Below are 531,869 nucleotides of genomic sequence, written 5' to 3'. Positions count from 1 at the left end.
TATTAAGTTTATTTTTGCCAAGGACTTTATAATGCACTAGTGCACAATCTGCCTCACAATTCTATCAGACTGAAATGTTTATTGTATGTGAAAGATACTTGATCATTTTTCATTGAAAATTATTAAAGATTCAAGCATCATCAGCCAAATAATTTATCATGACGTCTTTTTCAAAAGCATGGAGTAGATTTTACATATCACATGTGAAGTAGAGTCTGAGACAGATAATGATACAGTCTCATTGCTCTGATTTTGATGTTGAGATAAGAGAGGTTATCTAACAGACTTAAAACTACATATATATATATATATATATATATATATATATATATATATATATATATATATATATATGTCCCTTTCTCACCTGTCCAATAGTTCATTATTATTCATCATCTTTAAGATAAATGTGAAATTAAAAGTGTTTTGCCATATTGCTTTTTTATGGATTATCTCAGGTATAGAGATCTATAAACTTAAAAAAAGACTCAACAAAATTTAAGTTCATATGTTCATTGTATGATAAGCTTCACCCCGTGAAATTTTACTCAGATCACTATGAAATGTATTTTATTCACCATGTCAGAAAAAGAAATTAACACTAAACAGTTCGAATGGTATGTTTACACAAATTTGTTATGTCTGAAAAGAAAAGGGAAGAGTTTTCCTATGCAATTACACTTTTTTTCAATTTCAGTAAAACAAAATGAGATTATATTACCTATATGAAAACACCTGAGTTCTAGTATAACAAGTCTGTTTTCAAGCTTAAGAATAGGTTGAAAGTTATTTAGAGACTATCATTATCTCGTACACTTTACCAAAAGTTGTGAATAAAATGAAATGTGGCAATTTATTTTAGTAATCTAAATTGACCACTTCTTGTAAAAGCCTAAGATTAACATCTGGCAAAGGAATCTCATAATCACAAATTCTAGTTATCTTTTCCATTACTTTTATAAATATGCATTAAGGAAATGTAACGTATTTATTTTGGGAACATCTCAGTTATCGATAATGAAAAGTAGTGTGTATTTTTTTAAATCTATATAGTCTATATATAGTCATAGTAATGGGCTTCCATGATAAAGACAATGTTATACTTTGGACAATTTAAGTTTTGTTTTGTTTGTTTTTTCTGTGCCCATGGAAAGAGTCCATTCCATTAGTCCCATATCAACTAGATGGGGTCAAGTGGATAGTTCTGAGCAGAAGTTTTGTAGTGCACTTCCACTCCAGGACCTAAAACATTACATATTCTTCAGCTTTATCCTTTTGTTTTCAGTGGTAAGAGCTGAAGTACCCATAGAATCAATAAACAGAAGGCATTTCCTTCTCTAATTTACCCCTTGAACACAACAGATGTTCAATTTGTGGTAACTTCCAGGGGAGAACTCAAGCAGCCCACATCACTGCCACCATTTCTATGTTTGAAGGAGCATGACCTAGGAATATTATCTGACCAAGAACACCCATATTGGACTAAAAAATAAATTTAACTAACGTTAATCCATTGATATTTGAGACTGTTTTTTATAACAGCTCATCCAACTGACTAGCATAGGTTTGTGTTTGAATATTAAGCTTCTGTGATAACAGATGCTATGTAACTGTGTGTGTGTGTGTGTGTGTGTGTGTGTGCAAAAGTAGGTCAAGTATATAAATTTCCCATTAATTGTCAAATGTAAATGGATTTTCTTTTCCATTGTTGTGGTTCATTTTATAAAAAAGGTATGCATTATAAGCAAAAAAAAAAAAAAAAAAAAAAATCCTGATTGTGATTTATATAAAAAAATTAAAAACAGAAACAAAAAACCTGAATTCAGCTCATATTTGGCTCAGTTTTCTCACCATCCATATCTATAGTAACCACGTAATCAATGTTCACTGATATTCATTATGATGTCTCAGAGAGCGTACAAGGTGCTTAACTCTTGGACAGAGTTTTTATTTTAGTGTCAAATTAAGAAAATGTTAATTTTAATGGACCAAATGTTATTTTTAGATAGTAATGCTCACGTAAAGTATATAGTTGTCGTGCGGGAGACCCTGCTCGCTGGGCCATTTGTCGTGCGGGGCATTAGGCGGAGTCTCTGCTCCCACTCCCCATACAAGAACGCAGGATATGGTGAGGCCAAAAAGGAACACCCACGGAGCCATAGATGGGGGAGTTATACCACTATATTCTCTCTGGCGGCACTATACTCTCACTGGAGGCGGGATCCACACTGTCCGCAACCAGCCCTCCTAACTGCAGTCCGTACTTACCAGCCCAGCCGCCATCTTCTTGCTAGCCCCCATTCTTCTTCTCTCTGCTAGTGTAGCCACAGCAGTTATATTAGTGGCCAATGGCTCACTGGTTACAGCTGACGGCCAACTAGCCACAGTTGATGGCCATCTACCACCAGAGCCAGCACCCCTCCATGTGAGGCCGAGAGCCTGCAAACTACCCTCTGGGGCTCTGCCCCCACAATAGTGCTTAACATCTAATGGGTAAGAGTTGTCAGGCTCCCCTCACACACTGATCATTCAGAGAACAAGTGAGGATCTCTTACCAACCTAAGAGAATGGATATTTAATTTTTAGACTGTGTGGGGACAGAGCCCCAAAGTGCAGTTTCCAGGCTCTCAGCCTCACATGGAAAGGTGCTGGCTCAGGTAGTAAATGGCCATCAACTGTGATTGCATGGCCATCACCTGTGGCTAGTTGGCCGCCAGCTGTAACCAGTGAGCCATTGGCCACTAGTATAACTGCTGTGGCTACGCTAGCAGAAAAATGGGAGCTAGCAAAAAGATGGTGGCTGGCTGGCAAGAGCGGATTGCAGAGAGGCGGATGCCGCCAGCGAGAATATAGTGGTTTGACTCCCCTACCTATGGCTCCTTGGGTGTTCCTTTTCGGCCTCACCATGCCCTGCGTTCTCTTGTGGGGAGCGGGAGCAGAGGCCCCGCGAGACACCCCGCACGACAGACTGCTTGGCAGTACTGAGAGCATTTAGTATGGATCACCTGATTGAATTCTCATAGCCGATCTAAAAACTGAGAAATATGATGATTATCTCTAGTTTACAGGCTAGGAAACAAAGCCAGGACATCACTTTTCTGAGACTGCTCTGGAGGGAGAAGTTTTACTCCTTAACACGTTGCGTACGGCGGGGTTTAAATTCCTCATACCCCTCTGTTCTGGCAGGTTTTTAAAAGAAACTACTTTAAAATGCACTCTTCTCTTTAAAGCGTAAATGCTTCTATGTCACTTATTATTTTTCTGTGGAATTTTTTAGGATTTACTCACCTATGATTTTAGTAATCCCTCCTGGTGTGATACTGCAGAAAGCAGCTTCCTTTGTGCAGTGGGACACGGCAAAAATTGCATATGTACCGAGTTTCACTTCTCACTTTTTTTGATGCGCACACTTTACACACCCGTGTGTGATATTTTTTCTTTCCTCTTCCCACTATGGGCTCCAGATGATGTGTGGCTGTGGGGGGAGAGCCCCAGAAAGTAGTTTCCAGGCTCTCGGCCTCACATAGACAGGTGCTGGCTCAGGTAGTAAATGGCCATCAACTGTGATTGGATGGCCATCAACTGTGGCTAGTTGGCCGTCAGCTGTAACCAATGAGCCATTGGCCACTAATATAACTGCTGTGGCTACGCTAGCAGGAAAATGGGGCTAGCAAGAAGATGGTGGCTGGCTGGTAAGAGCGGATTGCAGAGAGGCGGATGCCGCCAGCGAGAATATAGTGGTATGACTCCCCCATCTATGGCTCCATGGGTGTTCCTTTTTGGCCTCACCATGCCCTGCGTTCTCTTGTGGGGAGCGGGAGCAGAGGCCCCGCAAGACACCCCGCACGACAGACTGCTTGGCAGTACTGAGAGCATTTAGTATGGATCACCTGATTGAATTCTCATAGCCGATCTAAAAACTGAGAAATATGATGATTATCTCTAGTTTACAGGCTAGGAAATAAAGCCAGGACACCACTTTTCTGAGACTGCTCTGGAGGGAGAAGTTTTACTCCTTAACACGTTGCGTACGGCGGGGTTTAAATCCCTCATACCCCTCTGTTCCGGCAGGTTTTTAAAATAAACTACTTTAAAATGCACTCTTCTCTTTAAAGCGTAAATGCTTCTATGTCATTTATTATTTTTCTATGGAATTTTTAGCATTTACTCACCTATGATGTTAGTAATCCCTCCTGGTGTGATACTGCAGCAAGCAGCTTCCTTTGTGCAGTGGGACACGGCAAAAATTGCATATGTACCGAGTTTCACTTCTCACTTTTTTTGATGCACACACTTTACACACCCGTGTGTGATATTTTTTCTTTCCTCTTCCCACTATGGGCTCCAGATGATGTGTGGCCAAATCTCCCGAGAGCCTGGCCAGATTGTCTTCCTTGGGGGCCCGCTGCATAGGCACTTTCACAGCTGGTTCCCTATCGCCACTCGTCTCACCTCCCTGTCTTGGCCTCTCACTGCTCTCTGCCCAATCTTTTGAAATTCTCGTTATCCGTCTTTAACGCATGGCTCAGAAAAAACGAAGATTCTCGTGATCCGTATGCAACGTGTTAAGGTACGCTTAATCCTCATTCAGCTTCTGTTAATGAATAAACACCTGGGATGTATTCTTTTAAGAGTTAAATACTCAAAGGTTTTTCCCATGTCCTCTAATTCCAAACCCATCCCGTGTGTCGATAGCACTGGTGTCTCCAACCGTGGAACTTTCATGGTATTGTAGTTGTATACCTCTCTTTGGGCTCACACTGTGCTTTCTAAACTTGTCACCTCCAATAAATGATAACCTTATAACGAATAAGTGGGTAATCTTCTTCTAAACTGAGGAAACTGGAACCCAAACACACTCTTACGAACTTGCAAGTTCACACTGAAGCATCTCCAAGCTCACAGATAAAGTCAGCCAGTGTTTTGCACTTTAGTAGATGTCTGCTGTCTCTGCAAACCCCACTACCCAATCCACACCCCACCGGGCTGTGGCTTAAAAGACCAAAGTAAGAAAAATTAAAAGCTCACATCAGTTGCCAGTTCCAAAAATCAATGTTTCCCCTCCCCCAATTTCAAAATGCTGCTTCAGCCTAGAGAAGAGAAATGGTGATTTCAGTAGAAACTTCAAATCAAAAGAACACAATATTGTGTAGAGATAATCAGTAACTTCTAAGGAGTATGTCATTCAGCTGAGTTCTAAGAAGGATTCTTCTTCCCATCAAAGTTTTAAGAAAGAAGTTTGAGGTCTATAAGTAAAACTTACATTTTAAATGCAGCATTTTAAGGCTTTGGGACTTGGGGCCTTTCTTTGCTGATAATTAGGGCAAAAAATAATAATAATAAAACAGTATGATGTATTTTTTTTTCAGCTTTGTTTGTTTAGGGAAACAAAAAAGAGGGGCAAAGCATCTTCAGTAATTATGGGACAACCAAAATATTGATATTGATATTAAACCTAGTAGCAATATTAACGTGACCTGGGAAAGAGGAATCATGACTTTCGGATCAAGAATTAAAATTTTTTGATACATTAAAATTATTAATTTCTGTTCAATTTGGTTTTAAGGATAACTTTATAATTTATATTGCCATCCTTCTTATAAAATATGAAATGGTCTGTAGTTCAATTCTCATCCAGTGAATACTACATCTAGCTATACATAGTGTCTTGCTTGCCATGCATTAGGGCTAGATGGAGGTTTATTACTATCTAAATGTTAAATTCTACCAAAAAGGGATCTGTTCAATTCAAATTGGAAGAAATTTCATTGTCAGTTTGTTTCTTTGTGAAGGGAAGATAAAGAAGAATGGGCTTAAGTTTAATTTCGATTTTCAGATTTTTACAAATGTTACCTAATTTAGCTTTCGTGATAATACCACATGAGATAGAGATTGGTATTTTCTGTCTTTCTTTTTCTCCCATTTCAGTTTAAATTTAGGAAAGTGAAACTCAGAGAGGTTCATTATTGTGTCAACCATTATTCAGAGCTCTGTCTGTCTGATTCCAAATTCACTGGTTTATTTTTCTCTGTTTTAAAAAAATAAGAGTTTTCATTTTATTAGACCACTGTTCTGGGAGCTGCTCCTTACAAGATTACACTGAGAGAAATTGTCCAATTTACTTTGAGGAAGTAACTCCCCTTAAATATAACTCATTAAATTATCCTTTTATGAAGATATGACAAATTGATTAAATCAAGATACCCTAGGGAATTCTGATGATTATCTGGATTTTTTCACTTGGCCAATCTTTGTTAATATGCACTTATTCATATATAATAATATGAATATGAATATATATATATATATATATATATATACATACATACACACACACACATATATAACATATAATTAAATTACACCCAGGTGACATGGGGATTGTGACCCACATTTTAATTCCAGCTTGTCTCCCATTATCTCTTTAAATGGTGTTCAGTAGTTGTAATCTGATTTGCTCCTACATGGAAACTCCTATAGAGTCCATGGAAATACACACACACACATGGATTCTCATTGTCCAAACACATCTTAATTCAGGAGATGGAATGTCCAGTCTAAGACGTTAATCGATGCTTTGGACCTGATTTAATTTCAAATCCTCCACCCCTTGAGAATAAGGCCTGACTGAGGGTGGGAGGCTTGACAGTCAGCTTTTTGTGTTCAGCTTCCTTGCATTAATCTTTGTCTCTTTTCCTCCCCTGACTAAAGCTAGGCAGATAGTTTGCCTGTGCACCAGGGTGTGGTAAGTGGGGACAGGTACTGGCAAGAAGATAGGAAAGATCTCATGTGAGTTAACTTCACTTTCTCTGGGTATAGCAAAGTTTTTTTTGGAAGTTTGCTGCTTAGGCTCCTCTCTCCTGCAATTATCTCGTTTTGGGTGGAGACATCTTCACATCTTTAATAAGGTGGTCACTTGCTTGCAACAGTTTCCTTGTCTCTAGGTAGCTGATAGTTACCTACAGCTTCCTTTGGCTGATATTTCCCCACTCATCTGGGCAGCCTTCTTGGACAGGACACAAAGCAAATGTTCACCAGACTGTTCTCCCCAACGTGGGACACATCTGAATCATGGGAAACATGATCCAAGTTTTCTGGAGGATCAGGCCAGTGCTAGGGCACTAGTACATGCTTAGCTCTGCCCTGCAGAAGCCCACAGACCCCAGACCGCAGTTAGAACCAGTGGAGCTCTGGGGACATCCCCACCATTTACATTGAGCTGAAAGAGGGAGCAACGTTCACTTCTCTTTCCTGGGAGATGGAATAGAACTCACAGCATATCTTTCTGCAAAATGTCCTCCTCCAAACACTCACCCTTCTGATTTTTAAAATGTCATTTGAATGAGAGAGCGGTATTCAAGCATCCTAAGTTCTTAGATGGTTCCTTAAAAACTATATGCATGTTGATTTACTCATTTTGGACTCTCATAACTGATCATGACTCCTCAGTTAAAACTCAGTCCAAAGGACTGCATTTAAGCATTACCTGACAAACAGTAGATGATTTTTTTCCCCATTTGTCAAGATATCACAGCCAGCCATAGACTCTTGGGTCATAAATAGGAAAAGCAGGTCAAAACGCATCTGATGTTTGCTTCATGTTAATGTGAAGGGTGAATATAGTAGATCTCCATATCGCACGGAAAGACTAAAATAGTTGGTTTGCTCGGGGAAAGAAAGAATGTACTGGATATACTTAATAGGAGAGAATATAATGCACACAACTTTTAACTTACAGAGAATTTTGGAAGAGCTGGAGCTTGCAAGACCTGAAATACACTGGCATATCATCTCAACCCCCTATAAAACAAAAACAAATAATTTGCTAATCTGGAAATAGACAGCAAAACCTCTCACAGAATGTTTGCAGATTTCCATGTGCTTACCTGTCGATCCCACTGAACAAGAATAGTCAGTCTTTCAGTGTTACTCATCAGCAGACTTTGTCTTAGAACCCTCCTAAAAGGATGACCCTGTGTTCCCAGGGAAAAGAATAGAAGCAGATGAGAAAGGTGGTTAGTGAAAAATAGACATTCCTGCATAGAGATATACACACGATATTCTTACTAGAACTTACCAAAGATAGAGTTTTACATATTCTAAAATGTAAAATGGTAGCAGGGGTGAAAAATTATAAGTAGTCTCAGAAATATATGTAACCTTAAATAAATGTATGAATTAATAAAAAGACATTCATAATGTGATATACAAGGATATAGAATTGAGTTCAGTGAAACTATGAATGTATGATTTCCTGATGGATGCCTGATGATGAAGTTCAGCAGTTATTTTCCCCAAACAGTAACATCGATTAACCTACTGTCAAAGCACTTACTGATTTTCTAGTAAACGTGACCGTTCACGAAAACATATTATTAAACAGTTGCACACATCTGAGATATGATAAAGAAGGGCATTGTAATAGACTTCGACTCATCTTCTTTTGACATTTCTTACACTCATCAAATCCCTCAGAAAGGATCTCAAATAAGAGGCGATCAAACCTCTCAGAAGCAAATGACATGAAAGCCTACCCCTTGGTTCCAATGTGTGTGTGTGACTGGTGACTCTCTCTAGACTAGCAATACATAGAAAGTATTCTTCCAGGAAGGTTGAAGTAACAATTAATGTACACTTCATTAACTGGATCAGTGGGGGTATGCTCAGAAGCTACTGTGATACATTAGAGTACAATTCCAAGTGATTATTTTACACACACACACATACACGGGCACACCATGACATTTAAGAATTAAGACATCCAAATTTTTAAAAGTTACTGCCCTGAAAGCTAGAACATTGTGTATTCTGTTGTTCATAATATTAAACTGAGAAACTTGAATTGGTAGTATAAAGTCAAGTGTACCATATTATTTATTGCTCTTTTCAGAATGGTGTAAGGACTTAGATTTCACCCAAGATTCTAAAAGTACCATTTCTTCAAAGAATGTGAAATATGATTCCAAGTGAAAAAAATGTGTTTTTTTTTTCCTTGGGTTACTCTTATCCAGTTTTTTCTTTCTTTTCTTTTTTTTTTTACCTTTTTTTCCTACCATGTAAATATAGCTGGGATTGAAGAAAACAAAAAAAAGACATTGATTCTGACAGATTTTAAACATTTTTGCCAAGAGCTATATTTTGTAACAATGTGTCTGCAGAATAACAAATATTATTAGAGTTAAAATAATAAGTATTCTTTGCAGCTGTGTTTTTAAAACTGATAGCAATTTCAAAGCACAGTAAATGAACAAAATAATTGTTTCTAAGTACTGCACGCTTTCTTGTTTAGTCCTCTCATATTATACGCTTCTTCTGTTTGTTATTAGTTTCCATAATTTATTTCCAGTTTGCCCTTTCTTTTCTTTGTGAGCTAGTCCTTTGTGAAAGTGTTGGGATTTATCTATGATAACCCATACAAATAGGCTTGCGTTTGCCTGGAAGAACATTGAATATTAAAATCCAAGTTGTGAAGGAAAGCCGGCCAGCCTGGCAGCTGATTAAATGTTGTTTGTGAACTCAGGTAACTTGTTCTCATTTTGGTGGATAAATTAAGAATCAGCATCCTTTAGGAGGAGATCAAGTATGATTTTGTACTCTGTACGACCGAACTGTGTAGCTCTTACAGAATTCCAAAGATTCAAATACCCTATGTTCTCTTAAAGTCCAGTAGCTAATAAACATAGTGATTTTAGCTGAAGACCTGTCTGAAGTTGATATACTTGTAGAATCCATAATAATAACATATAAGGACACACTATTTAGTAAGTACTCAGTAAGTGACTATTCTGTTCCAGACACAATGCTGGGATCTAGATTTAGTGTAGCCTAGAAAAAAGATGGCTTTGAGGAGAGTAGTGTCTTGCCACAAATTTTCTCTAATGTAATAATTATAATTGAATCAAGAAAGACCAATCAACAAAGACTCTAATTTTCATGAATTAGAGATTCTGCATTCATTCAAGCACTCATTGACTCATTGTTTTGACAAGTATTATCTTTTACAATATCAGGTTAGAGAATAATCCTAATTCACATAGTCTTCTCTTTTATATCATGGGAGACACAGTACATCCCGTGTCCTTTCTGGGCCTTTGAACTTGATCACTATACTTCGGTAGACCTCTTCTGGGTTGCTTCATGCTAAACACCAAGGGCCTTTTCTGTTACAAATACGTCTCCCAAACCCTGATGTTGGAAGTTCAGTAGCCATCATTTTTCCATCTTGTGACTCAAACCTATTTAATGATACATGAGAAAGTTTGTCCCTGTGCTAAATCAACACTTCCTGACAAGGAAATAAATATATTCTGGAGTTGGGAGGCTTTGTCAGCTCTTACATGACTTGTATTGCAGCAGGGACTAGGAAAGCCTTGTCAGCAATTTGTCTGACCTAGCCCACTGAGATGTCACTGCACTTCCTCAGCATATCTGCAAAAAAGGGAAAGTCCATACTCAGTAAGGGTGTATTTGCAATGAGAAATGAAATCATCGAATATTGTGTAGGACCCAGAAAGGGAGAAATGGCCCTCGTGGAATACTGGTGTTGGTGTGACATGAAAAGCAGGTCAGAGAAGGCTCCAGGTGACAAGGCACTCTATTATTACATGGAGGAGGTGATGGCACGACACTTGAAGTTGTCAGGGCCGAAAATACACCCTACTTTGGAAGATTGCAGCAGCACAGAGATACTTCCAAACTGGTTTCTTCTTTTCATAGGAAGAGTGCCAATTAGCATAGACATCTGCCTAAAGTGATTTTGGGTTATATACACCAATGATTAAAGAGAGAAAAGAAGAAATTGTAGTTCTATATACAACCATTAAGGGTCAATGAATAGATAATTGCTTAGATTTTATCATTTATCCTCTAAGTTATAGATAAAATGTTGCTCCTGCTTTTTGTTTTTATATATATTCAGACATACACACACATATATTCACTCATATGCTACATTCATATGTAGCAGTTCACATATTTAAAGTATATTACTTGCACCTATATCCCAGAATGCCAAACAATAGATTTGTCATTTACTTCATTCTACAGGAACAATTATATTAGATTCCAAATGTCATGGTATTGTTTTCATTACAGATGGCATTGTTATTTTATTAAGCACCCCAGTTCAGACTGCAATGAATCTGTACAATGTATCAGCAGTTAAAATTAAGTTATTCAATATTTTTTTCAGATATATTTTATGACTCCTCTCTGGTTCCATTGCTGTTTATGAGGATTTTGACTTATTTTTGTTCTGCTTTGTTTTTCTGGCTGGCATACTTATTTAGTTTCACGAAGAAAGCTTCTGTGTGCTTACTCTATATTGACCTACAGCTGAGCAATGACAAAGAGAGAGTAAAAAAGCATGTTTTCGTACATCAATAAAGACATGGGTTTGAGAAACAATGGCATACAGATCAATTTGTGACTCAGAAATCTGAAATTGTGTTTCTTTTTATTGTTAAGCAGGCAGAGAATTGAGAATTTTCAGAGGGCTTTGTTCAATAAAAAGAGTTTGTGACCCAAATCAAACAATTCCTCATATTTTCAACAAAGCTATTTGGTTTTTGAAATGTTGTTAAGTACATTTGTTGGTATTGTCCAGTGATCATCATTTTCTGAGCCATGCTCTGCATATGGACTCATGAGGACCTAGAAGTAAAATATTAGAATGTGTTCTCAAAAGGAATAGGCCTTGACGGTATTGTTGACAGTTATTTCACAGACTGATGTAATTGACCTGGCATGCTTTCCAGCCAAGGCTAATTTTTCACAATTCCTCAGATTCTTCTAATACGGAGTCAAAGTTGAGAACCACTGGCCTAGAGCAGGGCTTCCAAAAACATAACCTGCATGGAAATCACCAGGATATCTTTCTAAAATACAGATTCTGACTTAGTAGGTATTGATTGGGTCCTGAAAACTTGTATTTCTACAAAGTTCTTAGAGGATAGCAATGCTGGTGTTGCATGTACTACAGGTTACACAACCGAGAGCCAGAAGATACGGCAGCTGTAATTGCAAACTCAGCAAAATGCCACAGTTTTAATCCTGACTATAATGCCCAATCTTCTTTTCAACAATATAATACAGAAACCACAAATTTTCCTCCTGCAGTTTTGTTTGTTTGTTTTTTTCCCCCAGTAAATATTTATGATTCTTTGCCAAATTGGCCCACAATTGGCTAAGTTATGTACACTCATTTTTCTTGAATCCAACTGTGAAAAGCACATGCTTCTGAATAGATTCACATGTCTACCTATGAATTTTGGAATATATTTTAAGGCCCAATATACTGAATATGCTGAAAGGTGACAGTATAATGAGAAGTGATTGGCACTACATAACAAGCACAGTCTGCTGGGGTATTATTGGGGGGCACGCTCCCTGAATAATCACTACATGACACCTTTACATGAAACCTCAAAAAATACTGCCAATCAAGATGTTGTCTCCGTTTTCTCTTTTTAAAATATTTTCCCAAATTGACAATGAGGATATGCTTCTAACTAAATTCTGAAGCATTTAATTCTGAGGCAATTTATAAATGAACAAACGTTGAGTATCATATTATTTAGTACAGAATGTTATCTTGTATTGATAGCTTCACAGTCACAATCTTTCAAACACATCAAAATATTTGCTTTGGTTTTGTATTGTGAGAATAATATATTTGATTTAAAACAGGAAATCACGAATATGGACGTTTGGCCTCAACCATTTCTTAAAATATTTTTTAACCTATGTTATATTTTTCTCAGAGCAAGACCGAGGTTCGTATTTGGCAAGTTGAGTTTTGGCAAGTTCTTTTGATTACTTGGTTATAACAAGATGTGTTCAGAAAAGTAGCGAAGTTTCATGCTATCTGTGCAGAATTCCTCCTTTGTTAGTGATGTATGCAAAGCCATCTGTTCTCTTTAGAGCGGCAGTGATGACTTGTGTGGGACAGTGAGCGCTTGTCAGCGCCTGGAAGATGGTGCCCTGCATAAATCATTATCCTGTCTTTATGTATCACAAGCAGTGAACCCTTTTTAGGCTACATTTCTGGCTGAGCTTGGCATACACTGGGAAAAGAGTATCAGAGTCAAGGAGAGTTGATTATTAAATTACTCATCTCACTTTTACAGAACAGCTGCTAAACCAAACTGGCTAAAATATCTTAGTAGTTATCCACAGCATATGTTTGATTACAGATGCTCACTCTGAGAAATTCAAACAGCCAAGGCTGTGGAGGTTGATAAATGTTCAGCTTTTAGCTACAAAGCAGAGGTTAAATGGATATGTCAAGATGCTTAGCTTGCCGTGCTACTTTTCGCTGAAGAATAAATGGTGGCAAACTTCTCACTAGGCCATCATTTTTTTTTTTTTTTTTAATTTCAGGTGTACAAAGCAATGTAATAGACATTTACACCCTCACAAAGTGATAACCTCCCTCCCCAAATCTACTTCCCCTCTGACATCGTATATAGCTATTACAATTCCATTGACACTGTTCCCTATGCTGTCTTCTAATTCTACAACGTGAAGAGAAAAATTAATGGAAATATTCATCTATTGCTTTTCATAATGCATTAACCCCATTTTATTCAATTAATTTATTTTTAATAAAAAACACTCTTTAAATATTGTTCAAATAAGGGCAAACCATAGAGTGATGTGTTTATACATGCAATAAGTTGTGCAAGTGCATGAAACCCAAATATAATTTCTTGTGGGATTTACCTTATTGGGGGCAGACAATTCACTCCAGTGGATTATTTATTAAAGATAGATGCATTCAGTTAATAACTTGAAATCAGATCACTAGTAAATTCTCATGATTTACTTAATATCCATAAAATTATAGCAGCTTTTAGTCATGACTAATCTTGATGGTTTTGGACTAGTGACCTAGAGATCAAAGGCTGTATAATTCATCATAATTCCCAAATCAAATCAAGTGATTCTGTGTGAAGTATGAAGCATTGTTTTTGGGTGTTTTTTTTTTGTTTTTGTTTTGTTTTTTGTCAACTCTTATTTAATTCCTGAGTTGATTTTCACAACAAAATGAAGACCAAAGAAAAATTAGTTTCCTCTTTGAATAGTTTCTTCCTACTTACAAAATAGACTCAGTTAAAATCATTATTATTTTTAGAAAATTAGGAAAATATTGATGATTATGCTGACATGGGCAGTTTGAGTTTGAGTTTGGATTCTATTTCTGATGGGTCTTTATTAGAAATTCTATTTCCTGATACCTATTAAATGATAGATATTTGATACTCATGCATGAAAAGGTATTCAAAGCTACAGCAATTCCCTAAGAAGATATAAGCCAGTACTGTTTTTGATGTATTCTTTGATTAGCAAGATAATTAATCACTTTTATCCATGTACTCAGTATCACATTCACAGCTCAATCCACAATACCACTACTAATTTAAACAAAATTCTGCATCTGACATCTTTTTCATATGCAGATTTAGTTCATCCTCAATACTTTGTATCAAGAGGAAAGGGAATAAAATAAAGCTCAGGAAAAGTTAAAAATAATTCATGGCTGCATTATTCTTCAAAGGAATTCTTAAGCCGTCCTTTGAAACACTGCTAAAAATCCCTTTGTGGACAGTGGATTCTTCCTAAGTGTAGGGTCTGAAATGCAGGTTATAACAGAATAACCTGCTGTGGGAATGTGAGCCTAATTTCTCAAGAAAGATCATAGTAGAAAATTAGAATGACAATAGTCCTTTCTTCTGTTAAAATATTAAAAACAAGATCATTTTCAAGAAATACAAATATGATCCAAGTTGTTGCAAAACAGATAAAACATAAGGTAGAAAAAGGCATAAAGTTCCGTTGAAGTTTTTATTTTCGTTTTCAATCAATCTGTGTAATTTGGAAAATGTCATGTAAATATATGAGGTGTCCAAAAGACTGCTTCATTTTTCTCATTTGTCAGGTACGGCAGTTGAGGGAAAGAGACCAGATATTTGTGAAGAAAGCACTTTCAAATTTAAAAATATCTACAAATCTGAGGAATTTTCCCTGCTCTACAACTAACTCATTTTTTAAATGTTACATAGATATATATATAGTCTCAATGGCTAATGATGGAGTTGGTGACCCATCAGTTCCCTTATTGTTTTCTGAAGGCCAGAGAAATGTCCTCACCAGTTATTAAAAACATTTATTTAGCCTATTCTCTGAATTGCTTTTTCCTCTAACTCTTCTCTCAATTCCTCAGGTCTCTACAATCTACCTTTTAAGTCTGCAGCTTTATGTTTGATTTTTTCCCCTTTTATCGCTATATAATGTCTTTCTTTATTTCTTTTCATTATTTTATTTTTTTAATTTTTTTGTTAAATTTATTGGGGTGACAATGGTTAGTAAAATTATGTAAGTTTCAAGTGTACAATTCTATAAAACATCATCTATATATATAGCATTATGTGTTCAACAACCAGGTTATTTATTTCTCCCTTAAATTACACTCACCTATTATTTTAAAACAACTTTAAAAAGAACAAAATTACAAAATAAAGATAGTTTCTTATGTTCTTTGTAATTTATCTTTCTTCATGATTAACATTATCAAATCTAGGGACTTTACTCACTATCTCTGTTTCCATGACAATTATTACATAATGCAATAATAACCTTTCTAAAATTTATGTATAATATTCCATTCTATAGGTGTACCATAGTTTACGGTAACACCTTTCTGCTGTTGTAGGATTTTTTTTTCTATTTTTGAACTCTTGCATTTTAAAAATGGTAGAATTATGAAATGCTAAGTGTCTAATTTTTCATCTGCTTTTCTAAACATTATTTATACACTTACTTTTAAATTAGTTTATACTTTTACCACTTCATTGACTCTGTCAGTGAATAAATCACCAATCAATTAGTTTTGACAAATTAAAGTCTTTTTTTAAACCCCCAATTTAACTGACTTGTCTGAAGAACTGATTCCACTCACTCAATTTGCCTTCCTAACTCTCATTCTTTTGGTTTCTATTAGTGGTTAATATTTGTTCTATGTATGCACGGTTCATTGAAGCATATATATTATAAAACCACTTACTGTTTTTTTTTTAATTCTTAAACTGAGGTTGCTCTCTATTTCAAAAAAAGCAAACAGTATGATTTTTACTGTAATAGAATACAGCCTCAACATTTTGTCACCACAGAACTGCTTCTTTCCTCATAATCTGCCTCCTTATATTCTACACATTCTAGTATTTAGTATCACTTATGAATTTACAGGTTTCCTCTGCAATCCAAAAGTAAAGGCTTCCTATGAAAATTTTCCTAAGCTGGAATTGCATAACATGAAGTGTACCCCCCCACTTTCCCAAAGTCTGAGTTACACTCTTTGCTGTTATGTTTTTGGTACCTGTTTTCGTTAACTGAAAGAAATCCAAAGTGGAGTTTCACTGTTACAGCAAAAGCCTCTACCATACTTATGTAGTAGGTCTTTCGCAAAAGCAACGTTGCATAAAGCAAACTTTCAGAAATTGAGGAACACCTGTGTATTCACCGTTATCCTATGGTATCTGCTTTATTCTTTATCGTCTGCCTTCCTTCACTAGCATATTTCCTGTTTGTCTTATTTATTTATTTATTTTTAGATAAAACATACAGACTGAAATATGCATACATCATAAACACGCACCTTGATAAATTTTCACTGTAAACACACCTATGGCAGGCTGGATGTAAGCTGGCTCCCAAGATGGTCACCTCTAGTGTGCATGGCTCCTATGATCCCCTTCCCTGGAATGTGAGCAAGACTTGTGAATTGCATGGAATTCACTCCTGTGATTTGGTTACCTTAAGGTGGCAAAATTGATGTTATTAATTCCAAAATCAGCTAACTTTCAGTTAATCCAAAAGGAAATTTGTGTGGGAAGATCTCATCAAGTGAGCCTGTAAAGAGGGTCTAGCCTTCCCTGAAAGAACGGATTTGAAACCACAGGGAGCTCCTGATAGGCACACAACCCCACCAACACCTTCGTTGCAGTCTTGAGACCCTCAGTTTGGACCCTGGTAAATCATCCCTGGACTTATGACCCATGGAAACTGTGTGATACCAAATGCATGTTATTTAAAGCCACTAAGTTTGTAGGAATTTGTCACACAGAAGTAGGAGACAACACAACACCTATGTAATGAACAGCCTGATCAAACAATTCCATCAGTAAAGGAGCCCCCTTCATTCCTCTTTCTAGCCACTGCACGCTGAGATATCGTAATGATGATCCTGATCAACAATAGAGAAGCATTTTATATTTTTTGAACTTTATATGATCACAGTCATTTGCTATATACTTTTTATATTAAGCTTCCTTCACAAGATATTATATTGATGAAATTCATTCATTTTCTGTGTAGCAGTAGTTCATTCTCACTGCTTTACAGCATTGCAATTTATAAACACACCACAGTTTATACATTTGACAATTGAAGGGAAATTTGGTTGTTTCCAATTTTGGGTTGCTAAGCGTAATATTCTTTACGTGTCTTTTTTGTGAAACTGTGTTCATTTCTGGTGTATATCTAACTGTGAAATGAATGGGTCATAAAGTTTGCACATTTTTAGCTTGATAGCTGTTGACAAACAATTTCCCAAAAGGAAATACCAATTTAGAGCCTTAAAACATTTTGTTCTCATTGAATTGTAAGTGTTCTTTATGCATTATGGATAGGCACCCTTCATTGTATGTAGGTATTGCAAATACCTTCTCTTACAAAGTGGCTTTCATTTTCACTCTTTTAAAGTTGACTTTTGCTGAACAGAAATTCTTAATTATGAAAATTAGACCATTTAACTTTTTCTTTCAAATTTAGCCCTTTTCACTTCTGATCTAAAAGTCCCTTACCTACTGAACGTCGGGAAGATATGTAAGTTGTTTTTCTTCTTTCTATAGTCTCAATATTTTGGTTTGCATGTGGATGTAAAGTCCACCAAACATTTTTCGTGGACAGGTAATAAATATTTTGGTGGCAAGTAGAGATCAGAACAATTTTGTTTTCTATATGAATATCCAATTGATCATTTTTCTATTTATTGAAAGAGCATGCCTGACCTACTATCCCACTGTGTCACCACTGTCATGGTTACATGGCTGGTTAGGAGTATAGCGCTGCATTGGGTTTTAGTTCACAGTCATTTCTTTACCTTTGTATCTTCTATACTGTCTTAATTACTGTATTTTGTAGTAATTTCTCTGTTTATTCATTCTTCAAGATTGCCCTGTTTATTCTTGGACCTAGCAGATCGATGTCGATTTAACTTTTTTACACATACACAGACACACACACACACAATGAAAAACCTCCTGGAATATTAATTGGGCTATCATTGAATCCATATACTAATTTATTAAAACAACAGGTATGTTTACATTATGAAGCATTCCAATCACTCTTCTTTTTTATATTTAAAGACATTTTTAAGAGCAGCTTTAGGTTCAGAGCAAAACTGAGAGGATGGTTCAGACCTTTCCCATATACTCTCTACACCCACACACAGAGCTTCCCATGATCAGCATCACTCACTAGAGTGGGACATTTGCAACAACTGATGAACCTACTGATGAACCTATGGACACTTCATAATCCCTCAAAGCCTATAGTTTACCTAATGGTGCACCCTTGATGTTGTATTTTCTGTGAGTTTGGACAAATGTACAATGACATGGACAGACATGTATCTATCATTATACTATACAGAGCAGTTTCACTGCCATAAAAATACTCTGCCTATTCATCTCTCCCCCTTCCTGGATTTTTTTATAGTCTAAGTTGATGTTACTCAAATGGCATTGTGTAGTTTTTATTGTATATGGTACGTCCTACACCTTTCATTATTCCTGGACATTTGATGTTTTGGCTGTTATAGTAAGTAGAAATCTCTTTTTTTTTTTAAATTATATAATTAGTTTTTTTGTTACCAGCATATGAAAATAAATTAATGCTTAATTTATGTAAATTTACTGATATCTTGGGGTCTTGATAAACTTTTTAATTCTAAATGTTTGTTTATAAAATCTGGATTTTCTATGAACAAATTGTGTGATCTTCAATTAATTGTTGTGTTATTTTTTTTCTTTCTAATTCTTTGCTTTTTATTTTATTTTTATCATTTTATAGTGTGAAGACCAGTAACATTTTGAATAGAAGTGGAGATAGTAAGTATTTTTGTCACATTGCTAATTTTCAAGTAATATTTTTTCATTAATTATATATTATTTTTCTCTAATTGTGTGTGTGTGTGTGTTCTCTTGAATAAATTAAGGGAGGTTTCTTCTCTTTCCAGGTTGCTGAGAGTTTGGATGGTGAATGCCTGTTGAATTTTGTCATAGATTTTTCTATATCTATTGAGACATGATTTTTTTCCTACCATTTCATTAAGGAGAAAAGTTTGATATTTAAATGTTAAACCATTTTTGTTGTTGAAATAAACCCACCTTAGTCTTTATATTACTCTATGACAGAGAAGTAGAAAATTTCTTTTTTTATTAATGTGCGAAATATCTTTTTCCACACTTTGGTTAAATCTTTCCGTTAGCTTCACATCAGGTGCAGCTCTTGTAAGTATTCTATGGTTGTATTTATTTTAAATCAAGGCTAATGGTTTTGTTTCTTTATTCTGAGTATTTATTCATATTTAGATGATTAATTAATGATATAGTTGGTATTTATGTCTTTTAAAATTTCTTTTTCATTTTACTCACCTTTTTTCTAGTCTTCTTATTCTCCTTCCTTCATTCACTTGTAGCAATAAAGGATTTAAAAATTATATGTTTAGAAACTAGTTAGTTATCGAGACATCTAAAATGTGTAATGGTGAAACAAGATTACAACATGTACACATATTCTTAAGTATTATTCTACAAGATAATTTCCTTCTGAAAATTAACTGATCACTTAATTACGCTAATTCTTATTGTTTGCTTTTAATGTAATTTTTTCTACAACTTTTTTTTTTTCACTCCACAAGTGCTTTAATTTAAGATTTAATATCACTGTCTAAAATCAACGATCACCAGGGACTATCCATCAAACTTCCCTCTCAATCTTCTTCCAGAGCTTGGAGGGGAAATAATTGTTTTACTAAAAAATGATTGTCAGACAAAAGGCAGGGAAAGAAGCAAGAGAACACATAATAAGACACAACGAATGCATTTATTTTGAAAACCGAGCACAGTTACTGCCTAATTAGCTTCTGTAAGTTTTCAATCATCTAAGCAAAGATCCAGGAAAATAAACAGTAAATATTTTAAAATCCTTATCTTTATTATTCTTGGTAAATTCTGAGTTCCCCCAAGTTGTTTCTCACTTTTCCATATTCATGTTACCCCTCTCCACACCCATCAAGGATTGAATACTGCTTGTTCAATGAAATCTTTGTCCTGTCTATTGATTCAGCCAATAGTGTTTTCTACAGTAACCATTTTCCTAACCTCTAAAAATTATTAAGTCAGGTGCAGTATCTACTTCAACCAAGTATTGTAAATTTCCAAGTGTAGGTGTATTCTTGATCAACAATATAGCCTATTGTCTTTAAATTACTTGAATGATTGCCCTGGACTTCTCTGTAATGAAAATTCCAAAATTTTGCAGTACACAATAGTAGCAAAAGGGATAGTCCCCCAATAGTATTTGTTGTGTTACATGTCTGTTTTCCATAATTTAATATTGAAAACTGGCTTCATATATTTTGAAGTTTCCCTTATCTTGTAGTTTTAAAAATCTAAAGGTTCCTTTTAAAATAAAAATGTGGTTGGAGACTAAAACTGTTTTCTAATAACTTTAGGATATTGCAAAATCAGTCAAAATAAGATTTCAAGCAGACTTTCAATAGTTGGGAAAAAATTATTCAATATTCTAAATGCTGTATTAGCTTAAAATTTGAGTATATCTGGACGTGTGTCAAGTACTATTTTTATCTCTCAACTCTGGGCCCTGACTTTGCCAATTATCTCTCTTGTTCTTATTATGAATCCACAAAAAGAAATGGCCTAAAACATTCAGATAATATAATATTCCTGTAAAACTTTTCTTTTTAAGTAAAATTTGAATATTTAGTAAGTTAGGGTGAAAGTATGATGGGATATCTGTAATTAGAATTGCAAGCAAGTTAATTAAGGCTATTTTTATCATATTGATTATTAAAAATGCCCCCCTATGGCTTCTTGTGATAAAATGATAAACAATATCTTATAGCAAAAGAATTTAAGATTGTATCGATTAACTGTGAAAGATAATTCAATTTGCTTTACATGACATTTATGCATTTATTATATTAAATTTGAAAAGACCACAAAGACTATAAAGATGATAAAAATATTGCCAATACACTTATACTTGAAGCCTCAGTTTCTCTCAACTTTAATAAATTATCATTCTTCAAAAATTCAATTGATTTCTTCTCTGCAGGAATTGGTTTAGTTTTTCATAACCCTTCTAAGGTAAAAATCATTAAATATTAGTTAAAATGGCAATTTAAATCCATAGCATATCACTTACATGAACAAATACATTTTGTGAGACCAAAAACTTACACATTTTTTTTTAAAAGATAACTAAGATGTCATCCTGGTAAAGATTTATCATTATCTCTACTTTTATCATTGTTCCCTACTACACTATTCTTCTTTATTTGCACAGCATATAATGGCAGTTGTATATTAATAAATGTCATCATAAGAGACAAGACAAAAGTAAGTTTTCGCTTTAGTTCTTTGGATAAAAATACAAAGATAGACTTCTCTTAATATGTTGTCATTCTTTCCTATCCCATCATGACACTAACAGCAAAACCCACTAAGCCATCCAATATTGAACTTAGTACTGGATAATCCAGGTCCAAGAAACATAAACTGAAATTATGCTATATGAATCATTTCTCAAAGTATGTTCTAAGTGACAACAGATCCTATGAGATGTTTAATGGGAAACAACACTAACATCTTTGGTCCCTAAAATCTTTAGGAAACACAAGTCATTCTTGAGAAGTGTCTCTCCTTGACCAAATTTTGGATAGTCTCTTTGAACTTTCTTTTTGACTAATCCTGACCTTGGGTAGAAGGTCCTTTGTAGAGTTCTTTGTAGAGACAGGTTCCAGCAAGAATCCTGTTAAGTCAATTCAGTAAGAATTCTCACTGTCAATATCTGATCAGATTCCTCATTCCCCACCCTCGGCATCTAATGATCATGGTCTGCCTTCAGCAAGAACCACTTTAGTTAGGCTAGCCGGAATCCCTTCTTACCCCTGAAGTTTCCTCTTCATAATTTTCTCTCCACTAGCACCAGCCTGATCCTTGGCTATAAATTGTCACTTGCCCATCCTTTATTTGAAATGCAGACCAATTCAATGCTGAGGTCTCTTTTCTCCAATTGAAAAAGTTTTTCTGAATAATATCTACTTTCATTGTTTTAACACCTGTCCTCTGTTTTTCTTTGGCATTTTTCTCCACCATTTGTATTAGTATGTTAGGGGATCAGAAATATCTTGAAATAAATAAAATCATTCAAATTACTAAAACCTCTTGGTTTATTAATAATAAATTTGTTTATTGTATACAAATAATTAATAACATGGATATTATTGTATTACAGAACATGTTGTGAGTAATGCATCATTATGTCAAATCTCCATGATTTGTGAGAGTCAATCAGATTCAGATTCAGAAAAAGTTACCATTTCTCTGACTTCTGGTCCTGGTAATGATTTTCTTAAAGCATTTGGCATTTTCCTTGAACCCATAAATGAGAGGATGAGAGGCCTCAATTTTAATTTTATTTACTGAAATACTTTCACTGCAAATGTCCATATGATTTATTATGAATAAAATGCACCATCTTGAAATCATTTAACAAGTCGACCTTAAAGCACATGATGGTGAGTTGTATATAATATTTAGTGGCAACATTTTAAAGGAAGCCTATGGGGAATTATAAATGTGTAGGAATTCCAGGCTCACCTACAAAGATAATATTCACTGATTTTAAAATGTATTTTCCATTTGAACCATTAATATTTAGACTTTATGTTCACATGACCCAGTTTTTCTGAGTATTTCCAAGTATCTATAAGATCATTGTGTATTAATTCAACATCATTCAAATACAGGCCCTCTAGTATAGTGATGGTTATATTACTTCTGACCTAACTATATTTGTGGTGCAGTGGAATGAATCCTAGATTTAAAATCAGGAGATGGGGGTTCAAGTTTTTGCTTAGTTAATTATTGATTAATAACTTGGAGTCTCAGTTTTATCATTGGTCACTGCTTTACCTGACTCACTAAGCTATGAATTTCTAAACATGCCAAATATCTAAAAGTTCTTTCAAATTCTAAAATAATCTAGCAATTGAACTTGACATTTTCATTACAATCTTATATGTATATAACCATTCTATGCTCTGTGAATACCTGGAGAGAAATTCTAACTATTTTGAGCAATGCATATCACATATTTTATCACCAGAATGTGAAGGGATATTAAAAGTACCAACAAAAAAGTGTGGGACAGAGCCCCAGAAAGCAGTTTCCAGGCTCTTGGCCTCACATGGAAAGGTGCTGGCTCAGGTAGTAAATGGCCATCAACTGTGATTGCATGGCTATCAGCTGTGGCTAGTTGGCCGACAGCAGTAACCAGTGAGCCATTGGCCACTGATATAACTGCTGTGGCTACGCTAGCAAGAAAATGGGGGTTAGCAAGAAGATAGTGGCTGAGCCTGCAAGTGGCGCAGTGAGGGTTGAGAATAATGTGGCTCCTGTTTCTTGTTTCTCCAACCCAGCCACCAGTGAGAGTATAGTGGTATGACTCCCCTACCTATGGCTCCGTGGGTGTTCCTTTTTGGCCTCACCATATCCTGTGTTCTCTTGTGGGGAGCAGGAGCAGAGACCCCGCCTGACACCCTGCATGACAGAAAGTAAGTTAGAATTGAAACAAAAGGGATTAAAATATATTTTCCAGGATACGCAACCAGAAAAGAAATATCTCCTGTTAATATTTTTATCTCTACCTGCAATCAAGCATAATGGCATCCATTAGCATGTATTCAATGAATTTAAGTTGAATTGAGCTATGAAAGGAATACAGACAAGCTTTGAAAGTAGTGTGATATTAGCATTTTTAGTGACTTAGCTTTCCGTTTTTGATATGTTGTACTTTTTTTTAAGCTTAGGTCACTTACATATTTTTTTCTATGTGCGTGTCATAAATGTATCCAGAGAAGTGGTTGTCTCATCTCCATGTGCTTAACTTTACCAAAACACAAATAATATATATCCTTAACTAAGGAAAAGATACAACTAGCGTCTGTTCAATTATCAAACTGCTTGAAGTAACATGATAATCAGGTAACTGAAGACACTCAGAAAGTCGAACTCAGAATTTCACACTCAGAAATTCTTTCTTCAAAATACCAGACACCGAGGTACAAGGTTGCACAGAAATTTCAATCTGATCTTTCATTCCCACATTCATGAAGATTTCAGCACCATTTTTATTATTATTATTATGTCTTAACCTGATAAAATGAATGGGCAACACTTTTTTTGAGATTTGAGATGATAAAATGCATTCAGCTCTTCAGGTTAAGGTGAATAGGTAAAGGCACTAGAAAAAAGGCATAAATATCATTTCATTGTGTGTATGCATGAGCACAAGCACATACATGTGCTCTACATCCCCAAGATTCTTTTTGTAATATGTCTTGTACTTGAAAAGTTTGACTTTATATTTTTCTTCCTTGTCCGTGGCTGAATTGCTTTAGTAGTATCACAGTAAATAACATTTAAATTGCTAGTCTATTGAAATTATTGCCCAACATATCGTTGCCGAATCTTTGAAAAGTTAGTGACCTTAATTCTTTGAATGAATTGCTGATTTCAGACGCAAAGTTTTTTCAAATGAACACTGTTTATCTTGTTGAGCATTCTTCCTTTCACATCACTGGTAACTTTCTACAATTGGAACTAATGTGGGCCTTTGATACATCACCCTTGTCTCTTCTGTCCATACTGAGGTTTTTCTTGTCTTGTTATCATTTGTCTTCATTCTTCAAGACAGTTTTTTATCCAAGTAGCTGTCTTTCACATCTCTCTATAATAGTTGACCTTGTAGATTTAGTTTTCTTTCTGGTCATTTAGGGAACAATTTGTACTATAGTAAAATTATGTCCCCAATTTTCTCTGACAACTGTATTATCTTATCAAGCAAAATACTATCTGTTTTGTCAGGTGTGGTTGTCTTCCTGTGATCCAAGCTGATTTTCTTTAAACAGATCATCACTGTCTGGATGTTCTCTTTTCTCAACTTTGATCAACCTTTCCTGTTCTTTTCAATGTACCTGAATTTATTCTGACAGAAAAATAAAACTCCCAATTTCCTTTCTAGTGAAAGTACTAGATTTTTTCCCAATAATATATTTCTTAGATCCCTTTAATTTGTTATTGTCATAAGTCTATGTTTTGTTTGTAATGGGTTTCGAAGTTGGCAGAGCATCTCCGCATACATTATCTCATTTAAATTTACAATTTTTATATGGATTGCAAGATAGCAGCAGAGGAGATCTTCAATCAGTTTTGTTAAAATATAGTTTTCAGAAGAAAATATATGTTAATGAACAATTGTTAAAAAAATTATTTAACTCATTTATGAAGGGCCCAGGCAGATGTTATATTAATATTTGCTTCAAAGAGAATTTTTAAAAGTAGGCATATTTACAGATCAGGAATATTCCTATGAATATGTACATAGAAGCAAAGTTAGGTTTTCCATAGGATGAAAGAGCAAAGTTAATTGAATTTCTACTAAATAGGATTGACTTTTCATGTTAATTAGTTGCTCTTATATTACATTTGTAAAATAGCTCATAGATAATCAAGACTACAATCAAATAACTCAGAAGGGTATGTTATAGACATATAATATTCCTTTGGATACCGTTTTGCATGCCACTGCATAATTTTCCATTGGAGTATACATATTTTTTCTATAGTTTTCATAAATAGTAATGCATGATAACAGTGACTTCCAATTGAACACACATAGGTGTTAATCAAAATAACTGCTAATATATATCATAAAAAATTTCATCCTAAATTTTATGTCCAAAGTAGATATTCATTAGCATTTTTTTTTCATTAACAGAAGTCAGAATAACAATGGAACTCCAGAAAATGCTTAAGGGAAGGGCTTTCTAAAAGATATTCTATGATATGCTTCGGGGCCAAAGGTGTACCTGTTACTAAATGAGTAACAGCTGGGCCATGAAGAATTGATCCCCTCAGCCTTCAGGGCATTCTAGTATATCCTGGAACAGCTGAAAATAATGGGCTGGTCACTGCTAGTCATAAATAACCTCAAATGGGTATCACAGAGTGGCCCCAAAGGAACAAGATCTGAGGTTACACTCCCCCAGACCTTTCAGGCAATATGTATAGTAGGACAATCCATAGCTTGATGTTATTTGTAGCTGCAGCTAACATGCTCAATTCTTTTTCATGAATCTTTTTCAGCAGCCACTTTTAAACTTGATCCTATCCTTTCTAAACCAGAGGCTTGTGGAGCTGTGGGGAAATTGTGGGGTTCAAGTGTCCAAATAGCATATATAGTGTGCGGCTGAAGCTGCACAGAGTAAGAGTCGGGGATGGAGGTGGGAAGACAGCAGGGATAAAGCCAATGGTGACCTCAAATCTCTGCTTTCATATATATAATAGTTCTCTTTATTTGCAGCCATTCTATTTTCAGTGGTATACAATTCAACTTCATGATGACTTCTTTAACACTGTATGTACGTTGTTCTTCATGAATTTTAAATTATTGATGGAAAAAGTTTGATTTGGTTTGAAAACAGTCCACATTGTCATGAAAATTCTTAACATGTTCTTGATGTGTAAAAGAAAAGGAAAAGCTATAACAACTCTTTTACATTGTTCAAAGAAAGTTCTTATCAGTGGTGATTACTGTCATTTCACTAATTGATGTCCGCTTGGTGTGAAGCTATCTGATATTTCACTTGGATTGACGAGGGTCTAATATGCTCATTCACCTGTCATGAAATCCATATCTTAATTTTATTATTATATACAGTGGAATTATAGTGAAAAACACAGTTTGTAGAATCTTGCTTTGATGATTTAATATCTGTGTGACTCTGGGCAAGACATTTAACATTTATAAATAAGACTTCAATTCTTCATATGTACAATAGGAATTAAAACAATACTTACTTTCGAGATTTGTTATGTCAACTGAATGAGTAATTCATGCAAAGCATTAATAACTGTCATAAAGTTAAGCTAAAAAAGAACTTCGCTCTAAAAATGTTCATTTTATTTACTTGTTTCCTAAATCTAGTCAGTTCTAGGCACTTTAAGGAGAAGCTGGTATTTTAACACTTCTTATGAATGGGCACTGTGTTTAATTTCTCTCTTGACAGGCACCCTGTTACACTTAGATGTATAGGTGATTTCAAGTTCGACAACATTAAGATGCAAAAACCTTTGGGCAATTATTTGATGACCATAGATAAGCAGTACTCTCACTATGAGTAAAAGCAGACACTCTGGAATAAATGTTTCTTATAAATAAATAAAAAGAATGACAGAGGGAGTGATCAATTCCCATTGCTACCAAGCCTTTATGAACAGAAAATTGACAAATATCGAAAATCACTTCACTTCGAGTGTTTTAAAACTGGACTTTGAAAGCATAAATTCCTCATGCCAAAACAATGATGAAATGGTGAAACCTCTAAATCACCTAAGAGCAATCCAGGCCAATCCTCATCTTTCATTCTTTTTACAAGGTGGTGAATAGGGACCTGCTTGACTGTCAGGTACAGAACATTTTCAAAAGGGCACTTGCGTTAGCATCTGCCTTTGATGCATTCAAGGATCCCCAAGCTCTAGACCAAAGGATAGCATGGAAAGGGAGGTTACACTGTGTAAAATCATTTCCCAAATAAACAATTAAGTGTTTGGGTGTCACCACTGATTAAATTTTTTATGGCATTTCTGAGCTCTATGATGACCTGAATGAAAGTGTAAAAACATGTCCTAGAGACCCCATGGGGATGGGAACTGTGAGAACCACACAAAGTTTATGACCAAAGGATAACTCAAAGGTCTACAGAGACACTGAAACAGTGAATAAGATTTGGTACCTAGTTTAATACTGCATCTTTGACAGATATAATCTGGTACAGGTCACATTTCCCATAAGATCGGGCTGCACAAATGTAGACTCTAACATTACAAAACCTAACAGCCTTTAAATTTGCCATCTCGTTTTCCATTTGAAACCCACACAGAGACTTTCTCACACAAAGAAGAAATACACTTTGCATAATTCTTTAATCTTGGTTGACTATTATTGCAAGTATTTTCATTTCTTCCATTAAATTTTCTTTCATTATTTTATATGCTTTTATTTGTGTTTTCAAATTTTATATTCTAATGAATCTCAACTATTCTAAGAATTGTCTGAGTCGTTATTTTTTAAATTTGCCCTCATGTTTACTTATATGTTGCTGTTCTTCAAATTTAGTGTGTTTTCTAGATGGCAATCGTAACTCATGTCCACATACTTACTTCTTAATAAAATGTTTTCATTTTTACATTATTTTTAGCAATCCACATGCTTTTTTCTTTCTAGCCAATTCCCTTCATTTTTGTCCCATGTTTTGCTGTGTGTTTTTCTTGAAGTTCTTTTCTTAGTTTTTGCTGTTATTTCATCCCTTAATCGAAACATATCATAAAGGATTATGGTTTCATATATCTAAATCTGCTGCACATTATTTTTTTCTTCAGGAATCTGTGCAGCTTAAAAACAAACTAAAATTTCTTATTTCCATGAGAAGCAAACATTAAAGAAACTTGTATAATTATCTCCATGTTTGTAAACCAAAGAAGCTAGAGCTCTTGGTATACAAGTTGTAATCATGAAAAGATAGAAAAATTTTGTTAAGAAATATATATACATATATATATATATATATATATATATATATATATATATATATATTCCATGTTTCATATTTAGAGCTTAACAGATCCATTTGCACAGAATTTTATATATACAGTGAATAATAAATATTGTAAACTCAATTTTGTTATTTGAACTATTTAATACATATTTCATCACCTCTTTTGATATTCTCTAAACTAGCAACATATATGTCTGTATGTGCATGTATGTATATATATACACATATATATAATTTTTACTCTTAAGTTAATTCCTCAAAGTTATAGTTCTTTAATAATTTTCCTCTATTCCCATATAAATGTGTATCTTATTTACATAACTCTGCATTTCCTAGATATGTTAAATACCAACGCATAATCAGCTTCAATCACTGAATTATAGGATGAAAGACCTCAAAGGAAACCCCAGAGATGCCACATGTTTATGTTTGGGCCCATCTTTTCATCATGGGAAAACATTTCAGTGGAAACCATATCAGATTGAGTAACTAGTATTCGGATATTTTGAACTTATTTTTAATATTGTCTAAAAATTCTAAATGTGTTTATGATTGAGAGCAGAAGGAAACAAATATTCAATGTGGTTTCAAATTCCCATCAAAGCCACTAAACAACTCTATAACCAAAGGATTGACTTTTCCTAATTATTGTTCCAGACTGTATTTGGCATACCTTCATTATCCAGTTTTAGTTTTGGTGCCATATGTATGTATGTATTCTTTTAATTCTGAATTAGAGTTGTTCCATTGTGAGGCATAGGAAGTATTTTTAGAAATTAATACCTGAGACTTTCTTGTTGACGTAGGTGGGACAAAAAAAAAAATGATTGAAAAGGTTCTAATGTTGTTGAAAATTATTTTAGGAAAATGCAAGTAAATGTGTATATGTGTCTTTAGCTGTGTCTAAAAGGTAAAATGAGGTATAGAATTTCATAATATTTATAAAATTTGTAAACAGTTATTGAAAATGGCTTCATTTTTAAGATATAAATAAATGAAATGGAAAAATGTGCTTGGTGAATTTCTTTAAATTGCAGATGCAAAGACAAAACTGATTTAAAAATAAAGATTTGTGTATTATTTATCACTTCAAATCCTGGCTACACTGCATTCTTTCTGATAAAATTTTACTGAATACTGAATTTTGGAGTAAATGCTTATCAGTCAAAACAGTTGAAAAGAAATTTAATCTATTATATGAAGAAATGAATTTGATATTTCTTGACCAACCATTTCATGTAGGTACATTGAAAGCATAATAAACCCACAAAAGAAATTAAAGATGGAAAAAGTCAGAGTCTATTTAGTTTCTATGTGATGACTTTACAATGTTAATGATAGCTACCAAAAGAAGTGTTATTGTTGTTGTTTTTGTTGTTATTGTTGTTTGCCCAGACAGAAAAACCGGCTAAACTTTTCAAGGTGGGAAAGAAAAAGGATATTTTGAAAAGCAGGCCTATTCCAGTTGTCCAGGCGTAAACAGTTGTAGAACCTTCACTGGGAATGTAAACACAGAAACTCAAGTGTCCTCATGGACTGCAGTGGCTCATAAAATCAGCAGTCACTAAACGACCACGCTTCCCCCAAAGCTCTGCAGACTATGGCAACCACCTGTTCTGTCTGAATAATCAAGAGAACAGGAGAAGAACGGGCAACTGACTGCACAACCTGTGCCCAGGGAATTGGATATAGAGGTCCCTGTGACTGTATGCCCTGTCCCTCAGTCAGTATGTAGCAAACGCACCACGTGGGTGTCGCAAAGACACAGAAATGCCTATTCACTAGCAGTTCGGTATACTTTTGGAAAAATAGAATGCACCAACATAATTTTTCAACAGGTTTTTAAAAATAATGTATTATCAAACTAATGTTCAAAATATGAAGATCCTTACTGCTTGATGTAGGCAGCTCCTAAGGTTTTGAAATTTTTTCTGTCTTTTCAAATTTGCACAATGATTAATGAGAAAGGAAGCTAATGCATTTTTAAAAAGAAAGGTATTACTTTTTCTTCTTGCTTTCTTGTCTGAGTTATGATGAATAAATACGATTTTCTCAGTATATTACAACTACTATCAATGATTTTCTGCATTAATTGCATACCCACTAGCTGCCTTAAGAAGATGACAATGTTTCTCACTTTGTTGCTTAAAGAACATACTTTTCATCAAGTATTTAAATAAACTAAAACATATGCTGCCAACAGAAATTAGTGATCTCTTATCAATTCTATGGCATGTGTTTGAGCACTCCCTTAATATTTTTATGGATGCAGTTTTAAATGCCACACAAGTAATCAAAAAATGCTTATGAATTTAAACTAAGTATATGACAAGGGTGTTTTGAGGTGAGAAAGGAATGCTAAGATGCCACACTGTGTTTGTGGTACCTTGAACTAAAATGAAAGCAGAGCTATGACCAAATATGTTGCTTTCTGAGTCTCATACCCAGATTAGGTTTTCTTTCCTCCTCAAAGGAGGTAGACTACAAAGAGTACAGAACACAAGGTGTAGTACAAGGGGAAATAATTTTGATAAGCCTCTGGAGTATGTGTGTGTGTGTTTCCAATAAAAACAAGTTCAGCATAATGAAGAGACAAACTCCTGAATCCAGCAAGACTTTTGCATGTGAGTCATGGAGGGATGTGAGGGACAAGAACAGGTGAGGGTGGAGTATAATAAGTGGACGGTCGTTACAGCTACTAAACAGAAAATAAGGATTTAAGCTAACACAGAAAGTATGTTGCAGAATATAAGTGGATAAGTATTTTAATATTTCAAAAACTTAACAAAGACATCTACTTCCTATTTTTTTACTACCAAGAAAAAGCATAAATACAGGAGAGATTTTTTTGAGGGGAAGAGGGGCATGTGAAACACATTTCTGACTAATGCACAAGTATAACGTATTCTTTGGTATATCAATTACTTCAATATTATCTATCTTTGTATTGATCGATTGATCAATTGATCGATCTATGTATTATCTATTTTGGTAAAAGTTCAATACAATATGCTGGAGGAAATATGTATGAAGGTAAAAAAATCATTTCCAATATAATTACAGTATTCATTTGGAAAAAAGTTTAAAGGCATCTCATATTTATTCACGAGGTACTAATAAATACAGTATTCTAAGTGTTTCATAGAGATTATCTGTTACATTCTGACAGAATTTTATGAGATGCAAAACACTTTTAGAGTTTTACAAACGATGAAACTGAGAACAAGAGGACCTAAGAAATGAGATCAAGATCACATGGTTAATAGTACATGGTGCCAGTATATATGATGATCTCTTTTTGTTTACAAATATCATCCCACTTGCCATTAGCCTAATAATAAGAAAACAATAATAATAAAACTTCAAAATATTTGTATATTGTCATATTTTGTTAACCAAAAAATTGGACTTGTTTCTTGAAAATATGCATGTAAATATTCCCAAATGAACGATTCTGAGAGGTACATACACATTTTATATACATACTGATAGATTGATAGTGAGTGTACAAATTTAAAAAAAAATATTATTCCTTCCCAATGGACAAATATTTGTCCACAAAAAAATGCCATGTACATGTATATATATATATGCCATATATATGCCATGTTTATATATATATATATATATATATATGAAATCTTCACCCTTAAAAATCTCCTCTTCCAACTTGATAATGCCCTAATCAGTTTTACAATGTGGTCATCCAAGAAACAAAAATATCCCCTAGATTTTAAACACAGGGACTTAATTTGCTATTCAGCTAACAGTTGATATCTATTCCTTTTCTTTCAAAAGGTTAGTTTTGTGATCAAGAGAGGATGAGTGATGCTGAAGAAGGAGAGGTTTCCCGTGTTACAAGGGGAAAATGGTGGCAGTCAGAGGAAGCTCTCCGTAATTAAGGTACACGAGTATTTTAGCAGTGGACAGAAAGTCCAAAATGGAAAATGGATTAATGAAAAGAACCACAGTTATGCATTATAATTATTATAAAAGTGATGTGCATTATAAGTATTATGAAATTGATTTTGAAAGGTGTATTCAAATAATATAAGTTTAAAAATCACTTGAAATGTGCTCACTTCGGCAGCACATATACTAAAAATCGCTTGAAAAATTATTTTTAAATAAGAATTTAACAACAGTAATTACAACTTGGGAACTTGGAAAAATGATTTCCAAAGGAGGTTCTGAGTCTCATCTGGAGTAGTTGTAAATAAGCCAAACTTTTTTTTTTTTCCCCTTCACCACTATGAAACACACTATGCATTTGTTCTCTCAGAATACTCACACACACACACACACACACACACACACAAATTGAAACCAAAAAGAAAAGAACACAACAAAACCAAAGAGCAGTAAACATTCATATCACATAGAATATTATTTGTACTCGATGTGGCATTAGAATTATTAAAAAAATAAAATCAATAAGCATTTTGAGAAGCTATAAAAGGGAATTTAGAAATTCTTTCTGTTGTTCAAAGGCTGAAGCTCCAGATAGCTGAAACTTAGCCAGCAAGCATCAACCCAAACACAGTCTCTCCCTGTCTTTTCCTGGTGTGCTTGTTTCAAAGAGACCTTGTATCACTAAATATGAGTATGGTGAAATGTTGCAATCCCTGGTGGTGTTTTTTTTTTTTTTTTTGTCACTGAAAGCCCCACTAAAACGTGAATTGCCTTAGTGCTAGGTATTGTTTTTCACATATATTAGGAAAAGGGGCTTAGAAAGGAGTTTTATCATCTATAAAACAATAAAGCAAAATGATAGACTGTGAATACTACAAACTAATATGTCCTTACAATGAGGCAGGGAGATAGACCACGTGTCCCAACTACACCGGGATTCAATTCCTAAAGGAGTGGACATTACACTTCATTATCCATTCTCTGGCTCTCGTTTCCATGTTTTTTGTGTTTTTTTTTAGAAATTGCTCGTGTCTTTCCATCCTACTAGAAAATATTCAAAGTAATTTTTTGAATTACAATGTTAAACTGTAACTATCTATGTGGCAGTATATACATATATATATGTATACACATATATACATATATATATATATATATATATATGTATTTTTTTTTTTTTTTTTTTTAATAAGTCTCAGTAAGTTAAGCTATTAGTTTCTTTCTTCCATTCTTAGGAGTGTTGGGCCAACTCTGAGTATTACATCTCCATGCTTATGAATAGGATGATGGATGATGTCACTTTAGCTTCTGAGAAAAAGGTTAGGTAACTTGGGCTCCCTCTGGTGTCTGCCTAGTCCCTTTTGTAGTGGCTAAAAGGGAGAGAAAAAAATGATCAAAATTATAAAATATCAACCTTTATAATAGAAAGTATCATAAAAATAACAAGAATAACTTATATTTTTATATTACCTTTTATGAGAATTGAGCATGACTTTTAAATTTATTTGAAACAAATCACTAGATATGAAATGTCTTACAATAGACATTTCATATCCAGTGACTGTTGCTTACTGGAAATGATAACAGATTTAAGAATGCTCTTTAGAAATTTTGCCACTCAAATCTCTAAACACTGTAGAAGCAGGTTGTTCATTACTAAAAGACTCAGTGCTTAAATTTGTATTTAATAAGTGAGCTCCTTAGAATCACTAACAACTACGTTAGATTAGAACTATTTGTACAAAAGCCACATTATGTTTAACCGCTGATATCTTTGGCCCCAAAAACGTCTTCATTTAAGTATAAAGATGATTTCAGAAAGTGCTAAAAAGTGTCACAAGTTTTATAAACTTTGTAGGGGTTGTTATGTTATTTAAGGAAGGTAACAAAGAGGTGACAGTTTATATTATATGGAAGACTCTCTAGGTCTTGATATATTTTACCTTGCTTATGTCATTAAACTTTGTGGTATGAATGAGTACATTCAAACATACTCGACTTTGTTATATTTATGTTGTGGAATGAGTTCTGAACATATCAACAAGCTTTGATATCCCAAGCCTTAGATACAGAAATACGATTTGCTGAATATTTACTTTTAATTTTTCTAGTGACTAGGGGTAGAATATAAAGTTTCATTCCTTACATTGTTTCTATAAAAGCATACTCCCATTACTTTAATATTCAAGAAATGTTTATTATCTACATTTACCAGTTACACAATGCTAGGACTCTCTGCTCCATATTCATTTAATATAAATTATACATGTTTATAGGACTATATATTATATATTTGTATATACTATGTACCTTTATGTAGAGTATCAATATTCACATAAATTATAAATATTAAATTTATGTATAATGTAAAACTAGCTACTGATATTTTCTCAAATGCTGTTATCATTCATGTTGTATTAGTTTAAAAGTAAATAATGAAATTTGGATAAAATATGCAGGGAACAATTTTCTAAGTATTAATATAATTCTCTAAAATTAAATTATCTTGTAAGAGTCAGGCCATTATCAGCTTACATAGTCATCTGACACCAATGTGGAAAGTAAATAGAAGATAAAAATTATGAAAAAAACAAAAAAACAAACAACAACAACAGGAAAACAATGATTGGAGGATAATGAATTAGAGTTTAGCTAACCTACACCATGATATTGCAGCCTGGCCATCCATTTTGTTTGACCAAGAGGCCTCCAGGGACTTTAAACTGACACTAGCATTCTCATGCAAGCACCTGTCCTAGAGAGGAACACACAGTTACAAGCAAAGGTTAAGTTTCTAATACGACTTTCCCAACAGCCCTTGTGACTGACAGTCTCCCCTGCCTCCCAACACTTTCCCCTTAAGAGCCCCTTAGATAATACCTCTAATTAACTTACCAAAACTGCACTCTTTTGGTTTGAATTGACCAATCTAGCCTTAGTCTGGGAACCCCAAAGTACACTCAACACAGACCCTAATAAAGAAGTGCTTCATTTATATTTATAAGTACATATTAGTACCTCCTACTAATATTTCATAGTTATATCACATGATGCTAGATAACTTACTTGATTGCCATATCAAATATGTAGGAAATCTTCCAGAAAGAAGGATCAAACATATACAAAAATTATTTGATATAATAGAAATAATCCACAATTCCTCTAATTAAGGTTAGGGTAAACTTGAAGTTCAAAAACAAAAAACAAAAACAGAAAACAGCATCTGGACTTGTGCCAACCCTTGTAAAAATATGCCAGAGCCAAAAGAAAGATCCAAAGCTCCTTTGTAAAACAATGTCATTGTAGTTCATTATTGCTTTTAAGGAACCTTGCTAAAAGACAGCAGGAGGCATGTCCTTTTTTTCCTTTGAGAATATAATATAACGTTTATGAAAGGAATACAGGTTTTCCTCAGTAAAATGTGTTTGCTTCTTAGGTCAACTAGTAAGAAAATCATCTCCAGATCTCTCTAGCAGAAGAATAGAGATGAATATCTATGTTGGTCATCCCTCTTCCAATGACTCCAGCTACCATCTGTCTCTAGAAATAGCAGAACATATTGAACAAAGAGGAGCTCATTTTCGCATCAGGAGGAAGTCTGAGGTGCTCCAGTCGACAGGGAGTTTATACTGAATGATATAAAACAAGAGAATTTTGGAAAGAGGGAGAACCTAGTTGGTGAAGCAATCTTTTTAATAGCCCAGTCTGAAAGCTTTTCCTTTTATGGTAGAAGAAACTGCTCTGTTAGGTAGAGCTGCAAACTCTAATCTCTGATTCCCACACATTCTTTCACTCATTTGAAATCTATCTGACACTGCAGTAAACAACTTTATACTCAGACTCAACATTAGACTAGAGAAGTTATATAGGGTATTAGGATCTAAGAGAAGAAATGGGAAGGAAAGGTAATTTATTCATCTTTCGTGTACCATAGATGTGTTCTTTCTTCTTTTACTCCCTAGGTTACCATGCTGAATCATCAGAGGGCATTATAGCAAAGGAAAGGCAAGAGCAGAATAGATCAACTCCCATGTCCAAGTGTCAGAGACAGGAATACAAATACAGAAATAGGTTTCCCTAACTATTAGCAAGAAACCATTTGGGTGGAAATCAGAGGGCTTTTCATGCTCTAGTCCATCTAGATGTTGACATAAATATAGAACTTATTTTTCAGTTCTCTGAACGAACATAAATTACGAATTTAAAATATACACCAAATTTACTTGTATTATTTTTAATAGCGCTGTCTGTCCTGATAATATCGCTTTGTGTTTCTAGTTTAAATTTTTGTATTTTATAATTAGATTTAGGCAAAACAGACTGCTTTTCAGACATAAGCACATTTCAAAGTAAGGATAATAATTTTTATATGAATTCCATCATGGCATTTTCTCTCACTTCAAGAAAAGAAAATGTGCAAAAAGAGTAGAATGACATGTGTTAAGTTCAATAAATCCTAAGGTGTTAATCAAGTGATGGCTTGTCCATTTAGAGGGGGATATGCTTAACTCCAACATGTAGTTATTGGACGGAGGCAAAAATATAGGCATCACTAATTATTTTTATGTCAAATGGGCATTAGAAAATATCCAGCAAGTTGTGTAAGGCCAATGAATAGTAAACCATAATGCATTTTTATTTCTAAGGAGATAACTGTTCTTATCCATGTAATTCTAAAAATTCATGCTTATATACAATACCAAATTATAAAACCACATTTAATTGTTTGTTCCAAAGTGCTACCTATAACCTTGAAATCAGAAATCAGCATGAGTTGTAGAGGCCTGTGACCATGCATAATAAATAACACACAAACAATAGCTTTTAGTATGTATGATCACCAAAATTTTAAAATTACATTATTTTATTTCCAACATGGTTTTATTGAAAAAACACACACACCCATTAGCCATCATAATTTTATAGTATAGATCAAAGTACTCTGCTCTGAATCCATTACCCAAAGATAGAAGTGTTGAAATATAGTTGTGAATGCTTCCAATGGTACTCTTTCTGATATTTCATATATCAGAGTAATGGGTCTGGAGGACCAAACCTATTATGAGCTTTGGATGGGCAATCAAAATCCCACTGGGAAGAATGCAGGATAGAAATTGCTTCAAATAAATGTTCAAAAAAGCAAAGGAGAAAAGACAGGTGCATGAAAATCACCCCAAAATACCAGATTTTCTAAAACATAATGGAATGGTATACAGTGACCAATGACACCATTACATTAATTTCCACTTACTGTGGTATGGCAGTTTTGATTTGACCAATTTCCTATTTAGCTAAATATAAATATGGACAGAGATAAAAATGTTATTCTTAGGAGTGCTACATAAAGTAATATTTTAAGCACAGAGCTTTCTTTTTATGCCTTAGTCAGAGATATACGTTCATCGTTTTTTGTTACTGAAGAGGATAGCATAATGAAAGAGGCACTGCTCATACGCAGGAGTCTGAGCATGCCATTTAGTATTACTGGGCTTCGGTCTCAAGCTTGAGATCTTGGATCAATTCTGCGGAAAGGCCTTATGGCTATAGCATCTTAGGCTCCTAGGGCATGCTCTTTGTGTACGCTCATTGGCTACCTGGTTTAAGAGGCCAGTGCCTGGCACATGGATTGCTTAGAGGGCTGCATCTGCTTTGGGAGCATCCATGTCAGCCTCTGCAGAGGACATACCAAAACACGATGGCGTATGAACCATGCAACTTCCCTCTTCCATTTGCACTTCACTCATTTCGGAGTCAACAGCTTTGGTCTTGTCTGTTATCGACAGAAAATGCACTCCGGAAACGCAAGGCATTTTCCTGTAGAACAGAATGACCACAAGTATAGCAAATTCTTTGCTAAGGTAGAATTTTCCTACTCATTCTTAGAGATAAAAAAATAATTGCATTACATAAAGGCCTATTTCAGTATTATTAGGTTGATTTCTTAGATTCTTATTCAACGCTTAGTGAAACTCCAACTGTGCACCAGGTGCTGTCAGAACACAACGTTAGTCACATTCCCCACCCAGGGGCATAATTATGATTCAAATTAGACAGGTAAATCAAAGCAACACAAACACTGACAGCTTTCCTAAACACACTGGTCATTTCTGAGAGGGGATGAAGCCTTCAGGAGATGGTATATAGGATCACAGCTTCTGTCATTTTATTATCAGGTCCAATTTATCTGGAATGCGACTGATTTTTGAAGATGTGAGAGCGAAAACAGTACTAATAATACATGCTGTGGCCATATTCACGATGTCTTTACCAATTGGGAAAAAGTAATATAGTGGTACACTCTGGCATAAATTACGTTAGTGCCGCTTTAATTGTGTTTGCAGTATTCACGAGGAAGTATTCTGTTTGGATAATTACTCATCTTCCTGAAGATCAGTAATTTGGCTCATGAACACTTCAGAAAATTACTCAAAATGTTGCAAGAAGAAAATTTCCTACAAACACTCAGACCTACAAATTATAAATAAGTGCTTTATTCATCCTGTTTCCTACAGAATATTTTAGGACATTCTTCTAAGCATTTTGTGCTTTTAAGTTGTTCATAAGAGTGTCTTTTTGAGTAAAGAGAGGGCCAGTTATTTTATTTTCTTTAGTGTGTACAATTTATTATGCCCTGCACAAAAAAAAAGCATTATAAATGTTCTGAATTAAGGGGAATTAAATATATGCTAAAATACTTATAGGTGCTAAATATGTCCAACATGTATAATAAATAAAATTACTAAATGTCGCATGTATGCATAAAGATGTACTGTTATCAATTCCTACTTAACAGCATATTGGGTGTTATTACTTATTGGTACCCAATTTTCATTCTTTCCAATTGTTGAAAACAATAAAATCATAGTTTCTAATCTTATAAATTTTACACAATTTTATGTGTCTACATATTGTTTGTCATAATTAATCTTTCATAACTTCTTGATATCAGAGATAAATAGACTAGCATTGTGAACTTTTGTAATGTCAAGTTATCCACCTAGAATTTGTGTTAATTTAATTGATGGTTTTCTTTTTTAGGTCACCTAAGTATATAAAAATTATAATCTGGGGAGATATTTTTGAAATTTTTCCACTTTTTTTCTTTCTAAAACACCTCTGCTTTCCTAAGAACCTTTAATAAGTAGCTAACACATGAATTACACTTAAAATAAATGTTTTCAACTAACTGAAATACCTGCCTTTGTAGTCAAGGATGCCTAGTTCTAAACCACAGCTCTGACACTTCCTGACTCTGTGATTGTGTCCAGTTGCTATAGGTCTTTGCTAGAGCTTTTAACTTCCTCATCTATAAAATGGAAATGATGCCGTGTCTCATAAAGTTTCTGTGAGAAATGAATTGCATGATGTGTAGAAAGGGCTTAACTCGGTACAGAGCACTTACTCGCTACTCAAAATTTACCAAATTGCTTACGAATGTGGACATTCTCTAGCTTTGGATACGGCATATACATTATATTATACTATAAAACATGAATATATTGAATGGATATTTTCCTCTTTAATTATCTTTTACCTATGACTTTCCTCTCATTGTATTTTAACCATCATGCTAAGAGTATAGATGTTAAAGGCAATTCAGTTTAATTTTTCTTTACTACAGACAGCTAGTATGTACCCATGATCAAGAAAGAAAGTCTATATGTTACAAACAAAACATAAAAGGGGGTCTATTATTAAGAACTGATAGTATAATGCTTTCAGAACTACCTAAATGCATTAAACCTAACTCAAATTTCTATTTTCTCCTTTTGCATTATGCTTAAAGAGTTGAGTACAGCCAATTACCTGTTATTTATTGGGCATCTATTTTGTTGATCAGACACATTTAGAAATAAATAAATATGAACCAGTTATTTGGGAATTTTATCCAGTAAATTGTCCTGTGATGATTTGGCTTAGTTTTGCACTTTTATATCAGTTTGGCGTTGGTAGGAATAGTCACTTTGGTAATCAGAGATGAAAGCTGTATTAAGAAGATAGGAACCTATTAATATATAATAATGGCATCAGAGTCATCAATAAATAAAATTGCTCCTCTGAAATCATTAAAATAGAATTTAACTTTAAAAAATATCTTAACAGGCAATATTCTCACACTTCATTTAGGAAATAAATTATAGAATTATATTATGTGGTGATTAGGAAATTGATCGTGCATTTTTCCATTTTAAGCATTCTGAAGCAGGAAAATTATTACTCTGAATTCAAGACATAGTGTTGCTTTTGAAGCTCAGTGAAATTGGGCAGAGTATTTCATCTTTCTCAGTTACAGTTTTGTTTTTTTTCCCATTTGTAAATTGGAGTCGGATTCATATGTGATATCTAAAATTTCTCATCCCTTTGACTAATTGACTATGGAACACAAATGATGACATCAAGAGAACAAAATGTTTAGTTTACCACTGTCTATTTGGTTGTAAGTAAAAGGAAATCCAGGAATAAGAGGCTTATAAATTATGATTATTATAACTTTTGGTTTCAAAGAAGAAAAATGTCTTCTGGTAAATCAATCAAATTATGTATTCAACTAAACAGAGGGGAGACAAAAACATTGAATTAGAAAACACTTTGGCCTTTCTAGTACTGAATGAACCTAATGTTATTATACTTAAATGTTACTGTGATACTTTCTTGAGACACCACTGTAATTGAGGAAGATAGTCTGAAAGGTCAAATTTTCTGAACGTTGATTTTTCTTTCTTGTATGAACAATGAATTTTGAAGTTACATTTTATGACCCCTTCTTAATATTACCATTGGCTAATTTCAAGGTGCTTTAGGTATAATTATTCTTTTAATAAGGGCAGAAGTAATAAGTATATTTAAGTAGCAGGCTTCTTGGAAGTTCCTATAGTCCTGGTTTCCTCCCTTTCGCATGTTTCATCCTCACTCTACAACCAGTATTAGCAACTGTTTCTCAGTACCACAAGATTCTTAAATACAACTGCTGTGTTTCAGAGATAAGTTCAAGAACAGGTGGTCAAGGGTCTTAAGACAATGCTGCTTTAACTCTGATGAATGAAACAGCTACAATTCATTTCAGAAGGACACCAGGCTTTCAGTACAAATGCTGTCGCTAGAATAGGAGCAGCACAATGTCCACACTGCAGGAAGCTGGTCCTGATGGCTAGTCATCAGAGTTTGTATGGAAACAGTTATGTGGACAATAGAGGGACTGAGCCCTACACTGGCATGGGATCCAGGCAGAGGGCAGTTACCGTGGTAGTAGATGAAGTCACTGTGAAATATCAGAAGACATGATCTGAAGTGGTGAGATAGGAATAGGTTCAGTATCAAAGCTGGGAAAGGGTATAAAACAGCCCTGCAAATGAGACATGCTGAAAGGATATGGATAACTAATATACAAAACCAAAAAGGGAGTCAAGAAACCAAGGAGATTTTAGGTGAGTCTGGAGAAATGCCATAGATGGATCAGAGGCCCCATGCGTGCCCCCATTCTGGTTTACTGGACTACGTTTTAAAGGAGGATATGACACCTCCATTGCTGATGTTACTTGTTTGGCTAAAAGTCAGTATGAGTGACTTTACCCTCAGTTCTATTTAATATGTGACAGAATAGTAAGTATATTGAAACTATTTAAGTAATTGAAAATATTAAGTATATTGAAAGGACTGATGTAATTTAATGGTAAATACCATTTAAATAACAACTCTTTGTAGAAAAATGAAATTTCTCTGAAAGATGACTAAAATGAACTTTTAATTCTGCGTTGATCCTGAATGTGGATTTCAATCATAGGAAACATTTAAGCAATAAAGATAATACAAACTTATCCTCATTATATTTCTCTATAATTTTCAGCCCGCTCCATTGTTTTTACTTTCACATATTCGTTCAACAGATATTTGTTGAATCCTTGTCATTCTTCAGGTGTTGTTCTAGGCATTGGAAACAGAGCAGTGAACAAAAATAACCTATTTCTTTATGCATTTTATCCACAGAAATGTCTCTGATGAGTCCTTCTGGAAAGCAAACCAAGTTTTCACTCTCTTGATACTTTGTCTTATCTATGAACTATTTCTTCAACAACTTATTAGTTGAGGTAAAATAAACTGGTAGAATTCATTTAGTACACTGGACATTTAACAGTTTACTGAATGGAGTATAGATCTTAATGTGATGTAAGCAGCCATTTCAGAAGACTCTTAGCAATTTCTGCACTTTTGAGCTGGTGTTAGATGTGTTTTCATTCTTGGAGAGATTGCATTGATGATTCCCTTTCAAAATGGAGATATGAGACACATATACCCACAATTTTTTTCTGGGATATTTCTGACCTAATGAAGTGATCTATGTGTAGCTGTTTCCACTTTAAATGTTAAAGACATTGTTTTAACCATAAATTGAATGTATGATTAGCAACACTAAGCCTTGCTATAAATACAATGTTTGTCTTTTTGTTATTTTAGTGAAAATAGATTGTACTGGCTTTAAAAGAACAGATGATTTTAAAGGTTTTCCTTCCCTATTTCTGCCTCAAATCATACTCTTCCCAAATACTCATTAATAAGGAAATTGAAAGACAGATTGTCAGGTCAGTAGGACTGGGCAGGCTGGTGTTCTTATACATTGTGTTACTCATAGGTTTATACTTAAATATGTAAAGAAAGTGGAGCCCCCTTAGGGTTTCTCTATCCCAGTGCATTTGCCCATTGGGGACAAGCCCATGATGTGATTTACATTGAGGAAACGAGTTTGGAAAATGAATTTTCTTTTATAATTACTGTCTTTTTGGACCACGAGAGGGCACACTATACTTGATCTGGGGTCAAAGGTTGCTCTGTAAGATGGGGACTGTATCATTAAAAAAAAAAAACTTCTAAGAAAATGGGGCAAACTTTGGTTTAAGAAAGCAAACAAATTGTGCCTTTTCTGGGGACCCAGAAAACATTTTTGTTTAAAGACTTTATTGTTTCTAGACTCAGTCTGAGAAAGATGGGTACGAGCAGGATATCTCAACAGGATATTTTGGATCATTATTCATTGTGGAAGGTAGTTCTCTGCATTGTAGGGTGCTCAGCGGCCTCTCTGGCCTCTCTCCACTGGATGCCAGTAGCACAGTCCTCTCAATCATGACAATCAGAAAGTCCCCAGATATTGTCATGTGTTTCCTGGCGGGGGTGGGAGGGGCAGAATAATCCTCAGTTGTGAAGGACTGGGTTAGAGACATTCTCCTTCACAAGGTAATTGGTACCTAAAAAAATCATGGCGCTAAGAGAGAAAATCCATTAAACAGACTCTATGGGGGAAGATGGATAAGAGTCTGGGTAGGAGTCTAGAACGGGCATTTTTGTTTAAAGACTTTATTTCTTTGTAACAGTTTTAGGTTGACAACAAAATTGAGTGGAAGGAAGAGAGATTTCCCAAATACTCCCTGCCCCCATACATGCATAGCTTCCTCCATTATAAACATCACTCACCAGAATGGTACATTTTTTACAAAGGATGAACCTACACTGACACATCATAAAAATCACCCAAAGTCTATATTTCACCTGAGGGTTCACTCACTCTTGGTATTGTACATTCAATGGGTTTGGACAAAAGTATAATGACATAGATCCATCATTACAATAGCATACAGATTATTTTCACTGCCCTTAAAATCCTTTGTGCTCTGTCTGTTCATCTTCCTCCCTTCCCTACCTCTGGCAACAACTGATCTTTTCATCATCTTCATAGTTTTGCCTTTTCATTGAAACCATGCAATATGTATCTTTCTCAGATTGGCTTCTTTCACTTAGTACTGTACAGTTAAAGTTCCTCTATGTCTGTTCATAGCTTGAGAGCTCATTTCTTTTTAGTGTGGATAATATTCCATTGTCTGACTATACCATATTCACCTACTGAAGGGTTTTTGGTTGCTTCTAGTTTTGGCGATTATGTGGAGAGCTGCTATAAACATCTGTGTGCAAGTTTTTATGTGAACATACATTTTTAACTCCTTTGGGTAAATATCAAGGAACACGATTGCTGGATAATATGGTAAGAATATGTTTAGTTTTATAAGACACTGCCAAAGTGTCTGCCAACGTGGCTGTACTGTGGTATTTATTATTCAAATTTGTGTTTCCATTGTATGTTCTGTTGTGTCTATGTTATTGTTAAGCTTTCAGTATGCTTTATTAAACATCTCTGCTGGAGCTCTGAGGAATTAAGGTTGGCATCTGTGTTTTGGATTTCAAGTGAAGTCATGCAGAAGAAGGTACAGCCTTGGGTAGCCATTTATACGATGGCAATAAGTAACCTCCAGGGAGTACAGCAGAAATGGGGTTAAGATGAGAAACAAAAACCAGGTCTTGTGTGTGAAGCACGCTGGTGTTCACTAGGCATCCTCACATACCCCTGGTAGCAAATGCGTTGGGCTACTTAGACTACTGTTTACTTGTGTGGATGCCGTGTAGAAATGAAAGGGGAAGTTTGATGCTCATGAGCTAGACAGAGTAAGAATATTTGGTCACTGACAATTAAAGAGATTTTCAACATCGTATCCTAATAAATATAATGAGAACATCTGAATCCCAAAGCAGAAGAATAGAGTTAAAAGGACAGAAGATATTAAGGAGTGGAAGTCGGTTAGTACACCTTAAATTTGACAAATATGAATACGCACACTCTTCTAGAGTCTGATTCAATTGAAGACGATTAATTAAAAATGAGAATAGAAACTCAGAAAATTTGCACACATATAAATATAAAATAAAATAAAATAAATAGGCAATGCTACTGTGGGTAGTGTTTTGAAGTCTTTCTGATTAGGAGGATAAATTATACATTTTGGAGAGCAATTTAGGCCATATGATTCCTGTACCTGCAAATGGTCATATTTTTTTAGCCAAGTTATTGAACATCCAGTAGCCTCAGGATGCAATCTATAGAATGTTCAGATCTCTGTGAACAAAGATATTTGTATTTCAGTGTTATTCATAATAATAAAAATTACAGAAATACGCTTAATATCTTAGTAGAGGAAAATTGTTAACTGTGTTAGGGTGCAGTCCGTGTAATCAAATGAAGTTTTTAAATTTATATTTGCAAACATTAATGACAATGTAAAATATTAATTTCAGATATAAAATAAGGTAAAGCATGCCAAATAGTATTATCTGAGGCCTTATTAAGAATATGTGTGTATGTATGTATGTATGTGTGTGTGTATATATATATATATATGTGTATATATATGAAAGATTGCAGAAAGATGTTCTAAAATGTTCAAGGGTGGTCTCTATCTGGTTAATAGTGTATGAATATTTATCATTTTAATGAGCAGAAGGTAGAAATTTGGGAAGAGTAAATATGAATTTGTAATAAAATATGTACAGATATTTAGTTTTATTTCTCTAGTCTACTAGTTTTTACATTCCCCAGCTATTTGTCTATTTTCAGATCAATATCTTCCATCATAGGTATTGAGTTCCTTGGTATTAGAAAGGTTATAAAATCCAGTAACAGGTAGGAAATACATGTTTATTGAAATCAAAGACTAATGATTAAACATGGTGGCAAGAAAAATGTGTTATTTTCATTTAAATGAGCAAGGATCATCACAAGTAAATGTAAAATATAAATATTTTTAATCTAAATAATTCACATTAAAATAAAATAATGTGCATATTCAAATAATGTGCATTGGTTGATTATTAGGTAGCTATTAATGGTTTGTGGATATACAATGGGGATTCCCAGTGCTACCAGTAGCTTGCCTATCTCTAATGGATTGCTTATCTCACTTGAGAATTAACAGAAACATCATACCATTAAGTAAATAATCAAATGATCTTATGCAATAGAAGTTTTCCAATTTAATTACTGATCATATCGCCCTGCAAAAATACATTTAGTTAACGTTCTGTTTCCTTTCAAATGTGTATGTGTATGGGATCACTTTCCAGGCCGGAAAGATTTGTTGTTATCTAGTATTATGTAATAACTGCCCTCCATTTGACAGGATTTGTGCAGACATCACCTTGGTCAATACTACCCATGGATAAAAAATGTGACTTCTGAGTGCTGTGATCAATATTTGGGCAACGATCACTTCACATCATGATCCTTGTCATATCAAATAGTTTCATTGCCAGCCACCCTTTTCCTGTCTTACTTTGTCCTGGATATATTCTTAAAGTTATGTCAATCACTCTTTTGTCAATGTGTTATAGGTTTGTTACATTTCTGCTCTGTCTATTATTATCTTTGCCAGGGATGTCTTGGTGAAGAAAAATATAATACCCCTTAGAGTTATGAAAATATTATTCTGGCAAGTGGCAGATTAAAGACAGTTATTGCATAATTTCAGCGCCAACTGAGCCGTTATTTGCCCAGAGGGAACATGAAGTAGCCATGAAGTAAAATGACCCCATGTATCTTGACAGAAATTAAAAAGTAAGAAGCTGGGACAATTAGGGTGCCTACGTAGCATAAATCTCTCTTCTGTTTCTTAATTTCAAATAGAATGGCTAAGAAAGTAAAGCATTTGCAAAGGAAAATGTTAAAATCTAAATTTTACCACCAACGTAGCTACTGTCAGACGCTCACAAAGAGCCTAGTAAAACATCTAATGTGTCATATCAAGAAAGTTGAAATTATTTTCAAAGACATGATTATTAGAAAAAGTGGCATTAATGGAGAAGTGGAGGCAGTAGCAGAATCATCTATTTGTAGAGATCTTAGGCTACCTGCATAAATACATATGTTTATAAATCCATATTTATATTTACAGGGGATTTTTTTTCTATACTTTTGTGGTAATAAAAAAGACAAAACAGGAAATTTTCTAGACAAGTAAATGAATAGGTATAATGGTTTGTGAACATTTGAAAAATATAAAAGAACACACAGAATGTCCTATTTCCTAATAATATAATCTTAACACACATGAATTCTGTCAACAGGGAGACTGAACAAAAATAAGATCAGAAATACGAAAACCGAAATAATGTTTAAATCCTGCCTATAGCACACCATTCATGCCTAGGGTCTATGTGTGGATTGCATACCTGCATGCTTTTTGCAAGAATGGACTGCACTTAGCATAATGATTTCAAGATCCATCCATGTTGTTGCAAATGACAGTATTTCAAGTTTTCTTAGGGCAGAGTAATATTCCATTATGTATATATACCATACTTTCTTTATACAATGAAACTGAAAACAACAAAAGAACAAGACAAACAAATAAAGAAACACAAATCATGGACACAGACAACAGTTTAGTGGTTACCAGAAAGTAAGGCGGGGGGGCAGAGAGTAAAGGGGGTCAATTATATGGTGATGGAAGGAGAACTGACTGTGTGGTGAGTACGCAATGTCATATATAGAAGATGCATTATAGAATTGTATACTTGAAACCTATGTAATTTTCTAACTATTGTCATCCCAATAAATTTAATTTAAAAAAAAAGAACGGATTGCCGATGGAAGAGGCAGATTCTCTCTGAGAAGATAATGTCCCCACATAATGCCCCTTATCATTTTCTATCTCTCAGCTACTCTGCCATGTTCATTTTACTGATTCTTTTTAAGGAAATTTGTCTGCTGTCATTTAACCCTGCATCCAGTCTTGTTGGTATTTCCTTCTACTCAACTTTTCATAGATTCCTGAGTTCTGTTCAATTTTTTATTTTTATAAATGAAATAACTACAGCTTCATGTAAGTCTCAGAAGCACTTCCTCAGGTAAGTGGAGATTATGATAATTTGTCTTAAAGAAAAATTGTGAGTCACATGAAAGAGGGAGAACGCATTTCTATACCATTTATACCCTACACAGTACACATTGTTCAGTCATGTTCAGAGATGTGGCACATTTGGAGATAGGACACTAAGTGTCTGCACAATGGGAAGCATGCCTTTGGTGTGGGAAGGACGACAGTGGGCAAAGGCAACTTTTCTATATGTTGTCCCTATACCTTCAATCTGTTACAGAGTGGAATTGACCAAGGCAATTGTCAGGCTGTATATCACTTCGTCACTGCACTGGGGATTGAATGTGCTTCTGATGGAACCCTGGAGAGGCCCTGCTACTTGTGGCTAAGAAGCAGTTAGGGCAAGTGTGGGAGGCTTTCTCTGACTATGTGCCACTCTGCTATTGAGACTTCACGGAAACATTACTTTAGGCTACCTGTGGAGAAAACCCATGAGAGCCTCTGTTGATAGTCTTCTGGTGTGCTTAAGAATTCACAACCAGGCCTTACACCTGGGGATGGAGACAACCATTCTGGCTCTTCTTGACCATTTATGTCTGGACTTATATTTTGAGAGGTTGCAAATAGCATTTTAGCATAACATGGTCCTAGACCCCTTTTCCAATTCCACACTACCTTTATATTTTACACTGCATTTTTTTAAAGTTAGATTTCTCGTTGTTTTCCATGCATGCCATGTGTTTACACGGCTTTGCTTAAGTTCCTCTCTGTCCGGCCCACATCTCTGTCTCATTTCTCCCCTTCTTCAAAACTTCCTCAAGCTTTCCTTAATCCACTCTTCGGAAATGATCCCCTCCTCTATGCCACATGGCAGCTTGTTTTTACTTTTCTTAAGACATATGTATAACCTGATTTATATAATCAAGTTTTGTGTTTATGCCTGATCTCTTTGACAAGACTGTTAATAAATTAAGGGCAGTATCAATAACCGTGTCACCTGTGTATATCCCTGAGACCCATGCTTTATCTATTCATTGTTTCCATACACACTGGTAGATTCTGTCTCTCCCTCTCTCTTGCACACACACACACACACACACACACACACACACACACAGAAACAGAGTTTATATACTGTCTTATGGTACAAACCTCTTTCAGAAACATCATTAACGTCTGATGGATCATTACTACCCTCTCTTCTCCCTGCACACCACGCTAAGGACTTTTAATGTCTAAGTACCTCAAAGGGTACCAGCCAAATTCTCCTCTGGCATAATTTAGCCCTTTGCCTGAGATAATAGTAAGTCCACTTCCAATAATAAAGAGGATGATCCAAATATCAAGATTACTAGGTGTGTGTGTGTGTATGTCATAGGCACTTGGCCATTCCTTGTGTCACATTGAAAAATATGCAGGTTTTGTGGTGAAGAGGCTATCTGGCACAGGTAGTATCAACTTTCTTCTGTGACTTGTAGCATTTCTTCATTCCGTAGAGAAATCAAGAACTGATGAAAATAAACAGGCAGGTGTGCTTCACTTCTACCATGTTTCCCTGAAAACAAGACCTATCCCAGAAATAAGCCCCAGTTAAGATCATCAGCCAGATGGACACATTTAGTATGTTATGACGATGTTTCAGAAGATGACATGACTGTATTTGAATAAATGTAGATTGGAGTACATGAAAAAATAAGACAGCCCCTGCAAATACGCCCTGATGCGTCTTTTGGAGCAAAAATTAAAACGCGGTATTATTTTCGGGGAAATACGGTATAAATGTTCTGTGTCCATCTATTTCCTGCAAAGAGCTGACTGCAAGCTTACTTAAACACAGTTACTGCTTTCCAGAATGAGGAAAGGGTGCGGGGAGGGAGCCTCGGCAAACAAACAAACAAAAAAACAAAATAAAATTACTAAATATATCGTCCTAAATATATTACTATAAAATCGAGACGGAAGAAGAGGCTGTCAAGCTCTGGGGTTCTGAGAGGGTCATTAGTTAGAGTTCAGCCATGGTGTATGTTGAGAGCTGCCTTTTCCATTCTTTGCAATAACCCTATCCCAGGATCCCAAGTAAGTGAATCTTCTGTATAAAGAAGACTGTGTTCTGCCTGGGGAGCACAAAGCACAGACGATATATCTTCTATCCATGACAGCTTGTTTCTACTCTTACCCCTTGCCCTCCATTTCAGTATGGAATCTAGGTGTGCAAGTGTGTGTGTGTGTGTGTGTGGGGGGGGGGGTGTCGGGGAGGCTGGATTCTGAGCTGTACTATATTTCTATCTCCTCCGATTTCCGTGTCCTCACAGATAAGGAGATGACTAAGGGCCGCGCTGGGGCTGGAGTGAGGCAGTTGAGTACCCTAATGTACCAGAACGAAAAGTGCAAAGAAAGGATCCATTGTCACTTCCAGCCTGTGGCTTTGACCCAGGCTGACCGACGAGGGCCCTCGGGGACAGGGATTGTGACCCTAGCTCGCTCTTGCCACAGGTTTCACATCAAACTGACAAACCTTTTCCTACCCTTTCCAGGAGAAATCACGAAATGACCCAACCTTCCGGATAGGAGAGTTTTAGCTCTGGGGCTTGCTATGGCTCCATCACTTCATTTTACACGCGTACACATACACGCAGGTGTGTATGCGGGGATGGCTTCGGGAAGGATCCCCACGCAACTCAGCTTTGTACAATTCCAGGAGCTCCCTCATCGTGCCCTCGTGGGGACCTGGCCAGTGCTGTGCGCGGGGGACCGCTGAGGGTGGCGAGGGCAGACTTGGGACTTCCCCAAGGACGCAGATAACACCGACAGCCGAGTTTAACGCAGCTCCGCCAACATCTCGCCCCCTCCCCAATCTCTCTCGCTTAAGGTACCTGCTGTTACCAGCAGTGGGTCGACATGGATAAGAAACGCCGTGTCCCTTTTCCGCCTGCCCTTTAGATCCGGAGCAGACAGCCCGTGTAGACACTAGAGGACGACTGCTTCCCCTCTGCCGCGGCAGAGTGGAAACCGTGGGAAAGGGGCACCTGCTGAAGGTTTGAGCGAGGGCCTGGGAGTGACAAGTATTCTCTCTCCCGAACGCCGTTGGAAGGATGAGAGCTGCAGACTAACCCACCGGCCCTCAGATCCCCGCATCGGCTAAGCCCTGGGCGGGCTTGGTGTGCGGGGCCGGACGGCCGTTTGCAGCATCTGCATCAGCTTAAGCGGCTCGTTTCCGCGAACTGGCCGGCAGTGGTGCAAGAGCTCGAGGTTTCCTTCCCTCCTGGGCACAGAGGCGTCTGTTAACTTGCGGATGGCCGCCGGGCTGAGCGTAGGACCTCCACTCGCAGGCATGCTCCCGTAAACCCAGTCGCAACGGCCCCTCTAGCTGGAGGCATCAGGAACCGAACTCGCGTCTCCGAGCTCGAGTGCGGACGAATCCTGGGGCCGCGCGCCTCGCGGCAGCCGCCTCCGTGCGGCGCGGAGGGATACGCCTCGGCCGCACCTCCCCTCCCCGCGCTCCCGCCCCCGCCTCCCTCCCAGCCCGGCTCTGCTGCCGCCACGGCGGCCGCTGCTGCTGCTGGTGCTGCTGCTGCCGCCGCCGCGGCTGCCTGGATATAGTGCGGCAAGGAGCGGAGCTTGCAGTCACTTTGCGAGGAGGAGCGCGCGGGCTGCGGGCGGCTGGGGCACCCGGGAGTGGCGCCGGCTCTACCTGCGGCGGCCGTGGAAGCGGAAGGTTCTCTCTCCAGGGCTGGACTTAATAACTTTGGAAGTGTCCACCAGTGTCACGTCCTGAACATGAGCCTCCTCCTCTCCTTCTACCTGCTCGGGTTGCTTGTCAGTAGCGGGCAAGGTAGGAGTGTGGTTCTTTATTGCATTTACTTTCCCTCCCCCTTCCACCCAACCCTGAGAGGCAGAGGGAGGCACAAGAAGGTTTAAATGGAAGAACTAAAGTTATAGTTATTGTTGTCGTTATTATTTTCGCTGCCGCTCAAAACTGCATGTGTATCTTAAATAAGAGAAAATACAGAATTGGAAATGGGCAGCAGTGAGCAGGAGATTGAATCAAACTCCTTTTCTAGGGTCTTGGCTTTCTCTGGTTTTCATTATCAAAAATTGGATGAGTCTGTTGGTGTGTATTAACAGTTAAATAGCTGAGGTTGCGGGAGGAAGGGGAACGGTGATGTTTTACAGAAGCAGCAAAAACTATCATCATTAAACTCGTTTTTGAAATATCTGTTGTGTGCAAGAAATTCAGTTCGTAGAGACTCTCTGTTTTCCCCGCTTTCCCAAGACCCCAATTCCTGACTGTGAAGTGAACGATGATGGCTTATTTCTGTTGAAAACTAGGAGACCAGAGAGGGGCCATGGATGTCGTGTGTAAGAAAGCAAATGGAAAAAATTAGGGATGTGTTGCAGTCATTCATTTTCACACCTCCCCCCTTGTTAATACATCAAGGTTGAAAATTTTTATAACATCAGATTGTTATTACACTTGTAAGGTTTTTTTTTCTTTTTTTTCTTTTTAGCTCGTGGAGAACTAGTGGGAGCCTTTATCTCTTAAGAAAAAGAAAAAGAAAAGGAAAAAGGAAAAAAAAAAAAAAAGGCATAATAGAATAATAACCTGGGAGGAAATTTGTGAAAGCTACCCCTGTTTATCTGTATAGAAATATATGTGAATTTATCTTGCTTTTTTTTAAAGATAGTTCACATTCACATAAAACATATTTATAATAAATGGAGGTATTTTCAACTATCCAGACAAGTTTGGACATTTAATTGGGGACACAAAATTCTAAAACATGCATTGGTGGAAGTCTGTAAAGGAAAAGAAAATAGCAGTGATTTTGTGATGTGTAATAATTTAGAGAATGTTATATTAGTAGTACTGCATGGAACTGTTTTTGGAGGAAAAATAAATTGCAAGACAAGTTAAAATATCTCCACTCTATTACATTCTAAGCATTTTTTAGCCACTTCTACGTTGCTCACTTGGTCCAGCAGGGGGTGGTAGAACTCCATTTTAAGCCTAGAAATGGTGGTTTCTGCTATTCCACAGTTACCGGGTCCTTCTATCATTCTTCAGCAGGGCTTGACAATTTGGGTACGAAACCTTTTCTCTGCCTTTCTCCTCCCTAAAGCTATAGTGGTAGTGGCTGATGAAACACGATTAGATGCAGATTTTATGTTCAGAATGCAAGCATTGGATGTTGCTATAGTTTGTAAAGTGTCTTAGTGAGATGCTGCTCATGTTCCCTTAATAATACAGAGTATGCAAAATTTCAGTCGTAGTATATTTGCAGCTACATCCATCTGAAGCTAATATTATCCCAATTGGTTAATTCAATCACTATTACAGCAAAAATCAACGTATACTTTATGCCCTATAGATATGCTGCTTTAATTTTTGGAGAGATTCTGATTATGTTCAACTGTTCATTTATAATATAGACAGGTATTTCTGAATACTAAGAAGAAGTCCCTGAAAATTTCAGTTAAAATACCACTGTAATTAACCAAGTGTAGATAGTATGGAGCACAATGGGGGCATAACAGGAAGCAAGTTTATGCAGACTTATCATTACATTGTTACTGGTTTGGAGAAGAAAAATGTCTCCGTTGTGGAGTGTATGAATTTACCATTGTAGACCTTAAATGTGTTGGCATTTGGAGGATACAAGGGAAATGTAGGAATGTTTAAATAGTACATAAAGACACATATAATTTGGGTCTACATATGTAACGTATGTGTGATTTACCCAATCTATAATTCAGAATGCAGGGTCATTGTAAAGAGGAGCTCTGAAACTGAAACGTGCCTAAGGGAAGCCCATATTCACTGCAATAAAACAGGGAAGGAGGAGAGAATTGTTCTAAAGATCTCTCTATCTAGTACAATTTAACAATGCATGGCACTCACAGAGGCATAGATGCACATCAGAGAGACCTAGCTTTTGTGAAACGGAACATGTAGTACTTCTGTGCCTTGTGCCCTAATGAAGTCAAGATGCTTAGAAACAGCAAGCCTGATCCAGGAGTCCAATTCCTCTATGCTAGTGTTTTGTTCTCCAATTAAGGATGTAGCAGGAAGTATCAGACACTCCCCTGGGAGCAGTTTTTATTTAAAAAAAATAAATAAAAAAGGATCTGGTGTAACTCATAATTTTCTTTATTCTTTTATAAAGGGGGGCATGGAAAAACCCTCCAGTCAGTGATCCCTGGACTTGCGTTAGAAATACTAAAATTCTAGCTTGCTGATTTATGTTTCCAACAATATACTTGCAGGGGATTTTATGAAGCATGATTGAAGCTATTGCTGTGGAAAGTGGTGTGCAGTTAGACTGGGGAAAGGCAGCGGTGATGTATTCCCTTTTAAGTAGTCAAAACGTTTTGAATTGCAGCAGTTGAATAGGAGAAAATAACAGAATTGAAAAACTGGCTAACTTAAGTGGATGCCAATACCGTGATTAGCTAATACGGCCTAATAGTTCTATTTCTAACTTTCAACACAACATGATTGTTCTACTGTAGTGAGAGCCTTTTTTTATTACAGCAGAAATGCTTCTTTAAAAGCCTCTCATTTCCACTGCAAGATTAATATCTAATGAAATAAGGTTAGGATTTAATTGTCTAGTTTGAATTTAATTGTCAACAGAAAGGGGATTCTATAACTCTAACTTCTGCAATTATTTTTCCTTTGTATTCAAAAGTTGGTCACAGCCTCTGTCATCATAAATCTCAAGTGATAACTTGAGTCTGTGATTCACAGTGCTTTTGGATCTATGTAAATTTAGATTCCCAAACTAGTACTACGTAGGGGTTGCTTTCTTGAAGCCTTTTTAATTTCTAAATCATTTTCTTTGTCTTCTAAAAACTACCCAAGTATGATTAATAAAATCAGTTACTAGATGTTCAAATAGATACAACAGAAGCATTGTTGTACCAAAAGGTAAGGTGAAAACAGAGCCATTCATCTGTCTTGCAATTCACTTCACTCATATGTAGTCAGAACACTTACCTAAGCCAAAAGCACGGGAGAGGGAAGTGAATTGTCCAGTTAATTAGTTAAGTTTACAAGCATCTGCTTCCATTTACTCTTTATGGTTAAATATTAGTGACTCATCATTCATTAGGGAAGTGTACCTTCTACAAATCAAGCACAGGTGTGTGTGGGTGTCTACTGGTGTCAGGTCTACAGGAAGGTCTTCACAAACCTATCTTCTGTGTAGGGTGTTACACAGTTACAGCTTCTCTCCCATCCTTTTTCTGCCTACCCTGCTCTAATTCTCTGTGGTCAGCCTCTTTTTGCTAGGTTTCTATTGAGTCAACTCCATATTCATTTGTACTTAGGAAAGATTGGCTATGTAAATTAATATCATTATTGTCAGTGAGTAGCCCGGAGGGTTTCTTTCCCTGCTTTATATCAGAGGCATAAGTAGAGCATTTTTGGTCACTTTAGTTCTAATGATGAATTGGAGCCCAGAGAGCAAGAAGGGAAGTTGGTGGGTCAGGGGTGTCCAGTGAGTTTTTTCAATGACACAGGGGGCTGATGTTTTCCCAGAGGTAATGATCTATTAGAGAAGCAATTAGTGGAACAAAAGAACCTCATTCAGGACAAAAAGAAAGTCAAACTTTATATAATTTAGTAAATAAAATGGCTTTTGTCTACCACAGAACTAGTTTGCAATGGGACTGAGAAACGACTACAGAAGCCAGGGCTGGTAACCAAGCCGAAGAGTGCAATTTGTTTTTGTCTGAATCCTCAGGAGGGAGCATTGCAAAGGGAAGTAGGGTTGTCAGTCTGAAGCCTCTGGAACTAGTCCTGCTGCTTTCACTGGCTTTTGACATTGGGAAAATGATTTTAATTTATCTGTTTTCAGGGTCATCTCTTGTAGCAGTGAACTTTCAAGAGCATGAAGAAAGTGCTCGATATGTGGTAGAGGGAGTCTGAATTGCTTTTGTTGTTTTAGTCCAAAATAAAATTAATCCTCTGGGTGTTAGCGTATGCAAAATTAAATTAATAATTTTAATATTCTTATAAAGGAAATTCATTGTTTTTCAAGTTTTATTGACCTAGATTCTAAATTCCTTGTGCTCTTTATACTATCCCAATGATATTGAAGATAGGCCTATTAAAAAGATTATAAATTAGTTTTAATTTTCCAAATTATCTGATACGAAAGCACATTAAGATACAAACAGTGTTTTTATGCTTTCTATTAAATGTAATATTCCTGAGCTTTGTAGAGCCAAGCTATCTTTAATTGTTTAGCAAATGAAAATGCTTGTATGTAGAACTCTTTTAAATATTTTAATAAATTTTAACTATTTACAACTATAATAATAGTGCTGATAACAAATAGCAATCAGTATACTTTGTAGTTTCACGTATTGACTTGTGCCACTAACCATAGTTAAGAGAGATGATGGGTAATTTGAAGAATGATGATGAAAGTTGGAAGAATTTCAGGTCAATTGATCAAAATTTTGTTATTGAAACTAGCTGGGAAGGGGAAGGAACACTGGACTTGAAACCAGAAGACGTAAACCACTAAGAGTCCCTTGACTTTGAAGAAGCAACTTAAACTCTCAGAACCATTGTTTGCTTATTTGGAAATCTGATATAAATACGTCTGGCTAGTTGGCCTTGCCATATGGCCTGCCATAAGGAGCAATTGTGATGATAGATGTGTGTAGCCATCTTGTAAAACGTCAACCTTACTATGACAGACATTGTTTATATTTTTGGTATAATATATAGTCAAATCTGCCTGTGGTTTGAAAACATCTCTTTTATTCAATTTTTAAAAATCATCATGAGCTGCTCTGTGATTAGAAAAACATGTTGAGGCAGAGATGCTCTAATTCATTGATAAGGGGCTTATTCATTATTTATTCATTCATCAGACATGCATTAAATGTCTGCAGTGTCTCAAACACTTTATTGGAATCATTCTTAAAAATGGTTGCATAGGTTATGTGGTGAACAACTCCAGGGGGCGCCACTCATTGCCATAGAATACATATTTATTTTCACAGTTTTCCAGCAGATGGCAGTAAAGGGTCTTGAGGAAGGGGTTTCTTTTTGTATGAATCCCTTCTGTGGGCAACACCAGAGTCACTGAGAGGGTTAGGCTGGGCACTCGGTTAGGGTAAGCGACTTATTAAAAGTATAATAGAAAAGTAGAAGGGTTAATAACTAGAGCTCTGGTATCTAAACTCTTAATTTAGTTCTGTGAAGACCAACATTCTGCATCAGTTTTTTATTTATTTATTTATTTATTTAAAATGAAGAATCGAACATTTCTTCAGCTGAATGTATAATTATAACACTTTAGTTCTGTGTCATTTTGTCAGTCAATCAATTAATAAATAGTTGTTCAGACCTTCCAATGAGTATAATGCCAGCATCTTGTAACCGTATAGACCACTTTTTGGAAGTGCTTTCAACCAGTTTACAATTAATCGTTAAGAATTCAAGAGACTATTAACTTTATTTTATGAGTGAGAAAATTGAAGTGCAGAGGGATTATCTGACTTGCCTATATCAACTATAGTTAGGAGTTATCTGGAATTAAGATTAAATATTCTCACTTCTGGTTCAGTGCCTATTTTTTAAGGATTTAATGTTTGAAAATTTGTATGTGAGGAGAAGGGGTGGTGCATAGAATTCAATGTTAATAGTTGAGAAGACAAAAAAATGTATATAAATTTAAAAAGCCAAATAAGCATATGAGATATCTATAAAACTGTTCAACCAAATGTTGCCAAATGACTAAAGATATTGTGTAATTAACTAAAAATAAGTGATTTAAATAAGTGCTTCAGAATTCAGTACCTAGAAAAAGCAAAAATTTGTTGAGTGTGTACTAATAGCAGGCTCTATTGTAAGTACATGTATTAACTAGCTTAATATGTTCAAGAGCCCTCTAATTACATCATATTATCATTCTCCTTGCATACTTGAAGGCTATGAGACATAGGACATTTAAATAACTGTCTAAGGTTGCACAGAAACAAAGATTTGAACTCAGGATATGTGCAAAGACTTGCCTTTCAACTAGGACACCACCTTGCCACTTAGTGAAGCAGACAGGGGTTCAATGTGGTAAGAGTAAAGGGAGAAAGTAATACAAGGAGGAAAAAAGACAAACAAACTGTAAACAAGTTGTAGGAAAAGAGGGGGATGTTCAGAGGACAGCAGTCATCCAGTTAAGGTTTTGGAAAGGTGAGTTGTTAGACTCAATTATGGAAATATTAGTGGGACTGGGAGGCAGAAAGGTCTTGAGGCCAAGCTGAGTTGGAAGCTGTTGTGTAGATTTTGGGAGCCATTGTTTGGGCAGGAAAATAATGTGGTTCAAGTTTTGTTTTGTTTTTAAGTCTACAGGCGCTGTGTGTGTGGACCTGAGGAAAATAAAAAAGGAGTGGGCATGAGATGTGTTTCTATGAGAGAACTAATGGATCTTAATAACAAATTTGATTTGGGAAATTGAGAGGGAAGTGGTGCCTGAAGTTTTAAGCCTCTTTGACAGAAATGATGGTTATACCCTAATAGAAATAGAGAAATAAGAAAACCAAGCATAGGGTTGTTTGTTTTATTTTCTTTTTTGCTTGTTTGTAATTTTCGAAAATGATACGTTGTGTTTGAGGTATCTGTGGAACATCTAGACAGAAATGTCATCAATACATTTTGAAAGGCCTATTGTTGATCTTTGTCATTTCTTCAGAATCTTTATTGTCATTTATTTAATTTCTCTCTCTGTCTTGTTCTTCCATCACAATTTGTACTCTCATATTATTTAGCATGTCTGGAATTTTGAGTAAAGTCTCAGAAGCATGTCAGTCAAATTTGCTTTTACCTATTCTTCACTCATTTTTTCTGCTTGTTTATGGGTTTGTTTTTTTTTTTCCTTTTCATTCTATGGAAACTCAAAAACAAAACAAAATATGCCAAAATAAAAAGGAAACCAAAAACAAAACAGAAAAAAGAAGTAACACCAAAACAAACCAAAAAATAAATTTGATATTGAATATATGGAGTTGAAAATTTTTGTGTTAATATCTAAGGGAACTAATAGTTTTGAGGGTCTACTCTAATAGGCATTTAATCCTGATAAAAATCACATTTGATCAGTGATATTTTGAGATTGAGATTGTCTGATTTGCCTAGAGCTATTAACTAAGTTCTGTTGCTGACACCCAAATTTATAGCCAATGAACATCAAATGCATTTAAGATATAGTTCAATCTTTTCTGCTTCTGTGTGTACATATTACCTCATATGCTACTGGTAAATACGGGGATGATGCAGGAATTGTGTTCATATATATATACACATATATATGTATGTATATATATACACACATATATATGTATATATATACACATATATATATTTATATATACATATATATATAATTTCTTGATATATGTACATATATATGATATATGATTTCTTCACCTCATTAATTTTAAATGATCTGGAGCAAACTTTCTCATAATTAAAGAGAACTCCTTAGCAATTTATGAAGATGTTAAGAAATATGAAAAATCAACTCAAATGCCTTCCCTTAGTGCAAGTATTAGTTTAGTGGTTTGAAGAAACTTCTTGATTTCCACTATTATGTATCTGGCAATGGTGAGAGTGCAGCTAAAGAAACTGAGAAGTCATTTTCTCCTGTGTTAAAATGACGTTTGTTTACTTGTTCATTGTTTTTATTTTTTTTAGAACTACACCCTGGATCATAGTTTTCAAATGTCCTTCACGGTTTGCATCTTGAAAGAAAATAGAGAAACTAGGTACAAATACACCAGTAGAGATTTAACTATGCTAATCTTTTAATTAAGGTACTACGATTTTGTTAGTGCTTGATTACACATATTTGGAGGTTTTGAATGTTCTGACCTATAATCTTGTCCTTTCCTGTAAGTCCTGATATGCCTTTTACTGCACAATTTTTCACATATCAGTGTTTTACAGATGCATATATGGTGTTAGAGAAGAAACACATGTCACTACTTGTAAAATAAACCAATGTAGTATGGCTAAGACCTATATTATAGTACCAAAGCGAATTTCCCAGTTGAAGAAAATAAGTACACTTGTACTTTTGTCATATGTATGGAAGGTTTGTGGACAGTTTTTCTGTTATTGTGACTCATCCATATCCAACCAGTTTTCTAATATCTGTAATACTAGTCTTTCTGATATATATATATATATATATATATATATATATATATATATACACACACATATATGTATGTATGTATGTATGTACATGTGTATATATATATATATATATATATGCCCTACTTCATTTCTCTCTAAATATTATTATACACCAATAACAAATATGTTATAAAATACATCATGAAGTATATGCCATATACATTTTTAAACTTATTTACTTAGACAAAACACTTATAATTGGAGTTCCACGATTATCCTGAAAGGTAGATACTATCCTGATTTAGAAAAGAGGAAAATGAACTTCAAAGAGGTGAAATAATTTGCCTAAGAAGAAAGTTATAAAGAATGGTAGGACCAGGACTTGGTATAAATATTTTCTTCTAGATACAGCATATTTTCCTATTATGATGTCTGTTCTTACCTAAATACATTTTACTCACACATATGGAGCAAGTCTCAAAAATGACTTTGTCATATAGTACATATTTTATGTCATTATGCTCTTCAAAGATACCTTTGAACTGAGTTTACGGACACACACTGTTCATTTTAATTAGGGATCTACCTATCATTGGAATTATTTGGGAGTTCTTAGGACTATTATGACTTTTATCTTTTATTCATTTGCACAATCTTGTTTACTCAGCCTCATGCTTGGTATTGGACCCTATAGCCCCAGATTGGACCCTATGTCCACCCCCACCCCCATGTATTTTATACTTTTCCTTCCATTCTTTGCCTGGACAATTGCTATTATTTTTCTTTAAGACTCAACTCAAGCATTTTATCACTGAAGGCATCTTTCTGTCTTTCAACAAATCTATATTAGTAGCTTACTACATACCAGTCAATGTGAAGGCACTGGAGATACAATCTAAGATGCTAATATACCTGAATTCTGCAGCTAATATACCTCAAACTGCACTGTACTCTAGGTGACATGACATTTGAATGAACTCCATGAGAGCAAGAATGCCTTTCTATGTGGCTTTTCATTAAATAGAATGTACTTGAGTAGGGAGTTCACTGTAAAGTCATATGTGTATTCCTGGGACATAGTAGGTGCTTAGCAAATACAGACGGTTCCACAAAAAATGTATATACATTTTAAGAAAGGAAAACTATTAAAATTGTAATACTGAATATATACCAATAACAAAAGATGAATACAAGTCACATTTGACTTCTGCAATTACAAGAGGTGCTGCTCAAAGTGGTTACCATCAGCGTCCAGACACTTCTGATTATGGAGAACTACTGCTTGAGCAACATTGACCAAAGTGTCCACTTGTATACATTTTTGTGGCACCCCTGGTATATGCTGAATGAATATTTAGTATTACTCAGCAGAATAAAAACAAATAGCTGGCTATTTAAAAATATACTCATATTTACTCAACTTTGGGTAATAATTAGGTTCCTTGAAAATATACTGTCTGTAGGTCTGAGTATTTATTTTAAACTTTTGTTTTTATCACTGCTGTGCATGTGATAGGCCTTCAAAAATACATGAATATCTATAAAAGAATATCGATAAAATAATCAAGTAACACTGATTATTTAATTCAGGAGGAATAGCAAAGATGACCTGCCTTACATCCTGCAATGAAAATTAATTAGACTGGTAATAAACTTTTAAATGCCGCTAAGATTTGTTCTTTTGAACCTTTATCTGAGTCAGAGGTTATGTAGTTGAGGTTTCAAAATCTTCAACGTATAGAAACGAATGAGGGTTATATAATATATTGATAGTGGTAAAATTAAACAGATTAGATATGGTCAATAGTAAATACCTGATATCTCAATAGAGCAAGTATTTAAAGTCCTCAAAATCAGAAGTAAGATAATACCCTGGGGTTAATTAAAAGTTGATTATTCAATCAGTGATTACTGGAAGCCAATTCTAAACTGTACAGTTTAACCTCAAAGCATTGTCTCTTGTCTGGTAGCCATATTTTATCATGATTTTATGATGGTCTCTACGTCTGACTTCAGTGATAAAAGCATTTAATTAAACAGAATATATTTTCAGATAATCTAGAATATCATCTATTTATTTCCTTGTCCCTTATTTATCCACTAATGTTACCATTATTGTGTTTGCCACTTTGAACTTGAAATACAGTTTGCAATTAAAGTATTACTACTGCTTCTGATTCATCCAATTTAACTTGCATTTCCCCCCCTCACATTTCTCATAATTTATAATTACTTTAACTGGTTGTCTACATGAGTCATTTTGTTCAAAGCCCCCTCAAAAGCCCCACGCTAATGCATTTTACTTCTGTGGTGATTGCATGTAGTCTTCAATTTAGAAACAAAACTCAACATAGGTTATTAAATGATATTTGCCAATCTCTGTGCTCTATTGAAAACTTTGACAGTCATATTTGGATAGTAAACATTCAAGTTAGTATTCTCATATTGAAATAACAGTTAGTACAGGATCCTGAGCAAGTATGAAATACTGTAAATTGCTAATGTATTTCTCTTTCAAGTACCAGTTCCAGTTCTACTGTAATGAAACATTTTATTAAAAACACACTCCTTTGTACACTGCATTAATGCAGAGATTGGTTAATGGTGACTTATTTAAGCAGGTTGTATCTTTTTCTTGCTAGGAAAATGAAAGGATTGAATGTCTTGACTATGATGGAGAAGGGGACTTATTTATTAGTTAACTTTTACGTTTCTCTTCCTGTTTGGCTGCCTCTCACTCCCGTCCCTCATTTAGAAGTCTCCATAACTCAGGTGATGTATGTGGCTGTGGATATGTGATGGGAGAAGAAAGATTGTTCTATGAAGTTATGCAGTGGCTTTTTGGAATTGCAACTCCAAACGGCTAATTGTGACTCTGAAATACATTCTAACCACTGAGCAAGAAATACATGCAGGGAGCTGAGATTGAGAAAGGAAAGTAAATGCTAAGCAAAGATCAATCACTTTTGTTTCCAGGAGGCGAATTCATCAGATAAAAGGGAGTGGGAAAGTGGGTGATAGAGTCCAAGTGGCTGGTAGGATAAAGTCTGATGTAGTTATATAGGGTAGGATGGGAGACAGAGACGCCCAGCAAAACAGAATGATTGCAGGCAAGTTTGTTTCCTCCAGGAGCAGTGTGTGTTTGTTAAGTATTTGATGAATTCATTGAATGAAGGGAGTGTCAAAGATAAAGAAAGCCAGACACTAGTTAAAGTGGTAACAACAGATTTTAATCAGCAATATACTATATTGGGGATATAGTATATCCCTGTGTTCAATAGGGTTAAAAGCCCAGTGTGAACTGAACAGTGGTTTGGAGAGGTGACTGGGCATTTTAAGGGAGAATGAAGGAGTGAGGAAGGCGGTGAATGGGAGTTCAGTAGAGTCATGGAATCGAAAAATTACAGAAAGCAGAAAGGGGTCCTGTTGGTTCATGTGAAACCCATCTGCATTTGTTAACTGGTGTTTATGAAAAGTTCGGCTCCAGCCCTCCCACAGAGCCTGGGAGACAGGGGGCTAGATTTTAGGTATTGACTGGAACACACAGTCAATTCGGAGGCAGCCTTGAGTTTTTTTCATGCAGACACCTTAAGGGAGGTTAGTGTCATCCATGGATGCAGCCTTGAGCTGGTAAATATTATGTTAGTGTTTTATTCATATTTTTATAGGCCAAGGTTAAAGCGTAGTTGAGAAGAGGGCTCAGCATAACCTGGCTAGAGTTTGGTGACTGAGATAATCTTTGTCAGACGCAAATCTGTCAGTCACCCTGCAGGGTGTTTTCATATAGCTTACCTCATTTTTATATTCACAGCATATATAGGCGTTCTGGACTATTATAGTACAGATGAGGAAACTGAATTTCATAAAAGTTAAGTCGCATATAATAAGTAAAGGACTGGAAATGCAAATTCGGTTGCTATCTGGTTCTAGAACTTGACTCATGTCACTAAGACATGGTTCCTTTGACGTAGCAAGGAATTGCTGAAGAAAGAATTAGGAGCTACTCTGGTTTCAGATTGTGACCATTGTTTCTGGCCATTTCCTTTGAATAGCCGAACTCTAGGTGAGTGACTACTAATAGGTAAAGGGGTAAATCTTTTAGTGACCTAAAAGATTAATGAACATGGAGAACTGATAGGATTTAGAGATACTGGGTTGGGATGGTTGCAAGGTGGGACAGTTTGATTGTTCAGGTTAGTATAATTCATTAAGGACTATTTAACATTAATATTTAAATACATATAAGCTATATTTTAAATGGCTTCTCTTACTGTAAAACACTATAATTATTAATAATTCAGTAAGTCATCAGTTTGTGGTTGACTTTCCAAATACGTTCATAATGAAATTACATCAGTTTAGGATGCTTTTAGGAGCAAATAAGAGAACACATTCAAAATGGCTTAAAAATAAAGATCTATTACAGCATGAAAGAAGGAATCTGGAGGCAGGTTGGGGTTCATGTTTCTTCTCAGTTTGGGCTGTTATTTTCTTGACTTCATGGAAGAAATATGGCCGCAACCATTTCATATATCACCTCATTATGCAATAAAATCTTAAGTTAGGCAAGATAAATTTTACTGACCTCATTTTAATAATAAAGGGGGGAAATCACTACATATCATCCAGCAGACTTCTCTCAGTTCTCATTGGCTAGAATTGTTTCATATGAAATCCCCTAAACCAAACACTGGGTGAGGATGTCATTACCATGATTTCCCCTGACTAATCAAGAGGGGTATCAGCCTGTCTTGAGGCATATGATTGGCCAATAAAATTCAGCATTCATTTAGTAAGGAAGAATGGGGGTGTGTGATGTGTGGTAAGTAGTCAAATGTGGCTGCCACTGGGATGTTGAATGTGCCCTTTTTGACAGAATGTAAACAATATCAAAAGTCAGTATCTATTAAGCACAGTATACCACATTTATGTACTTTCTATGTGTGAAGTAATTTAATTCTTCAAACTCCCTTATGAGTTTGATTCTGTTTTATAGGAGGAGATACAAAGAGATTCAGTGTTAAAGTGACTTGTCAAACTCACAGAGCTACTCAGTGGCAAAGGTGGGATTGGAACCCAGGCTGGCTGTCAGGGAGTCATCTTTTCCTGCCAGGTCACCACACAAGGAAACTGTTCACATGGTGAATAGTTTTATTGTTGTGAAGTTTAAGAATGGGAGGCATGGATAGTAACTTCCTTTGTGAACAGGCTGTCCTGGACAATCTTCTAAGAAAACGATTATACTTGGTCTTTTTTAATATCTATATTTATACATCTTTTACTGTTCATAAAAAAAAATAAATAAAGACATTGTGTGATGGAAAGATAAAGCAATTTACTTGAAGTCACATACCTGTGAAGTGTTCAAAGTGGGATTTGAATAAAGGCTTATTTTGAATGTGAAGCCTTGAGTTCACGGTGTGCAATGTGTGAGGACTGCAGTTAAAGTGTGTCGGGCAGGGTAAAAGATAAGGATTAAAACACATTGCATAAACCTTACTGGCCCTCCAGAAGTTTACAATATAAAAGGAGCTATTTTTTTTCAAGGAAACATATTTAATTGCTTTAATTTTCCTTCCAAACTAGATAGGAAAATAATGTTCTCAAGTTTAAGGATGCTTAGAAAAACATTTGTTTCCTTTCTGGAAGAGTTGGGGAAAAACAGAAATAAGGATCAGGGTCTTCTTTAGAGAGAGAAGATGAAATGAAAATGAGGAATACTGATTTTAAATTGCTGAGACAGGTTAAATAGTTAAATGAGTAGATTCACTAATCAGGGATCTAATCTAATCTAATCTAATCTAATCTAATCTAATCTAATCTAATCTAATCTAACCTAACCTAACCTAGACCGAGATATGAGCTATACTGGTTGTTGGCCTCTTGATGGCCTCTTCCTGAGACTACATAGTGAATCAAAAGGCAGGATAGAGATTGAGGTGCTTAGGGTATAAAACTATGTGCTTACTCTGTAATTACTGTTTTCTAGTTAGATACTCTGTCTCTCTTTTTCTTTTTTTTAGCATGTGTAAGAGTGTGTGTGTGTGTGTGTGTGTGTGTGTTTCTATGCACATATACATATGCATATAAAAACTTTGGAAAGCCATTCCATCATTCCATACTGTGTTAAAATGTTTGCTATATTTGTTTCATTAGTGCTGAAATTCATGAATATTTTAAACAACTTGTTCTTTGCTGCACTTTTCCTCTAAGACAAAAACGCACTCCACGATAAAACATTGGACTTTATTCACATTTTGTATAACTGAACACTAATTAGCCGTTGTTTACCATTTTCCGGAAAGTAAGACCTAGCCAGACAATCATCACTAATGGGTATTTTGGAGCAAAAATTAGTGTAAGACCCGGTCTTATGTTATATAAGACGTGGTCTTATAGTCAAATAAGATTGGGCCTTATAGTAATTTTTGCTCCTAAAGATGTGTTAGAGGTGATTGTCTGGCTAGGTCTTATTTTCAGGGAAACACGGTAATTTTTCAAGACTAGAAAACAGTATCTGTTGTCTCTCTGTTACACAAAATGAACAGCTGAACAGCTCTTCCACCGTATTTTTTTAAACATACTTCCAGTACACAAACATTCATAATTTATGATGTTTTCCATCAAAACATATCCCCGGAACAGAGATAAAAGCGGCATTTGGAACATGGTTGCCTCAGTTCCAGCTCAGGGGCTGGGACTGAAATGCGTGCACAGGCTGGAATTCTTCATTTGCATTTTCCCCAATTTGTAATCGAAGACATGACGGCTGCTAAGTTTCTAGCAGGGTTATGCTCTCTTTTACACTGCAGTGCACAGCTCAGTTATAACATTTCTTGTTTCAAAGTTGCTGAACAAATTCTTATGCCATGTTTGTAATACCAGGGTAAGGACTGGATCATAAAATTGTAGATGCAGATTCTCTTGTATCTCAGTGGTTGATTGCCATGGCCCTTTTGAGGATTCCTACGCAGATAATCTGCTTTTTTTTTTTTTTCTGATGACAGAGAACAAATTCATATGTGTAAAGAGCTTTTGTGAGATGTGCTGAGAATGTTTTTCCCGTAAAGCTTTTCATCTATGTAGGTATTCAAGACGATTGAGTTCACTTATTGGCAGCAAAGTAATAGTGTTGAAATTAGCATCTCTAACTGTATCAAATTTGCTTGTTTATGGTTTTATGGAAAAAGAAAGTAATTTAAAAGGAGCTTTCCTTTTTCTATAAATGACATGAATGGTCCCATTGTTAAAGGTTTCTTTGATTTTCTTTTGGTCCCTATGGTTTGGTGACGCCACTCAAAATTGTTTCTAGCGTATTCAGAATTCACATTGCGTGGCTGGTTGTTGAAGCATTGTGCCTGAGTTGTTGGCTACTAAATGGATTCTTGCCAGTACATGGCAGTTCCAGGCATTAAGGCAGATGGCTGGTTAGTGCTGGGGTGAGACTCTTTCTTGTGCACAAGTCGGTTGTGGTTTCCTGTGAAGAAATTATTTGGATTCTGTAGCTCAGATGATATCTTCAGCAAACAATTCAACATCTGTGTTTTATTTCCAACATGAGTGTTTCACACTCAGCGCAGGCCAGATCTCTACTTATAAACTGAATATCTAAATATCTTTACATTTCCTTTAGCGTGAAAGCACGTTTTTTTGATAATTTTACTTGCAAAAATGTTTGCTTTTTGTTTGTTGGCATGCAGACACTTTGAGCCTTCCAAATATCCTTCCATGCCAGAGGCTGTATGATAGTTAAGAGCTCAAAGTCTGAAATCTGGCAGTTTTGAAATTAAATCCTGCTCACCCACTTGCTATCTTGAACCCGTGATTCACTCCTCTATTCCTTAATTATTCCCATCTGCAAAATGGGGGTAATAATAATGCTGATCACATTGTAAGTGTTCGACTATTATTAGCTGTCATTGTTAGTGTTACTGTAAAGCCAAGTTATAATTACATAGTTTTTGGTAATTTATTAACCAAGCTTCTTTGAAAGACGTCCACAGAGAATTTGGCTTTATGGAAACAAAGCTCCAGTCAGATGTACAGAATGCTTATTTTGAGGCCGTGATTAGTTTTGGGAAGCTCCTTCATCACTGTACCATAGATGCCGTTGTGTTTAGTTTTTCCACACTTTGCCATGGCAGGTGGCAGCTGCTAAATTGGGCGTTTTGAGTCTTTGTGGTATCTGCGCGCTCTGCTCCTGTGAGTTAGCCATTTATCATCACGGTGCAGTTCTTCACAGCTGAGGCAGAATGAAGGATTCAGGGTAATCACTCAGGTTATTACTTGACCAACTCAGACCTTCTGACTCCTAAATCCAGTGCCAAGTCAGTCTCCCATCAGGGCTGTCCTCCACTTTCGAGGTGTTCCCTCCTCTTTCCCTAACCGTCCTCAGACTCGGACCTGGGTTTAGGTGGGAAGCTCATTGTCCTTGTTTTCGTCTCCAGCCTCCTTCATCCGTAACTCACTGGACCTCCTGGGTCTGCTTGGCTTTGCGCAGCACCTGGCTGCTGCTGGTTAGATCCCAGAGCCATCCCTGTACAGGGCGGACTAGGAGAGACTGAAGAAAGAGGCAGGCCACTACAGACTGGCAGGTTTCCTAAGGAAGGGGACTGACATACACGGCTTGTCTCGGGTGGTCCCAGAGTGAGTTGATCTCTGCACCTGCCTGCCAGAACCGTCCATGTTTATACAGAGGCCTTAACTGTGTTCAGTCACATATACCATCTAGATGGCCTCAACGATAACTGACGCTCTCCAGCTTTCATTCTCGGAAATGGCTCCCACTGTGGGGGGGGGGGCAGAGCATACGTGCCAAGGACAAGGGAGGGGTGAGGAGGGTCTGATCGCCCTGGTGCAGCTCCGATGACCTTCTCCAACATGGACATTCCCTGTGGTTGTTTCCACAGCGTACTCAGTGCACAGCGGTGCCCACACTATTGAATCGCCCTCCCTCCCCCAACTCCCATTGGCTCCTTTTATGCTCAGAGGAAGAGTAGTTCCTGCCACATGACCTGGCCGGTTGTGTCACCCTCATCACCCATGTGACTGGCTTTCCTAGTAGCAGGTTTACTGATCTTCAACTCCCACTTCCTCTTGGCAAGGACGGTCAATGCCCATTTATTCTCCTCTAATATCTGCATCATAATAAAGGAACTATAGGAACACTTTCTAAATCTTTTCCACATTGCACTGACAACTCGGGGGTGGGGAGTGCGGGGAGAGCTCTGCTTGGGTCCTGAGTGGCCAACTGCACTTCCTTATCTTTGTTCGCTAGTATAGTCCATCGTCACTAGTGTTCCTTCCGTGCTTACAGGTGGGAAACAAAGACAATATCCATTCTCTGCTCCAATCTTTCAGTGGAGGTGGTAGTAGAGGTTATGATGGCGCAGGAGTAGGCATGGGAGCGTGGGCTGGCCAGTTGCATTCTGGGTCCTGCCCAGCGTTTCAGCATGAGGAAGGAAAGCTGACCCTCTAAGAGACTCTTGGCAATCTTCTGTTTTCATCCTCACCGATCTTCTGAAGAGTCCTCACCAGTGGCCTTCTTCCCTTTTTTAGGGAATGGGAAACTGTTCTAATAGCAAGCAGGTACATTCTTGTTTTTCTGTGCATTCTTTATTGTAATCTCTTTCATCTCAGTCATTGGTTACTGATATTTAAAAACACATGCGTTATGAAAATATTACTTCCTTTCAAGTGTCTGGATTTTAATACTAAAATCCTAGCATTCTAGACTATTCCTTCTACTATGCTCTATTTAACAGTGCTGTTTGGAAATCAAAGCTGATAATGACCTCTTGGTTCTCTAGGGTCAAACAATGGATGACGTGGCTCACTGGGTAGAAAGTCATGGGCCACAACGTTTAAAGAGCTGTAAGGTGATAACGATTCAGTGTGTAAATATGTAAGACATAACTGGAAATACTGAAGAGGAGAGAAAATTGGATAAATACTGATTATTATGTTCACAAAAAGTTGAAGGATTGACATGATCCCCCAGTTTACATTTCAGATTAATTTTATAGAGGTAACTTTTTAGACCCTTCACTAAGTGGCATCTTTTAATATCTACATTTACCTCAGTTTATCTTATAAAATGAAGTTCAAGCCTACTTCATTTTTGAAACCTTTCTTAATCATTTCAAACCACCTTCCTCTGTCTCTTATAATCCACTAAAATATAGATTAGTTCTCATTTTTCTTATCTTGGTAAATTCTTTATTAAATTTGTTGGGGTGACATTGACAAATAAAGCTATATAGGTTTCAAGTAAACAATTCTATAATACATTGTCTATGTATTGCATTGTGTATTTACCACCCTAATCAATTTGTGACAACATGGATGGATCCATTTTGGTTATAACAAATATAGAATGACTTTTCAAATGGCGCTAGCCGGATAAATATTACTTGAATTATTTTTTCACTGAAACTATTAGTCAATACTTACACCAGTGTTAATACATTCTGACTTCTCTGTGTCTAAAGAATACTTTGTAACATATATATAACATATCTTGACACAATTGCAAAATATTTTCAACATTATTACTTCTAAATAGTCCATGTACATTCATATAACATTATACAGTATTAATAAATTCTGAGTAATATATTGTTGATAATTCTTAACATTTCACTTTGATGAAGCAAATGTTAAAACTCTTATATAATCTCTTTTCAGTTAAAGGAAATTTAATTTTAACAAGAAAATGTCAGAAAGTCAGAAGTTATTTTTGTATGAGTATATACCTTACAATTTTAAATAACCAAATCAGCAATAACAAAGGCATATTAAAAGTTAAAGTAGAAGTCATCCATCATACGAATGTCTGTGATATTAAAGAAAATATTCCAAAATATTTAATACACTTTAAATATTTTAAGATTTATAGTCCACAAATGCGAAAACTTATTTGTGATCACATTGTGAAAGATATATTTGCAACATTACTCTGAAAAACCTAAGATCATGAGAAACAGTCAAAATAATGACATAAAAATGTAAGCTAGTTATGTTACTTCATTTAAACATATTTAATTCAGAGTGTTCTAGGAAGAGGGGAAAAAGGAAAGATGAGATATATAATTTTTATTGTCAAATGAGGAAACCATGATCTTTTCCAGAAGGAAGGTAAACTTTAATTTATTGTTAGGCTAGTTAAATCAGAAAATGATACACAGATTAATAGATAACTTTCATTCTAGTTTTAGGAAAGATCCAGCATATTTTTAACAGTGCCGTTTCATATAACCATCCCTGGAAAGACTCTAGGACGTAGCAGATTGTATTAATCTATAATATCATATCTATCTATCTGTCTATCTATCTATCTATCTGTCTATCTATCTATACATATATATTAAAGAGATGAGCATTGTTTGTTAGTGTTTGATATATTTCTTGATAGTTCAGTGATATTAGACTTTTAATTAGACATTTTATTAGACATTAAGGTGTTAAACCATAATTTAAAGTGATGATTAATAAAAATAAAATTTACAAATGTATCTTTGAGGATTTTGGCTTCTATTTCATTCACTCATTTCTATTTGTCAAGTCCTTGCTTTGTGCCGCCATTGAACCTGTGGGTAATAAAAATATTTATAAGCCCTGGATCATTTTCTCAAGGGATTTATCATCTAACATTAGTAATAGTAATACACCTATTACCTAAGCGATAATACAAAGAGTATGTGATATTTCCACATAAGTGACAAAACGTGATATCACTCTGTGAATGCAATATGATTCTATAGCACAAAATCCTGCAATTTGAATGGAAATAACACAGTGAGAAGGAATGTCTGACTCAGGAAGAACTAGAAAATCAACCAGTTTTGTTCTGCCGCCTCCATTATCAGCTCCTCGGTGAAACCACTGCTGCTGGGGTCAGAACTTTGCATTGGCTCATGCACTTTTCCCTCAGAACAAAGAAGATGGTTAGGTTTTGTGTTTTCCACTAATACCAGTGAAAAGCAGGAATTTGAAATATTTATTTATAAAAGAATGATTGAAAATTATTTTAATCAACATCCTGAGTTTACAAATTAAAAATAAATGTCCTTTAAAGAGATAGTGACTTTTTCATTTATTCACAGCGAGCTAGTTGCATGGCTTGGAGCTTGGTATAAAGCAACTTTTCAACTTAACTAGAAGAATATTAAAACAGTTCATATTAGGAAATAAAAAGTTTTTCCATACCAAAATTCCACGTGCTTTTAAAAATTATTTTAAATGTGCCAGACTATTGTTTCCATTATTTTATCCAGGTATCCATTATAGTATTGCATGCCAAGGGAAAGGGATTTAAAAATTAAAGAGTAGAACCTTTTGAATAGATCCCATCTCTCTAGGAGTGGCGATCTCTCTATATCACAGAGGACATTTGAAGATAATGGAGTATCCCACTGTTTCTTTATATTTTGTGATTAATTGCAAGAATTCAATGTCTATCTTTCTAAGCACTGAAATCACTGTTGAGTCTTACTGCATTTAAAGTAAATGTGTTAATTTTACTTGGTATCAAACCAATACATTTTATTTTGCAGGGATTTATTCTACTATGTAAATGTTCATTTTCTCACAGTGAGGGGCGGGTAGCATACATTTTACTGGAAAAACAGGAGAAACGCTGCCACACTCTGGGGCAGAGAATGCAGTTGTGGTAGGATGGCACTGAAGACTCGGTAAAGGGACATATGAGATGTTGTGGATCAGAGTGAGAGTGGGGTCCAGTGGAACTGATGTGTGAAGTGTGTCCACAAGTACATGCACAGTCATGGCCAAAAAGTTTTGAGGAAGATGATAATGCCTTTGTGCAAATGACGTGAAGATAGAAAGAAGTAAATTCAAGGATGTTCAATTTTTCTTTTTTTAATTGAATTCGGGCAGTGGCTAGAGAATCAAGTAAGCCGTATTCTGCCTAGAGTCATTTAAGATGTTAAAGGTAAGAAATAAATTTGATGATCGTGTTGAGGATTTGGAACGTGTTGGCATAGCATGGATTTCTCCTCGAAGCGTGGCGATGGTGGTGAAGAGCGGACCTACAGATGCTGGGAGCGAAGCAAGATTCAGGCTGACCATTTTTTAACATCTTGTTACAGGCAAAAAGGAAAGTAGTTATCTGGGGATGGCTAGGCTTTATTTGAGAAAAGGAAAAGGTTAGAGATGAAGGTGTAAAAGCATTTTAAAGTTGGAGATTAAATAACCAGAATGGAAATGCTCTTGAAGTCTCTAGCAAATTCAAAATCAAGGCACTGGCAGTGTCAGGTGAGGACCCGCTTCCTGGTTCATAGGAAGCCCTCTTCTCGTTTTGTCTGCAGATGGCAGAAGGGGTGGGGGATCTCAAGGGGGTTCTCTTCTGCAAGGGCACTAATTCCCTTCATGAGGGCTCCCCCGTAATGATCTATATACATGCCAAAGGCCCCTCCTCCTAATATCATCACATCGGGGATTAGGATTTCCACATGTTTATTTTGACCGTACACAAACATTCACTCTATAGTGTTTAACCATGTTAACTTTCTCATTTTATTTTTTTTTATTTAAAAACATTCATTAAATTGATTGAGGTAACATTGGTTAGGAAAATTACATAGGTGACAGGTGTACAATTCTATAATACACCATCTACATATTGCATTGTGTGTTCACCACCCAGAGTCAGTTCTTCCATCACTATATATTTGATTCCCTTTAACCTTATCTACCACCCGTCTCCCCCTTTACCTTCTGGTAACCACTGAACTGTTGTCTGTGTCTATAAGTTTTTGTTTGTTTGTCTTGTTTGTTTGTTGCTTTCAGTTTTACACCTCACATATGAGTAAAGTCATACGGTTCTCGACTTTTTCTGTCTGACTTATTTCGTTTAGCACAATAATCTTAATATGTAAGCATTACATTATATTTTCCATTGCTAGATAAGGTGAGTACATTTATGTATTTATTGAAGATATCTTTGGAGAATCAACTGTTTTCCAGTCATTTGATAAGTACTATATTATAAATTAGATTTACAGAGATAAATAAAACAATGCCTTTTCCCTCAAGGAACTGTAAGTCTCCTTTGGAGAAGCCACATACACACACTGTTCCAATAAAATATTCTAATTTTAACCAAAATCTCATATGGAAATTACTTGTAAATATGAAATAGTACTGATACATAATTTCATCATACTATTTTATTAGTCTGTGTTCAGTTTTGTAATCATTTCTTTAATTGCGCAATATGTGAATGTATGTTAATTTCAAGCTTGCTTTATGTCAGAGGAATAACTATAACTAAAAATATTTCTAGTTTATAGTGAGTACACATTACAGACATTAAAATGGACACACTGTTTGAGCCTACACTTCCTTTTAAAAAATGACGCAAGCCTCCCAATTCCAATCATCTTGTTACTGGAAAATAACTTTAAAATCATAATTCAATTCAAAAATATATGTTGTATAAAACATATTTACTTATCAGATTCTTTAATGAGGACTGGCCAGCTCCTTTGAGTGAAAACTAAACACAGTGATTCATATTTCCCAAGCAGACCTTCAATCTAAATGATTTTTGAGTCATATTTGAGGTCACTTTGTTTTTGTCATTGCCCTTAATCTTCCCAGCATCTCATTGTTATTGCCAGAAAACTTGGGTTTGCAGCCTGCATGTCGTCAGGGACAGACAAATACAGCATAGACTGCCTTAACTGAATTGGAATGAGTCAGTGCAGTGCAATAGGCAGATTTACGCAAGACAGACATATTAAACTTGTACACAAAATGCCCAAATTGTTTTCTGGTTTTTGCAAAACATAGCATATGTATGACATGTCTATAATACACTAATATTGTTATATAAAAATCAATGTTTTCATATGAGTCTACCTGATTCTACTTAATATTCCATTGGCGTGTAGGGAAACAAAACAAGTGTCTCTGGGTGGGCAGTTGTTTAACGTTATAAAACATTTTTCAAAATTATGGAATCTGCTACCAGAGATACATAACCCATGTTTTTTATAAGTGTGAGTATTTAACATTACTTTTAGTATTTCAATTCAGTACAGAAGAAACTAATTTCTGAGAGTGTTTATTTGAATAATAATTTGGCTCTTTGGCTACTTCCAAGTGTGCACTTGGAACTACAGTGAAATGAGTAAAATGTAGCTTCGTGCAAAGGGCATGCCGTAGCCCGTAAATACAAATTCACACTCTTTAATTTTAAAATCATAATGTTTTTTCATTAACAAAGGTGTGCTTTTTCACAAATATTTACAATCTACTTTTTAATTTTATTTGGCTTCCTACCTTGCACCGACCTTTACTGTGTTTTTCAGATGAGATCGGTGGCCCGGTCAAGGTGTACTTGGACTTAATCACAAGCATTTAATGCATTTCAGAGAACAATAGATTCTTTCTGATGGAAAATTCTTAGTTGTCATGTTGCTGGTGTGCTGTTTGTGACTGGAATGCAAAGTAGTTTTAATCCATACATCCTTTTTTCTGTGCTGGGATGTCTGCCAAATCTATGTCTGTGATTAACTTTTGAGGTTGTCAACTTGAAACAAGGGTAGGGGCAGGAGAACTTAGCACAGTGGTTTTGTATTTAGTGCATACTTAGCAATAGTGTTAGCTTTCAGAGTTAGAAAACTAATAATTATCTTCATAAACTAAGACTTTGCCTGGCATTACATTAGCCGTTCTAAACTGTCCTGTGATTTTAGTTTAAATCTACGATACATTTCATGTAAGCTTGACGGAATTAAAGTTATCCGTTAAAATCATATTACATAATTATTTATGTGATGTCAACCTCTCTCCGCTTGTTAGCTGGAGGCGAAAGCAACATTCAGAGGCAGTTGTTATGTGGGTTGCTTAATTCTTTGGATGATTGGTTAATATTCTAATCATATGTGATTTAGGGGGACAATAACCTCTTATTTTGGAAACAGAATTCCTGAGATCAAATCAAGCACTGACTTAATTTCTCTGGGCTTCCATATTTACATCTGTATAAATGTGGCCTACCTTGGTTACATGTCTCAGGGTATTCAAATAGGAATGGGAGGTAAGAAAATTCACACTTAGTGAGTAATAGCAATACCAGCTGTGTCCCAGGTTGCGTGAGATACTTTGAATGAACTTTCCTAGCAGATCTATGAGGAATGTTCATTTTATACAAATTAGCAATTCATAAACTAATTCTCAGAGAAGATGAATCACTTGTCCAAGGTTGTTCAACTGATAAGTGAAGAATTTGGAATGCAAAACCATCATGTCTACTTTCAAAACTTTTGACACTGTGTAGCTTTGGCTACAACTTTGACTCCCATTTCTTATCCCACACATGACCATGGGGGCGAGGGAATAATTTTAAATATTTGCTAGAGATCCATGAAAATATGACCATATTTTGTAAGCATTTGATCCCAGGCACTGTGCTAAGCATTAGTTATATATTATTTCACTTGAGGCTAAAACATTACATTACAAGGTAAATACTATTACTAAGCCATTTTAAAGGTGATGAAAGCAATGCTCAGAAACTTGAAGTGAATTTTCTAAATTTTCAGACGACATAGCCTAACTTCAAAGGACATGTCTTTTACCACTACTATGTATATTAGTTTCCCGTTGCTGCTGTAACAAATGAGCACAAAATTAATGGCTTAAACAATGCGGGTTTATTATCTTACTGTTTGGAGGTTAGAAGTCTCACTGGACTCAAGTCAAGGCGCTGTCAGGACTGTGTTCTTTCTTGAGGTTCTGAGAATTTGTTCTTTCCGTTTCCAGCTCCTAAAGGCCATTTTGAATACCTTGGCCCATGGCCCCTTTCCCCATCTTCAAAGCTAGCAGTATAGATTTTTTTAAGTTTCTGTCTTTCTCTCTGGCTGTCTCTCCCTTGCTCTCTGTTATATCTCCATCTGAATTACCTGCCTCCTTTTTTTTTCTTTATAAGGGCCTTGCCCTTATAATGAGCCCACATAGATAATTTATGATAATCCCCCTATCTCAAGGTTCATAACCATTTCGGCAAAGCCCCTTTGCCGTATAAGGCAACAGTCACATGTTCTGGGGATTAGGATGAGGACATTTTCAGGTTCAGTCATTCCTCTTCCAACCAAAAGTATACTCTACTAACTGACTCTTGGTAATACATTTTCTTTTAGAATTAGTGGTATTGAGGAAGATAAGTTGGTAAATATATTATTGCCCCATGAAGAGTTCAAAAGGGTAAGTCAATATTAATTGATTAGTTAGATAAATGATGGCACATTTAAACACAGCAACTAGCATTGTTTAAAATTTTAATAATGCAGGAATATAAATATATTGGGCTTTATATTGTATGGATGTATAACCACTGTGCTATACACCTGAAATTAATGTAAAATAATATTAAATGTCTGAATGTCTACTGTAACTAAATATATATATATGTATATATATATATATATAACATATGTGTGTGTGTGTGTGTGTGTATATATATACACATATATATAGAGAGAGTAGGCTTTAAAAGCTGTATAAATTGTGTGACAAGGTACTCATCACAATAATTTTAATTAACATTTATGAATTTAACAGTCTAAAAAGATAGTGATAAAGATTAAGGTAAATAGAGAAGTTACTTTAATCTTCAGGGTTTCATTTTCTGTGGAATTAAAAACATCTACATTAAGAAATATTTAACTGCACAATACCTTATTCTTTGCAACAATTTTTTTCAATCTGTGTTCCCATTTAATTACACATTAATCTTGGAGGTACTAGAACTAATGCTTTAAGCCCTGCTTTGTTAATATATTGCCTTTCTTGAGGCCTGGAAACTGTCACTGTATCATTAGTTTTACTAATTTTTTCTGCCATTTTGAATTTGCAATTTTTATTGAGTTGTTTTATAGCCTGTTGTAGTAGTTTTTAGAGATTAGACAGGGTATCATCCTAATAAAGAAAAAGCCGTCCATGAGACCTGGAGAGTCTCTAGTCAATTCACCAGAGTCACACAAGTAATTGGTAATAGAGCCTGGGCTGGGACCTTGTTCATGGCCTCCCACTCTGAAGTGATCGCATCTGGGTCCAACCACCTTCCCAATTCTAAGACAGACTTAATGAGCCCTTACGCTTCTGATTTTACTACCTATATAGGTTCATTTGTGTCATATAGTAATTGGTAATAAATAGTCTTCTGTTCCTGTGATCTAGAGCATTTGGATTTTGGCAGAAGAAACCTACATCATATAACACTCTTAAAATAAGATCTTCAGTATGCAAGTAGGCAGTGGTGGTCGTTACAATTGGCAAGCACACTAGAGACATATTTAATGTTTGATATAAGCCTTTGCTAAGTTAACTGAACACTTTTACCTTTTTACCTTAATATTTGTTAACATTTATTAAATATTTTTTTCTCCCTCTCTCCCTCCGTAACCCGTACTTTGTCTATCTTAGGCTCTCTCTCTGTCTCTGTCTTTCACACACACACACACACACACACACACACACACACACACAATTTTGTCATTATTTATAAAGTACAAGTTGAATATTGTCATATTTTCTTTCTATGATTCAAGTAGATTTTTGTTTTTATAATCCGCACATGAGATTTTAAGACAGAGAATGCTTTCTAGTAGAGGAACACTAAGGCAGATGTGGTCTGATAGATTTCAATATTGAATAGATAGTTTTAAACTTAGCTAAGATTGCCCCTCATTGTTTTTAATGTAATATCAATGTGATACTGAACATACCAATTTAGGGGAAAAATATATATAGGTGGTTTTGACCCTTTTAAGTTAATAAAAATTATAAAGGTTTCATTTAATTCCAGAATTGATTTTTCTTAGGAAGTGATCTCCACAGAGTGGCAGTACACTATAGCTGGTGATTCTAGAAATGGAAATAAAATTATAACAGTTAAAATATTTTTATTATTTAGTGAAGGAATTAAATTATAAGTTATGATTATATAAGCATATTAAGTCAATAGTTATTTTCACCTTTTAAAGATTTCTATAAGATTTCCCTTATTTTGTAGTCTATAAATTCTCTGTGATTCCTTCTTCTAGAAAACCAGTAGCATTAGTCTGTAAATTATAGGGTGGCAATGCATTAACACCAGAAAATGGTATTGTAATTTCCAGAAATACCATCAGCACAGTAACACTAATGTGTACATTACCTCCATTTGAAAAGAAAGATATATGCAAATCAAATCTCTCAATATTTCATATCTGCATTCTTTATTTTGTCTTAATTCTTAGTGTTCTTTTTTAAAGGAATACAATTACAGTGCATTATGAAACTATAAGGAAAAAGCTATTTCACTGAAGTATTCAAGTACTGATTTGCTCAAATAGTAGAATAGTTAGAGACACAATTATTACCTTATTCCGTAAGGTAAATTCATAGTTATTTGGTAAATAGGAACAATCTAATCATTACATTGGTGTGACCTTAATCTCTTTTTCATTAAATATATTTAGAAATTTATCCCACACCTTGGCAAAATGCCGTTCTGTTTTCTTTCTAAATCTCTTTACCTCTAATTCCTAACAGCACATTTTTTTTTTGTTTTTACACAAATTCATCATGTATGTATATACCACATTGTGTTCAGGTACATGGGATGAGAAAGTAATAAATTACTGTAGCTAAGATGATGTTATCAGAAGAAAATTTTATACTTCCTTATCTGTGGAATGAATTTGATTACAAAACATAATCTTTAGTAGTAATCCATGTTTTCCTGTTATTTTGTATGTTATTATCCTCCAAAAAAAACTAAGCCAATTAAGGATTTCCAAGAAGACAAATGATTTTATGGATGCTTTTTTAAACCCTTCCAAATGAAAGAGTGAGACTGACTTGTAATTGATTTTTCACTTCAAATTGTTTCTATTAAATATAATTCTTAGTAATAAGAGATGTCAGGCATTTGTCATATTATAGGCTCTATGTTAGCCTACATGATCAATAAGAAACAAATAAGCACGGATTTACAAATTTGCTAATTTGCTAATTTAAAGACTGATTGTTAAGGCTTCATGATTACCATAACCAAAGCCTGGCAGAACACTGTGGAGATATTACTGGAGTTCAGATTTTGTCAATTAAATATTAAAACCTAAAAGTGGTGTGGGTGGAAAATAACAATTTTGGTTTGAATGGACAGAATCATTTTGACATATAGTTCCTTTACATACCCTATACTTAAGTAAATATAAACTGGAAACTAGAGAGGGGAATGATTCTATTTCCTGATAATTTTGATATTGTGATAGTAGAAACATCTGTTTGACAGGCAGAAGGCCCATTTTAGAGACACATTAATGCAGATAATATGATGTTTCTTGTAACAGCTTATTAAATTAATTATTCTGCTCATGAGATTATGAGAAATGTGAGGAAAGATATTGGAGATGGTCTCTCTCTCTCCTGTTTTCTAGCCTTAATTTACAATTTACTTCGAGTGCGTCCGTTCACAATTTTCTTAAGAATTCTGCTGCTACTAATGTTAAATTACCAATCAGCATGATCCAAATTTAAATTTATTTTAGTGGCTGACAAGAATGATTTTATTGAAGATACAGAGATTAAGAAGCAGAGGAATAATTGTGTAGTAATTTTCCCCTGGAAAAGAATACATACAAATCTACAGAAATAATATTTGATAAGAAATTTTTGTAAATAAATGAAAATTAATAGATTGATTAAATATTTTCAATGGTTTCATTGTCTGAAATAGATAATAATAAAAACAACAACAACTACAAATTGTTCTTTACCTAGGAAACCCAAATGCTGATCTTCTGCTGTCACTCCTGAAATGTACTGATTTATTTAATCCCATTTTGACAGGGGACTGAATGCACTAGCAGTCTCCATGCTCAGCAGGTTTCAATTAGAACGGCTCCACATAGGGAACACTCTGACAAGGCAGGACATCCTTCTTCTACTGGAAGGCATTCTTTCAATATATATCATGTTAGATTGTTAACCAGAACATTCACCTTTCCAACCACGCCACTAACAGATGTATTTCTTGGTCAGATAAACTGAGACCGATAATTCTGAGGTTTGTTCTTTCTGTGAATAATCTCCATAAAGAAAAATGTCTCCCTCACTAGTTCTTTACAGTTTCTGACACTTCAGTTAATTAAGAAAGTAGATATAACAGGTACATTAATATAAATTTGTTCTTTGACAGTCGTGGATTACAAAGGGGTATCTTTTACAGAGGGAACAGCAAATCTTGTAGAAAAATAATGTAAGTTCAAGAGAAAAGCAGAGCTATATTCAAATGTATGCATTTTTAAATTAATATTTAATATTCATTTTGATATCATATGTGTGAAAACATTAAAAATTAAAATGAGAACATTTTTTCCCCAGCAATCCCATAACTTTCTGCCTAGGACGTATGCAAATTACTGAAGTTGCCAGTGGGTCACTTATGCTCTTCTCTCTCAAGTGCAGCACTAAATGTTTGCATTGCTTGTTGATATCTAATCCTCAGTTAACATCATAAATCAGCACTTGTCAGATCAGGGAGGCATATTAACTAGAGTTATTATATTTCAAAACACTTAGGGTGTTTTTTATTCTGACAGCTTCCCTGAGAGGGGGACTCTGTGATGAGTAGCTGTAGATATTTCACACCGGTAAGGAGGCTACACGTTCTCAGTTATTACTGTTAAGGACAACCTTAGCTGGCATGTCGTAATTCTCTCTGCAGTTCTCCATTTTAATTCTTGTCACATCAGAATGTTATTTACTCCCTTTACCAAGCTAACAGCTGCCAGCCAAGTACATTTTTACAGAGTTATAGAATTTTAGAAAGGGTGGAGGGGAGTGACTCTACAGGATATCTTATCTGCATCTTCATTTTCCTCCTGTTGATGGTACTGGTGGCTTTTCATTATTAAGGCCTTACTATGCCCTGGCCCAGAGAAGTTGCTTAATTCAATTCCTTACACTTCTACATCTGACTTGTCCCGTTCTAGCTTCCTATTCATTCATTCTTTCTCTCTCTGTCACTGCCTCTGTTTCTTTCTTAATGTACTTTCCCTTATTAAAAAAAAAAAAAAAATTGTGTTTTCAGTGTTATTGTATTCTTTTATATTACAGTATTAAACCAATGGGGACATCACTGTAGAAGTAATGTGATATTCTACAGTAAGTATTATCCAGATTTAAAAAAATATATAAAGGTATCAATTGAAAAAGAGTTATCTGATAGGCATACATTTTCAAAGAGCCATAAGAGGAACATAGAACCAGTAAAGAATACAATACAAAATTACTTCTCTATAAGAATGTTACTAAAACCTTTCACAACTGAGAATCAGATGTAACTTGGAAAATATTGACAACAGTAGAAAGTTGCTTGAGGAAGCCCTGGCATGATGTAAAAAAATGCTGTCATTAATTAATTGTGTAAATAGGTGCTTTTCAATAGCACAGCAGTACAGGGAGCCTGAAACATCGCTGGGAGCAAAAATGACAAAACTGAAGCTGTCCTACTTCAGGCACTTACTGAGAACACAGGGATTTTTTTGGAAAAAGACAATAATGCTCGGAAAACTGGAAGTCAGCAGTGAAACAGGAAGACCAAATATGAGATGATTGACTCCATAAAAGAAGCCGTAGGCAGGAGCCTACAGGAGCTGAGCGGGGCTACAGAGGACAGGCCACTGTGGACGTCACTCATTCATAGGGCTGCCGGAGTCAGAGCCGACTCAACAGGATGTTAACACACACATGGTTAGATGATGACAGAGCGAAGATAGAGACGTGATCCTTTTTCAGTCCTCTGTGATGATTTTCACTAGTTCAGATATCTGCACTATTTTCAGATAATTTAGCAGCAGTGAAAATAGAGTTAGGTGTGGGGTCTTTAAGCAAACAATTCCCTCTTCTGATTCTCAGCTTCCATATCTCTATAGATTATATCACAGCGTAATACCTGAAGCGAGGTGAAAACATTTTATTTTGAAATCATTGAAGTAGTGAAAGCAGAATGGTGTTGCTGTGAACTCTTTTTTAAGTTTTTCACAAATTTCAGACAGCAAACTACAGATTTTTGACCTTGTCTTTGATCCTGGGAAAGATTTCAAAATACATTTCACTGTGTGTATGTGTACGTGAGTGTGTGTGTTTGTGTGTGTGCGCGCACTCATAAACACTTGAGCTGGAAGAGGGAAGTAGAGATTGTTCAGATCTTGTTAAACTTTGTGGTCATTGGGTTGGTTCATCGGGGAATTATATTAACCTGGTGTATCTGAATTAGAGTTCAGCCTTCAAAAGAAGCTTAACTTGTTCGGTAACATGCAGAAATGTGGACAAAATCATTGATTTGTAACAGGTTAAATCACTGTGTCAACTTTCATTAATTTTAAACATAATGGAATATTTTCAACATATTCCCACATTTTCCCCAAACAATAACACATATATAGGTAAGGGCTATGCTGTATAAACAGAATTAAGAATCTAAAGTTGGGAAGGTGTCCAGAGATTGTTCAATCTGACTCTACATAAATGGATTGTTGTGTGGGATAAATAGAAATCTGTCCTTGCTTTCTGGGGTAAGCATTTTATATTTGTAGGAATTAATTTAACAGGGGAGCAGGATTCACCTTCCTAAATTTAGAAGTAAGTGTTAATATGCAAAAATCTCCAAGACTCTTCTTTCCATGTAACTTAAATCCTTTCAGCTTGAATTTTCCATCTATAAATGAGGAATGTAGCCAACTAAAAAATGAGGTGTGAATTACTCCCCTTAGACCTTTCATTTCATATAGCAGCTGTTATTCAGGGTGGATATTAGGCACTGGAATTGACTAGAGGCTCTAAAATAATGAAGAATTGAGTTGTCTAGGTAAATGGAAAGCAAGCTTCATATAGATCTTATTTTCTGCAAGAACTGTCCTTGATAAATAGGTTTAAATAACAACAAACATTTTTCTTAGAACATATTGCTGCATTCTGTATCTTTGAAAGCTTTATAAGAAGGCAAGAGAAACAAAATAAAATGTCTGAAATCCAAATAGCAATATCAATATTCAATTTTATTGTAACATGTACCATCAACATAACTTACCCACCATTTATCTTTCTTAAGTCATTAGACTAAGACATAGGAGACATTATTTATGCTAAAAGATAAACTGGGGTGCATTAAAATTGTCAAGAGTTTGAGCATACATTGATCCAAACTGGGCAGTGTACAATTGAAAGTGGTTAGGAGAACACCCACAGGAGCTAGGGGCGGGTTTTTATGGAGAAGACAGGGAAGCAAAGCAAGGAAATTATTCGATTGGCTGAAGCTTAAACAGTTGCCTTATTTGGGAAAACCTGGTTGGCTGTTTGTGATTGGTTGTTCTTAAATTTCCTTTTCTTATATTTGAGTGCATTGACTCTGGCTTAGCTTTTGGTTTGCTGTTATGTAGGCTACCCAGTCATTAGAGCCACCTCAGGCTAATGACTTCCTTGTTTAAAATATTAACATTTTAAAAATGTTATTTTTAAAAAATGTTTAATTTTAACTAATTTACCAGTGTGAATTATATCTGGGTCAACATTTAAGTATCAAGCCATTATCAGATTTACAGCAATTGATATTCCTTTCCCTGCCCTATTCCCGATACAGAGGACTTTCTGTTAAATCCCATGCCAATATCACGATCACAGTAATTGGGTTTATATAGGAAATATGGTTTAATGACTAAGAACAAAGATTCTGGTCTTAGTATGACTAATATAGAATTCTAGTAACACAAGTTAGAATCTAGGATGAGTAATTTACTCATCTGTAAAATAAGAATGAGTATAATAATATCTATCCCATGGTGTTATTTCAAGAATTAAATGAGGTAATGTAGATAAATTGAATGGTGCTACCTCTGGAACCTACTAAGTATCTTTTGTTTTAAAGGAACAAAGTATTTGTCAATGAGCAATATTGTACACCATGTTGGTAATTTGTCTTTTTATTAGATAATGCTGTAAAATATGCATATGGATCTTTGAGAAGATGAAAACAATCCAAAAAATATAGGTTGTATATGGAATTTACAACAGGCTTTGCTGGAACACGCTAAGCAAGTATTCTGGATAATTGACATTTCAACCATTTGAGCCATAGAAAGTATTTTTTCAAATATGTTATTTAAAGACTGTATATATATGTGCATTTTTGGGGTTCAGGAAGAAGGGCAAGATGGAGGGGAACAGAACATGCTTTTTAATGGGAAATTTCACTGTTAAATGTATCAGTACATTTTACCTTCTAAAACAGGAAATTCAGCCAGTATGTCATAAGGGTATATTTCATAGTTACTCAGATCTTTAAAAAAGTAACCTTGTTATGCATTTGTGCTAGAAGGAGTTGATCTTCCTTTTCAAGCCTGTGCAAGATAAGATGCTGAAGAGAAACAGAAGATCAGTGTATGCAAGAGATAATTTCTGTTACTCTGCTGGTATATTTTATATTTCAGTATTGAATTTAAGGTATGTAAGTTTCAAATGACAATCACAGTGAGGAAATGCAAGCCTGGTCCATTCCCCTGTGGATGCCCCCCTCAATCTCCTGTTGAAAGTTGTAAGCTTCTAAAACACAGACAAGGGTAAAATACTAGAAATACCACAGGATCTGAATGTTGTTTTCTTTTTCTGTAAAATGAATATAGTGACACTTGCCTTACGGAATTATTATGGATATTGGTTAAGTCAATATGCAAGAGGAGCCTCAGAGTGGGTAGGAACTACATGTTAATGAAAGTGAATCTATCAGTGTTTCTGTCATCGGATGTGCTTGTGCTGGAAACTGAAATATGTCCATTTAAAGGGAAATAATCTGAGCGTTCAGTTTCTTCTATTTAACGTGATAGCATGATGTCAGCCATGTCCCCTTCTTTCTTGTCTATCTGCAAAAGTATTACCTACTTTCAAAACCGTTTTCTCTGACCTACCAGGTATACCAGCTATATAAAAGATTTATACCAGATACATAGTGTTTACAACTGCTGGACCCACACCGTCTGGGTTTACATTTCGGTAGTGTCACTAGTTGTCTGACTTTGGGTAAGTTACTTAACCTCTCTTTAGCTCAGTTTTCTTGCCTAGAGAAGGAAGATAATTAGAATGGTTCTTTATTCCTAAGATGGACATGAGGATTACATGCGTGTAATGTGTAAAGTGCTCTGAAAAACTCAGATCTTGATAGGTGTACCCATTGTTTTCTACATCACATATAGCAATATCTCATGTTACTGCTTATGTATCATTCTTCTGCAATAGATTCTGAGCTCCCTGATGGCAAGGAAAATGTTATCTATCTTTATATATTTAAAGTCTATCCTAGTGTCAAGAAAATAACAGGGGATTGATATTTTGGTGGTGGTTGAACTACTTTTAAGAGTTTTCTTGAATTTAGGTATCCTGTTTATAGGCATTTGTAATGTAGTTATTAGGTTCTCTTCTGAAATCTGAACATTAATATCTCAAAATATCTTACATGGGGAGAGAGACATATATATATATATATATATATATATATATATATATATATAATTATTTGTTTTTCTGCAAACAGCTTTCAAAATAACTCCTTTACTTCTCCTTCCCAACAACCCTTATTAGCATCCACCTGTCCGCTATTGTGTATGCAAGGATTTTCCTTTGCAACCATTTCTGATTCATCTTGTGGTTTAGATTTTCTTTCCAGCAATACACAGTACTCGCAGCTCATATCTCAGTTGCATGCCTACATTGATACTGCAGTTCAGGGAAACTTTATTCCTATTGATTTTTTTTTTTTTTTCAGTTTAATTGGAGATAATGTCTAAGCCATAAGCAAAAGTAAAGAAACTAAGTTCTAGTTTCTGCTGTTTGACAAATAATAAAATATAAAGGAAAACTAAGCAGCAAAAAACTCCAAATAAAATATCTATGAAAAAATAATGGTTATTTTGTCAAAATGAAAAGTTTTCCCTATATGGTATTTGGTGATATTCTTCCTAACTTATGCATCTCCTTTATTTTATTAAACTAATCTCGAAAAGGGTAAGTATTTTCTGCTAGGACATATTACAGCTTCTTACCATCATTTGAACTAAAGAGAATCTGCCTAAGTATACATAGCTGCTTTTTGAAATAGCTTACTTATATCTTTTCTGAATTACTTGGTTTGTACCAGTTAGAGAAGCTATGCAATTAATAATTAAACAATTTTGCTAGGTTTTCTTTAATGATAATTATATACTTTAAAATACCATAATGAAATTTCATTTTTTAACTGGGGTATTTAAGACAATACTTGTGATTCTTTAGTGATTTCTTTGATATGACTAAGATAATTTTGGCTAAATACAAGGAGTGATCAAAAAATACAGTGACTGCTTAAAAAAAATCATTACAGTAGAAGATACATTGCCTTTAATCCGCCCTCAAAATATTCTCCCTCACTTCAAACACGCTTTATGCCATGGTTTTTGCCACTTTCTGAAGCAGTTCTGGAAGTCCTCTTTCATGAGTGTCTTTAGTTGCCCTGTTGTGGCTGCTTTGATGTCCTGAATTGACTCAAAATGTTTACCTTTTATGGTCATTTTGACTTTGGGGAAAAGTCATTTGTTGCATGGTGCCAGATCCCGTGAATAAGGTGCATGAGGGCACAGTGTAATGTTTCTATTTGACAAATTGCCATGCCAGAAGCCATGTGTCACATGGAGCCTTTCCATTGTGATCAAACAATACGCTGAATGCTGCTGCAGAGTGCCATCCAACGGAAAGGCAGGGATCTTCAATACAGGAAGTGGCGATTTGAACCTTAGTAACAGTGTGGGACAAGTTTCAACTTGTTTGGTGAAGTCAGTTGGGTGTGAGCTATGGTTGAGATAAGATGTGTTTTAAAGTATGCCCTATGTCATCTTCCATCATGATAATGCTCCACGTCATACATCATTTCTGGTGTATGGCAATTTCCGTCAAATAAAAAAATTATGGTATGTTCTCATCCACTTTATTCACCAGATCTGGCACCTTGTAACTTCTGGCTCTTTCCCAAAGTCAAAATAAGCAAGAAAGGTAAATGTTTTGAATGTATTCAGGGTATCGAGGCAGCCACAACAGTGCAACTAAAGACACTCAGGAAAGAGGACTTCTAGAACTGCTCCAGAAAGTGGCAAGAATGAGGGGATAAGTGGGTTGGACGTGAAGGGGGGTATTTTGAGAGGGATCAATGGTAATATATCTTTACTGTAATAATTTTTTTATTAAAACATTCACCATAGTTGATCACACCTTGTACATATTTTTAAATAAAAAAATTTGAAGAATAAAAATATGCTTGAAAACAAAACTAGTTTTGCTAATGGGTTGCTATTTAGATTCTAAGTATTCATTAACCAGGAGGTGGTTAATGAACAGATGTTTAATGAGCAATAAGAATGAATAGACTGGTTTTTTTTTTTTGCTTGTTTATTTCACACCAACTGAAGTTACAAACAAAAAAATCTAAAAAATATCCAGTTTCGTTGGAGTTCATGGAAATACATTCTAATAATAGAATTGAATATGATGTGGAAATACACTAAGATTTCAGAAAAAATATTGATACAATTTTAGAGATAAATCAAAGTAATACACAAATAGTAGCATCAATGGTTAAAGTTATTGAAACAAGTTAAATCAACTCATATTAATATATTATGCAACGTTTCTTATCCTCTTTTATATCTCATTACCGTGCTAATGGCTATTTTACTGCTTATTTACTGAGGTAGGAAATTCTGTGGCTCTTTTGTTTTGTTTGTTTTTCAGATCTGTATATCCTTGGATTCTTTAATCTTTGGTTTAAATTTACTGACCTGAGATTTTTCATACACTATGCATCTCTCATAAGAGAACCATTAAGATAAAGCACAAAAACATTAGAAACATTTATATATGTCTTTAATTGTAAAACATTTGTGAAAATATTCTAAATTATTTTGCATAGTACAAAAAGGGAAAATCTTAATCTTCAGATACCTTTTCTCATGAAACTATTCCTTCACTTTCTTCTTTTTGGTCTATCGTTCAAAATGAATTTTCAGATACAGAGCTCTTTAATTTCGGTCTCCTAAGTGGAAATTTTTAAAGAAACAGGTTGTTAGGCCTCTACCCTAATAAACTACTTTACAGGTCCATCCATGTAAATATCTCCCTTTAATGGGCCCTTAAGCACTACATTTTATTAATGATCTGTTTTAATTTTACTTCCTTGCAGTTATCGCCAAAGTGAAAAATCATAGCTTTTTTCCTAACTTTTACTTCATGACTGCTGATGAAATCTAATCTTTTCACTTTAACCACCCCCTTCCAATCAAATATGTAACACATTTAGGGATTCATGGATTTAATCATAATTTATTCAGTAATTTATCTCTGTAGTTAAGGAAATTGTACAGTTTTAGGTTTATATTTTCTTTATTTTTATGTTTTATATACTGATGCAACTAAACCTTACAGATTAAATTCCCTATAATGATCAAATTTGGGTGTAATTTTTCATGTCCTTAAAACACCACTATATGAGGCTTCTAATTACATGTTTGATTCTTTTTAATGGATTCATAATTGATGGCAAAGACCTTCTGAATTGCCTAATAAAAAGAGCATGAGAACTGGTTATCAGAACAACTTCTTTCTCAGTGTGTTACCATGAGGCATTTATGTGCTAAAGTTTTCATTTAATATTGTTGTTAATACTACTTAAGGTCATGCATATAAATGGGCTTTTGAAAATATAAAGAGTAAGTACAGGTATTGTTTGGGTAAGAGCATTTGAAGATTACCTGACTCACTTTAGATTATTAGATACACAGTAATCCTACAAGTGACTTAACAAATGACTACTGAAGTTGAATAACTAGAACTTACAAAATGTGGATGTTTTATCCAATTCAAATGATAAGAATGGCTTTATTCCTCATGAATCCATTTTAATAAGATCTACATCTTAATTTGTATTTCACAAACTGTCCCAATTTATAACAGAGATAGGAAAGTGAAAGGTGTATATTTTTCTTAAGGATTCACTAGAGAAATGTTCATTTTAGAATCCATGTAGTTTAATTATATTAAAACCTGCTTTTAGCAGGAATTAAGTCAGAAATTATATGCCACTAATAATGACTTTTTTTTGGGGGGGGGCGTTCTGGGTGTTAACAGAACTCTAGTGTCTCAAATACCACCATTTTGGTCAAAAGACAGAAGATGTGTTGATTCATATTGCTTTCTGTGTTCCTTATAGACTCATTTTGGTTCCCTCCCACCCTTTTTTTTTTTTTTGAATTCCAGCTCTATGTTATGGCAACCCCACATAGTCTAATATTTCAGTTTTGGTTGTGAAACCTTTGTTTTTCCTACTAGAATGAAAGATATTAAACTCAGAGACTATATTCATCTTTGGATTTCCCACATTACTGGTCTAGCAAGGGGCCTGAAAGGTGTTTTCCTATTGGTGGTATCACCTTCTGGGTTCCTTACAGTCTTGAGCTGGGAAATAAAAAATGAGCCCAGTGCCTAAATCTCTGTGTGATCATAAAAGTTAAATAAGTTGATGCATGCACGTGCCCCTGAGTCAGTGCTTGGCACACCTAGGCACTAAAAATGTTAGGTATTATTAGTTAGCATTTGTATTGTTTTTTGAGCTTATAGGAAACTTGATAGCACTGTCAAACGTGAGTTTGACTATGGAAATTGTTAAAAAAATTTTTGTAACAGTTTGAGAATCTTGATACCTTTTCATCAAGATACTTTACACTTGACACTCTTCAGACCAGGTCAACTTGGCCTGACACCTCTCGGGGTCCACGATGATGTTGGCGTAGGATTCTTGTGTCTGGTGTACGGGGTTCCTGGCCTCACACACCGAAGAATGAGATCGTAGATGCAGAGAGGTAAATTGAAGCAGTATATAGTTTTATTGCAGAAGCGAAAAGCGCAAGAGTACAGCTCTCTTGAGAGGTGATCTCGGAGAAGGGGGATCCAAGCGGAATATCCCACAGGCTAAACTGAGCTGGAGGCTATATGCCCTTGAATCTGTAATCTTTAAGTTGTTTACCAGCAGTTGGTTGGGCTCCCCAGCCCTCCCCACCCCCCATCTCCCCCTCCTGAACCTGGGCTGGTATCTTGACTGACTCCTCAGTCTGATGCGGTAGCCCTTCCCATCTCATGCTGTTTCCTTCATTTTTTTTTTTTTTTCTTTTTCTTTAGCTGCTGTTCTCTTTGGCCTTGAGGCCCTCCACCCCGCATCCCTGACCGCCCATGATTTTACCATCTCACTCTGAGACTGTTTGGGTTTTGATGTCCTCCACCTTGGTCCTGCCCCTAAGTGCCCATGATTTTCCTATCTCAATATGTGGTGCAGATGAAAGAGATCTTTGTCCCAGCTGCAGGGAGGGATGTCAGTAGCATCCTTGCTTCTGCTCTAGATGGTCTCCTGCCTGAGGTCACACCCTTTCCCAGGTTTTGTCCACAGCCAATGACCAGTGGAAGTGGGATATAAAGGCCTGGCCCTCACTGCCCATTTCAGAAAATCCTAAAGCAGCCTTCCAACTCCAGACCTCCCTGTGTAGTTAGCCGAGGCTGTTGTTGAGTCTATTGCAGTTTGACTTCTTCCTCTTCCCAGTCCTGCATCTTTCCCTCCCCTTTCACAGGTGTTCATCCCAAAGGCACCCCTTAATACACATCCTACATGCTAAAGCACCTTGGAGGCTGTTTCCAGGAAACGCAGCCTGAGATGCACAGCGCAATAACTTTTCACATGGTAGATGTTTAATAATGGATATCAAATTAAGCTGAAGAACAAAATGTAAAGAACTCCTTTGTCAGAATTCAAATTATTTGCAACTCAGGCTTTGTATGCTACCTTAGGCTGGGGATAAAATGAGTCATAATTGGTGTTTTGGCTCAATGTTACAGGTTCGGCACCTTGCGCAGTGTCAGATGTCATAATAGGCTCATGGCAAATACTGTTGTGTGAAAGAGCAAGCAGAATGTTTCTGTGATTTTGTAACACTTGCTGTTTCACAGCTTCTGTTGTCCACTCCCTTCCAAGTCAACTTTTTTATTCTCACAGAAGTATAGGAATATCCTCATCTCCATTTTGGTAAGACAGTCACTAAAGTCCTGTTTTCCTGCTCTCCTTCCAAAGGTCTCCTATGTAGCAGAAATAGTGGCTCAGGTCAGTGACTTAGACCTTTAGCCACCACTTAAACCTTTAGCCAATCTAGCCTGCCCAGTGGATTGCCCAGTGGAAGGAGAGAATCCTTAACTGTGATCGTAGTAAGCTCTGGTACTCGAGACTCAAACTCACGATGCCTGTTTTTCAGATGCCCTATGGAGATGTTAGTCCAAGTTCTATTTGAGGTGACTAGTAGCCTCTTTCTCTCCAGCACATAGTACAGATTCTGTGGGGCCTGTGCTGGACATGAATCTACAGAATTGTCCCAACACTGAGCACTGAACTTCATCCTTCCTGCCCAACCCATAAATGCCATCTTCCTTAGAACGGTTTCTTTCCCCAGAAGGTTCCCTTAGGCAAATAGAGCCTCTGGGGGCCGGCCACATAATCCTGACAACCAGACACGTTCAGACAGGTTAGTCTGAAGGAACCCAATTTAGGCTCCAGCTGGAGTCTCCATTATAATTAGAAGGTACTGTGTAGTGTTCTGCGTATGCTTTCCCTCAAAAGTAAAAAAAAAAAAAAAAAAAAAAAGAAAAAGAAAAAAAAAGGTAATATTAGCATTTTGGCACAGAACTCTTGGCATGTTAAGGGGATTTAGAGAAAATAAAGGGTTCATAAACCTCAGATGGTCAAGGCTAAAGGTTTCCCTTTGTGGGTTTATTTATTTATTTATTTATTGGTATGTTTCATATTACTATTACCTTTTTTTTTTTACTATTTACTCACCCTTTCAGGATATGTGTATAAATGTTGAAAGGGCAACTGAGTTTCCAGTATAAAAATTGTTGGTGGGCATCAGAGTATGGTTAATAACTTTTTCTCATTTTTGATGTCTTCTGTATTTCCAAGAATATTTTATTTTGAAAATTCATACTAGAGGTCAACTTTGTTGATTATATTTTATTACAAAATCTGTTTTCTCTAAAATTTTTGCCATATTATGTGCTGTTATAAACTTAGTTTTCCATACATATATTTGTGCCCTATTATATTATTTCTAATGCTGTATATTTTCTCTATTTTTTTGGTCACATGTATTATTTTTTTGAGCAAGTAGCTTTTATTTTTATTCACCTCTTTTCTATCTTTTTGCGTTTTTTTTTCTGTTGCATTAAATTAAATTTTTATCTATATTGCTCTCCTAAATTTTTATTCATTTATTTTGTTGCTTATTTTCATAGGTAAATAGGTAGATCGATAGATAGATAGAGTTTGTACTTCTTTTAACAGCAAATTTTTATATTTTGAAAATTCCTCTGATACAGCTGTAATTAGGTTGGATAACATAGGTTTGGATTTAAACTTTTTTTTTTTTTTTTTTTTTTTAAGGCTTCATCTTTATATACTTTGGAATCTCAGATTTGATTTCCATGTAGGTTTAGAAGATGATCTTTAGAAATGCCAATTTCTCAGCCCAACCCAGCATCTATAATGAAACTTAATATTTTCCCTGGTTTGACTTCAGAATTAGAAACTGTATTTTGATGACATAAGCATTATAAACCACAGGCCATTCTTACCTGCTCAACTGTTATTGCTGAAGCTTTTCATCATTGTGTGTTATTGCATAATCTGAATTACATATATTTTCAATAATATTTCACAGTAGGAGTCTAGTATATATAAATTCATTGTTGAATATACTTTCACCAATGTTGCTATACCATACAAGATATAAGGTATTCAGACAGGTGGTTTGCTTTTAAAAATCAATTTTGACTATTTTATTTCAATTTGTAAAACTTACTACTAATTTACTACTGTAGTTTAACTTCACAGATTAATGTAAAATGTTAAGGTTGGAACTTTGATTCAATAAGTTAATATGCTACTCATATACTAACTCATGATTATAACAAAATTTAGAAGAATGGTTTATAATCATAGACTTTATAATATCTACTAGAATGTATGCCAAAGAGTAATTACCTAAATACTAATATTAACACACATACATATGGAACCAGTATATATTAATAACTCAAATATTCATGACTGATGATTTTTAGATGTGTAATTAATAGACATATTTGAAAGTTCCACCTGCAAATATGCACGTAAGTAGAAATAAGGACAGATGCCACGTTTCAAATGTGAAAGAAAGTGATGTCTCCAGGTTAGTGTATAGCTAACAACTCTACAGTAGTAATTCAAAAAGCAAGTAATTTTTTTCCCAAACAAAGTGAGATCAAGTTCAGTTTAAATTGTTAGAAGAGAAAGTGAATTGAAAAGTTGACTTAAACAATATACTTTTGTAAAAATGAATTAATTTAGATTCTGAATATTTGTCTTAAAGAGAACTGTGAGTGTGGGAAAGCATGACAAAAACTGAATGTTGTACTACGTACTTGAACCTAAGATTTGTAGATCCTTCTCTCCTAACCCTGAGGAAATAATCTATGACATTGTTTCTGCCTCTTAAGTCTTTACAGTGAAATATTTTCTTAGAATGAAGTTTCTTAAATGAGGAGATGAAGACATTATTGCTTAAGATCCTAAGTTAGGACCTTTTTCTTTTGCTTTGAGATTTGTAGGAAAAATATATATCACAAACACCTTAATGGAAAATGAAACAGAAAAAAATACCAGCTACAGAAAAGGAATACATATATAGTATTTATTTTTCTAAAATTTCTTAATTTTTGGCCAACCAAACTTCATTACTTGTTAAATATTCGAATATATTTAATGTTGCTGGATCAACAGAGAGAGCAGGTTAAAACAGAGAAGTCTCTAAAGTCAGCTAAATTACCTCCAGAGTACTTCAACATTGATTATGCAATGATCCGGTGAAATCACTCAAATAATTTTGTGTGGGTATGTGTATGTCCACTGGGCAACACAGAAGGGTAGTTTAAAAATAACTTTATTATCTCTCTTGATCCAGCAATATATTATCCAGTAGGTCATAACAGGAAACTACATTGACCATTCCCTTTAATAAAATTAATGATGGTTTTACTGTATTAATATGATATTTTTTAAGTAAAGGATAGTGAAATACTGTGAAAGCTGTCCTGCTTGACCAGTCTTCTTAGTCTGTGCTCATTAATTTGTTTGAAGTATATCAAACTCTCAGAAGGACAAACAGTTCCTTAGTAATATGTAAGTACAAAAGCACATCACATCTTAAAAAGGAAAGCCCCAGGGGCAGTGCTGGTAGAGATTAGTGGTTAGAAGGCGCAGGAGCACCCCACGTGGGATTAGACCAGTGACCTCAGCACTCTGTAACTATACTTTACATTTCCTAAGCCTTAATTTTCTCGTTTGTAAAATCATAATAATAATGGAGCCTAACTCACAGACCTGATACAAGAATTGAAAGAGAAAATCCATGTTAATACAGTGCCTGGCACATCCGATACTCAGTAATTATTAGCTCTCATTACCATTATTATTATACTTACACATCCCTAAATGTATATTACACATTTCTATGGGACTAGAAATCCATTAGGATGAATAAAAGATAAAATAGTACACCTGTTTTCAAAGTACCTCATTTTAGCAATAGCTTTATCCAATCAACTGTTTTCTCTCTGGGGATAGAAATTCTGGCTTAAGCATTTTTATTTGCACAGAATCAACTACTGTCTGTACACATAGTAAAATAATAATAATAATAATAATAATAATTAGAAAATGAAAACCCATGTGTTTATGTATTAGAGAGCGTACAGAGTACTAAGAGGATACATTTTAAGATCTAAACATAGATTTATCCATGAAACTTTCCAATGGTATACACCTTGATCAGCAACCCATGTTGAATACAATTTTAAGGAAAATTGGCAGAAGCATGTGTAAATCAAATTGAAATTAGTGAGTAAATATATTTTATTTGACTTTTTAAATTTTTCTTTGTAGTGGTGTAATTTTATTTTGCATTTGTAGGGTTTCTTGCCCATTCTTCTAGTTCATTTATCAAATTGCAAAAATTGCTCCAGACATTCACTAAAATAAATGGCTAATTGCCAGTGGAGAGCAAGTGACAGAGTTATGTGTTGTTTTTATTACCAAAGACCTATGTTACTCCTCTTAAAGAAAAAAATAATAATCTTTAAGGCAAGGAAAGGTCATTTCTTTTCAAGGTTACTTAACTCACTGAATTGTTGCTACTGTAGAAAGTCACAGTGCATTTTTCATATAAACATTTTAAAATTGAGGATGAACAGAGATAGATAAGGGTATCGTGATGAAAAGATCAGGGGCAACCTACAGATTTGATAGGATACTCTTAAATAATGAGAGCTGGAATCATATAACAGTTAAGAAAACAGACTATTGACTCTGATTTTTCTTTCTTGCCCATCTATTTTGTGGGCATTATATAGGCTCTTTAATAAAATTAGAATGATATATTTTGTTTTATTATACGTAATCCTACTCCTTTATAAAATACCCATTAAGGAGTGTTTATTAGTTATATTTTGCCCTCACCCCCAAAGAAAATCTTAAAGAGACAAACTTATTAAATTTATAATAAACTTATAAAATAGTTATAATATTAAAAGAAAGATCCAGGTGTCTAAAACCAGATTTACAGGCACGCTTCTAGAAGGAGTTAAAATGCTTCCTTTGTAAGCACTTTATACTCCACCGTTTAAATAGTAATGAAAATTTTGTAAAGAATTCATGACAGCTATCACGTGAAAGTCAAAAGATGATTGGGAAAAAGAAGAGAGAGTGATCACAACACGTCCAAAGTAACTATTGAGATGTAATAAAGAGTTGCAATTATTTGTCAGTGGGTAAACCAGTTCTATATTCTGCTTTCATAGCCTGAAATGGTTTACACATAATGGCGATTCCATTTTTAAGATAGTATGTGTATAACCCTATTATTCTCAAGGTTTCCAGACGTCAGAGGAGTCCCACCTACTTCTCCTGTCCACTGTCTGAACGCGTCCCTTCCCTGACTATAAGTGATTCTCATCGTACAAAGTACTTACACACCCTACAAATCCATTCTGGTCGTTGCTTGTCATCTCTCATTTGATCTCTGCTCATCATTTCTTCCCAATCATATCATATCTTCTTGGGAACTTCTCCATGGACTTGATACTATAACATTTAATCAAACCATTTTTAAAGTTGTCATTTTTACACAGACTTTTCCTAAGGATTGAAGATGATAGCTTGCGCTGACAGCACTGACTAGGGAAAAGTGGCCATCGGTTCCCTCTGCTCCTTCAGGCCTCAGGTGTCTCAGCTTCCTGAGTGTCCTTCAATAGCCATTCCCCTCCTCAGACCCTCGTCTTGTTAATGGGTACCCCTCAAGTGTTAGCCTTACCTACCCAAGACCAGCAACTCCAACTGCTCTTTCAGACCTCAGCCACCGGGCACAGAGGAACACGATGTTAGGTTGGTGCAAAAGTTATTACAGTTCTTGCAATTATTTTTAACCTTTTAAACTGCAGTTACTTTTGCACCAACCTAATATGCCCACAAAGAATTTCCTGCTTTCAGTCAAGCACTTGTATGTAATTAGGCATCACGCTTAACTCTTCATTAGGAACCGTCTGCACCAGTGATCAGCAGTACCCATGAACTCAGAGTGGGTTGTGTTCCCCCTCCCCCACAAAAAAAATGAATCGAGCTTCCACACTTAGAATCAAAGGAAATAGTAAATAGCAGTTTGTTTCCACTTTCAGTCGATTAAAGTTCAGAGATACTGGCAACCATTTGCTGAGAGTGTGTGTTTGTGTGTGTGTGTGTGTGTGTGTTATTTCATTCTACTCATGGATACCTAAAAGCAGCTTTCACATTTATTATGTTTGGAACACCTTTCACATCTAATCTGTAATAATGCAAACAATATTTTATTAGGTGAGTATATTTTAAAGGCATTACTAAACATTTGTTGACACACTCAAAGAAAAATAAAAAGAAACATGTAGCGATTGGCTGGCCAGAAGTAGGATATCTCAAGGATACCATTTACAAAGATTGAAACACTTTTATTAGCCATATATTCAGGTATTTGTGGAAGCAGCCTTACGTTTAAATTCACACAGACTTTTTTTTTTCCCCCCACACAGATTGAACCATTGGGCCATGTGTTTCCATGTAAAGAAAAAAATGTTTTTTTTTTTTTTTTTAGTATTTGCAAATAGCTTTTCCATTTTTCATTGCATTTCTTACCATGACTAACCAAATATGGTTGTCTGCATATTAATTTGTATTCACTGCTATCAGATTTTTAGTGTCCCATTTGAAGGACCATGGTTTTCAGCCCGTCATCATCAGTTTCCAATATTTTGTTAACATATGGCACTCAAAACTGAGTTTATTATCCCAGAAATGCCTTGACCATGAGTATCTCTCTGTCTTCTCTCCCTCCCTCCCTGTTTCTCTTTCCAGTGGCACTAATATTATTTCTTTTAAAGCAGTTTCCGTTTTCATTTACCACATCACATGTTGGACATTTTTTAAGCTTAAAGTGAACTTCCCTTTATCTTATATATGCCAACTTGACTTTTTGTGTTTTTGATCCAATACATAGTATTTGAAATATAACAGAACTATAGATGAAGTCAGGGAGAGTATGAGATCCAAGCCGGGGAATGAGCCTTATAATATGTCGTTTGATCCAGAAGAGAATGTTTAAAGCCAGGGTTTGAAGCTAAGGAAGTCAGAGATTTAGGGACATTAATCAGACAGGGTATTGGACGAAAATAGTGTGGGCAGAATTTCAGAGGATTTGACTTTGTTTAACTTAATTTAAAACCACAATTTAAAACCACTTGTCAGGATGGGTATTTTAAAAAGAGAGAATAATTTTGTCAAGGATGTAGAGAAATCGGAACCTGTACACCGTTGGTGTGAATGCAAAAATGGTGCAGCTGCTTTGGAAAAGAGTATGGAGGTTCCTCAAAAAAATTAAAAATAGAACCTCCATGCAATCCAGCCATCCCACCCTGGGTATTTGTGTAGAGACTTAAAATCAGGATCGCAAAAAAAGATACTAGCATTATTATATTCATTGTAGCACTCTTCACAAGATGTGGAAACAACCTAAATGTCCATCGCCGGGTGAATGGTATATACACACAATGGAATATTATTCAGCCTTCATTAAGAAGCAAATTCTGCAATGAGAAAAACATGACGGACCCTGAAGATATTATGCTAAGTGAAATAAGCCATTCACAGAAAGAAATACTGCATGATTCCACTTACGTGAAGTATCTAAAATAGTCAAGTTCATAGAATCAGTCAAATAGAATGGTGGTTCCCAGAAGCTGAGGGTAGGATTTAATGGGGAATTACTAATCAATTAGCATAAAGTGTCAGTCAAGCAAGAGGATAAATTCTAGAGATCTACTGTACAACACTGTTCCTATATTTAACCATGCTGTATTATAGACTTACAGATTTGTTAAGAAAATAGATCTCATATTAAGTGCTCTTAAAGCAATAAAATACAATTTTTTGAAAGCTTAATTTAAATGAAATTGATATTTCATCTTAGACTTAGTGTTTTATAAATTAAATTTGCCAAGAGTTTTGTAAATAGGAACAATGGAGTAAATTATTACACTATTTAGGCATGATTTTAACCTAGGAACTCTTTTCTATTTAGAATACACTAGCCTGTTGTACGTATCAATGTAGTCTTTATCTTTTATGTAGCATTTCTCTTACCAGCCACATTGTATTGACAAGTTAAAAATGGTTTTGCACAGTATCCTCTTTGATTTTAAATTAACAGATGATTTCAAAAATAGTGGTTCTCCACAGGGATGTTTTGTTCCCCAGAAGAAGGCAATGTCTGGAGATAATTTTGGTTGTCACCACCATGTATGGGTGTGGGGGTGTGACTAGTATGGAGCGGGTGGACACCAAGCCTGCTGCCAGCCACACAACACCACTGCCATCAACAAAGCGTTACACAGTGGGAAATATCCATTGTTTCGAGGTTGACAAATTCTGCTCTAGACCTTAAAAGTCTGAGAAGTTATTTTTAGTGATATGTTTGTTCGGATATGGAAATACCCAACTAATTACAATTAATTATATGAAGCATGCCATTCTCATACTTGAACTAACCTGATTATGAGATCACGGTTGTTTTTGTGCATTCTTGACCTATATTTGTGAATGAGTGACTATCACAGATACACTAATAACATTTTATTTGTTTCCTTGGTATTAAATTTGTAGGATTTCTTATGCATAATACATAGTTTCAAATAATACTATTTGATGGATTTCAACTTAGCACGTCACTGTCAAACAATAAAATGATCACACTCTCAGTGATAATCATGACCAATAGTCAAACCATATTAATACCCATTCTAGCATTCAATGATATGTCAATGTAGTGTTACAAATGCATAGTCATACCTATGCATATGCGTATTGTGTTAGTTTAAATCCTCTAGATTTTGAATCATTTTCTTTAAAAAAAATTAATTTATATGAAGGGAAAAATGCCCATTGGTATGTATTGACTTATTTGTCCCTTTTAATTTTATGTAAATATTTAAAATTTCTTCTTAATCAGACGTTTTAGGCATCAAATGATTGTCAGAAACAAGAGTTTCAAGATATATAGGAGCATTAATTATATTAAATGCTAATTCAAATGGTCATAACAAGGTATAAATTTATAATACCATATTAAGCAGAAGTGGAATGTGACAAAATTGGGATAATGAGATGACTCTTTTTCAATAATCATAGATTAATGAGGCAGATGAGCAGTATATATATATATATGTATGTATGTGTATATATATATATATATATATATATATATATATATATATATATATATATATCACACACATACCAGGGGTGCCAAAAAATGTAGACACATTTTAAGAGATGTTTTAATATATATATATATATACACACATATATGCATATATATGTGTGTGTGTATATATATTTATATGTGTGTATATGTATTTATATATGTGTGTGTGTGTGTATATATATATATATATATATGTTTGTGTGTGTGTATATATGTATACACGATCCTGATATATATGTGTGTGTGTGTGTATATATATATATATATATATATATATATATATATATACTTAAAATATAGATGTAAACATAGAGTCTTATTGGGAAAGGAAAGAAGGTTTTTCCTGTTTGTTGGTGTATTTTAATGTGACAGATTTGAACATTAGAGCAAATAGAGAGGAAGAAATGGGAGACATAAATTGGAGAGGAACTGGTTGATGGATAATGCCCCAGAATGGTGGGCAAGTCAACCAGGGCTCAAGTAAAGAGATTATTCTTGATCAGTAGGAATGCAACTGGTAATCCTAAGAGAGAAGGGAAGAATCCAAGTGAAAATGGACCTAAAGTTAAGTTTGTGCGTAGGGGAACCTCTCCATTAGCATCTTCTCTTCTCCCTAAGTTATAAAGATGCTGAGTGGAAGGGAAGTGAGGATAGTATAAGATTTCAAAGATGTGAAGGTTCAGAGTAGATATTCATAGCAAAGAAACCAGCTGTAGTCATTAGCTGGGAGTCTGAAAAATTCAACTGAATTGTACCAATCTACCTAATCTGTAGATACTTTGATATTTCTATTCTAAAAGGGAGTTAAAGGCCATATTAAATATTAAACAGTTCCTTTCAAAGTTTTATTGAAAACACAGTCTTAAAGTCATTTCAAGTTATTGCTGAAGCTTGGCTTCAGATTATTAGTTGTCTGTTGCTAACAACCACGGTTATAGATAATGAACATATTATTTTTTTCTATTGTAAATGTGCTTTCCCCCCCATTTTAATGACAAAGAATGACACCATTTAGATGTGGATGCATTTTATACAAATTGTCTTGATAAGCATTTAGGATTCCTTTCTTGTCTGAATCGGAGGAAGTGGAGGTTTCTATATTAAAAAAAAAAAGTCTCAATAAATAATCTGAACAGAAATATTTAATTAATCCAATCAGTACTGAGTTAGATGATGCTGCTTATGTGTGAATAACAAAATCTAATGTTTGCTCTATGGCAACATAATACAAATTAAATAGTTATAGGAATTGATTGGATGTTGAAAATATAAATTTGGTTTGACATGTGGTTATACCTTAGAGGTATGCCTATTTACAATCCCTATTTGTGTCTGGACTGCTATTATTTAATTCAGTTAATCTGTTAAATATTTGTGATGCATTTTTAGAAATAATCTTCATTTATGGTGTTCTTGTACTTAATTAGCATAATATAAGAATAGTGCCAATATTTCAATGTAATAATGGTTATCATCACATTGTGTATTCTGTATTTGAAAGGAGGTGGAATAGAGACAGTAGGCTAAATCCAACTTACAAAATATAGATTGTCGAGGCACCTTTAGTCCATGTATTCTGGCTCTTCTCACTTAAATGATAAAGTGAAATATCACTATATCTTTACTTGGTTATCAGAGGTGATCAAGTGTAAAGTTAAAACATTTAAATTGGGTGGTTGGGGCTTTGTTTTAAGTGAGTAAAATGTCTTGAAAGAGATTTTAAAAAATGACTATCATTATATAGGTAAGTGTAAACAAAGATGAAGGATAGTAGTTGCGCATACAGAAAAATACCATCTGCAAAAGACTGATGAATGGCACCATTTCCAAAATTTGGGGGAGTGAGTGCTTATTTTACTTCCTAAGTATGCAGAAATCATCATCCCCTTCCAGGATGTCATAGTTATAGAACATCTATTTTAATCATAGTAATAAAATCACACACACACAAAAACACTTGAAAGGTAAATCACGAGTTGTACACAATGTCATCATCCCACTGAGATATACACTCAAAAAGTAGTCAGTGTCTGCTCAGTGTCATGTCTTAGACAGTCAGGGGAAGAGCATGCCTGACCTTTGAAGACTAGAGAGGAAAATGGAGGGAGAAACAAATACATAAAGAATTAGAGCATTGGGATAAGTTGAAGCAGAAATGATATTATTCTTATTTTATTTATAGGAAAATTGAGACTCAGAGGAATTGACTCTACCTAGTTTGTTAAGCTGGTAAAAAGTAGGATTGGAGTGCAAGCTTATTTAATTTCTGATGTCTCCGCCAGTACTCTTTTGGAGCTTTCATATTTATTTATATTTATTTAACTATGTTTTAATGTTTTACACCCAAATATAGTGATGTTTGATTTATTTATTTTTTGGACAATGATCTGGTTTTCCTGGTTATAATTAATATTAACTTGTAATATATTTTACATTTATTATAAATTGATTTACTTAATATTTTATTTGATTATTTGTTCTGTACATTCTGATCCATGGCCTGTGAGGTCATGTGATGTTTGAAATGAAACAGTCTGTTGCTAGCCTAAGCCAACTGTGAAAGATTGATTTGTAGTTCTCCCAAATTCATATGTTGAAGTCCTAAGCCCCCAGCATCTCAGAATGTGACCTGATGTGCAGGCAGGGTCTTTACAGAGATACTCAGGTTAAAATGAGTTCATTAGGGTGGGCCCTAATCCAGTGTGACTTGTGTCCTTATAAAGATGGGGACTTTGGAGACAGACAGGAATCTAAGGTGAGTGCTTTGTGAGGATAAATAATTTGATCCAGCAGAAGCTAAGGGGCATTAAATATTGACAGCCGTCCACCGGAAGCTAGGAAAGAAATGTTGAAGAGATTCTCCTTTGGGCCCTCAGAAGGAACGTCTGCTACTGACAACTTGATCTCAGATTTCTAGCCTCCAGAACTGTAAGATGTGGTTCTGTTGTTTAAACCACTTTTGCGATCATAACTCGAGCACAGTCATACATCAAGTAGTAAGTGAGTGTTTTAAAAGACAAAAATGTATTGTGTAGTTTTAATTCTATACTGATACAGAAGTAAATTATACCTTGCTTAGAAAAGCCCTCCTATCGATGATTGAAAGGAATCCTATAATTTTCAGAAAATAAAATCTTCCTGCGTTTATTAGAATTTGAAAAGTTTGTTTTGTGTCAGAGAAAGATAGTTATATACAATCTACATATAAAATATAAATAAAGAAAGTAAAATATTGTATTGGGTTATCAAAATATGAGGCACCTACATTTTCAGTCTCTTTACAGTGTTAGTCTTATAATCCATCCTAATGAATTCCATGCTGTAAAAAAACTCTAAACAAGAACATGAGCATTCAGATAAAATAACAAACATTAGTGGTTTTCTCTCAGTCCAAAGTCCATATTGCTTAACTATTTTGTTTCACCAACTGGTGGCAAAACCAGTTCTTTGTGACAGGTCAATAGATTTAAAATCTCTGTGAATCAGTGCTGAATCTTACACTTGCCCCTCAAGTCAGGAAACTACTTTTCTTTACTGTCTTAGCACCATGAGAGTGATTACATGTATAATTGTGAACTTTAAGAGAGCATATTGAAATTTAAGTGTCAAAGTAAAGAATAATTTCTCAGTTACTAGAATACCAGCCTTAATACTCAGGGTGCCAAAAAAATGTGTACACATGACTTGCATTCATTTTTTTTGTTATCAGTATATATTGAGTATTACAATTTTAGTACAATTTTTTCTTTCTTAAAATGTGTATACATTTTATTGGCACCCTCTGTGTGTGTGAGAGATTTCAAAAAAAAAATAAAAAAAAAAATAAACCAAATATAACAAACCACAAATCAAATCCCGTTCAGCAGAATGTATTCAGTAAGCAATATCAATGCTTTTTATAGTATTAGTGCTATTATTCATTTTCATTAATATATACATGCATTTTTCAATAGGTTTATTAAGCACTTAATCATTATGGGGCACATTGTTACATTCTGTGGATAAAGTAATAATCATAATAAAGGAACACCTTCTTACATCAGTGGGGTTTTGGTCTGGAATGAGGTATTTGCACAAATAATTATATTGTGATGACAGCCACAATTATATTGTGATGTACATCCTTTAACAAGAAAGCCAAGTTAAGGGATATAATGAGAGATAGTAACAGGGGCGATTGGGGGAGGTTGGGCATGCAGGAAATGACATGTTTTCTGAGACCTGAGAGATGCTAGGAGATTCCTGGCAAAAAATTGGGAAAACACAAATCTCAGTAGAAGGAACAGGACAATGAAAGCACTGAGTTGTGAGATTGTGGTGTATGCCAGAAATAAAATAAGGTCCTTGTGGCTCCAGCATAGTGAGTGTGGAGGTTTTGAGGCTGGAGGTAATAGACAGGGTAAAACTACACCAGCCCCAAAGGGCAGGAACCCACATGCAGAACATTATCAGCTTTGACTTCGCAGTCTAAGCTTAGAGTGTAATAAAGGAGACCCAGTGCAGCTGTCTTGAAGAACAATGGTAATCTTTATTCTGTGTGTTCTTCATAGAACTGGCCTAGCACTTTTATGGAATGTGCTATGCAGAGACCTTCTTAGATACTCTTCCCCAAAGTTTCTCAATCACAGCATTTATTAAAAATTGCATTCATTCTCTGTTATTGATATATTGATGCATTCCTCCCATTATGGTTTCTTGTCATTTATTCCCTTTTTCTTCACCAAATGCATCCTGCCTCCCACTTGCAAGGGGTTATCAGCCATACTAGTCATTCTAGGAATTGTAAGTTCAGAGTTCTCTGAGAAGTTTTTCTGTCACTTTGATTATTAGTTTACTAGACATTCATAGGGACAGCTTCCAGTAATAAAATGCTGCATTGTGTTCCATAAAAACTAAGATACACTAATCTCAGGTCTTCAGACATGGTTGTTAGCTTACTATAACTTTGTAAGGTTGTGGGGCTGTTACTGACTTTTCCCACATGTTAACCTACATGTCAGGTTGAATAAGTACTTGGTCAACAGACCACTTGTTTACTTACCATCACCTCTTTTCTTACTTTCATATAATATGAATTATAGAAATTACCATCAAACAGTACTTCTGTTTCTTGAGTTATTTTTAATACAGATATTAACTCGAAATCACAAAGTCATACGAGCCTTGTTTTGTTCAATGGATCAGACAACAACTAGCCTTAAAGAACTCAATCCTTACTGCTTCCATTTATATCTGTTCCTGAGGATCACAATAGCCCCCTAACATAACAGAAAAAAATAATGGATCCTTTAAACAAGTCCACAATCAAAATATTATAGGCTATAAGCACGGTGGCACGGTATTAATGCTTTTCATTCTCTTCATTCTTGAATGGGTGACTTTTTGACTGAGTTTTCCTACTTATGTAGATATCCCTTGTAATTAAAAATGGTGTCTTGAAAAGCTGTTCCTGTAATCGACATATGGTAGGGGTTCCAGAGTCCCAAATATTCATAGTTTAAAATCTGTTGAGTTGTAATGATTGCTCAAGGTCAGGAAAGTGCATGACTATTTTGAGGTAAATATGAACTATGACTAATATATTTATTCTTAGCCATTTAAAAAATGGCTTATATAGAAGAGTTATATGTCAGTAAATTTGAGCCAAGTAGACAAAGGAGTGTTCTATTTCATTTCATAGATAATTTTAATTCACTAACTCTTAGCTAGATTAATGCAGCTAATAAAAATTAAGTGCTCCCCAGTGCATGGCATGTGTACCAAATGACCTCATTAAATAGGTATATGGAGAACAGATGCCTCTATGACCTGTCTCCAGATTTACTGAGGAGGGAGTGTCCTTGTTTTCCTGTCCTATGATTAGTGAAGGAATTTCAAATTAGGGACACAAGGACGATATTTCCTCAGGAGATGTTCTGCATGCAGTTTGGCAAAATTTGAAAACGTTAAACAAGATCCATCTTTTACTGATGAATTTATCATATTTTGTTTACAAGTCAATAAATGCTTGATTTTATAAGCAGATTGTAGGCTTTGAATATACATTTTTTCATTAGGTTACCCTTCATAGGCACAGTCTAGAAGTTCATTTTTGTAAGTATTAGCATATTTTAGAGTGACTCCAGATTTGAATTATTCGATATATAGTATTCCTGAATATGAATGCACTGTTTTCCAGAAAATATATGTGCTTTGAAGGTGTCTAATGCAAACCATTATTTGTTTGTTGTTACTGTGTTGCAGCTTCAATTATTATTGGGGGTCTAGTTTTCTTTCAGCTAAGGGATAATATAGCCATTGCATCAATGCTTGACCTTGTGTCATGGTGCCAGTGGTATCACTATGTATAGAAAATTCAATATAGATACATAGTAACATTGTAAAATTAATTTTTCTAATGGTGGATTCTAGGTCGTTGGCTTTTCTGTTGTCCTGAATGGTTTACTTAAAAATCCAAAGGAGGCGGGGAGGAGGGGTTGTAGAGGAGGGTTAAGGGCGTCAAATATATGGTGATGAAAGGAGAACTGACTCTGGGTGGTGAACACACAATGCAATATGTAGATGATGCATTACAGAAATATATACTTGACACCTATATGATTTTGCTAACCAATGTCACCCCAATAAATTTAATTAAAATTATTTTAAAAATCCAAAGAAAATTTAGCAAGATTTTTGAATCAGTTACATTTTAAAAGTATTATAAGGATATTCACATAGGAAGCTACAACCAATGTATAAAACAGAAGCTGAAATTTGATAAGTATTTAATGTATGCACAGCAATATTAGGTGCTGTTTCTATGGAAATCCCAAATTACTCTATTATTGATTGAAAGTGTTCATTTGATCTTACCGATTTGAGACAACCACACCATAACTGTAGTATATGTGACAGATAACCAGTCTATTGAGGATGTTACTTCAATGTTTCTAAAAGTTACCTTGCTATTGGAAATTTTTAAAATATGTGCATCCAATGAAGTAAGTTTATACACACCTGGAGTATAATTTATTAAGAAAGGTGCTGTCTGCATAACAACTTCTTAGCATAATTCATTGATAAAGTAGTTATCAGCTCTGAAATTATTTAACTATGAAAATTTACTAGGCAGTACGTATTTTACTAGGTAGTATGTATAAAAGTAAAACTTGATTATTACATGCAGTTATCTGTCTTTAAAGCTGGCATGAAAGGGAGAATAATACCTCAATTAAAAATGCATTACTGAAAAGTATCTTTCATAGGAAAAGATAACGCATTTATAAACATATATCAAGAAGGAAACTATATACCATATTTGCATATAAAATATGATAGCTAAGTCAATGAACATTATGACTATACATTTCATAATATGTGACATATATATAGAAAAAAGAATGGTGTGTTGATTTTAATCTTGGGGTACTTGTTTACCATAAGAATGATGTGAATTATCTTTAAAATGAGCATTTTCAAGTAATATTTCACTCAATTTTTCTCAACATATATAGAAATCATTGAGAAAATCCAATCCTTGATAAATTAAACTCCAAAACATTATAGATACTCTTTTGTATCATAATTGTTTTCTGCAGGCCACTCTTCAAGCACTCATAAACTCTTTTTTTTTTTTTTTTTGTATAAATCTAATAGGAACTTTGCTGTTTACATTAATTATATAAAATTAAATTACTTGGGAGAAAGAAAAAATAGACTTTCATAAATTACTTGAGAACATAATTATAATATATGAGAAATAATTAAGGGAAAGTAATATATCTGTAGAATAATTCTATTTCGATAAACACAAAGTTGGTACATGTAATTATGTATGTCTTGCTTGTGTATGTATGCATAATCATGGAGATTATAGAATGAAGCACATCTACTTGCTAATACTGGTTAAAATAGGGAGCTAGAGTTATGTATATTGGGCAGAGGGTAACAAATTGTGTCAGGCTGCATAAGAGAACAATTAATTTCTTATCTTTAAAAATATGCTATATTTGTAAAGCTCACTTTCTTGATTAAATAAACCACTTTCTAACTGAGGAACTTGGTTTTCAGGTATATACTCTCTTCCTGGAAAGCACCCTCCCATCATCATAGTACAATAAATTTAATATAAATGCTGTGACTAAGTTATAGCAAATTGAAAATGTGTGTTTCCATCTGTACTTCATTTTCTGTACCACAGACTGTACTTCACTCTCAAGCAGATTTAAGATGGAGTAAGCATGTGTCATTAGATGTTTACGTGGTCTCAATGTAGGAAGACCTTCCCAAAAGCCATTGTTTTATTTCCCTTTCAAAGGACTATCTGATTTTTAAAGTCATTGTGGTCAAAGTTGTACAACTTTTGGTTACCTGTTCATTGGCAAAATTAACTTTGCTTTCCATAATATGGATTATGGTTTCTGTTATTTATGATGATAGCTATGTAAACACCTAGAAAAGTAGTGATTCACTTTAAGTCATTATCATGATGAAAATAATATATTGCAAACTCTGTTGACATCATTTTTCTATTTGGCCTTTAGGTAAATTATGTTTATGGTGTGTTCTGAATTTTAGAGAATTTTATTTTATTAGGAGCAGTGAGGAATGTTTTTGTTAGGAAAACACAGAAAATTATAATCATCACAGACTTGATTCGAACAAAATCTCTAATATGTTGGAGAAAAGTAGGTGGGGAGGACTTGAAAGGAGTGGTTTAGAATTTATAAGACAGAATTTTCCTTCTTCAGAGATAATTTGTTTTTGTGACTACCTGTTCCTTCTTTAAAAGTAAGAGAAATAATTGTTTATATAAATATGATTTATTTTTGTTCTGTTAAAAATTTGTTTAAAATAGATTACGAAGGTAATTGGTGTGATGGCTATCTGCCTTTCAGTGAAAGGAATTGATCAAAAGAGTGTTTTCCAAAAGTATATAAAAACATTCCACTGCACGCTTTTGAATGATCTGTGTAATATAATATATGCTGGAGAACAAGCACGCAGTTATCTGTTGAATGGAAGGATGAGTGGTACCATGCTCCAATAAACGTGTAAGAACACCCCCCCCCCCATGAGACATCTATCTATCTCGGTCTGTCTGTCTGTCTATCTTTCTATCATCTGTCATCTATCCATCTTCACTGCATCAGTTTCAGTGACGTAACCTGTATGTTCTCATTTTCTTTCATCTGTTTCAAATAGAAATATAACATCCTACAAAATTATGTATTAAAAAGTATTGCGATAGTTATTAAGCACCAAAGTTAGGTTCTAATATAGATACATGTTAAGAGTTGAACTAGTCTAATAAATGAAAATGTTGGGAAAGGGAAAATAACTTGAAGAGATTCCGTTGTGATTTAAAGCTCAGTCTTCCCAAATATTTTTATTATTTGAGACATTTCACTTTGATATAACAAATTTTGATTTGTTGCTTTTTTTATTCCTTTGGCAATCTCAGTGCAATGCTTCATGCTCTGTCAAGGATGCAAAGGTTCACATCACAAAGGTGAATAAACCCGGGAAGGCAGTGTATGGCCAAATAAATTTTAAATCATTATTTACTTCCAAAATAATAATTGAAGAATGTCCTGTAATATTCATAGAATTGCACGTTGCATTGTTATGTAATGAACCAATGACTTATTTTTATTGCACCCTTATTTTGTACATTATCTAGGAAATGGGTGCTACAATAATTCTCCTTAAAGTAGTTAATATTTCATTTTGTGAAGTTAACTGTGCTCCATGTATTTCTGAAATGTTTTCTTCTTCATACCACTCATCATTTTTTTCTTTATTGCTAGTTTGCATGAGTGGGTCATTATGCAATGTAAAAATGCTATCATAGTCCCATAGTCAAATGCCATCCCAGAATCATTCTGTTAAAGAGATACTTTGTAATTTCAAAATGGATGGAATTTTATTTTAAAAACTGATTTCATCAGGTGACATTTACTGTAAATACATTACATATGATTAACATAGTTGTAATATTCTCTATGGAGAATATTCAGAAAGTCAGTGAAACTCAGGAGAGTTTTTCATGCTGTGTGTGCTATGTCCCCATGTACTGACTTGACCTGAATTAGTTGAATTCACTAATTCATATGTAAAAATAAAATTGGGTGATTTATTAGTACTTAAAAAATGTTGTGTCTTTTATTCTGTACTATGTCAGATCGCTTTCTGGGAGCAAAGAGTATAAATTATTTATGAATAAAACTTTTATGCAACTTCGACAATTATAGAAAGACATTTAAGGTTAAAAATGCTTTAGATATCAACTTTATCTCCTGTCTTAACTTAAATATTTATATTTACCCACAGTTATAACTGCAAACGAAAAAGAGGTTTGATTCTCTTTGCCATAGCAAAGGCGATATATATATATATATATATATAAAAAAACATATATATATATATATATATATATATATATATATATATATATATGTTTTTTTTAGCCTAGTTATCCTATAATGGTATCTCTTTGCTCTAGGTCAGATCTAATACCGGGTGATAATTCTCTACCTATCTACCTACTGAAACACTTCTCTACATACTTCTTTTCAACAGTTTCAAGGAATTTTAGAACTGGAATGTAGGTAATATGGAAATATGGAACTGAGTAAATACTGTGTTCCTGCTACTGTTAAGGGCAGGGCAGGGGAATGATAGGTGGTAACATAAAGTTTCCGGAGGTAAAGCTAAAAGATTGAAAAAAAAAAAAAAAAAGAAAACCCAGATTGAGTGTATATATATTTCTGTTTCCTTTCTATATGTACCTGGAAAATTTCCTGATCTTTAAAAGGGCGAATGACACCTCCTCCAGGGACCTTTTCTGATATCCCCAAACAGAGTTCATCACTCTATTTGTTATGTTGTCCTATGTCTTTCTCGTTCTTTTATTGTTGCTCTTAAAACACACTGTCCTGCAAATACCTTCTTCATGCACACTGTGCACTCTTGCAAGTAAGTGTGTGTGTGTGTGTGTGTGTGTGTAGGGGCATAAGTAGGTTCTTTTGGTAGCTGAAAATACCAAAGTGAACAGTCACGTTCTTTTCCCAGTACAAATAGAAAATATGTTGACATTACATTTCGTGGAACCTGGGAAAACTTAAAAAAATCAAACCTCATATACATTCCTATGCAAGCCAAGTATCAAACAATAAGAGAGAAAAAGACAAACCCGGTTACAAAAGTTTGTGGAAGAAACATACTAAAAGCCATTTTATATGTGTTCCTCGGATGATAAAACCAGTGAGCTAGGGAAAGGACATGCTGGATTGTGAGACAGGTACCAAAGCTAAAGTATAATTATTTTACCTCTTTATGTGCTTTGGGTTCTCTTTTCAGTCCCTGTTGATTTCAGTACTGTTTCCCCAATTCCTCAGTTTTTTTTTGTTTTTTGTTTTTTTTTAAAGTGACTGTATTGGCAAATCCTATCAATAACAATATTGAGCAATAAAATGTTCTGTACGAAGAGATAATGAGTGTATGGAAATATGTGTTATATGTAACATAGGTTTATGGGAAGTCCTGCTGAGGATAGAAGATAGAGACAGATACATTGTTAGATAACAGTATAAAAGGCCTTTTGAGAACTGTCAAAACTCTATACAAGTAAATGGATGGATTAGTATTACCACAGTCACTAGTGAAGGAGCAGCAGTTAGCAGTGATTTGGTGGTGGGGGAATGGCTGTGCGACTGTGGAAAGGAAGAGACTGGGAAGTGGAGGCGAGGACGTGAAAGTAAAAAGTGACTATGTGCTGAGTAGTAAGGGCTGAAAGGGAAGTAGGGCCATATTTTAGTCTAAAACGTTATGGTAATAACTGGTTATCATCTTCTATATATCATCTTGTAAGTGAAAAAAAGCCATTAAATATTTTTAAATGGGAAACTGTATGGTCAAGATGCGTATGCTGAAGAGTAGAGTACAGCAAGTTTTCAGATGAACTAAAGGTGGGAAGACTGAAATAATGAAGGATCTTTCAGTAGCCCCCTCAACGCCTATTGCTGAGTGGGCAGAGACCTGTAGGGGGTAGGTAGTAGTGAGGCTAAACAGGCATGGGGTATCTGGTAACGATTTTGATAACAATGGGAAGTTGATAATTATTTATTATTTTATTATTTCATTAATATATTAATGTTATATGTACTCGATTATATACTATAAATATATAATATATTAATATTATCACTCTTATTAATAAGTAAAGTTTTTACTTACTAAATTTGCAGAAAACTTAGATAATCTGAAATGTCTTTTATGTTTTGAGCTTGGAAAATTAGAAGGATAATGGTCCCATTAAAAAGCAGGGGGGAAAAAAAAACAAGCGAGAGGGGAATGAAATTTTAAGAGTACATTTCTAAACATAGCGAATGAAGGTTATCAAAGAGGAAGTGGGAGCCTGCAGTTAAGAAATTCATAATCAGAGCTTCTGAGCAGTCCTGATTAAGATAGAGGCTTAAACACTGCCACCAAACAGATAATGTTTGAATTCATGTGAGTACATGACATTTTCAAGAAAGAGAATGTGTGGAGTGATGAACTACTGCATGCACAGTGTTCAACTTTAGGGAACACATATTTAAAGGAAAGTGAAGAATATGAGGAATGAGAGGGAAAAGGGAAAGAGATATGCTAGCTATTGATTGAGAGCAAATGAAGCAAATTGGTAGAAATTAGCAAATTTTATGGGGATATTGATGAACTAATTTCTCAACTTCCTTGCTCACTGGGAATCTTTCAGAATAAAATGTTGTGGAGCATGGGGAAAACCTAGGGAAATAAAGATCAGAGTGCAGAGTTTAAGATGACTATGAAAAGGATTTGATTTGGTGTTTGAGCAAGTAACTTGACCTTTAGGATTTCCATGTCTTTAAAGAGGAGGTGTGGAAACTGTATTAAAAGGGGTTTATGCAGCTATAGGATATGTAATTAACTGCATAACAGATTTAGAATTGAAAATGTATAACCACTAGTTATACTAACATGTATTAAACATTTTATTTTTTCCTGTGGCTTTTCAAAAAGTTGAGATTGACATAATTGCTCTATGAAGGAATAATTTAATTAGAATTTTTATAATAAATATTAGCTACAAAATGAAGAAAAAAGAATGCTACCCAGTTATCTGTTACACTTTTGAAACTGAAGATTTGAAGGCAGCAAATTTGATAGGCTTAAATGGAGATGGAATTATCAGAAAATACACAATCCACATTCTTTCACACATTAATATATTGAAAAGTTAAACAGTGGGCATGTAAATACCAGATGCCTAAAAAATTTTTCTTTTGTCAACAGTAAACAAACTTATGGGAAATCTAAGGTGTTTTTGAGGAATGAGTTCAAGAGAAACTTATTGAAATTTCACACACTCACGAAAGTTAAAATCATTCTATGTCCCTGAAATCAGAGAGAAGAGTCATTGACATTGTGATAATGTACCATAATATCATAATAAAGTTTTAGGAAGCACCAGGTAAGTAAGATTTTCTACTAATATGGAAGTTTCCATTAAAAAAAAAAAAAGAAACATCTGAAAATGTTTCATTGAAACTGTCAATATGGAAATCCTATTTATATTACTAAGATCATCCACAATTTTTGAATATCTATTATTGTTCATTTAAATTGCATAAAATCTGGTATTATTTATTTTAATATGCTGGCTTTTATTTCATTTTAATAAATGTAAATATTTTTAAAGTTCCTTTTTATATTTATTTACAATATTTTATTGTGGTAAATATATATAACATAAAATTTACCATTTTAAGTATTTTCAAGTGTACAGTTCAGGGGCCTTATTTATTCATGTTGTTCAATCATCATCAGCATTTATCTCCACAAGTATTTTCTCCTTCCCAAATGGAAATTCTGTACACATTAAACAATGATTCCCTTTTGCCCCCAGCCGCTGGCAACCACTATTTTACCCTCTGTCTCTATAAATTTGATAATTGTAGATACCTCATATAAGTGGAATCATGCAATATTTGTTTGATTTTTGTGACTGGCTTGTTTCACTTACCTTCACATCTTCAAAGTTTGTATGTATTTGTTGACATAGGTAGAACCAATATGAATTGGTAGAAACAGTAGCTGATAGGTAGTATCCTGTTGACCTAGGTGGCACTCTACAGGATTACTGATGGATTTAAAGCCCAGGAGACAATTCTGTATCAGCCATGATGACAAAGATGGTGATAAAAGCACGATCTTATTTAAGGATAGCGTCTCTTAACTCATCATCAGTTCTGAGTGGGTTGCCTTTGGACCTACCTGTGTTTGTTAATGGCTAGTGAAATTGGGCTTACAGGTAAGGCTGACTTTGCTGCCAGATGGAGAGGTTTTGGTGGATGTATATATGACAGTTCCATGGATCTTTATGGTGCTGTTCCCGCAGACCTCCACTTTCTCCCAAAGTCAACATTCCTGCTGTAATTGCCCATGTCTGAACCATATGTTGACTTTCCTTCATTCAGGTATTCAATCTTAAAATCCCTCTTGGACATAATTCAATACAACAGTATACAATGAGAGAAACTTAATTTTAAAGCCATGAAAACTACTTTAAGGAGAAATGGAGAAACTTATGTTTAAAAAAGGAAAACCTTGGTTGTTTGAGATGCTGCAGTTTGGCAATATGAACATGAAGAGCAGCATTTTTAGAAGAAGTTCAGTAAAAGTATAATTTGTATTACAAAGGAAATAAACTGAAAACTTTTCTACATAGGGCTTTTCTGGGGATTTTTAAAAAGCTGACTATGCATTTAATGCAGCACATAAACAAACATGGACCCTTATAATTTACTAAAATAATCAATGTAAAAAAGGATGTCTTCAGTTTCTATTCTGATCTCTATATGCTTTGCTAAGTGATTGTTTCAGGCTTATACTGACGAAAATTTGTCAGGAAATTAGAGCTCTTTAATATTTTTTTTTTACTATTCTCTATTGTACACATTTTTCTTTGTCGAGTTTTCTTTGTTAAAGATTTTTATAGCTCTGTCAGTTAAGCTTGAGTCATGACATTCCCCCTACCTTCCTTTATTTCTTCCCTATCATTTGTTTTAAAACTGGGTCAGTCTACTTAAATTTCATTTTGTTGCTTTCTGAAGATTATTGATTCCAAAATAAAGAAGCTCCCTGACACACAGTATTACTTATCATTCACAAAATACAGATTGTAGAATTCTCACCACTATGTGTATATGTATGAACAACTATACAGGTTTCTACTTGGGTATTTTTTCCTGTGCAGTGAAAAACAAAACAGTTCGCTTAACGGGCCCTTTGTCCTGGATCAAAAAGGGCAGAATCCCATAAGGCACCACTCCTTTCTCAGCTTCCCTTTTCATCTGGCCGGGAAGGGTGCGGGAATTGAAGGAGGGCTCTCGTTTGCAGAGGACCTTGGCTTAGAGTGTGAGGTGACTGCAACCTTGGCCTGATTGTCCAGGCTGATTTCTTTCCATTGTCAGAGATTTTATATTAGAGAAAAGGAGGCAGTGTCGAGTAGAGCAGTTAAAAAAAAAAAAAAAAATGAGGTTTTTAAATCATTTCCTTCATATATAAGACATATGATTGAGAGCAAGTTACTCACTTTTCTTAGTCTTTTATTTTCATTTAGGAAAATGGAGGAGGGCACCTACCTTTCAAGAAAACTTCATGACAAGTTATTTTAGATGACGTGCTAGTCATTGATCAGTCATTCCATAATTTGTAACTGAGGTTATGATTGTTGAACGTAGATTATTCAAGGTAGATTACATGCAGCATCAGAATTGATTTTAGTGTTTTACTCCATCCCATTATCTGCACATTATGAGTTAAGCCTAAAAAATGAAAGCATTCTGTCTTCTGTTATTGATTTTAGATTTGGATTTTTCTTTCTTAATAAGATAGGTCCTCAAATGCCTTTGAAAGATAATTGAAGGCTTATTGAGAAGGAATAATTTACTGGTCGTTGTATAAAAAAATAAAAACAAATCCTTGTTTCTCTATCCTGTTTCTCAATTTCAGATTAATGAGGTACATTACATTTTGAGGTTGTAACATTTTTTAAATGCTAATGCCCAGGGCTAATCAATTTTATACAAGTTAATAAGTAATTTGGCACCTTTACTTTCATATTTAAAATGCAAGTTTTATAAGTAAAAACTGAAGAGAACTACAGAAACAAATTCTGTTTTTCCTGTGAAAGGAAATAAAATGCTAGCTATAACATATAGAAGAAGGAGTAACTCCAAATTTTAAGATGAATTTGAGAAGCGCATTCACTGACTCCATTGAAAAAGAATTATAGGTGTAGGTTAATTATGTTTTTAATAAATAGACTTTAGGCAAATATTTTATGGCACGCAGTTTTGTTCATTTAACGTCACAACATTTTACTCATTAGCTTGATTTGTGGAAAAAATTGTCATGTGATTTTCAAAGGCCTAGTTGCATCTAACACTTTAAAGTACTGATGAGGTCTAACAGTGAATTTTGAAGATTACTTCATTTAGAAAATCCTGCAACAAAATTTTGGTTTTAAGTTAACAGGAATCGTAGCAGAATTATCTTAGAGTGATAGTAAAATTTATGAAGTCAGTAAACTTCTCATTCATATCACACTATGAATATGGCACAATTTTAAGTAAAAAAAGATGTTATCTCACATATAGGGGGAGTGCATTGATTTTGACCCAGAGTTAACATATAATGAAATAGAGAATTTAGTATTAATTACCTCTAGACTGAACTTTCCCGTTTAGGGCAAAATGCAGTGTGTTTGTGCATTTGTGTGCTTGTGTGGGAATTTGAGTCTTGGGTATACGTATATATATTTATCATGTAACAATTATAATGGTTAAATAGATTAATGAGTTCATTGTATTCATTATTTTGTCACCCTGCTTTTTTTTGATACAGGCAAAAGATATGAAAGGGTCTGAAAGTCACAAATAACTCACTGTTAATTGGTCATTTTCTTTTGGGCATAGAATGAAACAAAGTTGTTATAGTAATTTAGACGTACAAAGTGGTATTTCTTTTGGCTATAATTGCATATAACTTATTATTCTGAATTTTTGTTTAATCTTAGTGATGACTTTCTCTTTAATGGAGAATTTTATTTATTCAGTATACTTTTAGCAAGCCACTAATAAGAAGCTGTAACAGTATTTGTGGATATTTTACAGATAGAAATACTTCTTTGACCCCAAGAAATTTATATTGGGAGGGAAAATAAAACTGATGCATCAAAAAGTGATGCTGTAAGGATTGCTTAGGATAAGCATTTTTAAGAGGAGAAAAAAAAAATTGCAGTAATTGGTGAGGAAGTGATTATCCTACCTTATCAATTTTGCTTTGAAAGAACCTCTTTGATAGAGTTCTCCATTCACTGCACTCTTTTCTCATTCAGGCTATCACCATCTCACTCCTGTGCCATTGTTATAGTTTCCTTTATCTCACTTTTACTTCTACCCCCTATCAACCTACTGGATCCCTTGACTCTCAGTAAAATATCTTCTTAACAACTGGTCTGCTTAAAAAATATTGATGACTTTCCATCTCTTTGAGATTGAGGCAATGCTCCTTGGCTTTCCACACATGTTCCTTTACCATCTGGGCACACTGCACCTCTTGAATTTTTCAAACATTCGGTGCTATTCATTGTTCTCCAAATAATACAGCCAGTTTCTAACTTCATCCATTGTCAGTTCTTTGTGCTTAGAATACCCTTCCCTTGCTAGCTTTGCCTGGAAAAATACTGCTTATAAGATGCTATTAAAAATACTGCTTACAGATGCTATTAAAATTTCACCTCAGACTTCCTAGGTCAGAATTGATAATATCATTATAAAACATTGATTCACATCATTTTCATTTATTACTCTGTGTATTTAGTTAGGTAAATTTCTATCCTTCTCCCTCTGTGAGCTCCTAGAACTGAAAGGACAGTGTATTACTTACTAAGAATTTCCCATGTTTTATTCCTATTGGAAGAAAGACTTGGTGATGGTAATAAGGAGTGCATGACTATTTGGATTGAGCCTACTTTTGTGTTGAAGAATTGATTGTAATTTCTTATTTAAAAAAAGCTAGTCCTCTGACCATTGATGTAAGTGGCACTTAAGTATTCTGTTTCACTGAATGTTTAATAGCTCTACCCTTATAGTAATTAAATTTAGTTTGAAAAGTAGTTCAATAAAAAATAGGTTTTATTCAAGACTTTATAGGTGATGCTAAATATTACTACTATCTTTGCTATCATTAATACTGCTGTTACAACTAACAATATTACAACTAATAATAAAGTGCTTAAATTTGCCATGTACTATAGACAGTACTTTTGGATCTTGTCTAAGTCCTTCATGTCAACTGAAGGCTTTGTTGGACTGGTTTGTTATGGCCGTCCTGTGTCACGTGTTTCATCACCATAGAACTGAAGTTTGTTTTTCTCCTGCTCTATGTTCCCGTTGTACTAGATGCCTTAGATTTTTACTCATTCACTATGTCTCTTAGATCTCTGAGCCTTTGCATTTCTGCTTCCGTTTCCTGAAAGGCCCTTCCGTTTTGCCATGACACCTATGCAGTTTCAAAATTGAGGACAGATATCTAAACATTGTGTATCATACAAATATTCCTAGCCTCTTCTGGAAATCTGAGTGGGAAACCTACTGTTTATTTCTTTAGAGGTCTTTACCTTCTACCATGGCATTTGTCAAAGCAAAATATCAGTTAATTTGGCTACCTTTTGTGTGTTCATTCCTTGAGATCAGGAATCTCCATTATAATTAAGAGTCATAGCGTGGTAGCAACACTAGTAGTAAAAATAGCAGCAGTAGTAGTATTAATAGTCGCATTTGTATTCCTCACTTCTTAGTATAGCACCTAGAACTCAGTGCATGCCTGACATTTGAATGAATGAATGATTGAATGAATGAATGGAATGAATGAATGCATGCATGCATGCATGCATGAATGAATGAGGTAGTGTCTTTGTGGTAATTACTATCTCCAGTTGATAAGGGAGAAATCTGAGGTTCAGATAGTTTAAATTATTTCTTTACATACATATAAGCCAAGATTAGAATCTAGACTTCAGTGAACTCTAAAATCCATCTTCTTTTTCTTTAATTGACATTTTTATTGAAATAATTATAGATTCACATGTTCTGTAAGTCAGGGGTTTTTCCGACAAACAGAACCAATAGATGCAAGGATGATAGATATAGATAGATAGATAGATAGATAGATAGATAGATAGATAGATAGATAGATAGACAATCTAGAAAGAGATTTATTGTAAGGTATTGGCTCACACAGTTATGAAGTATGAGAAGTCTCATGATCTGGGATCCAATCTAGAGACCCAGGAAAGCTAGTGGTGTTTCAAGGCCTGAGAGCTGGAGAGCCAATGGTGTAGATTCCAGTTCAAGTTGAAGGCCAAAGAACTAGGAGTAATGAGGGTAGGGATAGACCAATGTCCCAGCTAAATCATTCAGGCGGAGAGTGAATTCAACCTTTCTCTGCCTTTTGTTCTTTTCATGTTTTCAAAGAATTTGATTATGTCCACCCACATTGAGAAGAAACTCTGCTTTACTCAGTCCATCAATTCAAATGCTTAACTCTTCCAGAAACACCCTCACAGACATACCCAGAAATAATGCTTAACTGGCTATCTGGGCATCCCTTGACACAGTCAAGGCAACACATAGAATTAACCATCACATGGGTAGTTGTTAGTATATAGAGAAATTCCTTGTATGCTTGGCCCAGTTTCCTGCAATAGTAAGATGTTGCAAAGCTGTGCTATAACATCACAAAGATATTTACATTGATACATCTATCTTATTTAAATTTCCTCCAGTTTTAATTTGATTTAGTTGCAAGTGTGTTTGGGTGTGGTAAGTTCTATACAATTTTATTGCCTGTTTAGAGTCCTGTATTCACCTGCACAATCCAGATACTAAATAGTTCTAACACCACAAGGATCCCTCAGATTGTCCTTTTATAATCACACTCACTTCCCTCTCTCCTCCCCTCTCTCTAACTCCTATCATTAATCCGCCCTCCGTTTCTAAAATTCTGTCATTTCAAATCTGCTATCTAAATGTAATTATCATATATAGCATGCAATATTTAAGTTTCTTCCAATTTAAATAATTGAGGTCATTAATAAAGCAGTAGTAGTAATGATAAAGTGTATCAATAGTATTTTACTTTAATCCGGGCTTGCCATATGTAATATAGATGAAGATAATGTCTATTTGGACAGTTCCTCTCCATGCTATGAATGCAGGAGCTATGTCATTGCCCCAGTTCCACTTTTTCCCAACTGTCTTATTATAGTTGGCACTCAATAAATATTTGTGTAATTGCATGAGCAAGTTGCTTTTTTGTAGTTAAAACTGTAGAGCTTTATACTCCGGGCTTATAGTAAAAATAGTACCTCTTCATGTTTGATAATCATCACCCAGGTAAATGAAGTATTTGTATATTGAGTTACCACCGTTGGTCACTAAGGTGGTGTGATTTTACAGGTACTGGAGAAACTCGTGCACCCCTCCTCTTATCCCCACTTCCACGCCTCAGTTACTATCTTCAGTCAACGGTTATGTTTCTTCCATTATCATAGATTCCGAAGGCCTAAAATTTTATCTCTTTATTAAAAATATATATCTTGTTAAGTTAAAGCCAATAAAACATCGTCATCATCATTATTATCATTATTATTGTTATTATTATTATTCTATTATTGTTATTAACCATTTTGCTTGTTCTAGCTAGAGGTCTTTATTTACACGGAAAGAAGAGTCTCTTCATTTCACTCAAAGAGGGGTTTCCTGAAGGATGTACGTCCTCAGGAACCTGAGTGGAAGTAAAGAGCTCCCAGGACTGGGCATTCGCTCTTCTCCACCCTCTCTGTCATGGAGTGTCTCCCTTTGCACATCTGCTTTGGTTTTCTCTCATTGGCTGGATTCCTCCGCTTACACTGGCCTCTCCTATGCCAGTTCCAGGCCTGTCTCCATCTCGTGTCCATTTTGTTTAATGTCGCCCACTTTCAGCTGGGCTTAAGAGCCACCGGCTGCTGGCCAACCGCTTTATGGACTCTTCTCATCAAATTTCCCCCCCAGTTGAACTGCCATGGCTGGAGACATGGGGTTCTGTGATGCAGAACACTGGTATGCCTTGTCTGCTAGGGGGTGGGCAAGCATCCATTTCTGGAGATAGGATTGGAGGCCCTGAAGGCAGCTGAAGGCTCCGAGGGCAGTGTATAAAGGTTAGTTTCTATTGCCATTTTCTTGTAAGTTTATATCATGAGCTCATTGCCTTAAATCTGAGAGCAGGTCTGTTACTCCATATGTAGTTAGTTATAGAAATTCAAAGAGGAAATTAAGTTATATAGTTTATGAAAACTATATAAAATCTCCTGATTTAACTTAATGTGCCTAGATTTATTTAAAAGAAAAATTAAGGGGAGTTTAATATTTCGTTTGCAGAATTAACTTCTTATAGGAATGCATTGAACTTTCTCATATAATCCAATGAGAACATTGTTTAAATGAGGTAGAATGTTTGTAATCAATCAACACATTTACTGTAAATGCAATAAAAAGGGAGGGAAGATGTGGAAGTTGAAGTGACGTGCAGTATTACAGATGCTGAACTCTCAGAGGATGCTTTGCATGACAGTGACACATGATAGAGAATCTCAAAAGCAGAACAGACTCAGCCTTTGGTGATAACAGAGGGAAAACAAAAGAATGAAACTTTGCCAAGGTATGTTTCCTCTTTGGATTCAACAGCTCATTTTGCAGAGCTTATTAGTAAACCAAGGGAGGAATACAGTTACATGTGCATTCCACTTGTAAGGAGATGTAGAACTGTATGCACACAGTAGGCAGCTGTTCAAAGTACATGCTATGTCTTCTGTGGCCTGAGTATGTATATCTCACCTTCCTGCACCACTTTGTTTGTGTAGAATACAAGGCTGAGGATGCATGTTTTTAATTTGGAGCTGCTGCAAGGATCAGGACCACCACAGAGCAATGCAGGCTGTCTCATCTCAGTGTGGCCAAATGTCACCACCTCAGAAGCTGTAATTAGACATATTGAATGATTTTCAATAACATGATGTGTAACGGTGGTTGTGGTGGTACTTAAAGTGAGTCCTAAATAAGATGGAGAGTTAATTTAACTAGAATATGTGAACCAAGCAGTTTTATTCATGTTAAAACTTCACAGTTCATGCTTCAAGAAATTCCCAGTTCAAACGTGTGTTCGTGTGTACAATTTTCTTCTTATTCTTAGTCTGTACAATTTTATTCAGTGTGCTTATGCCTTAGTGATTTTTTTTCTAATTTAAATGATTACCCTTTTTTAAAATAAAAATGGTTATGCTTTTTTAAAAATAAAAAAGTCAATCCATCCTTTTAGTAATGGTATTTAACATTCTGTGGACATATCTAACATTATAACATTTCTTCCTGGAAAAATCACAAGAATTACATGAGAATTTATGTTGTCTCTTAAATTTCCACATCTGTGTTGTTGGTTTTCCCCTTGAATCCTTTCCTGGCAATCGCTAGCTTTAGAAAGGAAATTTCTAATTTGAAAAGTACCGAAGCCTGCTTTTTATATTCTGTTGAGTATTTGTTGTTGGCTATCTTTCCTTTGCGTCTTCAGACCCCCTCTACCCTCTTCTGTGCAATGCTGTTGTCCCAGCCTCGGACTTGTATTTTGGTCACTTGGGATAGGCCAGTGAGGAGCCCTGCCTAGAGACTGAAGAGAAGGAGGGCTGAGTATTTATTTATTCCTTGATTTCCTCCTTGAGACTATGTCCTGCTCTAATGCCCTTATTCCCCTACAGGGACCCCAGTCCACACAACTCTCCTTTCTCCTGATTCTTAAAACCTCTCTTCATGGTGTTGGCTCCTTGTACCAACTGGTGGCAAGAGCTCCTCTGCTGCTAACCTTGGTCCCTGAACTCTCCGTTTGGTTCCCCCAAGCATCACACAGAACTTTGTAATTAGTCTCTTTGTAAATAAGGTGTTATCTTAATCTGAGTGTACCACCTGTAACCTGTGAGGACCTTGGGGAGATGCAGTATTCTGGGTAGCACAGACAGGACTGGGAATCCAGTGAGACAGAACATTGGGAGATTATTGCAAAAGCTACTAAGAATGAGTCTCATTTGGAATCTAGTCTTAGAATTGAGAAATAAGTCTTTTTGGTTTTGGCTTTGTCCTTTGGAAGGACAAATGATGAAGGTCTGTTTTGGCGTTTTTTGTGGCAAATCTCATCTTGGGTGTGGTCAAGTATTGTGTGATCACATAAGGACTCAGTTTAACTAAGTGATATGTCAGGAATTAATCATATCATTGAATTTATTCTTACTGAATATCACCTTTCAAATACATGTAAGCTCTTTCAATGTATCTTGAAATAAGTATGTCCTCATTTTTTGATAAGTTGCAATTCGATAAAGTGATGTGGAACTATTGTATCATTGCAAGAATATAACACTATACTAAATAATAATAAAGTGCTTTTAAGTTGTTTATGAAATTAATAGCTTTCAAATAGTTAAATATGATCCAGATCAGTAATCAATACAAATATTAAGAAAGTGCAGTACGTAGCTCTCATTAGGAGCATCACATCCTTATCCAGCCAAGCAGTGTCAAAAAAAATTAAATAATGAAAAGCTGGAATAATAAATATTAAATTAATGTCAAAATTATAATTCATATTGAATTATTTAATGTACTCATATCCATGATAGCAAATAAAACAATCTTCAAAAACTGTATTTAAACTATACATAATTAATTTTATAGCCTGTGAATTTTCAAGAAAAAGTTGTGTTGGAATTCTTCACATTTCAAGAATGAATTAAAAACTAAATGTCAATGTTATTACATGAAACATCATATGATAGGAAACCTCTGAACACAAGTAACACACCCCCCTACCCCCCACCCCCCGCCCCATCAGCATACAGATACATTTCGGGTGGTCTTATATCCCAGAGATTCAGCTTGTGATTAATTTGTTTCTTTTTAGGGTCAGCCTTGGGAATGCTTTTTTTTTTTTAAATTGAGAAATACTTGACATATAACATTGTGTAAGTTTAAGGTGTACAATGTGTTGATTTGATGCATTTGTAAATTCCAGTATGATTACTCCCATAACGTTAGCTGATATCTGTATCACATCACATAATTGTCATTTCTTTTATTGTGATGCTCACAATTAAGATCTAGTCTGTTAGCAACTTCGAAGTTAGTAGTGTAGGATTGTTGACTGCAATCACAGCGCTGTGTACCCGGTCTCCAGGACTTATTTATACTTGTAACAACCAGTGTTTGGTGAATCTCTTTACCGAGCTCATCCATTCACAGCCAGAGATATACATAGGTAGTCATTTTAGACTGCAGGGACCATAGATTTAAAATTTGGGTAGCTAGCCATATTGTGGTGAATTCTGTTGTTGTTGTTGGTTTTGGTCTTTTAGGAAAAACTGGCTGTTCAGACCGCCCACTTATTGCAGGGATTTTAAAACTAGAAAAGTTATGCTTTGCAAGAAAATATAATCTTTACTTAACAATGCAGCAAAAAAGTAACCTCAGTAGAAATATTTAGGAACGATTACTGTTCATAGAGACACTTACCTTTTAAAATAATTTGGTTTTCTGGAAGTCTTTCCCCAATAGAATTTTGCTATTCTCAAATTATGATGCAACTACTTATTTTGTCCAGAAAAATTCTGTCAGCTTTTTCTCTCCCTCATGTATCTATCCCATCTGCTGGCTATTAGTGACAATCAAACCCGCAATAAAGAATCACATTGAAAACCACTATTGTTTTTTCTACGTGTTCCCTAAGATTCTCTTACTACAGATATTGATGCAGTGAGGCTGAATATTTCTCTACACATCCATTTCTAACTGCAACTACATACCTATGCCATAATGAACTTATCTGAAACTGGGATTTCAGCATGGATTACGAAGACATCTATAACAACTGTTCTCTGCTCTCAACTGTTCTTCCTTCTCTACATTCATATTGTTCAGTTACTGGGTCCCTTCCCCGTTTCATTGCATCCTCCAGTGACATCTATCACTGCGCTTTACACACTGTGTTTAAGCCCTCTAATCATGCATTTCTGAAAGTCAACTGACTATAATCAAATGGTAAAACATGATAATATTTTTTTCTTTTGAACTGTAAGTAGATTGTTTGTCTACATTACATTGCAATTGTTCGTTTAAATACAGGCATCCCATTTACTAGTTTTATCCAAGAGGATGTTTTCTGAAACAAAAAATAAACACTCCAAGGCCTACAAACACTGATGTAGCAACACCAGGACATCCACGCCAGAAGTATACGCGTAGGACTTTGGATTGAAGGAGGGGGATATTCACAGCTACCACCCTCCAGCCTGTTTCTACTTAAGGTCTGGTCTGAAGAAATTCAGCATCAGCAGCCATTGGAAGGTTGATGGAAACGCAGACCCTCATGTTCTGCTCCAGACCTGCTCAGTCAGAATCTGTCCTTCACCATTTCCCATGTGTTGTGTATAAACCTTAAAGGTGGAGAAGTGCTGCTTTTCTCTCTTTCCTCCTTTCTTTGTGTCTTCCTACCCAGTGTTGTCAAAACTACTGATTTTTTTGTGTGTGCTAAGACACGTGGATTTTTAATGTGAAAGTTCTTCATTTTAAAAAGTTATTCTCTAATGTAGTTGTGAATTTTCCCCCCACATTTTCCGGGACAGTAAAACAAACTGAAAGTATCATTAGGAATGGGAGTCCAGCAGTTTGTGAGCTGTCCTAAAACATGCAATAGGAAAGTGAATGTGGAGAGCCTTATTCTTATATTTTCAGGAAACAGTGATATCTAGATATCTTGGAAAAACTATCGATAATTAAAAAAATCAGACACTGCCATCAGTGGTTATGCCCAGCCTCATTTCATTTTTAATACATGACACTAATTTATTTGATAATAATGCTGCCTGCTGTCACCACGCCACCCCCAATGCTATATTTATACAGCAGCTAGAGTGACCTTTTAAAACCTAAATTGACTCTATTGGTTCCTCCAATGGTTTCTGTCATATTCAGGAGTAAAGGCCAGCACCTTGCAAGCTTTTTGAAAGCTTCTCAGTCCAGTTTATCTTTTTCACAATTTATGTCCAGCCACCTGGGCAGCTTGCCATTCCTTCAATTTCCTAGGAAAACGCTTTCTCAATATTCTCTCCCAGATATGTGCATGCCTTGTCCTTCACCGACGAGTATGTCATTGCTTTTTCAAATGTCACGTATACAGTGAGGCCTTCTGTGATGAAACCTGGAAATTGATAGCCCCTCATACTCACGCCAACACCCCACTCTTTAATGATTTTTCTCCAGAGCCTTCACCATCATCAGAATTCTGTAAGTTGTTAATGAAAAAAATACACTTATCCTTAGAAAACGTTTTTTGTTTTTCCCCCCACTAAGTCAGAAGGGCAATGCAAATGATCTTCAACTGCTTTTTGAAACATTTTACATTTTATTGAGAATAATAAATATGATAACAAGTACTACCTAGTTATCATTCTAGGAAAGAAATTTGACTTTATGTTACTTCCTCAAGTATATCTGTTAGCCACATAAGTATCTGACCCTGAAACGGATTACTGTGGATAGAATATCTTAAAATATTGAATGCAATTTATTACTATAATTAAGTCTCAGTATTCAGTAAGTCATTTTTTAAATAACCTTTCTATTATTTTTTTTATTCTTTTTACAAAAAGCTGTGAAGACGCACACGAGCAGAAAGCCCCTTGAAAGCTACAATTTATTTATGTGCTTGCCATTCGTTAGGGAATTGGTTTTCGATACCTCTGTTTTTAATATGTAGAAGAGAGCCTAACATACCAGGTGCTCGGTAAATATTTGATAAGTAACAAACACATAATATAAATATGAATTTATGTTGGACATATTTAGTTTTGCATAGAATTCTTAAGTTCTTGCACTGAGTTCTCAGTGAAAGGTGAGGGCTTTGCCTGTGAGGAGAAGGGTGATTGATGTTCTCTATAAAACATGGAATACCTAGTTAGTTAGGAGGTCTCTTGACTAAGAGTTAATTAAAATGTATTCTGCAGGATGTTTCCATCATGGTAAGGCAAAAACAAAGCAAAACAACCACCACCAACAAAACATTTTAAAGGGAGGAAAATTCTGAATTATCATTTAATTGACTTTAATGATTTAGGAGACTTAGTTGATTTCTTATAAGTTCTTTTGAATTGAATTTCAATTTAAATATTAAAAATAATTCAAAGTAATTGTTTTACCCTTATATGCTACAAAATATATGGCTAGGTTAGAAGAATTTGCTGGAATAATTTTAACTTTCAATTTTAGTAAGCATATCCATTAGCATGTATAGTTGTTGTAATTTTATAAACAATTGCAACTTATAGTGACCATATGCTTTGATGCTGGTGGTAGACGCAACAATAAGTAGAATTTCTCAGAATGCTAACAGAGAAGTTAGATTAAATGAACATCCTGTTAGATGACATGGTATTTCTATTTTAAAGTAGAAAACAAAATATAAGGACAGAGGAGTGAAGTAAATTGAGATCTGGATAAGAACCTGACTCCCTTGATTCTCACCTAAGCCATGTGTGTGCATTTCATAAAAATTACATAGTGTAGATGCTCCAAAGTTACTGAACTGAGCGTCCAATACCAGCTGATAACTCCGCTGGTTTATAATGAAAACACTTTATTTTATATCCCCTTATAAATGTGTTTTTATGATTGGCATTTATTAAGTACAATTTTCCTTAGTATTTATACAAAATGTTAAAATGCACTTTACAATGTCATTTGTAAATATTCCCCAGAACTTTTGTAGCAATGAGTAGAATATCAATGACGTGACAGTGACTATAGCTTCCTTAACCCTTTAATAAGTTTTAGTAACACTGTCAAATCCAAAGCTATCAGGAAATACAGGGATTGTGGGAAGATCAGGAAGTTAACTGGTCGTGTCCAGGAAAATCAACCAGCAGGGAGAATAAATGGCGTTAAGGTTTAAATGAAATGGGGCTTAAGATCACGGTATGAATGACAACAAGGCCCGAGATTCTGCCCACTGCCTCCTGACTTATATTTTGTCTCTTCACCCTCTCCTCTGGAATAGCATACTACTTCTTTTGCGAAATCAGAATTTCTCTAGTTAGGGATCCGAGTGAAGATGCTATTGGACATTGGCACCAATCCCGAAATGGATTTGTGCTGTAAACTCATGCAGACCTTGTTAAGGATTATCTCAAGGTGGAGATGGCCAGAAGCACCTGTCCTTCTTTGGATCATAGGCTAATAGGCTATGAGCACAGAAGGCTCTGTAGATGACCCTTCAACGGGACCGAAGGAAAAAAAATAATAAAATTGCTGATAGCATGCAGGTTCCTGCCCTTATTGAACCTCACCTTCACCCTGCTTCTCCCATGATGTAATAACATTAGCCAGGAATTCTGGCTTAGACTGAAACTAGGTTCATTCTTTAATTCTCAACCAGAGTTTGGACTAAAACATCTTTGTGGCAGGAGCAGCTCTTACAAGTGGTGTTGAGGCCAGAACACATGTTAGGATGAGCTATATTGAACGCATACTTTAAGATATGGCAGGGGACAAACAATATATGAAATTAGAACATCAAAGTGAAAGGATGCTAGAAAGCAACAAGCTCAGCATCCATTCTAATGGATAATGAAATTATCCAAACAATATCTTATTTTCAGTGAGATATTCCAGCTCATTCAATTAATGAATCATCGTCTTGATTCTCAGATTGGGAATTCCACGGCATTTCATAGAAAGCTTTTCGACCCAGAACTCTCTCTTGGTCTAGTAGGAGCTTGCAACCAAGTTAAAAGGAGAGATGCGTGTTCAGGGTTTATCCTCTGCCTATCTCAGACAATCAAGGTCTGTCACCCTTATTTATTGAGAGGATCTTGCTTAGCTTCTAAGCATGTTATTGGAAGTGATTGTTTAATATTTTGATTCAAGGTGTGTCTCTTTCGTTCCAGGCTAAGAGTCAAACTCTCTTCTCAATATTCTTCCCCCTTTGGGTTTGGTCTGGGAAACATTTACAGATCTTTCTCATTACTGAAATGAAAATAGTGTGTTGTTTTGAACTTTAAAAATTATGTATATTACAGGGTATCTTTCTGTAAGGATTTTAGGTACAGCAGCATTTGAAAGATTATGTGTAGATGTAAGTGAACATGTTTAAAAAAATTCAAATTAAACCTCCTAATTGGCAAAATTTCCATAGGGACATTAATCATAATCATTGAATAATAGAGAATAGTGGTGCATATTAGAGGCAAAATTGTTGGCTTCTAAAAGACTTTTAAGAGTCTCTGAACATTAATATTCACCATTAAAAAGCAATTATAGATTTTCTCTATATAGATTTATGAATTAACAGTTGATTAGTTAAATGCAGTCACTTTCATGAAGTAGCATTGTTGTCTTCCAGGTCTTGAGAAATACAAAGCCAATTCCAGTGATACCTGAGTTTTAAAAAGGAAAGTATATAACAGTTCTAAAATGAGAGTACAAGTTAATTGCTAAAGACTATAAATCAACGGATAGGTTCCTTCAAAGTGTGTCTGCTCCAGTGTGATATTTTCACTTGGGGATCATTTTTGGTGCAAATTACACAAGTGACTTATCAGTCACAGGAAAAAAATGAGTGGACAAATGTATACCTACAGCAATAAAACTGAAGCAGCAGTGTAACTAATTATTGATTTTGTTAAGTATATACAATACTCTAAAAGTTTTTCAAAGTAATCTGTCTTTCTGTCTACTTATTTATCTGATACAGGTAATTTCATCTTTAAGAAAAGATCAGAAAACGAAAAAAAAAATGTACACAGGAATTGCATATTCAAAAACAAATATGGAAGAAAAATAAAGTGAAGCTAAATACGTTCTTTAAGGGAGAAAGGCTGATAAGAAACTTTTTGAGTCTATACAAAGAATGAAGTTATTGTGTTGGGAAAATAGAAATAAATAATGGAACATAAGTGTTCCAAAGAAAAATATCAGTAAATAAGATAGTATTAAATGCTTGAGTACCACCTATGGAAAAAAAAAAAAAATCATGATGTTATTTATTCTTTGTTTCAGATTTCACACAAGTATCAACTTTCCCATTGTATCTTTCAGAGAGCTGTGATTTATTTATCACTTCTTTATGTGTATTGTTAATCGAGCACAGTATCTGGCATACATTGGAACTCATTAAGGGATGGCTGTTGAATATTATACTTTCCCATCAGAAATTCACAGAAGTACTATTTTTTTAAATAAATGAGAAGTGAGAGACAAGAGAGAAGAAACTAATGAGGCAGATATGTATCGGAGGCAGTACAAGGAGAACATCTGTTTATGAAAAACAGAAAAGTCCTTAATTATCCAGTGGGAGCATCCGTGGAGATTCTTCATTTCCCTTTGCATTTTGTCTTTGTCTTGCCAAAAACCGCTTTAACTATTACTGCTAATTTTATTTAATACGCTAGATAACAATGCCACAAATTCTTATCAGCAGGGGTGCTTGCCAGGTTGTTCCAATTTTCTTTATCTCTGACAGAATAGATAAGAAGATGACTTTAAATGTTTTAATTCACCTTTGTTTAAATTCCGGAGTGCTTAGCATGGATTTCTTTTTAAATTTTCACCATATTCAATATTAATGATCTCTTAAAGTGTGTATAGGCAATCCTCACTTTGCAGGGAATCCCGGGACCAGCAAATGACAGTGCATGCTGCAATTATGTGAATAATCAATAGGAGATTATGATTGCTCTGTGGCATTTAAAATTTTCTGTCAACATATGAAAATATCTCTTATTGTTCACAAATGCAGGAACATGAAAAATAGTGAATCTAATATTTATGTAGTACACTGCTTAATACAGGCATATTGAGACTTAAAGTGATTTCTTTATTTGTAAAATGCTTATGCGGAGTTGTTTGAACAGTGCTTCCTTTTCATTGTATAATTGATGGTTCGTATTATAAGCACACATCTTTTCAATTCCTTGGTAAAATGTCATATTTCTTTCAAAGTTTGGAATAGCTTTTAGTATAGTATTTTATTCTTTGCCCTTTCAATATCGTGAAATATCTCCAAGAGATCCTTGAAGGTGAAGTTTTTTGTTGCTGTCAATGTCTCTGGAATTTCTTCATTCTTTTTGTCACAATCATTTTCTTCAATTGTGCTGATTTTTGCCTTAACTATGTTCCTTTGGCTTCATATTTAAAGCCTCTTCAGTGGCGGTGGTATCAACATTCCCAAGTCAGTTATTTCTTCTATAACTCCATTTACCTTTTACTTGAATTTTACTTTTAGCATTGTCACTTTTAGTTTCTTCCTTAAAATTTTATTTGTGTTACATTTTTGTTAAATGTCTTGTGAGTTTATCACTGGGAGACAAAGAAGCAATACAACCATCAGTTTTTCTCTCTGTGCATGAACTGGATAGATTCACAGTGACCAGTCATTGACAGACTATGAAAAAAGTGCGTCATGATTGGTCATTGATCATGATAAGCAACTTTATTCACATAATAATTTTTGTACTGATAACTAACCGCCAAATTTGTAGCCAATATGGTTATAGTCAGTTTACTCTAGTAACAGTATACCCTGAACCATATTGTGGTGGCCGATATTATTAAAACTGTGGTAACCAAAATTCATGCACCTTGGAACTGTTCAAAGCAAGATTGCCTGCATTGTTATTACTTGGTGTAAATAATCGATTCTCTTATTATTTATGTGAGTATATATGTAAAATTATCTAATTTTTAACAGATGGCAATTGTAACCTCTCGTATGTTTATTATTTTATATGTAGACTTTCTGTATTTTATATTGTATGTCGATTTCCATGATGGTCCCATTTATATTGCATGAGCTGGGACACATATTAGATATCTGCTTAGTGAACAGCAAAAAGCCTATCTGGCTGTTTCAAGCAAGCCAAGGCCAGTATCTGCAAGGAAGACTCTATAGCTTTGTACATCCAGAAACTATGTTATACCTGAACACTCATCAGTACTAGACCTTATTGGGATGACTCACTCCAACCAAAAGAGCAAGAAAGCAATCGATGCCAATACAAATTTTGAATTTATGGTCACAAATATAACCATGACTTGAATGAAAATGTCACTGTTGGTTTATAATATGTTTTTGCCCAGATATGAATCTCAACCCTACTTTCAGTTGATCACTTAATGGGCTACCAAGAGCTAGAATCAGAAGTCTCTGCCTTCAGAGACAGTGAGGGTGCATTCCCACTGACTAGGCCCCTTGAAATGCAATATGCCTAATACTTAAAAGAACTGTTATAGAGCAGTGTATCCCTACATGGTAGCCATTAGGTCCATATGGCTATTGAGCACTTGAAATGTGGGTAGTCCCAAATTGAGATGTGTTGTAATTGTAAAATACACACTGAATTTTGAAAACTCTAATGAAAAACATAATACAAAATATCATTAATTGTTGTGATTGTGTTGAAATGATATCACTTGGATATATTGGTTTAAATAACATATATTATTGTTAGTAATTTTAACTGTTTATTTTCACCTTTGTCCACATGGCTGCAGAAAATGTAATGTAACATTCTGTACCTCACATTGTACTATCAGGTAGCACTTCTCCGGAGCCCTCGTGCTTTGATTCAGTTCCTAGTTTCACGATTTACATGCTGTGTGACACTGGAACTGACACCCTTAAACCCTTTGTTCCTCAGTTTCCTTATGTGTCAAATGGAGAAAATAGCAGTTTCTAAAACATGAGGATAAAGTTAAATTTAAATAAGTTAATAAATATTGAGCACTTAGATATTTGTCTCATATGTAGTTAAGCACTATAGGGTAGGTGTTATTGTTGAGTGTTGATCAGTATCAGAAATGCATTAAACCTGTTTTCACTTAAACTCTTCTTGTACTTTTGTTTGCTTCTAATCAGCATCCTTTACTCTTTCCGGACATGTTGCTGTATAATTGGGTCAGATTACACTTTCTTTGCATCAGCCATATCTAGGCATGATTTCCTGAGAATACACACAGGACTGTTGATGGAGAGTTGAAACACAGCCCAGTTTCATCACCAACATGTTTATATTTCATCACAGTCATATTTACACACTGTATCTTTTTGGTTTACTTCTGTAAACTTCTAATTGTATCCATTGTGTGTTTGTGTATATGCATGTGTTTTAATTATTGTTACTTTCTTTACCAAAGAGTGGCTTCTTTCTCACGTTGTTACCAAGTAATGGGACTAAAGGGAGCTCTTTTCTGTAGATAACTAAGAAATGAATGAACTGTTTTATTATTTAGTATCAAAAGTAATTTAGTATTTATATTTAATATAAAGCTGTATTATAATATAAATATTCAATCAAAATGTATATACAAGAATTAAAGTTTGATACCAGTATATGGTTCTAGGATTCTTACCTCAGTGACAAATAACTATAGGTGTTCGATACACGCTGTAGGGTTATAGGTTATAGGTTCATTGGTGAATTTAAATATTAGATAGATTTTTCCAAAAATATTTATAGTTTGGAAATATTTTAAAAATGTAATTAGATTAGCTAGACTTCTGTGGTAAATGAGGGATAAATTACATTCAGTGCCACTTTGTTAGTATTTCTGCTTAGATATTTTAAGAAAACAATTATTTTCGATATCACTTGCATTTCTTCAGCGTTAAGTGATGGGCTGTATATCAGTTTTCTTCTTGGTGCTTTATTTAATGTGTGATATTCCTATAATTGGAATAATCATAATACAAAATAACTGTTCCTCAGAATACAGGCTTCGGTTACATGGTTCTAGAGTGTTTATACTCTTCTAATTTTCCCAGTGTTCTGGGCTTATAATGTTGTCATAATACTGTATTATTCATAGTTAACCACATTCATCTTTCATTATGGTCAATGAGAACATGCGATTTTAGTAAGGTTTTTAAATCTCAGTTACAATTTTTTTTTTTGAGTTTGAAATATTTCCATCCTGAGGTTTTTGCTTTCTCTTGTAGAGATATCCTCCTAACTCATTTTACGTGACATTCCATGGTTATTTAACTTATCTGTTCATATTGGATAATAAACTTCATCTAGAGTTTTCTTAATGTCTAAGTATACATTTTTTAATTGAATTGAATTTGTATGTATTGTGGCAGTAATAACTTCAAAGTACTGTAATAGGTTTGTTAAGCATGACCTCCCCTTCCTGAATTCAAGTTGTCTATAATTAATCAAATCATGCCTTACCAGGTGTTCATTTGCCATTCTCCCTAACTACTTTTCCATTGAGTAAAATGCTGCAGCAGATGTTGACCTTTGTCACTCTCGATTCATCTTCTATTGTCATTTGGTAATAAATTATGTGATTTTAGTATCTATTTAATGAACTAATAATACTCAGTCAATAATAGAATAGACTATTTATTCCAGTAGAATTTACTAGTTATTGTTACTGGAGTTTCCAAAAGGATTTAATTTTAACTATATCCTTAAAATCTAAATTCTTATAATCAACAGGTATGTGGACAATAATTATTGCAAAATGTGGTATATTTCAAGTTTTATAGGTCATTTTACCATTCTTCTTCAACTTTCTCATTGTTTTTAATAATGTGGACAAAGAAAATGAGACTCTCTGTGTAGTAACTTTAATGCAAAAGGAGAGCTGCTATAATCAATCCTAAGAGGAATGTATTTTATCACTGAACTCTATGCGTTGGGGTAGACAGGTAATTGGAAATGATTACCATTACAGCAAATCTTAAAATGTGCCTAATTCTAAAAGAAAGTAATTTAAGATTTTTATCATTGGCAAGACAGATGGCACTATGACATATGCAAACAATCTTTAATATTGTTAAATTGATACTATTTGCTATTTTGTTTGTAACGTAGAAACAGTTAAGAGCACAGAAAACAATATACCCATTTTTGGTAATTTTAAATAGAATTCAAAATATTTGTTTAAAACTGTAATCTTTTGTGCAGGTGCAAATGATTGAATAAAGGCAAAATATGGCCTTAAATTTTTTTTTTAAAGCATAGAAAATATTTCTGACACTAAGTTTATTAAATTAAAATTTTAATTGTCAATTGGTATTTCATTTTCATAATGATTTAGTTAATAAACTATGTAATCAAATGGTATACTCTAACTATAAACTAAAAGGAAATTCTTATTGCAAAATGATACTTATAATGTTAAATGTTCTTTTCTTTCTCTGACAGTTCAATATCTTTAGTTTTTCTTGATTTCTCATGTCTGTGAAGGAGGCATTACTTTATCAACTGAATGCACAATATTAGACAAAACTCAGTAGACATTTTTCATGAACAAAAATGGAGTACAGTTCTTCTGATTGAAATCATAACTGTGTGATTTTTTGCTAAGTCAAACATAGACATTTTTGTCTATGATATTTACCTTACAAACATACAGCATACAAACATTTAGATAATAATAGTGATATTATAATTTATATAAATGCATACTTATATTTTTGCATTTAATGTAATTATACCATTTTTAAGTAATTTATTCAAATGACAAAGAATAAGTAAATATTAATGAACTACTTTGGTTTTCTTCTTACTATGGCGATACGCATGAAAAGATTTAGTTCAGTTAGTCTAATATCTTCTTTAGATATGCAAATCTAAAGGATTAGGAATATAGCAAAGATGGTTTGATTTCTACAATATAAACCTGTAGAATTTAATTTTATAAAGTTGAAAGTACACATTGTATCATATAGTTCTAAACTATCTTCAGTTTGTTAGTATTGTAAGAATAAAATTTTTGCTAAATTGTGTGTTTTTTTTGTAGTTTCTTTGCCTTTGATAATATTGAAGTCAATTTTTGGAAACCTAATGTCTGTAAAGATATGCATTGATAATATGTAAATGCAAGCTGAAAGATATAGAATGTCAAAATGTCAGTAACATCACTGTTTTTCAACTATTAGAGACTATTAGGTTTTTTCTATGTCGTCATAATAGAAACATTTTATAATATGATACATTTTTGTGTATATTTTTGTAGAACTAGTGTTATTTTTCTTATTCACATCTGATATTATTTTTAAAGTACTAAAATGGATCCCAGAACAGAAGGGGCACAATCCATTTTTGAGTGTTACCATATGTTTGGTATTGTGCTACACACACTTTAAACCAGTAATCCCATTTATTGCTCATATTACCTCTATTAGGGATGTACTATTCCCATTTTAAAGACAAGTAAATTGAGGCTAAATTGATTGGGCTGAAACATTAGTTCCATTCAATTTCAAAGGCAAAGTATTTCCTATGATGTTCACTGTGAAAGGTGAAGGAATGTGCTATATGACTTTCTATTAACATTCATTAACTATAGTTGGCTGAGATGTAAAGACTGACATAAAAGAAGTGTCTTTGAAGTTCACATCAATGTTGAAACCTCTTTTTAAAATTTGGTGTTGTTCAGAGCCCGAGAGTCTCATCTAGGGCACTAATTTTAAGCAAGATATTGCCAGAGTCTGATGAAGGGAAAATGTCATACCTGAAATGGCCAAGCGTAGGAAGACCTGAAGGATGAATGAGGCTTTAGTGAAAGTACTTAGAGGATGATAAGACTCAGATGCAGAACCCAAGCCCAGGTGGAGTGACCACACATGAATTAATGTATTTGTTCACTGGTATATCAATACATCTGTATTAATGAGCGACTGTTTTTCATAAAATGTATAAGACATTATCCAAAGGTCCATTGTCGGGGGAGAGGGGTGTAAAACAAAGAGTGAGAAAGTCAACCTAAATTTCAGTATCAGAATCCTAAAGCACAGATAAGTGGATCATGGATGATTCCTTGAATGGTGGTAAACCATACCTATTTTCCCATTATTGATCGTCAGTTCGGGGGTAACCTGGTTCAGTCAAGTTACATTAAAATGGGTAACGTGAGAGTACTGGGATGGTCTCTCAGAAAAGGGAAGGTTTCTAGCTTTAGATTGTTATCAAGTGCCAGAAGCAGTATTGTCTGTATTCCTCCAATCCTCTTCTTTCCATGAACCTACACTTTATAGACGAGACCTCAATTTACCTAACCCACCAAACTGCTGTATCATTTTTACTTCTGTACCACTGACCGTAACTTACTCATGACACTTTGGCTTATCTTATCCTTTTTTTCCTTTGTTTTCTTTACTTACTTTCTTTTTAAAATAATTCTATCCAGCATCTAGCCACTTGTATTTTAACTTGATTCCTTTGCCTTGGATGTAACCTGCCATGATTTTAGCACCCTGTGGCTTCTGCTCACCAGCAAAGATTCAGGAATTAAATGTCATTTTGTCATTATTACACTGTTAATTTATAACTTCCCTCCCTTCCTTCTTCCCTCTTTCTTTCAATCTTTCATTTTAACCTTTCAGGTTTTTCCACAGCAAAACTGACCAGTGGTTTTTGCTTCATGATAGGGCCTCGTACAGCCAAATACAAAGGACAAAATACTAAATTGTTAACTTTCAAGTATAGAATAACATTTTTAAACTTCTTTGTCGGAGAAATCACAAAGAGAATAATAGTAGTTATCTAATATGTAACTGTAGTATTCACTCTTTAAAAATGCTTTCATGCACATTTTCTCATTTAACCTTAGAATTATGCAAATAAATAATAAATAAAATGCATTAGTTTTCCTTAAAATATAATATGCAGAGGAAAACACCCATAAGCTGTACTGATAATAGGCAATAAATACATGTTGATTGGACTTGGGAAATATATATGGAAATTATAACAAACACATAATCATTGTTAATTGTAAAATAGAAGCCATGTTTTACTTCCCTTGCGTTTTTCCATCTGTGATTATGATGACTTGGAAACCACTCTATTTTTAGAAGCATAGCAATGAACGCTACCCCACTTATATCGACACATGCATTTTCTCAAAGACTCAAGGTAGATTCAATATAATTCACCGGCATTCTGACTCTGAAGTCAGGCTGCCCATGTCCGAATGCCATCTTCACTGTTTACCTGTGGTTTGACTCTGAGCAAGTCACTGAACCTCTCCAAGGCTCAGTTTCCTAATCTGAAAAATGATAACATATATAATTTAAATAGGATACTGTGAAGTGCATAGTAAGCCTAAAGAATTGTTATTTATTATTATTCTGGTTATAGATACTCATAATTTTAAAGCTTTCCTTTATTTGAAATCTTTAATTCTGACTTAGAGTAAAACAGCACAATTGTTGGACTGGTAAAAGAAAAGTTATCTGTGACTCACTAGCTAACACTGATATGTAATATACCATGTTTCCCCGAAAATAAGACCTAGCCGGACCCGGTAATATAAGACCCGGTATTAGATCATACTATATTAGACCGGGTCTTATGTTAGTTTTTGCTCGAAAAGACGCATTAGAGCTGATGGTCCGGCTAGGTCTTATTTCTGTGGAAACACAGTATTTAAATGTAATCATTTTTCCAAAAAGTCAGAACAGTGTTTTCTAACTTCTGAAGTAACCAGAAGAAAAACAGCAGTAAGTGAAGGATAGATTCAGGTTTTTGCACAAACCATGAAAGAAAGAAAGAAAATTAATTTAAAATCATTAGTTTTGCGATCACACTTTTAGTTTTTAAATTTACATAGGGTTGCTACCTGACACCACAGCGTTGACAGTTATTAGGAGTGGTTAGCAAACATTTTTAGCTCTCAACTGTTTGGGTATGTGCTAGGATAGGATTGTATTTGCCTGCCTCTGAAGTCAGGCCTGACATGTGACAAGCTTTGGCCAGTGAAGTGCAAGGAGTGGCAGTTGTTACTTTTTTGCCCTACTCTGATGATTGAGGAAGTGCAAGTCAAAGCAAAGGTTCCATCATCCTCTCTGTGTGACAATGATGAGAGAGCCCCCTGCTGACCGTCACTGGAAATGCAGCAAGACCAAAACAAACCCTTGTGTTAATAACACTAGGACAACTTGGGATTGTAGGTAACTACAACATAGGTTAAACTATCCTGACTGTCACAACATTTATTTACATTTTGCATCATACTTTATACTTATTTTCTGTTTAAGATTATAAGAATGTATAATATAATATAATGCAATACAATAATAATAAAACTTCATTAGAAACACTACCTATATATATATACATCTCAATTTAAAAGTTGTGAGAACATGACAGTTAAATTTAATTTAATTTATTAATACTTCAAAATATATTGCTTCTCAGGTGGTAGCTTGTGTATGGTATGATTCTGGTTTAGTACAGAAAGCACTGAGCACAGCAGCATGTTTGATGGAGTTGAATTGGATATTTACTAAGATTATTTGGCACTTTAATAGCTCATGGATATAAATCAAAACAATTACAGTCAAAATCGGTGAAAATCAAGAACATTCGTCAAGTGCCAAGTATGTGTAAAGCACTGTAAAATTTTTTGAAGAAAAAAATAAATGAAAAAACTTGAAATGAGATCTGTATCTGATGGCTTTCTAAATGAATTATGCTGAGTTACAAAAATTCCAATAGGAAATATAACTAATGTATTGTAAAACACTTGATTTGCCTTTTCAAAAGGCTTTTCTGTGAATCAACCTGTTTTTGGTTTGGGGAACTTACTTAAAATGAAAGAAAGAAAATAAAGAAAAAGAAAAGAAAGAAAAAAGAGAGAAAGAGAGAAAGAGAAAGAAAGAGAAAGTAAAGCAACATTCTATGTTCTTATTTTCCTGAATGGTTTTAAGGGAAAATGAAAAATATACATTATAATTATGCAATATAGCCTCATATCTCATCATACTTTTGTGATTTTACTACTCTATATAATTCTGTCATAAATAGTTTTAAGTCCCATCATCTAATGCATGCATTCTTGTCTAGTCTTTTTATCAAAGGATCCATTCTTGTGAATCAACAAGGCATAGACTCAGACTAAAGAGTGCTTTCATCGTTTTTAAGAAAGTGACGCTAGCTTACAGTCTCCTAGGAAACTCAAAAATTCAGCAGCTGTAGAAAGTCCAAGTTTTACAAAACAGCTATTATTGGGGGTAAAATCTTCCAAGGAAGCACTCCCTGCAACGTCACCTTATTTTAAAATTTAGTCTAAGAAATCCTTATGTAGTATTTATGGTTAGCCATTTGTTACAAGCAGTAAAAAAATGAACAAAACCCAGATTTGGATACTTTCATTCCTTGATCAGTGTGGGACTGCAATTAAACTCAGGAAACTTAACAAAAGGCTGATTATTTGAAGAGAATGGTCATCGAATAAACACAGAAAAAATACAAATCCAGTGAGCACAAACAGAATAATTAATGGGGCAGTATAATGGCAATTCATTAGGAGAAATGTACATATATCCTGGAAAAATATATATTTCAAAGTATAAAATACAAAATTTAACAATACATGAAATAGCCAATTTCTCCCCCTGAAATTAAGAGCTTGAGCTAAATGAACTTCAAAATTGCTATCAAGAAAAAAAAGTCTATGATACTTTTATAAGTATATAGCATCCTCAGTTTGTTGGTCATGTTCTCTTTTGGATGCTAGGAGCAATGCGATGGAATATTGCTTTTAGAAGTGTGAACCTCTGTTTTACTTCAATATGCAGCTGTGGAAGATGGTCATACATTTTTCTTTTATGGGAGAATGAAGATTTTTTTTGTTGGTGGTTGTTTTTTGTTTTTTTTGTTTGTTTGTTTGTGTTTTTTTTTTTTAGGTCAGTGCTGCCTAATGTTAGTCATTTTATTTGTATGTATTATTGACTACTTTATTGTCAGTGTGTCCTGCTGAGAAACAAGCTAGGTTGAAGAATGAAAAATGAATTTTAGTAACCATTTCCCTGACAACTGAAAATAACAACTGAGGAAACAAACATGCTTGTGGAATTTTCAGCATATTGACTCCATGCTTACCATAATGAATAGAAAAACAAAGAGGAATGTCTTTGACATCCAGCAGATCTGAGTCAAATATATATGGGTGTGTGTGTGTGTGTGTGTGTGTGTGTGTATTTTTTTAATATTATTTCTGGGACTTTGGGAAAGTTAAGTTTTCTGAAACTCAATTTCTTTGTATGAAAAATACAGATATTATAATTCAGAAGGGTGGAAAGTTTTATTTTTTAGTGAGATAATATCTCAAGTTTTCAGTAAATGCTAGCATCTGTTCTCTTCTCCCATTACATAGACACTTAAGTCCTTTTCAAACAGCAGTTATAATCTGACATAAACATCAATATATGTTAGTGTATTAGTGCAGTGTGTATATCTGTGTGTCAAAATAAGTAAGATGGGAAAATGTTTGTAATACATGTTATATAATACATGTTGTCTATTCTTTTTTTCCTCATAAATAGGTGCTCTTTTACATATAGAGGTTGTCAAAAAATGTATACACATTTTTAAGAAAGGAAAATCGTATTAAAATTGTAATAATATATACCGATAACAAAAGGTGAATACAACTCACGTTTGACATCTTCAATTACAAGAGGTGCTCAAAGTGACTACCATAGCATAATTTTAATACAGTTTATTCCTTTCTTAAAATGTATATCCATTTTTGGCACCTTCTGTATATATGCATATATGTGGTGGTGTGTGTGTGTGTGTGTGTGTGTGTGTGTGTATGAGCTTTAAAATTGCTATCAAGAGAAAAAATATATGATAGTTTTATAAGGGTCTAGCATATTCTGTTGGTTATGTTCTCCTTTGGATGCTGTGTCTTTTAGATATATATTTAAATTATAGAGATGCTTACTATTTGCTAAGTATTTGTGATTGGCATGGCCATGAAGAAGGCAGGTAGTCTTTGCTCTCAGGAAGTATATATTCTAGTAAAGAGGAGAAAATTGCAGAACTAATAGGTAAACAAAATTACAGTGCTTAAAATATTTTTGAATCAGGTTGCATTCAAACTATAAGAACTGAATAATACCTTAGAATTAAGCATACTTTGATCTGGGGAAAATTGTTCCAGGCAAAATGAACAGCTAATGTGTTCTCTTAAGGAGAGAATGAACTTGGGATATGTAAGACATAGAAAGAGGTCCTCTGACTCGAGTGCAGTTAACAAGGTGTGGAAACGAGCAACCAGTGTGCTTTTAGTTATCCTTGCTTGTGTCATCCGTTCCCCTATTGTGCAGGGATTTGTTTGTATGACCAATAGAAGGTGGCAGAATTGATGGAATGTTACTGCTGAGATTAAGTTACAAGAGACATCGTGACTTCCTTCTGGATTGCTGTTTTTCATTCTCTTGGATCCCTTGCTTTGGGGAAACCATGTTGTGAACAGCTCGTTGGAAACGCTCATGTGGAGAGGAACTAAAGAGTCCTGCCAACAACCACATAAGTGAGCTTTGAGTGCGTCCTTGAGCCCCAAACAAGTTTTCCGAGATTGCAACACTAGCCAACATTTTGACTGAAACTTCATTTAAGACTGGAGCCAGAGCTGCTTCTCTAAGTTCCTCCCAGTCTCTTGACCCTCAGAAATACTATGGAATAATAACTGCTTGTTATCTTAAGTGCCCACGTTTGGGAATAATTTTTTTGTGCCACAAAATAATGAGTACACAACAGAAGAATGGTTAGAAATGAAGTAAATTAGGTGATATAGGAGTCCATAGACCTTGGAAGAGTTTGAATTTTAAGTTACTAAACAAACGTAAGTTGTTAAGTCATTTGAAATTATGACATATACATGTAATGTCATTTGACTTCATTATAAGTTAAAATGAATTGACTCTTGAGGACACAGCAGTTTGGAGGGCCATGGGAATTAATCAGGATGTTGAGTTAATAGGCGTTATCCAGAGGTGCATGAGACATTCATTAGAATGGAACAGAAACAAAGACAAGTGGAACTATGTGGGATAGAAATGGAAATAGAACTGGCAAGCATTGCTAAAGATGGGGATATCCTTAATATACATGAGTACTTAAGATCAATGAGAAAAAAATAAAAGGCAAGTAGCTAATGAATTCACAAATGACAAAAATACATCTAAAAAGATGCTCAATCATTATTATTGGCAAAAAAATCAATAATAATGACATATTCTTATCCTGAAGATTTAAAAAGACTGAGAAAACTCTTCATTGGCACGACTGCAAAACTACACTCTCATTCATTGTAGATAGGAGTCTACATTGACATAAACTCTCTGAAGCTAGTCTCCAAAGTGCGTATTTGTTCCAGGGATTCCTCTTCTAGGAATTCACCTTAATGAAATGTGTGCAATATTAATGAACGGTTATTGTTTATTGCAAGACTATTTATATTGGTGGAAATTTAAAAATCTGTAAGCTCATCATGCCATATGTAATGAATTATGCTTCTGGCATAATGTTGAATAGAATAAAGGCTTTAAGATGGTATGTTTTTAATGAATCCACGTTATATAAAACTATACATTCATACCACAGTTCCATGGCATGTGTGTGTGTGAGAGAGAGAGAGAGAGAGAGAGAGAGAGAGAGAGAGAGAGAAAGCGCGCGCGAGCTCAGGAAGGGAGGGAGGAGGAAAGTAGGTAGATTTAGACGAATGTTCAATGATGAAGAATAGTTTTGCCTAGTAGATTTGGAGATGATTTTTACTTTCTTCAGATTTTTCTATATTAAGAGGTTCTTTTTGCCAGCATGCTATTTTTAATGTTTTTATAGAGTTTTTGTTTTTTGTTTTTTGTTTTTTTTTTTTTTGTTTTTTTTTAGAGACATGTTAGTTCCCAGCAATACTGAGCAAAAGGTAGAGAGATTTCCCATATACCCAATTTCCCACTCATGCGTAGAATCCCATTATCACCATCCCTCAGCAGAGTGGTTCATATGTTATAATTGATGAACCTACACCAACACATCTTTATCTCCCAAAGTCCATAGTTTACTTTGGGCTTCACTTTTGGTGGTGTACACCTTGTTGGTTTGAACAGATGTGCAATGACATGCCATTATTGTAGGCATCATTGTAATATTATACAGAGTAGTTTCACTGCCCTAAAACTCTTCCGTGCCCTGCTTACTCATTCCAGCTTCCTCCCAAATTGTGGCAACCACTAATCTTTTTACTGTCTCAGTTTTGTCTTGTCCAGAGTGTCTTATAGTTTGAATCATACATTATGTATCTTGTTCAGGTTGGCTTCCTTCACTTAGTAATACGCATTGGAGGGTCCTCCATGTCTTTTCATGGCTTGATAGCTCATTTATTTTTAATGCTGAATAATATTCTGTTTTGTGGATGTTTGGCAGTTTATTTAGCCATTCACCTACTGCAGGACATCTTGATTGCTTCCAAAGTTTGACAATTAAAATAAAGCTGCTATAACCATCTGTGTGTAGTTTTTCTGTGGTCATAGTTTTCAACTTTTTTCAGTATACACCAAGGAATTTAATTGCTGGATTATGTGGTAAGGTTTGTTTAGTTCTTTAAGAAACTTCCTTAGTGTCTTTCCAAGTGTCTGGATGGTTTTGCATTCCCACCAGCAATGACTGAGGGCCCCTGTTGCTCCTCACCAGCATCTGGTGTTGTCAGTGTCTGCCTTGGGAACATTCTAGTAGGTTTGTGGTGGTATCTCATTTTAATTTGCAGTTCCCTGATGATATACTCCTAAGATAATAAGCATCTTTTCATGTGCTTATTTGTCATCTCTATATCTTCTTTAGTCAGGTATCTGTTAAGGTGCTTGGCCCATTTTTTTAGTTGGATTATTTATTTTCTCATTGTTGGGTTTTAAGTGTTCTTTGTATAGCTTGGAGAATAGTACTTTATCAAATGTATATCTTGCAAATGTTTTCTTCCTATCTTTGGATTTTCTTTGCATTCTCTTGACCATGTCTTTGGGAGAATAGAACTTGTAATGTTAATGAAGTCCAGCTTATCAATTGTTTCTTTCATGGATCGTATCTTAGGTCCACCATGTTATTTTTACAAATAAAAATAATCTAAAACTAGTTGTAAAAATGTAAAATATAGAAAATTAACTGAAGAAAATAATATTTAAAAATCTTACCTATATTGTGATTTTTCTATTAAAACAAATAACTACAAAGTAACTCTATTGCATTAGCCATTTTCTCCATTCAAGTTTTATCTTTATAGTGATAATTTTGAATTCTTAGTAGTCTATTTGTATTACATTTTTAGATCTTTAGAAGACTTTATTTTCATTTATTGGTTTTAATTAGAGCAAAAGAAAAATGTCATAGGAATAATAAGGAAAAATAAGGCAGGATTCATTACCGAGGAGAAAATAAAACATCAGAATGTGTAGTTAAAAAAGATTAAAGGTATTATAGATTTATTGTAGATATTAAAGCCTTGGTTTTAAAGTAAATGATGGTCCATTTTCAAGTGTTTCGCAATGACTGCTAAAATAACGTTTTTGTTAGGAGTCAATTTTGCAAAAACAAGTTAGTTGGATAAAAACTGTTTTTCAAAATTTTTTCTCACATTGAATTTTAGTTTATTTAAGATCTGACGTAGTAGTACTAAGATAATCTTATCCATTGAAACACTGCTTTATATTTTCTGCTTTAGAGTGACCAAGGATCAAATCTAAAATCAGTAAGAAATTTCTGATTTCCATATTTATTTGATACTAATCTATTGTTTTAGGGTTTATTGGAAGTCTTAAAATATCTGGCATTAACAGCCATATGTAATAGTGTGTTGTATTTGTAATTACCATTCTTATCTGTGCTTCGCATGTCATGTCTCATTTTATCCTTACCACAACTTGGGTAGCTTTAATTAATGGCTGCTGTTAGAGAAATAAGGCAACTGAGGCTCACAGATGTTAAATGTCTTGTCCAGCATTACAACTCTAGTAAATAGCGGATCAAGAAAATTACACCAGAGCCCACAGTGAAATAATGCCTCTAACAAGGAAATCAGATTTTTCATTTCCATCCAAGGCTTATAAACTTATCGCACAGCTTCCAAACCCTCTCATTTGGTTTCACTGTTGAGTAGGACAGAGAATTGTTTCTGAATACTGCCCCGCCTCACTTTTTCAACCTACATTTCTTCCTCCCTGCATAGTAACTATTTCAGCTGCCATGTTTTCTATTTATTTTTTGTTTTGAGTACATTTGTTTCATTAATATATTTTAAAAATAGTTTTATATAAGTTCTAATATATTGCATTTACTACTAATACATGTGAACATTTAAAGCAGAACCGTAGTCCTAAAGGACTTACAGAGGTAAGTGCGGATGCAAGAGAAACCATTAAATGGAAAGACAGAGAACTCATAATCCAGTGCATTCATTATGGACAGTTTGGGTATTATCTGTTCAGCATACCCAGTGGACACGATATGAACTGACTTTCCTTCAATCTGTTGCCATTGCTAAGATTTAAAACATATTAATTGGAGCCAGACTTCTATATTTCTCTTCTTTAATCGGTCTCTTCATAAATTCATCATAATATACTATTTTGATATAAGGTAGTAATTTTTTTGCAGTATTTTAACAAACATTGGAAGGTTCTCAATATACTTTATAAGGGCTAGAATACCTAAATTGTACATGGAAAGTGGAAATATATTTCCCCTAAGTAAAGCACCTGTGGCGTATAATAACCAGGCAGTTTAATTATTTGAGTCCCCTATTTTAATTTTGTTCAGTTTTTGTGTGTATTGTCTCCAAAAATAACCTCTTGTTTGAGAAGCTAAATTGTTTAACAGCTTTAAAAAGTAATTTGGCTTCTAAGTTCTTGATTCAGTTTCCATGAGCACTTATTATTACAAAATGTACTGTGTGCCAGGCTTTAAGTCTCACTCAGGAATTCTGCAAAGTGAAGCTATATTTTCAGAGAACTGATTTTCTTTCACAGTTTAATTTCGGTTGTGAAAGTTGAAAAACAGCAATCTAGAATACATTTGGCCATCAGTGGCACTTCTAAATTTGAAGCTGTACTGAAGCTGTCATCGTACCTTCCAAATAGTCGTCAAATGAGGACGCTAATTGAAAAGCTTTGGCTATGAAATTAAGTGTTGCAATTTCATGAAGCGGAGATAAGAACTCTATGTAAAACGTGGATTGTAAGGTGAATAGAATTATCAAATTTTAAAAATGGACATAATTTGATAATCCTACAGTAGATGAATTTTTTAATTTCTAATTTGTGGTAAAGACTGTATAGAATTTGGAATAACAGCATTTCTACCTAGATCTAAATTCCTTACTGGTATAGCTCATTAATATTCTCCTTGCTTTCTGTTGGATTTGGAGAATTATCTGGTACCAAAAAAATGTTAAATTTTGGGAATTTGCAGTCAAACTCAGAAATCACAAACTATTGTTCTACATATCAAATCATGCATCAAAAAAAAAACAAACAGGATAAATCAACCTTACTGTTTACTAATTCTCAGATGTCACTATATGTTATATTTGGGGTGAGAGTCTAATGTTTTTTATTTTAGTTATGGTAATGGTATCTAGGTTTTTTTTGTTTTGTTTTGTTTTTCTTTCTGGTACCTAAACAATTGTGAAGATAATATATGTGCAAAGGTTGTGTAGTTACTGGGGTCACAGCTACTGTAAAAAGATAATAATTATCTTTTGAAGTAGCTGAAATATATATTTAAATGTATTTGGAAAAAAATATATGTTTAAGATGCCTTTCTAAGGATAACCCTGGTATAAGTGAGCTATTCTATTGTTGAAGATTACTAATATGGATAGCCAGTTAAATATGCTTTGGCACTGCATGAAAATCTTGAAAAAAGCAATTCAGTTATTTGAGGTCCAGTGCTTCATATACCAGGTGTGACAATTAAGTTCAGGAACTTGTTGCAACAATGTTGCCAACCTTTTTTGATATCAGAGAGATTATTCATTATGAATTTGTACCAACTGGATAAGCAGTTAACCAAGTTTACTATTTGGAAGTGCTGAAAAGGCTGCGTGAAAAAGTTCGACGACCTGTACTTTTTGCCAACAATTCATGGCTCTTGCATCACGACAATGCACCAGCTCACACAGCACTGTCTGTGAGGGAGTTTTGAGCCAGTAAACAAATAGCTGTATTGGAACACCCTCTCTACTCACCTGATCTGGCCCCCAATGACTTCTTTCTTTACCCAAAGATAAAGGCAATATTGAAAGGAAGACATTTTGATAACATTTAGGATATCAAGGGTAATATGATCACAGCTCTGATGGCCATTCTACAGAGAGTTCCAAAATTGCTTTGAAGGGTGGACTAAGCTCTGGCATTGGTGCATAACTTCCCAAGGGGAGTACTTCAAGGTGACCATAGTGATATTCAACAATGAGGTATGTAGCACTTTTTCTAGGATGACTTCGTGAACTTAATTGTCAGACCTTTCATATATACAGACATATCATAGATATTTTAAATATAAAAATTTACTAATGCATGAATTAACTTTCATAGGATAAAAGTGAACATTTTTCCTCCAAATTACAATATTTGGAGGAAATATTATAATATTTGAATATTGAAATATTGTAATATTTGAAATATTGAAATATTTCGATTTAGTGTTATTTGAAATAAAAAAAACTTTGTTGAAGTTCAGTGAAATATTCTTTCCACTGAATTATTTATTTCATCTTACATTTTACGAAGCTGCAAGACTTTGACTTATTAAACTTCTAAAATCTTATTTGTTCAGCATGAATTTTCTTATAAACATATAATCAATTTATTGATTCAATCATACAATTATTTTTATTTTTCATTTCTGTTAACTTTTTGAGGACAGGAGCAGTGTATACTTCTTTTTGTTTCCCAACAGTCAACACACTATTTGGCATGTAGTAGCATCTCACTCAATACTCAAATAGAAGAACATTAAACTCGAAATACCAGTCAGGTTGGGTGAAGGAGAAACGGGGTATGTATTTCCTGTCTAAAATTCAAATTAAGTATGAGATATCTCACATACAATAATTCATTAAATCCAGGTATGTGATGAAAAAAATATCTTCTACAGTGTTTCCCTGAAAGTAAGACATAGCCTGACAATCAGCACTAATGCATCTTTGGAAGCAAAAATTAATATAAGACCGAGTGTTATGTTATGTTATGTTATGTTACGTTATGTTATGTTATGTTATGTTATATTATATAATACCCAGTCTTATATTGTATTGTATTGTATTGTATTGTATTGTATTGTATTGTATTGTATTGTATTGTATTGTATTATATTATACTATATAAGACCCAGTCTTATTACATTCAAATAAGACTGGGTCTTATACTAATTTTTGCTCCAAAAGACACATTAGAGCTTATGGTTCAGCTAGGTCTTATTATCGGGGAAACGTGGTATGTTTTATAAACTATGTTATATCAGATTAACACATCAAAGTGTTGCACATTTGGAGTTTTTCATGAAAGTACCAGAGAAAGCCTTCTGTTAGTTATTATTTATTTTATTTTTCTTGAAAATATTCTGTCCTAAGATTTTAGTAAAACATTTATTCGGAGACTGCAGAATTATTATTGAACTCCGCCCTTTATGGGAGGGGAAAGAATATATAACTGAATACTGGCTCTACTAGTTACACACGGAGCAAATTTAGTCCCTTAAACTGGTAGCCTCAGCTTTTGTTTGAGTAAATATAGATAATAATCAGAGTTGGGGAGATTATGAAAAAGAAGAAAAAATGTATCTGGATATATTCTGTGCTTAATAACAATAGTTGAATAGAGGGATGTATCAAAGTACTATACAAAATGAAAACTATCATGCAGATATTAATTATTTCAGGAAACATATTTTTTGTATACTATCCTTTGTTTAAAAGGTAACAAAATCAAATATTCATAGAATACAGTTCCAGGCAGAGGATTATTCTCCAAACAAAAGAGTAGGCTTACTTTAATCTGAAAAAGGAAATTAGAGTATCTATCATGTTTTCATTTCTAATGAATCTTAGCACATTTCCAAGAAACTCAAACCCAAATTAAATAATAAACTGTGGTAACTATGTTTATACAAGTGTTGATGATTCTATTTTATTTTACTATTCATATGCTACTGGTATTTTAAAATACAAATCCATATTTCATTGGGGAGATCAGGACTAGTATTTTTCATTGAGAATTGAAAGCACAAAGGTGTTATTGGAAGCTATTTGATTGGATGTGGTCCCCTAGAGAGGAAAAATGGATGGCAGAAGCGATCCCAGGCTATACTTGGGGACATTCCAGCATTTGGAGGTGTGGAAGATAAAGTTATTCACACAAGAAGACTGAAGACTGAGATCAAAGAGAAGCAAGAGAGAATTACTCCAAAAGCCAAGTGCAGAAAGTCATTCAAAAAGGGAGAAATCCACTGTCAATCATATGAGAGATCAGGGCAGATCAGAGCAGGGATAATCCACTCATGGGAACAAGAGGAAAGGCACAGGAGGTAGTTCCATAACCCTGAAGCTTGGTAGATTGGGTGGATGGAGATGGTGAACATTCTTTACTGATTTTACTGGTTCTTTTTTCAACACTGGAGTCCCATTCATCCGATGAGGTTTGAGGAAAGTAGAGAAGGCCTGGAGCACCCCACTTCACCAGATGACTGGGAGCTCAAACTGACAGGACATTCTCTATCCTCTCATTGGCTTGTGCTTTTTTCCAAAGAAAAAACTGAGTCTCGTGATCATTAGCTACAAAGGGTACTAAGCGACTTCTAGCATAGTAGATTCATGTTTATTGTGTGATCGACTAAACTGAAAATCACATAATATAGTTGGATTAAAGCCTCTTTTATTAGTATTTTGAGTAGTTGAACAATCTTAATTTAATGCAGACATCCCATCATCATTTTATTTGCCATAATTCTGTCATGGCAAAATTTAATTTTCTTTTTACGTTCTCTGTTAAAATTAAACACCGTGTTTTTAAACTTTGTAGTTTTTGCTTTTTTATAGACATAATATTCTATAATGATTCATTGTATTTCATTTTCAGCTTGCCATTATTTTCTCTCCCACTGTCTCTCTCTTTCCCTAAAATATATTTTGCCCCTTTTATCTTGCAGTCTGCTCTGAATTCTGAATTTTATGTTTAGAAATATTTTTTTTGCCTGTGGAGGATAAAGAGCAGGCTTGATAAAAGTGACTCTTTTTCTAAAGTTGTGACCCATCCTTCTCATTTTTTCTCTTGCTTACTTGCTTCTATTACAACTTCTATCAAGAGTGTCGATTTCTTATTTGAAATAAAGTTCGGCCATTGACGGGTAACCCGAAAGTGCTTTAAATACACCCCAGAGTGAATTGAAATGTCTCAGTGCCTTCTCATACTTCAAGGGCTGCAGCCACTGCTGTCTGGAAGTTATTTTGTGACACCGTGATTGCCAGATGGTATCTGTCCTGATAACTCCATTTCAGAAAGTAGAAAGAGAAAACTTTTATCAGTTCCTCAGCATCATGGCTTATCACTCACAAACAAGTGGTCAAGCTAAAAGAATAGCGCAGATCCTAAAGAAAGCCCCAGAGCGTATCACTATAGGAGATTGGCCAGTGAGATTGAACAAGTTGCACAGGATTTATCTTTTCACCCTTGAATCAATACCAGGTATTAGTAAAAGCGCATCTCGTGGCCTCCGTAAACTGCTTATGATGTTTCGGATTGGCTTCGTGGGAGGAGAAGAATGCTGTGTGTTCTGTTGCTTTCCTACGTGCGTGGTCCTGAACATGAAGCACACGTGTGCCTCCCCTGCACGTGACCGTTTTTCTAAAAAACTGTTTGCTAACAGTTCGCATAAGGTATCGGGGCTTTTAGAATGTCAGGACCTATACCCGTGGTTCTTAAAGTGAGAATATCCCCGAATCCATGGACTAAAGCTCTCAGGGGAAATAGAGAAGATTTATTAAAGTAAGAGGAGCAGAGTCTGCTGGAAACTTACCTTTATTCTTCACCATCACAAAATCATGGGGAAGAAAAAAGCTGATTTCATTTAAGACTGTTCTTTAAGAAGCAGTAAAATGTAGTAATTTTTTTTTTACACCAACACTTGACTACAAGTCTTGTCAATATTTAGGGGGACAGAATTGCAACTACACAGAAAGCATTTGTGCTACAAACAAATATGTGATAATGATTTTGAGGAGAAAGCAAGTGTGGATTATTTGAGTTGTGAGCTAAACTAGCTGGGTTTTTTGTTGTTGTTTTCAACATGGAGCATTATTCTGAATTGAAAATGACTGATAAAATATTGTTATTTATATTTAGGTATTTAGCACACTTTTTTAATGCAAAAAAATGAGGTTGTCACTTCAGTGAAACTACTGACAGTATTTGTTGTTGTTCATAAAATGTGTGCTTTTAATCAGTTGATTCTAAATATGAGAACTATACTGCATTATGGATATTTGTTTTGGAATATTATTTGCAGTTATCTAATATTTTAAGATTGAATTAATGCCTTTTTTGCTTCAATTGACTTTCTGGTAATTCGAAATTAATGCTGGTCTTTACTATGGATAATAATATTGTTAGTTGTTATTTTAGTTTGTATGGCCTCGACTTCATACTAATTGCTTTATTTTAGAGTTAAGACAATCCAAAGCTGCCGTATCATTTTCTGACTTTGACATTGAGATATAATCACTCACGTGAGTTATCTAAATTTGCTATAGCTTTTTTAGTCCACATTTTTTTCCTCTGTTTTTATCTGTGATTCTATAATATATTCTTACTGTGTAGTCTATGAATACCTATGAACCAGCAAAAAATCTCCCAAGTTATATTCCATAGTCTTTATTAGGAAAATGATAAACATTTTGAGTGTGTCTTTTAGATTACACCTAACTCTCCAAGATACTAGTTCTCCTCTCAGGTTTTGGAAGAACAGTGTGGCAAAATTCCCTTGAGAATCTCCAGGCATTTTCACACTTGAAAAGAACATAAAATATCCAATATATTATTCTTCATTTGATATTATTTTTTAAAGTCCTTTGTTCTATACAAAACCTTGCTCTTTAAGCAAAACGTGGGCAACTGTAAGCATTTTCCTATATGGTATGTTTAAAAATGTAATTTGTAAGTCCAAGTAGTTTTGCATGAATGTGTTTCTAAAATTGTTTGGAAATACACGTGTGATCACGTACTAACGGATCTCCTGGGACATAAACCTTAGTGTACAAGGGTCAGGGTTAAAGCACTGTCATAGGAACAGCTTAGTAGCAAGGGTGGAGGTGTCATCTGTGCCAAAAGCTGTTTCTTAAATCTAAAGAGCATGACAGACGACATGGCTTAGGCTATTTTAATGATGTCAAGAGTACTGAAAAAGTAGTTAATCAAAAGCTGTCACAATGAACCACTGAGCAGTGACTTCCTCGGGCAAGGGTAGGAAACTGAATGGCAAACTAGAGGTTTTCTTTTTTTAATAACCTGTTTTGCTCAATTTGTGTATTGCTTTCATTCGAAGACAAAATGCTTCTGCATGAAAAAGTGTGAAAAAGATGCAAGGAAGTCCCAATTAATGACTAATGACTCCTGCAAGTCAATTTCACATTTGCTTGGGGATATGTACACTTACATTAACGAGCAGGTAAAAAAAGAAATTGCGTGGAGCTCTTTCTCTTCCGTCCTGTGGGACTGTGCTTCAGTGTCTGCTGAAACCCTGAATCTTCAGGCACCATCTAGCATCCTTATTATTTAGTTACCATAAAATGGAGACTCAAGGTACACATTCTAAAGGAATGAGTTACATGAGATGAAAATATTAAAAACTGCACATTTATGGGTGGCCGGATGGCTCAGTTGGTTGCAGCACGATCTCTGAACAACAGGGTAGCCAACCGGTTTGATTCCCACCTGGGCCAGTGAGCTGTGCCCTCCACCGCTAGATTGAAGACAATGAGCTGCCAGTGAGCAGCCAGATGGCTCAGTTGGTCAGAACAGGAGCTCTTAACAACAAGGTTGTGGTTCAATTCCCGCATGGGATGGTGGGCTGCGCCCCCCCCCCCTTGCAACTAAAGACTGAAAACGGCAACTGGACTTGGAGCTGAGCTGTGCCCTCCACAACTAGATTGAGGGACAATGACTTGGAGCTGATTGGCCCTGGAGAAACACTGTCCCCCAATATTCCCCAGTAAAATTAAAAAAAAAAAAACACCAAACAACAACAACAACAACAAAAAACCCTGTACATTTATTTTCAATTCATTTCCTCATTTAATTCTTTATTCTCTTCTTGGCTGTAAGAATATTACATTCATGCCTGTCCTAATGAGCAAGTCAGGTTTGAAACTGCTCTTCTCACTGCTCACTAAGTCCTTTACCAGCTTCTGTGAGTAGGACCAAGGAATATCCCTGCTTTCAATGTTTCTCTTCCGAAAAGACAGTCTTTTAAGAAAATCTTCCCTAACATGACTTTTTCCAGACACTATCTTATATATTCTGCTTTATGTGCCTTCATTTTTTGGGTCTCATGATTCTAAAAACCTCGCTCGTAACAATTGTACATTATTTTCCTTGATAATGTTTACTTATAAATTTAGAACCATGGAAATGTGTGTGTGTGTGTGTGTGTGTGTGTGTGTGTGTGTGTGTGTGTGTGTGTGTGATTTATAGTGTCTTCTATGGAGAGGAATGAAAACAATTCCAATTGGTTTGGAAAAGTTGAAATGTGTTTTCTGAGATAACAAGGAACTCATGAGTAGGGAAGGAGTTCAGTGTTCCAGCTCTATTTCTCTGAGATTCTTGGTCCTTTTTCATGGGTTGGGTTTTTCCTCAGTTTCCAGTTTTGGTGTAGCAATTCTAGACATCATATCCAGACAAAGAATGGCCAAAGGAGGAGAAGAGGTGGTATTTTCTCACATTTCTTACCATAGGATCAATTAATTCATTTTCAGATGCTCCCAACAAATATTGCATTGGTCAGAAGGTCAGAAGTGAGTCACGTGTCCTGTATGAACAGATTATCATGATCTCTTGAATGAATCACCTGCAGAAACCAGCACTCTGACTAGTGCAGTATTGAAGGGGAACATGATAATTGTTACCTAGCACGTTGCTAGACTGTATGGGAGATAATATAAAATAGAGGCTATCCGTATATATGATACGTTATCCCTAGATGGGGCTGGGGAACTTGTTCAGACACACTGGCCTTCATTCAATTTCTTTCAATGATAAAAACTTTCCTAGATTGAGCCTACTTATGTGGGACACTCCTTTTACTTTTCTATTTAATTCAACCTCATCTTTCACTAGCATTCTCAGGTCACTTCTTCAGGAAATCTTGTTGCATCATCCTAGATCTTCCAACTGCTTGAGGTCCCTCTGTGTGTTTTTGTTTGTTTGTTGGTTTTTTGTTTCCCTTTCACTATCACTTAAGCATTAATTGGGTCACCATTGGTTTGATAACTTTCACATTTATTGGACTATACATTTAATTTAAGGTCATGTCACTTTTGTGTACTATGTTGAGCACCTGCTTAGTCCATATAACATAGAGAGTGATCACAAAATAGTTGTTCACCGAAGGACTCAATAAATACATGAATGAATCACAGAAATGTTAAAATTCCAAGCCTTTGAAGAAATGCAGAAAACCACCACCACTACTTTTTGTACAGACTCTGCTCTTTGATCGTTTTATTCAGCCTGTGAAGACTTTGTGAGGTTTAGGGAACTGATCCTCATTCTTCAAAGAAGGTATCACACTTTGTGATTCCACATTTATATATGCATTTCCTTGATTAATGATGATCTCCCCTCCTTGATTTCAAGTTCTGTGAAGACAGAGCCTGTGTCTCATTTGATCGACAGTTTAAACCAAGACACAGCTCAGTATTAGGCACATACAAAAAACTTAATCCAATTCTGTTTAAAGATCGTTCTAATGAATGGATGAGGGAGATTAATTTGCATGGTATTCATGACCTTTGACAGAACTAGAAAGAGCTGCATTTATTTAGGAATCACTTTATAAATCTCAATGGAAAAATCTCTTAGTGACCGCTGAATTTTCCCTTGTTGAAGTGTCTGCTCGTTAGAGTGCCTACCAAGACTTTCAACAACAAATAGATGATATGTTCTTGTGATGATGCTGTTATTAATAATATTTGATAACTTAGGGAATCCATCACCTTCCTTTCCTTTGCTCAATAAACTTGATTGGTTAAGCGGGTTACTTTATCAGAAGAAAAGGAATTTAAGTTGTGCATGTCTTGCATCTCATGCATCTGTTTTAACACATCATTTATTACAAACAGCCACCACCACATAAAGGAGGCCGAACATGATTCAATCCCCAAATGAGTGGAAGAATAAATGCCTTAATTAGTAATCCACGAATGGGAGAGTCCATCCTTTTTGCAAGATGGACCCTGAAGACTTAGCCGGTTGAGTCCAACTGAGAAGAAGAGGTGAGGGACATTGTAGGTGGAGAGAAATCAGGAAGAATGTTCCCTCTTCAATTACTGTGTGTGATCTGAACTGATAAGCAGCCATACTAATTAGCATAAGTCTGAAACAAAGCCTTTTGCTTTATTTTTCCTTCTCTTTCTTTCGTTTAACCTTCTTTATCCGTTCCCTCTTCTTTCACATTCTCTTTTGTTCTTCCATCTCATTCTTCTCCTTCCCTCCCTAACATTTCCACTGATTCATAGTCCAATGTTCACTCCATCCCCGATACACACAGTCTTTTGCACCCATGGATTTAGGATGTTTGAGCAATCGCACGTGCATTCTCCTCACACTTCCTAATATCTGATATAAAATGTCAGCGCTCTCTTCCCAGTGTTTCCATATGACAGTGTTGGCAAGAACACAATTATGTTAATTATGAAGGCTCTTAGTTTTGTGTCTACTCCTAGGTTTTTGGACTAGTAAACATTACTATAAGTGGAGCTCAACTCCTTTTTAAATTTATTTTTTGTTTTGTTTTATGGTTCCTGTTTTTGTTTATTTTTCATTGTATTTTGTATTGAGCATACTGAGGATTATTTTTTAGAAGTTCAACTATAATTTTTCATGCGGAAGATCATGATGTTGCATTTGAAGTTCATTCAGAGCAAGATAATTGGGCATTTTCCTTCAGTTCTAATTCTCTTTTCATATGTTCTCCTTAGCATAATGATTACTTCACAGTAATGTTATAGTCCTTTTCTTACTTTAATTAATGTCACATCTCAATTCTAAGTGCTTGTTTTCAGCCCCAGGGTACTAATTTCATATCTTGTTTCTTAAATTAGCTGACTATAAGCTCAGATTTCTGGTAGTTATGAAAATCATACAGCTATTTTGTGTCCCCATCAATAAGAAGAAATTAGTGTTTTAATGAAGGATTTTCTGCTAATCTCTCTGGTATTTGATTTTAAAAACTGTAGTATTGCTTGATGGTCTTAAGTTGCATATTAAGCAATAATTGCTCTACAGCTAATACATTTTTGTTATTGCTGGAATCATTTATAGTTTATAAGATGGCAGAAAAATGTACAAAACCTAATCAGATGTATTTTAAAATAAGTGTTCATTTTATTATTATGCTATTATTAAGCTAGTATAGAAAATGATGTGAGTTTCTTAGCAGTCTTAAGAAAATTTGTTTATGAACACAATTATTTCTTTGATAATAACATCTAGGAACAGGAGAAAAAGAAATCCTCTAGAGACATCTTATTAGCACCACCTCTAAACTTTTAGGTAAATAAAAATAAAAAATTTAGCATACAAATATAGAAATTAGTATTTTTATATTCTACTCAAAATTTTGAATCTCAGAGCATAGATAGCTGCATATTGAAATAAATTATGTTATTGCTCAAATATAATACTTTTATTTTGATTTTACTTTTTTTGCAATATCCTGTCATGACCCTAACCTGCGTTGGTGCCTAAGCAGCTATTTTTCTGCATTATCTCAGTGTTTGATTTGTTGCCCAGTTAGGAGTGATGATAATGAAGCTTCATCATTGTTTCAGTAATTGCTTTAATATGATGCCTTTAGTTAGATAGTTTTCCCTGTTATGTCTGTTCCTTATAAGCCACAGAGGATGAGAGATACTTTCTTAGGCTTCTTTATTTTATTAGGGGGGATAACAATACACTTTCTAAATATATGGATTTTGTTGATATCAATAGCTTTGTCAAGGATTTGCAAGGATAACGACACAGGTAAATTCAAGAATACCAAGAATTTTGTTTGAAATGAAAAGTAGGAAAAGAAAATATCACTTGACTGTTGGTAGTCATTATAGTGTGATTAAAAATTCCATTGATTTTCAATGAAGAAGAAAATAACATTAATTTGGTGATTAAAAATGCATTTCTATAGTGGTTTTGAGTGTGTGTGAGTGTGTGTGTGTGTGTATGTGTGTGTGTGTGTGTGTGTGTGTGTTTCTGGGAGACTGTGTGTGTTATCTCCCTAGGACATGGTACTGGAAGCATGAACTGAGGGTAGGTGGCAGGTAGGAGGTGTGTATTATTGGAAGCTCCTTATACAGAGTTCTTGGGGGAAGAAGGACTCTGTGTTTGACAGGACAGGGGAAAGTCCACCTTGGTCCCACAAGCAGAGAGACCATAATGGCCTTTTTAAAGGGAATGAAAATTTTAAAAGTAATTGATATTTATTTGCATGCTGTGAAGGACTTTTACTAAGCTTCTCTTGCTTGTTTATATGCCTGTCGAGTTTCTCTGTAGTTCTTTGATATTTCATATGATCACTATTTACAGTATTATCTTTTCATATTTCAAAAGCTTCTCTCATATAGAGGTTTCCTTTTATAAAGGTGTGAATGATTATTAATCTGAAAATGTTAATTTCAACAGCTCCTGATTAGTAAAATGAACACCACAGAGCCTTCTTCCTTTTTTCTGACCTTCCTCCCTTTTCTTGGTCTTGAAGCTTTTTATTAAGAATTATACCGTAAATTTTAAGATAGTGTTATATAATCTTCTAAGTACATTAATTGATGTTGAGTTTAGAGAGATGAAATGAGGAGTCTTATTTGATATTTGCTATTTGATGAAAACTTCAAAGAATGAAATAAATTTTACAATTAGTTGTACGTTATAGCTGAAAATCGGAATTGGGTTTTAATTATGACTGGTAAAGTTATGAGAGTTTATTTATGCTGATATATTTATTAAGCAATTAAGATGTGTCCGGATATGATCAAGGACATAAAGTAATCTTGATCCTTCTTTTAAGTCCAGAGTTCTTAGTTAATGATAAGAGAACCCAGTCTAGCCAGTATAGGCAGAAAAGGATTGATCATGGGTTGTAGCTGAAGTGTCTGGAAAGCGGAGGGGAAAGGCTGCATATGTGGGCCGAGCCTTCAGGAATCACTGCCAGAATCATGCTGTTCAGGTGGCCCACAGGGGGATCTGCTGCCTGTCATAGTGTATATGATAAATCTGGTAGCTAATAACACCGCTGCAGGCTGCATATCCGCGTTATTTCAGAAGAAATGATGAGACAGATTGAAGGGAAAAGGACATTTCGTTGAACTGAATCCAAAAGAGTTAATATACCTGTTTCCAAAACTGGAATGGAATGGAACTATGAGCTTCAATGACAGTGCATTCTGATGAGAATTTGACCCTAGGGTTTTATTAATAGAAAGAACTAAAATCAATTAACGTTATTAGTGGAGGTTTGGTAATGCTTAGAAGGTTTGAAGTGAGATATCAGAAGCAGCACAACACTCGTAGGCGAGGAGAAGAAATTAGAGTCAAACTTTTAGCAAGAGGAATTCTGTTCTGTGATTTTCCATGCATAATTTAATAATAATGTAATGTGTGATGATACATTTTATTATTCGTTGGTTTAACTTCTTAACATCATCTGGTAAGGTGATTACATGACATGGCAAATGGTTTAATATGGAAAAAAGACCCAGGTACTTTATATACTATCTAAGCCTGAGTTTCATAAATCTAGGGCCCTAATTTATTAACAGGCAGAAGAAAGGTAGTTTTGAATACTTTTTACCGTGGTACATTTTTTTTTTTCCTCCTTCTATTAGTTGTGAATTTCTAAAATAATGCTATGCAGAAAGCTATCCCAATTATTACCGGTATAAAACATCCACTAGTTATTGTTTTTCTCAATTCTGTGGGTTGGTGGAGTGGTCTTTTGATCTGAGCCTGAGTTGGCTAATCTGGGCTGGGCTTGCTCAGGTTTCTGCCATCAGTTGTCAGGTTGATGAGAAATAGGCTGGGTCTTACCGGTTGTACTCAATTCTCTTTGTCTGGTTTTGTATCTTTCAGCAAGATAGCCTTGTGTTCTCAAATCAAAGGTACGAATCCATGAGTTTTTTGAAACAGGCTAGACCTGTTGAGCCCTAGGATCACAGCTTACACACTGTGACTTTAGCCACATGCTAGGAGCCCAGGCAAGTTATTAAAGACTAGCCCATAATTAAGAGATAGACAAATATGCTACAACTCTTGATGGGAGATGTTGCAAAGCTGCATTGCAAACCATCTACTGCTCTCTCCTGTGCACTATTGAGAAGTAAATCAAGCAAGGTCATCATCCTCAATGAGTTTTTCTCAACTGGCTTCTCCATTATTGAAATAACAACTCAGTTTCAAATAAACACATGTCTAAGCAGGATATGTATTGCCCTTTATAATAAAATTACACAAATATAAGTAAAATTTTAAATATTTATTGAGCACCTATTATTTGTAAATTCTATGCAGAATACAAAATTGAAACACCAAAACAAAACAACAGTCCAGTTTCCAATCTGGCATGTAAGAAGCTTGGAAGTCGTCCCTCCACCCTAACAACAGGTAACAAGCTGAGCAAACTGAGAAAACTAAAATAAAATCAACTGTTCTTAGATCCGTAAGGAAAGTGAGATCACAGGGTAAAACACTGCCTCCAAAGTTGGAGAAACTGACAGACAAACACAGACAAACATAATTTACCTAAATGGGGCTGAAACCTCCTTGGAAACCAGTAGCTGGGTAGAAAATTTGAATTGTAATTGAAGACTTGCTGGAGGTTCACTGTGGAGAAGTCAGAGATAAAAATTTCCAGGAGGACCCAGGCTCCACAGAAGCCTCCATACTTTTGTGAATTTTATTTGCTGGAGTTTTACCAGTTTTTCACATGATCTTATAGTGAATATCAGAGAAAAATACCCTTATGCTCCCAGCAGACAGAGAACAACAGGAACCATTTTGAAATAAGCCAGACTATTTTGTACTTCTTAACAAGATCTGTCCTCAAAGAAACTAAACAGATCACAAAAAAAATTTGAAAGAAGCTGTGGGGGTTGGAGGGACCTTACTTTTTAGAGGAACAAATATAAGAATTATATCCAACTTCTCAGAAACTGTGCCAACCAGAAGACAGCGGAATGCACCATTTAAAGCAGAGAGAGAGAGAGAGAGAGAGAGAGAGAGAGAGAGAGAGAGAGAGAGAGAGAAGAGAGAGAAGAAAACCAATCCAGAATTCTGTACCCTGAAAAGTTATCCTTCAAAAGTGAAGAGGAAGTAAAGACTTTCTCAGTTGAACAAAAAATGATGGAATCTGTTGTCAGTAGACTAGCCATGCAAGCAATGTTAAAAGAGGTTCTTTAGAGAAAGGGAAAATGACATAGGTCAGAAACTCATATCTACACAAACACAAATTTTTAAATTCTTAGTTGATCTAAGACACACTATTTTTTTCCAAATAATAATAACATATATTTGGACATATATGACCGTATAGAAACATGAAAAGATGTTCAACCTCATATGTCACTAAGGAGTTGCAAATGAAAACAACAGTGAGATACCACTATATACCTTTTAGTATGGCAAAAATCCAGAACACTGACACCACCAAATTTTGGCAAGGATGTGGGGCAACATGAACTCTCATTCATTGCTGGTAGGAATGTAAAATGGTACAGCCACTTTGGAAGGTAGTTTGGCAATTCCTTTTCTAAAGATTCTCTTACCAAATGATCCAACAATGGTGCACCTAGGTATTTACACAAAGTTGAAAATTGATGTCTACCCAGAAATCTGCATACAGATCTTTATAACAGCTTTATTCATAATCACCATTGCTTGAAAGCAACTGAAATGTCCATCAGTGGGTAAATGGGTAAACAAACTGTGGTACATACAGACAATGGAATATTATTCAGTACTAAAAAAGAAATGCACTTGCAGGCCATGTAAAGTCATAGAGGGATCTTACAGGCATTTTGCTAAGTAAAAAAAGCCAATCTGAAAGGCTATATCCTGCATGACCCCAACTATGTGACATTCAGGAAAAGAGAAAACTTCAGAAACCGTGAAGATCAGTAGTTGCCATGGGTTAGAAAGGACGAGAGGATGGATAGGAGGAGCGCGTAGGAATCTTAGGGCAGTGAAACTATTGACTAGGGTACTGGGAGAATCAGAAAAAAATCTTATGCTCAGGAAAACTTTGAAACTTAAATAAAACCCATTGTGTTCAATTTCTAAACCATGAACCAAACCTAAGAGGACGTTGAAAACCTGAGTCACATCATAATAATTTTAAGTACATTGCATCCTTATTGAGGCTCCCTTTCCAGTACCACTCCTTCCGTTAATTTGAGTTCCCATCTGAGTTCTTTCGCCATCCTAATACAGTGAAGAATAAAACGTGCTCCTGCGTCTCTTACGGTTTTAATGGGCCATGAATGGCACCATTTTTACCATTAGAAATATAGTGGAATATGTTAAACTAGAGTGAGGCCACGCAGGGGCCACCTTGTACCAAGTTCCTTTATCAGACCAACTTGCTAAACAGGGCTTAGAGCAGTCATCCCGGGCACACAGCTGACTTATAGCCAGAAGGTCTTTGGTATTCAAAGCCACGTAGTGAGGTAGTGTGAGGGTTTTTTGGGCATTCTCACACACTACTCCATGAGTGAAAATTTGCAGTGTTCATTTGGGTATCCCCAGATGTACCCAAAACACCATATTGCAGCAGTGGCAGCCAGCTAAGGCTCTGCCACTTCTTTAATCCTCCCCACCGTCCTGCATTTGTGTGCTGTGGGAATACATTGGTGGGTTTATTGTTAAGCACAGAGAATCTTAAGACTTAAATTACATAAACTACAATTATAAATTATTTTAAAGATAGTAAATGCTCAAAACTCATTACTTTCTAATCATTTTATGATGTATTACTATCATCTATGCTCTTGAGGTTGTTTACAACTATTGTGTATCTGTGGTAGAAATACTATATAATTCAGCATTACTCCACATCTCTTTTAAATACCACCTTTAGTTATGCCACCTTGGTGACTATTTAACCACTTTTCTGTGGGTCCTGTCGTGAAGTTATTTCCAAATGAATCCTCACCATTTTTCCACACAGAGTTTTCCTTCAAGTATATTATGCCCAGATGTTGGATGGAGTCCCTCTAACTGCTTCTTGGAAACCTTTTTTGAAATTTCTCAATAGAGATAATATAATACATATTCAAAAAACAACAACAACAATAGACTAAGTTATTTCAGCCAATGTAGAAACTACAATTTATTTTCTTTGTGAAACATTTGCACTCAGAACAAAACTAGTTTTCCAAAATTGTTGAACTGACATGAAATCAACACAGCACAATAGTCTGTAAAATGAACTGAATGAACGTCATATTCCACTCATTTTCAGATTTCATGGAAAGAAACGAAAGGAGAGTTAATCAAATGCCTTACTCCTTATTTCAGTGTATCAAATTTACCCAGTAAAATTCTCGGCAGAGCTTTCACTTTAGCATTTATTCTGTTTGTGCCAGAGAAACCCTAAGCCTCCCCTAATTTTGTAATATTTATCTAACATACTTTAAAAATTGGCTACATCCAATTATGTTTCCTAATAAGAATGTTCTATTAGTCTCATTTATGAAGGGTGTTTTTCTTAGCAAAACATAATGAAATAATTGCTTTTGTCAGAGTTTAGTGAGGGAAGTTTGACTCCGTAAATGCAACAAAAAGATGAGGCCAGATTTGAGTTCCATTTCTGATACTATTATGGAACGTTAAAAGTATTTAAAGAGATATTTTTTCTTTGAATTCATGTAACCTAGTGAGAATATTTTTTTAAATTAGTAAGATATCCTTCTCAGATTGTATAAAATGATAAAATACATTCAGATAGGTTTGTTTATTCATTAGAGTTAAATATATATACACACATATGTACACATACATATGCATGCACTTTAAATAGAAGAGATTATTTTTTCTATTTATTGATCTGTAAGGTTATATTCCTGACACAGTAACATAATGACCAAAATACCAGCATATGATTGAATATCTTCAATACAAACCCTGTAGGTGTGTTTGTGTGTGAGGTTTGGTGTGTGTGTGTGTGTGTTTTGATTGTACCTGTGTACAATTTGTGGAAAATCATATATTTGATATACTTGTTGAAGCAAACAATATAATCTTATAATGAAAGTGAAATTTCAATAACAACTTCTGTGGAAAGAGTTCATCTTAACATAAAAAGAAATGTATACATTCTAAAAAAATACTTATTCCATAACAGAAATATTAACAATTAAATAAAATATCAATTTGTTTAGCAGGAATATTAAAAAATCCAAAAATATATTTTTTATGTTCCCAATATTACTTTAACTGGCATATGTGTGAATTTTAATAGGTCCTCACATTTTTTTTTTTTTTTTTTTAAGTAAAACATTTTTGAGCAACTATGTTAGCTGCTCAGCATAGTGGTATTGTTACCTTCTAAAATGATAATAATAACAAATAGTGAAACACTGCATCTAAATTTCACTTTTTCAAGTATTTCTATCATAAGAACTTAAAAAAAATAAATTATATATCTGTATACTCTATTTCATCATGTTTTCTATTATTAAAAATAAATAGCTGTCACCATTATATAAATATGTCAACTTTAGAATTTTATATAATTTTGTTTTATTTGTAGTTTTCAGATATTCTTTATGTAAATTATATAAATAATAAATTTAGTACAGGTTTTAAATTAATACTTTAATATATATTTAGAAATAAATATCTTTAAATTGAAGAAAAAGGATAAAATGAAATATTTGCAAATATGGTATGGTCAAGTAATTGATTGTGTATTTATTAAAACACATTTAACTGGAAACATGTCTATATCTATCTAAACATATCTATTTAGATGCTAAGCTGCCCAACCTCCACTAGAGAACTCACAATGAAGGATATTAACAACTGGAAACTTGGCTGGCATCCAGATCAAGGATGGGATTTTTATTTCTTGATGCCAAGTGTGGTATATATTTGATACCCCATATGAATACCTACCGTGTTTCTCCTAAAAATAAGACCTAGCTGGACCTAATGTGTCTTCTGGAGCAAAAAATAATATGAGACCCTGTCTTATTATAATATAAGACCAGGTCTTTATAATATAATGTAATGTAATATAATATAATAGTATAATACTGGGTCTTATATTAATTTTTGCTCCAAAAGACACTTTAGAGCTGATTATCCAACTAGGTCTTATTTTCGGGGAAACAGTATCATTTTCGCTTCGATCAAATACAAAAACTGTATGCCATGTGGGGAGTCAGGTTAGTTAGTGCATCACTACATATATTTGTGATGTGAGTTTCAAAGAAGATGAAATCAGACAGAAATATACTATATATGCTAGACTTGGTTAATGCTGGGTTTGCTTGTCTGTGTTGTGTTCTGATTATTTGTTTTGGTTGAAGAAGAAATACAAAGTGAATCAGATTGGTGCAGGAATAATTATTTTTCTTGTGTTTCAAGGACTAAGCCACAGAGTAAAGTCAAGTCTCTCTTTAGTTCTGAATTAAATTAGATGCATGCCTGGTATTCACAGGAAATCCATCCAAGTGTTGTGCATATCACCTTAATTTCCAATTTAGCATCTCATGGGGAACTTCATCAGCATACAAATAGGGAAACAGGGACTGATGTAGTGAATTTTTTATATAATGCTACTGAAAAGATCAAGATCTCTTTTAATTGAATTATTTAAGTAATGTAAAATAAAGGATGAGGGAAAATCAAAATTGAGCATTCTATACTGTATACAAAAATTGGAATTTGTAGATCCTTTTTAAATATTAGTTTGATTCTGAAGTAAATATAAATATAAAATATAAAATCCTTGGACTTTGAAAGGCAAGAAACAAAAATGAGTTGAAAAGCATATGTGAATTAAAATGGCTTGACATACTCTTTTCCATAGTGGCTGCACCAATCTGCAATCCCACCAACAGTGCACAAGGGATCCCTTTTCTCCACACCCTCGCCAGCACTTGTTTGTTGTTTTGTTGATGATAGCCATTTTGACTGGGGTGAGGTGGTATCTCATTGTGGTTTTTATTTGCGTTTCTCTAATGATTAGTGAGGTTGAGCATTTTTTCATATGTCTGTTTGTCATCTATATGCCCTCTTTAGAAAAATGTCTCTTCATGTCCTCTGCCCATTTTTTAATTGGGTTGTTTGTTTTTTTGGAGTTGAGTTGAAGAAAAGAATAAATAAATGAACAAACTAATCAGAAATAGCCTCAGAGATATAGAGGAAAAACTGAGGGTTGCAAGATGAGAGGGAGAGTAGGGATGAGGGAGAGGGTGAGGGGATTAGAAAGTACAATTGGTAACCACAAGATTGCCACAGGGATATGAAAGACAGTTTGGGGAATATAATCAATAACATTGTAAAGATTTTGTAGGGTATCCGATGGACACTTGTCTTATTATGGAGACCACCTCAGGGATGATGTAGATGCCTGATCACTGCACTTGTACACCTGAAGCTGAAGCTGAATAACAATGAATGTCAGCTGTAATTATACACACACACACACACACACACACACACACACATATATTTACAAGAAGTGGAGTACAGTGTTAGGAATAGAGACAGTGGAAATGCAAAGGCTGCATACGATGTCAGAGGGGTAGTAGATTCGGGGAGGGAGTTATCACTTTGTGAGGGATATAAATGATAAATGTCTATTGCATTGTTTTGTACACCTGAAACTAATAATAAAAATAAAGTAGTTTGACATGACAAGGTAATAATTAAACAAAAGATCAATAGCTACAATAAATCTACCTTAGAGATGGTAAAACAAAATATTTATTGTTGTACAAAATCAAATCAGAATAGTATGAGAAAGCATGCATGAAATAAGAAGGAAATCTTAAGCAGATTACGTAAAGACAATTTAATAGGTTATACAGGTACAGGACCAAGTTAAAAATAACAAAAAATGAATAATGGGTAGAAATGATTTAAAGCAAATGCAACAAATGCCACAAACATGTGTAACACATATTAAATCTTAAAATGTGTTTAAACTGCTTATTGAAGAGTAATCATCAATTTTATAGTAAGCAAATTGTAAAACACAAATTTGCATATGTATTTATGGCACATTTATTGATCATACTAATCTTTATAATATAACAGTTTTTAAAATCTTTTAAAATTAATAAGCTGAACATAATTTAGATCAGTTACTTTATAGATTTCCCCTTACCAAATACTAATTAAATTTTTATTTAGAGCAAATAAGAAGGGTGAAACAATTATTTAAACTAGTTCTTCCAACTTTTAAGCTGCTGATAAATTCTGTAGGCAGCACAAAGTTAAATATAAGAAATGATCTGAAGTATGTTAAATTCATTGTGTGGTGAATCTGCACATTTTTACAAGAGTCCATCCTGCAGCTCTTAATGGTAGTGATGTTGGGAAACGCAAGATGGATTTTAGACCAGAAAATGCAATTATTGCATAAGAACAAATGAATCTTTGCCTGTAATATTACTTGAAGGAACATTATTTCATGTAAATATGTATATAAATTAGTCATGCAAAAATAAGATGTCCAGTTAAACTGAGTATTTCAGAAGTAAAGTGATTTCTTTTAGTATTAGATAAAACTATAGAGCGGTATTTTTTGAAACACCCATTTGGTAGCTCACAGTTCTGAAGATCGTAATTCCAGGCAAAGTATGGCTCAGCTGGTTTTCTGCTCCAGGTTTCATGAGGCCCAAGCTGAAATATCGGCTTGACAAGCTGCCTTCATTTTTGAAGTCTTTGAGAGTGAGTCTCTTTTCAAGCGTATTTACGGTATTAGAACAATTCTGTTCTATGTGGTTCCAGTGCTGAGGTCCCCATTTCCTTGCTGGCTATTGCCTGAAGGTTATTTTCAGCTTCCTGTATTGCAAGCTTGTTCCCTTCCTCTATGTTTAGATAAGGCAAAGGTAGTTTGAATCCTGCTGCCCCCCTTCAGCCTCATCTCTCCCCTTTGTTATTCTGTCACATCTTTCTGAGGGACTCTTCTGGCTTCCTCTGCTGACTGCACTTCAGTGCTCATGTCATTACACTTGAATAATCCTGGATAATCACTCTGTCTTTTTGGTTTCAAAGACACATAATAGTTTCCATGTATTTTGAAAGTATCTTTATAAAAAATATTTCGTAACTATTTATAACACACTTTTTTTTTTTTTTTGCCTTGATACTCATTTCATTTCTTATTCTTCATTTATTTCTCAGTATGGACTTCTTATGTCTAATATACTGTGTAAGATTCTGGATATATAGAAGTGAAAGTTATAAAGTATTTATGTAAATAGCTAAGCAGGTATAGTAGTTGCCCATTCATACTGTAACAAACCACCACACATTTGCAGGTCTAAAACAACACAAATTTTACAGTGCTGGAAGTAATAAATTTGAAATTAATCATGCAGTGCTAACATCCAGGTGTTGGCATATAGCCTTCTCAAAGATGTAGTGAAGAATCCTTTCCTTTACTTCTTCCAGTTTCTAGAGGCTGTCTGCATGTATTTTCTCATAACCCTTTTCTCCATCTTCAAAGCCACCTGCATAGCATCTTCAAATCGGTCACTTGTGCTCTGTCTTTCTGACTCTCAGTCTTGCTCATTCCTCTTCCCTTTTTCTGTCTCTGATTCCATAGTCACATATTATTCTCTGACTCCCCTGCCACCTTCTTTGTGATCACATTGTGTCGAGATGGGTAATCCATAATAATCTGCCCTTTTTATCCCAAAACCTAAATTAATCCCAAAGCCCTTTTCTTTATTTATTTAATCAGCAAAGCCCTGTTTTTTTAATGTAAGTTACAAATGTGCGGGTTCCGGGGATTATATCATGGGTATCTTTGGGGGATGCAGCATTATTCTGTCAACTGCAGTGGATATATCTATATGTTACAACTCACATGTAATAATATATCTGTATATATTGAATGGTGGTAAAAGTACTCAACATTCTAACTCAAAATTTAACATAGTTTGTATATAAACTAAATTAACTTACTACTAAGCTTCTTAAATGTTGATAAAGATTATAAACTAACTTTCTTTATACTCCGAAGTAAACACTGGTTTTGGTTTTATACTATCAGCATAGATAAATCTCATTTTATTTTTATGAATACATTTTATTATGGAATATAAAACAAAGAAGTACATAAAGCAGTGATTTGCAGTATAATTAATATTTAAAATGAAACTCGTACCACTGGACAAGAAAGAAACCTATGAAAAGGAAATTCTGCCCGCACTCTAGAAAATTGTGTGTCACTTTCAGGGCATAACAATGAGAAATAACTATTATCCTAACTTCTAGTAATCACTTCCTTGATATTTTAACATATAATAAATACGAGTTGTGATCAAATAATACAGTGAATGTTTAAATTAAAAATACATATATATATATATATTACATTTAAAAACACTTTGCCATTAATCCCTGTCAAAGTACTCCCCCTCACTTCAAACACAGTCACTTTGAACACACTTATCCCATCGTTCTTGCCACTTTCTGAAGCAGTTCTCGAAGTCCTCTTTCGTGAGTGGTTTTAATTATGCTGTCGTGGCTGCCTCGATGTTCTGAAACATTTTGACTTTGGGGAAGAGCCAGAAGTCACAGTGCCAGATCCGGAGAGTAAGGTGGGTAAGGACACACTGTAATGTTTTTTATTTGACAGAAACTATCATACCAGAAGTGATGTGTAACACGGACCATTGTCATGATGGAGAATGACATAGGGCACACATTAAAACACACCTTCTATCAATCACAGCTCACACACGACTGACTGCACCAAACAAGTTGAAACTTGTCACACACTGTTACTAAGGTTTGACATACCCCTTCCCATATTAGAGATCCCTGCCTTTCTGTTGGGTGGTACTCGGCAGTAGTATTCATTATTATTTTTGACTACTACGAAAGTCTTCGTGTCATATACCGCGTCTGGTACGGCAATTTCTGTCAAATAAAAACATTATGGTGTGTTGTCATCCACCTTATTCACTGGATCTGGCACTGTTACATCTTCTATCTCTTCCCTAAAGTCAAAATGACCACAAAAGGTAAATGTTTTGTATCAGTTCAGGACATGGAGGCAGCCACAACAGCTATAATAAAGATGCTTACAAAAGAGGACTTCCAGAACTGCATCAGAAAGTGGCAAGGATGATGGGATAAGTGTGCTCAAAGCAAAGGGGAGTATTTTCAAGGGGATTAATGACAATGTGTCTTTTATAATAATATTTTTTTATTTATACATTTACCATATTTTTTTATTACACCTCGTATGTCCTTAAACAATATATTCATATCTGCTTTTATAATATCAGTCCAACCATATTCTGTATGTTATGATGTCTTCTTTCTTTGCTCACTTTGTATTTGTAAAATCCATTCATCATTTTGTACGTAACTCTGAATTATTTAATTGTAGTACAACATTACACTGACTTCACTTATAATGCAATAGTTTTAAGAACGTAACATATTAAGAAGTACAAACTGAAATAACAAGATATAATAATAATGATGATAAGAAGAACTATGTTGGTTTTTCTAGTTCACTAGACATCCATCACCAGTCTATACAAGATGGTCTTTACACTGACACTCAGTCTGAAGCAGCCATATTTGGGATATTTACAATATACCTGGCAAACAGAACAAGTAAATAGGTTGAATTGTGTTCTGTCTTTAAATCCTCTTCTCAGAGCTGACTCAAAATGTCAGGTCCTCTAAGCTTTTAACCAGAATATATCAAATGCCCATACCTGATTTCAAGGAGACAGAGACGTACAATCACACTTGTGTACCCGGAGGGGAAAGACCTGGAAATATATGATGAACTGCACCAATCTATTCAATGACTGCAGTATTAATTATTCATCAAAAACTCAATTTACTATCCTTTCTGCCCATAAAATAATCCTCAAGTACATAATTATAGTATAAAAATAATTACACTGTTGTGAAAATGCAATTAAGTTTAATTTTTGTGAGCCTTTTTTAAAAATGTGTTTAATACATGTTATGTGTTATACTAAAATTTAAGATAGAAAATTACACTACCAATATTGTGCTAAAAATATGGCTGCTTATGCAAGAATATTATGTAAAAATGATCTTACCAAAAAAAAAAAAAAATCACAGAATCCGAACTTTGAAAAGAAGTATGCTTTGTATATTGTGACTTTCTCATTATAGTGCACATTTTAAAAACCTTAGCACTTAAAAGATCCCTGTAAAATGGTCTAAATCGGGTGAGTCTTTTGTGGCATTCGGTATGATTAAGGAAAATGTTGACAGCCTAAGGGTGAGATTCTTTTGGTTCCATCTAGACCTCGAGGCTATCCTTTGAAGATGTTTGTCAGTTCTTTTTTTCAGTGCTGAAATTCTTCTCAGTGCTTCTTTCGATTGTGATGGCTTCAATACTTTCCCTTCAAAGCCAAGGTTATTAGCAGGAAAGTGGCACTCATAAGTTGGTCACTGTGCTTTATAATAGTGTTCCCTTCAACTCCACTCACTCCAGACACAAGCTCATTGCTACGCACCTCCTCTAGGGTCCAATCCCTGGAGCAGAGAAAAATATATTTTGCCTCACTTCCACGCTCTGGTCAGTCTTTCAAAAAGCAAGTCCTGCCACATCCTGATGCCTTATCTTGGAAACAGCTGAATTCCATATGCACTAACTGTGAGCAAGCACACACTTCGTTAATTCTTGGGGTGAAATGAAGAAGTAAAATTTCTCCCACTAGCAAGCCTTGAGCAGACGCAGCCATTACAGTCTTTTCCATTCCACTCTGTAAAACAGCATTATAACATTTTTCAGACCTCGGTGTGGTGGTTCAAACAAACAAACAAACAGAACAAGCAGAACAATAACAACAATAACAGAAAAATGGGTGTAGAGCAAGACAGATGTGTGTGATGTGTCTTTTTACACCTCATTTGCAATTTCTGTATATTGAAGATAATAATGATAATCATAGTTCCCAAATATTAAGTTCTATCTTCTGTTTAGTGTCTTTATTTGCCTATGACATAGTGGTCATCAGTTAAAAGCAACTGTTTGTGTCAGTTGACTGGCTCTCTTCCCCACCATTTTGTGAACTACATGGAAATAAGGGTTCCTTTTTCATATCATTACCTCCCAAATCTTCAACAATATAAATAAACAGAATGTGACCCATGTATATTACTGTTAGTCTACCAGATAACTGCTTTTAGCAGTGGCATAGTCACAGTAAAAGATAACAAAACAAAGCTAAACAAAAAAAACAAAAACTGGTGTATGTTGATTTACCTAATGTTGAAAAATGTTCCCAATAATGAAGCACAATTTTATAACTAAGCATTTTAATGTCAAAAAGAGGTTTCATGTTTCAATATTTGGCCATCTATTTGACATTGTGCTCATTGACTTAGGTGGCGTTAAATACCTCTGCGTTTCCAATGTCGTGAGCGTAGTAATTTTTGTCTTATTCATCACTTATTCATCACTTGGTTCATGCTATGATAGTCTCATAATAAAGAATAGCTATATAATGTAGTAAGTTTGATGGTCCCTTCCCCCACAACCTGAAAAACTTACCTGTTTTAAAAGAAAGGTCTGCAGATATATTAGTTTGCTAAGGCTGCCATAACAAAATAATACAGATTGAATGCCTTTAAAAGCAGAACTTTATTTTCACACACCTTCTGCAAGGTACAAGTCCAAGATCAAGCTGTCAGCAGATTTGGTCTCTTCTGAGGCCGTTCTCCTTGGCTTGCAGATGGCACCTTTGCTCATAGGTTCTGTCCTCTGTGCATGCGCATCTCTAGTTTCACTTTTTGTGACAAATTTCTTCTCCTTATCAGAACACCAGTCAAATTGTATAAGGTCCAAAACATAGGGCCTCATTTTACCTTAAGTATCCTTTTAATGACCCTATCTCCACATATAATCACATTCCGAGGTACTGGGTGTTAGGTCTTCAATATGAATATCACAGTGACACAATTCAGCCCATAAGAGCAGATGTAATTGAATTAATGATCTTGACAGGACGATTATCTTGGTGGGCCCTACATCTAATGACAAGTGTCCTTCCAATAAAAAGATGGAGCAAGATTTGAAGCCTGCAGAAAAGAATGAAGCAATGTGTCCACAGAGGCAGAGATTGGAGTGAAGCACCCATAAATCAAGGCATGCAGACAGGCACCAGAAGCTGGAAGAATCAAGGAACAGATTTTCCCCTACAGCTTTAGAGGGAGTGTGGTCCTGCCAAATTTCAGAATTCTAGCCTGCAGAACTGTGAGAGAATACACTTCTGTTGTTTTAAGCCACCATGTTTGTGGTAATTTATTAAGGCAGCCTCAGAAAACTAATACAGATTTGTTAATGTCCCTAGTTCTTGGCACTGGTTCCTAAAGATGTAGAATGATTTTTTTTCAAAAACACGCTTGTAATACTTCCATGAATGCAAGAAGGAAATTAACATACTATGTATAACATACTATAAGGTCATATATTTAAGGTCATATATATATATATATATATGTATATATGAGATATATATATATAATAGCAAAAATCTTTAGATGTTTTTATTTCATTTTCTGATTATATCTGATGTAGAATAAATATTCAAATAGATTTTTAAGTTCTTATGTTTAGAATTTCAAGATGCTAGAGAAAATAAGAAGGTATTTGAAAACTTGAGTACAGAGGTTACAATATAAACTTACCAAGAATTGCCAGTAGCATGTATATGCATATGTTTGTATATAAAATATTTAAAATGTGAATTCATAAATGAATATTTAGTTCTATATTTGAAAATTACTAGATACACTTTTTGCTAAACTTAGCTTACTGAAATTTTTAATTATGAAAATTTACTTATCTAGTATAAATAAATCTAAAATTGTTAGTTATTCATATGTTGTAAAGATTGGCTTTGTTGGAAATATTAACTTCTATGATAAGAAAATATTCACCATGAACAATTTACTCACTGAAGAAGATAGTGTTTTCAAGAGTTTACGACATAAAACAATCATGATGGTTTCTCACATTTATCCAGGGTTTCTTTTTGAAGAGTATTTTCCTATGGCTAGAATAAGTTGTCAGCTTACTCTTTAAAAAGTGAGAAAAAAATATTGAAATCCACATTTAAATAATCAGAATTGGTATAATGATATTGCTTTGTATTAATTCTCGAAGTCATAGAATAGTACGTATAAAGAACAACAAGTTTTGAAAAATAAATGATACTGAAAATTTAAATACAGTTTTGTGGGATATAAATACAGCATATACCTAGGCAGTGAAGCTAAAAGATTCTCCTTCAGTAATGTTGGCTGGGTTTTTTTGTGTGTGCTTCAGTAAAGTATCCCACTGATATAACAAGTGAGGCATATTATAATTTGGACAATATAGAAAAAAATTACATGAGGTTGACAGATTTTTCTTCACTATATCTCAATTACTTTTTCTTAGTGGGATCACCGAGGTCCAGAATCTTGTGCCCTGATTTACAGCTGTTATTTTACTCACAGATGCTCAGCAAGAGCCTACATTATTCTTCAGTGTTATTTTTTTCTCTCTTTTGTGTAAACCACCATCTAGAATACCTTGAAAATCACTTTTATCTACTTTTCAATATTTTGAACGTAACAATTCCTGAATCCACAGATTACTTTTCAAGAATGATCGCTATCTAATTGAATTTAAAGAGTCCAATTAAATTGGTTAAATGTCTCTACATATTGCTAGGCAGACAGGTTCCAGAGGTTGGTCTGGGAAAGTTTATAGTGAGCAATGTGAAAGAAGAGAAAATAATTTCCTAATTTAACCCTGATTTGAAATGTATCCTGCCCTGAAGGCCTCTGTAAGCATCAAAGTGGACTATTTATCCATAGTCCCAGAGGCAGTAGATTCTCTCCATTGAGGGAGAGAGAATATATTAAACAGTGACTGTTTTTCCATCATTGCACCTTTTTGCAATTTCCCCATCTCTGCTACATTGTTACCAGTGGTATCAAAAAGGTTCAATGATTGATTCTTTCTCATAAATTACTAGTTTTTAAAATAAGGATTTGCTTCCCAGAACCTTCATCATAAACAACTAGTAATTTTTATAAACACTGTGTTTCCCAGAAAATAAAATTATGTTATGTTATATTATATTATATTATATTATATTATATTATATTATATTATATTATATTATATTGTATTATATTAAAGACCTGGTCTTATTTTACTATAATATAAGACTGAGTCTTATATTAATTTTTGCTCCAAAAGATGCATTAGAACTGATTGTCCAGCTAGGTCTTATTATCAGGGAAATACGGCATTATTAAGTCTTACACATGAATGAATCTGATGGATTTCAACCCACTCAAGTTATTCTCCTCATTGACGCTTAAGTATTCTCAACTTTTATTCATAGGAGCCTCTCTGGTTAGCAATATCCTTTTGACAAAGCTCTAGTAGTCATTGGTAGCCTACATGCTATCTGGCCTAACAGTGTCCTAGGCTTAAGTTGTATATCTCCTGCCACAGACAAGGAATCAGATATTTCACCAAAGTGAAATGATTACTTATAGTGAGAAATCGTATCTGGACACCATAATCTGGGTGTTTGGTATGTTTATTACTACTGCACTGAACTTTGTTTCTATGCATTTCAGAGAACAGAGAGCTAGGAAAATTGATACATTAAACAGACAGAGACCGATAAACAGATGAAATAAGTCAAGAATTCATACTAGGTTTTCCAATTCAAATTCAGCTGTTAAGGGTTTTTGTGTAATATGTTTATCTTACATCTTTACCTCCTTTCTTCAGCTTTTCAACAACTATGGAAATAATTGAATTAGATTAGCATTTGCTTTACTCCACAATGCACACAAAACAGTCTCATATAACAATGTAAAAGAACAACCAAAAGTAAGTACCGTAAATACTTCGATTATTTTTTGTTCATTCTTTTTGTTCTTAGGTTTTATCTTCCTATACATATAGTCAACTCACTATGTTTTCTAGTTACTTGGAATTGTGTGTGTGTGTGTGTGTGTGTGTGTGTGTGTGTGTGTGTGTTCGTTTACTAACTAGAGGCATATTTAAGTTCACTTGTTCATTTGTTTCTTTTGATATGTTGTTTCTTTTTCTTCATATTTATATAAAATATTTTGCATGATTTCCAAATCAAAAACGAAAATACAGGGAAGTTTATATAATATAGATGTATAATATATACAGTATAGGTGTGTGTATACACATGCATCTATAATATATGTACATGCTTTTCTATACTTTTTTCACTTAAAATCCATGGGGACTAAACCATAGTTATACACAAGAGTGCCGTTCATTCCTTTTTAGAGCTGTGATTTCATAGATGTAGTCTGCGTTATTCAACCAGCCAGATATTTATTGACAGAAATTCAGATTTTTACTACTATTTTTGGGTCATGGTCCATCACATAGAATGCTGCGATTATTTGCATAATTAAAGAAAAAAATATATATATATATATCTGCCAGTGTATATTTTGTATATATTTCTAGAAGTTATATTTCTGGGTCAAGGTTTAAATGATTAAAAAGTTGTCACATATGTCAAGTGGCTCTTCATAGTGATTTTATTTTGTCATCCTACCAGCAATGTATGGAGGCTCATAGTTAGCCAAACCTAGTTAGCTCGGTATGCTATTCAAGTTTTGGCTTTTGCCAATTAAAGAATTGAGAAATGGCATTTCAATTTCTGGGTTATTTCCATTTCTTTTTTTAAGAGCTATCTGTTTTTTATTTTATAGTATTGTTGAACAATTTTTCTAATTTTAGATGCTCTTTATTAGGCATATTAACCCTTTGGTATTTAAGTTGACATCTGTCTATTTACGGAAGGTGTCATTTGCCATGGGAGTTTTTATTTATTTTTATTTTTAATACAATCAAATTTATCTAATATTTTCCTTACTGCTTCTGGAATTTGAATTATAACTTAAAGAGGTTTTTCCTCTCCCGTTTATAGAAAAAAGGCAACCAAGATTTCATCAACCATATGTATGTTTTATCCTTTTACATTTAAATCTCTGGCCATTCTGGAATTTGTCCTCATGTATGACATGATGAACAGATCTAATTTTATCTATTTTGCTTATGCCCTCCAGTTACCCTAACACCACCTATTTAAAAATACATGTTTCCTCACTTCTATTTTGACTGCTTGTTTTTGTTTTGTTTTGTCTTTTTATGTATCCTTGAACCCAAAGCAATTTTAATGTGTTTAAAATGTTTGGTATCGTGTAGGTCTTTTGCTCATTTAGTTTTTCTGTAGGATGTTTCTGGCTAATAATTACTTGTATTTTTTTTTGTTTTGTTTTGTTTTTTGAAATAAACTTTTAAATCATATTTCCATCTTTGAAAAAATGTGATTTTATTGTCATTGTGATAAATGCTTACATTAGCTTATTGAGAAGTCACATCTTTATGATATGGGTTCTTTCTCTCAAGGACATATGTGTTTTCTAGTTCTCTGTATCTACTTTTATGCCTTTCTATGATCATTTTTCAATATTTCAAAGTAAAAAAAAAGGAGCATATAGTGGTATTATATAATTGAAAGCAAAACATTATGATTTAAAAGAAGCATTTAAAATAACATTTTAAAATGATATATTAACAAATGAGGTCAAGATCTGTACACTGCAGACCAAAGGAAATTGCTGAGAGACATCATATAAGACCCAAACATATAAAGACACACACTGCCAGGTGTTTTTGGAAGGCTCAACAGTATCAAGATGCCATTTCTTCCTAAACTGATCTATTCATTCCAATCAATCCAGAGATAGATGGATAGATAGAGATATATAGATAGACAGATTCCATGTAATCCATATAATCCATGTAACATATAATCCATATATATATATATATATATATATATATATATATATATATATATATATTATAACTAAATTTGGGATTTCCATTCATATCACATCTTTGAATTTTTTTTGCCCTATCATTTATACAGCACAAGATAAATTTTACACAATTTAGATGAAGCACCCTGCTCTCAAATGACCAACACATGCCTCTAACATTCTTTATCCCTCTTTTAACATTTATTGATTTAACTCTAGATAAAAGAAGCGAGACTAGAAAATCGAAGACATCTTAATTAATAAAATATTTAGTCAATAAATGGAATATAGGGAAATATAGAGAAACATAAGCAGAAAGCACACCAACATTAATGGAATTTCTCTTTTAAAAATCATGGATCAGCATGCGTAATGAAAAGCAGACCATTGTATGAAAAATTGAAAAAAAGGAAGATTACTAAGGGTTTAAAAACTATTGCCACTGATATAAATCTTTTTCAATCAATATTACCCTTTATGGGAATTAATTCCTAGTAGAGAATTAAGTTTGGTAACCAATACAGTTTGGTACATCGAAGTCATTTCATATGATTACTTCACCAAATTTTTTCAATGTTTGTTATCATTGAAAACCAAGAAAACTTTTGATAATGATGAAACAAAAGCAGAATGGAAGGCTTGGAAGCTCATGCTAATATAAATTGCAAATTATTTTTACAATGAATCCATTCAATATGACAAAAGAAAAACACCAGAATCTTAATTAAATTGCTTTTATTTGTAATATTTTTCATTATCTTGACCATTATTTACATGTTTTTAAATTGAATAGTTAAAATGATAAGGAGTTTAAATTACTAAGTTCTTACTGTAATTTATGTGTAATCACAGTGATGAAGACAATCTTCCTGAATTTTTCTTTTTTCCCCCATGTAAGTTAGCTACGTGATGTATCTTATACAGAATTTAATATCAGTGAAAACTGCTAGGTGTTCATGACACATGACCATGCATAATGGTTTTGTTATGTAACAATCGTTTTAGCCTTTTGCTATTCTCCAATAACTTAGGCTAATATATATAATATATATGTATATGTATGTGTGTGTGTATATATCTATATCTATATCTCTATATATGTATATATGTGTGTATATATATATATATATATATATATATATATATACGTGTGTGTGTATATATATATATACGCATATATATGTATTAGGCTTTGGACACACACACACACACACACACACACACACACACACATCCTAGAAACAAGATGACACCAAAATCGAAAAACATAAGAGGATTATTGCAACCGGGGAACATGGATAGTAAAACATAACCAAAACAAGAGAATCTATAAATTAAAGATTTATCCATAAGAGGTTTATGATCTCCAGTATGCATGGAACAATTCAAGACACTGAGGATAAAAAAGATGAATAAATAAGATTATCTTTTTAACCTAGGGATTTCACAGTCTAGTAGCAAAAATAGGCAGTGACTCAGGTGGAATGTTAGGATTTAACAAGAGAGGTGTACTTAAGGAGCTGGTAACATAGTGAAGAGTGTGATTAAATTTGCCTTAGGGCAGCAGGAAAGCCTGTAAGCTTCACACAGGAGCTACCTGTAGAGAACAAAGATGGCACTATCTTTAAAAGACCCTTGTGCCTGAAAACTTTTTGCAACAGAGAAGCATATTTTTCTGTAATCCTCAAAAATAATAGCGAATAAAGTGAGGATATGAATAGAATAACTTCTATCACTGTATGCTGTTACAAATCTATTTAAAAATGTAAGACATAAGAATATGTGATTAAAATATTTGTAATATTTTACACCATAAAATATTTTTAAGTATTACATTTCATACAAATACATTTTAGGAAGCTATTTCTTCACCCTTACTTTGCACTTTACCTTAATTTATAGTCATAGTTTTTGTTGTTGTTTGTTTTTTATTTTTATTTTGCAGTATGAAGTGTTATGAAGGGCTAATTCTCTTTCTGGTATGTATTTGCTCTGATTCTTTTGAGCAGGTGTTTTTAAGTCGTGGTGATATTAAGTACATCATATGGACTGAAATCAATTAGAGGGTTTGCACTTAAATATTAAGACCACAGAAATCAAGACTTCCCTTCTCTTAAATATTGTTGAAGAAGTGATGTTTGGCAAGAAAGCAGGTTCCTGAATAGCTGTTGGGAGAATCCTTCACAGTTTGTGTCACCTTTCTTTGATTGCTTTCTAAGCAGAGACTTTCTGGAAAATTCATTTCTCCTTGTAAGGAGAAGATACTGTTAAAATGAAGATTTTTAAGTAAACCTAAAAGAAGGAAACTATACAGCACTTCACACCAGAATGTTTCATTTTTTCTTTAGAATCTTTAAAGTAGAGAAGAATTCTGGCCTGCAGTTTTCTTTGGGGCTAGCTTTTTTAGTAACTGTTGTGAGAAGTACTCACATGTGTCTAAGTTGTTGTAGTTATTAATAGTTCTGATAATTTGCCTTCAACTTCCCAGTCTATTCAGTTGGTATTCAAATCTTTCCATGCAAGTTGACTTGAATTTATTTACTAATATGCAGCTAAGTGTTAAAGTAGAAATATAGGAAATAATGATTCTAAAGCTGTATATCTCATAAAGTGTCTACTATATTAATTTTGCTACTAATGCATACAAGCTACTTTTTTTTTCCAAATGGGTTCCCAGTTCTTTCAGCAACATTTACTAAAAATCTGTCTTTCCAAATTTATTATAGGACCTTTGTAGAAACAAAGTGACTATATATACATGGGTCTATTTCTGGACTCTATTGTATTCTATTAATCTGTGTTTCTATTATTATTCCAGCACCAAACTATTCTGATTTCTATAGCTTTATATAAATTCTTGAAATAGGTAATGTACTCGTACATTGTCTTACTTTGTTCTTTGTTCAAAATTGTTTTGGCTATTTTAGGTCTTCCTTTTTCCATATAAATTTGGAAACTTCTTGACAATTTCCTAAAAAACAAACAAAAAAAAATAAAGAAATGTCTCCGAAGAATTTTCAAGGAGTTGCATTAAATCTATAGACTGATTTGGAGATAATTAATATCTTAATAATGTTGATCCTTCCAATCAGAGGTTATAGAATATTTCTCATTTTATTGGAATCTTCTTTAATATCTCTTAGGTATGTTTTCTACTCAGGTATAAGTTCAGGTGTCACATGTATTTTGTTAAATCGCTCCCTAAATATTTAAAGTTGTCACATTACTGTAGAAGGTATGATTGTAATAGCAAAGGTATATTTCTATACTGATATATGGAAATGCAATTAATTTTTGCATATTGACCTGTACTCTACAAACATATTTACTTATTCTCATAGTTTTTTATGTGGGTTCTATTTTAAAAAGTCATCTGTGAATTAGGTAGTTTTACTTTTTACCAATATTTATAGTTTTCTCTTCATTTATTTATTTATTTTTCTTATTGGTTCTACTACTTGGGAACTCAAGGACAATAGTGAACAAAAATGGAGAGGACAAACATCCTCGTTTTAGTCCTGAATTTATGGACAAAATCATTCAGATATTTTCTAATTTCCTTTTTGTTTGATCTGTGGGTTATTTACAAGTAGTTGCTTAATTTCAAAATACTTGGAATATACTAAATATCTTTTCACTATTTCTAGTTCAATTTCCTTATGTTTAGAGAATATACTCTGGATGACTTAGTTATATTAAACTCATTAAAACTTGTCTTATGACCCAGAATATTATCTATCTTGGAAAATATTCAATGTTTACTTGAAAAAATATTCAACAGTATCAGTTGTAGAAAATTATTAATGTTTAAATTTATTATGTCAAATTTGTTAATAATGTCATTCACACCTTCTAAATCCTTTCCTGTTGTGTTCTGCTTGTTTAAACTTTTCCATGATATTTTTTCCACATTTATATTTTTAATTATTATGTGGTTCCACTGTTTTCTGGCTTGCATTATTTCTGACGCAATATCAGTGATACTCTTATATTTGTTTCTTTGTGCATGAAGTGACTTTTTTCCTCTAGTTTCTCCTAAGGTATTATTTTTATCATTGATTTTCAGCAATATTGTTATGATATATACCTCAATGTGATTTTTTCAATGTTTATTCTAATTACAGTTTGTTGAGCTTTTGAATTAGTGGAAAATATTCAATGTTTACTTGAAAAAATATTCAACAGTATCAGTTGTAGAAAATTATTAATGTTTAAATTTATTACGTCAAATTTTCACAAAATTTGAAAAATTATCACTATTTCTTCAAATATGTTGTGACCTCTTTTCTGGGACTCTAACTTCATGTATTTTGGACTTCTTAATAGTAACACATATACCACTCAACTGACTGTTTGAGCCTTCCTTCCTTCCTTCCTTCCTTCCTTCCTTCCTTCCTTCCTTCCTTTCTTTCTTCCTTCCTTCCTTCCCTCTTTTGTCTCTCTGTCTCTGTCTCTGTCTCTTACTCTCTGTCTCTTCTCTCTTCCTTTTTTTCTCTCTGTGACTCAGTTTGAATAATCTCTATTGTCATGTTTTTCAAGTTCATTCATCTTTATTTTCCAGCAGTTTCTAATCTGTGAAGCACATCCAATGAATATGTACTTTTAGATTTTTTACTTACAGCGCTTAAGTTCCATCTGATTTTCTTCTGTGATTCCGTTCCTCTATTATAATTCATATTTTCTGTTAAAGCCTAGAATATGTCAGCTAGTTCCATTTTATTCATCATTTGTATCTATTTCTATTGGTGTATGTTTCTTCTGGTTATGGGCCACATTTCCATGATCCTTCATTAGTCTATTTTTTTTTTTGTTGTATACTGGTCATTGTTAATATCACATTTTTTAGTTTCTGGATGTTGGTATTTCCCTGTAAAGAGGATTGTGCTTTGCTGAGATGAAAATCAGAGTATTTATGGATTAATTTGATATGCTTAAGCCCTATTTTAAGGCATTTTAAGGGTGACTTTGAGGAAGTAGTAATCTAGAAGTACGGTAGCTCAACCTCCAAGCCTTGACCTTTATAACATCCCTACTGAATATGCCAGGTACTCAACAAATTACTCTACCTTGTTTGGATTGGAAATCTCTCAGCCTAGGAGTTGTGGTGGTTTTAAGCTTATCATTTCCTGCAGTTATGCATTCTCTCTTAAGGTATATCTTAGTATTCAACAAAAGACTCAAAGGGACACTTATGTAGATTTCTGGGGCTCCTTACCTGTCTAGCCTCCTGTTCAGCCATACTCTGACACACATTTTAGCCACCTTAATTCCTCTGAACTTGACTGTCTGTCTCCATAGTTAATAGAAACCGTAGACATCCACCCTATACTGGTATCTAGTAAATACCTCCATGTAGGAAGCAGGGTGATCTTATGTCTCATTTAATCAGTTCCCATTTCTCAGGATTCAATGTTCTGTGCAGCCTGCTTTCCAATTATGAACATTTTTTTTTTAAATATTGTTTTCTATTTTTAAGGTTTTTAAATGAGAGTGCTTATCTAGAACTAATTACAGCATCATGACCACCAACAGGAAGCATTTATTTTTTTAATAGTGTTTGTTTTATTGGAAGCCTTTGCAAAACCTTATTCTTTTAATCTTTAACATAATCGCCCTCTATTGTGTATGATTCCTTTAGATCTTAGTTTAAGTGTCACTTGCCCCCCCCCCCAAGGTAGCTTTCTGGGATTGGCATATCCATATATCTTCTTTATTTGCTCCCACAGCATTCTGTGCTTTCTCTGTCAGTGCATTTACTATACTATACCATGTTTATTTGCCATTGACTTGTTTATAAACGGAACTGGAGAGTATGCCCCAAAGAATGAGATGTCTAGTTCCATAAATGTGAGTAACTAAATTCAAGTGTGGAAGTGAAATAAATCAATTTCAAGTTGGGGAAGAAAACTGTATGACCTTTATAAAACATGACTAAGTGTGAGCAATTTGGAATGAGAGGGAGATACCTTATAGATCTAGTGGACCATATGAACAAGGCATAGAATTTTGAAAATAATGAAGTGAATATAAACATAACTTGGGCAAAATCTGAAGGATATGGCATAATACAGTGATAATTGAAAACTTATACCTGACCCATCAAGAGCTGGTTAGCAAGAGATTGGTGGGTTCACATGCTTCTAGTAGTGGTGTAAAGGTAAAGGAAGCAAACTTGAGACAGGAATGTGTTTGAACAGCAAGGTCAAGCTCTAATGCCCGATGGATATCTGAGAGTGAAGGAAGTGGGATGCTCAAAATGTATTCTTAATTTTGTTTTTCTTGCCTCAATGTCTCATTATGCTTTTAAGTGAGATAATACATAATGAGTAAAAAGTCAAGGGGAAGAGACTATACCATTTCACACCTGGATTTGTATTTGCCAGATAACAAAATATATAGGAGATAGAAAAACAAGATAGATAATACCATAAAGAAGCTTTTAGTCAATATCATGTGGGGAGAATTATGGATAAAATGACCCACTTTGCCTAGCATATCAATTATATGACAAAAAAAGGAGAATTGTTATTTAATAAAAAGTTTTACGCACTTTGACAACAATGCAAAGTGTGGATGTTGTTTGATGATGATTTGTACAAACTACATCTAAAAAATATTTTTCAGGGAAATTGTACATTGATGACACAGACCATGATGCTAAGAAGCAGTATTTTAACTTAACTAGTTATAAGGATACCATAGTGATTCCATTAAAAAAAGAGGTGTGTATTAGTAAGAGATAGGTCATGAATTTATAGAGCAAATGGAATAACATATAAGATTTACTTGAAAATATTGTACCAAATGTCTATAAAGGAAAGCGATACAACAAAAGTGGAAAACTATTGATCATTCTTGAAGCCACATTTTGAACATTTATGTATGTTTGACAATTTCTATGATATTAAAAATTAAGTGTGCCATTCAAAAAAATTAGATAGGAGATGTAGATTGTGTATATATGAACACATATACATACATGTGTATATGATACTTTTAGTTATCAATTATATAAAATTGCTATATAGAATGGAACATAAAATTAGAAGACCCACACCAGACATGTTAGAGCTAACGATAATTAAGGTAGTTGGAAAAAGATTAAATGTAGAAGCCATGCAAACATCTGGAGAAGTAAAGGTAGTGTTGGCGGTGAGGCTTTCTCATAATGAAAATAAAAATTAAGAAGAAAAGAAAGATGCAAAATGCAACCATGGCTGTGGTAAAATCCAAATTGTTGGCAACTGGTTCAAAAGTGGGGCAATAGATGGGATCAAATTCAACTTTGAAATCAAGGTTTTATACTTGACTAACAGGAAAGGTAGGCAGTGATGCAATCAACCTAAATAGCAAAAAATAAAGAAATGTAACCTTTAGAAGAAATATAATGGATATATCCTTTATTGCATCTTAGTATATAATGAAAAGGCACTTCTGAAAATGTTTTCCATGAGAGCCCTTGCAAAGGTGAGTGACATCCCATTAGCTTTTCACACATTCTGATTTTTGAGACTGTTTAATGTGATTATTAAAATGTTTTGATTTGGTAATGTTAAAAATTATATTCATTCAATTTTGATATTTTAATAAAAACTCATTAAAATAATAAAATACTTATGTGTTGATGTCTTGTTGATCTTTTGTACTTTCTTTAATCTTTTAAAAATATTATAAGAGAGATTAAAATTTGGTCTGGTCTTGTGTTTTAACTAGTTAACCAAGGTTATTTATCACATTGCTGTGATTATCATCCTGCATTTTACTCTCCTTTTTAATTTTTCTATCCTGGTTAAATAAATTATTTGTTAGTCATGAAATCTGGGAGTTTACTTTGGCTTTAATATATGATATGAGCTCCTTTTTTCCAAATACAATCTTTAAATCAATAAAATTATAATAGAAATTTAAAATATCTCCAGCAATTTCAGATCATTTAAACATAAGTCTTGTATTTGCAAAACAATTTAGTTTATCTTCTTTCCAAATTAAGCCATGTATTGATTCTATACTATATAACCGTGGGACATTAATTATTTTTTTCATCATAAGACTTTAAAAATCATTTTAAACTCAAGTGAAGATGCATGAGATACTAAGAAAACCTTGGAAAACACCCTTTAAAATTAGTTCAAAAACACTTAATAATTAGTCTAGTTTAATTTAACATGTGGAGCCACTGTAATAAATCTTCATTTCCATACGTAAACGTTCTTGTTTTAGTTAAGTCCTCATTGCTATTCTGAATTAAGCAGTAAACTTCTTCTTGCCCTTAATTCAGTATCTGGAAAGTGTTCAGAGATTACCCCAACCCATATTGAAATTGCATCAGTCTTTTCAAGAAACCATGCACAAGGATGTCAAAATAAAAATGGAATGGCTATTATGGCATGTTTTTTCTTAAATATTCCTGTCTCTTGTTATGAAGAATAAAGCAGTTTTATTCTGTTTAACAGCAGAAAGAAACCAAAATAAGGTAAATTCCAAATTAGTAGTGGTTAAATTCCAAAGCAGTGAATTTATTCTGGACACACCCAAACATTAGACGGTATGTAATATATCCAGCAAGAACAATATTTTTATATTAACTCATAATTAATGTTTGCCCTCCATATATGGTCTGTATAGGAATAAATATGATAATACAACTGTCATATAGCTAGTCAGTAATTGCTTGATAATCTTATGAAAGTAATGCTAGTTATTTGTTTCTTTGCCTATAATAGGCATGGATCATAACTGGGGAAGTCTGGTGTAAGATAGATAGGTAGGTAGGTAGGTAGATAGATAGATAGATAGATAGATAGATAGATAGATAGATAGGTAGGTAGGTAGATGTATATATGCAGATATGTGTAGTATTTCCATAGTTATAGATATGTTTCATATTACACAGATGGTATTTTTTAATTGATATTTTCCAGAAACAACAAATAAAATAGTTGCAAACAACTGAACTTTTAAAAATGAATGAAAAGTTTTTTCCAGGAACCACAATTACAGCTGTTTACAAAGCTATGAGTATGATGCAGTTGTATTTTGTATCCTAAGGAAGACATTAGAGAAAATCTGATCCAGGATTGGCTAAGAAAATTGCATCTGTTCTATTAAGGACTTAATGTCCATTCATTGTGTTAGTTTCAGCTCTCTCTTCTGTCAGGGTTGCCTAATATCTGTTCTTTGTATAGAAATCCAAATTATTACTGTTAGACATTTCCAAGTTTTTGCACCTGCAGTTTTTCAATTCACCACAGAGGAGCAGCTGTATTCTCATAGATTTGTTTTCACTTTTCTGTAATAGACTGTGTAAGATGCCTGCCACGTGTTCCTTATTTCCATGGAATGGTTTCTCTATTCATCTGTGGACTCATGGCTATACCTTTTACTCAACTGATGTGCTACTCAATGCTGCATTCACAGAAAGGCATTATATCCTGCCCTGAATTTTGGGAGGAAGAGTAATTCACTGCCTGAATCTGAGCTAAAATTAGTTTCCACATTGGTTAGAAATACGAACACCTTCTTATGTCTTAAACGCAATACTATTGAACATTTTCCCCTGGCTGCTGCGCTGTGGGTTTTAGTCTTAACTATATTTAACATACAACATTGTGGATTTCAAAAACTCAAAGAATGGGTGAAAAATTCTGTGTTTTTACCTTCATAAATTATTGTGAACACAGGAAAGTTGGGAGTCTTGAGTATATGATCATAAAGCAATTATATATTTACAATTTTAGAAAGTAATCATATCCATCATATTTCTACATCGTCAAATAAATGGAGAGAATTAAATGCATTACATTTTATAATGTGTTCCCTATTATAAAATATCGAGCATGAGAACTTCCTTCATATGGAATCATCTGTGTTTTTAAAAAGGATCTTCTTCATAAAACGTTCCAAGAACAGCTGCCTGTACTTGCAGCTGCAAGACAGGAATATTTTTGTACACAGTTTCTATTTGTACTGGGGCAGGTGAAGGTTAGAAGATCCACTCTAGGCAAAATGGTGAAGTCTTTGAAGTTTTGTTGTTTTATTTCTAGCAAAAATGAATACCCTGTATAGTGACTCTTTTTCCAATTGCAGAAAAGTAGAACCTGGATATCCACCTCATTCTTTCTGACATAGAAGAGACTTGTGTTTAATAAATGGGAGCCATTTACGTGCAAGATTTAGATTCTGAACTCAGCTTGATCTTGATTTGAATCTCAGCTCTGAAACCTATTAGCCATGTCATCTTTGGAAATTTAACCTCAGCATTGTCTCATATGTTTGTTGGTTAAAAAAAAAAAAATACTGAACAGTGCTAGGTATAAGTTCGAGATACTGGCACACTTACCTTCTTGGCTTATAAGAATTAAATATAGTAATTAATTTAGAACAAGGAATAAAATATATGGGATACCATGTTTGATGAATATAACTTAGATTTTCTTCTACATTAATTTAAAAATTAATTATACTTTAAAACTCATTCACATCATTATATATACACACATATAGAGACATATGTGTATATATTGTGGGTACATATCATGTGTGTACTTATATATGCCTTTTAATTTTTACAGTGTAAATTTTTATCAAGTGAAAATGTATATATGTATATATAAAATATTTAACTTTCACATTGGAGTTGGGCTGGGTGAGTAATATGTACAGGGGAAGAAAGCACCTCTATTAAGGTAGGTGTTTATTATTACCGATATAAGGAACACCTGAGAAAAGTCAGTTTATGCTTATCCTGTTCCCAAATATGCTGTACCTTCATGAATCCTAAGGAGACTACTGATGGTGTGCTTTTCCACTTCTCATTAAGAAGTCCTCTGACTATATGCATGGTGTAAATTTTCTGTTAGATTAAGTTGTGATTGTATTTTATTTCATTTTCACAATGTGAGTATTTAGTGTCACCATGTGTATAAAGGTAAACGTATGTACTGTATGAAAGTTTAATGTAAGTGTGGGGAAACAATAGATTACATAGTAATATTAGTGATCCGTCTACCTCCATGATACAACATTTGATATAAGGATCATTTCCTGTAGCAAAAATATATTTTTTTAAATCCAAGTTTATCACAGTCAAGCATTTTACAAAATTTAGTTTCTAGTGAGTATTTGTTACACAACAGCTGAAGCTAAATTTAATGAGGGCTATTTTATTGAAGAAAATACTTTCTTTCCCACAGAAAATTCTAAAATATTACAATATTTTCTGAAACATTTACATTTAAGTTAGTATTAGTTGAACAAAGTTTAAAGGTGAAAAGACTTAGGGATTATAGTGCATTCTTGTTATTAGTAAAATTGAATAAATCATATTAGTTCAATCATTTTATAAATTTTTTTGCTATTTCCTCTTGTAAATTTTAACTCCATATTAGAATATTATATGTGCAAAAGAATACTGGATAGGGTAATTTGAAGGTGAAATGACAATATGATTTTATTACATAGGATATCCACATTCCACATACACATTGAAGTATGAAAACAAGGCTTCAGAATCATTATTTTTTAGTCTTGATTTGCAGTGTCATTTTGCTTCAATTATTTATTTAATTGTTTAGTCTTGATACATATTATATTGAATGAGTACTGAAGCACAAAAAATATTGAAAATATTTTTTATTCAGTTGAGGTTATTGAGTAAAATTATTTTGGCCACAAGTGCATAAGATTACTTCATGCTGTAACAAAGAATTCTTTGAATATTGATTGGGAACTTTGGGCTATCAACTCATGTATTTATTTCTGTTGATACCTAGCACAGCTCTATTACAAAGCATAAAACAAAATTTTTCTATGACTTAATATAGATAAGACCAGGCTACATCATTGACATTATAACACACAAATATACAGTCAATTTAGATAGAAAAAAAAAAGATCAATTATCTTGACATAGAACAAAAGGCTAAACTATGAATAAAATACTAATTAAGTACTCATGATTTCCAGATTTAGAGTAATTTATTGGGAGCTAGAATTGTTCTTATCATATTCACAACTATCTGATCACTACAAGTTTTATTTCAAATGAGAGCCCACTATGGTGGGTTTATGACAATCTCATAATTAGGGAGTGTTGGGTGATCTGACAGAAAAAGATAAACATGAGGAGCTAGACAGCTAGGGGTGCACCCATTAAATAATTGATAATTGATACATTTACACCCAGGGAAAGCCAAATGCAGAGATTTTCCAGAAGTGTAAATCAAGTAACATTCTAGGTCTATATGACAGATCAAAAACGTATCTAATAACGTGTTGATTGTATTAGTTTTATATTTCAAATAATAATTTAAAAATAGTGTGGATTTTATAGTCAGCTGCTATATGTCTGAGGAGTTTCTGCCAAGTTAGACAACTTAGGGTGCACATGAAAATCTTTTTTCCTTTAGGATTATTGTATATATTTATAACTTTGGAAAAATGTAAAGTTTACTGTAGGGAATACATATTCAGGATATATGGTATTAAATTATTGTCCACTATTCTGTTCCAACCCTATTAGTATTACTGCGACCCAATATTTGAGTCCATTGGCCTGCGCATACTGGGTGAAAGAAATGCTCGAGCAGGAGTCTGCAGTATAGAAAGGAAAGTAGTTTAATAGTGAACTGGCCAATCTGGAGAGCAGGGAGCTAATGGTCTGAAAGACCTGACTTGCCACTCGCATGTTTGTTACGTACTATATAAGGCAAAATCACAGGACACCGCGGGTTAGAGAGTTCGGGGTCATGCTGGGAACTGATTGGTCGGAGGTGTAAGTTGAAGGTAATGACTCATTTCTTGAGGTCTAGAGGACAGCTCTGAGGTCTCCTCTGGTGTCTCACTGTCTGGCCTCATGGGAAAATAATCAGGGAATCATTTCACCTTAGAGCCCTGGAGCTGAAACCTGATTTATCACAAGATGGTTTCCTTAGCCTGCCAGGTGTCCAGACCTTGTGAAAATTAGTCAGGTCCTGGCTAATGTTTTCAGCTGCCTTCAGGGCTTGCTGATTATCCAGAGGAGAGACTAGGTCTGTGAGGGGTATAGAGCAAGAGAGATGATTTCGAGAGCTAGAATTCAAAGTTAATTTTAATCAAAGTCAAAAGGATGGTTTGGCCTCGGTAGTTCTGAATAAACTACAAATTAAGGCCTCAGTGACTCGCTAGGCCACCCTCACCTCGGGCACCAGCCACAAGGAGATCCCAGGCCACCCACACTTCTGAGTAACTGGATTCAAGTTCAAGGGTTCCCATGACTTTAGGTTTGATGATTTTCTAGAATAACTCACAGAATTCAGAAAGAGCTGTACTTAACAGTGCTAGTTTTATTATAAAGGACACAACTCAGGAAGAACTTAATTAAGAGACGCATAGGGTGAGGTCTAGGGGTGTCCCAAATTCAGAGTTTTGGTGCCCTCTTCTAGGGCAATTAGGGCTCATCATTTTCCTGACACATCAATGTGTTCACTAACCAGAAAACTTCACTAAACTAAGGTCCAGAGTTTTTATTGGGGTTTTATTACATAGGCATTGTATTAAAATGAACTCAGTATTCAGCCTCCCTCCCTTCTCAGGAGCTTGGGCTGGCTCAAAATCTTGGTCCTCTAATCACAGGATTAGTCTTTTTAGCCTTACCAGCCCCAGTCCTACAGTTTTCTAGTCTTAGGATAACAACTTCATTATCATAAACTTTGGGATGTGATCTGAGGAACTCATGGACAACAAAGACGTTCCTATTACTTGTGAAATTCCAAAGTTAGAAAATTCCTCCCAGAAACCAGGGGTAAAGGCTGGTCAGATTCTTTATTATGCATCACCCACCCTTTGTGTCATATTTGAATTCATATGTATGAGGATTAGAAGTATGTAGTACTTGTCTGAGCAATTTTGCGATAGTTTGGTTTACAAGATGCCATGATGGACATAATGAATTAACAAGTATATTATGTCTTATTTGTTTTTCATTCATTCTCTGCATTATATCTCCCAAAGATGGTGAAGATTCTGGCAGGAGGAATTCTATAACTAGAATTTCATTGTGTGCATCAGTGAACTTATGATAATACATTTTGGTATATTTATTACAGTATTTGTATTTGCATCTTCAAATGCACCTTATAACACTTTAAGAAAACTCTATTACTCTACATCCAATTCAGAAGCAAATTCAGAAAATGATTTATTTCACACAGATATTCATCTATAACACATTGGAAATATAATCATATTTCCACAAAATACTAGGACATGATTTCAGAACAGTTACATATAATGAATGACAACTCTACATGTAAGTTAAGACAAATATTCTTCCTGTGAAACAGAAAAATAAAATAGATCATGTGTCTTAAAAATATACATAAAACATAGAGATGAATGTTTGCTGATTCACCAGATTGTAAATTTTCATGAGCAGTTACGCTTAAAACTTTGTTTAAATACCAGTTTAGTAAATTACTCGCATAAAATATCACAATTTACATATGACTATAGGCTGTTAAGGGGATTGGAGTACATTTAGATCAGCATAAATCTGTGTAAAAAAGAAAGATCCTCTCAAGTTTGTATACTTTCACACCACATTTAATTAAAATGCCCAAAATTTTCATTACCCTATCCCAGTGTTACATTTGACATACATAATTAAATGGTTATAGGCATGTAAAAGAAGAAAACATGTTCTTGGTAATCATTGGCATGTACCAAGATACAGAGGAAAGCCTGTTAAAAACAAACAAACAAACAAACAAACAAACAAAGCTGTCAATGACCCAAAACCATCAGAAGTAAGTAAATGTTATTTCTAAACGCAGAATGTCATTAATGCTGTTCTGAAATATATCTTTCTTTTATTAGTGAAGAAACCAGGGTGATGTTTAATCTGTCCAAAAGTATCATGAATAAGTAGTTTAAGTTTGTCACTTGGAAGAAATGTGGCAGTTCCTGTGAGATTAAACTGCTTTTATGAAGACATAAAAAAGTGAAGTCCCAATTGCTTACTCAGTTCTTGTACTTAAAATAATGAAGTCTCCAATTAGCATATTCTTTCATCTCCTTCCTAAATAGTGATGTTGAAGCAAAAATAGACATTTATAGAATCATGGATTTCTGTCCTTGATGTGTGGCATTGCATTAATGATGTCCTGAATACAGACTGAGAAAGAAACTCAGCAATTCCACTGAAGAAGCTTACACTCCAGTAAAATAAAGATAAATGCGTTATTTTCAGTGGTGACAGCCAAAATTGAGGTCAGTGATTACCTGTAGAGAGAGCATGATTGAAGTACTTCAAAGGCAGTTTACTAAAAAAGAAGAGACTTGAGAGGGATGTAGAAGGCAGGAAGGAGAAAAAGCTTCTTCATTGTTAAGACTGCAGCTAGTCCATCAGACACCCTTTACTATGATAAATGTTTTGCATTAATCACCACTATCCTCATGAAGACCTTTTGTCTTGAAAAGTGATATTTTAAGGTTTTAATTTTTTTCTGTCACGCACCATTCTCAACAAAACACACACACACACACACACACACACACACACATTCTACAAACCCAACATCCTCAGATATTTGTAGTTTTCTTAATTTTTTTTTTCCTTAGGATATTCAAAACATTTCATTGTTATGCTCTACTTTTGGTAGTTTGTGTGTGTGTTGCTTTATGTAGTATGTATATTAAGCATTGATACAGTTAGTGTTGATTTTTTTAAGTATATAAAAGATTTTACAGTATTTCTCCATAGTATTACCAATATGACATAACACTAAACGCTTTTTTTTTTTTTTTTTTTTTTTTGGTTTGCTGAGTTTCCAGAATGCTTGTAAGAACTTATATGGGTTATCTATTTAATAATTACAAAAACATTATGGACAAATTAACATTATACTCCCACTTTACAGATAAAGAAACTGAGGCCAGACAGATTTAGGTAAACAAAATATTTCAAATCTAGTAAGTGGTAGGATTGGGGTATGAACCTGATATTCTGCTCCTGTAGTCTTATGGTCTAGCTCTTAATTGAGTAACAAACTGAGATCAACCAAATTTAGGTAAATAAAAGATTTCACATCCAGTAAGTGTTAGGACCTGACATTCTGTTCCCTGAGTCTCGTGGCCTTACTCTTAATTATTGCAGTGGTACCACAGAGAGTCCCGATGACTCTAGTGTTCTCCTGGCCCGATCTCCCTGGATGGGACTAATGAAATGAATGAAAACGAAAAATGTTTTCTAGAATCACTGCCAGTGTACTGGAAGTCTCAGCCACCACCCCAGGACCCAGAAACGTTTCTACTTATATTTAAATTGCCACCAGGTGGCACCAAATACAACTAAAAATATATGAATCAGCGAGCATCCCTGTAGAATCCTCGAAGCAAATTCAGCTTTACCATTTTTACAATTCTTCAGAGTAGTGAGATTTTTTGAACTTCAGATATCATATGATGGTGGAGTTTATTATTGTTTGGTTTGAAATTGAAAAAAATGCTGAAAGGAGAATATTAAGATTTTTATCAGTGAGTACAAATACTTTTAAGAAGAAAAACTGTATGTGGCCTTTTGAACAGAATCTGAGAGTTGAAGGGAAAATTAAAAGCTAGTAATTTTAAACACATGGAATGATTGAATTACCTTTATAGTAGCTCTGTAAAGAAACTAAATTAATTAAAAAACAGGGCTATCGCCTGAACCTCTCTAATGAGAAGCGATCTCTCTAAGACTACCTGTGCCATCGTTGGTCAAATGACAGAAAGTGCTTTTTTTTTTCTTTTTTTTTTAAATAATAAGACAGCATCTGTGTTTCCATAACTTTGTTTTTTCTACTGTTCCTAATTTTAGTACTATAAAACCAAATGAGGCCTTTCCAATTTAACTTCAGATATTTAAACAAAACCTATACATTTTTTAGAGCCATTTCCCAAACAACTTTATCACAATTCCTTTGCTTATTCGTATTTATAGCTATCGATTCACTTATCGAGGAAATATTCATTGAGTGATTACCCTATGCCTGTCACTGTGAGGTATGAGGGATCGAATGATGAGTCAAAACACATTGTCACGCTCCACTCTAATGGGAGGAAAAAATAGTTCTCAGGTAAATAAACATAGTGTCTCTAGATTATAAGTTCTCTGAATGCAACTGGTAAATAGTAATAATGAAAATAGAATCATGGAGTCTGTCATGTGCCAGGCACTGTTTTAAGTGCTCTTCATGCACTATTTACTTCTCATTACAACCGTGTTAGTTCACGTGTTACGTATCACCTACACAACTCTCTGGCGTAATATTTCAGTAGGACTGAGATGATTCAAACCAGCTCTTACATGATCAGTTCACTGTAGTGAACGGATATAAATCTAAATTGGCAAAAGGAAATGGTTGAGTGGAACACAGTCCAGGAGACGCCAGGTATAAGCTCCACAGTGTCTCCTGTCGTTGGAGTCACACGGGGACACAATTCTCCCAGCAGCGATGTGTGGCAACACATTCCAAGTACTGTTGAGGCGCGAAATTCATCCGAGCCTTGGTGTCTAGGAATTTCCTTAGGGTCAGAACATAGGTCATGACTGACATCAGCTGCTCAGACTCCGAACCAGCTCCCAGAGCAAATCGCGTGGCTTGTCCAGAATGGTACGATGTGGCCAAAAGCTTCAGGGATACCAAAACCCTTGTATTAGGCACATTATGCCAAGGGCTAGAAGGTTATCTCCTAAGAGCCAGCCAATCTCCTTCTGAGGAAGGTGAAGGGTTGGAACAACCCAGGCCTGCTGAATTAAACTTCTCCTTCTCAGTCTACCTGCCTGACTGGCCTAGACACTCTCATAGCAGAACAATCATATTTTCCTGAGCATCTACCTTTAGTATAGTATTTGGATTTCTATCACACAACATATATATATATATATATATATATGAATGACATGCATCATTAAAATCGCCCATGATTCAGTTTTTCTGGGTTCCAAGTCAGGTGGGGACAAAGTGAGTCACTCTGTTTTAGTTACAGGCTAGTGCTGAGACGGGTTGATGTAAACCACACCTCGGTACAATTTAGTTTAAGTATGCCAGAAGACCTCTTGTCGCCTTCCTTGTCTTAAGATACAGTCATTCCCTAGCACATTTTGGATCCTTTGTGATACCTTCTCCTTTATTTCCATCAGAAACAGAAACCCCTGGTCTATTTCCGTTTCGTAGCTTTCATCTACAGAAACAAAGATGATACGTATCTGTGTGTTCCCACTGTGGCACGCTGGACATGCAGTTGCCAGGGATGTCTCGGAGCATGTGGTCATCAAACTTATAGTTCCACAGTGATTAGTCTACCAGGAATTGTGTCCTACTGGGCATTGTATACTACCTCACAATCTGATGGCCCGTGGGGAGTAGTTGCTAGAAATCCTTCTCAAATAATATCTTTTGTAGTAGATGTAACCAGAAAAAGAAGAGGCAAAAGATACTCGTGCGTTGCTAGCATTCCACTTGTTTGTCAGCAATTGGTCCAGATCATCATCATACATTATGATCAAAATGTTTCCTAGAATGATGCAACTCATGCTTATAGGTTTTCATTTGAACTTGTCAGGTTCCAAAGTAGAAGTTGTCTTGGCAAACATACGGCTTCACCTTTTTGGGCTCTGGTGTAATTGGCTAAGAGGCCTTACTTTAGAATGTACAGAGCTTGAACAACACAGTTAACCATTTACTGCCCCAGTAGCTACTATTTGTATTACCAACTGATAATTAAAGAAACTCAGGCATGAGGTGAATAACATATTCAGAGTGCAAGGATGCAGCTTTAGAAAGGTTGGTCAAATAAAGCTCTGAAGGGGTGATATTTAAATAAAGCCTAATGTAAAGGAGCTAACCGTAGAAAGATTGAAATGGAAGGCACTTCAAATGAGGGACTGACTGCTGTGAAGTTCCTGAGACAGTAGAAGCCCTGGATATTCAAGGGATGATGGAAAGTTAAATGAGGATATGACATAGTCAAGAGTGAGTGAGGGGGAACATGGCAAGAGATGAAATTTAAGAGATGGACAGGGCCAAATTATGCAGGGCTTCATAAGCTTTTATAAGAGTGAGGGATTGTGGAATGATACGATGATATTTACTTTTCAAAAAGAATCACTTTTATTTATTTATTTTTTTTGGTATATGCTAGATTATAGTCGAGAAAAAGAGACAATGCATGGAAACAAGTTGCAGTTTTCTAGAAAAGAAGATGATTACCAATGCGACAGGACATGAATTTGAGTTAAATTTGGAGATAAAATCCACAGCAGGTGGAGATGTTTAGGATGTAACAAGGATATAAAAAATCAGGCATATAAACCTATGTCCTTATTGAATTTCTATTCTGTTTAAGGGAGACTGCCAGTAAATGTAGCAAACAAGAAATTATATATTACAGATGTAAGTAATGAGGAAAAGAGAGAGTAAGAGAGATTAGGAGTTGAGGATGAGAAAGATGTACTACATTAACCAGAGTGGTCAGTGTGGTCTCATTGAAAAAAAAAAAAAAAAGGCATTGGAGTCAATACTTCCATTATTTCTCCAGGTAATTCAATCCTCTTAATAATAATTTACTTCTTTTTGTGATTGTTTCACTATTCTCCACCTGGTTAGGTTTCTGGTTGTCATACTCCATTCAAAAAATCTGTTTTGTTGCTTGTCACTAATGCTTCATGGATTTCTTAGCTGTTTATTCTTTACCATTATGCATCTCTTTCCAAAAGATTTGTGCTGTGGAATATAATCTTTCTGGTTAGTTACAGTATTCATACTTGAGTTTTATTTCATTAAATTTTATTGATACCTGTGTAAAAGCATCTGTATCCTTTGCCGTTACATATTAAATACTTTGCTCTGATTGTCGTGTTATCGTCCACTACTGTTCTTAGTTTCATTATTCAATTTGTTTTATTTCTTTTTTCCTTATCTGAGTAACCTTTATAGTAATGGATTTCATTTTCAGGGGTTGGGGGGATAAAAGGGGAAGGGGATAGTTGTGGATGAGGGAGTGGGAATTAAAGTGGATGTTCTTGTCAAGCTTCCAGAGAAGCTTGTCAATTTTACCAAAGACACCAGTGACGTCAAACCATTGAAAAACTTTAATCATGATTACATGTAGATTTTGAAATGGAAAATAGGCATATCTCAAAGGAGATATAATTTAATCTCACATGACAAGTGAGTCTTTGTTTTCAGTTTGAGTAATTTAAAAGAGGTATACTACATTTATAGTATATTGTCCTTAAAAGTCTTATGGACTTCCACTTTTAAAAACTAGAAAAAGAAAAACAAATTAATCCAAAGTAAGCAGAAGAAAATAAATAATTAAAATTGGAGTAGAAATGAAATAAATAAAAAATAAGAAATCAGTACAGATGATCAACAAAAATCTAAAGCTGTTTTTTTTTCAAATATCAAAAAAATTGATAAGCCTGTAGTCAAGCTATAAAAAAGAAAACACCACTATGATTATCACTACAGATCCCATGGACATTAAAGAGATAATAAGAGAATAACATGAACAACTCTATAATCATAAATTTGATAACCTAGGTGAAATGGACCAATTCCTTGAAAGACACAATCTGCCAAATCTCACACAAGAAGAAACAGACAATCTGAATAGGCCTATATCTGTTAAAGATATTGAATCAACAATAAGTTTACAAACATTATCATTTGCAATAGTAACAAAAATGAAGTACTTAGGTGTAAATTTAATAAAATATATACAAGGTCTATATGAGGAAAACTACAAAACACTGATGAAAGATATCAACACAGGAACTAAATAAAAATTGAGCTATTCTTTGTTTATAGATGGTAAGACTTAATACAAGATGTCAGTTCATTCCAACTAGACATAAAGATTCAATGCAATCCCAGTCCAGTCAAAACCCAGCAAGTTATTTTGTGAATATCAACAAACTGCTGTGTTTCCCTGAAAATAAGACCTAGCTGGACAATGAACTCTAATGAATCTTTTGGAGCAAAAATTAATATAAGACTGGGTCTTAAGTTATATAAGATCCAGTTTTATATTATAGTGAAATAAGACCGGGTCTTATATTAATTTTTGCTCCAAAAGGCACATTAGAGCTGATTGTCCATCTAGGTCTTATTTTCGGAGAAACATGATAGAACTACATTTTACATGGTGAGGCAGAAGATCTGGAATAGCCAACTCAATATTGAAGGAAAAGAACAAAGTTGAAGGACTAACACAACTTGACTTCTAGGACTTACTATCAAGATGCAGTAATCAAGACAGTATACTATTTGGTGAAAAAATACACAAATAGAACAGTGGAAGAGAATAGTGAGACCAGAAATGGATCCATACAAATAGAATCAAGTGACCTTTGACACTGGAGCAAAGGTGATACAATTGAGCAAACATATAGCCTTTTCTACAAATAGTAGTACAACCAGACATCAACAGTAAAAAAACAACAAAACAAAAACAAACAAACAAAATGAATCTAGAAACAGAATTTATATCCTTGAAAAACACTACCGCAAAATGGATCATAAACTTGAATGTAAAATGCAATACTAGAAATTGTAAAATGCAATACTAGAAATCCTAGAAAACAGAATAGTAAAAAACCTACATGACTTTGGGTATAATAATAACTTTTTGACACACACCAAAGGCACCAAGAAGGAAAGACTTTAGCTGGACTTCATTGGGGGGAAAAAAATTGCTCCACAAAAGACACTGTCAATATAATGAGAACAAGCCACAGACTGGGAGAAAACATTTCCAAAGACACAGTTGGCAAAGGATTGTTATCCAAAATACACCAAGAAATTTTCAAACTCAACGAGAAAATGAACCTGACTAAAAAACAAGAAGAAGACACGGACAGAACCTTCACCAAAGAAATATACATGTGGCAAATAGATTAAAAGATGTTCAACCTTACATTTTCACTAGGGAGTTGCAGATTGAAATGCAATATCACTACACACCTATTAGAGTGGCCAGAATACTAACGACACCGAATGCTTGTGAGGATGTGGAGCAACAGGAACTCTCATTCGTTCATGGTAGGGATGCAAAATGGTGCACTACTTTGGAAGACAGTTTGGCAGCTTCCTGCCAAACTAAACATCGTCTTGCTATGTAACCCAGCAGTCACAATCCTTGATATCCAAATGAATTGGAAACTTATTCCCACCCAAAAACCTTCACATGGATATTTACAGAAACTTTGCTTGTAATTACCAAAACTTGGAAGAAACCAAAATGTCTTTCAGTTGGTGTATGGATAATCAAACTGTGGTACATCCAGAAAATGGAGTATTATTCAGTGCTAAAAATCATGAACTATGAAGCCATGAAAAGACATGAAGGAAATATAAATGCATATTATTAAGTGAAAGAAGGTAATCAGAAAAAGCTACGTAGTATATTATTCCAATTACATTATATTCCGGAAAAAGCAAAACTATGGAGACAGTAAAAAGATCAGTTGTTGTTAGGGGTTCCAGGGAAGGGAGGGATGACTAGGCAGAGCACAGAGGACCTTTAGGGCAGTGAAACTATTTCATATAATACTACAGTGATGGGTACATGTCATTATACATTTGTCAAATACCAAGAATGAACTCTAATGTAAACTATGGACTTCGGGTGATGATGTGTCACTGTAGGTTCACTGATACAAACAGACCACTGTGGTGTGGTGGGTGAATGCTAACATTGGGGGTGGTGTGTGTGTGAGAGAGAACAGGGGTTATATGGGAAGTCTCCATACTTTCTAGTCTATTTTGCTGTGAACCTAAAACTGCTCTAAGTTTATTCAAAAAAAATAAAAAAATCTTATGAGCTCAGTTGCAAAGTTTTTTCTTTTATTTTAAGGGTACTTGGACACATATTTCATCTTTAAAAGCTGATGTTATAATAGATTACATGGTCAATTAGACCAGGGTGTGGTGATACATTTATAATGTGGCACTTTCAGCCTATGATGAGATGAATAGCCATGCATTAAACATTGGCTGAGGAATCTCACTTGATAATGATCATGGGATTATTCCTATTTGAATAGGGTTCTAAACTGGAGTAAGAAAAAGACTTGTGGTGTATTTTCTCAGGGAACTGCTTTATATGCCTGCACTGCAATGCCTAGTAAGTAGTGAGACCTTACTAATAGTATAATACGTAGTAATGAAAACTAAATTGTAATGAGCACTCTATGTGTGCCACACCCTGGTAGTACAGACAGCACATGAACAATCTTATTTTACTTTGCAGTTATCCCTGTCTGGTAGAGTATATTTGGTCCCATTTTTGCATTGGGGCACCCAGAGATTAAGTAAATTGCTCTGTCACACAAATAGAAAATATTGAAGCCAGCTGACAGTGGTCTTGCCTCCCCGGGGCGCCTTGTTGTCTCCCATCTTCCTGTTTTGTCTTGTGACCATTCTTGACTTTCACTGATTGGAAGTACAGGAACAGTGAGTTAAAGAAAGGAAAAAGGAAAAGAAAAGAAAGAAAAGAGAAAAAAAAAAGATTCTATCATTTTCTAAGTCAGTAGGCATCTGACAAAATTGATGGGTAAAGAGAAACAAAACAGGATATCTCAGAAATACTGTCTATAGCATAAAAGTTGTGGAGTACAGTTGATTGAATTAAAAAGCATGATAAACTGTTTTACCTGAAAATTCGAATGTGAGTCTACACAAATTCAACATTAAATTTGCAGTATATTTTGGTAGCTGTGGAAAAAATGGAATTGTGCTAATTAGTGTAGCAACAGGTTTATATACTGTTTATGTTTCTATATTTCAGTAATAACTAGTCCTTATATTATTAAAAATCCTCATCATTGTAAGCAAATGAATCAATTTTTATCTGTATTCTCGAGTAACCTTAATAAATTAGTATAGTAAACACAGAATGTGCTTTTCCACAATTTTATTTATTTACTTTTTTTTATTCACCAAATATGCATGATTTTTTTTTCTCATAGTGTAGTGCCCTATTTAAACTTTTTTAGCAAGCTTGCATTTGTTTCCAATTGTTTTCTGACAGAATAGTGACAAAGTCATCAGTTGGTAAATTAGGAGGAAAAATAACAGATTTCCCCAGGCTGGAGGCTCAGGCTAAAATTACAAAAAAAAAAAAAATCTGAGATAGCAATAATACCCTTATTTAAGAATATCATAATAGTTCGTGTATCTTACAAATAAACCAGTAATTAAATCATTTTCTCCTTAGATGTATTTATGTCTTTTTGCTCTCAGTTAATTTTAATATTTAGGTGACATTTCTAAATAAAAATGATGTTCTTTTTTTAACTTTTTTATTTCCAGTTATGCCCTATCTATAAGCATGGAAAATTCTTCTATAACAGGATACATTGAAATAATTCCTTCTGAATATATACTTGACATGCACATTCCATATTGCACTGTTGTAGCCATATATGAATACAAAATCAGTTGGTTTCCATTTATAAAGTTTGGCATAATTCTGTAGGAGAAGGAAGTGCATTGGTTTAAATGACACCATTAATTCCATCTAGAGCTGCAGGTAATTCATTAATACTTAAGCAGATGAATATATGCCACTTAAAATATTTATCTTAGTGAAAACAGAAGACATAAATGTATCAAACATGCTATTGGCTGAGATTTTCCTTAAAATTTACAGACATGCACTCTCTTTTCATATATATCTTATAACATTATTTTTCAATGCATACTTTATGAAGAAGAAATACAGAAGAAATAAACGGTAAAAGTAACATACATATTTGTTTAATCACTTCTATTAGATAATCGGCTACCTTCAAGTTTTACCCTGTAATATTATTTATGAGACTCAGTAATAGTGGACATGAGTAATGGTTACAATATAAAATGTATCTTCACTTTGCTTTCTTATATGGGGATTTGAGACTGCAGAGTAATATAAATAATTAATGTAACATAATGCCTGGAGCTGAGAGGGTATTCAAAAGTTGTACAAATGAATTATAAAAATGATGGCATTTTGTATTTATCAACATACAAGAAAATTTCTATATTTCTGTAGAAATATATCCTAGAGGGGAACTATTTTTCCTCAGGGGCTTATTCTTTGCTATTCGTTGGAAAGAAGAACAAATTCAATGGAATTAAATATGACAATGTAATGAGGAGTTTTACACATATATATGTATATAAACATATACCAGGGGTGCCAAAAAAATGTATACAAGTGGACACCTTGGTCATCGTTGCTCAAGCAGCCATTCACCATAATCGGAAGTGTCTGGATGCTGATGGTAACCACTTTGAGCACCTCTTGTAATTGCAGAAGTTAAATGTGACTTGTATTCATCTTTTGTTAATCGATATATATTGAGTATTACAATTTTAATAGTTTTCCTTTCTTAAAATATGTATACATTCTTGGTACCCTCTGTATGTTACTATATTTCTATATTACTATATACTCCTGTAATACTATAAACATACATACATGTTACTGTGTTTCAGAGTAGCTACCTATCAGAGTAATACAAACTTGCTTAGAGACATGTTAATAAGAGAATTTTTTTTTTCAAGTTTAATATTGTCGATAGCAGTGAGCCTGGTATCCACTTAGGTGTGTACCAAGCAGTGAGGTCAGAAATAATGTATTGTGTGGGCCTTCGTTTAGTGAACACTGAGAAATGCAGTACAGGGTGACTGGGGAAATGTCATTGTGAAACATGCGAAGCTGGCTTTATTTCGTTGTTTCTCTAGGTTTCCTTAGAGCGAAGGAAGAGCATACCTCCGAAGGCAATACTATGAATCTTTTTTTGTTGCAGGCCCATGCAATGGACATAAATACACTAATATCCTGATTTATGAAATCCTACATCTTACTGCATCCTTGGAATCATAAATAGCATGCTTAGGTAAACGGACTAGATACCCTTCAAACTATCTGCCATAGAGGCCATGCTTATCAGTGAGACTTCTGATGAAAATGAAGAAAGGGTCTGTTCCAGTCACACCCCCAGCAAGGCTACATCACAAGGATCCATGTGGCTGATAAGTAGACTATCCATAGGCTTTAAAAGTCACCAGACCTCGGCTTGATATACAATTTTGAAAATTAGTGCTTTAAAGTAGGTTTTTCTTAAAGAGTCAGCCATTCACCCCCCCTGTATACAGTGTATTCTGTGGCAGAATTGCCAGATTTAGTAAATAAAAATACAGAATGCATTGTTAGATTTGAATTTCAGATAAACAAAGAACAATTTCTTAGTATAAGAGTCTCCCATGCAATGCTTGAGACATATTTACTTCAAAAAAGAAATCAGCTCTATCTGAAAGTTAGGTTTAATTGTGTGTCCTGTATTTAATCTGGCAACCCTATCGTGGACATCCAGGGACAGACGAGGATGGATGTCACTTCTGCTATGTGACCAGTACAGTCTGAGGGGTAATGAACTTCCTCCTAGACTGTATTTAAGAATGACAATATGGACAGATTTTATTTTTAATTCAGTGCATTCAACAAATACGTATCAAAGTGTCTACTGAATGGAAGGAATACTTCAGGGTGCTTGGCAATGAAAATATAGTGAAATCACTGCCTTTAGGGGGAGAACAGTTTAGCTGGAAGAGAGGTAATAACATCAATCAATGAAATAATTATGAATGGAGAAAGATGTTATAAAATAAATGAAACCATGATGTGAGTAAAAAGAGAGCTGGCTTGCCATAGAGAGGCCAGGGAAAGGCTAGCTGAGGAGAGAGACTTTGAACTGAGGCCTAAAAAGTAACAGTGACCTGAACTAGTCATACCAAAACCTGTGATAACATTTTAGGGAGGAGGGTGCTATACATACATAACAATGCCCTACATCAAGAAAGGACTTAACCCGGAATGTAAAAGAACATTATTTGTGGAACATAGTGAAACGTTTTATGGGAAAACTAAATAAGTCCTTGCAAGTCAGTAAGAACTGAAATTTTTCTTTCCTTTCCCCAATTAAAAAGCCATTGGATGGCTTAAGGCAGAAAAATCACACTGGGTTTATATTTACAGATTTTTTTAAAAATTAAAGTTTATCAGGTTGACAATTGTTAGTGAAGTTACATAGGCTTCAGGTGTACAATTCTGTCATACATCATCTATATGTCACATTGTGTGTTCACCACCCAGAGTCAGTTCTCCTTCCATCACCATATATTTGATACCATTTACCCTCATCTACCATCCCCCTCCCCCCTTACCCTCTGGTAACCACTAGACTATTGTCTGTGTCTATGAGTTTTTCTTTCTTTATTTGTCTTGTTCCTTTGTTGTTTTCAGTTTTATATCCCAAATATCAGTTAAATCATGTGAGTCTCAATTTTTTCTGTCTAACTTATAGATCATTTTGATTAACATAGGGAGAATAGACGGGAGAAGAGCATGAATGCAAACTGAGAACACGGTTTAGATGCAAGTGAAGTAATAATCCAGGTTGGGAGGTGGGGATGGGGTGATAGATAGCAAACTTGAAATATGAGACGTAGCAATAAATATGGAAGAAGTGGAGAAATCTGAAGTTTGCTTTGGAAGTAAGGATGAGGGCATGTAAGATCTGCCAAAGGATTAGTTGTTGGGACTAACAGAAAATAAGAATGAAGGAACGTTCAACATTTTAGCTAGGAGTAGTAACAGTACATTTACTTAGAAGAAGGTGGTGGAAAGAAGGGGTTTGTGAAGTAAAATCAAGTGTTGGTTTTTAATAGTGACCAATGGATTTGTGCTAAGGTGGGTATCATAATTACGTTTTGGTTGATTCCTAGAATGGAGAAGCTCAACATTTCCATCTAATAGTCAAAGTAACTCACATACTCTCTGTGTGTGTGTGTGTGTGTGTGTGTGTGTGTGTGTGTGTCCATTCTTATCTCCTAGAAGAACAAATCTTTGTGGAATGTTTGGCTTAAAACAAAAATATCTAAGAGTTAAATTTTCCCTTAAATTTTAGAAACATGCAACGTGTCTATGCAATAAAAAAAGGTAGTTGTGAAATCATTGTGAACAACCCAGTTCTCTCACTTAAGAGATAACACCTGTGAATTATGTGATTTTGAAGAACTGGGTTGTTTGTATTACTCTGTTACCTTTTCAGACTCATTTGACTGGAGCTCTTAGGTCAAATTAATCACACTTTGTAACTCTGTATCAATTATTCTAGTGCCATTTCCAGTTTATTTGACTAGAAGTTATAATCAGAATAATTTAGAGAAAGTTCAATAACCATAAATATTGAGAAATGAAAGTGTCATTTCAAACATTTATATTTAGTTGAAGTTCTTCTAATGGTGATGGATAATCATAATTGAATTTCATTATTAACCATCTGTCTTTCACATCCATTTGCTAATTTGGTTTTGTAATAAATTCGTGACTAATATCAATCTGGTCTTTAGAATCATTGAATCTATGATTTTTCTATGAGTATGTAAGGCAACAATACAGTTTGATAATTTAGCACAATTGCATGTTAAAGGAGAAACACGTTAAAGGAGAAACTGAGGCATATTAAAAATGTTGAGTTTATTTGAGCAAAAATTCATTCGAGTAGGGCAGCATCTAATCTAGCAGATAGAAAGGAGCACTGAGGAGCTGTTCAAAATGAAAGACTTCCCATAGGCAGAAGGAAGCTGGTACAAGGAAGTTATACTAAGCAAAAACAGTGGGTTGGTTATTGCAGGTTCCTTTCCTTTAGGGCGTGGAAGGGGTTTATTAGGCAGATTACGTCACTAGTGCTCATCAGGGATTTCTGGTTTAAGATTCTCTTTTTGGAAGTGCCAAAACTGTTGTTAAGTCTGTGTGGTGATGTGGGGCATAGCATAAGCGACTCCATGCTGGACCTGTTGTCTTGTATTTAACAATAGAAAATTAGAATGGTCAAAATATAAGCAAACATGTTAGGCAGGAAAACAATAGCATTTAAGATACTTTTTATGTAAAATATTAAAAAAATAATATCTTAAAATATATTTTTTCAGAATTTTGCTTTCCATGAGGATGTTTGAAATATTATATATATTATATACATACATATATATATATATATATATATATATATATATATATATTTATGGCCTTTGAGATAATTTGTCTGCTAAATGAAAATATTATATACTTTATGTTCTAGATCTCATACAATCATGAAATTATAGTAAACTGCATTTTTGTTAAAACAGGCATATTACATGATATATTTTTCTTTACATAATCAACTTTTATCTGTACTAGTTAATTGCTGTACTAGTTACTTATGTCTCAGTTATGAATGATAAGAAAAAAAAAACACAAAGAAATCATAACAAGCATTAGAAATTAAAATCTTCTCAACATCATTGTCTATTAAAACCAAAAAGTACATCCAAATAGAAATATATAATCTGTATTAAGTGTCAATGGCTGTTTTCTTAGAATATTTTCCATGATTTAATTCGCACAACTTTAAGACAATGCCAACAACTTTAATTTATAATTTTTATGAACTTATTTTTATAACATACTAGCATAATATATGTTAGCATAACATATTCATATAAGGTAATAACACATATTGTTTTTTTTCTTTGTCTTTCTTGTCCATCTATCCTTCCTCCCTCCCTCCCTCTTCCCTCCTTTCCTTCGTTTTTTCATTCCAACAATGAACGGGACATTTTCTTCTCAATGGAATGACTTGTATTCCATCTTCCTTGTCATACTGACCATCACCGCTTTTGTCATGGGATATTACTAATAGGTAAGTTAATAGCATAAAAAGGAATTTTGCTTGATAATGCCTGACATATATGGGGAAAACATTTTATACATGTTTACATTTTATTTTGAGTGGGAATTAAACTCTAACAATTTTAACATCATTGTTTTGAAAATAATAATTTAAATAGAAAATCAATCATTTTTCTATTTGATTCATTTGAACATAAGGATATTAGCAAATGAGTTACATAATAAAAAGCATATTATTACTGTTTTCTTTTTATCATGATAAACAATTTGTCTAAAGTTGTTTTCTTGCCAAAGCAACTAGTCTGGATGAATTATTCCATTTTTATTTGATACAACAGTTATAAGCCTGAATTTGGTTAGTACCACTGACATTTCTTTTGAGAAAGTGAGCTTATGTCAGCTTATGGAAAATATCAAATATAGTAAGCACTGCTTTTTAAAAAAAAATTTCATTTAAGCATTTATATTTATTTGGTTAATTTCCAGTTGCTCCATTACTTCCTATACAGTTTAAATCCTAAAACTGTTCAGTTTGGCAAAACTTTAATTTTCTGAGATTTTTGTCAGAGACACAAAATGAATGAACTTTAACACAAGAAAATAATGTATGTTGAATTCATAATACAAGCCAATCACTGGGGCTTACAGAGATGAATTAGACATGTTTGCTGACCTCGAATTCTAGGATTTCCAAATGTGTATTTTTAAAGTGTGTTTTGATTTATAACCTACCTTCACCTGCATTATATCAGGTAATCATTTGGTTTAAACTCTTAATCTAGTTTTATATAATTCTTTGACAGAGATAGAAATCACTTAAAATAACAGTATAATTAGATTATTTCACATAATGTATGTTTTAATTATTTAAATTTTCCTTAAAAAGGATTGACTGTTGTCACTACCTATTCAATGGCCCTTTTGTGTAGGGCTCAGGCTTGAAGAGGCCCCACACTTCGTTGTGAATCAGTGTCACATATTTTCAATGAGCAGTGTGGAAATTTGTTCCAAAGGTAGTGTTGTTTCCGTTCTCTATCAGTGTGTAGCAAAACAGACCCTGACTTCATAGTTACTGAGATAAACTGTGTTATTACTCATAATTATGTTTGTTGATTGGGAACTTTACTCTTCCATTGTCAAATGGGGCAGAGATATACCTACAGGGTCCTAAATGACATCACTTAAATGCTGACTGTCGGTGCCACTGCTGTGAGACAGTAGCTGGTCATTTGGGGTCGGGTCTACATTTGTCCTTCACGTTGGCTTCTCCTCATCACCACTTGGGCTTCCCCACAGAATGGCAGCTAGGTGCCAACAAGAAAGGTCCCAATGGGTGATGGCAAAAGCTGTGTGACTCTTAAGACCCAGACCTCAAAATTGCACAGTGTCACTCTTGCCACCTTCAATTTTCCTCAAGGGTTTTGTGGGATGACATCATAGAGGGCGAAATAAAATGGACTGGCATTCCCTTGACTATGAATAAACACAATTTATTTATTTAACAAATATTAATTAATTGCTTGTTATGTTGAAAATCTTGTAGATGTTGAATGCTTAAAGATGAGTTTTTACTCAATCCTTCATTTTCTCATTAATCCTTTACCTTGTTTTACCAAAGATTAACATTGTTTTCGTGGCTTGTGATAGCATATTCCAAAGCAATATCACCCAAAGAGCAGTACAAAATAGGAAGACATTGAACTTGGAAGCAAAAAGGATGTTTTATAGACTATATGCATTACATTGATGTGTAAGATCTTAACCAGTAGGTAATTAACGGTGGGTAATTCAGGAACTTTCTGTTATTAGGTTGCTATCACTGTGACCTTTCTTAGAAGTATGTGTTGGGTGTATGCACATGTGTTTCTTAAAAGAATGTTGTAGTATGCTGCAATCATGTCAAGTATGTGAAAGTGACATTGTTTCTTTATATGTCCCCCTCCATCCATGGGTACTTCAGCTTCAGTTTTCTGGAAAACAAGCTATAATTTTAAACCCATGTCATTTATGCAACTATACATTTCAACATTCAAAAAAAAAGTATTGATTGAATAACATTTTCTAAAGATGCCAACTCCGTTTTTCATGCCTTGTATGCATATTATTCCCCAGTATTGAAATTCAATGAAATAAGGGAGTGTGCTGGTAGGAGGGAAAACATACTTTTGATTTGAGTTTTAATTTCATATAATCTTTTATGGGACACAACTACATAGTTTTTCTATAAATATGTAGTAGTCGAATGTGTCTCTTCACAGAATTACAACTTCATAGTATATAATCTCAGCATTGTGTGCAAGTAAGAACTCATTCTGTTCTCATAGTGTTTATTTAGTAAGAGAAGTGGAATGAGCAATGTTCATGCAGAAATATATAATTTACAATAACTATAATTGTCTTCATACTCACCTAAACTGATTAAACCTTATTGCTTTGTGCATTGCAATGGATAAAAGTAAAGTGATTCTCCTAAAATATATATTTTATGAGTGTTCTGATAACAGTGATGGCCACACACCCGTTATAGGACACCTGCTCCCCATTTCAGTCCATTCCTAGAATTAGGGCATTTGCACTTCCTGAAACTTCTACCAGACTGCTTTTCTCCAGATACTTTCATAACTTGGCTTCTTCATCCTCTCTCAGATCTTTACTGAAGTGTTTCCATCTCTGTGACAACCTCCTCAGTCATTCACTATGTATTATATCCTTCCTATTTTTTGGCATAATATTTATCATCACCAGACAGATATTATACTGTGTTAATTTATCAGTCTGCTTTCTCTTGCCCCATTAGATGTTATGTTGGTAACTACGGGGCATATTCTTTAATATTGTTCACAACTATGTCTCCAGCACCTAGACCAGCTACAGATACATAGAGGTCACTTAGTAATCTTTTTGAATACATAAATGGATCATTATTGAGGAAATGATAACTCGGCATTGATACTAATGACATATTTTAACACATTATTTTAACTGGTGTTGATACATACCTTCACATATTGTTTCTTTTAAAGGCGTATTTAGTAACTTAATGACAAGGCGAAAAAAGTACCCAGCAGCAAAGAAATGCATATCAGTTTGCGCTGTTACACATCTCTCTAAATGTGAGGAACAGATATCTGTATCATGAAGTCTCTGAACAGTATCAAACTGTTTCAGCACTTAGTTAAGATTTAGTATGATGGCTATTTTCATAGTAAGCCCAGAATCCATATTTTCACGTGACATGAATCCTTATAGCTTTACTTTAGTCTTGGGTTGTAGAGAGACAGTAGCTTCAACTATGAGATTCAGCTCCATTATACCAGTTATTAATGTGTTTCGTGATCCTGAATAGCATCTATAAATTGTGTCATGTATCTGTTTTAAAATATTCATTAGTGTTTTGCTCTAGTTGAATTGACTTTGATAAAATTTATATTAGTGATCTTCGCCAACCCAATTTTATTTTAGCTGTTCAATTTAGAATAGTACTTCACACACAATTGCTATCATCCCCCTAATGTACTGGAAAGCCAATATCTTTGTAAAAATATACTTCAGTTATGATTTTGATGGAGATTGGCACTTGACAACTTGACAGGCTGGGCAGTATTATTCCTATTAAGATGTATGTATGCCTTGTCCAAATCATTTTAGTGACTTGCTCAAAGTGTTATATGGAACATTTGCTCCTCTGTGAAATAAAACAGTCTATGAAAAGTCAGATAATGTTTATAATAATCTCCAACATCAACTTTTGAAAATGTAGTTGTATGATATTTATATCAAATAATGCAATACAGATGACAACTCATCAAAACGGCATCAACTCTGCATGTATTCCATGACACACTTGGTGCTAAAAATAGGAAATAATAATTAGGCAGCAATTCATGAGAAGTTACTCTATTTTTGATACTATGCTACTACTTCATAGAATTGATTTTATGCAGTGTCTCTTCCAACCTTATGAGGCAGGCATTTATTTATTATTTTCATTTCACAGGAGAGGAAGTACAGGGGCTCCAAGGTTAAGTAATCTCCCTGGGTCATGCCACTGTTAAATGGTGAAGCCAGGATAAAAATGCTTGTGGTTTGACTTCAGAAGCCAGTGTCTTAATCCCAAAGCTCTGCTGCCTCCCACATAACTGTGAATAACAGAGCCACTGCAGCTCTTGTCTATACAAGTGCAAACACAATGATCTCTCTTTACTGTACAGTGAACTGTATTGGCAGGGTAAGTAAGGGATGCTGTAAGGACACGTAACAACTTCCAGATAAAGAACCTTTGGGTGGTGAGGAAATGGGTTGAGGAAACTTGGTGAGACTAGAGACCGCCTTTGTCTTTTCATTTCCATTCCCCTACCCGGTCATGGCAGTCCTTTGCCGGAGAATGGCTACACAGATGTGACATCTCAGCAAAGTCTGAAGAACATAAAAGTGTGAAGTCCTGAGGATTCTCTTTGAGAATTCCTTTCTCAATATGGATTGAGAAAGTACGTGATCCGAGAGTGCCTGTTCTAAGTTGTGTTATATTCCGAATCTGTTGTATCTAGATGAATACCACAGTCCTTAATGACCAAGAACATCAAGATGTCAAGGTCTCGTTTACTATAATGAGACTAAATTGGAAAAATAACAAAAAAGTCAATAAAAACCAAAGTAAACCCTACCCACTCCATAATCTCACGTTTTCATTTTCACGATGCAGCAGTTTAATGGGGCTTTGGAAGTGGATGCTACACACTAGACTTCAGAGTGTGTGATCATAATAGTAACTTCCCAGCATGTTTATTAGCTAAGATATTAAAATATGAGAAAGGAGAAAAATATTCACTGTCAATACATACATACCCATAAAAATATTACAAAGAGAATGTGCTTCAGCTTTTTTTTTTCAATGCTCTGGAGGGATTCCACTATTATTATTGGACAGTTTTTCTCTGTTTTATTCAAAATGCTTTTAAGAGAGGAAGTTTCATTTATTGAGGTCACACTGCTGACAAAAATATACAGTTAAGATTATGAATTTGTGGAGAAAAGAGGAAAACCAGGAAATCAGTTTTCTATGAGGTATTGAGAATGCTAATGGCTTCATGTGCCAAGGGAATGCTTTAAAGTGGGGATTTGTTAAAAAAAAAAAAAAAAAAAAAAGACAAGAAAAAGGAACTGGTGCTTATTATATGAACTTAAAAGAGTACTTGAACATTCTCTGCTTTAACTGTAGGTAGATTGTGGCCCTTGAAAGGCCGATGGCATCACATAGTGGTTCTCAAAATGGGCTACTTCTTAGAATCACTGCGAGAATGCTTAAAAATACTGATGCCTGCCCCCACCCTCATCATACATTAAGATTTAATTGTCCCCAGATGTAGACCTGGATATGAATATATTTTTTTAATGTACTAGCTGATTCTAATGCACCACCATTTTTGAAAACCATCCAGGGCTCTGTAGCAAATTAAAGCTGGGAAGATGATTTGCTGGAAAGAGATAATATTCAAGTAAAGCTGACCTTATGTCATGTCCCAGTCTCTTGCCAAATTTTCATTCTTGTAAATATCTAAAGTGTTAATATTTAAAGAAATTGTCCCTTGTTCCCAAGGCTCTTCTAATGCAATAAATCAATTTTGATAAGCTTAGTCTGTTCCTAGGAAGAGCAAATGAAATGTATTCTTGGGAAACTGTTCACTGAATGCTAATTTTAGGACGCTGTAGCCTGTTTTTACAAAAGGAGCTTATGAGTTTGAGTGGAAGGGTAACTGTAAATAAACTACACTTACGGATGCATTTCTCAGAGGTGATAAAGAGGTCAGCCCTAATTTAGTCAAAATGGACAAATGACACTATGTTCTCAGTAGGAGGCCAGTAATACGCATATGCAAAATAATGATGCATTTTCCAGAAATTTGATAGAAGCAAAAAGGAAGTTAAAATGACAGCTTAATCTTCCATAGTTATGAAGTCTAACACGTAACACACTCTTACCCATACAGAAATTCACCATCAGTGTTTTGTTTTATTTTTAGATTTATGAATATAAATTAATAAGCATGCTTGCCTAAAATCATATGCATACTGTGTGCTCTAGATGTGGCTTTGTTCAACGGTTGTTATCTTTGCGATTAGATGAGAGTTAGCTAAGGTTCATGTTGGAGGTTCTTCAAACGCATGTACCACCTGTGTACCAAACTCATGTATTCATAAGCTGTTTTCTACTCAGATATTCAACAACTTCCTCCTTGACTAATTTGCTCATCATACTCAGTTTTAAGAGTATCCCTTCTGACTCCAAAATTGCTATCTTCTCAATCGAATTGTTACTCATCTTACGGAAAACTACATTTTTCTTTATATTCACTATCCTTTATGGAAATGTAATTATCAAAGTTTATTATTCGTGTTTAACTTGAAAAGTTTGCTGTACAGCAACTTGGGTGCATTGGCCGTATGTTCCAAAGCTTTACTTGTGCTGTTCTGTAATCTCCTAGTTTTTCTTCTCTTACATATACTGGTAGTAGAAATGAAATAAGATATGTTTATAGCAGCACTATTTCAACAAGTCCTGAGTTGGAAACGATGTGATTGCTAGTCAGTATTAAAAGGGAAAATGCATTGTGGTATACTCATATTCACCCATGGATGATTGTACAGCAATGAGAAATAAAGATCTAGAGTTATATGCATAATATGGGTGAATGTTCCATACATGATGTTGAGGGAAAGTAATGAAATAAAATAAAAATACATAATATATGATTACATTAATATACAGTAAAAATACAGCAAAATGAATATATTACTTTAAAAGGCAGGAAAATAATGGTCATTGGAGTCTGGGACCGGGTGGAGAAGCAGGTTGCAGAGGTAGTGACGACAGGACAACAAATCTGGGGCATTGACTCCGTTCTTTTTCTTGACCTACAGCCTAGTTATTTTCATTTGTGAAAATTCAGAGAAGTGACTTTACAATGCATGCGTTTTCCTTAGTGCCTATTATATTTCAATAACATGTTGAAGAAAAATTCAAAATTCTGCCAGAATCTGAACTACAACTATTTAAATACCAAACATAAGGAAAGCTTTTTTTTTTGGCATTGTTTAAAGTAACTTAGAGTAAACACAAAAAGATGGAATTTGTAATTACTGCAAAGGGCAAAGCATATTCCTAGATGTTTTAAAACATTTATGTTTCACAAGTCAAAAATCGATTTGTCCCTTAATTTTTTATATTTGTGGTTTTTGAACTAATACTGCCATAGTCCTGGGAGATTTAGTCATTTATGTGTCCCAGCAGGAGACCTAGGATTCATTCTAGGTCTACCATTGTCCTCCTTTTTCCTTCTAATGTTTTCTCATGCTTTTGAACCTATTTATCTTATGTATATGCTAAATGAGGTGTAAACTGTCCTCCAGGGGAAAACACACACACACACACACACACACACACACACACACACCCACACACACACACAACACTGTAGTGTTTTTATAAGGTTTAAAAGTGAGAATTCAGGTGGTTGATAAATGAGAAAATTGAGTTTTTCGAATTTATTGTGAATTATGGAAAACAAGTTTTCTTTGGGGAAATTCTAGTGTTTATTTTTATTTGTTTTTATTTCAGTTTCATTCTCTACTCAGTAATTAATTTAGGTAGTTTTATATTACATAATCAAGAGATTATAAAAGGCAGTAAATAGAAATTAAGATTAGTACAATTTAGTAATCATTAGTATAGGAAAATAAATATGTTCCTGATTTTTAAATGTAGTCTTATTATTACTGTCCTTTAAAAGAGTAAATAATGCTAATGAATTCAAGTGGTAGAGTTATTACTTGCTTTTCATGCATCACAGAGTTGCCTGTTTCTTGTTTATGTATTTTGTGTGCAGAGTTGCTCAGAAACAAGCTAATCCTAGGGAAACATACTGTCTTTTTAAAGAAACATGTGACAGCCTTATAAAGACATAGTGCCATTTAAATGTAATTTTTAAGAACAGATGACAATTGAAGAGATTCTTAAGCGTGATAATTATGTACACAAATAATATTATGATTAGAAACTTCTGTTTGTAAAGTCTTTCCTTGAAATTAAACTATTTCTGTTGTCTCAAATGTACAATAATTCTTGTATTACAATTTATCTCAATTTATTTTTAATATATTTTCATGATTTGGGTGCATAACATTCTTAAGAGAGTGAGTGTGTGTGTATTACTCACTTAAATGACATTTAGAAATAAATTTTAAATACCATTAATATATGTACATTTAAGATACACCTATTCACTTGAAATCGTTGACTCTTTTCATTATTGTGTTTCAAGTCATCATCGTGAAAAGACAATTAAGCACAATCAATTCCTCTTCTCATGTTGTCTTATCCTGTTTTTACTCGTTCCTTTTTTATATAGATGCATTGTAAGAAGACCCTATTATACTGAATACTTACTGTAAAATAATAAAATTTGCTTTAGCTCTCACTCCTAATAGTTGTCTTAAACAAATACCTATTTTAAGAACTCATAGAATAATAACTAAACAAATTTTGCAGGTGTTCACTGTTTTTAATATAGTGGCAACATTTTTTTATTAGTGAAGCTATGTTGACAATTATGAATACGAATTCTTCAGCATCAACCCCCATCATCCGGGAACAAATCAGGTTGCATAACTATGTGTGATGGGGGTGGGAGGGGCATTATGCATTATAAATTTTCTTAATATGAGGTAACACTTTCATTAGACATTGTTAAACATTATCATATAGTATGTTTCTAAGTGTGTGTGTTAAAACTGATTAAACCTTTTGTAAATGTCTGCAAATGCTGTGCTCTTTAAGAATAGCTATGTGAAACAGTAATATATTCCATGAGTTTGATCATTTTTTCTGGGTGTTTATGATTTTTTTCTCCGATTATTTTCAAATGTATTCTTTTTGAAAAACTTTAAGAAATAGGCAAAACAAATTATTATTGATCCCATTATAAAGAGAAGTGAATTAGGGCCCAGATGGATTAAATGACTTTCTGAAGGTCACAAGGGTGACTAGTTGTTTGAGTAAGAACTAGAGTCGGTGTCTTCTCATTTTTTGACTTTCTTCCTCTAGTTAACCTGAAACCTATGCCAAATTTGGCCAGTTGTTTATAAAACATGATGACTGTTTAAAAACATTTCATTTCAAGATTATATTTGAAATTAGTTCAATTCAACAAAATAAAAGAAACACAATCTAAATTTTTTGAATTCTATGTCACCTAATCAAATTCACAATCAGGAATAATTTCAGCTTCATGAATTAAAAATATAAAACCATGATCTCTAACACTGGTAACCTATTAGAAATGATTTAAAAACAGCAGTTCCTTTTATTCTGTTTTCCATCTGTATAGAACAGAGATACACGTGGAATTCAGGAAATTATTTTGTAAGAATATTGAACATACTTTCATCAATAGTATGTTTATAATGTGAAAATAATTAATACATGGACATAAATCTTGATTTATCTGAGTATATGCTATACTTATAGTTTCCTATGTTTTTTATTCTTTCATATATAAAAGATTATCTGTGTAATGGTTAGGAATAAGGCTTATAACCTCATGTATCTTTGTAAAGTAATTTATAAAAAGAAGGACAGAAGTATGTATTTCTTTTTTGTGAAATGCCTGCCCGAAAACAAAAGTACAGGTGAGATAACTATTTTGATCTTAAGCACACAAATTTGTTCTTTTTGATGTAAAAATAAAAGATTAACAACAATTCAACAAGGGAAGCAAATTTGTAAATATCTATTTTACTTACCAGCATGATTATACCTACAAATCTGTGTATCCAAGATTGATTAAAAGAGAATACTTTTATTTTACCATTTAACAGTATTTTAAAAGTATACATACTTGAAGTGGTCATGCTGCACCATATAACTTTATAACATTTATTGTCCTGACGAGATAAGATTTCCAAACCCTATTGTACTCATCTGACCAAAATTGGAACAACAACAACAGCAACAACAACAGGAAATTCTATATCAATTCATTTTGCCAAACATCAAATCTCCATCCCCAGTTATAAATAGGCTGTGGGTCATGGAGAGCTTGGAATGGAGAAATCATCATTCACTCTCTTTTTTTCCATGATGTCATTGCAAAGCCAAGTGTCAAATAAATTATTTTTAGCCAAATTCAACTACTATTATATGACATAAACCAAGCAAATAGAAGGTCATGACACAAGTGATTCTAGTTATGAAAACATTTTGCCTTCCTTGGGATTATACCATGTGAGTTTGTATAATTGTTGTGTCTTGGGTATTCATTAAATCTGACTCCTTGGTGAATGAGCACATTGGTGAGATAACACATCAATTTGTTATGAGACTTGAAATGTATAAGGGAGATTATGTCAGCAAGGTCAGATAATCTCTCTGAAATTCTAGACTTCAATCTTTATAAAAATGTATTTCTAGACAACATCATAGCTTAAATACATGCGATACACATAATATTCACTGTACTATTAAAAATATTTTTGCAAATATGGAGAATATTTACTTAATTGACAAGTTCTGTATGCTTTACAATGAAGCGATTATAACTTTATTCAGCTTGGATATAAATTTTTTACCCCTACCCCTTTTTTTCAAAAAAAGTTGCTGTTTTAATTTCCACATCACATCTTTAAAGTAGTACAAGCAGATTTCTCATAAGGAAGCACAAGTAAAGGACTGATAAGAGATTACTAAACTTATAATTTTAAAAGAGCAACATATAAAAGAAATAACCAACAAATACTGGCCAGTATAGCTGTTAATAGACAATAAATGCTGTGGGCTTTAGCAAATATTCATTAATGTATGGAAATCAGAACAAAGTTTGGAGATCATTATTTTTCATGTTCAATGATAGTATAAAGTTATAATTACTACTTATTAAATATTTTAACAAATATATTTTAAAATAAGAAGTGGGTTATTTCATATGGAAGATTTAAACATTTCTATAATTGGCTGTGGTTTAAAAAAACACACACGGTATTCTTATTTTACGGTGTTTCTTTTTCAAATAAGCTCTTATTAAAATAAAGCAGGATATACCTCTGACTGGAGATGTCCAGTGAACAATAAGCAAGACTTTGACTTAAAGTAAGTGTTCGATACATAATTTCATAAGGGCCCTGGGATTTTTTAGTCATGAAACAGTGCCCGTGTTTATGTACTTTGTCAATGGCAAAAGTAAATAAAGACAGCAAATTGCAGGAGAGGGCAGAGCTGATTACATCATGCAGGTCCTGTGGATCTTAAGAGTCACGTGATAAGAGATGAAAGGTTCTGTCCAGTGGTGAAAGGTTCTGTCCTTTTGAAAAATACAATATCATATAAAGAGCTAGATACACCCAACGTCCCTTGAGCAGCAGTTTAAAACAAACAAAAAACTTCAACCTTCAAACTACAGAACCTTTTTGTCAAGTGTAATTTTATGTAGGGTCCCATGGTACACAAAATATAAAAAGGAGAGCTGATTAAAATGGGGCAGATGTCTTGGAAATCAGCCCAGCAACCTATGAGAAACCTTCTGGGATCCCAACCATTAAGGAGAACACATGTGCATTTTAGATTATACAATGTTAGACCCAATAAAACTGTAGCATTTAGCTGGTCTCACTCCTTTATTGTATTAATAAAATATTAAAGTTCTCCAGGTTTTGGGGTTTGCCTTTAATCCCACCGGAAGAAGTCAGAAACTGTTTTCTGAAATGAAACCAAGGGTATTAAATCCACTCCGTTCTTAAAGCTTTGTTCAATTCTTCCTATTTTAGTAGCAAACCATTTTTGAGGAGTTTTAAATATATGATTAAAAAATAATAAAAATGGGTCATCTCTTAAATAATTTGTTAGGAGTTAATAATGACAGAAAATATAAAACTCAAAAGTCCTTGTACATTTGAGACCTATATAATTTTACTAACCAATGTCACCCCACTAAATTTAATAAATTAATTAATAAAAAAGTCTTTACTTCTATTAATAGAAAAAATTAAGAATTATGTAAATATAGGTGTCAAGGATGAGTAATTGGATGTTAAAATTTCCAAATTTCACTGCAGCCCCAATATTGAAAAGGTATCATAAACCAAAGTGAAGCAAGATTCGTATTTTCAAAACAGTTATTCTAAACCTGGTTACTCGGAATCCCCTTGAATCCTCACCCACTAGAGGGTAAAAACAGCGGTGAATTATTTGATGTTGTAATGGAAGGATATTTCTGAAGTGAATTTATTTGGAGAAAACTGCTGGGGATTTGTTCTTCCTGGACCCAAAGGGAATGATGTGGGTCGATGTTCTGTTTTCTCTTAACCTTTTCTGGGACTTGCTTAGAGCTGTCTCTTGCAGTCTGAGGAACACGACGGTCCTCTCTGCCTCATCTCTGACTATTCTCAAGGAAGAGAGATGGGCAAGCTGGTTGTACTGCTGTTGGAACCAAGGAAGTGGCTGCTAAATTGCAGTCCTTCTCTATTTCTGGATTTTATCTAAGACAAAAATAGGCTTACACTGACCAGATTTGGGCCCTGCAGAAGGAATGTTTTGAGGAACAGAGGAATTCACTTAGACTCTATCCAACTAAACAAAGAAAACTGACCAGACGCAATATGAAAAAAGTCCATTAGATTCTTAGGGGTTAAGAATTGAGCAAGCAACAGTGGAAGAGTTACTGCAAGTGAGGCAAAGTCTCCAAATACCTGCAAAAGGGTACGGTGAACAAATACAACATTTGGGAGCAGAATTAAGCCCACACTCCTTGTTAAGATTATAAAGTTTCCTGATTTGTTTTCCACTGACTGAATTCTGTGTGTGTGTGTGTGTGTGTGTGTGTGTGTGTGTGTGTGTGGTGGGACAGCCTAGTGCAGAAAGTTAAGAGAAAGACTCTAGATCAAGACTAGCTTGGATCCAGTTCCAGCTCTACAACTTACTGGTGGTGTGACCTCTGACGACTTAAATTCTTGGTGCCTTCATCTGATTATATGTGAAATATCTATGGGAACAGGACCTACCTGATAGGGCTTTTTCAAGAATGATTGCGTAGAACAATTCTCAGGACGTGTAAAGTGCTATAAAATCATGATTATTGCTAATATTGTAACAAGTAAAAGTTCTGGTAAGCTGGAAATCTTACTAGTGACAATGTTAGATCAAAGGTCTTGCATATTTACATATTTATTAGACACTGTCAAACTATGCTCTAAAAAGCCATTTACAAATAAGTCTTCCTCTAGATTTAAAAGAAAACGCTACAAATAAATGGAGGGCATGTGTGGGGAAATGTCAGGAGGTCCCGTTAGCAATGAATGATAGTTTATAAAGAGTCAGCTGCTTTGAAAGTTACTTGGGAGAAATATACAGAACAGGTGGACTGTGTGACCTGCTTGCCCTGTGAAAATTGGTATTTGATATGACCCAAATCTCAACCTGAGAATTTTCAAAGTGACAAATTATGCTCATTTGGCTTGTAATGATGTTCTGATTACAGGCTATAAGACCAGTGATGGATTTCCTTGTCTTCTTTTCTTAATGTTCTCAAATCCTGTTGTGCGACCTTTCCATATTCATGCATATAGCAATATTTTCAGAAACAACTGAAAGTTTTATAATTATGTATTCAAGTATATATTCATTTTCTTAGGATAAACTTACATGTTTTATTTTAAATCAATCCTTATGTATGTGCCTTGATCCTAATAGTATGCCCTTAACTTATTTATTTAACAAATGTGCAATGAAAGCAGTTTTAAGAAGACCTAATTTCTTTTGTCTTTGGTAGGATTTATGAAGTTCTGATTTATAGATAATTTATATACACCTACATAAAAATATCGACATGCATTTGTTTTCATTATTCTAAGTAATTTCTGTTAGTACCTTCTCAGTATTTATTGAGTTTCTGCTGTGCAGCGGGCATAAGGCAGGCACTGGACATACCAGTGTAACCAGAACAGACTAGGGCATCATCCTCATGATGCTGACAACCTACTGTGGGCACAGACTGCCAGCTATCTTACATTTGTGTCTGGTTGGCAGATAGAGGGCATGGATTAGATCACCTGGGGAATATTGAGAAGAGGACTGATTTTAAAAGCTGAGAAGAAAGGAAGTGATGAGACTAAGAAAGAGAAACAAGTGATGTGGGATGAAAATCATGACAGTGCTCTAATACTCAGTAGTGGAAACTGTTTCCATAGGGAGGTCATGATCAAGACAATGAAATACCACTGATTTGTCATGCGTGATGTAGAAACATGGAGGTTATTGAAAAGTTGGACAGAGCCCATTCATTGCAATGGTGGGGGTTGAAACCAAAATGAAGAGACTTCAGGAGTAAATCAGAAAAGAGAGGTGGAGAGAGTACACATAAACATTCCTTACAACAAGTTTAGCGGAGCTGAATGTAGAGAATCAGGTGTTTGCTGGAGGGGGATGCAGGCTCAGGGAGAGATTTGAACAGAAGGAGCATGACTGAATGACCCGTACAGAGCTGCAATCATGATTTCGGTAAGAAACCCCAGAATGAACAGGAGATATTCTAGAACGGGAGTGGGGCATAATGAAATTGCAGGTTGAGCTTAGCAATACTAAATATTACTGCTAATGAGGAGAGACGTGAAAGGGAAGAGATTGCATGGACCTGAGCTCAGCCTAAAGCATGCATCTGTCCATCGTACTGCCGAGTGACAGTGAAATAGTGTTAGATCAAGGTACATGGATATAGGGAAGATAAGAGAATTGTTTTACATACTTGTAAACAATGGTTTATTTCTGTTGCCTCGTCAGAATAGTTTCTCTATTTAAAGAACATAGCCTTGAATTTAACAGATACTGTCCTTAAGCTTAAGCTCCTTTTCTTCATTATTCATGTTAACCTAATATTTGGTTAAATGAAATGGTTTTGGGTATATAATATTAGGTTAAGTGTATAAAATTAGGTTTATAAATTAGGTTATTTCCTTCCTTATTATAATACAATTTCCTGTTAAATCTGACCTATTTGAGCCAGTCTAAGGAGAAAAGATAAAGCTTATTTTATACCCATCACTAGCTGAAAGGTAGAATGAAGTACAGTCTGTCCTGGGAATAAATAACTGTGGCCATGACAATGAAAATAAAAGTGAAAAACCTACAAGAACAGAAGAAAACAAATGGAGAAAATAAATATATTCCTTTTCATTTCATAACATTTAATATTACAGTTATGTTTAAAAGTTTTAATTCACTGAAATTATTGGGTTATTTCAAATTGAAAGGGAAATATAATTGTTATAATTTAATATGGATGTTGATCTCAAAATGTCTTTATTTATACTAGTGATAATTATATTTTTCATGTCATGCATGTTTCTTTTTCATATGAGGCTACAATTTTACAAAAACAAACAATATAAAAGAAGAGGGGAAGAATAAAATATGATAATAAAAACAACCCACATTTATCATTTGAAATAGTTTCCCAATGTACAATTTGGCCTTTAATAGGATAAATTTTCAATTAGTGAATACCTATAATTTATTTTAATTAAAGCCATAATTATAATTAGTATATATGGTTTTACTTTACCATATAGTTGGTCATTTCTCTAATTTATTAGAAATACATTCCTGGCTAGAGTGACTTTGAAGTATAGGAATGTGTGTGTGTGTGTGTGTGTGTGTGTGTGTGTGTGCGTATGGCATATATACATATGGCACCATTTATAGTCAGAGTTGCTGAGTTTTGATAATATACTAGGGCTTGACCTAAGCTGTTTACCTTTATTAATTCATTAATTTTCATAATTGGTAAGTATGTCTCCCATTTTAAATATGAGAAAACTGAGACAGAGATACACAGAGTTGAATTAATTTGTCCAAACTCATTTAAACAGTGAGGGGCAAACCCAGTGTCATCCTAATTACTCTGATTATACACTCAGGTGTTTCTATAGACTCATAACAGTAGTAAATCTTACTGATAGTTATTGTATTGAAAATTTACAAAATTAAAATAAGAAATGCAATCCTGTATATAACAAATCTCAGTATTTTAGAATGTAAATAATTAACTGGAGCTGGATCCATTTTGAAAATAAGGAAATTGAGATTCAAGGTGTATTTAATGATAATGAAAGAGGTAGAGGTGAAATTGTAAGTTTAGGGTGAGGGAGTAAGTTTTACAGCAACTGATGAAACACTTTAGTAATGGATAACAGTAGCAAACCACTTACATTCATTGCCATATTTCATTAGGAAAACAAATAGAAACAGAAAGAAATGTGAATAAATGTATACACTAGTTAAGATGTAGTGATGATAGCACTTAACTTAGTGTCCTAAAGTATAGAATAAAAGAAAAATAATAAATCTAAATAAGTATTCCATTCCTTTAGGTGACCTATACAGAACTACATGCATAGGACCATGTACATAAGAATAGATACATGAGAGCCTAAAATATTCAGTTAAAAAGCTGAGTGAAAAGGACAAGTAGAGTAATTAGGTGACTAGCATACTTTCTTTTCAAAATCACTATATTTTTGTTCCTATTAGGAATTAGGATTCTATCTGTAGTAAATCATCCTGATGGCATGAAACTAAAAAAATAACATTAATACAGCATCATTAACAATAATTATATTTTTATAGAAGAAGTGAAAAAAACGAGATCTAGAATCTGGAAGACACTCTCTGTTTTATATAATATGATTAAAACAATATGTTGAATAAAAATTACTCTGATAATGTGTTTGATCCACTAACTCTTCAGAATATCTTTTGACAGTATTTGTAGTTTTGCAGATAGTGCTACAGCTGTAATGAGCAATTCAAATTGTGAAAATGAAATGTCAGACTCCAGTAATATTATCTCAGCTTGCAGATATGCCAAACTTGGAAGGAAGTGACTGAATGTGAAATAACATTCTGTGAGCCAAATGTGACCTTATGGATGTGTACGTGTGGTAGGGATGGAGAGACTTTAACATTGGATAGGATTGATTAATATCTGAGTTTAAATTATTACAATAATCTCACCCTTAAAACTATAGTTCACATTGTCAGTCATCTCGAGCTCGGTCAGAGTGCGAAGATTTTGTGAACCTCGTTGATCTCACTTCTAACCAAACACACTTTAGCTTGAGTAAGGTCACGTGGTATGGTGGACATGGAGAAGCGCCACCCAGCTCACCCTCAAGAAAGGACTTGCCGCTCCTGTTTCTGGGCGTTTTGTCAAGAGAGACTTTAGCTGCCAACTCAGTTAGGGGTTGCCTCAACTGCAGAGAGTCATCCCTCACAAGGTCACATCCATCCTTGGGCAGCCCTCATCTAATAATTGATTGAAGTAGGGCTGGAAAGGTCCTGAGTTCTTCAGCCCAACTCTGATGGGCCATTTCAGTTTCACAGCTGCCTATGAAGATTGCTGAACACTTTAGGACTTAATCCTGCCTCTCAGTTGAACTTTTTCTTCTACCCAATCCTAAATTCTCCCCATCTCTTTGCAAAGAAGCTGACTCCTGAGCACTAAATATTTCATGGATTCTGCCTCACAGAGAATCTAAATTATAGCATAAGAAGTATGGAGACCATAACGAATTTACCATCTAGGTCCAAGGTCACAAGATTAAATTCTACAGGAGCTGTTTTACTCTATCTGGGCTGATACAACAAAACACCACAGACCGGGTGGCTTATAAAACACAGAAATGCATTGCTCACAGTTCTTCTGCAGGCTGTAAGTCCAAGATCAGGGTTTCAGCATGGTCTGGTGAGGGCCCTCACTGATCAGCAGACTTTCCTTGCATCTGCACATGGCAGAAGGTCGGGGAGCTCTGAGGGGTCCCGTTTAGAAGTGTGCCCAGTCATAAGGGCTCCATTCTCGTTGCACCATCACCTCCAAAAGTCACTGCCTTCACCTTGGGCACTGGGATTCCAGAATATGCACGTTAGAGGGACATGAACATTCAGATCACGCAGGAGTCAAGTGGGTAACTTGGGTGGATCAGTCTAAGAATAAAATAATAATGAGCGTGGTTGTTACAGTGGAGGCCGGAAACTGGAGAGTTCAAGTCCCCTCTTTAAAAAATAAAATTCAATCAAAATAAAATGTTGTGCGGCAAACAAAATATGTTTTAGAACCCAAAGGGGAGTCTCCCTGTTGTTAAATCTTCAAAGCATAAAGTCATGGCGGGGCTGAGTATGAAAAATGGAAATAATGAAATACTTGGGGATTTTGATTCTTCAACTCTGATTAACATGTTATATTAGGTTGGTGCAAAAATAATTGTGGTTTAAAAGGTTAAAAATAATTGCAAACAACGCAATTACTTTTGCACCAACCTAATGCTCTCTAAAATATGACCACTTAAGGTTTAGAGCTAATTCTTTCTGCTTTTTTGTAGAAGGGCTATACTTTTCCAAAGTGTTTCCAACTCCATGGCTAAAGAGTTGTCAGTATAGAAATGATTGAGTTCAATTCAGAAACTCACCGTAGACTGAGTTGAGGAATTTCCAGGAAAATGCAGAGGAGGGAAAAATGCTCTCTTGAACTCAGTTCTCATGAAACTGAAATATCAGTTAGACGTGGTGAAATGGAAACATTACATATTTGGTGACAAAACTTATGATCTAAAAGTTGTCTCCAAAGTTCCTGTGACTAGAGATATAACTGATAGTTTCCGTGCTTTGGTCTTTTCGTTCGTTAAATTACATTACTATCAATACTGCCCAGTTTAGCTGACTCATCAGGATCATGTGAATTAATGGATGTGAAAACTCTTTATATATTTTTTCAGAGTTTTTTCAGGTCCTTCCCATCTACCCAAAATGAATCCACTTAATTTTTTTAAACATATATTTCCCCTGGAAGGTCTTTCTTTAATTCAATTTTTAATACCATTAACTCTATTCTGTTTGCATTTTAATGCAATTAAAGTTTGCATAACCATGCAGAATTAAAACAAACAAACAAACAAAGTGTTCTTTCAATTTGGCCAGAATATATTTTATTGGGGAGAGAAAACTATATGAAAAATACATTGAATTAGTGCTTTCATGCACTGAATAGAGAATGACCTCATAGAAAGATGAATTAAAGTGCTTTGGAAGTTGTAAGGCGACCTACTGGTCCACTTAATAAAATTAAATGTTGACCATCCCAGGCTAGAAATTAAGGAGACAGAATTTTTATCACCCTGTCTCTTGTCCTTAAGATTCACTTTCTTCTCAAGGTCTGTTAATAATAACTACTGGCCTAAGGATATGGGAGCAGATAAAGACATTTAAAAAAAAATCTTTATTAAATTTGTTGGGGTGACTTTGGTTAGTAAAATGATATAGGTTTCAAGTGTACATTTCTATAATACATCAGCTACATATTGCATTGTGTGTCCACCACCCAGAGTCAGTTCTCCTTCCATCACCATATATTTAACCCCCTGCACCCTTTTCTACTACCGCACCCCTTACCCTCTGGTAACCATTAAACTGTTGTCTGTGTCTATGATTTTTTTGTCTATTTGTCTGTTCATTTGTTGCTTTCAGTTTTATATCCCACGTATGAGTGAAGTCATATGGTTCTCGACTTTTTCTGTCTGACTTATTTTACTTAGTTTAATAATCTCAAGATCCATCCACGTTGTCACAAATGGTCCTATTTCATCTTTTCTTATGACCAAGTAATAATCCATTGGAAGAAAAAGGCATTGTGTTCTTTAAGACTCCTGCCTAATATGTTCATAAACTTGTTTGTGCTCCTCTTCATATTATGTACAATATACCCTCGGTCTATTGATACATAACATATACTTAATACATAATTTCTTCATGAGTATAAATGTCAGGGAGCAGAATGGAACATTAAAAGTGTTTTTTTTTTTTTGTTTGTTTGTTTTGTTTTTTTTTTACAATCTTCTGAGGAATAAAACAAAGGGATGCAAACAGAAATTTTGCGTTCCACCTTTAACCTTGAGATTAGTGGCCTCATTCAGAAAATGGGCCCAACCAATTGTTCATAACATAGTACCTCATGACCTCAATAAAGAACAAACAATAAAATCAGTAGCTGTATCAGAAGCATAGAGTATTGCATAAAGATTATTTCAGTATCATAGGATAAAATATGTCAGCTTGTTACAAAGCTTTATTATGTAAGTATTGTTTTTCTTAAATTTGTCTAAAATTCTTACAATGTACATGAGCTATTTATATCATATCTTTTGTCTCCACTTCGTGATTAGAGTCTGGATTTTTGAACACCCCATAACGTTTGCACAATGATTTGTACATTTTCATAAATGGTCGTTGGAAGAGAAAAAAGGAATCTAGGATAATTCACTTGTTCATAAACTTATTTGTGTACATGTTAACTCAAAATATGCCTTTATTGCTACATCAGGACTACCCCTAAAGTTTGAAGGGTTTCTAATAAAAAAATAGGCCTTTTTTTGTTTTTTTGTTTTTTAATCTCCGAGGGACAGACCTAAAATTGAGGAAAGAGAACAAACCAAGGCAAAGCTGAGACTGAACAAACTCAAGTGATAGATCTATGACTATTCCATAAAATCCTGGCTAGACTCCTAATAACAGGGCCATGAAAGGATAAATAGAAAATGTAGTTTGAAAGGGGTGTTTTACTTCGGATAACAATGAAATGGACTTACACTGGGGTGGACTCCTACTTGATACCAGGAATCACTGCATTGTGGTTCTCAGAAGTCCAGTGACTCATGTAGCCGAATAACCCTCAGGAGTGGTTTCTGAGAATTTTAAATGATGCAGTACCATACCGGTCAGAAAATTGAAATTTTCATTGTCTTTCATTAGTAGGTTTTCTAGCTTTTATTTTTAACCATTTCTAAAAGATAGAAAGGATGGAAAACAATAAGTGGCCAGGTAAAACTGTCATGTACAATTTGTAAGACCTTAGAACTTTTTGGTCACTATGGAACAGGGAATCAGGTAAACAGACAATGCAAATTACCTCTTTAAACAATGCATTTGCTGTTTAACTTAGAGTGTTGTCTTCTACTTATCAGGTTATGATTTGGCTAAAATGGTGACAAGACTCAAAATGTTACTGTTCCTAAAACTGTTTTCTAATGAATGTGGTTTTTACTTCCATGAATCTCAACCCTCCCGAACCATTTTGGGTTTCTTGAGGAATAAAATCAGTCTTTTAAGTGTGTGTGTGTGTGTGTGTGTGTGTGTTTGTGTGTGTGTGTTGCAATCTCCTAACTTTAGACTAAAAATTTATTCTTTGGCATAGTGATATATCTATAGGTCTTTTTTATCCAACTGTATCAAAGTGCATAGTAATGAATAAATGATGTAGGAATACATTTATGATTTTAATGTATACTTTCACCTTCTAAGTAGTTTGTTGGAATAACATAATGAAAGTGGAATGTAATGAGAGAGATTTTACTGGTACTTGCTGATACTATAGGTGCAGATTAATTAAGCCCTTCTCCATAGTAAAACACTTTTGCACTTCCATCCCATTTCTCCATCATATACATTTATGGTGTGTGACTTGGTATTGGGAGATGTGAGAAGAAAGACTATGAATATACTTATAACCTCAAGATCCAAAGCATCTATTATGAGGCTGATTGAAATAGTTGTTCAGTACCTAAAGACAACACAACTCCCCAAGACCATGGTCTCGAATCATGCTGCTCCTATTCCGTTTTAGCAAGGAGTGCCTCTTAATGATACAGATGCCACTTCCTGTGGTTAGTAGGTGAGTGCCCAAATTAGTAAATTTTCTACCTAAGTATCCCAGCTCAGATAATCTAAATATGGCTCCACAAAAACAAATAATCATATATGTGTGTGTGTGTGTGTGTGTGTGTGTGTGTATATATATTACACCCCTGTAAGTAAAAGGACAAAACTGATACCTTTGTATATTCAATTAATGGAAAGAAAAGCATTATCCAGAAGAAGGAGAGAACCTGGAAGACTCAGGTAGTTTAAGTATCCACTAAATGGAAGTTTGTGTAGTTTTTAACATGCATTACTTGAATTGTCCCAACAATTGTAGTGAAATAGATAATGTGAAGTACTTGTTCTCATCCCTGGCTGTACATTTTAATTCCTTGGGAGAGACACCTACCTTCAGATTTTCTGTTTCCATTGGCAGCAGCATTCAATCAAGTTCAGAGAGGTAACTTTCTACAGTAGGTATTATGTTTCCCCACCTTTTTAATAAGAATATGTTGGATCTAATAATTTGCTTCTGTGGTCATCATTGTGAATATCAGTTGCTTGTCTCTAATTACAGAGGTTCCTGAAGCGTGTAATATGTGAATTATCTCAATAAAGTTCTTTTAAAAAACTCAAAAAATAAAACAAAAAAATCTTTCACCTGGAGTCAAGAAACACCAATAGTTTTATGGATTACATACACTTTATTAAATATAATCAGCATTTTAGAATTCTATTTTATTTTATCTTTAATATTGTGTTTACCTATTTTACATATATATGATATACATATATATTATTGCATTATACATATATGTTTAATAGATATATTTTATATAAATTATAATATAATTCTGGGACAAAGTTATTGTCTGCCATTGATTAAGTGGCATAAACATTTTAAAAATAGAAATAAAAAGATAAAGGATTCTCATATAAGAATAATTTAACTTATAATTAATTTATTCCCTATAGTTATGACCTTTGTTTTATTTTCTTCTCTCTCGTTAATAACTAGTTGTAGATCTGCTTGTTTGTTTATAATATGTTTCTTCTTACATATTGTACCTACGAAATCTGAAGAAAAAAAAACACAGAAAAAAAAAAGCCTCTATTTTCTAGGATAATTTAATGAAAGCTCCTAAGGGTCAACTGCACAAACTTTTCACATACGGATTTAATGACATTTATTTTGATAATCTAAGGTCTTTTGAGGTATCAGTTCATATATACAGTAATGACCTCAGAATAAGTTTTGAATTGCTTTTTAAATTCCCCAGAAAATTGATTTCACGTAGGGTACACATTTTTTATTATCTGTTCCTGAATCCCCAGAGTCTAGAGCATTTCCACATGCTCTGTAAATACACAATTGATTTTTGATGAAAGAAGGAATAAAATAAACTTGAAGTGATCCTGCTGCACAGTACAAGTCCTGGGATAGGCAACAGTGGGAGGGTTTCACAGGTGACTATTGCTTAGATGAATCCTTAGTATTGGAATAAATAGAATTTAAGTTTTTTGTGATTACTTAGGAAAATGTGTTGGTATTGAGAAATTGATTCTTGCTCTGCTACTGTGATTCAGAATTAATCCATTTATAAATGTAGAGGATTATTTAAAAATTAACTTCACTAAGCATTTATTTTATATGAGTTCTTCTTTTGGACCGTGCCGATTTATAAACAATTTACCCATTAGTTTTGTTTGTGTTTCTTATTAATCAACAAAATATTTTGATGTTGCCACAGAATATTTGCTATGTTTTGTTTAACACAATTCATCAATTAATTCAATATGTATCTATTGAATATTAACAAGTACCCCTGATATACCTGGTTACTTTGACTTCTAGTTACTGCATATATACTCCATCTTCAATTTTGAAATGTGTATATTAACTGAGTCAGAACTCATTTAAATGTGATTCTACCATTGCCTTTTTTGGTTCTTACACTGTTAGCTTTAAGCCCTGACTTTGACATCTGCTATTCCTAACATCTAAGCATGACGGTTATTCATAAACAGCCATGCCAACATAATAAAAATATGAAGTGAATATTTATGGTACCCAGGATAGCTACTGCTGATTTTTATGATGAGCATGTTTTATCTTTGAGGTTTCAATAGCTTTGTTATAATTGATAATAAACACCTACTCTGTAACTTTGTACTACAAAATTTATATAAATCAATTAGGACAAAGATTTCATGAGAAGCTTGGTTTTCTTTTCTTTTTTTAATCTAAAATAACATTTTTGATTGTGGGATAATTTTTAAAGCTGGAAAAAAGACCACACTGGAAATCAGATCTGGATTCTAGCCAATGTTCTGACAAAATCATCTAACCTTGGCACTAAGGTTAAAACAGACCTTTTAGGTTCTGCCATGAATATTTTCGTAGATTATAATGAAACTGTCCACTTTATTTAAAATAACCTTTTATCAGACAGGGGATACTTTTGCTGTATAACATGCAGTAAAAGGATTTAGAAAAATTGTCTTGTTGCCAGTATATTCATATAATTGCATACAGCCATCTGGCAAATATTTTTCTTAATTGCTTTTTGGGGTGTTATGTACAGCAAGGAGCTACTGTAGCTCTTCTGACTACCATTTCTACATTAATATGGAATTTATCCTCTGATATTAGGTTGGTGCAAAAGTAATTGCGGTTTAAAAGGTTAAAAATAATTGCAAAAACCACAATTAGTTTTGCACCAACCTAATAATTACTGCCACAGTCCATATTTCTTTTACCCCCTTTTTTTTTCAGTCTAACTTTCCTTTTCATAGGCACATGTGTCATTCTTTGTAATGATAGACATATGACATATTTGATGGAAGTTTCTACTAAAATTATATATTTACATGCATGTTTATTCATGTGTGTAATGTACGAGTATGTGTGTGACACATATGCACTAAAAATTCTGATAGAAAACCATCCATTTATTGTTCACTTTATCTACCATTAATGAAGTGAAATTTATAATATTTCACTTACTGATAAAACTTAATATTTTAATGTTAAAACACATACAATGCAATATATAGATGATGAATTATAGAATTGTACATTTGAAGCCTGTGTAATTATACTAACCAATGTCACCTCAATAAAATGAATAAAAAAGAAGCATCTCCAAAAAAACGAAACATTAGTTTATTTTCTATATACAACTGCGGGCATTTTAAGTATAATTTTCTCATAAAAGGGTTGTTTAATGTTTTACAACTGAGATTTGTAAATACACAGCATGAAGTTTACTATTAAGTCAGAAGTAACTATGGATTTTTAAAATTATAATTTACGTTAATGCCTGGTTACTACTGCAGACCAATTGAATTAGAATCTATCGGAATATGATTAGACATGTAATTTATTTCATGTTTCTCAGGTTATACATTAATTTCCTTGAGACCTGCTTTTTATGTGAATAATATCTTATTTCAATCTCATTTCCAGTTTAGAGAATTTTCAATAAATTGCAATGCTATGAAGCTTATACCTATTTTTACATTTAACAAATAAAATCAACCTTATAAATTACATATATTTATATATCTGACTACTCAAAAGGAATTTCCAGAATCATTAGTAATTTGTTTAATTTCATGTCACCTAAAATATATACTATGCTTTCTTGGACATAGTAGATGATTTGCAACTGTTGTTAAAATGGATGGTGTTTGGAAGAGTACAGTTATGACAGAATTATAGTGAACTTGTGTTTTATAATGTTTTAACTTGTATTAGATTTCACATCATAGTTGTAAATCCTTATTTATTTGTTCATAAACTCATTATTACATCTTGATAGAATTTTCACAATATGAAGTTGATTATTAAGTCCTGGAAACTTCTATTATTACTAAATTTTTCAAACAACTGTCAACAGCTATTTAAATTACAGTGATATATGGAAGAATATAAAAGTTGAATACAAAAAGAATATAAAAGTTGCTTTACAGTTAATTGAGCTAATTATTTTAGGCTAATTATGCTTCTGTCACCTTGCAGAAAGATCTCTAAGCTTGGTAAAAAGTCACATGGTCCTACTAAGTTGGAACATTTAATGGCATTGAAAAAACTATCCCCAGTAAATTCCTTTGACGTTAAAAAGATTTGAAAATCTGTTTCTAAACTGCTAATTTTTTAATGACTTCAGGGTATAAGTGTTATATGCTTCTGCAACATAAAATATCATGCTTAATAATGTTTCCTATTTTGTTACACTTTGGAATTCAGGTTCTCTTAAATTTATACCTGAGTTTCTCGGCACATAAATTGGAGATAATGTAACTATTTTTGTCATGATTATGAAATAAAAGGATAAAAGCACTGATTCATTCAGCAAGAACCCAATGGGATAATATCGAGTACTGCTTGGTTTGGTATCTCTAACATTTATGGTTAACTCAGATTATTATAGATATTAGATGATGTCATTAAAATTATGAGATTAATTTGCACATGGATGAGGAGCTAGCTAATATGTCTCTTTAGAATATACAAGGTATTTATTAATATTTAAATAAGCCAGAATCATATTAATGGACATCTCTCAGAATTTTAACATTGTCTTTAGAAAATTGAAAAAAATGTAGATACTGTAATTATCATAAAATATTAAAATATGCTACTTTTATACTAAGCAAAGTTCAAATAAAGTTTGATGCTCTTAATGAGTCAAATTTGATTTTACCTATTTGATGGAAAAAAGTTCTGGGACAATTAACTCTTCTTATGACTCAAAAGACCTTGGACCATCATAGTAAGTGCCATGAATGCATTGTGAGCCATGATTTAACTACATATCAAATTACGATTGGTATTTGAATTTCATCATGTTTTAGTTTCCCTTGTGTTTAATTTGTAAACTCTAGATTTAATATCTTCATTTTTTTTTAATTAAAATTTATTGGGGAGACAATGATTAGTAAAATTACATAGGTTTCAAGTGTACAATATCTGTATGTTTTCAAGTATTGTAATTTACCAACAGGGTACCTAGAAAACATTTCTTTCTTTTACAATCATGCTATATTATACTGTGTTATAATCCGGATACAGACTCTGCAGTCACGGGGATGAAGCAATTAATTCTGCTTAGGGGAATGCTGGGAAACAGCCAGAAGGCTGTAATGTTGGCTCCATCTTGGAGAATGAGTACATACCTGTATGCTAAGCAGAGAAAGGACAAGGAAAGGATAAGGGCATGAAGAGATCTAAAACAAACAAACAAACTGAAAAACAGATTTTAAAAAGCTCACTGTGTGAGGGAGTGATAGAAATAAAGGTAATTGTAAAGGGTCTTTTGTGCTAATTAAGGGAATTAGGGTTTTATCATGTAGTCAGTATGAATCCAATATTAGGAAAAAGCAAAGGAATGTAAACTGAATTTTTGTAATTCAGTTGTGTGCATGTATACTGACTTGCTGTAAATTAAATTATGTTTTATATAGTACCAGAATATTATAGGTTAAGAAATCCTTAGAAGTGGAATATAAATGTTTTTGTAATGAAAATAAATTGCCTTGTAAATTAGTAAAATGATACATAAGGGAAACAGAAACAAGACACCTTATAGATCATAAGGTGTTTGTATGCATTTGTTTGCATGCATATAGCAATAGCACAGGTGAATCAGAATATTGTCATGTTGAAACACAAACCTTCAGCAAAGTCGAGCTTCAATTGAAACAGTAGGAAGGGATGTGTATACAGGTGAGTGCTGGCAGTCAGGAAGAAGAAAAGTGTTGTCTATGCTAGATTTTTGTCTGTGTCTTTGTCCAGCTCCCTAAGACCAGGCACTAGGACTCGGCTGTGAGCTGGAACTTCAATGCTTGAGGGAAATTAAAGCCATTCGGTTGAATCTGTCATCCCAAATTTGGTATCAAGTCTGGGACTTTAGCACAAGGGAGCAAAGCCAGAATCCAGTTATCTGAACTGTATTGTCAGGTGAGGCTTCCCCACAGGGAACTGAAAAACAAAACAAAAACAGATTATGAGGACCCAGACACACAGATTTTATGAGTCCACAAAGAACTGCAACCTACAGTATACACTTGGCCTGTAGTTTACTTAGTCTTATTCAGATACCCATTCCAGATACCTATTTCAGAATAAAGGATGACGTGAGAACTTGTCAGCTGATAGGAGATTGAGAGTATATGAGGGCTGAGAGCTAAATCTATCAGTGTAAGAACTCCCCAAATGATAAAAGATCAAATAACTCACGTGCATAGAAATTTGTTGACTATTAAATCATGACAGTTAAAGGTAAAGTGCAGATTATCAAGGAAATGCAGATGCTTTAGTCTCTTCTTTTTCATGTACTTTGTCAAAAGGGATTAATCCAAAAGCTATAATAGATCAGGTTAGTTGTGCTATTTAATATGTTCCTTAAAAAAAGCATGACGGCCATTTTTCCAAGTTAAATAAGTAAAACTATGCCTCTCAATTATGAAGTGATTCTGTTTTATCAAATTTTCATGACTGTGACCTTGAGTAACCAAATTAGTGGACATGCTGTGTTAGACCATAAGCCCCTTTGAAGTTAATTACAATAAATTGCTAGAAAGAGTTTTGTAAGGTATTTTGAGTGGAACACAATATAAATATTTTCAAAGTATAAATTAGTGTAGAAAAATGTTTGAAGTGTGGAATATAACACTGCACAATGGTATGTGACCTTAAATCAATTGACAATTAATAAAATAGAACATATTAAAGAAAAAATTTAATTACCACTTCAAAAAATTTAAATGTCTGCAGACTAATAAACTGCAGTCTGTACGAGGAAGCAGGGGAGGATGGAATTGACATCTCAGTTGTAATATTAATACCCATTAAAATAGTTTGTAATATTAAGAGCCCCAGCAGGGAGCCATATGCTAAACATTGTAATTTTTTCCTAGACTATTTTTTTTTATTTAAAATGTGTTTTCATTTTTTTATGATTTTATTAAAATATAGCTAATACATAATATATTAGTTTAGCTGTCCATCACAGTTATTCTACATTTATATACCTAAAGAAGTGATCACCATAAGCCCTGCAACCATCTGACACTGTACCATGCTATCAGCATATTATTGACTGTGTTCTTCATGCTGTACATTAGGTCCCCATGACTTACTTGTTTTATACCTGGAAATTTTAACCTCTTATTCCCCTTCCTCTTCCCCCCTCCCTTTTTAAATATTTCAGTTACAGTTGACATTCAATATTATTTTGTATTAATTTCAAGTGTACATCATAGCGAGACATTTTTGACACTGACTAATCTAGTGTCCACCTGGCTCTATACATAGTTATTACCATATTATTGACTGTGTTCCCTGTGATTTATTTTATATCTCCATGACTATTTTGTAACTACCAATTTGTATTTCTTAATCCCTTCACCTTTTTCACCCTGACCCCAACCATCTCCCATCTATCAACCCAACAAATCAAGTATCCATCTGACACCATATGCAGTTATTACAATATTATTGACTATATCCCTTATGCTATGCCCTACATGACTGCTGTGTAACGACCAATTGGTACTTCTTCCCTTCCACCTTTTTCACCCATTTCCAACCTCCCTCCTGTCTGGCAACCATCAAAATGTTCTCTGTATCTATGAGTTTGTTCAGTTTTGTTTGTTTATTTATTTTGCTCTTTAGATTCCTCATAGAAGCAAAGTCACATTGCATCTGTCTTTCGCTGTCTGACATACTTCACTCAGCACAATATACTTCAGGTTCATCCATGCCACCACAGATGATAAGAACCCATTCCCTTCCATGACCAAGCGATATTCCATTGTATATATATACCACGTACTGTTTGTCCGTTCATCCACTGATGGACACCCACGCTGACTCCACATCCTGACCATTTTAAACAATGCTGCAATGAACATATGGATGCATACGTCCCCTCAAAGTAGTGTTTTGAGTTTCTTGAGATAACTACACAGAAGTGGAATTACTGGATCCTTCTTTGTCTCCTGTTATAGCCTTTGTTTTAAAGTCTATTTTGTCTGACATGAGTATTGCTACTACAGCTTTCTTTCGTTTGTTTTTTCATTTCTGTTTTCATGAGATATCTTTTTCCCATTTATTTACACTCTATGTTTGTCTTTTGACTTGAAGTAAATCTCTTGTAGGGAATATATGTAAGGGCCTTATTTTTTATCCATTCAGACCTCCTATGTCTTTTGATTGGAGCATTTAACCTATTTACATTTAAAGTAATTGTTGATAGATATGTAGTTATTGCTATTTTATTATTTATATTTATGTTTGTATGTATGTATGTATGTATGTATGTATGTATGTATTCGTTGCTTAAAGAAAGTCCCTCTAACATTCCTTGAAATACTGGTTTGGTGGTGAGGAGTTCTTTTAGCTTTTTCTTCTGGGAAGCTCTGTCATTTGATTCTAAGTGATAACTTTACTGGATAGAGTAATCTTGGTTATAGGTCCTTGCTTTTTGTCATTTGAATATTTTGTGCCAGTCCCTTCTGGCCTGTAACATTTCTGATGAAGTAGTAGCTGATAGTCTTATGAGAGCTCCTTTGTAGGAACTAATTACTTTTTTCTCTGGATGTACTAAAGATTTTCTCTTTGTCTTTAACCTTTAACATTTTAATTATGTGTCTTGATGTGGGTTTTTCTTATTTGGGATTCTGTGTTTTCTGAGCTTGTATGTCTATTTCCTTCACCAGGTTAGGGAAGTTTTTAGTGATTATATTTTCCAATAGGTTTTCAATTCCTTGCTCTTTCTCTTCTTCTTCTGGTTCCCCTACGATGCTAATGTTGGTACACTTGATGTTCTCCCAGAGGCCTCTTGAACTCTCCTCATTTTTTTGGGATTTTTTTTCTTTCTATTTTTACTGTTATGATTGGGTGCTTGCTGCTACCTTATCCTCTAAATCTTTGATTCCATCCTCTGCTTTATCTAATCTACTGTTGATTTCCTGTAATATATTCTTCATATTTGTTATTGTAGTCCTTATTTATGACAGGCTCTTTTTTTATGTTTCTTATCTCTGTTTTAATGTTCCTTGTCTTTTTGTTGAAGTTCTCTGTGAGATCCATGAGCATACTTATGACCATTGTTTAGAACTCCGTGTTTAGTAGATTGCTTGTCTCTATTTTTAAAATTATTTTTGTGGACTTTGTTCTTTTGTTTGGAAAATATTTATTTACTTTCTCATTTGGCTGCCTCCCTTTGTTTCTATGAAGGGCTTCTATGCCTTCCAGTCTTAGTATAGTGCTTTTAGGTAGTAAATATCCTGTGGGACCCAGTGGTGCAGTCTCTCTGGTCACCAGAGCTGGGTGCTCCAGGTGTGTCCCTTGTGTGGGTTGGGTGTGCCCTTCTGGTGTAACTGAGATTTGATTGCTGTTTCCACATCAGTGTCAAGGATTTTCTCTCAGGCTGATTGGTTGTGAGGACTGGCTGTGATTACACTGTAGGAGCTTTCTTTCAGGGGCTGACCCTACAGAGCAGGGTTTGCTCTATCAGGCCTTTGGTGCCTGCCCAGTCTGCCTTTTGTGTGTGTCATCCTTGGAAGTGGTCAGGATATGCTTTGGCCCAGTCTGAAGTTGACCGATATGCCTGCCAGCCCCACCCCCACCAGCCTTCTGGGAGGGGACCTGCTGCAGGCCAAGTTAAGCTGCAGTCTGTGCCCTACCTGGGACTACCTGGCATGAACCACAAAACAATCCTCAGATGACCTCCACCTGTGTTGTGCTTGGAGGTGACTTGAGGAGCCAAGCTGTGAATCAAGGCTGACTGTTGCTAGTGCCAGGTTTAGGGCTGTTCAGTCAGAGGTACCAGACATGCAGAATCTAGATGCTGCTTGTTTGAGTTCTGTGAACCTTTGAGATATTTCAGAAAAGTCCGCAGCATGAGCCCAGGAAGGGCATTTATATGGAAAAGCCACTGAAAGTGGCTTGAGTACACCTGAAATTTGGGCGGGGCATGGTTTCAGGGAATCACTTGGGGGTGGGGGTGGGGCAAGAATCAGATATGGCTGCTGCTTGCACCTGCATGCAGGGAAGGGGAGGGCTCAACAAAGAAACAGTGGCTTTGGCCAGCTTTTCCATCTGGGAGAAAGCTGCCCCTCCAGCCCTCAATCTGGAGCCACACAACTCAGTCCCTCCCTGTATGTCCCTGGTTCCTTTTGAGCTGCTGCCCCAGTGCTGGAGCTCAGAGCAAGTGAGTACATCAGTGAGTGAGTCCATATGCATTCCCTTTAAGAGCAGTGTCTGGGAGTGTAACTCCTTGCCCCCCTCCCCCATCCCTGGCTCACTCAGCCACAATCTCTGCTGGTTTTCACAACCAGAGTTATGGGAACTCCTCTCCCTGGCACTGAAACTCTTGGTTGGGGAGGAACTGGGACCCCTCACTCCTCAGGGGACAACCTCCACAGCCGAAATATCTGATTTTTAATGGTCATGCACAGGTGAGGGCCCAGCCCTTTCCATGTCTCCAGGTGGCTTCTTCTGTATGTCTGTAGTTGTAGGGCTTCAGTTCAGCTAGACTTCAGGAGATTCCCACTAGTGGTTGTTATGTGGTTTAGCTATAATTGATGTGGTCCTGAGAGGAGATGAGCCCAGTGTTATTTACTCTGCCATCCTGACTGGGAATTAAAATACATTTAAAAATAAAAAAATCAAGCTCCTGTTTCTGGATTTAAAGACAGTAAATGTTGAGTATCCAATGACATTACAGAGGAGATAGGAGCTGAGGCACCTTGAAGATAGGAAAGATTGGAATTAGCAATCGTGAGTGGCAGAGGGCTTCAGGGTCCTGGAAATAATCAGAAAATATCCCTGGAACAGACAAGTGAGAATCTTTCTAGTCTATTTTTAAATTAGGATAGCCTTGGGTAAAACACATAGCATCTTTTTATTTCAGCTTTTGTATAGTAAGATGTGTGTTTCAGCTCTTATTCCATGGATGCATTTGATGATAAATCATATTTTGATTACAAAACAATATCCATGTTTGAAAAGGGATATCACCTATGTGAAGATTATTGTAGAAGAAGGCTTAAGGAAGAAAATTCATAAATAGGCTATCCTTGCCCTGAAGCTACTTGGCTTACAGGCAAAGATAATAAGATCAAAACAAGTGGTATTCAGTTCTTAAAATTCCCAACATAAATTTTCTCATTGTATCATTTCCTCTGATGCATAGTAAGTTTTTATATTCAACTAAAATTATATATTCAAACTTGTAAACATGTTTTCTTTTCCTGTGGTTTAGTAAGATAAATTTTGTTGAGATTGGACTTACAGATTTTTGCCCTTAATAAGCAGGGGTTGAACAGGATGTTTTTTTAAAACCTGGACTGGCACATCGATGCCTCATCTATATTACGGTTTAGTATAAATATTATCCTAGCTCTGTGAAATATATGGATGTTGTACTTCCATGTAATTGCTTTATTGACACCTTGAGATTTCTACTATCACCATCATATTAAGAGACACATTCGAGAGCGTGAAATGGCAATGGGCAAGGATTAGGAATTGCATTCCATATCTGGGGTTTATAATGCGTTTAGCTTACATTTTAAAGCATGAAGATACATCTGGTGATGGGGGAGCTGGTCTTTGTCACATGACACAGATGTGGAGAATTGTGGGGAGACTTGTAACCAGTCAAGGAAGTGGATCCATCGACAAATCTACTGGGTGATTGCAAGGTTGTCTCTCCTATATTTCCATTTTGTTAGAGCCTGTCGTCATACAAGCTCTGGTTTTCTACTCTGTGTTGAAAAATTAAGTGTGTGTAACATACATGAGATGAAATAGGGATGTTTGTGTGGTGGTTACTTTTCCCTGGCGGGGCAAGGAGAAAGAGTCATGGCAGGCACAGAAGGCCTGCTGTGCTCCAAAAAACAGTGCTTCCCGCATTTTTGGTCCACCTCCCCCACCCCCAAAACAACATGGTAGGGTGGCAAAGTGGTGGGAGTAGAGAATCCTTAGAAACCTGTTTGCACCACAGCCTCTGGGGAATTAATGTCTGAGGAGACAGCCCTGTGGGATGTGCTGTCTTATTTTCAGTTATAAATTCCAGAGCTTATGTCCCTGTAATGTGTTTAGATGAGGAAACAAAATATCAACAGTTGTCCCTTATTTCATAAAATGCATAAATGCTGTGACACATCAAACTTGACCATGAGTTCATTACCTCCAATTGAGTCCATTTTACTTTGAGAATTTTGTTTTAAATTTATTAGGGTGACAATTGTTAGTGAAATTACACAGGTTTCAGCTGTACAATTCTGTATTACATCATCTATAAATCCCATTGTGTGTTCACCACCCAGAGTCAGTTCTCCTTCCATCACCATATATTTGATCCCCCTTACCCTCATCTCCCACCCCCCACCCCCCTTACCCTCTGGTAACCACTAAACTATTGTCTGAAATTTAATTATGAAACTTGGCTAAGTTGGTAAGAATTTGATCAGTTGCCAAACATAGCCATTTCATATTTACTGCACCTAAGTAGATTAGATACATATAAAAAGTAAAAATGCAGTTTTATTTATAAATTGTCATAATTCTAAGCTATCCTATCATTTGATGGTCAAAACTTAAAGTTTAATCACCTACAATCTGAAGAATTATGTTGTTTAATTAACACTTTTACAAATTATGAGATATTTAAGGGTACTAGACTACTTCATGACTGATTGACTGAAGAATCCTTCATGAAATATGACTACTTAAAATATCAAGGAGAATAAGAGAGCTAAAGAAGACTTCCCTCTCTTTCCAGACTTATCTGTAGAATACCATGGATGACAAGTTTTGATTTGTGAGGACAAGTTCATCTGTTTTAATCAACAGGCAGGGTCTCTTTCTTGACTGGAAACAAAATGAAATATTTTATCTTTAAAAAGGACAACCAGAGACAGATTATGAGGCAGATCATCCGGACAGTTGCCCAGGGCTATAATCTGTAAGAAGTGTCAGAATGTCATTGAAAGGCAATGAGGTGGAGCACATGTTATTTACTGGAACTCCCCCTAGACGGAGAATAGGTTTTGTAGTTGATCGTTTGATAAGTGGCTAGTAGTATTGGGGCTAGAGGAGGTTGGGGAATTGAGGGGGTGGGGAAGGTGGAGAAACCACCACACTGGATAGGAAGCGGCGCTCTATATAGAAGAGATACAAGTACAGGGCTTTTGTATTACTCTACAAACACACACACAGACACAACGGGTTGATAATATCAGGAATTGCCATGAGCAGCTTTTTCCCATTCTTCTTTCATAAATCACAAATAAATTTTAAAATGTTTAAATTCTGTATTGAATAAACCTAAATATTAAATACTGTTTTAGAAATTATGCCTTTTTTGGGGTTCAACTCCAGGGTAAACAGCATCCTTTCCCCAAATATGGAGTTAGCAGCTAATGGGCAGTTTCATTCAAAATGCTTAAAAACAACAACCAAACAACCAAACGAAAACAACAGAAACTTCTTGCTTAAATAGCATATCTAATTTCTTGCAAACTATTTTTTATTATTAGAAACAATATACTGTCATATTCAATACATAATTGTGATAACACTTTAGGAACAAGCTACATTTAATCTTTACAGTGACCACAGGTGACTTCTGTATATTAAGAGCCAGAATTCAATTCCAATTCCAATCTGTCTGACCCAAAGAGTCCTTGGCACTTTGGCATTTTTAATGTATTTCAGGAAATAGTCCTAAGTTGCATACCATCAACTACAGTTATACTCTACCGCATAGTGTGTTAGGAATAAGTATTTGTTTTGTTGTTAGCTATAGAAACTAGGTAAAGGGGGAAGTATACTGAAATAGCTCATAGAATCCATGTGGCAAAAAGGGCAGGGCACAGTTTTTCTGAAAGAATAACTGGGTTCAAGATGAATTTTTTTTTTCTCTACTGCAGTCACTGCATCTCTCTTTATGTCTCTTTCATTGTCTTTTCTCTCTGAAATGAACTTCCTTTGCTCCACAGTCTGTATGGTAGAAATGTACATACTATCTACTGCAGCCGGAAAGATGCTGGTCTCACTAGATTATAAGCCCCCAAAGATAGAGCCTTGTTCAGTCCTCGTCACCCTCAGGTTCCAATTCTTTACACCAAATATTGGTTAAGATTTAGAGATACTGGATCAATTGTATATTGCTGATGAGAATTTAAAATGCTACTGATACTTTGGAAATTAGTTAAGTAGTTTCTTATAAAACTAAACGTGCAGTCACCATCTGACCCAACAATTATGTTCTTGGGAGTGTATTCCAGAGAAATGAAGACATATATTCACAGAAAACCTGTACACGGATTTTCATAGAAGCTTTATTTGTAATAGCCAAAAACTAGAATGAGCTTAGCAGTCTTTCAACATGTGAACAGTTCAATGAACTAGGGCATACATGCCACAAAATGCTACTCAGTAATAAAAAGGAATTACTAAACTTGAAACAAGTTGGGTGGATTTCAGGAAATTATGATGAATGAAAAAAAAAAAGACTAATTCAAAAAAGTTGCATGCTGTATGATTCCATGTATATAATTGTTTTTTTAATGGCAAAATTTAGAATTGGAGAACAGAATATTTGTTGTTAGGGTTAGGAACCGTGGGAGTGGACAGGTGAGGGTGAACTGGGTGTGAGTATAAAAGGTAAGACAATGGATCCTTGTTGTGTTAGAAGTTTCTATATTGTTATCATGACTATAGTGGTGGACATGCAAAAGTACACAGATGACAAAATTGTGGAGAGCTTAATAAACACACAGTATACACACACAAAAATGATGACAAGCTACATTGAGAAAATCTCAGAGTTAGGTGGATTGTATCAATGACAATATCGTGATTGTGATTTTATACTGTAGTTTTGCAAAATGTTACTATTGGGGAAAATTGGGTGATGTATACATGGGATAGCTCTGTACCACTTCTTACATTTTCATGTGAATCGGCAATTACATCAATTAAAATTTCAACTTAAAATTGAAGGTAACTAAACAAATAGTTGCCCAATGAATGAGTACATAAAAGAGTCAGTTAACAATTTCTAGCTGCATGTGAATTTTTAATGACTGATGACTGGCCTTTTTTTAACTTGTTTATCAGTAACTTTAAATCATGTTTAGAATTCCTAGATGCATTCATGACAACTATGGCAAATAGAGAGGCAAGCATTCTTGCAATGTGAGTGGCATGGATTTAGTCTATTGGACTTACAACGTTGGTACCAAGTTCTAAGTTGCCAATAATTATTGACCATAGGGTAAGCTAGAGTTATAATTACTTTAAAGCTAGAGTCACTATTTTTTGGTAAATACTTCCCAGTCTTCCATTGATATATAAATTATATTTCATGTTGTTACATCACTTAAAATAGTATATAATATAGTAATAGTATAAAATATACTAAGAAGCTATATTGCTCAAACTCTGAGTACGGCATGCCTTATCAAGCTCTTTCAAGATAAAAGCATTGAGGTAATGCTGTTGGGAACAGCGCTCTTGAGATGTGCTTACATTATGGAATATTTTTGCCTTTTACCTAAGAAGACACTTCTTATTCTTATTCCTCTAGGATCCTTCCTAGGCTCATTCCCATTTGAAAAGCATAAGGCATCAGGTTTTATAATATATAAACATGGCTGCTCATGTTAAAATGTCAATGCACAGATATAACATCAACTAACAACATAAATAACTGATTGCATTCCAAGTGCAATCTAGTACATATCCTGCTCTTTAATATTATTTTTTTAAAAAACTATCAAATGTAAAAATACACACAAGATTAGGGGTGATTTCTTGAAGGACATTTCAGATAGTCTACAAATAGACCTAATGATGGAGTCAGATCAACAGAACCGAGTAATTGATGACTACATTTTGACAGCTGCCACTAAATACACATAGGACCTCAAAGCTCTTGATTCATTTTAGATGGCAATATCTGAAAATAAATTTCTAATTTAAGATCAACCTGCTGAAATATATCAAATCTAAATTCTAGGTGTTTATTTCCCTTTTTTGTGTGAATGAATTTCACTTACACTAAAGACATGTAGGAAGTGAAGCTCATGGTGCTGAAGGTGTTGTCTTTTTGTGTGCTTTCCACTTATTTTTGTGTAACTTTTCAAGTTTTGAGAATTGCAGTTTCAGAGTAAGACATTTTTATGAAAATGCTTTTGGGGTCCATTATTACCCATACTTTGCATTCTTTAGTAATCTCAGCATTTATAAATAGCCAGTTGTCTTTCCACGATACCTCATGTCTTTGAAGAATTTATTAAATTTGTAATGTTAGAGAAAAATTAATCTGAATAGTCACATGTTTAGTATAGATGCCAGGACAATTAACTAAGATTTGACTTTCTTCTCACCAATGCAAATAATTATTTTTAATTCCATAAAAACTCGGAGGGAATATTATTTCTTGAAAGAAAGTGTTATGAGAAAGGAGAATATTTGCAATCAAGTTTTAGACCTTGAAATATATTTGGATATGTGCAGAAAAGTGTGTCAAAAATGTATGACTTACTCAAATAAAGCAAACAAGTTTGTTAAGTAAAATGAAAAATTAAGTGGCTTATTAAAAGGACTTAAACTCTGATGTAATTGATTTTAGCTTGGAGTAGCACTAAAAGAAACTCCAGGCAAGAGGAATGGTGTAATTCTGGAAATGTGCTGATTTCAGAAGTCTTTTGAGTTCATTTAAGGATATGAAACATTGAAGATAAAAAGCTGGTACTGAAGTTTTACTGATCATTATATTTGAACCGATCAAAACCAAAACAAACAAACAAACAAACAAACAAAAAAGAAAACAAAAAATAGCAAACAAACAAACAAAAAAACATAAAATAAACCCTGATGTTAGAAAGATGGTAGAAGGTGGAGTATAGGGAACTTATATGGAACCATCCTCAATTATTAAGGGCACACGGAGTGTAGCTCCAGGAATCTGGTGAAGTTGCATGCTTAAGATTCTTTATATGCGTATGTGTTCCTTTTTCTACAAATACCGTGTTTCCCTGAAAATAAGACCTAGCCGGACAGTCAGCTCTCATGCATCTTTTGGAGCAAAAATTAATATAAGACCTGGTCTTATATTACTATAATATAGTAATCAGGTATGATATATGACATGATATGATATAATATGATATGATATAATTATAATATGATATAATATAACATAATATATGTAATATAATACTGGGTCTTATATTAATTTTTGCTACAAAAGATGCATTAGAGCTGATTGTCTGGCTACGTCTTATTTTCGGGGAAACACGGTAGTAATGCATGCGGTATCAAGAATTTTCAGGATATAAGGATTTTGTCAGTGCTGTATGGAACAGAGTCATAGAGATGTACTCACATTAAATCATCGACACTGTTGGGAGGTGTTTGAAGAACACACATAAAGAGTACTTGTTTATGCAGACAGTTCCTTAACAAAGTATTTCTTAATGTTGCTATATTGTTCTAATAAATAAATGAAAGTTCATGCATTTGTTCAGTCTCTTCAAAAGGATATGGATATATATGTAAATATAAATATGTGTATATAAATAATTCAAACAGAGGACGAAGGCTGATAAAATCATTATGTTGATAGCATAAACAGGCACTGTCCATTTTCCAAACCTTAGGTCTCTAGCCTGCTAAAGCCAGAGACAATTTTGACTTGAAATTTTAGCAGAGATAGTCAAGAATTATTAAGTCAGCTTTGACTGTGTGTGGTAGGCATACAGGTCATCAAAAAGCCAGATAATTAATTATCAGGCACTCGGACATTATAACGTCCAGGAAGGAAAAATAATAACAAAGAACAGAAATATAAAATTAACAAACTGAGTACATGGAGTTTGTGGGGGTAGGGGTGAATGAAAAATCAAAGCATATGTAAGACTTCTGGGCTTTGAGAAGTCATAATTTATCACTATTTTTCTTACCCTGTGGGTTACAAACCAGCTGAAAATAGACCTGGAGTTGGACAGATGGAGAACTAAATTTTAGCTTGATTACTGTTAAAACTGGTTTGGAGGACATGACCTATATCTGTGGCTACAACCTGGCTTCCTAATACTTGTTCTTTGAGATGAACGTGCCCATCCCAAACTACAGGCCTGTCGCACGGCGGTTCCTATAGGGTTGAAAAACACCACATAATGCAGTATCCTACCTAGCTAGGGGATGAACCACACATGCAGGTTCCTTCTCACTAGCTAATCAATTGCTCCTCTCTTGGTTATAGGGAATAAGGAGGCTGAGAAGAAAGGTAGACATGCCCTTTTGATACATGGTCCTGCTAAGGGTGGAAGGGGAATTCTGTTCCACTGGAAATATGAAGGGTGGTTCCTTCATGCTCCCCTCTATTTGGTACATATAGTAAAACCTGAATAACATAAGCCAGAACTATATGAGCCAAATTAGAAGAGAAAGAAATCCAGAAGTGCTTAACAATGGTCTGCTGGTGGGAGCAGGTAATTTGGAAAGCTGAAGTTTGATCCATGAACACAAGGCAGGTGACAACCTTTGCTAGCAGAAATTCCCCAAAGGAATAAAACTGTTATTTTAAATGTGGAAAGATTACCAATGTGAAGGTGAAGGGTGTGCAGGGTGTCCATAGCACAGGGGAAATCTTAGGCTGCCTAGCAGTGTTCTTCTGGGTAGAAAATATAGCTTCTGCTGTTAGCAAGTGCGAATACAGACAGGCAAGAATTAAAGGAGCAGAGAAGAATATATCTGACATCCAGTGACAATAATAATAATGTGACATGCCACCAGGGGATCGATAGCTCAGTACAAGCAACATTTGGGGAAAATCAGTGTTGAGGTGAATTATGTACAGTGGTCTGGTCTGTGTACAAACCCTAGAGTAAAAAGTCTGAACATACGAATGTGGAAAGCAACCCTCTAGCCTTGTAGCATAGAAATAAAAATTCCCAACTGAGTATATGATACTGAGATCAAATCAGTACTTGGGTATATATCTTTTTATCTCTCTGATTTATTTTATCATTTCTCTGTTGCAAAAGTGAGTTTGTAATGCACTGTAAAAATTAAAATAAAATCTTAAGTATGGTTCCTGCATTTGGTAGGAAGAACTGTAAGGAATGATCCCCCAAGATTCCCTACTCATGGTTATTGAATCAAGCACAAATCTAAGTACTGTTGGGAAGGGACTTTGGAGGTAAGATTAAGAATACTCATCAACTGACCTTAAGTAGGAAGATTATCCTGGATCTGGTTAATCACATCAGCCTTTTAAAGCAGCAGAGGACAACTGATGTGTCCCGTAGAGAGATGCAGCAGAAAAGAGAGGCTGGGAAGACATTCAGCAAACGGAGGTCAGAGATTCAAGCGTGAGGAGCACTCAGCCGCATTTGCTGGCTTGGAGGATGGAGGAGAGGACCTGCAGCCTGGGAACTCGGGCAGCCTCCAGAAGTCAGCAGCAATCCCAGGCTGAGAGCCAGGGAGAAAACGGAAAACAGTCCTTCAACCACATGGACCTGAATTCTGGAAACAATACTAGAACCTCCAGAATGCAGCACAGCCCTGCTAGCATCTTGACTTGTACAGATTATCTGCTGTTCTGTTGTTTTATCAATAATTCTGAATTACAGAGACTATGAGATAATAAATGGGGGCTGTTTAAGTAATTAAGTGTGTGGTCATTTGTTGCAGCAGCAACATGAATATACTACATTGCAAAAATGCATTTAGAATATTCTCTTCGGTGGGGTCTACTTGTAATCATGGCCAGTATGTTGAACCAAGAGCAGTCAGGTGCACAGAAAACGATCACTGATTCCGCACAGCATGCATTAAAATAGTCATCAGAGAGTTATTTCTACTCTAGAGCTTTCCCACTAAGTACATTTTCAGAAAGCCTTGTTGGAGTTCTAGTTCATTTCTGTTTAGACTCTCAGGTTGTGGATTGGCATGTTAGAAGGATAGTCAGGGGCTGTTAAGTAGTATGGAAATAAAAATACATTGCCAGATTTTAGTCTGCAGGGTAAGCTGGCTCAGCTGTGTTGCCTCACTCACTGAATCTCTTTTAATTTGTTTTTACAAGGAGGGCATGAGCTCTCCTAATATTACCTAATATATCTAGTGTAGCTTTTAAGTAAATTTGCTTCCAGAGATGCAATAAGGGAGAACTGAAATGATGCACAGCAGGGACAATCATGTGTGTGTTGCTTCTGTGAACCCACCTATCATTTGCTTGCCTTTCCCAGATAAATAAGAGCATGTCAGTATACCACCTGGTGGACAAAATTTGGAAACATTAGACCCATTGGCATGTAAAGAAAATGAGACAAGATCTTTCTTGGGAATAGTTTTCCACATGACATAAGCTTTTAAAACTTGAAGTAGGGGGTAACTTTTGAAGATCCTGTTATAGACTACCAGTTACAGTTTAGGCACTGAGGCCCAGCGATTATGTGTGGTTTGCCCAAGATCAGCATCATGTGGGTTTCACTTTTGATATTTTTGATACTATAATGCTCGCTAAAGTTGGCCTATACACTATCTTAAAAAAGAGAAAATAACCACATGTGGGGACAGAGTCCCAGAGAGCAGTTTCCAGACTCAGCCTCACCTGGAAAGGTGCTGACTCAGTTATTAGATGGCCATCAGCTGTAATCAGATGACTATCCCCTGTGGCTGGGTGGCCATCAGCTGTAACTAGTTAGCCATTAGCCACTAATATAATGGTCATGGCTACGTTGGCATGTTGGTTGGTTGGTAGAGAAGCGGGCGACAGATTGTGGCTAGCAGGTGCGGTTAGCAAGCATGGATGGCAGATTGAGGATCATGTGGATTGTACTTCCTGTGTCTCGCCCAGCAGCCAGCGAGACTGGGATGCAGGAAGACCCCGTGATGGGGTTGACAGATGTTTGCTTTTGTGTCTCAACCAGACGCCAAGGAGAATATAGAGGTATGACTCCCCTATCTATGGCTCCATGGGTGTTCCTTTTTGGCCTCACCATATCCTGTGTTCTGGTGCAGGGAGCGGGAACAGCGACCCCACATGACACCACATTTATATGGTTGGCTCATAAGTAAAATTATGCCTATTTACAAATAGCAGCTGTGATAAATGAGAATTTTTATGTAATAGCTTCTAAATAGAAGACCCATTAGATGGTATCTCTAGAGTTTAGCTGTAACTTTCTCCTGGAAATCAAGAGAAATCACTCCTTTAGAGGACACATGATCTTCCACTTCGTCTTCGCCCTAAGGAGAAGCGGGTGTCAGTTGTTGGGCAATGCAGGTTACAAAGTAGATGGTGAATAATTGACTTAAAGGTTGCAGTCGGCAGAATAATGGTCCTCCAAAGATGTTCATGTCCCTGGCAACTGTGAATATGTTATATTACATGGAAACCAAGTTGCAAATGGAATTAAGGTGGATAATCAACTGGCTGCATAATACAGAGGTTACCCTGGATGATACGTGGGTGGGCCTAATGTAATTCCTGGGGCTCTTAATATACTCAGAGGCAGATGTGAAGAAAGGCATGGAGATATGCAGTTTTATGGGCTTTGAAGATGGGAGAAGGAGACCTCCAGAAAGGGGGAAAGGCAAGGAAGTGCATTCTCCTCTAGAACCTTCAGAAAAACACCACCTTGCTGGTACTCTAATTTTAGCACATTAATACCTGTGTCAGACTTCTGACCTACAAGTAATAAATGTGTCTTGTTTAAGGCACCAAGTTTGTATGATTTGTAAAAGTAGCAAATAGAAAACTAACCCAAAAGTGAACTGTCTCATGTTTATATTAATTTGGTTCTAAACAATTTAAAACATATTGTGGGGACAGAGTCTCAGATATATATCACACAAAATCATATATATAAAACAAAGGCTTATTTATTTATTTATTTATTTGGGGAAATTCTTGTGTAACTTAGAAACTCTAAAAATTATAACTTCCATATTGAGGAAATAAAATTTTTGTCAGGTATGCTATGAAGTATCCACAGTGCTAGGACAGAAAAAAAAAAAAAGTTTGGGTACTTTTTTGAATTGTTTATAAACAGACTTTTTTGATAGTTAGTGATTAACCTTTACAGATGTGTACTGGTACATGAAATTACTCTTGAATTGTACCTTTTAAATTTGCTCTCCAGAATTCAGATTACAGAAATCAACTGAATGTGTCTGCTATTATGACTAAGTGCAAAGATCACCACTTCCCTGTGAAAGTTCACATTCGTCCTCACACGCAGTCATTATCTCCGAGGAGAGCTATAGTTAGATGGTGGTGAGACAAACACTAACTTCCAAATAATTCCAAGAGATAACCTAAATAGTCCAGTGTACCTCACATCATGGTTTCCAGCCATCAAAGGGTCTTTCACAAACCAGTATTTAAGCTTCCTCCCAGACAAACTAAAGCAGAAGCTCTGGTGGTGGGCCGAAGGCATTAGGCATATGAATGAAAGTTCTCCACATTATTCTAGCAGGATGTTAGGTCAGGGTGGAGCTTCACTGGTCTGGAATTACACTGTCCAATACAGTAACCATTAGCTACATGTGAATATGGGGCATTTGGCATATGTTATAGTGTGAATTGAGATGTTCTGTAAATACAAAAACAACAGATTTTGAAAGTTTAATGTGAAAACTGAACATAAAATATCTCATGAGTCATTTTTTACATTGATTGCCTGTTGAAAAAATAATTTGGATATAATGGGCCAGATAGAATATGTTGTTGAAATACTTTTCTGTTTCTTTTTATTATGTTGGTGTAAAAGTAATTGCAGTTTTTGCCATTTTTTTTAAACTTTTTAAACCACAATTACTTTTGCACTGACCTAATAATACTTTTATTAATTTAGCTACTAGAAACTTTAAAATTATTGTGTGACTTGCCTTATATTTTTATACAGTGCTGATCTAGAAATTCATATATTCTTTTTTTATTAAATTTATTAGGGTGACATTGGTCAGTAAAAGTATATAGGTTTCAAGTGTACACTTCTGTAATACATCATCTATATGTTCTATTGTGTCTTCACCACCCAGAGTCAGTTCTCCTTCCATCACCACATATTTGACTCGCTTTTCCCTCTTCTACCTCCCCTCTCCCCCTTACCCTCCGATAACCACTAAACTGTTGTCTGTAGCTATGAGTCTTTGTTTGTCTTGTTCATTTGTTGCTTTTAGTTTTCTTTTCATTTGTTACAGAGCATTTCCTCTTCTGCTGTTATTTCACTCTTCCTTTTAATGCATTTCAAACTCCTAGATTCTCAAACCATCCTTTTGCTACTTCATTAGACATTAAGCAAGTCAGCTGTCAAAGACAGCTCTAGGATTTTTCTTACAGAACCTCTCTTCTTCCTATTCCTCAAAATGGAGCTCCAAAAGCAGGGCGGTCATTCTGTATGTCACAGGTAATGGTCATTGGAGTTTCACTCACTGCATATCTGAGTATGATATACATTAATGTCCAACAAAGACGTTTTTCCTAGAAAAACCCTCCTTCCAAAAGTAATAATTGAAACACAGATTTTTAAGTGCTGGTGGAAGAATTAAGTTAAAAATATAACCTTTATTTTGGAAAATGATCAAATTCAGGTATTCAAGAGAAACATGAAAATCTGAGATTATTTACACAGCAACTATATGTGCTGTTGCTATTCTCTTTGACTTGCAGTTTATTCTCTATTCTTAACTCCATTCGTATTTGTAGAGGAGTAGAAGTCTTTTTTTTTTTTCCTTATTTCTACAAAGGACCAAAATTACGTACATATTGGCAGTGTATATGTATATGAGTGTACGAGACACACATGTTGTATTAGTCACAGTTTTCTACAGAAACAGAGACAATAGCATACATATGCATATATGTAAATGAAAGATTTATTTTAAGGAATTAACTCATGATTGTGGGGGCTAACAAGTCAGAGATTGGCCGGACATCCTATCAGGCTGGAAACTCAGATAGGATTTCCTTGTTGTAATCTTGATGCAGAATTGCTTCTCTTTTAAGAACTTTTAAGAACTTCTGTTTGTGCTTTTAAGTCTTTCAACTGACTGGATGAGGCCCACCAACATTATCAAGGGCAATCTTGTTTACTTAATTCAACTGATCATAAATGTTAATCACATCTACAAAATTCTTTCTCAGCAACATGTAGACTAGCGTTTGATCAAACAACTGGCATCGTAGCCTAGCCAGAGACACATAAAATTGTGTCATATTTATACGATTTGATTCAATAGGAAAGGTTATAATAGAGTGACTATATTCTGATGTGATTAAAAGCTTCATATGATAAAGATATCTAAATGATTATGTATTTTAAATTCTACCAAAATCTGTACACACACAGGCACACACAATGAGGAAGGGAGGGAGGAAGGGACGGGGTGTGAGGGGAGGAAAGAGAGAGAAATAACAAGTCTTCCAAGAGCCAGAGGAATTCAGAATCACAGAAATATTAATTCTACATACAGAATACACGGTTTTATGCTCTGATTTTCTAAATCATGAAACCTGTATGAGAATAAAATTAAACTCAGTCATGACTGATGTTTATTTTAATAAGTGGATATAATACTGTTGGAAGTGAAGCCATTAAATGAAATCCAAAAATATGGGCCATTTAGAAGGATTTTTATTAAAATGAAATTAAGATTTAATTTACAGATTTAATATTACTGCACAATTGTTGGGAAAAATCACATATTTTGGAGTAATTTATCAGTTAAATATAAAATAAAGGCAGGCACTAAAGAAGATGTCACTTGGGCATAAATACTCTCTACGTACAGAAAGTAAGTAAAATCCAGGTGAGAGCTGCCTTGTTAGATTGACGGAAAAACAGACATTATGATTTCAACTCACTAAACAAGTGCAAAGTTCTAGCTTGAAATCACTTGTCTCCTCATTTAAACTTTATGATGAAATTTTGTAATGTTCATTGGGCTACGGGATAGCTAATGTATTTATTTTTTATATAGTCTTATTATAATAAAATGTCAACAATTTCTTCATATATTTGGTCATCTATCAATACATTTAGTGTATTCAGTTTCCAACTTTGTATTATTCCCTTGCCATATTTGGGTGTTTCTGTTCATTTTGGCTTATTTATTTAGCATCAGTTACATTTTTAACCCATTAGCCTTACTGATGTTAGATTTTGTAGCAGTGAATATGTTCATAGCTAGATCAGAACAGTTATATAATTGTATCCACTACAACATTAAATTTCCTTATATCCTGGTAATGCCTATTAGAACACATCATAAAATTATTTTCATTAATGCCAATTGCACAAAAATTAATTGGGTGAATACAGTGGAAGGAAAATATAATGAACCAATTAGTATGCAAATCATTAGCAAAATAAAGCTAAAAGATTTAAAAATGCAATCACTTCATGATTCTTTTGGAACAAAACTTCATGTTATACACACCCAGTCAAGATCCCATGTATTTTCAGTATCATGAAAAATAGGAAAAGCAGTATTACCTGTGCTTTGTATACATTTCCCCAATAACCATAACAACCTCAATGAGATAGGCATTATTCTCCCAATTATTGATGAGGTCACTGATGTTCAAAGATCGTAAGCAACTCTAATCCCTGTAAATCACCATGAAGATCCACATGTGAGACTGTCTGAATCTAAAGCCTGCATTGCCACATCGCACAATACTTTCTTTTTCATATGTTAGCTGTCTGTTACTCTGCTTCTACTGCAATATTGACATTATTCCACTAGTGCCAATATCTGAAAGATCACCAAATTCAAGTTGTTGTTTGTTTGTTTTGTTTTGTTTTACTTTCATATCACAAAACCATTGACACTCTGGAAGACCTTTTCTGGCTTTGCATTCTGCTGTCCTACATCCTCTTAGCGCTCCTGCTCTCTCCCTGGTAGTCTCATGAACATGTAACAAGTTCTAGTACAGGGGGAATGGACTATGGGCATAGACTTGGAGTAGAATCCAATAATCTTGGGCAACTCACATATCGATGTGCCTATCTATCTATTGTTCATCGATGGATAATAATGACATCTATCTTCCAGGGATGTTATGAAGATTAAATAGATGACCTTTGTAAAGCACCTAACATAGTTCATAGTGTACTTCAACCTGGATTCATTAAACAAATTTATTTTTGAGACTCTGGCCATGAGATGTATGGTTCTGTCATTGAAACTTCTTCTTCCTTTACATTTTGTTTCTGTAAAATCCATCCACCCTCCTATTTCTAACTTTATTATATTATTCTTGACTACGCACAATCATTCTGATCTTATGCTCCTGGTACTTCCATCCCTTCCTTACTGACTACTTGACTGTTGTATTAGTCTCTGTTCTGTTCTTTCATTTCATGTCAACTCTATAGTCTGTTCTCAAAATATTCTTCTTAATGCATGCATTTTATCTGAACACACACATTCCACATGGTCAGTGACTATTCATTGCTATCAAAAAAACCCCTGAAAGTTATCTATCAAGATAGTAAATTTATTTGAGCATCCCTCTGAAATATAACTTCCTTGTAAATGTTGTGTATTTTATCTCTTCTTGAAATCACACTCATTCTTCAAAGACTAAATTAAATGTTCCCATAACTGAAGAAATTAGACATCCTTCTAAAGAGATGATGTCTTCCATTTTACATAATGATACTCTCTTGAAAACTTTCCTAGAACACATTTCCTAATTTTCCTCTCTCTTTTATACAACACATATATGTGAATAGACATGCACACTCTTAACTCCCATAACTATTCAGTTAAATGCCTCAATTAGATGTCACATCGTGTTCAGTCATCTTTGGATAACTTTCTATATGGTTTTTGATTATATAAATGATTTTGAAAATGTATTAGCTAATTTCTAGAATCATGAAAATATCCAAGCATTGAAGACATTATGTAGTTTTAAAAAATTCTCTGTAGTGCTCTGATTATTTTTCATCTCTGAGAACCATTAGACATGATCAATACTATGCTTTTTAAATCACGATGATCCCGTTACCATCTCTAAAAGGATGTACTACTTTGCTCATCTGTCAACAAAGTTTAGAATTTTTAGGCATATGAAAGAAATGGTGAAGAACTGAAGAGGAAAACATTACACTTCTTTTTTCAAATCAAGTATGCATATCTTCAGATCAGTAATCGCCAGCCTAGAGAGTACTAGCATTAGATTTTTGTGAACCATGCAGTGCTTCTCAATAATTTATAACACAGGAGAACATAACGCTTGAATTAATGCACCATGCAATGTTCTATGATATATAGCAAATTTTGTCAGTACCGTGGAAACAGCCTTGCTTTCAAAGTTCCTTTCAGACTAGAGTTTGAGTGAGGCATAGAACTGAAAGAGAAAATAGTTACAGTAATGAAATTCAGAACCCAACGCTTTATCTCAAAACACTGCCAAGCTAAATACAATGTAAACAGAGATAAAGTGACATGCTTAAGAAGAATAAAGCACAATCTAGAAATAGAAAATAAAACAGAAAAAGCATTTGCAGTCATCACATTTCAAACACAATTGGAGAGATTTGAAATATAGGCCAACGGAGGAGAAAGCAATCACCTAACACAGTGCATGACAGGATCGGGGAGTGAGAGTTCAGAGCTCTCTAGAACATTTATTATCATAGTGGAGCTCGGTAAGTGCTTTTCTTATGAAGCCAATGACACTGAGTTTTCAATCCAGCTACAAAAAATGTGCAGCAATTTGAGCCATCACAGAAAGGCAGAGAAAAAATTTCCCCCCCATGTGTGTTACCAAATACTGCAAAGCCTTTAGGACTTCAAGGTTTTTCACATTTTACCTATCTGTGAGTAGAAAATGAATTTCTCAAAAAGAGGAAAGCAGTCGTACTCACTGTGACTGGCTCCGAACAACCCCTTCCATTCTGCTTCAGACGTCACTATATTGTCCTTTGTGTTTAAGATGTCTTAGTTGTACCTGGAATATATAGAACTTTTAAAGATAATCTGGATAGAATATAAGCAAACATTTAGATACTCTTCCTTTATCTATAGTTCATAGTATTTCCAAATAGATGTCCTTCAACAGGAATTATTCTAAAGAATTAATTTATTGGACAAATACTTTTAATCTTAATGAAACACATATAAATATGTGTTAAATATGTTTTTGAAGGAATGAATAACTTTACCCCTAAAATTCACTTAATAGTTCTCCCATTATATTTCAAATTTGTATTTATTCTAAAATAAAATTAAAATAATAAGATTAGCATTTATACAGAGGCAGCATTTGGAAAAGCCTTATTTTTAATATACAATTAGCAGGCAAAGACTGAACCTGGACAGATGCCTTTATCTTAGGAAACCTCTTGGAAAATTAATAGATTTTAATAGTATCTTTGGAACTATTGTTAATATTATTTCTATTAAAGATTTTAAAAGTGATTAAAGTTGATAAGATAGAAGTGTTTCTTCTGCAGTATCTTTTTTTTTTTTTTTTAAGTTGATTAGGGTGACAATTGTTAGTAAAGTTACGTAAATTTCAGGTATACAATTCTGTATTACATCATCTACAAATCTCATTGTGTGTTCACCACCCAGAGTCAGTTCTCCTTCCATCACCATATATTTGATCCCCTTTACCCTCATCTACCAACCCCTTCCTCCCTTACCCGCTGGTAACCACTAAACTATTGTCTGTGTCTATGAGTTTTTGCTTCTCATTTGTTTATCTTGTTCTTTTGTTGTTTTTGGTTTATCTACCAGATATCAGTGAAATCATATGGTTCTCTGCTTTTTCAGTCTGACTTATTTCGCTTAGCATTATAATCTCAAGATCCATCCATGTTGTCACAAATGGTCCTATTTCATCTTTTCTTACCGCCGAATAGTATTCCATTGTGTATATATAGCACAACTTCTTTATGCATTCTCTATCTAAGGACTTTTTGGGTGTTTCCATGTCTTGGGCACCGTAAATAAAGCTGCATGGAACATTGGGACACACTTGTCTTTATGGATAAATGTTTTCAGATTTTTTAGGTAGATACCCAGGAGAGGGATTGCTGGGTCATACGATAATTCTATTCATGATTTTTTGAGGAACCTCCACACTGCCTTCCATAGTGGCTGCACCAGTCTGCATTCCCATCAACAGTGTATGAGGGTTCTTTTTCTCCACAGCCTCTCCAACACTTGTTACTATTTGTCTTGTTGACGATAGCCATTCTTACTGGGGTAAGGTGATATCTCATTGTGGTTTTTATTTGCATTTCTCTGATGATTAGTGACGTTGAGCATTTTTTCATGTCTATTTGTCATTTGTATGTCCTCCTTGGAGAAATGTCTCTTCAGGTCCTCTGCCCATTTTTCAGTCGGGTTGTTTGTTTTGAGTTGTATGAGTTAAGTTAAAATAATAAAGCATTATCAACTACAATAGAAATACAAGAAGAACTTTGCTTCACTGAATATTAGAAGGGCATCTGTAAAAGCCTGGCTCCTTTGCTTAGCAAGGGAAATCAATTTAACAATTCTGATGAAAAGTACTTAGAGTCATCTAGCATGTACTATTTAGCGTGTACTATCTAGCATGTACTATTATGTTGAAAGTAATGAAATTATGTATAAGAAAGTTTAGAGACTCACTCACACTTAACATTGTTAATTAAAGTCATAGTTGGTCCTTCTTTGGTGTATAATCAAAATGATGCTAAGTAATTTATTATAAATGTCAGAATATTTATGCATATTATAACACTACTGCTTGATAGAAACCTATTTATTTCTTTAAATTCCCTTTCAGATCATATTTTGTTTAATTTCATAATCTTTACCCTTAATCTTAACGTAAAATGAAAATAATAAAATATACAGCAAATAAAAATTGAATTGCATTTCTTATATTTTTATTTTCCAATGACAATATTCTAATGTGGATTTTGAAGAAGCTCAACACATTATAAAATTTATAGGGATGCTATCTACCATTATCCATAGTAACATGTAAAATAACTTTGGTATAGGATTTCAGAATAGGCAACGTGAAGAGAAACTGAGAAACAGGTATAAATAAGATATGTTAAGACACATTGCTTCAGACTTATTTTTGAGTAAATAAAATTCACAATAGCACTTAATAATTCCTGACATAATTCTAACTGTGAAGATCAAAAGATTAGAGTGTATGCAAATTTTAAGATAGACAGTTTTTTTCTGGACTAAATGTTGTGAGGTTTACTGTACATATTCCAGAAATAAAGATGCATAAAGCCCAACCTGATCTTTGGAATAGCAAGAAGGCAAAATGCCCTGATGGTTGAGGTCACTGTGGATTTGCCTAAGACAATCTGGAGAAATATATATATATATATATATATATATATATATATATACATATATATATATGTATATGTGTGTGTGTGTGTGTGTGTGTGTGTGTATATATATATATATATATATATATATATATATTTGTGTATTTGTGATTGTTATTCAGAATGAACAGTCTGCTTAGAAACCATCTCTATATATATATGGTTGAATAAACCCATATATATACATACACATATATATATATGTATATATATACATATATGTGTATATATATGAAAATAAAGAGTAGAATAAGCATTTAGGACTCTGTATAGTATAGTTGAATAACTTTAGAAAGGGCACTCTTCTAATTAAATAACTGAATAATCTTTGTTTTTGTTAGATAGATTGGAACAGTTTCATATTAATTCATAGATCCCAGAATATCCTTCATTCATCTCAATTGTATTCTTAAAAACTATCTTTAGGCTTTTCATGCAAATAAACTGTTTCATGGTCTCTATGCCATTTGTCCCCCAAACTTTAGAACACTTCCAAATAGTATCCCCACCACACTAGCCAGCCAGTGTCTGAAAGAAACAACTCTCTGCTTGTACAACAGTTGTACAAATTGTGTCCTTCACAAGTCATCTTAGCACAGGAAGGCCAGTGGGAGATAAAATCCATATCTTGTTCTGTCCCCTAAACTTTTCAGGGCCACATCAACTAGTAGGGAGGGGCCACTCTTTGTAATGTCTTTTTCCAGGAATTGCGTCTTTTAAAAAATATGTATACCTTAAGTGATAGCTGCAGTCTCGGAATATTTGCCACTCAGGAATATTTGCAAATACTCCAGAAGCTATACAAACCATATTGGGGCCTTCCTTGACTATTGGGAAATGATCCAATAAGAGATGCTCTTTTGTTATCCTTCTAATCCCAAATTAGAAGACAACTTGTTTAAATCATTTATGATTATTCATTCATTCGACAGATACTTATTGAGAACATAATATTCTGGGTATATCTGGTGAACAGAGAAAATACTGTGCTCATGAAGCATCTATTCATCTGATGCTAAATAAATAAAGTTGTATAGCATGTTAAAAGCTAGTAAGGGTGATTGAAATAAAAATAGCAAATTAATCAAGATGGAGTGTGCCAGGATGGGGGTCAGCTAACACTGAAGTAGATAAGGGATGGGTCAGTCTTACTGTTGGACTGAGACTAGGGCTTGATTTTTATTCTGAGTGAAAAGTGGAACCATTAATAAATTTTGATCAGATATGTGATAGGATCAAATTAATTTTTAAGTGATCAATTTTTAAATAAACAGTCTTTCTGCTGTGTTATTGAAGGAAGGAATCCATTATCGCCCATATCCGGGGCTGAGAGATAACTGACTTCTGAGAGAAAATATACATACATATGATTAATGCATTTGATATAGTAAAGGGAAAAAATTAACACTCATTAGTAATAAGGACAATTAGCACACTGGGTATAAGAAGTAACTTTGTTAATCTGATACAATGTATCTATCAATAGCAAACATTACAAATATAATTAATGGGGAAACATAGGTCATATTTTCTTTAAGTAAAAAATAAGTTTCCACCAAAAATTTTTCTATTGAACATAGTATTAAAGGTACTAGATGGCACTTTAAGTAAACAAAAATAAACAGATAACAAATGAAAAGGACCGTGAAAGAAAGGAAAATGTTATTATTGGCTGATGATATAATTAGTGCCAGAAAATTCAATAGAATCTGTAGGCAAACTTTTAATTTTGATGAAAGAGTTCAGCTAGATGATTTAGAGTATACTCCGCAAGCAGAAAACATTGTTACTATAGAGCAAAATAAATTTAAATTTCAAATCAAAAGATGTTAAATTATTAAATATGGTAAGGAAATTAGAAATAAAAATGTGCAAGTGCTTTGTAGAGATGTATAAAGCACAATTTAATTTAAAAATAATAAAATTACTGCATTCTCATATGCTTATGATTTTGCTGTCTTAAGAACCTATCCTTGATTTACTAGGTTCATTACTATAGATACTAATAACTACAAAGTTATACATGTATTTCCCATATAATCTACTGACATTGTTCATGTCAAAATTTTACTTGTAATAACATTGGTAAAAAATAATAATAATAAATTTCAAAAGTATTTGTATGATGATATCGTTTGGGCTGGCCCCGTGGCTCAGGCGATTGGAGCTCCGTGTTCCTAATGTCAAAGGCTGCGGATTGGATTCCCACATGGGCCAGTGGGCTCAACCACAAGGTTGCCTATTCGACTCCCGCAAGGGATGGTGGGCTGCGCCCCCTGCAACTAACAAAGGCAACTGGACCTGGAGTTGAGCTGCACCCTCCACAACCAAGAATGAAAGGACAACAACTTGACTTGGAAAAAGTCCTGGAAGTACACACTGTTCCCCAATAAAGTCCTTCCTCCCCCCCGAAAAAAAAGATGTTATCATTTTTACCAAAAACTTCATTCATTGCCTGACATCTTAGGCATTGTAATACTAAGTAATTTTCTATGATTTTCTCTGTTCTGTGGATATTTTAAAGTAGTCTGCATGCATAAATTAATTTAATTCTCATAAAACCCTAAGCCACAGCCCCTACAGATGAGAAAAAGTCAGGAGTGTCAAGTAACTTGCCCATGGTCCCATGGTAGGAAGTGATACATTTGGGATTTCTACTCTGATAATCTGTCTTCAGACATAAACTCTTATCTTGTTATCTCATTTATTCTGCATATAAATCCCTTTTGTTCATATTGTATGTGGATATATTCCTTCAGCAGTTTAACAAATATTTAATGACCAAATACATTCCTTTCTCACTCATTGTTCTTGGATTGGGAATATGTAAGCAATACAGATTTTTACCGTCTTAAAAATTAAGTGAACTATCTCAGATGTGTTTTGGTACTTTAAATTATCTGAATAATCACTTGGTTGGGTTTTTGAAACCCCATTAAATAAATCCTGTGTGACAAAAACAACCAAAAAAAAAAAAATGATATAACTAACATCACTGAGCATGTGTTGTATGCCAGGGAACTGTAGTAATGGCTTTAGTTATATAGATATTTATTTGAAACACAGACATGCACACACTCACACACGCACACACAGGTATGACACAATTATCATCATTCCCATCTAACAGTGAATAGTGTGAGGCATAGATATTCTGAGTAATGTGTCTAAGTTCTCACAATTGTGAAGTGACATATTTGGATGATTAGATTGGACTATAAGTAATAATCAAATGCTATTCTTTGCAAAAAAAAATAATTGTATAATAATTGAAAAAAATATTATTTCTTTTATTTGTATTAAGCCATAATTAATTAAAGTAATCTTTTTTAGTGTACATACTTTTTAAAGTACATTTTAAAACAATTGTCTTTATTTTGCTTCTTTATTTTTTTTTTTTTTTGAAATTGTGGATAGTAAGACAGTTTCAGATTTGCTTAATTTGAATGTCTTTGCTTTAAAACATGAAAAATGACAACCCTGTTTGTCCCCAAAATATTGTATTTTGTTTCCATTATGTGATTTTACTGGACCATGAAATCCAAGCCTGAGGCTTACAGATATTGAAGCACCACTGCCTAGTCTCAATGTGATTTGATCCTAAAAGTATACTTATTATTCTGTGACATTTCTTCTTTCTCTTTTATCCCTCTTTTCCACTATCACCTCTCCATCATGGAAAATACTGAATCCGTCTTATTCATCTTTGTAAAAGTTTTGCTGCTAGCAAGATGTTTAGTAATAATCTATCTTTAAGAATTTTGTCAAAAATCAATCATATTATCCTACAAAATGTCCCTAGGTAATGTTAGAACCAGAAAAATGGTAAATCAGGGCTTCCATGAAAACTTTGTTTGGGTGTTTGTAATTTAAGAATGTAAGTAGTATTGTATATATTAATAATATACTTAGTAACACTCCTAAAAATACCTATGAAGTTCAGAACCATGGACAAGGTATGCTTTCCCACTTTATATCCATTGTTGTAGGTGAGTAGAGTATTTCATGACAACAAGAGAAATGAGAGAAATGTGCAGTAATAATTTGTGTAATTATAAAACGTTTTTAAAGACTTTCCTCCAATGCCTACTGGATGCTAGAATTTTGACATTCTCACAGAATTGCCAGGTATTTAATAATGATAAGATTAGCAATTGGAAATTAATCATTGCTAAAATGCTAGAAGTTGTATACTGATTTGCACTAAATAAAATAAAATAAAATAAAAGTACAATGCAAAAAGTAGCTAGATGCCTAACTTCTGCAGCTATAGAACTGATTTACTAGATGAGGGGGCAGTAAATTTAACGGAACTTTTCATAAAATAGAGATACACACGGAACATCCAAAATATTGCCTAATAAATTGAACTACTCTAGAATTTATATGACAGTTCTCCCATTTTTAAGTTAATGGGCAAAGTTCTGACAAAAAAACTTACAGGAATATATGTATCATTATCATATACTTACTGGGAAACGAGTATGAGATATGCACTTTTGGAAACGTAACAGATTATAAAATTTTAAGTGCCAAAAGACTTGGCTTATTTTACCTATAATTTTATACTATAGCATGGACACATATTACTGTGCTTGTTGCTTTAATAACTCTATCTACTATAGTATGTTTCATGGGTCGTGTTCATGGTTTAATCTTTGTTAGAAATGATTAAAGAGAAAAATATAGGAAACATTTTTAACGTATCTTGTTTTTGAAAATTTGAAAATGTGTACCTACTGAAATAAACCTCATTTAGAATTATTTTGATTGAATTGAGGAACAATCATGAGAATTACTATTTTTAGGTATTATATGGTTCATACTATTTCTACACTTAAAAATCTCACCTTAATATGTCACTTTTCCTTCTATTGGGAGGCTAACAAAACAAAACAAAACACAAACCTGATGTTTGTCTCTTTAAGTATCTAATTTTATTTGGGGGTGTATATAATTGCCAGTTTTCATAAATATTTAAATGCATTTATTTTTTGCATTTTATGCTACTGAATGGCATACACATTACAATAATGACTGTTCTTGTGTCATTATGAAAACCAACTTCATTAATTTTAATGAAATGATGTTCTCTTTTAATTGATGATTTCCCTCAGTGGTCTAGTTTTTTTTTTAGTTTCTAACTCAGAAATACCCTGCATATCCATCTCCTCCTTTTTGTAAACATAATTTAAATATAATTTAAGCCTTTTCTTCTCACTCACCTTGCACTGGATTGTAAACTTTATGGCGATACTTGATTCTTAGGGAGATTCCTAAGGAGCTTTCAGATGCTTGAAGGTACTAGATTTCCATCATCCAAGTAAGACTGCCATTACTTAGATGTAAACAAATCATGCATATTTGAAATTTTATTACACTCTAATTATAGGACGTAAATAAATGTAGACAGTTTCTGAAAAGGAAATTTATGCAGGCACACATTCATATTCAGTTACCACAGGAAAACCAACTAAGACTAATAACTGAGGAACAAGAAATGTATTAATTTACAAGACTAATTTTAGTCTAACTATAGAGTCTCTGAACTAAAACTTCTGTATCTACTGTTACAGGAATCAGTCAATAACTGTTGTGCGTAAGTTGTACAGCTATGTTTGAATACTGCTTGAGCTGCCATCTGGTGGCAGTCATGTGTTCTGTCTATGAGGGGAAGTATGTTTCTCCTCTAGACAATGGGGTTTAGATGATTCAGAAATCAATGGGGTTTAGATAACTTAGAAATACAGTTTAAGGTGTTATAAAAATTAAACTTGTTATGCAGAGACTACTATCAATGAACAGGCATAATTGTTTCTAAATATGTAAGGATATATTACATGCATATTTTTTCTCAGCTTTATTGAAGTATCATTGACTAAGAAAACTAAGATATGTATAGTGTACATATGTAAGTGATATGTAACTGACATGTAAGTGATATGATGTAATAGTCTTTCTCTGGTTTATTTCACTTAGCTTAATGCCCTGCAGATTCATCCATGCAGTTGCACATGAAAGGATTTCCTTCTTTCTAAAGGCTGCGTAATATTCCATTGCATGTATAGCTATATCTATATTTATATGTATCACAATTTCTTTATCAGTTTCATAAGTCAAGGGGCACTTAAGTTGTCTCCATACTTTGGCTGTTGTGAATAATGCTGCTATGAACATGGGAGTACAGATACCTCTTTTAGATAATTATTGTGTTTCCTTAGGTTATATACCCAGAAGTGGTGTTGCTGGGTCATATCATAGTTCTGCTTGTTTTTTTCATTTTTTAAGAAGCTGCCATACTGTTTTCCTTAATAGCTATTTACATTCCCATCAACAGTGTACTAGGGCTCTCTTTCTGACCCATCCTTACCAACACTTGTTATCTCTTGTCTTTATGGTAATAGATATCCATACCCATAAGGGTGTGAGGTAATATCTCATTGTAGTTTTGATTTACATTTCTGATGAGTAGTATTGTTGAGCAGCTTTTCATGTACCTTCTGGCCATTTGCACGTCTCCTTTGGAAAAAAAATGTCTCTTTAGGTCCTTTTCCCATTTGAAAAAAAAATGCTTTTGCCTATTGAATTGTATGAGTATCTTGTATATTTTGGATATTAACCCCTCATCAGCTATGTGATTTTCAAATCTTTTCTCCAATTCCGTAGGTTGCATTTTTTAAAAATAAAGTATAAACATTGTTTTGTTTTGTTTTTTAAAAAGGAAACGAGATTTTAGTTTTGGAGTTTATTCCCTGGTGTGATACCAAGATTGTTTCAATTTAGAGGAGATCCTTTTCATCATTATCCACAGTCCACTCACTCTTATTCTATATTCAACCCAGACTTAAAACAATCCATAAGTTGTTGGTAATCTTTACATTAAAATGATTTCACATATGTTTGCTGTTTAGAGACCTGAAAACTTCCATTACGATTCCACTATTAGAATTCCTGGGATTTTGCTGAAAATTCTTATATTCCTATGTCGTCTTTTAGGTATAAAGACTTACTGATATGCTAGTCCAAAAATAGTACCGATTTTCTTAGTTAGGACTTTCTTTGTCTGGTCTGATTTAGGGTTGAAAAGTACGTTGTTTTGTTTATGATTTCCTTCTAGACTGAGTTTTGAGTTTCTCCTTGACCGAAAAAAAAGAAGATATAGTGTTGGATATATTGGATATAGTTCTGTGAGTTTAATTTCCATCTTTCTTATCATCTTTATAATCTCCGTGAGATATGCCTTACAGTCAGAATGAAAGCAGCTTTTATTACCATGTAAAATTCCCACCAGTAGTGCCATTAGCAAAGGTGTTATACTGTTCTTCTGTTTTGCATAAAGTTCAGTTGTAAATGCCCTTTTAGTTTAAACTCATTCAAACCTGAGTTCCCTGACTAGGTACCTTTTCCATCATATAGTTTCTCTTTTTTTTTAATAGTCAGAAATACATTTTTCTTAATTCCTTTGAATCAGTACAAACCGTTTTAATTTAACGTATCATTTTCCTTCTACAATTTTAATCAGTCTCTGAAATTATCAACTCATATAGGGTAACATATTTAGACAGCGTTCATATTTTTAAATAAAAACCAGCCTATTAAGGATGTCTTGTTGTCAGGACACTGATATAGAATACACTTAAACTTTAATTGGAATTCTTTAACGTACTTTGTGTGTACAAATGAAATTTTATCATCACCAGCTATTTATTAAAATAAAACAAAATCATAAGAAGTTATATGTTTAATTTCTTCATGAAATTAGTAATTTTGTTTGTAATACACATTCACCTTGCTATGTAGAAATTTCAATAAAGAAGATAAAGTGTGGGGAAAAAAAAACAATTTGATATTCAGTAATGGAAGTTAAATCTGGTGATCATACCAAATAACAGCATCAGTCTACATACCTGATTTTCTAAAATAACGTTTTTGTATAGTGTAATGGAAAGTATATGCTGTATTTAGTAGCATACATAGGTTCATACTTCTCACACACATCAAAAACTAAATTAAGTTTACGTGTAATATTTAATATTTTAGATCACTGTGTAGTCTTCATTATTTCACATTAAGGCATTCTTTCTTTGGTGCTAATTATGAATGTTGTATTGACACCCATACACCCCTAAAGAATAGAGGGTATTAAGGGGTAATTTTTTAAGTACTACAGAGGTTTTACCAGTATTAGCCTAAAACAAACTTATTAACATTGAAAAATTAACAGTCATCATTTGAATGACATGTATATTGGAAACTCCTATGGTTATTTATCTGTTCATTTATTAACAATATACTATGTATGAGAAAAGGACCTTGTCCAGGAGGTACCATGATTGGTGCAGCAAGAAGATATAGCACTTACCCTTAGGAAATTTAGAATCTAAAAGGGAAAACAAGCAAAAGAACATGAGCAAATATGTGCAATGATAGGAAAAACACAGGAAGGTATGTGAGTACATAATGGGAGACCCATCCATTTGGAGGCGGGATCAGGGAAGACTCCCTGTAAGAAAAGCTATCTAATACCAGTATGTACCCACATACCTTTAAATGCTCATATGCGTGTGGATGAAATTTAAGCTAGAGTGATCTCTTCTTCCTAATATTTGAAGTATCAATTTATTCCCAAGGGAAAGTTTTTCGTTTTGTTTTTATTGTTGTTGTTGTTAAAATACTCTGAAAATAAGATGCTGATTTTCAATTCTATAGTAACTTTATTCAGTGATGACATTTCTCATTTGCACATTATTCATGGTGTGAACCATATGTGCACTTTTCCCCAGTATTAATGATCCCTTAGCCCAAATGTTACCCGAGAGTGACTAAGTGTCTAGAATAATAGGAGCTAATAGGAGCTTTTAAGCAGAGTTGAGGACCCTTGATCCATATGGTCATTACCTTACAGAAAACGCCTGAACAGCAGGTTGTTATTACTTTTATTACGCTGAGAATTTAAGTGGATGCTGAATCAGTTGCTCAGTAGAATCAACATAGATATTTAGTAATATGTAAATAGCAGCTAATGATATTTTAGTTTCATGTTTTACTTTTATACTGTCAACTTTATAATGACATTGCATCCTCTATATTATTTTCCAATATTTTCCAATTTTAAAAGTGAAATTGTAGCAAAAACATATTCAGGTAGTTTTCAACATTCATCTGGCACGTCAAAACAGGACATCAGATTCAATTATTCAAATACCTTTAGTCTTAGAAAATCTTATTGTAGGTATACAGGAAAAAGACAAGAAAATTTAACATGAAATGTTGACGTGCTTTGGTAACAGAAGTAAAAGTAGCTTTATAAGTTTTGCTTTTTTACCAGTTTAAATTTTCATTAGAACTTAATGAAATATAAATGTTTTCATATTTTATATTTTAGCTTTTGGCACATAAAAAGTTCTTCAATTAAACATTTCAAAAACTTGGCAAGGAAATTCAATACTTAGTTTTATTTATTTCTTCTCTGAAAAATATCAAAATTATTTATTAATTTATATGTAAATTAAATTGACCATCATTGAAAAAAACGCATAAACCTAGTCCACTTCATTATTTCTAAAAATCTCAATTAAATTTATTAATCATGAAATACTTTAGAGGCATCTAAACTTATAGACTGAAAATGGTATGAGTGCAAGTGGTCAATACACTTCCAGATCAATTAGGCCCCTTTGTATTAAATGCAACACAAAATTCAAGTAAAACTGGTTTATATAATGAACAGAGTTAATTGACTCACCTAATTAAAAAGTATAGAGGTATGAGCTGTATCCAACTGCTCAAACACAGCGGAATATTCCCTCCTCCATTTGTTTGCTTACTTAGTTCTCTTTACACTACTGTTCTTGTAATGAGTTCCTATTCATACATAGTGGTAGGGTAATACCGCTTAAGACCACCTGTCACCCACCTCTCTTTTCTTTCTTTCTTTTTGCCATTAAATATTATTTTATATTAGTTTCATGTGTACAGTGCAGTGGTTGGGCATTTATACAATCCATGAAATGATCCCCTGGTAAGTCCAGTACCTATCTTGACACCCTACATAATCTTTACAACATTATTGACTATATTCCCCATACTATATTTCACATCTGCTTGATTATTTTTGTGACTACCAATTTGTACATTCTAATCCCTTTACATTCTCCCCCATCCCCCAACTCCTCTCCGATCTAGCAACCGTCAGTTTTTTGTTTTGTTTTTTTGTATCTTTGAGTCTATTTCTGCTTTGCTTATACGTTTATTCTGTTCTTTATATCCCACATAGTATAAGTGAGATCATATGGTATTTGTCTTTCTCAGTCTGACTTATTTCACTTAGCAAAGTACCCTCTAGGTCCTTCTGTGTTGTTGCAAATGGTCACCCACCTTTGTCTTAGCTGGACTAACTCAAGTCCCCTTAAATGTTCTCATAGTAGCCTCTGTTGTCTTTACATTGCATTTATTAGTAGTAATATTATTAAGGTTTTTCATTATTTCTCTGCCTGACGTATAATAGGCATGTAATCTGCACTTAAGGAGTGAATATATACTTACATAAAGTCAAGCATCCATAGCCATTCTAACATATTAAATGACCATGAGCATAAATACTCTGTTACTTTATCTTGACCTGTGTTCAGTGTCTGTCATTGCATTGTTCTCTGCTGAAATTCTACTCTCCGTGAAACTTTTGATTATCAAAGCAAAATAATAATAATAATAATAATAATAATAATAATAATAATAAATTTTGAAAAGTCCTGTCTGTCTTTGAAACCCCATAAGATGTTATCTCTCTTTTGGCATTAATTATAATCATTTGTTATCTAGTTATTTGGGGGAGGTGTGATAGTTTATCTACTAAATCATTAAATTTGGAAAGCATAAATTGTGTCATGTTTCAGTTTCCATGCTGGATACTTCAGGTTTATAAATATATTTAGGGTAATAAATAAATGAAAGCATAGATGTGCTTCTTTTATTTGAAGGTTTGGATGTTTCATGTTTCTTTACAGCTATTAGGGTTTTCTTGTAAATGTGGAAGGGCTTTGTATCTTGATTTGGGCAGTTAGTGCTCTGCAATATTGTATTTAATAAAAAATATACAAATTAAAACAACATAAACGATGACCTGCTTTTAAAAGAATTGTCATCTATTGAAAATAAATAACAAGTAGATTTTTCGTTACGTAATAGTCTCCGCATATCCATTTGTAAGTAAAATGCAATGAGAGCATCTCAGTTCTCTTTTATGATGCCTAGTATTTCATCAACATGAAGATACTTCTTAGTTAACTTCATAAGTTCTCTTTCCCATGAGACTGGATATCAATAAAATCAGTAGCTATGTAAGACCTAAAAAAAAAAAAAAGAAAGTTTAGCTAGATAATAGATATACAACATAGGTAGTTAATAAACCCAGTAAGATATGAAATGAAAATCATTTTTTATGTTTTCAACAGTGGTCCTTCTTAAAAAAATATTCTGTGGGTGGTTTTAATATCTAAGGAATATGTACAGCCATTAATAGGTGAAAGTGTTGATTTTGATTAATGAGATAAAATAATTTTCAAATAATATATCTATATTTATATTTGGTAGTTTTGTCTTTATGAAATTAAACAATTTGTAACTATTAAAACATAGGTACAGTGCTCAGATAAATTAATATTGATATAAACTAGTGAAAGATAATTGTTTGCTACTTCCAGAGGCATTTTCAAAATAAAATCTATTCAACTCGGAAGATTGGATTTAAGCTCATGACACTAGTATTTATAAAGCTCTTTATGCAGGATTGTTTTGGGCCACAGCATATCAAAGGACCTAATAAACATATCTAATAATAGCAAACTCTCAGGTTCAAGACGTATCCACAAAGATTACTCTGTGTGTGTGCACGCGCGCACACATTTTATAAATAAAATGTGGGGACTTCATGTGTTCCCCATTACCCACAATGTCAAGACTAACAGTCTTTAACCTAGGCACTTTGACAGACTGGAGGTTTAAGATAAAAAAACTAGAGTGAAGTATACAATCCTGGTTTAGCACAGTTTCTCTATCATATTTCTATACAGTGTTCCTGTTTTTCTGTTTTTTTTGTTTTGTTTTGTTTTTGTTTTGTTTTCTGAAGGCCAAACCTGTTAAACTTAGAATCCTGCTCTTTATTTATGGATCTATCCCTGGTTTCTCTGCTTTTCAAGTGATTAATTATTGATTGATATTTAATCCTATTTCTGGAGACACAAGTTTGGTATTGTAAGGAGAATGAACAGAAATAATACAGCTGTGATAGACATGACCACATAATTCCGTAATTAGTCAGGCATTCCATTTAGTAGAGTATTTAATTCTGCAGAGAACCCTGAAGGATCAGCTCATATTGTCACTATGGTTTGGCATTTTTTAAGGTTTTATGTTTTTCCATCTTCCAAAGAAAAGTTCTACCTAACTACTTTCTATTAGGTTGCTGCACAAGTAATTGTGGTTTTTGCAATGATTTTTAACTTTTGAAACCACAATTACTTTTGCACCAACCTAATATAATAAGCTATGGCAATAGGTAGGTAGAACATAAAACTATATTGCATAGCAAATATGGTATAATTATGGACGTTGTGGCTACTATTTTCTCTTTGTAAAATTTAAACTCGGAGGTGGAATTTTCAATTTCTGTATAAATAAGAACCCCAAGTTTCTAACCTCCAACAAAATCTCCATTTATATGATCTTTTAGCTTACCTTGCAGCCCCAAGTTTATGTGTATAATATCCATTTTATATACTTTTTTCTTTCCTCTTCATCAAAGCACATGTTATACAGGGCAGTAATAAGTTTAAGATTTACTGTTCTCCAAATTAATCTCAGACTTGTCTTTCAAGAAATTTAATTAAAGATAAATTCAATTTTCTGTTTTGTTATATTAGTCTAATAAACAGCACTAATACAAAAAATTGTTAAACTTCATTCATCAACTGATGCAATAAAGATGATTTAAGTGGATTTTTTAAAACACTACTCATATATAGTGTTGCTTGGAAGTTTTAAACATTATTAAATGCTGAATTATAGACACTGAAAAATAGGATAAGGCCTTTGAAGGATCTTCTATTCCTTTGAAATATTTTGTGCAATTTTGCAAATTGCCTTTTAATTATTGAGTAGAATTTATTTTTTTTAACAGAAAGATTATGGAAGACCAAATATATTTTATATATGAAAATAAGAAAACAGATCAAGATGAAATCATAGAAACATTTATGACCTTTAGCATTTTAGTTCTGAGTTGTAAATTTAATTTTAAAAGTAAGGTTTTATTTTTAATTGACTTAGTGTGTTTCAATTAGGTTTTCTTCTTATCATTAAAGTTTGTTAACTCAAGCCTACATTAAGCCACTTTCAGAAGGGTAAAACATGTAAAATTGAATCTTTAGTCATTTTAGCAACAACCATTAGGGCACCCATCTTTCTTGCAAAGAGGTGTAATAAGATGCCCATTTTCCCCAGATATAATCAACTAGAAATTCAGAGTTGTTTACCTCAATTTTCTAGGGTTGCAAAGTGGCAGCTCCTCCAATATATAAGACTGATAAAGGCTTCCATCACATGGCATAATCTTCTCAGAGCAATTCCCCTTGATGGGTCATTACAACAGCTAATGGAAGCATTTGTAATCTCTAGATACAATTGGACTAAATGGAATTAGATTCCAAATTTCCTTCATATGAGACTATTTCCTATTGTCGGTATTTGTTGAGCAATAAACTGGGGGGTTGACATTGTACAAAAAAGAGAGAGATCCATAGAGCTAGCTCCCTGGTCTTCTTTAGCTTTGCCACTAGAATATTTATTCTTTAAATTAAACATTTATACAGACTGTAAATTCAGATATTGTGCAACCTCAATGCTAAAAGGGTTGGTTAGGAATTTCCCCTGAGATCTTTTCAAACCATATTAAAAAATAAAATTTTTCTGTATAAAAAGGAGAGCAAGGACATGCCACCACAACCATCATCAGGCAGTGCTCAATGCTTGCCCAAGGAGATACCTGGAGCAGAAAATTTTAAGAGGAGAAAGATGGGTTGATGGTGGAAACAGTAGGTAGCAGTCTGTTACCAATAATCGCTATGTAGGTTAATGTGCTTGTTAACCAGCAAGTGTTCATAAAAATCATCTCTCTTTAAAGAAATTATTAGATAGTCTTGACAATGATCCAGTGTTATAATTGTTCAACTTTAGGGGGGTATTAGTAAAATGTAAAGCTTTCTATTTTTAATTATTGAATTTGCAGGTATCAAACAGCCTATCTAATTATTAAATCACCTTTACAATATTTATGTAATGCGTCCATGGTCATGCAATTAGTGGTCATTCAGAAACAAAATTTACACTGATTCCCAAAGCACTGGGGATTTTTTTTTCTGCTGTTAAAGCACACTGTCTCACTGATATGTTTATATCTACAGGACATTGCAGACTTAAGATGAAAATATCCTAATATATAAAATATATGAAATTTTATTTAAATACATGTATGGAATTACATTTTGAAGATTGAGATAAGAGAGACTTTTGAGATCATAAATATGCAATTTTTTTTTATAAATCTAAAATGCATATAACACTAGATACATATAACTAGATACATATAACGCTAGATAATCTCATTTTTCCAAACAGCAAGTGCCTTAAGAAAATCTTTAGCTAATTTTATCTCTGCCTCGCTCTGTCACTTCCTCTGTCTCTCATGCACGTGCGCACACACTCACAGACACACACAAAGACCATCACCTACACGACGATACCATCACCTACCTTCTGTTTCTTCTAGAAGAAGTTGTATTTCAGTTAAATATATATTTTCAGTGTTGCAAAATATCTCTACTGAAGAAGTGTTAAAAGCAAGACTAAATTAAAAGCTGTTTGACATGGGATTATGTCAAATATGCAACAGATTTATTTAGCCTTTTATGAATTATAAACTATTCCCATTGGTGGTGGCATACATAATTAAACTGTAATGTGCAAAAGCACAAATGTTTTCTCCTAAAAGTTTAAGAGGTTTTAACTGTTAAAATAATATTAGCATGCAAAACTATATCAGATTAATTTGTTACAATATTTTAGAAAGCAAAAACTTACAATTCTGTCTGCATTCCTTCTCAAAAGAAAGTTGATTATTGTACTGCACTGTTGCATATCCAGCCAATGGAAAGGATACTTAGTTTTTCTACTTATTTTCCTTAGAGACATATGGGTGTGGTGGAAAGTATGTTTAACCTGGATTCTGGTTCTGGCTTCATCACTGATTATCTAAATTGTGAAGAAATCACCTCCTTCTTCAGTGACAATTAATTCATCTAGAAAACTGTGCTATTTATAATAGTTTAGAATGTTACATATTTATAGCTATTGTCTCATATTTTTCCTACATCAATCGTGTGACGTATTAGGGAATCCTTATATCATTTAGGATGAAGCCGTGCCCAGTAGAATATCATGACTTTGCTAAGAGTTTATAATAAATTTGGGCAAGTTATATATATATATATATATGTATATATATGCTATGTATGAATTCTCATGTGAAAAAAATTGGAATTATACATATATATGTATATATATATATACACAAACACACACATACATACATTTCACCGGATTGTGAGGATTGAGTTAATATTTATAAAAGTTTTAAAACAGTTCTTGGCACAAATAAGTACCATACTATTATCACAGCTGTTGTAGTAAAGAACAGCATTTTTAGCATTATCATGCCACAGCTAAAACTGCGAAGACCAGATCATTTTATGGCTATATTATACTGATTTGATTAACACAATGTATATAAATGATCTGAAAGTATTTTGAGAACAATAATATTATCTTTTTATACATTATTATTAATAAATCCAAACTTAGTTTTGGACCGCTATGTGTCCCAAACACCTTCAGTTAAAAACAAAAAGTCACTTCCCTTTTTAATTGTCAGAAAAAAATGATGACAACAACAACAACAAAATGGCTTTTTGAAGACATATTGTGTTTTCAGAAATTTCTTCTGACCTTGAAACACTTATAGATTCCTGATGATTTGCCTGTGTAAAAAGAACGTAACCACACCATTCTAAGTGATAAAAAATACTGTGTTTTATTTTCACAGTCTATATAGGCCGGTCTTATTTACATAAACTTCTAAGTTCTCCAGCGAAGTGTTTCCCATATAGCTGCTTCTTTCCATAGCTAATAAATTATGGAATTCAAACACATATATGTTAATTAATTTGGCCAGGCTCACCGAGGATGTGTGATGGAGTTCAAGCTGTAACCCAGATTTACTCAGTTCAAGTCGTCTGTGTTTTACCCCACTGTGGTAGGGCAGATGGTGGAGAGGGCTCTAATGACAAGCTGTCTCGGAAATCTGGCCAACTCCATTCATGCGAAGCTTTTGCCAGATTATAAGCAGTTTTTTTCAGGTAATTTAAGGAACTGAAATAGAGGCTATGATTTATTTATTTTTTTTTTAATATAAGCTACGATTTGGTACAAAACTTTGCATACTTCTTAGCATTCTGTTGACCAGTATCTGCTTCAATATGTTGTACTTGTGATAAAAAAAGTTTGGTCTGAAGAGTTCAAAAACTGTCTCCATTACTTGACAGTACAAGGCAGAAGGGAAAAAAAACAACACAAAAAACACTGCTAATTGTAAAAAGAAGCTCTACTAGAAATCTAGATTGAGAGCTTGAAAGCTAATATCGTGAATGAAAGGTCCAGAAATTATTAAAATAATGAATTTTAGACAAACACTATAGAAATCAATTAATTCCTTCAGTTAGGCCTTATGTTACCATTGTGGAGCACCCATTAAATTCATGGAATTATATTGAGTGGTAGGAATTCAAAGACAATATGTGGGAATTATATCTGCAAATGTTTACTGGTTATTTGTTCTCACTATATAAATAGGAGGGAAGGCTTTTAATGAAGATATCAAAATTGTTACAGATTTTGGTTATCTTGGTTCTGCCATCAATTTAAGTAGAGACTGCAGCCAAGAAATACAAAGGCTGAACCTATGAAGGGTAGCAATGGGACAATTAGGAAAGATCACCAAGAGCAAAGATGTGTCATTAGAGACCAAGGCTAAGATCACCTACACCCTCGTATTCCTAATTACCATACACGGATGTGTTAATAAAAGTTCTACAATGAGGAAGGCTGATGGGAAAAAAAAAAATCCATTCATTTGAATTAATAGTATTGGAGGAGAGTCTACAGATACCCTGGGCTACTAGACAGGCACACAAGTGGATACTAGTGAAAAATAAGTCTGAAGCATCACTAGAAGTGAAAAATGACAAAACTGACGCTTTCCTACTTTGAGCCCATCATGAGAAGGCAGGGTTCTATGGAAAAAACAATAATTCTGAGAAAACCAGAAGGCAGTAGAAAAAGAGGAAGACCAACTGTGAGATGGAGTGACTCAAAAAAAAAAAAAAAGAAAAAAAAGAAGCCATAGGCATGTTGTACTGGAGCTGAGTAGTGATGGTTACAATGTCTGGGGCACTGTAGACATTACTCATTCATAGAGTTGCCAGCAGTCATAGCTGACTCAGTGGCACATAATACACATCACACAGAGCTTTGAAAATGACCAATAAGGGAAAGAAGTGTATAGGAAGTGAGTGATATTCTGTCAATCAGAAAACAAATGAGAATAGCAGGAAAAATTAGTGCAGAAAAAAACATAAAGAAAGATACTCATTCATTGTGTGTTTTAGACCTCTTATTTCAGATGAACTATCAGCTAAGGTTTGTATCATACATACCTAAATCAATACTTCATACATGGAGGTAATTAGAGATAGGGCAGAGATACACAAAACCCATAGGGTGGATCCTGCCAATGTTTTAAAAAACAAAGAAACAATCTAATGTCAGTTCAGGCAATGGTTTCATGAAACCCAGTGTCCCAGTGGTTCAATATTTGTATTAATAAAGCCAAAAGTCTTAGAACTACATAAAGAAATAATGTATAATGCAAAGCTTTGTTCCAGCCCATCTGAGAGTTACACCTTGAAAAAATCATAAAGTACTATTAATTCTTTGTAAGAAAAATATCATAGGTCATAAAGTTTAGCAGAGGTTCAGTTATTACTGGTTGAAATGTGTTTGGTACTGTGAATCTCTTTTTCGGGTTTTAAGAAGTTCAGACATGCTTGGGCTAGCCAGTTAATGAGAATTTATTTTACTGTTAAGATATGTTGAAAAGGAAGGCTTCAAAGCTGTTCTCCGTATTACAGTTGGTTAGCTTTGACTTTGGTCCTGACACCTGATCCTGACATTGGTGACTCATGTAGTTTAAGAAATACCTGAGACTATTTAGAAAGAAAAAAAAAAAAAGTCTAGGCCATTTGCCAGCACTTACACACTGACTAGAAGATGGAAATGGAAATGGCTTGCAATGCCATACCTTGTCCATTAAAACTGGTCTAAAACATACGTGTCTGGGAGACTTGTGACAGAAAGAATACAGAAGAGATAGGTCCTACTCAAGGTAACTAAGACACAGCTATATTTTAATATAACTTATGATAGAGAAACCAATATGGAAAAGATACAGAGCAAAGTTCCCATTCCAAGATGCACATATAAACCAACTAAGGGATGTTTTTCAATGTCTATATACTCTCTCCAAATTCTGTTGTGATTAATTTAGGATGGGCCCCACACATTGGTATATTTTAAAACTTATTTTTGATTATGCAGTGTACAGCCAGAGTTGCTAATCATTTGTCTATTAGAAAGTATGTTTTCCTGATTACCTATATTGAGGTGAGACCAGATTAAAGTAGATAGAAAGTACTTGAAGAATGTAGAATATCCAATTTTCTGTGTCATCTAGCCAGTCAAAAGAATAAATTCCCTTCAATATGAAGGGGAACTTTTTATCTCTTCCTAGAAGGAAAAAGAAATGTAAAACTTAGTGGAAGGAATAGGAACAACAAAAACCGTAGTGATTGAAAATGTTCAGTTAGTTTAGATTTGACAAATTGAAAGTCAGATACAAAATTTATGTGGATTCCAGTACCCCACTGTAAAGTCTGAAGCGCCTTGCTACTTTTTCTTCTTAAAGATGAGATTTTTATTATGAACTTTAAGAAATTTTCAGGGGAAAAATAACCATTTAAATATTTTGTTTTGAATTGAATTTGCATGTAATATCCACATTAAGTGCCACAGTTATATATAAACATCAACAACAAAAAGTGAGGGTGTGCTCTATTCAAGTACTTAATTGTGATGTCTGTTAACTTCATTGATTAACTGTAGTCCCAACTCCTCCCTTGTATTGAATCCATCACCAGTAATGTGCCTCTTCAGTGACAACAAAGCCAAAAGAAGTATTGTAAAAATTCTTTAACTCACCACATAAAATAAGTTGAGAATAACCAGTGTCCAAGGATGATACAGCCTGTAAGGACAGTGACCTGCGGGTTGAAGGGGTGCTGACAAACATCTGGAACACCCCTTACCTGTTTCTGTACTTTTCTGGATGCCAGCCACATCCTTCATCACCGCCACAGTCTATGGGCACGCATGCATCCCTCCAAATTTTTGCTGTTCTCTCTGTTGGGATAGATTTTTCCTCCCTGTGGCACTCATTCTTCATTCAGAGATCAAATACTTTCAACCCTGTGAACCTTTCACTCTTATATTGCACTCACCACGTCCATGAACGAGATAATTGATGACTAAATCATTTGTGCTTCCAGGAACCTTTGTGTTTTCTCACTCTATGTATTTTTTCAATTTATTTTTAATTGTATTAAATGTATGGGGGTGAGACTGATTAATAAGATTATATAGGTTTAAATTGTGCAATTCTATAATACTTTATCTGTATATTGTATTGTGCGTTCACAACCCAAGGTCAAATCTGTCATAATATATTTGACCCCCGTTTACCCTCTTCTCACTCCCCCTCACCCCCCTTTCTTTCTCGTAACCATCATACAGTTGTTTATGAGTTTTTTGTTTGTTTGTGTGTTCATTTGTTGCTTTCTTTTTTATATCCCACCTATGAGTGAAATCATATGGTGCTCGACTTTTTCTGTCTGACTTATTTCACTTAGCATGATATTCTCAAGACCCATCCATGTTCGTATCAGAGTTATTGCATGTTTGTTACATATTTGCCACGAGCAAGTTATTTGAGAACATGAACATGTCTTTTTCTTCTTGCATAAGCATATGTTCTTCCCTATTGGATGTGCGTGAGAAATTGCTTCATCACCCAGAGAGACATGTAAATGGCAGAAAGCCATCTCTTCTCTAAATGATCAAATATGTCATCTCTTCAGTAACATTATTAGGATGAGACATGAAGATGATATGGGTCAGGGTGTCTTTTTCCTTGGGCCCAAATTACCAGAAGCTGTGTCTTTAAACATGTGTTTAAATGTTTTACAGCACCATTCACCCAAAATCATGCTACAAGTATCAGAGCTCATGCTTTATTTTACACCACTACTTCTTAGGTGTTTTTCCCATGAAAACCTTATGTGCAGTCTTCCATTCTCTTGTTCTCCCTGCAGAGACCAGGGTACAGGAAGAAAAGTAAGTAAATAGGTGGACAAAAGAAGGTGAGATGGGAATAGATAGATGGTAGATTTAGTGGTTTTAAAACAAGCCCATAAATTTTTTGACAGTTCTTCTTTCAAGCTATGGAGCGTGATTCTCTTTCTTTTAGAGTTGTACTTAATGACTAAATTCTGGCATATAGATGTAGCTGAAATGCTAGTGTGCTAGAGGAGATGATAAAAGGCATCGTGACTTCCTCTTCACTTTCTCTCTCTTGGATCCCTCACTTTGGGGGAATTTAGTTGCTATGTCTTAAGGGTACCCCAGCAGCTCGTGGAAGGGCTATGTAGCCAATAACTGAGGTTTCCCGCCACCAGCCTGTGAGTGTGTTACCTTGGAAGTCAATGATCCAGGTGACATCCTGATAAAATCACATGACAAGCCCTGGCCCAAACCACCTAGCTAAGTCTCTCCTGATTTCTTGATCCCAGGATCTGTGAGATGAGTATTTGTTGTTTTAAGCTATTATGTTTGGGGTAATTTGATATGTATCAATAGATAGTACAGTAGATGAGAGATAAATGGATGGATGATAGATCTGAGTGAGGTGAAAATATAGAAAGATACAGATAACTCTATATAGAAAGATATATTATTACAGGAGTATGTTTATACATGAATAAATATAACAATAGATCTATAGCTGTCATTTTTATAAATTAATTGTTATCACAAGTGTTTTATTTGAAATAACCAATTCCACATAAATCTGCAAGCTTTTGCTTTTTCTCACCTATTTCATGTTTACTATAATTTCTGGATATCCACAGTAATTACATTGAATTAAAAAAAAAATGAATCCATGAAAAGTTATTTGTCCAGTGTAATTTCCTTGCTCATATTTGGTTCAAAATTTTTAATTTCAAAATTGGATTTTTTTAATGCTTTTGGTCAATGACTGGTATTGGCTGATGTTTCCAGTACTTTTAGTAGCTGTACATTTAATGATACCGTCATTGTTATCACCCATTTGAGATTCTTTAGCTCATCTGCCCAATGGTAGCATGCCTGTGATCAAATTGTCTAACCTTCTATTTTATTTTCCACACTTAATTCAAACTTACTACAGTATTAATTACACCGTTGATTTAGACATCAAACATGTGCCTTCAAAATTCATAGCATAAAAAGCAATAAGTCATTACCTATGTCTGCCTTTTGAAGAGCAATAGATGCAAACTATATTCGTGGAAGGGGAGACAGAATTCTAAGAGCACAGAGCTAGTATGTGACTAGAGTATGAGTTATGGACCCTCTTCCCATCCTACTGTCTCCATAGTACAGTTTAATATGTAAAAGAATGTTAATTAAACAGAGAGCTTTTGCTTGTTTGATTATTTCAGAGAACTCTATTAAAGACAATAAAAAAAACCCTCAAAATGAATATTTGAACTTAATTTAAAGGTTAAAATCAATTTATTCCTGAACATCTGCATTTCACTGACAATGCTTTTGATGAATGAACATCTATTTAGGTATTCCTAAAATAGTGACTGAAAGTGAAATATAACTACCCTGTAATTTATAATGAATTATTTTTTTTATCCTCTGAGGAACTTTTTGTTGAATGAAATGAGTCACTATATAATCATATTGTTCATCATAACCAGTGCTTTCTCTATGTAGATTCATTTGGCTGTGTAATTAGAGTATTAAAGTACAAAGTAGGAAAAAAATGCACATTCGAACTTATTCATACTTGGTTTTCTTCAATTGCGCAGTTCAATTTGTTTAACAGAGAGGAAAACTTTGTTTTCAACTACTGCTCATTACTATATAGTAGGCTTTTCTCTCTCTCTCTCTCTCTCTCTCTCTCTCTCTCTCTCTCTCTCTCTCTCTCTCTCTGTCTCACTAAACTTATTAGCGTGACATTGGTTAATAAGTTATATAGGTTTCAAGTGTACAATTCTATAATACATCATCTATATCTCACATTGTGTGATCACCACCCAGAGTCAGTTCTCCTTCTATCACCATATATTTGATCCCCCTTTACCCTCTTCTGCCACCCTCCTCCCCCTTACCCTCTGGGAACCACTAACCTGTGTCTGTGTCTATGACTTTTTGTTTGTCTGCTTGTCTTATTTGTTTGTTGCTTTCAGTTTTATATCCCACATATGAGCGAAATCATATGGTTCTTGACTTTGTCTGACATACTTTGCTTAGTATGATAATCTTAAGATCCATCCATTTTGTCACAAATGAGTTTAAACTGACTCAAAGTACTAAAGTTAGGAGATAAGTATAGACAGAGTGGTGATGGAATGGGAGGGGAAAGGCATTTGTTGTGTGTGAGGGGATGAAGGAGATCTATCTATCTATCATCTATCTATCTATCTATCTATCTATCTATCTATCTATCTATCTATCTATCTATCTATCTATCTATCTATCTATCTATCTATCTATCTAATCTATCTATTCTGTCTATCTATCATCATCTTTCTATCATGTGTCTAATGAGAGTCAGTTCCCTAAAGTGAAGAGGTGAAGAAAGACAGTATTTTTTTTTCCATTTCAGATTATAAATCCCTAGGAATCGAGAGTCTGACTTGTTGGCCGTATGCTTAATTCTTTCCTGAGCTTTGACTTCCACGTCTTATAAAACAGCAATCATCATTTAGACTATGAAGTTGTACAGTGGTGTGGGGACAGAGGCCCAGAGAGCAGTTTCCAGGCTCTCGGCCTCACATAGACAGGTGCTGGCTCAGGTAGTAAATGGCCATCAACTGTGATTGGATGGCCATCAGCTGTGGCTAGTTGGCCGTCAGCTGTAACCAGTGAGCCATTGGCCACTAATATAACTGCTGTGGCTATGCTAGCAGCAAAATGGGGGCTAGCAAGAAGATGGTGGCTGGTAAGCGTGGATTGCAGTTAGGATGGTGGGTTGCGGGGTTGCGGACAGTGTGGATCCAGCCTCCAGTGACACTATAGTGCCGCCAGCGAGAATATAGTGGTATGACTCCCCTACCTATGGCTCTGTGGGTGTTCCTTTTTGGCCTCACGATATCCTGTGTTCTTGTGTGGGGAGTGGGAGCAGAGACCCCGCCTGTCACCATGCACGACAAATGGTGCAGCGAGCAGGGTCTCCCACATGACAAGTGGTAACCCTAATTATGATTTCTAAGTCACTTTGCTTTCTGTCCACTTAATGAGTTAGTTGTTAATATTCTTTCACCATTTAAAGAATATAATTTTACTTATTTAATGACTGAATGTCATTACTTTTTCCATTATAACATTTCAGTGCTCTTCTTGTAATTGTTTCTTGACTCACAGGACAGACTGTCATGCTTAAGATTCCTCAAAGTCTTATTAATGTGTAGAGTCCATTAAGATTTACAGTTTTCTTAATCTACCAAAATGCTTTGCTCTCAAATTAGAAATATAAGATGTTGATTAAATTTGTACTTCACCTTAAATAATAGCATGTAATCTACTTGGGAAAAATTTTGAGGTATTAAAAGAAATGTCCAGTTATCCACTGTGTTGTTTAACTTTGTGAATTAGCAAAATATCTTGAAATTCAGATAATGCTCATTTCCAAGAAAGCTTTTATGGCCCCTGATCTTCTTCTAGTTCCCTTTATCTTTTCCAATTATGTGGTAGAGAATAGAAATAATAATTACAATAATAGTAATATAACCATAAATCAAGGTGAAAAGTAATGTTACCTAGGGTGTAAATCAAAAAGAATATAGATTTTTGTTCTTACATCTGGATTAATCCTTTCTTCAGTAGCCCCATACCAAACTTCCAACTGGGATTCCACAGGAGAATTAAGATTTATAGAAAATCATTTGAATAATTCTCTCAAGCATGGTATGTAGCTAATACCATCGTTAATGCATATGAGAGAAGTTAATAGATTGCATACAATGCCTTAGGGTACTGCATCTTAATTCTTCTGCAGAACTGTGGTTCAGAGGAGCTGCTGTGCTCCCAAGATACTAAAAAAGTACCTGCCTGCTCCACCGCCCTCCTTATTTGCCAGGCTGGGGTAAATAATTGGAGCTCCTCATTAGGAACTCTGTCTTTAGCTATATTGTAAACATGTTTTCTTGTTCGTTTGTTGCTTTCAGTTTTATATCCCACATATAAGTGAAGTCATATGGCTCTCAACAAACAAACAAGACAAACAAAGAACAAAAACTCATAGACACAGACAGCAGCTTAGTGGTGCCCAGAGGGTAAGGGAGGAGGTGGGGTGGTAGGAGAGGGAAAGGGGGGATCAAATATATCGTGATGGAAGAACTGACTCTGGGTGGTGAACACAATGAAATATGTAGATGATGTATTATAGAAAAAGCTATATGTTTTTACTAACCAATGTCACCCCAATAAATTTAATAAATAAATAGATAACATGTTTTCACATTTCTGAAATTTGGATGTGTTTTATAGTCAATATGTACTTTCAGTAAAGTATTATTTTGTTTCTCAACAAATTTTTACTAAGAAGGTGCCCTGCCTGACAATAAATGTCTTAATAGGTTCAAAACATTGAGTATCTTTATTTTAGCACCCACGTATAAACTTACTCTTCCCCCCCCCATTCTTTAGGACTGTAATATAGTGTCCCTGCAGCAAACAGACTTTTTCTGGAGGTAAAACATTATAAAAATTGTTGAAATTTACATTGGATGAAATTTTTATAATTGAAGTGTTTTTCTTCTAGTTAGTTTTTTAAATCTCTGATTTATCCTACTACATGGACTACAGAATAAAATTGAATCAGATTTAACACAACCCAATATATTTGATGGTTATGACTAATGGGTTAATATTGCATGATTTTCCACCAAGTGTACCATGGCTGTCTCGGGTCTGGTATTTGAATTATTTTAAGAACCAGTGCCCTAAGGCCCTGTTTTGTGCTTGTTGATAATGTGGAGTAATAGGTTCAGATAGACTAATTTGTGCCTAAGTGATAGCTAATATATCTTCCTCCCAGGTAGTATTTAACTTGATTAAAATGGACAGGTCAACATAAGGCAATTCTAGTGGGAGTTTCAAGCACCACTGAAAGCTAATTGGGCAAGACAAAGCTTCTAAGGAAGAAATCCCATATCCTTGGAGTCACCAAAATTCTAAATGAATGCTAGGAAAAATCATCTTTGTATCAAATTTGGTACAAGCACTTTAGGCCTGCTCAGTGCAGCTGCTGAGGGAGCCCCTCATTTTACCTAAGAATTTTACTTCCATCACTTATTTGCAAATTGAAAAAAAATCTCAGATGACTTCTCATATAATACGACCACATTTCCAAATTTTGAATGTGATGTAGTGATTTAAAAAATATATATGAAAATCAGGATCAGTCTTTTTTCTTCCTAAAGTGTTTTTCTTAGAAAAAAGAAAAACAAACATAAAAAGCAAACATATTATCAAAATAAGCAATACATGGGTAAGTAAGTCTATTCTTTATGCATATCCTGCCAGGTAATTCTATTACCCTGTTACCCTGAAAATAAGACCTAGCTGTACCATCACCTTTAATACGTCTTTTGGAACAAAAATTAATGTAAGGCCGGTTCTTATATAAGACCCAGTCTTATATCTTATATTACATAAGACCTGGTATTTATCATATGATATGATATGTTATGGTATGATATGTTTATGATATAAGACCTGGTCTTATATTAATTTTTGCTCCAAAAGATGCATGAGAGCTGATGTTCCAGCTAGGTCTTATTTTCAGGGAAATATGGTAGTGAAGAGAGGAAAGCTTGAGATCCCCATAAACCTGAGTATGAATAATTTCTCAGAAGTCATTCAAATTCATTTTTAAAAACAAAACCGTGGGCCAAACCAGACATTCCTACTGATCATGCTGTCTCTACAGAGTACCATTCTGTAACCTCTCATAGAAAATCTAAATTCCAAATGTTCACTAATTTGTGAATGTTATTAAGTAGATTAAGTGTCATCACATGTAAGTGTAAGAATTATTTTAGAAGATGTATGAATATGTATTTAATAAATTCCCTTTCTGGTATGACTATATTTTATTCACCAAAAAAAAAGTAATTTTGATTGTAGGTTTTCCTCTACTGTTTTCCTAATAATACATGATTATAATTGCTCATTGTTTATGAGACAATATGTCTTCCGCTAATGCAGAGTTAAACTAAGGGAATGATTTTTTATTTTTCTTTTAACACCTGACTCATTTATTCTCTCTCATAGGGAAAGAATGAAATGCAGTGTGATTGTTTTCTCTTTTTGATTATATGGCATTAAAAAAAAAGTTAAGTGCTCTCTATTTCTCTCTAACATGCATTAAGTAGAATTATTCTTAAGACATGACTTTATCTACCACTGAGTCTTACTACCTTTGTTTTACAAACCATCCAAATATGTTCTATAAAGAAAAGAAAAAAAATGCTTAGATTATGGGAGATGCCAAAACACAAGAGATCTATACATGGAAAGCTTTCAAAAACGAAATAGGAGTAAGACAAAAGAGTGACATAGAGAGCTTAAGTAATCGTTTTTATTTTATATCAAGCAATTAAACAAATAAAAATACTCCCATACTCATACCCTCTATACACATATTCTTAAACATGTCAGAAGTTGGATAAACTAGTAGCCAAAATCAATTAAAATGAAAATGAAACAATCTTCCGCCAAACTTCCAAAACTTGCTTTACTCTTTCTTCTCTCCTTCCCACTCCTCCCCTCTCTTTCTTCCTTCCTATTCCTGCAGGGACATCGTTTTCCTGTCAGTCCGCCAGTCCAAGACTTCCATTTAAGCACATATATATCGATGCTCAACCTGTTTTCATGGCACTAGAAGTACCACCACAACCTGGCCCCAAGTTACCCATAGCCACTGGAAATATGGCTCTTTGCTTTTTCTTCCCTGTGTGCTTGATTACATTCTTTTCATGTGCTAAGGGTATTTTTTCTGTCTTTCTGATTTTGATTGCTGAATAACTAGATCATTGACTGCTTCTTCTAAAGTCCTCCGACAACACTGTCAGTGTTAATGTTACCCTCTTTGTACGACTAGTGCACTTTGCTTATGCACTTTTCTCATCTTCTTCCTTGAATCTCAATATGGGTGGGCATGTCTCATGTTCCCTAGCAATTAGAGTAATCATCATGTCATCATTTTTTCCCTCCTTTAAATTTTATTTTTTTCTTATCAAAGAGAATGTTTTGAAACATTGAGAGTACTGAAAAATCCGTTCCTAGTATTGTTTTAAAGAAGCGCCTAATGAAGGATAAATGTCACATTTACTGCTGGATCCTTCGTTTGTGAATGATGAGGTGACTGAGCTGATGTTATTTCTCACTCAAACTGCTCCATTTTTGTAATCCTGACAGCCTAGAATGATGCTTCCTTTACATGGCAAGTCCCCAGTCAATATTATTTAGCTGAATCTTTCTAAAATCAACTAATCTATAGAAAACGTTCTTTTTTCTATACTAGGGAATTATTTAAAGTTAAAATGCCTATGCTTTTGAGCTGGTAGATATCAGGAAAGAGCTTAGACACAGGGGTTCTAAGACCCAGAGGCGATCAGCTAGATTTCTTAGACAGTGTTACTAGTGATTATCCACTCAGGTTTTGGCATCAGATCTCAGTGAGATATTTGGGCTCTTATCTGTTGATACAAGAAATTTCAAAACGTAAAGGGGTTATAAAATGCAAGATCTCTGCAGGATGCACAAGTCCAAGAATCAAAAAGGGGAGGATAAAGGTTAGTGAACCAAAAGCGTGGATTAGAAGCAAGTGCCAAAACAAGAGTTCAACCTCAGGAAAATCAAATCAATCCAAATTTTCATGTAATTGTATTTATTTTTATTTGTCTTATTTATTTTTCTTAACTATATGTCAAACACTGCATTAAGCTTGTTACATTGTTATTCATTTTAATTCTCTGAAACACTCTATGAGATACAGGCTATTCATCTTCCCCTTCACAGATGAAGAATCTGAAACCACCTGAGATCAAGAAAGGTAACTGATGTTGTACAGCTATTAAGTGGCGAGGCCAGGGCATCTTACTCAGGTCTGATGCCTAAACTTGGGTCTTAATAACTTGTAACCCTTCCTCAGAAATCTGAGCCAGTTTCCTGAAATCAGAAATGTTATTTGAGGCTTGGATTTTTTATTTGCCAGCTAGATTATGTTTGTCGATTATCAGAAAATGTCTCACTGATCAATTGGCATATCATTTTGCTGAGGTTTCCCTCTCTGGAGCGTCGTTTGGAAGGAGGTTGTGTTTAAAGACTAGATCATAACCAGTCATCTGGACCATGAACTTACCAAGTGAAGGCTGAAGTTGGCCTTGCTCTATGCAATATGCTGTACCTCTTCAGTTGCCCAGTCTAGATTTGGAGTAAAGAGCTATAGCAAAGCTGGATACTTCTAAAGAAGATAAATATACATGAATTGTGTGGGAGAGTGTTAGACTGAGACAACCACTTCAGTGATTTTTGCAAGACTCAGTGTCAGTTCCTCCATCTGTGTCAAGGTTGGTGTTGTACACCTGTTGTGAAAAGAGACAGATGTTATTCCCAACGTATGCACCCTCAATCTATCCCTTATTTATAGTTAGTATATACATTATATTAGGAGTTTTCAAGACATTTTGCATGAAAACGAGTTTGGTTCCAAGTGAAATCTTGGATAGAATAAACTCCAAGCTATCAGAATAATAATGACCACATGACTAGGACACACCTGAAGGGTGGGTGTCCTACAGTCATTTGAGTTGGGATCATAGTATCTCTTTATGCCATTTGAGATTGCTTTTGGCTTTCGCCTGATATATCCATTTACTGAAACATGTTGTAGCTTATCAGTATTTTCCAGACTTCCCTGTGAGGTGTATCCTATTTATTGAAGAAACTGGGAGTGCCTCTTGCGTTACACTTCAGTAAAGACCTTTTTCCCTTCCAGGATCAAAGGCTGGCTGTTTTAATCAAGCAGTGCTTCACCATTTAAAAAATCCTCTAAACTTTCTCCACTGACTTCTGCATCTGGCACTATATCTGGGACGGAGGGAGTGATCTACTAAAATTATGCTGTACCCTTCAGCTGATGGTGTTTTTTTTTTGTTTTGTTTTTTGTATTTAATTTTTATTAAATTTATCGGGGTGACATTGGTTAGTAAAATTATATAGGTTTCAAGTGTACAATTCTGTAATCCATCATCTGTATATTGCATTGTGTATTCACCACCCAGAGTCAGTTCTTCCATCACCACATATTTGACCCGCTTTACCCTCTTCTATCCCATCTCCCCTCTTACCCTCTGGTAACCACTAAACTGTTGTCTGTGCCTGGGAGTTTTTGTTTGTCTTAATTGTTTGTCACTTTCAGTTTTATATCCCACACATGAGTGAAGTCATATGGTTCTTGACTTTTGCTGTCTGACTTATTTCACTTAGCCTAATAATCTCAAGATCCATCCAGATTGTCGCAGATGGCAGTATTTCGCATTTTCTTATGACTGAGTAATATTCCATTGTGTATATAGACCACATCTTCTTTATCTGATCATCTACTGAAGGACACTTTGGTTGTTTCCATGTCTTGGCCACCATGAATAATTCTGCAGTGAGCATAGAGGTACATATATCTTGACAGATACATGTTTTCAGATCTTTTGGGTAGATATCCAGGAGAGGGATTGCTGGGTCATATGGTCAATTCTATTCATAATTTTTTGAGGAACCTCCACACTGCCTTGCATAGCGGCTGCACCAATCTACATCACCACCAACAGTGTATGAGGGTTCCTTTCTCTCCACAGCCTCTCCAACACTTGTTATTACTTGTCTTGGTGATGATAGCCATTCCAACAGATGTGAGATGGTACCTCATTGTGGTCTTGATTTGCATTTCCCTAATAGCTAGTGAGGGTGAGCATTTTTTCATATATCTGTTGGCTGTTTGTATGTCTTCTTGGGAGGAGATGATGGTGTTTCATCATATATGATAGGACACCTTAGGAAATATTTGACTGAAAACACTGTAAAAGTATTTTGAAGAATGTTCTATGTTTCTTCTCTTTTTCCCTGTACAACTAATCACTTTCTATTACATAATTTACTTATTTCTCATATTGGTCTGTCTCCCACCTGCTAAGAGTAAACTTCATAAGGGCAGGGATCTCTGTCTGTTTTTTCCCCAGAGGTAATCTGAGTGCCTACAATAATACTTGGCACATAGTAGGGTTTCCATAAATATTTACTGAATGAATGTGGCCTGACATATTTGGCATAGCTTGAGCTATGCTCTACCTACTCCAGTCTGTGGCAGCTGGGCCTAAGAGTTTCAGGGTGTCAGACTCTTTCGGTAAATGCCTTTTCCCCAGAACATAGCATCACTGAAAAGTTTGCCCTCAAACTGGGTCCCTGGTTATGACTGTCACTATAGTAAAGAACATATAGATATGTGGCCCCCACCTATAACCATGTTTGAAACCAGTTTTTCATTAAGGCAAGCTGGAATGGGTTAGGGTACCTCTTAGTCAGTTTGGGATGCTATGTCAAATAGTCTAGATGGATTAAACAACAAATGTTTATTTTTCACAGTTATCGATCCTGAAAGTCTGAGATCAGGATACCAGCATGGTTGGATCTCATAAGCACCCTCTTCCTGGTTGTAGACTGACTACTTTTTGCTGTATTTTCATATGGTGAAAAGAGAGAAGAAGAGCTCTTCGGAGTCCCTTTTATAGGGCGCTAACCCTATCATGAGGGCTCTACTCTCATGACCTAATTATCTCCCAAAAGCCCTACAATCACATTGGGGGTCAGGATTTCATCATTTGAATATTGGGGAAACACATGCATCCAGTACATTGTTGGGTAGACCAGGATGGGGACAGAAATAATATTTTCAATTCCTAGAATACCATAGGCATTACTGTGGACCAGATTATTCCTTTTCCTTACATATAGAGACCTATTATTTTACCTGTAAAATTGGATGATGTGCTGTTTATATCTTCTTGAAAACTCAATGAACTGTTGGAAAGCCTTGATTGTTGTAGAGTCTCTCACAGTTGATACTGGGGTAAGTCCGCCCTCTACTTGTTGATGATGTAAAGCCTCACTTATTCAATCATTCATTTCTTAAGGAGTGCTGTGGATCTAAGTACAAAGACCAGAAACTCACACAAGTCCGATCTAACGAAAAATTTACAATGTATTTCAAGTATATCATAGTTCTTAGCCTACAGATTCAAGTACTACATCAGGAGAAAGCTGAGACTTTCTCCTGACCTTTTGGACTAGTGTCTAAATGGATTAAATAATCAAGCACAAATGCAGGGTAGATTCACGTAAGTTTAATTATATTGAAAAGCAATTTGGGTAGATAAAGTTGAACATTATTTATGAGTTATATTTGGTCCGTGCAAAAGTAGCTGTGGTGTTTGCAATTATTTTTTTAACCTTTTAAACCGCAGTTACTTTTGCACTAACCTAACAGAATGTGTGTTTTTTACTCTTAATGTTCTATTTTAAAGTATATGCATATGATATGTTTTAGTAGTACTCTTTCTTCACTTCTGTTAAAGTTAAGCTAGATCACAAAATATTGCAGTATAAAATTTTTTATCATCCGGACAACTGGCTCAGTTATATGAGATGTAGTAGGTTGGAATGAAATAGATTAATATATAGGTGAGAGTGTTATTTTGGTCTTGAAGTCTATCATATAATTCTCCGATACAGCAATAAGCAGCTTTCTTTGCAATCAAGAAATCAATCAAATCGTATATACTCAGATTTATTAGTTTATTTAATTGTTTACCTGATATTTAAACAAAGTGCCCTGATTCTAGTAAATCTTAAAAAAATAGGTATCTTCTCCTTCCTGGAGATTGGAGGGGGGGAATGCATTTGCATCTTTTTATTTGAGAAACTTAGATTTAAAAATATTGATTTTAAAAGTTTATTCAACTCATGTATTTATTCATTATGTAAGAAATGTACTAGATGCCTGCAAGGTTCGAGGGGTGTTAATGAATTGAATAAGACATTGTCTGTCTTAGTACAAATTGCATTCTAATTAGAGGTATGGAAGAGAAACAAATAATCATTCCCCCAATATGTGGTAAATTAGACAAAGTGGTGTGCTCAAGGAGCTGTGGGAGCAAAGAGAGAGAAAGGAAGACAATTTAATTCTGGAACATCAACGAGAAGGTAAGGCACAGTAGGCTTGCCATGTTAAAGAAAAAGGTCTGACAGAAATGAGGTCTGAGGTTTCTAATGTGTGAATAACAGCTCTCCACGGACACCAGTTGGGGAAAGAGTCATACTTACAGGTGACAGAATTTGAAACACATGATATACTTTAATATTTAATTGTGTTTATTACCATACTAGTTCAGCAGAAATGAATCAATGTTGATACTAATATAACTTTTCTTAGTATTGATTTAGAGATTTGGTTAGTTCAGATGTATTTCTTGCATTATAATAAGTTTTGTTTACAATTTCCTGCAAATGGTGACTGAAGCAATCGCTTTTTGTATTCATCAGGATAAAGCTTCTAATGCTGTACTACGTTTCCTACCCCTTACCAGGATAATAGAGTATAATGAAGGTCACTGTGAGGTCATTGGGTTATGATGGTGGACTCTCACGAATGGATTAGTGCCCTTAAAAAAGGGACCCCAACATGTTCTCTCACTGCATTTCCACCATATGAAGATACAACAAAAGTAAACAGTCTCAAACCTAGAAGAGGGCCTTCACCGGGATGCAATCATTCCAGTGCCATGTCCCTATACTTCCACCTCCAGTGCTGTGAGATATGAATGTTTGTTGTTCATAAACCACCCGGTTTCTGGTATTTCGTTATACTAGTAGCCTGAACAGATTAAGACAGAGATATACAAATTGTGCCTATACACATCCAAATAAATTTGGATTGAGGAAAGAACTTCTCAGATTACCTGGAAAGAAAAACTATAGGCACAGTTTTGATCGGCAATCTTAATTCAGTAATGTGCAAACATGGAACGGTTTTCTTATGTAAAACAAACAGAAAAGATAGAAAGTTTGTCTTTGTGAAAAGCTCTGGAGCTAATTAAGAGTAAGGGATACAATTACAGCAGTTCACACTGATTGCATACTTGCATCAGACACTGCTTTAAATCCTTTCCACTCAAGCCTCACAAATATAATGGAGCTACTATTATGCCCACATTCTGTATAAGAAAGTACCAAAGACAGAATTGCCATTTCTTTCAGCTTGTATAATGTATTCAGTGTCTTGTAGGTTAAGTCTTAATCTTATTTAATACCACCTTTCCAACATAGCATCTGTGTGTCTGGCAGAGGCTAACCCTGTTTCTGTAAGCTTGCAGTATAGGAAGGACCTTTAATACATGCTCCTCTGGTCCTTGGTTTAACTGCAGCTTCGGGCTGTGATGGGGTGCTGGCCCCCTAGAGCTGGTGTCTTCAGAGAAATGGCTGGTGAATATGCACTTTGTATGCATGACTTCATCAGGGACAAGAGACTCTGTCGTGCTGCTTCAGCTCCAACTCAGTTGCTATTGGTGAGGACTTCTAAGAGTTAGCCAACATGTTCTGCCCTACTCTGGGCTGGTGTGTGACTCAAGGCCAGTCACTTACGTCCCACCAGAGAACCCTGTCCCCCCTCCTCCACTGCAAACTAAATTACCAAAGCTCTTTTCTATTACATCAGATGTGTGAATTTTGGGACATTGCACCTTCTCAAACCACACAGCAGTTAAAGATAACCCGATAATACCAACTCTTGTTCTCTTTTGTACGTGTTACACTGAATTTTCTTTGCTGCCTCTGGTTAAGATACAATCACCATCTATGCAGTTGCTTCATCCTGTTCATACAAAAACAGAGCCACAGAAAATGGTGAGATCCAATTTCTCTGAATTCCAGCCTTCCTTTCAACCTGTGGTTAACTCCTCACTCTGTTATTTTAGCCCAAGCGAGGAAGCCACCGTATACCACACATCAGTCCTGGCAACTCCATAAATTTCATCTCTCTTCTGACTCACTCAGGCCCATGGGAGAAGGGGTTAGGCTATCTGCTCTCCTCCTCTCTGGAAGGGATTCCACCCAAGTCGCCTTTTCCCCAATTCTGAAGAGCTACCCGATCTGCTTCTTCACTCAAGTTCTTTAAAAAAACAGCACTAAGAATTTTGGAGATGCAGAGTTGGTTCAAGCTGGCGATGTGTAGTCTAAGGTCAGATCCGCCTGTGCGTTCTCCCAGGACCTTCATAAACAGATAAGCCTCTTGGACACCGCTCCTTACCTGCAACCTGAGATTACCGCTAGCATAGGGATCCTGTAGGCACCTTCAGGCAATAATAATAATAATCTAAGATTCTGTGATGCCTACAGTATTTTCACTGAAGAAAAGGTTTCTCTGTATTTAGCCACCCAAACTAATTTGCCCTTTTTACATTTCTCTGTCATTCCCTCCACGTTTCTGTGAACGTTTTGAAATAAATCTTTTGTAAACTATGCTTTTTTTTTTTCCATAGTTAATGTTAGTATTAAATGTAAATGTCCTGCCTATAATGTAATGTTATCCTACAATTGATTTAGAGGCCTAAGAAACAGAACTGTTGTTGTTTTCTCAAAATATATAAATTGTTTATTTCACGAAAGCAAGAATTTTTCAGCCTAGTGAAGTATTTGTCCTGTGGTCACAGAACAGCAGACTTTGTATGTGTGCTCAAGCACATCTACTGAGTGGTTCTGTACATGGTTATTGAGTGAACCAAACAATTAATGAGTAAATAATCACATATATCTTTGAATTACAAATGTTAATTTTATTCTAGTAATTATTGTTACCATGTGCTACTGAAAACCTTAAAAACATTATGGCACATGCCTTGTAATATTCTTATAAATTGTTTGTTTTAAATGAGCGGACTTTTATGAAAATATTTTGGACTCTGTAACAGAGTGCCTATGTTATAATACTTTTGATTTGCACTGAGCAGATGAAATTAGTAAACGCTCACCTTAAGGGTAACATCTTTCATCGGTCCCTCGAATTAGTGCCCCTCATTTAAAGCATGTTTGTTACTAAAGCCAAACAGGGTGTGTTCCTTTTCCTTTGGCAGTATTTTTAGTAGCATTTCCAATATACTGATGGGTTTCACATTTTCTGAACATGTATCTCAAGGTAGGAAACATAAGTGTTGAATAAGTAGTACTGTAATACCACTCTGGAAAGGAAGGAGGGTGAAACATTCTGGCAGAACTGCTGTGTGACAGATGTTTGATCTTTGATTTGTCAGGAATCAATAAGATTCAGGCTGACCTTAACCTGGAGAGAAACTCCACAAACTTGGTAGACAAAGCACGTACAGCAGCATCCAGAGACTTTGGAATGAGGCCCAATGTAAACACTGTCCCTTTATTTAATTTATTATGCATAGTATTAGCAGTGATTCAAATTTTTACAGAATGTTCTACACTGGTTTTATCAGGTAGCTAATAACTTACATGTCTAAGTGGTGCCTGTTGAAATAAACTTGGACTCAATGGAGAACTTGGACCTAGCTGTGTCTTCATAAGATTTTACTTTTAATTAAATGTCACATTCAAAATAAGTGATGACTGAGTTGTTCCTGGTCTGGTAATAGACTGGAGGCCTGACGATCACACAAGCACAAATCATTTCACTCATCACGCAGAACACATTCCCGTCTAATTGGCATAAAGGGATGTTTTCCACTTTTATTTACATTAAGTGATATATAAAAAAAGACTGACTTTTAAAAATACGGGAAACATGATCATATTTCTTGCTGTTTTATAAGGTACCATAGGTAATTATTTTACTTTTGTTAATAAACTATTTTGATGAGTATTTATGCAATAAAATGTATTTAAATTATATTTGGAGTTGCAAGTTCCATATCCCCTTTTTTAAGATTACCACATGCTATTTCATTTCAAACAATGTATTTTGGAAAAAATATCATATCCATTTTTAAAACAATAATATATTTATATCAGTATAAACCTTATGTCACAATTATTTCCTCTTTAGTATGATGTATTCACTTTAATTTTTTGGTGAGTCCAGGACTTTCTTTATGTTTGACATTTGGGAGAATCTCAATATAATGTGGTTAATTTTGCTTCGTGCTATGGTTCAATGACAGGTGAGAGTGTAATGGTTATAAAATATATGACCTCACCTCTGTGGTCTTCCCAAGCTCATCATTTTTTTTTAACAATTCCTTACAAATCTTCTCATCTTCACTTTTAGTTCTCTCTTCCTTTTTAAACCTGATTTGCTCTTCTTTTAGTTTGCATTGCCTATTTTTAATATGAGGTAGTTTCTGAGTACCTGTAATTTGGATGGCATATTGTACATTTTATGTTCACTTGTAGAATTCGTGTTTGAATTGAAACAAACATGCACACAATTACTGAACAATTACATTGTATCAAAACTTTTTACTCAAAAGTCAACATGTCACTACTTTATGCAAATTTTTGTAGGTTTGGCAAGATATATGTTCTCAAAAATAAAATAGTCTACAGAGAATAAAAATAAATTTAAAACTGCTTTTTATTGGATTTAACCAACAGAAACATTCATGGAAATATATGAATAAATGTTTATTTACTTTATTTTAAAATAGCATGGACTCTTTTAGCATGTACTCTTTTCCAGACCCTTAGCTCGGTGGACAAACTAAGATGAATAAGATATTTTTCCAACAATAAATACTCCAGCAGAGAAACAGGCATGCACACAAAATTGAACATATGTTAATTGCTACAGGGAAATAGTATAGCACTAAATGAGCATGAATAAGGGAATATAATGCCTTTAAGATAATATGGAAATTAATTTCTTTGCTTATTACAATTATAAAATCTGTAACATATTTTAATGCAATGCATTAAGTGCTCTAAGAGAAAGTACTACAGGACTTTAGCAAATATTGAAGGGTATGAATTACTGCCTGGAGGACTCAAGTAAGTCTTTAACAAGAAGTGATAGGCATGTCCTAAGATGAGAAAAAAGACAAGCCTCCAGTGAATAAGGAAAACAATTCAAAAATACATAGTGGTATAGGAAAGTGGGGCCTATTTGCAAAATTTCCTGATAGTTGAACTATTGTGTATATTTTAGTTTTATTTGGTTTTGCTTTTATACCTGGCAAGTGGCAGGAAATAAAGTTGAGTAAAGTAAGGTCATGTTCAGATTGTGAAAGATATTACATGTTAGCTGTGAAGGAGTTTGGTTTTTGTCTATAAACAATGGGAAGTATATTTTTATTACAGAATGGTAAATCTGTTGGATTGTCACAGTATGTCCCAGTGCTGATCACATTTTAAAGTGCACATGGATCAGCCTGTGATCTTGTTAAATTATAGATTGTCACCCCAATAAACTTGAATTAAAAAATAATGAGAAAAAAAGTTTAAGTCCTACATCAGATATATTAAATTAGAGTTTCTAGGGATGGGTCCAAAACCAAATCAAAACCAAAACAAACAAACAAAATGCCCATACGGCAGAAACACACAGACAAACACACACACTTCCTCGGATGTTTCTGATGAACCCTTACCCCAATACCCGACCTTGTGCATTTTCCAGACCACTCACTAGACCAGGTTACCAATGGTGAGAAATAAAACAAAACCAGCAAGGATGCAAAACAGAACCATATTTAAAGGAAAAATGAGTTGTATTTCATGAGTTTTATATGTCAGAGAGAAGAGGTTCAATAAATCTTGGATGCTTCTATTTTTTTTAATGGGAAATGGGATTCAATAGATAATAATAGCATAATTTAAGATAAAGAAGAAAGAATGGGATAAGACGGGAAGAGAATGTTCTTGGGTTTTGAGATGCTGACTTTGAGAAATGCGAACTTTTTTTTTTCAAAGTAAAGAAGTATAATAGGTATTAGCAAATATGTTTACAGACCTCAAAAATGATGATAGGGAAGTACACAGACCTACACACATATTCTATCTATGATTAATATATGGACAGGATGGTGGGCAAATGGAAAGTGAGTTTTGATTGTTTACAATTGGCATAATTATCCTGGGTATTATATATACATATATACATATATATACATGCATATACATATATGTATATAATACATACATATATGTATGTATATACATATATACATGTATACATACATATACATACATATACATACATATGCTTATACATATACATATATACATATATACATATATACATATATACATATATATATATATATATATATATATATATATATATATATATATATATATATAAAGGGCATTATTGAAGCAGTTGAGATCACAGACATGGAGCACAAATGGCTGGTTCAAACTTGGCTTTACCACACATAGGATGAGTGGCCGTTAACAAGTCGTGACACCATCCTTTGCCTCAACGTCCTCATCTCTAAAATTGTCCTAACTACCTAGTAGCATGTTTAAGCATGCAAAGAGCTATTTTAGATGTACTGCTTAAAACAGTGCCCAGCAAATAGTAAATATGATGTATGAGTTTGCAGTAGAGGAAGGAATGTAGAATTCCAAGAGAAGAAAACCAAAAGGAGATTACTAAGAAATACAAATATTTAAAGCATATGTGGAAGAAGAGATGAAACTGAAAAGACTCAAATAGGAATAATCAGAAAAGTGAGTAGAGGCTATATATAGAGAGGTCAAGGAATGGAACAGTTAAAGAATTGTTCCAGCAGTGACTTATCCTCAGTTGAATTAAAAAACAAAACAAAAAACAAACAAACAAAATTGAAAATTTGTATTGGCTATGAAAACTAGAAGGTTGTGGTTGGCTTTAGGAAAACAAAGTTAATCAGTTAAATTGAGAAGCCAGAAGTAAGTTGTAATAGAATAAAGAATGACTAGGAGCCTGGAGAGTTCGTTCTTTTTTTTTGTTTTTTTGTTTTTTGTTTTTGTTTTTTGAAAATTAATGTAATGAACTGAAGTAGGATTTATACCATGGTAGTTGGAGAGATATGGAAAATAATGATTTTTCTTTTTATTTTCTTTGTGTTTTTTTCTTTTCTTTTTGGCTTGTTTCATTTTTTATTAATTTTTAAGAAGAATGTGGTTAGACATTGGCTATATAGCTTGAGAACAAGGGACCAATAGAAAGAGAAACGTTAATGAGGCAAACCAGTTGTTCTTAAAAGAACCCAGGTGATCTAGCAACTGAGTTATTTATTTTCCTAACTTGGGTTGAGAAGATTGGAAAAAGTTTGAGTACAAAGAAAAAAAAAAAATGGAGGTGGAGAGGAATTACACTAAAAAAGTCATTTATTTGGTAAACTTAGGTGGAACAATTTATTTAAAAAATAATTATGATAAAATGTTCACAGCCATCAAATTTCCTAAAATGTTTGGTTTGAGTATTTCTTTCTTAAATGATCCCAAAATTCTGAATTTTCTTGAACAACATGGCAATTTCCAAGACCTAATAACCCACTTAGGCTGTTGTAGTACAGTGACATGAAAATTTAATAATGAAAACGTGAATAATTAAATTATGTGCATAATTCTCTCACAGAAAATAAAATTTAAAAATATGTTTCCAAAAAAAAATATGTTTCCAATGCGAAAGTCATATTAATTTGGTAGAATCAATAAATTATAAGGACCTTCTATGCATTAGACCCCTTGAGAGTTTCTGTAATTATGCGGTAAACTCATTAATCCTCTAACTCCTTTGATGTGGAGGCCAAGGAGGGGGGGGAAAGTACCTGCTTGAAAAATGTTACAGGTCCTTGTACCAAGAAACATCAGTGCCTAAGCTGTCTCTGCATGTCTGATGGAATTTTAAGTGAATTCAACTCCGCTTTGTGTTAGGCATGTAGACTAAGTTGTCAGTTTTTAAATCTCTTCAGGTGATGAACTGGTCATTTTACATGCCACTGTTAAATGTATCAAATTGCAAAGGGCTCTTGGCCTCCTGGTCGAATTTAAAAATATCAATGGCTTCATTGCATTTCTATTCCTGTAAGTTAAGAATGTCGCTTTTGAATATCTACTATTTGATTTGTATGCTTACTTAAATTATAAATATGCATTTAGACTTTTTAAATGAGCACTGTTATTTTTGTTAAAATGCTGCCTATGTTATATTTTGAAAGTAATTTTCACTTATGAAATAAGTTATAGCTTCCTATTTTCCCCTCCATTAGCTCTTCTGAAATTTGTTTTCACGTTGGTGATTCACATTTCACTGAAGTAGAAAATCTTAACGTCTTTTACTTTTCACTTTTTCACTAGTGTTCTAATTAATCACGGATAATTCCTATTATTAATTTTTTGTTACATGTACTTCCACCTTTCCATATTCTTTACCACCAGCCATCTTAGATCCTATCATCATGTAAAGTGTTTGTCCCCTTAATTCAATTTGTAAGTCATCTTATATTTGGATTAATCTTTACTAAATGTCAATTTTGTCTTGTTAGTTTCTATTTAAAAATAATTAGTGGACAAAAGTTTAACTCCAAACATTTTACTTTAGCTTTTGAGATCCTCCAATGTCTTTTCAAGACTATTTCACCAATGATAATATATTACCAGTATTCTACATGAGATTGACCTCATCTATATTGATCTACTGATTATTTCCTGGATGTTCTTTGAACATTTTTGTCCTACCTGACCTGTAATATCCTCCCTCTTTCTGTTCTTTTATTACAATATCTACTGCATCTTTATTATTTTTTAAGTTTTATTGCCCTCTATAAAGTCTTCTTGAGTGTAAATTTCATGTCTGTAATTTATACACATCATCATGTTTTATCATTCATCTCTTTAGCTAACATTATATTTCCAAATAAATTATAAATTTATGGATTATTATTTTTATATACCATAGCATTTAAAAGAATGATTAGCAAAATGCATATAGTCAATACATGTTTACTGATTTGGGTAGAAAAAAGTTTAATTTACCCAAATCTACTTTTAAGGTTGATATTATATGGATTGTTTTGAGAATAGTTCACACAGAACATATATTTATCATGGCTCCACTTCTTAGTCTGTGAGTTTAAAACCGTTTCTTACCTTAAATGAGAATCTCTTGAGATAATACTGGCATTTTTGACTATCCAATCCAATTCTTATACAAAAATATAATCAATTGGCTGATTTATAAGGAATGCCATCATTTAATCAATAATGTTCCTCATATGTAGTGAATCTACGTAGCATTATGTCCTTCACAGTTTTCTTCAAAGTCATTATATCTATTCCAAATACATAAGAAAGTTAAAACATCGAAATTTGACTTTTCAGCATCAATGGATGTTAGTGATACATTTCAAACCCCGATCCTAAGTAGAAGTTTTAATTTGAAATGCTTAATATCATTTTTTTCTAAATGAAATGAAGTCCCCATATCATTATCCAGTTTCATTTCTTTGTGCCTAAATTGAAATGCCAGAAATGATGGAGTAACTAACTGGATAGATATCAAATATATCATTCCTGTCCAGTTTTCTCTGAACACTTTTGGCCTTAGAAAAGTATTTAATTTTCTTTTGACATTTGGGTCCAAAATGAGTCTTTTAGAGGTGACCATGGGTCAAGAATGATTACAAGAAATTCTGGATGTTAAATAACTAAAGCAATGATTAAGGTTTGGCCTTAAATTTTAGTTCTCCAGGTTTTTCCTAATATGCACATATTTTAATGTATCTGTGGAGATCAATTAGAGCAAATTTACCCTTTGGCAAATGTATTAAACTAGAGAATTATGAGGTTTATTTATATATTTTTAATACCTAAAATGTAGCACTGTTATCAAAATGTCCATTAAAAATATGGTCCTGATTTATGTGTGAATTGATTGTACTAAATGAAAAATTAACGAAGTATTTTAATATAAATTAACTAATTAATTTTAAGCTCGATTTCATTTTGTTACAAAGAATATACGTTATTTATTACACCCATCAACAAATCAGAGTAAAATTGTCCAGAACTGTATTTGAGTTTTAAAGTGCCTTTATCTTTAAAGTTACGTCTTTTCTATAAACTCTTCCTTAACAAAGCAAATATACTTCAAAGGTCAAAAGTGGAATTATTTAAGTAATAAGTGGCAGACATTTCTCTAACTCTCTGATATATTTAAAGTCAATTTAAGGCGACAAATTCATTCTAAAATTGTATATTGTTAATACTGTCCTTATTGTGTATAGTCAGCTCTGGTAAGAGTTTGTCCATTTTGTGCCATGTGTTCATGTATCATCCATTTACCAGCAACAGAAGTGAGGTTGATGAGCCTTCACTTCTGGGAATTTACACTGAAATAAGATCGAGAACTGAATATAATTATCAACAATGTAAGTTTCATTTGTTTAGTGGAAATGTCTCCTGATCAGAGTTATTTATTCGTTGATGCCATTGATAGGGTTATAAAAGAATGTTTTGTAAAGTTATTGATATTTTAGTTTTGCTTTGAAAATAGAATGTAGCCATGAGAGGATGTGATAAGGGAAATGAAGGCAGAGGAACTAGTTTGAGCAAATGCAAGGTGGTGGGAAAATTAGTCAGCAGAGAAGGGGCAGGGATATTCAATTCATTGTTTTCTATAGCTGCAAAAGCATTGGGAAGGAATAATTGGAAATAAATTTGGAATGGTAAGTTTTATTTCAATTAAAATTGTATAATCGTTAATTCATTGGACAAAACAAATGTACTTTGAGTACTTTGAGTAAATGGGAAGGTGAAATTGAACAGTGTTAGAAACGCATGCAGCAGCCTGGGAAATTCTTTCATGGGAAGAGAGATTAAAGGGATGAAATCAGAAAAAAAATAAACCTAGAATCTGATATATCACAATCTCATATTAAAATAAATGCCTCACATTAAAATTAATGAGTGCATGTATTAGGGAAAGAGTGTTGGAAATAAACAAGAATGCACACAAGTGATATTTCAGAGGTTGTATCTCAAAGACTTGAAAATTGATTGAGAATCACCGAAAACGGAACATGGATAATTTTTGGTGGAAGGGGAATGAGTTTAGTTTTCATATAAAGAATTTGAAATTAAAATACGCTATCCCAACTGAATGCTAACTGAGGGTTTGGGAATTGCAGGATTATATTTTGGGCAAGTTGAAGATCCAAGGAGAAAATGTAATCGATGCCATGAAATACGATGATGTTGTAAAGGAGAAAGCAAAAGGAGGAAAGAGAAAGAGGAACAGAATCATAATTCCCTTTTGTCTTTGAACCATATTACTAATTTTCTCCCTCTTTTCTTTTATCCATAGGTATACCCAAACCTTCCCCAAATTATAAAACCCCTGACCACATGCCTAGAATAGTGCATTCCCTAAAGCCCATCGATCTCTTTAGATTGAAGCTTCTTATAAGCGCGATCTCAAATTGCTTAACTTCTGCAATTTGCCAATTGAACCTTGACGGGATTAGTTACTTCTTAAAAGCCTTCTTCTGTGAATTACCACTGAAATCCGATTTGTTTTAATTTTTAAACTCACTCTTGTTTCTTGGTTCTACTGGTTTCTTTCTAGTCTCACTTCTGTGCTTTTCTTAACCTGTTTCTGAAATATTAGACTTATCGAAGACTTGTTGAGCTCATATAATGTGCCAAGCACTGAGTATTAAGAAATAATCAATCAAAACAGGACCTAAGACTAAGAGGAAATAATTGAAAGCCGTGTGGCCCTGCCTGTTTCCCAGATAGGTTTCCTGAAAAAAGAAGCAATATATCAATTGATGATAGGGAATACAAGGAAACATATTTTAAGAGTTTAAACACATTTGACAAGTATTCCTTGATAAATGTTTTCCTTTCTCATGTTTTTGATTCTACGTTTTATTTCTTTAAACATTTTTCAGCATAATTATGTTACATTCTTGTCCAAATCTTTTTATTTATTTATTTATTTATTTATTTATTTATTTATTTATTTTTTAAGTTTATTGGAGTGATAAACTTAGTGGATTTAGTGGATAGTAAAATTACATCTTTTGGAGCAAAAATTAATATAAGACCTGATGTTATTTTAATATAAGACTAGATATATAATATAATGTATAGTATATATATATATATATATATATATAATATTTGGTATAATATAATATAATAAATATAATATAACACTGGGTCTTACATTAATTTTTGCTCCAAAAGACGCATTAGAGCTGATGGTCAGCTAGGTCCTATTATCAGGGAAACACGGTAGGTTTCAAGTGTCAAATTCTGTAATACACCATCTATATATCACATTGTTTAGTCAACACCCAGAGTCAGTTCTCCCTCCATCACCATATATTTGACCCCCTTTACCGTCATCTACCACCCCCCTCTCCCCTTACCGTCTGGTAACCACTAAACTGTTGTCTGTGTCTACGAGTTTTTGTTTATTTGTCTTGTTCCTTTGTTGCTTTCTATTTTCTGAAATTTCACGGTTCATGGTCATTTCACCTTACTCTTGCTCATAATACCTTATCTTACCATGCGTTTTATTACGTCAGAATATGAGTTCAGGTTAAAGAGAACTTCATTTTTTAGAATCTTGGGTAGTCTGGGCTGATGATTGTATAATAGTTCTTCTGAAAGGGGTTTCTGTTCACTTCTGTCTCTGAGCTGTGAGACACCCACATGTGACACTGCTCTTTAGTTGAATTTTTCAGCTTGGAGTTTTCCAAAGATTATGTGTTTATAGTTAAAATCTCAAACCTGGCATAGGGCAGAAATGTGGTTAATTAAGGAGAAATACGTTCCTCCTACACAGGGTAGCAAAGACAACTTTCCTTATCATTTCCCTCTTGCCAGTGGGCTGATTTATTACTATCTTTCTTATACTAAGATGACTTTTATTTTGCTCTAGTGTTACCTGGTGTTCTGTAGCACCTCTTTTTCTAGACAAGTTTGGAAACTCTGTCTGTGTAATCCGCCCATATTTTGGTTACTATGATCCCAAATTCCTAGTGCTGACGTCTACTCTAATTTTTACATTGTTTTCCTTGTGGCTCCATTACTTTACTGAAACCTCGGTATGCATTTCTGGAAGCAGTGGAATAGAGCTTTTAGGGAGTGGTCACACTATCTTTTCCATCAAATGATTAGAATTATAAGTATTTTAATTTGTGTTAAAACAATTTCAATTATCTTCTAAAATTTTGGAATATTCAGCTTTTTTATTTCAAACTTGAGAACAAAGTTATTGAACATCTCCTTTATTTTATTGCAGCTGTTCTGATTGCTTCACTTAACTTATTTATTTTGTGATAATCAATGTTCATTTACCTTTTCCTGTACAATGCTCCCTGTTTGCCCTGCGTATGCCTCCTTTGGTGGAAGTATTTTCATACATAGTCAAAATGTATTTAATTTAGATTTTTGTTATTGTAATAACAGTTTAGAGTTTACTCTTTCAACAAGGTTCCAAATTTGAGGCAAATTTTTTCTTTAGTGATTGCCCAATCTTGTAGCATATTTGAACCTAGCATATAAATTTGAAACATCTGTCTGAGTATGAATTTGCTCATTTACTTGACAAACACATTTCAGAATATTAGCTTGAATAAGTCCTGTATTTGGTCTGGTTGTGAAAGGCATAATAAAATATAATAGACATTTTGTTGTTCGATCGTATTTTACAAAACTGCTATGGCAGGCAATAAAAAAATGGGGGGGGGTGTAATCTATAGATCATATAATAAAAATCTTAGAATTTATGTTGAAAACCTAATCAATTGTTACTTAAATATTTTTTTCAGCTCTTCTTCAAGTGACAATTTCACTTAGCAAAGTAGAGCTCAGTGTGGGTGAATCTAAATTCTTCACATGTACAGGTACGTATTTCTACAAATATTTTCAGATAACTCGTTTTATGCTTTAATTATTTAGTATATATTGGCAAATTTTAAGTGATGAAAACTCAATTTTCTAAGAATAATATCTTATGTTATCATTGGGTTTATAATGATTGGATAAGTGTTAACCATATTTTGCATATTAAACAATATGAATTTTGTTTATATTAATTTTTGTCATTAATTTTGACTGTGAAACAAATTAGCTCATTTATTTTGAAAATAACTTAATATGAAATATAACGTATGCACAATACTTAAATCAATTCAAATATCATTCCTGTCTAAATATTATTAGGATGAATGTAAATATTATAGCTAAGCTAGCTATCTTTGTAAAAATGCAAAAAATAAATTAGATATGGTGTACAGCACTAGAGTTACACCTGCTGAAAATTTTAGAAAAAAGCAAATAAAATCCATCCTTATGGAGAGTGATTTAAAAAAACAAAAGGTAGTTTATTTAATCAGGAAAAAATCGCAAGATTTCTGTGACTATTAATCAAAAATATCATATATCATAATACCTGTGGGAAATTATGTGGACCTCATTCCATTTAATCATGCATATGCAGAACTTTTTCAGAAGACATTTAATGTTTCTCTTTTTTATTAAATTTATTGCGGTGACATTGGTTAATAAAATTATATAGGTTTCAAGTGTACAATTCTAAAATACATTATCTCTATATTGCATTGTATGTTCACTACCCAAAGTCAAATCACCATATATTTGACCCCCTGTACCCTTTCCTATTACTCCTCTACCCCCTCACCCTCTGGTAATCAAGAAACTGTTGTCTGTGTCTGTGAGTTTTTGCTTGTTTGTTTGTCTTGTTAATTTGTTGTTTTCAGTTTTATATACCACATATGAGTGAAATCATATGGTTCTAGACTTTTTCTGACTTATTTCGCTTAGCATGATAATCTCAAGATCCATCCATGTTGTCCCAAATGGCACTAATTCATATTTTTATGGCCAAATAATAGTCCATTGTGTATATATACATATATGTACACATATATATGTTTGTGTATATATATATATATATATACACACACACACACATATATATACGTATATATGTGTGTTTGTGTGTGCATATATATATATATATATATATATATATATAGCACATCTTCTTGATCCAATCATCTACTGAAGGACACTTTGATTGTTTGCATGTCTTGGTCACCATGAATAATGCTGCGTTGAGCATAGGGGTACATGTGTCTTTATGGATAAATATTTTCAGAATTTTTGGGGTAGATACCCAGGAGAGGGATTGCTGGGTCATATGGAATTCTACTCTGAATTTTTTGTCTAATCTCCATACTATTTTCCATAGTGGCTGTACCAATTTACACTCCTACCAGCAGTGTATGACGATTCCTTTTTCTTCATCAATACTTTTTATTAATAGCCAATCTGACATGTATGAAGGTGGTATCTCATTGTGGTTTTGATTTACATTTCCCTAATAGCTAGTGAAATTGAGCATTTTTTCATATACCCATTGGCCGTTTGTATGTCTTCTTGGGAGAAGTGTCTGTTCAGATCCTCTGCCCCTTTTTTAATTGGGTTGTTTGTTTTTTGATTGTTGAGTTGAGAGTTCTTTATGTATTTTGGATTATTAGCCCCTTATCAGAGGTTTTGTTTGCAAATATCTTCTCCCAATGTGTTGGTTGCCTCTTTGTTTCATTGACATTTTCTTTTCCTGTGCAGAAGCTGTTTAGTTAGATTCAGTCCCATTCTTTTTTGCTTTTACTTCCCTTTCCTTTGAGGTCTAATTTGTAAAATAATTTCTAAAGTCAATGTCCACAAGTTTAGTACTTATATTTTCTTCTCTGTAAGTTATTGTTTTAGGTGTTATATTTAGGTGTTTGATCAATTTTGAGTTAATTTGGATGTATGGTGACAGATAGTAGTCTAGTTTTAGAAGACATTTAAATACTTAAGTATCAAATTCTAATTGAGTGTACTATAGAACTCATAAATGAACACATGATACTTCTCTTTACCTTCATCATATTTATTTTATTTGTAAAAACCTTCACACCTATAATTTTAAAAATTATTCATTTAGTGCCAAAATTTCTTTTTAGAGTAATTTTAAATCATTTCTGTTTCTGTTTATATGTAAGCAATTCAAAACTGGATTTAAATAGGCATTTCTGAAATAAAATGCATTATAAAAGTTGTCTTGAAAATGGCATAGCATATTTATTATTATTATTATTAAAATCAATAAAAATAGAAACCTAGACCCAATAACATATCCATGGTATATGGATTATATATTATCATATATTATAACTGTATATAGCATATATTATATGTTATGTTATTTTCTGTTAAGTTAATCATGTATTATGAAAAACTAATAGAGGCTATGATTCTTCATATGTTTGCCTTCTTGAAGGTCTGAATTGTTAGGTCTGTTGATGCATATTTTTGTATATTGAGAAATAGAAAAGCAGAGACCAAGGGAGAGATTGGTTCAACATTATTTATTGTGTCATCAGAACTTTGAAATAAGAATGTAGGTCATTGCTTCTACACCTCATCTATATTTCATGCACAAAAATGCACATCGTATCACATAATCACAGAAGAATGAAATATTTAGAAGTCAGTTTTGAAAATGAAAGTGTATTATTTTCTCAGTTGCATATCATGATCATATAAATTATGTAACTGCCTGTTTATTACATAAGGTAAAATTAGGACATCACTTGAAATTATGAATTAACATTGTTCAGCGGTACTGTTTTGCTCTTAATATTAAGGCAAAACAATTAATTTTTTTCTTTTTATATGAAGATAACCAAGATCAGTCCTGTTATTATGGCACTCTCCCTATTTATGTTAAATATAGTATAAAACAAGAATCTAAAAATAAAGATGTGGGAAACCCATGCAGAAAACTCACCTGTATTTTTTTCCACTACAATGGTAACTATGTTGATACAACTCCAAAGTTTACTTGTGTCTTAAAACATAGACACCTGAAACTCAAGAAATAAATATGTCTTAAATTTAGGCTAGTCAGAGGTAATCAAACCCTCAGAGAGCTAAATGAGAGTCTATCATGTATAGCAAACAATTTTTTATACTATATTTACAAGAAAATAAAAAGTTCTGTGGTATTTATTAGTTTTCCGTACTCCAGTCTTATCAATAAAATAACACAAAAGTTTTATTGGAAATTATCACTTACTAGAGATGCCAAAAAAAAGAATTACGACCTTCTCTGAAAATCCCGAATAAACTCTCCATGATAATCAAATTTTATACTGTATTATTCAGAATAAAATTTCTGAAATATTTCAAAGTATCCTATATAATTTACTGTATAAAATATTTTGTGTAGTCTAAAGTTACAGTGATGTTCATTTAAATTATTCTTTTGTGACTGCTGTACGGAGGAGGGACATAATGAAATGCCCCCCTAAATGAGTTATCCTATAAGCACTGTAGTATCATGGTCTGTTCAGAAAAACTGGAGATAACATAATTGAGATCCATTTAAGATTTAACTAAACTTTCTTTCATACTTTTTGCTCCAGCATGTCTAATTTGATATAGAAAGGATACTAATTTGTTTCTGAATCCATTTCTTGGGGGGAAAAAATAAGAAGGAACAATTTTCTTCAAAGAGGTCCTGCAGATGTTCGCTAACTTTATACATTTCCCCCTGATACTTTTGAGTTAATAGTGTATGCTGCTTCCACAAATTATCTTTCAAGTAATTAGGTGAAATACATCCTTTTGGTGACTAAAAGCAAATACGGGGAGCTTCAACTTTTAAAAAAAGGATAATAACCTAGATTCTGAATTGGAAAACTTAAATATATGTTTACTCTGTAATGATTTGGTTGTAATTGCCTAGCAGTGTATAAGTATCATTTCAACGCATTCTAATTATCATATGATTAAATAGTTAACAGTTTTAGATTAAAATGATGAAAGTAAGCATATCAACTGGGAAAAGAGATCAGGGCTTCATATTAAAAATAGTATTTGGCTTGATCTGTACAACTATAACAACTTGGGATATTATTTCAAAATTTAGTATTGTCAAAAGCCAAAGTTCAATTTGTAGAAGATTTACATTTTTATGAGCCCTGCTTTATCAGAGAAAGAAGTTTGGTCCCCTGACCCTAGTAAAAAGAATGGAACAGGTGAAATAAATCATGTTAGTGATAGTGTTTCTTTCAGATGTATCTATCAAGTATAATTTATGTCTGATGCCATGTCCAAGGCAATTTCATAATTTAATGAAGTAATAATCCATAGACTAGTATGGTAAAGATTCAACTATTAGAGTTTAAATATTGTACCAAATGTTTCCTGTGGAACTTTTGGGTTTTGCTTACTCAAATGGGCACGTTGGATAAATAAGGATGGAGATGTATTCTAACATTTGTGTTTACTTTCAATTTTGTAAGACTTTTACATTTCCAGTCTTTTCTCATTTACATTTTTTTTCTAAATTGTTAAAAGTTGTTAGATAATAAGTACATGCCAACGTGAAAACAAACACTTGAAACAAATTTTCTAACATTTCTTTTCCATGACTCTTTGTAGCAATTGGTGAACCTGAGAGTATAGATTGGTATAATCCTCAAGGAGAGAAGATCATTTCAACACAGAGGGTAGTGGTGCAAAAGGAAGGTGTTAGGTCACGATTAACCATCTACAATGCAAATATAGAAGATGCAGGGATATATCGTTGTCAAGCAACGGACGCCAAAGGACAGACACAAGAAGCTACAGTCGTTTTGGAAATTTACCGTAAGTCATGTGTTTATCAGTTGATTGAAATTGTGGTCGTGTAAAAATTCGAACAGAATAAAATACATTTAATTAAAACTAACACACATTTAGAGCTCTGTGCTAATCACTGTTCTAAGACCTTAACAGTTTATGATCAGCTTGTTTGTGTTTTACCATAGTGGCTCTCTAAAATAAAATAAAGAATAGGTAATAGTTGACCATAAACATTATAGATGGAGTCAGTTATGTTGGTTGAATAATACAGATGGAGATATTTTAATGTCCTTAGGCCATTAAGAATCTGCTAGATAAGTAGAGAACAGTAGTTTCATTTAGTGGTATGAAATTTATAGTACTTTTTCACTCTAAAATCAAAGGTCATGGTTAGAGCAAATGGAATTGCATATGTGATAGCAGCAAGCAGTCTAGAATGAGAGCTGGGGGAAGGTCAGTGAACAGGAGTAGACAAAAAAAGCTGAAAACTCATCTCATGGAGAATACATACTATCTAGCTGGATTCTTCGCTGCCAGGCATTTCATTCACAAGCGTTTCCACGCTTACACTTTAGTTTATGATTTGAGATGGATTGTTTCTTGCATTCCTTTCCCCTTCTTACATTTAGGGATCATTAACCTGTTTAGGAGCACTGTTGACTCTCTGGGTCTGAAACCTGTCTCCATCACTTCCTTTTGGGGTCTTTAGCAATCGCCTAACCTTTGTGTCTTCAGTTTCTTCATCTATAAAATAGATAACATAGTAGATTATTTTTGAGGACTGCACTAATTAATATTGCATAAAGTGCTTAGAACAATGCCTTATGATTGAGTGTGGTACGTAGTTAACATTTCTACCAGGGGAAAATTATAAAAATGTTTAGAAAACATTTATAAGACATCTCTTCCTTATAGCTTTGTTTTTTGTGTGTTTTTTTTTTTTAATTTTTTATTGTTGTTTGTTTGCTTGCTTGCTTGTTTTATTCTATAAATAAAATTAAAAAAAAAAAAAAAGAAAGAAAGAAAGCATTGCCACAACATGACTTCCTCTTTGATGACCAGGGCAATTTGTAGACACATTGTTACCCTCCTTTTTTCCTGCTTTGGCTTTTTCTCTCCCTCTGTTCCTCAAGAAATTTTTACTATTTATGTGACCCCTACTGAACCTATTTCATACATAGAAAAAAAATTGAAATAGTCACTTCATAGACATAATGTTTGGAAAGATTGCACATTACTTTAAATGATACCAAGCAAGCTCCCTGATGTTTTATTTGTGAAGGTAAAGTACTGTTTTTATTTTCCTTGGAAGAACAACAGATTACTCTCATGAAAATTTCTAATCAGGCATAAATAACCACGTTCATTCATTGTACATATTCACTGGGCGTTTATTACATTAGGTGTCTACTACATGGCAGACGATATTTTAAGTCCTAGAGACTCAGTAGTGACTAAAACAGAATATGTCTCAGGCCACTTGGTACTTATATTTTAGTGAGCAGAGACAGACAAACAATAAATGAGCTTAAAAACTACATAGATGCTGGCTATACATGTCATAGTATACTATAGTAAAGAAATTAAGTGGAGTAGAGACAGAGAGTTGAAATGGGAAGAGAGCGATGGCTATTTTCTCTGCAGAGGTCCAGCAGAACTCTGAAGAAATCAAAGAGTGCAAATTCTCGGGGGTGTGAACAAACCTGGAGTGTTGAAGATACTGCAAAGAGGACAGTTTGCCTGGAGCACAGATACTAGGAAGAGAGGAGAAATTGGGGTCAGAGCTGCAGGGCAGACTCCAGTTCATATAAGACCCTAGTGTGGGATTGTGAAGTGAGGATTTATAAGGTAGAGGAATGCAATTATCTAGCTTAAGATTTTAAAGGACCTAACTATAACTAATTATTTTATTAATAACATCAATCATCACAGATTCTGGACTATGTTATTAGGAGAAATAAGTGGTAATACTTTTATGGTTTGTTTTACTTTCTTGATACAGAAAAACTCACTTTCAGAGAAGTGGTGTCGCCTCAAGAATTCAAACAAGGGGAGGATGCGGAAGTGGTTTGCCGAGTTAGCAGTTCGCCTGCACCTGTTGTCAGCTGGTTGTATCATAATGAGGAAGTCACCGCTATTTCCGACAGTTAGTATTTTGGTAACTCCCTACGTTATATGTTCTAATAACACTGTGATTTTTTCTTTAAAGACTGAATCTACTTAACCGAATATAGAAATTGGAATTTTCGACCCTAAGCATCAAGCAACTACTTGAGAAACTTAAAGCTCTAAATTAGGGGCTGGCAAACTATGGACCTCAAGCCAAATTCAGCGTCTCTGCTGTTTTCGTAAGATACTATGAGAATGCAGACAAGCCTGATTGTTACATAGTTGTATGGCTGCTTTGGGGGCAGGGTTCAGCAGCTGTGACACAGATGATTTGGCCTGTGAAGCCTACAATGGTTAACATCTGGAGATTTACAGAAAAAGGTTGATGGCCCTGCTCTATCCAAGAAGAAATGACATACAAACAGTACAAGGATACTAAGTAAACCAAGGAATCAATCCTGGTGCATTCAAATTGTACATATTATAATTCAAATGTGGTTTTACGGGTTTACTATATATAAAGTAAAAATAATATCTGTTTGAACCCTGTTGGTTATTCTGACACTGTTTTTTCAAAGATACCTGTATGTTCTAAATATTATGGTAAGATGCATGTGGATGAGAGGAAGAAAAATACATTCATTTAAATTGTCTTTATGATTTTGATGCAGATTGAGCTGAAATTCTAGAATAATATGACATCTCATACTGAGAGCATAATTTGCTTACATTATGTTACTTTACCATTGTGCATTGGGAGCGTTTTTCAATTTAGAATATTTTTCAGTGCACCTGCGTTGCATATAGTTATAAAATAATTGAATCTTTTTAAATACTTTCCATCTTGGATGATTCTGTTTTGTGTTTATAAGAGATGCAAGTTTCACAGCATAAAGGAGAAAAAGCAGAGTATCTGTTTTTTAATATATACAGAAAACATGTCAAAATCATTTAATAGTCTTTTTTTTTATTTTAGAGAGAATTTTTGGACTTGGCATTTCAATGCCTGTCAGTTATTGACTAAAACTCATTTTTCTATTATAATTTACTGAGAAATAATATTTTATTGTCTCTTACTTTATTTTAGGATAATAGCTTTATGTTTCATTAACAAATCCCATGAACAAATTGTGCAATATATTTTCAGCTTTTTGCCTCTCCATAATAAAGAAAAGGTGGTTATTCTATGGCACTTAAATGACAATGTCTAAACATTTTCAGATTGCCTAATGTTGGGCTTCAAGTGTACATCTGGTTTGTAAACCTCAGTTATTAGAAGGATTTGAAATAAATTATATTTTTAAAAAGCTGCATAGAACAAAAGCCTCAAAACAAAGATCACTGGTTAAGTATAGTAGTGCTGAAGGAGTGGTGTCTCTATGATACAGCTTACACACTGTTTTCCCAGTAGCCCAGAATAGAATGATGTCAAGCTGAAATTCGATTATGGCTCTACTCCTTTTCTGGGCCCTAAAGCGTTGAACAACTTTTCTAACTTCTCTGTACCGAATTCAGATTCTACATCTATAAAAAATGATTGGGACTGTATTTCCTATGCTGTACTCCACATCTGTGAATATACACACACACACACACACACACACACACACACACATATTGGTATGTATGCTATATACTAGGGTGTGTGTGTGTGTGTATATATGTGTATATATATATATAGTAGTACACCTGAAACTAATAAAATAAAAAACAGTTGTGAGTTTTAAATAAGACATTATGCATATAATATCTGTTAAATGAGCGAATAAAATATTTGGCTATATATCAGTTTCTCAATAAATGACATATTTTTCTCAGTGAGGTTTTAAATCTCGGGAATTGGTTTTACCAAAATTATATGCATTCGGATGATATCTAGAATTAGAAAATCCAATGTAGGGGAAGTGATTAGACTAGAGTAAAACATGAAATGTTACATAGAGTTGCATGACAGGCCAAAAAAAAAAAAAAAAAATTAAAAGGTACTTTTTTTTTTTTTTTTTTCTCTCTGGGGTATAAAGGATGCAGATGAATTGTAAGGCAGGACAAATTTTCTAACCTTTAAATATCGGAGGAACTTGTGCTGTAGTTCATTACCCAACAATTTATATGTTTATAATGGATTTGTAATATTCTTTCATTTGATTATACCTTTTGTGGTCTCTTTATTAAAGCTGCTGAAGTAAGCCTAGGCTGATAACTATGAAAGGCATGTATCTGGGGATTTAGAATAATGTGATGTGTCCAGGTAACTTTCTGAAGCCCTAATGTGTTCCGGGAGTAAAGTGTAGAGGCTCCAGATGAAACAATGAAGGTTTGGAAATTTCCATCTTATTAGCCATGCTTTTTGGTAGCAGCTGTGTGGCAGAGATTCAGAATTAAAATGCCAGCAGAATGTTTGAAGTGGAGGTTTTCCATTTGGTTATTCTAAAAGTTGAACGTCTTGACTTTTAGTGTCACCCCAATGGAAGGACATGTTATTACAGATGCCCATTTAACCTCAGCCAGTTTGAAACTTATCTCTGAAACATCTTAAATGCTTTGATCATTGCCTAATGAAGTATACTTTCCACATCAGAACCTAGGGATCAAAGCATGTTTAATAGAATTTTTATGTGATCTACTTCCAGTATAAAATTTATTCCACAGTTGTTGAACAACTTAGTATATGCCATCTAGTATGCTGGATGGTGATTATTCATGGTTAACAAGGTAAACACGTTCACTGCCTTCAGAATACTAATAATGCAATGGAAAATATAAATAGATAAATCAGTGACAACAAGGTATGTTGAGGTCTAAGTGCAGTGATAGCGGATGATAAAGGAAGAACACCTAAACCAGTAAGGGCAAAGGAGGGTGTCCAAATTGCTTGCTAAAGAGAAAAGTGCCCTTTACATATGAAAAGGGCATAGCCAGGAAAATTTGGGTAGAGAGGACACTATACGTAGTGTCCCAGAGGTGAAAGACAGTATGAATGGCACTTTCCAGAAACCGGAATAAGTTCATTATAATGGAATTTTAGTAATAAATAAATATAAGGTACGATTTGTTAACAAAGGGCTAATGAGAAAGGAAGTTGGAAAGGAAGGTTGTGCCAAGCAGCACAGCCTTGATGTCTGTGCAGCTAAGCAATTTGGAATTTATCCAAAGGAGACTTCACTGAAGGATTTTAATCAAGGCAGTGACATGACCTGACATGTATTTGAGAACGATATTAGTGCTTCAGTGAGGAGAATGAATTGAATGGGAGTCAAGGCGAACTCTAGGTACTGAGAGCAATTCAAATCCTAAATGAAATAACTGCTGAGAGAGAAAGAGATTTAGACTAAGCAGGGACAACGGGAGAAGTGATAAGATTTGGAATTTGATTGGATAGGAAAACTGAGGGAGATAGTGAAATCAAGGATAACTCAAGGAATTTGACTTATGCAAATAGTCTCATGTCTTTTAATATTTACCTTGGGTGACTAGTTCAGTGGAAAGACATTTGAAGACAGAACTGGAAAGTACCATATGTGGAATTTCAAGTAGAGGTAGTGAGCTAAATTTTAAACATGAAGTACTTACAACTGTACTCAGTAGGTACATCTGGTAGACTGTTAAACTGTTCTGTCGTGGACATAATGGTCTGGTCTGAAGGAAAATTGTAGTCTCAAAATATAGCTAGTAATTGAGACTATATGAGTAGGTGAGACAAGCCATCGATGACTGTGGAATGAGAAGAGGAGAGGACTTAGGAAATAACCTGTCTAAAGACGCACAAAGCAGATAGCTTATTGGGTATTATATGAACTCATTTATTTTTCTTAGAGCAATAATGAAAATTTGGGTGACTGTATAATTGAGAGAAGTATTAGGTTGCTGCACAAGTAATTGTGGTTTTCTGCAATTATCTTTAATCTGTTAAACCGCAATTACATTTGCACCAACCTAATAGATAACTTCTTATAGTTAAATAGTTCTAATATCTAATATTCATAGTTATGCATGATTATTTGAAGCAGTGCTTTCTTGAAATGTTTTCTTCAAACACATTAATGGCGTATTTTTGTCTGATAGTTTGCTAGCATCATTCCATGTATGTACATACATACTTAGAATTTGACATGCAATTTTCACGTTGTTTGTTTACTGTATAAAAAAATGTATAGACTTCAACATATAGAATGGTATGTATTGAGATTTAGCAGGTTGTGACTGTTTTCCTAATGTTCTATGTTTTCTGTCAGACAGTAGAAATGATGTATTAAAATGTCCATTTGAAATACAATTTTGCAGTTAGAAGAAACACTGATTTATTCCATCAAAAATAGGTATTATGTAGATTCTAATTCTGTTATATCAAGCACTGTCTTCTTGACTAAAATAATGCCTCCCCTTTCTATTCTTCTTAATTCAATAAATTATAAAGAAAATTATATAGTTAAAGGATGCCATATATATATATATATATATATATATATATATATATATATATATATATCCTATATATGTTATTACAATGATCTTGGTATGATTAGGTGTGTCTCTCTCTAAGTTTGAACTTTTTTATTTATAATTGCTTCTCATTGTCATCTCTAGCCATGTGCTTGACTCAGGGTCTTTGAAACATAAATTTTTGGGAATTCTGAGTTACTCCAGGAATTATTCTGAGTTGTACTTTAAATTTTATTGCAGGTGCTCTTTCTTTCTCTCCAGTGTTTGTTTTGGTGAGAAAATTTACCATGGGAAAACATCTGCATAAACTTTTTTGCCACTCTTCTTAGGGTCAGTCTAAAAAAGAAATAAACATTATGGTCAACTTTATACCTTCTTGCCTGCAAATCTTGTGTGTGTAGGTTTATAATCAATATTGTTCTCTCTGAGGAAGCCTCTGAGTCTGTACATGTCCATTCTCTGTTAATTATCTCTTGCTTACCTGTTTCAGTGACCTCCCTGGTCATTTCCCTGTTTGTATTTCTATCCCAGACTTCTCCCTTTGCACCAAGAAATTGTTATGGCAAAGGAACCTCAAGCCTGAATTGAATCCCAAACTGCGTAATATCATAGCTGTTTATCTGTCAAGTCCTGTTGGCAGCAGAGGTAGAGGCAGGGTTCTTCACCATGCATCCATTCAGCAATCCAGGCTGAGGGAGGCTCCATGTTTCACTCATGTGGCTTCTGTGTTTGCTGTAACCTGTCTATCAAGCCAGCATATAGGGGAAGTGCACTCATCATTGGAACAGCCCCAAAGAGTGACCTTTTACGGTATAAGGGGGAATATCTCAGGGGTGAGCACCTTAAATTAATGGCATTTCTACTTTACCAAAAGTACCAAGGATGTTGAGGGTGTGTCTGTTTTATTCACCAGCGTATCTCAAATCTATTGCCAGCAAACACATGATGTTCAGTGATATCTATAGATGCATTAACTAATGAAATTTAGGTTATTGCTTTTACAACGTTTTTCATAATAGGACTAGATGTCAGAACATTCTTTACTTGATAAGAAGGGAAACGGTCTAAATACTGCAACAAAATTGCAAAGACTAAAAACTAAAGCCAGATATTATGGAAAATAATGTCAGGCCTAGATCCTGCTGAGGCCAGCCAAATTATTTTAAGCAATCAGTTAATGCATGTGGTATAACAGCTTATTTTTGTATGTATGCATGGGCACACACTCACACATAAAATGGAATCTTGAAATAAAATTAATGAAGCCTAATCTAGTCATTCCTAAAATGGATTATCTTGTATTTAGAAAAAAAGAAAATCCTTGAAATGATTTTGAGATATGACCATTTTATATGTCCTCTATGTGACGTGAATATTATTGTATCATTTATCTGCCTCCTCAGGGTATGCAAAATTATCAGTTTAATTATTGTGTGAGGAAAGAAAGTCAATCAAGTTTTTAAACCTCTTCCATACCCAAGTTGCTACATATAATATTTGCAGCCAAAATGTTTTCGTGTCTGCAATATTTAATCTCCCGTCCTTGTTCTTTCACGTATTATTTCTGCATTCAAAGTACCGAGGGGAAAATAATAGCCTAACCATTTTAGAAAATCTTTGCGTTTTAGAAAAAAGGTGTAATAAGGCAGTGTGGAGTGGAAAAATTGAAGTCATGAAATTACATTTTACTTTCAAATTTGGATTGTTTGTTGATGAAATGTTTGATAATGTCAGACAAGTGCCATATTTTAACTCTTGGCAATTTAGAGCACACTGGATTCCACCTTCAGTTACTGATATCATTTCCTCCCCCTTGCTTACTTTCCAGATCGGTTTGCTATGTTAGCCAACAATAATCTGCAGATTCTCAACATCAATAAAAGTGATGAAGGTATATACAGATGTGAAGGAAGAGTGGAGGCGAGGGGAGAAATTGATTTCCGTGATATCATCGTTATTGTTAATGGTAAGCAGAGAAAAATGTGTACATATTTCATTGTTTCATTTTAACAATATGTTTATTAAAAAGGCAACCATGTGAACTGAGCCCTCATGGGTTCCCTAATAAACTTCTGTGCTTGGAGGAAATCTTTCCACCTGTATGATAGCATCTGTTACATTGTATTATAGACTCAAGGGCAGGGTCCATGACCTACTTGACACTGTTACCCCCTTTTACAGAGCGTTTATGAAGGAATACTTGTCTTTGCTGACTTTGTAGTTGTTGACAGATTTCCAAATGAAGCATAGTAAAGTATTATACTTGAGTTGACTTTGAATACCATCACATGGTATTACATGAAATACTTGTTGCTTAAACTAATCTATCGGAGAGTATTTACAGGTTTTCTCTGGTTTAATACTTTAATCTATAAGGTTACCTTTCAAATATTAATGGACATTGCTAAGTTTCTGACATCATGATGGCATCTCTTCATCCAAACTTAGCTAGCATATCCCCTACTATATCCTCTGCTTGCGTCAGCGTAACGTGCTCTGAGACCAGCAGATACATTCATGTTATCCTATGTCTCCATTTGGGTACTCAAATTTGTTCTCAAGACATGCCCATTGTATTTCTTTAACATCTCTTAAATTTCCTCTTTTTTTCTGTCATCTGGCTTCCATAAGAGTACTATCCTTTCCAAATGTTTGTTTGTTTGTTTGTTTTCCCCTTGAATTGCTGCTGCACATTGTTTTCTCTGCTCTCAATCTCACAATTCCAACTTCTTCTCCACCAAACCTTTCAACCTTTAAATTTTTCAATGTTTCTCATTATCTTCAAGAAAAAAATCAAACCACTTCTCATGGCTTGGGAAACTTTTGATGATCCAGCTTGCCTTCCGTAACCATCCTGCCAGCCATGTGGAAATACTGGCAGCAACACTGTATAAGTGCATCTTTAGGTTTTCTTCTCTTTTAAAATAACAAATAAGCACTAACTATAATCACACGATTCTCTAAGCAGAATGTGATGTGTCCTTTTCAGAATAGACAACATGTGAATTAAAGAGTTAGCCACTAGTATCCGTGAGTTAGGAAAGGGCGAGGAAAAATAAATGTGTCTTCGTCCGTATCCTACCCTTCTTTCCCCATGAGTTATCTCTCCAGTTTCTTGAAGAGTCAGGAGAACACTGGGAATATCGTACAGAATTAAAAAGAGTTATTTACTTGGTCTTTCCTTTCCTGGAACAAAGGTATTTTAACCACAATATTATGCTAAAGGGGAAAGAAAATATTAAATCCCTGCTATCTTTTTTTCTCCAAGTCTATAATTCAAAGGGATTTGTGAGTAACATAATGCAATAGACTGGGTGGTATGGACATGGAAACTAGGCAGGCTGGTAGAAATGCACATGCTTGTGGGGGAGACCAAAGTGCCAGGCCTTCAAAGGAGATCTAGTTTTCCCAAGCCTTTTTTAGAGGTACAGAGACAGGTAAGACTCTGTACTTATTATGCATTCTACAGTGAATAATGGTTTTGACCTTCAACATAACAAGATTTCAGTGCATGAAGGACAGGCTTAAATATGGAGTTGTGTATCTGTGTCTGTATCTATAAGCATCTCTAATTTCTTTCTCTTTTTATAAGCAATGCTAACTTACAGTAGCTGTTTAGTTTGTCAGTTATCACCTTAATTATTGTTGTTAATTATTATTTCCTACCATCTTTTGTTTTAATGTGGTTTATAGAAGTATATACTGTAATGGGCAAATCCTGGTGCTCAGTATTCTCTTATGAAAACGAGGCTTATAGTATTAATTAATACATATATGCAAAGTTCTTTATAAAGTTTAAGATATGTAAATATTTACTATCAATACGTCATATATGTATAGGCATTTAAAATCATTATACTAAAAACTGGAGTCTGATAGTAAAAAGGAAATGTCATCTCGCAGACATAGCATGTCAGCCATTTATGTCTGGTCTGCTCTCATGATTGCTACTTTAAGACATTTATAACATGTTTTAATCTGTCTCCATATTAACCTACCTGTGATTGTCTATTTATGATTACATTTATTTGGAAGGGGGGATTAGTCAGGTATGAGTGCTTTCAATTAAGAAAGTCTGAATCTTCAAGCCCGTCGCAGTCTGGATGCACCCTGGAATATTTAGTTCTATAGGTTTATATTTGTGATTTCAGGGTTCACAGGAGTTAAACACCGGAATGTGTTCTTTCATGCTTCTCCAATCAGTCATGCAGATTATGTCCTGTTCTGTCTCCCACACCCTGACGCTCCCAAAGCACATCAACCTCCTTCCACATCCCACTTTCCTCTAACAGATTCAACTGTAGATCCTAACCTGACCTCCTTTGCTCGAACAGCGCTTTATCTCCAGTTCTAATTAGTCACATTTTTCCCTTCGTAATCACAAACTCTCATATCTTTGGATTGTTGGAACCTCTTTTCTTGAAAACAACAATGTTCACAAAATCAACCATCGATTTATTTCCCTTCTGGATGATGCAGTTGTACACTGTCAAGGGAATGCATTGACTAATGCCGCCAGACATCGGTGCTTTTCCTCACATGTTACCGTTATTTCAGCCAGAAAATCATTCCACTCCAGTCTTATTGACTCTTGTCCTGCTAACAGGCTCCTGTTAAGTCTTGAGCTCTCTTTAAACGGATCCCCTTATTAAGTTTTTCTTATAAAACTTTCTGAAGTTTTTTCAGTGAAAAGTTTGAGACTGCAAAAATAATAAAACAAAAGCAATTCCTTTATCCATATTCTTATTTTTTCTTCAGTTACACAGGTTAACATATTGTGTGCCCTTCTTCCCAACGTATAAGTCCTGTTTCTTAATTGCAGCTGATTGTTATCCTACCGAATTTGGACTTCGCTCTGGACTTTTTTTGTTCATCTTCTTCTCCCTCAAGTATACTGAAGTCCCAATGCTCCAGTGCAGTTTCTTCATATTTACTGCTTCCTTGCCAAATCCTGTCTCTGGAAGAAGTTTTGTTCTTTCTTCCATCGTTTGTTCTTTGAAAACGTTTCCCTCACATTTTCTTTCTTCCAACATATGCTCTATTTTTTCAACAATTAGTTGAAAGATATCCTCACTAGTTTCCTCTGTAGCACCAGTGATACTAAATGTTAAGTTTTTATTTTTAACACTATCACTTTCTCACTACATTTCTCGATGCCGGTGTATAGTTTTTTCACAAATATTTATATTGCTTCCCTTGAAACCGCTCACAGCCTTGGAAGTATGGTGCTTCCAGTGGAGGAATATGCGTCCCTACCCCATCCCCACTGATGATGTGACGTGCTCTGGCCAACAGTATATAAGCAAACATAATCTACACTATGGCTGAAATCAAGCTTCAGGAAGAATCATGTGCTTCTTCCCTTACTCTTTTCTTCTGCTATGAAACTAACAGGACCCCAGTAGGAGCTTCTCCCTCACCTTGGGCACCATGATGAAGACACATGGTCAAGAGCCACAGTTGATCTGCAGGCACAGACACATAACGGAAATAATAAGAAGGCACATTTTTTAAAGCCCTGAGATTTTAGAGTCATTTCTTTTCACAGTAAAGCAGACAAATGCAATGCCAGTTGCTTTTTCTCTATTTAAGCAATTTGAATACTATCTGACATAGGGGTACTTCTGAAATCACTACCCTGAGAGTGCCTCAGACATCTTAAAATCCTACTTTTCACTGATGATAATCATTTCTTAGGAATTTTTTTCATCATTTCATCAAAATGTGGGAAATTGCAACTGAAGATTTTTGAATCTTTAATATTCATTTTTGAAGTTCCAATGTTAATTTATATTACATTTGTATATTCATTGAACAGGCACATGTGAAGTCCCGGCTGTGTTATTTACACTGTGACATGCTCCAGATACCAATAAGTCAGTAGAGCATCATTTCCCTCAAGGCACTTATAGTTTGATCTTGATAACTTAATCGACTTTACTAAAGTCCCTTATTGTTTTTAGAGTAGCTGGAAAATATAGCATATAATTGGTGCAATTTTTATAGATTTTCACAGACTATTTTATATTAAGAAGGGGTACCTATTATAGATCAAGAAAGGACTTATTTAGCATTTCATCTATTGATGGAAACTGTTGTTTATTAGAATAGAGAGAGGGAATATATATTGCACACAGAACAGCATTTCCCAAAGCGCAGCATGTAGAATATGAAAAGAGATCTAATAACTGTTACTGAAATGGAATATTTGGGGAGGAAGTGCCGGTGGTGTTTGTCAGTTACCTTAGGGATTAGTTGGGGGTGTCGCTGGAAAGCAGGCAGAGCCAGGTTATGAAGGAATAGAGACTTTCTTCTAGGAGTCAAAGATGAGCAGCCATTGAAGATCAGGGAAGCCAGAGAGCAAGGGACTTTGCAGAAGGGTGGAGTCAAGGAAAGGAAATGGGTGCAAATAAGAGAGAATGAGGGCCTGGGCCAAAAGCTAAAGAAATGAAGAGGAATGTGTATAATCAAGTAGTATTTGAAGCAAAGACTTCATGTCACACGTGTATACAGAGGCCAGAGCAATCAGGATAATGTGAGGACGTGTGGGTTCTAGGCTTCCAGTGTAGTAAATGGAAGCAGAAGTGATCAGTAAAGGCTTGAACCTAAATATAGCTACTGAAGTTGGCAGCTGCAAGGTTACAAGAGACAGCTGGGTAAACTTGATCGTTTGAGTTGCCCATTTAAAATTCAGACTGTAATAATTTGAAGAATAAAGGTACATGGAAATTATTAAAGAATGCAGGGCACTGAAGATCCAACACCTGTTACCTCAGCTGGAATCCACTATTAAATGGAAAACTTTACAAAGTTGAATTAAGCTGTAGAGGAAGTGCTCAGGGTTTAGGGCATTTGTAAGCAACTTTTACCTTGAACATAAGGAGGATGTTTTTGCTGAGCCTGGAGGAAATGAGTCAAAAATGGGTGAGGATGTGGATAAATTAACAAGTATGCCTGGTTGGCAATTAGAGAGAAATCTTGACACATGACTTTGATACTATATTTCCAATCATCTGACTACCTTCACCTAGGAAATATTAATGTATGCTTGGCATTTCTCAAATATTTTCCACTTTTTATTGCTTACGCATGCTCTTTATTGGATCTTAAGGTAAACTTTCCAAAATGCCTAAGCCTTTCTTTTCATTTCATTAATCTCTCAGTGGCTGCCTTAATTTTATTATTATAAGTTATTATATTATTATTATATATTTGCTGAACTGGCTAGCCATCTTTTCTACCAATTCTTGAACTGCTTTTTTTTTTCTCGTCATTAATTATACTACAGACACACACACACACAACACACACACACACACACACACTTATACACAAATCATGGGTACATTCTTTAAAAGAGGACCAAAATAATTTCCCTTGTTTTAATGTATGTCCATCCCCCCACCATCGGGTTCCTAGCCTTTAGTTAAATAAAATACTCTCCAAAACTACTCAGACAATGTCCATATTGATAAAAGACATGGAAATAACTTTGCAATTTAAAATATTGCCAATATAGAGTTATTTTTATAAAATGTTCTTTTAAGGTATAATGATTCATTATTTTCGAAATCTTTTATAAATTTGTGAAGAATGGTCTAATGAACTAACTACAGTTCAAACTTGGGATAACGGAAGCAGGAACAATTGAGAGTGGATATAAACACCTAATAGTATAATTTTAAAGCAATTGTGCCTATAGCCTTTGTTTGAACATTAAAATCAACCGTGATGACCATGGTCCGGGGAATGTGTCCAAATAGGTGTGTGACTGTGTAGTGCTTTTATTACTGAGTGATACTCAGGCAATGATTTGGTATCCCTACCTATTTCTAGCCACTTCTTAAAGGTAAGAAAACTAGGAAAAATCATTTTGTTATTAAAAAAATGAAAAGTCAGACTTTTTCTTTAAGTTGTATGTAATGTTATGTAATATAAAGCATATATAAGAATACAAAGGGAACTAGCCTCTTGTGTGTCAATCATGCAATTGACAACAATGCAAATAAATATTTTAAGTCAGTTTAATGACTACAAATTGTGAAGGAATTTGTAACTTATAACATAATATACAGTACATAATTAACCAAAGGGTTAATAAATAAGTATTTGTAAAAAAAAAACATATTTTTTCCTTAACTCATGGCCAGTCCATAACTTAGAAATTTTCAGATAATAAAAAAATTTGATAGATAGATCACCTTCAAAGACCTAAGTACATCTTTCTCCTCAAGATAAATAATCAATGTGAATGGTTAATATAGTTTCTTACTTTTTCTTCAATCTTTTTTTTTTTTTCTGCCCAGAATTTCCTAAGTACACTTACAGTGGTATAATGTCCTGTTTGAAAGGCTGTAGAAAAGTATGTATTTATTTTACAACGTAGTCATTTTAATCCTTGATTAAAAGAGAAGGCAGAATTTTCTCATGGTTTGAATCAGATCCCTAACTGAACTCCCCTATCCCTTTAATGGAAACTCTACCTGGTCATGTAGAGACATGGCTGGTCATGCAGAGATTGGTCTTTGTAGTTTTTTCTCCAACAGTTGGTTTATATGTAGAGAAGTGAATCCTATCATAACACAACAAATAAAATTCAAGAAATCTGTAGAGGGCCACAAGGTACTGCACTAATGTATTTTTTTTTTCATAGAATTAATCAGAAAAATAAAAGGCACCTTTGAGGTACCATCTCACATGTGTGTAACATGAATGACATTGACCACAATTCGTGGCTTTTATTCTATAGAGACATTCATGAGTTTTGTTTTTCAAAATGTGCTGCACTAAAGGATAATTTAGGAAGCCATGTCAGTATTTCATTCACACTGCAAGTTACTTATGACCACTCTCTCTCGCCTTCATTTTTTTTGTTTCCTTAATATATGATGTATAGTAATGAAAGCATAGTTATCGAGGGTGAGCATGTTTTAACAGTGAAATAGTTAAGAAGCAGAGAATTAAATTAGAGTTACAGTCTCATTAAATAAATACCCAATTGTAAGTAAAAGCACTCCCTGTAGATTATATTTAAAGTACAATATGGTTTTCCCCTTTTCTGTAGGTACAATTAGTTTTACTGGGTTGAAAGGGTGTGTGCAGTCTTTGTCTAAAATATGTTTTTTTCACTCTCCTTTTAGACTGGGTTAATTTCTATTTGCACTGTAAGATTTAGTTCAACCCTAATTTCTAGCAAAATTTTCTTAATTTCATCTGGCTTATTATATGATTACCTTCCATGAAATCTCTCATGGCACATCTTTGTAAAATTATTCAAAGTTAGATATTTGAAAGAACCCACCAGATTCTACAGAGCATGCTCATGTAAAGGTTTGATTTTAAACATTTGTGCAAAAAGAGGGAAAGATTGCAGGCAAGCATCAAGCCTTCCAGAGACAATTGCATATGCATGATTCCCTAGGCTCCTATTCACACACAAGGAAGGTTCTGTCTTCGGCATGAACCACCAAGATCTGGGAGACATCTCAAAGAAACTCTCAGTGGGGGCCCCTTGAGAAATCAAAGTAGGCTTTGCAAATTGGTTAGTCCAGGTGCAGACTATCCTTGCAAAAAAAGACTTTAGGGATAGTTGGGGAGTTTCTGGTCCATCATAAATTGCAACATCTTTGTCTTTGTTGAAAATCAATGAAGAGACCTCCAAGTATCCCCAGAAATATTTCAGAACTTTTCCCCCTGAGCTGCAATCCAACCCCATCGCTGTAATCTATCAGTGTAACTTCCACACTGATTTGAGATTACCAATTTATGTGTTAAATTATCTCACAGACTAGACCATTAATGAATCAAGAACAAAGGTAATTATTTTATAGAGTTTTGCATGCAGAAGGCAGTCAGTAACTTTTGGAATGGATTCTTCAGTTCTTAATTATTTTGTACAAAAGTGTCATTACTCCAATCACAAAAGACATTTTGTTTGATAATTATTACTACTCTTTTTTTTTTCTCTTTAGATGAAATAATCCAAACTATTTTACTATTACCTTATGGGCATTTCCTCCCCTTATAGTACAAATCTACTAATCCAATTCCAGTCATTTTGCATGCATGCTAATGGTTTTATTGAGTTGTATACAATATGGTTTTATTGAGTGGTATACAATAAACGACATAATTAAATAGAATATATAGAATAGAAATATATTATATATATATATATTTTTTTTTTTTTAATTTTTTTATTTTTTTTTTTTTATTTTTTTTTGATTAGAATTATGTTGAAGCTGTAGACCACTTTGGGGAGAATTGTCTTCTTGACAATATTGATCCTCATGTTCCATGAATATAATATGTATCTCTATATATTAAGTGTTCTTTAATTGCACTCAGCAGTGTTCTGAAGTTTTGTGTACGCTGTGGCAAATCTTTATTCAGATTTTTCTCTAAATGTAATTTTGTATGTATTGATGCTGTTGCAAACCACATATTTTAATTGTAAATTCTAATTTTTTGTGACTGTTACACAACATTTTGTGTACAGCAGGTCCTCAAATAATGTCAAATCATTCAAGGTTGTTTCATTATAACATTGAGGAGATGCTGTAGGAAGGTAACTTGTTTAAATCAATTAGCCTGTAGTAAAATTGGTTTTGTTATACATCATGTCATTTCACTTAAAGCCTTAGAACCTGTCAAGAGTGTTAAGGGAGCACTTAACTGTAGTCAGGCTGTATTCTAAAATATTACTAAATTTGATTATTAGCTATAGCCTTCTGTTGTTAGGCTACATAGGATCATCTACATAGATAATCATATCACCTGTGAATAAACAAAGTTTTATTTACTTTCCAATCTAGATGCCTTTATCTCTCCTTACTATACTGGACTGGCTAAATCCTCCAGTACAGAGATGAATAGAAATGATGCAGGTGCCATCCTTGCCTTGACTCTAATTTGGGGAAAAATATTCATTCTTTAAACATCATATATGTTATTAACTGTATACATTTTAGAGCTTTATCAGGTTGAGAATAATTAGTAGGAGATCTTATCAAGAATTAATTTTGGATTCTTTCAAATACCTTTTTTTTCAGAATCTACTGAGGTGATAGTACGGTTTATCTTTTTAATTCATTAATTTGTTGAAATACATTGTTTAATTTTTGAATGTTAACCAACCTTGTGTTCCTACTTGGAAATGATTTGTTATTATTTTATATACTGGTGGATTCAATGTCCTACAGTTTTGTTAAGAAATGTTGCATCTTTTTTTTTTTAAGGGCTCTTGGTCTGCAGCTTGCCTTTGTCTGATTTTAGTGTCAGAGTCTTACTGGCCTCATTGAATGAGCTGAAAAGAACTTCCTTTTTTATATTGGGAGAATTTGTACTTAATTTGAATTATTTGTTTCATTAAATATTTAGTAGAACTCATCATAAAAGCCATCTGGGCCTAGAGTTTATATTGTGGGAAGATTTTAAACTACTAGTATTTCAATTTTAATAGATAAATGGTTATTCAGGTCATCTATTTACTGTTAAGTGAAATTTGGTAGTTTGTATCTTTCAAGGAATTTGTCAATTTCATCTACGTTCCTGACTTTATTGTATAAAATTGTTTACAATATTCCCTTATTATCTTGCTAATACCTTTAGAATCTGTACTCATGCTGATTTTCTCATTCCATGACTGGTATGTTTGTCTCTCTCTCTTTCTCTCTCACAGTTCTGTTTGTCTCTCTTGCTCTCTCACTCTCTTCCTCGTTCCTCACTTGCTTTGTACTTATTTGTGTGACTAGAGTTTTATCAGTATATATTGGGCTCTCAAAGAAACAGACTTGGTTTAATTCATGTTTTTGTTGTTTTCCTTTTTTTCTGTTTTATGAATTTCTAATCTGATATTTATCATTTTATTTTTTCTTGCTTATTTTGGGTTTAATTTGATAGTTTAATGTTTTCTTGAAGTTAAACCTGAAGACACTGATGTGAAACCTTTCTTCTTTTCTATTGCATACATTCAATGCTCAAGAATTCCTTGTATGTACTGCTTTAATTTCACTTCACAACTTTTGATATGTTGTGTATACTTTGCCGTTCAGTTCAAAATACTTTGCAATGTCCCTTTTGATATCTTATTTGTCCGATGGATTATTTCATTTTCAAATGTATGGGAATTTTCCAATTATCATTCTGTCTCAATTTGTAATTTCCTTCTGATGTTGTCAGAGAAGACACTTTCTTTAATTTAGATTTTTTCAAATATCTTCCCTGTACACTAGAACAGAATGTATAATCTGCTGGTTTGGTTGGAGTTTTGGTAATCATCAATTTGGTTAGGGTCACTTGATAATGTTAATAAAGTTTTCTCTATCCTTTTTTTGCTTCTTGTCTACTTGCTCAGTTATTGAGAGAGGACTGCTTAATATCTAATAAAATTATAGATTTTATATTGAATTAAATTAGATATTACATTAAATTATTTCTCCTTGCAATTCTATTATTAATAGTTTCTGCTTCAGGAGTTTTGAAGCTCTGTGATTTTATGCATAGAAGTTTAGAATTGTTATGTCCTCTTGATGAATTGACTTCTTTATCATTAGGAAATGATCCCATTGGTAATTCTTTGCTCTGAAATCTATTCTGACTGATGTCGGTATAGCTAACTCAGCTTTTTCTCAATTAGTGTTTGCATGATTTTTTCCTTCCTTTTAATTTTAACCTAATTGTTTCTTGAAGGCAGTATTTAGTAAGAACTCCTTTTTTTTTTTCTTCAATCAATTCTGACAGTCCCTGCCTTTGTATTGAAATGTTTACACAATTTACATTAAGTATCTTATTGATTTAGTTGAATTAAATCTTGCTATTTTTTTTCTCTTTGTCTTATAGGTTCTTTGTTCCTCTTTTTTTCTGTTTAATCCTTTAGATTTTTGGCGTATTTTTTATTAGTCAATTAATTTTCTATCTTGGCTTATTCACTATAGTTCACTGCTACTCTGTTATTTTCGTAGTTGATTTTCATAATCTTCCTTCAAGTGATGTTATACCCTTTCATGTATTGAATAACAATACCTTCTTCCAGCCTTTATTCAGTTTATATCTCCATAAATTATAAATCTTGTATTTGTTTTCTATTTCTGTGGTAACAAATTACCACACATTTGGTGGCTTGAAACAACACAAATTTTGTATTTCTCAGATTCTGTAGGTGAAAAATCAAATCAGGCTCAGCTGGGATCTGCTTAAGGTATTATAGAAATATATTCATACTGCGGTATCATTATTTTTATAACATATTATAAAATCGAGGTGTCAGCAGGATTGTGCTCCTTGCTGCAGGCTCTGGGGAGGAAACTCTTCTGATATCCTTCAGGTTGTTGGCAGAATTCATCGCCTTTCTGCTGTAGGGCTCAAGTCCTGTTTTCTTGCTGGGTATCAGCTGGAGGAGGCTGCACTGAGCTTGCAGAAACCTCCTTTTGGGTCTCTTCCTTCAGGGCCAGTAACAGTGCTGGAAAAAATTCTCATATTAGGAATATTTCTTATGTCCCTTTTTGCTGCATCTCCTGCTGCTTCTTCCAGCTGGAACTCTGTTTTTAATGCCTCATGTGATTGGTCTCACCTGCATAATAAAAGATACTCTTCCATTTTAATGTATATGATGATAATTATATCTAAAAAATTATTTTTGCCAGGTAACTTCATATATTCATAGGTGACTGGGTTTAGGGTATTGACATTTTTGAAGGTTGGGGGGGGGGCGTAGTATTCTGCCCAGTGCAACTTCACAATATATGTTTTTTGTTATTGTTTTCTTGAAATTGTCAGTTATCTCTTAACAATACTTCTTTAATAAAGAAAATAAAGCTTTTCTATGTATCCACATAGTTACTATTTCCAGGGCTCTTCATTACTTCCTGTGTACAGATTTCCATCTGGTATCAGTTCCCAAATGACTGAACGACTTGCTTTAGCATTTCTTACAGTGCAGGTCAGATAGAAATGATTAACTTCGCCTCCTGAATATCTGAGAAAGTCTTTATTTCATCTTCATATTTGAAATAAAGTTTTGCTCGGGATAGAATTATATAAGTGGACAGTATTTTGTTTAGTTTAGTTTTGTTTTTCTTTTAATACCTGAAAAATTCTGAGCCATTATTTTTGGCCTGAGTTGTTTCAGATCAAAAGTCTGTTCTCCTCCTGATTTTGTGCCTGTGTGCATAAAATGTGCTACCTCCTCAGTCCTCCCATATTTTTTGAAGATTTTATCACTTGTTTATAGCAGTGTGAATGCAGGGTACATCAGTGAAATATTTTTTATTATTTTTGCATTTGGGTTTGTTGACAAATTTGGACTATATTTCTTAAAAAATTTGAAAATGTTTGATCTTCACATACTGATCTTCATATACAAGTATTGTTTCCTGTCCCACACTCCTTTGGGATGCCAATTTCACATACACGTAATCGGCAACTTGAACTTATTCCATAGTTCTCAGAGGTTCTGTTCATTCTTTTTAATTTACTTTTCTTCCTGTCTCACTTTTCGGATAGTTTCTGTTGCTGTAAGTTCAAGTTCAGTCATCGTTTCTCCTGTGATTGTTTAATCTACTATTAATTCTATCTTGTATAATTATGATTTCGGACAATATAGTTTTAATATGTACAAATTTGATTTTTCATATATCGTCAAATTTGGACCTTTAACATTCTCAGTTTTTCTTTTGAATTTTTGAACATATGGAATACAGTTATAATAACTGTTTCAACGTTCTTATCTACTATTTATAATATGTGTCATTTCTAGGCCAGTTTGAGTTCATTGTATTTTTTATTTTTCCTTATCATGTCTCATATTCTATACTTCTTTGAATGTTTATTAACTTTAATTTGGATGCCAGATGTTGTGGATTTTACCACTGTAATGTGCTGAGTATTTTTATTTTCCTTTAAATATTTCAGGTCTTTGTCCAGGAATGCAGAAACATTACTTGGAAACAATTTAATCCTTTCAGTTCATGCCTTTAAGCTTTGTTACCTGGACTCAGAATACTCAAGAGGTTATTTTGCTCCACTTCTGAGATACTATCTCTCTGAATACTCTATTTGACATGCATTATGAGATGTTTCATTATTATTATTATTATTATTATTATTAATATTCTGGCTTGTGGGAATAGAAATTGTTCTTTGCTCTATTTGAGGTTTGAAAATCATTTCTTCTAATTTGGGAAGTTTTTTCCCCCTGGCCTCAGTAGTTTCGTTTCATGGACACCTTCATCAGTACTCATCTGAAGACCCCAAGGGAGCTAGCTCACTGCCAATCTCAGGAAGAACTCACTTGCACCTCTCCTGTCTGGCACTCTCTGAAACACCACCACCCTGACTCCCCAAAACTGGGACATCCAGACTCCAAATGGGCTCCTCCTCCCTGGTCTGCTGCTTAAAAACTCTCTAGCTAGTAAGCTGGGGCAGTCATAGGGCTCGTCTCATTTCCTCTCGTATCTCAGAGAGCACTGTTGACTCATTTTGTTGACTGGTTGACAGCATCTTGAAAACTGTTATTTTATAACACATGTCTGATGTCTTAGCTGTTCTAAGTGGTAGGATAAATTGGTTATCTGTTTCTGCCTCTTGGCTGGAAGCTGACATTTTTGCATATCTATATCAGTATATTGAACAAAATCATAACCATTATTCTAAGGGTTTGAGTAATATAGCAATATGTTTTATTTAATGTGATGTTGTTTACTTATACCTAAATTCTGACCTCAAAATATTTCAGCCTTCCAGTCTATACTGAATTCAAAATAACTTTGGATATACATATATATATGTCTGTGTCTAAGTTTTACTGTCTGCTTATTTTATCCACACATTTTGTTTCACAATTAAATTAATTTATTTTTATTAATTAATGAACTTAATTGTACTTCAGTTTCGACACTGGATTATTGACGGCAGGGCATTGCAAAGCCACTTTGCAAGAACTAAAGCAATGCACTAAAAAACAGGGAATAGTTTAGGTGCCTCAAAACACGAAGACTATAGAAGCAGTGTAATCTATAGTTCATGATAGATAAAAAACAAGCAGCAAAAAGTAAGTTGTTTTTTTTTTTGTGTGTTTTTTTTTCAGAATACAGTGGGCAGATCAGAGCAATGAGTTAAAAACAGGGAAAGACTTCTATGAACTGAAGTACAAACACTTCATGATCATGAGTTGAGCCTCCCTCAGATAGAGACAGTTTTAGAGATTCTCCTGCTTTAGAACAATCAGGGACTAACTTCTCCAAGAGTTGTGGACTGTTTTAGTGCATCAGCTTATTGAATCTGGTGGATAATAGTTATAAGACAATTATAATTAAAAACAAAAACCTCACAGGATGTAATTTTTTTTAAGTATGTATAAGTTTGTTTTTAAATTAACGTATGGGAAAAATCACTTTTATTTTTATTGTACAGTTCTGTGGATTTTGATATATGTATAGGTACCTGTAACCACTACCACAATCAGTACACAAAATTGTTCCATCAACACCAAACACTATTTTGTTTTCCCTTTTGTAGTTACACCTTCATACATCCTCAAAGCCCCAAACAACCACCACTGCTTTACCTGTCATAGTAAACATTCTCTCTTTAAGAATGTCATATAAATGGAATCCTCTATCATGCAACCTCTTAAGAATGTTTTAATCATTCAGCATAAGCCCTGAGAATCATCCCACTTGTTATATGTATCTACTTTTTGCAGTTAGAAATTGAGCTGCTGTAAACTAGTATGTATGCTATTTCTTGTGTGAGCTTAAATTCATTGATTTAGGGTAAATACGTAGGACTAGGATTGCAGAGACATAAAGTAAATGCATGTTTAAGTTTATAAGAAACTGCTGAACCTTCTCCCACAATGGCTATAAAATCGTGAATTTTCACCTATAATGTATGAGTTCAGCTTTTCCTCATTGTCACCAGCATTTGATGTAAGTTATTGATTTTTGTTTTGTTTTTAATTTTATACATGGTAAGTGTGTAAGTGGAACCTTTGTGGTTTTCATTTGCATTTCTTCTCAAAGTCACTATGCAATGGCTAAAGGGGGGTGAACATCTTTTAATGTGCTTATTTTTCATTTGTGCATCGTATTCAGTGAAATGTCGCTTCATATCTTTGCCCATATTCTAATTGGATTTTTTCCCCTGTTTGAGAGTTGCTTACACAAATTTTAGATTATATCCCGGATTTTGAATATCAAATTATAGGACCCTGGGTTTTATTTCGGTCCTTTAGAGAATACTAATATTTTGATTTTCACAGACAATAAATCTGTTTAAATTCAGGCCACATATTGCAATTATTTTTCTTTGGTTTGTAGATTCAAAAATCACTTTCATTTTCAAATCCTTTGCAGTGTTCAGATCTTTTATGTGTACCAATGGCCATTCCAGGTCCAGTGTGGTTGGTGGTCTATATCTTAGTTCAATTCATAGTCTTCATACTGTTTAAGATCAGAGTCACACACGCACGTCTCATGGCTGAGCTCCAGATTTGATAAATATCTCGATGCTGTTGCATTTCTAAGCTTTTCTTATTCTGTGATCTCTCCCATGCTTTCCTATTTCTTGAGTGACCAGTTTTCAGTGCGCTCGCCCATAAACAGATTTTCTTTACCCATTCGCTATTACAAATATGCCCTCCTTCAGGGTCAACTGGCTGGAGGAAAGAGAAGGATAAAAGCAGTGGGAGTCTGCTTTGCCCTCTTGGGACCACAACTCTTCTGATTGACTAGGAAGAATTCCCTCTCTCAGAATGAAGTACTTGCAGGCTCCCCCCCTGCTGCCATTGCCATTGCCAGGAGAAGTCTTTCCGGATCCTGGAGCCTGAACCAGAGGCTTCTCTAGACCTCACTCAGGCCATGTTAATTCTCACTTTTGGCTCTTGGGCTGTTCACGACAAGGATTCCGAAGGAAAAATAGAATGGCTTTTCTCAGATCATTTCAAACTCTGATTTTTTTCTAGTAGCAATAAGCGTGCTACTATTTACATTTCAGAGTTCTCAAACAGCTTATTTGTGTGTTCTGTCCAAGTCTCATAGATGAATTAAGTAAAACAGGCAGGTGGTAGTAGGATTACTTCAATATACCCAGAATGGAAACTCTGTAATACTGTTGTTTAACCTGGTGACATGTATATGATCAGTATTTTTGTTTCATTTTGTTTTTAACTTAAAAGAATTACTAAAGACACTACCTGAAATGATTTACAGCAGTTCACTTTTCATTAAGGTCCAATTTATCACTCCAATGTCACTCTGAACATTTAGCTCACACTTTGGGGTAATCTCAGGCTGCTTACTGACTTTTGTCAGTAGTGTTTCTAAAATCATGCATGTCTAAGTTAATGAGACAAAATTACATTAACTTACAGGGGGAAACATAAAAGAGGCTCCAACCCTTCTTTGCTTCTGGCAGTCTATCACATATAAAAATTATGTTGATGTTATAAAATGTGTGCTTTCAAAAACCATGTAATAGTAATTTCCCAAAATTATAAATTACATGACCTTTTAACGATCTGTTATCTATTTACATGTTATCGTAAACTAACTAGTTTTAACACATTATTTGCGGGAAACGAGTAAACTCGTCATATGGCCTCTAGTTGGAACCGGCAAAAATTTTGCAAAGTAAGTAAATAGAGACCTCTTTTTAAACTAAAACACTGAAAGTTTCATAGAAAAATATCAAATAGATCGAAAGATATGAATATTTTACGGAAAGTCTAATTTTGGCGAGAAAATGTCAAAAAAGCCCCGCGTTACGACGCGATTTGGTGGGAAAATGCCCACTTACAATTAATATCAAGATAACCCTTTCTCTCCAATATGTTCAATATCTTCCAATATTGCCTTCATTCATGTTATATACATGAGCCAAAGGGTGCCTCCATATATTGGGCCTTATGTTTTTTTCTTCTTCACAGCAAACTGGAGATATTATCTCAAAATCTCAGTATCTCCAAATTCGAAAATTTGCACATATGATTATTATAAATATAGTCAAAATAATCATATTTTTAATCATTTGGAATCATCCTTCTTTGTCCACCCTGCATAACTGCACCCACATTTTACTAGTCATAGATAAGACAACTCTCCTATGTAAGACCCCAAGCCAGAGCTGTCTTTTGGGGTTCTCCAACTGAGAGACCCCATGCTCTGCTGCTGAGTGACACACCTCGACACACAAGCCTTCCACCCCTCTCAAACTTCCTTCTCTCCCAGGGGTTCCGTTGCACTCCTCCCTTCTGGGTGATCTCCCACCCCACACACACTCACACCTTGTCTCTGGAAGGTCTCTCTCTATGAGGAGTTCATTTTCTTATACAATCCAGATAAAGCTCATTGTATACTCCTGCCACTTGTTGCCATGTCTTTTTCCTATATCGGTACTAAAATCCTCCAACTCACCACACTTCTCAACAGATAATTTCTCTAGAACTTCTCAAAAGTGATCATTATTGTCTCTCTAGGATTATTTTCTGAAACCTCTTACATTTTGATTTATTTTAAACATACACTACGACTTCTATTTTAAATTGTTTTTCTTGGCAGTTTTATATGATTGTTTAAATGCTAGTTTGAATTACCAAATTATATTCTACCTCATTCTGTACCCCAGTTGACATCAAAACTTTGTGCCTTAGGAACTATTTACACTTATAACATTATTGAGAATCTCCAAACATTTTGTTTATGTGGGGCATACCCCTTTATTAATATATGTGTGTGTGTGTGTGTATATATATATATATATATATAATATTAGACATTGAAACTTGAGTAGTTTTTAAATATTTAAATATTTAGTTAATTCATTTAAATTTTTAAATGTTAATTTATTAGTTTGTCAAAAATAATAACTATGCTAACCTAAATAACAATTTATGAAAAAATAATTACATTTTGAAAAGAACAATTGTGAAAGAGTTGCTTCGTTTACATTTGTATGTTTCTCTAACAAGTGCCTTAACAGAAGACAGGCAGAGTCTCATACTTGCTTTGACATTCAAACTTTTGTGATGTAATTTTGAACCTGAGAAAAGGATTCTTTCAGATAAGGAGATTATTGAACTTTTCCTCCATGAGCACAATCCAATAACTTAACTTTTGCAGGAGAAATATTCATTCTCACAGAGATATATAGTTGGAAAAGGGGTGCTTCCATAGACCACTTGAATAGATGTTTGGGACCTCTGGGGTCCTTGAAGCACACTTTGAGGACCTCCGCTGTAGAATATTGTTAATCAGTGAATATACCCTGAAAGGCATAAAAATTATCAAGCTTAATGGTGAAATTATCCTTCAAGAAATTCAAAACCTTCAGAGCTTTTTGTTTGTTTTTGATCTGAGGGATCTTCCATATTAAGTTTGGCCTTTTATTTAATCATTACATCTTCTTGTGGAAACAAAAATAAAGTAACAGTAGTTTTTCCCATGCCTCCAACAATAGTTTTTCTCTTGGCTTTTCTTTAATAAGGATTTATTTTTTGGTTATAATGCTTTTAGACATTCAGTTATGAATTTACTTTAGGAAAGTATATGAAAACTATGTATTTCAATTTTTGTTTTATTGTCTTATTTTTTTCTTTTACATTTTTTCTAGTTATAAAACTAATACATAGCTGCAGTAAAACATAATAACCACAATGAGCAGTTTGAAATACGGGATTTAGTCCTCTTCAGTCAAAATTATGTATGGTATTAATTTACTGTTTGACATGTCAGACTCACTTCAGGATAATTACCTGCAGCATTGAGTGCAGTAAATCAGGATTGTAATAGATACATATTTGTCCATCTACAGATGACTTAAACATGCCCACTGTTTACCAGCAGGGTAGAAGACAGTGTGACTTGAATAAGAGGGAGGAAGTTCTCTATATATAACATGGATGTATTCCTTACACGTATTATTAATTTTGGAAAATATGCATGGTACAGAAAAGAGTATAGTTTGTAAAATGAAGAAGGAAACAAAAAAATGCGTTAATTTTTGCTTAAATAAGTATAAATAATTATCAAAGTGATTAACAAGAAAACGGACAAGGTCAAGAATTCTGTGTCTATCTTTTATATCATTTTATTTTCAACATGTGAATATGATCTATTTTAAAAGTCAAATTAAAAGAACATAAAAATCAGATTTATTTGTTAAAACTTGGAAAATACAGAAAAGCATAGTGATGATAAAGCAAAGCTTCAGGTAATATTTCCTCATTGCTTTTGTACTTGCCCACTGAAAGCGATGTGTATTTGACTCAATATCTGACATCTTTGCTATTACAATGGAATTTAAGATGCCTATTGAAACTTTTTCCCATGAATGTTATTTTAAAGCAACATAATAGGCCAATTTGATCCACATTATCTTTTAATCTGATGGTATCAAGTAAGACTCTTACTGTTTTCCTCAAATAGGTTTGATTTTAAAACTCAGTGCGCAACAGATAACTGTAATTATGTTACATCTCCACTGTATTCACAAATTAGGAATAAACTGGTGGAAAATGCCTGCCAATTAGTTACCGATTCTTTTTCAAGTACATAAAAACACGTTGATTAGGTTCTCTGTCAAGGCAGTCATACTACGTATGCTGATACTCGAGATTGGAAACTACTAACTATTAAAAAAAAACACTGCATTTATTTTACAATAACCAAGAAGCTAGATTTTCTTTCAAAATGAAATTATAGTTACTTCACTTTTGCTTATGTCAATCATTTGATATTTTGTGTTTGTTAAATTCTGTATGTGTTTTGAGTTCCAAAAAAAACCTGCTACTCCTATTAAATAACACTTTAAAATAACCATCGTCATAAATATGAAATGCAGAATTATTGAAAGTATCCAGAACCAATATCAATGAAAATTGAGAGGTATTAGATGATTTAATAGCAGACAAGGTAGTAATGAAGGGCAAAACAAACACATAAAAAATTAAAAAGTAAAAACAGTGCACCCGCAACATCATCAACATTGGTCATGATCACTGGAAAGTAATAATCAAATGATTAAAAGATCAAAATGAAGCCATGGAAACATCTGAGTTAAGAAACTAAATTACTTTCTATATATACTGAGAACTGCAATATAGAATGTTAAAAATACAAAGCACGTTGGTGTTAACCTGGTCCATCTATTCTCTTGGTCAGGGACTGAGGTGGTGTATGTGACTTTCCCTTTTTTGTGTGTGTGATAAAATACACATTACATAAAATTTACCATCCTAACCAATATGAGTGTACATTGAGTGGCATTAAATATATTTATAATGTGGTGCAACACTGCGCGTAGCTTCATAACTCTTTTCTTCTTACAAAACTAAACTTCTATACCCTTTTAACAACAATTCCCTATCTCACCCACCCCCATCACTCACCACTGGTCCATAGCAAACACCATTTCACTTTCTGTCTCTATAGTTTTGACTACCCTAAGTACATAATAAGTGGAATCATAGAGTGTTTGTCTTTCTGTGATTCCTTTATTTCACTTAGAGTGTCTTCAAGGTCCATCAGAGGTGTAGTACAAGGTGTGATAAAAAAATATGGTGAATGTTTAAATAAAACATATTTATTACAGTAATAGACACATGGCCATTAATTCCCCTCAAAATACTCCCCCTCGCTTCAAACACACGTATCTCATCGTTCTTGCCACTTTCTGAAGCAGTTCTGGAAGTCCTCTTTCGTGAATGTCCTTATTTCATCTGCCATCATGACAACGCTCCATGTCACACATCGCTTCTGGTATATGGCAATTTCTGTTAAATAAAAACATTGCAGTGTGTCCTCATCCACCTCATTCAACGGATCTGGCAAAATGATTCAGGACATCAAGGCAGACATGAAAGCATAACTAAAGACATGAAAGACTGTCTTTCATGTCAGATTATATATATATAATCTGAATAATCAGTGAGTTACAAAAGAGTATCTGTCCTGACAGTGGTAGAGAGGAGCTTGTTATCCTTATCCTGAATAAATTTGGAGGAATTATTTGTGCTCCTTAATCTGAGTAACCTGAATAATCCATGATCAGTACCCTGTGCTTCATCTTTTGAGAAATATTTAAAGGGAAGTGGGTGGAGAAGATGGCAAAACACAGAAGACATACGGAATTGTTGGATGGCATTGATGATGAAGGGGAATTAAGCTGTCAAATTAGTGGTATCTTTGATGCTTAAGCAGCCAGTGACACAAATTATAACGTGAAGGTGGACCAAAGCCTCCATATAAGTGAACATATGGGGCGACTTCCCTACACATCCTTATGTTTCTTGAAACTAAACATTGAAAACAAATTTACCATAAAGTATTGAGTACTTAACATATACAGAATATAAATCTTTGTAAAGTTATATTAAAACTGGATGTTTCAGATATAGACAAATATGAAAAAAAGTATTTTTAGAATGTTAAAATAGAGTAGATGTGGGTCTTATGAGAAAAAATAAATTTGGCTGAATATAATTACACTCCCTTTTAAAATTCACTCCCTGAGTGTCCTGGTGTCTGAACTAGTAGATATTTTGATGCTGTTATTCAGAATAGTTCTAGAATTACTCTTCAAAATGATATGTAAATATGCAATATTTGTTCTGCTAATGTATGCTGTAAGAACACATATATCATTAGCAGAATCAGTGTATCCTAAAACATAAACGCTGAGATTCGTCAGTTCCTACAAATATTCGTCCAGCATGTGCAGTTCACTTTATAGAAAAGAAAATTATAATAAAGAACAAACAACTTGTTTGGGTTAGTAACAGTAACAGGATAAGTACTGGAGCATGTGATTCTCCATTGGGAAGTGTTTCAATGTGCATGAATACTTCAGAATTTCTATTAAAGAGTTTATTTTTGTTATAATTATCTAATGGGTTAAAATCTTTATTTTTGTAATAAAAATAGTCATAGTATTCTTGCAACTCCATTCATAATAACCAAGTGAAAAGCAATGCATTTTGATTAAAATGTTCTTTATCATAATTACAAGGGAGAGGAAAAAAAAGGACACAAAGTCAAATTTCAATGTACTTAAAATGCAGAGTTAATATCTGTAAAGAAGTCCATCCTATTATAATATTAGTAATTATCATGTTACTTTAGAGACAGCAGGTCAGTTCGTGCCCCTTGGATCTAAATTCAAAAGGGCAGAAACTTGATTTATTGTGCTTAATTACTAAGATACATATCAGTTGATCTCTCCACTATCAATGGCAATAATGCAACATCAAAGCTGACCTGAATATATTTAATTATAATCACACTTGTAAATGCCTGTCTGGTAATGTCGTTTAGTATATGTAAAAAATAAGTCTATTAGAATAATTAATCTGGGGAATATCATTTTGTCATATTCAATTGAAAATCATAGTATACATTAAATCAAAATTTATGCTGTACTTTGAAATTCAGCTTCTATTATGGATGTTATTGATTTGTTTATTGCAAACAGTGCATTTTAGTAACAGTTTCAACATGTCCAAAATGTGCAGCGTATACAGTTTTTGCAATGTAATTAGTTAGAAATTGGGGAAGCTTAATTTTAAAATTGAATTGTTCATGAAAATCTATTGCATACTCTCTATAGCTTTAGCAGTTTCTCTTCATAAAATGTTCTATGGTTGTTTAAAGAAATTAAATGCAGTTAATCAGAAAGAACATTAGGGTTTGACACCTAATTTGAAAGCCTTGTCTTAAAGCGGTGAATGATTGCTTATAGAATCACATATACCAATGAGAACACAAATAGGAAATCCATTTATGCTCCAAGTAGATCCCAGTTATTGCTGTAAGTCAGGGTGTTATTGTCTTTTTGTGAGCAGTATTTTATAAAAGTGTCTACATATATATATATTTTTTTGGCTAAAATGTCTATTGTTTACTCAAGCTTGATAGATTAAAAGTAGTAAAGTAGCACAGAGAGAATTCTCTAATTACTGGACGGGAGAAAGCAGCTCAGTGATCTTAAAGTCATTTGACTGTGCAGCCAAGTCAGTCCTAGTGATGTAAGTATAGGTGTTAATGATCAAAATTTAAAGCTTAGCATGAACAACAACAAAAAGTAATGGTAAAAAAGTCCCAGTGGTGTTGGGGAAATGTTTATCATCTCTATTTAATCTGCATACATCTAATTTTCAGTGCCGCCAGCCATCACAATGCCGCAGAAATCCTTTAATGCCACTGCTGAGAGAGGAGAAGAGATGACCCTGTTCTGCAGGGCCTCTGGCTCTCCTGAGCCCACCATCTCCTGGTACAGGTAGGTCACGCACCTCATCCCTCTGTCCTGCATCTGTAACCAAGCTCATGGAAAACGACACGTGATCTCATCATTTTGTCAGGAAAGAAAAACACTGGTTTTGAATTTTATTTAAGAAGTTATTACGCATTTGTTTTCTGATTCATTGGTTAGATTACATAGTTAAAGAGATCAACAGGGTGACTTAACCCAAGCCACAGGCTGCACCCATAGCCCTGGTCATTCTATCTACAAGGCATGTTTCTGACCCACAAATTCTAGTCACTGGACCTCACCCAACTGAGAACTCTGTCTTCCAACTCGAATATACTGCCTGGCTCTGTTTGGGTTCTCCATCTCTGAGCTGTAGCCTGGAGACTGTCCTCAGGTAGAAGCTAGGACGGTCCTCAGAAGTCACTGTCATGTACTACTTGTTGACCAATGATTGTGAACTGTTACTTAATCTGTGTGTCCAGCGATTTTATTGTTTGAAATGGCTGGATACATATATCCTCCTTACTCCATTATGATCAAAAATGGAATCGTTCTCCCTTCTTTATCATTTCTACGGATTCTCTAATCCTGACCTCTATTTTCCTGTGCCTGGCCAAGGAGCACTGTGAGAAATGGTTTGATTTTCAAAGGATGGGCTCATGGAATGCCATCTTAATCCTTTGGGGGTTCTTTTCATACATTAGCATCCCACAGAAATGGATGGTGGATAACAATGTATATTGTATCTAACAGGTTTGTTGGGGAAAAGACATTAAGAGCCATTACCCTGTTTGTTATCCTTTAATGATATTTTAAATTGAGCTCTTGAAGGGAATATAATCTTTACAAACTGATTTCCTCTAAATTAGTCAAGACCCACCCATCCATTTTAAAGCTCAGATCATGATTTTTTTTTTTCCCATGAAAATTCCTAGATTATGCCATTTTGCTTCTCTCTTACTACAGTAGTTCTCTCACACTCTGCCCCCGCAAATCCCCAAAAGTGATTAACTCACTAATGGGATGTATATTACCCTCTGTTATTACCAATCATATTATGAACTGTGCGTGATAAGTGGCCGTGTCTCACTCATTTGCTACACTTCCTACATTTATTACATATGTCACATGAGGTAGGGAAATAACCTCCTTTATTAGAGAGAGCACTGTAACTTAGTTAACCTGCAGCTTACATTACTGTGTGAAACTAAGTCTCATTTTTGAGTTGAGGGACGGGGAAACCATACATAAAATTTTAGCTATGATCTGTGAATGAGGGTAGGGAGGGAAAATACACATCTGTGGGCTAATTGTGAGTATTCAGCAAGATAAATAATATAGGCAAAGTGTTGTGTAAATCACAAGTTACTGAAACTTCTGGAGTAGTAGTAGTAGTAGTAGTAGTAGACTATTAAACAGATGAGTACTTTTTATTGAATAGATTGAGAAATATTGTTATCACCAACTGCAGTGAAAACTCTATATATTAAATTCTAGACACAAATGCTAAAATGTTATATAGTTATAAATATTGGATTAGTAAACATACGAAAACATATAAACATACAGAGCTCTATATATTTGCTAATGGTAGTTTATAAACCCTAATTTTGAACTCTACCTGTTTTTTGTATTTTTTGTCCATTTTATGATATATTTAGATATTTCACTAGAAGCTGAAAAAAACAGATGTTATTGAGTCATAGAAGGACATAAGGTTTATGTTAAGATATGTACCAGTGATTTGTGGAAAGCAAAACTAAATTCACTGGAAAGATCTTTTATTGTATCAGTGAAATGTTCTGTTTCAATATAGGAAAAAAATTTTTTTGTATCCTTTTAGAGATTTTTCTTTTTAAATTTAAACTTGTATGCCCAAGTACATCTCCCAACCCCTGAGGACAGAACCCAAACTTTTTATGTTAGTGTACTTTAAAATCAATTCAACCATCCCAAACACCATTATAAGAAAAATATAGAAGGAGAGATAAAGAGAAGAAAGAAAAGGAGAAAGAGGAAGAGGAGATGAAAATAAAATAAAATGAAAGCGTATATGCAACATAAGAAGCCTGAACACATATTAAAGGTAATTGTAGAAATTGTTTCAGATTTAACAATATTTAAAATATTTCTTTGAATTATTGTTAAAAAAAGTGTCTTAGTGGATAACAATGAGTCAAATTAAGGCAGAATGAATATGGCTTAAATTCAGAAAGAACATGGCAAGTATTAAAACATATTTATATCTATGAGGGAACTTAAACAAAGTGATTGCTTCTCCTTATTAATGAATTAAATTATGCTATTCAGCACAATTTCTCTAACAACATTTTCTAATAATTCTTTCCTCTCACCCTTTTATTGTCAGTAGTTATTTACAAGTTATATTGGTTATGTATTTAAATTGCATTTACCTTGAAACTTCTTTAAAGGATGTTTCCATAGATATTCTAAGAAACTTATCTCAGGAACCTAGTAAGTAAATATGTTTGATGATTACACAGTGACTCACCAACATAAAAAACTGTCTGTGGAATTAAAATCAGCAAAGAAACTTAATTTTTTGGGTAGTAATCAAAGTACAGATTGACCCAGTGTTTTTTGTTTTGTTTTGTTTTGTTTTTTTGTATCTTTTTTTTGCCAAAGATTAGTATCATGATTGCAGCACAACTCAAATATTATTCTTGTCTCTAACGTCACAACAATTTTCAAGTACAATTTTAATATTTATGCATTACGTTTTACTGGGCTACTAAAACTATGCTTTTGATTAGTATATAGGCTTTTCTGTCAATCACAGTAGCCATGAAATGATTGACAACTACAGATCAAAAAGTTGAGTATGAGTTGTTTCCTGAGTAATGAAGTCAGATTTATGAATATCAACCTCTCATTTCTTCTTTAGGAATGGTAAGTTCATCGAAGAAAATGAAAAGTACATATTGAAAGGAAGCAATACAGAACTCACCGTGAGGAACATTATCAATAGTGATGGGGGTCCTTATGTCTGCAAGGCCACAAATAAGGCAGGAGAAGATGAAAAGCAGGCTTTCCTCCAAGTCTTCGGTAAGTATTACATCATCATGGCTACAACTGCTGTCTCAAGGGAGGTCATGTCAAATTCTACTTTGTCACTTACGAGAACTATTTGACTTTCCAAAATTAAATCTCAGGTTTCTCATCTCTAAAATAGATTTTAAAATTGCTGCTACCAGATAGAATTATTTTAAGAATTACATTAAATTCCTCATGTACATTTTCATAAAGTATTGGCTGACTCATAACAGAGACTGGAGGAGAGTTCATTGAAATTATATATACTAGGATTTCTTATTACATATATAGATAGATATAGATATAGATAGATAGATATCTATACCTATATCTGTATCTATATCTACGTACACAGAGGGTTTCAAAAAAGGTATACACATTTTAAGAAAGGAAAAACTATTAAAATTGCGCTGATGGTACTTTTGAGCACCTGTTGTAATTGCAGAAGTCAGATGTGACTTGTATTCATCTTTTGTTATCAGTATATATTTGAGTATTACAATTTTAATACAGTTTTTTTCCTTTCTTAAAATGTGTATACATTTTTTGGGACCCTCTGTGTGTGTGTGTGTGTATACACACATACATGTATATATATACACACACACATACATATGTTGATCTTTATAAATCTTTAAATGACACAAGTTGGGATCAGTTTTACTTTCAATATATTTCAAAAGAGCACACCTATAATGCCATACTTAAGAAGCATTCACCTATAACTATAATTAAATATCCTCACTTCATTTTGTTAAAAGGACATATACTTTAAATATCTTTCATACTTACAAAAAGCCATATTACCTTCTTTGGGAATCTTAGAAAGAGTAGTGGACTAATAAGATTTTTTGTTTGTTTTTTGGGGATTTTTAAAAAATTATTGATTAAGCTTCCATTATGTTTTCAAGATTATAAAAAATGTTGCTGGTGATTATTTGGAATATGAGTATTCTCTAAAAAGCATAACACTAAAACTTACATGTACTACTAACATTTAGTATATTTTCTTCGTTTTTAAAAACATGGTAATCAAAATGCTTTTACAATGAAGAGAGGAGGCAGGAAGAAGGGAGAACTCTGTAGGAGTAAGAAGGACCAGTGTTTGAGTGGTAATACACGTGTGAACAAGTCCTCTGCCAGCTGGTCCTATGGTCATTTAATAGAAATATTTTTCTGAACCAGAGGGATTTTTATAAAGCTTATATTCTAGCTGAATGAGACAGACAATAATAAATATACCGAAATAGATTAAAATAATTAAATAAAGCGGGAATAATAAGATGTTCTAAGAAAGGAAAGTGGATTAAGCAGGTAGTGTTGGATAAAGCGGGCTATTATTTTGGACAGCCTGGTGTTGGAAAGTTACTGAGAAGGGTAATGATTAGATAAATGTGTCTAAGCAAAAATCTTTAACAATGAGAAGTCAAGAAAGCTAATGGCCAGGAGAAAATTGTTCACATAGAGAAAAGAATAAACAAACTTAAAATTATTACAAACTATAGAAAGCCCCTAACTTGTTTCAGCCGTATTCCCCACTTAAAAAAAAATGGTATACTTTCAAATGTAAAACATTAAATAAATGTGACTCTGTATAAAAAAAAAAAAGAAATGATAGTCCCTGAGATAATTCCCAAGAGTAATGTTCTCAATCTACTTCAATGAGCTCATATGAAATACCATTTATTTATTTGTTACTTTTCGGGGTGGCACTGAGTGACAACATAAATAAAGTTTCTAACATTTTCATCTTTTCAAATAGAAAATAATGCATGAATTGTTTTTATTTTTTATTTTTTTTTACATTTGAAACTAATAAAAAATAGAAAATAATGCATGCAATATTATATGCTGCATCACTTTTGTAAAGTAACATTGAACAAATTTGTATTGGGTTTGACCCAAAATCATATGACTTCACTGATATATGGGATATAAAATTGAAAGCAACAAAGGAACAAGACCAACAAATAAAAAACAAAAACTCATAAACACTGACAATAGTTTAGTGGTTACCAGAGGGAAAGGGGGGAGGGGGAGTGGTAGATGAGGGTGAAGGGGGCCAAATATATAGTGTTGGAAGGAAAACTGACTCTGGGTGTTGAACACACAATGTGATATACAGATGATGTATTGCAGAATTGTACACCTGAAACCTATGTAACTTTACTAACCATTGTCACCCCAATAAATTTTAATAAAAATGAAGAAAAAACCCAGAGTTCTAACAGCTTTCAAAAAAAGATAAAGATCTTGTATATATAGTATAAATATTACTAAGTTCATTAAGTCAATGGAATAAACCCTGCATTTTTAGTAATTGTATATTCTATATTTCTGATATCAGGAATCTATTATTTTAAGATTAAGAACAACTTATTTATATTTCATGATTAATTATACCTAAAGATTAAACAAAACAAAACAAAACCTTTTATTTGTCCCGAAGTAACAGGTGCTGGTTTTTATCCCTTTTGTTCTAACAAGTGAACTTGTTATGTTACAACAAGTGAAAAATTAAGAAATGCAGATAATAGAGTTTACAAACATTATACCCTGTGGTATTACGTAAATTTGTGGATGGACATAATATTTAATAATCAAGATAATTTAAATGTGTACACATAATGTTCTCCATTTTAAAGAAATAATAATTTTAAAGAAATACTTAGCTACAATTCCAATAATATTTTAAGATAAACTGAGATCAAAATAAATAAATTAGAGTAATATAAATAAATAACACATATATATTTACTTCACAAGTATGTTTAGTATGGTACTTAATTATAATCACTACATATTTAGGTACAATAATCATTTTCACTCTTGGTGAAACTGTTTTAAAAGCTTTAAAATTACACACATATATATTTACTTCATAAATATTTTTAATATGGTACTTAATTATAATCACTACATATTCAGGGTACAATCATCATTTCCCCTCTTTGGTGAAATTGTTTTAAAAGCTTAAGAGATAATCACTCAATAAGTGGATGTCATATACACATACACACACATGCACACACACGCTCATTTACATACACCTGTGACTTTAAAAGAGGAACTTTTAATTTGTAGTTTAAGAGAATAAAAAAGTAATAAAGTGGCTCTTAAACTGGCAAAATTTTGGAAGGAATTGTAATTTGATGTTTATTTATACAAGAACTTCAAAATATTTTTATAATGATAAATGGTGAGAATTATTTTCTAACTTTTTCTCCTGTACTTTGGTCTCTTGGCACAGTGTTAAACAAAGCATATTGCTGTAACTGGTACAAAGTTAGCAATTCCATACGATACTAATGTGAACTTAAATGTCCACAATGAATTTTAAGTCTAAAGCTAATATTTTCCTCCAATGCAGATTGAATAATGTATATATTCTTTACAGTACAGCCTCACATAATACAGCTTAAAAATGAGACTACGTATGAGAATGGTCAAGTCACACTCATCTGTGAAGCAGAAGGGGAGCCTGTTCCAGAAATCACTTGGAAAAGAGCCGTGGATGGCATCACATTTTCTGAAGGCGATAAGGTAACAACAACTTAATATATAGTGGTTTTCAATATTATTGTATTTTTGGTGTTTTGAATATTATTGTATCTCACATTGGATTCCAATTAACCAAGTGTTTTTAGGAATGAAATTAACAATGTATTTTTTTTTTTTTTTTTTTTTAAGAAAAGGTAGCTACCACAGTCAGCCTAAAAATAATTTGAGAGGGAAAAAAAACCTCAAAGTGTAACATTTAAAGATATGTTGTTGGTCTTAGGTTGTTGGTATCTTTAAGTTTGTGTATGTTGACTTCTGATATACATTGAATCTATAAAATATCTTATTGCAATTTTAAACCCCCCACTTGTGCTGTGAAAATGGAAGTTATTTAGACTCACAAAAGTCTGGCTCTGTCATTTAACTCTACTCTTTAGAATTGTTTTTGTGCTGTAGAACAGTTAGGTATCCAATTTTAAACAATTTAGAATCGTATAAGATAAAAAGTACAAATACAACAAAATACAACACTTGGAGATGTCACTGCCATGTAAGTTGGTGATGAACTTTCACCAGAATTCATGCAAGTTACTTAGAAATCAATTAAACATCATCGTATGTTTCACTACGCTCTATGGATTTTCATAATTGTTATTTTTCATAACTATTCATGTAAAAGTCCAAGTATAGACAAAAGTGAAACAAACTAAAGGTAATGAATTAATGATATGATAGGCTGGCATTTTCACACATGTAAAGATTATAAGATTCCACTTATAGATCACTTTTCTTTTCTCATTGTTAACGACAAACTTCCTTTCAACCTCTTTCATTAATTTAAATTGATTTCTGCAATATAAGTAACTTCAATTTCTAAAATATAAGTAACTTTACTTAACAACATTGATAGTACAAAAGATTGAAATCAGTTCATCCACAATACACTTTCTGTCCTATCAGCTCATCATGTCATTTTAAACATCTTAACTTCACAGATTTTCAACAGAGGCTACTCCCTGTCCATTTACTATTTCTCTCCTGAAAGAATATATTTGCATATGCATCACCATTGTGTGACTCATTTCCTCCTCATGATGGCATTTTTAAGAGAATATCTCTCTTTTGGTAATAAACTATTCTTATATACTTATATGGGGGTTCCAAAAAAATGTATACACATGACTTACATTCATCTTTTGTTACTGGTATATATTAAGTGTTACAATTTTAATACAGTTTTTTTCCTTTATTAAAATCTGTATACAATTTTTGGCACGCTCTGTATGTACAAGTTGAAAATCAAATTTATAAAATATGAATGGTATTTACAGTTTTCTGACTAGCCAGAGACAATGAAGTTTCTTTTAATATTTTCTTAACAGAAAATCATAGATATTATTATGGTGCAGATGGCAAATCTGAAAGGAGTTGTAGTTCCATAAAAATGTTTAAAATTGTCAAAAAGCAATTGGATATATAAAACTGTAGGTAATTGCTTTCATGTCAAATGAGTACGTTTCTTTAGATGCGTTACTTGAGTAATAATTTTCATACCCTTATTAATTGTGCCATCATATTTCTAATTTATTCTTTCGTTATTTTCCTGACTACTGTAAAATTCCTAAAAGTTCTCCTCTCAATGGTAGCCTTTGCTCTTTATTTAATAGATTCTCTTTATATATATATATACTAAGAGTACGACATAAATATATTTTATTTAGTTATTTTGTCTATGCAAACTATCAAGTAATTGAGAGTGTGATATATTCTTCTACACTCTAAGCCCCAGGCCACCCAAAACTACAAACAACAATTACTTCTTTAGTAGTTGTGAGAAATAATCAATTAGTTTTTGTTTGCTAAGAACTATATCTCTTAAAGTAGACATTTTTCTTTCTTTTTTTTTTTTTTTTTTAATTTGGTTTATTTGTTACAAAACAGTTATAGAAACCCAAATATGCGTTTCTTGTTCCAAATACAACTTTTATCCAGTGGACAAAAAAATTAAGACTACTGTATCTACTTTCTATCATGATATTTCTCCAAAATTATTTTAAGGTCCCCACTTTATTTTCTGGATGTTAGGCTTCTTTTCTCTTAACAGCATTCCTTATTTCTTCAACAACCAAAATTCAGGACTTGAATGGTTGAGGTGAGCTTTAAAGGGAGACAGACCTAATTTTGAATCTCAACTCTGCCAATTATGATACTTTAGCTTTGGCAATATTTTTTGAACTATTTTTTAAGCATGAGTTCTTCATCTTTAAAATGTGGATTAAAAGCTGATAGGTGCATTGTAAAATGCAGTTCAACATCATTAGCATATTCAAAATATTCAATAAACTTTTTTTTTTACTTTATTATATTTCATAATTTTTGAGGCAGAATTTATCTTGTTTCTTTTATTCTGGTTGTTAATAGACTCCATAAAGTCTGATATCTAAGGTTTGATTGACCATTAACTATCACAGAGTATACTGAGATCATATCACTGTTATGGAAAATAACTTGAGATTATATTTGCCATAAGAATCACTGGAGTCCTATTAGAATGCAAATTCTAGAATCCCACTTCTGGAGGTTGATTTAGTATGTCTAGCAAAGGACCTAGGGTTGCGTCTTTAAACTCATCAGTTGGCATTATATGGATGGTCTTCAGGCCATACTTTGGAAAACAATTCTCTAATTCTAATTTAAATGAAATTTAACAACTGATCCTTTCAACAGAAAAATGGTTTTACCAGATTACTGGGCACCTGATAGGGGCTTAAGAAATACAGAATAAAACAAAACAAAACTTTCCATCATACATACATTGTCAAATTTTTGATGAAATTGCTAATTTTTAGGTCATAGACAGTGAAATATCATCAACATAATATGGTTCAAACTAATAACTCCATAAAGTTATGCAAAGGTAAAGAAAAAGAACAACAACAATAAACAATGAATTTAGAAAATATGGTCATCATTGTATATTTTTGAAGAAAAGGATCTCAATTAATAGTATCCCTTTTTCTTGCTAAAATTCCCAGTCACCAGGTAACACAAAAGAAATAAATGGGGAGAAAATATATGAGGCATAACTCTGCAGGAAAGTCCATGTCCTTATACTGAACTATAAAATTAGATAGACTTACCCAACACAGTCCTGAGTAGCATTGGATCTTGTAAGCTCACTCCTGTGATCATTACTAAGTCAAAGAATGACTAAGCTCAATGGAGAACCTGTGGTCTCTACAGGAAAGTCCTTTCTGAAAAAAAAAAAAAAAAGAGGGGGCGGGGGAATGGTTCAGAAAAGCATATCTAATACAGTGTCCATAGTTACCAGTCAGACATCTCCCATGTTCTGGTAGGAGGAGCAAACAAGGGAGTTGGAAAACCCAAGAGTAGTTTGTAAGCAGAGCTCTCTTCCCATAAAATAAATCTTAGGAGCCCATGAAAAATGTTCACTGCCCAACAAATACTATGTTAATAACAATTTAGTAATCACTGTATGTGTATTGTCTCCATTTATCTGCTCCATTTTCTGTTACTGCATAGAAAATGACCCCGAAGCCTAGTGGCATAAAACAACCATTTTATTTTGTTTCTGATTTTGTAGATCAGGAATTGGAAAGGCTCAGCTGAGTGGCTATCACCAGGAGTCTGTGTGTGCTCATGTACTTGTTTTCTGTAGCTGTAGTTCTATAGGACTATTGAACTGTGCATATTAATGTGCCGTAAAATATCCTTGCATCGTATGTCATTAGAAACAACAGAGAGTAACGGTACTTAAACATAGAGCTCTTTTAAACTCATGATTACTTTCATCTATAATCTACTTACAGGTATCCTAACTATATTTAAAATAATATATTTGATTTTTAAAACTTCAGAAAAGTTCAAACAGGCAGTGGGTGACCTAGGCCTGCACTGGATCCCCTCCCAAGAGCCCCAGAACCAACATACTTGGAGGTTCGCTTCGGACCACAGCAGAGCACCAAAAATTAGCCCCACAAGTGGCAAACACAAAGGGAGGTCTCAGCAGGTACCAGAGCCCACTGGGGTGAATTCTTCTCATAGGGTGAGCTCCTTGCACAGCGGCCTGTAAGCTGTGCACGTGGCCAAACCCCACAGCCAGTCAGCCTGAGGGCGAATCCCACCCACTGATGTTACAAGAGCAATCAAGACTCTACTACAATAAGACGTCACACACAGCCCCCACAAGAGACACTCCTGGAGCACCTGGCACAGGAGAACAGGGAGACTGTGCCACTGGGCCCCACAGGACACCTACTACATAAAGCCACCCGACCAAGACTGGGAGATGTAGCAGATGTACCTAATACATAGAAACAAACACAGAAAGACAGCTAAAATGAGGAAACAAAGGAAATACATCCCAAATGAAAGAACAGGAGAAAAACTTCAGAAAAAGAACTAAATGAAATAGAGGCAAGTGACCTACCAGATATAGGGTTCAAAACAATGGTTATAAGGATGCTCAAGGAACTTAATGAGAAGTTCAATAGAGAGATAGTGAGTAAAAAAAAGGACATAGAAACCATAAAAAAGAACCAGTCAGAAATGAGGAATACAATAACTGACATGAAGAATGAGGTAGAAGGAATCACCAGCAGACTAGATGAAGTAGAAGATGAAATTAGCAATTTGAAAGACAATGTAACAGAAAACACCTAATCAGAACAACAAAAAGAAAAAAGAAAAAAAAAATGAGGCTAGTTTAAGTTACTTCTGCGAAAACATCAAGAATAACAACATTCGCATCATAGGAGTACCAGAGGAGAAGCGAGAAAGCAAGGGATAAGAACCTATTTGAAGAAATAATGACTGAAAACTTTCCTAACCTGCTGAAGGAAATAGACATACACCTCCAGGAAGCACAGAGAGCCCCAAACAAGATGAATCCAAACAGGCCCACACCAAGACACATCATAATTAAAATGCCAAAAGTTAAAGACAAAGAGAGAATCTTAAAAGCAGCAAGAGAAAACCAGTTATCTCTACTGTAAGACTGTCAGTTGATTTCTCAACAGAAATTTAGCAGGCCCACAGGGATTGGCACAAAATATTCCAAGTAATGGAAAGCAAGGACCTACGACCAAGATTACTCTTCCCAGCAAGGCTATCGTTTAGAGTCGAAGGACAGATAAAGAGCTTCCCAGACACGAAAAAGCTAACAGAGTTCATCACCAGGTAACCAGTCTTACAAGGAATATTAGAGGGACTTTATTAAGATGAAGAACAAACAAAAAAGATAAAAAATATGAATAAGAAAATGGCAATACCTATACCTACCAACAATTACTTTCAATGTAAATTGATTGAATGCTCCAATCAAAAGACATAGGAGGGATGAATGGATAAGAAAATAAAACTCTTACCTCTGCTGCCTATAGGAGACTCAGATTGAAAGATACACAAAAACTGAATGCAAAGGGATGGAAACAGATATTTCACGAAAATGGAAACAAACGAAAATCTGAAGTAGCAATACTTACACCAGACAAATACTTATACCAGACAAAACAGACTTTAAAACAATGGCTGTAACAAGAGACGAAGAAGGACCTAGGAATCCCACTTCTGGGTATTGATCTGAAGAAATGCAAAATGCTGCTTTGAGGGGATCTGTGCATCAATATGTTCATTGCAGTGACCAGGATGTGGAGGCATCCTTGGTGTCCCTCGATGGATGAATGGATAAAGATGAGGTGGTGCATATATACAATGGGATATTTCTCAGCCATGGAAGGGAATGAGTTCTTGCTATCTGTAGCCACATGGATGGACCTGGAGGATATTGTGCTGAGTGGAGTATGGCAGACAGAAAAAGACAGATGAATGTGTTTTTGCTTATATGTAGAATCAAAAGAACAAAATAGACAAATAAACAATATAGAAATAAACTCATAGATACAGAGAGCATTTTGATGGTTGCCAGATGATATTTTGGGTGGGTGGGGTGTGAAAAAGAGAAAGGAATTCAGAAGTGTAAATTGGTTGTTACACAGTAGTCATGAGGATATAGGTTATAGCATAAGGAACATAGTAGTATTGTAATAACTATGACTGTTGTCAGATGGGTACTTGATTTATCAAGGTGATAGATAGGACGGAGGTTGGGGACATGGTGAAAAGGTGAAGGGACTAAGTACAAATTAGTAGTTACAAAATAGTCGTGGGGATGTAAAGCATAGGGAATATAGTCAATAATATGGTAATAGGTATGTATAATGTTAGGTGGGTGCTAGACTAGTCAGGAGAATCACTTAAAATATGTAAATGTCTAACCACGATGCTGTACAGCTGAAATTAATATAAAATAATATCTAATGTTAACTGTAATTGAAAAATTTTTAAATGGGGTAAAGGTGAAGCAGAAGAAGAGATCCAAATTTCCAGGTATGAAACAACTAAGTCATGGGGATGTAATGTACAGCATAGGGAATATAGTCAGTAATGTCATGATAGTATGGTACGGTGTCAGATGATTGCTGGGCTTCTCAAGGTGATCGCTTCTTTAGGTATGTAAATATTGAATAACTATGGTATGTACCTGAAACTCATATAATATTGTATGCTAGCTATATTCTTAATAAAATTGTTTTAAAAAAGAAACCAGACAAAAATTTGAATGAGTCATATGTAATGCCTTAATAATACATCCACAAGTACAATAAAGTGTTGTTTTACTTGTAGATTGTGCATACTTCGTATAGCTATGTACGGAAATTTACTCTAAAATGTTCTCTAGTGATATCAATTTAATGACTCAGGTATGAATTTTTCTTAACACAGTAAATTCCAGATCTTGTTACTACATATGGCATTTCTCTTGGTAGTTGACCACAGTGAGAACCTGTATTTGAGTTTCACCTTTTTCACTGTTTGGTGTTCGTTTCTTTCCCTGCAGGGAAATACAGATAAGGGCTCTAACTTCCTATCCTGGATGAGGTAGATTCTGAGTTTACTCTTAAGTGGTAAAGGATGGTCTTTCTTCTTGTGGGATGCAAAATTAGGATCAGAAATTAGGAACAGATTTTTTCCATTATCATCTTCTTCCCTTTCTCCAGGTCTGCCTTCTCCCCAACTCCTGAATTTTTTTCCTCTCCAGAAAATAAGACGTTTTTTGCCTCTTTGTGGGCACTTTTACACCTCCCATATTATATAGCATTAAATACTGTTCTGGAACAGACTCTTCCGCATTCTAAGAAGTACTAAACATGTCACTAAGATAGGAAGAAAATGACTCAAGTTTCCACACATCAAGTTTGCTTAAGAATGTGTTGCTTTTCATAAATTTTCAAAATGTTATTTCATCGTCACATGATAAAACTGTTTCTTAAAAACATATTTTTTAGAAATATCGTTAGTTGTCATTTTAGGGTTAAATGGAAGTCAAAAATCTACAGGGAGTGATTTTTATGTCTAGAATTCTTTCAGAATGGTACACATAACAATAAGTAATATCTACATGAATAGAATCTTTAGATAATAATTATAAAGTGCTTATAATATTGTGTGTGGTGGATGACATCTGATGTGGGTCATTTATCTACTCTTAAGATACAGAATCTATAATTATTTTATTCCTGTTGTACTTTCCCTACATAGTAAATTATAGGCCTACCACCACTAGAAATTAATCCCATACTACATTGAAGAAGAAATATTGGAAATATATAGCAATAAATTGCAACAACCTTAAAGCAGAATTCCTCAGACTTCAGTCATTGACCATCAGCTTTCTCTTTTCTATATTCATGTGCTGCCTGAACTGTTATAAACCTAATTTTTTTTCTTTCAATTAACTTTTCATTTATCATTATTTGAACCAAAAATATCAGTTATCTCAAAAGTATGATTATACACTAGTAATATTTTAAATATATATGAAAATAAATGTAAAACTATAAAATAAAAAATATTTTTCAAAGTAACACCTAAATTCAATGTGTATAACTTCACTGGTACACAGATTATACCTGATAAATATTTCTTTTGTGTCAAACATACTTTGAATTAATATGACACAAAGTTTAGATATGAAAATTTGAGGAGTGGAACACAATTAAAGATATTTCTATTATGACCAAACCCATTCTCCATCCTCCTATTTGTGGGCCAACCGGTTTTCTCCAGGACACAGATATACTAGATTATTAATTAATGGGTAAAGACTTCATAAATTATAGTTACAAAGGCTGAGTTAATTTCAATCCTTAACACCAAATGGTCCTTTCACAATCTGCCAATAAAATCAGTAAACAAAGCAGAATGATTAACTTGAAAAAGTTTCTTCCTATTTTTTTCTGAAGTAAAATATGAAATTTTAGTTTGGTTTGAGTTTAAATCAATTTAAAACTTTGTAATTAAAAATAATAGGACTTTGTGTTCTTTTACATTCATTTGAAAAACGTGTCTTTGTGATTCAAAGATAACAACCTTACTGATTCAAATTTAACTTCAGTACTCCATGTCCGTTTTCCTTTCTGTCTGTTCAGATAAATAGATGTATTTATATTGAAATTTAAGATTAAGAAAAATTAACACAAGCATGGATATTCTACATTAACATTTTGTTTTTCACTTTCGTACAGAAATCATATTGTACGAAAATATTCCTTTCTATTGTAGTTGTGTAGGAACGTAAGCATTTTTCTCCATAAATGTAGGTACTAGGATCTGGATCATATTTGCGTAAAATGTTCTTCCAAACTAATTCCAAAGTAATCTGTAGCTAAAATATAGTTCTTTCATACAAATACCTGAATAAAATATGTATAACAATTTAAATATATCAGGATATACATGTTTATTATTACACTGCTGCATTCATTATTATATTACTGTTTTATGCTCTAAGGTATTATTCTTTATTGTGCATATATAGTTAATGAAGTTAATTAAGTAGATAATGAAGTGAATAAAGGTCCACTGAAAATTTTTAGTATATATGTGTGTGTATATATATATATATATATATAATGTGAAGATTACATTAAACTATTTTCACTTTTCTCATCTTTAATACTAAAGCAAATATGACTTCTTGAAAGATAAATTTCATTAAAATGCAATCAGCAAAATAATCTTTAAGGTGATAGAATTTTCCGTGGCCAACATTTCTTTTATCACTTGCCAGAATTAATTTAACAAATATCAACAGACATTATTGAGGACTGTTACGTTTGAGTGTACTATTCTAGGCTCAAAGAATGCAGCAGTAATATGAGTTTCCTGCTTCATGGTGCATGCAATTTAGGAGGGAGATGGAATCAAAGCATATTTTAAATCATCAGTCTTTTCTTTATGAAGATGAAATTTTGAGATATGCAGTTTTCGTATTGAAAAATATCAATTTTGAGTATGTATGTGAACTTTTACAAGACTACAAATACAACTTTGGCATATTTTTTTGCACTCACAGACCAAGTTCAGCTTGCTCTTCTGAGATAACTCTGTGTTGGTGTATGCCTACTCTCATCAGAATATTTCTTCAATTTGCCTTAGGCTGATGAAAATTGCTTAGATTCCTATTAAAAAACAAAAGAAAACTTAAAAAAAGGCATAATGATATCATTGGCAGCACCTTTATATTCTAGGTGAAAGTGTAAGATTTTCAACTTTTTTTTCTTTCTTAAATAGAAATTACTAAAATGAGATCAATAAATCTACAATTATTGATTTTAAAAAGAGAGACTATAGAGTTTCAGCTATTTGCACTTTATTATAAAAGCTCCAGTGAAATGAAAAGTGAAATACGATGGCATATTTACAGCATTGTTTTTAAGAATGAAGGACAGTATATAAGTATTTTTATATATCTTTATATGTATTTATACTTCTGGGCAAACTTTTTACAGCTGCATTTTTATTATTTTTATGAGGAATTTTATTTGTACCTCTTTACCAAACCTTGAAGGTGCATTCTGGGATTCAATTATGGGAAATCCTTAGTGCATTATTCTAAGACTGATACACACAGACACACAGACACACACAGACACACACACACACTCTCACACACACACAAAAGGAACAGAGGTCCAGGTGAGAACTATAATGTAAAAAACAAATAAAATCTGTAAAATATTTTAGTAAATAATTTAATGCTATGTTCAAATATTTTAAAGATAGTCATGTGTATAGTTGAACTAGACATATTGCTAACTATGGATGACAGAATGACAAAAGAGTGGAAGTTACAAAAATGTATACACTTTCCAAAAATCAAGGGTTACAGATAATGGTAAGTATTACATTGCAAATGAGAGCATTTTGAGTCCCTTGAATTTCTCTAGCATAATTTGCAGATCTTCAGTGTTTAGGAAAATCCTTTCATTTGATGTGATGTTGCTATTAGAGGATGTTGAATAATCTTTGTTACCATGAGATACTGCATCTCGATGAATTGAAATGTCTGAGTTAATATACAAGGAGCTGCTACTGAACCAAGGCTGTAAATTAAATCACATAAAGAACTGTGTACACATATACCTCACTGAGCCTCACTCCGAGAGTTCTGACTGAGCCTGGCACCTCCATATTCTGATCCAATAAATGTTTGATAGCATAAAGAGCTATATTTTGAAAATCTCCAGAAATAATTGTTTTGTGCAGGCTATGTAGATATCCTCAATCTTTGAAATTACTACACTTCTTTAATCGCAGACCCACCTGCACACTTACCATGCATGAAATGTTTATTTAGAAAACTTAAAATGATCTTTATACAGCTATACAAAAACCAAGATATATAAAAGGAGTCCATTTGTATAACCCCTGGATTCCTAATCATGCTATCTTTGTTATCTCTAGTTCATAAAAATAGAGTTTTGTAGATTAGTATTATGTAGTAGTTTTAAACAGTAATTCGTTTTGTTTCAATTCTTAGATTTCCATTTACCTGCTCTTTGATAGCAGGTAAATTACCATGTTCTTCAGAGATAAAGTTCTGTTGTTTATAAAAATACTCCCCTTCAAGTTTTAATATTTCCTTATTAAATAAGTTTCTCTATTGATTTAGTAGATAATCACACATTTTGAAATACAGTTTTTATTCAGATGCCAAGCCCTTTTTAAATTCAGACATTACTATTTTTTTCAGTTCATGATTTTCTACTAGTATAATGAAGCAGTGTGTTTCCAATTTCCTTTCTATATACCTTTTCTATATAATTCAATCATCAGAAAAGCTATAATTTGGTAATATGTTTATATTGGGAAAATGTTAATTTCTCATTGTCGAGAAGAATGCTGAAGAGCACACTCCTGGCACCTGTAGATTTTATTCATTCATTTTTCTTTCCAGAGAAAACAGACTTTTCTGAGGGATTTTGTATTTCAATGACATTTTTGAGGTCCAATGCATTTTTTTCATGCTTGTGCTCTCAGAGCAGTATTATCAGTTCCTGCTGGGCAATAGGCAAAATGGATACTGCAATCCCCCATCTGACGTAGGTGGTAGAATATAGTTAGACATGTTGGAAATCTTCCTGGATACTTCTGAGCTTGCTGAGAGGTGCGTTTTCAATCACTGACAACATTCTGAAATTTATTTTTCATCCCACAGCTTGAATAACAATGATCAGAGAAGTCTTAGTCAGAAGTTCAACCTGTCCTCATAAAAACTGTTTTCGGGAGAATTCCTGGAAATAACTTAAAAATAAAAAAATCATTCTTTTTGAAAAAATCATTTCTTAATGAACTAGTATTTTTACAACTAGTATATTTTCAATTTGAAAGTAACTGTCATCATGTTTGTAAGATGTTGTGAGAGTAGCTTTCAATTTTATAATAATTGTTTTGGGGAAAATGTTATTTACATATTGAAAGTGTAGCTTTGTAGCAGAACATACATTATTTATTTTTTTGTAAATACAATATCCTGCATACAGACTTCAGTTGCCTTTACTTCTTCTTATGATGAAATCTACTATAACCCCTGAACAAAGTTTAAAAAATACATGGCTATAAAGAAATATTGAGATACAGTAAATATTGATAGACTTAACAAAAATAAATTGCATGTTAAATGTAACTTTCGATTGTTCATGTGCTATTTTAGTGGATAATATTAGCTAAATTCAAGAAACAAGATTAAATAAATTTGAATGAATGTATGGGCAGAAATGCAGATATTTTGGTACAATTTTAATATATATATATGAAAAATAAATTTGAATTATTATACACGACATAGTATATGTATGAAAATATTTTAGCAAACATTCTAATAAACAACTTACATAAAAATAATACACTCGATGAATTCCATTGTTAAGCTTAAGTGTGCAACAAAAACAAGTGCATTAATGTTAGTTACACAATAATTAATGAATAAAATTAAATACATTTTAATAAAAATTACGTTATAGTTACTGCAGTGCCTTCATTGCTTGACTCATGGATTATTAGATAATAAATTGAAATAAGATATATTAAACAGAGATCTTTAGTAATAACTGTTCAGCTATCAATTGAATAGTTGTATTTATTCTGGAAAAAAGGAAAAAACAACTCCTAGGTAAGAATCTTCCTTGGCTGTGGTGTATTTTCATGATCTATATCTTTGAGCAGCCTCATTGCTATTGTTCTGCAATCCAAAAAATCTGTCAAAATTTTTAAGTGCTGGGTTATTTTTATATACATGTTAAATGGTGCATCTAGTTATAAGAAAAATGTATTTATACACTATCAAATATGTAGAAACAATGTAATCCTAATAATTGTAGATCCTATCATCTTTTCCTGGCTCAAACCACCTACCTTGTTCACTACTTTTATACCCCAATTAAATTTCACTGTCTGTTATTATAATCACTATCTCATACATATTCCTCAGTCTTTTATTCCGTTTCTCATAGATAGATAGATAGATAGATAGATAGATAGATAGATAGATAGATAGATAGATAGATAAAGATAGATACCACATAAAGCCTCCAAAAATGATCTGATATCTGTCTTCTGTCACAGCAGAATCCCTTGAAACTGTTGTTTAAACATGTTCTCTTTCTTCCTCCAATTGACTCTTGAATATACTACAATCAGGCTTTAACCACATCACTTCACTGAGACTCCCTGGCAACTTTACCAATAACCTTTACTTTCTTCAACTTAATGGTAAATTATTAGCTTTTATTTATTTCTGTCAACAAGCAGCACTGACCCAATTAAATAATTTATTTGGCTTTAAACATGTTCTTCAACTTGCAGAACACTTTCCTGTTTTTTCTCTTCCTCTATTTCTCTCTAATTTCAATCTCCTTTTATCAATGTGTCTTCTAGTTGACCCGTAAGTCTCAAGGGGCCAAGTTTGGATTCCATTATTGGATTCCCTTCTCTAACCATGCTTATTCCCTTCACTTACTCATCTAGTTTCATAGCTTTAATTACCAACTGGAATCCGTAAACTCCAAATTTCAACCATGAACCTCTCCACTGAACCCTCATCTTCTATAGCCAATGGCCTACCAGACAACTCCATTTACATATTAAATAAACATCTCAATGTGAAAATATCCAATCCAACTCTGAATATTATCTCCACATTTGCTTCTCTCTCAGTCAGTCCAATCTCACTAAAGGTGACACCTTCTTTCCAGTTGTATGGGCTAAAATTCTTGAAGTTATCTTTGATTCTTATCTATTAATATTCCCATACTCAATTTTTTCCCCACAAATTATGTTAGCATTGTTTCAAGTACATTCAAAATTTGATCATTTGTGAACACTCAACTGTTACTGCTCTGGTCCAAGCAATCATAATTACTGGCCTAGATTATTACAATACATTGTTAAGAGTTCTCAATGCATCCACCCTTGTCCCATTATTCTCATTAAAATATCTAGGTTGGTCCACTTGAAATAAGCCAGATAATATCACTCTTTGTTCAGAAGCCTCTAATAACTTTTCATATCATTTGGAAATCCCTTTTATAACCTACATGAGTCTACATGATAGGCTGCTCTTCCAGTCTCTGTTGCCTCCTAATTTTCCTCATATCTTTCTATTAAGATCAATGTATTTCAGCCAAATAAGATTTCACATTCCCTCCATCAATCCTTGGGCATTCCAAGCTTTTTAATGTTATGGATATGTTTTTCATCCCTTAAACCTCCCACCCAATGCATAGTTATAAGACATCAAAATAAAGTGTATTAGTCACTGAGCATGACTCAGTATTCAAAGAGGAGCATATATTTTCTGCTATAATACTACCAGCACACATGACAATAATTATACACATTAATTATATAAAGGTTCATATATATATATATATATGTTGTGAGAGTAGCTTTCAATTTTATAATATACACACATATATATCAGTAGTTACTTTTCTACTTTGTGGTATCAGTCCAATAAGAAAAATACTGTTAATAGTGATGTGTGGTATAGTACAAATATCCTCATGTCTGTAACAAAAGGTGATCACTAGATGATAAACACATAGCCTGGCGTTAAGTGTGGAAATAGTGACAATTTAAAATAATTGTTAGAATTTTTCTTTCCAGGAATAATGGATAAAGAAGGGCTTGATTTACATTCTGATTTTAAACAATGACAACAGCAAACAAAATTCATGACATCGTGGGCAGTGTATTGATCCCTGAAAGAAAGAAAAACAAATTGTGTGAGTCCTAAGATTTCTCAAGCCCAATGCTTCCAGCAAGATTCCAGGCTGCAGCACAAGGATGAAGTGTCTGGGTGTATCTTTTAGTTGAGAAAACTAGTTCTCAGTTTGAGTGACTGAGGTAGCTAGAATTCACAGTATGGCATAGCAGAGAGGTGAGAACTCTATGGATAAGAGATACATTCATATATAGAGAGAGAGCTCAAGAGATGTTCAGCATCCTCCCCAGGCATTATCAGCTGAGTACCAATATGTGTAAGAGGAAACTATCCACAGCCCTAGAAAGAACCACTGGAATACCGAGGAACATTGCTTTCCCAGTGTGGCCACGTTAGTCTCTAACTAAAGATCAATCCTAACTGCCCGAGTTTAGAACCCTCAAAAGAATAAAATTGTTTAAGTAATTTAATAGTATCTCAAAGAGATGATCAAGCATATTTAAAGTAATAAAAAATAATACAGCACTCAACATTTCTAATTCAAAATCTGGCATCCAATAAAAAAATTACAAGGACTACAAGGTGCACGAAAATGTAATCCATGGTAAAGAAAGATAAATCAATTCAATCAATAGAAACAGATCCATTAATGACATAGATGATAGTGTTAGTAGATGGGAACATTAATATAACTATTTTTTTAATTATGCTGCATATGTACTATAAGATAAAAGAAAGCACTTCTTGTTCATAATGAAGAGAGACATGGAAGATGTAAAACAAATTAAATCAAAATACTAGAGATGAAAAAAATGTCAAGTAAAAAAGATTGGGTAACATTAAGAACAGATTAGATACTGCAGAAGAGATTAGTGAAGGCAAAAACAGAACAATATAACCTATCTGAATGAAACAGACAGGAAAGGACTAATAATATATATTATTTTAGCAATCCTGTGCTTTTTGCATGCTCTGAGTAAGTGTTGACCAAAGAATGATCAGAACAGGGCCCTCATTTGCTCTATTAGGTAGAGCAAAGAAAGAATGTTCCTAAAATATTCTTTATACTGTGTTTTCCCCTTTATAGAATCTCTTGCAGGGACTTGCATAAAAAGTTGCTAAAGGAGAAAGATAACTACTATGTTAACATTTAATATGTCAGGCATTTTTTAAGCAAAGCATATCAAATAATATCATTGTACTACTTTCTGTTGGGTATTGTGTTTCCTGCTTTATAAATATATTTAATTTGTTTATAATTTGAACTAGATTGCCATACTGCTTAGATGTGGTCACTAACTATATCACTGGTTATAATAACATTTATTATGTATCTTGCACTGAACCTGCATAATCTTATGCAGCTCTAACCAGAAGTGGTGAAAAGCAATAGAAGTTATATACTTTGTATTAGTCAACTTATTGTGATAACTCTGCAAAATAAATGCATCAAAATCTCAGCACTTTCAATACAAAACTGTATGGGTTTGTAAGTAGTCTGCAGCAGCAGCATGCTCTAGACTTGAATTTGGGTTCTGATCTGCTCTATATATCTTAACGATTCAGGGAATAAAATAATGAAACAAATCCCATTTTAGGTATGCTTTTTGAACTATTCCATGATAAAATGTAAGATGTAATTTTAAAACAAAGACAAAGCTAAAGAATAGTATAATGAAACCCCACATATCTCTCTCAGGTTCAGTAGTTGCAAATATGCCATTCTAATTCTAATATTGCAGGCCATCTGTTTTCCAATAGGTTATCTTTGTGTTACATAGCAAAATATTACCTTTCATTTTGGATTTAAAAACAAAGAATCAAAACTATGGCTTATTTAAAATGGAGTCAGCGCTTATTGGAGATTATTCACATTACTTCCAGAGCAGTATGGTTTAGTAACATGATATCATTGTCCACAAGGTGAATTCAGTTATGTGCCATAAATGATAGCAATACAGCTGTCCATCGTATAATATTAATAAATGTCAAACAGTGTAATGTACCGCATGCTTTCTCATCTTTTTTCTATGTTATCATTGTTGTATGAATGAAACTAAAATTTACCTGAAGATAGGATGTAATTTTTCAATCTGAATATCTTATTAGCTTCTGTAGCCCTTAGTGAATTTTAATAAGCAGTTGTCATTACTTTTCTGATTTTTCATTATGAAGAATATACAGGAAAATTGGGAATCCCAAAAAAATAGTGATCATCCTATTTTTTTGCGTTTTTTTTTATTTTTTAAACAATTTTGTTTGTTTATTTTTATTATTTTTTATTTTATTTTTTATTTATATTTGATTTCCTGATTTATTAATGGACAAAACAGTGACAGTTTAGATGGATTGATGGCTTGAATAAATGGGTTGTTTTTCCTATTCTAGTCTGATCCTATGGCTTGAATTCACATGTCTTCAATTTTCTGAACAACCTTGATATCAAATATTTTGTTTTATTATTATCATATTACATCAAAATTTCACACATACAACAAAAAATGTCAGTGAGAGTAACCAACGGTTACACCAAAATTATGTTCAGCCATACGATAAGCATAGTTGCCTCATTCTAATTTACTTAGAGCTCTAATCACAATCCATGATCATAATAAGGTACACTGATATCACAGGCATGTGGCCAGTTTATTGTATAGGGCTTTGACTAATATAAATGTTGGTGATGTGATGCATTATCATTAGACTTCTGCAATTTAAAACGAATGGATGGCAACACCAAGCTCACGTCCATGTAAAGCCTACTTGACTGACTTTGACATCAAAGTCATGGCTTTGAGCAGGACAGGCATCCTGATGAAAAGCAGTGTCAAGGATACATCCAGACCATCCACAGGTGTCATGGCAATTACAGACAAACTCAGTATCTGGGGTTTCCTTAGTAGTACTTTACATGAAATGCAATATAACGTGTATTGTGAAATTTAATCATTTATATGTGAAATGTGTTAGTGTTTATCAGTATTACTTTTGCTCCCCTACCGTAGTTCTTTGTCCTAGTTTTAATTTTGTCCTTTACTATGTATCTTACAGATTTTTATGGGCAAAATAGTATAAATAATTGGCAATGACTGGTTCATAGGGTCATGAGAGAAGTCTAGCAGCAGTAGCAACCTGCCGATTAAGAGGAAGACAGAGTTATCATTTCCCTTTGAGAAAGGATGCATGTGGAATGCCTTTGGACATCACCACAAAATGGAATTTGCATGAACTCATATAATTATCACTTTGATCAGGACATGAGATGTGTTATGCCCATCCATTTTTCTAGTACTTAGCAGGCATTAAGCCTTAAAAATATTAACTAATTTAAGCTTCACAGCAGTGCTTTGAAAGCTGTACTCTTACACCAAGTGTACAGAGAGGAAAACTGAGTACGCTCGTGGCACAGCCATGATATAAACCTATGCAGTCTGGTTCTGCAATGTGGTCTTAAATAATATGTTATACTAAAAGGCAGCACAGCCAAGCAGTGATGTAAAATATTCATGTCATATTCTGAAAACCAGCATCATGACAATTGTCATGGGGGACCTCTACTTAGTCATTTTGTTTATAAATAATCTTTGAAAGACTTATTTCTACTTTTGACTTATTTTTATAACATTTTAATTTTAATTATTTTAACGTATTAACTATAGAATATGGAATATAATACATGGAGGTTATTAAAATATGGGTAGCTATAGTAAAATATGAATATATCCATACATATGTATAATTTAAAAATTATCTACTAATGATAGATGATATTTCCCATCCAGAGATCTGTGACAGAAAGATGGTAATGTTCTTTTCCTCATTTATTTTTTTATTGGAGTGACAATTGTTAGTAAAATTACATAGATTTCAGGTGTACAATTCTGTATTACATCATCTATAAATCCCATTGTGTGTTCACCACCCAGAGTCAGTTCTCCTTCCATCACCATATATTTGATCCCCCTTATCCTCATCTCCCACCCCCCACCCCCCTTATCCTCTGGTAACCACTAAACTATTGTCTGTGTCTATGAGTTTTTGTTTCTCATTTGTTTGTCTTGTTCTTTTGTTGTTTTTGGTTTATATACCACATATCAGTGAAATCATATGGTTCTCTGCTTTTTCTGTCTGACTTATTTCGCTTAGCATTATACTCTCAAGATCCATCCATGTTGTCACAAATGTTCCTATATCATCTTTTCTTACCGCCGAATAGTATTCCATTGTGTATATATACCACAACTTCTTTATCCATTCATCTATCGAAGGACATTTTGGTTGTTTCCATGTCTTGGCCACCGTAAACAAAGCTGCAATGAACATTGGAGCACACATGTCTTTATGTATAAATGTTTTCAGATTTTTTGGGTAGATACCCAGGAGAGGGATTGCTGGGTCATACGGCAATTCTATTCGTAATTTTTTGAGGAACCTTCACACTGCCTTCCATAACGGCTGCACCAGTCCCACCAACAGTGTATGAGGGTTTCTTTTTCTCCATAGCCTCTCCAACACTTGTTACTATTTGTCTTGTTGATGATAGCCATTCTGACTGGGGTGAGGTGATATCTCATTGTGGTTTTGATTTGCATTTCTCTGATGATTAGTGATGTTGAGCATTTTTTCATATGTCTATTTGCCATTTGTATGTCCTCTTTGGAGAAATGTCTCTTCAGGTCGTCTGCCCATTTTTCAATTGGATTGTTTGATTTTTTGTTGTTGAGTTTCATGTGTTCTTTGTATATTTTGGATATTAGGCCCTTATCGGAGGCGCTGTTTGCAAAAATCTTCTCCCATTCAGTTGGTTGACTCTTTATTTTGTCGATGGTTTCTTTTACTGTGCAGAAGCTTTTAAATTTCATATAGTCCCATTCATTTATTTTAACTTTTACTTCCCTTACCTTTGGAATCAAATTCATAAAAAGCTCTTTGAACCCAAGGTCCATAAGTTTAGTACCTATGTTTACTTCTATACAGTTTATTGTGTCAGGTCTTAAGCTTAAGTCTTTGATCCATTTTGAATTAATTTTGGTACATGGTGACAGATAGCAGTCCGGTTTCATTCTTTTGCACGTGGCTATCCAATTCTCCCAGCACCATTTATTGAAGAGGCTGTCTTTTCCCCATTGTATGTTTTTAGCTTCTTTGTCAAAAATTATCTGTCCATATTTATGTGGTTTTATTTCTGGGTTCTCAATTCTATTCCATTGGTCTACGTGTCTGTTTTTCTGCCAATACCATGCTGTTTTGATTATTGTAGCCCTGTAGTACAAGCTAAAGTGACAGAGTGTGCTACCTCCAGTATTGTTCTTTTTTCTTAAGATTGCTTTGCTTATTCGGGGTCTTTTGTGGTTCCAAACAAATCTGATGATTTTTTGTTCTATTTCTTTAAAAAATGCCATTGGGATTTTGATGGGGATTGCATTAAATTTGTATATTGCTTTGGGTAATATGGCCATTTTAACTATGTTGATTCTTCCAATCCATGAGCACGGAATGTCTTTCTATTTCTTTGTGTCTTCTTCAATTTATTTTTAAAATGTCTTATTGTTTTAAGCGTATAGGTCTTTCACATGCTTGGTTAAGTTTATTCCTAGGTATTTTATTCTTTTTGCTGCAATTGCAAAAGGAATTGTTTTTTGTATTTCTTTTTCTGAGATTTCATTGTTAGTATATAGGAATGCAATGGACTTTTGTACGTTGATTTTGTAGCCAGCAACTTTACTGTATTCGTTGATTGTTTCTAATAGTGTTTTGGTAGCGTCTTTAGGGTTTTCTATATATAGCATCATGTCATCTGCAAAGAGTGACAATTTAACTTCTTCATTCCCAATTTGGATGCCTTTTATTTCTTTCTCTTGCCTGATTGCTCTGGCAAGGACTTCCAACACTATGTTGAAAAGCAGAGGTGATAAGGGACAGCCCTGTCGTGTTCCTGAACGTAGAGCAAAGGGCTTCAGTTTTTCACCATTAATTATGAGATTAGCTGAGGGTTTGTCATATATGGCCTTTATTATGTTAAGGTATTTTCCTTCTATACCTATTTTATTAAGTGTTTTAATCATAAATGGATGTTGTATCTTGTCAAATGCTTTTTCTGCATCAATTGATATAATCATATGATTTTTGTCCTTTATTTTGTTTATGTGATGTATCACATTGATGGATTTGCGGATGTTGAACCATCCTTGTGCCCCGGGGATGAACCCCACTTGGTCGTGATGAATAATCTTTTTAATGCATTGTTGCATTCAATTTGCTAGAATTTTGTTTAGGATTTTTGCATCTCTATTCATCAGAGATATGGGTCTGTAGCTCTCTTTTTTTGTGTTGTCTTACCAGGTTTTGGTATCAGGGTAATGTTGGCCTCATAAAATGAGTTAGGGAGTACTGTCTCTTCTTCAATTTTTTGGAAGAGTTTGAGCAGGATTGGTATTAGATCCTCTTTGAAGGTTTGGTAGAATTCACTAGTGAAGCCATCTGGTCCCGGACTTTTGCTTTTGGGAAGGTTTTGGATGACTGATCCAATTTCGTTACTGGTGATCGGTCTGTTTAGATTTTCCAGTTCTTCATGGTTCAGCCTTGGAAGGCTATATGTTTCTAAGAACTTGTCCATTTCTTCTAGGTTATTGAATTTGGTGGCATATAGTCCTTCATAGTATTCTTGGATGATCCTTTGTATTTCTGTGGTGTCCGTGATAACTTCCCCTTTTTCATTTCTGATTTTGTTAATTAGTGTCTTCTCTCTTTTTATCTTAGTGAGTCTAGCCAAGGGTTTGTCAATTTTGTTAATCTTTTCAAAGAACCAGCTCTTTGTCACATTAATTTTTTCTATTGTTTTTTTGTTCTCTATTTCATTTAGTTCTGCTCTGATTTTTGTTATTTCCTTTCTTCTGCTGACCTTGGGTTTCACTTGTTCTTCTTTTTCAAGTGTTTTAAGGTGTGACATGAGGTTATTTATTTGGGATTTTTCTTGTTTTTTGAGATAGGCCTGTAGTGATATAAATTTCCCTCTTAAAACTGCTTTTGCTGCATCTCAAAAATTTTGGTAGGATGTATTTTCATTGTCATTTGTTTCTATGTATCTTTCGCTCTCTCCTCTAATTTCTTCTTTGACCCGGTCGTTCTTTAAAAGTATGTTGTTTAATCTCCACGTATTTGGTTTTTTTCCTGCTTTCTTTTTGCAGTTGATATCCAATTTCAAAGGTTTATGATCAGAGAACATGCTTGGTATGATTACAATCTTCTTAAATTTGCTGAGGCTCATTTTATTTCCTAGTATATGGTCTATCCTAGAGAATGTTCCATGTACAGTAGAAAAAAATGTATAGTCTGATGTTTTAGGATGTATAGATGTCAATTATGTACATTTCATCTAATGTGTCATTTAGGGCTGCTATTTCGTTATTTATTTTCTGTTTGGATGATCTATCCATAGCTGTCAATGATGTATTTAAGTCCCCTAGTATAATTGTGTTTTGGTCAGTTTCTCCCTTTAGTTCTTTTAGTAGTTATTTGGTATATTTCGTTGCTCCCTTATTGGGGGCATAAATATTGATGACTGTTATGTCTTCTTGTTGTATAGTCCCCTTTACCATTATGAAATGCCCATCTTTTTCTCTTGTTATCTTGTTCAACCTGAAGTCTCTTTCATCTGATATCATTATGGCTACACCTGATTTTCTCTGGGTACCATTTGCTTGGAGTGTCAATTTCCACCCTTTCACTTTGAGTCTATGCTTGTCCTTGTAGCTGAGATGTGTCTCTTGGAGACAGCATATGGTTGGGTTTAGTTTTCTGATCCAATCTGCTACTCTGTGCCTTTTTATTGGTGAGTTCAGTCCATTTACATTTAGGGTGATTATTGATATGTGAGGATTTCCTGTCATTCTATCTTTAGTTTTCTGGTAAGGCTGTGTCTCCATTGTTTCTTTGCCTTTTTGTTGTTGTCTATTATTTCTGTGTGGTGGTATTCTATGATGTTTCCCTCTGTTTCTTCTTTTATTACAATATATATTTCAGTTCTGGATTTTTTTTTTTTTTTGAGTGGTTACCCTTAAGTTTATGTAAAAGAAAGTTTGATATTTAGAGTATTCCATTTTCTTCAGCACGCTTACTTTCTCCATTCCCATATTCCGGTACATGCCTTTACTCTCCCCCTTTTTATGTTTTGGTTACCACAAATTATCCCTGTTGATTGTGGTTGAATAGCCTCCTTTAGTATTTCTTGTAGTGCAGGTCGTGTATTAGAAAATTCCCTCAGCTTCTATATGTCTAAAAAGGTCTTTATTCCTCCTTCATATCTAAAGGATATCTTTGCTGGGTATATTATTCTTGGTTCATCATTTCTCTGTTTCAATAGTTTGAATATTTGGTTCCACTCTCTCCTGAATTGTAGAGTTTCTACTGAAAAATCTGATGATAATCTAATGAGCTTTCCTTTGTAAGTTACCGTCTTCTTTTCCCTGGCTGCCTTGAGGATTCTTTCTTTGTCATTGATTTTAGACAGCTTCAAAACAATGTGCCTTAGAGAAGGCCTTTTGGGATTGAGGTAATTAGGTGTTCTATTAGCTTCTTGGATTCGAGTATCCAGTTGTGTCCACAAGTTTGGGAAGTTCTCGTCTACACTTTGTTTGAATATATTCTCTGTTTCCTTCTCTCTTTCTTCTCCTTCTGGTATGCCCATTATTCTTATATTGCTCTTTCTGATGGAGTCAGAAAGTTCCTGTAGAGTTCTTTCATTTCTTTTAAGTCTCAAGTCTCTTTCTTCTTCCATCTGTGTAATTTCCAGTTTTCTATCTTCATTGTCAGTGATTCTTTCCTCCATCTGGTCAACTCTACTACCTAAGCTGGTTATTTCATTCTTAATTTCTTCTATTGAGTTCTTAATCTCCAGAAATTCTATTTGGTTCTTTTTTAAAATTTCAATCTCTTTCATAAAATGCTCATGTCGTTCTTTGATTGTGTTTCTGAGTTCATTAAACTGCCTTTCTGTGTTTTCTTGCATTTCGTTGAGTTTTTTCAGAACTGCAATCTTGAATTCTCTGTCATTTAAGTCACGTGTTTCCATATCTTTAAGTTCCTTTTCTGGAGACTTTTCAGTTTCTTTCTGAGCTGTCTTGTTGCCTTGGTTATTCATGTCAATTACTGATTTATTATTTCTCTTCCTAGACATCTATAGGAGTGGCTTCTGCAACAGGTTGATAGGAAGAAGTCTTTCTTTTGTTTTCCAGTACTTGTTGGTAGAATGTTTTATTTTCTCTCTGACTCAGCCTTTTTTCTCTCTCACATGGTAATGCTATGTTTTCTCTGCACTATGCCAGCTTCTCACACAATGGGGGGATTCCCTGGGAGACGGGCTTCTCCTCTGTTAATAGTTCACCTGGGTCACAGGACGCAGTGTCCGTGTGGGTATGCGGAGAGCTTTTGATGTTCCAAAGATCTTCCTGCACCAGATTCACAGACCATATATTTCAGCAGTTCTTTTTACTCATGCAGGGATCCGCCCAGATAGGTGGGGCCAGGGGCGGGGTGAGTTGTGAGAGGTGGCCCAAAGCAATGGCGGTGACCACCACCACAGCCGGTCCTGCTTCCACAGCTCACTCCCCTTTGCTGGAACTAGTTGGGCTGCGAATCTGTGTCTGCGGTCCACAGTTCTCAGAACAGCAAATATTCTGTTATTTTGATCTGACACTGCTACTGTTCCGTTTCTAGCACCGGGCAGGTGGATGCAGGGCGAGCTCTGGGAGGGTAGGGAGGGGGCGGCTAGTCTCAATGTCTAAGGTTTCTGTTCTCTACTCGGCAGTGAGGGCTTAAACCACCGTTTTCAGCCTTCTTCCCTCAGTCTTTTCTCCGAGGTCTCTGCTGTGATCGTTGGGTTCAGCCGTTTTTTATGCTGCCCCCTCAGCCCTGTGGGTCACAAGCGGAGCCCTAGCAGTCCGAGTTCTTCCCTCTCCTGCAGCTGCGGTAGTTCTGGGATGCAGCGAGCTCGGCGCACTGAGCTAGGTCTGCGTCCTGTGCCCCCACGGCTCCGTCTCCGCACTTCTCCTTTCCCTCCTCCCCCTGTTCGCGCTATTCGCTCACCTTTAGGTGAATTCAGTAGCGGGCCTCTTTGTCTTGCCTGTCTGCTGTGCAGGGAGTCCTTTGTGGAGATATTGTTGTTCGATTAGTTGTAAATTCCAGGGGAGCTTTACAGAGGCTCACCTCACGCCGCCCTTTTGATCAGTATCCCTTGATATTTTTTTTAATGAGAGGACCCACATTTTATTTTGCAGTTTGCCCTGAATATTATGTAGCTAGTCTGGTGCCTTGTTTATATCATTGTTGTTTATCCTTCAGGTCTCAAGTTTACACAGATATTCCTAAAAGACATTGTTCCTCACTTCTGGAGACTGCATTAGGTGTTCTTCCTGAATTTCATGTATACTGCCATGTATTTGACTTGCCTTTTTTTTTTTTTTCCCCCTCTAAGACTATTGACTTATGAGTTTAAGGGTTTTGCCTTTCTCATCCATTTTTCTATCCTGAGAACGCAGCATAGTACCTGTAAATATGTAGTTGGGTCACATAGTATGGCTCATGTGGTGAACCATAGAGCCGAAATTCAGAGCATGAACTCCAAGGTCAGACAGCCTGAATATCTAACCACTATCATTTATAAACTGTGTGGAACCTTGGCATATTATTTAATGTTCCTGTACTACGGTTTACCATCTTTAAAATGGAGATGATGTTAGTCCCAATCCCATAGCAAATTTATGGGTATTCAGTGAACTAATAAATGCAAAACATTTAGTACAGTGTCTAACTACCATTTAGTATGTGTATTAGCTGTTATCATTGTCATATTCAATTTCTATTTATTGAATAAATTATTGACTGTATTTGCAAAGAGAAGAAGAGGACACTAGAACCTGATGTAGAAGCTATGTAAATTAAAATGAAGTCTTATTTCATGTGTTACTGTTTATTACATCAGTTTATACTGCTAGAAGGACGTATAGTTGTACAAAAGTTCAGTTCATGAAATAAAAATAGGAAGGATATTAGAAAGCTGGGATCAAGCCTAGAGGAAAGAGAAATTGAGTTTAAGAGTTAACATATGAATTTTAAAAAGAGGAAAGATAATATTTCTGTTTAAAATTCATTGCAGAAATTAGTCAACACGATGTTAACAGATTTTGAGAAGTTAATTTGGATAAATTAATGGCGATAACCTTTGGAGAGCATCTGTTTTCTGGTTTACATATTTAGCCGTTATGCCTTGACACTACCTCCAAATATTTGAAGCTGTGTTTAATTTACATTTGATGCAGATTTAATGCCATGATGACTAAGCCATACAGAATATGTAATGCAGGAGTGCCATTTGTGTGTGTCTGCTTTTGTCCAGGGTTCTGCCTGAATTCTCTATTTCCCTGCCCAACATGAAGAGATCCCATGTACCTTCCCTTAGTTCTTTCATATGCCTTTCCTCAGTTCTTTCATATGCCCCCTCTGTCACCATTTTCAGATCTCTGTCCACACCTCATTTTATCGGGGAATATACCCCTGACGCTACCCATACCTTCCTTCACTCACCTCTGAAATGAAACTGTAGTGTTCCTACATGGTACTTTTTAGTTTATTTGCATTATGTTTTAACATTAGTATCTGTCTTCTCTGTTAAACTTTAAGTCTCATTGGGGTAGGAATTATTCTGTTTTGCTCAGCATGCATCCCTGGATTTTTATTGAGGAATAACTGCACAATAAATAGTGAGTAACTAAGTGTCAAGATGCATAGTTCTCTCAAAAGGCCAAAGGGGTCAATTACTTCAAAAGCTTCAAAGACATGAATGTAAGGAAGAAGAAAGATGAGGAATCCTGGCAACCTTGGGTGTATTGTTGTGAACTACAGCTAGGTTCTCAATTTGGCAATACACGTCTAGTCAAGTAAGGTCACAAAAACAACCTATAAACATGGTACATTATATAGTTTTGAAAAGTCTGACAGTTAACATTGACAACAAAATATTCAGGTTGCAAGTAAACTCAAGAAGGCAGTTATCACATAGTTACTGGATTCATAGATCATTGATTAATAATCATTTTATAAAAATATAAAACACTATTCCAATAAGCTGTTCTTCAGCTGATCTTCTGGAAAGGCAAATAATATAAATCAAATCAAATTTCAGAGTGCTTTTCTGTAAAGGCTTGGAATAATAATGTCAGACGCTTTACTTTTTAATCATCTTACTTAATGCAGTGACAGAACCTGAAAATAGTAGAGGGGTAGCTAATATGTCCATTAACCTGTCTCAATCAAATATCAGATGTCTGAAATGAATCTGCAGTAGGTGGTGAATCAAAGCCAAGATATAAATGAATTTTCTTTCAGAAATGTGTAATGAATTTTTGTAGCACAAAGAGAGATGTCCTTTGGCATGTCAGATATGAAAGGGGATGACTTTGGTCGTCTAATGTAAGTTATCTGAGACAAATGCATATTGGGCATTATTACAGAGCCAATGCCAAGTCTGCTAGTGACTTATGATTACCCAGGGAATCACACACTTCCCTAAAGAAATCCTCTTCTTCCAGTATTTCTGTTAATAATTTCAGATACATTAGGAATAATTTTTAAATAGCAAACACTTTTACTAATAGCATGTTAATTGTATATACACCAGAGTTTTAGACAGGTCTGTGAAGGGTGCTTATGGAAAGCACAGGATATTCATGACAGCACAAGTCATACAAATTAATTGGAATCCAAATGGTAACATCTTCTGAGTCAGAAAAGTGATCCCATATGGAAGTCCTTCAACATCAAGCTGAGGGATGGGGGTTTAATTTGGGAGGGAATCCACTGTTATTTACAGTTGTAGAGTGCAGGGTATGGGAAACCTTCATTACGTTGTTGTGAGAATTAAAAGCTTGCTTTTAAAAGGAGCATATTCTTAGCTATACGAGGAATGATTTCTGCATCAGGAAGGAGTTCTTACAAAAGAAACATAGGGAAGAGCATAACGTTGATGGTTTTGCAGAGTCAGGGACTCTTTTTCGGGCACATTCAGCCTGTGATTGTTGTCTCTGAAATCCAGAGATACCTGTCAGTATCCTTCCAACTCAGCACCACAACTAAGCTTGTAAATAGGAGAGGCAGACAGCAGATAGGTCTACCGAAACACAATTGCTGAAAATTGGAAAGGATAATGTAGAGCCAGATGATTAAATGGAGATATTTCATAATTTGGAATATAAAGAGGTAAATGAAGATTCAGAAACTAATCCAAGACTGAGGACAGGTATGGCACGGGGTATGGGAAATCATTGGTATCAGTCATAGAAATAAACACCATGGCAGGAGAAGAGGGAGTGTGTGTGTGTGTGTGTGTGTGCGTGTGTGTGTGTGTAGGGGGGGTAGGAGGTGATGCATTCAGGTCTGCACATACCAGATTGAAATACATATCAAAGAGACGTGCCGAACAAGTGAGATACCTGGTTCTGAAGCTCCAGGGAAGAGAGATCCTGGCTGGAGAAAGACTGACTCAAGGTCACCCATGTAGATGTGGACAGGGATGAGAGCACCTAAGCAAAGTATATTGACTAAAAAGGACCAGAGTCCAGGTCAGCATGCAGGGAGACAGGAGACTGCAATAGAGATGAAGGAGTAGTCAGAGAGGTGAAATGGAGAAAAACCAGAGTATGGGTGTCTGAATGCCAAGCGAAGTCAGCGCACATGTAAGGAAGGATAGTTCAATAAGGTCCAATGACTAATAGAGGCGCAATGAGGTAAGGACTAAAGAATACCCAGGTAGTGCTGGATCTTAGTTTCCCGTGTAACAAATCAGCCATTTTGGTTTGGGGTTTGCTCATTCTGGCTTTAAACTTTGTGATTTTTTATTTTTTTTAAATTGTTTTTCCTCAAGTAAATAGATTTGGCAGTTAAACATCTTAAATACTGGCAGAAGAGAATGCCCTTCTGCTTGAAAACCTCATCTTACTGTTTTTTTCTTAGCAATACTTAGGAGTGGAAACATATGTCCCACCTAGAAATCCTGATCTAAGTTGCATAATACATCCCTAAAACAGAATGTTTTTGTTTCTTTGTTTTTGAAGAGCATTTTTCTGATCATAAATAATTACTGAGTGATATGATAATATGAAAATTGCATACCTATACAAAATTAAAAGGCCCAAAAGTAACCATAGTGTGCCCTAATCAACTTCATGCTTGAAAAAGAACTTTAAAACAGTCTTTTGATATTAATTAAAGGAAATAATTAAATGCCAAATTGTAATATACAAAGTGCACACATGTACTAAAATTTAATTGAATTTCAGTCTTATAGAAAATTAAACAACCATTATTTTGTTACATAATAACATACATATTTCAAACTAAATGTATGGCATAAAATATTTTATGAGGCACTAAAACTCAAATATTGAGAATAATTGATCCACTAATTGTAAAGTGCACGATTCAGATAAATTATAAAATGCTGAAAGTTCAATATATTTCCTGATTGTATGATGTAAAATTCAATGAATAAACTATCTCTATTTTAGTATGTGTGCTATAAAGGTATTTAAGTGATTTAAGAAAATACTTATAGGTATGATAATTTTGTTTCACACAAGAATTCTTATTTGAAATATAATCTATAGACTTGAATTATAAGCAATTCCTTGATTTGAGGCAGTATTCATGGAGTAAGTGATTAATCACCTTTCTACTATTTTCATTGACTTCCTAAGAATGAGTTAGATAGTGCTTGCTATGTTTTAATAATTTATCTATGATGCATCTGGTACTAGTTATGCTTATGAACAGTACTTACTACTGTATTTATTCGAAAATGAAAACTATAATTTCTTTTTAAAGTCTTTAATTTTGGTAAATCTTGATACATTCTCCTTACACGGTGCAGTATGAAACTAAAGTGCCTCAGGAATGTAATTTTCATTGGTAAATTTTAGGCAAAATTGAGTAGGCATTGCTGTTGTCTTATGTTTGCAAAGAACATAATTGGAAGCCAAGAAAACCATTCCTGGAAGAACATGCAAGGTTTTTAAGAAGCAATGAGCATACTAAATTAAGAGAGGTTGACAAAACGTATTTAAGTTTTACTACATATGAGTGCCCCTGTAAGCAAGTGGGTAGGTAAAATGGATAAGCTAGAAATTGTAAATCATAAATATAGAAATGCAGTGTTTTTGAAATATATTTGAATGCAGGTAAGAGTGTATAGCATAAATTTCACTTGCTGTGTATAGCATAAATGCCATGGGTTTGGTCATCATTTTACACAAAACAATCATAAAATCTTTCTTTTTCCCGAATCGATGTAAACAGAGCCCAGACGGCCGCATTGAAGTCAAAGGGCAGCATGGACGCTCATCCCTGCGTATCACGGATGTGAAGTTGTCAGACTCAGGGAGATATGACTGTGAAGCTGCAAGTAGAATCGGAGGGCACCAAAAGAGCATGTACCTTGATATTGAATGTAAGTTATTTTCATTTTGTGTGTTTATTAAATCAACTTTTTCTGCTTTGAAAAATATGAATTTTTGCAGGAAGATAAAACAGATATGTGGTTCGTTTCAATATTTTTCCATCTATTTGTCTTTTATTGAATTTGTTAATGTTACAGAGTTCTTGCACTGCCAAACTATGCCTGAGAATTCAAAGAAAGAAATGGTACAATGGGCAGCCTCACCTACCCATTATACCGGGATATTAAAATATTTCAATACATAGCTTTAGTCCTTCAAAGTCAGTTAATGGAGACATCTAGTGGATGCTATGTGACATTTCATAGTGCTGTATAGATTTAATGGTCTTCATATTGCTTATCGTGAAAATTAAGCTTTTATTGGCAATGTTTAACACAGAACACCATATTAACTGAACTATATTATTAGTTATCATTATTAGTCACCAGTATTGGTGAATATCTTCTTAGGGTTCTGTTTATCGTATAATATTAATGGTCCTGTGATCCACATACAGGTAAGCAGTAAGAATTTTCATTATTCAAGTTGTTTTTGTTCAATTATTTTACGTCCTCATAAGATATGATATAGTATTTTAAAAGTAGTTAAATATATAAGCATTTATGTTTTATCAAAATGGTGTTATTATTTGAAAGTGGGGATTATGAAAAGAAGAGTTGTTAAATAATTATACAACGTTTTATAACTGAGATTTGGAAAATGTGAAGGCTAATGTAAATGGAACCTGCACAATCCACCTTAAGTCATTGCATGTGATTTTAGAATAATATGGTATACCTGTCCTTAATAAAGGAAGAAATTTAACATCATTCTCAAGAATTATTCAGGAAATCATCAATGTTGGAGGTTCCCTGATACTTGAAAGGACATAGCTCTTAGAGAGAATGTAAAAGATCCTCTTATTAACATTTCTCTTAGAGAATTTCTAGTACATTATTATTCATAGGATATGGTGGTAACTGCAAAACAAGCCCCATTTTCTTATTGAGAATACATCTATAAAGCAATTTTTTTTCAAGAATAGACACAAATAATCCATATTATTTTACATTTACTAAACATGCTTGCCAAGAAATTAATGGTAAGACCAATTAAACAATTGGGTTTCATCATTGCTCTATAGTTATTTATAAGGATATGATTGGCTTCCAGATATCAAGTGTTTTTCTAGATATTCTGCTATTATTTATTTCTCACAGTGTGTACTTGAAAATATATATGTATTCTGCAGTCATAGAATCTTGTGTTCTATAAATATCAATTAGCTCAAGGTAGGTGATAGTGTTGTTTAAATCTTACATGTCTTTACTGATTTTTTGTGATGTAGCTGTTCTGTCAGAATGAGAGGTGTTAAAATCCTTTATCATAGCTGTGAACTTTTTTCTCTCCCTTTTATCCCATTGGTTTTTTCATCATGTATTTTGCGGCTCAGTGAAGCAATGCACATTTATAACTTGTATGTTGTATTACTTTTCTGTTCCTGCTATAACCATGACCACAGACTTAATTGCTGTAAACGAAAATATCTTTCAATTCTAGAGGTCAGAGGTTCAAATGTTTCTCAATGGGATAAAAATCACGTGTCAGTAGGGCTGTGTTCTTTTGTGGAGGCTGTAGGGGAGATTCTGTTTTCCTGTCTTTTTCAGCTTCTACAATCTGCCCACATTCCTTGGCTCACTGTTCCCTTTCATCTTCAAAGCCAGCAATGGTGGATGGAGTTTCTGTCCCTCACATCACATCACTCTGCTACCTTTCTCACATCTCCTCTTTCTCTGACTCACCGCCATTACATTGGACCCACATTGGATAATCGAGGATAACCTTCTCAATTCAACACCTTTACTTTAAAGACAGCTCTAAAGTCCCTTTGCCATGTAAAGTAACATACTCACAAGTGCAGGAAAGAATGATATATATATATATATATATATATATATATATATATATATATATATATATATTCATGAATTATTTCTTCTATTTTCCCCACTAATCTCTTTGAGCTTAATGTATTTTATCTAATATTAAAATAGGTACTCAAACCATTTACAATTACTGTTTGTGCACCTTTTTTCATTCATTTACTTTCCCTTTGTTGTATTTTTTTTAAATAAAATTTATTGGGGTGACAATTGTTAGTAAAGTTGCATACGTTTCAGGTGTACAATTCTGTAATTTTTATATGAAATTAAAATGTGTCTTTTGAGACAGCATATGATAGAATATTGCTTTATCATCCACTCTGTCAATCTCTACCTTATAATTAGAATGTTTAAATCAGGAGGGATCAATAAATGGGTCAGGTAATAAATATTTTAGATTTTGCCTGGTTTTCTGGGACTCTTTCAAAAACAAACCATTTTAAAGGCTGTTTGCATTCTTTTTCTCTTATAAACAATTAAAAATGTAAAAAACATTCTTAAGTGTAAGCATAAATATAAAAGGTTCTTGGGCTATATTTTGCCAAAGTCATAGTAGGCCAGCCGTTGGTTTAGACTATTAATTTTAATGCAGTTATTGGTACGGTTTCATTTAGGTCTACAATTTTATTTTTCTATTTCTTCACTGTTTTCTCATGTTCTGTTCCCATTATTCTGTCTTTTGAGTTATTTGAAAAATTTAATATTTTAATTTATATATTGACAGTATCTCTTAGGTTTTTGTTTTGTTTTGGTTTGCTTAAGTGATTTTCTAGGGAATATAATATACAAACCTAGCATTTCACAATCTAAATAGAGTTAATATGTTAACACTTTAAATTAAATGTAGAAACCTTGCAACTATATAGCTCCCTTTGTACCTGATTCCATAAATCTTTTTTATTATTGATTGCATATGTAATACATCTATATTCATTGAAATCTAACAGAAAATTATGATAATTTTTCTTTCAAAGTCATAAATATTTTAAGGAACCAAAGAGAAAATAAAATATGTTTACTTACTGATTTGTTTACTACTTATTTTTCTCTTCCTTCATCCCTTATGATTCAGATTTCCTTCTGATGTTATTGTCCTTCAGCCTGAATAATATTTTTTTCCATTTATTATAGAGACTATTTGATTGGGATAGATTCTATTATTTTTTTAAATGTGAAAATGTTTTCCCCCTACTCCATTCTGAACCTTTTTTTTCCTGGAAAAAATTCTAGGTTGATATTCTTTAAAGATTGACTTCATTGTCTTCTTGCTTCCGTGGTTTCTGATGAGAAATCCATGACGAGGTGTGGATCCCTTGTATGCCACATGTCATTTTTCTCTAGCTGCTTTCAAGTTATTTTCTTTATCTTTGTGCTTTGATTAGGATGTGTCTAGGTCTGGTTTTCTTTGAGTTTATTATGTTTGTGGTGTATGCTGAGCTTCTTGAATCTCTAAATTTGCATTTGACAATATATTTGAGCAGTTTCTGACCACTGTGTCTTCAAATATTTGTCCTTTCCTAATCTCTTCCTCATGTCCAGGGTCTTACTTACATACATGTCAGAACTTTTGAAATTATCTCAAAGACCTCTGAGACACCATTCCGTTTATGCTTTAAATATAAACACTGTTCATCAAATTAGGTAATTTCTGCTGTTTTTTCAAGTTAACTGATTCTTAACACCATCTTTTTCTTTCTACTAAGCCCATCCAGTGAGTTTTTTATTGAAGATACTATATTTTTTAGTTCTAAATTCCTAATTTTGTTTTATATTTTCAGTTTCTATGCTGACATTTCTTTCATTTTCATTCATTTTATGTATGTTATCCTTTATCTCACGGAACATAGTTGAAATAGCTGCCCTGGAAACTCCATCTGATAGATTCAATATCTGGGCCATCTTGGCATGTGCATATGTTGCTTGTCCTTTCCCATTATAATTGGTTATATTCTCCTGGCTCATTAAATGTCAAGAAATGTTGAATTGTATCCTGGATACTGTAAATATTATGTTGTGCAGACTCTGGGTAATTTGACAACCATCTGGAAAAAGTGTTTTTAAGCAATAAATCACCCTTAAGTTCTTTGTAGCCTCCTGTGAGCGATGATTCAAATCTCAGTTGATTTCTAAAGTTTTTGCTATGCACGTTTGTATCTGTCCTAGATATGCAAAGATCAGGGCTTATGCTGAAATTCCTTTGGTTTCATGTGTAGAATTAAGTCATCTCTTTCTCTGAATCATATCTGAGCTTACCCCAACCCTATTCAACCTGTATTGGCTTCTTTCCAAGGTAACTCTGTACTTATGGACAAATTTTAGCGCCACAGTCACTTTGAAGCTCCTCAATGAGAACCTGCCCCATACACAAAACCATAAGCGATAAAAGAAAAAGTGGGAAACTGGTGTTTATTCTCCTCCACAATCATCCTGACTCTCTAGGCTCTACAGAAGACTTGCAATAAAGAACCGTAGTCATCATTGAAAGTGTAGCCTGCTCTTCTCTTTCAGTTAACTTTGTTGTAAATTAGTCTAATTGTATTATGAAAGGTGAAACTTTTATTTTATATCTATAAAACTACTATTTGTAATAAATCTTATACTTTTCTCATTGGAAGGTTAGTAGAAATTTTGGTTGGATATTGCCACCTAGTAACTATGATTACTACCAAAGATATCTAGTAAGTTTATTTTTTGGTAATTAAAGCCCGTGTAGTTATAAAATAGGATATTTTATTGAGTGACAAATTTCTAATGGTAATAAAATTTTCAGGACCTTACATATAACTCCATGAGGAATTACCATTGTAAATAAATATTTGATGTTGGAAATGGTAAGAATATTTTTATTCTGTATCTTTGAATCAAAACAGTATAGAAACTATGAAAATTACAAAGATATTATTCAATGTCACAAAGAAAAAACATGACAAGAACACACTTGACTGTCTGATTCAATCACCTGCAGTATAATATTGCTAAGAGTGAGTAGAAGAGAATCAAGCCATTTATAATTTTGGTACCACCACATTAACTTAATAGCACTAAGCTTAAGGTATTCAGAAGATTAAGCCCTATTTATTTTTTTGTTCAAAACCTCATTTGTATTTCATCTGATACAGATTCCCTGGCATCCTGCCAGTTTATTTTCAACATTTCAAAGCCATTCCCCTTACTAAGAAGCTCCAATTTATAAAACAAAGGAGATATCAGGCATGTGATATATGGTTTAATGCAATAAGCAGCAATTACGTAGTAGGTTTGATTACAATTAGAATATTGTTAACTCGTGTGACTAGGTATTCATTACATATTACCTATTAACTAGACTTAATTATTTTATGTGATTAATTTAATAGTTACATGGTAACAATGCATGTTAAGAAGTACTGAATTTTTCATTTACATTATTTTTCATCAAGCTCCCTGCACCTGCTTTATTTCTTGTTAGACATAATGACAATATTGAAATGCATTTTTTATGGTGGTATAAATGTTGTTAATAATTTTCAGAAGCATGTTCAGGATACAGGGATATTAATTAATCTTACAACACGGATTCCTGTTACTTCCATATTTACATGCATTCCTTAGAATTAACAAATCTTTGCTCTATCATATAATTATTTCCTCAAGTTTTCCAGTTTCTCAACATCACAGTGATTCTAGTAGCATGATTGCTGCATTTACAGATGGAGTAAATAAGACCTGCACATGATTTTAACACTTAAATAAAATTATCTCAATAAACACATAGATTAAAAACTCCTTAATCATAGAAGACACACATTTTATATCTGTGATTAAAATCTTGTCTTAGGACACTATCTTTTACCCTCACCTTAATACATTTAAGCTGTTCAAACTTTAAAGAAGATGGCTCATTTGCAGAAATAAATTGGTCTACTGCCGGCAACTAATTAGGTTTTATATCCAATATGATACTTTCAAGGACAGCAGCTGAGCGAAATACAAAGTTTACCTCTCTATCCAGAATATAAGAAGAACAGAATATTAAAAGAGAAAGGTGAAATATGTCTTACTGTTCAGCTGTATTTTTAAAACCACAACTTTACATGAGCCCCTGTGAAAATTGGGAACATTGCATTCCTCACGTGCACAGGTACAATCAATTATTCTAGTTTTATCACATTTCTGTCTAAATCTGACAGATATCTTTTGATTCATAGGAATCATTGTTAAAACGAACTTCAGAAATTATGATGATGAAAAGTGTTTAAGGACTATTAGGAAATATCCATTCCTTGAGAGGATAAAACAAATAAACACATATAAAACACGGGGGGATGGTGGATGGGGGGAGGGGGGTTCACACAGTGTGAGGGATGTAAATGATAAACGTCTAAGTTTTGCTTTGTCTTGTGCACCTGAAACTAATAAAAAAAAACAAACAAAAAAAAAACTGACAGAAAAAAACACGAAAAAAAACAACACTTAAATATGGTCATTTTGTGTAATTACTGGATTCATCACTGTCTCTTAACACCTATTTAACCTAATTGTCCAGAAATATCAACCCCCACTTCCAATGTACCACAGCTTTTTCCCTTTCTCTGGAATGAGGACTCTGCCCCAGGGATCCAGGTTCTCACTAGCACATCAACTGTGTCAGTTCCTGCTGCTAATAATGAAATGTCATAGACTGGGGGTCTTAACACAGGCACTTACTGCTCACTGTTCTGGAGGTGAGAAGTCCAAGGTCAGGGTGGCAGCATGGTCAGGTTCTTGGTGAGGGTCTTGCTGGTTATGTCCTCACATGTCCTTTTCTTGGTTCATGCACACAGAAAGGGAGAAGCCTCTTGTTTCTTCCTTTCTTTGAGAGCATTAATTCCATCATGGGGGCTCTAAACTTACAATTTCATCTAAGACTAATGATCTCTCAAACCCTAACCTCCAAATATCATCACACTGAGGATTGGGGCTTCAACATATGAATCGGGGGAAGTGGGGCTCAAACATTCAGTCCACCTCACAGATGGAACCAGGATAGAATTTCACGGGGTGAGGCTGCCCACTGAAATCACGCCTGCGATCACGTCTTACCAAGCCTTCACTGACTTCACTGAGTTTTGTCATCTTGTAGATCCTGAAAGATACACTGTGACCCAATGGTTGACCTTACTTCCCCTAAGTCTGTTCTGCCTGCTATAACAAAGTACTATAGACTGGGTAGCATACAAACAACAGGATTTTATTTCTCACAGTTCTCGATGCTGGAAGTCAGGGAGTCAGCCCGGTCAGGTTCCAGTGAGAGCCTTTTTGGGTTACAGACTGCCATCTTCTGCTTCTGTCCTCATATGATGGAGAGTAGAACAGAGGAACAAAGCTCTCTCCTGACTCTTCTAAGGGCACTGATCCCATTCCTGAGAGCTCCACTTTGTGACCTCATATAATCCTAGTCACTTCCCAAAAGCCACATCTCCTAATATCAGCACATTGGGAAGTAGGGCTGCAACATATGAATTAGGCTGGGGGTGGGAGGGCACAAACATTCAGTCCTAGCAGTGATGCTCCAACTTCCTCCTCCTCCCTAACATATGGTACCAGTAGATTTACCTTGTTGGATTTACTACATTACACGTTAATCCAGAACAATATGGCCACCAAAAGTTAAGGTACTTAATGCTTGAAAAAGACCAGTCCAACAACTTGAATCCAATCAGCCAGAACTATGTGGCCCATACATTATTAAATCTTCTGAATCATATTATCTAATCTCAGTGGAACAGAAGCAAGGACAGTTTTTTTCCTAATATTGTCTATGTATTGTTTATAGCTATCCACTGACTTAAGCTAGCTCATAGTTTGTGATGATTTAAACTAGATAGCAGCTTTTTAATATATTTGGCTTTACTCAAATAATATTAAAAATCATCATATTTGCAACTATCTTTAGATTTTAATGAATCTTCTGGATCTAATCCAGGGATATTTGTCAAGTTATTTAAATTGTCCAAGCTTCAAATTCCTCATTTGTAAAGAGGACGAGATGGATCTAAACCCATGATTTCAGTTAGTATGTAACCCATGATGTAAGTTAGTATCTTAATTACATTTTCTTATTCATCAATATTTATTAGGCATATACTACTCACCAAGTACTCTTCCAGGAATTGAGTATATACAATTGAATAAAACAAGCAGTAACACTTGACTTTATGGACCTTACATTCTAGCAAGGAAAGTCAATAATGAACAAAACAAAATACGGTTGCAAAATACATATAATACGGGAAACAGTGAAAATGGGAAAGGAGAAAACAATAAAGCAATGCAGATACATTATCAGCTAATGATATAATAATTGTGCATAATAAACACCCCCAAATTTCATGGCATACAAAAATAATTCTCATGTTCAACTGTAATTGGCTGATCCAGGCTGACTCAATAGGGAGCTCTAATTCAAGCAGCAGTGTTTATTTAACTCCATGCTATGATCCAGCAACACCTGTAACCAGGCTAGAGAGTTGGCAACTACAGGAAGGAAGCCATCTCATGGTGATGGCAGGAGCACCAGGGAACAAGCCCAATGAGCAAATTTCAAATGTCTGCTCATGTCACTTCCAAAAGAGTTACGTGGTTAAGCCTAATGCCAATCCAGCAGGGTAATGTACTCCTATCAGGAGAGTTTTGAAGCAAATGTTTGCTGAATAACATAAGCCATATAGACATATATGCCTGTGAGTAAAATTTCATAGAGTGAATTTTAAAATAATATTCAGGTTTGAAAATATGTATATTTACGTTTTTCTTTAATTTGTTTCTGACTTACTTGTATCATCATCACACATTGAAAAATAAAAACCAACATAATTTTCAATAAGCTCTGGTAAGGAGAAAGAATTAAATGGTATTTTTGTATCTTCAATTTTAAGAACTTTCATAATAATTACTGTTTAATAATATTTCTTGTATAACACTAGAGATAGTGTATTAGTGCTTTTCAATGATGCAAAAAGACTGAAGGGACATACAAATACAACAATATATCTAGGAAGCTGGAATCTACTTATGGGACAGCTTACAAAGTATCATAAATTAACATAATTCAACCCACGTATAAATAAATATGTCATACTTACAAATGAGCAATGATAGAAAAAAAATCCTCTAATAAATGTAATATCATCACAATGATTTAAAGAAGTGGAACCTAAGAATCAGATAATATTGATTCTGCATCTATTGAATTTTAAAACCAATGTGACTCATTTGACTTACATATTCATCCACATAGATTCCTTTATTTCCTATTTATAAAGTCGTTCGGAGTTAAATGTCCTCTACTCCAGTATAGTTGACAAAAAAAAAACAAAAAACTATTTCTGCTTCTGTGATGAAGACAAAGGCTTCATAAAAACAATTTACCTCTTTAAACAATTTTTTTAGCACTGTTAGGATCTCAAAATGTTTCATATATAGCAGGATTTCAAATATTAACTTGTTAGGTACAGATAACTCAGTGATTTTTTCTTTTAAGGAAATCTTTGATTTTTCTTGCACCTTCTAAAAATTCTTCTTAAATTATAAGAGGTAATATCAACGTAGTCAGCCCAACTGTAAAAGATATCCTATTTTTGATACTTTTGTTTTTTGTGTGATTTTTCTCAAACTTCATAATATGATTAATTTTTGTTGCCAATACTTTTAAATCAGCAATGCTGAAACAATTGATTTAAACTTTTTTTTGCCCTGAGCTACATTTCTCATTATGATTCCTTATTTTAATTATTTTTGAGATATTTATTTCATATCTTTATCAAATAATGAGAATTAAATATGTAAAGTGTTTAGATTATAGCCTACTAAACTAAGAGAAAAATTTTATTTGAGTATATGCATATATGTTTGAAAATTTTATTTAAGCATTTTTGGTTTTGCACAATGCAATGTTCTTTCCGAGAACGAATAGAAACTTTTCCATTATAATATAATATCAGACACAAACCTAAATATTTCTAACATCTCTTTTTCTGAAATGAAAAAAAAACAGAACAAAGAACATATTAGTGATTTTCCAGAAGCTGTCTGGAAAACCACAAAGATATTTTTGCATGTAATAGATACTCTAAAATCTTGATTTTCATTTCTTCCTAAATCTAGAGCTTTATTTTGGAAAAGCAAAATGAAAAGCACTTGTACAGATATGTTCATGTGGCTGAAGTAGAATTGTAGGTGTTTTTCATTCAGACTCTGGTTTACAATGTGTCCTTTCTTCTATATACTTTTACTTTAATTTCTCTGATTTAAAAAAAAATAATAATAATATTATGACAAAATAATTTGTAAGAGAAATATTGTACATAACAGTATACTACCACCTGCTTTATATTTATTGCCAAATTCATTCATCAAACTCATGTTTATTAATACTTAAAATATGCTAGGCAGTATGATAATCTGGGGAAACAAAAACAAAGAGTACATGTTTTTATCCCCCCATAAAAATTATACTTAAAAGGGGATAACCATGTCAATAAACTATTCTTTTCAGAAAAGGTTATACATTTTTTTGTTTTGGGTTACTATGATTCAATACTCAGCAAATGTATCACACGCGATTCAGTTACAATCATAACTGGAATGGCTCAAATTATTTTGCTCTATTCAGTAAAAGTAATTAAATTTTGATGAGAGTTTATCACCTTTTTAAATAAAAAAAATGTTCTACTTGAGTGCATATTAAAAATAAACCTAAAAATAGTTAAGCAGAAAGAAATTGGGATCTAAGTTCAATTAAATAGCATGGTTATTTAAAAGTTGTAAATATTGACAATCTGTTACCAATTTTTACTCAAGAGACATAAAGGGAAGTAGAAAATGGCTACATAGTTCCCTACATTTCAGCCTTCCAATTAAGAGGTGATAAATATAAAGGTAAAATATAATAATATCTAATGTATGTAATTGTGCTTAAATTTAACCACAGGTCATAAGTACCATGTTAGCTACTATCATCGTCATTATTATTTCTAACGTTGTTATTGTTATTATGCAGGCAATAATAAGTAAGAGTTTTTATTGTTTGTTTTCTGTTGCTGTGATATAGATATTCCATTATGCATATAACAAACAACATTCTAGAATGCACAACTGCTCACGTTAAGGTGTAATAGTGGAAATATTTTAGTTTCCTTTAGATTTTTAAGTCATCAAGGTGTGATGGACCTGAGAAGTTTAAGAAATGAATTAAATTTGTGAAGCTATTTTTTTCATTGGTAAAATTAACAACCTGGACATCAAATTAAATCACTGGATAAAAAATTGCATTTTACTTCATAGTTTTCAACTTTGATAGTAATGACACACTTGAAAGTTGTGACATCAATAAGCAAAAATTTCCTAAATTACACAATATGCTACTGGTAAATTCTGAGCAAAATAGCATTTCTGTTGTTTATAAGACAACTTTTAACACTACTGTATCTCTATGACAAATTGTTCTCCTTTTGCCAACTTGGAAATGTTTATAAAAATATTCACTTAAGCCTTGTTTCCTAGATGTATATGTGAAATTATGTCCGATGATGGTAATACAGTTTTAAAATACTGTAGCTGTTCTATGGAAAATTCAATATATAAAGCAACCATAGAGGACAAAATAGCAACAGGTAATAAATTACTTTTATTAGTATTTTATGTATGATTTAAGGAAGAGAGATATTAGGACAAGAAAAAGAAGAATAACAGTAGGAAGAAGAATAATTCGCCTTATGATCAAACTTGTCTTATGATTAGTGATACTTATGTCACTCATAACAGTCAAATTAGGTGTATGGTAAGAAGTCACATATAGGCAGATTTTAAAAGAAATGATGCTTATGAATTTAGGATCATAAACTATGCTGAGATTTATGCATAACTGAGTTCAACTTTAGCAGAAAATGCACATCCAGTGCTATGGTTCAATTGGCAATAAACACATCTAATTTAGTATTCCAGGTAACCATTCGAATTCCCATGCCACATGGACTGAATCTAGTTAATTGCCGTAGCTGATTCTGCATATGAGTGAACATACAGTAGAACTGTATCTATGAAATTATTAATTGAGTTATCTTCCAAATGTGCCAAAGGATATATTAGCTTTTATTCCCTTGGTAGTTTCCTTCAGCATAAATCAAATTAGAAAATTCAATGACTAAAAAAAAAAGTGTCAAGATGTTTTAGATACTATAAAACTATGTGCAGTTAATTCTTAGTTAATTTAAGGGGCTGGCTTCTTCACAAACTAAGCAATAGGAGTCTATGAAAGAAAATGTATTACTATAGAATTAACACCAGATTAAAGTCCTATCATTTTAGTAAAGCCAAATATATGTCTGTATACTTTTCCTCCACGGTTCAATGGAATGATAAGAACTAGAATACATACTTATCCTGGGTTTTCATCATGAATGAAATTTACTGTTATTTACTGAGTATCTACTGAGTTTCAAATATAAATTCAGGTGCTGTAGGAAACAGTGAGGTATGCAACATTGTCCTTATTCTCAGAATTTATGTTTCAATTAGGGAAATGAAACACACACAACCACATTAAGACGAAACATATCTAAAAGTGATTAGATAAATGAGACAGCTAGGCAAGGGGCTGAAAGTAGGAAAGGGTTAGGGATGGATGCAGTTTAAGGGACAGAGTTAACCCAAATGGAGACAGGGTCAGAGAAGAGGCCTAGGCCAGCTAATGTAGAACTTTATAAATTATCATGAAAGTTTTTGATTTAAGAAATGTGAAAAGAATCTTTTAGAAAGATTTAAGCAGGATAGTAACACTGTATTAAAATAGAAACTGGTAGGCCAGGAGGCCAGTAAGCCAGTAAGGACAGAGCTTCTAAAGTTGACGGCATAAAGTATGTGACCTTGAACAGGGATGTAATAATGACAACGGAGAGAAGTGAACGATATTTTCATGTATTGTGATTTATTGGTGGGAAATGAATGCCAAAGCTTTTAAAATAGTACAGTGTATTACACATTAAAATCATTTTGCTGTTATTTGTGGTTCTTAAAATCCAATATTAAAATATATATATATTTAAAATTTTATGCCATACAGTATGATCACTTCAAGATAGGACAGTATTTCATGGTAATATATAAATTACTTGGAGAGTGGGCAAGGCAGATTTCAATAATCTCAATACTGTTTTACAAGGGCAATATATATATATATATATATATATATATATATATATATATATATATATATTATGCTATCAATATAATTATAAACGACTTAAATTGATTTTTCAGTGTTTGTAAATCTTACACTAATATCACTTTTCAATTTGATTCTAAAAATGCATAATATATAGTCAATGTGAATATTGATTCTATTACTTATGAACCTGTGGACATTCAGGTGATATGTTTCAGTTCCTAAAACCTGTTTGGTTTTTAGTTACCAGTATCACCCTGCTAATGGGCAGGCAGAATTCAGGGAATCCAGGCCAGCACACTGCAGGAAGACTTTACTCACAGGTACCAACCACAAATAAACCGTGTTCAGGAGAGAGAGAGAGAGAGAGAGAGAGAGAGAGAGAGAGAGAGAGAGAGAGAGAGAGAGAGAGAGAGCCTGAGAGGAAATGGCAGGAGAAACTCAAAAGCTTGTATTAAGAAAAGTAATCAAGTTAGGAAGTCTTGTTCAGTGATAGAAATGCAGTGATGAATGCCGGCTGTGTGTTCAGCTGTAAGTTCAGCTGTAAACAATAAGGAAAAAATAAAAAATAAATAAAACTAAAATTAATGAAAACAAAAAGGATATTTATCAAAATAGTAGTAATTGGCACCAAGTCCGAAGGCACTCTTAAAAGTTTCTCTGTCTCCTGGTATGCCTGGAAGATGATTTTCCTGATCCCAACTTTGAGAAACAGACAAGTTCAGATCCTGGCACCCTTTGCTATTTTTCTTGTGCTGGCAATTTTATATCAGAGATCCAGTCAAGGTCATGGATATAAGACTGTTGAAATGCTGTAGCTCAGCCTTCTGCCTATCCAGCTGCCATTTAATAAAATCTAAATATTTTTGTCTCTTGAGATCTTCCCATTGTGATAATAGCTAAGGGAACATAGTTCCTTTATTTTTAAAGTCTTTATTCATTTTACATCCAGTTTTACATTTTCACCCTTTTCCAGTCTATACAGTTTTATATGTATTTTTATTAATAATCATATAATCATTAAGTAGAAGACATGGTGGCCTAGAGATAATCTGCTTCCCAATATTTTCACCTCCAACAAACTCTTATTTTTTCTCAAACATTCTGCAGTTGTAGGGATATTAACTTATTTAAATGATATTTATTACAGAGGAACCATCTTCATTATATACGAGTATATATACTAACCAGAGGCACTTATAAACATGAAATAATTAGCATTACCCCAAGGGGTTTATATAATTTTAACCAAAAGCAAATGTCACCTTTTAAATGGCTCAATACCTCTTTATATATGGTAAATGTCATAGTCCCCTCCATTTATGTGTGTGTGTGTGTGTACACACACACACACACACACACACACATATGCTTTATTGTGTTCTTATCCTTGTTCTTGATTTCCTCCCTCTTTCTCCTTTTCCTTCTCACCCTCCCTCTCCCTCTTCTTCTACCTCTTTCTCCCCCTCCAATTTTAGATATTTTCTCCTATGTAAAATTAATTTTTCTGAGTTTTTATCTAAGCACTATTTATTCAAAGATGTGTTACTAAACATGGCTCTAGCCATAAAATCCTTATGGTGGAAAATGACCAGCCTGCCCTAGAATATACATATATTTTTCTTACATCTTAGCTACTACTCATACATCAGCATAGGAATAGAGAAGGTGATCATGATTCTATTTATTTCATTTCATTGGCATCACTTTGAAAAAAGTGAGAATGCAATGTGCACTCCTTTTCACCAAAATTCTTCTAAACTCTATCACATATTTCCTTTATTGCTTAAATACAGTATACAGGACATAATAAAGTACTTCCTTGATTACTTGGTATAATCACTTCAAACATTAATTCCTATGTGGAATAACACTGTTAATGACCTATAGGAACAACTCTCTGAGAACATTCTTACAGTTGTTAATAGAATAACTGGCATAGCAGTGAGGTTTCGTGGGATGAATATAAAGAGCCAAATAATGGTGATCTTGGCTCTGCCACCACCTTCCCAAATGTCCCAGATGACGTTTCTTGTATGTAGAATGAAGATTTGTAGATGACTCCCATGTTTCTTTCCAGATGTTAGATGCTATGAGATCTGTCCAGTTCTGCAGAACTTAAAGTGACTATGTGCACAAAAATGTCGCAAGTTTAACTTTGTTAATAGGTAAATGCTGAAAATACAAAGATCGCTTCTTCATGCAATGAGAACTTGGTGAATTTACTAGTAGATATAAGTCTCCCATTCTTCCCCATCTGAAAGTCTGGTTGAGTAAAATTCTTGTGTGATTGATGAAAAAAAAAAAAAGTAATTCTAACTCTAACACTTCACATATACGTATTACAAAAAATAATCCAATAGTTTTATAGTAGCTGCCATATTTGCTTCAGATCTGCCTTTCTCATTCCCTCTTAAAGGGTAAACACAATCAAGTTTTCCTTTTAATTACCTTTTTTGAGTATACCCTTTCTTTTGTCAGAGAGAAATTATTCAGACACCTGTTTAAAAAGGAAACAAAGACTTTATTCCAGTCTATTGCAATATGTGTCAAGGCTGTTGCCATAGGAGAGAAAGATCAAACTCAACTCAACATGCAAGGAAAAGTGGGGATTGAGCAGAGTGACAAGAGACAGTGGATGGAAAATTTCTGGTGGCCAAGACATGGAAACAACCAAAGTGTCCTTCAGTAGATGATTGGATACAAAAGATATGGTATATATACACAAAGGAACACTATGTTGCCATAAGAAAAGATGAAATAGTGCCATTTGCAACAACATGGATGGATCTTGAGATTGTTATGCTAAGCAAAATAAGTCAGACAGAAAAAGTCAAGAACCACATGATTTCACTGACATATGGAATATAAAACAGAAAGAAACAAAGGAACAATACAAAGAAACAAAAACGCATAGACGCAGACAATAGTTTAGTGGTTACCAGAGGGAAGGGCGGAGGCGTGTGGTGGATGAGGGTAAAAGGGATCAAATACATGGTGATGGAAGGAGAACTGACTCTGGGTGGTGAGCACACAATGTGATATATAGATGATGTAATACAGAATTGTATGCTTGAAATCTATGTAACTTTACTAATAATTATCACCCCAATAAACAAAGGAAAAAAGAAAGAAAAAGAAAATTTCTAAGAGGAACTTGATTTAATTTCAAGGACAGTGTGATTCTTGCTAAACTGGCCTAATAGATTCTTGCGAAAAACAGGCCACGGATATGGATATTAAGGGTGGGTGAAAAGGGACTTGATCAGTTACCAACAGTAATCAGATATCAAGAATGGAAGGACTCTCACTAAACTGACTTAGGTAGGATTCTTTACTAAAGGCAGACCAAGGACAGTGTGTAGTCAAAAAAAGCCTTATAGAACTCTGACTGAAGTTTTGTCAAGAGGGTGTCTTTTTCCACTTTCCTTGCTTCTCATTGTTACCACTTTCTGAAGGATATCTCTACCTTCCCATTGTATGGATTATGTATTTCTATCTTGTCACAACTCAGGTTTCTCTGATTTTTCTTCTCTACTCAGATAAAAATATGTTCTTCTAATAGTTACTTCTGTTCACTGTAATTTATACTTTAATTGAATTTAGGGGGCATAGAATGCCTTAGATGTTTCCTTAGCTTTATAGTCTGTTAATTAATTTACCACATGCATAAAATAAAGGCACACACCTAGGCAAAGAAAGCAACGTCAAGGTGAAAATTTGCCCATGCCTATATTGTTGGTTTCTATATACACTATATTTTTGGTTCATATATATATCTCTATCCATCGATCTATCTATCTATAAATAGATAGGTATAGCTAGATATAGATATATTAGATAATGTATATTAGATATATTAGGTAATATATATATATATATATATATATATATATATATATATATATATAGTGCTCTTTCCACAGTTCTGCTTATGCCATATTTTTTTCTTCCTTCAACCCTGCTAAAAAAAAAGAAAAAGAAAGCTGACAAAGTTGTTTCCTCTGCACAACATTTGAAGCCTTTCATGATGTGAAAGGTCTACATTTCTAGAAAAGCCTAATTTTGTGAACATTTTTGATTCATCGATATGAAGTATGGCTGCATTATTTTTTAGTCTGAAGTCATCACATGTTGCCTTTCTCTGAGTACACATCCTTCTTTAAATGGTGGCTCAACACCAATTGTTCGATGTCATGACATGCCAGCCTTGTGGCAGTAAATATTGCTGTGTTGATACTGTTTTGATATTTGTAAAACATGTAAGGTACAGGAATCTAGTTTCTGTTTTATTGTACATGGGAGTTACCAGTATTTCTTTGCCTCACGCCAGAAATACATTTCTCAATGTGGCTTTCAGTATAGCATGTATAGCCTGTAGCACATCGGCACTCAACATCAGTAATTTTGAATTAAATTCCCACTGAGATTATCTGGCAAACAATTAGTGGCAATTGCTTGCTTTTATTAAAAAAAAATATTGTCCTAAATTTATGGGTAAATTATAGTAATACAATACACATACACACAGATGCCATATTGTGTAGAGTAGACTGTGAGTCAGCTGTTAATAGTTCTATTAGCATGCATGATTTTCATATTTGATTATATGCAAATAAATTATTCATAAGCCTCTCCCTAAAATATTACCATGCTAAAGAGATTATATTTCATGTATATTAAACATTAAAAAAACATTTTGTAGCTAGAGATAAATATAGATATAAGATTAGCTATGTACTCTGAACATCAGGAAGTTTGGCTTCTCTTACAGCTCTCCCCCTAATTAGTCAGACACTCAGACTTTTCAATGCCTTGAAAGAGTTCTGTGCTTGTTTGTTTTTTCTTTTCTCCTTGAAAATATCTTCTGTTCAGTTTGACTGAACTGTTTAATTGAAAGTTAATTCCCTATTTAATTTCCAGTAAATTCATTGTAGTTTTTGAGAACCAAATAAGCATCTTACACTGTGTAAGCCATCAGGAATATAATTGTGATTATGACACAGCTTAATCCATAAGATTCAGATGGTTTGGGTGGAGAAACAATCAAATAGATACTTCCAATTCCTATAACTATGCTAAGAAAGAACATAGAATGTGTGGGAGCACAAAGTAGGAACATCACCCGCAAGTGACAGCTGTGGAAAGACTGCGTTTGGAAAGCACGGAGCTCTGCTTTGAAAGCAGCCAGGTGAAGACAAGGGCAGGCGCATTGCACGCTGAGGGAAAACCATAGGCAGATATATCTGTGGAATATTTAGCCCACCTAAGTGCCAAGATGCATCACTATTGATTTAGCCAATCCTCTTTTCTGGACATTAAGTTTGTTTCAGCTTTTGTTATTAAAATAACAATGCATTTAAAGTCCTATATATAAATATTTCATAATATTTCAACTTATTCTCTTTGGAGGGATACCTAGGACTGACTTTCGGAATTGAAATTTTAAAGCTTTTTATGGCTCTTTATCCTCCTGAGGAATTGTTTCAATTATATTCCCCTCGTTAATGTATGATAGGGTCCACATCACCAAAATGTTGCTAGCACTGAAAATTATAATTTTGTTTCTAGGTGGAATGGCAATAGAATGGACCCTGGTTAAAATCACCCTACACTCACATTCCAGACCTAAAACCTAGTACTAGAGTAAGCATGACAGCTCTTGTTCCATATCCCTTATTGCATAAAACAGGATAACACCTTCCTTACAAGGTTATTAAAAGACCAAATAGAATAAAATGTATAAACTTATTATCATATAGAAAGTGTTCAATAAATATTTCATACTTATGTGTGAGAACGGCATTAAAATCATAGTCAAATATGTAGAAAAAGAAGTTTTAAATGATTACTTGTTCATTTGTTCACTACATCTAATAATTCTTATATATTTGATATATAATCTGTTGTGAAAAAATGGGTAGCCGCTTATCAGAGGGTAAAGTGGGGAGGAGGGATGGTAGAAAAAGGTAAAGGGGATCAAATATATGGTGATAGAAGGAGAACTGACTCTGGGTGTTGAACACACAATGTGAGATATAGATAATGAATTACACCTGCATTCATTGTACACCTGAAACCTATGTGACTTTAGTAACACTTGTCACCCCAATAACTTTAATTTTTAAAAAAATGGATATAGGTAATTTTTTAAGTAATTAAGGGAAGTAAAACAAAACATTTAAGTTAGACAACTCAGATTGATCATTTATGAAGTGATGCTAAGTTTTAAATAGTAAATATTAGTAACAATAATAATCAGTATAAACACCTGCAACATTTTAGCTACCTCTTAAAATTATGTTTTTATGCAAAAATGAAAAAATGAATCCTCTCAAATATTATGCAGTTAAGGTACTAAGACTCAAAAAGACTATGATTGACTGACATTTGGCCTACATAAAAATTTCAGAGTGGAGCAAGACTAAAACCTATGTCTATATGTCTCCACAATTAGGTTATTTCAATTAAATGACATGATATATTGTCTATTTTGTCTTAATTATTATTATAGAAGTTTGATGTAGGGGCCTGAGCATTAACAGAGCATCATAGCAACTGATTAACTTTCAAATTAATATTGTTGACTAAATTAAGTCATTTCTGGTTTAATAAAAACAGGAAATGATATTTTAGGAAAAATTATTTAATAGTAATATTGCCATTTTAGTTTAGATTTTGTATCTGCTTCAAAATATTTTTAGAAAAAATTATGTAACTAAAAGAAGATTTCAAAATAATACAAAACACTGATTTTTTATAAGTTTTATCTTAAATTCTCACTGCAGCGTGCGTAGTTTCAGAAACCGATTCCACATATGTAGATAACCATGAATTTGCTGGGTGGATATTTTTGTCTAATTATTAAATGCAAATTTAACTCTAAGCATTAATGTCTCATATTTGAATAATTGGCCAACTTTGAATGTTTTTATATTAAAATTATTTGATGAAACGGTCTAATGGCATATATTTTCATGAGTTCCGATAACAATTAAATATATGATATTAGAATTGTTGTGGTTCCTTTTGTATTCAATGATACTATTGTTTATACTAATTAAAAATGTCTATAAATGTTATATTATTTTCCTTTACAGATGCTCCCAAGTTCATATCAAACCAAACAATTTATTACTCTTGGGAAGGAAATCCAATCAATATAAGCTGTGATGTGAAATCGAATCCACCAGCATCAGTCCATTGGAGAAGAGAGAAATTAGTGTTACCAGCTAAAAACACCACAAATTTAAAGACATATAGTGCAGGAAGAAAGATGATATTAGAGGTAAGTCTTCATGTACATATCAACATTATTTAACAGTTACCTACTATTTTAAAATATGTTTAAATATATTAAAATATGAATTAATGCATAATCTAATTATATTACAAAATCAATATAAACCTATTGTATATATTTCATGTTTATTTACTTAAAAGAAAATTGTATACATTTGGATTATGGCTCTTTAATGAATAACATCTCACTATTTACATAGAAAAACTGGGTGTATCACAAAAGTCATTATTTTTCATGAATTTACTTTTAGAAAATAAAACTAATTACATCAGGAAAAAAAATAGATCAAATGAGTGATTTGTCAGCTCTTGAGGCCAAAATTTCAATTTCAGTGTGGATACTGGCCCTACATTCTGTGTTTACACCTTTCTTCTCCTTGGACTGGCATATGTAAATGCTATCCACTGGCTATATATTTCAAGTTCCTAAATAAAGCAGCTTTACTTGCTGAATGACTCATTTCATTTTAATTTTTAAGTTAAAATGGTATATAATTGTTTTTGTAATGCCAAGTGCCTGTCACTTAAATTCTGTTTGAATACATTATCTTTCATTTATTAATTGCAGATTATGTGGTGTGTGTATATTTCCAAAGTTTATACATAAGTCTGTGACAAAGTTTATATGTAAGTTTGTGACAATGATCATCAGCCTTTGCACTTCATGATGCTGTCAGAACAATTGGGAAGCTTCCTCAAACAGCGTTATTTAGGTATACAAATGCTGTATTTCCCCCCTAAGTCAATTTACATACATTTTTAAATTGCATGTTTCAGAATAACACCAGGTAACTGTACTGCATTCCCTTAAAGGTATTCTCATCTGTACCGTCTTTTCTATCTACCGTCTCTGGTAATCGGACTTAGTAAAATATTTGGTTGATAGAAGAGTTTAGCCATTATTTTCCCCAATGTTTGGATAACTGACTGATAATAAAGTCATTTTGTCTAAATCAATTTAAATCAGTTTCTTTGTAACTGTATTAGAAGAACTAGGTATTGCCGAATTGACGTGGAGGTCTATATCACAATGACATTTGGACAGATGTAACCTAAATTTTAGGTATTTAACCATACTTAAAACCTGAGTTGGATTTCACTGCAGTTTTGGGTGATATATTAGGGTGCTCAAGCTGCCATAAAAACTACCCCAAACTTGGTGACTTAAACAACAGAAAACTTTTTTCTTTTTTTAACCTCACACACATCTGGAGGCTAGAACTCCAAGATCAAGGTGCCAGACGGATTGGCTTCTGGTGAAACCTCTCTGCTTGGTTTGCAGATTGTGCCCACTCACTGTGTGTTCCTATGGACTATCTTCTGTGTCTCTTATTACAAGAGTGTCAGGCCCCACTCTATGACATCAGTTAACCTTGGTTACCTCCTTAAAGAATGTCTCCAAATACAAGCAGGTTAGATGGTCAGGGATTCAACGTATGACTCTTGTGGAGGCGGACACAACTCAGTCCATGACAGGTGGATACAAGTTCACGTTTAAAGGACAGACTAATCTGTAATCTCTGCTTTACTTTATCTTACCACTTTTCAGTTAGTGGGGTAGCTCATCATTCCCCATAGTCAATGTCAAGTGACATTTTGTAAATCTGACATTTAAGTATTTATAGAAGTCTCCAATGTTACTCATACCACTTTTCAGTTAGTGGGGTAGCTCATCATTCCCCATAGTCAATGTCAAGTGACATTTTGTAAATCTGACATTTAAGTATTTATAGAAGTCTCCAATGTTACTCAGTCTTCTGCCTAAATGGTATTCCTCCCCATCCCAAAGTGACAACTAAGCAATTTGTCTTTACTTTACACATAGCCAGGAAATCTATTGGTTAAAGCATTGACTGTGAGCATACACTTTTTATGTGTATAATATTTTTAAAATTTTAAATTTAAATTCTAAAATAATAAACATACTTAACACAACTTAAAGACAAAACAAAATAACAATAACAACAGCAAAAAGAAAAAAAATAAGCAGGATTAATTTTTAATTAATAGTATACATAGTTGCTTGAGATAGCACAATAATATTACTTTGTGTTTAGTAATTATAATAGTCACATAATTATTAATTCTTAAGAATGTAAAATATAGAAAAAATCAAGTTTACAATTAGTAACAAATTGGTCAATAATGAATTTCTCGATTTGATTTGTAAAGGTTTCTTTTCTTTGATTAAATATATATTTGAACTTCTAAATTTGTGAATTTTAAATATATCAAAATCTATAAATCCTTTGGGTTAATGCCAATAAATGCATCTGTTGTAAAGCTCACAAAACTGTTTTTTGTTTGTTTGTTTGTTTTAAATAATATTCCTAAGAACTCCCCTGAGATGATAAGACAACTTTTCAATATACGGGTAAAAACTGATGCAGGATGTTTCTAATAGGTTGATTGGGATAATATTCTGCTTTGAATCATCCATATTGTTCCTTGTCCTAAATAATGATACTCTTTAAAAGATTTTCTCATCAAAGAATACATAGAAAGTGAAAATCAAGTTTTTGAAGGTTTAGGAAAAGGACTACCAAGATTTTTCATAAACATTATACTCTCAGCTTATAGTTTGGTGATTAAAACTATATTCATTGATCTACCGTGTTTCCCCCAAAATAAGACCTAGCCGGACCATCAGCTGTAATGCATCTTTTGGAGCAAAAATTAGTATAAGACCCGGTCTTATTTTAATGTAATGTAAGACCAGGTCTTATATAATATAATATAATATAATATAATATAATATAATATATAATATAATCAGGTCTTATATAATAATACTGGGTATAATATAATATAAAATAATATGACACTGGGTCTTATATTAATTTTTGCTCCAAAAGACGCATTAGAGCTGATGGTCCAACTAGGTCTTATTTTCAGGGAAACACGATATTATATTCTGCCAAATCCCAATATCTCAATTATTTTAACTACATATTAAAATGTGAAGTGTATCATACATAAATAGATGTTCCTACTACTTCCATGATAAATATCAGCATAATTTGCACATTTTAGTACTTTAAATTTATACTTTATAACTTAGTTGTTCATTATCTTGTAATATCTATTTTTTTCCATTGTGCTGGGATTGGGTATAAAGCCACTGTTGGTCTTTACTTTTATATTGCTTTCCTAGAATACACCAAATATGCCGTAAGGCACATAATTTGGGCAAGTTATGTCTAGATCTATGTCCAAAAAAACAATCTGTGCTATTACTGATATTTTTTGTATTTGTCCATCATCCAACATGATAAAGGAATTATTTATTTCAGACTGAATTGTACAGGTTTTTCTTTGATAGCTGAACTCTAAGGAAGTGGGAAAAAAGGAATTAAGCCTTTTAAAAAGTGTTCCAATGAAAATGGATTTATTTAAATTGCTTTATTAATCTTAATGAGCTATGTAATGGTGCCAGTTCTTTATCATGTCCATTCTGTCTCTGCATTGTATTCTTTCAGAACATATTTTCCCCAATGGGATATGCAAATAGCTTTCTGATATGCCTGCATTTTGACAAATTTTGAAAATATTCTTTCTCACCAGGAAAATTATTTTAGAGTTAAATTACCCTGGTTTATTAAAAGCTAAATGTAAGAAAAATGACTAATCAGTTTGGAGTACTTTTTTAAGAGCTGTTAAAACTTCTAATCCTTAAATCTATGATCTATTTGTAAATGGGCAGCTGACTAGAGAATGAATGGCACAGCTTTATTTTGGAATCTTTCAGAATTAACATCTTCAATGGACCTCAAAATTGCGCTTTTAGTTAATAGCCCCCCCCATTACCACAAAATAATTTCCCCCTTTTGGGATGGAGTTGAAATTAACAGCAACTTGTAAGCATATTCTCTCTTAATGATAGTTATTGGGATTGAAAATCTTATCTACTACTGTCATCAAAATCTCTTTTCTGAATTGGTTCTTCAGAATTTTGGTGTATTAGAATTGCAGGATAGGTGCCAACATTCAGCCACAGAATCCCGGAAGGTTAACTTAATTATGGATTTCAAATGTATAAAGATTGAGGTTGGCTATGTTCTACAAAAACTGAAAAAGAGTGACAGAAAATGAACAGAAACAGAGGCAAGATACAGTTACTAGATGTCAAGATAATGGGCCTGTCTGCAGGGAATCATCCACAAGGCCAGTGTTTTTTCATGGAAAACACCTTCCTGGAAAGATTTTTTTTTTTTTTTTTTTTTTTGTGGAATGAGTCTTCATCCTTTGTTAATATTTTATGTTAAATAATATCATATTAGGAAGAGATCTGACATTTTGAGGATTTCTTGAACTCTAAATTTGCCTGATCTTAGAGGTAAACAAAGAGTTAAAAATGCTTTTGGTAAATTTCCTTTTTTCAAGTTCACATCTGCAGGGATTGCAGAATACATATCTTTCAAACTATATACTACTTTCTGAAATGTACATATATTAATATCTAATGGTTTTTCTATTCATTAGAAGTAACAAAATGATGGCATTTATCTCCTTCATAAATAATAAATAGACTATATTCACCTAGTACTTTGGATAGTATAATTCTATGGATTACATCTTAAAGGACTTTATATTACTTAGTAATGTTTACTTCATATAAGAACGAAGGTTATGTCAAGGACTTGTTAATTAGTAAGCATGTGTGAAGATGGTAGTCATACTAGAGTCCATTTTAAAACTTGAGTGATGTTGTTTTAAAATTGTAAACTTTTATTGTTATAATTATTTTAGATTGCACCTACATCTGACAATGACTTTGGACGATATAATTGCACAGCCACTAACCGCATAGGGACAAGATTTCAAGAATATATACTTGCTTTGGCTGGTGAGTATAGCACAATCGTGTCTGAAATTTCATGCAATATTTGTGTAAGCAAATAGCTTTTACATTTCAGTAAATCATGATTCAGGTTATTAGTCTAAAAAATTAGTATGCTTAAAATTTTGGAACAGTTGTATCTGACATATAGTGAGTATTTAGAATGTATTTACTAATCAAAATTGATTTTAAACTCTGATTCTAAATCTCCCACCTATGAAAGATTTGGCAACCTATGTCTTAAGAAATCAAATTTCAAGTATAATAAGAATACTGTCAAAATTGAAAATAAAAATGCCTTGAGAGAAAAAGAAAACTAAACTAAATACACTTAAAATTCGAAAGTTGATTATGAAATAATAAGCTTAGTTTTAAGGAAACTAGAAAATGTAGTGTTATGTCACTTTTCAAAAAATGTTTCATTCTGCATATATAAAAACATTCTAGTTAGTTCTCTGAAACTTAAAGATATATTAATAGAAATAGCATGTAGTGTAAAATTCATTTTAACTACAAATCCAGCTATATTTGTGTTATATATGTATATATAATACATATATACACACACACAAAAATATTTATAGAATTTGCCATTATGTTTTATAAGACTCATTAGAAATTTAGAAAAGGACGTTTTATACTTTCTATAGCCTAGATCAAGGGTGTCCAAACTGCGGCCCACGGGCCAACTGCGGCTCTCAATCCATTTTTAATTGGCCCGCAGCAAATTCCAAAAATATATTTAGTTTACTTAAATTAACCAGGTGAGGCAATACGTATTTTACCTCAACTGAGTGGCCCGGCTGATTGTATATTTTACCACATATGGCTCTTGGTGAAAAACGTTGAAAAAAGTTTGGACACCCCTGGCCTAGATGATGCAAAAAATGTGATTTATTGTTTTCTAAGTCTAGGTAGACAAATATTAGAAAATCATTGAAATGTTATGTTTTAATAGAATTGATAGCTTTATGAAACTATTTCCAAAACACTTTCTAAGTAGAGTTCTTATGTATAACTATAATTTTATATTAAGTTATAAAATATATTTTTCACTGCTATGAAAATGCATTTGGAAAACAAATGTCATTAGTTGTAAAGGCCAAAAGAGAAATTAAAAGGTTTACAAAGCTGAAAATACTCAAATTATTATGTATCTGGAAACCTCTTACTGTCCAATTTACTACACTGGGGTAGACGGGAGAAAAGGGATTGTTTTAAAGGGTTTTAGGGAAGAAAGCCAGAAATTAAGATGAGAGATAGTTAAGACAGGAGGGAAAGAAGAGAGGAAAAGATGAAGGAAAGAGGAAATAAACTAATATTTATTGTCTACCATGAAGTCATTAGAAAATTAATCTCAATTAAAATCATGGGAAGAAGGCATATAAATAAATCATTATACAAGCAAATTAAATTCTAGGAATATAAAATGTAAGTCACATCAAAATCATTGATAATAACTTGAAGTATTATTTGTACTGATGATAAGCATTCACTATTCATATTAATTCTGAGCCTTAGAAAATTAATCAAATGTTTTATTAGTATGAATTTTTTATAAATAATGATTAGTTACATAATCAATATATGCATATATATAACATTATATTAATACCGATTCACTATGATATATTACATTTCTATATAAATGATGCAGTTTTCTATTTATTTAAGTAAAACTTGATAAACAACCAAAATTTAATTTAGTAGTTTTTAAGTTTATAATTCTAGAAAAAAATATGGAAAAATAGAACATTATATTGGTAAGATTTAAACAGTCTCTCTTTAAACAGTAAATTATCTGGGAAAATTTAATGCCTGTGTACATTGATAATTTGCATTACTTACTGTGGTACTTTCCATTGAAAACTATGTTTGAGTAAGTCAGAAGAAAAAGTCGAGAACCATATGATTTCACTCATATGTGGGATAGAAAACTGAAAGCAACAAATAAACAAGACAAACAAACAAACAAAAACTCATAGACACACAAAACAGTTTAGTGGTTACCAAAGGGGACCACTGAGGGGGGAGAGGGATGGGAGAAGAGGGAAAAGGTGATCAAATATATGGTGAAGGAAGAAGAACTGACTCTGGGTGGTGAACATATAATGCAATATATAGATGATGTATTATAGAAATGTACACTTGAAACCTATGTAATTTTACTAACCAATATCACCCAAATACATTTAATAAAAAATGAAATAAATGATTAGCGAAAAAAAATATCTGATACCTATTTTTCTAATAAAGATGAAATAAGTGGGTTTCTCTCTAATCATAATTTAAAAATAGAAAATGTGCCTTCAAACTAAGAGTTAGAATGTTATTGGAAATATTTTTGAACACTATAATTCTGCTAATATTAAAAAATGTGGCAAATACAGGCTAAAATATATTTCAGAAAAAGGTATATTCAATTAGATTTGTTATGAAGATGCAAAAATGTGTTAGACACCAAGACTTAGATAGGAAACATACATTTAAATATCAATATTTATAGATATGATTCTTTTTGTGAGAGCCCTTTAATGCTTATAAAATTTAGTCATTCCTATAGAATCTGAACACTGAAAGTGTAATGTGATTTTTAAAAAAGTACAACAGACATATTATACATAAATGTAATATTTCAAAATATATGTTAATATCAGAGCTCAGTATTGTATTCACCTGTTTGAACTAGGAAAAGCTCAAGTTCATTTGACATATGGTATTTTACACTGTAAGAGATTACTTTGCTTCCAAAGGGCAATAAATTGAAACAGCCAAAATTTAGCATGAAATTATGTGCTACACACTCAGTAAAAATATAGGAAAAAGCTTTTTAACTTCCTTTTCTTCAAAAATTTTCTTCCTTTCCTTCCCAACCTCTCTCCCTCCCTCTTTCTTTCCTGCCTTCCTCCCTCCCTCCTTCCCTCCTTTCTTCCTTCTTTCCTTCCATCCTTCTTTTCTTCATCCTTCCCTCCCTCCCCCTTCCTCCCTCCCTCCATCCCTCCCTCCCCTCTCTTCCTGCTTTTCCTTCCTTCCTTCCTTCCTTCCTTCCTTCCTTCCTTCCTTCCTTCCTTCCTTCCTTCCTTCCTCTCTCCCTCCCTCCCTCTTTCCTTCTTCCCATCTGCATAAATAAGTTTTACATCCAAGCAAGGTAGGCACCTGCATGTGGGTGGGGTAAGGCACAGCAGCCTGATGTGGGGTGTCAGACCCTGAGTAGAGTGAATGGAGTGAACAGGAACTTCCGTGGTCCAGAGTGGGGTGTTTTGTCCTAGGCAGGTGTGTGTGTGTGTGTGTGTGTGTGTGTGTGTGTGTGTTCAGATGTTTAACAAGGAGCTTTCTTTTACTGAGAATATTACTTAGAATACAATTTCTGAGCTATCCCTATCCACTGAGAAGACTTGGGAGCTGCAGCACCCCAATAGCAAAGAGCAGACCTGGCAGGCGGATTTGAGTTTCTAAATATCATACTTCACTAAAGTTAACCAGGGCTCCTAATGATAATTGCTGATTCGAAAATTGGGACAGATAAAACAGAAGATAAGCCTGGAACAATATATTATGCCAGAAAGGAGATACATTTCTTTTTAAAAAGAACATGTTAAAAACATCCATAAGCCAACTTTAACAAACATCATAGTATAAATTAATCCGTCAGTGGTTGCTAAATCAGGTGTGTAAAAGTTAGATGAGAAAAAAACACAAATAGAAATAGTCTTAAAGTACCTACCCCCAATTTACAAATTAATTACAAAAAGAAAAATAGGATATGTACAGTTGACAAACCTAGACGATCCCACTTTTATTAAAGGATCAAAGTGAATATTATAGGTCATGAGAAAATTAAACTCAGGTCCTGCAAGAAAGAGGCAACAGGAAGAACACAAAATCACTGCTGTGATATTCCTGCCAAAAATGCTTAATCAGAATGTATGAGGAAATATAAGACAAATCCAATTGAGACACCATATACAAAGTAACCAACCTTCAAAGTGTCAAAGCTGTGCACATCAAGAATGGTTAAGAAAACTTTTCAGAGAAAAAGACAGTGAAGAAAAGTAATAAATATATGCCATGCAGGTGTTTTTTGTTATACAGGATATTATTGAGATGATGGGTAAAATTTGATTGTAGTCTTTGGATTAAATGCCAGTTTGTTTCAAAAAGCGTGTGTAGGAGAAAGTTTTACTTTAGTTACCACACACTAAAGTTGGCATCATGTCAACTTACTCTGAGGGATCAGCTGAAAAAAGTTATATAGTGTTTGCCCCAAAATAAGATCTAGCTGGAACATCAGCTCTAATGTATCTTTTGGAACAAAAATTAATATAAGACCCGGTATTACATTATATATTATATTATATTATATTATATTATATTATATTATATTATATTATATTATATTATATTATATTATATTATATTATAGACCTGGTCTTATAGTAAAATAGGGTCTTATATTATTTTTTTTCCTCCAAAAGACACATTAGAGCTGATGCTCTGACTAGGTCTTATTTTCGGGGAAACACAGTATACAGTATTCTTGCAAATTTTGATAAATATGAAATTATTTTAAAATGAAAAGAAAGAAACTAAGGCCAGTCGACATGTATGCATAAGATAGAGCAACTTTAGAAAAACAACATAACTTGCTTGTGAACATAGGTATTATTCTTGATAAAATCCATCCGTATCTGTTTCGTGTGTGCTTATATAATTTCATATGTAAACCTGTAAGTGATTTTCAAATCTTTCAAAGAACATTTGCATATTAAATGATTATTTATTCACAGACAACTAGTGTTTTGAAATATGCAGGTGTGATTTTTAATTCTAAAAGAGAGCAATTTATTTAGCCATCTTTTCAATCTCTTGATAAATATGATGGTAACATTGTTCTTGACAATGGAGATACACTATTATTTAGTAACAACGCAAATAGAACAGGATGTGGAAATTGGCACGCGGACGCCACTTATACTCACGAGCTGGATATTTCACCTCCAGGCCTCGTACTTCTTTTGCCATCATCTCTGCCACAAAAGAACAGCTTGATAAAGTTCTAGTAAGAAGACAGGAGTGATTAGCTAAACTGAGTCATGGAGCAGTCATCGTAATTCCATAGTAACTGACAATCATGATTCCTTCCTTACAGTTTTCTACTTCCAGTAGATCATGATTTGACAAGGCATTCTGTATGTTTACATGTGTATTTTTAGAAAGACTTTCTTCAAAGACTTTTACTCTAACTTTTAAACTTCACCAAATGAAGCCATTCATAATTTTATTAACTTTCCTAACTTCATTATTGTTATATTCAACTTTTACCTGTCAACTCTTCATATTGCACCTAAATATGGTGATCCCAACCTTTGCTGCTTTAGCTAGCACACTTTTCTGATGAAATCACCTTCTCCTGGTCAGTGTTAAGGGAGGGACTGCTATAAGCTGTCAGCAGGCCACACATCCCGCACCGAGGCCGCCTGTCTGACTGGGATTTAAGCGCTCCATAGCAGCTGTTCAAGATCCACCAGGTAAGACTGCTGTCAGGACAAAGTTAGGAAGTGCATTCAGAGTACCAGCACGTGGCATGTACTCAACAATGTTAGCTACTATGGCCAATTTATAGTTCATCTGGGTCACTTTGCTTTTGGAAAGAAGTCAGTTTGCTGATGCATGGATCTAGACATTGTAGACCAATGAATAGTAAAAGTGGGTGATGTGATAATGACCTCACTTACGTTGGATACAATATATCAATTAAAGAGTACAAAATCCCAATTAATTTTGCCACTTTTTTTTTTTTCTTCTGGTTTCTTGTCTTACATGTTTTTCATAAAAACTGCTGGTGAGGTCTCCTGCGCTATGTGCATCGCCATTGATTTTTTTTCTTTTCTTTTTTTTTTAACCTCGGTTCAGGACTCTGTATTTAGCCCATTTAATCTCATCTTGTCAGTTTTGGCTCATCTTTTTAACCTACTAAGACCCTGTCAACTCTAATGTTTTAGCTCTCTTTCCAAGATTGATTTAATTCACAAATATCACGAAGCAGTCATCTGTATTTTCACCTAAGTCATGGATAAGCCTATACAAGTCAGTTTTGAGAATACAGACCTGCTCGCAGGTTAAGCTGGGTCAATTGAACAGAAGTCTGTAGACATGGAATTTTACTCCATCTACTTGTCTTGTATCCAGACTGCATTTTATCCAGACCTTTGTTCCATTAAATTTGAAAGCAGGTTAAACTCAGTGCGTTTGGAAATGCACTTTCTTCAACTGAATATAAAGCCAGCTTTCTTTTACATGATTCATTTTATTATCTAGTTTGGAAAAGTTTATGTCTGCTTCCTTTTTCAGAAACTATGAGACAAACTTTTGTGTGTCTTCGAAAACTATGGCATCGCCTTAATTCTCTAATTCCTGTGCTCCTCTGGGAGAAAAAAAAAAAAAGAAATTAGAAAGCTACATATTATTTTTAGGGAATCCATTATTTCATCAATTCCTAATAATCTGTTATCATGCATTCTATAGAAACATAATAAGTTTCTAGTAGGTGCCAGGCAGTGTTCTAGATCTTGGAAATCTGAAGAGGAATAATATATGGCACCTGATCTTTACAAGTAAGACTACAAAAGAAAAGGGTTGCAATAGAAGTGTGAATCAAATGTCTGGGGACACACAATGGAATTCCGATTGGAGTTCTTGGGGAAAGTTTCAAACAGGTATCAATTTTTGAGTTGAGTCTGAAAAAATGGTAGAAACAGGTCCAGTGAAGACGAAAAGGAGAGTTGGAAAGAATCAGTGTAACTGTACAAAAGTGCCATGCTGTGAAAAAAAAGTGGGTGATAAAGAAGTCAGGCATTTTTTGCAGGGCTGGAGGGCAATATTGTGCTGAAGCGATTAGTGGTGGTGATATGACTAGAAACGTAGTGAAAATTCAAATTATAGATCTCCTTAAAAACATTTCATCATTTCTACATTCTGTTATATCATGTATACAGCAAGGGAAGTGTGGAGTTTTCAGTTATAAAGAAACATGATCAGTTTGTCATGAACAGCTAGCTACCTTGGTAACATTGTAGAGATTGATTTCAACTTAGCCAATTTTCATGTTTCTCTAAACAGCCCAAAATATATAAATGTAAGCTCAATATTCTGAAACAACCTCCACTGTTTCAGAACGGGGCTCTCTCCACAGATTACCCCATCCCCCTCTTTAAACACTCAAAGCATATCTCATCTTTGTATTCACTCTTTTCTTTCCCTAGTATTTTCATATGATTTTTTTTCTACTTTAAGTCCTTGGTCAAATATTATTTTTTGAAAATATATAGATACTCTCATCGATCCATAGAAATTATAACACTCCAATCCATGTAAATAGGTTGCATGTCTTTTGGCATGAGTGAGTATCAATGTAAAAGTTACGTTTTTAAAAGTTTTGTGTTTTTTTGTTTGTTTTATTTTTTGTTTCTTGCTACATTGTAAAATAATTTTAAAAAATCATCTTGACCTTATAAATTCTTCTGGTTATTGCATCATTTCTCTACCCCCTTACCACCTTTAGTAAATATTCTTCGCAAAAGAACTGACTATATTTACTGTATCTAATTTCTTTCTTCTCATTCTGTCACTAACTATTGCAGTTACCGCCACTGCTTTGTAAAACCTGTTATCGTCGAGGCATCTACAATTGAACTTCTCATGCTTAATCCAGTGTTCAATTCTCAAAGCTCATAATTGTTGATTTAGCAACAGAATATTACACAGCTGATTACTTATTTCCCTTGAATCATCTCCATAGCCCCTAAATTACCCAGCAAGTCACTGTGTTTGTCTTGTTTTCCTCTTACCTCATTGAACCTACTTCTTGGTTGCTTTTGCTAGTTGCTCCACATCTCTCTGACTTTTTAAAAACCATTGTGCCTCAGTTTTTGAATCTCTTTTTTTGTTTGTTTTATATACACTCACACCCCTGGTATTCTTTTAAATTCTTATGGATTTAAGTACCACCTATACTCTAAGAACTTCAAAATATATCTTCAGCTTTGATCTTTTTTTCCTGAATGCTATGCTTTATATCCTACTGCTTACTTCTCTCTCTATTTAGATGTTCTGTAAGCAATACAAATGTTCCGAGGTCTAGGTATCGAATATTATCTCCTATAGTCACCTTTACATATCTTCTTTTGGCATTCTTTCCTATATCAGTAAGTGGCACCTGTCTCTTTCCAGTTGTTCAGGTCAAGTAACTCGGTCATACTTGAATCTACTGGTTTACTCAGACTCAACTCCTTAACAAGTCCTGTTGACTCTACCAGAAAGCTATTTCCAGAGCATCATTGTCCTCATTAAATGAAGATCTATATTCCAGTTGTTTCTGTTTTTGTTTTGTTTTGGTTTGATTTTAATATGGATTGTTGCATAAATTCCTAAACTGGTCTTTCTGCTTTGGCTTAAGCCCCCCTAGCATGTAATTTAAATAAAAAATGAAAAGGACTTCTTATTCTTAAAACAACAATTAAAGCATAATAATCTTCTGCCCACAGCATTCTAGTGGCCTACTGTTTGGTTCAGAGATGAAGCCATACTGATTATAAAGGCCTGTCAGGCTTCACAGGGTTCCCCCCCACCCTGCACCCACTGGCTTTCACTGAACTCCGTCTCTTTTCCCCTACCTTGGTCATGCTGCTCTCCACAGATTGCCCCCCTTCTTTAAACACCCACAGCACAGCTCAACTTTGTACCGACTATTTTCTCTCCCTAGCATTTTCATATGAGTCTTTTTTTTTTTCTCTCCTTTAAGTTCTGGGTCAAATACTACTTTGTTGGTCAGAGATATTCTCGCCCTCCCAATTTACAGTTGCAACACTCCCAATCTCCTCCCAATTCCACCTAAACTGTCTTTCTTCCCTGAATTATTTTTGACCACATTATTTATAATAAATAATTTATGTATTATAATTACTTTTATATAATTAGAATATAACTTCCATAAGAGGAGTGATTGTTGACTCATGTTTACTTTAGAACATAGAAAATTGTTTGGCTCATAGTAGATTTAGAGGAATTATTGGATATATAAAGTATCAGTGTGTTTTATATGATTTGCTTATGAATCATAGTTGATATGTCCAGTTAATAAGGGGATGTGGTAATCCATGACTTGCAATAACAGTCAAGATGTGAGTATGTTTGAGGAAATAATTCCCATTGATACCTCAGAAATAAATGAGTACTTCAATGGAGAATAATAAAGGTAAAATATAATCAAGGACAGAGTACTGGGTAATTTAATTGATAGACTTTAAATTATTTGAACCAATAAAATTTAAAATAATTGAGGATAGCGTATTAAACATATGTGATCAAATGTTGTGCAAAGTCAATAGAATAATTATTTGAATTTGGCAATTGGAAAAAACAAGATGGGTAATGAAATGAGAATGAATATATAGAGTTTGAGATATGTTGCAGATTGGCTATAATGTTAGATTGTTAGATTACGCTCACAATTAACACAGGAAAAATATATATAATATCTTATAGCAAATAAGGTGGCCACTCAAAGCAAAAGTAGATGGAACCCATCTCAGCATCGTCCCTGAGATGCGTGAAGTTGATAATGACACTCTGTATTAGGGTCTTGCCAAATCTAGGAAGTTCAATCCTTTATGTGACAAGTCTTAATACTTAAGACATTTACCAATGGAGACTAATGAAGAAAACAAGTCGCAAGTAATTTAATATAGAGTGTTGGGTCGTTATAAAAGCATTGTAAAGGCAGAGAAAAGGGAAGTCAAGAGACAGCCACTAGTCTTCTGACTTCAAGGTCCCAAAATACCACAGTGATGTCCAAGGTCAAAACTGCAGCTGCTGACTCGAGGTCAGGGATACCTGCTGCCAAGCTTCCTCTCTATTAACATCGTAGCCACCTAGTAGCAAAACCTATGTGACTGTGCTGTGGAGCTGCTGCCATCATTCACATCTGCAGGTCTTGTCCACTTGCACTTTCTCAGAAAAGTAGGAATGGTATTCACATTTCCTCAGCATTCTAAACTGCTTTCATGTGTATCACATCCTAAGTGCCTCTGTGGCACTTACAACCATAGTAGCCAGTGAGTCTGGAAAATGAATATTTTAGCACTTAACTCCTTACGATAAAGGGGAATTGCTAAGATGACAGAAATTGATGTGGAGTGAAAATAGAAAATGTCCAGGATAGGGTTGAAAACAACATTCTGAAAGAATACTCACTTAAGTATCAATACTTCCATTAAAGGTAGGTTTAATCTTAGTTTAACAATACAGCGTCCTCATCTGCGTCAGTGATTCTGAACCACACCTTAGTTGCCAGCTTCCCAGCATTTCAGGAAACCAAATTCGCAGAAGTAAAGAGGTCATTGGGGTAGAAATTAGGAATGATCTGTACAAACAGTGGGACAGTTAAACAAAAGCAAAGTTTGTTGCCTGTGAAGAGAGTAGGACTGAAGGAAATTTGTCATTTGAGAGCTTGTTAGAGTTTATGATAATAAGAAAGACAAAATAAGACTAAAAATCTGAAAGGGAAGAAAAAGGAAGAGAAGAGCTAGTTGATGATGCCACGTCTGGAGAAGGAAAAAGTAAAAGAAATGCCATTTAAAGATAGAGGGGTTACTTACGTAGCTTTGGAAAAGAGGAGGGCAGACTTCCAGGATAGGTCCATCCAATGACAGGGTACAATCTGAGTGAACTTGCTTGATCGAGTCTATTTTCACTTTTGATATTGAGGTCTATTTATTTGCTGGGAACTGAGGATGCATTTGAGGTAGAGAGTGTGGAGAGCTAAAACACACTCACGCACACAGACCCGTACACAACTTTTAGTTGGTTGCTGTTGTCTTGAACACATTGTGCTCCCAGTGTATTGTGATGCCTAAGGAAATGCTGTTTTGTGATTCCATGATTCATCTTCATTTTGGAAATGTTATTCAGAAATGTATCGACCCAAGACCTCCTTGCCCCGTTATATTGATTAGCGCCCTTCCTTTTGTAGCCTCCTACCTATCTCTGGGCATATATTTTCAGAATTTTGCTTTATAGCGTGTATCTTCACTTTGGGATATTTTTTTTTTTTTTTATAGACAGAGGAATATAGTGTTTGATGTACTATTTTGAATCTGTTTCCAGACATCTATGTGTATATCTAATTATTACACTTTTCCATTTTTATAGGGCTTCCTGTATTTCCACTTGACTTAATTTCTCTTTAATTATAGACTTTTATTTTATCAGAATTAAAGTCAGAAGAGGAACCTCTTCCATTGTTGCTCTACCTCTTACAAGCTAAAACAATCATCAAAGCAGACTTTTTTATGTTTTCACATAAATACTTTGATCAGCTTATAACTTCAGGCATATGTGTAAATGCCAAAAATGTTTGTCAACGTTATTTATACACTGACAGCCTGTTTAAAGGAAGAATAAGTGAGAAAAATATTTGTGAATGCCCAGTGCTTTATATCCATCAACTTAACCTCACAACAGCAACTTTAATGTCGGTATTATTGTCACCATTTAGCTTGTAAAGAAATTGATAGCCAATTAATTTAATTTGTACAGGGTCATGCAACTCCAGACAGTATTCCTATGATGTATATACATTTCTAAGCTGAACCTCAATATTATTATCTATTACCTACTATTTGACTAAAATATTGATATATGCCAATGGATACAAAATTATGTAATTGAAGGAGGGTGGTATCAGGGAGGTTAGCAAAAACTGTAATAACTAACATTTACTAAGCGCTTACTGCATTTCCGGGTCTGTTTTAAGTGTTCTGTAATTCTTGATACTCAGAGAAACCCTAGAGGTAGATATTACTCTAATCTCCACTTTAGAGAGAAAAATGTCGATAGCTGAAAAGATAAAGGGACTCATGCAATGTTGCAGTTGACAAAAGGAGCAAGATTAGACGTTGGAGCCTTATATTCTGATGGTACAGGTCCAGGCTGTTCATCCAACTCTATACTGGTACTAGTGGAGGTGAAAAGAAAAAGTCAATGAAGAGAACGTGTTTTCACAATGGTTCTATTTATTCATTCAGTGGTGGGTGGCATTCATTAATTATTGAGATGGAAGGGGCTAGGAAGAGGTTTAGAAATGTATGCTAACAATGATAGGAGCATTGTGTATGAAATTTAATAACAAGCCCCGTGTGAAACATTGGGTTGTGTTTCATAGTCTTTTACAATATGATCTGTTTGTATACATCCAGTGAGGTTAGATAATTCAGGATCTTGAAAGCCAGAGTGAAAAGTCTAAGTTTGATGTTGTAAAGAAGAGGAAGCTGCTGAATACCCCACTCAGGGAAGTGACGTGATTAGAGTGGTGCTTTAGAAAATTGATTTTGCATTTACACATCATATGGATTGAAATTTGATGGGATGTCCAATAGACAAGGAAACCTAGAGCCACAAATGGCATTGCAGGCAGAGGCAGACAGGGTCTGGGCTTGGGAGTTAACAGTGGGAACAGGAAGGAGAGATGGATCCAAGAATGATAATATGGGAAAGATGAAAATAGCTTTGTGAATAATTATGATGTATATGAAAGTTAGAATCAAGGATGGATATAATGATAAAGCAGTTGAGAGAGTGAAGAGAAGAATTCGATACGATAGTTTTACATATTCCAGACACTAGTCACTTGGACGTGTTCCATATTTTTGTATATCTTTAATTGCTGAAATAAATGCATCATATATTTCCTGAGGACTGAGCATATTCTTATTTTCTGGAGGTGTACCAGGTCAGGATGCCCAGCTTAGCCAGCGGCGTGCACCTCTGCAGACAGATAAACACCAAGGACATGTACATGCCCCAGGGTCGAAGGAGGGAACCCAAGAGGAATCACACTTTCTCCTCACCCCCCCCCCATTGCTTAGCACCTTTCATTTTGAAATGTATCATCCAACTGAAAATCATCATTGCTGTGAAGTACAACTTAGACATAGCTGATGTCAGAGAGTCACTCAGCATTGAGCGGTACTCAGGGGTAAAGAATTGGCAGTTTTATTACAAACAATCAGTGTGTGTGTGTGTGCACGTGCTTTCTTCTGCAAACTTTAGATTAAAATAAACCACAGTTATAACCTAGGGATTAAAGAAACATGAAAATCACAATGTTTATGTATGACAGCTTAAATAGATGATTTTGAAAATCTGAAATTGGTATGTCCAGGTAATGTTTTAATAGCAAGAGGGCTTTGGAATGCATCCGTGTTCTACACGTTTATTTCCCAACCTCTGTATTATAGCATCATGCACTTCATGCGGTCTGCAAATAATTTACTGTTACTAATTAGAGCCAAAATATACGCTGCTGCATTTCTTTACAACATTCACATCCAAAGGCCATAAACCTGGCCTTCTGGCCCTTGCCGAGTACCATTTATATAGGCATATTTTTATGTGATTTCGGTGCTCTCTTTTAACTCTAGCAACTATGTCACCTTTGACGGTCGTTGAACTTTTATATGAATGTTTGATTGTGTCTGAAAGGAAATTTATTTTACTGCATTACTTTCAGTCAAATTTATTTGTGTGTGTGTGTGTGTGTGTGTGTGTGTGTGTGTCAAGTTAATTCCAGAGATAAAATAGCATATTTATTTGTATATATAATATAATGTGTTTTATGGGCTGTTGAGTCATCTCTGACTCCTGGCAACTGTACCAATGAGGGACGTCCACATTGTCCTGTCCTCAGTAGCCCCGTTCGGCTCCTGTGGACTCCTGCCTATGCTTCTCTTATGGAGTCAATCCATCTCATATTTAGGCTTCTTCTTTCCTTGATGCCTTCTTTCCCCTCACCGCAGCATTCTTGTCTTTTGCAAAGAACCCTGCCTTCTCATGATATGCCCCAAGTAGGACAGCTTCGGTTTGTCATTTTTGTCTCCAATGATGTTTCAGGCTTAATTTGCTCTTGGACCCACTTGCTTATCTTTCTGGCAGTCTAGGGTATCCATAGAGATCTCCTCCAACACCATATTTTAAATGAATCATTTTTATTTTCCTATCAGTCTTCTTTACTGTGCAACTTTCACATCTGTACATAGAAATTGGGAGCATGAGGATGTAGGTGATCTTAGCCTTGGTCTCTAATGACACATCTTTTCTCTAATGATCTTGCCTAACTCTTCCATTTCTGTCCTTCCAAGTTTCAGCCTTCTACTGATTTCTGAATCCTATGTAAATTTCCAAACGTCATGATATTTCCAATGTGATACTGAAAACAAAGAGAGATTGAGAAACAGACAGAGCTTGAGAGAGATACTTTAATGTTTAATGTGCTTCTAATTCATCAGGTTTCTGGAGTAGAAGTTTCATTAATGTCCTCATGGAGACTTTTTTTAATCTCTTATTTTCTCCTTTTGCTTCTTTGGCATTTCAGATCACTTTTAAATAAAGTTTGTATACTAGAAACGCAAATAAGTTTCCATTCAAGATACCTTATTGAGCTTGAAATAATGTCAGCAATTGATTGACACAAAAACACACATAAGAATGACTATAGTTGTTTCTTAAGGGATTAAAACTTAAATATCTCAACTAATTAACATTAAATAATACATAAATAAAATTAAAACAAATAGTTTGCAGTTTCATTTAGTTCATAATGACATTTTCTCTAAACATGTGTCCCAAAATTATTAATACAATTTTAATGAACAAAAAGGAAACAAATATCACATTTTCACAAGAGATAATTATCTCTGCTAATGATTCAGTAAAAACTTTGTTTCTTATTGTTTTAATTATACTGGCATTCTATCTCATTCCTCTCTCTCACAAGCTTGTTTTCCTTGAATGTAATCAAAATGCTTATATTGTATAGAAAGGGCAGAAGGAAAATCATCCCCTCAACAAAGGAAATTTGATATCAAATGTTTTACTATTTATTTGCTATGGTAGTAAAGCCTGACTAGTGTATACTGTCTTGTCTTGTAATTTATCGAGATCATTCAGTGGTTTATGCAAGCTTGGTGACTCAAATATGTTCATTGTATAGGCAGCCATGTTCCTTTATTTCTAATTCTCAGAATACCATAAGTCTTCATAATGGCCATCTACATGACCTGGGTTATATTTCCTTTCTTTTTGTTCTTTTGTAGATGTGCCATCCAGCCCCTATGGAGTGAAGATCATAGAACTGTCACAGACCACAGCCAAGATATCTTTCAGCAAGCCGGATTCCCATGGCGGTGTGCCCATCCATCACTATCAAGTGGATGTCAAAGAAGTGGCGTCAGAGACCTGGAAAATCATACGCTCCCATGGAGTGCAAAGTGAGTCCATGATTCCAAAGCGTGTTGATTCATTCAAGCTTATCTTAAATATATACCTGTGTGGTTAGCTTTTTATTTTCCTTCAACATGGGCTTGTTTTTCTTTTAATATGGTTGGGAACACATTTCCACTGCCCTGTTCTTCTTGAGAAGAACTTAAATAAAGAGTTGAAAAGTTTGCATCTTAAATAAAGCTGGACAAGTTTTGCAAACTCACCAAAGTTCAATTCTAGAAGGGAGAAAAAAAAGTATTTAAAATTTTCATGTGGTAAAACAGTTGCTTACATTGTAAGTTTCATGGTGGAATATTCTGAAGTGTGTGTGTGTGTGTGTGTGTGTGTGTGTGTGTGTGTGTTTAATTTAGTAATAATATTTCTTCCATTAGTAGTTTGGAAAGCCATACTGTAAAATGCAGATGTCTTTTATATGTATTCATCATACCATCAATAAACAGTCATCTGAGTACTAAAATTAATTCAAAATTGTGCTTTGAAACTCAAATTTTTACTACTAATCATAGCTTTTTGAGTAATAGAACTAGCTAAATCTTTTTTTAATTACATTTATTGGGGAGACATTGGTAAATAAAATTATATATTGTCTTCAAGTGTACATTTCTATAATGCATCATTCATATATTGCACTGTGTGTTCACCACCCAGTCAGTTCTCTTTCAATCACCTATAGTTGATCCCCTTTTTCCCTCTTGTATCACCTCCCCTTCCCCCTAACCTTGTCGTAACCACCAAAATGTTGTCTGTGTCTAGGAGATTTGGTTTCTTTGTTTGCTGGACTTGTTCATTTTTGCTTTTACTTTTATATCCCATATGAGTGAAATCATATGGTTCAACTTTTTCTGTCTGACTCATTTTCCTTAGCATGATAACCTCTGAGAACAAGTTACAGCACTTCCTTTCATATATGTAGAATTTCATCATGTAAAAATGTGATTTTCCCCCCCATGATAAGAAGACACTAACGTAGGAAATAATAATAAATTACCAGAGTTGGACTCTGTTGTTTAGGATGTAGTACTGCATTGAGTGACCTAAAAGTGTAGCATCAGATAGTGAGACAAGTATTGCTCTGTCGTGTGCCTTGTCTGCTTGGCGCTGTCTTGACCTTGGTAGAAGTGTTCCATAAGAGGCGTGAGCCTCCCTGCGAAGAATTACCCTAGTGGTCAGTGGACACAACACAGGTAAAGTCATTCCAGTCTCACCTGTGTTAGCCTGTGCTTGTTGTGTTTTTACTGAGAGTAACTACAACTTTTAGATAGAAACATTAGAAATATAATATCATCAATCAATCAATCATTAGTTTATTTAGCACAGGCTTCAGATAATGTCCCCAAACAGGTCAGCTCTTATCATTCCTTTAATATTTAGAGATTTTTTTATAGTAAATGTTATTTGTGCACATGCGATTTAATTCAGGAGGGAACATTTATGAAGATAGTACCCAAAAAGAATGTGAGTTTTAGGACTCTAGAAAAATAAATCATTATCCTAGATGAAGGAATAACATTTATTTTTAAACAGAAAGAGCCAAAGAGAGGGTGGAAGGTAAGAGACAGAAAGAGAAAATGAATATTTTGATTCATGCAGAATAAAGTGGGTACTCAAGCACAAGCATGAAGGAAAGTAATATGAAGCCGAAACATTATAGAAATTCCATGAATGAGATACTGAATGCCCTATGACTGGGATAGGTTAAAGCTTGCCAATGAGACCAAAGTACTCAAAGTTCAGTGGCTGGAACTTTCTTAAGATTACATGAGAAAAATATGAGTTCTGACAATTAAGTTCGCTAACTCATCCTAGAAAAAGTGCTACATACCACATTGCTGAATATCACTATGGTCACCTTCGAAATACTCCCCTTGGGAAGCTATGCACCAATGCCAGTGCCTAGTCCACCCTTCAAAGCAATTTTGGAACTCTTTTTCTGGAATGGTCATCAGAGATATCATTGTATTACCCTTGATGTCCTGAATGTCATCAAAATGTCTTCCTTTCAATATTTCCTTTATCTTTGGGTGAAGAAAGCAGTCACTGGGGGCCAGATCAAGTGAGTAGGGAGGGTGTTCCAATACAGTTGTTTGTTTACTGTCTGAAAACTCCCTCACAGACAGCGCTGTGTGAGCTGGTGCATTATCGTGATGCAAGAGCCATGAATTGTTGGTGAATATTTCAGGTCGTCTAACTTGTTCACGCAGCCTTTTCAGCACTTCCAAATAGTAAACTTGGTTAACTGTTTGTCCAGTTGGTGCAAATTCATAATGAATAATCCCTCTGATATAAAAAAAAATAGCTTAGCAACATTGTTTCAATAAGTTTGTGAATTTATTTGTCATACCTCATAACTCCAATAATTGCTTTTCCTCCCCTGTTTTCATGGTTTGATCTTTGTTTATAGATATGTTAATGTGTACCTTAAATCGAGTTATACTCATATAACCAAACCATTGCTTGATCTCAACTCACTGTCTTACAAACTTGATTTTTTAAAATCCAATTACTGCTTTTACCCCTTCTTTTTGATTCTTCCTATCAGTTATATAACATCTTTGAGGGACACTGTAGATTTATGATCATTTTCAAGTACAAATACATTCAGTTGACTCCTGCACAACTTAAAATGTATAAAATTCAATTTAGCACTTACATTTTCTTTGACTGTCATGACAGCTGGAACCTATCCTAGGGAGTTGAGAGTGGGGAGGTGGCATGAATTACATATTCTTTTGTGAAGAGTAAAGGAATCAAATACCACTCATTTTTCTGGTTCCATAGTTCTCTCTGGGCTGTCCCTGCCACCTGTGTTTCCTGTGGGACTGACATCTCAGTACCTGTCCCATGAACATGCAAGTGTGGGGTTCAAGCCAGAAAAGGTTTAGATGCCAGTGGTCTTCTGTGTGTGTGTGTGTGTGTGTGTGTGTGTGTGTGTGTGTTTCTAGCTTACACGTACTTCCTTCTAAAAACTTTGAGATTCCTAGCTCCTTGCAGAAGTCCCAGCATCATCTTTCCCCAGTGAGGAAATCCAAACCCCATCTTTTGTATCAAAGATCTGTGCAGAAGCACTCTGTTGTCTGAGTAGCAGTAATTTTTACAACAGGATTGGAATAATTGATGGAAAAACAATTACACGGCCACTCTTCTAGCTTCAGGTGTCCTCATCCACTTTGCTTTTGATGTTTCAGAGTTTGCCTTTTCTGTGAGGGCATATATGCACTTAAAAACATTTTTGAAATGGCTTGTGTAATTTGTAAATGTACTTAGAATACTTATTTTTCTGGCTATGTAGATGACCCTATTACTGAAAATTTAAAGACATATTTTAAAGCACATGTATATTTCTGAACAGTGAATAAATGCTTGTTTTTTGCCTTTGTTTTATAGTTTGTGCTAATCATTCACCTTAAAGCTTAAGAGATTTTTATAAACATAATTATACTCATTGCCTTTAAGACATTAGTTAGAAGATAGAGTTAGGTTCATCTATGAAAAGACAGGTGCATATGGTCATAAACATTTCAGCTACTACTATTTCTTGCCCAAAAAGTAACTTTATTTATTTATTGTAATTTACATGAGTTTAGTTGATGTTCAGTTACTTTTCCTTATTTATAAATATCTATAATTTATTGTATACTATTCATGTACATACTTCTAATTGCTGATATCACCACTTAGAAATAAATATCAGCATTTGCTTGATTGCAATGTCATTTAGCTAGGAAATTTCAGCATAGCATTTCTCTTGTTAGTAGATTCTGATTCTAAATAACTCATTAATTAATTCCCTGTGAATTTCACCTGCTCACACTGCACCTGGTCTTAGGTTTAGGGTGCCGTTTAGGCCTGGCCCTATTATTCTTTAAGGTTCAGCTAAAGGCCTTACTGATTATCCCAACCACTGATACAACACAAACTAATTTTCAAACTATGGAGAATTGTGAGTAAATCAGACATAAGCAACTTAAACTATTTGACTATATAATGTGAGTCATTCTGACATAATTATGAATGAAAACCATGTATCCCAGGTGTAGCAGGGCTTTGGTTGGATGGGTTACATGACACATTCATTACCATATCATTTAACACTTTGTAAGCATGTTCTAGACACCTCATTGGGCACAAATGAAGAGAAAACCATCTTGCAAAACAGCTACTCATTTTTTTGTCTTTGAAATAAAAAATTAAAAATTCATATTTTGAAATATCAAATTCTTTTAACAGAGTATAAAATACTTCTCTCAAATAGCATAATTTATTTATTTCAAATCACACGTAGTGATAAGTCCTCTTAATCTCAATTAAAATTACTATATGCTCTGCTTTAAGGATATAGTAGAATTTCTCTTTGTTTCTGAAAGTAAAGAAAGAGTTTTTGTTTGAAAATAATAGCATTTTCTAAATGAAACTTTCATTGGCAATTTTTACTGTTTAAGATTTTCACTTATCGAAGAATATAAAAACTGACTACATTTGGAAATAGCTATACGGTTTGATTTTTAATGTCCTTTCATTACATACCTCCCCTAAACCTTAAATGTGGTTTTGTAAGATTCAATTGCAATATGTCTATTTTAATCAATCAATGGTAAGTTTAACATTATAATATTTAGTTTATAAACACTGTAATTAAAGTTATGTACATGCTTTATTACTGCATACAATTACAAAGTTTTTATCCTGGTTTTCATTTTAGTAAAATTTTAATTTTAATTAAAATCTGAAGTAAAAATCAGTGTATATGGTGGATAAAGTTATTTTCAGTTTTGTGAAGAAGTAGCATTCAATGAGCTTTTTTTTATTTTTAACCAAGATTTTTTGAAGTACAGATTTGGATTCATAAAATATATGCCAGTACCTGATAAGTCAGCAAACTAATTGTGAATCGCAGCTAAATTGGAAGAGAATGAAGATTACTAGATCAAATAGTGACAAGCATTTTGCTGCAATTAAAGAATTGCCACTTTGTAGTCCTCTCCATTGTCCCTAAAGTTGTTCCCTAAACTCAGTGGCATCAGCAGTCCTCTTAGAATCAAAAATCTCCCTGGCTTGAACTCCAAAACTGCAAGCTTGCTATCTTTTATATTTACAGTGAGGGTTGCACATCACTTTATTTATTATATGTACGGGATTTCCTACCAACACCACTGTTTCAGGACCTAGTTTCTTCCATGATTTAGTTTTTCATGATACTCTCCCATCCACCCCTCGCCCCCACCCCTGACACAAACATGTTTTTAGAGCAGCAGGCTTGGATATGGCCTACAAAGGGTTATTTTACATTACTCTGTTTCCCCAAAAATAAGACCTAGCCGGACAATCAGCTCTAATGCATCTTTTGGAGAAAATATTAATATAAGACCTGGTCTTATTTTTTTTCTCCAGAAGATGCATTAGAGCTGATTGTCCGACTAGGTCTTATTTTGGGGGAAAGACGGTATTTGTATCAGAGAATGTTTAGCTTTTAAAACTGGACATTAAACCCTTTAGAAATAAGATACTTTTGTGTATGGATTATTTTGTAATATCCCCCACTGTTTCATACTCTAATTTCTTAATCTAATGTTGGCCTTTCTCAATTGCTTTCCCAGTGTCCCTGTGTTTTCTCTCTCGTTTTCTCTATTTTTCTGTTTTGCTCTATTCTAAATTTTTCTTTCAACATTTGTATTACATTTGTCAGTTCATCGATTATTTTTTAAATTTCTAAATCTTTCATTCTCTGACCATTCCTAATTTCGTGCATATAATATAGTCTCTTATCTCTGATACTTGTAGTGATGACCTGTTTTCAAAGTTGTTTTTGCTCCATAATTGGTTTTTTCTTTTCCTACACTTACTTTTTGTGGTTATTTGTTTCATTCTCTATCATTCACATTGGAAACTTTCAAGTGTTTGGTAATTCTTGTCTGGATGTGTATATTCAAAAGCGAGACGAAAGCACCCTAAGTCTCAATTTGCAAAGGCAGGGCTTTTGAAGCCTTGTGAACAGATGGGTTTCTGACGTCCCCATCAACAAAGGTCCATGAAATCTCAACTCTTTGTAGCTATCTTTTCGAGGCTGTTCAGTTACTGTCAACATACCTGGCTACCAGGGCTGAGTGGGAAAACAGCTTGTGTCAGATGGTGTCAAATAATTTCCACATTTTTTTATCCAGCATATCGACTCCACATGTCCTCATGTTAGAATCTCAGAGTCTAAAACTTCTTTCATCCAATTTATCTAGATAAAAGACCTTTCTTTCACCTTGTGTAGAAATGAGAGAGAAGAATACTTTTTTCCTTAAATCTGAGAAGAGGACATGAGAGTACAAATATTCAAATGTGTAATGATCATCCAGTTTTTAGTTCCCATCTTCTTATATTTCAAATTCCTGAGACTTTCCTTAGTTCTGAAGGTCTAATCATTTTACCTCTCCTTGGCATCTCATCTTTGAATACAGTCATTTATTATTTTCAATGTAATATTATATTTTTTTATACTTTGGCTTTTATTTTTAAAACACAGACCATATTAAATTTAATTAATTTGTTAATATATGAATAACTGCCATATTGGCAATTACAATTTTAGAAAAATGAGTGTATCAATGTTTCTTACTGAGTAATGATCAGTACCTATGATGAGCTATATTCCCTGGTGTGTTGTATGGTTTGTGAGGAAAAAAATTTACATTTATCTCAGAAACTGGCTAGTTTCATGTGCCTACTTAGTGAACATTTAAAATATAAATTGAAGCTTCAAAACCTGGCAGTTTTTCCTAGTAACACACAGAATAACAAAGATCATTGCATGTAGACAGTGTAAGGTTGCATATAGTGTATAATATTCAACTACAAGAACAGCTGTTTACATAGATAATGATGCGAGTGGTGCCAGTTGAAATTATTCAATGTGGCATCTCTGCCTATTTGTGGATATTTTTACATTGTGTAAGATAATCTGTTATAATCCAAATAGAATTCAATACAACAAAATATTTACTGGGGAATATACTATTTTATATTCACTTCAAAATTTTATTATTCAAAAACCCACTAATTATACAATAGATTTCAGTTTATTCAACAATTCTTGAAATCTTCATTGGTATGTGAAGAACATATTGCACATGTACCAAGTTCTGTCTATAAACAAAGTATATAATCAGGTAGATATCTTTCTATTAAATTGTTAATTAGTTTTTGTAATGAAAATACACAGAATTGGTCTTCTTTTAATCTGAATAATAAAACTCAAAAAAAAGTAAATAATTGTCAGTGAAAACATTTTATTAAAGCCATTGCCTATAAATGGTTCTTTTATGATTGTTGAGTATAATTTTTTTTTTTGCTTTTTTCAGTACTTAAAAAGAAGGCAAGTGATTATTTAAAATACAGAGTGAAAACAATAAGAATGAGCATCATAATTTAACCAAAGTTAAAGTAAGCCCACATAGATATTTGTTCAAAGACATTGTGCCATGTAATAATGTTACCTAAATTGTGACTTTCCTAGCTTTGTGGGGAATTTTCTATGGTGCCATTCAAAATAATGGAATAAATCATTGATATGTTTTTATGTTACTTAAAAGCTTTGTTGTATTTATTTGTTTGTTTGTTTGTTTTTGGAAATGCACGTCAGAAGATGTCCCTGCAGATACATGATATGATTATACTTTGAGGTCTTTGTGTCTTCCCTCCCCTCCCCCAACTACACACACTTTGGTTCTTTTTAACTATAAAAAGGAATTTCTTGTTTTTCTTTTCCCCTTATCTTTGTGGGTATTTTTCTGTGTCCTAAAAACTCATAATACTATAAAATTTCTTTTGTTTTACAATATATTAGCAGGTATTTAAAAAAAAAACAATGAGTAATCGATTCATGTGGACTCAGTGACATGAACCTACGTAAAAAATGCTAAGATATATCAGTTCTCAACAAGGTTCTTCAGCTACAACTTTTGATGAAATGAGTCTAAAGGAATGTTTTGTTTCTTTCATTTTTAAGTAACCAATGAGGCATAGCACTTTTCTATTATAGTATAAATGGTTGTGTCATAGGCAGATCTGTAGTTTCCCTGTAGTTTCCTAAGAGCTAAAAGTTACTGTAGCATCATTTTAAATTACACTATAAGGTTTTTATTCCAGTGTTTCTTTTAATCCATGTTATTTATAGCTGCCTGGGTGAAACTTGATTTCTATCATATTATTATATTCCACTATTTTAGAAACAGTTAAAAACAATCATTGTTTCGAGTTAGTTCTAAACTACTATAAATTTAAAAAACATGAGTTTCACTGCCTTTTAAAATTTTTCTATGGAGATTTTTTTATAATTACACATTTTCCAGCATAAATGTGCCTGAAGAAAAATGGCTGTATTTCACATGGTAAAAAGAGAAATTGACTATAAAAATAATCTATGTTAAATACTAGTGTAATAAACGTGTGAATATCAAAGAAAGGGGAGAAAAGTAATACGCACTAATCCCACGTTTTCAGTGAAAGGACATTTGTTCTAATTTGCATGTAGTGGAAAGAGTTCTATATGCTGAAACTCAAAACAAGAATATCTTGAATGGTTTTCATTGTGCCCATAAAAAGAACCAGAGCTACATTAGAAATTTATATATAATTGAAATCTTAATGAATTTAAACTGTGTAGATCAGAGTATACAGGGAACTAAGCTAAGAGAAAAATTGACTGAAATAAATCTTAAATAAAATGACTTGTCTACTAGAAGCTTCCACGCATTACATCAAGAGGAGGACACAAATTCATATATAATTCTGCACTCAGACTGGTCTCTGCTACAACAATAAAGAAAAGTTTTATATATATTTTTAAATTTTCAATAAAATTAATGAGCTTTTATGTGCATCTGTATTTTTTTGTATTAGAGAAATAAATGGGGTAAGGAAATGGAATTAATTTATACAGGAAAGATGTTATGTGAGCAGTGAGAAAAGAAACATGAATATTTCATGAGTGTTTTATAGGAATTTAATTCAAGGATGATGAAAATATTCATAGTTCCCAGAAACTTAAAAAAAAAGTAGAGCCCATCTCATTGCTCAAACAGACACTCTTCTGGACACTGCTAAAATTCAGGGTAAATACGATTTTTGCTAGAGTATAGATGATAAATTCTTAATTCCACTGAAGAAGAACTGGGCTGACCATTGTGGCTACTTTGATAGTGAATTTAACTGATAGGAAATTTTAGAAGACCTATTTAACTATTACACCTCTAATATGCATGAAATCATGCCCAACACCTTTCACTCTATTAAACATTATGTCATTTTTGATTATCAAATTTTATTATTATGAACATTATTTTTTGCATTGTATATAAAGTTTAAGGAAGAGTATTAGCTTTTCCTTTATACAGTACATGGCTCAGGATTCATTCATTGGGGACGTCCTAATGCCTTCTTCAATAATACATCCTGCAGGGTAAAGGGGAACACCACGGACTGCCGCGATCAGAAATAAAATGGTTTCGGAGACTAGAACCACGCTGGTTCTCATCTCTCTTACATTCTGTGTGGACCAGGAGATAATGTTCTTGCTTTTTCTTGCTGTCACTATCTCATGGGTTCCTCTTCTTTCTACCTATCAAGGTCTGATTAACATTTTGAACTTATAATGTGCTGCTTTGATTTTGCCACTGCTCTTTTTAAAAATCATTATTGTGCATGGTAGTGAGATCTAAAACAGGACTCTCATATTTTGCACTGAGTGAAAGATTAGCCATTAGGGTGCATAAAGGCAATGGAAATATTTCCATTTCTCTAATCAAATGATATAAACTATGATTCAAATAATCCAGTTGGTAAATGGTTGACAAAACTAAGTGTATCTATAATACGTATATGTGTGTATTATGTGATTTTGCATGTGTGTGTGACTGTCTGTGTGTGCTTCATGTGTCTTAATACCCTAGCCTTTCTTTCCTCCCTGGTCTCATGATGTTCCCCTAAATAACACATCAAAACCCGTTCACTCACTGCGCCAAACATGCATTGCACTTTGTCATGGTCATACCGGAGTATATGTTACTCTTCCCAGTCTTTTTTTTTTTTTTTTTTTTTTTTAAATTCATTCTTTAATGCCCAATATAACTATGAGCTTCATTTTATTATTTTTGGTAGAAATATTTTACATTTCTTAGAAACTCTATAGTAAATATCAGTTATACTAATACTTGCCAGCTTCCCATCTCATGATATAAATATACAGATACGCGTCCCATCTCTCCATGTTGTTGCACATCTGAGAACCCATGTCCCATTCTGCATAGACCTTTGAATCTTATGTATCACCTGAGATAAATGAATGGGTTCTTATCTAGTAAGTTTGTTTATACTCAAATAAAATTATATAGGTTAACTATTTCCAAAATCTGTAAATTATCACCATGTACAATCTAAATTAACTAAAGCAATCTAAGCAAATTGATTGTTTTCTTCTTTCTGGTGTTTCCAGAAAGAAATTCCACAAACTTTTCTGGGAACTAATGTTAGATAATTAGTTCTGTAAAACCTAATTCTGTTGTATGAGAATAAACCTTCATTCCACCTACCAAGATTTTCTTTTTAATTCTATCGTAGTATATTTTAGAATTTTAAGTCTAGACATAAGCAGACTCTTGAGAAAATGGAAATCGCAGTTTAGAAGCAGGCTTAATTGCCCCTGCCTCTTTCCCCACCCTTCAGATCAAAAGGCAGCAGCCAGTGTTTGACACAGGCTGTTGTTACTGGCTCAGGTGACAATAAGAAAGGAGATCTCCTTAGGTGATAGGACAAGCCTGTGCAGTTTGGTAACAGAGACTTTTCAATGGGTGTTTCTCATGTCACAGGAAAATGAGTGTGCTCTGTAAAGCTGTGTCAAATTGGAATGTTTTGCCAGAGGTTTTCATTCCTATGAGTCGGTATTGTTGTGACACAGGGACACACTGCAAGAGCTTTATATTTGGGGCTCATGGCATGTGATCTTCTGTCCAGGGTAACATTGTTTTAGCTCCACATCTGTTGCTGGGGCCATTTGTCATATATCCAATGTCTTTAACTACGTTCCTTCACTAGTGGTTGTCACTTAATCCCTCAGGTGTTTGTCCTGTGTTCTCTATTTCTTGATGAAAACTATAGTTTAGTGATGTGCCTCATCTATTACTTCATCTTATGAAGTGGTTTTGTAGTTACTTCATCCCTTATGACGGGCAGGTTATTTATCATATATATATATATATATATATATATATATATATATATATATATATATGAAAAATAAAGCAGAGCAAGAAGATGGACTATGACTAGAGGTAGGATTGGGGAGCAATTTTGAAAAGAGTGGTAAGGGCAATATTCTGTGATGAGGTGACATTTGAGCAGAGACCTGAATGAGTGAGAGAGTGATTACACAAAATCTGGGGAAGGTTGGCCAGGGCAGAGGTCTATAAGGAGGCCATCCTGCCTGAAATGTCATGTCCAGAGGGCAGGATTAAACGAAGCCAGGAAAGAGAAATAGCCAGGGCCAAATCAAGAGGGACCTTGTAGACCTTGGAGAGGACTTAGCATGTTATTTTTAAAGCCATGGGAAGTCATTGCAAGTCTCATAGGAATTTTTTTAAAGCAGTTTAGGTGAGGTTATTTTCAAGCACTGGCATTACTAAAAGGGGCCCTTATATCTAGGGGAGAACCTTTATCAAATGTTCCTTCATTATATGAAACAAAATTCTGGTGTTACAAAATGTGTTTTGTTATGTGGTTAGTAAAGATAGTGAACACCGTGTATTGTATTGCATTATATAAATTTTGTTTTCTTTTTCTAAACCAATTGAGTATTTCTGTGCTATTTTTGAAATCTCCAGTTTTCACTAGTTTTTTCAAATATTAACATTTGTTTTTCTGCTCTATGTATGCATTAATATGTTTTAGGACATAAAGGTATGCTTATTGTTAGATTTTCTCTTTTGGTAGAATGTTTTGATTCTCACAATGTAAAGGTCTTTGACAATTCAGCATGCTATGGATGTTCTTTGTAAATTTTTACATGGTATGATAAAGGTACATTATGATTTGTTGTGCCTAGGTTTCCTAACAACACATTATAGAAATTTGTTGATCTCATTGTGTAAAAATAAGACCATATACCTTTTTTATAAACACACACACACACACACACACAGGTGCACGTACATGCATGCACAGAAATCATATTTTTGCTGTATTAATCACAACATTATAGAGTGACATTAAATTTTCATACACTAAACATCTAGTGGCTACTTTTGTGTCAAACACTAAACCTTTCCGATCTTTCATGTTAAACTGTGTGTGTGTGTGTGTGCGCGCGTGTGTGTGTTGACACAGTGAGATTTTATTTTCTTCAATTTTCTGCCTATTAGTTTAAACCAGGTAAATGAAATCAATATTTTTTTTCAATCCCACATTATATCAGCTATTTGCTGCATTTGCTTTTATTACTCTTTATGGTGGCTTTGAGATATAATTTAATTTGTCAAGGTGTCATTGCCCCCACCTTATGTATGGTACAGCTAATAAATAGTAACACATGTCATGCAGCTTATGTATTACACTTTGAAATTTAAAAAAAAATATATTGAGTTTTTCACTTTCTCAAAATGTATCCATCTCATTAAAGCTAAACTTTTGTGATCCGAGATTAAAAAACATGTTCAAAGGTGATTTTTTCACAATATATATGTATACCAAATAATGCTGTACATTTTAAGTTTATACAGTTTTATTTCATTTTAACTCAATAAAGATGGGAAATTAATTAATAAGTTAATGAAGTGAAAACTCAGGAGGATAAAGATCTCATGCTTAGGTGGCCTTAAAATTTTGGTATACTAATGGCCTGGCTCAATATAAGTGTTAGCCTATTCAGTCATCGAAATGTTAGCAGCTTTTAAAAAAAAATCAAGTTTTTTAGGAGAAAACACTTATGGTTTGGTAACAAACATCAATATTCAAATTTCTTAATAAATAGTAAAGAAATTATAATGTAAGCAGCTTGCAGTAGCCTTTGTCTTTAGTCAGGTATCATTGTTTGTATTTACCTAGGCTTACTATGTATATCATCTATCTCCAGATGCATAGGGATAGAGGGCAGGATTAAACGAAGCCAGGAAATTTGACAAAGATTGCATTGCATCTGTGGGTCACTTTGGGTGCAACCGATGAACATGGATGTGCTTCCATGTATTTCTGTCTCCTTTGATTTCAGCAATGTTTTACAGTTTTTATTGTGCAAGTCTGTCCCTTTCTTGGTTGGTTCCTAAGTATTTTATTCTCTTTGATATTATGAAACTGGAATTGTTTGTGAATTTTCCTTTCCAAATTGGTCATTGTTAGTGCATAGAAGTACAAATGATTTTTGTGTGTCAACTTTGTATCCTCTTATATTCTTTTTTTTTTCCAGTTGTAAAAGTTTTTTTGTTTGTTTGTTTGTTTTGTTTTTGTGGAATCATTAGGGTTTTCTACATATGAGATTACATAATCTGTTAACAGAGTTAATTTCAATTCTTCCTTTCTAATTTGTATCAATTTTATTATTGTTGTTTTCTTTCCTAATTGTGCTGGCTACAACTTCCGTATTATGTTACTTTAAGTAGAAGCAGTGAAAGCAAGCATCCTTGCCTTGTCCTGATTCTAGAGTAAAAGACCAGTCTTCACCATTGAGTAGGATACGCTGTACGTTTTTAATAAGTTTATCCTTGAACAACACCTGTACGAACTGTGTGGGTCCACCTATGCACACTATCTTTTAAATTTTTACTGTTTTGGACCCACATTTGGGAATCTGTGGATGTTGGAGGTTCCCCTAACCACCCAGTAGTGTTCAAGGGACCAAGATATATAGCCTTTATTTTGTTGAGGTTGTGTCTTTCAATACCTAGTTTTTGTAGTGATTTTCTCCTGAAAGGGTGTGTAATTCTTGTCAAATGCTTTTTCTGCATTAATTGGGTTGATTATATGTGTGTATTTTACCCTTTGTAGTTGTGTAATTCTGTAATTGCAGTGTATATTGTATTGATTAATTTTTGCATGTTGAAGCATCCTTGCATTTGAGGAATTGTTCTTGCTTATGGTTTATAATCCTTAATATGCTGCTGAATTTGGTTTGCTTGTATTTTGTTCAAAGTTATTTGCAACAAAGTTCACAAAAACTATTGGTGGTTAGTTTTTGTGTTTGTTTTTGTTTTGTTTTGGAAGTGTCTTTGTCTGGTTTTAGTATCAGGTTAATATGTCCACAGAATGAGTTAGGACATGTTCCCTCTTAAATTTCAGAAAATTTTGAGAAGGATTCGTATTAGGTCTTCTTTAAATGTTTGATGAAATTTACCAGGGCAGCCACTGAGTCCAGGGCTTTTCTTTGTTAGGATATTTTTTATTACTGATCAATCTCCTTAGTAGTTACAGGTCTAATCAGATTTTCCATTACTTCGTGATTTAGTCTTGATAATTTCTGTATTTCTAGGAATTTGTCCATTTCATCTAGGTTATCCAATTGGTAGACACAGACTTGATCATAGTGCTTACCTATATATAATTCCTTATTTATTTATTTATTTATTTATTTATTTATTTATTTATTTATTTATTTTTGAGAATCGGTACTAATGGGAGTCCCCACTTTTGTTTCTGATTTTAGTAATGTGAGTCTTCTCTTGTCTTCTTTTTTTCTTCGTCCATACAACTAAAGGATTTTATTTTATATATTTTTCAGGAACCAACTTTTGGGTTCATTTATTTTATCTGTTGTTTTACTAATCTCTAGTTCATTTATCTCTGTTCTAATGTTTATTTCCTTCATTCTGTTAGCTTTGAGTTTAATCAGTTCTTCTTTTTCTAGTCCCTTAAGTTGTAAAGTTAGGATGTTCACTTGAGATCTTCTTCTTCTTTTTTTTGTAAGCATTTGCAGCTATAAATCTCTCCCTTAATTCTGCTGTTGTTGTGTCTAGTTTTCTCTCATTTTTATTAATCTCTAAGTATTTTCTAACTACCCTCATGATTTCTTTGATCCATTTGCTGTTTAAAGCCCTATTTGTTTTTCACAAATTGTGAATTTTCCTTCTGATTTTCACATCAAATTACATCCCATTGTGGTCAGAAAAGGTACTGTGTATGATATGTATCTTTTTAAATCTATTGAGATTAAATTTGTTGCCTAATATACAGTCTATCCTGGAAAATGTCCATTGTGAAATTGAGAAGAATGTGTTTGCTCTTGTTTTGGGTAGAGTGTTCTCTGTGTATCTATTAAATCTAGGTGGTTTATTTTGTCATTTAAGTCTTCTATTTGCTTTCTTATCTTCTGCCTGATTGCTTTCTTGATTATTATGAGGTATCAAAGTCTCCAATTATTATCGTAGAACAATCTATTCCTCTCTTCATTTCTGTCAGCTTTTGCTGCACATATTCTGCTGATCTGTCAGTAGGATATAAATGTTTATAATTGTCATATCTTCTTGCTGTATTGAAATTTTGAAGGTTCCCCTAACCTCCTAAATATATAATGTTTTCCATTGTCTTTTAAAACATTTTTGTTTTATTTACACAGATAATCTTTTTATTTACACAGATAATCTATTTTATTTTATTTACACAAATAATCTATTATTTACATAGATAATCTTTTTCTACCCCTTCATTTTTAACCAGTTTGTGTCTTTGGATCTCAAATGTGTCTCTTATACACAGCATATGATAGAATCATATGATTTTAGCCATTCTACTAATCTCTCTGTTCTTCTGTTGGAAAATTTAATCTACTTACATTTAAATAATTATCAATAAAGAAGGATCATTCTACAACTTATTTTATATCTATCTTATAGATTTTTGTCCCTCATGTTCTGCATTACTGCCCTGTATTTAGTCTTTTCTTTTTTTTTTTTTTTTTTTTGGCAGTGACATGTTTAAATCCCTTTCTCATTTTCTTTTTTGTATATCCTGTAGTTATGTGCTTTAAATGCTCAGCAACTAAAGAATAGCGTCCATAAGGGATAAAAGATAACTAGATTTTGTAAATGGTTTATTTGGGTCAATTTCTCTAAAAGTGGTGTTTCTCTGGCATATATGTATTTTTTTTTAAAAAATGTCAATTCAAAAACTCTTTGCTAAATTCTTATTCTGCATTCAACGTAAAAAGGCTTTGTGAAACTGGGGACAATATATCTGATATGTATGACATATGTTCTGGTCATTAGATCCTTAATGATGAAACATGCAAATGCACAAATAGGGTGCATAATTAAAAGTGAGAAAAATTATATATAGATGCTATTAAGAGGTGAAATAACTAAAATGAGGCTTAGAATTTCTATATGCATGGTTGAGGGTGGGGTATTTAGTTATAATAACTTAACTTATGCCCCACCCCCTACCTAAAAAAGAAAAAGAAAGTGTTCAGCACAGAAGGGGTTTGTAGATATAGACACTTAGGGAAATTAGCAATTTTTTAAGTTAAAAAATAATCTGGTTATTTTTAATCATCAAGTATTTTCATGAGTATTTAATAAAAACCCATTGTTTAAGACTATAGAAGGAAATGATCAGTAATCATACATTGACCATATTTTACACATTAAGTAGTAGTGAAAAAAATGTATCAAGTGAACTCTTCTTAGATGAGCAATTTTGTATATACAATCTTACATTTTTAAAGAAAAATAGCAAGCAATTGATTAGAACTAATTGAGATGTCTAGGTTGGCTATAGAAACATATGACCTCTCTAGGAGAATTTTGAAGTTCAATTATGATGTAAAGTACAATTATGAAGAATTTGAAGTAAAATTATGAGTTTCATCATAAATGAAGACTTTTGTAAATGAAAAAAATATAAATTGTTTATGAAAATATTTTGATGGAACAGTTCTGTTTTTGAATCAAGGTTCTAATGTAAGGAGTATTTTTTTTTTTTTTAATAAGGAATATATTTCTATGGAAAGCCATTTGAATTTAAGTGACAATAGGTACTTCCTGTGTAAAATCTCATGTGCATTAAAACTCAATTGTTAGATTGTTTATTTGTTAATTTTTGTGTATAGTTTACAGTTATGATGAAAAAGAACATAAAAAAACAGTACAGTAAACAGACAATTAATGAACATTCAGAAGTGATGAGCTGTGATCTTAAAATAGAGCCATCAACTTATTGTTTTGAATAAAAACCCCACACAAATAACACAAAATCATTCGATTAATTTTTCTTTCTACTGTTCATCAAAATATATAGCCATATAAATAATTTGTTATAAAGAATCTATCCATAAATCTTACTTATATCAAATTATATGTCCTACAAATTATATGTTATGTTTCATAAAGGTCTCCAAGGTACTTTTAAAAAGGTGAGATCATATTCTTTTACAACTAATGGAATCTTGAAAGACTATAATTTGTACAAAAATGCAATTTAAATTTTCAAAAGTAAATGAAAATAGAATTGAACTAAGATGATTATGTACATATACTTAAGAAAACTTTAACACTTTGCATAAGTAATGCAATTATATCTCAAGTTATTCTTATGTTTGTAAAAATAACTGGAATAAAGTATTTAAAAGCTCTACATTATGGATAAAAAGGTGAAAAAAAATTGCTTTTATTTTTATTCAAGCCTTTTGCAATCTCCTGTAGAAGGGAGCCAGGTAATTTTTCTCTCATTAATAAAAGCCTTTTTTTGGCTTGTTTTAATTGTTTAGAGAACAAAAGCTGAGTCCTAGGAGCAAAACTTTAGAGACTGTATTTTCAGAATATTTGAAGAGATTAACAGTAAGTGTAATTTTGAATGATTAATTCTGCCCTAGCTAAGCTTTGTGATTCCTCATAGCTCTCTGACATGTTTCACAGGTTTTGACAACTTCAAAAGTTCCATTTTATGTCAGTGAGACAGCAGTTCTACAGCAAGGGCGTCCTTATCTGCTTGCATTGAATGACGGGAAAACCCCAGGAGAGACCCAGGGGTTTAAGAGAATGAAGAAGAGACCATGTCTAAATTTAATCTCACTTTAGAATTTTGTTCAGCCTAATTAGTTTGCAAATATATAATTTATTATACTCCACAGGTCGTAAATATTCTGTAGTCTCTGCTTCTCTTGACAGCCAAAGGAAAAGGATTTACAATACATCATCTGAACAACAACAATAACAAAAAACACACAAAAAAGAAACAAACAAACAAAAGAAACAACCTCATTTGTTCAGCTGCCTTTAATAAAGTATGATTCCCTTCTTAAAGGGAGAGTGCAGCTCCAGAGTTTTCTCTCTAGTATTATCATTTACACACTTGTAAAAATAATGTAAAAAAAGTCATATCTCCCTGTCATGTGCCATTTTAAATGTCATTATTTTGTTGTATTTCAATATTTTGCTGTATTTTTCGCTTTTGCAACCGGATATAAAATGGTCATTTATGAACCTCAATTATATTTAAATCAAGCAGAAACATTCAATTAGTGAGGGAAGCCGGATTCTTTATAAAACCTATACCTATTGCCATGTCAAAGAAAAGTTCATAGTTGTTTATAATTTTCAGGAGAATTGCATTATGATATTTAAATCATGCTGACTGAAAATACCTATAAAATACCTTAATTTATGTCATTTGTCCTTAGAAAACTTTCAGTAGTTTGTGATGTAGATCTACATGGAAAAGAACCCATCCCACGCTTCAGTTTGCGGTTTTATTGTTCTAATGTATGGGTACTTCTGAAGAAAGAAAGTCTTCCATTAGCTAACTTCATAACATGAGGGCTGACTTCTATTATAGAGAACACAGCCTCTTATTTTTCAAGTGGTGGTTTGCTTTCAGGCCCTACCTACCTGGAGTATTCAAAAACCCTGTGTTTGGCAATATGCCAGTAAATGATGTATGATTTAATGTATATATCTTCTCACTTAAGAATGGCTGGTCAAATTACAGATCTGGGCTTTGCCTCCCTTCAATCTTGTTTCTTTCCTTCTCTTTAAATTCATCCCAATTTATAGAGTTCTTTCTATTTCACTCAATAATCATGGTGTTCATATAATGTTAATACCGGTAAGCCTCATAATAAGGGTTATTGTACCAAAACCTTTAGAGTCAGAATTCAAAAACAGACTGATTTCTTCTTGTATAGAAACTTTGTAAAACTTGCACCCTTTTACAAAGAGTTTACTTCCATGTCTCTCCCCTGTAATTTTGAACATTGTATGTAAGGCCTCCCCCATCCACTTTACTTTTGAGTGTTGTTGCTTAGCATTGTAGTAACAGTTTAGCCATCATTTTAAACTCTTTGCACTTCTCCTCTGCAAACTGCTCTGCTGTGAAAGGCGTCAGTAAAGGGGAGAGTCTTAACACTGAGAACAGAAAAATACAAGGAAACATGGGAAAAATTGACTCTGAATCGATCATAAAGTAATTAAAGAAATAGGTTTCCCCTTGGTGAGAGGTAGGTAGCACTCAAAGTACCTCACAATTCCTGTGAAATGTTAAAGGAAGAGACGTGCTGATAACCCAAGCCAGAAAGAGCTTTTACTAGAAATGCTCAGATATTTCAAGTAAAATGTGGAGTTGCTTTTTTTTTGAGAGAAGGTTGTTTTAACTGTTTAATCTAAGTAATAACCTTAATATCCCGTTTCAATAATCATTTTCTGATACTTTGATAGCTCTATTGTTTTCCCCCTCAGCCTTAAAGGATAAAGTGTGATCTCCACACTTCTGATTTATAAGAATTTTATCTACACTTAAAATTGTGTGCTTTAAATTTTATTGCTTTTCCTGCTTAATTGTACAAGACAAACAAAATTGAATATAAGCATTACCAGTTGTTTGCACACAGCTGAGTTACAGTTCACACAGCTGACCTTAAAATGACCATAGCAGCTGCATCTTTACAGAAATATGGAGGTATATCATATACCAAAGTTATCTGCAGTAATAAAAGCATCTCTAGCAATCTCTCATCGATTCTTGTGTAGCATACTGTCTATATAGATTATCTTTGTAAATGTTAATATTTATATGTAATTATCACTAAGACTATTTTTTGCCAATAAAAATAGAGTATTTGCCATTAAACAGAGTCAAAGATGAATAACTTTTGGGCTACCCATTATTTTGCATTATCTCATAGTCTGCAGATAATGTCCCCATTTGTGTAGATAATTGATACATGGCACTTTTTGTTTCATATATCACTTTTTTTTTTCAATTACAGTTGACATTCAATATTATATAGGCTTCAGGTCTACAGCATAGTGGTTAGACATCTGTATAACTTATGAAGTGACTCCCAATAAGTCTAGTACTCCCCCTTCACCATACATAGTTTTGTCTTTACCTTCTTGCAACTTTTTTGTTACTCTTTTGTTTCTGTGACATTTAATAAAAGTGTCTTTATTCAGAAGTTGAGAGACCAACTCAGGCCTGAGAGTTAGTTTTATTTGAGTCAGTGGTGGAATCACCCAAAGCCACATGGATTCTTTCAAGAGTCTAAAGCATGTATCACCAGTCTCCTTAACAAAAGTTGTTATAGTCAAACTAGTCCCTGCATGAGTCTCTTGTATGTCCCCATGCTCGATCAAGCAATTCTCCATTAGGATAAAGAAGATGATACTCAAACACCAACTCTCCATGGCATCATGTTGAGCATCGACTGCTCCATGACAGTAAGCCCTGAAAAACAAATACACAAGATCTGACAATTAAGTTAGCAAACATGTTGCAACAATGTTGCTAACCTTTTTTGATATCAGAGAGATCATGCATTATAAATTTGGACCAACTAGATAAACAGTTAACCAAGTTTATTACTTGGAAGTGCTGAAAAGTCTGTGTGAAAAAGTTAGACAACCTGAACTTTTCACCAACAATTCATAGCTCCTGCATCACGACAATGCACCATCTCACACGGCACTGTCTGTGAGGGAGTTTTTACCCAGGAAACAAATAACTGTATTGGAACACCTGTTCTACTCACCTGATATGGCCCCTAATGACTTCTTTCTTTACCCGAAAAGAAAGAAAATATTGAAAGGAAGACATTTTGATGACATTCAGGACGTCAAGGGTAATATGATGACAGCCCTGATGTCCATTCAGAAAAAGAATTCCAAAATTGCTTTGAAGGGTGGACTAGGCGCTGGCATCAGTGCATAGCTTCCCGTATAATTTTCATGTAATTTAAATTCTAAATTTTAGACAAGGAAAATATTTCTACAGTATATCCAGCCACTATTTTCTATATTTAATAAATCAATGAATAATAAATATTTATAATAAATAATTTAGCAGAACAGATGTGACAATAATGAATATTTGAGAAAAGAATTGGACAAGGGGAAATATTTAAAAAAAAAATTGTGTCCATGCAGTGTAGAATGAAAAATGTTATGGTAATGTAATTCATTATCAGAAACATGTTAATTAGTTATATTGGAATTTTATGAAATGTATACTATCTTCAGTCATTGTTCATATAAAACAGTAGCCCTACAAATATGATTCTGGTTACCTATAGCTTAATATTTTATTTTATAGTATGTCTTCTTCTATTATGAATTGATCATTTGACTTGGAGTTAGTATGTAAACCAGACATAACTTCCTTTTGCTTCTGTATCAAGGCATTGCCATTTCTACTAGTTATTTTTTGCTCTGTTTAGCACAAGTAGTAAGGAGAGAGAAAACTATGGAGTTTTGTGAGCTCCATCAGAGGAATTTGTAAAGATGTAATATTTTGAAACTTGCAATTGTATCCAAAATTATCTGGCAAATTGAAGGTGTTGACATGATCCAGAAGATGTTTCTGGTAACCTTTACATCCCTGTACTTTTTCAGATTGTCATATTGAATCCAAATCTGGTACAGTGTATAATTGAGGAGAAATTCAGAAACGCAATACAAAAGATAATAACCTTCAAACAAGCATTAAAAATAATCTGATTAATTGGATTGTAGCCCACAAACTATATTCTGCAAGAGAGGAGAAAAGTGTCTGTTTAACATGTGCCACATTCTATTCTTTCGATGAGGCATGGGCATTGCCTTTATCTTAGAAATTAGATAGGCCCTAAGAGTGGGAATATTGGACCTCTAAATTAACCCATTGCCATGGTGACTGTAGAAGAAGAATAACTATTGTAGCCTTATTCTCATTACTACCCTGTTTTGCCTTTTGATAAGTCAATTAAGTTCATGTGACGTTCAGATAAATCTTAAAAGATTTAACATTTCTTTCATGTTGAGTAAATTGTTAAAAATGTGAGAACAATTGAGTGTGACTCAACAAATGCCATTATAAAAGTTATGCATAACCCTGCCTATTATATACACAGTTTAGTACAGTCAAATTTGCCACATATATTATCTCATTCCAGTATGTGACCAGTTATTTTCAGTTTGTTTGAAAATCTGCTAAATGTGTTCCCTTTTCTTCATTCTCAATGCCAGTGTCCTTTTTAGTTTCTTGGTATTTTTTTAGTAGCAGGGCTGTGAGTGCATTTTGATTCATCATCCTACCTCCAGATTAAAATGAGGCTAGAGTGACGTAAAAATTTAAAGAAACATGTTCTTCATTTATTTATGGTCCTCAACACCAGCCTGCACCTTCCTGTTTTCCATCTACACACACCTTTCCCTGTCTGCCATCCTCACACCACCTCTCTCCACTGCCACAGTGCCCTCTGCATCAGTAGGTCAAATTAAAGATTGCATTCGTCTTGATTTCTGTCCTTTTCATAATCTCCAGAGTTGCTGCACATCAGTCTCCAAAGGAAGCATGGTCTCTTCAATAAGACCTTGGCTAACCAGTCCAACTGTTATTTTCGTCTTCATTTAGGCACACACCTTTATCATTTATTCATTCATAGAACACCTTTCTAGGTGTTCCAACCATAAAATATCTCTCTCTTACTCTTTGTTGTTGTTGTTTTTTTTCTCTTTCCCTTTGAAATTATTAACACATCTAATCTCTTAGTGTGTTTTTGTTTATTGCAAACCTCTGCCCTATACCGTGTGTACTTTGAGAGTCAGGACACTGTTTTTTTGTTTTTTTTGTTTTTCAGTTTGTTTTCTTAAATAATAAATATGTATTTTAACTGCTTTTCAGGATTTTCCTGACGTTTAAATGAAATAACATATGCTAAGTACTTAATATATTATGACTCTCCATTATTACTTTTTGATTATTAGTTATATTATTACTTTTGAATACACATTATGTTGTAATTGCTCATAGAAACCATCATTTTAGTCAGTTGCTGTCTAGTGCAATCTTTATTTCCTCTGAACTTCATTTTTCAAAGGAAGTAGCACTTATAAAGGAATCACAAATTTGGTATATTGTAAAGGTTAAATATAGGCATACATTTTTAAAATATATATTTTAAAATATTTGTTACCAATAATACAGTTTCTGCTTTATAATTAAATCAAAATACTATTGTTAAAAATAATATTACAATATTGATAAATAAATTGATACAGTATGTCAATTCTAAAATTCAGTTTAGAAATTATACTAATCTACGTGAGAAAACATCCATTTTTATAGTATTTAAATTTTCCACAATCTCTTGTTAAATAGTTTTAAGAAATTATTGTACTGGGTTTACAGAAGTGTTAATTCATTTATCAAAAATGTATTACATTGCATATAGATCATATCATATAATATCTGTATGCTAATTTAACTAACTTTAATGAACAATCACTCTACCATTTATTTATTCACTTTGGTTCTCTGTGGCTGTCCCACAAAATGCTTTTTTACTATTTACTTGCATGACAACACCCCCAACTGTCAGATTTGTTTAATGACCTACCTTTTCTGCAATAAACTACTCACTTGCTTGAGGTGATAAACATCATACTAAAAATAACGATAACTTGCTGAGCAAAACCCCAGGTTCTCCAGGTTTGAGGCATGCAATCCTCTTCACTTCGTTCCTGCTAGTTAATCTGTCTTGGCATTCCTCTGAGTAGACCAGATGTTACCGGTTTTGGAAACTGCAAACTAAGGCATGTCCTCTACTGGTTCCTTAGTATTACCATATCCATAGCCATAGCCATAGCCATAGGGAATTGGAGGAAATGGGCAGAGGAAGACAGTGCATGAGGAGCACATTCCATCAGTGACACAGAAGCAGAAAACTCCCACTCCAAGTTGCCAAGCACTGATAACATCCTTCACATAAAAAAGGTCTTACACTTTAGTGGGTCCCTGTGCATATTCAAAATAGTATACGTATATTTGTTATAAATCATCTCCAAATGAAGAATAATGCCATAGGCAAGTATGTTCATGGAGCTAAGAAGCTAGAAGGTGAAAAAAAGATACCAAAACACGGGTCTATAGATTGGATACTACAAAATTTCTTTATTCAGAACTGTATCTAGTCTTTAAAAATGCTCATTAAGGCAGATAACTAATTGCAAAGCTGTTATCATTCCTTGCTGGGACATATTCCATATAGTTCTATGCCTTCATATGTTTATATCAATAAATATATACAAAATATTTACAAACTAAATTTACATGAATAAAAGAAATAGGATTGCAGACTAATAATAAGGGAAATAAATTTCACACGTGTATAATGCCATACTGTTCTCAGAGCATCGGCACATCAGTGTAAACAATATATTTGGTCCTGAGGTTTCACAGTTTTGGCATACTTCTAGACTTATGAATGATGCTGTTTCTTGAACAGGAAGAAACAGAGTCGGAGGTTATATCACAACAAAGGGCAAATAGCTAATAGTAATGCCAGGATAACATCACATATTTTGATTATACGACAGTGTTTTGTGTGTTTTTTTTAAATTAAAATGCAGTTTCTCAGGTATCTGAGGTGTGTGTGAATGTCAAGAATGTTGTATCACATATTTAGGTGAACCAAGTCCTCCATCCATACATGGGCAGCCAAGCAGTGGGAAGAGCTTTAAACTCAGTATCACCAAACAGGACGATGGCGGGGCCCCTATTTTGGAATACATTGTGAAATACAGAAGTGTGAGTACCCCATTTATTGTCATTTTGTGCAGAATGTTTCAAATCACATTTTCATGGTATCCATAGATGTATTAGGAGTGTATGCATATTACATAACTGATAAAACGGTACTCATAGGAATTTAAATGATAATTTTCCATTGCTGAAATTCATCATTATAAATTTTAAAATGCTTTTTTTTAGGGGGTGAAAACTAGGGATAAATAATCAAACAAGCCCCATGGTTTTCATCTTGTGATTTCTACATATTTCATAGATGAGATACCATTTCTCCTGTTTTTCTGACATATTTTTCCCTCCCACGCCTATTATTAAACCCAGAAGGATTTATGGTTCAAAATGCAGGTAAATGGTAAGAATTTGTAGGGAACCTCAGTAAAATGCCATGGTGAACACTGAAATGCATTACTAGTTGTAAAAATATGTCTTATGTAATCTCTTTATGCCTAATTTCTACCTAAAACTAAAAGCTATGCTTGATTTCGCCTTTCTAAAGAGTTGATATTAGAAATACCACAAATGCTATATTGAGCTCAGTCAAATTCATTGATTACAATGGATGATAGCAAATACGTATTTCCTATTTTATCTTTTCTTCATCTCTTTTTAGTTAATAAAGTATGTATATTTAATATATACATACTTTTGTTAATAAAGTATGTATATTTTAGGTATGCTATGACGTTTTTTCAGCTTTGTTTCTATTTCTAGTTATCCAAAAGTAAATTCAGGAAATCACAAGATCCTGACTGCCCACGACATGCATCTTCCTGAAAATTTTTAATAAAAAAATTAAAGAGATGGCATTATAAATTCACCAAAAAAGCCATTAATAGCATATTTGCAGAACGTGATCAGTAATTACTACACATAGATTCATAAAATCAATGTAAACTGTGTACCTATTAAGAAGTACTTTTGTACTGCAGCTAACACAAAATATGACTAGAGAGGCTTAAACCAAGAATATTTTTTTTTCTCACATTAAACAAATGTATGTTAGACAATCAGGGCTAGGGGAATATCTTAGCAATATAATCCTGCATCCAAATGATTTTTCTTTATGTTCTTTCATTCTTAGAATGTTGGTCTTTGTCCTCATCTAGAATATTTTGTGTTCCTAAGATTCATATTCAGAATGTGAAGAGAGCAGAATGAACAAAAGCAACAATGGCTTGTTTAAGCTGAATCTGTCCTTTTTTTCTGCAGTACAGTACAGGTTTTCTAAAAACCTTACCTAACAGAATTAAATTATGTCTCATTAAATAGAATTATGTCTTATAACCACCATTAAATGAAAGGTGATTATACTTGGGAGTTAGGTCAGCTGAACAATGGAATCTGCCTCAATTGTTAATGAAATTATTATCCTAGTAACTGTGTTAGTTGGCTAGGTGTGTGATACCCAAATACCACAGACTGGGTGACTTGAACAATAGAAATCTATTTTCTCACAGTTCTAGGGGATGAAATTCCAAGAACACAGTGCCTACAGTTTGGGTTTATCATAATGAAAATGATCAGTTGCATAATTCAAACAGAGCTCCTATATATACTGTTAAGCTACTAGCATTCTAACAGGGAACACTGTTATAATAGAATTTTATGCTCCTATGACATGGTTTGTAAAAGTAATTTCATAGAACCCTTTTTGCTGCAAGGAAATCATTTCTCACTCTTGTAGACTTAAATAATACTTTTATAATTAATCAAACATAAAGTGATTTTTTATTTTATTTTATTTTTTTACATTTTAACGGGCAAACTGAATCTTACAGAATGTAGATGGGGAATAGATACCAGAATGTAAGATTTTGTAATCTAAATACAGTTTTGCACCAGTGAGAGCTCAATTAAAATCCACCTATAGAGATTATATTGACCCCTCAACTACTCTCCCATACGGTATGCCTTCTACTCCAACACAGTAAAATACTCTCCACTGTTCTTTTTCTTCTTCCCATCCCTTCTCCACTGCCTCCATCCTGCAGTCATTCTCTGCAGATCCTACCGGAAATACCCTGCTTCAATATAAAGTTATATTAATGTGTCAAACTGTATATGTTTTGTAATTTAGGAACAGCAAGATTGAGGAAATGTAATACTTATATGAGTGTTGACCTCTAGCAGACACTGAATTTACCTATGAAAACCTGCATTTCACCAGGAAAAGGACAAGACTAATTATACCCTAATATGGAGGGCTTCTTAAAGGCCATGAACCTGGAAACACACACTATTCTGTGTTATTCTGCAGGAGATTGAGAACCTCACTTTGTTCGATCACCCTGTAAGAAGACGGTTTGTTAGGTTCGATCACCCAGTAAGAAGACAGGGTTTGTTAGAACAGAGCTATAGCATAAAGGCAGAATTAGATGTGTGGAATGGACCCTTTGTGCAAATGTCTCTAACAATAATTCAGTAGGATTAAACTATGTATTTGAAGAATAGAGACAAGCTTATTAATATCCTAATGTATACTGGAAAAATTATTTTATCTACAGAATATTTTATCTTTGCTATGTATTATAGTGTCACTATAGCTATATAATGTTAATAAGTAGTTTTTTTACATGGTTTCTTAAGTTTTTTTCACTGTTTTCTCTCTAATTTGATAATAGTTATTCGATCATAACAACTGCATGGTGTTGACACATTAAATAAGTGTCCTGCACTATAAAGGGCTAAAAGAAAATTAGTAGCTTGAAATCAATTGGGAAGAAGTTACTCTCGAGACTTGTAACAGTGCTCTAGCATATGATTCTACTTCTTACTTGACCTTCTTAAGCTATTTGGGCTCAGGGAGGTTGTACTCACTGGCAAGGGAAAAGAAAATGAGATTTTGAAAAGGGTTTTAAAATAACAAATTAAGTAAAATTGAGTTTTTGTTGCCGAGTGAACTTCTTTTCTAGATAATTTAGGTGTGTAGATTGGACTCTATTTAATAAGCTATCAGTTTAAGTTTTGAATTGTTTTCAAACTATGAATAGCTATAGACATTAAAGTGCTGTAGGCTTTTTGATAATTCTTTCTTTGCTGCTATTTAAGAAGATGAGTTTTATTCATCTTTTTATCAATATTACCAAATACACCATTTGTTCTCTGACTAAATCAATACATTAATGAATCAATCAATAAATAAGTTAATGTTGTGCAGTTATAAATAGTCCTATAACTAAATTATTAAATACAAGAAATAATGAATACAGTGGGGGAAAAAACTTGCACTGTGTAAATTTTTGTATGTTGTGAGAAGACAGAATGTTCTGAATTGGAAAAGTTAGACTTTTTTTTCCTAAAGAAGTATGTGGGTGATGGACACTAGGAATAGATTAAGTAGAGCCCAGTTTACAAAAATTTACATGAAACAAAGGCAATTTGAATCAGCAATGATAATAGGAAAAAAAAAAAGATTAGAATTTGAAACTCCACTAAACCTCCGTCTCTCCAAATTACAGTGGAAAATGTGTGTATGTGTACATTATCCAGATTGCTAAATATTTTCCTCATATTCAGAGTAGCAAACAGAGCTACAGATGATGAGCTACAGGCCTTCTGTAAGGTCGTTTAGGTAGTGAATAGTTAAACCATGCTACCAGGAATCCAGGAACCAGGAACTGCCTTAATTCCTAACACAAGAACCTTCGCATTCATCTAGTAGTATGAGCTTACCTCGTCCATTGTTCTCTCTTTTAATAATTATTCACTTTTTGTTTCAAATGATGTTGACCATATATTCCATAAGGCTTTGAAAAGAAAGTTCATGGGTTACTTACTTTTTGCCTTAATTATGACTTTATTAGGTGAGGATTTAATGATGTTACAAGTGATTTATGTTGTTTTTCTTCTTTAGAACAAATGAAATCTGTAGGTTAAATTAATATAGGCTTTTTCTCAATGCAAAGTTAAAAAGCTAGTTACCAGTAAATTCCTTTCTTTAGATTAACATCTGAAACTCTAAGCAGTAAGGTAAACAATATTATGAGTAAAAGCAGTCTAGGAGCCCTCTATAAATAGGAAAAAAACAAGACCCCCTCCATCTGTCCTCTACTCAATCCCTTTTCCAGCTGATAGCAATTTTTCCCCCTATATGCTGATATTGTATTCTTAGGAAAAAAGTACTGAGTACCCTTGACTGTCATATACATGGCCCTGCTATCTATTTTGTGACAGAAAGGATTGCTTAAGATAAGCTATATCAAAGCAAAATGACCATTTTTCTTTCAGAGGCTGCCCTTCAACATTTAATTGGCTTATTAATAATAGCCCTATTCAGCAAATCATCTCATTAAGATACCTAGGGGAACGCTTTCACAACTAGATTATCTTAAATCGTTCCCCAGGCATTTAAATTCTGTAAATTAGGCACTCTGCAAATGCATTATTGAGATTTTGATGTCTAGGGGAGTATTTGGTAACACCCACTTTAATTTTTTCCTATTCCCTAGGAATAGCAATTAGGGGATTAAAAAGCCTCCTTGTCTAATGTTGAATGGAAAATGAAATTGATTTAAATGGGGGAAATATTATAATTCCCTTTGGTTCCTTATGCCATCACTCCAACTATCTAAAATGATGAAGGGGTTTTTAATTTATCATGCTAAGAGTTTCAACAAGTAAGAGTTCAGTGAGTGGTATTTTACAAGAGAATATCTGCATGTCCTGTGCTTGTCAGGAAGTTTTACTGCAAATGCTCAATTCTCAGAAATAGTATTTTTGGAAGATTACCTGAAGAACATGAAGCCTCTCCATTCCTCTGAAGAAGAGATTGTATCCTGAGGTAATGCAGACCCCAGCTGTTGGTTTATTTCCTGGCTCTTTCATTCCCATCTCCACTAGATCCAAAGCAAACGCAACTCTGGATTTCCACAAAAATATTTACTCTCACCAAGAATTTCTTAATTGCATAGAACTTACTGAATTGTTGGGGTGAGGGGAAGGCTATAGGAGCAGTGCTCTACTGTTTTGTGCAGCTCTTGTTCTTCACTATCCCTTTGGCTTCCTGCCTTCTTCCTTGTATATGTGTGTATCCACAGTATACAACATATCAAATGTTTATGTGCTATGTGTATTTTATTCTGTGTATGTATTTATGTGTGTGTGTGTGTGTGTGTGTGTGTGTGTGTGTGTACACACACTGGGGGTGCCAAAAAATATATACAAGTGGACGCTTTGGTCAACGTTGCTCAAGCAGTAGTTCGCCATAATCAGAAGTGTCTGGACGCTGATGGTAACCACTCTGAGCACCTCTTGTAATTGCAGAAGTCAAATGTGACTTGTATTCATCTTTTGCTGTTGGTATATATTGAGTATTACAATTTTAATACCATTTTCCTTTCTTAAAATACGTATACATTTGTTGGCACCCTCTGTATACATACATACATATACATGATATCATATCATATATTATCTAAATCTACTTCTGGATGGAGATTTTTTTAAGTTTTATTTTTTGATCAATACCTATGAAGTGTTTTTATACTTACTTAAAACAATAAGCCTACTGTTATCTGTCTTTACACCTCTCAATGGCTGTGCATCTTTCTGGGTTTTCCATCATTGTACTTATTTTTGGTTCTAAATTTCTGTGAAGGAATCACACCTTTTTATTAACTAGGTTTGGATGAATGAAAAGAAGAATGGCCATGGAGTTTGTTTCCATAACGGTGATATCACTTCGCTTGAGGACACCTTCCTGGCCCTTGGACTCTATTGGGTCTTTCTGTTACATGCTCCCAAAGCACCCTCTGGTTTTTCAAAGAACTTATGTCTTTCTTCTGTGCTGGTTTATAAACTCCAAGATGAGGGTATTGCACATGGTTATTCACTATTGTGTTCATAGTTTTATAGCAGCCTCACTACCCTATAAAGAGCTGCATGAATGATTGATGAAGAACCTAATGAAGGACGGGAGTGTTAGGAAAATGGTGGCTGTCTGGTACAACTGCCGTAAACATTTCAAAAGTGCACCTACTAGGTTCCTTTCTTAACTTCACTAATAATTTACAACTTAGACATATTACAAACTCTTTGTGCAGTTTTCCAATAGCTTCTTCAGTATACCTACCTCATAGTACCTTACACACCTTACAACAGTCCAGTCTAACAAATTAATATATTTATAAGTTTCAAAATGCAGAGGAAATGCCTCTTGTTTGTATAACTTTAAGTACTTGTGCAAAACCCATGACTTCATTAGGAAGGTGATATCTTCAGTTTTAGATGAAATAAGAGGCCAACCAGTTTCCTTTGTAATAAAACTTCTATGTAACCAAAAATAATTAAATAAGAAAAGAGAATCAGAGTATGGTATCAAAACTATGTCTCGTCTTCTTCTGAAGGAAACCTTATGTTTGTAGTACCATCAGTTTAATGCAATTATAAGTTAACTTCCAGAATTTGATTTTAGAAAATCCTTAATTTTCATAAATTCAGAAAACATCGTTACTCTATCATCAAACAATCATAAAATATTGGCTTAAACATAAGGTAATACTAGGCTGAGCTCTGAGGTTTAAAAAGATCTCTCTATCTGTCTATCTATCTATCTATCTATCATCTATCTATCTATCTATCTATCTATCTATCTATCTATCTATCTATCTATCTATCTATCTATTTATCTACCTACCTACCTATCTCTATTACCAGGATACAATTCATTTATAATTATACCTCTGGGAAATTGAGATTTGAAATTTTAGTGAAAAATTATTACATACGTGACTCCAGAGAAAATATAATTTCATTTCCATATAGTTATTATGGAAATAGTTTATCCTTGAAAATAGCTGTTTTTGTTAAGTAATTACGATTCCCAAGACCCTGTGATACCTTTTCCTCATTCTTCCCTCATGAAAACTGACAGAGGCAGCTGCTCCCATCATTTCTGCAATAGAAATGAGGGAAATAAAGCAGAGACGTTAAGACTTACCTATGTTTAAATGGTTAACATATGGCACAGCCAAATGTTCACATTGTTTAGGATAGTTTAACTCGTAAAATTATATCTACTTATTTTTCTTTGTTAATTTTAGTCAGTATTTTTCAAGTAAAATGCAATTCCAATATATGGTTGAAGATACTTATTTTAGAAAAGATTCAGATAGGATTTAAGTGTAGAATGTTCAAGGATAGGGTATGATTTCTTATTTTCTTATGCTAATTACCTCCATAACTGGTAATAATTTTCCTGTATTTTGTTTCATTATGAGTCTAAAATATCATAGTGATAAAAAATGCTAGTGGTAATTTAAATCTATGAAACATATCCACATTTTATTTGCAGGACACATGAATTTTCCCCCCCTCAATCTCAATCAATAGTCACTGCAATTATTTGAATGGATACATTAGGCTTTTTCTGTATGTCCTATTTCATTTTTACTGTTCATATGATTATTAATAATCAACAAAGTGACCAAGTAGCAAACTTATATATGTGAATATTTTAAAAAAATCTTAATGGAGGTGAATTATCAATTACTGCATCATCAAAGATTAATTATGAAATCACTCTTTAGCAAATATAAAAAACATTTATATTTTTAATAGAAATAGCTTAGAAATGACTTCACTGATATAGCAACATTTATCCCTTTTCTTCATATTTTTAAAACCATCTATTCCATCTGAAGATAAATTATTTTTTTAATCACAAATTTAATATATGGATATTTACAAAAAACGTTTTTATTGCCTTTACAGAAAGATAAAGAAGACCAATGGCTAGAGAAAAAAGTGCAAGGAAATAAAGACCACATTATTTTGGAGCATCTACAGTGGACCATGGGGTATGAAGTTCAAATTACAGCTGCCAACAGATTGGGCTATTCAGAACCAACAGTCTATGAATTCAGCATGCCACCAAAGCCCAACATTATTAAAGGTAAGCAAAACTATATGCTTTCTTAGGCTGAAAATGAACGTGGTATCATTTTTATAACTTCTCTGAATGGTTTCCTCATTTTGAAAACATAATTTTATAAGAACAAGCGTAAATTCTAGATTCTAGTAATGAATAACCTGTGTTACTCGAGATTTCTTAATTGCTCCTGCCATGGTGAATTGGTTAATTTATAAATACATTTTGATAACTTTACTGGTTAAAGGAGTGGGAAGAGAATAAGCAGAAGGCGAGGATGGAAGGTAAAAGTGACCATTGAATAGCAACATGAGAACCTTCTGTTGAGACCAGAAACTTTGCAAAGAGACAAGTTCTCTTCCAAACACTTGGGGGTTGATCCTCCACTTCTGGGAAGATGTGGCCAAAAATAATGACAAGCCCTATCATTTCTGTCCAAGCAAGTTGATTTTTCAAACATAAAATCAATTACACAGTGAGGCAGAAACAGCCACAGAGGTAAACCCAGAAAGAACTGTAAATAGAGTTCCAAGGAGACTCAACGTTGCAGGACATTGTGCATCGGTGTTCCCAGCACAGGGTGGATTCTACCTTTATTAAGTAATAGTGTTGATGTCATTCCGTGCTACTGCTATTACAAAAGTCCACTGCAGGGATATGAAAATAGTGTTCAGATACATGCCATAGAGGTAAAGATGAAAGAAGTTATCTTGATGCATAGTCGTATTTAACTGTTAGTGAGTTGTCATCTTGGACATATTTTAACATTTATTGTTTTTTTAAATATCATATTTAATATTTTTAATTTAATTTAATATTTACTGGTAAACTTTATATATATGTATAATATATAATATATACATATATAATATATATACTCTTTATATAAATATATATGTGTGTGTGTGTGTGTGTGTGTGTGTGTGTGTGTGTGTGTGTAAAGAAATGAGAACAGCATATTCATAATCATGGCCTAATTAAGTCATATTATAATAGAGTATCAATATTGTTAACATTTTTGAGACTAGAAAAAATAAACTTTGTCAATTCAGTCATGTTATTTAACCCTCTTGTAATTTCAAATTGATATGAATCTCACTCTTACGATTTTGACATATTGTACATCAGTTTTGTAAAATTGACAGCAGATTTATACAATAATGTTTCTATTAAAACATAATTACTATTTGTTATGTGGCTTAAAAGTACTTGATATTATGGCTTTGAATTGCTAATATTAATAAGTACTTCCAATTATAATTTGAAATTAGGAAGGTGGGAGCATCTAAAAATAACATGGATATCTTATATTGTAATGGCCTTTTTAAAAATTCACAAAGTAGTTCTGCATTTATTATCTCATTTTATTCTTGAATCTGAGTTGAACAACAAAGAGTTATCCTCATTTTACAGATATGATTTTGAGAGTTTAAAGGATTTATCCAAGGTCAGGCTACTTTTAAGTCATGACAAACCTAATCCCCTTACAGGGTGGTACACCTAAATAAGAAGAATGGTTGAATGCACTATCAAGTTCATTACCCCTAAGAGTTTGAAAAATCAATAACTGCCTCTAAAATTATAATGTATTATGTTTGTAGTAATTATCCTTTATATAGACATCAAGAATATGATATAAATATGATTCTTAATCTAAGTCAGTATCGTCAAAGGAAGATTGCAACGGTGCACTACATCCTCCTAAATCTTTAACTCATATTTGGAGGAAATAATTATTTTTATCAGGATAAAAAAAAATAATGTTTTATGAAGGAGAAGGCAACATTCTAATAACATTTTATAGATAAAACACAAACTGTAAGAAAAGTTAATATCAGGCAGGTTACGTTATGTTATACTCCCAGAGTCCCTGCTGTTTTTATAGGCAATTGTTATTAATAAAAACCAACAAAAAGTAGTCACAAAAAGGTAAATAAGTAAATGAAAAATTATATATATAAATATATATAGTGACAAAAAGATAAATAAGTAAATGAAAAATTATATATATATGAGTATATATCTAGATCTATATCTATATATATCTATATCTGTATATGTCTTGATCACCGTGAATAATGCTGCAATGAACATAGGGGTACATATATGTTTACAGATAAATGTTTTCAGATATTTGGGGTAGGTACTCAAAAGAGTGTTGCTGAGTCATATGATAATTATAGTCTTAATTTGTTGAGGAACCTCCATACTGTTTTTCATAGTGGCTGTACCAAAGTAGTGTCTTATATGGAAGAAATGTCTGAGAGGAAGAAGAAATCAGTCCGTTTTAGGAACTGGGAAGAGCATGGCTAGAAAAGAACCTGGAGGTGTGTGAACAAAGATAAGGATAGAGAGGGACCTGCAACCCAGACGATCGAAGATATTTTGAAAACCATGTAAATATTTTTATAACAAATCCTAAAACCAGTAAGAAAGTATTTGCAGCAGAGAAGTGATATGAATAGATAGGCATTATAGACAGATTACTCTTGCTCATATGGGTAAAAGCAGGATATGGGTGAATAAGAATGCTTGAAAAAATGATAGGAGTAGAAAAAGGAAATGATGAATATGTTCCAGACACACTGTAGATGCAGATTAACCCACTTGTGTAACAGATTGGATTCAGTAGACATTGATGATTTTTGAGTGTCTTGTTTGGAGAACTAGAATGTCATTGGCATCATTTCTCAGGATGAAGAATGTGGGATTTAGAGAATGAGGGTTAACATAAGATCAGTGGGGTATTTATTAAGTTTGAAATGTCAAATAGTAGTTAGATATGTGTGCATGGAGATGAAAAATCCATGGTCTGGAAACATATATTAGGATGTTGTCAACTTTACCAGGTGAATGATATTTGAAGCTGGGGGTAAGGACAAAAGCACACAAAAAGTTAAAGCCTAAGCTGTGTGAAAAGGAATTGACGACTACAATACTCACTGATGCTTCCCCCGGTAATTTGAAGGGTGATTGGCACAGCCCAGATGTTCTAGGAGTGCTTCTTGAGTTCCCGAGGTACAGAGGGTTCTTCAGAACTGTGTCCTAAGAAACTGTAATATCATACAGGAAGAGAAAACATCACCACCACCACCCCTCCAATGAGACTAAGGTATAGAGTTCTTGGAAAAACATAACACTTTAGTATTGGGGAAGTTAAGAGAGAGTCACATTTCAAGACAGAGAAGTAGAAATTGCATTTGACACTTCAAATGCTGCTGAGAGATCAATGAAACTTAATAAAAAATAAAAAAAAAATGTGAAGTGTCCTTATTACATCCAGCTTTACTGAAGTGGTTGGGAGAGAAATTAAGGAGGAATGAATGGGCTCAAGAATGTATGTGAAGTTAGGAGGTTTAGACTCTGTGTTTATTTAATGCTTTCAAGAAGCCTCGCTATGAAGGTGAGCAGAGGGAAAAAAAAAACAACTTTCAATGTTATAAGGACTTTTTTGATGAAAAAGGTTAGAACGTGTCTCACAGCTGAAGACATAGGTAAAACAGCGAAGGGGAAGGCGGACATACAGAAATAAAGACAAAGCTTTCTGAGAAGGTAGGAGACAGAATTCATCCCCCCTAAACTGTGCAGCTGATACAAAGCCAGAGCAGCTTACTGGAAATGGGGAAAAAAATATATATATATAAAGTATTTATTGTATCTATAAAAATGCCACAGCCTAATGTCAAATTTACCGTACTGAATCCACTGACTACTTAGGCCTCATGGGAAGCCACATCAAAGACGTGCCCTTATAGTCCAAGAATTGTTTGATTTAGCTCTAGAAGGTTTCTTGAGACCAAGCTTAAAGGCTGTGATGGATGATGGTGAATATGGGAGCCTATAAAGCCACAATACTCTATGGAATTAAAAATATGTATTGGCAAAATAAGAAAAAATGATCTTTATATGCTTTCATCATAATTACTCTTATACAGTTTCTTAGTCCATTTTTAAATATGTATGACCAATTGAAACTTATATCTAAAATAAGTTATAATAAATGAGCAGATATTGTCTTTTTATTGAATTTGAGAAGGTACAGATTTTAAAAGTTAATTTAGTGTGTTTTTTTCTGTTTCTTTTTTGTTTTGTTTTGTTTCTATACCATGCATTATAGACTGTTCAAGTAAAGTTTATAGACTTTTGAATTAAAAAAAAATACTTATGAGCATTCAGGTATATTTAACATTTTGTAAGCAATAGGATAAATCTAGAGTACATTTATTTGTTGGACTGAAGAACTATTTTTTTAAAACATGTTCATTTTCCTTTCATATATTCTATTGATAATGTGAGTTTTCTATATATGTATCTCAGTGGATACTATATTACTTAATTAGTATATGATTCTGATTTAAAAAGTTTTGTGATTAATATTCTCTCATTTTAACTAAAGATATATTTATTATGAAAGATGTGTTTCTTGATATTCTTAGAAATAGAGAGTGCAAATTCATGATCATGTTCCCTTTAGGAAAGTTCAATAGCTTAATTCAATCTCATTTAATTTTAGAAACAATGAGACTATAAGATAGTTATGACAAATTAATTCTTATTAAAATGACTAAAAACTATCTGTAGAACTAGAAGCTGTTAAAATGGCATTTATTGATTTGTTTTCTATTTTAATGACTAAAAATACTACTAACTTGGTGGATTGCATATACTCTAATGTTTCAAAAAGTCCTTGTAAATAAATTTAGTTTGAAAAACATTTTTCACCATTTCTTTTGACTTACAACACATTTAATATTGTTTGTTTTAACCAAAGAAAAACTTTAGTATCTTTTAGTAATTGCTTACTTTATCTTCTCTTGTTACTATGAATTGAAGATATATCCAATTTAACATTGACTATCAATATAATTTAGTGACAAATAATTCCATTCATGCATTCTTAAGATCCGATGGTAAAATAATTATACTGTGTGAAATCAAGCACGTAATACATCCATGAGAGTTCTTCTAATTTAACAAGCAGACAAAAAACGATGTAACTCACCACCAATAAGTAAATTGCTAAATGTTTTCAGTTAATTTGTATTTTCAGGGGCTTTAATGAAATGTAGAATAAAATGATGTTGATGACATTCACTCTAGTTCCAAGCAGCACTTATACCCTTTCATCTCTAATAATTTTACATGAATAATTCAACATGAACAGAAAACACAACATTCAAGGGCATGGCTAACACTAAAATGTTTTCTTAAGGTTAAGTTTATTATCTTTTTTAGAATATAAATTAGAGAAATTCTAAAACAGCAGTGAAATTGAAATTCAGAAATTTGTGGAAAACTTCATTATAAATATATAGGAAATCTCAGCCAAATCTGAATATAAATCCCAAATGCAAAACAATATTTCTTTGCTTTAGCACATGATGAAAAAAGTGAGTCTATAAATTATTTTTGTTATCTTTGTTCTCAAAATTATTTTCAATAAGGATCAATGACATATGTCCAAATGGGCTTCTGTTAATTGGATTAATGCTCCTTTCTTCTAAGTTCCAAATTTTCATTGTGTGAATATGTAATTTTCACTTATATTTGTTGGTAGTGCATTCATGATTAAATATATACCTACTTTATTAAATATGTCTTCTAAGAAATTATAGTAGCAAAAAAAACTATCAGTAAACATGGCAAAATATGATAAGCTCATATTTAAAGTACAGTTTGAATTGGCCAGTAGCACAGTGGAATAGTTGGTGACTTTTCTCCTATAAATTGTATATTCATTATAGAATAGTTAAGATGTTCACATTTAAATAATCAATGGTAGGAACAATGCTCGAGTTACATGAGATAAACATCATTAATCTTGAGCCTCAGTTATGTTTTTAGTATGTTGCAACTGTTTAGAAATGTTTTAGACACATGTTTGTCATTCTTTGTCTTTTATCAAAATAATTGGTAATGGTTTGTGTAAATCTTGAATTAATTATTTTCTCTTTTTTTTTTCTTTCCTACTGTCACTTTTTTCTTTTCCTTTATTTTCATATTTTTAACTCTGCTCTTTTTTCCTTAATTATTTTATTCTTATTCTATTTTCAAAAACAATTTTCATCATGCAGATAAATGCTGTGAAGCGAATAAAGGCGAAAATGGAAGCCAGTCATGGCAGCTGAATGCTGCTGGGTTTTCTTTCATTATAGCCATAAGTTTGTCTTGCATGTTTTAATGTTATTGTTGTATCATAACATATTTCTTTTTATGCCCCGCACATTTATAAGGCTAATCTGAAATTATAATAAAATATTTTCTAAGGTCCAACTAATCATGCATGTACCCATAAACAATTAGCCTATTTTCCCTTTTCCCATATTGTCAACCTAAAAGTAGATAATTTTTCAGAAAACCACTGAAAGGAATTGAATCAGTATCATTTCTGCTTAGGTACCAGTTCACTGCATAACCTGCTTCATTCTAAGGTTTCCTTTAATTTCTAAATTTGACCTTGTTATCATGTTACTTTAGTTGGAACTTTAGCATTTAGTAAATCTAATCTTTTTTCATTTGTTTATTCTGCAAATATAACTCAATATCCATGGCCATACTTTGTATAAATAGCAATTTTATTATGTACAATTGTGGATCTTTCATATTGTTACACTTTTAAAAGTAAGTTTCTACTTAAATAATTTTATAATATTTCATGGTATTTACCATTTATATAAAACATAGACCTGATAATTTCTATTACATTACATGTGTATCCTTATTGTGTTGCCTATTTTCCTTTTTTTGATCTTAAATTTCATAAGGAATAGAAGTGAAACAGTTTCTTCTTTTAAATTTGAACATTAATGAAAAAAATCCAGACTTTTTTTTCATTAAGTGAAAATATCACTGTGTCATTGTCCCACAGTAAATGATTAAATTTGAATATATTTTTAAAAGTTGCACCCTGTTCACTGAACTTGTATTGTGTTTTGAGCTGGCATCAAGTATTCATGTTCTAATAACATACATATTTATTGTATTTTCTTGGCCACCTAAGAGTTGTTATTTTGCAAGGATCAGAAAGAGAAGTAAATATTTTAGGAAAGCTTTTATAGGAATCTGGGTTTGAGAGAGTAGCGTGACATGATTTTCACTTTTTCATTTTTATTCATTATAAAATAAGAACAGGGTATTTTGTGTTTTTCACTGCCAACTACACCCTAGCAAGTGATTCTCATTACTATTCAGGACAATTAGGAAGCAATCAGATTTATATATAGTCACAAGAATGACCATAACTTATATGGTAAATCAAATTATTGGGTTTGGACTTTGAGGTTCATTCATCAAAAACTATTTTGTTGCATGAAACCATTCTCTGTTTCTCTTTAAAGAATACAAACAGATCCTATCATGTAAGGTTTGAACCTAGATAAACTTGTCTTTAATAGTCTGTTTTCTTTAATTTATCTTTTCTAAATTCTTTGCTGTTCACTGCTGCCCTTCTTTGTTCTGACGCAGCAACAGAGCTATAGGATATACAAGTGACCCATCCACAGATTAAACACACTTTTACCTCTCTCATGTTGAGACAAAGGAATTTCCTAATCCATGCATTATGGGAATCTAACCTATTTATCAACAATATGCTGTTTTTAAAACCACCATAGTCAATGGTCTTTTAGTAAATAATTAGTTATAAATCATATTATAGTCCACAATGTCTGAGTTTGAATAACATATGTAGATATGTTGAATACTAATCTGTAGAAAGTGCTTGGGGAAATAAAGGAGTTCTAATAACATTTCCAGGAACAATCTTTTTCATTCATTATAACTCGACTGGATCTTTCCTATAAGTTATAAATATTCCACAAGAAAATCGTGTAGAAATGATCTTGACTTAGTATATGATTACAAAATACTTTTGTGAAGAACATGGAATATGTCTTTATAAGATAACAGAGTTGATTTTTTTTTTTTTTTGACATTTTCTATTCTATAACTCAAAGTCACCAACAGTGATATGAAGAACACTCGAAGCTAGGTATGCATGACAGCTAGACTGACATTTTGACAGTTCAGAAAAGAAACTCAAGTTAAAACTTTATCTCAGTAGAATTATTTCCATTGTAATGCATTGTTCATTTAACATCTCAGTATGGATCAAGTGTTAATCCTGAAATTAATAAGCCATCATTTGGCCAAATTTTATTCTTAGATGGATACTGATTTTACAGCTCTAGGTTATGCAAATATTCTTTAAAAATATTCTCAGACATATTAAAATAATAGGTTCTGTGCTTTGCCTTACTTCTATAAAAAATTGAAAACCACAAAACTGTAAACAAGGCAACTATCGCGTTTCAAGAAATGAGACCTTAGAACTTGTAAAGTATCTTCTCTGAGTATAAAAATAAATCTTAATAATATGTGTTATTGAGTTATCTTTTTCATACCTGAACTTTATTTTTGTCATATGCATCCATAGAATCTGACAGTTTTTGTCAAATTAATACATGTTTACAGGTCTACATAAATGTGATTGTTGGTAAGCACGTCATAAAATACAACTTACTTTGTCTCTCTGTAGTATCATCTAATGATTTTTTTTCATCCAATTGATTTTTAAATAAAATTTTGCATTGGAAATGTATAAATATGAACTTGTATGTAAAGTGAGTTATGTGTTAATCACTATATCTAATCAGAAATATGTGTATTTGTCTATTATGTGTATATCATATCTTTAATTGTTGAACCATTTCAAAAGTTTGTTTTATTATTATACCTGTTACAAAGCTAGGTTGATGTCTTATGAGTGATTACCATTATCTGTATGTGGAGTATCAAGATAAGTTTTTTATATAAACCTGAATATTTCCTCTTAATGTTTCCAACTCTTTCCATGTGTGTCTTTTCTCCATTTATTATTCAATCTCACTGGTCTCTCTACCTTTATCCAAACTCAATAATTATTTTACAAATAATTATGAGGCCCACCAGTACCATGTTTCAGATATGCTAACAGAATATACCTAGGAGGTAGCAGTAAATTCTTTCCAATGCAAATTTTCTTACATGGGAAAATTTTAAGGAAATTGCTAGTTTTGATCCTCTCCTAATACTGTTGTTCACTGACAATAAGTATATTGTATGAACTGTACATTCATATTCTTTCCAAAAACATTATGCAATTGCACATACAAGGGGTACCAAAAAAAGTTATAGAAGCGGACACGTTGGTCAATGTTGCTCAAACCATAGTTGGTCATAATCAGAAGTGTCTGGACGCTGATGGTAACCACTATGTGCACCTCTTGTAATTGTAGCAGTCAAACATGACTTGTATTCATCTTTTGTTATTAGTATATATTGAGTTTACAATTTTAATAGTTTTCTCCTTTCTTAAAATGTTTATATATATATATTTTTGGCACCCTCTGTATATACATTCATACTGGTAGACATGGACAAGTTTCAAATTTTTAATTGCTTGTTTTATTTTTCTTAAAATGCATTTGCTTTTTTATTTAACCTAAAGTATCTTGTGTTTAATGTTTTTAAATGTGTAAATATATATAAATATAGATTCTAGACATTGGATTCACATTATATATATATATACATATATATATAACTTCAGTTATATATATATATGTGTGTGTGTATAAAACATGTAATTGCTCAAATAATTTCATTGCAAATTTCACTTTTTAAATATTCAATTCTTTTAAAAAATAATTAAAATTACAAGTATTCAAGTAGTTCAGGGGCTATACAATTTGGGTCCATTTGGAAACCATCATAATTTAATTCAAATATTTTCTATATAAGATTGCCCATTTATTGTATTTAATTTAAGTTAAAACTAAAATAAGCAAAATTCACAATATTTTTAAGTTTGGATTGTTGGATTTATGATTATTCATTTTTATTCAACAATTTATAGTGGCGAGATAGAATTAAGCCATGTACTTTTGGATCCCCCCAATTCTATCAGATACATGAAGGCTTTTTTTTTTTTTTTTTTTTAGTATGGTATACGTACACTAAGAATGGAGAAATGGAATTAAAAATTAAAAATGATTTCAGTGTTTCAAGATGGATATTTATATCACTAATACAATATTTCAGTATGTTTTGGTCTAGATTTCAAGAATAATTAGCTGATATTATGTATAATATTTTCAGTTTATAGTAGTTAATAAAAATCTGTAGTCATATAAAGAAAATTTCAACCTCTGGTTTTGGATTTATCAGCAGATTTAAGAACTTAAAATAATCTAAATCAAATATTATAATTTATAATTTTTTTTAGTCCTTACCAATTGTCTGACTACACTTGAATAAAGATATAGGATCATTAAATTTATTCCTAAATGTATCATTTTGTGCATTTTATTATGGTTTAAATCTCTGGTTCTTTCATTCCCTTTCCATTTTTTTTTCTTTCTAACATTGCCAACCTGTCCCTCCCTTTCTCTGTTTTCTGGCCATGAATAAATAGAATGAATTTTTCTATTCCTTTTCAGTTAATCAAGGATAAATTTTAAAATCACTGTATTTGTGGTATAGATGTATGTCATAAAACCTTTACCAAGACTGATGTATTGAGTGGGTTGCTCAAATTTATATATTTCAAATAATTGGAGATACAAATATTCTACAAATAGCCCTTGAACTGATTTTAATATAAATTGAAACTTCCAAATTAGATGACTATGTGATTTAAAATAAAGAATATTATTTAATAACTGTTAATACTTGATTATTAATAGTGATTAGAATCAGAAGGTATTATCAGAGTAAGTTTTAGGTCTTAATTAAAGAAAAACATTTTTCTAACATCTTATTAACATGTTCTCCTCTAAATTACCATCTAAATTGGAGTAATATTCTAGGGTTCACATTTTTAACTTTTAAATATAAAGATGTAGTATTCTCTGTTTTCAGTTTATTATAATTAAGAAGTTGATAAAACATCAAGATTATAAAAGTATTTAAGTAACATCTCAATTTTTGTGTTAGGCAAATCATTTGGTATCTTTAAATCTAATTGAATTGCTCTGATATAAAACAGAGATGTGAGTTTAATATCAATGCTTTATTTTCCAAATATTGTAGCTTTCATTTTGTTAATCTAAGATTATGAACCAGAGAAAGAACTCTGGTAGTATTCTCCCCTCCCAAGTGGTTATTAACTGTTTTCAAACCCTAAAATATCTGTTCCTAAATGTTACCAAAAGAGTGTTCTGTTACATCAGTTTTAGCTACAATTATACAAAATTGAAATTAAAAAAAAAAAAAAAAAAAAAAGCCAAGGAGAGCACATAACATATATTCAAGAGTTCTGTTAGTATGTCTGAGATTACCAGAACTGTAACTGGTATCCTCATGTCTTCGTTGGTATTTTTATTTTACCTACTTTTTAAAGACCTGTTCATTCAAGTGGAACTAAATTTTATAGTAAATGTGAACTAATCTAATGTTGGTTGTATTAAGCTTAGGTATATTGCAAAATTTCTTAATTTGTGTATGTTCAAGTTAAATTCAGTAATTCCATTGTAAGTGATAAAAATATATAGTTACACATTGCAAGCATTGCATAATATTAAGAAGTAGCATCATTTAAAAGAAAATCTGCCATATTTCTAAAAAATTCTAGGCATGTACTATATAGTCACTATGAAATAGATCTTCCAGCTAATCTTTTTTTTTCTAAAAGCAAGCAATTAAAAATTATTGTTTTAAATAACATCCACAATTCATGAACTTCTTTCAAGAATATTTTTATCTCACATCTTACATTGATTTTATGTATAACATTTGTTTTAAAGTGAATATATCTGATTATTTTAATTGCATTTGTTTTCATCATAGTTTGCTTAAAAAAATGTATGTTATAAACTTATTGTGTTCAATATCATCTATTATTTAAAACCACCAACGTAATATTCAGCACTATGTGTAATCCTATGCATGAGTGTCATAGTATATTAAATGTCATTTTATTTTCTGTATTTCTGTGTCTCCATTGTTGTAATAAAGAAAACTGAGGAAAAGCTTTGTTATATGTGTTTTCTTTATTACTGGTATGAACTTTTTCTGTCCTTGTGTGTGTTTCATTTCTAACTTGGTCAAATCCTGTATTTCAGTGTAATAAATGTATAATTACTGAGTGATTGCTCTCTTGGATAAAATAACAGATCATCAGCAGACTCATATTGTAAAAATAATTTAGAAACAATAACAAATACTGTTACTTCCATGTTAACCTAGTTCTATGGTCTTCTTAGAAATTTTATTACTAGTGGGAGCCCAGAATAGTTATATGATAACAATAAAACGCTTGGATACAGCTAATAAGGTCCATAATGCAAGGGTTGTTGAGTAGTCTTCATTGCTAGGCAAGTGTTTATAAAAGCAGACATAAATGCTTAGAGTGATTTTTCTCCAATTACTTGTTTAATATAGTATTTTAACTCAGTTTCAGCACCATGAGAATAAAGTAGAAAATCATTAAGCTTCTTCGCTTATCCACAGCCAAGGTATGAAGCAAAAATTACTTTGGGAGTTTGCAAATAATAACAAAAATACAAAACAGAATACATTTTATTTTTTAACATGTACTGTGTCACACACTATGCAGAATGGGTTAAGTGAAATAGTCACTCTTCATAAAATCCCTCTGAATTATTTATCCTATAATTCGATTGACAATAGTGAGGCCTAAAGAAGTAGAATAATTTTTTATAGTAAAGAGCCACAATTAGAACCCCAATCCAGTGCTCTTAATAGAACATTATATTATTTCGTTTGTTTCTTTTAGCACTGGACCTGGATTGAAATAATTATTTAATATGTAAATTACTCAATTAGTTTTTATAAAGTAAAAAAAAAATACAATTTCTACCTTAGATGTGAATATATAACTCATAAAAGCACCGTCAAGTGTTGCATTAAAAATGAAATAGTGTAGAAATTTCAGAAGATAAAATGTTCAATGTTAAGATTTGTGTTATTTTAAGGCTCACTTAATCTTTCTTATTCTAGAACAGCCCATTTCCAAATATATATCTTAATGTATATACCACCCATTAAAACATCTTGAATGCATTTCAAAATGAAAATTTGAATATAATGTCTATATTTTGTTTTAATGTTTGAACTTCTTTCAATTGATACAATAGTTGTAGAAGTTTTGTACATCAGGGAGAGAGAGAAAGATAAGGTGTTTTTTTTTTCTTTGTTCTTGTTTTTTTTTTATTTTTATTTTTTCTTGATGCCCCATGACTATGAAATGATTCTGATGGGAAGTGTCTGGGATTTTTTAACATTTTTACAGTGACTGTCACTGTTACAGTACTTTTTCATTACTTTATTGTTTGAGCCACTGTGAAGAAGCTAAAGAGATTTAAGAAAATCTATTCTAATTAAACACCATTGCTTTATTGTATCAAGAAACTGAAGATCAGAGATGCCAAGTAATTAGTCATTGACATAGTAAAGCAACTTGAAATCTCAGTTTTCTTCTTTGTTTTTATAAGATTACAGAATCAAAGATGACATAGCTAAATCTCTATTCTATATGTATATAGCATTATGTCTTTGATCTAGTTCCTTTGATTTCTTCTTGATTGGCCAATAGAGAAAACTATGTAGCAAAATAAACGCCATGTATTAACCAACCACAATTCCATCCACTAATCAGGTACTTCTGTTAGTCGGTTATTATCTTTCTCAATTCAGTATGTATATACAGGTGCTTCGCCATGATCAGTGTAGTAAACTCTGAGTTTATAGTCTTAAAAAATATTAAATTAAATTTTATCACTTTTTGATTTCTACACATTTTCTGAAAATGCCTTATAAAATGACTTATTTACATGGTGGGTGAAATAGGTTTCTTTTTTCCTATTATATAAAATAATATTTTTACTTACTGTCTAAAAAAACTAAATATTTCAGCATCATTATCATTTTAAGAAATCAAACAGCTTCAACACGTCATTTGCATAATGGATCATGTTTGCTTCTTTACTGATTTCTCAGTTATTACAAAGAAAAATATAAAAATATTGAAGCATCTTATTAAAATATAGATTTATTTTCTGTTTAAATACGGTTAAAACTAAAGTAAAATTCATCTCTTCACACTAGCATTTCTGTTTTGAAGAATCCATTAAAAACAAACTTCAATTTGCCATTGTTTGCTAATGTATCTAATTTCACAAAGGCTGAAAACTAGGTATGTATGTTATATTGAGAGTTACAAAACTCCCTGATGCTCTTGAAAATTGACCAACAAATATTGATTATAAATGGCTCGACATGTTTGGAATGTTTAGTTTTAATAATATAGCTTGATTTTTTTTAATATAACCAAAATGAAGAAATTGAAGTCTCTAAGACTCAATACAGTGACTGTCTAAAGTTGGAAAATTTGCAAAATTTATTATGTTATAAATTCCTTGGAAAATAATGATTACATCCATATATTTGTTCACATTTTTCATTTATTGTCTTATACATTTAGAGACTTTGAAGGTATGTATATTTATGAATTTTATAATAAATAGATTAAACCGTTTGGAATTTCATCAAGCAATTTGCAAAACATAGATTGTAGTTTAATCTTATATGGGGATGATTGTTTTATAATATAGTCTTTTAAAAAATAGTATTTTCCGTTTATGCCAAGAAAACGTATTTTATATTTTCTATAGATGGGACAGCATTTTAATATTAACAGAAAAATGAAATTGGTCAGGTAATGGTTGAACCAAAGAACTGAAATTTAAATTATTTAATTATTTAACAGTGGTCAATATCTATTTTGATCATATTCATTATATATTTTAGAAGTTCCTTTTCTTACTAGCCAATAAAAACCTTCATTATCTTATGGAAAATAACTAAGTTACCCCTACCAAAGCAAACTGAAAACATACATAGAGTTTAACTACATAATGAGACCGTATAGAGTTAGTGATGTAAGAATAAACTTCAAAGTAGCAGTTTGAATAGATAACTATGACGTATGAAATATTTTATATCTCTTTATCCCAGTTCAGAGAGGTTTTGTGGCAAATGGTCTCTGTTCTAACATACTTATCAATTTAAAATATCAGAGTAGAGAAGAGCATAGATATTCTGTTGTGCAAAGATTTTAGGTATTTCACAATGTTTCTTCATTTTTAGTAACAAGATTTGTCACAACATTTAAAAATACGTATTTCTAAAGTTTTCAGTTATTTGAAACGTTTATCAGGATTGTTATCTATTCATTTTTCAGCTATTTTTCTTTTCAAAATTAACACAGCTTAGTTTCTTCAATTCCCTTTCTTATATTAAAATATATTACTTTAAATCATACTCAGAGTTTGTCATGTTTCTATCAACATTCCCATAGAAGAATAATAACTATATTTCAGATTGTTTACTTTTTACAGGGAATTGGTTTTAAAAAAATAGATATTGAAACCTTTGGAGGAATTGAGTAGATATTTAAAAAAAATGGTGAAATTGATGGATCACTTGAAATGTCATTGCATTTAAAAGTGTATAGAATAATTATATATAATTATAAATACCTATATATCATATCAATTTATAGTATTATTTGACACCATGTATATTTTTAAAATATATTAATGGGCATTAATGACCTAATGTTAATTCAATCACTAATCACATATAAAAGTTAGAGTCTGACTAATTACTTCCTTCTTCAACCCAAACATCAAGCAAGGGTTACATGTCTGTATGCATCTTGGAAATGGACATGAGACAGAAGACAGGGAAGACTGGATAGACAACCCATATGCCTCTGCAAGCTCCCTACTAGCCATTGCAACACCTTCCCCTTTCCTGTTTATCTCTAATAGCTCCCTATCATCTTTTGTGTAAAGATCATTCCTCTTAGGTTTTGTGAGTGGTGATGTTAGTCTATATTTATTTTTGGTTGATTTATGTTTGTTTATTCATTTTCAAGGTCTATCCTCTTTAACATCATTTATCAATTAACCCCATCCCTCCCAATCACCCAATATCTTATCTCTAATATATATATATGTCTGCTAATTTCAGAATATATATTTTAATATGTCTCCATCTTCACTCACACCATGTTCTGACTGTAATGGACTCCTCTTATCACATGGAAAGCTCTTTCTTCTTCTTCAACACCATCTCAGACGTTATCTTCTCCACCAAATCTTCTTTGACCACTAACAACTTACTTAGATGCTTCTCCCACCTATCTGCTCAGGTCACATTATTTTTTTACTAGGAAAGTAATCAATTACACTGCTTTCTGTTTTTAAATTACATGTCATACTCACCCCTCCCAATATATTATGAGCCCCCAGAGAAGAAAGCATTTTGCTTTTTTCTTATTTCATCTTCACAAATACTCAGTAGAGTTGTTTAACAACATTGTAATAAATTAAAGGATGATTACATATTTTTTACCAACTTGGGCAAAAATCATTTTTCATAATATCAAAGACTAGAGGATTTTTTGAAAAAAATATATAATCTATAATTCTGCCTTTATTAGCAAGCATAAATTGGAAAAGACAGTCAAAAAAGTATAGTTTTACAATTATAAATGATGTTTACATGATATACATGTTTACAATTCCCTTCCCATTACTAAACCAAATGTCTTCAATTAGCTACTTTTTCTTGCCCAAAATCATGTTTAGTATTAAAAAAAGAAGCCTGGTTTATCAATGTTGCCTCCCTCAATACTCAACACCTTCTCCTAAATAATACCTCTTCACCGGGAGAAGTGATTTGGAGTAAAATTTTGGATTGCCATTGAGTTTATATCGAAAAACAATTTATTATACATGTAAAGGAACTTTTTGACAGAACAATCAAAATGACTAGAGAACCGAGACACAGTCGTAAGGAATAAGTGATGTAAAATAAAATCTTCAGTCTCCCAAAAAGGAAGGTTATATGAAAACAAATTTTGTTGTAAGCAATAAAATTTCTATATCACTATCATTTAACTTGAAAACACAGAAAAACATACCCACCTTGTTAAAAAGTACTGAAAGTAGTCTGAGGAGTGACACTTAGATAAATAACATACACAAATGAAACATAACTAGCAATGCAAGGCTTTACTGGTATATTTGAGTAACGTTGAAATATTATTGGTAAATTTTGCTTGTGATACTGAAATTTTCTAACTCCTAAATTAATATGTAGATATGACAAATAGTATTATCAAGGAACAAAAACGATAGAAAATCATATAAAATGGACTTCTACATAAGCATTAATTTCCAACATGAACTTTTATAAATTCTTTCTAGATAAACAAAGAGCCTCAATGAACTCAACACATGTTCATTTAAAACACAGCAAATTACTTCTGTGTGATCCTAAAAATCCCTGACTCACAAAGCTTTTATAAACTGATGTAATTTTATATAATTAAATACTTTTCTCATTATATTAATAACTCAATTTTGATTTTAATGTATTTTTAAAGATATTTTATTTAAAATTGTAAGAGTCCTTTCCCAAGATGAAGTCGCTTATAAAAGACACTTTGCCATTTTTCTTCATTGATTACAATGCTCTTTTCACAACCATCACAGATATCACTAGCATTACATACTTTTTATTTAACTTGTCTGTTGAAAAATACATGAGGCTACATGTTGTACCCACACAGTTTTCATTCAGCTAGTTCAGTAAGCAGTCAAATATCTGAATATGAACTTGAATGAACTTAAAATGTTGCCAGTAAGTGTGCTTTGTCAGAAAGCTGAATGATGTAAATGCTTTCTTTATCTCATTAATTCTATGAGCTGTCCCAAAGAGAACCAAGATATGACAGAATAAAACATTAGAACGTAAACGCAATAGTCTATTTTAGGGAGGATCCTTTGATTCATTCTGTCATAACCTTTTGCAAGTTTCTGTCCTATATTTTATTTCAATGAAGGTGAAGATGTCTAAAATATTCTTCAAGTAACCATAACAATAAAAACAATAATTATAACAACAACAACAAAAAAAAAACGAATGGTAAACTAAGGAAAACAAATGAATTACGGAAGAAGAGAATACTGAAAAAAAAGAATATATTAGTTTCCCCAAAACTGAGCAAAAGTCAATGTCACCTATCAGAGACAAAAAGAATATTGTTAATAATTATCTTCCTTTCATTCATTTCAACATCAGTCAAGAAAGATTTTAATTTGACTTAGAGAAGTAAAGGAATGACCAAAACGGTAATTTACTAGATGAATAATAAATAAGAAAGGAATGAAATTAAACTAAAAACTTGTTGAGTTCTGGTCATAGTGAAATGCACATTTAAAACGAGAAGAATGAAAATGATACTAACCTTAGGACTTAATGAAGAGATTTTATCACAAAACAACAATTTAAAAAAACACTTTTAAAATGTAAACATGCATTTACATTTACAACTATTTTTATGTATCATAGTTCATGAATGTAGGCAATATTAAACATTTAACCGGTAAAGATACTTGCTAAAATCTAGGAGGTGTTGGGTCAAAAGGGAGATCTAATTTTTTAAAAGGGAGGAAGAAAATAAGTCCAAACAAAGTTGCTCTTGAGTTTGTTGTTTGATTCTTTTTTTTTTACCAGTTTTTGAATTAATGGAAAATAGTATTTTTCATCATCCTTGTTGATGTCATTTCAATGATTTTCTCTTTTCTAACAAATGCAGTTAAATGGGGTATTGACTAGATATTGGAAACCTCAGAAGTTCAAATATTTGTTTCAAATAGGGGAGATAAATATGAAATACAGTTAAATGAATCTATCAATTCAGGGATGAACACCAGGCACCATAAATACAGGAGACCCAAGGTCATGACAGAAAAGAGAAGTGTGGTATTTAGAGCCGTTGAAGTAGCGTGACATTGGGCTCAGATTGCTAATATCAATGGTTTCAGCATTGCTCTCTTTAATAATGAATTTTATAATGATTGAATCAAACTTTACCTTTTCTTTTTTCTGTGTTTTTTTTTTTTTCTACTTGTGATGATACCTACAGAGGTGATATAAGAGTCATGTTATTTCAAATATATAAAAATAGATATTTGGAATTATTTTTTCTAAATATCCAAAATATATAAATATGGTATGTATACGTGTATGCCTGACTCCCCATTTAGTTTAAGAAGTCCAAGACAAATTTTAACCTAATTTAGGTTGTTTAATAGGTCCAGTATTCACCATACAGGATATAAAGTCTTATAAATAATCAGACATTTCTCTACACAGCTCTACAGAGTTGGCGATGCTATTTTCTTTCTTGACTTTGGGTTAGTTATATCAAGAAATATAAAGGCTCCAGGTTTGTCTATACTAGGGAAATACTGTGATGACACTTTATTTTCATTATCCCCACTATTATAGCTCTAAGGCTTATTAAAATTCCTTTTTTTTTTTTTTAATTATTTTGTCAACTAGTTGCAACCCTAGTCTCATTTCTATATTTTTGCTCTTTTTACTACACTTTCCTATTCTTTGTTTTTTTGGCGGATCCTAGAAAAATATCACAAAAAATAAATGTACCAATTTAAGATAATTTCTAAGTCTATAGTAACAGGTTATTTTGGAAATCAGCTTGTCTAATGTAACAGAACAAGAAATTAAGTGAAATTTCAAGAGATGGTAGTTGGTTTTCAAATCAGTGTGTATTTTCTTTTTAAAGTATGGATTACCTTAGAGTGTGACTTATATAATGTGAGGAGATCACTATAATTCTGGTGAAGCTCTTAACTATATGCCTTTGTTAATATGAAAATCCTATCCTTTTGTTCCTTTGCTGTGTTTGTTGGAATCCAATGAATGGCATTACATTTTAGGAACTTGTGCCTCATAAGTAAAAATGGACTTAAAGAGATATATAATAAGCCAAAAGATTTATGTTACTTTTTATTAATTCTATTTTAGTACATATCAGGAAATCCCTCTAGTTCTGCACTAATTTAGTAGGCACTCAATGAAGTTTTTTGAAGCATAAATGCAGTAATGTGTTTAAAAAAAACATGTAACCTCAGAAATCTTTAGATAATCCAGATGTCTGATTTTATAGGAGCTGACCATTGTAGTTTAGGAGTCCAGCTGAAAAAGCACTGCCTGCTCCACCTCTTTTCACTTAGGGTATTTATTTAAATGAATGCTGGATAGATGTATACCTAGATTTTCCATAGATCAGTTGATATTTGAAAGTGTGTTACTGTGAGCAGAATGAAGGAAGAATAAGCAGAAGACAAGTGTACCTACCTCACTTGTAGGAGAATATAGCATCTAGGAATGTTACGACATATGCCAAAAAGGGTTTTGAATATCTTGTCTTTCACTCTTAAAGGGCTCACTTACTATATCTAGCAAAATCTCATATGAAAATAGCTACCACTGTACTGGGAGCAACAATAAAATCTCCACTTTAGGTAAATTAAAAATTAAATTTATTTTTTCTCCTCTCCAAGTCTGAATAATCTGTTTGGAGAAGATTATGCGTCCACATAGAAAAATAGTTAAATAAAATATTAAACTATGTAAGGATTAAAAAAACAGGTAGTTTATGAATAGAGTGCACTGGTTTTTGAAACACTATATTATCAAATATGATAAATTTTACAGAAAATTAGTGCTTAGGTAGTGAGTTAATATCCACACAGAAACATGAAAAGACATGCATATTTCAAACCGAAATGAAGTTGGTTTTGTTATTTTAATTGTTTGCTTTGATGTTTTGATTACAAATTAGAATGCAATTGCATTCTGGAAAAATATATTGATTTAGTTAGCCAATTTCTAAATTTCAGGGGGTAGGCGGTACAGCTGGGATGGTGGTTATAGAAACTCATTCTGACTGATTCTCATATTTCTTTCAATAATAAAATATTTCTTTCAATAATAAAATTATAATAGTATAACAAAATTAGAAGTTTTAACTTTTTGAGTCCTAAATTATTTATTCTTACTCAATTTTAATATAAAATCCCCCTTTTCCAAAGAGTGGTATGAAATGATCTCTGAAAATGAAGCTAAAAACAAGAACACATAACTAAATAATTTATATTATTGTACTTCATTTAAATAGTTTTTCCTCTACTAGCAGTACAGGAAGAAAATTGATGTTCTGTAACAAAATTACACATTGTAATTATTTCAGTATTTTCTTATTTTTGATTATCTGTAATGAGTATCCAATATAATATGTTGACACTAACGCAGTTATAAAATATGTAAAATCTGAAGCTAAGTAGTCTTCATGTGTACAGGTCTAATATTGAGTTATCATTGAGGTCCCTGTTCTCTCTGGGCTTCAGTTTCCTTACCTGGAAAGTAGACCTGATAATATAGTTTTCCTTTGTAATTGATTTATTATTACAATTTAAAAAACATATGTGTAAGTATTCTAGAAAGCTAAAAAGCTAAAAAAGAAAAGATGAATTTAAAGTCCTTTAAATGAGTGCCATGCTTCATTTCAATTTGTTCAATAATTACAACCATAGTTAATTTACAAAGAAAGAATTTTCTGTATTTTACTGAGAAAATAAATCGCTGCCAGTCTCCGTATCCTAATGATGTAATTTTACAGATGGTTATGGTTTCATTTATGAAAAATTGAAAGACAAATAAGAAAACTTTCACACCAGAGTAAATTGGTGGCAGAAAAAATAAATAAAAACATTTGAAAATTTAGCTTTCATAACTATTGTAGTCTAATCTCCTGAGATGTGAGAATACATATTTAAATACATTCTTAAGCTGATTTGAAAACATTACTCTCAAAAGAAAACTTAATTAAATATTTATAACATAAATCTATGTGTCCATCCTATCCTCTGCAACAACAAAAATATATTTGTTTTTTTCATAAAATAACTCCAAGCAACCTTCAAAAAATTAATCATAACTTTAAAAGGTATAATTTTGTTTCTCTTGAAAAAAACTAATAGCTACTTTAGCATCAATATTCCTTTACCATAGGGTGCTTTACAAATATAATGTTTCTAAGAGCTTTTTCTAAAGCTGGAAATGAAACAAATCAATATACTGGTTTAATGCTTAAAAGGTCACAAATAAAATATTTATCATTTAAAAGCTAACTAGCTAAATCTAAGTCATTAAAAATATAATTATGTCCTTAACAGAATAATCAATGCTTATTAAGAGATACTCTAAGTTGCTGATGAAAGAAATATAGTTACAGACAAATTAAATTTTAGATAGTGTATTTTTTTCACCAAAAACTTATTTTCCTAGAATTGTGTAAAAGTCAAATAATAATAATATTTTTCAATTTTTGTTATTTTTACTTACTGCTGGGCAATAAGTGCTAGAGACATTAAGTATATTATCATATTCACAACAATCTTTTCCAACAACCCATGACCTAGTTTTCAGTGGTGGTGGTTTTCACAACTGTCCCTATTTACATAAAGAGGCATCTCAGCCTTAGAGAAGTTAGCTGACTCACCTAAGGACATACAACAATGCGTGATGGAAGCAGGATTTTCTGATACCCGATCCAGTGCATTTAAGTACAAAGCAAGTCTTCATACTTAAAACAAGGTAAATGGGGATTTATATAATGGACCAGATCTATCATCATTGATCTGTGGGATTTATTGCTTACAACTGTGTGCATATAAGAGGAACCTAAATGAAGTAAGGGAGGTGTAACTAGTTTAAATCTCAAAGGTCATCAAGTCCATACATCCAGGAAGGCTAAAGCCCAATCAGTATTTATTTTTCAACTATTCTTTTCTGAACTTTGGTTGTTGAGTCATGCATAGTAATCCAAAATAATTACCAGTGAATTTTGTAAAAAACATTAGCTGTATATATAATCAAAAATGTTTTATAAGTGAGTTGTCTTCATTATATTGTTATTATAGATTCAGATTAGAATCATCTATATATGAAAATGGACAAGGGAAGAAAATGCATAAAATGATTTTTAAAAATTGATAAAATAAAAATTTGATATATTACTTTTATAGCTCAGGGCACTAGTTTTTTTAACTTTTATATATTAATAAATATATACTTGCAAATTGATAAATAATGTTTGGGATCTCATTCTCCATTTTTATATTGGAATTTAAAAAAAAGATGCAAAATTCTAATAGCTGAAAAATACTTTTGTTTCTCCAGTCATTCTTCAATGTGGGTTCATATGACAAAAGAATAGTTCTATGGAAACCAATAATTTCTCTGGATACTAGCTAGACAATTTTCCTAAATTATTACCATCTAAATAACATTTGGTAGGGGAAGTAGGTTCTGAAAATGGCATAAAAATTAATTTTTCTCCAACACTATTGTGTGTATATTACCTATTTCTCTTTATCAAAAATAAAATAATTATAATCAGAATTATACTTGGCATGAGAGTTCCCAGTTTGTTGATTCAGTGCTTGAGAAATTCTCATTTGCAATATCATGGAGACACTGTAGAAATACATCTAGCACAGGTGAGCCACAAGTCACCTGGGTAAAGTGACAAGCCACCATGTCACAAACAGAATAATTTTTATTAACCTATCTGCAAACTGTGAGAGTGTTAAAAATAAATAGCATATATTTCCTGGAAAAAATAAAATATAAACATGAGACTCAGTCATTATGCAGAAAAATAAATTAGCATTCAGGTCTGTATGACATATTCAAGAGCAGCATGTCAGTGGTAGATTCAAACTAAAAACAATTATACTGATTCCTTTGGATAAACATTTTCTTGAAGTCATTACTAAATATTACTAAAACATTTTATCTAAATTTAAAAAAGAGAAATACTTTGTTTTATACATATTTTCTACAGTCATTTTCTCAAAACGCAAATTTATGTTTCTGTATCTTTCACTTGTATTCCACATCAGTTACATAATGAGCATTTCATTATGATGCTGAATAATAAAAGGTGTTTTGTTTTTTTTACCATTGAAAAGGAAATTATAATTTTAATATTATGTAAGGCAATTTTAACAGAATCATGCTAAGAATCATTTTGAATAATTATATGACATCTTCTTACATAATACCCTCCTTTCCCTTTAAATAATGCAATGTCACCACTTTAATCAGGTTTCTTTCCATTGTGCTTATTTTTCTATCTATATTGTTTTAGCTGTGAAGTCTACCCTCATATTCAGCTACAGGCATATTACACTTGATTCATTTCCATTATACTAACCCCTCTTACCATTTCTACTCTGTCAGTCAGAATAGCTATCCTATTCCCAATCACCTTTTTCATAAATACTCTCTGTATGACTTTTGGGCTTTCCTGCAACTATATGCCAAGGAAAGGTGGCTCCCATCTTGCCCTACCTTGAGAAAGATCATAAGTACCATAACTCGGTTAAAGTTTGCCTCTCATCTAGTATGATTTGTTAAAATATTAACTGGAAAAACACAAGTACCTTTATTCTAAAATGAAAATGTTTTAAAAAATATTCTTAGATAGATATTTTAGAATGCATTCTCTGTCAAAGCAAAGTGCTTGGAGCCATCATTTGTAAGTTAAAGTCTAAAACTAAAATTTATTTAACACTTTTACAGGAGTTTTGACTGTATTTTCCATTGAACATAGTAATGATCTATTAATGGCTGTGACTTTCTTATAAAGTACAGCTAGGGATATGATAATATTCATTATCTTCCCCTTAGAGAATCAAGAAGTATATTGGAAAGAAGAGTTACTTTTTTTTTTCCTAAAGGAATTTTGTAAAAGTTATTTCAAATCATTACTATGTCAGTTGCTTACAAGATTGTTTGAAAACTAGAGCATAGCTCTCCACAATCATGAAATTGAAGTCTGCCAGGGACGATCCTTTTCTCCTTGTATTTTCAGTTGACTATTTCTCAGATAATATTTGTTGTTAAAAATAACTGTCTAACCTTTTCTAACGTGGGGTGTAATAAAATTATTTTCTCTCTTTTTTTAAGACACACTTTTTAATGGTCTTGGGCTTGGAGCCGTCATTGGCCTGGGAGTTGCCGCACTCTTGCTAATCCTTGTGGTAACAGATGTCAGCTGCTTCTTTATTCGACAATGTGGGTTATTAATGTGCATCACCAGGAGAATGTGTGGGAAGAAAAGTGGCTCTAGTGGCAAAAGTAAAGAACTGGAAGAAGGAAAAGCTGCATACCTGTGAGTATCAGATATCTGGGTCACATCACATTGAACAAGGGATGCACTTAGGCTTAAGTGCTGTATCTGGGGCTTTGCTTTCTAAGCAGGGTAAAGAGTGCAGTGTCAGACCATTGGACACTGCGCTGTCTGTTTTCTGATCCAAAATCTGTATGAACTTAAACATCTGATAGAGCCAAATGACTGAAAACAGACTAGTGTATTAAAAGTAAACCTTAAGATGGGATCCAAGGTAAAAATATTAGTTAATATTAAAATACTGACAGGTAGATATGTAGGTACATTAGATGGATAGATAGATAGATAGATAGATAGATAGATAGATAGATAGATAGATAGATAGATAGATAGATAATTATACCACTATATTTGGTTATGATTACCCCCACTATTTTTCAGTTTATATTGAATAAAAAAAGGCCTCAATAGTTATCTGAGTTGAAAATTAAGTTAAACTGATTTAAAAGCATAAATTGTGCCAATTGTGTCTACAATTGTAAGTGACTGCATATAAATTTCAAGGTTGTCTATATAAAAATGTATGTGCTATGCAATACATGATTACAGATTCTGAATTTATGCCTCCAAATCTTGATCAGAAGATTACTATATACACGTATTAGAATTTGTAGTTTTCTGTGGCATCTCACTTAATTAGACAAAATAAGAATTCTAAGAAAATACGCAAAGCTGAATTTTTTTGAAAATGTCCTTGTCATGTAAAAGAGTAATTAAAAAATATTAATACTTATTTTTTGTTTTGTCTTTAGATAAATTTGTATCTAATCTCAGACATACAATAGGCAAAAATATGAAAGCACAGGAGAATGTACACACACAGTGTGTGTGTATGTTTGTGTGTGTATATACACTTGTGTGTATATTACATTTGCAATAAAAAAATAAACATTGTTTTTTTCTTAATAAACATTCTTAAGAGTTGAGGACACATCCTTTATAGTTTTTGATTATAGTCTTTCTAATATTCTACTATTATATAGTTTTTCTTACATTTCAGTATGAAAATTTTCAAGCATCAAAAACAGAAAGAATTTTATAGCCAAGTACTTGTGTTCTATAATAAATATTTTATATTTATTTTATCACATATTTAACCATCCCTCAATCATTCACTTTTTTTTGCATTTCAAAAAAGAATCAGTACACTTAAACTGTAGACAATTCAACTTACAGATCACTACACAGTATTCAAATTTTGTTTATGCTTTCTTAGGTAAAACTTACATAGAGTGAAATACACAAAATGTTCCATGTGATGAGTTTTGCCAAATGTTTATGTCTGTGTAACTCACGCCTTATTAAAAGTCTGAACTATAGCATAACCCTAACCAGTTCACCCACACTTACTCCCCCGGCCCCAGGCAACTACAATTCTAATTTTTTTTCCACCACAGGCAATTTTTAGCTGTTAGAGAACTTGATACAAATGGATTCCTACAATGTATACTCTCTGTGTCTGACTTTGTTCACTCAGTATAATGTTTTGGGACTCATTTATGATGCTCTGTGTATCAGTAACCCGTTCCTCTTTATTTTTGAGTTATTTCCATGTTTTTCTCTGCATACATTTACACATACATGGTCTCATACATTATTTTCTAGGCTTAGAAATATAAAGAGTCCATTCTGCATGTCTGCGTTTTTGTTTTGTTTAATCTCCAAGTCTATTTCAATATCACTAGACAATTTGTCTATGACTATTTTCCACAGATACACTGTAGGGATATTTTGACTTCATGGGATGCTAAATTAGATAACATACATTTTTAATTCAAAAAATGAGATTCTGTTTGCAATCAAAATGCCACCTGCTTAATTGTTGGACACAGAACATAGCAAAGAACCAACAGAAATTAGGCTCTGCCTCACACTTGAATGGGATATTAATGTTTGATGTAGTAAATACAGTGGGATCAATTCACCACTCAGTATCTTCTGTGTTTTCACATTGTCTTATTCACTAAATAAACATATGACCAAACTTAGTTTTAGCTTATTTCTCTCATATTAAAAATATATATATATTTTATTGCATAATTACACATAATTACTGTGTGCGTGTGTGTGTGTGTGTGTGTGTGTGTATAAAAGTCAAAGCTGAATTTTATACATTTTCATTCTTGCTCAACCATTGAAAACATATTATTTATGGAATAAATACTAGGTAACAAGCTGTGCTCTGAAATCTAGCAATAAAGTGATGAACAAAACAAACAAGGACTTTGTCCACATGGAACTCATTCTCTAATGCAGGAAGCCAGAAAATAAGAATTAATTAAACATGAAACTATCTAGTAGTGATAAGCACTAGGAAAAACAATAAACAGAATGATGAATTGCTGCTCGAGACTGGGACATTGAAGACTTCTTAGGGGAAGTAAAATTGAAGCTGAAGTGTTGAGTTCAAAAGAGTCAGCAATATAACAATCTGGGAAAGAATAAGCCTATGCGGGTGTAACAATTAACACAAGGGCCAGGAAGGCAGGAATAAGCTTACGATGGATATTAAAGGACAAATGAACATGAGTGGTGTGAGGCACAGAGAGAGATTGGTACAAATATTGGGTCAGAGAATTATCTAGGGACCAAAATGTTAAATCTTCTTGGGTCGCAGTTTAGACACTTTTGTTTTGTTTTCTTAATACAAAGCTACTGAAAGTTTTTTCGGTTTTTTTGTTTGTTTGTTTGTTTGTTTGTTTTGTTTTGTTTTTAAGATTAATGACTTTAGCTACTTGTGAAGAATGGATTACTGGAGGGTTGGTAAGTGTAGAGGAAAGATTTTAGAATAAAGGAGACCAGGCAGGAGGATCTTGACATACTCCGAGTGAAAAATAATGGTCTTTTGATCCAAGGGACCTGTGGTACTACTTTGTATAGATTTTGGATATAGGTGAGGTAGAGTCAATTATTATCGATGATTGGACTTTGAGATGAAAGAAATATATCAGAAAGACCTGCATGATTTTTTTCTTAACTGGAGAGATATTGGTGACAATGGGCAAAACACTAAGCTGTATTCAAGTTCTGCTGTTTATTATTTTTTTTTTTTACTTTTTCATTTGTGCATTTATCTACCAACACCCTTTTGTTTATAAATCCTACTGACTTGAAGTAACCTTAAGACTTGGGAAGATGAAAACAAATTGTTCATTCCATGCTTTTTATCTATCATAACTTTTTATAGCACAGCTTCTCCTGCCTTAGAAAAAGTTTTCACGTCTTTTTCTAAAATTAATTGTCCAAATTTGGAAAAAAATGCAAAAATCTCAATGAGAAATAAGATAAAACTGATATATAAAACAACATATTCAATATTGTAGAATAGTTTCACTGCCCTGATATGACCCGTGCTTCAACATTACACTACTTCCTTACTCCCTCACCTGAAACCCTGGCAACCATTGATCTTTTTGCTCTCTCTATTGTTTTGCTATTTCGACAATGTCATATAGTTTGAATTACACAGTATGTACCTTTTTCAGACCGGCCTATTTTCCTTAACAATGTGTGTTTAGAGATTGTTCATGTCTTTTTGTAGCTTTGTAGGTCATTTCACTTTATTGCTTACTAAGATCCAATTGTATGGATGCATCACCGTTTGTTTATCCATTCATTCATTGAAAAAGACATCTTGGTTGATTCCAATTTGGGGCAATTGTGAATAGGGCTTCTATAAATATTCATGTGCATATTTTTGTATGGACATAAGTTTTCAACTTATTTTGTTATATACGTAAGAGCACAATTGTGGGATAGTATGGTAAGCACGTGTTCCTGAGTAATTGAAGTCTCCACATACTTTCCATATGTGTGTGTGTGGTTTTTTTGGGGGAGGTGTATTTGTTATCTGTATTATGAGTGCATCATTCCAATTTTTGTATCTCACTTACCCTTTATTACCACCAAATGACTTCCTTGTTTTTCTTTCTTTACTTTATTTCTTGAGGATGATACTTTGCAGTAACTTTCTACTTTTCACAATTATGATAAATTACACTTACTCTCATATTTTAGAAATCTTATAATAAAGATGACATAAACATGAAATTACAAATGAAAAATCTTTCATATATATTATAGTATTTTGTATTTAAACTATTTTCTTGAAAATATAAATATGTTAATAGTTAATAGCTACATTACAGTTAAAATAATTCATATAAATTTACAGAGACACTTAAAACAATTATTTTTTTATAAATTTTATCTTACAAATTTTGAAAAACACTTTCGATGAGAAAAATAATTATAGACCAAATGAAATTTCTTCTTTCTACTTTTCCAAGTGAAAAATATGGTGAGATGAATTTAAATTTAAAAAAAAAAAAAGAAGAAGAAGAAGAATTCTTAATGATATTCTTAATCTACGTTGGATTTATTTTGGAGGGAAGTGGTATCAGGGGGAAATTTAAAAATATGTCCCATAGTGCATCCATTTTTACAATATATAGGTAGGATTTTTTTCTTAATTTTTCTAGGAAAGATGGATCAAAAGAGCCAATAGTAGAGATGAGAACAGAAGATGAAAGAATTACTAATCATGAAGACGGAAGCCCAGTAAATGAGCCAAATGAAACCACACCACTAACAGAACCAGAGTATGTAGATTGAAATACTTAACTGTTTTTTTTTGCTTATGTGTTGGTAAAGTGATAAAACATTGTTATTATTTTTAGTAACTATTTACAAATGTGATCATTTGAGAAAATTTTGTCATTTGCTTTTCAATGAAACTACATGTGAATATCTAAAATCAGTTTTCTGTTGAGATATTTCACATGAAAACTGTGTGTCAATGACAGAGAAAATCAACTGTTCAAACATATATTTACAATTTTATGCAAAATGTCAAAAAGACTGATGTTACTCAGTCAGATTTTCCTACACTTTTCATACTCTTTAAAAAATTTATGCTTTGAAAATGTAATTGATTTTTACTGAAATGAAGATGTGTCAAGAAATTAGTCATCACTCTGCATATAAATATGACAGTCTGAAATAGAAATGGTGTAAAATATATACAAGACATTTTAAATGAAGAATATTTGTAAAGAACAGGAAGGAATATTGTTAAACTGTCATTTTAATGTGTATATATAAAATGGTACTTGGTCTCCATTCAAGATGTTCTATACATTTTTCTACATCCATCATAGCTCCATTAGAACCACAGTAGGTATTTTAGTTAAACCTTTAAAGATTATGAACATGTGCCTCAGTTCACATACATAAAAATAAACATGATTCAAACCAAAGGCATTATTAAGAAATAGTAATAGTAGCATTTTATATTTAGTATATTTTATAATATATGTAATATATACATGCAAAAATATATTTAATATATTTAATAAAAAATCATGACTATCACACTGTTCTTTAAATACTGCTCATCTTGTAAATCCTATTGTTTTTAAATGCAAAGACCCCTTTTTTCCTTTTTCCTTGCCAGCTAGCTTTCCCTTGCAAAAAAAAAAAAAAAAAAAGAAAAAAAAACCTTCATTTAGGCTTCTCATCCTAAACCAAATGCTGAGTGTTGTCATAGCTGAAGAAACTTTTTTTTTTTCTCCCCCAGAAATCCTCTCTTTCTGCTCTCAAGTGATAGAAATGATGAATATTTAGGGAAATACAGTGTTCTACTCTGTAGCTAGAATTTCAATATAAACCATCAGGATGTTTTCAGTGATTACATTTAGAGGTTATTACATTTTAATTTGAAGTTAACTATAGTAGAAACAGGTGGCATAAGGTGAGTTTTGTATCCTCCCCTTCAGAAATTATAAATCTCTTCAATGAAGCAAAATATTACCCTCAAAAAACAAATTCCTGTGTATTAATTAACACTTACAATTTTATATCAATGTGTATGAAAACAAGTTAAGAAAATGCCCTTACATACAAAAGAGCTATTTTTTAAAACAATCAAACAAACAGAAACAGAAACAAAAAGATGATTTAAGAGTGATGTCACAGAAATGGCGGCATGAGAGGTGCTTCTTGAAATCTCCCCTGTAAGTTACAACAAATTGAACAGCTATAATTCAACAAAGGATTCTCTGCTCATCATCCAGGGAACAACAAAGAGACCTATGCATTTTATTACTTGAAGGTGGGCAAATAGGGTGAGCAGGGAAAGATAGAGGGGGGAAGTGTGGAGATGCGGCCTGCTGGCCTTGGGGGCCCCAGGACGTGGACCAGAGATCACAACAGCACAGGAGAAGGACAAAGCCAGGCTCTCTCCCTGTGCCCTATACTCCTGCCTGAGGGATCAGCATATAAGACAGCTATGCCCAGCATTTGAGGGAGAGATCCTCTGAGAACTGCAGCTTAAGCCCTCATGGCTAGGCAAAAAAAAGAAAAGAGAAGAGAAGAGAAGAGAAGAGAAGAGAAGAGAAGAGAAGAGAAGAGAAGACATAGAGCCTGGACGCCTCCCCCCAATCCTCCCAGAGCTCTGCCCATCCCCGCACTCCCAGCTTAGAAGCAGATTGCAGAAAAAGTAGGAGCAGTGTCAGAAAACAAAACAGAATAGCTGCAGTCCCTGAGTACTGCAAGAAGGGTTTTACAAAAGCTAACCCACACTCCACATAAGTAAAGAGCTCGGGGGATAGGGCAGTAGTGGTGTGTGACACTCCTGGGCTGGTTGGAATCACAAAGGTAACAGCCCACCCAGCCCCCACATTTTCTGGGCTGATACCAATATGGCAACTAGAACCACTAAGACATACACATGTTTAGTATCAGGTTGTAATGGCAGCTCTGGGTTTTCAGAAGCTCAGAACTCTAGGGGCCTCCACATCTTCCCATGGAACAGGTGCCCTAAGACCCAGGTGACCTTCCAAAAGAGAAGAAGCCCACCATCCAGTGGGTGGCTGTGGTGTGCTCAACACGCATCTGTACTGGTGAGAGCAGAAACTGACTTTGTAGAAACCACAGACCATAGCACATAGCCCCACCAACCTAAAGCTGCATTGCCAGGGGTAATCTGGGTGCCTGGTAAAGTGGCACCACCTCCACAAGATGCAGTGGACAACCCAGAGAAAGCTGGTGGGCTTTAAGCCAAGACCTGCCCTGATTTTTTTTTGTTGGTGTATATATATGTGTGTGTGTGTGTGTGTGTGTGTGTATTTTTTCCTTCTTTATTTTTTCCCTTTCTCTTTTTTCTCTTCTCTTTTTTTCTTTTCCTTGCTTTTCTTTTTCATCTTTTGTGTTTCATGTTTTGTATTTTTGTTCGTATTGAGTGTTTGTTGTCTTTATGAGTGAGTGTATTTTTTTTTTTTTTTGTAGTTGCAGGTTTGCTTTGTTCTTAAATTGCCCTGCATTAGAACCCCACCCAAGAGGCACCAGAACCAATACATCCAGAGGCCAGCTTGAGACCAAACCAGAACATTACCTGGTTTTACCAACAAGTGGCACACCCAGAGGGAATTCTCAACAGACACAAGGGGCTAAGCCTCCACTTAGGTGTCAGCACTCGCACAGCAGCTCATGCAATGTGGGCATTGCCAATCTTCATAGCTATTCAACCCGGGAGTCAGTCCCACCTACTGATAAGCCAAAAGCAATCAAGGCTCAATTACAATAGGAGAAAACACAACACAAGGGACACCTCTGGAACACATGCACAGGAGATTAGGAGACTGAGCAATTCGACTACAAAGATCACATACTACATAAGGTCACCCAGCAAAGACTGAGATACATACGTGATCTATCTAATACACAGAAAGAAACACAGAGCAATAGCCAGAATGAGGAAAAAAGAAACATTTCCCATATAAAAGAACAGAAGAAAACTCCAGAATAGGAACTAAATGAAACGGAGGCAATCAACCTACCACATTCAGAGTTTAGAATACTAATTATAAGAATGCTTAAGGGGTCGGCCAGATGGCTCAGTTGGTTAGAGCGCGAACTCTCAACAATAAGGTTGCCACTTCAATTGCTGCATGGGATGGTGGGCTGCACCCTCTATAACTAAGATTGAAAACGGCAACTGGACTTGGAGTTGAGCTGTGCCCTCCACAACTAGACTGAAGGACAATGACTTGGAGCTGATGAGAAACACACTGTTCCCCAATGTTCCCCAATAAAAATTTAATAAATGAAAGAATGCTTAAGGAACTTAGTGAGAATGTCAACAAATATATAGCAAGCGTAAAGGAGGATATTGAAACCATGAAAAATAACCAGTCAGAAAAATAACTGAAGTGAAGAATAACTAGAAGGAATCACCAGCAGATTAGATGAAACAGAGGATCGAATCAGCAATTTAAAAGATAAAGTAGTAGAACACACTCAATTGGAACAACAAAAAGAAAAACGGATATAAAAAACAATGAAAATAGTTTAAGAGACCTGTGGGACAACATCAAGCACAACAACATTCACATCATAGGGTTACCAGAAGGGGAAGAGAGGGAAAAGGGATCGAGAACATATTTCAAGAAATAATGACAGAAAACTTCCCTAACCTTGGGGAAGGAAAATGACATATAAGCCCAGAGAGTTCCAAACAAGATCGACTCAAACAGATCCACACCAAGACATATCATAGTTAAAACAGCTATAAGAGAAAGACAGGGAGCTCCTTACAAGAGAGTTCCCAAAAGACTACTATCAGCTGACTTTTCTACAGAAAATTTGCCGGCGACAAGGGAGTGGCAGGAAGTATTCAAAGTGATGAAAAATGAAGGCCTCTAACCAAGATTGCTCTACCTCGCAAGGCCATCATATAAAATTGGAGAGATAAAGAGCTTCCCAGAAAATAATAAAATAAAGAAATTCATTAGCACCAACCTAGTGTTGCAGGAAATGTTTAAAGGGCTTCTTTAAGCAGAAGAAAGGTAAAAGCAAACTAACGAAGAGAAGAAATACAAATAATAAAATGGAAATAACTATATACCCATCAATAATTACTTTAAATGTAAATAGATTAAATGCTCCAATCAAAAGACATAAGATAGTTGAGTGGATAAGAAAACAAGACTGATGCATATGTTGTTTATAAGAGAACCACCTCAGATCAAAAGACACACATGGACTGAAAGTAAAGGGAGGATGATATTTCACACAAATGCAAATGAGAAAAAAGCTTGGGTAGCAATACTTATATAAGGCAAAAAGGACTTTAAAATTAAGACTATAATAAAAGGAAGACAAAGAAGAGCATTACATAATAATAAAGGGATTGATCCAACAAGAGGACATAAATCTAGTAAATATCTATGCATGCAACATAGTAGCACCTGAATTTATAAAACAGATTTTGCCTGACATAAAGACAGAGATCAACAGTAACACAATCATAGTAGGGGACTTCAAAACACCAATGAAACCAATGGACAGATCCTCCAGACAAAAAATCAATAAAGGAACAGTGGCCTTAAATGACACATTAGACCAGTTGGATTTAATCGATATTGTTAGAGCATTTCACCCCAAAGAAGCAGCATATACATTCTCTCAAGTGCACATAGAATATTTTCCAAGATAGACCACACACTGGGCTACAAAACAAGTCTCAATGTATTTAAGAAGATTGAAATCATATCAAGCATCTTCTCTGACCACAGTGCTATGAAACTAGAAATCAATTACTAGAAAACCAGAAAACACACATGTCACGTCCAGCGCAACACAGGCAGTGAGCAAACAAGAAGCGGTGGTGAAGGGTTAAGAAAGTAAGAAACCGAAATCAAGAAAGTTATGAAACACGGGCCAAGGGTCTCACAGCCTCAAAGGACTGAGAGCCCCGAATAGGGACACCTTGTGGCTTTCATTGATGCATACACAAGAAAGCAACATTGTTTTCTCCAAGGTCTGTGAATTTCACACATTATACTAAGAAACTGATTTGAACTAATTACCCATGTCTGCAAGCAGCTGAACCATCAATTTCAGGATGTACCTCCTCAAGAGACAAAACCTTTATGCTGAAACTTACTGAAATGGATAGATGGAGAACTGATGTTATTACACCATTGAATCTCTTCCCAAGCAGGTTGTGGTAAGGAATGCAGCCACAAAGGTAGAAGCTCTCCTTAACCGGGGAAAGGTGGGGGTCTATGCCCACCTCTATCAACCCCATGAGTTCTCCTGCTGGTCACCACTCGACTGTGCCTGGCTTGAGTTGCCCCCCTTGAGGAATCTTACTCGTCATTGGCTAACCAGTCATCCTCCGGGGCCAAACAGGGAGACATAAGCACAAAGTTAACACAAAAAGACGTTAGCACAAAGGTGAATCAAAGTCCCTGAAAGGATTAGTCTCACAGACTCTCCTTTTTTAGGGGTAGGTACAAGGGGACATACAGGTAGGCTGCTGTGTGACAACGCACACAAGCACATGGATCCTGAATAAAATGTTAATAAATAATGAATTAGGTCATAAATGAGATCAAGGAAGAAATCAAAAGATACTTTGAAACAAATGAAAATGAAACACAGTGACTCAAAATCTATTGGATGCAGCTAAAGCAGTCCTAAGAGGAGAATTCATAGCAATGCACACCTACCTAAAGAAACAAGAAAAATCTCAACAGCTTATATTTACACCTAAGGAAATTGGAAAAAGAACAGCAAAATAAGCCCAAAGGGAGTACAAGGAAGAATATAATAAAGATCAGAGTGGAAATAAACAAAATAGAGACCAAAACAACAAACGAAAGATCAATGAAACCAAGACCTATTTTTTTGAGAAAATAAACAAAATCGACAAACGTTTAGCCAGACTCATCAAAACAAAACAAAACAAACAAAAAAAACACACAACAGAGAGAGAGACCCAAATTAATAAAATTAGAAATGAAAGAGGAGAAGTGAAAACAGACATGGCTGAATCCAAAAAAAAAAAAAAAAAGAAAGAAAGAAAAGAAAAGAAAATAGTATGAGCAACTATCCACCAACAAATTAGACTATCTGGAAGAAATGGAAAAATTTCTAGAAGCATACATCTTTCAAGGCTGAATCCAGATGAAACACAAAATCTGAGCATACTGATTACTAACAACAAAATTGAATCAGCAATCAACAAGCTCCCAACAAACAAAAATCCTGGACCAGATGGCTTCACAGGTGAATTTTGCCAAACATTCAAAAAACCATTATCACCTATTCTCGTCAAAGTATTCCAAAAAATTGAGAAGGAGGGAAGACTCCCAAGCTCATTTTACAAGGCCACCATCACCCTGATCCCCAAAACAGCAAAATACATTACAAAAAAATAAAACTATAGGCTGTTGTCCCTAATGAACATTGATGCAAAAATTCTCAGCAAAATATTAGCAAACCAAATTCACCAATACATTGAAAAGATCATATACCATGATCAAGTGGGATTCATTCCTGGTATGCAAGTTTGATTCAATATCCAGAAATCAATTAACGTGATACACCCCTTAACAAAATGAAAAATAAAAATTATATGGTCATGTCAATAGATACAGTAAAAGCATTTGACAAAATCCAGCATCCATTTATGATAAAAACTCTTAACAAAGTGGGAATAGAGGGATCACATCTCAACATAATAAAAGCCATGATGATAAAAGCACAGCTAACATCATACTCAATGGGGAAAAGCTGAAAGTATTCCCCTTAAGATCAGGAAGAAGACAAGGTTGTCCACTTTCATAACTTTTATTCAACATAGTTCTGGAAGTTCTAGCCACAGCAATCAGACAAGAAAAAAGAAAGAAAAGGCATTCAAATTGGAAAGGATGAAGTAAAATTGTCATTATTTGCAGATGATATGATATGATACTATATACAGAAAATACCAAAGATTCCACCAAAAAAAAAAAAAAAAAAAAAAAGAAATTTGAACTGACACATGAATTTAGTAAAGTATCAGGATACAAAATTAATATTCAGAAATCTGTTGTATTTTTATACACCAATAACAAGCTATCAGAAAGAGAAATGAAGAAAACAATCCCATTTACAATTGCTTCAAAAACAATACAATACTTAGGAATACATTTAACCAAAGGAAGTAAAAGACCTGTACTCAGAAAGTTATAAGACATGGAGAGAGAAATTAAAGAAGATACAGATAAATGAAAACATATACCATGCTTATGGGTAGTAAGAATTAATATAGTTGTCAATACTACCTAAGGTAATATATAGATTTAATGCAATCCCTATCAAATTACCAATTACCAATTTGACAGAACTAGAACATATAATCCTAAAATTTATATGGAACTGTTCCATATAAATTCCAAAATTTATATGCTCAACTTTCCTAATCAGAGAAATGCAAAAAATTTATATGAAACTGTAAAAGATCCTGAATAGCCATGACAATCTTGAGAAGTAAGAACAAAGTGGAAGGTATCATGCTACCTGACATGAAATCATTCTACAAGGCTACAGTAATCAAAAACAGCATGGTATTGGCATAAAAGCAGACACATAGGTCAATGGTACAGAATAGAGATCCCAGAAATAAATTCATGCCTATATGGTGATTTACTCTATGACAATGGAAACAAGAATTTACACTGGGTTAAAGATAGTCTATTTAATATATAATGCTCGGAGAACTAGAAAGACACTGCAAAAAAAATGAAGCTGGACCACCTTCTTATGCCATATACAAGAATAAATTCAAAATGGATTAAAGATTTAAATGTGAGACCCAAAAACATAAAACTCTTAGAAAAAAATATAGGACGTAAATTTACAGACTTACCCTTAGTAATATTTTTACAATATATCCCCTCAGGCAATGGAAGCAAAAGAAAAAATAATCATGTGGGATTACATCAAACTAAAAAGTTTTTCACAGCAAAGGAAACTATCAATAATATAAAAAAAAGGGAGAAGATATTTGCCAATGATACATATGATAAGGGGTTAATATCCAAAATTTATTAAAAAAACTAATACAACTCAACACCAAAAAACAAACAAGCCATTTAAAAAATGGGCAGAGGACATAAAGAAACATTTCTGTGAAGAGGTCATACAGATGGTCAACAAACATATGAAAAAATGCTCAACGTTCCTAATCAGAGAAATACAAACCACAATGAGATACCACCTCACCCTGGTCAGAATGCCTATCATCAATAGTGCATGCACTATTAATAATACATATAAAAGAGCCTGCCTTCCACAGTACAAAGTAGATGCTACTTAATTCCCAGAAATCAATGTTACTAGTTTTTGCCTATGAATTACTTTTGATTGGTTAGTTTTCACATGATAGCTTTATCCTCAGAATAAAATGGATTACCCACTCATTGCAATATATATATATATATATATATATTACTAATAAATCCCAGAGGAACTAGGATGTTAGATTTCACTTTCCCATAAAATAGTGAATTTAAAGTCGCAGTGGTGAATAGGAATTCTATTTGTAGCATTTTTTTTTTTTTTATGTGGAAAACATATTCTGTCAAGGGAAGAAAACTTTCCCCAAAAGCCATGTACACATGATGTAATAGTAAACCACTGAATTTAAGAACACTAGAAAAAACATAGAAATATTGATTCACTGTCATCATAGTAAGATTTGTGAAACAGTCTTAAAATTAAGAAATAAAGGTCTTAATTGCTTCATAGGTTACAACTGGAAGCAGCTCTAAAAAGTTCTCACAAGTGATACAAAAGTAACAAGAAAATAATATATAAGAAGAAAAGAGAAAAATTTAAAAATACAGTAAATATAAAAAAGTAAGAAATTCCTGAAAAATATTTATTTGCATTAAGTTACAAAGCATATTGCTAATTCACCTAGCTTCTGAAGTTATTGTGACAGAATATGGTACTATTGATTGTTTCTATTTGAAAAACTTAAGGACTAGTAAATCATCTAGTTGACATATTAAAAATGTTTTGTCTTTTTTACATTCCAAAACAATTATATTTTTAATATCATCAACCGATTATCAGATTTAAGCCACCCTATAATGAATGATTCCGTGCTTCTAAATTTACATATATATTATTTCATTCATCATTCTGCATTATATCAAATTTTTACAGTAGACAACGTTAATTGTTTTATTAACTTTTAGATGATTTTTCTGTCAATATGATATTACTTTCACAAATTGGATTTTTTTAACCCTAATAACAAAACCCTTAACATTGTAACATATTTGCTTCTACAAAACACTAACTTAAATGTTAAGGGATTCCACTTAACATGACGTAGCAAATGAAGTTTCTTATTTTTATCTTTCCATCCAGAAAATTGCCTTTAAAAGAAGAGAATGGGAAAGAAGTCTTAAATCCGGAAACTATGGAAATTAAGGTTTCTAATGACATCCAATCAAAGGAAGATGACAGCAAAGCATAACACCAAGATTACAGAGGCTTGAAAAATGCTACAAAGAGCATTTGGATCGCAGTGACCCTACGACCAAAACTATTCCATTGACCTTAATTTCTTGGGAAACTTCTAGCTTGGAATAGCTTGTACACATATACATACGATCAAATACTCCTACCCATGGTCCATTTCCTTTTGTTGTTGTTGTTGTTGTTGCTGTTGTTTATTTTGTTGAGAATTTCAATATAGAGACCTGACTGGCACTGATACTTGGGTATCAATATGACTCTCTGATTGAAGTACTGCAACTTATTATATAGCTAAAGTGCTCTACTTCTAAAGAACTATATTTCCTACCACAACCTCTCCAACAAATAGGGGTTTAAGAAAACAACAAAGCAAAGCAAAATCTTTGCAAGATAAATGTATAAGAAAGCCCTGCATGTTTTTTTTTTGTTTGTTTTTTTTAAATCGTATCTTGGGCAAATAGATTAGTAAAGTTGACTTCAGTTTAAGATGAAAACACTTAATAAGTGTTACACTTTATCAGGAGAATTTCAGGGAACCCAAGCTTGAAAGAGCCAGCTATCTTTAGCAAATATTAAAAATGGAGAGAAACTTTGGCAAACTCTTTTTAAGTTATAATCACAGTCTATTTGAACATGGATTTTTGATAGACTGAAGTGCCAGATCAAAATTGTCACCCACTTGAATGATTATTAGTTGTGTGTAAATTAGATTAGAAAGATACCATAAATCTCTATCGCTTTATATATGCCATATTCACTCACAATGGATTACACACACACACACACACACACACACACACACACACACACACCAATGTATTGAAAGTGAAAGTAATATTGATTTCTGCCCTCAGCTTCAAATAAAGTAAATTGAAATGGGAACAATATCATTGTCGTCTTGATATATTTAAAAATATGTGATTATCTTTTACTTTTAAATAATTTTATCAAAAAACAGGTCTTGAGTGTCCAAATACTTCAAACCATATTTTCAGGTACATTTTTTCCCATTGTCTTCAATAATCTCTCTTTAAGAATTCATTTTTCAGGTGTTACCGGTTAAGCATTAAATGTAATTGGTGAATAGAAATTAAAATTCTTAGTTTAGTTACATTAAGGAGAAATCAATATTTAAACATGCCATAAAAGTCTCAGTGATAAACTACTGAATGGAATCACCACTATCTGTTTTTATTTTGGATGTTGTAGCTAGAAGTCATTTTAAGATTTTGATAAACAACTTTGGTGAAGAAATTCCTTAACTATTCAACACAAACTTTCTAATATTATTCATTAGGGCCTATACCCGAATAAAATACTTATTAACTTCCAAGCTATGCAAGCTCCCAGAGGTAAAAGACTGAAACATGATTTTCACTTATATGTAAGGTAAAATAAAATGTATTTATGATAATAAATATACATACCAATTGGGAGCAGGTTTTAGATTATTCCTTACCCTAGAGAGCCAAATGTTTCATCAGGCCCCATCACATGCATAACCTTTAGTGTTTCAGGTGGTATTAAGCTCAAATATTGAGGGATGCATTCCAATAAAACATTGGAGGGAAGTTTTAACAGTGCAGAGTGACCTGCTTTTAGGGTGTCTCTCTATAGAGATAATTTGATGAACATTAAATGTAATATCAATGCCACTTATGAACACTTTTATGTACAAAATGCTGAAACTAGCCGACAAGGAGATTTGACAAAATAGGGGTCATCAGCAAGACCAAACGTGTATCCATCTGCATGTTCAGGCACTAAATCTCCAATGTCATTGCCAGAATTTACAGGTTTATATGCAGGAGTCTCCCCTTGCTAGTTAGTCTTCCTGGCATATTCTGAAGAAAAATAAAAGAATTTCCGTGCCTACCTAAGAATTTTAGTAGGAATTATCCAAGTGGTCTTTTGGATGGATTTGTTGCTGTGTAAGCTATGTTTGATCTCATCTGTTGGCTTTACTTTACTGTTGTTTTTTTCCCCATTCTTTTTATATCAATGTACTAAAACTAGTCAAAATACTTGAATTTGTTTGTGCAAAGTAAATGGGCTTAGTAAAGAGTCTATGAAGCAATAGCCATGAATGCTAATTTTCCTTGGTTAGGGTTACCTGGATTTAAACTAATTATGGTGGAAGAATTAGTAAAATTCAGCAATTTCGCATGTTTACCATTGTTACATTCATGCTATACTTCAAGAGTAGAGAAATCATAATAAAGAACAAATATTTTTGTGTTTTCTCAGTTCGAAAGTTTTATTTCTCTCTTTTTTTAGGACTTTCCATGTAAAGCAGTATATATATATATATATATATATATATATATATATATATATATATATATATACTGAAAAAAATATATATATATAATATGCTGTTGAATTTCTTGCCACTAATGTGGAGCAATGATCTGAAGTTAATAGGTAATCTGGAACTAATTGTAGACAGACTGTTTCAAGTGAACTGTTTCAGTTGTCTGAGTGGTCCTTATCTCTTGTCCTTGACATGTATGCCACACTGGAACAACGCAATACTGTGATAAACTTTTCCGTTTTAACACTTTTATGGAATGCTCCAAATTACTCTATTTGTAAAAGTTTCCGTATAAGAGATGGATTTTAGTAAATTGAAAATATGAATAGAACTGAAATAATCTGTTTCTTATTTTGCATTCTTATTCTAGACTAAACGTACCCATATAACTGTATAGATGTTATTTTTACTGTCTGAAAGTACTCTTAAGTGTTAATACAAAATGTCAAAGCATTGACGGAATTTAAGTGCTGTTAAATAATCAGAACCTATGCTTAAAAAAAGAATCAAAGACATCACTAAAAATATTGGTATTTCATGATAGGGTATGTTCAATAAGGCAATGACAATCTACATGCAACAACATATAAGTGGAAACAGTAATATTACCATGTTAGCATATATTTTGCTTTTAGAACTGGCACAAATTAATGTGTAAACATATTTTACAATGATTTGCAAAGAACTTTAATTCAGAACTGTGATTTCTAAAGATTTACTTATTATTTTTTTGAGTCAACATATTACCATTCTATACTAATGTCTAACATTAATGTAATGCTTCACAAGTTTCCCTTTATTTTTAATATTACCACATGCATAAGAATTTTTCAAAGACTATTTCATCCAGGAAAGTTTACATGAAATCTTAGTCTTTGATTTAAGCATTTATATAAATAGAAGGATTTTATTAATGAGATTATTTATTTGAGTGCCAATAATTAATTATAATTTTATAATCATACCTTTATTTTATGCTTCTTATTTTAAATAATTAAGATGTATTTGTGCCTTTAGATTAGCATGACAGTCTGCTTTTTAAAAGAAAAAAACACACAACTGCAATCTTTATTGATAGATTTTGCTCCTATCGGTGACACTTGAATGATAGTGTCATAATTTTATTCAGTGAATAAGCTCAGTTCAAACTACTTTACCTTGTATACAAAATCTAAATATAACAAATGATACTGTGTAATTTATTTCCACTTATGACCAAACAATTATTTAGATGCACACAGAAAATATAATTAATTTCTTCTGTATTATTTCTGAACAATAAACACATCCTAGATATTGTTGAAAGTGAGTTTTTCCAGTTCTAAGAGAAAGCAGCAGATGACATTTTAAAATATGGTAAATTATTATGGTGTCCCTTGGCTCTACTACTGTTAAATGTTTGATTTGGGACGATAAATCATTCTTTATTGTTGATAAGAAAATCACTGATGGAAATAACTAAACTGAAGTGGTAAAAAGAATAATCTCTTAATTTGTTAATTTAAGAAATGTAAGTATTACGTATTACAATTGCTTATTAAAATTTCAATGTTCTTTTTCATGGAGAATCATGTAAATGCTCAATTTCAACCCCTTACTTAGGTCTTTTTCATAATCAGATCCAGAGTGCTTATTCAACAGACTTATGAGTAGGTGAAGATATTTTTTACATGGATTGTTTGCATTATTTACCTTTACAGAAAAATGACTTGCATCTTATTAATCCTTTGAAGCATTATTACATTTTTTATCTCACATAGAAATTGCATATGGAAATATTAGCATGTGCTAAAATTAAACTGTAGAAAGTCACAGAAATGAAATACTTCAATCCGGAAACAAAAATCTTTCAAGAAAGTAGTCTACTTACGGGCTTACCAATGTCATCAGATGAAGCAATTATATGTGTAAATGAAAAAGTTATAAAAGGGCCTACATATGGTAGTTGCTGAATAAATATAATTTCCTTCCAGATCCCTCCTCTTCTTTTTTAAAAATTGCATTTAGCTGCAGCTATTTTACAACATTATACAAGAATGCTAATAGATTAATTATTTCTCCTCACAGACTTTTATATTATATATAATACTTAATATTTATTTGATAACACATTTAATATTCTCAGAAAAATCATTCATTAAGTCACTATAGGATTTTATGACTGACTTAAATACATTACTTGGTACCACCTCTATTTTTTTTATAATTTTCAGAAATAAGCTACATGATATTCATAAAAATTAATGTAAAATTGTCCATATACATTTAATATTGCCACTTATTTTTATTTTATGTTTTCCTGAAATAAAAACACCTATCTTTCAGCATCTGGTTTCAGCAAAGCAATGACTGTTGGAGCATTTCAAATCACAACCAGGCATAAAAGAATAGAGGGAAAAAGAACCGAGAGAGTCCAGAAAGGCAGACGGAACTCTTATATTTTGAATATGTAAGAAGGACTTAGTGTAAGAAGAGCTGGACCAGGGACTAGGAACATTGCTTAGGTGAAAGTTAAGGTCAATTATACTGATGCAAAGAAGAAAACTGAGTGAAATACAAAGGACAAAGTTAAGATATAGAATTTATAATTCAATTTTGCAAATAGGATTTTTTAAGAGAACAACATGCATTATATAAAATAAATGGTCCTGTTAAGAGCAAACATATCTGTTCCAGTTCTTGAAGGAATGTTCATGGTTTTGCATTTGCCTCTAAACTCTGTTAAGAATATGTGAAGTTCTTAGAAATAAACATTTAAAAAAAAAAAAAATGGACTTTTTTTGGGGGGTATGTGAATTCTATGCTGTGTTCAGTATGCATTAAAACATACTTTTATTTTCTTTAACTTATATATTCCAGTCAAATTCTATATTCTTAAGTTAGCTACCACAAAGTTTTCTTATTGTTTTAATATAGTATGTCCCTATGAAATGCTGTATATATATATATGTCTAAACTGTACAAATTATACTGCAAATGTTGAAGTTTTGTATTTATGAGAGACATTGAAAGTATGGCTTACAGTATATCAAAATTGTCACTCTTCACCATTTGTATATTAATAGTAAAGATAATTTTACTTTAATAAAGTGTTGCATTTTATGTTTATTTTGAATAACATCTCTGTGATGTGTGAGCTTATGACTTAACACTTTCAAGTTTTGGTGCTTTTTGTTTTAATTAAATTTATTGGGGGTGACAATGGTTAGAAAATTACACAGGTTTCAAGTGTACAATTCTATAATACATCCTCTATACATCACATTGTGTGCTCACCACCCAGAGTCGGTTCTCCTTCCATCACCATATACTTGACCCCTTTAACTCTTTTCTACCATCTCTCCACCCCCCATTTCCGTTCAGCTTTTCTTTTTTTTTTTTCAATTTTTCAACCATCTCTATATATTCAAATGAAAAGAATGCTTTGTGCCATCTGGCCTTACCCTGAGTCACATTGTTTTAGATTTTACACTGTGCCCAAGTCAAAGGCTTTAATGACTAAACAGTTGGTAAGAGCAATAATTCTCAGAGTGTGGTCCCAGTCCAGTGGCATCAGCACCGCCTTAGAACTTGTTAGAAATGTAAACTTCTGGACCCTACGAAAGACCTACTAAATAAAAAGAATCTTGGAAAGTGGCCCAGGAGTATTTTAATAAACCTTTCTGGTAATTCAGATGCACACAGAAATTTGAGATTCCGTGGGTTGGGGACACATTTGAAATAACAAAATAGTATTAACATCTAGTAAATGTTGACATTTTATTTGTCATTATTATATAGAATATCTTCTTGTAGAACTACATGAGTTACAAAAGAAGAGAAGCCAATCATCTCTCACATGCTTTTACAACATGATTTCACTTTTTAAAACAAGGGTCAAGTTTAACTTATTCTTTTTTTTTTTTTTTAAACTTAAATTATTTATCTAACATTTATTTTTTAGTACTTAACTTTTAATTTAGCTTCATATCAGAAAGTAATTTTTAACTTTAATAGTTGCTAAATATTCATCTATATTGTCAACATTTTTTGTTTGTTTTTTTCCTTTCTTTTATTAGTTTCAGGTGCACAAAACAAAGTAATACTTAGATGTTTATCATTTATGTCCCTCACACTGTGCCAATGCCCCTCCCCTATCCACTATCCCTCTGATATCACACACGCCATTACATTTCCACTGTCTCTATTCCTAAGGCTGTACTCCGCTTCTTATATGTATATATGTGTGTGTGTGTGTGTGTGTGTGTGTGTATATATACATAAACTTGTAGTTGACATTCATTATTGTTCAGCTTCAGCTTCAGGTGTACAGTGCAGTGATCAGGCATCCACATCATCCCTGAGGTGGTCTCCCTAAAGAGACAAGTGTCCATCGGATACCCTATAAAATCTTTACAACATTATTATTCTTAAAAGGAAGACAAAATAATAGTAAATACAAAATTTTCAACAGAAGCCTTAAAAATTCATACACATAAAGTACACACACATATAGAATAAAAATAATATTAAACAGGCTTTGAAGGATAAAATAAAGGCAGTTATATATTGTGTTCATTTTCTCAGTATCCTATATTTAATTTACAGAACAGTTATAATAAAATGCAAAATGTACCATGATAAAGAAGCTAAGACTAATTTAGTCTCTGACATTGATAGAAATATACGGGGTAACCCTGTTAATATTTTAGCAAATTTATTTCATTTGTGTCTAAACCAAGCCATTGCCTACTATAAATTATCTTTACTTGTAATATAGGTAATAAATGTATGTCTACTATGATTCATATCATATATAGAGTCAGCACTTCAAATTTCTTTTAAAATTCTTTTTTTTTCAGAATGAATTTTCAGTACACAAATTAGAATGTTCTCAAAATAGAAAAACATGTTCTATTGTATGTGAAGTGTCCTATATAAGTATTGATCCTTAGCATAACTTTGTTCCCTATAACAAAATTCATATATTTGGGTATTTTAACTTTCCTAGATAACTTAACTCATCTTCCATAGACAGAATTTTTTGGGGGATGGTGTCAGTGAGGTAACTGTACTACTGTCCAGAGTAATATAAAATTTAATCAATATTTAACTTACTCTGACATTTTCATAATCCATAAGTGTTGCTACGCGGAAGACTACCCGTCTGTCTCCTCGCACTTGCCCCTAAAGAAAGGAGAGTCTGTGAGATGGATCCTTTCAGGGACTTTGCTTCACCTTTGTGCTTGCACCTTATGTCTCCCTGTTTGGCCCCAAAATAAGGCTGGTCAGCCAATGACAGGTATGACTCCCATGGGGGGGGCAACCTAAGCCAGGTGGAGCCACATGAGGACCAACAGGAGAATCCATGGGGTTCATAGGGTTGAGCACAGCCCCCCACATACCCCCCCCCCACACTAAGGAGAGCGTCTGCCTCTGTGGCTGCATTCCTTCCCACAACTTGCAGGGGAAGAGATTCAATGATGTGTTCTCCATCTATTCGTATGCATATAGTGTCCCTTGGGGAAGTACATACATCCTGAGACTTAGGATCCAGCTGCCTGCAGGCAAGGGTGATTGGCTTGAATCAGTTTCCTATTATAATGTATGGGATTCACAGATCTTGAGATTGACAAGCCTTATCTCTTTTACTTCCACACCTAACTAATACAAGCTATGCCTAGGCCCGATTTGGGGCTCAGTCCTTGAGGCTGGGGTCCCTTGTCCCCACTTGCACTCTATTCTTGGCTACTGTCTTTATTAACCCTGCGCCACCCTCCTCACTCCCCACAACTCTCGTCACGTGGGACCCAACACATGAGGCTATAAAGTCAGATGCTTTTAATATTAAGATGTCTTAGTATTTGGAAAAAAAGATTAACTTGAGGTTTCAGTTTATATCAATGTCTCCTCTTCCACCTCCAATGTCCACATTCCCAACAGGATCACCTTTTCTTCCTTTCCTCTCTCACAAATGGTAGCCATGATTATGTCTATAGCGGCCATATTTCAACACTGATTCTGATAAGTTGTGTTAGACAGCTACTTCATATTCTTTAATGAGAGACTATAAATAAAGCCAATGGTTTCGTAATCCATTACATTATTTATCAATAAGCTCAATTTGAGTCCTCAAAAGTTGAAATGATAGCCTTGCATTTCATTATTTCCTCTACTTCTGTTTCAGTTATCTATTGCTGAATAAAAAAACCAAAATGCATTGGTTGAAAACATCAAAAATATATTATTCATATGACTGTGTATGTTAATGTGACTCAGATGGGCAATGATTTTTACTCCGTAGAGTGTAGGAGAGCTCACTTGTATGGTTAAGAGCTTCTAAGAAGGACCTTACAAACGGAAGCCCGGATGAGTGCATGCTTACCGAGATTCTGTTTGCATCACCCTTGTGAAATCCAACTGGTCTAATAAAGGTATATGAATAAACACATACTGAGCACCACCAATCAATAGTATAGTATAGCACCCCCTTCTTCTCTCTCCTAATATTGCATATTCTTTCCACTTGCGTAAAATTTTACTCCACTATAATCATATACCATGTCCCATAGAAAAGTACTCACACACACCCCCACACACACACACACACACAGGGGTTCACAAGACTCCGGTTTTATTCCGTTACATTATCAGGATCAAATTAAATCTCACAATTTATTCAATTAAATCAATATCAGGTGCCACTAAGTCTCCTCGAGTATCATACCTTGGGTGTAGTTCTTCAGTGCAGATGGCTAGGGTACTAAAAACGACAATTGAACTGTCCCTAGGAATCCTTGCAGACAATTGGGAGACAGGGCAGGGCAACAACAATACAGACTGCCATTCAGAAACAAGGACAGTGAAAATGGAGACATTGGCAGTTACTTGCCTGTAGAAATTTTGAAATTCAAACAATCAAAATGTACTAGTCTCAACTGGCCCCAGCATAGGGATGTTCCTTGATTAGGATCTCATTCTATTCCTTGGGAGTGATTACTAAACCCATCACTGTCAGTAGCTCTTAAGATAGCTTTCTGAGATAGTAGTACTTTTCTATGGGACATGGTATATGATTATAGTGGAGTAAAATTTTTGTCCTATTTCCTAGGCAGATAAATTTAGTACCTAGAAATCTATTTTTAGTTAAACCAATGCCATTAAGTTCAAGCTGATACAACTACTTTAAAGAAACAGTGTGAGGTTGTTATGTATCAAATTATAATTGCTACATTAGACAAAATCCATACTCTCAAATCTCTTCAACATAGACCCATCCCTCTATGTTGGGCTACAAAATAAAGTGTTACTGAATAAATCCCTTAAGAGTCTTCAATGGCCATTCATTCAATTAAAAATGCCCACAAGGCACCTCCTTAAATTTGTTTCCTAAACAAAGGACACCCTTGAGATTTAGATCTCTAGACTATGTTTTACTGGCAATACCCTAATCTATATATATATATTCTTATGCCATATACTACTTTGATAAACTTTTGACAGCTTGAAAGTATGGGAATAAAAGAACAAGTCATGTAAAAAAACAAACAAACAAAAAAAACCAGTCTTCTAAATTCTGCTTGAAATTGAGCATATATCTTATTAGCACATCTCTCTCTTGTAACACTTTATCTTACTTGAGAAAAAAAAAAGACAATTACTTCAAATATGTTGCCTGGAAATCTTCTGAGTCAGATTCACAAACTCATTAGTTACATTTTCTGTTTTTTTTTTTTTTGTTTTTTTCATTTATCAGAGGTAACAATTTCCCTAATTGTTTTGCCATCACAAAGCATGACTCCATGTGTCTCCAGTCTCTAAAAGCAATTTCCTCACTGCTGCAGTGGTCTTCATTAACATTCTCCTTACCTACATCCAAATCTTCATCTCTTACCCAGTCACAAAACTAATGGCAGAAGTTTTCAAATTTTGTTATAATAGTAACCCACTTGCAGTTATCAGTTTCTATTTCACTTATTCGCGTCATTGTATCATTTTCCTACTGTTGTTGTAAGTACAATGGAGTGACTTAAAAAAACAAACAAACCCACAAATATATTATTTATAATTCTAGAGGGCAGATGCTGATATAAGTGTCTTTTGGGACAGAGTCCCAGACAGCAGTTTCCAGGCTCTCAACCTCATGTGGAAAGGTGCTGGCTTCGGTAGTAGATGGCCATCAGCTATGACTAGTTTGCCATCAGCTGTAACCAGTTTGCCATTGGCCACTGATATAACTTTTGTGGCGGAGATAGCAAGTACGGATTGCAGTTAGCAAGTGAGGTTGGAGGGCAGAGAAGTGGACGGCAGGTTGCAGATCATGTGGCTCCTGCTCCCTGTGTCTCCAACCCAGCCACCAGCGAGAATATAGTAGCATGAAACCCCTATCCATGGCTTCGTTGGTGTTCCTTTTTGGCCCCACCATATCCTGAGTTCTTGTGTGGGGAGCGGGACCAGAGACCCCACAGGACAACCTGCATGACAAATGGCACAGCGAGCAGGGTACGGCACCAGCCAGGATGCCCAGAGGGGTGAGGGAGCAGTTTATACATGTGAATGCTCAGCTTTGGGAGGACCATGAGGAGCAGCACCTGGAATGGGAGGCGTGGTCCGCCTGGGAGACTCAAACCTCCGGATGGCACCCCACCCTCTTGGCCATAGAAGGCGTCACCTTCCTTTTGATAATCTACTGCTGCTGTAGGCTTTGAGGGTTGTAGGCATCTTGCACCGAGGCCACCACCCACTTGGACACCTGGCACACTGAGAAGGATTCCTGCCAGGTAGGAATGATGTCTGTCTCTGGGCAGGAGAACATGTGTCCCCCATACAGTGTGTGGTAGCCGGTAGTCACCGTTCTCAGAAGCTGGACCCCTGAGGAGGGATGTGACAACATGGATGGCTCTCTGACCAGCCTGGAGAGGGCCCTGCAGGTTCTAGCTGAGTTGTTGATGGAGAAGGTGAAGGGTACAGCCGGCTGCTTGGATGTTCCTCACCGCGTTGTCATAACATGGAGGACGAGCTTAATGAACCAGCTCAGGTGACAGACCAGCAGCCCTGGTGGCAGGTATTGGAAGCTCGGGATGCTGGTTGGAGGAGGTTCTCACCTTGTTGCATCATAACTCAGAGGAATCGTTTACTCGAATAGCCCAAGTGAGGGTCAAGGTGTCCTGGTGGGAGGTGCTGGAAGCTCGGGTCCGCCTGTTAGAGGAAGAGCCCCACAGTGGAGACTCGGAGGCAGAGGCAGAGGTGGACGACGTGAGTGGAGACAATGTAGCTCCCAATCCCGATGCCCAGCCCATCGTGAAGCAAAAGGTAAAGCATGAGCAACCATAGGGCCCTGGGGGCATTGCTGCCGGTAACCCAGCAGTGACTGAGTTCACAACCTACCCTCTTTACTCTCCCACAGAGTTTCAGGAGTGGGGAGGTGCTGCCCACAGCACCCTGGGATCCAGTCTCGGCTTGGTTACTACGTTTACGGGATGAGGGGGCAGACAATATTCTCTGCTTCCCAGGCAAAATGGAAAAGCTAGTTTCTGTGATGGTGCAGTCGTCCCTGCGACAAAGTTTACAGAACTGCCATAGGTTGGCCCACGACCAGAGCAACCACACTCTAATGCAGTGGCTCACTGCTGTGGTACGCACAGCATGGGGACAGGCTGGCGAGCTGCCAGACACTGTGAGTCAATGGCAGTCATATACTGAATTTACTCAAATCATCCATGAAATGGGTATGAGACATGCTATGTTCAACCCTAACATGCGGGGATCGGATGACGAGCGTTTTACAACCAGCATGAGAGGTCTGGTTTTGGATACTGCACCTGCCAGTGCTTTTGGATCCTGGGTTGCGATTCTTACGCCCTAAGTGGGGCAGCAGATCCATGAAGTTACCATCGCAGTGGCCCCCCTAGGGGACGATGAAAGCCGGCGGCAAAGGAAGTTAAGACAGGAGGTCCGAGAAGTCGAGACCTGGAAGCCCAAATCAAAAGTAAGTGGGTGAGGGTGCCGGCCTAAGAGAATAACATGCACGCAGATGTCGCATGATCTTGTGGCAGCAGGGGTTTATTGGGAATAAATAGACCAACAACCCAATGCACTCTTGTTGGAACTTTGGAAACAGTTGCATCTGGAACAGCAATTTCGGCAAAGCCTAAAGGAGAAGCCTGGGAAAGCGTGATCTGTGTCCCTCCAGGCTTCATTGGTCCTCTTGAGGCCAATTCTTTTCAGCTTGATTAGTGGTTGGGCCAAGGTACTCAGTCAGAGGGGACGGGGACCAGAGATCCCACGTGGAACTGTCTATATATTGGCCCCCTTATATTGTGCAGAGGGTTTTGGCCCTAGTTGACACCGGCGCAGACTGCAGTCTTGTTTATGGGAACTCTAGCTGTGCCCAGGAAGTCTAGTTGTGCCCAGAAAGACTGGTGGTACCCTGAAAACCCTGGCTATGCCCAGAAAGCCTGGCTGTGCCCAGGATATTGAATCCACCTCCAGGTTCCTGACACAGGGTCCTTCACGGAAGCCAAAGACACTTGTTGAGTAGATTGTGAGGCGAGACCCTGTAGGGGTGGAGTGTTGGGACAGAGTCTTAGGGAGCGGTTTCCAGGCTCTCGGCCTCACGTGGAAAGGTGCTGACTCGGGTAGTAGATGGCCATCAGCTATGACTAGTTGGCCATCAGCTATAACCAGTTAACCTTTGGCCACTGATATAACTGTCATGGCTGAGCTAGCAAGCACGGATTGCAGTTAGCAAGTGAGGCTGGAGGGCAGAGAAGTGGATGACAGGTTGTGGATGGTGTGGCTCCTGCTCCCTGTGTCTCCAACACAGCCACCAGTGAGAATATAATGGCATGAACCCCCTATCCATGGCTCCGTGGGTGTTTCTTTTGGGCCTAACCATTTCCTGGATTCTTATGTGGGGAGCGGGACCAGAGACCCCACAGGACACTCCACATGACAGTGTCATTGGACTAAAATCAATGGGACTTTGTTGGTTTGAAGGCTTTTAAAAAGTCTTGGTTCAGGTCGCTATAACAAGTTGCCATATGGGCGGCTCAAACAACAAAGATTTATTTCTCACAATTCTGGAGTTCTGGGATCAGGGACAGGCATGTCTGGATTCTGCCTTAAATTAAGGCCCTCTTTCTGGTTGTGTCTGAGGCAGTTAGTATGAAAGCAGGCAGTTAGAAATTCCTTGGTAAACTGAGCAAAAACAGAACAAAAACCAGAACTTAACCTGTACCAGGGCAACAATATCATCAATCACGCTCTGGGGCAACTGAGTTGTTTCAGTGGTTTCCCCCAGGCTGAGCAGTAGAGTGAGTCTGGGAAACATTGTATCCATAGGCACCCACATCCCAACATTCCCCTCCCAGGTAGAAATAAAGGTATATAAACACAAGCTTTTTGCCTTTGCTAGTGGGCATCGCAGTTTCAGGTACCCCGTCCCACTCGTGAGCTGTAACTTTTTGCTTGCTATAATGAACTATCTTCCTGTGCAACTCTGTGCCTCTCCTTTGTCCGTGTATCCATTCTTCGGCTCCAGGAGACTACTATCTCGGCATTCACTAAGGACAATGTGCATGGAAGAGAGAAATAGACAAAGAAACAAACACACAGTGAGAATCGTGTTACTTATTCTCTTATGATAAGGGCATTAATTCCATGAGGGCCCCACACTATGACCTAATTTAACTCTAAATACTTTCCAAAGACTATCACATTGGAGATTAGAGTTTCAAAAAATAAATATGAGGGGATACAAACCTTCAGGTCATCGTATAAAGGCTGCTCACATTCCATGACTTATGATCCCTTTTCATCAGGAAAGCCAGCAATTGCATCCCTTGGACTTTGTTCTAACAACACACCTCCTCTGACTCATACTCCCTGCCTCCCCATTTCTCTTTAAGAAGCTTTGTGACAAACGTTGGGTCCACCTGGAAAATGCAGAATAATCTCTCCTTTACATGGTTCTTAATCAAATCTGCAAAGTCTTTCTTCCCATGTAAGGAGATGTGTATATATATATATATATATATATATATATATATATATATATGTTCTGTGCTTTGTCATCTTGACTTATTATTAAGTTCATGTAGTGAGATTTATATATATATATATTTCTATTTTTCAGGTGTATAATTTAAATTTAATTCTAACTTTGAGTTCTATAATATCCATTTGGTTCTTTTTATAACTTGTTTGCTAGGATTTTCTTTTTTTCATAATTTGTTTCAAGAAACTTTGTAATTGATCATTGAAGCATTTTTATGATAGCTGCTTTAAGATCCTTGTGAGATAATTCCAACGTCGGATTCATTTAAGTATTAGCCCTAGTTGATTGTCTTTTCTCATTGAAGCCATTAGCTTTTTGGTTCTTAGCATGGTAGATGATTTTTAAATAGAATCCTGGGTATTTTGTCTAGTATATTAGTATTGGGTCTTTACCATTCATTTTTAATAATTTTATACTAAGTTCATACACAGGTGTTCTGAATCAGAAACAGATTTCTTATTAAATATATCACACTGCACAACAGGGCATCGGTCTCTTTAAAGAGACTATATATTACCCCTAGGGCAACAAGATGAAAACCAACCAGAATTTTTCCTGTGTGAGTGTCTGGATATGTCATAGGTGAGAGAGAAGGGAAAAAAAAAAAATAAAAAAAATAAAAAAAATATATATACATATATATACATATATGTATATATATATATATATATATATATATATATATATATATATATATATATATGTTTATTAAAAGGGGAAAAAGGTTGATGGTCTTGCCTTCCTGAAGGACCATTTTATTCCTACCGTTTTGTATGTAGATAAAATATTCTAAGGGTGCCAGAGAGTTCCATGTCTCAGATATTAAAACCAAGAGCTCTTATCAAGGTCAAGACCCTCATTCTTCCTTGAAATGTAAATATGGAGGAAAACAGCCCTAGGCTTCCGGATTCCTTGATGGCTTAATCTAGAAACCTAGTGGAAATATAACCAGTTGGAACCCTCAGAGAGACAGAAGAAATTTTGCTCTCATTGGGCTCAGAACAATTAAGTAGACAAAAGGCTACAGATCTAATTTTCATGATGTGTAAAGAGCCTTAGGACACTATGACTTTTTACAGGAATACTGAGAAATCCAAGGAAGTTAGGAGGTTGTGGGGCCTCTTTAATTATTTTTATTTTTTATTTATTTTAGCAGGCAGCAACCTTGTTTAGGTTTAGCCTTTTTACAGCTTTTGCAATTCTCTTTTGGTCCACTGGGTGTATCTGTTGCAGCTAGCAGTCTCCTATCCCCTGTGGGTGCTGCCTGATGGGGCTGAAGGGATTTCCCAAGATTGGGAGAAGGGGAAGGTTGTGGCGGGATCTCACTCCCTAACCCCCGCTCTCTCCTACCTGAGGCTGGCCAGCATCTCTGGACAGGGAAGGGGAGGCTCAGGGCCACATGGACAAAGCGGCTGCTAGGAGGGTTGTCTCCAATTTGGCGGGAAAGGAGAATGATTGCCCGGCTGGCAGCTTGTTGATCATGGGGATTCATATAGGCCCCCACCACTGATCTTGTTAGAGGTATTCTCTTTTGATTTGAAGTATGGATGAATCTACCTGTGCTGCAGTGCGTTGCTAGGCTGGAAGTCGCAAGACAATGGTTCTGGGTGACCTTTCCTGTGTGTGGGAGGAAGGGGGCGCAGCCATCCTACCTCTGTGTTGATTAGCAGGTCTTTGTGTCTCAAATCCATTCACCTTTGTACTACCTGTCAGTGGTCCTTTTTGATTGTCCCTTGGTTGTTGCCAGGATTTATAGTTGTATTCAGTGGAGAGAAACAACAAAGAATAGGGAAAATTGATCTACACTATTTGGTCTAGATTGAAAGTCCTTCACTGTACTTTAAAGGAAGCACAAATGGACATTGTGGGGACAGAGTCCCAGAGAGCAGTTTCCAGACTCTCAGCCTCACGCAGAAAGGTGCTGGCTCGGGTAGTAGATGGCCATCAGCTGTGACTAGTTGGCCATCAGCTGTAACAAGTTAGTCATTAGCCACTGATAAAATTGTCCTGGCTATGCTGGTTGATGGTTGGCAAAGAAGTGGAGGGCCGATTGCGGATCATGTGACTACTGCTTCCTGTGTCTCCAACCCAGCTGCCAGTGAGACCATAGTGGTATGACTCCCCTAGCTATGGTTCCGTTGGTGTTCCTTTTTTGCCTCACCATATTCTATGTTCTTGTGTGGGGAGCGGGACCAGAGACCCTGCATTACACATGGCACAACGAGCAGGGTATGGTGACAGCCAGAATTTTCAAAGGGGTAATGGAGCAGTTTATATGAATGAAAGCTCAGTTTTGTGAGCAGGGTACGGTGTCAGCCAAAGCTCTCCAAAGGGCGGTGGAACAGTTTGTGCATATGAACACTCAGTCTCAGGAAGCCCATGAGGAGTGGCACAGGAATAGGAAACACGATCTGCCTGGGAGAAATGTGACCCCTCGGTGAATTGGTGGTCCTCTCGAGCCTCCAGTTGGTACGCTGCCCTATTGGCCAAAGCAAGCGTCATCTTCCTTTTGGTGGCATGCTGCTGCCGTGGGCTCCTAGAGTTGTGGACATTTTATATGAAGGCCTCCACCCAATTGGACGCTTGGCACAGGGAGCAGGATTCTGGCCAGGTAGGAATGGTGTCTGACTCTGGGCAGGAGGACAGGTGTCTCCCATACAATGTGTGGTACCCTGTAGCCACTATACTCTGGAGAGTGGGACCCCAGAGGATGGATGGGAGGACATAGATGGCTCTCCAGCCAGCATGTAGAGTGACCTGCAGGTTCTAGCTGAGCGGTTGCTGGAGGAGGCAAAGGGTACAGCCGGCCACGTGGGCTGGATGTTCCTCACTGCCTAGCATCATAACATGAGGATGCACTTAATGAAATAGCCCAGGTGCCAGACCACCAGCCCTGGTGGGAGACGCTGGTAGCTTGGGACATTTGGTTGGAGGAGGTTCTCACCGCGGTGCACCATAACTCTGAGGAAGCGCTTGCTGGAATACCCCTTGTGCGGGACCAGGTGTCCCGATGGGAGGCATTGGAAGCTTGGGTCCACCTGTTAGAGGAGGAGCCCCATAGTGGAGACTCTGAGGCAGAGGTGGACGATGCAAGTGCAGACAATGTAGCTCCCAACCCCCATGCCCGGCCCATCATGAAGCAAAGGGTAAAACGTGAACAACCTTTGGGCCCTGAGGCATTGCTGCCGGCAACCCAGCTATGGCTGAGTTCACAACCTACACCCTTTATGCTCCCACTGAGTTGCAGGAGCTGGGGAAGTGGTGCCAACAGCGCCCTGGAGACCCAGTCTCGGTCTGGCTACTACGTTTATGGGATAAGGGGGAAGACAGCATTCTCTGCTCCCCAGGCGAAATGGAAAAGCTAATCTTCGTGACAGGGCATCTGTCCGTGGGACAAAGGTTACAGAATTGCCATAGATTGGCCCAAGACCAGGGCAACCACACTCTAATGCAGTGGCTCACTGCTGCGGTAAGCACAGTATGGGGACAGGCTGGCGAGCTGCCAGACACTGTGAGTCAATGGCAATCATATATGGAACTTACGCAAATCATCCATGAAATTGGTATGAGACATGCTATATTCAACCCTAATATGTGAGGGCTGGATGATGAGCGTTTTACAACCAGCATGAGAGATCTGGTTTTGGATACTGCACCTGCCAGTGCTTTTGGACCTTGGTTGCCATTCTTACGCCCTATGTAGGGCGGTGGATCCATGAAGTTACAATTGCCATGGCAACCATAAAGGATGTTGAAAGCTGGAGGCAAAGGAAGTTAAGACAGGAGATCCGAGAAGTCAAGACCTGGAAGCCCACATCAAAAGTAAGGGGGCGAGGGGCGGGACTCAGAGAGTAACACACACGCAGATGTGGCATGATCTCATGGCAGCAGGGGTTGATCGGGGAAAAAATAGACCGACAACCCAATGCACTCTTGGTGGAACTTTGGAAACAGCTGCGTCCAGAACAGCAATTTTGGCGAAGCCTAAAAGAGAAGTCCAGGAAAGCGCAACTTGTGTCCCTCTAGGACTAATGAGACCACTTGAGGCCGACTCCTTTCAACTGGATTAAGGGGTGGTGGCCAAGATACCCGATCAGAGGGGACGAGAGGGGACCGGAGGCCCCATGCGGAACTGTCCATACATTGGTCCCCTTCTAATGTGCAGAGGGTTTTGGCTCTAGTTGACACTGGTGCTGACTGCAGTCTTGTTTATGGGAACCCAGAACTGTTCCCAGGACCAGCAATCTGCATTGATGGCTATGGGGGGAAAACTGTGACTGTGAAAGTCATTTCCTTACCACTGGGTATAAGAAGGCTTCCTCCTCATACCTACAAGGTTTATGTCTCCCCCGTTTCAGAGTATATTCTAGGGGTGGACGTGCTACATGGCCTCAGCTTACAGACGTCGGTAGGAGAGTTCCGTCTCCGGATCCGGGTGGTGAAAGTGGTGACACATGGGCATGCTCACCACCCTCCTCAAGTGTTCCCACAGCCCTGGTGCGTGGTTACAGTGTGACAGTACCACCTGCCAGGAGGGCAGGAGGAGATTGGTCGTACAATATTGGAATTGGAGAAGGCACATATTGTGAGGCCAACACACAGTCCCTTTAACTCCCCAGTATGGCCTATCAAGAAGCCAGATGGGACTCGGTGAATGACTGTGGACTATAGGGAGTTAAATAAGGTGTTACAACCTTTGAGTGCTGCAGTACCTTCAGTTCACGATTTGATGGATCGTCTGACTGTCCGTCTGAGAACATATCACTATGCAGTGGACTTGGCAAACGCTTTTTTCTCCATTGACATTGCACCAGAGTATCAAGAGCAATTTGCTTTTTACTAGGGATGGACAACAGTAGACATTTTGAGTCCTTCCACTGGGATACTTGCACAGCCCCACTATCTGCCCAGGGCTCGTAGCCCAGGACTTGGCATAGTGTGATCAACTGTCCTCTGTGGTCTTGTTTCACTATGTTGATGATATTTTATTAGCATCTGATTCTTTTTCAGATTTAGAGCAAGCAGCTCACTCTCTTCTCCTCCACCTGAAGTCATGTGTCTGGGCGGTGAACGAGGAAAATGTCCAAGGCTCTGGCTTATCTGACAAATTTTTGTGTTGTGTGCTCGGGTAAGACAAAGGTCATACCTGAGGTGGATTATTGATAAAATACAAGCATTTCCACAATCGACCAAGGTCTCCCAACTACAGACGTATTTGGGTCTGCTGGGGTATTGGCGGGCATTTGTACCCCATTTAGCACAAATGGCAAGACACTTGCATAACATGATAAAATAGGGGGGCCTCATGGGATTGGACAGAGGCTATAGAGCAAGCCTTTGTTGCCACAAAATGGGCAGTGCAGCAGGCACAGTTTCTACAAGTAGTAGACTCTGATCACCTGTTTGAACTTAATGTTCATGTAACCCAAGAGGGGTACGGTTGGGGCCTCTAGCAATGGCAGGAGCGTCTCCCATCGCCAGTGGGATTTTGGTCTGAATTGTGGAAAGGAGTGGAAGTCTGCTACTGTCTAATAGAGAAACAGCTGGCTGCTGTGTATGCAGCCCTATTGGCCACAGAAGCCATCACAGGAACAGCTCGGGTGTTGGTTCCCGTCCAACAATCTATTCCGTCCAGGGGTGGGTCTGTACGTGGACTCAGGGACCCAAAATGGGGGTGGCACAAACCACCACCTTTGCCATGTGGGGTACCTACTTGGAGCAATGCAGCACCCTTAGTTCAAGCCCTTTGAGCACAGAGCTATAGCAAGTCTTGGAGCCTGTGGAGCTTGTAACCCAGGCTGAGCCAAGCGCTTTGCCTAGAGGGGAGGACTTGGAGCCCTCGCCCTACAGAGAAGGACAGCCCCCCAGTACCTGAAGATGCCTGGTTTACCGATGGTTCTAGCCGAGGGGCTGTAGCCATTGGATGGCTATTGGTGTGCAGCCCAAAACAGACACCATTTGGTTTGATACTGGGACGGGCCAGAGTAGCCAGTGGGCTGAGCTACGGGCTATGTGGATGGTAATCAGCCAGGAACCTGGGCCCCTAGTTATTTGTACTGACAGCTGGGTGGTGTTCCAGGGCCTAATGTTGTGGCTCCCTGAGTGGAAACACCAAAACTTGTTGGTAGGACACTGTCCACTGTGGGGTCAAGCCATGTGGCAGGATCTCTGGGACCTAGGGCAGAGAAAGTAGGTGACCCTAATGCATGTCACAGGTCACTACCCCTTAGTGTCCCTAGGTAATGATGAAGCAGAAGCCCTAGCACATGTCCGATGGTTAGAACGGGCACCTGCCACTGATGTGGTCCATTGGCTGCTTAGGAAATTGCAGCACGCTGGAAGCCGAACCATGTGGCAGGTGAACAGACGCTGGAGTCTGCCTTTGAAATGGCAGGAGATAGCATATACCTGCTATGACTATGCTGTCTGTGCCCAGGACAGCCCCCAATGGTGGAAGCTCTCCTGGGAGACACAGCAGATTACGCAAGGGTGGTGCCCCTCACTCGCTGGCAAGTGGATTACATTGGACCCCTGCCTAAGGCCCGCAATGTGATGTATGCGTTCACAACAGTGGACACTGCTATGGGGTTGATGTTTGCTTGGCCCTGTCCGGCTGCGGATCAGCGGCATACAGTGGTCGCCCTCACATGGCTGTGCACCCTCTATGGGCGCCCCCAAGTCATTGAAAGTGACAGGTGTACCCATTTTACCGGGCAAGAAGTGCAGTGCTGGACTACCAGGATGTATGTACAATGGTTGTTTCATACCCGGTACAATCCACAAGCAGCTGGCATAATTGAACGCTACAACCGCCATTTGAAGCAAGGCCTCCGGGTGTCAAAACACTCTCCCACGATGCACAACTGGGCGTTGTGTCTATGGGACGTTTTGAGAATCCTGAATGAGAAACCACGGAGGGAGGGGCCGCACCAGTAGAAGCTCTACTACGTCGAAGGGCCGCTCCCATTCAATTACAGGTTACTACAAGTGAGACTCTGTTAAAGCCAGGCTACGACAGAAATGGGAACATTTTGCTGACAGCACCCCCATGCTTGAAAGCAGGGGAACGGCAGCAATGGATTTGGCCCTGGTGGGTCTAAAGCCCCCACTGTCGGTGGTTGGGCCTGATAGCCCCATGGGGGGCTGGTTTGACCCATGATTTGCAAATGACACCAGGGGTGGTGGCCGAGTGGCCACCACTAGTGACTGTGATATACGGAGGTCCCGATGCTGGGATGATTTTGGGGGGATCCCATGTGCTCTCGCTATGGCCTATTATGGGGTCCTCTGTTCCATTACATGTTGAAACTATGCAAGGGACCCCAAGCACTGCCATAAATGTCTGGTACCACAAACCGGGAAACGTGCCAATGGCAGTGACCCTCCTTTCCCAGGACAAAAGGCTAGCATGTATCCTCCCAGATGGAAGGGATTTGCCATAGTTGGTTCCTAATACTACTATTTCTTTCCGCCAATAGGTGCATATAGGCTAATATGGCACAGGGCCCCTTGCGGAAGATGCTTGTCACGTAGATTGTGAGGCAAGACCCTGGGGGGCGGAGTGTGGGGACAGAGCCCCAGAGAGCAGTTTCCAAGCTCTCAGCCTCACATGGAAAGGTGCTATTTCGGGGAGTGGATGGCCATCAGCTGTGACTAGTTGGCCATCGGCTGTTACCAGTTAGCCATTAGGCACTGATATAACTGCCGTGGCTACGTTGGTTCGTGGTTTGGCAGAGAAGCAGACGGCAGATTGTGTATCGTGTGGTTCCTGCTTCCTGTGTCTCCGACCCAGCTGCCAGAGAGAATATAGTGGTATGACTCCCCTATCTATGGCTCTGTGGGTGTTCCTTTTTGGCCTCACCATATCCTGTGTTCTTGTGTGGAAAGCAGGAGCTGAGACCCTGCTTGACAGACACCTAAGAATATATACATTGGGTGTCCTTTTGGAAAAAAAGACCTGTAACACTAGGTTCAATGAGTGTCTAAAAAATCAGTGTTGGTACAAGTAGGGGAGGTAACTGTAAAATTCAAGATTATTTGGAAAGTATTTAGTTATTAAAAACAAAAACGGAAATTAGAATATATATTTTGGGTCTGTTTGGGAAAAAAGGTACTCTTCAGAACAACATGCTTGAGCCTACATCAAAATATTAGTTGCCAGAGGGTAAGGGGGGTGGGGGGTGGGGGGTGGGAGATGAGGGTAAGGGGGATCGAATATATGGTGATGGAAGGAGAACTGACTCTGGGTGATGAACACACAATGGGATTTATAGATGATGTAATACAGAATTGTACACCTGAAATCTATGTAATTTTACTAACAATTGTCACCTCAATAAATTTAATTTAAAAAAAAATTAGTGAAAAATAGATGCTTTTATAAGGTTTACTTAAATATATAAATATATATATATATATATATATATATATATATATATATATATATGGTGTGGGGACAGAGCCCCAGAAAGTAGTTTCCAGGCTCTCGGCCTCACGTGCAGGGGTGCTGGCTCGGGTAGTGGATGGTCGTCAGCTGAAGCTGATTGGCCGTGGCTTTGGCCGGTTTAGCTGATTGGCCGCTGGTATAACTGCTGCGGCTACGGAGGAGAGCCGAGGAGAGCGGAAGAGAGTAGAGGAACAGAGTCGAGGAGAGGGGAGGAGAGTCGTCGGTCGGTTGGCAGAAAGGCAGACAGCAGGTCGCGTGTCCGGTGGGCCCAGCCTCCAGTGAGACCGTAGTGGTATGACTCCCCTACCTATGGCTCCATGGGTGTTCCTTTTTGGCCTCACCATATCCTGCGTTCTTATGTGGGGAGCGGGAGCAGAGACCCCGCAGGTTGCCCCGCACAACATGTGGTTTTATGATTTTAAAGGCATTACCTTTAATTAACTTTGATTACTAAACTATCCACTACTCCTGGTGTCAGTCAAATCAGGATTATTTATTAATCATATTTTATTATCATTGTGGTCACTTGGTAATAACTCTCTGTAATGCTGGGTCTCAGCTCTTGCTCCCAGCAGGTGAACACAGGAGACTTGAGGCCTAAAAGGAACAACACCGGAGCCACAGATAGGAGGTTCATATCTGTGGGGACAGAGTCCCGGAGAGCAGTTTCCAGGCTCTCGGCCTCACCTGGAAAGGTGCTGGCTCAGGTAGTAAATGGCCATCAACTGTAATTGGATGGCCATCGGCTGTGACTAGTTGGCCATCAGCTGTAACCAGTTAGCCATTAGCCACTAATATAACTGCTACGGCTAATCTAGCAAAAGCTGATTGTGGCTAGCAAGGGGGTTGGCAGAGAAGCAGATGGCAGATTGCAGCTAGCAAGTAAAGTTGGTTGGTTGGCAGAGAAGTGGGCGGCACACTGTGGATCGTGTGGCTCCTGCTCCCTGTGTCTCCAACCCAGCCACCAGCGAGACTATAGTGGTATGACTCCCCTATATATGGCTCCATTATTGTTCCTTTTTGGCCTCACCATATCCTGCGTTCTTGTGCGGGGAGTGGGACCAGAGTCCCTGCATGATAATACCACTATATTCTCACTGGTGGCCAGGCGAGACACAGGAAGTAGGATCCACATGATCCACACCATCTGCAATCCACACTTGCTAACCATGCTTGCTAATGTAGCTACGGCAGTTACATGAAAAAGAAGAGTAGCTAATGGCTACCTGGTTCCAGCTGATGGCCAATTAATAACCTAGACCGCACCTTTTCACAAGGTTGAGAGCCTGGAAACTGCTCTCCTGGCCCTGTCCCTAGACTCTCCAAATGTAATTTATCTCTTTCCAATAGCTGTTTACTTACAGACAGGGGACCCTAGGAGGATCCATAAAAATAATGATCATTCTTCATTAAGTGGATCAGAAGGAAACTGGGCCATCTGTGATGATCTCAATGGTAAATAATAAGTGGATGTCAAGCAAATAACAGTGAGAAACCCCAGCAGGGTCTTTAATGTTCCGATAATAACAGAAGCTGTGAGTGACCTATGTAATGACCATAAATGATCAGGAACATGAATGAGTCATTAAGATTTTGCTATTTAAAATTTATTCTAAATAAAGGACATTCTAAAATGGGAATGAGGATGATGGAGAATGTACTTACATTATAAACCATAAAAATTTTGCTTCAACAACATATATTGTATCAAAATTTAAGTATTTAAAATTATGCTGTTTAAGTCCTTAACATTTTCAGATTTGCAATTCTAAAACAACTAAAAGAGGTTTTAAAAACTATCATATGGCAGTGTTCTGGCTCCAGTTACAGGATTTCAAATGGGTAGTGTTCATAGGTTATTAGACAGGTGACCAATAAAACCAAATACCTGATGTGCTCTCACATGTTATGTTTCTCTACACTGTGTCAAACCCAGTGACAGGCTTTTCTTCCATGGAGAAACTAAATGATCATACTCACATTTTCCGTAGTAGTTAGATTGCAGATGTGCTCAACAGCAAACCAAGTACATTATTTCTGTTGCCAGCGGTGAGCTCATTTGGAAGAGATTCAACTGCATGCCAAGGACAATAACTTTCTCAGATGGTCATCTGTCCATCTTAGTCTAATTTTGGGGTGGCTGCCATGTTCATTTCCATACACCCCAGGCTGATACATACAAAGCAGTCAATAACTCTCCAAATCCTCCTTTCTATCCACTGCCCTAATCTCTACATGTGCTGCTCGTAAAGAAATCCCAATTCGTGTTGCCTGCATCACAGACCCTCTCATGACCTTGCCTCTGGTGCTTCTTCTGGCCAAGTTGTTCTTCCTTTCTTTCCTAACTGTAAAGCTCCTTTCCATTCTTTTTAGTCTGGTTCCTATTTTAGCTTATGTGCCCTTCTTTTCCTGACTCAGTCACTCCCCTTCTACTTCCACAGTAGCCTATCCATGCCTTTATTTTATTTATTTGACCCATATTCCTCAATAAACTGAGCTGTGCAAGAAGAGAAGTGTTGTTCATTTTGAATGGTATAGATTTGTTTGGGGTCTGTTTGATTATTTAATTTTTCACACACACACACACACACACACACACACACACACACACATCTCTTTAAGGGCTCTCTGAATTAAAATTGCTTCCTAGATTATTCTAAGTGGCAAACAACTTTCTAAGACTCAAAGATAGGCTAACAGATGTCTATGAGACCTATAAAAGTATTCAAAATATTATGTATGCTTGCTTATGTGCACTAAGAAACCAAACATTTCCCCAAAGATCAAGCTATACCATAATGCTTTATTTAATTTGATAAGAAAATGATCATAAAAATTAACTGATTACTGATCCCAAATAAGATTACGAATTAGCATTCTCAATGAAAAAAGATTATATATATATATATATATATATATAGTTTAAATATATATACATATATATAGTTAAAATATATATAGTTTAAATCTCTCTATATATAGTTTAAATCTCTCTCTATAATATATATATAGTTTAACTACAGACTTTGACATTTTTAAAAAAATTTTATTGCAGAATATTGGAGAACAGTGTGTTTTTCCAGGATCCATCAGCTCCAAATCACCTCCAAGTGGAGTCGTTTTTTTCAATCTCGTTGTGGAGGGCACAGCTCAGCTCCAAGTCAAGCCATTGTTTTGTTTTGTTTTGTTTTTCAATCTAGTTATGCAGAACACAGCTCTCTCGCCCATGTGGGACTCGAACCGGCAACCTAAGTGTTATGAGCACTGTGTTCTAACCAACTGAGCCAACTGGCTGCCCAACCGCCCAACTTAGACATTTTGTAATAAAAGAAGCTATTCTATGCTCTTTGCATAATGCTCTGTTTCAAAATGAATGATTCAAAGAACAATGCAGGGAAATATCAGCATGTGAAAAACAGTTTTTCTCCAGTTAAATCATTAACCCATCTGTTTCTGCCCCAGACTGAAATCAAACAAACAAGCGAAAACAAAACGAAACAAAACAAAACCAAAAAACACAAATCCTCAGGATGTGAGTGTAAAGAATAATAAACTGCTGTTGGGGTTATCACTTTGTTTTGGGTGTAAACGTCTCATCATTAAGTTGTTTTGTACACCTGCACCTGAAACTAATAAAAAAAATTAAGAAGAACCTGCTGTCCTTGTATGTTTACAGAATAAACTCAAAGGAACTCTAAAGAAAAAGTTTCTATACATTCTTTTCTTTCCTGACATCACAAACATATCTTTAGTGAGCAGGAGTTACAAAAGATTAAATGCCCCTTGTTTTTCTCTGTTTTCTTTTATAGGGAGTAAATTGATGATGTAGCTATTTAAATTCATTTGTTCATTTGTTTGATTATATTGTCTACTAGACTGTAAACAAAGTGTCTTATTCCCTACTAAACACCCAACATAACTCAGTCTGGCACATAACCAGAGTTCAATAAGTTCTTGGTAAATGGTGTATCTTTTGCTACCAGTGAATGACAGACTGACTCACTGAATGAATGAATGAATCAATGATTCTTTTTCTCCTGCTCTGGCTCTTCCTGGCTACATTCTTCCCATATGTCTCTCGGTCTCCCCTCTAATTTCTTCTTACCTAACAACTATTGACTTATTCTCTATTCTCTGTCCTCTCTCTCTTTCCAGCATCCTTCTGCTTTTATCTCCCTCGAAATATTTTCTTCCTGTCAATGTGTAAATTTCCTAAATGTAAATGTTTTTCTTACTACAGTTTTTTAAAAAATGACCTGTTGCTTTCTGTTATTTATAGTGCAAATATACAATAAACATCTTGTTGTTACGCAATATTATTTGCCCCTCTTTTGAATTACTCAAAAGGTAAGAAAATTGTTATGTTTATATTTTATTCCTAAAAAGGGAAAACATACGCTTCCTTTTGTTTGTTTTACTTCACTCTAGATTTTGTTTTTATCCTGTTTGGAAATTCTTGACATAAAAACAATCTACATACTATAGAAATGTACATTAAGAAAAACATTACTGACTGAATAGCTGAATCTTATCAACCTAAGCAAAAACTAACAAACATAAACACTTAAAATGCTTGCATTACATAATTTTTTCTGTTTTAAATGTGCTCAAATCAGTTGATATATAATTGCTTCAATTATTGGTTATTAAAAAATGCTTTTTCGGTATACCAATTTTAACAATTATTAAGTTAATATTTTTATACAGTGTCATCTACATAGCCACAAAATAAAAAGAATAAAAGCTTCTTAGGTTTAAGTCTCTGATCCACAATAAAACCAAACAAATGCATTAATTACAAACAAAATCATACTTCCAATGAAATTTGAATTAGCAAAATTACCTTAATGTGATATACTCATATACTGTTCGATTAATGAAACTGTAATGTTGATGACAGATTTGGTTATAGTGCTGGTTTTGCATTTCACTTTTTTCCTTGACCTTTGCTATTCAGAACATAATGTTCTGGAGGAGACTTGGGAGATCTCTATTATTGCTATGATTCAATGAAAACGATGATTCAATGATTCCATGAAAACTAGTTTAAAGGACCAATCAGTTCTGTACTGCTCCCTCCAAATGTAACGATTACATATTATTTACTGCTTCTACAGAACAGTTACAAGTAAAAGAACCACAATCAGGTAATAAAAAATGTTTTCAGGCTGTTTTTTTGCTTGTTCAGTTTAGTTTGTGTTGTTTTAATTACATATGACTATAGCAGCCTGTACTTTAGGATAACAAATCTTCTACTTCTTCTTCTTTAAAAAAATTTAAACTATAGTGAAATCTTCAAAGTCTGAACTACATCTATAATATAATTTTACTTTCATTTGCTACAGACAAGCTCGTACACAACATTGAATACATACAAAAACCACATGGTTGTTTTTGTTCATGAAGTTTGACACTGACTTTTAAAAGATTACCACATAATTCAAAACCCATAACTAAAAATACGCTCGAGCTTTATAGATTCCTAAATGTTTTAGAAACATGGGAAAAGCAATTTGTGCATATTAGTAAGTTAAATGTTCAGCAGAACGCTATGAGACATGTAGTGACATCCTCATTTTAGAGATTTTGAAATAAAGATTCAGAAAATTAAATATATAGATAGCATCACACAGTAATACTCTGCAATGTGCAGATTCAAAGTCAGGTCTACCTGATCCCATAGCTTTTATTCTCTGTCACCATGATTTGCTCATCACTTTCTCCTGTTATCTATTCAGTAATACTTATTTTAGTACTTTAATAAATGCATCTCAGCATTATGGACAAGCCACTAAACACTTGCAAATTTTATATGAAATTCCTAAGATAAAATTGATCACAGCCCTTCCAATTCCTACTAATTATGTCTGCAGTAACATCTCAAAAATGTATTTGACTCAGCAGTGCTGTCTATTTCAGTTATTTACTTCTCTTTGAGACCCACAGCGCTCCAGTGTATAGCTCCATTAGGTAGAATCCCAAGAAAATCCCTGAGAAAAAGAAAATAGGTAATTGAAATCTCTGTGCTTAGAGATGTGCTATGATTAATAGGATTGTGAATTCCTGACAGAGACTAGGCAGAGAGGGGAAAGAAAGCTGGAAATTCAGAAGACAATATTTTAGTGTAACTTTTGATTGTTCATCTTGCCACGTTGAAGAATCATTGCGCCCTATGGCTAAGCATTGCAGTCATGTTTTCCTGTTTCAAAGAATGCAATATGATGATACTCTTTGAGTTATTCTCATTCATTTAAGTGAGTTTCTCAGTCAATCCATACTTTCATCTCTGTCTTTAGTATTGACTATACTTTTCTCTGTGTTTTGCACCATTGGATTGGGACTATGATGATTAAGCTGAAATGGTGCAAGTGCAATCAGAAAGCTGTAGTAAAGGACAACGAAAATTATGAGATATAACTTGATCTCAACAGCTGTCAATTGGATATCCGGTATTTAATGTAAAATAGTAAACATTCCTATTTCTGACCTTGTCACATAAAGGTGAATTACTGTTATACGTTTTCCATCATTAGTTTTTCTCTTAATCTATTTTTTTCTCACAGAAAAATAATTGCTTTGAATAAAATCCCACATTTTCTGAATCCTAGCATATTGATCCTCTTCAACATCCTCAAATACACGTTCAGGGACAGCATCTGGCCACAGTTTCTTCCATGCTGACTTCATTGTTCCGTGAGACACATTCTCCCATGCTTTGTCTATGAGATGTAAGCAATGTAGGATATTGAAATGATTTTTCCAGAACTCTGAGCATTAGCTCTGTGTCTGAAGTCACCTCAAAGCAATTTTGGAACAGTGTTTTGGTATGAGCTTCTTAAAATGTGATATGACCTGCTGGTCTATGGGCTGGATGAGAGGAGTCGTGTTGGGGGGCAAAAACTTTACATTGATAAAACTGAACTCTTCCATAAACTCATCCTCCAAGCCTGGGGGTGAGCTGGAACATTATCCATAACAAGTAGGCACTTCATTGGAAGATTTTTGTCTTGGAGGTATTTTTTTTACACTTGGCCCGAATACTTCACGAACCCACTCAATAAAAAAAATTGCCTGGTTACCCAAGCTTTGCTGTTTGCCCTCCACATCACATACAATTTGCTTTTTGTGACATTGTTTTTCTTAAATACCCTGGGGTTCTCAGAATGGTAGACTAGCAAAGGTTTCAACTTAAAATCCCCACTTGCATTCCCATAAAATAAAAGGGTTAGCCTGTCTTTCATGGGTTTGTGTCCTGGCAATGATTTCTCCTCCTATGTTATGTAGGTTCTCTTTGGCATTTTCTTCTAAAAGAGGCCTGTCTTATCACAGTTGCAAACTTGTTGGGGAAGGAAATCCTCTGCCTCCACATAATCTTTAAATTCCTAAACAAATTGGTTGGCTTCTTCTTTGCTGGCACTGGCAGCTTTACCATGTCTTACCACAGTGTGTATGCCACTTCTCCTCTTAAACTTTTCAAACCACCCTCTACTTGCCTTAAAAATATCACTCTCAGCACTTGTTCCAGGGGTGTTTTTGAGGGGGTCAGCATGCAAATATAAAGCTTTTTCACAGATTATGCTCTCAGAAATGCTGTCACCAGCCAACTCTTTTGCATTTATCCATATGAAAAGATATGAAAAGCAATTTTCCACTTCTTCAATTGTTGTGTTCTTTGTCTTGCAAGTGTTTTAACACCTCTTGCAACATTGGCTCCTTTAATGGCTTCATTTTCTAAGATGGTACAAATTACAGATTCGGCAATACCAAACTGCGTTGCCAGATCACATACACAAACACCACTTTCATGTTTGGAAACAATTTCCTTCTTCACCTCTATTGTTGCTCTGTTAATGATTCTCTTGGGTTTGCAGCTTTTATCCATTTCTCACAGCAAGGGGTGATTGGCAGAGGGCTCCTGAAATGACATGAACACAGGTTGATTGCACACAGTCACAAAACAAATTGGTTGCAAGAGGGCTACTTAGATTAGATGAACACAGATTGATGCACTGGGTTCCGCACAATCACAAAAAACAAATTGGTTGCAAGAGTGCTCCTGAGATGAGATGAGCATAGATTGATTGCACACAGACACCAAATAAGCCCAAATATCACCTCCGTGTTGCACGGGTGCTCAGGACTCAACAGCTGACAGCTAGGCCTCAGGATCTTGCACTCAGCGGAGGAAGCCGCGTGACATGTTCCACTTCCGAGGTGTGTTCCAAAACTGAAGCATTTACTTCCGGGTTTATGGCATTTGTAAACCTAAATGTTCGTCAAAAGAGACAATGAAAAACAGAGGTACTACTGTGTATATTTATATTTTCAAAAAGTCAAAGACATTTTTGGACAGAAAAACATGACTTGTTTTTCTTATTATTTTCCCAAACAACTTTATTTTTAGCAACCATAAATAGTCTTTTTTTCAAAGGGTTCATTGCTCAAATGAATTTCAGAAGCCATCTGCTTCAATGCCCAGTTGGTGTCTGCTAATATCCGGAATGCATAAAGTGGGAATCAGCCTCTCATCGTTTTTTATATTGTCTGTGATATCAGAAATGTTCTGTGCTGGCCAGTACAAAACCACCAGCCGTGTGTAACTATTGAACACTTGTAGTGTGACTGTAAGTTAATTTTAAAATTTTGTAACTTTAATTAATTTAAACTTAAATTGCAACAGGAAGCTAATTGCTAACCTATTATTAAGTACAGCATGTGAAATTAAATTTAATATACAAGGTCTGACGATTAAGTTCATGAACATGTTCCAACAATGCCGATAAACATTTTTTTTTTATATCAGAGGGATTATTCATTATGAATTTGTACCAACTGGACAAACAGTTAACCAAGTTTACTATTTGGAAGTGCTGAAAAGGCTGCATGAAAAAGTTAGATGTCCTGAACTTTTCATCAAAAATTCATGGCTCTTGCATCACAACAATGCACCAGCTCACACGGCACTGTTTGTGAAGGAGTTTTTAGGTAGTAAACAAATAACTTTATTGGAACACCCTCCCTACTCACCTGATCTGGCTCCCAATGACTTCTTTCTTTACCCAAAGATAAAGGAAATATTGAAAGGAAAACATTTTGATGACATTCAGAACATCAAGTGTAATACGACAGTTGTGATGACCATTCCAGAAAAAGAGTTTCAAAATCACTTTGAAGGGTGGTGTAATGACGAGTGGGGAAGGGCAGGAGGAGGAACACAGGCTAGAAGGAGGCTAATTAATTTATTTTGTAATGTCTAATCAATTTATTTAGCAATATGCACTAGTAAAAGACAAAGGCAATTAATAGAAAGTGCTAATGACAAAGTAAAGGTAGTTAAGACTAAGCTATATACATTGATACCAATGTCACGTCAAAGGAGTACACATAGTTATAAGTTTAAGAAATCCCAACATATGTTTACTATTGATCAAAAATCACTGGCTAAATACACAAATAACGTCAGTAAAGAGTATCCAAAAACAGTAATAAGCTCTATAGGATAGTAACTATTACAGTAGATGTTAAAAGCTCACCAAACTGGGGGAAGAGAGTGCTGAAAAAGTCATAAATCAAAACCTTGCCAGGTCTGTAGCTGAGAGAAACTCAGGTGTCTCCCACACTGCTGCTTGCTAGTTCCCAAGAACATTGTTGTTGTGTTTGTTGTTGTTAGCAGTCAAGGCATCTTCTGATGCTATAAGCTTCAAGCTGTATATAAGTTTTCAAGATGTTAACAATCTGAAGAATGTTGCTGTTGTTGTCACTGCTGTTGTTATTGTTGGAAGTTAGGACATCTTTTATACTGCAAGCTGCAAACAAGTTCCCAAAGATGCTAGAATGATGATAATTCACCGACAAAAAAAGTCTCTACGGTCCATCGAGGCAAGTTCTGACCTCTTCCTCTGAAATAATCCAATCCTGAAAAGCAGTCCTGAAACAGCATATCTTCTGAATAGCAATTTCTTGAAACAGCAATCAATAAGTATCAATCCACTTAAGGTCTGTCTTATGTATCTCTTTAGATGCACCCCAGAGCCAAGTTTTATGTTCCTGCCTCCCCTCTCAAGCTATAGCCAGTTTCGGGAGGGTCCCGCAGTTACTGATATGAATGCTGCCCATCGGCCGAAGGGCCAATTCATCCAGATAAGCAATATCTACTGTTCTTGCTTGAGACCGTCAGCCCAAGGTCTTCCAAAGCCTGGCAACGTGCCTGTCACGTCATCCTGATACAACTTAGCTGCTTCTTCACTTCATCTGCTGATGTGGGTGAAACAAACAGAACAAAGAGGGAATTCTCTCAACCCCTGATCAAGAATTTCTTTAACCCTAAGCTAACCATCACCTCACAACATGGACAGAACAACAAACATCATCTCATATCTCCCCTGCTCAGGAGAATGAGACCAAAGGGGGAATTTACTCAACCCCTGATCACAGCACAGAAATCACCTCACATGCAGGAACAGACAAGAGCTAAAAAACAAAAGCTCACATCAACCAATGAAAGCAAATTTTTCTTCAACATCTACCCTACAGGTGGGCTAGGCGCTGGCATCTGTACGTAGCTTCCCAAGGGGAGTACTTCAAATGTGACCATAGTGATATTCAGCAATGAGGTATGTATTACTTTTTCTAGGATGAGTTTGTGAACCTAATTGTCTGACCGCATATATTCTCTCTGTATGATCTTTCTCTTTGTTATTTAATAATACCAGGAAAAGTTACGGTTTTCATTTTAATATTTTAGTCAAGACAGACTAGGTTGCTCAATTAACCAGTACATCCTGAAGTTTCAGTGGCTTAACAAAGCAAGTGTTCAATCTTTCATATGTTACCAATGCTACTTGATGGATGTTCACGGGTGGTCTGAGATGCCTCAGGGATAGAGGTGATTTCCATCTTATAGCTCTGCTTATGTCATCTGATGTCCTCAATGGCTGCAGCACTGGTGAAAGAGAAAATGTGGAAAGCTCACAAGGGCTCCTAACAGGCACCCACTAGAAGTGACACATACTACTTTGCCCCACAGCCCATGAGTCAGAATAGTCACATGACCCCAGTGAACTTCCAGAAATGCTTGAGAGTCTTCCCAGAGCCCAAGAAGCAGAGAGAGCAGATACTATGAGCTGAAGTAATCATTATTGCTCTGTATTTCAGCTGTGTGATATTGGACACATCAGTTAGATTCTCTAAGTTCCAATTTCTTCCTCCTCTTAAAATAGGGGTATTAGAGCTGATCTCACAGAAGTACTGTAAGGATCAAATAGGATAATCTTATAGAAAATGCATAGTACAGAACCTGGCTTATAGCAGATGCTCAATAAAGATTAGTTCCACAGCATTTTTAAGTCATTGTTCACTTTTGATGGTTTTGAGTTTTCTCCTTTGGCTATCACTTTAGATACATGCACCATAATATTATCTACTTTAAATTTAACTTGGTGCTATGTTTACATTTTTTTCCTAATAGGATGGGAAGATAAGCCAGTGCAAAAACGAAAGAAAAAATGATATATGACAAGACTCTTAGAATATCTGTTTACCCAAAGCATTTATTACCTAGTCATGGTACATATACTTGATACCTCAATATAGAAATGCATATAAAAATTGAAAAATACAACCTTGCAAACACTCAGTAAAATAATTTTTTTTTATCCTCTTTCATTATAAATATTTCATAGACTCAATACTCTGCAAAATAAACCATCTGAGTTTTTGGGAATGGTATGAATTTTAGGGTGGTATTAAATGGGGCATTAACCTTGAGTAAATATTAAAATAAAAATAAGTTTACATAGCTAGAAGGCAAGTTCCAGCAGCTCCCAGGCATATTTAAATTACCCATTCTTATTTTAGAGAATATGTGACCTTTATATTTGCCTTATTTTGAAAATAGCTTCTTTTCATGATTTTGGTAAGAAAATATGTGTGCATTTATTTAATTGGGAATAATTGGATTCAAACTAGCATTCAGTATAAAGAAGGCTGTTTGGTTAGTGTCCTTCCATTTAAAAATTTTTTTAAATTAGTTTCAGGGCACAAAACAATGTAATAGTTAGACATTTATCATTTGTACCCCGCACAAAGTGATAACTCTCCTCCCCCCAAACTACTACCCCTCTGACATCACATACAGCTGTTACATTTCCACTGTCTCTATTCCTTATGCTGTACTCCCCTTCTTGTGACAATATATACATATATATAATTCTAGTTGACAGTCATTATTGTTCATCTTCATCTTCAGTTGTACAGTGCAGTGATCAGGTGGATGGACCTAGAGAACATTATGTTAAGTGAAATAAGTCAGACAGAAAAAGACAAATACCTTATGATCTCACCTATATGTGGAATCTAAAGAAAAGAATAAATGAAGGAACTAATCAGAAACAGTCTCAGAGATACAGAGGAAAAACAGGGATGCTAGATGGGAGCACGGGCGGGGATAAGGCGGAAGGTGAGGGGATTAGAGGCACAATGAGTAACCACAAGATTGCCACCAGGATATGAAAGTCAATTTGGGGAATGTGACCAATGATGTAGATGCTCTAGACTTCTGATGCTTGCTGTGATGATCTCAGAGTCATTCACCCACCTGAAATCAAGGGCTAAGATGAGCAATGGCTGAGGTACTCTCAGCTAAGTGAGGACCTAAGGCATATATATAAAATTATAATTGACATTCATTATTATTCCTTTTAATGGTGGTTCAAACGCAAGCTGGTTACATTCTTGCATATGAATATGCTAGAAAGACAAAAGTGGAGAAGCTCATCTCAGTTCTTAAAACCAAGACTTGTCAATGTCATGTCTCATGAACGCACCGTGGGGGCTGAGAAAAATTTTAGTCCCATCCAGTATCTTCTGATGAGTGTTAGAGTACAGTAGAAAATTGTGTAGTCACTTTGACATTTCTCCCTTTTCCACCTGCCCAATTCTCCAGTTCTCCTTCATACCCACTGTACACACACACACACACACACTCACACACACACACACCATATCGACTCCTTTCTCTGTGTATGTATATAGATATATATACACACTAGGTCAGACAATTAAGTTCGGGAATTCATCCTAGTAAAAACTACTACATACCTCATTGCTGAATATCACCTTCGAAGTACTCCCCTTGGGAAGCTGTGCACTGATGCCAGCAATTTTGGAACTCTTTTTCTGGAATGATCATCAGAGCTGTTGTCATATTACTCTTGATGTCCTGAATGTCATCAAAATGTTTTCTTTTCAAAATTTTCTTTATCTTAAGGTAAAGAAAAGAGTCTCAGGGGCCAGAACAGTTGAGTAGGGAGGGTGCTCCAATACAGTTATTTGTTTTCTGGCTAAAAACTCCCTCATAGACAGTGCCGCGTGAGCTGGTACATTGTCGTGATACAAGAGCCATGGATTACTGGCTAAAATTTCAGGTCGTCTAACTTTTTCATGCAGCCTTTTCAGCACTTCCAAATAGTAAACTTGGTTAACTGTTTGGCCAGTTGGTACAAATTCATAATGAATAATCCCTCTGATTCAAAAAAGATCAGCAACATCATTGCAACAAGTTTGTGAACTTAATTGTCAGAAGTCATATATGTGTATGTTTTGTGTGTGTGTGTGTGTGTGTGTGTGTGTGTGTGTGTATTTCTGTATATCTGTAAGGTATCCTACTTTTGAGATACATTTTTAAATTAAATTATATATAAAATACAATACAGTTTAAAAAAGAAATATATGCATATATATATTTCTTTGTAATGTGTTTCTCTGATGTGGTTCCTAGGATGGAGACAGTTGCAATCCTGGTTTGAACACAGATATATTCCAAAATGGCCTATGTTGTCATGACATGATTTCAGCCACCATTGTTTCATTCATAAATAGTTTGAGGCTGAGACAGTGGAAGAATATGCCAAGTCTAAAGCAGAAAGATCACCTTTTAATAGAAGTATTCCATCTTTAACAATTCCATTTTCAATAAGCGTCTATCTTCTTCTGTACTGCTCCCCTACATTTAAAAGCCTTACCAAAGCTAAACTTCAGAAAGAAATAAACTAAAAAATTTTAAGTGTGGCCCTAGTTATCTGAGACAGATTTTACAATGTCTTTGCCTACTAACTTGTATATCCCTTTGAGTCAAAGTACTCTTTTTGAAGCAGTATTTTCCCAACTCTTAATTAGGAGTTGGAATTACATAAAACTTAATAAATGTAATTTTAATATAAAGGACTTAAGTTTTATTGAGATAGAAAATTGAGACTCCTAGATGCCACTTTATTGTGTATGTAGGTTTGCATGTGTGTGTACACATGTTTCATTGATTAATCAGCCCTATTTAATTTCCTTGTTATGCTAAACCTCACATATAAAGCAGTGAACCCCAGAGATTATCATTAATGAGGATTAGCTTCTATTCCATTTTTTGTAAAATCCATTGTTATATCCCTAATTCTCTTGTTAATACTTCTAAAACTATTGGGATGCATTTTTGTATCTACCT

At 34.2% G+C, this 531,869-nt stretch overlaps 2 protein-coding genes across 2 annotated transcripts; both read left to right on the top strand.

Annotated features, from left to right (window-relative positions):
- The first annotated feature begins 51,623 nt into the window (after window positions 1-51,623).
- On the top strand, window positions 51,624-447,246 carry LOC141566969 (neural cell adhesion molecule 2). Its single transcript, XM_074326523.1, has 13 exons — window positions 51,624-52,423; window positions 308,344-308,418; window positions 313,031-313,237; window positions 315,216-315,359; window positions 321,591-321,728; window positions 344,914-345,031; window positions 347,910-348,070; window positions 351,456-351,601; window positions 381,492-381,642; window positions 401,857-402,044; window positions 406,808-406,904; window positions 422,048-422,242; window positions 447,074-447,246. The coding sequence occupies exons 1-13, from the start codon at window positions 52,369-52,371 to the stop codon at window positions 447,127-447,129; spliced, it is 1,731 nt and encodes a 576-aa protein (XP_074182624.1). The 5' UTR covers window positions 51,624-52,368; the 3' UTR covers window positions 447,130-447,246.
- On the top strand, window positions 447,136-500,000 carry LOC109447542 (neural cell adhesion molecule 2). The gene is made up of 5 exons (XM_074326531.1): window positions 447,136-447,251; window positions 454,962-455,142; window positions 480,037-480,241; window positions 484,741-484,860; window positions 494,468-500,000. The coding sequence occupies exons 2-5, from the start codon at window positions 455,043-455,045 to the stop codon at window positions 494,574-494,576; spliced, it is 534 nt and encodes a 177-aa protein (XP_074182632.1). The 5' UTR covers window positions 447,136-447,251; window positions 454,962-455,042; the 3' UTR covers window positions 494,577-500,000.
- Window positions 500,001-531,869: the final 31,869 nt, after the last annotated feature.

Source organism: Rhinolophus sinicus, linkage group LG01 (genome assembly GCF_036562045.2).
Source record: "Rhinolophus sinicus isolate RSC01 linkage group LG01, ASM3656204v1, whole genome shotgun sequence".
Classification (NCBI taxonomy): Eukaryota; Metazoa; Chordata; class Mammalia; order Chiroptera; family Rhinolophidae; genus Rhinolophus; species Rhinolophus sinicus.
The sequence above is the reverse complement of the archived record's forward strand: the minus strand, read 5'-3'. Positions and strand labels throughout refer to the sequence as shown.

Bases quoted from the DNA above. Each gene is read 5' to 3' on its own strand.
- LOC141566969 (XM_074326523.1), top strand. From the start codon at position 52,369: ATGAGCCTCCTCCTCTCCTTCTACCTGCTCGGGTTGCTTGTCAGTAGC. The intron at 345,032-347,909 runs GTAGGTCACGCA...TTTCTTCTTTAG, and splicing joins CCCACCATCTCCTGGTACAG to GAATGGTAAGTTCATCGAAG. The intron at 348,071-351,455 runs GTAAGTATTACA...TATTCTTTACAG, and splicing joins GGCTTTCCTCCAAGTCTTCG to TACAGCCTCACATAATACAG.
- LOC109447542 (XM_074326531.1), top strand. From the start codon at position 455,043: ATGGGGTATGAAGTTCAAATTACAGCTGCCAACAGATTGGGCTATTCA. The intron at 455,143-480,036 runs GTAAGCAAAACT...TCTTTTTTTAAG, and splicing joins AAAGCCCAACATTATTAAAG to ACACACTTTTTAATGGTCTT. The intron at 484,861-494,467 runs GTATGTAGATTG...CTTTCCATCCAG, and splicing joins ACACCACTAACAGAACCAGA to AAAATTGCCTTTAAAAGAAG.